At 41.2% G+C, this 490,153-nt stretch overlaps 4 protein-coding genes, 2 non-coding genes and 1 pseudogene across 17 annotated transcripts in view; 4 read left to right on the top strand and 3 right to left on the bottom strand.

Annotated features, from left to right (window-relative positions):
• Positions 1-59,660: 59,660 nt before the first annotated feature.
• On the top strand, positions 59,661-180,975 carry TTC39C (tetratricopeptide repeat domain 39C). 4 transcript variants are annotated; one of them, XM_012506333.2, is made up of 14 exons: positions 59,746-60,274; positions 109,992-110,040; positions 111,893-112,021; positions 115,035-115,149; positions 126,426-126,780; positions 128,757-128,925; positions 160,051-160,144; positions 163,610-163,717; positions 169,235-169,344; positions 170,840-170,963; positions 174,301-174,398; positions 175,728-175,832; positions 177,277-177,315; positions 177,868-180,975. In XM_012506333.2, the coding sequence occupies exons 1-14, from the start codon at positions 60,108-60,110 to the stop codon at positions 177,955-177,957; spliced, it is 1,752 nt and encodes a 583-aa protein (XP_012361787.2). In that variant the 5' UTR covers positions 59,746-60,107; the 3' UTR covers positions 177,958-180,975. The 4 variants fall into 4 exon arrangements, with proteins under 4 accessions (XP_030666502.1, XP_012361787.2, XP_030666501.1 ...); XM_030810641.1 differs by lacking the exon at positions 177,277-177,315 and having other exon boundaries at positions 177,868-178,425; XM_012506334.2 differs by lacking the exons at positions 59,746-60,274; positions 109,992-110,040; positions 111,893-112,021; ... (1 more) ...; positions 126,426-126,780; positions 128,757-128,925 and adding an exon at positions 159,100-159,226 and having other exon boundaries at positions 177,868-178,425.
• Positions 169,571-169,686, bottom strand: LOC115834849. The gene has a single exon (XR_004029850.1). It is a non-coding gene; the product is annotated as a U5 spliceosomal RNA (small nuclear RNA).
• Positions 180,976-184,284: 3,309 nt separating the features above from the next.
• Positions 184,285-205,486, top strand: CABYR (calcium binding tyrosine phosphorylation regulated). Of its 3 annotated transcripts, none has more exons than XM_030810637.1 (6): positions 184,285-184,448; positions 188,484-188,652; positions 188,753-188,806; positions 199,618-199,959; positions 203,348-203,945; positions 205,402-205,486. In XM_030810637.1, coding segments are annotated over exons 2-6 (1,140 nt in total). In that variant the 5' UTR covers positions 184,285-184,448; positions 188,484-188,507; the 3' UTR covers positions 205,403-205,486. The 3 variants fall into 3 exon arrangements, with proteins under 3 accessions (XP_030666497.1, XP_030666496.1, XP_030666495.1); XM_030810636.1 differs by having other exon boundaries at positions 203,348-203,949; XM_030810635.1 differs by lacking the exon at positions 205,402-205,486 and having other exon boundaries at positions 199,618-200,898.
• A 427-nt stretch (positions 205,487-205,913) lies between these two features.
• On the bottom strand, positions 205,914-445,439 carry OSBPL1A (oxysterol binding protein like 1A). 5 transcript variants are annotated; one of them, XM_012506331.2, is made up of 28 exons: positions 445,212-445,439; positions 419,748-419,870; positions 411,904-411,989; positions 410,159-410,233; positions 386,522-386,633; positions 378,916-379,001; positions 377,614-377,758; positions 365,015-365,076; positions 364,869-364,913; positions 363,595-363,668; positions 363,418-363,481; positions 359,691-359,789; positions 357,389-357,511; positions 348,749-348,830; positions 325,594-325,700; positions 283,748-283,910; positions 268,802-268,958; positions 240,001-240,076; positions 225,014-225,148; positions 223,606-223,703; positions 221,898-222,080; positions 216,226-216,333; positions 215,258-215,347; positions 214,177-214,303; positions 211,178-211,294; positions 210,427-210,550; positions 208,926-209,016; positions 205,921-207,156 (listed from the first exon to the last, which is right to left on the bottom strand). In XM_012506331.2, exons 2-28 carry the CDS (start codon positions 419,866-419,868, stop codon positions 207,054-207,056), a joined length of 2,853 nt encoding a protein of 950 aa, XP_012361785.2. In that variant the 5' UTR covers positions 419,869-419,870; positions 445,212-445,439; the 3' UTR covers positions 205,921-207,053. The 5 variants fall into 5 exon arrangements, with proteins under 5 accessions (XP_030666493.1, XP_012361785.2, XP_030666491.1 ...); XM_030810631.1 differs by lacking the exons at positions 348,749-348,830; positions 357,389-357,511; positions 359,691-359,789; ... (9 more) ...; positions 419,748-419,870; positions 445,212-445,439 and adding an exon at positions 348,704-348,727 and having other exon boundaries at positions 206,963-207,156; XM_030810633.1 differs by lacking the exons at positions 325,594-325,700; positions 348,749-348,830; positions 357,389-357,511; ... (10 more) ...; positions 419,748-419,870; positions 445,212-445,439 and adding an exon at positions 316,472-317,081 and having other exon boundaries at positions 205,914-207,156.
• Positions 214,355-214,473, bottom strand: LOC115835008 (annotated as a pseudogene).
• LOC115834878 lies at positions 262,043-262,150 on the top strand. Its single transcript, XR_004029878.1, has one exon. It is a non-coding gene; the product is annotated as a U6 spliceosomal RNA (small nuclear RNA).
• A 29,051-nt stretch (positions 445,440-474,490) lies between the features above and the next one.
• IMPACT (impact RWD domain protein) overlaps positions 474,491-490,153 on the top strand; it is a 27,067-nt gene continuing 11,404 nt past the window's right edge. For all 3 annotated transcript variants that reach the window (XM_030810639.1, XM_003261991.2, XM_030810640.1), the window contains exons 1-7: positions 474,491-474,638; positions 475,767-475,895; positions 476,715-476,767; positions 478,162-478,224; positions 485,390-485,475; positions 487,879-488,001; positions 489,459-489,562. In XM_030810639.1, the coding sequence (XP_030666499.1) occupies positions 474,603-474,638; positions 475,767-475,895; positions 476,715-476,767; positions 478,162-478,224; positions 485,390-485,475; positions 487,879-488,001; positions 489,459-489,562 (594 nt within the window). In that variant the 5' untranslated portion in view covers positions 474,491-474,602. The remainder of the gene's footprint in view (positions 474,639-475,766; positions 475,896-476,714; positions 476,768-478,161; positions 478,225-485,389; positions 485,476-487,878; positions 488,002-489,458; positions 489,563-490,153) is intronic.

Below are 490,153 nucleotides of genomic sequence, written 5' to 3'. Positions count from 1 at the left end.
TCTAAGGAGTTATTCACTGGTGCTGATTATTTGTTAGCACTTCCTAGATTCATTAGAAAGGAGTAGTGACCGGGTGTGGTGGCTCGCACCTGTAATCCCAGCACTTTGGGAGGCCAAGGCAGGAGGATTGCTTGAGGCCAGGAGTTTGAGACCAGCCTGGGCAACATAGCAAGACCCTGTCTCTACAAAACAATAAAAAAAAATTAACTGGGCATGGTGGCACGTGCCTGTAGTCCCAGATACTCTGGAGGTCGAGGTGGGAGGATCGCTTGAGCCCAGGAGGTTGAGGCTGCAGTGAACTAGGATCACCCCACTGTACTCCAGCCTGTCTCTAAAAAAGAAAAACAAAAAGGGCTAGTTTATTCCTCACTGACTAATACCAAAGGTTTTCCCCCCATTTCGTAAAAGCTTGAAGAACAGCCACCTATCTGCCCTTGCTGAATACAGTTCCAGCCACCAGAAAGCAGCAGAGAGAGTCACAGATGAAATTACAGCTGAGGAAAAAGAACACCTTCAGTGTGGCTATTCGCAGATTGTAAATATGTGTTTCCTGAAAAGAATGTCTAGAGCTCCTCAACTGAACTTTCATGAGAATTGTTTGTAAACTATCAAATGCCATACAAATATTGTCACTGGTATCCTCTTCCTGGCTCATAGGCACACACAAATTGGGCCGACCTTGTGAGGAGAGTCTCAGGAGGGACAGCAGGATCTCTGGTAGACGACACTGACCAGTTCACAATGGGTCCACCATTGTTCCGTCTTCGTTCAGTGGATTGGGGACTGGAAACAGTGCATCTCCCTGGGCAGCAGGCACTTCAGGGGCACCAAGTAACTGTAAAGCAATCGTGGGTCTGCACAGGCCTGCCTTCTTCAGCATCCCTCCAGGTGCTGGCTGACCTCATTCCCCAATATGTACGGTTATTGAGTTTTTGCCATGCTCATAATAGCCCTGCACCAGAGGACAGCAGCCCTGGACAGAACTCGCTGACCTTCCCTTCTCCAAGGCGGGACGTGGTCCCACTTCCCCACAGAGAACTTGAACTCAGCTCCTTTTTCTACTCTCCCCAACCCCCAAAACTGCTGCACTGAAAACCCCTCACACCTCAGCCTCTGCCAGCCACTCTAACCCTTCTCTTCCGGTTCCCCAGTTCTCTATTTACTAATTCCAACTTGGGCAGGTCAGCGGTAGCCCCCGAAAGGCCCCATTCTTCCTTTGGAATGAGGACTTACAGCATATGGGTAGAAAAAAATTTTAAATAACCTTTTTTTCATTGAATATAAGTGGTATGTGTGTTTGTTATGGAAAAATTGGAATATGCAGAGAGGCAGTAAAGTCACCTAGAATCTCACACTCCGAAATCTGTTTGTATGTAGTTATATGTTCGTTAGTCTTTTAATTCACATGTGTTTTTTTTACAAAAATCATGATGATACCATATATATTGTTTTGATGTGGTTTTACAAAGTCTATTGTTTCCTAGGTCTTTAACTGTAGAGCATTTTATTCCATCAATTTACCGTAATGTATTTAACCACCTTCCAATTATTCAGTAAGTGGGGTTTTTTCTCTTTTCTTTTTGCAATTACAAGTAACACTAAAATGAAGATATCATGGGATATAAATTTATTTATTTTCTTAAGATAAATTCTTAGAACTAACACTATCAGGTCAAAGGATATAAATATTTTAACGATTGTTATTAGCTATTACCAAATTGTTCCCCCGAAAGTTTATATCTGTATCTGTTTACACTCAGAATCATTTTAAGTTTGCCTTAATCCCTAATGCCACTGCATATGGACCCACCAAAGCTTGCCGATGATCTTCAAGATAGGCAGCAGACATTTACATTTATTCAAGCCAGCTTGTAGAGGTCCACCCCATCCAGGCTGATCTGAGCCAAAATCCCATCACCTGGAACAGGTGGTCAGCTGGTGGGTGTTTAGCTCTGATGGGCGATCCTGCAAAACACCTTAGGAGAGGGGGCAGCCTGGTCATGAGCCCTGCAGAACTGGAGCTGGGCCATGGACACAGCCAGGTTTACAGAATGCGTCACACTCGAGAACACCAAACCGGTGCCAAGCCCGGGCCGTGCTCCCAGAAAGGGTTGGAATAATGTGCTGAGCTCTCTTCGCAGCGCTGGGCCTCAGTGATCGGTCCAGCCAGCCGGCTTCACCCTCCTCCACCTTGGAAGTTTGCTTTCATTGTAAGTGAAACTTTCATAAGGATTCTCTTAGGCAAGATTTCCAGGATTTCACTTGGGAAAAACTAGAGACCCCATCCCTCCCACCACCCTGCCCAACAGAGAAATCCGAAGCAGAAACTTTTTTTTTTTTTTAAACGTGGATTATGTAATAGCAGTGGTAGAAAGGGATGGATTTCTTGTTTTCAGTTGCTTCTTTTGCCAAACAATATAGCTTAATTCTTCAGCATAGAAATTCCAGCACAATGTCTGCGTGGCTGGGAATAGAAAGCAGAGATGAAATCGGGATATCCTTGTTAATCATCCTCAGGGCAAGTAATATAATTCTCCCAAAGTAGAGGGACAAGGGCCTGAGATGGTGAATGCTATTGACTGGAAATATCTTTTCTGCCTTGCTCATAAAGACTTGTATGACCCCAGTATATAAAGTCTACCTTTCCGTTTCCAGAAGGTTTCTTTCCCCATACATTTTGAATGTGTGGTTTATTTTACTCTACATTGAGCCCTTGATAAAAGGAGTTTCAGAGGGCAGAGGGCTGGAACTTTCTGCAGCACTTGAGTCTTGTGAATGCACACAGGTCACACAGCGGCACACATTTACTGATTAAATCATCATTTGCTCAAAAGGCTTTTGCATATTAACCACTAACTTTAATCGTTTCATACTCAGGGAGCGTGCATTTCTAAACAGTTAGCATAGCGCTGTGAGCGGAGCTGCAGCTTGGCATGGCGTCCATTCAAAAGGCAAATCTCGGAAGGTATTTACTATTCCTGCAGGAAATATGCTTCCTTAGACATAAAGGTTATATTCTGGAAAACAGGTGATTGAGCATAGCTAGTATTCAACTGCAGTGCTGTCAAGGGAGAAGAAAATCCCAAACGTCCATGTCTTCCCCAGAAGTGCAGTGTCCTTAGTTGGGGAGGAGGGGTTCTGCCAGAGGATAAAATGCATCCTAGGACATCAGGGGCACTTCCTGGGCCAAAGACCAGCTGCTACTGGGACACCTTCTGCCTAGCCCAGATCCCAGGGGGGCTTTTCTCCTATTCCTTAGTTCCCTATAAACTATCTCTTCCCACTTTCCCACAATGAGAGGAAAGCCCCACCCCGCCATGCCCCGCTTTGGAGAAGAGCTATTGCTCTTGGAACTCTCTTGAATCTGAGCCACCCCTTATTCCCTTGGGCCTGTAATTCTAGCACCGGTTTCAGCATGACGCTTTCTGTCAGGGCGTTTAAAATATCCTAGAAGTTTGAGGGACAGAAATTACCTCCCTTGCTTCATAAGGCTTCTTTGAGAGTTAAATGAAATGGCAGATGTGAAAATGTTATGAGAATATCATTGTTAATATTATTACTATTGGCCGGGCATGCTGGCTCACACCTGTAATCCCAGTACTCTAGAAGGCTGAGGTGAGAGGATTCCTTGGGGCCAGGAGTTCAAGACCAGCCTGGGCCACATAGCAAGACTCCATCTCTACCAAAATAAAATAATTGGCTGGAAATGGTGGCACCCACCTGTAGTCCCAGCTGCTCGGAAAGCTGAGGTGGAAGGATCTCTTGAGTCCATGAGTTCAAGACTGCAGTGAGCTATGATCACACCAGCCTGTGTAACAGTGCAAGAACCTCTATCAAATATATATATGATGTATTACTATAAATGTGAATATATATAGTAATATATATTACTATAAACTATATTCAACTTTTGATATTTTCACTCTGTTTTTACAGTATTTATAGTAGTAATGTTACTACTATAAGTACTACTATATATGATATAAATATATATATGTATATAACTACTATAAACAACACTGTAAAAACATGGAGTGGAAGTATCACAAGTTGAATATTTCCTTGTGGCTTTAGTTATTCCTAGGCATGTTTGGAGATTTAAATATTTGGATATTCAAATATCAAAAAGCCAAAGACCTAATAAAGAAGTTTCCTATTCCACATGTGACGTATGTTTATCACTTTTCCTGATTTGCCATTCTGAGGAAACGATGGAGAAAGTAAGTGTTGCCCTGTTTTATAGCATTGCTGTGTACACAAGTAAGATGTATTTCAAATTAAGGAGAAACCTCTGGTGTGGTGGCTCATGCCTGTAATCCCAGCACTCTGGAAAGTCAAGGTAGGAGGATCTCCTGAGGTTAGGAGTTTCAGACCAGCCTAGGCAACATAGCAAGACCCTGTCTCTATAAGAGAAAACAAATTAGCCAGGTGTGGTGATGCATGCCTGTAGTCCTAGCTACTCAGGAGGCTGAGGTGGGAGGATTGCTTGAACCCAGGAGTTTGAGGCTGCAGTGAGCTGTGTTTGTACCACTGTACTCCAGCCTGGGTGACAGAGCAAGACCTTGGCTCTAAGGGGCGGGGTGGGGGAGGAGAAACCTCTGTAGAAGATGCTGCCAGCACCCACTTCACCCTGATCACTTGAGGGCCTGCCACTCTGCCTTCCAAGTGCCAGCCCCAGCATTTCTTTGGCTGCTGAAGCCAGCGTTGTTTACCTGTGCAGCAGATCGGCTGTGCAGAGGATTAATGTCATAAGTGCAATTGACCAGCAATGGCTCACAGGAGTCTGGGGCTAGCTCCCACACCCCTTGGAACCTGCATTTTCCCCCATATCCCGGAGTTTCTCCAGCAGGATTACACGCCAGTCACCCACAGCAGGATCTGGCTTGGGAACATTTCTTCCTCCACTGCCTTACCTTCTCTGTCTCCCTCCCTCATCCCCTCCTCCTATTACTGGTCTTTCCTTCCCCTCCCACATAAATTCCCCGCACTCAAATCCCTGCTCAGAGTCTGCTCCAAGGGAACCCAAGCTTAGACACCCTCCAAAGAGTGGAAGGAAATCTTGTCCTAGGTTTTGACAATATTGTATTTGTAATATGACTAGTTCTTGCTTTTCACAAAAACAAGGAATATTGCCTACTATGCCCATTGTGTCAACCAATATCAAGAAATCCTTTGCTCCATGAGGATGTGTTTTGGCTGATTATTTAATATTCATGTTGTGATGTGAATTTTGACTGGATTACCCATGGAGAATACCTTCTGAGTAAAAATATTCATTGGTACTAATGATATTTTCTATTTGAATAGCACTTTACAGTTTGTAAATAAATTTAACATATTTTCAATCAATGCATGAGAAGAAAAGGAAAGAGGAATTATCATGTAAATTCTAAGGTAACATCATGCTACCTGTGTGTCAAAGTAAGTAAAGGAATCAAGTCTCCTAATGCCTTTATCTTCACTGCCTGGCAAAGCTTCGTGGCCAAGTGAAGGCTTGCCATACCTCTTTCTAACCATGAAGGAGAAAGAGGATTGGGAGGCCTAATGTGCAGCCATTCACTTCTGGCAACTTCAGCTTCCATTTTTTGGATTAGCCTCCTCCTTTTCTTGATTTTCCAGCCTATGATCCTCTTTGGCTTTTTTTAATCTTGGAGGAGGCAGACTAAAATTATCTCGTTGTACTTTTTTTGATCCAAGGTAATAATATGTCCCCTTGAAGTTGGGTAACTGGCTAACCATTTAAAAAATTAAAGATGGCTCCTTATCCTGCATCTTCTACCCAAATTGATTCCAGATGAATTGAAGATTCAAGTGAAATAAACCATCAAGTGCTGGAAGAAAACATTAGGAAAATTATTTATATACTTTAGGTTGAGGAGTGGTTTTCTAAACATGCCACCAAATAAGGAAATTGTAAGGAAAAAAAGAGTAAATATGATCACATAAGAATATTAAATTTCTAGATGGCAAGAAATGCAATTAAAATACAGCACTGGAAAAATATTTTAACATATAACAGAGAAAGCATAATCTTACAGATTAAGAGCTCTTGCAGATTAATTCTAAAAATATATAGACACCCCAATAATAAAATGGTAAAGGACAGGATAATTTAAAAAGAAGAAATACAAATTTCCCCTAAGCGTATGATGCCTATCTTCAATCTAATTTGAAATCAAATAAATGTAAAATATGAAACACTTTGTTTTGTCTATAAAATTGACAAAGATTGTTTAATATATAAGTAAGCAATAGGATTGTATATGGGTATCGCTTTGGGGGAGGAAAGTGGCAATTTGGGAATAGATATTGAAATTTTAAAACGTGCACTCTATCCTGCACATGGGCCCTGGAATTTAAATTAAAAGTTGAAGGAAAAAGTCAAAGGAAAAAAATAAAATGTGCATTCTACTTCTAGGAATTTGTCCTAGTTAATTAAGAAAGATATGGGCCAGGCGTGGTGGCTCACGCCTGTAATCCCAGCACTTTGGGAAGCTGAGGCAGGAGGATCACCTGAGGTCAGGAGTTCAAGACCAGCCTGGCCAACATGGCTAAACCCCGTCTCTATTAAAAATACAAAAATTAGCTGAGCATGGTGGTACACACCTGTAATCCCAGTTACGCTGGAGGCTGAAGTAGGGAGAATTGTTTGAACCCTGGAGGTGGAGGTTGCAGTGAGCCAAGATCGTGCCAGTGCACTCCAGCCTGGGTGACAGAGTGAGACTCTGTCTTAAAAAAAAAAAGATATGAGTAACAATGCAACCATAAGGGTGTTCATATAGCATTGTTTGCTATATGTATTATATATTATTAATATGTGACATATACATACAATGTTGTTTTAAGTTGGAAATAAAATATGCCCCAAGAGCAGGTGCAGTGGCTCCCACCTGTAATCTCAGCTACTTGGGAGGCTGAGGCAGGAGGATCACTCGAGCCCAGGAGTTCGAGGCTGTAGTGAGCCACAGTTGTGCCACTTGTACTCTAGCCTAAGCAATAGGGCAAAACTCTCTCTCTTAAAAAAAAAAAAAAAAAAAAAAAAAAGAGTTCCCTCAAGTCGGGTTAGGTGTAAGAAACAGGAAGCCTGGTGGCCTGTGTCCCTCTGAGAGAAGCACTGACCAGGATAAGTCTGGTGCTTTAATAATAGTTCATTGTGTGCAGATGTCCCTAAAAACAGAGGCTATCATCTCCCTTCTTTACCTCAGCTTCCATTTCTTGACCCCAACTTGGATAAGTGAATCCTGCTTTATCCTCCTACACATATTCTATCCCTGGTGGCTGAGGGCCATATGGTTTCACTTGGTATGGATAAGAGAAAATACATACTTAAAATCCTGCCTTTTCATCAAGATGTCACTGGGATCCCTGAGCAACAATGAAGCAATGAAGGGGATATCCAAGTCCACATCATAAACTTTCAGTGACCTGGAGATGGAGCCCTATGCTCAACCTCTCCATGAGGGCTAATGACCCCACTCAACCAGATGCCCTGAAACTTGAGCCACACTGTTGGGATTCCATGGCAGCACTGTGAGATAGAAGAGTGCTACCAGGACCCCCAAAACTCCCCTCTCCCTTCCCCTATGTACCTTGTGCAAAAAGCTAATATTTCATTTGAAGAAATCCCACCCTGGAAAAAATAAGCCGTGCCAGCCAAGAACTCATTCATGAGGGGAAGTTTACCAAGCATTTTGTCTTGCCTTGATCTCAGATGTTGCTCAACTACCCCAGTTTCTCCAGTTCAGCAAGCATAGTGTTGCTCTTTCAAGAGGTAATTGGCAGGTAATTGGCTTTGCCAGCCATAACTCACAGACCTATCTCCCAGGAGATAATGAGATCTCAAAACACACGTGACGCATAAGGATGAGACCTTGCCTTGGTGATTCTGAGTCCCCAGGTATGGGTGGGGCCCAGAGATCTGCATTTTCTTTTCTTTTTTGTTTTTTATTTTCTTTGAGATGGAGTCATGCTCTGTCTCTCAGGCTGGAGTGCAGTGGCGTGGAGATCTGCATTTTCAATAAAAACACCAGGTGATTTTCACTATCAGGCAAATGTGAGAAATATGGTAGTACAGGAACAAGGACTTGAATTAAATAGAACTTCACATTTCACTCCATTTCAGGTAGGAGTCCCTAGAAAATGATCCTATTACTAGCATCCAGATCTAATAGAGAATCTGCACTTAGGTGAGGAGCCAACAACGTAGCCTTTCCAGTAGAATGCCAAGCAGCACGAACCTCCTGAGCTGCTACAGCCAGGGGACATATATTGGTGTTGCGCAGGAAGCTTCAGGGAGGCCATGGTGCTGCCCAATGGTGGAAGCCATTTTTTTCCTCTCCCATCTCAGTTAGAAATAACTCTTTACCTCCAAAGAGAATAGAGAGGTACCTGAGCCAAGACGTGTGTAATTCAGGAATGAAGAATGTGGAAAGGAGCATTACAGGCAGAGGGAAGAGCACAAGCAAAGGCACGGAGAGGAAACAGGGCGTGGCTTAGGGGAACTGGAGAGAACCTCTGGTAGTGTAAGCGGGAAACGCAAATGCAAGGGGGCAAGTGCTTGTAAGGAGATGATGCTGCGGAGCAGGGCTGTGCAGGAGCCAGGTCCTTGGGGGAACATGCTGACCCCTGCTATCTACTGTGAAGCCCTGGACTTAGCAAGAAAGAGCCAGTTGGTATCTTTGATAAGGGTGATTTCAGTGGAGTGACGGTGAGAGAAGAGAGAGACCCTGTCATATTGTTTTATATTGTTTTATACTCATCACCTGTTTCAAGAAAACAACAAGGAAGTAAAACCAAAGACAGGCAGCCTGGCACCAGGCCTGAAACCAGGCCTGGGCCTGCCTGGCCTAAACCCAGTAGTTAAAAATCAACTCATAACTTAGAAACCGATGTTATTCATAGATTACAGACACTATATAGAAGAATATTGTGAAACTCCCTGCCCTGTTCTGTTTCTCTCTGACCACCGGTGCATGCAGCCCCTGTCATGTACCCCTCGCTTGCTCAAATCAATCACAACCCTTTCGTGTGAAATCCTTAGAGTTGTGAGCCCTTAAAAGGGACAGAAATTGTGCACTCGGAGAGCTTGGATTTTAAGGCAGTAGCTTGCTGATGCTCCCAGCCCAATAAAGCCCTTCCTTCTACAACTTGGTGTCTGAGAGGTTTTGTTTGCCGCTCGTCCTGCTACAATGGGGCCAGAAGTCAGATTACAATAGACTGAAGACAGTGAATGGGAAGTAAGAAGGTGTTAGCAGATCATGTTGATTACTCTTCCAAGAAGCTTAGTTGTAATGAAAAGGAGAACTTGGAGGACCTGTGATTGTGATGGATTGCTTTCTTTTGTTTTGATTTAAGAAAGCAGAATAGAATGTTTTGTATGCTGGGAAAGACATAGTTTATAGGGAGAGGCTAAAAAGGAAGAGCAGAGGGAAAGTAGCCTAGTTACTGAAGAGGTGAGGGGGCAGGAAATGGACTTGGAGGACTCTTGGAGGAAGTGACCTTGAAGAAAGGTGAGGGAGCCCCTCGTCCCCTGAGCCTAGAGGAGAGAAGGTGACTGTAGGTGGAGAGAGATGGCATTGTGTACAGGTGGGGAATTTGGGGGCCCCTATTTTCCTAGTGAATTAGGAGATAAGGTTGTCTGGGGGAGAAGGCTTGAGAAGAGTGCGCAAAATGTCAATGGGCGGTGTGAGGGCCATTGGCCAGGTTACACAGACAGTGGCTACTGAAGGAAACTGAGGACATATCATGGGTTATAGTTTTAGATAGGTTTTGAGTGGCACTGATTCATGTAATTAACAGTTAGGTGGGCTGACGGATAGAAAATAAAGCTTGTGGATTATATTTCATTTTTTTCTTCTGTTTCCATTTTCCAGGTGCCAAAAGCTGAGTTACTTACTGTCTTCATTTCACAGCCTGGTTGGCTCAACTCATCCAGGGGCTCTCACCTGCCCTTGCAGCAGAAGCATCTGAGAATCACTTAAAATACAGGTGTGTGTACCCCTGCCCCACAGAGTTCATCTCAGATGGGACTGGTATTCATGATTGTTAAAGCAGCCCAGGTGATTCTAATGAAGAGCCAGGCTTGGGAAGCCCTCATCTTAGCTGTGTCCAGGGGAGAGGCCTTTCCAGTTCCCTGGTGAGAAACACCTGGAAGTGCATAAGAGATGACCAGGCCAGGCGTGGTGGCTCACTCCTGTAATCCCAGCACTTTGGGAGGCCGAGGCCGGGAGATCGCTTGAGGTCTTTGAAACTCCGTCTCAAAAAAGGCCGGACTTGGTGGCTCATGCCTGTAATCCTAGCACTTTGGGTGGCCGAGGTGGGTGGATCACCTGAGGTCAGGAGTTTGAGACCAGCCTGGCCAAAGGGGTGAAACCCCATCTCTACTAAAAATACAAAAATTAGCAGGGCATGGTGGTGCACGCCTGTAATCCCAGCTACTCAGGAGGCTGAGGAAGGAGAATTGCTTGAACCCAGGAGGTGGAGGCTGCAGTGAGCCGAGATCTCGCCACTGCACTCCAACCTGCACGACAGGAGTGAAACTCCATCTCAAAAAAACAAAAGCTGACCACTGAAACTTCTGGATTTTGTTTTATACACGTATCTTTATGGTAAATGTATATAGCTTTCATTTTTAAGTGTCCTTTTCAACAAAATCTTTTGAATTTCTACAAAGTTCTGAGTTAAAAGACTCTTTATCATTTTAGGTAGATGGGGAGGGCTGTCTGGACACATAGATCCCCTGGACTCAGAGGACCACACCGAGCATCACAGTGAGGTGCCTTGCTAAGCTAAGCAGCATGCATGCGCCTGTGGGGTGGTAGGTGCCTCAGCCTGACTGCTGTGTCTGTGCCGCTCATTACACTAGCAGAGCCCCTCCAGGAAGGAGGGAAGGAAACAGTATCAGAATTAAGCAGATTGTATACACAGACACACACACACACACACACGCACACACACACACACACACACACAGCATTCCCAACTGGCAACAAAGAGCAGGTGTTCCAGATAAGAGTAGTGGGAGAATGGAAGGAGTTGCCGGGTAGAATAGCAAATGAGACATGTGACCAGGGAGAAAGAGTATTCTCAAATACTCTTGTGTCCCAAATGTGTCCTTCGCAGTTACATTTAAACCATGGAAGGCAGAGAAGCACTAAATTGTCTCCTTGCCTCAGAGGAGGGATGCCATCCAGGGCCTCCGAATACATCAGCTGCTTTTGACCTTGCCAGTCATCTTCGTGGCTGGTTGCCTAGTACAGGATGTGGTTGAAGCCACTGGGATAATAACACCTCCCAGGGCTGTCTAATGCATCGCCATTTACACCACCCTGTCGTGGCTCTTCTCGCCTTTGACCCTCACCAAGGCTAACCCTTACCATGGTTCAGGGAAGGGGAAACTGGCCCCGAGCCCTCCTCTGATCCTACCATGACTTGCTGCCTGCTGCAGGCATTATTCACAAGTACTTACTTGCCCAGTTGCTAGAAACTGTCACACATTAAAAGCTTCTGCTTTCACCTACGGGGCAGGGAAAGCCTGTGACCACAGAGCTTGTGGGTGCTGTCACCAGGGCATTCTCCTGAGAGCTGGTGCTGTCAGTGTTGGGTGTGGGCAGAGACTGTTGGGAAGGAGGCTGGGCTAGCCAACTTGCCGGATTTCTCATCGCTGACCCTGCCACTCCACGTGCATAATCATGAGGCTCCTGCTAGTGTCATTAAGCCACACCCTACTGGTGCAGCACCACTAAGGCACGCCTACTGGGTCAGCACCATTAAGCCACACCCCACTGGCTCTCTCCTTATTTCACCAGGGAGTCCTGCAGCAAGGAATGGTGCACGCTGGACCCCACCCTGTCTCATCCCACTGTGGCTGGTTTCTGCCACAGGAGGTGAGTCTTTGGTGAAGGACTGAGGAGCAGCGTGGGTGCTGCAATAACTGAGGATCAAACCAAGTCAGGGTGGCCCATCTGCCATGATCTACCCCAAAGGGCAGGAAAGCCAGGAAGCCCCCAGGGCATCTTCTCCAGGGTCAGCTGCAGCTGTTGTTTTGCTGTTGTTTTGGGTTTCCTTGTTGCCATTTGTCTTTGTGTTGTTTTGTTTTTGAGTTCTCACTAATCTGACAGGCACCAAACTAGTCCCTTTGGATTCCATGCCCATCAGTATAAAATGGAGAGGGAGAAGAAGGAGCTAGGCTTCGGGATCAGCAGACGTGGGCTTAGGGCCTGGGCCATGTTACACATGGATGCTATCATCTTGGGCAGGTTTTCTAACCTGACGAAAAACCAAATTGCCTGGCCCAGCTCTAGCCCTAAGATAAAAAAAAGCAAAAGACTCCTTGACACTCACACAGAGCCCAGCTCCCATTTCCACGGTAGAAGTCTTCTAGGGATTTGAGTCAAAGCTCTGCCTGGTACAGAAGAGGGTGCATTTGCCTGCAATGTCTTTTGTGCTCACCGAGGGAAGCCTCCATAGGCCAGTAGGAGGCTTGGCCAGAGACAGGGATAGGCACGCTGATGTCATTTCTTTCAGAAACACATCTGACTGTGGGTACCATTCACCCATCTCATAGCCCAAGAAGCTCAGGCTCCAAAAGCTTAAGCAATTTGCCACAGTTCTGATGCAGGTCCTCTGACTTCGTAGCACGTTACCCACATGTGCTGGAATTGTATGGTGGAGGTGGGAGAAAGCTGAAAAAACCAAGTGTTTCAGTTGGCTGGAGGGTACATGAAAGGGAAGTATTGGGGACCAGGTTGGGAAAGATCTGGCCTCTTTTACAGAGCATCTGTCTGCATCTGAACCTGACCTGTTTGTGACCTCAGACCAAGAGAAGCTGGGTTAGCAAATGGGTGGATATTTCAATTCCTAATGATACTGTTGTGCTGTCAATTACTATACAAATCCAAGAGCTAACACCCCTTGGTCGGAAGACACTGAAGAATAATTGCAGAATAAGTACAAGCTGGATAAAGCCCTCAGGTCAGAGGAAGGGAAATTTAAAACGGAGGAAACTAATTACTTTTCAGGGCCTCAGACTCCAGCTAGATGTCCTCTGTACATTTCTTTCTCTTGGTATTTTTACTTACTCATAAAAGTGGACAGAAACCCAAAGTAAAAGCAAATACTGGTGATGTGGCAAGACAATGTGAGGCACCCTGAGCTTTGTCCTCTTTCCTTCCATTAATTTCTTTTATGCAAATTGCTTCCTCCCTGTGCCTTGGGCATAATGAATATTCATGAAGGAAGGAAAGAAAGGAATTGCACAAGTGGGAGATGAACTAAAATGTAAAGATTTCCAAGCCTTGCCCTCATTAGCATCATGTATTTTACTACTAAAGCTTAATGAGAAATTGATCCACTAATTAATCCATGAAAGATTTTCAGAAAAAGCGCAACTCCTCATTTATTTGGTGAAAACTACAAAAACCATTTATTCTCCTGGGTCCAAAGTTCTCCCACGGTAAAATTGAGTCAGTTCAACCAATGGATCCCTAAGAATGACATGGTCACCTATGTGTAAAGTGCCCCTGAGAGTGTTTAATTAAAAAGAAAAAAGAAAGCTCTGGCTACAGATGAGAACTGCTTTCCATCTAGAAGAATCAGGTATTGAAAGAGGACGCCTACCCTTCACCACGCTGTGCCATGAAACAACTCTCGGAACTTCCATGAGCGGCGCTCATACTCCAGCCACTCGCAAATAGACATTTGTGTCATTTATTCAGCACTTGGTAGGTCCCAGGCACTGTGCCAACCCCTTACCTACGCATCTCATTCAATCTCAACAATTACTTTGAGAATCTGGTATGATTACTGCATTTAGCCGGGGAGAAAAGAGAGAGGAAGCCCCAAGTTACCGGGCCAGTCCTTATGGAACTATTACCCTATATTAATAATGCGTTCCTGATGCCTAGATGTCTGGGGCTTTGCTGACCCTGGAGGAACTGCCTTTCTCAGGGTCAGCTAATTTCTAGAGAGAGTAAATGACTTGCTTGGGAGCACCTTTCAAATGGAAGCCACCCAACCCAGAGCCCATGCCCCGGGTGCCACCTCCTCTATTAGCTCTCACACTCAGGACCATGTGCTCCCACTCTAATCACCCTGGGGGCAGATGGCAGACAGCAAGAGGCAGCCCCTATGTCCCACACTCCCGTGAAATTATTCAAACTAGCAAATCATAAACTCGCTTACCCTGCCTCGCACCATTCCTTCCTGCAGAAACCACGATAAAGGCTCTTGCCCACATTTCCCCCTCACTCCCTCTGCTGCCTGACTGGCCCTGGTACTTCCCCACTTGGCACCTGTGGCATGGTGTGGGCCCCTCTCTTGGAATATGTGAGTATCACAGAGTATCTTTTCAATGGCAATTGTCTTCTGATCTGTTGGCCTCGCCGTACCAGAAAAAACAGACCCACGTTCTAATACACATGCCCAGTGTCACCCCTGCGCTAATCTGAGCCAAAAAAGCAGAACCACAAATGGAAACATCACATCCTGTTTATCACTAGTATTGGTGTTCTCAAAGACAAATTAAGGCCTTTGGGGTATATTCCAAGAGCATGAGGAAGAAGAGGGACTGCTAGTCTTACCCACTAATTCTATCCAAGATGCAGATAGCAGCCATTCATTTCCTGCTTGGTTTTTTATTTGTTTTTGAGACAGGGTCTGGCTGTCACCCAAGCTGGAGTGCAGTGGCACCATCATGGCTCATGTCAGCCTTGACTTCCCAGGCTCACCCGATCCTCCCACCTCAGCCTCCTGAGTAGCTAGAGCTACTGGTGTATGTCACCATCTCCAGCTAATTTTTTTTTTCTTTGTAGAGTTAGGGTCTTCCTATGTTGCCCAGACTGGTCTCAAATTTATGGACTCAAGCCATCCTCCCACCTTGGCGTCCCAAAGTGCTGAGATTACAGGCATGAGCCACCACTCTTGGCCTCCTGCTTAGTTTTGATAACATGATGATGATGAAGAAGGAGAAGTCAGTCTCTATGGGGGATGATGATTTGCACATTCGTCAAAAGGGGTTTAGAAAAAGTTGGGAACACCAGACAAAAATGATCATCCTTCCCCTCTGGTAGGCTGGCATTCTTACTTCCTCCAGAAAGCATTTGTCCACTATAGATGAAAGCTTTTTTTTTTTTTTTTTTTTTTTTAGATGGAGCCTCACTCTGTTTCCCAGGCTGGAGTGCAGTGGCATGATCTCGGCTCACTGCAACCTCTGCCTCCCAGGTTCAAGTGATTCTCTGGCCTCAGCCTCCCAAGTAGCTGAGATTACAGGCACATACCACCATGCTTGGCTAATTTTTGTATTTTTAGTGGGGACAGGGTTTTACCATGTTGGCCAGTCTGGTCATGAACTCCTGGCCTCAAGTGATCTGCCCGCCTCGGCCTCCTAAAGTGCTGGGATTACAGGCGTGAGCCACTGCGCCTGGCCGAAAGCTTTTAAATTAGGGGTAAAGTTAGCTACCTAGAGACAGCTGGCCAAATTAGCATACTTATGGCAGATAATTAAGCCAAAGACTTTAGTTGAAAATAGTAATTAATCACCAAAATAACTTTATTCAGCCTGTTTCCCCCACACTGTTCTATCCTGACACACACAGGACTGTGCATTTCCTGGAGCCATTCTTCCTACAACACCACATTTACGAAAAGCAGCTAACACATGAGTGAGCTTAAGGGCTTCAGCTGTGATCCTACTAATCCTCTCTTGCTTTTCAAGACTTCTGTACTCAGACACAAAAACACAACGTAACTCTTTAAAATCCAAGTACTAAAATAGCACCCAGAGCCTACATCTTCTTTCAAAGGCATGTTTTCAAAGGAGTTTTAATCACCCAAGATACAGCTAGCTTCCAGTGATCTGAATCACACAGTCAATAGGACTTAGCTGTCCACTTGACCCCAGGTAGCCACTGTCAGCACTAGCTTCCATTATTTGTACCTAAGTAATTGATGGAGGATCGCTTAGGGACTATAGAATGGCAGATTCTACAATAGGAACACCTAACCCAAATTTTGCAGATGTAGGGCTTCCAAAAAAGGATAGAGTATAGCAGATCCAAAAAATAGGTTAGCATTATTCTTTTTAATATCAAACTACTCCTTACCTGTAAACGAGGGTGGTGTTAATTCTGTAAATATTGGAGTGGCTTGAGGATCACCTGAGCTCTGAGCTCCCTTCTATAGACACAGGCTTTGTTCTGTGTGAACCCCAGACTCATGGACATCCAAGTGCCTACTTTGTATCTCCAGTTGGATGACAACTAGGTACCTGGAGCAGAGTATGCCCAAATCGAAACTGTTAATTCACCTAAAGTTGTTCATCTCCAGAATGCCCCAATTTCACTAAGGAGTCTCACTGTCTACCTCGTTGCTCAAGACAAAACCCTCTGAGTCATCTTTGATTCCTCCAGGCAGTCCTTTCAGCTCTGCCTCCTACGTACATCTCAAATCAGTACCCGTGTTTGTGTCTTCACTATCACTCCCCAAATTAGGTCATCAATTTTTCTCCTGGGCCACTGTGATAGCTGCCTCACTGGGCTCCCTACATCAATTCTAGCTCTCCTATAAATCATTCTTCCCATTGCAGCCAAAGGGATTTTTTTTAACACATCAGACAGATCACGTCTCTCAAGAAAATTCTTTATTGAGAAATAAATGTTTGAGACTCTTATTACAATGAATGTGTTAGTCATCTATTTCAATCAGGCCTGAAGGGAAAAAAACCAAGGACTTGATACTTTCTTGGGAAAAAAATAAAAAGAAGAATTCAAATCCTGTAGGAGGTACAGAGAGTGGGCTGAGTACAATTTTTTTCTATGCCAATCAATTAGTATGTTGCTTTTGGATTGATGGTTTTTATTCTACAGGAGATAATATGACACTTTTAAAGTCTGGGCAGTTTTTTTTTTAAGTTCTTATAAATCAGCCAAGACATTTTTATAATGCACAAATACAGAAGAAGTCTCAATCTGAGACAGCAGGCCTTCACCCCAACAAGATTAGGATTTATATTCTAAGGATCTCCAAGTCAAATGTCCTATAAATATTCCCAGCCTTTCTCCTTAACAATTAGCTGGAAAAGGCTCTATAGCTCAGAGCCTGTCTCCCCATGACAATGAAGTCAACAGTCTCTCATATGCCCAAGGTTCTTTGCTAACAAGTGCTTATGAGAGGTCTGCAGTCTCTGACTTCAGCATCATTTATTTTATTTTTATTTTATTAAGTTCCAGGATACATGTGCAAGATGTGCAGGTTTGTTACATAGGTGAACGTGTGCCATGGTGGTTTGCTGAAGCTATCAACCCATCACCTAGTTATTAAGCCCAGCATGCATTAGCTACTTATCCTGATGCTCTCCCTTTCCTTGACCCCCACCTGCAACAGGCCGCCATGTTTGTTGTTTCCCTTCCTGTGTCCATGTGTTCTCATTATTCAGCTCCCACTTATAAGTGAGAACATTTGGTATTTGTTTTTTTTGTTCCTGCATTAGTTTAATGAGAATAATGGCTTCTAACTCCATCCATGTCCTTGTGAAGGACATTATCTCATTCCTTTTTATGGCTGCATAGCAGTCCTTGGTGTACATGTACCACATTTGCTTTATCCAATCTATCATTAATGTGCATTTGGGTTGATTCCAGGTCTTTGCTATTGTGAATAGTGCTGTGGTAAACATATGAATGCATGTATCCTTATAACAGAATGATTTATATTCCTTTGGGTATATACCCAGTAATGGGATTGCTGGGTCAAATGGTATTTCTGGTTCTAGGTTTTTGAGGAATCGCCACACCGTTTTCCACCATGTTAAACTAATCTACATTCCCTCAAACAGTGTAAAAGTGTTCCTATTTCTCGGCAGTCTTGCCAGCATCTGTGGTTTCTTGACTTTTTAATAGTCACCATTCAGACTGGTGTGAGATGGTATCTTATGGTGGTTTTGATTTGTATTTCTCTAATGATCAGCGATGATGAGCTTTTTTTTCACGTTTGTTGGCTGCATAAATGTCTTCTTTTGAGAACAGTCTGTTCATATTTTTTGCCCACTTTTTAATGGGGTTGTTTGTTTTTTTCTTGCATATTTGTTTAAGTTCCTTATAGATTCTGGATCTTAGAACTTTGTCAGATGGATAGATCACAAAATTTTTCTCCCATTCTGTAGGTTGTCTGTTCACTCTGATGATAGTTTCTTTCGCTGTGCTGAAGCTCTTTAGTTTAAATAGTTCCCATTTGTCAATTTTTGTTTCTCTTGCAGTTATTTTTGACGTCTTCATCATGAAATCTTTGCCTGTGCCTATGTCCTGAATGGTATTGCCTAGATTTTCTTCTAGGATTTTTATAGTTTTGGGTTTTGCATTTAAGTCTTTAATCCATCTTGAGTTAATTTTTGTAGAAAGTGTAAGGAAGGGGTCCAGTTTCAGTTTTCTGCACATGGCTAGCCAGTTCTCCCAGCATCATTTATTAAATAGGAGATCCTTTCCCCATTGCTTGTTTTTGTCAGATTTGTCAAAGATCAGATGGTTGTAGATGTGCAGTCTTATTTCTGGGTTCTCTATTCCATTCCATTGGTCTTTGTGTCTGTTTTTGTACTGGTACCATGCTGTTTTGGTTACTGGAGCCTTGTAGTATAGTTTGGAGTCAGGCAGTGTCATGCCTGCAGCTTTGTTCTTTTTGCTTAGGATTGTCTTGGTTATACGGGCTCTTTTGGTTCCATGTGAATTTTACAGTAGTTTTTTCTAATTCTGTGAAGAATGTCAATGGTAGTTTAATGGGGATAGCATTGAATCTACAAGTTACTTTGGGCAGTATGGCCATTTTCATGATATTGGTTCTTCCTATCCATGAGCATGGAATGTTTTTCCATTTGTTTGTGTCCTCTCTGATTTCCTTGAGCAGTGGTTTGTAATTCTTCTTGAAGAGGTCCTTCAGTTCCCTTGTTAGCTGTATTCCTAAGTATTTTATTCTCTTTGTAGCAATTGTGAATAAGAGTTCATTCATGATTTGGCTCTCTGCTTGTCTGTTGTTGGTGTATAGGAATGCTTGTGATTTTTGCACATTGATTTTGCATCCTGAGACTTTGCTGAAGTTGTTTATCAGCTTAAGAAGCTTTTGGGCTGAGACAATGGGGTTTTTGAGATATAGGATCTTGTTATCTGCAGAGACAGTTTAACTTTCTTTCTTCCTATTTGAATACCCTTTATTTCTTTATCTTGCCTGATTGCCCTGGCCAGAACTTCAAATACCATGTTGAATAGGAGTCATGAGAGAGGGCATCCCTGTCTTGTGGCAGTTTTCAAGGGGAATGTCTCCAGCTTTTGCCTATTCAGTATGATATTGACTGTGGGCTTGTCATAAATGGCTTATTATTTTGAGGTATGTTCCATCAATATGAAGTTTATTGAGAGTTTTTAACATGAAGGGATGTTGAATTTTATTCAAGGCCTTTTCTGCATCTATTGAGATAATCACATGGTTTTTGTCTTTAGTTCTGTTTATGTGATGAATTGCACTTATTGATTTGCATGTGTTGAACCAGTCTTGCATCCCGGGGTTGAAGCCAACTTGCTTATGGTGGATAAGCTTTTTGATGTGCTGCTGAATTCAGTTTGGCAGTATTTTATTGAGGATTTTTGCTTCGATATTCATCAGGGATATTGGCCTGAAGTTTTCTTTTTTTTGTTGTGTCTCTGCCAGGTTTTAGTATCAGGATGATGCTGGCCTCATAAAATGAGTCAGGGAGGAATCCCTCCTTTTCAATCGTTTGGGACAGTTTCAGAAGAAATGCTACCAGCTCCTCTTTGTACCTCTGGTAGAATTCAGCTGTAAATCCATCTGGTCCTGAGCTTTTTTTGGTTGGTAGGCTATTTATCACTGCCTCAATTTCAAAAATTGTTATTGGTCTATTCAAGGATTCAACTTCTTCCCGGTTCAGTCTTGGGACAGTGTATTTGTACAGGAATTTATCCATTTCTCCTAGATTTTCTAGTTTATTTGCATAGAGGGTTTATAGTGTTTTCTGATGGTTTATATTTCTGTGGGGTCAGTGGTGATATTCCATTTATCATTTTTTATTGTGTCTATTTGATTCTTCTCTCTTTTCTTCTTTATTAGTCTACCTAGTGGTCTATTTTATTATTTTTTTCAAAAAACTAGCTCATTGATTTGTTTATTTTTTAAGGGTTTTTTCATGCTTCTGTCTCCTTCAGTTCCACTCTGATCATGGTTACTTCTTGTCTTCTTCTAGCTTTGGGGTTTGTTTGCTCTTGACGTTCTAGTTCTTTTAGTTGTGATGTTAGGATGTCGATTTGAGATTTTTCTAGCTTTTTGATGTGGGCATTTAATTTCTCTCTTAACACTGCTTTAGCTGCGTCCCAGAGATTCTGGTACATTGTCTCTTTGTTCTCATTGGTTTCAAAGAACTTCTTGATTCCTGCCTTAATTTCATTATTTACCCATGAGGCATTCAGGACCAGGTTGTTCAATTTCTATTTAGTTGTCTGGTTTTGCGTGAGTTTCATAATTTTGAGTTCTAATTTGATTGTCCTATGGCCTGAGAGAGTGTTTGTTATGATTTCAGTTCTTTTTCATTTGCTGAGGAATGTTTTATTTCCAATTATTGATCAATTTTAAAGTAAGTGCCATGTGGCACCAAGAAGAATATATATTCTGTTGTTTTGGGATGGAGAGTTCTGTATATATGTATCAGGTCCACTTGATCCAGAGCTGAGTTCAAATCCTGAATATCTTTGTTAATTTTCTGTCTCAATGCTCTGTATAATATTGACAGTGGGGAGTTAAAGTCTCCCACTATTATTGTGTGGGAGTCTAAGTCTCTTTGTAGGTCTCTAAGAACTTGTTTTATGAATCTGAGTGCTCCTGTATTGGGTACATATATATTTAGGATAGTTAGCTCTCCTTGTTGAATTGAACCCTTTACCATTACGTAATGCCCTTCTTTGTCTTTTTTAATCTTTGTTAGTTTAAAGTTTGTTTTTTTGGAAACTAGTATTGCAACCCCTGCTTTTTTCTGCTTTCCATTTGCTTGGTAAATTTTCCTCCATCCTTTTATTTTGAGCCTACGTGTCTTTGCATGTGACATGGGTCTCTTGAATACAGCACACCAGTGGGTCTTGACTCTGTATCTAGCTTGCCATTCTGTCTTTTAGTTGAGGCATTTAGCCTGTTTACATTTAAGGCTAATATTGTTGTGTGTGAGTTTGATTCTGTCATCATGATGGTAGCTGGTTATTTTGCAGACTTGTTGATGTAGTTGCAGATAGTGTCATTGGTCTTCGTACTTCAGCGTGTTTTTGTAGTGGCTGGTAATAGAATTTCCTTTCCATATTTAGTGCTTCCTTCAAGAGCTCTTGCAAGGCAGGCCTGGTGGTAATGGATTCCCTCAGCATTTTCAGCATAATTTTTAACAACTCAATTTTATTAGCCTCTCAAAACTATAGGTTTGTAGGTTTCCAATTCTACATTAAAGAATGTGGGCATTACAATTTCCTATTTCAAAATGTTTCTCTCCTACTTAAAAACTACTGTGTATAGCCAGGTGTCATGGCATGCACCTGTGGTCTCAGATACTGGGAAGGCTGAGGCAGGAGGATTGCTTGAGCCAGGGTGGCTGAGGCTGCAGTAAGCCATGATCACATTACTGCACTCCATCCTGGGTGACAGGAAGTCAAGACCTGAAGTCAAGGTCCTGCAGGGGGTGACCACCACCTCGACAGACTTCTCTCCCACACTCCACCCAGCCCCCAGCCTCCTGAGCTCCTTCCTCCTTCTCACACACTCTAAATGCTTTTGTAAGATCACGTCACTTCTTCTTCCCTCTGCCTGAATACTCTGCCTTGGCTCTTTTCATGGCTGACCCTTCAGGTCTCAAATTAAACGTTGGCTTTGGACAATCCATATGAGCTAACAATGTGTTCAGCTGCAAGTGACAGAAAACCAGTCTAGCCATAGCATTTAAAATATAGAGCTTTCTTTTTCTTACCGAGCCATTGTGAGAGGTAGTTACTGGCTCTGGTTCAGCTGCTTAATGACATCATTGGGGACTCAGCCCTTCAGAGCTTTCCGCTGTTCCACTTTTATCTTCATGCTTGTTCTTTGATGATCTCAAAAAGGCTGTTGCCAGGCCAGATGGCTCATTCATTTTGTTTAAGGCAGAGAGAATGGGGGAAAAGGTAAGAGGCTTTCTCCTCACCAGGCAGGAACAGAAGTCTCACTTACCCCCACCCAGAGGTGACCCTTTGAATCTCACTGGGTTTACTGTCTCCTTTTAAGCCAGTCACTCACCAAAGGGAATAGGATTATCACACTGATGTAGACCAATTGTGATTTACCCCTAGAATTGGGGTAGGAGCCACCTTTTCATGATCCAGGAATCCCTGGATGCCACCTGAACACACTAGGTCCTCCTAGAATGGAAGGGGAGCTGGGTCCAGTGGCTCACGCCCATAATCCCAGCACTTTGGGAGGCCAAGGCAGGTGAATCACTTGAGCTAAGGAGTTCGAGAACAGCCTAGGCAACATGGCAAAAGCATGTCTCTGCTAAAAATACAAAAAAAAAAAAAAAAAAAAAAAAGCTGGGTGTGGTGGCATGAGTCTGTGGTCCCAGCTACTTGGGAGGCTGAGGTAGGAGGACGACTTGAGCCTGGGAGGCAGAGGTTGCAGTGAGCCTAAATTGCACCACTGCACTCCAGTCTGGGTGACAGAGTGAGACTCTGTCTCAAAAAAAAAAAAAAAAAAAAAAAAGGAAGGGGACAGGAGTGGAGGGGACTGGACCACATATGCCATACCCCTGTCTCTTTACCTTCTATCATATCACCCTACTCTATTCATATTGCAGCAGCCATAATCTGTAAGGCCTTGTAGATTTCTTTGTTTACTTGTCAATTCCTGATTTCCAGCACTGGAAAAGAAGCCCCTCAGTGAAGGCAGGGACCTTACTGGTCTTGTTCACAGATGTAGCCCCACTGCCTGGCAACCAATAAATGTTTCTTTGGATCTATAGATAAAAATTCCTACTGCTATTTTTTGACCACTCCTTATACATCTAGCTGCTTTGCATATGTTAGTGCATTTAATACTCCCAACTTTCCATGCAGTCCATATAAGTCTCCCCACCTAACAAATGGGAAAAAGCAAGGCTTCAGAAAGATCTAACACTGTGAAGGCTTCCCAGTGAGTGGCAGGCCTTGGGTTTGAACTCCAGCATCCAAGCTCCATGCCTAAGTGACGCCATGTCATAGATGTAGCAGGTACCTGTAGCCTGCCTATTTCACATCCTCTCGGCCCATCTCTGTTCTCAGCACAGCTGTAGGGAACAATTTCATGCCAGCTCTTCTTGCTCTGTGCTGACAGGGCCCAGGATGCTCTATGCCAAGTACAGCCTGGAGGTGCAGTCAAGTTATCTCCAGGAAGAAACTTCAACCAGCAGAGGATGGGAGCTGATAACATCTCTGGCTTCTATACTTCAGGTAGACAATTCTGGGATTCTGTATACTCCTGAGAGCCCCATTAGAAGAGAGCATTCCCCTGACTGCTGGCTGCCCATTGCCTCCATTGCAGGCAGATTAAAGGCCCCCAAAGATGTCCACATCCTAACCCCAGAACCTGTGACTATGTTATTTTTTATGATAAAGGGGGCTTTGCAGATATGATTAGATTATAGACCTTGAGCTGGGGAGAGGAGCCTGGATTATCCAGGTGGGCCCAATCTAATTACATAGGTTCTTCAAAGCAGGTAATTTTTCCCAGCTGTGGTCAGAAAGAGTGTGATGACAGAAAAAGGCTCAGAGAGATGTGATGCTGTTGGCTTTGAAGATGGAGAAATGGGCTGCAAGCTAAGGAATGCAGGTAACCTCTAGAAACTGGAACAGAGAAAGGATTCTCTCCTAGAGACTCCAAGTGGAACACAGCCTTGCTGAGATGTTTAGCTCAGTGAGACCCACGTTGGACTTCTGACCTACAGAACTGTAAGCTACTAATTTTTTTGTCATGGTAAGCCACTACATTTGTGGTCATTTGTTACAGCAGCAATTGATAACTAATACACCTCATATTAAGAAGTGCCTTAATTATATGCACTTATATTGGTTTTTCCTCCATCCCTGTCTCTCCCTACTTCCTAACTCCTTCTTCCCAGGATTATAATTACCTGTACCCAAGTCGTTCTCTCAGGTGCTGTTTCATAGGGCACAAATGCTAAGATCATGGATACATTTTGTACCAACCTTAGTAGTTCTCATATGCCCCATCCCCATACCCAGTTTACAGTAATTCTGGAATCAATTCAAGGAGCAGCTAAGATTCTTAGCTTCTAAACTAATTTACAAGTTGCAACAAACCTATGCCGTTCTCAAATGAATAATTAACACGCTCTTGGCTTCTAATTTAAAAACTATGTGATCATTTTAAATGACATATTTTATTGATTATTATTTCTAAATCTTGTCGCCTTGATTTATGCTATCTGGAAGAAACTCGTGTCTTAAAGGGACATTATTCCCAACTATTTTATTTATTTAATTATTTATTTTTTATTTTTTTGCTTTTTATTTTATTTTTTTATTATTATACTTTAGGTTTTAGGGTACATGTGCACAATGTGCAGGTTTGTTACATATGTATCCATGTGCCATGTTGATTTCCTGCACCCATTAACTCGTCATTTAGCATTAGGTATATCTCCTAATGCTGTCCCTCCCCCCTCCCCCCACCCCACAACAGTCCCTGGAATGTGATGTTCCCCTTCCTGTGTCCATGAGTTCTCATTGTTCAATTCCCACCTATGAGTGAGAACATGCGGTGTTTGGTTTTTTGTCCTTGCGACAGTTTACTGAGAATGATGTTTTCCAGTTTCATCCATGTCCCTACAAAGGACATGAACTCATTATTTTTTATGGCTGCATAGTATTCCATGGTGTATATGTGCCACATTTTCTTAATCCAGTCTATCGTTGTTGGACATTTGGGTTGGTTCCAACTCTTTGCTATTGTGAATAGTGCCGCAATAAACATACGTGTGCATGTGTCTTTATAGCAGCATGATTTATAGTCCTTTGGGTATATACCCAGTAATGGGATGGCTGGGTCAAATGGTATTTCTAGTTCTAGATCCCTGAGGAATCGCCACACTGACTTCCACAATGGTTGAACTAGTTTACAGTCCCACCAACAGTGTAAAAGTGTTCCTATTTCTCCACATCCTCTCCAGCACCTGTTGTTTCCTGACTTTTTAATGATGGCCATTCTAACTGGTGTGAGATGGTATCTCACTGTGGTTTTGATTTGCATTTCTCTGATGGCCAGTGATGATGAGCATTTCTTCATGTGTTTTTTGGTTGCATAAATGTCTTCTTTTGAGGAGTGTCTGTTCATGTCCTTTGCCCACTTTTTGATGGGGTTGTTTTTTTCTTGTAAATTTGTTTGAGTTCATTGTAGATTCTGGATATTAGCCCTTTGTCAGATGAGTAGGTTGCAAAAATTTTCTCCCATTCTGTAGGTTGCCTGTTCACTCTGATGGTAGTTTCTTTTGCTGTGCAGAAGCTCTTTAGTTTAATTAGATCCCATTTGTCAATTTTGGCTTTTGTTGCCATTGCTTTTGGTGTTTTAGACATGAAGTCCTTGCCTACGCCTATGTCCTGAATGGTATTGCCTAGGCTTTCTTGTAGGATTTTAATGGTTTTAGGTCTAACATTTAAGTCTTTAATCCATCTTGAATTAATTTTTGTATAAGATGTAAGGAAGGGATCCAGTTTCAGCTTTCTACATATGGCTAGCCAGTTTTCCCAGCACCATTTATTAAATAGGGAATCCTTTCCCCATTTCTTGTTTTTGTCAGGTTTGTCAAAGATCAGATAGTTGTAGATATGCAGCATCATTTCTGAGAGCTCTGTTCTGTTCCATTGATCTATGAGTTCATATGGAACCAAAAAAGAGCCCGCATCGCCAAGTCAATCCTAAGCCAAAAGAAAAAAGCTGGAGGCATCACGCTACCTGACTTCAAACTATACTACAAGGCTACAGTAACCAAAACAGCATGGTACTGGTACCCCAACTATTTTAATTGAGCTAAGATCTTTTGAAAATGTACTAGTCTGTACTGCCTGATGATGAAATTGATACTGCTAAGGAAATAATAGTGATTGTTATCATCAAGTGTTCAGCAAGCCAGGTGCGGGTGGCTCATGCCTGCAATCCCAACACTTTGGGAGGCCAAGGTGGGTGGATCACTTGAGGCCAGGAGTTCGAGACCAGCCTAGCCAACATGGTGAAACCCGTCTCTACTAAAAATACAAAAATTAGCCGGGCATGGTGGCGGTCACCTGTAATCCCAACTATTCAGGAGGCTGAAGCAGGAGAATTGCTTGAACCCAGGAGGCAGAGGTTGCAGTGAGCCAAGATCGCGCCACTGCACTCCAGCCTGGGCAACAGAGCAAGACTCCATCTAAAAAAAAACTGTTCAGCACAGGAAGCTTTGAGGATTTCACAAAGTATATGTCTATGCAATATACAATTGTTCAATTATTCCTCTTCCTCCTGTTTTCAACTGTTCGAGAGTATGTTACTGTGTCCTTAAAGGTATCCTAACCCTGATTTGGGGAGCTGTGTAGTAATCCACAAGGCAGCATGAATTCTGAGAGACTGTGGCAGATACGGTGGTGGTGGACACCATGCAAGACTTTTGTACTACAGAACTGAGCTCCTACCTTTTTCACGCTTCTTTTCCAATAATGACTTGTAATCCTGCTAAAGTCTGAACAGGTGCAGGTCATGTTCTTTAAAAGGATTAATAACGAAAGGCTGTTTGAAGCCACAGGTGACAGGAAACCTAGTTCTGTCTAGAAATGCTCTTGTGTACATATGTCTGCTTAAGAGAGGGGTGGCTAGAAATAGCAGGCCAGGCAGCACTGGGCTCTGCTCTAATGCTCTGTGACTGGGGAAGTTTGCAAAGGATTCCCTGAGCAGGCAGCAGGCAGCTCTCTGCAGCACTCCCTCTGACAGCTGCTCAGCAGTAGGGACAGAAGGTGCTGCAGGGAACCCTGACACTGCCAGGGCTGCACTCCCTGCAGCTCCCCTGTGCTTCCACTCAGGACTCCATGCAGCACATCTTTGGAAAGTTTGTTTCCTCTAAAAACAAAAGGTTGTTCAAAGGAGATTTAGTCTGCATCGCGTTAGATGGCAAGTCAGTAAGCATATGAATATCGCCATCCCTGTACCTCCACAGTCACAGCAGGTTATGGGCTGCTGGCCCCCATGCCTCCCAGTGTCAGGGTGTCAGCATTCGGGAACTGAAGGATTAAAGCTAGCCACACATTCAAGAGAAGGAGACAAGCAGGGAAACGCTAAGCACTTAAAACGCTCCGCTCCAAGATGCTGCGTAGGCCAGTCAGGAGAGAGGGCTGTGAACTAAGGGTTGGGGTTTATATAATTATGCGTCTCTAAGGGAAGGACAGAGGAAGAGAAGAGAAGGAAGGAGGGAGGAGGAATGAAAGGAAGGAGGCAAAAGTGAATAGAGGGAGGGAAAAAGGAAGGAATCCTTGTTCCAGAATCTGGAATTGGTTCTGAACAAAATGTTGAAATGTGTGACTCTCTGTATTGTGTTAGGAAACCTTTCTCCCCCAGGGGCACAGACCCTCCCAGGGGCAATAACCATGGCAATCTCATTTGAGTGGGATGGGTTCCACTTCTAACCTTGCTCCTTGTCAGAGTCGGCCTGTCCAGCATGCCACTCTCTGTGTCCTGATGGCTGCCTGCTCACAGAGGGGCAGTGATGGACAAATGAAGACATCATGGCCACCAGCTAACATGTTCCATCTCTGAGAGAAAACTGCTTCTCTCTTCGGGCAAAGCTACACAAAATGTGCCTTCCTGTAATAATGACTCCCCCTGGACTGCTCAGCCAAAGGCCTGTGTCAGCACTGGCCAACGTCCGGCGTCTGTCTGGCTCTCCCCCTCCCCCTCCTCTCAGCAGTGACTTGCTCTCTCATTTCACACAGGCTCTGCTTAAAGGTCACCTCCTTAGAAACTGCCTCCTTGGCTACACCACCTAAAACCACACCCCGTTCGTCTGTATTCCTTTACCTTGCTTTCTTTCCCTTTCTTACACTGACACACTACCTAACTTTCTATCAAATCCTCCTGCGCTATAAAAGTCTGTTTGGATCTCCTGTAAGTATACAAAGAACGTAAATCCCACCTAACAACCCACATACTCTCTCCGTGCAAGGGAGCAAACGCCTTTTCCATCCTCTGTTGTAAGAAGGATCACACACAGATTATGCAGCCAGGGTGATTCTCCATGGTGGTGCCCTTCTCTTCACAAAGTAGAAATCCTCCTGGCAGCCTAAATCCCCAACGCACGGACAGCTTGAAATTACATACAAATGATTTCTTAAGCAACTTTTACTGTAACACAGAACTCTAAAATACCCAAATCTCAGATTTCAAAGGGATAATCATAGACCCAGAACACAGTATTAAAAATTACTTTTAAAATGAGCACATATACATTTAAAACAGCAGGTTTTCTCCACGAGGAACTAAGACATTGACCAAGAATATAAAAGCAAGGAACATAGTCATTCTGGAGCTTGAGCCATTCTCAGGGCAGTTGAGCCTGGGTGGATCTGTCCAGCATTGGGCCTGGGAGCAGAAAGAATGGGGAAATTGGGAAGCAAAGCAAGTGTGACCTTCAGAAGCTTCCACCTCCCTCCCCCTTCTAGGGGGACCCCTCTCATTGACCCCAGCTGCCCAACACCAACAATGTCCTTTTCTCACCAGTATTCATCAGAACCTGCTCCTCAGGAAAGAAAAATTCAAAAATTCAAAATGTTAGAAAATAATGAATCCAACTTATCAGCAAGTCTCCCAGGAGTTGTGTTATTTTAACAAGAGATGTGCAATTCATCCTTAGAAAAGAACCTCAAGGCCCGGTGCGGTAGCTCATGCCTGTAATCCCAGCACTGTGGGCGGCCATGGCAGGTGAATCACCTGAGGCCAGGAGTTCCAGACCAGCCTGGCCAACGTGGTGAAACCCCATCTCTACTAAAAATACAAAACTTAGCTGGGCATGGTGGTGCACGCCTGTAATCCTAGCTACTCAGGAGGCTGAGGCAGGAGAATCACTTGAACCTGGGAGGCAGAAGTTGCAGTGAGCTGAGATCAGACTACTGCACTCCAGCCTAGATAACAGAGCAAGACTCTATCTCAATCAATCAATCAATCAATAAATAAAAATATCACTTTAAGAAGCTCTCCCTAACCCCCAAGACTACATTAATTGCTACTAATTGGGGGTCCCATAATAAATACTCTGTACATGTCTCCATCTTGCATTTGCCACATTTTATGACAGCTTGTATGTCTGTAAGTTCTGTGGGGGTGAGGGATATACCAAGCTCTTGACATGGAGCAGGTGCTTAATGAACATTGAAGGAAGAAAGGAAGGAACAAATGAATGAATAACTGCATCGGTTTCCCCTACTGGACCAGGGCACTTCAAGGACAGAAATGGTACCTTATTTACCTTTCCATCTGAAAGGCAGTACAGCATAGTCAAGGTAGGACTCTGCAGCCAAGATACCTGGGTAGAAATCCAGATTTTGTCACTTAGTAGTGCTAACTGTGCCTCTGTTTCCTTCTCTGTAAACAGGAGATAATTAATAGTACCTACCTAATAGGATGTAATGATTATTAAAAGTATTAATATATTGAAAGTACTTAGACTGGTGCCCACCACGTAGTACCATGTGTTAGCTATTATTGCTGTTATTAGTTGAATTCTCAGTACCTACCTAGCAGAGATTCAGTAAATGGACACGTTGTGTATCAGTCACAGATGGGCAAAGTATAAAGGTACAAATCCTCCTTTCCCTGAAATTCTGCCTGTTTCATGGATACTGCTGGTCCTGGGCACAGAAGATGAGAAAGATGAGGAGGAGGTTTGTCTACTAAAGACAAACTCCACCAACCACTAACTTCACTGTCCAGTACAGAATAGTACTTTATTATATCATGTTCTGAAGCAGTTCTCATTTCAGTGGAATTTTGACCACATTACTTTAGATGACTACCTCAAGTTTCTGATTCCCTTTAACCAAGAAGGCTTAGTTCTTGAGTAGACAAAGTAGACAGTTGAGCGCATTTCTGTTTGCAACTCTTTTCTTTGTTGTCTTCATCTGTTTGGGTGGCTATAATGAAATGCCACAAATTGGGTGGCTTGCAAACAAGAGAAATTTATTTCTTACAGTTCTGGAGGTGAAAGGCCAAGGTCAAGGCACATTCAGTGTCTGGTGAGGGCCCGCTTTTTGGTTAGCTGCGTCCTCACATGGTGGAAAGGGCTAGGCAGCTCTCAGGGGCCTCTTTGACAAGGGCACGAATCCCATTCAGAGAGCTTCACTCTCCGGAATTAATCACCTCCCAGAGGTCTCACCTCCTAATATCATTACCTTAGGGGTGAGGATTTCAATATAGCAATTTTGGGGACATATAAACATTCAGACATAACATTTGTCTAGTCTCATTGTCTAGTATAGATCTTAATGTTTAATAAGAAAACACACTTAAAGTAAACATTTGGCTTCCCACAACTGAATTACTACTTGAAAATTAATACTAGTTAAGTAACTCATCAAATATATGCAAAAGTATCCTGGAGACAGAGTGAGATACAGGTGATTTGTCTTCAGTTATGTATTTTTAAAGCAAACAATGAGTTTTAGATTGATTGTTAAAACTTATTAAAAAGAGACTAAAATGTTTACAACAAAACATTTCAAAGTAGATAAGAATATCAAGGCAAAGAAAATATAAAACCTTACCCAAAACAAATTTTCCTCTTCTTGTTTGGATAACTCAAACTAGATGTGGGATCAGGAGACGCCTCAATTAATTTAAATTTATTCCTGTCTGTTGTAATGAAATAAGTATAGGTACATATGAAGGCTCTATACACACAAATACATGCTGAATTCTGCTTTGTTCTTTGTTTTTCATGCTTTTATTTAGCTTACTCTCTCTGTATATATATAGAGGGAGGGACCTGGTAGGAGGTGATTGGATCACGGGGGCAGTTTCCCCCATGCTGTTCTCGTGATAGTGAGTTCTCACGAGATCTGACAGTTTAAAAGTGGCACTTCCCCCTTCACAGTCTTTCTCTCCTGCCACCATGTGAAGAAAGTACTTACTTATCCTTCCTTTTCCACCATGATTGTAAGTTTCCTGAGGCCTCCTCAGCCATGAAGAACTGTGAGTCAATTAAACCTCTTTCCTTTAATAAATTACCCAGTCTCAAGTAGTTCTTTATAGCAGTTTGAAAATGGACTAATACAGATCCTCCCCACCACAACATTCAGCTGAGTACTTACCAATGTATATATGTGAAGCAACTACCTGAGGCTGGGGAAAAAACTACTCATAATGAGAGGTAACAGTGTCCAGTGTTCAAACAGATCCAATAACAATGTCGGTTTCCACCAGCCAGAAAGCAAGCCCCATGATTCACAGGACATTGGTAGAGCACAAAAGACTTTGGCTGAAGAGTAGGGAAGAATTAGTCCTGGACTGAGCAGACCCAGACCCCTGCTCCAGACCCACCTAACAAATTTGAAAAAGTAAGATCTGAAAGAATCGATTTGCTTTCAAGTAACTTCTTTGCATCCCAGAATAAAGCTCAGTAATATTTATAGGAATTCCAAAATATCCAATGCTCAACAAGATAAAATGTACAATGTTTTTGTTATGAACTGAATGTTTGTGTCCCCCTCTAAATTTATATGTTGAAATTCTAACTCCCAATATGATGATATTTGGAGATGGGGCCTTTAGGAGAAAATTAGGTCCTAAAAGTGGACCCCTCATGGATGGGATTAGTGCTGTTATAAAAAATAATGTGAGAGCTGGCTTTTTCTCTCTTTGCCATGTGATGTTGGCAATATGCAACCCAGAAGAGGACCCTCACCAGAGCCAACTGTGCTGACATCCCGATTTCAGAATTTCAGTTTCCAGAACTATGAGAAATAAATATTTGTTGTTTACAAGCCACCTAGTTTACGGTAATTTGTTATAGCAACACAAATTGACTAAGACAGTCTGAAATCTAATAAAAAAATTACTAGGCATGCAAAGAAGCAGAAGAATGTGACTCATAGTAAGAATAAAAATCAATCAATTGAAACTGACTCACAACTGACATTAAGGTTAGAATTGGCAAACAAATATATTAGAATAATTATAACTAATAGATACATGAGAGATATAAAAAAGATTCAAATCAAACTTCTAGAGATGAAGAGTACAATGTGTGAGCTGTAAAGTATGCTTAATGGTATTATTGACAGATTAGACATTGTAGAAGAGATTAGTGACCTTGGAGACATAGACATAGAAACTGTCCAAAATGAAGCAAAGAGAGAAAGGAAACTGATTTAGTCATGGTTACCCAGACAGAACTGATAGAATACATATATATAGATACATGAGAAAGGACTGATTATGAGAATTGGCTCACTTGATTGAGGTTGAGAAGTCCCACAACAGCCTGTCTGCAAGCTGGAGAAGCAAGGAAACCATAGTATGACTCAGTCCAAGACCAAAGGCCTCAGAACCAAGGAGGCTAATGGTGAGAACTCTGAGACTGAGGCTGAAGGCCTGAGAGCCCAGGGGGCTGTCATACAAGTCCTATTGTCCAATAGCCAGAGAATCTAGAGTTATGATGTCCAAAGGCACATCCGCACTCTGGAAGAGAGAGCAAAAATTCACTCTTACTCCATCTTTTTGTTCAGTTCAGGCCCCCAGCTGATTGGATGATGTCCATCCACATTGAAGCTAGATCTTCCCCACTCAGTCCACCAACTCACATGCCAATGTCATCTGGAAACCCCCTCTCAAATATTCCTGGGGGAGCCCAATCATTCCAACCAAATGGCAAGCCATCTGGGTTTCCCTTTCAGCAGAAAAGGGATGTGCTCAGTGCCCACTGAAGCACTGAGGATAAACAATGCTTTCCCAGGTACCTAAGTGTCCCTTAATCCAGGCAAGTTGATACCCAAAATCAACCATCACAGAGACTTTTTTTTTTTTTTTTAATGAACAGAGGATCAGTGAGCTGTGGGCCAATTTCACTTGGGCTAATATTTGTGAAACTGGAGTTCCTGAAAAAACAAGATAAAGGTACAAAAATATTTGAACATGGGAGGCTGAGGCAGGAGAATCACTTGAACCTGGGAGGCAGAGGTTGCAGTCAGCCGAGATTGTGCCATTGCACTCCAGCCTGGGCGACAGTGTGAGACTCTATCTCAAAAACAAACTATATATATATATATGTATATATATATGTATATATATGTGTGTATATATATATATGTATATATGTGTGTATATATATATATGTATATATATATATTTGAAGAAATGGCTAGAAAATTTCCAAATTTTATGAGAATTATTAACCCACAAATCCAATTGTGAATTCCAAATACAAGAAATATAAATAAAGCAACATCAAGACACATCATGACTAAATTGCTCAGAAACGGTGATAAGGAAAAAAATCTTAAAAGCAACCACAGGGAAAAAAAAAACCCACACGTTATATACAGAGGAACAAAGATAAGGATGAGAGCAGATTTTTTTTTGGAAACAATACAAGTAAGGAGACAATGTATCCATATCTCTAAAAGTACTAAAAGATCATTTGATAAGGCAAGCACTACCTTGATACTAAAACCTAACAAAGAAACTACAAGAAAACTACAAGCCAATATTGCTCATAAAGTCAACCTCTCCATTTGCAGACAACATGGTCATGTATGTAGAAAATGTGATGGAATCTATTTTTTAAAAATACTAGAACAAATTATTTTAGCAAGATCATAGGATACAAGATAAATATGCAAAAATCAATTGTATTTCTATATACTAGCAATGAACAACTGGAAAATAAATTTTTTAAAATAATGCTATTTACAATAGTATCAAATATATGAAATAGGGATAAATCTGACAAAAGATGTGAAAGTCTTCTACACTAAAACTATAAAACATTGGCAACAGGAATTAAATTAGACCTAACTAAACAAACAAACAGATATAGCATGTTCATGATTCAGAAGAATCGATATTATTAAGATGTTCATTCTTCCCAAATAGACCTATAGAGTCAACTCACTGCTAATCATATAGCAGAAGGCTTTGTTTTTGTAGAAATTAACAACCTAATTCTAAAATCCAAGGGACTTAGAATAGTGAAAGCGACTTTGAAAACAAAGACAATGACTAGCCTAGGCAACATAGCAAGACCCCATCTGTACAAAAATAAAACATTTAGCCAGGCCTGATGGTGTGCACCTGTAGCCCTAGCTACTCAGGAGGCTGAGGTGGGAGGACTGCTTGAGCCCGGGAGTTGGAGGCTGCAGTGAGTTATGATCATGCCACTGCACTCTAGCCTGGGCAAAAGAGCAAGACCATGTCTCTAAAAAAATAATAATAATAAAAGAAAAGAAGAACAAAGTTGGAGGACTAATGCTACCTGATTTCAAGACTTTCTATAAAGCTAAACTAATCAAGATAGGTGTTATTGTCATAAAGATAGATGTAGAGCCATGGAACAAAACATCCAGAAATAGACTCACACATAGATGGCAACTGATTCTTTACAAAGTCGCAAAGGCAAAGCAGTGGAGAAAGGATAGTCCCTTCAACAAATGGTACTGGAACAATGAGATATTTATATGCCAAAAAATGGACTTCATGTCTTGTACTATGTTTAAAAATTAACTCAAAATGGGCCATAGGCCTAAATGTAAAACTAAATATTATACAATTTCTATGAGAAAACATAAGGAAAAAACCTTTGACCTTGGGTTAAACAAAGATCTTATAGACCCAACCCCAAAAGTATAATCCAAAAAAAAATAAATTGATGAGTTAAACTTCATCAAAATTAAAAACTTCTGCTCTTTCAAAGAATGAAAAGACAGGCACAGTCTGGGAGAAAATCTTTTTAAATCATATATCTAATGATGTGATTAATTCAGAATATATAAAGAACTTCCAAAACTATATTATAAGAAAACAACTCAGTAAAAACCTGGGCAAAAGATTTGAACAGACACATCATCAATGAAGACAGACTAATAGTAAATTTAGTGCATGAAAATATGCTTGACATCATTATCCATTAGGGAAATGCAAATTAAATCCACAATGAGATACCACTACATACCTGTTAGAATGACCAAAAAGAAAAAGATTGACCATGTCAATGTAGGTGAGGATGTGGAAGAAATGAAAGTCTTATATACTGCTGCAGGGAATGGAAAATGATACAGACACTTTGGAAGACAATTGACAGTCTTTGAAAGTTAAGCATACACCTACCATATGATCCAGCCATTCTGCTTCTAGTTGTTTAGCCAAAAGGAAAGGAAATATATATTCATTCAAACACATGTGGATGAATGCTCATAGCAGCTTTATTTGTAAAAGAAAAACTGAAAGAACCCAAATTTCCACTTCTCAGATAAGTGAATATACTGTATAGGGTATCCGTATAATGGAGAGTGACTACTCAGCAATGAAAGGAAACTATTAATATACATACACTTCAACTTGGATGAATCTCAACATGATTATTCTGAGTAATAGAAGCAAGATAAAGGACTCAGAGAGTACATACTATAAACTTTCATTTATATGAAATTCTAGAAAAGTCAAACTAACTTATAATGACAGAAAGCAGATTGGGGTGGGAGGGAGAGATGACAAAGGCGCACCAGGACCCTTTTGGGATGATTAATATGTTCACTATCTTGATTATAGTTTCACTGGTTTACACACATGTCCAACCTTATCAAATAGAACAGTTTTAGTATGTACCACATGTTGCATGTCGATTATACCTCAATCGAGTTGGGTTCTTTTACAATTTTAAGTTTAAAATTATCTGTGAATAATACTCTTAACCTTTAGCCCTTGACTCTTAACCTTTAGCCCTTGGCTTTGGCCAAGATGACTTCTCATGCATAATTCTTTGCAGAGAAAGCTATATCTCCTTCACTTATGGTGGTAAGCCAAGGGGTAAACAAATGCTTTAATCATTGTGATAGCCGTAATTCTAGCATTTGACTCATAAGAAGTACTTAATGTGTACTTACACTTAATGTACTTAATGTGTACACACACTTAATGTGTGTGTAATAATACTTCATGCTTAGAAGTTATATAGGTCTAAAACTCAATAAAGAGCTATAAAATGAGATTTGTAATAAACTTAAAAGGTGACATCTAGGAAGCATTGCACATCACAAGAGCATGTATTTCTTTCAAATATACAGAAGAAAATCAAGGAACAACTGAGCAAGGTCTACCCTGCAAGGGGTCCTGAGGATGGTGATCCAGCCAGTGAGTCAGAATCTGACTTACCCCCAGGAGCCAGCTACTTCAAAGTGCTGAGCACATCAAATTCAAAATGGCTGGTGAAAATGCTCGCCTCTGGTAGAAGAGCTGCATGTAAATTGGACACCAGAAGGAAAGCAATTTAACTCATGCAAACACAACTCAACTAAAAACAGAGATTAAAGAGAGCTGCTATAACTCACACCAAATATTTAGCAACTGCAATTTTCATTTTTTACTGCCGAGTTCAATTCACAAAAACAATAATATTTATTTAACATCCGTTATGTGGCAACAGTGTGGTAGTCATCTTAAGGCTGTTAAGCATTTGAATAAATTATAGGAGGCAATGAAATCTCCCTTCTAAGAAATCTGTCTCATTCGGATACAGAATGTGTCTATACAAAATGAAATATGCATAGATCTTCCAAGACAAGATCTTCTCTATGACATTTTTTTATATATTCAAACTTTCATGGCCATGATGCCTTACATAAAACATTAATTGCAGCACAGTTCACAATAGCTAAGATTTGGAAGCAACCTAAGTGTCCATCAATAGATGGCTGGACAAAGAAAATGTGGTACATATATACAATGGAGCACTATTCAGTCATAAGAAAGAATAAGATCCTGTCATTTGCAACAGCATGGATGGAACTGGAGATCACTGTGTTAAGTGGAATGAGCCAGACACAGAAACACGAACTTCATATGTTCTCACTTATTTGTGGGAGCTAAAAATTAAAATAATTGAACTCATTGAAATAGTAAAAGGATGGTTACCAGAGGATGGAAAGGGTAGTGGTGGAGTAGGTGGAAATGGGGATGGTTAATCGGTTCAAAAAAATAGAATGAATAAGACTCAGTATTGGCTAGCGCAACAGGGTGACTATAGCAAAAAACAATGTAATTGTACATTTTAAAGTAACTAAAATAATATAAATGGATTGTTTGTAACACAAAGGATAAATGCTTGAGGGGATGGATATCCCATTTACCCCGATGTGATTATGCATTGCATGCCTATATCAAAATATGTCACGTAACCCATAAATATGTATACCTACTATATACCTACAAACATTAAAAATAAATTTTTTAAAAAATTAATAGGATATTATGTCATTTCCTCCAGATCTGGCTCAGTAATTCCCCATGAACAATGTAGAGGACATATTGTCTAGTTAACTTGGTTAAATAAGGACTCAATGAATGGGGAAAAATGTATTTGGAAATTGTTTCCTAAAACTGAAATGCTATGGTCATCCATTCATTAAATAGTCACTGAATTCCTACCATGTCCTGGGAGTGTGCAGTGGTGAACAAGCCAGACATGTGGTCTTTGCCCACATGAAGCCTATAGGGAGACAGGAGATCCAAAAATAAATATACCATTACACGCTGTAATTAATTAAAAGTATTTGTGTATACTAGGAGGCAGAGAAAGCCCAGTGTGCTGCCTCACTGTAATTTCCAGTCTGTCCAGAAATAGGAAAGGCACTGCTCCACTGCCTCTTAATTGCAGCAGCTTTTCTATGTTTTTGCATTAGGAGTAATTATGTGCCCTTGACATTTTTGTGCTCAGAGTGCAGCAAGCTGCCTAACAAGCATGGCTTGCTTCTCCCTGGACATAACTACTGAGTAACTGACAGGCAGGCCGGACTGACCTGCGCCATGCACAGAGCCAGAGCCTGCTGCCAATGCTTCAGGCCCAAGGGCTGTGCTCCTGGGTGCATAACACAGAAAAGACTGCCAGGCTGTGTCAATCTTTTTAATCACGCTTACGCATATAGGTTAACCACAGTTATGTAAGCAGGTTCTGAGAAAAGGTGAGAAAGAGAATGGAGAGTTTTGCTACAACAGAGGCAGGATTCTGAATTTATTTCCAACTGCCCGTCTTGTCCCTCCTGGAGACCTAACCCCTCCAGCACCTACACACACAGCCTCTTTAGAAGCAACTATCCTGCCACTGGCTCAGAAAGGCTGGGTCCTAGGAATTCTATCTTGCTCCTAAGAAATCTCAAGATTTTTTTGTGGTAAGTGGCTTAATGAGACAGGATGAGTGATAAGCAAGAAGAATCATTGTTATATCGTTTTATGTTTTTATCATGTTGTCATTGCACTGGCTAAGTTCATCTTTGATGTTAAAATACTAACGCAAATTGAAGCTGTGATAAAAGGGCTTTCAATATGAAATAGACAAGACATATAATGGAAAGAAATGCTTCCAGAATGGATTTCCATAAAAACGTGGCAAGACTTTCTCAGTGCCATTCTTTAAAATCTCTGCTATTTTTCAACAAATGCCAGATGTTAAAGCATTTGCATAGTATCCCTTGGAGGGTTGTGTGTAAAGACGTGCATTAATATCAGGTTAATAGAAAATATCTACAGTAACATAATGTCTACACACAGATGCTCAATAAATGCCATAGCATTTGTTATAACTAATTATTATGAAGTACACGGACCCCTTTTCATATCAAATAATTTAGTAGACCCTCACTTATAGATCTTGTACTCCTACTTGGTTGAGAATGTATCAAAATGACTCAAATTGTCACTGTGAATTTCATTAAATCTTGTATAAAGATCAAAATGTAGGCCTCCAGCTGTGAAATTTAGAATTTCATCTTTTACTATCCTTGAGCAGCTGTGAGTGAAATGGCAGATCAAAGTTTATTTTTCATAAATATTTAAGTAATGTCACAATTAGCAATGCTATTCTAGATAATTATTTAATTTCACTACATATTATAAACTGAAAATTATGAAAAAAATTATATACCAATTTAATTGTCTTGGGAAATATAATAGAAATGGACCATAGTTTGACATTAGATGTTTTGGCATTAGGTTTGTGCAAAAATAATTGCTTTTAATGGCAAAACCGCAATTACTTTTGCACCAACCTAATGGTTCATATGACATCACCAACAATCAGCCAGAAAGCTTCATATTAATCTTGAATTGTTGCCATTAACAAAGCTTTCTTCTCTGAGATTCAGCTGGAGAAGTTCATTTTGGAAAACTTTTAAAACTGTTAGGCACATCAATCTCTGAAAAGATATGAAGTTCTGGCAAAAAAATAAATGAAGGCTAAAAACAGAGGGAAACAATTTCCCAGTGCAAAAGGTTTTCTATTATTTTCATTATCATTCCTTAGATGTTTTGGCTGAAGATACAAAAAGAAAAACAAATAGATATGTTTTCCTCAAAAACCATCACTTTATTTTTGTGCCACGTTTTTTATTTGTTTAAAATAAGATGACAGAGAAGCAAATTATAGAGATAAAATCGATTGTAGTAACCAAAAAAAAAAAAAAAAAAAATCAGTTGTAGTAACCAAAGGAAATGTCTGTATTTCCAAAACCTTTGTGTGAGAGCCCACCAGTGTGGTTGGCAGATGTTTTACAAACACTTAGGGAATGTGTCATGAACTTTAAAGACCAAGAGAGCTTTTTCTATTTGCCAGGAAATCTAGGAAAACAAAGGGAAATTAAACCCATTAGCCTAGTTTAACATCATGCGCTTCCCCCACTCGCCCCTCCCCTCATAGCCAGGGCTTACACACACACACTGAGTGGTCCCCCACTCGCCCCTCCCCTCATAGCCAGGGCTTACACACACACACTGAGTGGTACTTACGTTCCTTAGGTAATACCAGTTGGCCCCGTTTCAAGGCTTTAAAAAAGCCTCATCACTATGCACCCAACGTTAACACTCAAAGCCCCGCAGGGCTGTATCTTGGACGGCTGTTTCTACTGAGTATGATTCTCAGCAGATGAAATGCTAGCAGCAGCAGCAGCATCTATGAACTGCCTCATAATAAACCGCAACTTGGCTGCACCTAGTCATCACCAGGGCCATGCGCTGATGCGTAAACTCCACCCTCAGAGACTCTGATTTCATTGGTCTGGGAGTGGCCTGGACATCAGGATCTTTTCCTTTTTTAAAAAAAAATAATAATTATAATCCACAAGTTTTTCCTAATGGTTACATCTCACACCATGAAATTGACCTCGGTAAAATGTGTATATAGTTCTCTGTCACTTTATCACGTGTGTAGATTTGTCTAACCAGCATTGCAATTATGATACAGAACTATTCCATCATCACAAAGATATGCCTTTATGGTATCACTTACCTGCCTTCTCTCTACTATCCCTAACTCCTGACAAACACCAATCTCGATAATTTTGTCATTTCAAGACTGTTAGATAAATGGAATCGGCCAGGCGTGGTAGCTCATGTATGTAATTCTAGCACTTTGGGAGGCTGAGACGGGTGGATCACTTGAGGTCAGGAGTTTGAGACCAGCCTGGCCAGCATGTTGAAACCCCATCTCCACTAGAAATACCCCAAAATTAGCCAGGTGTGGTGGTGCGCGTCTGTAGTCCCAGCTACTCAGGGGGCTGAGGCATGAAAATCACGCGAATCCAGCAGGTGGAGGTCGCAGTGAGCCAAGACTGCACCACTGCACTTCAGCTTGGGCGACAGAGTGAGACTCTGAATCTAAATAAACAAATAAATGGAATCATACAGTGCGTACCCTTTTGAGATTGGCTTTTTCACTCAGCATAATGCACCTGGGATCCATCTAGGTTGTATGAATCAATAGTTCATTCCTTTTTATTGCTGGTATAGACGTACTATACCTTGGGGCTATTACAAATAAAGCTGCCATGAACATTTGTATAAAAGTTTTTGTGTGACCAGCCTGGGCAACATAGCAAAACCCCATCTCTACTGAAAAAAAAAAAAATTAGCCGGGCATGGTGGCATACACCTGTGGTTCCAGCTACTCAGGAGGCTGAGGTGGGGGCATCACTGAGCCCAGGTCAAGGCTGCAGTGAACCACAATCACATCACTGCACTCAAGTCTGGGTGACAGAGCAAGACTCTGTCAAAAATTTATAAAACGTTTTTGTGTGGGAACATAAGTTTTTATTTCTCTGGCATGAATGCCAGAAGTGCCGTTGTTGGATAGTATGTTAAGTATATGTTTAGTTTTTAAAGAAACTGCCAAACGTTTTTCCAGAGTGGCTGTACCATTTTACATCTCCACCAGCAAGGAGAGATCCAATTTCTCCACATTCTTGCCAACATTTGATATTGTCACTATGTTTTATTTTAGCCATTCTGTAGGTGTGTAGTGAAACTTCATTGTGGTTTAGTTTACATTTCCATCAAAGTGAGTGATGTTGAACATCTTTTCATGTGTTTATTTGCCATCTGTATATCCTCTTCAGTAAAATGTCTCTTTATATCTTTTGCCCATTTTCTAATTGGATTTGGGCATGGGCCAGAGAGATGGAAGAGGGGCAGTGCATCAAAAACTTCCCTAAGTGTATCTACTATGCAGCCAAGCTTGGGAAGCACTGCGTCATTATAACTTCTTTATATAGGTACCATCTAAATGTAAGCCGTTGCACCTGTGCTAATATTAAAATAAGGTCAGTGTGGGCACTGGCTAATTAAATACGCCTGCAGTCCAAGGGAAAAACACTGGAGATGCTTTCTGTGACCTCAGGTTGTTTGCATATACTCATTATAAGGCTGAAGGAGTGAGCCTTGCAGGGAATATTTCTGGAAATGTGGCCCAAATATCTTCTGCTTTAAAATCATGGCATGTGTATGTGCATGTGTGCACCTGTGTACATGTGTGAAAAATGGTGATTCCCCAGTCCCATACCTACTAACTCAGGACTTTTGAGGATGAGACCTAGAAATCTATATACATAGCCCAGCAGATTTCCACGTGCTCAAAAATTTGAGGCCTATCTTGCTCAAGGAAGACTGGGGACCCAATCTCCACTTCAGGGCATAGGTGTATGCCTTCCTATTAAGAAATCAGTTGGCTGGGCACAATGGCTCACGCCTGTAATCCCAGAACTTTGGGAGGCCAACGTGGGTGTATCTGTACAAGGTCAGAAGATCGAAACTATCCTGGCTAACGTAGTGAAACCCCGTCTCCACTAAAAATACAAAAAATTAGCTGGACATGGTGGCACACACCTGTAGTCCCAGCTACTTGGGAGGCTGACACAGGAGAATCGCTTGAATCCAGGAGGCAGAGGTTGCAGTGAGCTGAGATCACACCACTGCACTCCAGCCTGGATGACAGAGTGAGACTCCGTCTCAAAAAGAAAAAAAAGAAATTGGTTTAGGCAGGGCACAGTGGCTCCTACCTGTAATCTCAGTGCTTTGGGAGGTCAAGGCAGGAAGATTGCCTGAGGCCAGGAGTTTGAGACCAGCCCAGGCAACACAGCAAGACCCTGTCTCTAAAAAGAAAAATAAAAAGGCCAGGCGTGGTGGCTCATGCCTGTAATCCCAGCACTTTGGGAGGCCAAGGCAGGTGGATCACCTGAGGTCAGGAGTTTGAGACCAGCCTGGCCAACATGGCAAAATCCTGTCCCTACTAAAAATATGAAAATTAGCCAGGCATGGTGGTGGGCACCTGTAATCCCAGCTACTCAGGAGGCTGAGACAGGGAGAACTGCTTGAACCCGGGAGGCGGAGATTGCAGTGGAATGAGATTGCCCCACTGTACTCCAGCCTGGGCAATAGAGCAAGACTCCGTCTCAAAAAAAAAAGAAAGAAAGAGGGAGGGAGGAAGGAAAAGAAAAGAAGAAAGGGAGGGAGGGAGGAAGGAAGGAAGGAGGAAGGAAGGAAGGAAGGAAGGAAGGAAGGAAGGAAGGAAGGAAGGAAAGAAAAAGAAAGAAAGAAAGAAAGAAAGAAAGAAAGAAAGAAAGAAAGAAAGAAAGAAAGAAAGAAAACAAACCAGAACAGGCATAGTGGCACGTGCCTGTAGTTTCAGCTACTCAGGAGACTGAGGCAGGAAGATTGCTTGAGCCTAGGAGTTTAAGGTGCATGAGCTGTGATCGTGCCACTGCATTTCAGCCTGGGTGACAGAGTGATACCCTGTCTGAAAAAAAAAAAAAAAAAGAAAAGGAAATTGGTTTAGAGAAGAGTTGCCTTGAGCCAATTTGGGGCATAGAAACATGTGTTCTACTTCTGAAACGCGAGGAACAGAGAGGGGCAGGATAGTGTGTTTTTGTATACTGCCAAGCTGTTCTTGAGAAGCAATAATTTGTAGTGATCAATAAAGATAATATAACTAACATGTATGAGCACTCATTAGTGCTAGGCTTTCCCCACACACGACCTCCCCTCATTCTTATAACAAGTTAGATGTTATTATATTCTCTACTTTGTAGACGAGGGAGCTGAGGTTCAGAGAGGCCCGGTCATTTGCCCAATATCGTAGGAATAGCAGATGTCAGGCTGTTTTTCCTTCTGGAATCTCCCTTATTGTGGTCCTTAGTTGTCCCAAACTCCAGTTTTTATTATTAAATATTTTTAGAAGACCTAGTCGAACCTCATTTTAAACAGAAACTAGGCCAGGTGCAGTGGCTCATGCCTGTAATCCCAGTGCTTTCGGAGGCTGAGGCATTTGCATCACTTGAGGCCAGCCTGGCCAACATGGTGAGACCCCCATCTCTCTAAAAATATAAAAATTAGCCGAGTATGATGGCGCATGCCTGTAATCCCAGCTACTTGGGAGGTTGAGACAGGAGAATTGCTTGAACCCAGGAGGTGGAGGTTGCAGTGAACCGAGATCGCACCACTGCACTCCAGCCCGGGTGACAGAGCAAGACTCTGCCTCAAAAATATATAATAATAATAATAATACAAATTAGAAAAATTATTTTTTAAAAAGAAACTATAACAATTTATAAATGTATTTGTACATCTCTGAATAGCCTAACTGATCATCATTGGTGGGCTGAAATAAATGCTGCATGGATGTGGTATATCTAATTATTTCTCTGGTGTAGTACTGTAGTCTGAACTGTAAGCATGAAGCTGTTTCTAAATAGAGACAGTGGAGCTCCCTGGAGCACTCAAGTGGTAAACTACTAAACAGTGGTAAAAATTCCTTTTATCCTGCTGCTCAGAAACCTGTCATTATGGGCAGAGTAAGCTACACCCTTTAAATATATGCATGTGGCCCTGGGATCCATTTACACAGCTGCCATTAAATGGCTCATCCAGGTGAAAGCCCTTTTGTTTTCCAGCTTCTGTCCTGAATCATCTTGGATGACTGCCTCAGGTCTCTGTGTGGCTCTGACATAATTGATATTTTCATAACATATCCAGCTTCATTGTTCACAGTTCTGGTCTGTGGCAGTTTACGTGTTTGAGCCTCAGGTAAGTTGAGCGCTGTGGACATACGGGTGTGATGAAATGATTTCCTCTCTTCCCTTTCCACCTTTGAAACCTAAGACTTACTGCAAGGCTCCTAGCCTTCGGGGTTTCCACAGAAATCAGAGCCCAAGGCCAAGTATAAGGTGTAAGGCTCTATCCCAGAACTGGAAGGGTGAGGGGAAGGGAGCCAATGTGGGGTGATATGAACCAAACTGGCCAGGGTGCCACAGAAACCACACCTGTCACAGCCACGCAAGACTCTCTGGACCGGCCATATGGAGGCACCACACTTCGAAATTGTCACAGGGGAGGAAGAGAGAGGAGCTTATCTCCTGACTCTCTGGTCAAAGCGGGTCCTCTGTGGATTCAACTCTCCCTCAATTTGGGCTATTTACCTTTTAAACAGTGACAAGGCAGCCATCTTCTAGGCCCCCAGCCAGGGGGCAAGAAGCTTCATCTGAGTCTGCAAGTGCTGGGAAGAGCCGGTGCCCTGTGCTAGGGCCTGGGCTGCAAACACCTACGGCTCCCATAAGGTGGGCATTGTAGCGCCATGCCTAAGCCCGGCTCTCAGCCCTCACCCTGCATCTGCAGATAGTGGCAGAGAGAAGGTGAGACTGGGAAGCTGGGGCTCCCCACTGAGCAAGCAGCCAGGGCCCAGCAGGCAGATGGGGCTGAGCAAATGTGGGGAGGCCCAAAACTTAGGTCCAAGTAATTCCCTTCTTGATTCTAATGTTGTATTGGAGTATCAGTCAGGGTTCTTACCTGCAAGCCACAAGAACATACTTTAGCTTCCTTAAACCAAAAAAGAATTTATTGGGTGTGCATGGAAGAGCTTTCAGAAACTGAAGTGCGGGCTTATAGTGCAAGCAATGAGAGCAGCCAACTAGGCAGCAGAAACCGGGGCCCAAACACCACTACTGTGGGGGCAGGACCCTTTCTCTACTACAGCCTAACATCACCACCTCCCAATGAGACCTCACACCATCAGCATGCCTCCAAAGAGCGCAGAGGCTCTGATGTTTGTTAACTGCTCCCCCCAACCTCCAAATTCTTATGTCGAAGTCCTAACCCCTAGCACTTCAGAGTGTGCCCTTACAGGGAGAAAGGGTCTTACGGAGGTAATCAAATTAAAACAAGGTCATTAGCATGGGCCCTAATCCAATATAACTGCAGTCCTTATAAGAAGGAGAAATTGGACATAGAGACATGCATAGAGGGAAGGCAAGGTAAAGAGACATACAGAGAAGATGGCTACCTACCAGCCAAGGAGAGAGGCCTGGAACAGATCCTTCGCTCGCAGCTCTCAGGGAAACCAACCCTGCCCACACCTTGATTTTGGACTTTAGTCCTTCAGAACTGCAAGAGAATAATTTCCGGTGTTTAAGCCACCCAGTTCACGGTACTTTTTAATAGCAGCCCCAGCAAATACAATCCTGGAAGCCAAGGGGGAAAAAAGAAAGAGAATCCTTACCAATTTGTTGAACTTTTGCAGATTGCTAAAGCACTTTGATGCACATTACCTCGCCTGGCAGGGCTGTCTTCACCGCCATGAGACCTGTGCAGTCACACAGGGCTCTGTTCTCAGAAGCACCCAGCGCTTGGTTCAATGCCCTGCTGTTGCCATCTTAAAATTCTTCATGATTTTTTAAACCAGGGACCCCACATTTTCATTTTGCACAGGGCCCCCCAAATTGTGTAGGTCTTGTCACCTGGTTATCCCAGTAATCTCGTGAAGTAAACAGAGACTGTCGTTACTTGTGTTTATTAATAATGAAACCAGAGCTGAGAGATGTTAAGCAACTTGGTCAAGGTCAACAGACCTCCCCAGAGTTGGATCAAGATCTGAGATCTCTGATGCAATGGCTTCTGTGTCCACCCGATTTTGAGATTCTGTCATTCTAGAACCTATGTAAAATGTAAGCAAATTTGGAGGTAAACCTTTACACGGCTGCCTTGCCTGCACTCGATTATCCTGGCTGAAGTTTAACTCATGAAAGCAAGCTCGGGGTCTCCTGGATATTCAAGAGGTTCCTCTACCAGCCTCATCTCGGTCACTGGTCTGCTCTAGTCTACTTTTATCTGTGTTACTATTAGACTTCATATCTGGAAAAGCAGGGTTCTTACCTGCCCAGGCCCCAGGTCAACCTGGCTTGGGTTCAGATAGAAACTGCTGACCTCAGGTCACTGGATTCATGTCCTAAGCCAAGGTCCTTGAAAAATGTTAGGAATTAATCAATTAATCTCTTCCTTGATTCCAGATATTCACTCTCTCATTTTTCCTGGGATAAACCAACCCTTCGAGTTGGTCTGGTATAAAGTTTCACTGTCTCTCCCATCTCCTTTCTCTCCTCTCTCTTCCCCCTGGAGTCCTTGCTTTACTGATATTCTTCCATTAGGCCAACTGTCCTTTTCCCTTGACTTTCTTATCTTTTCCCCAGCCACTGTTCCAGCACCATTTTCTAATAGCCTCTCAGTTCTTCACAGCTCTGCCTCCACCATCACCACCACATCCTCCCATCAGTGTCCTAAATAAACATTTCACAAAGTGTTGCTTCATTACTCTTGGGTTCTACTCAACTAGGTCATTTTCCAAGTTCATGAAAATTGGAATAGGTAAGAGGGAATTTGGGGTTTTAAATTTATTAACCACAGAATGCAACATTGGAGGGTGAGGTGTATGGTAATTCTGTTTTGTTGTTGCTTACTTATCCTCTGAGGCAGACATAAGTTGTTTGCATACATGTCTTTCTTTGGACAACTTATCACCCATTGTGTGTGGTCTTGTGAGGCTGTCAGCCTCCTTGGTGCCTTCCCATAGGACCCAGGGTGGCCAGTCAGAGTATCCTATCCTCCAGTGATTGGCTCTAGGATTCCCAGGTGACCCAAGCAGCACCATCAGAATCCTTGCCAATGGGGATCTAGAAAACTGGAGGGAGATGGTCTCTCTTCCTCTACGAATGGGCAAGCATGGAGACCAATGCTAAGAGGAAAGAAAAACTAAAAGAAGTGGGGTGGGATCCAGATTTAAAGACTCCAACTTGATGAGATCTCTAGTGATAGTTACTTGCTCACAGAGTCAATGGAGACCGAATTGACCAGCAGCCATTTACAGTTTTAAGGGCAGGTGGCGTTAGAGAAAACTGAAGTTTGGCAAAGAGGGGTCTTGAATTCCCAGAGTGATGGTGCAAGATGGGAGCTAGTACTGCCCTCAGGACCTTTTCCTTTTTTAATGTCTGGGGATTTCTGGGTTGTTCTAATGCTTGGGGGGTGCTTTTGACATCGTGAGACAGGAATGCTAGCTAGACTCTTGCAATGCGCGGGACAGTTCTACAAAATGAAGAATTGTCCTGTTACTTGCTCTCCCTCTGCAGGAGAGAAAAAAAACAAACTGTAGAAAGAAGCAGAATCGTGGTGTCACTGAGTGAACATATGTATCCAGCCCTGCAGCTGCCTGAGATCCACCCTCAGGCTGTACCTTTTCCACTTAAGCCTGTTTGCACTGGGTTTGGTCACTTGCAACAGAAAGAGAACTAACAATTTCACACAGGAGTTACAAGTGCTCTGCTCTTCTGCAATTGCCTTCCATGAGTCTCCAGTCTATACACTAAATTAAAATTCATATTAAATTAAATCCATATTAAATCTTCCATCGGCCCACAAATCTGACCATGTCATTCCCCTGTCCTAAGTTCTTGTTGGCTCCCCTTTGCCTAGAGGCTCCAGGGCAAGGTGCAGAAAACCCTTGTGCCTGAGGGCTGACCACCTCTCCTGCCTCGTCTCTGGCCACTTCCTGCCTCACTCTCTATACTCCAGAATAACTGCACTGTTTGAGGATTTCTGCGGTCTCACCTGTACATGCCATTGCTCCTTTTCCTGGAATCCACTTCCTACCTCTTTTGTCCAGAGTCAGTTCAGTCATCAAATCCCTCACAGGAAGCCTTCCATGAACCCCCAGCTGGACTAATGCCCCTATTCTGTGCTCCCAAAGCACACAGCATATACCTCTATCTTATGACCATCTTACATTAAAAGATCTGTCAGTGTGTCTGTCTCACCCAATAGACTAGAAGATTCTCAGGTTCAGGGGTTGTATTTTATTCAATTATGTCTTCCACAGCAGCCAGCATACAGTGGCTGGCACATAGTAGGTCCTCAAAAAAGATCCTGTTGAACTGAACTGGTCCTTGTCGTAGGTCAAATATGATGGTGTTTCTGATGAATCATAAGTCATATTGGATGACGTCTGGGATAACCTGCAGTTTACAGAATCTATCATTCTTTGAGTGAACCACTGGTATACCTATGACTATTTGTATGGCTCTTGTATGAAAAAAAAAGCTCTCTAAAGAAATGGCTTGAGTTACTTAGTTGAACAGAGAAAAACAAAATGAAAAATGAATGCTTTTCTTTTTTTAAGAGACAAGGTCTCACTCCATCACCCAGATTGGAGTACAGTGGTACAATCATACCTCACTGCAGCCTCAAACTTTTGGGCTTGAGTGATCCTCTTGCCTTAGCTTCCCAAGTAGCTAGAACAACAGGGGCCTACCACCACACCTGGCTAGGTTTTTAAAATTTTTCTAAAGATGAGGATCTCACTATGTTGCCCAGGCTAGTCTCCAACTCCTGGCCTCAAGCGATCCTCCCTGCCTTGGCCTCTCGGAGCACTGGGATTACAGGGATGAACCACCACACCCCGCCCGGCATTTTTATTTACACAAGGCCATTTTAGTTCCCCAAGCAAGCACAGTGCAGAGGCAAACACCACTCCAGAGGCAGAGGTGAGGAACAAGGCTACTAGAGGCGGTTACCTTTCTGGAGCAGTAAAGGAAGTAAGATTGCTCCTGAGCCCAGCCAGCTGTTGTCCGTTGGCCTGGATTTGGGAAGGAAGAAATGAGTCCCTGTGGCATCTGAGCATCCAGTTCCCTATCTGTGGGTATAGACAGCAGCATTCTCATTTTCTCTTTATCATGTCACAGTATATCCTTGTTTTTACTGTTTTTGTCTCAGAGGAGGTGGTAGGGTGAAGAGAGTGAGGAGAAGTGAAAAAATGTGTATTTTTAGCCATGACACAGCCAAATGTTCTGAGTCTTTTTTTATAACCACATTTAAAAATAAATGTCAAGAGTTAGGAATTAAGTGATTTCTTAGTGTCCACATCCTCCTTCCATCCTTAGTGTGGGCGTGTCTCCTTCTGACCTGGTTACCCTTGTGTGGTGTTTCTTTCAACTCCAGACGTATACATTGCTAGCTGCATGGAATTTTTTAAGACATCACATGAAATGCTCTTGTTTTTAAGGTTAAAATATGCACCTTTATTCTGAGTTTAATGTAATACAACTGTTCCTATGCAAGGATGTGAGCATGATTTACCATGAAAATCATGCATTCTGCTGTGCTTTCACTCATTTTTTCATGCAATATTTCTCAAACATATACTAAGGGTAAGAAATCAGGCAATGTACACAAAGATGAATATCTACCCTGCTTTCTGGGAGTTACCATCTGGATAACTCTTTCTCATAAGGGGCTCTGAAATGTGCTGACATTAGACACACCTGAGGTTATTGCTAAAATGCAGATGCCTGGGCTGCACCCTAATTTTGCTGAATTAGATCATATATGAGATAATGTATTTTCATGTCTTCAAAATGCCTTCTAACTAAGGAATAGTATGACTTTCAGGAAGAACTAATGCCATGAAATTCATAAGCGTGTGTGTGAATGCCCTCAGTCAGGTTTCCAGAAGGTACTAGGTTTTAAGTTAACAATTGAGACTGAACCACTGTGGGCAATGAGATCTATGTCTAAACCTCACTCTAACCATTACCTGCTTCATGGCCTTGGGAAAGTTATTAAACTTGTCATTCTTCTCACATCTTTAAACTTGGGATAAAGCCCACCTTACAGAGTTACTTTGAGAATGAAATGGAACAACATTTGTAAAGTCTTAACCCAGCACCCAGCATGTAGTGCTGCTAGCCAGCAGTCATTCTAGATTTATGGACTCTTCAAAGATAAGATTTTTTTCATAATAAAAATTTTTTTTTGCCCCAGATATATGAAAGCACAGGACTCAAGCCATTAACTCCCTTCTCCCACTGCTCTGCACCCTGTGGTTTAAAATGATCAAAATTCTTTTTCAATTAATAGCTTTATTGACATATAATTTCTATACAGCAGAAGTCACCATTTAAAATATACAATCTGGCCAGGCAAGGAGGCTTATGCCTGTAATCTCAATACTTTGGGAGGCTGAAGTGCGAGCACCTCTTGAGGCCAGGAGTTTAAGACCAGCCTGGGCAACAAAGCAAGACCCTGTCGCTAAAAAAAAAAAAAAAATTAAAAAAAAATTAGCTGTGGTGATGTGTGCCTGCAGACGGGAGGCTAAGGTTGGAGGACGGCTTGAATCTAAGAGTTTGAAGCTGCAATAAGCTATGATTGCACCACTGTACTCCAGCATGGCCAACTGAGTGAGACCCTGTCTCAAAAAAAAAAAACAAACCCAATAACTAAATACAAGTCAATGGTTTTCAGTGTATTTACAGAGTTGTGCAACCAATCACCACTATCTAATTTAGAACATTTTCAAGATTAGTTTTTAGCATGTGTGTGTGCGCCTTCCTTAGGGTAAGTGAGCTTATCTTATAGAATTTTTTTTTTTTTTGAGACAGGGTCTTGCTCTGTCACCCAGGCTGGAGTACAGTGGCACGATCATGGCTCACTGCAGCCTCAACCTCCTAGGCTCAAGCCATCCTCCCACCTCAGTCTCCCAAGGAGCTGGGACTACAGGTGTATACCATCACATCCAGCTAATTTTTGCATTTTTTATAGAGTTGGGGTTTTGCTATGTTGTTCAGGCTGGTCTCAAACTCCTGAGCTCAAGTGATCCACCCACCTTGGCCTCCCAAAGTGTAGGCATTAGCCACCATGCTCAGCCCAAGTTTTTTAAAACAAATAAACAATATTATACACTGTAGCAGTTATTTTCTCCTTTACATACCTTGGGAGACTACAGATGCTTTCTTTAAGGTATTATTTTCATCTTTCTAATTTACCTCCTGCAATTGTCTTCAAAAATTTGTCCACTTCGTTTTAAGTATCCTCAGTTGGGGTAGATCATCTTTTGAAGATGGACGTGAAAGTGATCAAAAACAGTGATTATCTGTCTTCATTGACCAGCAGAGGAATACAAACTGGTTAATGCTATCAGGGGTGGCGGGGGAGCGGGGGATGGCAGTCAAAAAACCAAGGATTGACTATAAATTAGTGAGACAGGCGATCTACTGTGGCCCATATCTGAACTCTACAGGTGTAAAGAATGAACACATTAATAAAAACATCAGTAAATATCAATGCATAAGATATAAGTTTGTTATAATCATTTAGGGAGATAGTGTTAAATCAGTCCAGGAATAAATGGATTCTGACAAACTTGGCACCAAGGTCTACTAGGACACTTACCATATGGTGCTATGAATGTGTACCTGGCTACATATCTCATCAGGATGAGCTTCTCTAGGGCAGGGGCCTTGTCATATTTGCCTAAATATTGCCAGCACTTACCCCTGTTCCTGACACAGTCGGAGCACCCAGTGAGTACCCTATGAAAAACCAGAGTATCAGGCTCATGAGCTCTAGGCTGTGCATAAAGGAGATACCTGTATGAATTACTTGCAGATAGAAAACTTTTTCTTCAACAGGTTCCTTAAGTTACTTCAGGGGAATTCCGTGGCATAGAGTTCTGGGTTGAGACACATGGATTGCTAAGTTACCCCAGAGCAAAACACATGTGACTTACCAACAAGGAATTATTTTATATTAGCAATGCATATGTCCTTGTAAACAAGAGCTGACTGCAAAATATGTTGGACACACAGAACATAGAGGTGCATTTAAAACTCTTCATACCAAATATTATCTATTTCCTTGTCCAAAATAATACTTAGGGATTATTAAGCAGAAATAATTCAGGTCCACATGAAGAACTCTAAAATGTAGATAGTTTTACTATATGTATTTATTTATTTTTGGAGATGGAATCTCATTCTGTTGCCCAGGCTGGAGTGCAGTAGCATGATCTCGGCTCGCTGCAACTTCTGCCTCCTGGGTTCAAGCGATTTTCCTGCCTCAGCCTCCTGATAAGCTGGGATTACAGACGAGTGCCACCAGGCCTGGCTAGTTTTTGTATTTTTAGTAGAGACAGGTTTCACCATGTTTGCCAGGCTGGTCTTGAACTTCTGACCTCAGGTGATCCACCCGCCTCGGCCTCCCAAAGTGCTGGGATTACAGGCATGAGCCACCTCACCCAGACTATTTTATATTTTTATACATGCTGAAGAAAATCTGTACTTCTTCCTCATGCTGCATTAACAATAGCGAACATGTATTGTTTATATTCGAAAGTTTAATCATCTCTATATGAAGCAACTAATTATTTAATTGCACAGACTTTATTTTAGCTGGAAATTTCAAGATACTGTTGACAAGTAAATATGTGAACAGAAGGACCCGCTGACTTTAATTAATATCTGAAAATAAATTGTATAGGTTCAAATAATACCTTGGGATTACAGATTAACAAAGCATGTTCACATGCCCACTATCTCATTTACTTGCCTTGAAGGTACTGATTATCTTCATATTATAAATGGGGAAATTGAGGCTGAAAGAGATGAAGTAAAATTGCTCCAAATCACAAAGTCAGTGCATTGCAGGACCAGAGTCATAACCCACGATTTAGACTCCTGGCCTAATGTCCTTTCCCCTCTGAGTCCAATTCATCCCCTCTGTAGCTCACCCTCACCATTCAACTTACAAACAGGTCATGAACACCTACTGCATGCTCTCGAATGTCTGAGGGAATCTGACTACACTTTAAGATTTGGAAACAAATCCACTCTGAGAAGCAAATGCCAATACTGCTGCCACTTCCACCCAAAATAGATTCATATACTTTGTTAGATGAACCAAAAGGCATCTCCTCCTTCCTCCTGCAGTCAGGGGAGAAGCCTACTGATTGGAGAGAAGAGCTCGGACATGCCATTTGCCTTCTGTTTATGCAGGAAAGGATTAATACTACCTTAGCATAAGGCCAGGATCTTTATTAGGAAACAAGGTAAAGTCACATGAATAGAAGGAAAGTACCTTTCTTGTTTAGATAACAATGGGGAATCTGGATAGAAATTAGTTATAGTGCCACTGTTGGTTAGAGTGTAAATTAGTCCAACCATTGTGGAATGCAGTGTGGCCATTCCTCAAAGAGCTAAAAACAGAATTCCTATTCGACCCAGCAATCCCACTATCGGGTATATAACCAGGGAAATACAAATTGTTCTGTCATAAAGACACATGTACACATGTCTTCATAAAGACACAGGTACACAATAGTTCAACTGCAGCACTATTCACAGTAACAAAGACATGCAATCAAACTAAATGCCCATCAACTGTAGATGACATAAAGAAAATGTGGCACATATATGCCATGGAATACTACACAGCCATAAAAAAGAATAAGATCATGTCCTTTGCAGGGACATGGATGGAGCTGGAGGCCATCATCCTTAGCAAACTCACACAGGAGCAGAAAACCAAACACCACATGTTCTCACTTACAAGTGAGAGCTAAATGATGAGAACATATGGACACAAAGAGGGGAACCACAGACACCAGGGTCTACTTGAGGGTAGAGGCTGGGAGAAAGGAGAGGATCAGGAAAAATAACTATTGGGCACTGGGCTTAGAACCTGGGTGATGAAATAATCTGTACAACAAACCCCCGTGACATGAGTTTACCTCTATAACAAACCTGCACATGTACTTCCAAACCTAAAACAAAAGTCTAAAAAATTCTAGTGGAAAGATTTTTTTGGTTTTAAACAATCCAGAGAAAACCCACCAGGGCACTGAATAGAACCTGCTACCATTTAACACTTCCCTTATCCATGGGACTGGAGCTCACCCACTTTCCTCTCCAGGGACTCAGTAGACACATGTCCTGAAACCAGAGACAGCCTCTCCCTCTACAGAACAAGTCAGTAGACAGAGAAGAGAAGTAATAGACATTCACCCAAGGCTGCAAAATGTGCAAGTCATGAGAACGTACCAAGGGAGAGGAAAACTTGATTATCTCTAAGGAAGAGGAGGGATGGTAGATCCAGGGAACAAGGACTATCAATGAAAAGGAAGGAAATGGGTTAAAGGGAAGGGAGGCATAATGGGGAGAGAGAATGAAACTATCTGAAGACCAACAGAGGACCTGCAGTCACACTCAAAGACACACCCCAGTCAAGGGCTAGTGCAGGAGAGATCACTGCTTAAGCTTCCCAGGGGAGGAAACCCGTGGAGGAGAGACAATGCCTTCTTCCCCAGTTTTGTCCCTGCATCTCTACAGCAGCAGAACAATGATCTCTAGTAAACACCTGCCTAAACCGTTACTGCACCCCAGTGGCTATCTGGTTTATGGAAAGGCAGGTGAGGAGGCGTCCAACCCAAAGGGGGATGGTTTCCTGGCCCATGGTAACTGCTATGGTTTCCCAGGGCAGCCATGAGTGTCCTCTCAGAGACGCACATCCAACTGCAAAAACAGCCAGATGAACCTCACTGGTCCACAACTATGTTCCCTTCCTTAGAGGCAAGCTACTGATCCACCTATGAGCAGAAAAGGAAGGAACTTGCTGTATGATTTGTTAAAAGAAAGACTTGAGATAAATCAACAGTTTAATTGAACAAAGAACAATTGGAGAATTGGGCAATTCCACCATCAGAATAGGTTCAGAGCAACCGGCGCTGTCATGCATCAGAGAGGATTTATGGACAGAAGAAAGTAAGTGACACAAAGAAAACAGAAGTGAGATACAGAAACAGATTGGTTACAGCTCAGGGTCTGCCTTATTTGGCTATGGTTTGAACAGTTGGCTGCTGTGATTGGCTGAAACTCCGCTACTTGTTACAAGAGTTCGTTCCAGTCTGTTTACGCATCCAGTTAGGCTACAGTTCAATATGTATGGAGAAATCTTTAGGCTAAAATATGTAAGGAGGCAGCTGTAGGCTAAACACTTTAATAGGTTTTACATCGCAACCCTTGACCTGATTTGCCTTCTAGTTAAAGGTAGTTAATTAAATCTTACTTCACCTTCAGTAGAAGAGCTGAATGGGTAAAGCTAGCACAACATAAAAATAGTGATATTAATTTCCCTACTCTCCTCCTTCTTAGAATTCCAAACATTTTGGGAACCTGTATTTATTTCGACGGATAATATGGATTTACAAAAAGATGCACAAAGGCATGACTATTAGCATCACTGAAAAATGTAATACAACCAAAGTACACACAGTAAGGTTTTCTTGTGGTACTTTATTCTTCGAACGAATTTAAAATATAATTCCAGGCCAGGCATGGGTGGCTCATGCCTGTAATCCCTGCATTCTAAGAGGCCGAGGTGGGCGGATCACCTGAGCTCAGGAGTTTGAGACCAGCTTGGACAACATAGCGAAACCTATCTCTACAAACATACGAAAATTAGCTGGGTGTGGTGACATGTGCCTGTAGTTCCAGCTACTCAGGAGGCTGAGGTGGGGGGAATCACTTGAGCCTGGGAGGTCAAGGTTGCATTGAGCCATGATCTCGCCCCTGCATTCCAGCCTGGGTAAAGAGCGAGACCCTGTCTCAAGAAAAAAAAAGAATGTAATTCCAAAAATTCAAAACATGTTCAGGAAGACAAGGGTAGGGTATGTTTGTTGATTGTCACTCTCACATCCATTCCCTACCTCTCCTTTCCTAACAGATCTGGGATTTCCCAGCCAGGTAGTTTGGGTGAAATAGGTTCTACCCATCCAGGTCCTGGAGCAGACTCTGACTGGCTTAATCCAATTAGAGTAATCTGCCCCTCCTAGTCACATTAATTGGTGCAAAGATGGGCACCTGACTACAATCTTGCCAATTAAAGCCTGTGAGATTTAATTAGGGGATTTCAGTTAAGCTGTTAGAGAAGCAATGCCTTCCTGCTGGATGTAGCCAGCAAGCATGTAGCTCTGGGAGCTTCCAAAAATCTTTTGGGACCAGGAGAGGCGGCCCTGTCTGAGAATACAGCCAATAAACACCAAAGTGGCAAAGCTAAGAGGTGAAGAGGAGAAACTGGGTCCTAGTTAGTGTTGAAGCCAGGGATACAGCCTCATTTTGTAAAACTTCTCTACACCAATCAATACATTTGCTTTGCTGAGCCAGTTTGGGTCAGGTTTTTCTGTCATTTGCAACCACAACACCTTATTTTTTAAAATCTACCGTATAAAAGGTAACACACGTCTAAAACTTCTTTTACTCATCATTTGAAATTAAAGTTTCATTTTCACAATGAAATCAAATGAAGAACCACAAAATACTGGCAACACCCACTGCAGAAAGGAAGTGGGTTATTTCCACCACTCGCTGGCTTTTCTTTTCTCTTTTTTTCTCTCTTTTTTCCACTCTCTCTGTCTCTCAACTTCCAAAGGAAACACTCGGATAAATCCTATTTGGCTGAAGTCAAGTGCACTGAAGACTGCATTAGTTTTGCAGGAAGGTGCTGAGAATCTCACAGTGTCAAGTATATGGTGTCCTGGAGTGTTAGGAATCTAGATTTTCCTTCCTTTTGTAGGTAATTTTCACCATGACTTCTTAGATATCACTATCTGCCTTTATAACCTGCAATTTTATCGAGTGGAGAAAACACTGCCTTAATTCTCCCTTGCAGTGTGAACCCGGGGCAGGTGTCAATGCCAACTACAGCTGCCGCAAGTATTACTAGTCCACGTGTTCTCTTCCTTCAGGATTTGGAGGCCCGTTTTGAATCTTTTTGCATCCCTCACCATGGGCAAATATTTTAAAATGTCCCCTCATGATGATGATGCTAATGTAACTGTTTTGGTACCTGATTAAACCCAATTTTGCATATATCTGGTGTGTATTACATGGTAGAGTTATCTCTCTATCCACGCCACCCCGCGCCCTGACTATTGTGGGGTGCTGGGCAGTTGCATTGGACCTTGCCTTAATTGTTCAACGTTAAATTTCCCTGTCTGCACAACGGACTATGTGAGGTTCTTGAGACAGAACTAGCCCCACAAAGAGTGCTCTGACTTTGCTCACCCCTCCCCACATCCTCAGCTGCAGGGCCTCAAGTACAACTCATAAACATAGTGTCATCAATTCCTTGAAATTCTTTTTTTTCCTTCCCAGTAATAGGGACATACAGGACTGTGCTTGGCTGTCTTTCTCAGTTGGGGGAGTGCAGGCTATCTCCTATGTCTGATATTTTGCTCTTGGCTTATCTCCCTTATTGACTAGACTGCTTCAGGGATCTGGCAAATGGTTCCACAGACCCAAAGTTCCAGCAGCCTGTAAGTGCATGTTGTCAGGGTGACCTCAGGCAGTGTGTGGCCAGGGGACCCCTCTATGCCAATGGCCTCATGTGAGCCTCAATGAGCAGTACAGTCCCTAAGACCTGCGTTTGAGGGCCCTGCCCATCAAAACACACACACACACACACACACACACACACACATATGCATAAATTTAAAAAAACATACGAGCACCTCTGTAACTTGGGATCTGGCATTCAGTGCTGCCTCAGTTGGGTGCATAACCCTCAACATCCATTCTCATGATTGATGCCATGCAGGCTCCAGGGAATGCTTCTTCTCATCTTTAGCTCAATGCCCTAAAAACAAAAGGTTACAGCCTCTCAATGCCATGAAGGATGGTGACACTGCTGATGTTTGAGACTAACATTATTTTAAATCCGAGAAAACCTAGATTTTTTTTCAAAGGTCAGCTTGTCAAATCCTTCTTCTCAGACAGCATGAATGCAGTGACTCCTGCATTACAACGTACTGTTTCCCAAGGATGAGAATCGTCCATTTTCTTGCTTCAGTCAGTGTTCCAGCTTGTGGTTCCAGATGTACTCAAGAATTAGCATGGTTTTGCAACAGTTACACATGACACTTAAGGAGTGGCAGTAATTCTTATTACTCTAAAATTTCTATTTATAAAAGTTGAAAATCCTGTATGGATTTAGATATTCTTATAAAGGATGGTACAATTTACAAAATAAGTAAAAGCAACTTATATGACGAAATTATTTTGCATTTTTCTGTAATAACTTATCATATTGGTCCCATGACAATAGATGACATGTTTAAAATTCATGAGTTATTTCTAAACCTGAGCATTGCTTTCATTTAAAAAAAAAACAATTGTTATCTAACAAATGCTTCAGCAAAGTTTCTCCAAGTCGAAATTAATAAACTACACTCTAAAAACGACAGCAACTCAAGGAAGGTTGTCCAATTTGGCATTAGAACATAATCTTGATTGTAACACTACATTGAGGGATTTTGCTAAATTAGAGAAAAATGTATGGAAAAAACATAAAGATGATTGAATTGCTTGTCTCTAGAATATTAGGCATCCAGATATCACCAGCCCATCATCAGAACAGTAAGATTTCTGTGATAATGGTTAAATTCAGTAACTTTTGATGTTTTGTTGACATTTGGTCATATGAAAGCCAAAGCTTTGCAAGAATAATTGGCAGGGTGAGAATAGAACACACTTTAGCAGCTGAACTTATAACTTTTAAATATTTGGGCATATGGCATATAGGCCTCCATTTCTCCTCCTGCCCCATTGCGCAAATGTTGGTGGCGGGCTGGAGCAGGTGGTACCCGGATCCGAGGGGCTCTGCCATGCAGTCCCGCAGCCCGGGGCTCCGGGGAGTGGCCGGGCAGGTGCCAGAGACCCCGCCCCCGCCGCCCACCTCCTCGGGAATTGGCTGCCCTGGTCCTAGGGGGCGTTCCCAGGGTCGGGATGAAGTCTGTGGTCGCGGGCGCGGGCTGCGTGGGGTTTTAGTTACTCGTGGACAAAGCGCCGCAAGCTCGCATTGCGGCCCGGGCGGAGTTCCCCGTCCCCTTCCCTTCCACATCCGCACGCTGGTTCTCCCTCTGCGCCTTGCCCTACCCCCGACTCCCGGGTCCGGCCCCTTCGTGGGAGAGTGGACAGCTCGGGTCTACGGGTCTCCAGTGCGTGTGTCCAAGCAGCCTTGGGCGGTGGGCGAGGGCGCGGCTTGGGGACCCGGGAGGGGCCGGGGCGTGGGGGCTGCAGGAAGTGGAGGCGGCCGCCGCTCGGGGACCAGCTTGGCGGGGTGAGAGACACCCGGAAACGGATTCCGCTTCGGGGCCCGCGCGAGTCGGGTGCCTCGGAGGGCGCGAGAGAAGCAGGCGGGTGCTGCTGAGTAATCCCCGCGGCGGCGGCCGGACGCCCACCTCCCACGTCGCGCCGCAGCCGGGCCGCGACTCCTCCCTCCGCGGTCCTTCCCTCCCCTCTTTTCCCCTCCCCTCCCCTCCCGGCTCTGCTTGGCTCTAGGCAGGTAGAGCCGGGCTCCGGGCGCGCGCGGGGCCGCAGCAGCTGCTCCTGACCTCGCCTCGGCCCAGCGCAGGGCCTCGCGCGCCCATGGCCGGCTCGGAGCAGCAGCGGCCGCGGCGGCGGGACGACGGAGACTCGGACGCGGCAGCAGCGGCGGCGGCGCCCCTGCAGGACGCGGAGCTGGCCCTGGCCGGCATCAACATGCTGCTCAACAACGGCTTCAGGGAGTCGGACCAGCTTTTCAAACAATACAGGTGACCCACGCGTCCCCGCTCCCCCAACCCAGCCGCGCGCACCTAGTGTCCGGCTCACGCGCCTCGACCTGCGGCCCCCGGGAGCCCCCTCCCCCTCCTGTCGGTCACCGATTCCGATCCCCAGGTCGCCTCCCCGGGCAAGATCAGCCAGAGGGAATGCGCCTCTGCCACATCTCCTCGTCCACCCCCTACCCCCGGCTCCGCGCGCCCGCCCCGCGCGCCCGCAGTCTCCCCTCTCACTTTCTCCCAGCCTCGCCCTCCCAGAGATATGCCGGTCGGCGGCTTCTCTCCGCAGGGCAGCTGGCTGTGGGACCGGATGAGATTTGAGGCAGCAGCGAGCCTGGGACCCGGGCTTGTCGTGACTCTGGCTCGCGTGCTGCCCCGGCAGCCTTTGTGACACGGAGCCCACCCGCTGCCTGCTCCTCGCGCCTCGCATGGCTCTGCATCATTGTGCAATTACAGACGCTTTTATTGTTTGAAAACAGATACGCACAATTGCTTTGCCGTGCAGGAATTTAAAAATTTCAGCCCAACTCTGCCCACTCCTCTCTCTGCCTTGTCTTCTACAAACTCAGTCCTCAAAATGAGTTCCTGATGTCTTTCAAGCAGGCATTATTTATTAAGAATTTCTCCAACGTAAAGGAAGGAAGAAAATGGAGGGCTTTTTAAAAAGTATATGAGAATGGTAGGAAAACACGTGTGTTCAGTAAATTTTTTATTTGTCTTTTTAAAAATAAAGCGAAAGAACTGAAACCTGGTAGTTTTCCTGTGGGAGTGGAAGGAACCTTCATTTCGTTGGGGACCTGGAGTGTCTGTTCTCGGATTGAGGAAGCAAGTTTGGGATTTGCCGTCTGATTGTTGACGAGCCTTAAGGATGTTGATTAGCAGCTTTCCCGAACACGTTTAAGGGCCACATGCTTCACACTTTGGAGACCCTGTAGTTTGGTTGGAATGAGAGGACCAATGTACAACTGTTATCGAGAGGCAGAGTCTGTGAGAATGAGAATGTCTAAAGTCTCAGACCTCAAAGAATGGTGGTTCCAGCAGAGCTTCCACCTTCTTAATGGCAAAGCAAGTATCTCACAACTGTGAACTTTTCACTAAAGCCCTTTTACTTTTAAATCGGTGATTTTTCCCCCTTTGGTCTGAAAGTAAAAACAACTTCGCTTTACTTAGAACATTTCATTTTTAAAGCATACAAGTCTGGTTTCAAGATGGAGTTTCATCAAAGGCTGTTGATGGGGGATTTAAAAGGTTTACTTGTCACACAATTTCTCTTTTGTAGTTTTTAAGAAGCCCTCAGGAAAAAAGGTATGAATATTTCCTATACCGTGCTATGATTCCTTTTTTAGATTACCAGTTTGTGTTGTATGAGAAGGATGGAGAGAGTTGTAGAGTCAAATTTACTGTTTTTAGTTGATGATTTAGGTACTTACATCTTTAAGTACTTCTTGCTTTGAAGTCTCCTGTGATATTTATTTTGATGGTCTTTTTTTCCCCTTCCTTTTCTGCTTTAGTAGGCTAAAATACTACCTTTACATTGAAAGCATGAAATTTTTGCATTATCTAAAAAATGTTATGCACTGTTAATAGAAGGCAGTATATGAGTGGTTGGAAAACTCTCTCACAGCAACAGCAGAGAGATGTCCCTTCAAAGATATTTCTCTGTGGGTGAGTGCGTTGGAGGTGCCCAGGGAATATTTACCTTGTATAGCTAGGTGCTGTCTGCTTGTATTTTGAAATGGGAACTGAAGATAAGGAAGGGAAAACTGTAGTACCTCTTTTCTGCCAAGCACAGTGCTAGACACATTCCCTTGTATATTCTCACTATTCTCATGACAACAAAAGAGTGAGGTGTATCTTATCATGACAGTTTTATAACGAGGGACATGAGACTTAGTTTTTACTATGTACCAGGACACAAACACTGTAGTTCTAAATCAAGGACTCTTTTCATTTTACCATTCTGCCTTCCTCACTAAATTTATAATAATTTGTCATCAGCTCTGCCACCTTATTTTCCAGCAATGTTAAAAAGCCTTTTTTAGAGATGGTGGGAGGGAAAAAGACAGGTAGACAGAGATGGTATCATCCCATCAGCTTTCCTTGGCTCCATCTGATTTGTTTGTGGTGTGGACAATCATTGCGTTCTTCCACCTCCCAAAAGGTGCTTCTGATGTATGTTTTGGAAAGCACAGTTGCATACAGGTGTGATCATGGACCAGTGTCCTGCAACTTGGGTTCCAGTCCTACTTTTGCCATTTTGTGGCTGTTGACTTTGGTTTTTCAAAATTTGCTTCCTTATCTATCAAATAGGAGTAACAATAAGAGTACCCACATTATCGTGTGGTGGTTAGAATGAAAAGAAATAATCCATGGCCCCAACTAAGTGTAAGCACTCAATAAACTCTAGCTAGCTTCTGTACGTGGTGCCTTCCCTGCTAGTATTGTGTTTTCTTCTTGACTGCATAGTTCGAGTACAAGACACAATGTCCTGTGTGCAGGTAGCTTTTCTATTTAAAGTTCATCTTACGTATTACATATGAAAGATTTAAGATTCTGTTATGCATTGGGAAACTTCCCTTTCTGTTCCAAAGTTAAATGGCCTGCTGAAGGCTCAGCAGTGACTTGATAAATGTTTGAGGAGCACCCCCCTGGCTCATTTTATCTACATAACAGGGATAGGCAAATTACCCTCTCTGTCTCCTTTATTAATGATTGTTTTCACAGGGGGACACCCTTCCTCTACTAGTAAACCTTCCAGAGTCTTATTGTTACAGTTTAACAGTAGAAACATATTTTGTATGTAGCGTAACAATATTTTTTATTACAACAAGAAGGTCATTTTCTCATGCCACCTTACTAGAATGGTGAAAGTTTATCAACAGCTGCCTGATGAGAAATGGTTACTTTGTAGAAACAGATTATCCTGAAGGCCAATCTTGAATTGGTGGCAAGTCTGGATTGTATAATTCAGATATTATGCATATAGGAATTAGAAATATATGCACAGTAGAAGCCTTCTTTTGGAATATAGGACAGCTCCCTGGTTGGGATTTGAGACTGTAGCTGCCTTTCTATTGGAACTATAGTAATAATGTAGCAACAAACTGCCCTTTGGTGATGCTGAGCCACCATTATGCACTTTGAGGTGTTTTCCCAGAGGTTAGGATACATTTGTCCTGCTGGAGGGCACTTCTGCTTTGAACCCAAGTCCATATGTTTATAAGTTCGTGATCTTGACCACCTGAAGTCAAGTTCCTGATCTTGGTCTTACTGCCAAGTGCTCTAGTCTAGCAGCAGTTGCTCCCCCTCCACACACACACACTCATTCCCTTCCTCACTCACTCATTCCCTTCCTCACTTTGCATATGTGACGTGCACTCAGACCTTTAGTTGCTCAGGCACATAAGATAGACTGTGGGTTAGGTGCCAAAGACATGTGCTAGATACTCCGGTGCTGCAGTGTAGGTGTAGGTAAAGCTGATGGTGATACGGAGGCTGGGAGACATACGCATGGTCCCCTGGAGCCTGTAGAAGAAAAGCAGCGTCTAACCCAGCCTGAAGGACAGTTTTGTGGAGGAAATGATGCTTGAGCATTATGATGGGGTAGAGGTGAATCAGTTGAATGAGGAGTTGGGAGGGGCGGGGCAAGGAGAAAAGGAGAATGTGAGAGGTGGTGAGGTTTAAACGGAAACCTAGGAGAGGAAACAGCAGAAAAACCCACGTGGAGACATGAAATGACATTGGGAAAAGAGTGGTCAGAACTGCACGCTCACCAGTATTACTAGGCCATTGCATTGGATGGCTTGTTCTGCACTTCTTCCTACTACTGGTCAGTCCGTGTTTCCCATGGTCGGTGCTTTTCTCAGGTTTACTTGGCTGCTGGGTGTCTCGTCAACTCACTTTTCATCATGACCATTGTCCACAGCGTGGCTGTCACAACCGTAATTCACTCTTGGCTCCTTGGGACTTCAGGATCCTAATGTCACCACCTTTTTTCTCTTTATGGCTTGAGATATTACTTTTTAACAGAGGACTGGCAGAAGTGAAGCACATGGAGGCCTGAGGAGCATGAGACGTTTGGAGCTTCTGACCCAAATGAGCTTCGCAGTTCTTATTTCTGCTGCCCTGATGCTGAGCCACCCTCCTCCACTCTTGAGGTTACCAGCCCATCTCCCGCTTTAACTCTTGGCATTCTTTTTGATCCTAAGACTTCTGCAGTTTTTACCTCTGCCAGGGCTACTACCAGTTTCTGGCTGTAGATATTTTAAAGTCATTGTCAACTAAAATAGGAAACATATATCGTTATTATGAATGTTTATTGGTACATAGTTGCTATGAATTGTGACACTTCCTTTTCCATTTTAAACTATAAAATGGAAAAAATATATTAAAAAGCAAGAAAAATTTATGGTAAGTAATGTGAGTGTGCATAAAATGAATGTATGGACCCTAAATTGTTTAACACAGTTTTTGGCGCATGTGACAAAGCCATATGAGAAAGCCATAGGATCTGTGGCCTTATTTTGTGAGCATGTGGATTGCAGAGCCAGTGTTATCATACATATGGTTCCATATAATCCAGGAGTTGGTAAACTATGGCCCGTGGGCCAATTCTAGCCTGACACCAGTTTTTGTAAATGAAGTTTTGAGACACAGCGATGCTCATTTGGTTATGTGTGGTCTGTGGTTGCTTGTGCCCTACACCTGCAGAAATGAGTAGTGTCAGAGACCATACGGCATGTAAAGCCTAAAATATCTACTCTCTGGCCTCTTACAGAAAAAGTTCTTTGACTTCTGAGAAAACCTCAGCGCTTCCTGGAAAAACTCAAAGGCGCTTGTAAGAGATGTTGAGTCAGCAGGCCTCTGAGCCTCTTCTCTGCCTAAAACCATGTCAGATTCTTGGGAGGACTGGAAGGACTTGCAGGCTGTCCATGTTTTCTAGACAATTCAGCTGCTCACAGACAAGAATGTGTCTCTACCTTGCTCCTGGAGACGATAGGAGAGTCCACAGATGCAGAGATGTAAGAAAAGGAGAAGCAATGAAAAGCAGAAATGGTTTAAGGGAACTGGCGGGAAAGACAGGAAACTCATCTGTTGACTTTTTCCATCCTCTTCAACTCAATGGTGTGTTGGAAAAAGGCATCTTTTTCCCCCAACTATTACACTGTCTGAAAAGGTCCTAATTAAATATTCATTAAAGATTCATTTGGCTTGAGATTCCTTTTAAAATGCAGCTGCCTGTAGAATAATAGGAGAGTTTGGAGGAAATTATCAGGAAAAAAATACCTGTGCTATAGTGTATGTAAGTCTCTGTAAGTGTGTACAAGTATACAAGAAACACTTGTACAAATACACAAGGCGAAAGATGTGAGCCTTTAAAAGAATGTGTTCTCTAAGTCACATATGTAGTTATCCCTCAGTATTCATGGGGGATTGGTTCCAGGACCCCCGGCGGATACCAAAATCTGTGGATGCTCAAATCCCTGATAGAAAATGGCGCAGTATTTACATTATCACCTACACACCTGAAATCATCTAGTAACTTATAATACCTAATATCATGTAAATGCTATGTAGATTGTTGTTATACTGTGTTGGTTAGGGAATAGTGACAAGGGAAAAAGTCTGCATATCTAGTATTAATGCAACCTTTTTTTCCAAGTATGTTGGATCTGTGGCTGGTTGTGGAACTCACGGACACTGAGGGCTGACTGTATTGTATTAACCGGTTGAGTGAGAGTACCTTTTTCCCCCTAATTTAGTTGAAAGAAGCTATATTGAGTGAAATAAAGTTTTGATGAGGATTTTTTTTAAAAGGGAGAGAGAAGTAATATTGAAACACGGAAGCACTTTCTATTTAGATAAACGAAACCACTTGTAGATCCCCAAAAGTGGTATTTCAGGAGCCTAGACCTTTCGCACAGCCTGTTTTAGTTCCTGAAATACCATTTTCACACCTGGTCTCCTTTGCCAGGGTAATCCTCCTATTTACCCAGCAGCAACAGTGGGACTGGAAGAGGCTACGAAGGACTCAGGGAGAAGAGAGAGTATCAAAAAAGTACAGAAAAGTAGATAGCTGTGTGGCAAAGGTGAATTGATCTACTTCAAAACTGCCTAGTGCTAGCTCTACCCTGTGAATGGAGTCCGGTTGGGTAGGGAAGAACTGGTCCCTGTCCTACACAGCACCTCTTTCAGCACTTACTCTCCTCCCAGCACCCTAAATTCACGAGGCTGCTGCTCATTCTGTAACGTGGGTCCATTTGGGGGTTGAATAGCCTTTGTGGGCTAACCTGGGGAAAATGCATTACAGTTTCTGAACAAGTGACTGTGAATACATGTTTTTATGTAAAATTATTCATGCATTTGCTGTGTAGGAAGAGAAAGTCATGCCTCCTTGAAGTGGATTTGATGATTGAGCTGGGGTTTCGCTTTTTTTTTTTCTTTCTGTCTTTTTTTTTTTTTTTTTTTTTTTGAGACAGAGTCTTGCTACATTGCCCAGGCTAGAGTGCAATGGCACGATCTTGGCTCACTGCAACCTCCGCCTCCTGGGTTCAGGGGATTCTCCTGCCAAGCTGGGCCTTTCTTATGTAAAGATGGTTGGTGGTTTGCACCACCCTTTTCCCTAGCCGAGGTTGCTTTCTCCATCTCTTCCTTCTTGCTCAAGAATTTCAGAACACAAGAAATATGCCTACATATATCTAAGGTAGTTACTCCTGTCTTACAGAAAAACTCAGTTATTACAGAGAAAGCCCCTAGAGAGTCAGGAAGTTCATCTCTCTAAAAAGTCTGTGTTCACAGAGTTTCTGCCATGAACAAAGGTGAGAGGTTTCCTTCAAGGAGGCATTACTTCATACCTTTATTCAAATCTACCTCAAACAGAGTCACTTTAACACTTAGTCTTGTCCAAAGCTGTAATATCTGTGAACTCACTGGCTTAGGTGACTTTTTTTTCCTCACGTACATCAATATAATCACATAATGATAAATGTAAACACATAATGATTTCAGGTATATGGGAGGATGTGTGTAGGTGATACGCAAATACTGTGCCAATTTCTATCAGGGATTTGAGCATCCACAGATTTTGGTATCCGCCTGGGGTCCTGGAACCAATACCCCATGGATACTGAGTGATAACTACATATGTGACTTAGAGAATACATTCTTTTAAAGGCTCACATCTTTTGCTTTGTGGGCTAGCATTGAGCCAGCCCACAGCCCCAGCCTTGCCTGAACTTTTCTCCTCGTTTAATCCCCCCGCCAGCTCTGTGAGGGGTGCCTTTATTATCTCCCTTAGATGGAGGAGGAAGAGCCCTGGGGCATGAAGTGGCCCAACTCGGGTCTCGCAGCAGTAGTGGAGAGTGCTGGGGTTAAAACTGGGCTGCCTGGCCCCAGAGTCTGGGTGTGACCATGTGCTATCTACCTCTCTTACAGAACTTTTACAGTAAAAGGAGTCACATGTGTCCTGTCAAAGCCATTTTGGGGCAAGTTCCTTTAGCAATATGCAGATTGCACTCTGACACACAGAAGCTATTCATCAAACCCCCAGAGAGATCTGTCTTCAGGGGAGATGTCACCCCAAGCTTTAGACCCTTTGTGGCTCCCAGTCTTGTGTAGGATAAAGCCCAGCATCCTGGCCTTGCCTCCGATGTCCTGTGATGTGGCCCTGTCTGCTTCCTGTCCTGCTCCCCTTGTCCCTTCCATGCTAGTTGTGCTGGAATATTTTGCATCATGCAGCCAGGTATATCTTGCTCTTCCAGACACAGCTCAGATTTCTAGAAAAAGGTTGTATGTCTCCTCTGCACTCCTGCGGCATCCCGTCCTTACCTTTATCCGGCACTTGTGTTGCATCAAAATTGTGTATACGTCTGCCTGTCTGCATGAGTGGGCTGAGATGGTAGAGATGGGTAATACCTGGACTGCCTCTCCAGGTGTTTCTGGCCTTCCTGAGGTTGCTGGGGTTATGTGGGGTCCAAGTTGTTAAAGGCATAACAGCTGTCCTTTATTTGCAGTCAGCAAGTGCAGCCCAGGAGGCAGCTGCCCTGTAGGAGCTCTGAAAGCTTTGTTCCTCATCACTCCCTCCCATTCTGATGGCATGGGTGTGTCTCTTGACCCAATTTGAGGTGCTCCAGACGGGCCCTAATATTGATGTTCTGCTTCTCATAAGCAGTTGCCAGAGCTCCTGCCTGGCCCCGTCACTGCCTTTGCCTTGGAACGTCCAGGCTGCCCTGTGCTGAGTAAGGGCGATGGGAAGCAAAGCCGCTGCTGAGCCACGTGCAGGTCTCAACAGTGCCATCACAAAGAAAGCTGGGCCCTAATGACACTCAGTCTCCTGCTTCCAAAGAGGTCACAGGTGTCAGCTGCACCTGGCCTGGGCAGTGTAACTCGGGATGGCTGCTGTCTGGGCTGTTCTGTGCTCAGTGTTGTGTGCAGTGACAAGGAGGCCAGCCCAGCTGGTGGGACTTTCGCTTCTCCCATCTGATCCCTTGCAGGGCTCTGGGGTACCCCTAGGGGGTGGTGCTATGATAATGCTCTGATGCGATTTGCCTGCCTGGCATGAGAAAGTAGAAATGTAACTGCCAGACTCCAAAAGCCAGGTCCTGTGTTTCAGGAAGAACTGGTCTCTGGGAGAACCTGGTGGCTAGGAGGGGAAGCTTGCTAGAGCAGTGACTCTCGACTCTGTCACACTGATGCACCCTTTTGCTAACAAATATTTTGCAATTCCCCTTTTATGATCCTGAAATGAAATCGATAGATGAAATAACCTACTCACGCATACAATGTCTGAAAATCAATAGAATGCCCAGATAAAATTACATATATATACACACATATATATACGCATATATACACACACATATATATACATGCATATATATACACACATATATACACACATATATATACACACACATATATATACACACATATATATATATACACACACACATTTTATATATATATATATATATATATTTTTTTTTTTTTTTTTTTTTTTTTTTTTTTTTTTGAGATGGAGTCTCACTTTGCCTCCCAGGCTGGAGTGCAATGGCCGATCTTGGCTCACTGCAACCTCCGCCTCCCAGGTTCAGGGAATTCTCCTGCCTCAGCCTCCTGAGTAGTTGGGACTGCAGGTGTGTACCACCACGCCTGGCTAATTTTTGTACTTTTAGTAGAGACGGGGTTTCACTATATTGGTCAGGCTGGTCTTGAACTTCTGACCTCGTGATCCGCCCACCTCGGCCTCCCAAAATGCTGGGATTACAGGCAGGAGCCACCACGCCCGGCCTACATATATTTTTAAAGTGTAAATGCTCAGCACACCTTTACCTGATGATAAAATGAAGTAGTTAGGTGACTGCACCCTTGTATAATAAAGAAATATTGGATTTAGGAGAAGGTGAGAAGGTGAGAAGGTGCTGCAGAGGAGAGAAAAGAGCAGGTGTGCTTTAAAATAAAGGAAATAACAGACCAAATTTACCCGTAAATGTTAAGGGAAGGAGGGAAATAGCCCTAACCTGCCAAGGCAAAATACTGGCTGTTAAAGTGGTTTTAATAAGAAGTGTGACATTTTTGCAATGAACCAGGCCTTCTTTGTCAGGATGCTATTAATTTCCTGTGTTAAGACATAGGATGTGTGCTGACAGAGTGTCTCAGAAAACATATCTCCCATTGTTAAATCCCTCTGCACACCAAGAACTTTAGAGACCATTGCCTTTAATAGGTGTCCAGGATTAGACGATGAATTGAAAAAATATTCATAGGATAGTTGAGTGGCAACCGACTCCTGAGGACAGTTTCAGAGTAAGGTTGAAAAACAAGACTCAAACCCAAAATAAATAGTTGGGTTTTTTTTGTTTGTTTTTGTTTATTTGTTTGTTTTGACAGTCTCACTCTATCTCCCAGGCTGGAGTGCAGTGGCATGATCTCAGCTCACTGCAACCTCCAATTCCTGGGTTCAAGCGATTCTCGTGCCTCAGCCTCCTAATTAACTGGGTCTACAGGTGCATGCCACCACACCTGGCTAATTTTTGTATTTTTGGTAGAGATGGGGTTCTGCCATGTTGGCTAGGCTGGTCTTGAACTCCTGTTCTCAACTGATCTGACTGTCTTGGCCTCCGAAAGTGCTGGGGTTACAGTCATGAGCCACTGTGCCCGACCTCCAAAATAAAATAATTTTGATATGTCATTTTCATGACAGAAGTTTCAGTATGCTACGTATCCTTAAGAATATTGGGTGGCAGAAATGAAATAAATGTATTAATGAAATGTATTTGTTCCAGGATTTCATGTATCTTCAATAATTTATTTGGCTTTAAATATATTAAAGGAGCTTTCAGTATCACTATTAAATATTGGCAGGTGATATACAAATGCAAAGTGGTTTAGCTGCGGTTTGTTGACAACTCAGATGCTACAAGTAGTGTTGCTGTTGGTGACATGGTTTTCCATAATTGTAAACAAATCTTGATAAACTGTGTATTTAAGCAGTGTAAGGAGTATTTTGTGTTTCTACATAAATGGAGGTAGATTCTAGAACTAAATAAAGTTTTTCATCCGTGTGGTCTTCCAGGAAATGTTCAAAAGTTTTGTGGGACATGAGACAGTGTGCTGGATGATCTCATACATTGCAGGATGCCTTGGGTCGTTGGTCCCATTCCACTACAGTCATCATGTCACCCCAAAACGACCCCACAGGTTTCCAAAATGTCTCCATTGAGAGGCACTGAGCTTGGGGCAGGAAGGTTTAGGACCGGATTTGGTCTCTGTGGCTGAATCCCTTAGCCTGCTTAGAACAGCACAGTGGCGGGGTCTTTCTGCGGACAAAGTGGGACTGTAGGAAGGGAAGAGACTGCCCAGGCTGGCACAGCTGTGGCTGAAGGAGAGAGGTGGAGAAGGGAGTGTCTCTGTTGCATTGGTGACGGCAGGCACCAGGACAGAGGCCAGGTGTAGGGTTCCTTGAGAGGTGAAGAGCCCCCAGTGTTGGGCTCCCTGGGTCACACTGCCCCTAAACACCGCTCACACACACATTGCTTCTAGGGCCCAAACAGCTCCAGAAAAGTCTGGCAGCTCAGGTTCCTCCGTCCCTTGCCATGTGGATGGAGAACTACTGAGGTGCTTCCCTTCCTCGTACTCCACATGGATCTAGCTTACCGGAACTGTGTCTCTCCAGCCTCTAGGTGACTTTATTTTCCTGTCCTGTTCCCACCCAACTCTTCCTAACTTTGAATCTCAAACTATAAACTGGCCTATATGCTTCCCAGGAAGTGAGCAAGTTTTGTTTTTGTTTTTTGCTAAGTAGGTTGTGCAAGTTAAACAAACAAAAATTTACTTAAAAAGCAAAGGCTAAACCCTATGAATCAGGGCACAGTTGCCTCAAAGTTCCATGTTCTTTAGAAGCATGAGATGCTTCTAAAATGTGAGGAAATAGGGTCAGATGCTTCATGATTTTCTGTTGAGCTTGTACTTAGAAGTAATTAGGAAAGGAAAGCCACATAATGTAGTATGTTATAGGGCACCTTGATACACAGATAGGCAGAGCTTTCCCTGGTCCCACCCTCAACCATGACATCAGTTGCATCCCATAATACATGTTAGCTCAGCCTGTTTTACATGCTCAGGTGCACCATAACGCTCCTTTTGGGTGGGGCTTTTCCAGGAAGATACGAGTCTGAGCATGGTGCGCCTCACTCTTAGTGCCTACAGCTGGGTGTTATTTGCTGCTCTTTCCACTTTGGCCTTCACACAGCTTACTGTCTTTTGTTGCCTCCTTCCATCTGCAGCAGCCATCCTTTGTGTTGTACTTCATTAAATTATCACTCCATAAAATAAGCATCAAAGATAAACAGATTTGCAAATATTTGTATCATTCTGTCTCTCTTGCAAATGAAACTCTTTGGTACTGTTCTAACAGGACAGGACAAAAGAGGGAAAATGACATTTTGAATCCAAATTCAAGTTGAATTTGCTAAATGACAGAGAAACAAGAAGCAATGGGCTGGGCACAGTGGCTCACACCTGTGATCCTAGCACTTTGGGAGGCCGAGGCAGGTGGGTCACTTGAGGTCAGGGGTTCGAGACCAGCCTGGCCAACATGGTGAAACCCCGTCTCTACTAAAAATACAAAAATTAGCCGAGCGTGGTGGTGGGTGCCTGTAGTCCCAGCTACTCAGGAAGCTGAGGCGGGAGAATTGCTTGAACCCGGGAGGCAGAGCTTGTAGTGAGCCGAGATCGTGCCACTGTGCGAGACTCCATCTCAAAAGAAAAAAAAAAAAGTAATCAGATTAAACTAAAATTCATGCTGCACGGCCTCTAGGATCGCTTCCAATAGAACGAGTCACTGGCAAGGCTTTGAGTGCTTCCTCTCTTCCCCAGTTTCAAATGGTGAATTGCAAAATTTCAAGTTATGTGTTGTCAGCTGATACCTGGAACAAGAAAGAACTTGATATCTTTCTGTCTTGCAAATTATACTCACCCACATCTTTATTTAGGCCTAAAATAAAGTAGCATGTTGGAATTCATCAGCTGCACACATCTCTGATGTGACTTTTTTTTTTTTTTTTTTTTTTTTGCAATGGGGCCTTGCTCTGTCACCCAGGCTGCAGTGCCGTGGCATAATCATAGCTCACTGTAGCCTTGATCTCTTGGGCTCAAACCATCCTCCCGCCTTAGCCTCCTGAGTAGCTGGGACTACAGGCCTGTGCCACCACACCCGGCTAATTTTTTATTTTTTTATTTTTTAGTAGAAATGAGGTCTTGCTGTGTTGGCCAGGCAACTCCTGAGCTCAAGCAGTCCTCCCACCTCAGCCTCCCAAACTGGGATTACAGGTTGAGGCACTGCGCCTGGCCTGATGTGACTCTTGACTTATCCAAGGCTACATGGGGGCTGCTTTTCCAGGCCTACAGTTGTTGAAGGAATTGGGCTTCTGACATTTCTCCACATTATAGCCAGGTTTGCATCCATTTAGTAGCACAGAAAAGAGTTTTGTTTACATCTGGAATGCCATTTGCTTCAGCTGTCAACCATGTGGATCCAAATCTATTTTTGGTTATTTCTGTATTGATGATTGGTGAGACACTCATTACTTTGAGTTATCCAAATTCAAACTGAGCTAGAAATTACTCCTCTTGAAATAGCATGGGGGAAAAAAAAAGGAGGTGGGAAAGGGCCATGGTATGGGGGGAAATGGCTAAACTACTTATAAACTACTTAAAAGTTTAGCCAAAGTGTCAGGACCTGCTGTGGTGGAATCTCAGAGATTCTTGTTCTGTAGAAATTGCCAATGTGAAAATGACAAGGAGAGAATGCTTGAGTGTTTTTCTGTAGCCCTTGTGTGACATTTTGGATCTGGGCTGGGCTTATAAGAGAGAGTAGTTGAGGCTAACTTGAAATTGGGATCTTTTCTCCTAATGGAAGAATGTTGAGTTGTAAAACAAAACAAAACTTCATCAAAGAGCTATTCTACTAAAGTCTAGAAATTTATGCTTAAGGAAGCCTGTGAATAATAATGTAAACCCAAGTGAAATTTTCTCGACCTATGCTCTACTAAAAACTGAAGAAAAATGTAGATGTCTTAGTGAAAGATGGACATTTTCTATGACATTCAGAGTTGTTTACTGAGAACTAGTTCACACAAAATGTTATTATGAAGAATGTGTCTAGCTTCCCTTTGAAATGACTTTCAACTGAAAAATAGAGAAGTCTGTAGTATTTTTATTTTTATTTCTTTATTGTTTTTTGAAATGGAGTCTTGCTCTGTCACCCAGGCTGGAGTGCAGTGGTGTGATCTCGGCTCACTGCAATCTCTGCCTCCCGGGTTCAAGCAATTCTCCTGTTTCAGCCTCCTGAGTAGCTGGGACTACAGGCACATGCCACCACGCCTGGCTAATTTTTGTATTTTTAGTAGAGACGGGGTTTCACTATATTGATCAGGCTGGTCTCGAACTCCTGACCTCAGGTGATCCACCCATTTCAGCCTCCCAAAGTGCTGCAATTACAGGCATGGGCCACCATGCCCATACATAATATTTTTAAATGATTGCCTAAAATTAATTAGTGTTTGGGTTGCTTGTATAAATAGATGTGTGTGGTTTTGTTGTTGTTGTGAGATGGAGTCTCACTCTGTCGCCCATGCTGGAGTGCAGTGGTGTGATCTCAGCTCAGTGCAACTTCTACCTCCTGGGTTCAAGGGATTCTCTTGTCTCAGCCTCCTGAGTAGCTGGGATTACAGGCATGCACCACCACGCCTGGCTAAGTTTTGTATTTTTAGTAAAGACGGGGTTTTTCCGTGTTGGCCAGGTTGGTCTCGAACTCCTGACCTAGGTAATCCACCCACCTTGGCTTCCTAAAGTGCTGGGATTACAGGCGTGAGCCACTACACCCAGCCAGATGTGTGTGTTTAATCCTCAAAGCATTCCTGCAGTTTGTAGATTATGCCACATATAATAGAGGAATCATATTATAACTTAAAGCTCATTGAGAAAATAATGAAAATGTCTTTTAAATTTCAATAGTTTGTGGGGAACAGGTAGTGTTTGGTTACATGGATAAGTTATTTAGTGGTGATTTCTGAGATTTTGGTGTACCTATCACCCAAGCAGTATACACTGTACTCAATGTGTAGTCTTTTGTCCTTCACCCCCCTCCCACCCTTCCCCCGCTGAGCCCCCAAAGTCTATTGTGTCATTCTTATGCCTTTGTGTCCTCATAGCTTAGCTCCCCCACATAAGTGAGAACATACGATGTTTGGTTTTCCATTTCTGAGTTACTTCACTTAGAATAATGGTCTCCAGCTGCATCCAGGTTGCTGTGAATGTGATTATTTCATTTCTTTTCATGGCTGAGTAGTAGTTCATGGTATATTTACACCATATTTTCTTTATCCATTCATTGATTGATGGAAATTTGGGCTGGTTTCATATTTTTGCAGTTGTGAATTGTGCTGCTATCAACATGCATGTACGTGTGTCTTTTTCATATAATGACTTCTTTTCTTTTCCTCTGAGTACCCAGTAGTGGGATTGCTGCATCGAATGGTAGATCTACTTTTAGTTCTTTAAGGAATCTCCATACTGTTTATAATGAAAATGTCTTGATTAATTTTGTTACTTTTAAAATAGTCCTTGTTGAAGGATGGGTTAGAAAGTCTTTTTAGTTGAGAAATGTGGTTTGGATGTCCTCTTTGTAAATTGCTTATCAGTGCTGTCTCCATGTGCCATTAGCATAGAATAGAGATGAATTGCCTATTTATTTGTATGAGGTAAGATAGAGAAGGAACTATTGCTGATGAGTTAGGAAGATATTTGATGCACATTAATGATAGATTGAGAAAAACTGAAAATTGACTAATCTGAAGAATTATTTTCAGAACATATCAGTAACTCTTAATGACTGTTGAGACTTAGCAATAAATGAATATGAATTAAGCAAAACTAGAGAGGAATCTGAATATAGTTAGAAGTAGTACACTCTTGTAATCATACAAGTCTGTTGATCTTTGCTTAAATGCCTACACAGGCAAACAATGACAGTGAATGGGGGTCAAGTGGGTCATAGGTGCGCGCTGTTCGTGTGTCACTGTGTCGTGTGTATTTCTTCCTTAATCCTAATTCTCTCAACAGCCCCAAAGATAGGCCTATTTTTTTTTTTTTTTTGAGATAGAATCTCACTCTGTCACCAGGCTAGAGTGCAGTGGCATGATCTAGACACACTGCAACCTCCACCTCCCAGGTTCAAGTGATTCTCCAGCCTCAGCCTCCTGAGTAGCTGGGATCATAGACACCCACCACTACGCCCGGTTAATTTTTTAGTAGAGATGTTTTCACCATGTTGGCCAGCCTGGTCTCAAACTCCTGACCTCAGGTGATCTGCCTGCCTCAGCCTCCCAAAGTGCTGGGATTACAGGCATGAGCCATTGCGCCCGGCTTTTTTTTTTTTTTTTTTTTTTTTTTTTTTTTTTTTTGAGACAGGGTCTCACTCTGTTGCCCAGGTTGGAGTGCAGTGGCAGCGCGATCTCAGCTCCTTGCAGCCTCCGATTCCTGGATTTAAGCGATTCTCATGCCTCAGACTCCCGAGTAGCTGGGACTACAGGCATGTGCCACCACAACTGGCTACCTTTTTTATTTTTATTTCTTTTAAGTAGACTTGGGGTTTCGCCATGTAGGCCAGGCTGGTCTCAAGCTCCTGACCACAAGTGATCCAGCTGCCTTGGCCACCCAAAGTGCTGGGATTACAGGCGTGAGCCACTGCGCCTGTCCTCCAAGGATAAGTCTTTTATAATCACCTTGCACATAAAAATTAAGGTTTACCAAACCCAACTGAAAAAGATTGTGAGTGGAAGATCTGCTCCCAGCCTAGAGTGTATGCTGGTTCCTCCAAAAGAATCCTGTTTTTATGCTGAATAGTATTATGTGGACCTAGCAAGATTGCAGGTCAGTTTTCTAGCCCTGGTCTTCTTCCGGGGCTCTCAGGCTCAGTGAACTGCACCACTTGAAACCTGGTTGTACACACTAGAAGGCTCTTGGCACCTCTGTCTTACCTTTATTGTCTGCCAATTTTGCCTGTCAAGTGTCTGTTGAATCCATCCACTTCTCTTCATCTTTACTACTACTGCCTAGTCCAGGCCACCCTCACCTCTCACTTGGACACTTGCACTGGCTCAGCTGGCTTCCTTATATCCTCCCTGCCCTTCCTTTACCTCCACCACCAGAGTGATCTGTCCAACATTAATGTCTTAATTGCATGCCTCGCCACTAAAATCTCTTTTGCAGCCTCTGTGGTGGGCTGAAAAATGGTCCTCCAAAAGGTATCTACTTCCTAATCCCTAGAATCTCTCAGTGCTACCTTATAAGGAAAAGAATAAAAGGTGCCTTGCAGATGTGATTAAGTTAAGGATCTTGAGGTGGGGGATTATCCCGGATTATCTTGATGGGCCCTAAATACAATCACATGTATCCTTACAAGAGGAAGGCAGAAAGAGATTTTACACACATGCAGAAGAAGGTGAAATGGAAACATCAAGAGACAGATTTGAAGACATTGGCCTTGAAGATTAGAGCCACAGCTGCCCTAAGCCTGAATGCAGCCAGTCACCAGAGGATGGAAGAGGCATGGAAGGGACTCACCCCTAGAGCCTCCCCAGGGAATGTGGCCCTGCTGGTACCTTGATTTCAGCCCAGTGACACTGATGTCACACTTCTGGTCTAAAGAACTGTAAGAGAATACATTTCTCTTGTTTTCAGCCACCAGGTTATGGTAATTTATTACAACAGCCAAAGAAAACTAATTCAGCCTCCCATTACTTTTAGGATTAGGACCAAAATCTGTGGCAGGATTTATCTGGCATAGCTTGGGCCTGCTTGGTTTGCCCCTTGACCATCACTGCCTTATCTCATTTTTTTCATATGAAGATTGAGTATCCCTTATCCTAAATGCTTGGGACCGGAAATGTGTTGAATTTCAGATTTTTTCAGAGTTTGGAATATTTGCTTATACATAATGAGATATTTTAGGAATGGGACCCAAGTCTAAACACAATTCATTTATGTTTCATATACATTTTATGCATAGAGCTTGAAGGTAATTTTGTACAATATTTTAAATAATTTTCTGCATGAAACAAAGTTTTGACTGCATTTTGACTGAATGTCACATGAGATCAGGTGTAGAATTTTTCACTTGTGGCCACATGCCAGCCTTCAAAAAGTTTCAGATTTTGGAGCATTTTGGGTTTCAGATTTGTGGGTTAGGATGCCCAGCCTGTATTTTAAAATGATTTTGTTGTATTATTTCTAGGCTGTGGCTGTGCAAATCCCAGTTAGCTCATGCTATAAAATAGACTCATATTTCCCCTTTTATACAGTGGTTTGTAGCAAAACAGAAAAGTAAAATAGCTTTAAATTGGCAATGGCTTTGGTTTTAACCAGCTTTAGAATCCACATTAACCTTCATTGAAAAGATCAGTGCTGGCTGGGTGCAGTGGCTCACACTGGTATTCCCAGCACGTTGGAAGGTAAAGACAAGTGGATCACTTGAGACCAGGAGTTTGAGACCAGCCTGGCCAACATGGCAAGAGCCTGTCTCTGCTAAAAATACAAAAATTAGCTGGGCCTGGTGGCACATGCCTGTAATCCCAGCTACTCGGGAGGCTGAGGCATGAGAATCACTTGAACCTGGGAGGCGGAGGTTGCAGTGAGCTGAGATCATGCCACTGTACTCTAGCCTGGGCAACAGTGTGAGACTCTGTCTCGATAAATAAATAAATAAAATAAATAAATAAAATAAATAAATAACCAGTGCTTTCTCCAATTATGCCATTTGGTAGCCTTGTCTTCCATTGCTGTGTTCTTTCCTTACTCTTTGACCTGCAGTTACCATGATCTTTCGGATTCTTGACTTTGCTTTGCTTCCTTCTGACACAGGGTTTTCATTGCACGTGGAATCTCTCCTCCAAGCTGACTCAATTTTTACTTATCCTTCAACCTCAACTCTACCTTCCCTTCCTGGAGAGGCTTTCCCTGGTCTTCCAGCCTCATTTGTTTGCTATGCATTCTGTAAGAATCAGGTTCCTTTCCTCTGGGTTCTTACCTTAGTTTGTAATCACGCACAGACAGCCCCGGCCTTACTTGGTTCTAATATGCACAGATTCCAGTTTCAGTTTCCAGAGTGAAGTAACACCAGTTCCCCGAGTGAAGTAACACCAGTTCCCCAATAACACAGTTCAATTTTCAGTTACTACTGTGTATGAGCTATGAGTAATTGTAGCCACTAGCTCTTCAGGTCACAAAGCATTATGTACATAACAGGTGCACATCATGATCAGTAGCCAATCATGTGACTTCTTTCAGAGTCTGTCTGTGACTGGTCATTGCACCTCTGTTGTTCAGTTCACAGACAGCAAAGAGTGTCCTTGTGTTGCTTCCTTCATTCCTAGTGATCGACCCACTGACATTTTACTCAAAGGAATAATTGAAAGAGGACTTTGGCCAACAAAGATGAAAGTGCAGCAAAGAAAAAAGTGGTAACACTGGAACTGACATTGGAATGAAATCTAAATGGAAGGAATAGCTGACCTGGAATGTTGACACTGCTCCTGCAGCAAAGAAGAAAGTGGTAACACTGGAAGTGAAATTGGAATGAAATATAAATGGAAAGAATAGCTGACCTGGAATGTTGACACTGCTCCTGCATCAAAGAAGAAAGTGGTAACACTGGAAGTGAAATTGGAATGAAATATAAATGGAAAGAATAGCTGACCTGGAATGTTGACACTGCCCCTATTTGAGGGATTGTGGATGTGCAGCCACAGGCACTTAGTGAAGGGGAGTTTATTAAACATAAAGGAGGAAAGTGGTTGTAAGAAAAAAGATGCAGATGTCCCAGAGGGGGTGACACTGGCCAAGAAAAACTTCACATTCAAAGAACTCTTGGAAATATCTCACAACATTTAAAGCACAAAGGCTAAACTGAAGTTGATCCAAACTTCATAAGGAGTATCACAGTTCAAAGTATGACAGAGATGCGTACTTTACATCATATATTATCTTACAAGAAGAGGGCACACCCTGCTCAAAATCCTCTTGATAAGTTTCTTACAAAGAAGGAAATCCCTTTAATCCTCAATGTTTCTAATGTTTTAAATAAGAGTTTATAAAATAAATGTTTTGCTAACTTTTTCATTTCCCTAATGTTTATAAATAGTAGAGTTTTTAAATGCTTTTAAATTATTTTTTCAATTGTAAAATATACAGGAGGTAATATTCACCATTTTATTCATTTTTAGATGTATACTACAGTGGCATTAGTGGCATTAAGTACAACCGTCACCAGCATCCATCTCCAGAACTGTTTTGTCTTTCCAAATGGTAACTTTATACCCATTAAACAGTAATTTCCCATTTCTCCCTAGCCCCAGCAACTGCCCTTCGGCTTTCTGTCTCTATGAGTTTGTCTATGATAGGTACCTCTTATGAGTGGAATCATACAGTATTTGTCTTTTTGTGATTGGCTTATTTCACTTAGCCTGATGTTCATGAGGTTCATTTATGTTATAGCATATGTCAGAATTCTCTTTCTTTTTAAGGCTAAATAATATTCCATTGTTTGTATATACCACATTTTGTTTATCCATTCATCCATTAATGGACACTTGGGTTGCATCCACCTTTTGTCTATTGTGAACAATGCTTCTATGAACATGGATGTTCAAATATCTGAGCTCCTGCTTTCAGTTTTTTCGGGTATATACCCAGAAGTGGAATTGCTGTATCATATGGTAATTCTAGTTTTAATTTTCTTTCTTTCTTTTTTTTCTAAAGAGACAGAATCTTGCACTCTTGCCTAGGCTGGAGTACAGTGGTGTGATCAGAGATCACTGTAACCTTAAACTTGTTGGCTCAAGTGATCCTCCTGCCTCAGCCTCCCAAGTAACTAGGACTACATGCATGTGCCATCACGTCCGGCTAATTTTAGTTTTTGTAGAGCTATGGTCTCACTGTGTTGCCTGGACTGGCCTCTAACTACTGGGCTCAAGGGATCCTCCCACCTTGGCCTTCCAAAGCACTGCGATTACAAATGTGAGCCACTGTGTCCAGTCCTATTTTTAATTTTTTGAGGAACTACTATACTATCTTCCACAGTGATTTTACCATTTTACATTCCCATCGGTGGTACACAAGGGTTCCAGTTTTTCCACATCCTTGCCAACAGTTTTCTTGATTTGTTTTGGATAATAGCCATCCTAATAGGTGTGAGGTGGTATCTGATTTACATTTCCCCAGTGATTAGTGATTTTGAGCATCTGTTCATGTGCTTGTTGGTCATTTGTATATATTCTTTGGAGAAATGTTTATTCAAGTCCTTTGCCCATTTTTTAATTGGGTTGTTTGGTTTTTGTCTTGTTGAGGTTTAAGAGTTCTTTATGTATTCTGGATATTAACTCCTTATCTAATGTATAATTTTCAGATATTCCCCCCCCACTCATTCCATGGATTGCCTTTTCACTCTGTTGTTAGTGTCCTTTGATGCAGAAAAAATTTTAATTTTGATATAGACCGGTGTATCTGTATTTTCTGTTTTTGTGTGTGCCTTTGGTATCACATCCAAGAAACCATTGCCAAATCCAATGTGATGAAGCTTTTTCTCTGTTTTCTAATAAGAGTTTTATAATTTTAACTCTAATGCCTAGGCCTTTGATCCCTTGTGACTTAATATTTTATATGGTATAAAGTAAGGGTCAACTTCATTCATTTGAATGTGGATATCCAGTTTTCTCAGCACTGTTTGTTGAAGAAATTGCCCTCCATGCGTGAAGGTTTATTTCTAGGCTCTCTATTCTTTTTCATTGGTCTATATGTCAGGGTTTGTGCTGGTACACACTGTTTTAATACTGTAGCTGTGTAGTAAGTTTTGAAATCAGAAAGTGTGTTCTTTTTCAAGATATTTTGGCTATTTGGGGTCCCTTGAGATTCCGTATGAATTTTAAGATGGAGTTTTCTATTTCTGCATATAAGACATTGTTGGTATTTTGATAAGGATCACATTGAATCTAGAGGTGACTCGAGTAGCATTAGCTAATATTAAGTCTCCCAATCCATGAACATGGGACATCTTTCCATTTATTGATCTCATCTTTAATTTCTTTCAGCACTGCTTTATAGTTTTCAGTGTATAAGTCTTTCACCTCACTGGTTAAGTTTATTCCTAAGTATTTTATTCTTTTTGATGCTATTGTAAATGGAACTTTCTTAATGTTTTGAATTGTTCATTGTTAGTGTGTAGAAATACAACTGATTTTTATGTGTTGATTTGGTATCTTGCAACTTTGCTGAATTTGTTTCTTTTAACCATTTCTTGTAGAATTTTTAGGGGATATTTTTGTTTCTGTTTTTGTTTTCTTGAGACAGGATCTCACTTTGTTGCCCGGACTGGAGTGCAGTGACGTGATCACGGTCTACTGCAGTCTTGATCTCCCCAGGCTCAGGTGATTGTCCCACCTCAGCCTCCTGAGTAGCTGGAGCTACAGGTGTGTGCTACTACACCTGGCTAATTTTTGTATATTTTTGTAGAGATGGGGTCTTGCCATGTTGCCCAGGCTGGTTTCAAACTCCTGGGCTCAAGCAATCCGTCCGCCTTGGCCTCCCAAAGTGCTGGGATTACAGACGTGAGCCACCATGCCTGGCCATTTTTAGGGTTTCTTACATCTAAGATCATGTCATCTGTAAACAGAGATAATTTTATTGTTTTTCTTTCCAATTTGGATGCTTTTTCTTTCTTTTACTTTACTACTTGCTCTGGCTAAGACTTCTAGTGCTATGGTGAATAGCAATGGCAAAAGTGGGCGTTTTTGTCTTTTTCCTGATCTTAGAGGAAAAGCTTTTGGTCTTTTACTATTGAATATGATGTTAGCTGTGGATTTAATGTTTGATGAAGTTTTTAAAAAGATCACAGGGTACTTGTGATTGTTCCCATTTATTATTAAGATCAGTTTGTATGGTTTCAGCCTGCATGGTCCTTTTTAGGATCTTACTCTATTGTATAAAGTGAGTACTGCCTGTATTCCCTAACATAATATTTCCCCCAGGTGGACTATGCTCCTTGAGATTAAGAATTTTGTCTGTTTTGCTCACTGCTGTATCCCTAATGTCTGGCATGTAGTAGGTACTCAGTCAATGAATGTATGAATGATTCTTACTTTAAACACAAGTTATTCTGGGTTCCCACCATTTGTGCTATTTATCCCCCATTCTCCAAATGTGTAGATTCCTTGTGATAGGACATTTGTCTGGCGTATTGGAGAGTTGTGTTGCAGAGTCTCAGATAGACTGTCTCACCAGGAGGATTGGGTAAGACTCCAAATTGATATCTCTCACTTATTTTAAGGCTTGCATATATTAGACATTCTATGTCGTATTAACTGGTTACTACTACACTTTGGTATTATCAATTTAGCATTTAGACATGGAATATGGTTCCTTTGGAAATGGAAGATTCAGTACAAATGGAAGGTGGTAGTAAAGTGTAGTTGGTGGCAGGGTTGCTGTTGTGAACTTGGGTTCTTCAGGGAGATCACAAGGAGACTGTGGCATTTTACATTGGCGTATGACTGTGAAAGGCAGGTACCATGGATCAGGTCAGGAGAAAAGATCTTTTAGCTCTTTTCATTCTTCAGGCGACATGTTTCTTCAGAGACTTCCCCGCAGGTGAGGCCTCAGCCTGGGGTCAGGGAAAATCCAACCCCAAATCAGCACTTGCTATGCTATGCTACACGTCCATATGCCCTGAGTTGTCAGATGTGTGTCTAGTGGCACCATTTATCTCTTATAATTCAAAAGCAAATTCTGCAGAGGGTGATGTTTGTTTAAAGTTGAATTCTCTTTATTTTCATGTATAAACTATACATTAATTAAGTGCCGACTGTGTTTAAATTATCATGGTAGGTCCCGAAAGGAGACAAAGATGAATAAGATCCACTCCCTGCCCTCAAAGAAGTACCCGTCTGATGAGGACAATCTACACAGCATGTAATTTATTTTTATTTTTATTATTCCTGAGACAGAGTCTCACTCAGTTGCCCAAGCTGGGGTGTAGTGGTGCAATCACGGCTCACTGCAGCCTCGACCTCCCAGGCTCAGGTGATCATCCTACCTCAGCCTCCCGAGTAGCTGGAACCACAGGCATGCGCCACCATGCCTGGCTAATTTTTCTAGTTTTTGTAGAGATGGGAACTCACCATGTTGTCCTGGCTGGTCTTGAACTCTTGGGCTCAAGCAATCCACCCGCCTTGGCCTCCCAAAGTGCTGGGATTACAGGCATGAACCACCATGCCTGGCCCACACAGCATATAATTTAAATGGAATCACATCATGAGAACAGTAATAACAACAGGCATATTGGTCCTCTTAGGCTGCCATAACAAGACACCAAAGGCTGGGTGGCTTAAACAACAGAAATGTATTTTCTCTCAGTTCTAGAGTCTGGGAGTTTGAGACCAGGGAGCCAGCATGGTTGAGATCTGGTGAGGGCTGGCTCTCTAACTAGCTTGTGGTTAGCTACTTTCTGGCCATGTTCTCACATGGCCTTTTCTCTGAGTGTGAGAGGCACATATGAGAGAGTGAGATCTCTTTCTTCCCCTTCTTATAAAGCCACCAACCCTCTTGGATTAGGACCCCATCCTTATGACCTCATTTAAACTCAGTTACCTCCTAAAAGCCCTGTGTCCAGATATAGTCAAATTAGGGGTTAGGGCTTCAACATAGGACTTTTGGGGGGACATAGTTCAGACCATAGCATCAGAGATACATGGCACTTGCTTAGGACCCCCAGTGTGCCAGGCGCTGTGCTGGCATCTTCATTCAGTCCCCACTATGCACCTGTAAGTTAGGTACTGTCATTTCCCCCTACTTTACAGATGATGAAACTGCAACTCAAAATAATTATTTTCCAAGGACACTTCACTTAGCAGAGCCAGGACTTGAAACTAGGGCCATGAGAATTGAGGGAATGTCAGAGGAGGTGCCTTGAGGATGAGCAGGGAAGTCTCCCAGGGTACTGGGGCAGAGCCAGCATCCTCAGACTAGGCATGTGATACAGTCAGGGTCAAGCTGTTCTGTGGCCGCACAAAGAGAAGTGTATTCAAGGGAATGATGGAGGTGGACACACATGATAGGTGGGTCTGTGTTCTATGTAGAACCATGGATTTTACCCTTTTCCACTTGGGTGATAAGGAGCCATTGGTAGGTTTTTGTTTTGTCTTGTTTTGTTTGTAGAGACGGAGTCTCACTGTGTTGCCCAGGTTGGTCTCAAACTCCTGGCCTCAAGTGATCCTCTTGCCTTGGCCTCCCAAAGTGCTAGGATTACAGGTGTGAGCTGCCATGCCTGGCACCATTGATGGTTTTTAAGCAGAGGAGTGACATGGATTTGAGTTTTAGAAAACTAATTCTGGGGACACTGTACACAGTAAGCCTGGAGGAAAGAAAACAAGTTAGAGAGCGATTGTCATAGTCCACATGGGGTCTGGGGAGAGCAGGGGAAATACATCTGAAATGTTATAGGTGGTAGATTCAGCAGGACTCCTGTTTGGTTTCAATTTGATTATTGGTTGTGGTTGGGAGGAAGAAGGAGGAATTGAGGATGTTCGGGGTCACTCGTTAGATGGTGCGGCCATTCAGAGCAAGAGAGGGAATACAGGAAGAGGAACAAATTTGAAGGATTAAGCAATGTTATAATTTCTTTACCAATTTGTCATCAATTGGGAAATGTTACACCAATTATTTTAACTCTCTTGGGAAAGAAACGTATGTAGTACTGAATATTGAAAAAAGACTTGAAGTAGCTGGAGAAGTAATTGGAGGCCTCTTGATTGGGACCGTGATTGGGACCACTAGTGATGATTTATTATAATTTAAGAAGTCAGTTAAAGCAGGGGATTCTAAAAATGAATTAACATCAAATAAACATTTTATTACTTTTGATGTGGGGCTGAGGCTTTTACTTTGTGAGTTTGGTGATGGCTTTTTAATTTGACTTTCTTGCATAAACCACATCTATAATGCATTTCTGTGTCTTTCAGTATTGGGGTCACTAAAGTGGAGTAAGAGGTTAAAATCATTTGTGAAGCAATATGGGGTAAATGCCCCTTAGTTTTACAAGCCTTTTCTACTTATCTTGCTTTCACCTAACCCTAATGTAACTTTTAAAGTCATCTGCCATTTTCAAATCTTTTCAAAGCGTTTGTTTATTTTTCATAAATGTCATGTTTTTTCACACTCTTATTTCATGTAGTTACATAATAAACAATGAATTATGTAGTTGCCATTTAACAAGGCTATATATTTATATATAACCATTGTTATATAACAAGGGCAATAGGAATAATCACATTTGGAAATAATCGCTAGAGACTCTCAGTAAGCATACAGCTTAACTAGTAAAGAGAAAAGCCCAGTAGCTTGAGTATTCAATAGGTGAAGGGCATCTAGCGCTCTCTCTGTCTCTGACATTAGTTAATCCAGAGATTTAGGTGAGTAAAGATTGGTTAAGCGAGTTTCCACTGTGTGTTACTTTTTGTGTGCATGTGTGTGGGTAACACAACGGCCAGTGTAGACATCAGTGTGAAATGGTGGTACTATATTTTTGGGGGGCTATATTATAAATTACTGATTATTTCTAAAACAGTTACAAAGAGAAAGTATAGATTGTAGAAGGGATTATGCAATGATAGTTTAAAATGAAAGTGGTGTTAGTAGAATTTTGCATTAGCTACAGTAGTGAAACGAAGTGGATTGAGTTCAGGGAAAAAAGTAGGGGATCTGCGGGTCTGTTGGATTACTAGGGAGAAATGAATGGAAGTATTTCCTTCTGAAAATCAGATTTACATGTCATTTCATAATTCATGCCTGCATAGACCCCTAACGCCATCAGTTAAAATTATTGTTGCTTCAAAGTGAGCCCACCTACTTTCTGGCCATGCTAAAAGCACAGCTAATGATAGCATCTAAAACAGCTTGCACATACAGTCCATTATAGTAGGAACTCAGTTATTTTCCCTTGATAATTAGCATTGATTCGCTGGCACAGGAAGAGAAAGCTGGAGGCTTTTGAGAACTCTGGGCTCCACCTTGCAGCAAGCCTGTGTCTGATGGAGCTCTAGTAGGTGGTTGGGTAGTAGAGAAAGCACTAGCCAATAGTCCAGCAGCGTGTTAACCGTGTAAGAGAAGGGCCAAGAGTGTCATTTGCCACCTTAAGAGACCAAGCAAATTATTATAAAATGCAACAAGTTCCCGGGTTCATGGTCCTTCAGGAATATTGGCCTCTGTCATTAGGTTAGGAATAGCTAGTAATCATGAAATATTTTAGGGACCGCTTTCCTCTTATCTGTTGCCCTGATTTACTTTAGTTATTTTAATAATGGAGAGAAATTGAGCCTCTTAATACTTTTAATGAGTGTATTATATTACTTTTTCCCTTAACAATTTAAAATAGTTTAAATATACAAAAGTGCAGCATATTATAAACAAATATAGATGTCCTTCCATACCCAGAATTATGTTTTGAAAAATGTTAACATTTATAAACATTTGCCATGTTAACTTCTGATATCTTTAGAGAGGTAAGACATTACAGATAACATTAAACTTCCCTTTCAGCCCGGCATGATTACATTTTTCTCTTTCCCTCTCCATAGGCCACCAGTGTCATCAAGCTGGTATATGTCTTTTCCATCCATATGTTATGCTTCTTTGCATATTTTTAACCAATAACAACATACAGGTTTCTGTTTTCAAATTAGCATGATAAATATCCTTTGCAGTTTGTATTTTTCACCCGATTTTTAAGTTTTGAAGTCGACTCATGTTGATCTATGTTATAAAACAAGTATAATCATTTTAACGTCTAAATCAAGTGTTTTGTTGTATAAATATATGAAATACTTAGTCATTAGGGGTAACCATTTAGGTGGGTTCTATTTTCTTAGGACCTTAACAGTGCTATAGTCCAGCAGTCCCCAACCTTTTCGGCACCAGGGACTGGTTTCGTGGGCGACAATTTTTCTAAGGGTGCGGGGGATTGTGGGGGATGGTTTTGGGATGAAACTGTTCCACCTCAGATCATCAGGCATTAGATTCTCATAAGAAGTGCACACAACCTAGACCCCCCACGTGCACAGTTCACAGTAGGGTTCGTGTTCTTAGGAGAATCTAATACTGCTGCTGATCTGACAGGAGGTGGAGCGCAGGTGGTAATGCTTGCTCGCCTGCTGCTCACCTCCTGCTGTGTGGCCCAGTTCCTAACAGGCCATGGGCTCTGCGACCCAGGGGTTGGGAACCCCTGCTTTAGTGAACATCTTTATACACGTTTTTATGCACACGTGCAAAACATTGCTGGGGTATATGTCTAGTTGTGGAATTGTTTGGTCTAAGGATCAATGATACTATACGTTGGCAAATCTCTCTCCAAGAGTTTTTACAGGGGCTTATAGTTTTCTGTCCTGTATATGATATGATATAATTTAAGATGTAAAAAGACTCCAAAAGAAGAAATGAATATACACTGTATATTTACACAGTGTAAATAAGGGGTGTGCCTAATGACATTTAGGGTCCTGGGGTTTTTTCAATTAGCTAGTCCTTTATTGAACATTTCCTGTGTACTGAAGCATTGTGGAAGTTTCTGGAGCAATTTGAGAGCAGATACCATGACTCTCATAAAAATGTCTGTGTTCAGTGCCTGCAGAGCAGTACATCTTGGGGATAAAATCAATGAAACTATGTGGAAGAAATAAGGTCTGGTCCCTACTCACAAGAAATTTAGAGTCTAGCTAGGATTATATAACATACACATATGAAAGATATACATTAATGAATCAGACTAAGTAGTTGAAAATAATGTAATTCGCAGAAGTAGCTTGAAAATTAAGTTGAAGCAGTATATGTTGAAAAAAGAATGAAATAAAAAACTACCCAGTGAGCTGGGTGTGGTGGGTATGTGCCTGTAGTCCCAGCTATTTGGGAGTCTGAGGTGGGAGGATTGCTTAAGTTGGAGACTTCGAGGCTGCAGTGAGCCATGATTGTGCCACTGCACTCCAGCCTGGGTGACAGAGCAAGATCCCATCTCTAAAAACAAAAAAAACTACTCAGTGACACCATTCTTTTTTCCCTACCCCTCCTTTCCCCATCTTAGAATTAAACATTGAGAGAATCAAGTTATTAGAGCATTCAGCAACAGAAAAATACAATTAAAGGGATAGGAACAACTCAGGGTTTTCTGATCATGAACCAGGTTGGAGACACTGAGGCCAGATGCCCCATGGGAGGCAGGGCACTCTACATGTGTCTTGAAGCCCTTCCCTTCTGCCGCCTGGGCTGTAGTTGCTCAACACAAGGCTGCAAGTGTGTGTTTCCTGCTATCCCGTATTCAGAGCTTTCACACATTTCATGAAGCATCTCATATTGAGAGCTCACTGAAGTCTCTTACTGCACCATTAACTATTCAATCCATAAAGTCCCTGAGCAAAGGTACATGGGAAGATGAAGGTTTGCCACCAGGGCAGTTCTTGGGATGGAGAAAATCTCAGGGGTATGGTATTAAGCTCATTCACAGCAGGCTCAGGAGTGAAGAAGTAGTTTTGCATCTGCAAAGGGTTTCTCTTAATTCCTACCAGCTCAAACATTTATCCTTGCACAGGCAGGACAGCATTTTAACTTCTTGCCAAAAGTCTCTTTACCACCGTGGATTGGATTTTTCACCTATGGGAATTAAACTTCTCTTCTATAATAGCAGTTGGCTGAAAGAGCATTTGTGTGTGTGTGTGTTTAATAACCAGTTTTGTTAGAGCCATAGTGCAACCCGGGAACATTGGTTTCTTTCTCTGTACACAGCACACAGCACAGGGGCAGGTTACAGAGAGGACATCATGGAAAAAGTCAGACTCTTTCTAGGATTTGAATCGGGAGTCTGAAGAGGAGAGGGGTGGATGTGCAGAGGCTGCGAGGCAAGGATCAGTGATGCGGGGTGGTTAAGGGCTTGCACGTTTGCTGAGCTGGACCAGAGAACCTGCTTGGAAGAAGTGAGAAGCCATGCTAGCGAAGGCCAGGTGCTTGCAGGGGCTCAGAGCCTGGCAGTTGCATTAGTTTGCTGTGATGCACAGTGCAAAGAGGTGGCTGGTCAAGGACCAGTGGCATGGTGAAGTGTCTCCAGGGTGCACCGCTTTTGTGGCAGTTTAGTGTGGACAGAGTCTGGGCTGGCTCTGTGTAGCAAGCCTGTCATGAGAGGTGAGGACCGAGGTGGAGGTTGGTGTGACAGGAACAAGGAAAGGGAAGAACATAGAGCAGGAACACAGGAGAACAAAGAAAGGTCAGGACCGTCAGCCTCCAAAGGCCACTGAGGACGAGGGGCCATCCACTGGAATGGAAAACGAAGACATACCTGTGGGGAAAGGATCTTAAATTTGGTTTAACAGAGCAGGCCTTCAGCAAATACAAGAATTCTTAATTTCAGGTAGGAAGATACTAGCAGCGTCTTCTAACATTTGTTTTCAGAAAGATTTATGTCATTTTAGTTCACACAACTCTGTCTGCCAGCATCATTAACTTACCTAACTTGTTTAGAAACAAAAATGCTAACAGCACCACTGAGACCTTGCTAGTCTAAGTGTGGTTTGGAGACCATTGGCATCAGCACCATTTAGGCACTTGTTAGAATATAGAGTCTCCGGGCCAGGTGCAGTGGCTCACACCTGTAATCCCAGCACTTTGGGAGGCCAAGGCAGGCGGATCACATGAGGTTAGAAGTTTGAGACCAGCCTGGCCAACATGGCGAAACCCTGTCTCTACTAAAAATACAAAAATCAGCCAGACACGGTGGCACACGCCTGTAGTCTCAGCTATTTGGGAGGCTGAGGCAGGAGAATTACCTGAACCCGGGAGGTGGAGGTAGCAGTGAGTCAAGATCATGCCACTGCACTCCAGCCTGGGTGACAGAGTAAGACTCTGTCTCCAAAAAAAAAAAAAGAATGTAGCGTCTCCAACCCCAGCCCACCTGAGTGAGAATCTGCATTTTAACAAGGGGGCCAGGGGGGATTTGTGTGCAAAGCAAAGTATAAGGCACTCTGCTCTAACACACTGCCTTCCTATGGCTTAAAAATAAAATTATAACTTAAAATATTATGGCATATTCAGTTTTGTTTTCTGAAAGGCTGTAATAAATACCCAAAATACCATTTTAAAAGTGTTTATACGATCAGTTATAGAATTGATGATTTAGCAAGAAATACATAGTTTTCACTGTCTATATTTCTACTCTGGAGCGTAAACTCCATGGGAAGGGCCTCATTCCACTGCCTGCAATGGAGTTGGCACACACAGGTGCTCAAAAAATATTTGTGAAATTTTGTACAAGTAAATAGATGAAATTTAATTATATATTGATGTTTTAAATTACTTCTTCTATGTGCACATTTTAGAACTATGCCTTATGTTGATCAAATTAAAAACTTTAAATTATAAAGATAAATGCTTATTCATTGATAAAGTAGAAGGAAAGAAAAGTACATATATAGAAAAATCACCCTTTACTCCCACTACTTATAGATAACATTTTAGGGTACTTCCTTCTGTGAAAAAAAAAATATATATATATATATATTTTTTGAGATTATATATATATTTTTGAGAGAGATATATATATATATTTTTTTGAGACGAAGTCTCGCTCTGTCGCCCAGGCTGGAGTGCAACGGCACAATCTCTGCTCACTGCAAGCTCCGCCTCCCAGGTTCACGCCATTCTCCTGTCTCAGCCTCCCGAGTAGCTGGGACTACAGGCGCCCGCCACCACGCCCAGCTAATTTTTTTGTATTTTTAGTAGAGATGGGGTTTCACTGTTAGCCAGGAAGGTCTTGATCTCCTGACCTTGTGATCCACCCGCCTTGGCCTCCCAAAGTGCTGGGATTACAGGCATGAGCCACTGCGCCCAGCCTGTGAATATTTTTACATAGTTTGTCCTACTACACATCTTACTTGTATCCTGCCTTTTCCATTTATCATCATGATACAGTAACTAGTTTATTGTATGTGCCAAGCTTCAGACTAGACATTTGAGATACTTTTCTTGTTTACTGATTATATCCACATAAGGAAGTATAATTACATCACATTTTCACATGAGGAAATGCAAGTTGAGAGTTTGTCTATCTTGCTAATAGTCATAGATTTAGTCCAGGATCAACTTGAGATTTTAACTTGGTAGCGTTTTCTAGAGCCTGTGCTTTTTCCAGCACACCAGAGTAAGCATTTCCTAAGTTATGACTTTTTGTTATAAAATAATATTTTGCTAGGTGAATATGTTTAATTTGGCTAATAGTCTGTATTCCTCAATATTCTAGTTATCCTTGTTTCTTAATGCTGCATATGATACTACTATGAATGTTTTTGCATAGAAATTTTTTCTATATTCTTCCTAGGATAGATTCTTAGAAACATTTTTAAGTCTCTTGAAATGTAGAGAACTTTCCAAAAGATTTGCACCAATTTTCATTCCCACCACTCACTGTAAGTATTACATTGTATATTTGAATGCATATAGACAAAGCAATATGCGTTTTTCATGCTTCCACAGAAAAAATACATTTAAATGTATTTTATTTTTGCTTCAAACAATATGACTTTTGTTTCACTTAATTTAATTGACTTTTGTTACTGAAATACTTAGCTTTCCCTAAATATCAGCTCTATAGTACATAGAATGTTAGCATGACATTCATATTCTGCCCTGCTCAAAACTTTAATACAAGTCGCAGTTTCTTAAGAAGATGTACATTTACATTGATATATATTTCTTTTTTTTTCTTTTTTTGAGATGGAGTCTCACTCGGTCACACAGGCTGGAATGCAGTGGCACAATCTCCGCTTACTGCAACCTCCACCTCATGGGGTCAAGTGATTCTCCTGCCTCAGCCTCCCAAGTAGCTGGGATTATAGGTGCCCACCACCACGTCTGGCTAATTTTTGTATTTTTGGTAGAGATGGGGTTTCACCATGTTGGCCAGGCTGGTCTCGAACTCCTGGCCTCAAGTGATCCACCCGCCTCAGCCTCCCAAAGTGCTGGGATTACAGACATGAGCCACCGTGCATGGCCAACATTGATATATATTTCTTAATATCAGAATTCTTCATAAACTGTGGGGGTTTTATGGTTATACAACCCAGTTATTCAACTTTAATGTGTATTTAATACCACTTCTTCTCAAAAATCATAAGATGTCATCATTCTTAGACTATTGTATAGTGTTTCTTTCTTTCCTTTTCTCCCTCCCTTTCTTTTTTCCTCCTTCCTTCCCTTTCTGCCTTCCTCCCTCCCTTTATTTCTTTTTGGTAGCAGGAAAGCAGATGACATACAGAGAGGAAAACCTATGCTTTTAACAACAAACTGACCTTTACTTATATATAGCTTACTTTGATACTTTAATAAAACTTTTGAAGAAGGAAGTATCTCCTACTGCTAATATTTGAAGTCATAACAGATCATTATAAAATATAACAGCTCTGTATTGAAGACAGTTTCATAGAGGAGATAACAAAAATATATGAACCTGATGTGAGTGTTACACATTGTATGCCTGTATCAAAATATTTTGTGTGCCCCATAAATATATACACCTATGTACTCATAAAAATTAAAAATTAAACATTAAAAAAGTGTATGAAAGAAGGAACACCGTCTTATTCGTTTAGCCATGTTTATTTTATACATGGCATGTTTATTTGTAGTATAGGTTTCTCAAATATAATCACAATTGCTTTAATATGGCAAAAATGCATTCTGTTATTAAAACAGAGCCTCTTATAGGTAGGTGTTATCTATTATATGTATGATTTTTGTGGTCTAATAGTGCCTCTACTAGAATGGAAATTTAAAAATAGCATTATAGTTTAATAATTTGTGTGTGAGACTAATAAACCAGCAAATTTGGAAAACAAATACACGTGTGTGCCTTCCAAAATGTGTTATGAAGTTTTGCCATTTTGAAATACTTGATAAACTATAGGACGCTAATATATAATTGCATAAGCAGTTAAGGACTCGTGAGAATGAATTGATTTTGTTAAAATTTAAATTTTAAATACCCTATTTCTGACTTCTTTAAATAAATGAGGTGTTTTTATGCCCTGCCTTTTTTTGCATTTATGCAAGGCTGCCCATAGCCTGAAGGCAGGGGCCAGCTATGCCTGTATGAGTAGGAAATTAAAGGCCTTTACTATTCTGATTTGAAATTTTGAAAGAAGGACATGGTAAATATTGGAGATAAATGTATATTTTTGGTGAAAACATGTAACTTTTTTTTCCTATCTCTATTCTTCTGAAATAGAATTAGTTTTATATAGCTTTGAGAAAATATTGCTTTCTTTTTGTGCACTCTGCTCCTGTTCATTAAAAAATTATAAGTGCCATATTTACCTTTTAAGGTAGCGTTTTCATAGGAAGTAGCAGCGATTGCTGTTTTGAGGTTGTTTTTCTTAAGTGGGCTTTTCAAAGACTAGAAGCTATTTTTAGGCTGAGGTTGGCAATCAGTGTGTAGGTAGAAAAATAGATTTGTTATTTTCTATTGTAGAAATATATTCTTCGAAACACTGTATTTACATATTAAATTGGTAAAATTTAACAATACAGTTATGGAATGAATATGTCAATACATAATTATGTAGTCCTTAAGACGCGTTGGCCAACTCAAGAGAAAATTTTATAATTATGATAGGACTCCTAGCTTAAGAAGTGGCCTTTATAGTGCCACCTTTAGTACTTTTCAGCATTCTACAGGTGAACAATTCAAGAACTATATTTGTAAAATAATGTTTTAAAGAGAGCCAACGGTAAAGGCAGGAAATCATTTAAAAGATTTTGTATGTTCCAGAGACTACTCAAATATTAATCCTGTTGACTACTCAAATATTAATCCTGTTTTCAGGAGTAACTTCGTAGGCATGGAAAAGATTTTTATTTATTTAGACCAATTCATTATTTATTAACTTCGTTCAATAAATAGTTACATTGTACCTACTACATGCCAGGCACTATTTTAGTGAGTTTGTTCACTCAGTAAATCAGCTCTATAACATGGAAAGAAATGGGAACAATTTCACCTATCTCATAGCCACCTTAAATAGCTCAGCATAGATAGTTTTCTGTTCATTTGCTTCTCAGGCTGTTCACTCACTCACTCATTCACTCATTCATTTGCTTATTCATCAAGTACCCATTGAGGGCATTCTGGGTGCTGAACCCTGTGCTAGGTAGGCACTGTGTGGGTGTGAGTTGTGTTCTGAAGGGTGAAGGCTGAGGATCTTGAGAGCCCAGAGGAGGGATCCAGCCCGACCCAAGGGACCAGGAAGAGTGGTCTGGAACCAGCACCTTTTGGACCTAGGCTAGAGGCTGAGCAGGAACCATTGAGGAGAGAGGCAGGAGGTCAGTGGCCCAGGCAGGAACCCTCACACCCAAGCCCCAACATTTTTATTTTGTTTTGAGAAATGTATGGGATTAAAGTAATAACTGGAAAGGAAATAAATGGAAACATGGAATGGAAACATTTCCTATTTTCCCTATTGTCATCTGAAGACAAACTTAATTTTTATGTTTCTACTTTCTCTCCTAAATATCCCCTTACTAAATAGTCTGTCAATTAGACTGGGTAGTCCTAACTCAAGAAAGCATTTGGCAATTAAAAGATGGGGTACTCAGGGTCTGACTGTTTTCCTTGGCCTTCATTTGGCTTTCTCTCTCTTTTCTCCCCTCCTTCTTCCCAGGCCTGGCTGGCTGGTGCCTGGACACCATTTGGGGCTCTGAGAGGGTTGTGGCTGCCAGCCCCCAGTCGCCAATGCCTGATCAGGCACTCGTATCCTCTGTCCTGTTCACCATTTCTCCTTTCTCATTGTTCTCATAATTTGTCCTGCTTAAAACTCCTAGGTTCTAAGGGACACCCCTGCATTGCTTGCCTTTCCTTTGCTAGACACCTGAGAGAGGCTAAAAAGTGAGATGTGGCTTGGTGCAGTGGCTTATGCCTATGATCCCAACACTTTGGGAGGCCAAGGCGGGCGGATCACTTGAGGTCAGGAGTTCAAGGCCAGCTTGGACAACATGGCGGAATCCTGTCTCTACTAAAAATACAGAAATTAGCCAGACATGGTGGCCCATGCCTGTAGTCCCAACTACTTGGGAGGTAGGAGGACGGCTTGAGCCTGGGAGGTCAAGGCTGCAGTGAGCTGAGATTGTACCACTGCACTCCAGTCTGGGTGACAAAGCAAGACCCTGTCTCAAAAAAAAAAAAAAAAAAAAAAAAAAAAAAAAAAAAAAAAAAGTGGGCCAGCCACTGTGGCTCATGCCTGTAATCCCAGCCCTTTGGGAGGCTGAGCAGGGTGGATCACCTGAGGTCAGGAGTTCGAGACCAGCCTGACCAACATAGTGAAACCCTGTCTCTATTAAAAATACACAGTTAGCTGGGTGTGGTGGCGGGTGCCTGTAATCCCAGCTACTCAGGAGGTTGAGGCAGGAGAATTGCTTGAACCTGGGATGCGAAAGTTGCAGTGAGCTGAGATCATGCCGTTGTACTCTAGCCTGGGCAACAAGAGCAAAACTCCATCTCAGAAAAAAAAAAAAAAGTGAAATTCTGTTTTTGTCATCTTGTTGTTGAACTTGTCTGTATTTTAAATTACTTCCATGACTGAGTATATTTTGCCATACGCAGGAGATGCATTCTTCATGTACGTGTGTGCTAGAAACACATCAGTCGGAGCAATAGTCCATAGGAATTAAGGGTCAAAGACCCGGTTATTATTGTTGTTAGGGTACCTCTTAGAGGGCGGCTCATTAATGATCTACCTGTAGATAATTACTACCTCAGGCTGTAGGAATGGACTGTCCAGCCTCCTGCTTATTCTTCCCTTCCGTGGGGAGGAAACCCAGAGTCGACTGGCCCCAAAAGTCTTCCCATCCCCTGTCTGCTACAGGCTAACAGCTTCACTGATCTTGGTGAATTTCATGGCTTCTCAGCACCAGCCAGTGTATTACAGTCTTTTTGCTGATAAGATGCAAGGCCATATCACAAGCAGTTAACAAAAATAATCAGAAACTGCAGTGGCTGTAAATGCAAACATCGCTGTACACACAGGGGCCATGCCCTCTGGGGATGGGTACCCCTCCAGGCCTGAGGCGCCCCTGACCTGCAGGGATATCTGGGGTGAGCTGGTGGTGGCTACAGACTCCCATATACCCCAAAAGGGTGGGCACATGATAAAAACAAGTCTGAACAGAAGACTGGACCTATTCCAAACATTTGTGAATCAAACACTCATAAACTAAATGGCTGGGGTGATCAGTGTTTTTAGAGGCATGCCGTCCTTTAGATTAAAAGGTCCCTAAAGGTCATGGTTTGAGTCATGTCTGAAAAACAAATAAAGTCTTTCCATGAAGTTCCCCACAGCTATCTTCTGGTAAAGGAAATAAGCACATTTACTTTTGTTAGTGAAAGCAGTTTTACAGGTTCAGGTGATGAAGGTCTTATATCTAGTCATTTTTTGACCCTGTAAGGACAGTTCATCAGATGAAATGGGAAGTACGAATTTTGTAGGACATGGGTGGTTGGTTCACTAAACAGGCACGTATTGGCGACCTGTTAAACTCCAGATTCTGTCGTAGGTGGTCAGGACAGCAGCATGTAACAGAGATGGGGTCCCCACTCTTGGGGACTTCCATTTATTCAAACAAACAATGACACAAATATCAAATAGTAATAAGTGCTCTGCAGAGAATTAAAATATAGAGAGTGATAGGAGACATATTTATATATCTTTAAAAAGAATATTAGAGAAGAGAAGATCAAAGATAGCAAGTAGCCTTTTTCAGATTTCATCAAATATGGTGTTAGGGGGCCCTCATTTGTCCACAAAAAATATGGTGACAAGGGACGATGATGTGAGTCAGAGTAAACACCATTTACTCACTTTGCATCACTGTTTATTAGAAGGGCTGTTTGGACTTTCTAGTTGCCAAACTGGACCGTGTATGCTGTCTGAAGAGCAGGCGTTTTCTTGGTCATCTTTGCATCCCCAGCACATAGCACTGGGCCGGCTGTGTACTCGGTGTTCAGCAAACATGTTTTGAATGAGTGAGTGGAACAAAACTAAATTCATTGGAATTTTTCCTAAAGCCCTAAGTATAGAAAAGGTCACTTTTTATTTATTTTAAACTGAGGAACATTATCCAGTCATGACTTAGATGGGTGATTTTAAAATTAAATGTCTTGCTTTAAAAAAAATTTATTGCTTTTTTTAAAGAAAATTTACAATTTTCTCTTAGATAACTTTGGTGGAGCCAAGGAACAAACTGGAAAACCATTAATTATTTATTAGACTATGATCTTGAATTTTATTGTTTTTGTTTGGCCTGATTTCTTACTCACCCTCCTAGTTATTTGGCTTGGATGGAGTTGATGTTTTAATCCTTCCGGGAGCAGGCTCAGTGTCAGCTGTGTACTATGGGAAATGATTGAGAATTGGAAATTTATCTTGGATCCTTAGAAGATGTGGCGCAGTGGAGTGTGCAGGGCATGGAGTTGGACCTGGGTGACTACCTGTCTCTCAGGCCTGTTGGGAGGAGGAGACCTCATGAATGAGATAGAGCCACTGGTATTACTGTGGGAGTGACTTAACTTTTTAGGAAAACCACAGGTAATGAGTTTGATTTTATAATCTGATTTGTAGCAGGATTCAAAAAGGGACATTCCACAGATGCTGTCAAATCATATATGAGATCTCTAAGGATGCTATCTGTAATACATAAAGGAAGCATTGAGAGGACTTTTTTTTTTAACATGGAAATGAAATAACCACTTCTTTTTTTTATTATTATTATACTTTAGGTTTTAGGGTACATGTGCACAATGTGCAGGTTTGTTACATATGTATCCATGTGCCATGTTGGTGTGCTACACCCATTAACTCGTCATTTAGCATTAGGTATATCTCCTAATGCTGTCCTTCCCCCCTCCCCCCACCCCACAACAGTCCCCGGAGTGTGATATTCCCCTTCCTGTGTCCATGAGTTCTCATTGTTCAATTCCCACCTATGAGTGAGAACATGTGGTGTTTGGTTTTTTAAAGCAAGATGCTTTCAGAATAAATCAGGCATTTTCCTTTTGAAAAATATTCTTAATAACAATATGAATCATGTCAAGAAAAACCCTTCAAATAAACCATTTCCCATTTTACTTTCCTTGGCCACCGTCTGAGGGAATAGGTTGCTTTTCTTCTTAGACCTTTGATGTAGAGTTTTCCATTTATCACTTCCAAGACACCTTTCCCTTTTCTACATATGGAAGATGCTCTGTTTAATAAACCGTTGAATGAATGCCACATGAACAAGGTGCTGAAGACATCACTGTTCTTCCTTCCTGTCATAATGTGAGTAGAGACAAGTCTTTCTCTTTAGTTGGTGAGTGATATCAAAGCTTTTATGTTCTGTGGCACTGGCTGACAGATATTCCTTTCTCTGTGATTGCTGCAACATCTTTGAATTAAGGTTGAGGCCTCCAAGTTGCCCCTATAATAGTTTCCCGTGTCTGAATGGTGTTACAAAGTAAGTTCAACAAATTTGGAAAACATAGCTCATTGCAGAAGCAATACATTAATCTTATCTATTGATTGTTGCCACAGTGTATTCAAGTTAGAGCACTTGAGATATAGAACAGTAAAAATGAGCTGACAGTCCAGGAACCACAAGTACGGACTGCTTGGGGGCTGCATTCAGACCATCAGTCTCCTGTGAAATTGGAACATTTCAAGGCTTTATTTAGTGCTAACTTTTATGTGTTCAAAGCATGTATTTTTAGTTTTTAAGTCAGCCCTTATCAGATTATCAGACTCCTTTTTATAAAACCCTTTTTTGTTTTTCTTGGCACAGTGGGGAGGAGTTAGCTAAGTTGAGAGATTTCACAATTAAAAAGGAAAAAACCACTTTTTAAATAAGAGAATGAGCAAAAGTGGCCTTTTCCCCCCTTTTTTAAATTTTGAAAGGGATGCATTAAAAATCTTATTTATACTACTTATACGGATAATATAAAAAGTGATCCTCAAATCACTTGTATTTGTTTTTGGAAAAAAATGCAGAAGACTGTCTTGGGGGTTAACCTCATATAAGTGAGGACTGTTCTCTACTTCTTGTGGGTTCAGTTCACTGCCAGCCCTGTGCTAAGGGTGCCCTGGGCCACAGCTGGGCACTGCGAGGCTTCAGCTTGCCACTCAGTGAATCACTCATTCCCACATAAGCAGGATTTGGCTATCTTGTATTGAATCGCCCCATTATTCTGTTTGGTTGGCTGGATGATATATTCCGTTGAGAAAATTGTATGAAAGCCACAACCGAACCACAGGGATGTAGAACAAGTAAATCACCTTAAATGATGCATTTTTCTCTTTAAAAGGAGCGTAAATGTAGGAAGTGTCTGTGGTGACAACTTGAAAACAGAGATGATTAGAGCAGTTTCAGTCGTGACTGTTCAACCTCCCCGCTGTACACACACTTTGCACTGAAGAAGACCCCCTTGATCTTCTTGCCCCTCACAACAGTTTTTTTCATTTTTTATTGTCTGCATGTTTTGAAAAGTGTACGCAGAACTTTTGTTTTCATATTAAATTCTATCAAAAAACATTTTTAGGTCATGGTAATATTCCATCTGGTTATTTATGAGTCATTTATTCTATTATAGAAAGTTTTTTCAATTAATTTTTTAAATTGTGGTAAAATATACATGACAAAATGTGTCATCTTATCCATTTTTCAAGTTTACAGTTCAGTCATGTTAAGTACATATACACTGTTTTGCAACCAATCTGCAGAACTCTTTTTCATCTTGCAAAACTCCAACTCTGTACCCATTAAACAACAGCTCCCCATTCCTTTCCCCACCTCCAGCCTCTGACAAGCACTGTTGTGCTTTCTGTCTCTATGAATTTGACTATGATAGGTACTTCATAGAAGTGGAATCATACAGTATTAATCTTTTTGTGACTGGCTTGTTTCACTTAGGATTATGTCCACAAGTTTCATGCATTTTGTCACATGTATCAGAATTTTCTTTTTTTTTAAGGCTGAATGATACTCCATTGTATGTATATCACATTTTGTTTATCCATTCATCTGTCCATGGGCACTTGAGTTGCTTCCACCTTTTGGCTGTTGTGAATAATGCTGGTATGAGCGTGGGTGTACAACTATCTGTTTGAGTCCCTGCTTTCAATTCTTTTGTGTATATGCCTAGAAGTGGAATTGCTAGATCGTATGGTAATTCTCTTTTTTGAGAAACTGCCTGTAGTTTTCCATAGTGGCTGCACCACCTTATACTCCCACCAACGGTATGCAAAGGTTCCAGTTTCTCCACATCCTTTCTAACACTTATTTTGTTTTATTTTTGATAGTAGCTGTCCTGGTGGGTGTGAGGTAGTGTCTCATTGTGGCTTTGATTTGCATTTCCCTAGTGATTAGTGATGTTGAGCTTCTGTTCATGTGCTTATATAGCCATTTGTATATCTTCTTTTGGAGAAATGTCTATTCAAGTTCTTTCCCCAGTTTTTAATTAGGTTGTTCGTTTTTTGTTGTTGCTGAGTTGTAGGAGCTCTATATATTCTGGATATTAACCCCTTATCGGATATATGATTTGCAAATATTTTCTCTAGTTCCATAGGTTGGTTGCCTTTTCACTCTGCTGATTATGTTCTGTGAGGCACAGAAGTTTTAAATTTTGATGTAGTTCAATTTATATACTTTTATTACCTGTGCTTTTGGTGTCGTGTCCAAGAAATTGTTGCCAAATGCAGTGTCATAAAGCTTTTTCCAATGGTCTATTAAAACCCAGTTTTTCTCTATTCTGGATAATGTTGCAACAAACAGCTCCATGCATGTAGTTTTCTTTTCTTGGCATTGTTTTACTCTTCTTTCAGAAGGAAAGATGAAATACCAAACGAGTTTGTCTTCTTAAAGCCTATTTTTGATGATAACAAGCAGAGCAGAGGATATCACTTATCCTTTTGGCAAAAATTATGTTTCTGAAGGCGAGGCCTGAGGCATTAGAGAAGCATTCAGTGTTGCCCTTTTTGCTAATTGTACACAGTTAACTCCAGTGGTCCCCTGGGTCTGTGATTTTTAAACAGCATGGGTCCCAGAAAAGCAGAGCTTCCATTAAGAGCAGCAGGGGTGAGTACATGCAGTTTTTTCTTCAACCCTCAGATCTCAGGTCTCAGGGCTGCAGTGAAAGACGTGGATGACAGCTGTGGGCTGATTAGATTCAGATGGCCCCGTGCTTCATTTATAATCCCCAGGAGTCCAAACCCCCTACACATTTGAAGGGGATAAAAGTATTTTGGAAAATTCTAAGAACTAAACATTAAATAAGTTTAGAACATTTTCAGAAAAATGAAAGACAAAAAATTCCAGCTATTCACTACTTTGGGCAGTAAAATTGCATTTAAAGAAACATACTCAGGGACTGTTTTACAGTAGTGATGCCCGCTTACCTAAGTGAGAAATGTTCCTTTGAGAATCAGATATATACATTCTCTTGCACTGTGTTTCAGGAAATAAAATCTTCATCAGTCCAATTTTTAATATCTTGGAGAGACCTTAAAAAAAATTTCCAAGGCAATGTTGGCGAATATCAGAATGAGGATCAATTGCTTCCTTTCATTCACAACAGGTTTTCTACCTGTTGTGACTCATACAGAGAGAAGATTTTAGAGCCGTTTTATTACTGATGGTTCATTTTAAAAAAGCAAATGCAGTGAACATAAGAGGCCCTCTCATGAAAGGATTCCAAAAGACACATTATCTTTTGTAGAACATATGTACGTTTGTTTTTTAATTTTTTTTTTAGAGACAGGGTCTCACTATGTTGCCCAGGCTAGTTTGGAACTCCTAGTCTCAAGCAATCCTCCTGCCTCAGCTCCCCAAAGTGCTGGGATTATAGGTGTGAGCCATCATGCCTGGCCTTGTTTTTTAACTTTTTATTTTGGAAAATTTTTTACATCTTGAAAAGTACATAGAATCATTTAATGAATTCTGATGTTTTTGTCACTCAGCTTCAATAATTATCAAGTCAGGGCCAGTCTTGCTTTATCTGTCTTCTGTTCCCTTTTAATCTCTTTGCCCCAAATTATTTTGAAACAAATCCCAGTCAACATATCATTTTATCTGTAATTACTTTCATATATCCCTCTAAAAAGTAGAAAATCCTTTAAAATACAGCCACAGTACCATTGCACACCGAAAAAAAGAATACTAATTTATTAGTATAATCAAATAGTCATCAATGATCATTTATCTGATTGTTTTTTCTTTTTAATATTTTTCTCTTTGTCATAAGGAAAAACTTACATACAGTAAAGAACTTTTACAGTATAAACATCAATGTAACTATTATCCAGGTAAAGTTATCAGGCATTTTCAACACTCCAGTGCCCTCCTTTGGGCTCCTTCTCAAATGGATATTCCCCCAGAGGTAGCCACTGTTCAGACTAGAACATTAGAAGTCATCATTAGAAGTCAGAATAGTGGTTTTGGATTTCATATACACGGACTGATCTAGGATATACTCTTTTGTGTCTAGCTTCTTTCACTCAACATTATTGCTTACGAGATTAATTCATGTTATTGCATTGAGTGAATATGCTGCAATACTAGATCTGTTCTACTGTGATGGATGCTTGAATTATTTCCACTTTGAGGCTAGTATGATTAACATGGTGTATGTGTCTTTTGGGGGAGCATAATCATTCATTTCTGTTGTGAAAATTACTGGTTTACCCAGTAATCCCATGATTGGGTATATACCCTAATGAATATGAATTGTTCTGCCATAAAGGCACATGCATGTGTATGTTCATCGCAGCACTATTCACAATAGCAAAGACATAGAATCAAACTAAATATCCATCAGTTGGAGACTGGATAAAGAAAATGTGGTACATATACTGTGGAATACTATGCAGTCATAAAAAAGAATGAGATCATGTCCTTTGCAGGAACATGGATGGGGCTGGAGGCCATTAGCGTAAGCAAACCAATGCAGGAACAGAAAACCAAATACTCCATGTCCTCACTTATAAGTGGAAGCTAAACACTGAGTACACTTGAACACAAAGAAGGGACCAACAAACAGCGGGGTCCACTTGAGGGTGGAGGGTAGGAAGAGGGTGAGGATCGAAAAACTACCTATTGTGTACTGTGCTTATTACCTGGGTGATGAAATCATTTGTACACCAAACACCTGTGACACACAATTTACCTATATAGCAAACCTTTACGTGTGCCACTGAATCTAAAATTAAAAAAATTAATGACAACTATATGTGCATAAAATTAAACCACTGTTAAGTTCATTAGAGGCTGGATGCAATAGCTCATGCCTGTAATCCCAGCACTTTGGGAGGCAGAGGCAGGTGGATCACTTGAAGTCTGGAGTTTGAGACCAGCATGGTCGACATGGTGAAACCCCATCTCTACTAAAAATACAAAAATTAGCCGGGTGTGGTGGCATGAACCTGAGGTGCCAGCTACTCGGGAGGCTGAGACACAAGAATCACTTGAACCCGGGAGGCGAAGGCTGCAGTGAGCTGACCACTGCACTGCAGCCTGGGTGTCAGTGCGAGACTCTGTCTCAAACAAAAAAATCATTAGAACAAATAATAAAATTATCAAGTTCATAATAAAAGAAGTTACTAGGGTAGGCATATGTTTAGATTTAGTAGACACCGATAAGCGATGCAGGAGAATACTAGTTGCTCCACATCTCACTAACGCTTGATATTGTCAGTCCTTCCTGACAACCTGATGAGCATAGTGGTATCTCATTTTGGTTTTAATTTGGATTTCCCTGATAACTAATGATTTTCAGCACTTTTTAATATGTTTATTGACTTTTGAATACCCTCATTTGTGAAGTGCCTATTTAAGATTTTGGCCATCTTTTTAGTAAGCTTCCAGTCTTTTACTGATTCCTGAAAGTTTTTAATGTATCCTGAAGATGAGCTCTTAGCTGGATATGTGTATTGCAAATATCTTCTCCCAGTCTGTGGTTTGCTTTTTCCAATCTCTTATGACTGAACAGAAATTCTTAATTTTAATTGTCTTGATGTCTGGTCAAGTAAGCATCTAGCTTTGTTGCTGTTCTTCAGATTTGATTTGGCTATTCTAAATTATTTACTTTTCCATATAAATTTGTTTAATTTTTTTAAAAACTTTTAAGTTCAGAGGTACATGTGCAGGTTTGTTACACAGATAAACTTGTGTCATGGAGATTTGTTGTACAGATTATTTCATCACCCAGGTATTAAGCCTAGTACTAATTTTTTATTTTTTCCGGTCCCCTGCCTCCTTCCACCCTCCATCCTCAAGTAGGCCTCAGTGTCTGTTGTTCCCCTCTATGTGTCCATATGTTCTCAACACTTAGCTCCCACTTACAGGTCAGAGCATTCAGTGTTTGGTTTTCTGTTCCTGCATTAGTTTGCTAAGGATAATGGCCTCCAGCTCTATCTGTGTCCCTGCAAAGGACATGATCTTGTTCCTTTTTATGGTTGCATAGTATTCAATTGTATACATGTGCCACATTTTCTTTATTCAGTCTATCATTGATGGGCATTTCGGTTGATTCCATGTCTTTGCTAGTGTGAATAGTGCTGCAGTGAACATACATGTGCATGTGTCTTTATAACAACAATTTATAGTTTTTTGGGTATATACCCAGTAACAGGATTCCTGGGTTGAATGGTATATTAGTTTGTTTTCACGCTGCTGATAAAGATATACCCAAGACTGAGACTGGGTAATTTATAAAGGAAAGAGGTTTAATTAACTCACAGTTCCACATGGCTGGGGAGGCCTCACAATCATGGCAGAAGGCAAAGGAGGAGCAAAGTCATGTCCTGCATGGCAGCGGGCAAAGAGAGAATGAGAGCCAGGTGAAAGGGGAAATGCCTTATAAAACAATCAGCTCTCATGAGGCTTATTCACTACCGTCCCCCATGATTCAATTATTTCCCACCAGCCCCCTCCCACAACACTTGGGAATTATGGGAGCTACAATTCAAGGTGAGATTTGGGTGGGGACACAGCCAAACCATATCAAATAGTATTTCTGCCTCTAGGTCTTTGAGGAATTGCCACACTGTCTTCCACAATGGTTGAACTAATTTATACTCCCACCAACAGTGTAAGAGTGTTCCTTTTTCTCCACAACCTTGCCAGCATCTGTTGTTTTTTGACTTTTTAATAATAACTATTCTGACTGGTGTGAGATGGTATCTTATTGTGGCTTTGATTTGCATTTCTGTTTTTTTTTTTTTGAGACGGAGTCTCGCTCTGTTGCCCAGGCTGAAGTGCAGTGGTGTGATCTCGGCTCACTGCAGCCTCTGCCTCTCAGGTTCCAGTGATTTTCCTGCCTCAGCCTCCCAGGTAGCTGGGATTATAGGCATGCCCAGCTAATTTTTGTATTTTTAGTAGAGATGGGGTTTCACCATGTTAGCCAGGCTGGTCTCGAACTCCTGACCTCAGGTGATCTGCCCGCCTCAGCCTCCCAAAGTGCTAGGATTACAGGTGTGAGCCACTGCGCCTGGCCGTATTCTTTTAAAGATAAAAAATTCAATGAGTTTGCTTTTATTCTTTCAGTTTGTATTCTGGACTATAAGATTTAAAAGTTTATTACATCCTTTTTTGTATGCACAAAGTCCTGGGTCCCAACAAACACTGACATACTTAACTGATTGCTTTCTCACATACTATGACCCAGCAGCCTTAGAATAACAGTACCCACTTGTCCAACAAGAATATGATTACTGAAAATAGTTAAGATTTTTCTTTTGGCCGCATTTTGGGGTCAGTTTTTAAGGGTATTTCACAATAGGGATATACTGTCAGATTACTATGTTGTAAAGTCTCTTGGGCTAGTTCTGCTATGGTATTATGTTACCAACTAGATTTGCTTTTAGGGACATTTAAGTCACTTTCTTTTGACTTTAGGGGTTGCATTATTAACATACAATTCAGTATGACTGTGAATAATTTTTACATTCCAAAATGAAATCTATAAAACAAGATATACAAAAGGGGGCTTCATTTCCATCCTTGTTTCTTCTTCCCTATTCCCCTCCCTCACCTTATAGGTATCAATTTTGAAAAAAATGTTAGAGATTATCCTACCATTGTTTTTTCAATATCAGCAAATATTTAGTCTTCTTTTTTTTTTTAAAAAAAAAATAGGTTTTTCACTATGGTTTATTTCACTTGCCCCATTTTTTGTATATCTTTTGGTAGTTAGAAAGGTTTGTATTTGGATTCTAATGCTTACACTTAGCCTTCACATAGCACTCCCACTCCCCTCTTGTTTGGTCTTTGTTGGTTCCAAATATGAGCAGTATTGAAATGAGCTAGGAGCCTCTTCCTCCCCCTCCATAGCACTGGTTTCGAATCAATGACCTTCGTACTCTTTGGGAGCATTTCCAGATCTCCAGAATGAATGCATTTTGTGTAGAGACACATGCATGGTCCACAATTGATTAGGATGCAGATGCAGTAAGTTAACTTAGGATCACTTGCAATAAGTAAACCAACAAACAAAAAACCATGGGCTGGGTGTGGTGGCTCACACCTGTAATCCCAGCACTTTGGGAGGCCGAGGAAGGCAGATCGCTTGAGGAAGGAGTTCGAGACCAGCCTGGTCAATATAGTGAAACCCCGTCTCTATTAAAAATACAATTAATTAGCTGGGCATGGTGGTGCCTGCCTGTAATCCCAGCTACTCAGGAGGCTGAGGCAGGAGAATGGCTGGAACCCAGGAGGCGGAGGTTGCAGTGAGCCGCGATTGCACAATTGCACTCCAGCCTGGGTGACAGAGTGAGACTCTGTCTAAAAAAAAAACAAACCAAGGACCAAGTGAACCATGTTAGATCGAGCTCTTCCAACAGCAAGTGATGTGCAGCCTGAGAGGACAATTGCCCGTCCCGCAGTGCATTGTCACGTGCCCGATGCACCTGGGTGCTGTGGGGAATGCAGACAGTTCTTCAGGGAGGGAAAATGGTTTCCTTGGGTTGTTGCTTTGGTTTTTTCCCCCCCACTTAAATGATAAGATGGTATGTGAAGTCGAAAGGGCCAGGTTAGGTACCATGAATAATTAATTGCCACAGCTCTCAGAAACCTAATTTTAGCCAAGAATAAGAAGCAGATGTGGCAACAGTAGGCCCTAGTTTCAGCTTCCTTCATTTTTCACATGGCAAACTGGCTAATATATGAGCAGGGAAAGGGGAAAGGAGGGAAAAGCTGCAGTACTCAGCACTTGATTGAGATGTGTCTGTTTCTGAAAGGCAGAATTCTGTGTCATCCCTTCCTTCACTGACTCGGATTTGTGGAACACCTGCTATGTGTGTAAGGTGGATATGATATATATAGTAGGGTAGGGTAGGAGCCCGTACTGTTATGCCCATATAGTGCTATGGAATGAGAAAAACTAATGTGTATTTTGAGGCAGATTGTGGGGATGACAGATGCTGTAGAAGTGTACCGTTTGATCTAGGTTCATGGGTGTGAGCACTGGTTAGGGATTCCTCACAAGGGAATTGACCCATTTTTTTTTTCATGTGAGTTTAAGTAACCTATTAAATGGGATAAGCAGACTATTATTAACTGTAGAATTTAGGTAGGTACTAAGTAGATGAAAAAGAAAATGGTTGCCGAAGGTTAATGTTTAAAATAGAGTCCTAGATCTCACACACACTCTCTTTCTCTGACACACACACAGTGTACCAGAAGAAAAATGAATGTGTGTACCCTTTAATTCAGTAATGCTACCTCTAGCATTTTATCCCAGGAATATATTTGGCCTTGTCTGCAAACACATATGTACAAGATGTCCATTAGGCATATGTGTGTGTGTATATACACACAGTCACACACATGTAAGTGTGCACCTTCTCTTTCCCGTAGACACACACATACTCTCACTTTGCATATATTCTGTATTTATAGCCAGAGATTGAATAAATTGTTTCATCCCTTTTTATAGTGGCCATATAGTATTTGCATAAGAAAAAATCAGTAGAATGATTTTCATTTAAGAAGGTAATTACATCTAGCTTTTCCTTTTAGTGCAATTTATAGAGATCTGGATTTTGTACTATTTTGGATTTTGAAGCAGAACATTTATATTCTTTTATTCTTTGAATTGGTATTGATTTGGTTTCATTTTTGCCTTACAACAAAATCAGATGATTAATGGGGGGGGGGGGGAATGGCTGACTCCTAGGGAGGCATTCCTAAGGTTCTCGGATTGATGAGTGAGTTTGTGAAGTCTGACTCAGTGAAGAGACCCTTTGATCTACTCTAGAAACTATACTGATTTTCTGTGTTGAACATTTGTAACAAGTTTTGCATTTTAAAAATGATCTAACTGGTAACTGTAGAAGATTATTTTGAAAATGAATAATAACTGTCTTTCTTTGGCCATGTTTTTGTAGTTGTCACATTGTTTCTACCTTTTTTTTTTTTTTTTTTTTTTTTTTTTTGAGACTCACTCTCTCGCCCAGGCTGGAGTGCAGTGGCATGATCTTGGCTCAGTGCAACCTTCACCTCTTGGGTTCACGCAATTGTCCCTGCCTCAGGCTCCCCAATAGCTGGTATTACAGACACCTGCCACCACTTGCTGCTAACTTTTGTATTTTTAGTAGAGATGGGGTTTTGTCATGTTGACTAGGCTGGTCTCCAACTCCTAATCTCAGGTAATCCGTCTGCCTCAGCCTCCCAAAGTGCTGGGATTACAGGCGTGAGCCACCGGGCCTGGCCTGTTTCTACTATCTTTATATTTACTGTGTCAACTCTTTAACAGCCACAGTTACAAAGTTTACTAAGGCAGTGTCTGTTATAATTTGACTTTTTGTTTGCCTTGCTTTGAAGAATCAGAGGCAAATTCTATCCTGGCAGATAGAGCTGTAAACCCCCTTACCTCTTTAACTTCTTTAGTAGGGTAATTTAATCTGCTTGATGACCTTAACTTCTTTTATCCAGTTAGAAGGATTATATGGTAATCATGATATGTCAAATGCTTTTAAAATAAAATTTTACAATGAAAATAATTTTATTTTGTATGTGTGTGTGTGTGTGTGTGTGTGTGTTTTTTTTTTTTTTTTAACAGAAATCACAGCCCACTAATGAGTTTTGGAGCCAGCTTTGTCAGTTTTTTGGTAAGTTGATGTCTTAAGACCTATTGGCATGAAGGAAACAATTACATAAAGTAATGTCTGTTAGTGGCTACCAGTTGTATAGATATACTATTGTAGAAAGTCTTTTAGAGTTTAAAACTGAAATAAAGTTTTTGCCTATTACCCAATGCCTATGAAATAATCTGCCTTCCCTAATTTTAAAAATAAAATGCTTACATCTTATTTATAGGATATTATATTTTAACCAAAGTCCTTTTTAGAATAAAAATGTAATGGAAAGACCTTCAGTAATTAAAACTGCATTTGAGGTAGAAAAAAGGTCTGGGTTTGGGTAATAAAGGTTTGCTCTGAAATTATTGAGTAAATGTGGACTAGAGGTCAACTTAAATGAGCAGAGCTAAAATTTGTCAGTTAGTATTACATTTCCAAATACGAGTATTTGGGAATTGAGGAAGTAGGTTGCAGTTAGTTTTAAAGTACATTGGGCAATGCGGAAAATGGGATACTTCGATTTTTCAGAAACAGTAATAACATCACACAAATTACTTTCAAACACATACTTTTTTTAAAAGACTATTAAAGAATTGTGTAACAGCAAGAAAAAAAAAGACATGATAGAGACTGAAAAAGAGAAAGCATTTAGATCCAAGATTGAGAAAGATGTCAGCAAATGGGCATGTCACAGCCTGGCAGTGCTCAACCACAGGTACCACGCCAGCTTCCAGTGAGAAGTTTTTATTCAAGGTATTTATTTCCTCTGATTGCCAGTTAATGCAACAAAAATGTTAAGGGCTATTGTTTGAAAGAATACATTATTCCAAACCCTAAGGAAAATGGTACTGGGTGGCGGTTGTAACATTAGTACCCAAGTGATTACAAGGGCTGCAAATGAGATATGACCAAAGGGTCTTGGCTGAGTCCGGTGGTGGAGGAGGAGGAGAAGCAAGGCCACAGCAGGGCTGGGATTTCAGCAGCTTGAGAGGAGGGTTGGAAAGAAGAGTGTGGCAGGGAGGCCTGGGCCGAGGTTTGGCTAGAATGGAAAAGTAGGTTAGAGCCATACTGAGGAAGCCTGAAAGACCAAGATGGAGCTGGTGGAATTTGATAGAAATGAGGAGCTAGAGACAGTAGGTTCATCAGGTCGTTGCAAGAACCAGGTATCCCGCAGCAAGTCTGTCTCTGCCCCTGTAAGCCCATTCATCTCAGAAACCTCAGTTCTACTGTGTAAAAGTCACAGGTGTTCAGCAGAGATTCAGTAGATTTCCCCTACTTCATTAAATGTGGCTTGAAAAAGTCCGCCAGGATCAGGTGCCTGGAAACAAGCTGTCATGGAATTTTTAAACATAGACAATATAAAATGAATTCCTTATAAGTGAACCTACTGGAATTGCAGTCCCTGGAAAGGCTGAAGATTTTCCAAGAGTACCTACAAGCTGTTATTTCATTAACATTTCTGTGCAGTACTTGGCGGAGACAGGGATCCATATGCAGGTAGAATGAACTTTTGCATTAGACACCATTGTAAAAACTGAGTTGAGCAGACCAGTCAGAAATTACAGAGAATTTTTGTTACTGTGTTTAATAACGGCAACAACAAAAATTGTAGAACAGTAATGGCAAGGACATTTATTACCATATTATTTTCATGATGATGCGATAGAGGCATAGTCTTATTTCATGTTGAGATTATAGTTTCTTTAGAATAGATTATGCCGTAACATTGTGATTCTTTTGCTTGCAATAAATAATTTAAGTGTTTTTTTTATTTGGAGTTTTCTTGTAATGAATTGGCTTAAATTTTCAGATACTAATTCTTTCTTTCTTTCTTTCTTTCTTTCTTTCTTTCTTTCTTTCTTCTTTCTTTCTTTCTTGGAAGAATGCCATGATGACATTTGAGGAAGAAAAAATGCAGTTGGCGTGTGATGACTTAAAAACCACAGAAAAACTGTGTGAAAGTGAAGAGGCTGGAGTAATTGAAACAATCAAGAATAAAATTAAGAAGAATGTAAGTATTGTGGCTTTAGGTGGTGGACTGTGTGCCACTTATTTAGAATATCACTTTTGTTCATTTAGAACAAAAGCCATTTGCTTGGTTTTAGTGTTTAGAATATGACTGAAAAACCACTATGTTTCTATGGTTTTTGGTTATTTAAAATGTATCTCATATAAAAACAGAAGCTGCTTTCAGTCATCCAGAGCCATTCAGTGCATGTCCTTTTGATATCTTAGAATCATTTTCTTTCATAATGGGCCGTGTGGCAAGGGCTGTTTTAATGAGGTTTTCCTATATGTAATTCAAATAGGATACGATGGCAGTTGATGAATAATAGAATTGCATTTTGGTATAGTTCTGAATTTAGCTGTTTACCAATTTTCCCCAGGCCTCACCAGCCTTTGGTTACAAATAGTCATACTACCATCAGAATCCAGTTTTCCTGATTTTGCCCTCACCATTTCAGTGCAAAAGTGCTAGGCTATGGAGAGGCATCCTCCTAGCCTTGATGTTATTTGGAGTGTCCAAGGGTCTCACATATGTCACTGACAAATCAGTCCGTTGGATATAGTCATCAGAAGCCACCTGTCTTCTGCTCCTGCATGCCGTGCCCTGCCTATGAAGCATCATAGGAGAGTGCTTCACCTCTGCTCTTGTTTATGGTGTCCACCATGAGAAAGCCACTGATGGGCCAAGTGTCCCGCCTCCTGATGCTCCAGAGGGCCAGAGTTTTCCTAGCTTCCTCTCTCTCCAGCCTGACACGTCCTGCACAGTAGATGTTATTACCAACGAGGAAACAGAAGCATCTTGACATTTTCTCAAGTGAATAGAATAGTGAGTGCTGGGGCTAGATTTGGAACAACGGTGACCACGATGGATTATGCTAAAATCTAGAAAAAAGGGAAATAGATCATTCTGGTGTGTCTGCTATGTATACAGTTGACATATTGGCAAAAATCCTATTATTTCTTCTGTCATTGTGATAGCATATGAAAGCTATTTCACTTATTTTATTCAAGTTTGTTTTGTACTAAGAATGCAGAATGTTCTATTCTGGAGTGTTTATTCTTCATTTCAGAAACATTATGATAAAGACCAACATTTTATAACGTCTAATCAATGACCAAGTGCTGTTGACTCTTTTTCTTAATACCTCTGGAATTCATCGACTACTGTCCATCCTCACTGCCATCTCTGTAGGTCAGACACTATCCCACTTGTCTAAGACACATGGGTATTTCTGCCTCCAGTCTCACGGTTCTTTAATGTAGGGGTCCCCAACCTCTGGGCCATGGACCTGTACTGGTCTATGGGCTGTTAGGAACCAGGCCACAGGGCAGGAGGTGAGCTGCAGGGCAAGTGAGCATTACCACCTGAGCTTCGTCTCCTGTCAGATCAACAGCATCATGAGATTGTCATAGGAGCATGAACTGTCTATGCAAGGGATCTAGGGTGCACCCTCCTTATGAGAATCTAACTAATGCTTGATGATGTGAAGTGGAACAGTTTCATCCTGAAACCATTAACCCATCTCCTCCCACCCACCCCCAACCCAGTCCATGGAAAAATTGTCTTCCGTGAAGCTGGTTCCTGGTGCCAAAAAGGTTGGTGACTGCTGCTCTAATTCATTGACCATAATATAGTCACTAAAATGCAAATTTGTTGCTTCCTTGGTTTTCGGTGGCCCCTCTCACTAGCCATTGCCGTTATAATTAAGTACAGACTCCTTAATGTGGCTGACTTGGCATTTACGTTTCCTCTGCCTGGAACATTCTCCTCCCTCGTTTCCTGGTTCCTACTCTTCTTTAGTTCTTTCTACGTGTCCTTTTCCCCAAGGACTCTTGCTTGAGGCTCCATGCCCTGTTGAGTGTGTCTCCTATAGGTTCCCATAGTTCCCTGTCATACCCTTCAGAGAGCTTTCCACAGTATATAGTAATATGGTCTATATTTCCTCAGTAGAATGAAAGCTTATTTACATGTCTGTCATCAGTATCCAGTACCACGTCTAGCACCTGTGTTAATAATTAACATTTGTAATGAGTCCTTGCAATTTAAAAAGCATTTTCGCATTCGGTGTCTCATTCGCCCTCCCAACAATCCTGCACAGTAGATTTTATTACAGACGAGGAAACAGAAGCATCTTGACATTTTCCCAAGTGAATAGAATAGTGAGTGCTGGGGCTAGATTTGAAACAACAGTGACCACGATGGATTATGCTAAAATCTAGAAAAAAGGGAAACAGATCATTCTGGCGTGTCTACTGTGTATACTGTTGACATATTTGCAAAAATTCTATTATTTCTTCTGTCATTGTGGTAGCATATTAAAGCTATTTAACTTATTTTATTCAAGTTTACTTTGTACTAAGAATGCAGAATGTTCTATTCTGAAGTGTTCTATTCTTCATTTTAGAAACATTATGATAAAGACCAACATTTTATAAAGTGACTTGACTTTTTGCATATTTGTATTTATATGACTTATATTTCAAGTAGTTTGTGATTTATTCAAAGCTAATTTTTAATTCTAGAATATTTTCTCCTTAATGGAAATGTAATCAGTTTCTGATCCTTACATCTCAGTTGCATGCACGAAAAGAATGCCCCTAATGTTATCCTACCTGAAGGCAGGTGGCCGCAAAGTTGACTTTTCAGGTTATCTGCTTTGAGGAATATATTGTACCTTTAATGATTTTTATTTTGGATAAGAAAGACTTTATATATTTTTTTTTAAAAAAGGTGAAACTCCGAAGCTTTTTGTTGCTTTTCGTATTTCCCATGAATTCAGCTTGTATCACTTAGAATATTTTTGTCTTTGAGTTACAGTGCTCAAACAAACAAAACAAAGTTAGACTAATGGGAATTTGGAGCTGCTAGGCTCATAGGATAAACTTGGTCTTGGCTTTGAGTGCCAGGTTTCATAATTCCTATGTGAAATTATTTTGTACAATAACCTAATACTGTTTGGGGGAACTATCGTTGTTATGTGTGATTTATCAGTGTGGACTTTCTTTCTGCCAAACAGGTTGATGTCCGAAAATCCGCCCCCTCTATGGTTGATCGGCTTCAGAGGCAGATAATCATAGCTGACTGCCAGGTTTACCTGGCTGTGCTTTCATTTGTAAAACAAGAATTGTCAGGTATGCTGAAGCGTTATTTTTAATGGTTTTCAGTATTCAGTGCACACAATTAGTAATATGCTTTTTTAAGAATGCCTTTTATTTCAGTCTTTGAAAACATGTGGCGCCTCTTTGGGGCATGATACTGATTTATTACTGGGGAAATTGAAACCACAAGTGTTTAATGTCTGTTTAGTGGAGCAGTTTTTGTGCCAGAGTCTGTTTCATCCTCTTGTCTCAAGAGAATTCTGTCATACTTACAGAAATTGCTAGTGCCTTTTATATGTATGTTGCTGTATAATACTTTTTCTTTGTGGGAATCAGGTTGTGATAATAACCTTTAAAGTGAAATGTAACTGGCTTAAATTTAAGGTTTTCAGGAAGTTGTTATTAAGGCCTGAGTGCCTTCAATGGTTTCACTTATATTAGGAGATCGTTAAAGATCATTAAAGATTTGCTAATATACTGGAATGACCTGCATTTTAACAAACTTTAGTGAGGGATATAAACTAATTTCTTAATTAGTCTGTCCAAGACAAATGTTTTCTAGGCTTAGCTTGAATTTCTTGAGTGAAATAGACTCAAGTGAGCCTCTAAAGCTTGTCCTATGACTGAGTCTAAAATTGACCTAATTCTTTTAATTATGTGATTATGGGTGTCTCTGATATTGACAGCAGAAACTTGCCATTTTGGTAGATAGAATTTACTTGAAAAAACTGAAAATTCTGAAAGGAAATCAAAATTCACTGTCAGAAAGATATTTTCTCCTAAACCTTAAATGAAGAAGGATATATTTCTTTTAAATTATAACATACTGTTTTCTTTCTAGCCTATCAGAAGCCAGTTTTTCCCCCTTTATCTTGTTTCTCTTGCTCTTTCTATCTTTGTCTCCGTCTCATATGAAGGATGCTTTGCTTCTGTTTGGCTGAAGTCAAAAGTGGAATTTAACTTCCATTTTGACCTCTGAAATTTGGACTTCTAAGAATTGATCTTTCTTTTAAAATATGTTCTGTGATGTACATTCACTGTTTGCTTTGGTTCAATAATTCTTTTTCTCCTTAACCCTCTTCTCAGGACTCTTCTTACAATGCCTTACTTATATGGTCAAGAACTCATAGGTCATGTGAATTTTCTATAATGCAGTAATGTCAAATCCCCCATTTGGAGCGCACTGCTGACTCAGATATAAAAGAGTACCAGAGCTTATCTGGACTTTGTTGGTCAAGACAAGAGCTCTGTGATTTTGTACTTCCTTTTCCTGACACTCAGGGACTCTCGTAAGGAGCTAATTTTAACCATTAAGAAAATATCTGGCCAGATGCCTTGGCTCACACCTGTAATCCCAGCACATTAGGAGGCTGAGGCAGGCGGATCACTTGAGGTCAGGAGTTCGAGACCAGCCTGGCCAACATGGTGAAACCCCGTCTCTACTAAAAACACAAAAATTAGATGGGTGTGGTGGCGGGTGCCTGTAATCCCAGCTACTTGGGAGGCTGAGGCAGGAGAATTGCTTGAACATGGGAGATGGGGGTTGCAGTGAGCTGAGATCACTCCACTGCACTCCAGCCTGGGTGACAGGGCGAGACTTAAAAAAGAAAAGAAAAGAAAAGAAAATACCCGTTGAGAGAGGAGGATAAAGCAAATGTAATAAAAGTTAAAGTGTGAGAGTGTATCAGAACTTTTTTGTTTTTTGAAATGGAGTCTCGCACTGTTTCCTAGGCTGGAGTGCAGTGGTGCGATCTTGGTTCACTGCAATCTCTGCCTCCCAGGTTCAAGCGATTCTCCTGCCTCAGCCTCTGGGGTAGCTGGGACTACAGTTGCCCACCACCATGCCCGGCTAATTTTTTGTATTTTTAGTAGAGATGGGGTTTCACTATGTTGGTCAGCCTGGTCTTGAACTCCGACCTCGTGATCTGCCTGCCTCTGCCTCCCAAAGTTCTGGGATTACAGGTGTGAGCTGCCGCACCCAGCCAGAACTTTCTAAATGAGTATGTCTGTCTTTCATTTGTTCAATCATTGATACATTCAACAAATAATTATAGAGCGCATGCTGTGTGCTAAGCACTTAGTTAGATAAGCAAACACAGGCCTAGTCCCTGCCCTCGTGAAGCTGAGAATTATCAGATAATAGTATTTATATTTAAGATTATTCTGATTGTAAAATTACTAAATATTAGTATGGAATATTTTGGAAAGATAGAAAGCAAGTCATCATCTCCAGTTTCACCACTTAGAGAAAATCTCTTTTTATTAATAATCTGCTTTATATTTCTCTATTTTTTTGCAAAATTGAATTTATAGTATTTTGTATCTTGTTTTTTCTTTTCAATTATACTTTGGATATTTTCCCTATGACTTACTTTCAGAACATAATTTTAAATAATAGTGTGTTAGTTTATCATATGGATATGCCCTAATGTATTTAATCAATTCCTCATGAACGTTTAGATTGGTGTGCATTTTTGGGGGGTACTGGTGAGGTCAAATATGCTTTTGTATTTTATCCATAAACTATATTTCTTTCACAAATTATCTTCACAGCCTTTGCCTATTCTTCTAATAGTTTGATATTATTGTTACTTAATCCTGTTCATCATAGTATTTGACAGCATTCCTGGTTCTTCCTGAAGTCCTATGATTATTGAATGTGATATTGACATTGAAGTGAAATTCTCATAGGCATGAAAGCCTCAGCTTGTCATAAACTTATGTAGTGGTTATTTGCTTTGTGAATAGCTCACTATTTGTTTCAAACAGACACAACCAACAATGTGCTCTATTTGCCTTTCAGACACCCAGCGGGTTATTAAGCTACAAATAATTTGTTTACTTCATTGTTGGGATCCATATTTCTTAGAAAACATTTTACATGGATAATTTTCTTGGCGGGGGGCGGGGGGAACAAAGCTCCTTGTTGGAGATGTTTGTTATGGGTGGCCCTCCCCACCCTTGGAGCAGGGCAGCACTGAGGGGCCAGGGGCACACACACAGGCCAGAGCTCTGGTAGGGATGAGCCAATGCGAACTTTTTAATGGTTCATGCTTTTTTTTTTAAGACAGTTTCTCGCTCTGTCATGCAGGCTGGAGTGCAGTGGCACAATCTCAGCCCACAGCACAATCTCTGCCTCTCAGGTTCAAGCGATTCTTGTACCTCAGCCTCCCGAGTAGCTAGGATTACAGGTGCATGCCACCACTCCTGGCTAATTTTTGGTAATTTTAGCAGAGACGGGGTTTCACCATGTTGGCCAGGCTGGTCTCGAACTCCTGCCCTTAAGTGATCCACCCGCCTTGGTCTCCCAAAGTGCTGGGATTGCAGGCGTGAGCCACCATGCCCAGTCAATGCTGCTTACTTTTAAAAAAGCTTGTGTTTATCTCATTTAAACTTCCTTATAATGAATTACTCCATCATCTCTTTAATTTCCCATACTACTTTATATCTTTTTAACTCTGTTATCCAAATGTCTTTTATTGCAGCAAGAATATATTACTTTTGTGATAAATTATTTTTAAAACATATTTTATAGCACTTGCCACCTTGTTTTATTGTAAGTTTCCTTTATTTCCTTTTGGATTTGAAGAGAGGGCCCATGTGTTTCTCACCTTTGTATTCTTGGCAACATATATACTCTAGTTTTCCTCAGATAGATTGTTTTCCTTACTTGACAGGTGAGACAGTTGCAGTTGAATGATTTATGCAGCTTGTTGGTGATGACAGAACCAGGGCCTGAGCCATGGTTTTCTCATTTCCTAACTGAAATCCTGATGCTGTCCACGTGCTCCCATCTTAGTTTGGCTACTTGTGCTATCACCTTCCAAGTGGCCCAGAAACCCAGGTTTCTTGGGGTCTTCTTCCTCAGGTGCTCCCTGTGCCCTGGGGAGCTAGCCCTGGGCTAGAATAGAAGCCACACTGCCTCTTGCTTCCCTCTGGGCCACACGCTCTGTTGCTGCTAGAGCATCTTTCCAGAACCGCTTAAACTCATGCTTTAAACACTTAGCTGGCGTGCCTCACCTGCAAGGGAAGGTCTGAATTCCTTTTGTGCGGGGCATATAAGACCCTGCCTCTTTCCCAGCCACCTGCCCTTCCACTACCTCATCTAGCTGAGCCGAGATTCTCACACTTCCCTGAATACCCCCTGCTGCCTCAAACTTTTATTCACCTTACCCTCTCAGTGTGGAACACCCCTGCCCCCTTTATCTTTCTCTTATGCTTAATCAAGTGCAGCCCAGGCCTTCCTCCTTTGTATAGCATTCCCTCCTCATATCAATCCTGCTTCTTTTTTTTTTAAGAGGCAAGGTCTCATTCTGTCACCCAGGCTGGAGATCATAGCTCACTTCAGCCTTGAGGTCCTAGGCTCAAGTGATTCTCTTGCCTCAGCCTCCTGAGTAGCTGGGACTACAGGCATGTACCACCACACCTGGCTAATTTTTTAAAAATTTTTTGTAGAGATTGGGGTCTCACTATGCTGCCCAGGCAGGTCTTGAACTCCTGGGCTCAAGTGATCCTTCCACCTTGTCCTCCCAAAGTGTGGGATTACAGGTGTGAGCCACCATGCCCAGCCAATCTGGCCTTTGTTGTGCTATTACTTATACCCTGTACGTCACCATTTACCACATGTATCGCATAGCAATACTCATATTTATTTACATGTCTGCCTAAAGTATTAGGCTACGTACTCCTTGAGGGCAGGGACTGTGCAATCTACCTGCTGTTTCACCTCTTCCCCACCTATGTTGAGCGTTTCCTATGTGCCCACATGCTGTGAGATGATAGGTGCTGGTAGTCTAGAGATGAATGAGAAACATCTCATGCCCTGGGGGAACTCATGGTTTGTCAGTAGGAACAAATAAGTAAGTAAATAAATTCTAATTCAGGAAGATACTTCAGCCATAGACACATAAGTTAGTCATAGAGGTTGAATAGGAAACAAGTGATTCTGAATCTTTAGGAAGATCAAGGATCCCTTATCCCTGAGGAGGTTTATAAAGCATGAAGGTCCGTTTCCTTCTCTGTGTCTTTAGAACCTGGTAGGATGTTTTTGCCTAGAACATGGTGGGTGGATATTAAAATCCATTCATGCCTAGCGTTCCATTATTGGAACGCTAAGCATGTGGGAGTTATTTATATCCTACCGTTCAAGGTCATCACCAAGATCTGATTGCAAAAATTCACAAATTTGCAACCTCAGGCATAATTAAAGGGAGGAAATGGAGGAAAGGTAATGCCATTCAGGAAGATATTGGGATTGGAGAAGTGAGCCTATTAGAAGTCTGTTGGTGACACATGAAAAAATGCTCATCATCACCGGCCATCAGAGAAATGCAGATCAAAATCATAATGAGATACCATCTCACATCAGTTAGAATGGTGATCGTTAAAAAGTCAGGAAACAACAGGTGCTGGAGAGGATGTGGAGAAATAGGAACACTTCTACACTGTTGGTGGGACTGTAAACTAGTTCAACCGTTGTGGAAGACAGTGTGGCGATTCCTCAAGGATCTAGAACTAGAAATACCATTTGACCCAGCCATCCCATTACCGGGTGTATACCCAAAGGATTATAAATCATGCTACTGTGAAGACACATGCACACGTATGTTTATTGCGGCACTATTCACAATAGCAAAGCCTTGGAACCAACTCAAATGTCCATCAATGATAGACTGGATAAAGAAAATGTGGCACATATACACCATGGGATAGGTAAAAAAGGATGAGTTCATGTCCTTTGTAGGGACATAGATGAAGCTGGAAACCATCATTCTCAGCAAACTATTGTAAGGACAGAGAACTAAACACTGCATGTTCTCACTTATAGGTTAGAATTGAACAATGAGAACACTTGGACACAGGGCGGGGAACATCACACACTGGGGCCTGTTGTGGGGTGGGGGGAGTGGGGAGGGATGGCATTAAGAGAAATACCTAATGTAAATGATGAGTTAATGGGTGCAGCACACCAACATGGCACATGTATACATATGTAACAAACCTGCACATTGCGCACACGTACCCTAGAACTTAAAGTATAATTAAAAAAAAAAAAAAGTCTGTTGGTGAAGGTTGAAGATAATGAGGCAGTGGGCTGACTAGTGAAAACTAAATCATCTTTTGTCCTTCAAAGTCTTGGGCCAGGAACAGTGGCTCACACCTGTGCACGGTGGCTCCTAGCACTTTGGGAGGCCGAAGTGGGTGGATTGCTTGACTCTAGGAGTTTGAGACCAGCCTGGGCAACATGGCAAAACCCCTCTCTACTAAAAATACAAAAATCAGCCAGGCTTGGTGGCATGCGCCTGTAGGCCCAGCTACTCGGAAGGCTGGGGTGGAAGAATCACCTAAGCTTGGGAGGTCAAGGCTGCAGTAAGGTGAGATAGTGCCACTGCACTGCAGCCTGGGCAATCCCAAGTGAGACTTTGTCTCAAAAAAAAGAAAGTCTATTATTTGGGACACAAGAAAGGCGAGCCTGAATTACCATGGGTTAACCAGCCTTCTTCCGGGACAGTTGGACAGACAGGCTTTAGTAGATGCTTGCACCAGATACAGTCCCCCTGAAAAATTACAAAATTTATCCAAGATCAGTTTCATGTAACTTGATATTCCCATTTTGCAAGCAGCTCTTGCCCTTTCCCAGGGAAGACTTCTGTCCCCGTATGGGGCAGGATTTCCTCTCGCCCCCTCCATCTCTCAGCTAGTTGTTGCCTGGTCCTCATAAGGTGGGACAAATTGTCTGTTGCCCAGGCTGGAGTGCAGTGGCACAATCCTGGATCACGACAACCTCCGCCTCCTGGGTTCATGCTATTCTCCTGCCTCAGCCTCCTGAGTAGCTGGAACTATAGGCACCTGCCGCCATGCCTGGCTAATTTTTTTTGTATTTTTTAGTAGAGGCAGGGTTTCACCGTGTTGGCCAGGCTGGTTTTGAACTCCTGACCTCAAGTGATCTGCCCGTCTCAGCCTCCCAAAGCGCTGGGATTACAGGCATGAGCCACTGCGCCCGGCCTGGTCTGTGGTTTTCTGCTGTCTCCATCTCCCTCCACAGATACAGAGATAACGACAGCTGAATGATTTATACTTGACCTTTCAGAGCAGCCAGATGAAAGGCTGTGCAGGTCGTATGGCTCTTCAATAGCGTGTTCTCTGCTTGTTGGGAAGACGTGCACTCAGCTGCTGTGTCCTTGCCTGGAGCTGCTGGAGCAGCCCCTGTAGGAGCCACGGTGCCGAGCATGCTGTTCTCTGTGCCGCATCTCCCCCAGCCTCTGCCTCGTCCTGCTTGGCCTGGCTGTGGCTGGAATTTTTGCTTCACAGAGTGTGGGATGGAGAGTAGGGCAAGTCCCAAGAACCTGTTTCAGTGCCAAGTTGGACGCAGAATGTAGTAAAAGCAAAGTCTCTCTCGACATGGGCATTAAGTTTGTTTTGACATACTTCAGTTTATCATCTTTGACTCAGTCAAAAATGTTGGGTTCTGTTTCCTTGGCTCAAATTAAGAACAGCTTGTTACCATAGACTTTAACATGTGCTTTCAGACATTGGCACCCATCTTAGGCACAAAATTAAAGACGGATTGAACTCATTATATTCTTATTCTAGAAGAGTGGGGTTTTCACCATGGAGGTTTCTGTTATGTTTTATTGATTTAGTTCCACGCACTCGGGAGTGGACGGATTCTAAACGTTTGTTTCCAGTTCTACCATCCGTTTCTGTAGCTCCTCACCTGAGGTCAGAATTGTTAGCATTCATGTCTGTAATCCTGGTCCCTTCGACGTCACGTTGAGAGATGCCATTTCTCCAGGAGCAGGTGTTCACTCCTCTGTTGGGCTTGCACCCTTTTGTCCCGGTGTGCCCCCTGCTTCACTCTGCCTCCAAGCCACTCGCCCATCTGCTCCTTCCTACTGGCATTCCTGCTCCTCTCTCCTGGGGCATTCCCTTTCCCTTAGTGCAACTTCACTTCCTTTAATAAAGCTGAGGTAGCCTGGAAAATACAGGATAAAATGGAGTTAAATTTATCCCTCCAAATTTCCAGTTAAGAATGGGTAGGAGTAAAGTGTTCTTCCGAAATCTTGCAATAACTATTTTGCACTCTTTAATTTATATATGTGTTTACTATATGGAAAACTATTTAACGACAGAAAAGGGAGATAAAAAAGAACAATTCACTCATCATCTCAGCATTATTTGTTTTCACTCTTTCTATATATGACCCAATAAAGCATTTAAATATATATGTTAAGTTGCACGCTTATTTTTTCCTTTGTGTTTATTTTCTTTTCTAATTTTATTGTGGGCATTAGGCGGGATTGGACTATGTTTTATAGTTCTTTGGTGTTCCTCAGATGGCAAGCACAGTGTCAGGCAAGTAATAGAAACAATAGCCAATTGATATTTTTAGGGTTTTACAGATTTGTTTAAAATCTGCAGCCAGTGATTATTTGTTTTCAATTAGATTCCAGTTGCCTCTGTGCTCTCAAAAATATATATTCTAGTTTCTATTTTTTTCTGCTTTTCTGTTAAATCTTTGGCTTTTTGGATTGTAACTGAGCATCATCTTTCTTGTTTGTGGGCATGCTGGATCAATCCAGACACTTAAAAATCCACTTTGTTAGTATAAAAGAAGCTTCAAGGTTTTCTCCAGGCTTTCTTTTCCCACAGTGCTTCCATTTAGGAGGGGAAAAAGTCATTGAGCCTCTTAAAGGAAAGATGTCTGTCTTATTTCACTTCAATTCACCCAGAACAGTGCTTGCAATGTGGTGTTTGTACAGTAAATATTCTTGTTAAGTAGAATGAATGAAAAGAAATTGTTTCAAATGTATTACTTTTATTATTTTAAAGTTACTAAAAAAACTTTGTAGATTAATTTGTTTTACTTGTTCATTCTACCCTATAGCATTCTTTTTAGTGGAGGTAGACTATAGGACATTAATCACCCAGAAGTTGTAGGATAGTTGTTTTTCAATGTGATCCCATGGGTGATATGTTCATCATTTGTCAGAAAATTGATGCATTTAAGTAAAATAATAGCTTGATACCATGGATTGGGGGTCCCCAAGACCACCCCCAGGTTTAATGACTTACATGCAAGACTCATCTTACAGTCATATTTTCAGCTGTGACTTCTTACAGCTAAATTATGTTGCATTCTTATTTTTTCATTTGTATTGGTTTTCTTTCCTAATTTTATTGTAGATATTTGGAGGGCTTAGATTATGTTTTGTAGTTATTTTGTGTTCCTTAGATACAAAGGAAAATCAGCAAAGGGAAAAAGCACATGGGGTGGCGGAGTCCAGGGGAGACCAGGCACAAGCTTCCAAGGCTTTGCTCGCCGGGGAGTCACACAGGATGTGCTGATTTGCCCCAGCAACGAGTTAGGACAACACAAATGAAATGTCACCAACCAGGGAGTCTCATTAGAGACTTAGTGCCAGAGTTTTTATTGGGGGCTGATCATGTAGGCACCCCTGCCTTGCACATAGACAAATTCCAGACTCCCAGAAGAAAAATCAGTGTTCAATGTACATCATATTATTTGTGCGGACAGTTTAGGTGCACACAGTGAGCCACTCTTATCAGTCCTGGAAATGGTAAGAACTTTCCCAGAATCCAAGCTCCCATTCCAGCCAAGGGCCAACCTTGTTAGCAGTTCTATTGAAGGACAGCAGTCAGGCCTGCTGCATCAACTCTTTTCTACACATCTATTCTTAGATCACTGTCAATTCCAATATTGGGTTTTTGTAAATCAGATTTTATTTCATATATTTTCTGAAATTTAAAAATGCCTTTCTGAAAACCTCTTTTCCTACTGTCTAAAGGGCCTGGAAGTCTGACAGTTCATGTTGTCCATTTGTGCATGAGGGTCAGAGTTGGTATCATACTAATAACATTGCCAAGTGGATAAGCTCTCTCATAGTTATGAGAGAACTTTATTTTACAGAAAATTCCCTACAGAAAATCCTTTCCTCAAAAATGCAACGATGATGCACTCAGATAGTCCCATGTAAGTTGTCCTCCCCCGGCCCTTCCTACTCATCTGAAGGTAAAAATATTCCTAGGAGGAGTGGCCAACAGCAGGGTCCTGACAGGGGCCAGTGGTGGAGGGAGGTGGTAAATCCCATGTCTTACCTCTTATACTTCAAGTTGTCTTTGTGGTATGTGTTCTTAAGAGGGCTCTGTTAAGAAAAATTGGCCCAACAGAAAATAGTGGAAGTGGCTTTAAAGATAAGAGATTTGCACCTTCTGCTGTGCAGTAAATTTTTTTATTGCTATTTCACTGTGGTTGGGGCAGTGGATAAATCCCAATTTCATAAACCAAATAAAGCCATTCTGATAAGGTGTGCTTAAGCCACACAGTAGGCCTCAGATATGCATGAATTGGGAGGTCTTTACATTTTGCATTTAACATGAATGACTTTTTTGATAATAAACTGGCTATTTGTTTACCCAGTAAATATTAATCTTTTCTGCCTGCTTGTTTTATTATTTTATTTTTATTTTTGGCAAGATGCAATGCTTGGTGCTTGGGTGTACATTTTTTTCTTTCTTTCTTTCTTTTTTTTGAGAAAGGATCTCACTCTGTTGCCCAGGCTGGCATGCCGTGGCACAGTTGTGGCTCACTGCAGCCTTGACCTCTTGGGCTCAGGGAATCCTCCCACCTCAGCCTCCCAGGTAGCTGGGACTATAGGTGTGCATTACCATGCCTGGCTAAATTTTGTATGTCTTATAGAGATGAGGTTTCTCCATGTTGCTCAGCCTGGTCTCAAACTCCTGGACTTAAGTAATCTGCCCACCTCGGCCTCCCAAAGTGCTGAGATTACAGACATGAGCCACCGTGCCCAACCTTGGCTACAAATTTAATGGTCACCTAGACCTAGACCAAGAACTTGCTTTTGAGGACGAATGTAACACAGGGTAGACAAATGCAAGGATTATAAAAAAGTTTATCGGGAAAGCAGTATAGTAATTCAGAAATGCAACGGAGGGTTTCACAGAACACGTGAAAAGACGTTGGATTCAGGTGATTCATTCATTCATTCAATGTATGTTACATACCATGCTGTAGGTACTGCGTGAAGGGCTTCGTAGAACAATGAGCAGAAACACACATGCTTACCAATCATCATCCAGTGTAGGGAAGGGAGACTGATGAGAAATAAGACAGCACTATAAGAATACTGGGTACAACAATACATAATAATTTTTATGTTTTTTACATTTTTGGCTTGATTTTCAAGTTACTGTTCAGTATCCTTTACTATAGAAATAGAAAAATTATTTTGAATGTTTTTGAATCTTTTCTTCCCTTCTCTTTTTAGCTTATATCAAAGGTGGGTGGATCCTTAGGAAAGCCTGGAAGATTTACAATAAATGCTATCTGGACATCAATGCCCTTCAGGAGCTGTATCAGAAGAAGCTAACTGAAGAGTCCTTGACTTCTGATGCTGCAAATGATAATCACATTGTGGCTGAAGGGGTGTCTGAGGAGTCTCTGAACAGACTGAAAGGTGCTGTTAGCTTTGGATATGGCCTTTTTCACCTTTGCATATCCATGGTGCCCCCAAACCTGCTCAAAATCATCAACCTGCTGGGTTTTCCTGGAGACCGCCTACAGGGGCTTTCTTCACTGATGTATGCAAGCGAAAGTAAGGACATGAAGGCCCCTTTAGCTACGTGAGTAGCTGTATTGCAATGCTTTGGTAGATAATATAGTGTTGAAAGTAAGTAAACGACAATCAAAGACTTTAAAGGAAACTTCAGGTAAAATGTATGGTTGGTTGACAGGATGCTGTGTCTTATGTCTTTCAGTGCAACACCAAGGACTGTGCTCTGTGGTCGTGGTGGTGGTTCTAAGCTGACTTTAGTTAGAGAACAAGGTGTTGTTCACTAGTCTCACAAGTCATGTGTTTTAAAACCTCAAACGATTTTATAAGCAGTTTTTGTGACTTTGACCATAGTCTCTGAGATTCACGATTCTGATTTTTGGACTTAGGAGGTGCAAATTTGATAAGCTTTTTCTGTGGTTCTGAAATTTTTATTCTTATAAAGAATCCTCACGTTGGGTAATTTTCCTTGATGATTCAAGGTGGTTTCCTATATGTGACATGGATATTTTGTGCTCTTCCACTAAACTGAGTCATGTTATGTTCATTGGTTTAAACGTAAATAATAATTATTTAAGCAGGAGAGCATGAGGAAGCTGATATAACTATCTAGAACAAGAATTCACCAATTTCTACATGAGTTAAAAGTGATGTGTTTTTTGTTTGTTTGTTTTAGTCTGGCAAATATCTACCATTTGTAACTTGAGTAATTTAACAAGATTCCGGATGTTCTTTGTCTAACATTACAGCACTTGTCAAAATTTTCCCCAAAAATGTTGATATCACAGAGGACCTTACCTCTATCTCTACCTGTATCAGTATTGAGAAATTTGGATGTTAACTCTTAATCAACTGATAGCTATTTAAAATATCATTAATTTTTCATTTAAAAAAATTATGCCTCCCTAAACTCATTAAAGTACACAGTTGTCCTTTATTAATGTGAATTAATGGGTTTGTTAACTTGTGATCATTTGTCTGTTTATATCTTAATATTTTATGCTTATCTCTGATAAAGAAATGAATAGAAATAATGTAATTAGTATGAGCTCCGTAAGAGAACCAAATTTATAAGTACACCAGAAGTATGCATTTACATAAAAATATTTGACATGTTGGTTAAACATTTTTGTCTGCTTTTTTTTGTTTTGTTTTGTTTTGTTTTGTTTTGAGACAGTGTCTTGCTCTGTAGCCCAGGCTGGAGTGCAGTGGCGCGATCTCGGCTCACTGCAACCTCTGCCTCCCGGGTCCTGGTTCAAGCAATTCTCCTGCCTCAGTCTCCCGAGTAGCTGGGATTACAAATCCCAATGACTGTTTTGTTTACCTAGTTTAATATGGCCATTTTTTTTTTTTAAGTAATGAGTTTGGAGCAAGGGAGTCTGAAGTAATTTCTTTATTTGCTTGCTTTTTAAATTGAGCATCTTCAAAGGCCAGAGAAAGAGCCCTTTGTCTTATCCTCTCACTTATTTTAACCCAACTTAGTATAATTTCTGTCTGTGGTTTCCATATTTAACTTTATTCTTTGTTTTTAAATTTTCTTTTTCCTTTCGACCTATTTATTTGTACATGATATTTAAAGTTAGATTCTAGTTTTATACCCTAAGTTTTGTGAACACAAGAGAAAACATTTTCCTTTTGCCAAAAATAAATAAATAAAGCTTTTATTACAAGGGAACAGTAAACTCATGGTGACCAGTTACCATTTCTAATTGGTGCATTGATGAGTAAAGTGTAGAATTCAGAGATTTATGTCAGCCATCTCTTCAGCGATCCATCTAGAAGGCTCGGAAAAGCTAAATGCTCCTGTTACTTTATTCTCCTCTCCCCTGAGGGAAGGGTGTCTTCTGATTTATATATTGTGCTAAAGTTGTAGTTTTCCAAATATTAACATTAAAATGGGGAAAGTCTCTGATTTTACTTCTTCAGAGACTGCATAGTAAGCTTTTTGGAAAGAGTAGCATTGGAAGAACACATACTGGAGTTTTGGAAAATGGAAACGTTATAAGAAAAGTTATGTGCTCAATGTTTCTCTCCCTCTTCCTCTAGATTAGCTCTGCTCTGGTATCATACTGTAGTCCGCCCGTTTTTTGCCTTGGATGGCAGTGATAACAAGGCAGGCCTGGATGAAGCTAAGGAAATTCTCCTTAAAAAAGAAGCTGCTTATCCAAATTCTTCCCTCTTTATGTTTTTCAAGGGACGGATACAACGACTAGAGGTACTGTACCTTCCTCATCTTTTTAAAATAAAGCCTCCAATGATCAAATCTCTGATTCTCACTTGACACCGGTATTAAAATGAGCCAGAATGTCACAGGGCCCGGGAGCATTTTGTTCTTTTGCCTTTCCTTGCATCATTGCTAGGGAAGACTCTTCCAGGAACCCAGGATGTTAGTCAGTTACCTTCTGTTCAGAAGATGTGGGCAAAGTAGGGGTAAGATTCCTCATTGCTAATGACACAAGATTGGTGCACTTCCAGCCTAAGGCATGTGAGCATTATTTAGTTGCTGAGTTGAAAAATACAAAATACATTTTTTTTTCCCTCTCTGAGCTACTAATAATCTCTTTCTAAACTTTGATCTTGGCTAACAATTGACTTACACAAAAGTTACTGCCTTAAATATCAGGGCAACATGAGCTTTGAAATATTAGGAGCTTTTATCACATTTTTATGTGCTTAATTTGGCTCAGTACTGTGTCAAGAGCTTTACACACGCTCTTCCATTTCATCCTCAGAACAACCCTGTGACATAGGTATAAAATTGTCATCTGCATGTTATAGAAAAAATAAACAAGGATCTAAGACGGCTTCAGGCAACTTCCTGTGCTTGCCCAGTGAGTGAGCCTGGGTTGTCTCACTCCAGAACCAGAAATGCGCTGGCCTTTGGAGTCTACTTCTCCTTTGCATATCTTTTTATCTGCTTGTTTGAGGTTATGCAGATTTGTAGAAAAATGAAAATAAAAGAAATTAATCATACCTATGAAATAAGATAGCTGTTATAGTAGCTGCTCTGTCTACATTGTTACCAATAGTTATCAGGGAATCAGTTTGAGATTTTAACAACATCTGTCTTCCAGTTAACCAGGCACTCTGAGAAATCAGCCCCCATGAGTCCTTTTGAAGATTTTTGCCTAGAAATACTTTCATGGGCACAGGAATGATTTGTTCTTTTTGGGGTGGGGATGCAGGCAATGGAGTGTATATTACTTTCCCAGTCATTTTTCTCCTTCATAAAGTGACTCCTTAAATCTGAAGACCATGCAGAGCAGTTTTCTAAGCGCTTTGTATATGGAAGATGTGTTTTGGAGATTATAGTATCAGTTGAAAATTGAGATACAAGCTGGGCATGGTGGCTCATGCCTGCAATCCCATCACTTTGGGAGGCCGAGGCAGGTGTATCACCTGAGGTCAGGAGTTCGAGACCAGCCTGGCCAACATGGTGAAACCCTGTCTCCACAAAAAATACAATAAACTAGCTGGGCGTGGTGGTACATGCCTGTAATCACAGCTACTTGGGAGGCTGAGACACGAGAATCACTTGAACCTGGGAGGCAGAGGTTGTAGTGAGCCGAGATTGCGCCACTGCACTCCAGCCTGGGTGACAGAGCGAGACTCCATCTCAAAAATAAATATATAAAATAAAATAAAATAAAATTGAAATATAGTTCAGAAACCCCACCAAGATCTGAATTATTTAAACCTGTGTCCAAATTGTTTTTGTTCTCATTATCTTGAAATTGTTTTTCTTTGCATACAGGCTCGTGAGCCCTTGGTTGTGTTTCTCCCTTTTTTCTCTCACTGTTTTTTTTTCTTTTCCTTTTTGAGACAGGGTCTCACTCTGTTGCCCAGGCTGGCGTGCAGTGACACAGTCATAGCTCACTGCAGCCTCAGCCTCAACCTTCCAGGCTCAAGCGATCCTCCGACCTCAGCCTCCAAAGTAGCTGGGACTACAGGTGTGCGGCACCATGCCTGGCTAATTTTTGAATTTTTATTTTTAGAGATGGGGTCTCCCTATGTTGGCCAGTCTGGTCTCAAACTCCTGGGCTCAAGAGATCCTCTAGCCTCGGCCTCCCAAAGTGCTGAGATTACAGGTGTGAGCCACTGTGCCTGGCCTCAGGATGAGTGCTTTCTTAGATTTAGATTTCTTAAAGGGCAGACATAAGTTCTGAGTAGCTTTGAACACGATGCTACAGGGTTTAGTGTTTAACAGAGATTTTCTGGGTTTAGTGTTTAACAGATACTTATTACAAGGGGACAGTAAATTCATGGTGACCGGTTACTGTTTCTAATTGGTGCATTGATGAGTAAAGTGTAGAATTCCAAAAGGCCCAGAGGATGAAAAGATTTTAAGGCTAACTTGAAATATGGTTGTTATTATCCCCAAGGTGTCCAGACAGCAGTGTTTCATTGGTCTTCCCAGGTATGTGTAGGAAGGTATCAGAAATGATGGTGTCATCCTTCATTTGCAGATGAGGAACTCTGCCCAGGGAGGCTGTGATATAGCCCTTGCCAAAGGCTTTCTGTAAGGCCTCAAAGGCCCTGATTCAGTTTATGAAACAAACATGACTCCTTCCAATGAATTGGCTTACAAAGAACTTTTTTTTCTTTTTCAGTGAGCATTCAGGTTAGAAATAGGGCCCCTTGAGCTCTTTTTATCAACACGTACTCACAGAACATGGTCTAGGGGCTTTAATTTAGGGCAGGAGCATTATATGACACCATCTTTGTTTCTTCAATGACTCAGAATCTGTGAAATTATTTGAACAGCTGCTTTTGTGTAAGCTTGCTAACATGCAGGGTGACTAGCTCAATCTGCCCGTCAGTGTTCATTCTTCTGTACTCATTATTTTCAAATCCTGTTCAGTGCCCACTTTTTCTTTTAGTTTTGTTAACTTTTTACGTACTTTGCCCTTCATTGTTTGGGACTCTGTAGAGTAAATATAGGAGGATTTCTTCCACAGATCTGCTCCTGTCGTGCCACTTGCATAAACCTCGTTGTGGTGACTTCGCTGTTTTCTGTTATGGCCTCAGTTGATGTTGCAGTGAGTGCTGCACCATGGTGGTGAGGTCCGTTTGCACCCCAGCTGGTGAGCACAGGATCCTCTTTGCCAAACTGCAGAAAGAATTCCCTTGTCTCGCTGCCTCCGCTTCTCCCCGCTGCATGTCTATAGTACTGTGCCTCGAATTTTCTCTGCCCACTTATGTTGTCCTTACAGCTGATCCTATTTTCCTTGACTCCTCCCATGTGACTTACTACATTGCTGGGGGGAATGAATGTGTGAATACAGTACCTAGCATGTGGCAAACGCTGTCTAAGTAATGGTGTGATGGTGGTTATTATTCCTACTGAGTGCTTAAGTGTGGGAAGTCAGGTATCAGATTTTCGTGTTTTGTTTTTTCTTTTGGGGAAAAAGAACTTGTTTGGTGTTGAGAGCTGTCAATAAAGCAAGGCCTGTGATTGGCAAAATTGGTTATGGGTGTAGCTATAGGAGATGTATGTACTATACAGCTGTTTACTTATCCCTGAATTTCCACAATGCAAACAATGTTTAGGAGGCTGACCAATGGGTTATATAGGAATCTCAATTTTCAAATGTCAATTGGTAGTTATAATTTTGAATTTCTGTATTTTTCATTAATGTTCACTTAATTTTCATTCAGTTAAACCTATGGTAGTGTTATGTCCGTTAAGATACAAGCAATTAATGAGTATTTTTCTTGATTATTTTTATAATATTAGGGACAAGTCTGTATTTTCATAAACTGTTTTCAGTTCTCTCTGCTCTTCTTTAAGCAATACAGATTTACACAACTTTTGTCTCTTTCAGGTTTAACAATCTACTTTGTGACATATAAGGATTTGGTTTTCTGTAAATACATACTTTCATACACATACCTTATATGGTGTGACTATTTAGTAATGTAACTAATTTTTAATATTATTTACCTCTAAGTGTTCAGATATTCAAATAAATGAAAGCAGTTTTCTATAAAGTTAATGAACATATTCTAACAAAGTTCCTATGCAAGCATTTTGAGAACTGTTTTTTTTTTTTTTTTTTGAGACGGAGTCTGGCTGTGTCGCCCAGGCTGGAGTACAGTGGTGCAATCTTGGCTCACTGCAACCTCCGCCTCCCGGGTTCAAGTGATTCTCCTGTCTCAGCCTCCCGAGTAGCTGGGATTACAGGTGCCCGCCACCACCATGCCTGGCTAATTTTTGTATTATTAGTAGAGATGGGGTTTCACCATGTTGGCTAGGCTGGTCTCGAACTCCTGACGTTTATTTTGAAACTGTCTCCTGAGCTTGAGCCCATACGTTGTGAATATCCTGCATGCTGACATTTTAAAACCTTAGGTTTGGTTTTTGGAGATCGAAATCTGGGCCTAGCACAGGACTGGCCCTCAATGTATGTTTGCTGAATGAATAGATGAGGCTACTGGTAGAAAAATCTATTGCTCTATGTCATTTCTTTTTTAAGAAATGACGTTGGTTATCAAGGACTATTTACTTTTCTTGTGGCACCTAAATGTGTTTCTGAAGTCAGTTCCAAAGAAGAAGTTGCAAAAATGTCTTGATAATTGAAATAAGATGATCTCCTAAGGAGGGGACCAAATCAGCTATTTAAATTCCAGTGTGCTGGCTAAACAATCAGTTTCATTTCTTGAGAGTCACATTTTTATTTCAAAATGGGATTATAAAGAACCAAATTAAATTTAATTGAAGTAAAAAAGTAAATACATTAAATGAACTTTATCTTTTATATTTGTATTGGTGTGTATTTGTCACATACACATACATGCAAATAGATGTTAACATACCACAGACATAGGTAAAAATCACGTTGGTGTCTTCACCTCATCTGCAGCTCTTGGCTCTGAGTGAGCTCCAGATGTATTGGCAGCATCATCTGTAGGGAGTCAAGAATGGAACAGTTCGGATTTCAGTAAAGACTAGGCAGTCCTGCAACGTTGAAGTCATCAAGTAGCTATGGTCCTGCCCTGGGAGCCTCATTATATAATCTTTCTCCTATTTGAAGCTGCCTTGTTTGTTTTTTCAGAAAAGACACAGCCCTCTCTGCCCGTCCACCACTCTGTTGTGTCCTCCCCTTCCCTACTCCGTTCCTGCTGAGAAAGGGACAATGATAGGATGCACTTCCCCCAAACTCTCTCAGTGTCTGTGGGGATGGCTTTGATGCTTGACCTTTACGTCGCCACATTCATCTCACCCGGGTTTGCTGGTTCCTTTCAAGAGGGTGGAGGTTCTTCCCCCTCATTTTCAATTCCCTACGAAGCTCTGTGTGAAAGACTTTCTTTACACTTCTATTCCCGGTGCGCCTGTGTTCTGTCTCTGGACCTTACTTCCATCCATGACTTCGGGTGCCATCAACTATGAGAGATGCCTTTTAAAAGTGGGCTTTAGTGTTTTCTTTCTGTATGTTTATTAAGATAAAGTTCCATTTTCCATCAGTGACCCCCAGAATTAATGGGAGGTCTCTGTGATTCTTTAGCCCATCAGTTCATCATTGTGACAGGGACAGGAGAGCAGACGTTGACCCCTTTGGTGATTTATTTATCAGATAGAAGAAAGAACAGGGAGACCCTGGGGGATCATGGAGAATATGGCCAGTGCAGAAGGGCCTGTGCTCACCGCCATCTCTAGGGTACATTGACATTATCAGAGCTGTTTGGTGGCTGTGTTTCTTTGCATCTGTTGAAGGGCAAGCCTCCCTCTTGTATTTGGAAGCATGCCTTGTCAGCATGATGTAATGTTTTTATTTATAGGATCAGGAAAAAGGCAATGCAGGAAGAGAAATAATTCCCTGAAGTTCTGTTAATTGTAGTCTTCTCTTCCTGCATCCTACATGGTTCTGTTAATGCTCAGGCACCAAAAAAGAAGGTTTATGTTTATTTTTAGAAGATACAAAATGAGAGATTGATCTAATTTGGTGTAGAGGATATGAAGGATATATTTGTATCTTACTTTCCAGTGAGATAAATCCATATTGTGTGGCTTAATGACTGTTTACCGAAATGAGAAGATGTTAGTAACCCCAATACGCTTGCTGTCCTTTTAACCCTACCTATCTGTTGGGTTGAAAAGCAAGTAGAAGGTTAATATTGATTTATATCCCTAAGCTTATTATGTGTGCCTAAGAGGATGAGCTTTCCCTTGCCTACATAGTCCTAAGGGTAGGGGGCAAAAGCATAATCTATTGCCAGGTGACCTTTCTAGCAATATTGCTAAAGCGATTCTGCCACTCAGCAGCATTAGTGCTGAATTGCACGTAAGTAAGTGGGTTGTTGCAGCGTGTCCTTCTGCTTGCTACAGGTGACAAGGAGATACTCTCATTTCAGAACATATACATAATTATTTTAAGATGTTAAGCAATGTCATAAAAGTAACCTAGTGATAATTACATTCTAAGCTGTTTTACTTAAAATTATTTTGTAATCTTTATACATACGAGACTTTCTGCATTTTGTTTACAAATCTGGTGTTTACAAGTATTAACATAATTTTTTAGGTAAATAATTGATATGCAGGCAGACTACTTAGATTTCCCTTGTGTTAATAATCTACTATTTTCCTGTTGTTGGGAAATTGTGGTTGGGATATTTGACTGTTGTTTCCCAATATTTCAATGTGATAGCAAGTACTGTAATAAATATTTCAGTATATATATTTTTAGCTCCTTATTAGATTATAGCTCCAGTGGTAGCATTATTAAAATCAAGGACTATGAACAGCTCTGTGTAGCTCTTAAATGATGAGAAATTCTCAAGAAATAGGGGGCCAGAATATAATTATTCATTATTCTGTGCACGGTATCTACCCCATAGTTTTGTTTGCTTATTTTTATTTCCATAATGATACAAATTAAAGCAGTTTAACATTTTTAAAAATACTACTGAAAAGATATCCATGTTTTGTATCAGAACTCTGAGTATAGTTAAGATGGCAGTACTTTCCTAATTGAGCTACAGATTGAATGCAGTGTCTATCACAATCATAGCATTTTATTTTTTTTGCAGAAATTAATAAACTGATCCTAAACTCAAGGGCCCCAAAATAGCTAAAATAATATTGAAAAAGAAGGAAAAAACGGAAAGTGGAAAAAGAAAACTCCACTTCCTACTCTCAAAACTTACTACAAAGTAATCAAGACAGTATGGTACGAGCATAAGAATAGACATATGGATCAGTGAGAATTAAGAAATAAATCTTACATTTATGATTAATTTACTTTTTTTTTTTTTTTGAGACAGAGTCTTGCTCTGTCACCCAGGCTGGAGTGCAGTGGCATGATCTTGGCTCACTGCAACCTCCGCCTCCCAGGTTCAAGCAACTCTCATGCCTCAGCCTACCAAGTAGCTGAGACTATAGGTGTGCGCCACCATGCCCGGCTAATTTTTGTATTTTTAGCGGAGATGGGGTTTCACCACGTTGGCCAGGCTGTTTTCGAACTCCTGACCTCAGGTGCTCTGTCCGCCTTGGCCTCCCGAAGTGCTGGGATTACAGGCATAAGCCGCCACGCACGGCCTTATGATCAATTTGCTTTTGACATGGACATCAAGACACATCAGTGGGCAAAGAATAGTCTTTTCAGCCAGGCACAGTAGCTCAATGCCTATAATCCCAGCACTTTGGGAGGCCAGGGTAGGCAGATTGCTTGAGCTCATGAGTTTGAGACCATCCTGGGCAACATGGTGAAACCCCATCTCTGCAAAAAATACAAAAATTAGCCAGGCGTGGTAGTGCACATCTGTAGTCCCAGCTATTCGGAAGGCCGAGGTGGTAGGATGGCTTGAGCCTGGGAGGTGGAGGTTGTAGTAGTAATTAGAGATCATGCCACTGCACTCCAGCCTGGGTGACAAAGCCAGACCATGTGCTGGGATAACTGAGTATTCACAAATGCAAAAGAATGAAGTTGGACCCTTATACTATACATGAAAATTAACTCGAAGTGGATCATAGACCTAAATGTAAGATCTAAAACTATAGAACCCTTGGGTTAGGCCTTGGTTTCCTAGACATGACACTAAAAGCACAGTGACAAAAGAATAAATAAATTGAACTACATCAAAATGAAACATTTGTGCTATAAACAATACAATCAAGAAAGTGAAAAGACAACCCACAGAATGGCAGAAAATATTTGCAAGTTATATATCTGATACGGGACTTGTATTCTGAATATGTAAAGAACGGTTACAACTCAATAATAAAAAGACAAGCCAATTTAAAAATGGACAACAGGGCCAGGCGCGGTGGCTCATGCCTGTAATCCCAGCACTTTGGGAAGCCGAGGCGGGTGGATCACGAGGTCAGGAGATCAAGACCATCCTGGCTAACACAGTGAAACCCTGTCTCTACTAAAAAAAAATACAAAAAATTACCTGGGCGTGGTAGCGGGTGCCTGTAGTCCCAGCTACTCGGGAGGCTGAGGCAGGAGAATGGCGTGAACCTGGGAGGCGGAGCTTGCAGTGAACCAAGATTGTGCCACTGCACTCCAGCCTGGGTGACAGAGCGAGACTCGGTCTCTCAAAAAAAAAAAAAAATGACAATGGATCTGAAGAAACATTTCTCCAAGGAAGATAGGCAGTATCATAAATCACTAAGGAAACAAATCAAAACCAAGTAAGATACTGTTTCACACCCACCAAGCTAACTACAGTGACGAGACAGCCAATAACAAGTATGGGCAGGATGCAGAGTGATTGGAACCGTCATTCATTGCCAGTGGGAATGTGAAATGATGTGGCTGCTCTGGACCCAGTTCAACAGTTCCTCAAAATGTCAAACTATATGAAACAGCAATTTCACTCCTAGGAATATACACAAGAGAAATAAAAACACCACTCCATATTATTATCCATAATAGCCAAAAAGTGGCAACAGCTCAGATGTCTATCAACTGATGAATGGATAAACAACATGTGATACATTCGTACAATGGAATATTATTCAGCAATAGAAAGGAATGAATGCAGATACATACTATGGCATGGAGGAACCTTGAAAACATGTTATGTGAAAAAAGCCAGTCACAAAGACCATATACTGTATGATTCCATTTATATGACATCTTTAGGACAGGTACATCTACAGAGGCAGAAAATAGATTATTGCTTGCTTCAGTGTGGAGGTAGGGGAGGGAACAGTGTGGAGTGACTGCTACTGGATACATGGTACATAGTTTCTTTGGGGGAATGAAAATATTTTAGGCAGAGCACAGTGGCTCACACCTGTAATTTCAGCACTTTGGGAAGCTGAGGTGAGTGGACCAGTTGAGCCCAGAAGTTTGATACAAGCCTGGCAATGTGGTGAAACCCCATTTCTACAAAAAATTAGCTGGGCTCACAGCTATAGTCCCAGCTCTTTGGAAGGCTGAGGTGGGAGCATCATCTGAGCCCAGGATGTTGAGCCTGTAGCGAGCCGTGAAGGCACGAGACCCTGTTTCAAAAATATATATATTTTAAACTTAGATTGTAGTAGTAGTTGCATAACTATAATATTACTCTATGAGTATTCCAAAGACTTATTAAATTGTACACTTTAAGTGGGTGAATTTTATGATTTTTGAATTTTATCTCAATAAAGATGTTTTATAAAAGTATTGGCCGGGTGCAGTGGCTCACGCCTGTAATCCCAGCACTTTGGGAGGCCGAGGCAGGCAGATCATGAGGTCAGGAGATCGAAACCATCCTGGCTAACACGGTGAAACCCCGTCTCTACTACAAATACAAAAAATTAGCCGGGCGTGGTGGCAGGCGCCTGTAGTTCCAGCTACTTGGGAGGCTGAGGCAGGAGAATGGCGTGAACCCGGGAGGCAGAGGTTGCAGTGAGCCTAGATTGTGCCACTGCACTCCAGCCTGGGTGACAGAGTGAGACTCCGTCTCAAAAAAAAAAAAAAAAGTATTGAGAGTGTACATTTTCTGTATGATTTTATACAGTCTCTTTTTCTTCGGATATAAGCTATTGATTAAACCAAGTTTGATGACTTTCAACTAAGATATACAGGCATACATCAGAGACATTGCGGGTTTGGTTCTAGCCCACTGCACTAAAGCAAATATCACAATAAAGTGAGTCACATGAATTTTTTGTTTTCCCAGTGCATATAAAAGTTAAGTTTACATTGTACTGTAGTCTGTTAAGTGTGCAGTAGCTTTTGGCTGGTGGAGGGTGTTGCCTAGATGTTGATGGCTACTGGCTGATCAGGATGGTGGTTGCTGAAGGTGGGGGTGGCTGTGGCAATTTCTTGAAGTAAGGCAACAGTGAAGTTTACCTAGCCGATTGACTCTTCCTTTCACGAATGATTTCTCTGTAGAATGTGATGCTGTTTGATAGCATTTTACCTATAGTAGGACTTCTTTCAAAATTAAGTCAGTTCTCTCAAACCTTACCACTGCCTTATCAACTAAGCCTATGTGATATTTTGAGTCTTTTGTTGTCATTTCAGCAGGGTTCACAGCATCTTCACCAGGAGGAGATTCCATCTCAGGAAACCATTTTCTTTGCTCACTCATCATAAGCCCCTCCAATCTCTTCATGTTTTGTGCTGCGATTGCAACAAGTCAGTCCCATCTTCAGGCTCCACTTCTGATTCTAGTTTTCTTGCTATTTCTACCACATTGGCCGTTCCTTCCTCCACTGAAGTCTTGAACCTCTCAAAGACATCTAGGAGGGTTGGAATTAACTTCTTCCAAACTCCCATTAATGTTATTTTGACCTCCTTCTATGAATCCATGTTCTTCATGGTGTTTACAATGGTAAATCCTTTCCAGAGGGTTTTCAATTTACTTTGCTCAGATCCATCAGAGGAAGCCATGTCTATGGCAGCTATAGCCTTATCAAATGTATTTCTTTTTTTTTAATTTTATTATTATTACACTTTAAGTTTTAGGGTACATGTGCACAACGTGCAGGTTTGTTACATATGTATACATGTGCCATGTTGGTGTGCTGCACCCATTAACTCGTCATTTAGCATTAGGTATATCTCCTAATGCTATCCCTCCCCCCTCCCCCCACCCTACAACAGTCCCCGGTGTGTGATGTTCCCCTTCCTGTGTCCATGTGTTCTCATTGTTCAATTCCCACCAATGAGTGAGAACATGCGGTGTTTGGTTTTTTGTCCTTGCAATAGTTTGCTGAGAATGATGGTTTCCAGTTTCATCCGTGTCCCTAAAAAGGACATGAACTCATCGTTTTTTATGGCTGCATAGTATTCCATGGTGTATATGTGCCATATTTTCTTAATCCAGTCTATCGTTGTTGGACATTTGGGTTGGTTCCAAGTCTTTGCTATTGTGAATAGTGCTGCTATAAACATACGTGTGCATGTGTCTTTATAGCAGCATGATTTATAATCCTTTGGGTATATACTTCTCAAAAGAAGACATTTATGTAGCCAAAAAACACATGAAAAAATGCTCATCATCACTGGCCATCAGAGAGATGCAAATCAAAACCACAATGAGATACCATCTCACACCAGTTAGAATGGTGATCATTAAAAAGTCAGGAAACAACAGGTGCTGGAGAGGATGTGGAGAAATAGGAACACTTTTACACTGTTGGTGGGACTGTAAACTAGTTCAACCATTGTGGAAGTCAGTGTGGCGATTCCTCAGGGATCTAGTACTAGAAATACCATTTGACCCAGCCATCTCAAATGTATTTCTTAAATAATAAGACTTGAAAGTCAAAATTACTCCTTGTTCCATGAGCTGCAGAATGGATGTTGTGTGAACAGACAGAAAACAACACTATATCTCATTGTACATCTCCATTAGAGCTCTTGGGTGGCCAGGTACATTGTCAATAAGCAGTGATGCTTTGAAAGGAATCTTTTTTTTTTTTTCTGAGAAGTTATGTCCCAACAATGTGCTTAAAAAACTCAGTAAACCATGTTGTAAACAGATGTGCTATCATTCAGGCTTTCTTTTTCCATTTATAGAACACAGGAAGAGGAAGAGTAGATTTAGCCTAATTCTGAAGGGCCCTATGATTTTTCAAAATGTTAAGTGAGCATTGTCTTCAATTAATGTCACCAACTGAATTAGCCCCTTAGAAGAGAGTCACCCTGTCCTTTGAAGCTTTGAAGCCAAACATTGACTTCTCAAGCTATGAAACTTCTAGATGGCATCTTCTTCCAATAGAAGGCTGTTTTGTCTCCACTGAAAATCTGTTGTTTAGTATAGCCACCTTCATCAATGATCTTAGCTAGATCTTCTGGTTTTCTTGCTATGGCTTCTCCATCAGCACTTGCTTCACCTTGCACTTTTCTGTTATGGAGATGGCTTCTTTCCTTAAACCTCGTGAACCAACCTCTGCCAACCTTGGGCTTTTCTTCTGCAGCTTCCTCACCTCTGTTAGCCTTCAAAGAATTGAAGAGAGTTAGGACCTTGCTCTGGATGAGGCTTTGGTTTAAAGGAGTGTTGTGGCTGCTTTGATCTTCTATCCAGACCACTAAAACTTTATTCGTATCAGCAATAACGCTGGTTTGCTTTCTTGTCATTCATGTGTTCACTGGAGTGGCACTTGTAATTTCTTTCAAGAACTTTCCGGCTGGGCGCAGTGGCTCACGACTGTAATCCCTGCTCTTTGGGAGGCTGAGGCCAGTGGATCACCTGAGATCAGGAGTTCGAGACCAACCTGGCTAACATGGCGAAACCCCATCTCTACTAAAAATACAAAAATTAGCTGGACGTGGTGGCACATACCTGTAATCCCAGCTACTTGGGAGGCTGAGGCAGAAGAATCGATAGAACCTGGGAGGCAGAGGTTGCAGTGAGCCAAGATCGTATCATTGCACTCCAGCCTGGGCGACAAGAGTGAAACTCTGCCTCAAAAAACAAACAAACAAACAAAAACTTTTCCTTTGCATTCACAACTTGGCTAACTGGCATAAGGCACCTAACTTCCAGCCTTTCTCAGCTTTCAACATGCCTTCCTCAGCTTTCAACATACCTCCCTCATTAAGCTTAATCATTTTTAGCTTTTGATTTAAAGTGAGAGACTTGCAATTCTTCCTGTCACTTGGACACTTAGATGCCATTGTAGGGTTATTAATCAATCTCAATTAATGTGTCTCAGGGAATGGGGGGCCCAAGGAGGGGGAGAAAGAAGGGGGAATGGCTAGTTAGTGGAGCAGCCAGATCACACACAACATTTATCAACTAAGTTTGTTGTCTTATGTGGGCATGGTTTGTGGTGTAACAAAGACTGCACTGTAAAAAAGACTGGGAATTTAACCATGTCAGTGCAGTCTTTTTTACAGTGCAGTCTTTGTTACATAATTAACTGAAGAAAAATCGGTGCTCTTTAAAATTAGGAACAAAAAGAAGTCAGAGGGAGCCAAATCAGGACTGTAAGGTGAATGCCTAATGATTCCCAAGGAAATTCTCAAAAAATTGGCCTTTTTTGATGAGAGAAATGGACAGGAGCATTGTCACAGTGGAGGACTCGCTGATGAAGCTTTCCTGGGTGTTTTGCTGCTAAACCTTTGGCTTTCTTAAAACAATCTCATAAGTAGCAGATGTTATCGTTCTTTGTCCCCACGCCCAGAAAAGCAACAAGCAAAATGCCTTGAGCAACCCAAAAAAACTGTTGCCATCACCTTTGCTCTTGCTTTCTTTGCTACGACTAGGCCACTCCCACCTCTTTGTAGCCATTGCTTAGATTGTGCTTTGTCTTCAGGATTGTAGTGGTAAATCCATGTTTCATCTCCTATTACAATTCCTTGAAGAAACACTTCAGGATCTTGATCCCACTTGTTTACAATTTCCATTGAAAGCTGTGCCCATGTCTGCAGCTGATCTGGGTGCAGTGGTTTTGGCACCCATCAAGTGAAACTTTGTTCATCTTTTTTGGTCAGAATGGTGTAAGCTGAACCAATTGAGATGTCTATGGTGTTGGCTATTATTTATGCAGTTCTCTTCAATTAGGGCATGAACAAGATTAATATTTTCTTTGCAAATCTATGTAGATGGTCTGCCACCGTGGGCTTCATCTTCAACATTGTCTTGGCCCTTCGTAAACTTAGTTATCCATTTGCAAACTGCTGATTTCTTTGGGGAATTATTCCCATAAACTTTTTGTAAAGTGTCAGTGATTTCACCATTCTTTCACCCAAGCTTTGCCATAAGTTTTATGTTTGTTCTTACTTCCATTTAAATGCAAAATTTATGTTGCTCTGATAGGGGCTTTTTTCAAGTTGATGTCTTATACTTCTTAGTGCCTCAAACTAGATCCTGCTCAGGCATGTTATAACAAGTTAGTATGGGCTTATTTTGGTGTAAAAAAATTTGAAATTCATGCATAGTTTTATTATACTGCACATTTTCTATGACCGTTTTGAAGACCCTTCCTATGTCTTAAATAAAAGAAGAATATCATTATTGCTTTTAAAATATATATTATATTATTTTTTATCCACTTGTTCTCTCACATGTGTACGTAACTGTCAGTTTCTCAGGTTCTCTGTATTATGGGGAAATTTAAATTGATACTATGTTTATAATATTTCTTATCAGTCACTGAGGATATATCTTCATTTACTCATGTCACCTTTTATTTCTCCCATTTTGACCATAAAATTTTTGCATATGTCTGTCCTGTCATATATAACAAGCAGGGGTCTAGATGAGATAAGTACTTTGTGAAAGTGTACATAGTTATTTTAGGATTAAGTAAGACCTAGAATTCAGGCTTGCTTTCTTTCCTTTCTTTTCCTTCCCTCCCTCCCTCCCTCCTCCCCCTTTCTCCTTTCCTTTTCTTTCTTTCCTTTCTCCTTTCCTTTCCTTTCTTTTCTCCTCTCCTTTCCTTTCTTTTCTCCTCTCCTTTTCCTTTCCTTTCTTTTCCCTCTCTCTCTCTCTTGCTTTCTTGCTTTCTTTTCCTCTCTCCCTCCCTTTCTTTTTTCTTTTCTCTTCTCTTCTGTTTGTCTCTTTTTCTTCTCTTTTTAGATGGGGTCTCGCTCTGTCACCCAGGCTGGAGTGCAGTGGTGCAATCTTGGCTCATTGCAACCTCTGCCTCCTGGTTCAAGCAATTCTCCTGCCTCAGCCTCCTGAGTAGCTGGGAGTACAGGTGCCCAACACCACACCTGGCTAATTTTTGTATTCTTAGTAGAGATGGGGTTTTGCCATGTTGGCCAGGCTGGTCTCGAACTCCTGACCTCAAGTGATTGCCCACCTCAGCCTCCCAAAGTGCTGGGATTACAGGCATGAGTCACTGCGCCCAGCCCAGGCTTTCTTTTTTTAATCCAGTGTTTTTTCTAGTATATCCCACTGCTTTTATTGGCTAATAAGTTACAGAAATGTGTCTGTGTGTGTGTGTATATATATATATATATACACACACACACACACACATATATGCATATATATATAAAACGTGTGTGCGTGCGTGTGTATGTATGTGTGTGTATATATAGGTGTGTGTATATATATATAGATAGATATGTATATATATACACACACACACACACATACATATGTAGATATATATATATATATATCTATATATGTCTTAGTTTGGGCTTCCATTAAAGAATACCATAGATTGGGTGACTAAAACAACACACTTTTATTTCTCACAGTTCTGGAGGCATGAGATCAAGGTGCCAGAAGATTGGGTGTCTAGTGAGGACCATGTCCTGGTTCATAGATGATGACTTTTCACTGTGTTCTCAGATGGTGGAAAGGGGGCTAGAGAGCTCTCAGGGGTCTCTTTTATGAGGGCACAAATTGCATTCATGAGGGCTCCACCCTCATGATCTGATAACCTCACAAAACTCCCACCTCCTAATACAGTTCCAGTGAGGGTTAGGATTTCATGTATCAATTTTGTGAGGCAGGAGCATTCAATCCATAACAATGTTATATATAATATATAACTGATATATGTAACTTAGCAATTAATATGTATATGTATTTAAATGTGAATATAAATATTTCTGGGACTTGTTTTTACTAGGCTTTAGGAATAAACCTGATTTGTTTTTAATGATTTGGCTAAAAGCATATCTTTTTTATATGCTTTCTTTCTTATATCTCCATATTTTGGAGAAACAGATCACTTAAAGTAATTAAACTGCCATTAAACATTGGAAGGAATTCTTATGTAACTTACTGCTGTGAAATCCCTTTTGAAATCAGTTTTTTAATAACTTCCCTTATTTCTTCTGTAATGTTAATACATAGTTACTTATATCCATTTTAGTTTTATATTATAGTTTTCCATTTCTACTTATTACTTTCCAAATATATAACTGAATACTAGTTTCAGATCTGTAAAAATGTGGTATTATTTTATTAGACTAATTTGTGTTTTCTTAGTTTTATGATTAAGCTTTTGGATTATCATATTGGTTTTGAGAGAGAGAGATTGATTTTTTAATCAACTCATTTTTAAATTTCCATTGTTTCTAGTTTCCCTTAACTTAGCTTGTTTTATAGTTTTTCTTTTCTTTTTTTGAGACGGAGTCTCGCTCTGTTGCCCCGGCTGGAGTGCAGTGCGCCATCTCTGCTCACTGCAAGCTCCGCCTCCCGGGCTCACGCCATTCTCCTGCCTGAGGCTCCGGAGTAGCTGGGACTACAAGCGCCTGCCACCACGCCCAGATAATTTTTTGTATTTTTAGTGGAGGTGGGGTTTCACCGTGTTAGCCAGGTGGTCTCGAGCACCTGACCTCGTGATCCGCTCGCCTCGGCCTCCCAAAGTGCTGGGATTACAGGCATGAGCCACCGCGCTCAGCCTTATAGTTTTTCTTAATAGTTTATCAGAACACATTTGTTGTATTAGAATAGTTCGATATTTGTGTTCTGGGATTAGGAATTTGATCACATTCAGGGTGTTTAGGGAGCCTGAAGGTTTTATGAAATGTTCATTGTGATGTGTCTTAATTATCTGATTATGATTATGATTCATCTTACATCCTTTAATAAACTGTGTGGAAGGCCTACTCTGAGACTGTGGCCCTTGTCCTCTGCCTGGCAGAAGCTCGGGGTTTAGGGCTCACCCCTGGAGGCCACTGTTGGGACGAATCCTGGCCCCTCCACTCTGGCCGAGTGACCTTGGCCCTTCACCTCTTTAAGCCTTGCTTCCCTCCTCAGTGAGATGGGGACCCCAGTGGTACCTTGGCACAGTTTAGCTGTTAGGATTCAGCGAGGCAACCCAGGAGGCATGTGCAGCACAAGGCTTGGAGTGAGTGCCCAGTCGTTGGCTGTAATGACAGTGGCACTACAGTGTGACTGTTCTTAGGGTTGTGGCCAGAGTGGAGGGCATTTATTGACATAGGACTTCCGAGCTTCAGTTTTTAGTGTGTGGCATTGTAGAGAGAACATTGGACTACAAGTCTGTGGATCTAGTTTCTAGCTTTGGCTCTGCCATAAACAGTAAAAATTATTTCCTAATGGTTGCTCTCACATCAGGCATTTGGAAGAGGTGGGAGACCTCAAACCAGTGGACCTTCTCTGGTGTTCTTTTTATTCACCAGGAATGTTAGAGGGTTGGAATAAGTCAGGGTTTTCTGAAGCACTAGCCCAGTCTCACTGATTTGATGGCCTGTTAGTACATGTCCCATGAAAAGAGGTTCTGTGTTGGGTTAATTGGGATATCCTGGGACTTCTCCCAGGCTTTAGTTTTGCACTGTGATTCTCCAAGGGGAAGATAAGAATATGCAGGGATGCTATGTTTAACCAGCTTATTTGACCGGGAAAATTCCTATTTATACTGTAGCCTGTGAGACTGGAAGCGTTCGGTAGAACATACTTTGGGAAGCAGTAGGCTAGATAATTTGTGAGATCTCTTCCAACTTTCAAATGTTATGGTTCTGTGAATATACTAAAAACCACTTAATTTTATACTTGAAAAGGATGAATTTTCTGGTTTGTGAATTATATCTCAATAAAGCTGGTAATAAAATCTTCAAAACTAACTACCTGGGATTATTTCTGCTTTTACAACTTGGCTTTAATTTTTCATTTAAAAAAAAAAAAACTGGCTGGGCACTGTGGCTCACACCTATAATCCCAGCACTTTGGGAGGCCAAGGCAGGCTTATCACCAGGTCAAGAGATTGAGACCATCCTGGCCAACATGGTGAAACCCCATCTCTACTAAAACTCAGCTGAGGCAGGAGAATTGCTTGAACCCAAGAGGTGGAGATTGCAGTGAGTCGATATTGTGCCACTGCACTCCAGCCTAGCGACAGAGTGAGACTCCGTCTCAAAAAAAAAAAAAAAAAAAAAAAAAAAAAAAAAAATTCCACATAGCAGCTTGCCCGTTGAACACCTTTTACAGAGAGTGTCATTCAGGTCTAGCAAACATTCAGTGTCACTTTGCTGATTATAACTTTGGTTTGTTTCTCTTATGCCAGTCTTGACACATATTAGGTCTTCTTGGCTTTCTAGGTTTATCTGTTTGTCTTGAAATGCTGTCTTCATTGGAGTTGTATGGCTGTGTTTGTAGACTAGTGTATTCTGTATTTCTATGATTTTTGTTTTTCTGAGTTAATTCTTTGCGTTATCTTCTTTGCTGTTATTTTTAATTCTTTGATAACATCTTTAACATAAGCACATTTCTTTTAAACTTACTGCTATGTTTCACATACATTTTTCCCATCATTTTAAAAGGCATTTTGGTGTAGTGGAGAGAGCACTAGGCTCATCTCAAAATGGGGTCTTCAACTTACTGGCCTAGCCCAGCTTTCTGAGCCTGTACCCTCATCTGTAAAAAAGAAGGCAGTACCTCCCATTAGGAGAAGATGTCATCCTTCAATAATGCAGCCTGGGAAGGGTAAAGCACTAAGCACAGGGTTAGTTTATCAAGTGCTCCTTTCCTATCTAGACAAAATCATGTCTGAATTGTAAATCCCACTACGAAGCACTTTCCATCACAAATGTCAAAATCCTGCCATAACTGTTGAGAGACCAAGGAAATTTTGTAATTGGTGCATTGTTCATTTCTTCTACCATTAGTGGTGGATTCAGCTGCATAACTCACTTTTCAAGGCGATTGCTATTCATTCATGTGGAGATGCTGAAAACATAACTACTCTATCCATTATTTGTACATAATCAAGTATTTATTGGCTGTAATGTGAAAGGCCTTCTGGGGATGAAAATTCCCTGCCCACAAGAAACATGCAATTCAGTTATGAAGAAAGCAGTGTGCATACACAAAAAAGCAAGAAAAAGCACCAAGTGAATGGGTGGTTGCTGTGGGTGGAGACGACTGGAGAGGTGGGGACTGTCTTTAGGATGAGGAGGCTGTGGAGCGGGGAGGTCCACAGTGCTGGCTCTGGAGTCAGACTGAGCAGATTCCTGTTTTGGGCTCCACCTCAAAGGCTATGTGGCCTTCAGTGAGGCCTGGAGATTGTACACCTGGCCCACGAGGAAGGTTTGCCATCTTACCAGGCACAGGGTTAAGAGCACCCCACATGTTGGCCCCTCTGATGAAGATGATGAGACCAGGATAAGCTTATTAAAGCAGCTTTGCTTAAAAGCTCTTTACCTAGGCCAGTGTGCTGGCTTACGCCTGTACACTCCCACTTTGGGAGGCCGAGGTGGGAGGATTGCTTGAACCCAGGAGTTTGAGACCAGCCTGGGCAACATGGCGAAACCCTGTCTCTACAAAAAATACAAAAATTAGCCAGGCGTGGTGTGCACATAGTCCCACCTATTCGGGAGGCTGAGGTGGGAGGATCCCTGGAGCCTAGGAGGCGGAGGTTGCAGGGAGCCATGATCACGCCACTGCATTCCAACCTGGGCAACAGAGTGAGACCTTGTCTGGAAAAAAAAAAAAGAAAAAAAGGCTCTTCACTTAGCCTCTCCTTGCTCCACATCAGAATGTTAATTTCCAACTGCCTCATTCTGTCTAAATAAGTCATATTCATTTGAGAATGTGGTGAAGTACAAAAGTATGTCAAGGTACAGATAAACGTCTTGCATTCCAGAAATATACACTATTTACATTTGCTCAATACCTGAGTATTATTGACTATAATTATCAGTTGGAGATCTGTCTTCTAAATAGTCATTCACAGTAGGCACTGGAGGTGTTCTTATGTCAGAAATTTATACAGATCCTGAAAGGACAAATGGAGATGTGCAGAACATCCTTGTGGTATGAAAATCTGTGTGTAATTCACTAATCTGCAGTTGGTCTGCATAGCCAGCAGTAACAAACAGCACGCATGTGGTCTGGTTCTTAGGAACTCACTGAACTCCCCTACCTTGTCTCCTATAGGGCGTGTATTTCAAGGTCAGCATCAGCTTTTATCTGCTGTATGTGTCTCTTTCACATGTGATGTTGTTCACATTGGAGAGTCACTTTCTTATACTATATGGAGTTTTATTAATGAATTAGGAATTTCAGAGGCCACTTCTTTCTGCCCTTCCCACCTGCCCCTCCTCCTGCCCCAGTTCCAGCCAACACTGTTTTTCTCCTGGATGGTCACATCATCCTGACTCCCTGCTTTTGCTCTTCTTGCCCTGCAGTCTGCTCTATCTGTCAAAGTAACTTCGTTAGTAAAATTTAAGTTACATTATGTCATCTCTCTGTACAAAACCCTTAAATAACTCCCCTTCCCATTCAGTGCGAAATCCCACATTCTCTCTCTCTTTTTTTTTTTTTTTTTTTTTTGAGACGGAGTCTTGTTCTGTCACCCAGGCTGGAGTGCAGTGGTGCCATCTCGGCTCATTGCAACCTCCAGCTTCTGGGTTCAAGCGATTCTCCTACCTCAGCCTCTCGAGTAGCTGGGATCATAGGCACTTGCCACCACGCCCGGCTAATTTTTGTATTTTTAGTAGAGACTGGGTTTCACCATGTTGGCCAGGCTGGTCTTGAGCTCCTGACCTCAAGTGATCCACCCACCTTGGCCTCCCAAAGTGCTGGGATTATAGGCATGAGCCACCGCACCCAGCCCCAAATCCCAAATTCTTATAATGGTCATCAGGGCCTGCATGAACTGACCCCCTGTTGCCTCTGCAGCCTCCTTGCCCACCCACTATGGCCATCCCCACTCCACCCCTGCCCCACTGGCCTCCTTCCTTCCTCGGGGCCTTTGTGCTTTCTGGGTCCTGCCTAGGACATTTTTACCTTTGATATCTGCTGTCACCGGTTCCTCACTTCCTTGAGTTTGTTCAGAGTCACCTCCCAGGGAGACCACCCACCTCATCCCTGCCCAGAGACTTCTCTCGGGACACTCTGCGTGAAGGGGTTTTTTTGTTATTTGTTTATTGTCTGCCCCTCCCCATTAGAATGAGAACATAAGCTCCACGAGGACAGAGACTTCGTTTGGGCCACTGCTTTATCTCAAATGCCTAGACCAGTGCCCAGCGCTTAGGGAGCAGGGTGTTTATATATATATATATATGTGTGTGTGTGTGTGTGTGTAGTATGTGTGTGTGTGTGTGTGTAGTGTGTGATTAATGAATACAAAGTACAGTCTCTTGTTCTTTTCCTTGCAGCCGTGCTGTGATGATGGTTATGTTTCTGTAGCTCCTGGGCTTTTGTCAGAATGGGAGCAGCCATATTTATGGCATGTAGAAACAGTTCCCTAATTATGCGAAATTTATGAATTCCACATCACCAGTAGTATTAAAAGCTCCATCTCCCCCATCAAGGACTTTCTAAACATAACTCTAAAACCAAAACATATTAAGAAAAGGATTGATAAAATTGATCAAAAGATTGATAGAATTTACATAAAAATAAACTTCTGTATTGTAAAAATATTGTAAGCAAAGTTCAAAAAAAGAAAAAACCCTGGATGCTAACCTACTAAAGGTTAGCATCTTTAGTATAGAAAGAGTTCTTTCAAAATTAGGACATAACGGAAGGATAAATAAATAAAAGCACAGAAAAAGAAAAATACCAAAACACCTAAGCTGGGAAGTCAGGAAATAAGATATACACATGGCCAATAACATGTGAACCTTGCAAAAATCCAGGAAATGCAAATTAAAACAACATGGAAAAATGGTTGGCTAATACTGAAAACATTCAGTGTGAATAAAAGATACAGGGAAATTGACCCTTTACAAACTGTTGGTACATATGGAAAGTTGATAAAATCTTTATGGCTGATGATCGGGTATTTATACAAATTACTGTTATAATTTGCCAACCTAAGAGGGAAATAAATGTATTATATAGGCATGCATATATGAAATACATATGCGCACACACACACACATGCCTGTACTCACACATACATGCACACACACACTTGTAGGCAGGCACCACACTGGCCCACCTTCGTCACCTGTGAGAACTCCAGTGGTGGCTTCTGAGTGGGGTGTGGGGAGCACTGTGACTTGCCTCACTTGAGTCAGGTGCTCACCCTTGCCCTTACACCAGAGAAAGATACTTCCATGCCACCACATGGGTGATGGTGGGCAGAGGTGAACGGATCCCCAAAGAAGGGACACCCCTGACCGTTGGTGTCTTCGTTTCCTATGGCTGCCATAACAAAGTATCACAAACTGGGGACTTAAACAACAAAAATGTATTGTCCCCCAGCCCTGGGCTAGATGTCCAATATTAGAGTCAGCAGAATTGGTTCCTCTGAGGGCCGTGAGGGAGAGCCTGTTCCATTCCTCGCTCCTGGCTTCTGGGGCTTGCTGGCAAGCTTTGCCACGTCCTGGCCTGTAGAAGTGTCACCCCCATCTCTGTCTCCGCCTCCGCGTGGTGTTCTCTCTTTGCACTGGGCTCCGCGTCTGCATTCTCCCACTTTATGAGGGAGTCAGGACCCACCCTACTCCAGTGTGACCTGATCTAAACCTAGCTCATCACATCTTCAACAACCCTTATTTCCAAATAAGGTCACATTCTGATGTAGGGGTTAGGACTTTAACATGAATTTGGAGGGACACAATTCAATCCATAACGGTTGACATCCAGTGCCAATTAGTGTCTCCCCACAGGCAACTGGGCGTTTCTCTCCCTTTTTATGCAGATGCCATTGGTGCCCTAGCCGCCTCCAAGTGCATCACCTACACATTCTTCCAGAGGTCTCAGAACAGAAAGATTCTCACACCAAATTAAAATGGGCTGCAATCACGCAGTTTACTGAATTGATGTAAATTGCTCAGTGAACAGCCAGGGGATAAAGAAAGCATCAGTTAGCACTCTCAGGGGAGGCTGCAGGCGGGGTGGGTGGGAGGACTGTGCGACCTGGGTGCTGGGGTGTGCGATGTGCAGTGTCCTCCCTCCCTCTGCACATCCCTCTTCCTCACTGACGTGGTTAGGAGGACCAGTGTTGTGTTTGAGAGAGGGGGCCTGCAGGTGGAGGGTATCCTGGGCTGTGGCACATAATTTATCAGAGACCCATGGGGATGAGCACACCTGGCCATAGTGCAGCAGACTGATGGACAGCCATGGGTTGTTTTGTTTTGTTTTGAGACGGAGTCTGGCTCTGTCACCCAGTGCAGTCACTATCTTGGCTCACTGCAACCTCCACCTCCTGGGTTCAAGCAAGTCTCCTGCCTCAGCCTCCTGAGAAGCTGTCATGACAGGTGCATGCCACCATGCCTGGCTAATTTTTGTATTTTTAGTGGAGACGGGGTTTCACCATGTTGGCCAGGCTGGTCTCGAACTCCTGACCTCAAGTGATCCGCCCGCCTCAGTGTCCCAAAGTGCTGGGATTACAGGTGTGAGCCACCGTGCCCGACAGGCAGAGGATACCTGGCAATATATTCTGGGCCAAATCCCCAAAAGAACTCGGCCTTGTTTCCATTTCTATTCTTTTTGCAACTCTAGGCATGGAACCTTTTGCTGGGTTTTATTGGTGTTTTACTGGGCAGAGGATACCTGGTGCCTGAATGGGTGTCACCAGTGGATGGTCAAATTAAGACCTCATGAATATTAAGTTCTCATGTATATTTAGTATTCTAAATATTTAGCATTGTTTGTATGTTTAATCTCATGTCTAGTTAGCTCCCAAATACCTCACGAATATTAGATATCTCTTAGGCCTTTCATCCTTCTCTCTCTCACACACACACACACACACACACACACACACGCATGCACACTCTACTTTCTGAGTGCTTCTTTTATTCTAAATACATCTCATGAATTTTGCCTATTCTAACTGATATGTTTTGGCTGTGTCCCCACCCAAATTTCCTCTTGAATTGTAGTTCCCATAGTCCCCATGTGTCATGGGAGGGGCCAGGTGGAGATAATTGAATCATGGGGGCAGTTTACCTCATCCTGTTCTCGTGATAGTGAGTGAGTTCTCACGAGATCTGATAGTTTTATAAGGGGCTTCTCCCCTCTTTTGCTCTGCACTTCTCTTGCCTGCCACCATGTAAGATGTTCCTTTGCTCCTCCTTCGCCTTCTGCCGTGACTGCAAGGCCTCCCCAGCCATGTGGAACTGTGAGTCCATTAAACTTCTCTTTTTTGATAAATTACCCAGTCTCAGGTATTTATTTATAAGCAGTATGAAAATAGACTAATACACTAACAAACTTTTGTTTTTGAGACAGGGTCTCCCTCTGCCACCCAGGCAGGAGTACAGTGGTACAATCACAGCTCATTGCAGCCTCGACCTCCCAGCTCAAGCGATCCTCCCACCACAGCCTCCCAAGTAGGTGGGGCTACAGGCATGTGCCACCAAGCCCACCTAATTTTTTGTGTTTTTGTAGAGATGGGGTTTCACCATGTTGCTCAGACTCTAACAGGCTTTTTACTTACTAGTTGCTTAAAACATCTTAAAATAGAATGTGCTTATGTTTTACAAACTGCAAACTTATTTATCTAACAGATTTGAACATTCTCAAAGGGAAATGCACATCAAAGGTATAGAATTGGGGAACAAGTGACTATTGTGTTCTGTGATTTGTCCCTGCAAAAGTCACCTCTTGTCCGATGTTTAACCCAACAGATTGAAGTGACACCAACATTATTTTAACGCCAGCAGACAGGGCTCAACTGAAACCTTTGTGCATGTGAGCTTTTTGTCATTTAATGTTAAATATGATTTGGAGGTGGCACGAAAGGAAACTGCTCACTTGGGAAGCAGAATCTTGTGTTACAGATTCGGGGAGGGCTGGAACTTGACATCCCTTTGGCAATATAGTCTGGGCCAAATCCCCAAAAGAACTCGGCCTTGTTTCCATTTCTACTCTTTTTGCAACTCTAGACATGGAACCTTTTGCTGGGTAGCTGAGTTCAGCAAGTCCTCTCATTTAGGTATTACTGGTGAGCATTTTCCAATAGAACAATAAGGAATATTAGTACACCCCAGGCTTCATGTGTTGACTCTGAAAATCATTCGGACTTTTTTGTATCTTCATATTTATATGTTGAGATCTTTATATAGGGCTTTAAAAGTACATTAGTATGGAAATATCAAGAATAGCTTGAATTTTTTAATTGTGTGGAAAATGTCACCTGTAGTTGCTCCATCCCTTTATAGTACATGGTTTATTTCTTTTTGTCCCTTCTCTTGCCACAGAACACGCATGTGTTTGTTTGGATATTAGGCAAGAGTACATTCTTGTGTATTTATGATAGAATCTTAAACGATCTTAATTGTGCCTGTTAGATAAAATCTGGAATTCTCCTGGTGAGTCTGAAACAATTGGTAGGAAACTTAATTGCCATTTACTGTGAGTGTATGTTCAGAATGTTGGAAAACAATATTGTGGATTATTTCCCACCACTATTAACAGGTGACACTTATTTTTAAAGACAAGATACCTTTCCTAAGAGTATTATACTTAAATGAAATTTGTTTCAATATCCCAGCTGAGTGCTGTGGCTCATGCCTGTAATCCCAGTGCTTTGGGAGGCCAACACAGGAGGACTGCCTGAGGCCAGGAGTTTGAGAACAGCCTGAGAAACATAGCAAGACCCCCGTCTCTCCAAAAGAAAATAAATAAATAAAAAACACACACAAAGTTAAAGGATTAGCCAGATTGGTGGTGTGCACCTATAGTCCCAACTACTCAGGAGGCTGAGGTGGGAGGATTGCTTGAGCCCAGAAGTTCAAGCATTCCAGCCTGGGTAACAGAGCAAGACCCTGTTTCAAATAATAATAATAACAATAATTAAACTTGAAAATTAAAAAAATTCAACATCCCCTGAGAATATAAACAAAGCAAATTATTTCCTAAGGTTCAAACTTGTGTTGATTATAAAGTTGGCCTAGAATTGGGTAGTATTGTCTAAAGTCTAATATTCTTTGTTACACTGTGTGGCCATTAAGAAAAAAATTTAAATTATAGCGATTTAAACATTTAATTATTCAGTTGAAACGCATGGCTTTAAAAAGTGAACTAGTTATTTATATAGTTCAGAGCACAGGAAATATGAAAATATTTGCAGCTGGTTCTGCAAGTCTGGCATTATCCTGATAACCAAAGAGTAAAGCACTAAATGAAAAATGATTGATCATGCATTCCCAATATAGAAATTCTAAATAGGCCAGATGCAATGGCTCATGTCTGTAATCCTAGCACTTTGGGAGGCTGAGGGAGGCGGATCACCCGAGGTCGGGAGTTTGAGACCAGCCTGGCCAACATGGTGAAACTCTGTCTCTAGTAAAATTCCAAACAATTAGCAGGGTCTGGTGGTGCACACCTGTAATCCCAGCTAATCGGGAGGCTAAGGCACGAAAATCACTTGAACCCGGGAGGCAGAGATTGCAGTGAGCCAAGCCGAGATCACGCCACTGCAGTCAAGCCTGTACAACAGAGTAAGACTCTGTCTCAAAAAAAAAAATTTTTTTTTAAATAAATATTAGCAAATTAAATCCAACATTGTAATTTTAAAATGCTATATTATGACCTAGTAGGACTTATTCCAAAAAGGCAGACATGGTTCAGCCTCAGGTAATATGTTCCTATTATTCCCTGCATTAAGGAAATAATTGATAAAACCATACAGTCCTGTCAATGGTATTTAATAAAATGTACTACTCAATCCAGATTTAAAAAAAACTGTTAGTAAGCTATAAATGGGAAGGAAATTTCTTATTTAGTAAAAAATGGCATCTACTTGCAGCAAGCCCTATTTAATGGTGAAACCATATTTAATGGTGGCCTCATTAAAGACAGCAATGCAGTGTGCTGTTATAATTCAGTATTTTAACTGGTGCTCCTAGCCAATTAACAAACAAATTTGTTGTAGAAGGAGAGACAGTACTGTGACTTGCAAATTATTTTAATACCTCCATGGAAAATCCAAGGAAATTAAACATATATATATATATATATACATGAGAGAGAACTCCTAAGAGGATGATATTGTGACATACACAAAATCAGCTTGCCAAAATCCAGAGTTTTCCCACATACCAGCAACACTCACTTAGAGAATAAAATGGAGCAATGAATACCTCTTACAGTTGCTAGAAGAACTAGAAAATACCTAGGAATATACCTACAAGAGGGCAGGCTCGAATAACTGGAAAAATATGCTCCATCTTTAGTAACAATGACATGGCTGCAGATTATGCTGATGTGAATTTGTCAATAAATATGCTCTACTTAATTTGGCAAAGGTTTGTGCTTTGTGTTCTTCATGGCTTTTGCTGGAAGCAGATAAAGCTAGCCAATATTGTTTCTCATTTTACTAGTGAGGAAACTAAGGCTTGGAGTGGTTTTTGTGACACAGTGTGTCCAGGTATAATTAATGAGACAAAAGCCTAGATGGCACTAAGTCAGTCCTGGCCTAGTGGCTTTTTTATACCTGCCCATTTTAAAGAAAATGCTTTTGAGGTCAGAGTATCTGTATTTCTTTAAAATTGAACTGTGAATCAAGTATCCAGTTGAAGATAATTCTTTTTCTGGTCCATGGTGGACCAGAGAAAGACTTTTTTTTTTGAGATGGAGTCTCGCTCTGTCACCCAGGCTGGAATGCAGTGGCGCTATCTTGGCTCACTGCAACCTCCACCTCTAGGGTTCAAATGATTCTCCTGCCTCAGCCACCTGAGTAGCTGGGACACCATGCCTGGCTAATTTTTTGTATTTTTAGTAGAGGTGGGGTTTCACCATGTTAGCCAGGCTGGTGTCGATCTCCTGACCTCGTGAGCCACTGCGCCTGACCTCTGTGAGAGTTTTTATGATGACAAATTAAGATATCCATCATGGGCTGGGCACGATGGTTCACACCTATAATCCTACCACTTTCTCACAAAGTGAGGCCGAGGTGCGTGGATGGATCATGAGGTCAGGAGTTCAAGACCAGCCTGGCCAATATGGTGAAACCCCATCTGTACTAAAAATAAAAAAAATTAGCCGGGTGCAGCGGCACACGCCTGTAGTCCCAGCTACTCAGGAGGCTGAGGCAGGAGAATCACTTGAACCCAGGAGGCAGAGGTTGCAGTGAGCCGAGATCACGCCATTGACTCCAGCCTGGGTGACAGAGCGAGACTCTGTCTAAAAGAAAAAAACTCTCACAGATCATTTTTTCTTTTAAATTTTTTTGGTGAGACTGGGCATGGTGGCTTATGCTTACAATCCCAGGACTTTGGGAAGCCGAGGTGGGAGGATCACCTGAGCCCAGGAGTTTGGGACCAGCATGGGCAATATAGTGAGATCCCTGTCTACAAAATATTAATTAAAAAAAAATTTAGCCAGACACAGCAGTGCATGTCCATAATCCCAGCTACTTAGGAGGTTGAGATGGGAGTATCGCTTGAGCCTGGGAGATTGAGGCAGCAGTGAGCTATGAATGTGCCACTGCACTCCAGCCTAGGAGACAGAGCAAGACCCTGTCTTTAAAAATATATATATATATTTTTTTTTGGTGAAAAATATGGGAAAATCTATTTCAACTGTGTTAATGGCTGTTCATCATAATTCCTCACTCAATGATCAGGATAGAACTAGAATGAATTCTGTAGTTCTGCTTGCTCTCAGCATAATGCCATTGAGCTCCACAACCTGGTCTCAGTGCTTTCAAGCCCTCTGGAGGCTGCAGGGTGAACGCTTCCTTGCCTCTTCCAGCCTCTGGTGGCTGCTGGCCTTCCCTGACTTGTGGCAGCATCACTCCAGGCTCTGCCTCCACGGTTGACAGTGTCCCCTTCTCTCCTATGTGTGTCACTTTGAAGGATACATGTGATTGTATTAAGGGCCAACCTGGCTAATCCAGGATAATCTCTCTCATCTCAGGATCCTTGACTTAATCACATCTGCATACACACTCCCTAAAGAAAACACACTTTAGAGGCAGTTGGGGCAGAATTTTGACTGCTAGTCAATTGTTACCTTGTTGACCTTGACCAAGCTCCTTAACTTCTTTGAACTTTACTTTCTTCATCCACAAATGGAATTAATACATACCTACCTCAGAGAGTTCGAAAGGGTTAAGAGAAATGATTTGATTGAAATACTACCTGGATTTCTTTTTCCTTTACTTAGATTCAAAGCTTTGTGTGGACTCATCTTTTTATCTCCAGAGGCTGTCCCTGGCACATAGCGGTTGCCCAGTAAATGTTTCCTGATTAATTTTCTGTCCTCTGAAGGACAGCGTGCTGTTGCACTGTCATGTACTGTGAGGGACAGCGGCGGGGACAGCTCGGTGGTGATGGCCCATCTAGAAACATTCTGTATATGAGAACTATGTCATTAATTTAGCAAAGTGAGAGAGATGTGTGCAAGCTAACCCCCTAATGCTGTGGTTTCTGTATAACTGTGCTAAATGGAGTGCATATCTGATTCAGGAAAAGAACTGTTGATCCCAAAAGGGAAAAATTAGACATAGGGTGTGACATGAGTGTCTAGATACCTACACACGCACTCATGCACACATTCCTGCGTCATAAAGGATTGATTTTTTTTTTAACCTTGGTGTTTTGTATTTGAGCTGTGTGCTAACAGTCAGTGTCAATGTCTGCCTTCCGAGCTGTGGGCGATTCCCATTGCTGTGAGGTTTCTTCCAACTGGACGTTAAGTTACTGAGAACAGGAATCAGGGATGCGGTGGCGCGTATGTTCTGTGGCTACCTGGTCAGCATTCATAAATGGTGATAATGGATTGAATGCTGCAGTTTCAACCTTCCTGACAACAGAGGAGAGTGTTACTTTGGGGCATGAACAGTTATTGATCCAGCTGGGCCTTGGTTAATGAGTCATTTGGCTGACAGTGTTACCTAGTCACAGGCTGTCCTGAAGATCACCTGCTGACTCATGGGTGCCCTTGTTTCCCCGAGGCCTCCTGCAGTGACGTGCCGAGGAAAGGAGCCCAGGTCTGTGGGTGGGGGACCCGTCCTCTGAGAAGCCTGCAGCTTCTCCTCCAGGACCCTTCCACCCCACCTGGCTGGCTGTGGAGAGAATGGGCAGTTGGGAGCATTGGAGGGGGAGGGAGCATTGAAGGGGGAGGGAGCATAGAGGAAGCAGCAGGAGACACACCTGGAAGCCCAGGGGAGGGAAGTCCACCTCCCTGCAAGTGTAGGGCAGTGAGAGGAGCCCTGGCACCAGCAGAGCAAGAAAGAGATGCATGCACCGTTCAGAATAAGCTGTCACGTCGTCTGGGTGTTTAAGATTTATTTATTAATGTACGTGACATTTAGCATTTCTCAATGCCTAAGATTAACGCTTTGAATCCTGATAATGCTTTTGAGCTGCTCCTCTTGGGTACTTGTGGCATCGTGTTGGCAGACCCTGAGTGAGATCTTTAGTGGAGTGAAAAACGAAATGTATTTAACTGGGAGTAAGTAGAGCAGACATTTGAGAGTTTGCTGGGTCCCAGACAGTGTTATGTGAATGAAAATGTTGGAAATGTAATCTGGATCCTCAGGGAATTTCTGAAGTGTTGGGAGAGGAGATTTGATGAGCAGAAGCAATTGGAGAACAGCATTCTAGGGTATAGAAGCAAACTATCAACTGTATGGTGAAGAGCTCACTGAGGACCGGGCTAATGGAGTGGCTTCGTGCATTCACTCAGTAGCGATTGAGAGACTTCTGGGCCAGGGTTGGGTGCACACGGGGATGAAATATAGTCCCTTCCCTTTCCACACCTATGTGGTAACAAGGAGCTAGATTAGCAAACAATTAAAATCCAACACGTCCTACTGTACAAGTATGAGAGAATGCTGAAGGAGAAGGCGGGTGCGAGCTGAGCCTTTACCACCTGAGTGAAGGAGAAGGTGGGTGTGAGCTGAGCCCTTAACACCTGAGCAAGGAGAGGTTCTCTGGCTTAGGTTAATTTCACAGCTGTTTGGGGGCAAATTGGAGTATTTTCCTAGCAATCTTTAAACCACTGTCTTCTATACTGCTTAACCTGTTTAAAATAACTATGAAGGAAAAAGATGCTTTTGAATTATGATGATTGTAATGTTATTGACAGATCTTAGATGGTAATTCTGTTTTCCTTTTCTCCTTAGTGTCAAATCAACAGTGCCTTGACATCTTTCCACACTGCTTTGGAACTTGCAGTAGACCAGAGAGAAATTCAACATGTCTGTCTGTATGAAATTGGTAAATATGGAATGTCTGTCCAGCCTCTTGTTAGGAAGTAGTATTAATGCAGTATTTTAGCTTTCATGCCATTCGGTGTGTGTCTGCAAAATGCTCGGTGCCTTCTGTAGTAAGAAGGACTTCAGTTATTCCCGTAGCACATGCAATGATACTTCTCTCTGATTCTCATTACGTCTTTATAACATTTTTTCTTTACAGCATTTTGATTTTTTAGGATAATAGGTGATGTTAAATGAATTGATTAAATGACCAGAAATACCTTATTGGACTGCATTAGAATTCAAAGCTCTTTGTTCCTCCTTCCCACCAATGTTTACTTGAGAAGAAAAATAGGAGACAGGAGATAGTTGGACTCAAGTCCCAGTGTTTTTCACCAACTAGCTCTGAGACCTTGGACAAGTTGCCCAAACCTTCCTAGCCACATAGTTGCCATTGGAGTTAAGGTGCCTCCCCTTGTAGCTGCTGTGAGGTTTAGATGACATGACGTGTGAAACCTCATGCAGGGGGCCTGGCACGGAAGGCCCTCCATACATGTTAGCTGCCACCTTCTGCTTCTCCCTTACTGGAGAGACAGTCACAAACAAACCTGGAAGGATTTATCTGCCTAAGATTTTCCCCATTCTCCTCCAGAATTGTTGCTATGGGTCTTTGCTGACTGCATTAAAACTCTGATCCTGTTACATTAGTAACTGCAAAATCTTTCTGTGTAACAGTTTCTCCATTGTGCTGGGAAGAGTAAACACAACTTTGAACTTGAAACAAAAAAAAATTTTAAATAAGGGACTCAGACTTTTCAGAGTTTCAGCTTAGCTAATGCTACAGGGTCACATCATGTAGCACATAAAAAGGAATGACAGAGGCAAAGAGAAAGGAGAAATGATGAGATAGTGATGAGACTCCAAAGGGAAATTGAGACTTAAAAAGCTTTCTGCGGAGGGACAGGGAAGTGGAGACAGAATGCTCAGGGAAGCAGTTGACACCTGTCAGTTTGGGGGGATCAGGCCCTGTGCTGCCTGCCACTTGCTTTGCCTGCTGTGGACACAATTGTCTTCCTGAATCCTTTTAAGGAAAACTGAAAACCAAAAGATTGCGAACTGCCCAATAAACAGTATTACATTGTAAATGCCTGTTGTGGTTTAAAAAGAGGAAATGATGTATAATCCAGTGGAAAATGTGTTTTTGTGTCTTCTACACTCTGCTGGAGCTCTGCTTAGTAGCCGTAATATAGAATGAAATGTGTTTCAAAGAACTTGAATGAAAAACTCTAGCTTTGATGGCCTTTTGTTGGTGCATCATTTCAAGTCCTATGACAGGATAGGATGTTAGAGCAGAAGGAATCTTAGAAATCACCCAACCCAGGCCTTAGGAAGGTTAACTCAGGAGTTGGTAGTAACTCGGGCTTCCAATTCAGGCTCAGAAGCTTGAGTTTAGTACTTTTTTCTGAGTTATTCCTGACTTATTCCTGAGTTATTCCCGACTTATTTCTGAGTTATTCCTGACTTACTCCTGAATTATTCCTGACTTATTCCTGAGTCAGTGCTTCCTTCCATCTCTATTTTGTATTTAATTCAAATCTTTCTCCGCTATCTATGCTAGGATAAAAATAATCAGCCCAGGCCGGGCACGGTGGCTCACGCCTGTAATCCTAGCCCTTTGGGAGGCTGAGGGGGGCAGATCGCCTAAAGCCAGGACTTCGAGACCAGCCAGGTCAGCATGGTGAAACCCCGTCTTTACCAAAAATACAAAAATTAGCCAGGCATGGTGGTGGGTGTCTATAATCTCAGCTACTCAGCAGGCTGAGGCAGGAGAGTGGCTTGAACCCGGGAGGCAGAGGTTGCAGTGACCTGAGATCCCACCACTGCACTCCAGCCTGGGTGACAGAGTGAGACTCTGTTTCAAAAAAAAGCCCAAATTTGTACTCTAAACTATGTCAACATCACATCCCATAGAATTTGACAGTGAATTTTCTGAAGTGTATATCTCACCCACTCTTCCTCCCACAGTTTAAATGGCAAGTCTCAGTTTATACAATTACGTAGTGATGCACCTGATAACAGAATTTTTTTTTTATGGAGGCAGTATCATGTAAAGGAAAGTGTGTTGGATTTTGATCCACAGTTCTTCCTTCTTAGCTGTATGGCTTCAGCAGGTAACGTACCTCTTGATACCTTAGTGTTTTTTTTTGTTTTTTTTTTTTATAAGACAAGGTCTCACTCTGTCATCCAGGCTGGAGTGCAGTGGTGCAGTCTCAGCTCATTGCAGCCCAGACCTCCACGACTCAGGTGATCCTCCCACCCCAGTCTCCCAAGTAGCTGGAATGACAGGCGTGCACCATCACGCCTGGCTAATTTTTTATAGGGATGGGGTTTCACCATGTTGCCTAAGCTGGTCTGGATCTCCTGGGCTCAAGCGATCCTCCCACCTCAGCCTCCCAGAGTGCTAGGATTACAGGCATAGGATTAGTCCTTGCTAATACAAGGACACTATTAGCCACCTTTGCAAGGTTGTCATAAGGATTAGAGAGCGTTACATGAAGTGCTTACCACAGCATTGGCACACATTAGGGGCTCAGGTGATGGGGGATACTGTGATGAAAAGTGGGAATAAAATCCTTTACATTTTAGTTGCTGAAGTTCCTTACTAGAATGCCCATCTAACTGTTTTGATCCGGGAAGGTGGGGTTCTTTCACTACCAGCGTGCTGAGGGAAGGTAGGGAAATGCCTAATTTCTCATTGGCTTGCTGTCTAGATCTTATAAAGTTTTGAGAATGAGTAGGCCGAGCACGGTGGCTCACACCTGTAATCCCAGCACTTTGGGAGGCTGAGGTGGGCAGGTCACTTGAGGTCAGGAGTTCAAGACCAGCCTAGCCAACATGGCGAAACCCTGTCTCTACTAAGATTACAAAAATCAGCCGGGCATGGTGGTGGGTGCCTGTAATCCCAGCTACTTGGGAGGCTGAGGCAGGAGAATTGCTTGAACCCAGGGGGCAGAGGTTGCAGTGAGCCGAGATCGTGCCACTGCACTCCAACCTGGGCGACAGAGCAAGACTCCGTCTAAAAAAAAAAAGAATGAGTGGTAGTCACTGAGTACATAATTGAGTGGTGTTGCTTCCACTGTTTCTTATTGCACCTGTGTGTACTCTTGGAGAAGTACTGCTGTGCTTGGGTTAACCTCACGACTGTTAGGATGTAAATTGGAGTGTCTTTCTAGAAATCTTTATGCCATTCTCTTCTGTGCTGTTTTATTGGTTGTCTGACTCAAACCTAAGTGCCTTGTCTAATTCAAACTTTACATTGAAAGTATTTAAGGGAAAAAATAATTTCTTAGATTTTCAGGTTAAAGTTTTTTACGCATTTCATAGAACATGCACAGAGAATGATCGGCATATCAGAGACTCATGGCTTAAATATGGGTCATAGAGCTCAGAACTTTAGGGTCATGTGCTAAAAATATTTCTTTCATAGGTTGGTGCAGCATGATAGAGCTCAATTTCAAGGATGCATTTGATTCCTTTGAGAGGCTAAAAAATGAGTCCAGGTGGTCCCAGTGCTATTATGCCTACTTGACTGCAGGTGAGTCGCCCATGGTCCCTCAGTGTGCCTCTCTCTGTCGTGAATTAGCTCGCCTGACGTGGGCAGATGGGAGAACGATGGCAGGAGGAAGCAAAAGTTGTACCCTTCCACAGCCTTCCCCAGCATGTTAATGTTTTGTGCAACCAAGTAAATAGTGCTAGAATACTGTGTTCACTGACCTAGGTGAACACCCAGAAATTCAGTAGTGTCCAGGGTGCCCCTTCACCACATGCTTCCCCTCTGGGCCTGGCTTGGTCCTGTTTTCTGTTTTGGAAATTCATATTGTGAGATCTTCCCAGTTATTGTACATTTTGCCCTAAGTTGCCTCAACCTGTCTCTATCCCTTTACTTAATATGCTATGTTTTTTATTGGGATTCTGAAGAGTTTTTAAGAATTGAACAGTCTTTTTTCATTGTGTTAATTTTTTTTTGAGTCTGGGTCTTGCTCTTTTTCCCAGGTTGAAGTGCAGTGGCCTGATCACAGCTCACTATAGCCTTAACCTCCCAGGCTCAAGTGATCCTCCTGCCTCAGTCTCCAGAGTAGCTGGGACTGCAGGCATGCCCCACCACGCCCAGCCAATTTAAAAAAAAAAATTTGTAGCAACAAGGTCTTGCTATGGTGCCCAGGCTAATCTCTAACTCCTGGCCTCAAGTGATCCTCCTGCCTCAGCCTCCCAAAGCACTGGGATTATAGGCATGAGCCACAGAGCCTGAACTGTGCTAATATTTTTGTTTGGTTAGTGCCCTGGTTACAAAGTTGCATAGGTCTGAGTCATCTGCTCCAACCTTGTTTTACCTCCTAACTCTATTATATTTGCAGTGTAATATTTCAGATGCAAGGTATTTACATTGCATATCGTTATTAACACCTGTATTCTGTTTTGAGTGTTTGTTTGCCCTTGTATGAGGGAATAGAGATGTGCTGCCACCTGGTGGCCAAAGTAGTTCTCTGCATCCTTCAATACCTAAAGGGCCATGTGATTCAGAGTTGTAGAGGTGTGGAATTGAAGAAAGCCAAGCGGTTGTACATTTTCTGCCTTTAAGCAACTTCATGGAAGCCTTTTCTGGTTTATGTAATGAACTCTCCTCTTGGAGCCACATAAGTGGTTTTTTTACGTAAAATTCAAGGCTAATCCAAACATTATTTTCAATACCTTCTTATTCTTAACGTTCAGATTTAATGAACCATCTTCCACTTCCATTCTGCCCTCTTAACTGATCTATTTAAAATAAGATAGGATTGATTAACATTGACCAATAAGGATATTCTGGATATCTTAAATTCTCTATAAAATTGCATCGGTCCATTAGCAGTCCCCTTTTGTCCATATTCTGCATTGCAATCCCTATTGACAGGCGTGTTCTCATGGCTCTGTCCCTGATGTTTGAATAAGCTTATTTTTCATATACTGGATAATATGCTATGTCTCACACTTAAAGGGTTGTTGTATAGAATTTGAAGACATCTCAGACGAAAGTAGCAGCTATTTGTTGAGTGACTCAGTGTGTTTAATACGTTGAAGAGTGGATGAACCCAGATTGAATGGCCCAGAAAAGAGAGGCCTGCACACAACTCAGTGGCCATTAGGTGTAATTGGGCCACACAGTCGATGGTGGACAGCTATTTATTTTTTCATCTCTGTTGAGTTTCAAATACATAAATGTACGGTGTGGCTGTATAGAGGAACATTAATTCCCACCCCCCCAATATTTGGCAATCCCAGAACCATACCAATCATAGGAGATGATAAGCATGAAAGATTCTGATATCTGTTTGTGCATTGGGATTTTGTAGAGAGGATAAGATGTGGGTGAATAGCTCCACTACAAAGAGTACATGAGGCAAGGCCAAGGCAGGCTGATCATGAGGTCAAGAGATCAAGACCATCCTGGTCAACATGGTGAAACCCCGTCTCTACTAAAAATACAAAAATAAGCCAGGCGTGGTGGCGCACACCTGTAGTCCCAGCTGCTTGGGAGGCTGAGGCAGGTGAATCACTTGAACCTGGGAGGCAGAGGTTGCAGTGAGCTGAGATCGCTCCACTGCACTCCAGCCTGGCAACAGAGTGAGACTCTGTCTCAAAAACGAAAGAGTACATGAGGCAGGGAAGGAGCACCATTACACCGTCCTGCAGGAGCTGCCATTTGGGCTGGCCGTGAGCTAGAGGGGATGGGCATTCAGGGGCCCCAAACACTGCCACCAGGGCTTAGCTCCCCAGCATGTTAATGTTTTGTGTGACTATGTCAATAGTTTTGTACTTTTAAAAATTGTGATAAAATATGTAGCATCATTTACCATTTGAACTTTTTTAGGTGTATGTGTCAGTAACTCCAGATAACACTCAGATTGTTTTGCAAACATCACCAGCATCCATCTCTGGAACTCCTTCATCATCCCAAACTCTACCCATTAAACAGGAACTCCCCATTCACTTTTTCCCCAAGACCCTGGTTACCACGCTTCTACTTCCTGTCTCTATGAATTTAAGTAATCCACCTACCTCGTGCATAAGTGAAATATGTTTGTCCTTTTGTGTCTGGCTTATTTCACTTAGTATAATGTCCTCAAGGTTCATCCATGTTGTAACATGTGACAGGATCTCCTTCCTTTTTTCAGGCTGAATAATATTCCATTGTATGTATATGGCACATTGTTCGTCCATTCATTCATTGATGGACATTTGGGTTGTTTCCATCTTTTAGCTATTGTGTGGAGTGCTTACCTGGAACATTGTTATACAGATATCTGTTCCAGTCCTTGCTTTTAGTACCTTTGGGTAGATACCTAGAAGTAGATTAGCATGATCATATACCTCTACTATTCCTGCAACTTTTCTGTAAGTTTGAAATTATATCAAAATTATAAGTTACCAAAAATATTAGAATATCACATATGGGATTGTGTATACTTAGTCTTATTGGAAGAGTCAGTCATCCTAAGCTCTGTTCAGGCCTCATATTTTAGGATAAACCAGAGTTCCGTGACTTTAAACATCTGCATCTTTTAAAGCAACTATCTGGCTGGGGATGGTGGCTCACCCCTGTAATCCCAGCACTTTGGGAGGCCGAGGCGCACGGATCACCTGAGGTTGGGAGTTTGAGACCAGCCCGACCAACAACCAACATGAAGAAACTCCATCTCTACTAAAAATAAAAAATTAGCCGGGTGTGGTGGTGCATGCCTGTAATCCCAGCTACTCAGGAGACTGAGGCAGAAGAATTGCTTGAACCCAGGAGGCAGAAGTTGCAGTGAGCCAAGATCGTGCCATTGCACTCCGGCCTGGGCAACTAGAGCAAAACTCTGTCTAAAAAAAAAAAAAAAAAAAAAAATCTATGTATAATTTTACTGCAAGAGAAATAGGTGGTGTTTGTTCTTCAGAGTCTGAGGTATGGATGTTATAAACCTTTGGGGTGGTTCAGATACTGTTGCTGTTTATGACTGGCTTTAATTATGCGACTCTATAAGAATGTTCTCAATGATCTGAGGAACACCTCAAGCTAGGGACAGCAGAAATATATTCTTTTTCATTGATTTACTGTGTGACCTTAGGCAATGCTCAGCTTTTCCAGATCTTTGCATCCTCTGATCTAAAAATAATGGGGTTGGTTGCACAGTACAGCCACTGAGCTTCATTCTGGTTTGGAAATGTTACAGCTGCAATTGATAAGGTCATTTTGGACCAGAGATGCCCGAGTGACGGGAAAGGAGTTGTCCCTTCCTTTGAATATTCAGCCTCATCACTCTTAATCCCAGTAGGAAGAACCTGCCGTCTTTCCCATTGTCTTTGCGTCCTCAGCTCTCTCCGAGCCTCAATTCTTGGACCCCTGGGCTCTGCCGATGGTAGCCTATCCTGGTACGTGCACGTCTGGGATAGGTGACTGCTTGACCATGCCCAAATGCGAGTATGGGACCAACCTACTTTTAGGGGTGCTCAAGTAAAGAAGGGGGAACTAGCCAGGCACAGTGGCTCACGCCTGTAATCCCAGCACTTTGGGAGGCCGAGGCAGGCATATCACGAAGTCAAGAGGCCAATATGGTGAAACCCCATCTCTATTAAAAATACAAAAATTAGCTGGGCATGGTGGTACGTGCCTGTAGTCCCAGCTACTCAGGAGGCTGAGGCAGGAGAATTGCTTGAACCCGGGAGGTGGAGGTTGCAGTGAGCCGAGATCACACCACTGCACTCCTGCCTGGTGACAGAGCAAGACTTCATCTCAAAAAAGAAAAAAAAAAGGGAACTAGCAAATCAACTTTAGTGCATTCCAACTGGGGAGTGAAAAACCACATGTGATCTAACAAAAATGAATAGAAATTGATTCGGCACCATCAGAGTTGAGAGGAAAGGACAGAGCTGTGTTAAAATGTCAAGCAGGTAGTGAGGCTGCAGCCGGTGCAAAGTTTGCATAAGGGACAGAGAAGACACAGCAAAGGGAGGATCATGAAATCTTTGGGGCCTGAGGTGAGAAGAAGGTGTGCACACGATCAAAATCTCACTCATTCCTCAAGACTCTGCTCGACCTCTCCTAGCTCCTTACAGCGTCTGGTCACTCCGGAGAGAAATGATCCCTTCTCTTTCTGAGCCTTCTAAAAACCACTTTGGTTCTCCTACCCTGACTACTCCCTATCACTACATACATTGCAGCTTGTGGGACCCTATGTGCATGTGTGAGCATGTGTGATCTTTTCAATTGTAATTTCAGTTTCTTTAGGGTTCAAGCACATGTGTTTCTTTTTCACATTCTTGCTGGTGGCTTATAGGTAGTAGGCAGCCAAGGAACTTGGACAGGACAGATGGATGACTTCCTAGGACAGAGAAATCCTCCTTCCACCACGAAGCTTTCATGATCCTCTGGGCTCTTCATTGTTCTTTCCTAGGTTCCTATTTATTCCACTTTCTGAGTATGTGAGCCCTAACTAGGTTGTACACTGTGACAGTAGCTAAAGATTTTGTTATGTGAAAAACTGTCTCCCCAACAAGAGGACAAGGACCATGGCTTTCCCCAGGTCCCCTAAAAGCTCTGGGAACACAGGAACCTGGAAAATAGTTGAAGGACTGCAGGATGGTGCAGTCCTTTGTGGAATGGTCTTTTTTTTTTTTTTTCTGAGACAGAGTCTCATTCTGTCGCCCAGGCTGGAGTGCAGTGGTGCGATCTCGGCTCATTGCAACCTCTGCCTCCTAAGTTCAAGCAATTCTCCTGCCTCAGCCTCCCAAGTAGCTGGAATTACAGGCATGTGCCACCATGCCTGGCTAATTTTTGTGTTTTTAGCAGAGATGGGGTTTCGCCATGTTGGCCAGGCTGGTCTCGAAATCCTGACCTCAGGTGATCCACTCGCCTCAGCCTTCCAAAGTGCTGGGATTACTGGCATGAGCCACCATGTCCAGCCCATTGTGGAATAGTCTTTAAACATATTTGCTCCTGCTTTTTTTTTTTTTTTCCAAGTATTATCACTTCAGGTATCCCTTATGGCATTTTCCCTGACTTGTACTTAATAAATATAATTATGGTTTCTTACAGTTTGTCAGGGAGCCACTGGTGATGTGGATGGGGCACAGATTGTCTTTAAAGAAGTTCAGAAACTCTTCAAAAGGAAAAACAATCAGATTGAACAGTTCTCGGTGAAAAAGGTATGTTGGAGCCTATTGATCTGGTGTATTACTTATGATGGGCATTTGTAACCAACACTGCCTTGGCCAGCTTTAGGAAATTATATTCAAGGCTGCCTGTTTACTTGCCACATAAAGTGCAGTTCACCGCCATGCAGAGGATTCTCTCCATGATTGTACATCTGCTCTGAATAGAAGATTCTTGCCTTGCTGCAAATAATGAAAGCAGATTTTTAAAAAATTGATTAGCCCTGCAGATACAGGGCCTCAAAAAATTGGGTTAAGGCTCAGAATGGTTCCCCTTCATGGAAATCTTTAGCAAAAGGTGAAAGATGTATATGATCTGAAGGGTAACTGGAGTATACTTTTTTTTTAATTTTAATGAAGACTTTTTTTATTTTAATGGAGACATTATACATTCTGCAGAGCTAACAAACACGCCTCTAGAGAGAAGGGATCAGTCTAAAGAATTGGGTGGTTTTGGAAGAATACAAATTGGCAGGGCCTAGTGAGAAATGCAGGCTGTCTGGGGTTGAGAATAGAGAACACATCACATTTTGATGTAATAAAAAGGTAGTGTCATAGTGTCACAGTTGCCAGCAGAAAGGTCCAAGACTGTAGAGACAGTATTCCTAATGTATTCTGTACTTCTGTGAATACAGTGTTGCCGTATTACCTTGAGTTACATAGTGTCTTATATCCTGAATTATCGGTTATTTTAGTTTTATGTGTTTTTATTGAATGAACATTTAATGAAGCTTTTGAGTATAAATTGGATTATAATGTACAGCAGAGAGCACTGGCACTCAGTAGAAAATTTTAAAATCAAGAGAACTGTGACTAAAAGGCATCTAGTCTTAGTTCCTTTGGTGTGTGTAAGCCCGTTGAATTATTAGCTGTCACCAAGCTTTATAAATTCCGTCGATCTAAATGCACGTAAATCTAGTTTCATCCCCAAGTTTTCAGAATATACACTGCATCTTTTTTGTTTTTGTTTTTGAGACGGAGTTTTGCTCTTGTTGCCCAGGCTGGAGTGCAATGGCGCAATCTTGGCTCACTGCAACCTCCACCTCCCGGGTTCAAGCAGTTCTTCTGCCTCAGCCTCCTGAGTAGCTGGGATTACAGGCATGTGCCACCACACCCGGCTAATTTTGTATTTTTAGTAGAGACGGGGTTTCTCCATGCTGGTCAGGCTGGTCTCAAACTCCTGACCTCAGGTGATCTGCCTGCCTTGGCCTCCCAAAGTGCTGGGATTACAGGCGTGAGCCACCATGCCTCGCCCTACCCTGCATTTTGATAGTAGGTTCAGTTGAATAATGAATGAAAGGCATAATTTCCAGTCTGTCAAAAATTGAAAGCAACATTTTTTATAGAGAGAAGAATTGTTATTCTTAGCTTTGAAGGAGAGGGTCATTCACATTGATGATGAACTGTGTGCTTTTAAAGTGTCCGAGGTATGTTTTTTACTTGAATTTGTTTTTGAAAAATGTAGCCTGTTTATTCTAACTCCTTGCAGGCAGAGCGATTTCGGAAGCAAACCCCAACCAAAGCACTCTGTGTGTTGGCATCCATCGAAGTGTTGTACTTGTGGAAAGCTCTTCCAAACTGTTCCTTCCCCAACCTGCAGAGGATGAGTCAAGGTAAAAAATTTAAAAAAACCCAAAACTGTCTACTGGACACACTGGCTTCTTCTGTCAGTGCTGTATTCTTCAGTTTCCCGTTTATTTCATGTTTATCTCATTGGAGTCAGGGAGAGTACACATCTCTCCTTCTTAGATAGAGGGTGTTGTGATGAAGAAAATCCTGTCACTTGGGTGATGGGAGGAGGAGGCAGCACTGCTGTGGACAGATATGCTTGCCTTAAACATGTGATGCTTTTGTTATAAATGTTATTAATTCTGTAGCTGTGGGAGTTGCTGGAAGCATACATTTTTTCCCACCTTGAGAGTACTTTGTTTCCTTTAGGTGTGATTCACATAAATAAAAAGATACTAAAGTGTGGCCTGGTGGGGTGGTTCACACCTGTAATCCCAGCACTTTGGAAGGCCGAGGCAGGCAGATGGCTTGAGCCAAGAGTTTGAGACCAGCCTGAGCAACATGGTGAAACCCTGTCTCTACTAAAAATACAAAAATTATCTGGGCGTGGTGGTGTGCACTTATAGTCCCAGCTACTTGGGAGACTGAGGTGGGAAGATCACTTGAGCCCAGGATATCGAGGCTGCAGTGAGCTTTGCTCATGCTCCACCACTGCAGCCTAAATGACAAGAGTGAGATCCTGCCTACAAAAGAAAAAAGGAAAAAAAAGAAATACGTTCTTCTTCATATATGTGCTGTGTTTTCCCAAGAAACTTAGTATTGACAATGTAGACATCATATTCCAGAAATAGTTTGTAAGCCACTGTAGAAAATTTTTCAGATTTTTCTCCACTTACTCTTGTTTTTGACCAAATATAGCACGATCCATTGTGCCACATATTTTTATCATCAGATTTCCTGCAAATCCCTTTTGCCTATTTCTTTAAAAAACAAAACAAAACAAAAACAAAAACGAAAAGGTCCTTCCTCAAATGTGAAAACAAAACATTGCCAATTGCCAATGTTGCTTTTCCAGAGATCAAAGGAATGAAACTCCGTAAGAAGTTTTGTACGGTGGCCCTGTAATTCGAGTAGATGTGTAACCCTCCCAAGGAGGAACTGGCAAGGAAACAATATTCTTGGATGTGTTAAATTCTGCTATGTTCTTTTTAATTTTTTTTTTTTAATTTTTAGAGACAGGTCTCATTCTGTCACCCAGGCTGGGTGCAATGGTGTGTTCATAACTCATTGCAGCCTCAAACTCCTGGGCTCAAGTGGTCCTTCCACCTCAGTCTCCTGAGTAGCTGGGATTACAGGCGTGTGCTACTGCACCTGGCTGCTGTATTTATTTTTAAAGGAGTTGCATAATTCAAAACCCCTCCCTTCCTATTGAAGCAAGTATAGAACATCTATAAATGTCTAACTCAAAGGAACAATGAAGAATATTAAGTATTTTTTTAATACACAAGTACAGGATCACATATTTAGAGATAAAATACAAATGCAAATATCAGGTAGGCAGTAATTAACATTCACAAAAACAATTACCAGTTAAGTGAGATTTGACAAAATATTCTCTGAACCCCTTTCCAGGTATCAAAATGAAAAAACTAACAACAAAGATGTGTGCCTGGAAGGGAAGACAGACAGTATCTGAAGTGAGCATGAGATCATTCTCTAATATCTTTGCTAAATTTAACCCAGTTCTCAGGTCTATTAATTAGATTATATCATTCCTCAATGGTAAGCAGTGATGGTACAAACTGATCCAACCACATACAGTACAATGAAGATCTTTGTAGAGAAAGTTATGTTGCAGAAAAAAGCAATATTGGCAATGTAGATCATAGGCATTTATTAAACTCGCATCATGCCCTCTCAGTTTTGTGCATTTAGCTTATCAGAGTCCCCATCCATAGCTCCCTGTACCGGCAGAACTAGTGAGAATCCTATATCCTTGTCTTGTTGTTTCATCCATAACCTTTCCCCACCCACCTGCCCTTCTCCACTGCATTCTTCCTTTGTGTTGTTTTTTGCTGTTCGTGTTTTGTGTTTTTGAGACAGGGTCATGCTCTGTCGCCCAGGCTGGGGTGTAGTGCACAATCATGGCTCACTGCAACCTCTGCCTCCCTGGCTTAAGCAATCCTCCAACCTCAGCCTCCTGAGTAGCTGGGACTACAGGGGCATGCCACTACACCCAGCTATTAAAAAAAAATTGTAGAGATAGGGTCTTGCCATGTTGCCTAGGTTGGTCTTCAACTTCTGGGCTCAAGTGATCCTCCCGCTTTGGTCTTCCAAACTGTGGGGATTCCGAGCATGAGCCACCATGCCCAGCTACACTGTAAACATGTTTGTTTTCTAGGCACTGCAGGCAGAGTGATCCTGTTAAAACCTAATCATGTTGTGTCACTCTTCCCAGAATCCTCTGTGGTCTCTCATCTCATTCAGAATAAAAGCCCAATTCCATTCAGCAGCAGGCAGTGCTCCCAGTCTGTAAGCCCCGAGGCCATTGTCCCTCCCTGCTCTTCTCCCTTGCTCAGCACGGTCCTCCTCCCTGCTCTCGGACACACCTGGCCCCTGTGCCTTTGCACTTGCTCTTCTCTCTGAGAAGGAATTTTTTGTTTGTTTTGTTGTTGTATTCTAAGCACCTAGAATTGCCTGGCAAACAGGTGCTCAATAAATATTGAATGAATGAATTAGTGTAATGAATGAATGAATGAACAAGTGAATGAACTGCATTAAGGTTTCCTTGATGTTGCCGCCTTAAGAGTCTCTGAGTTCTTTTTCGTATGAGCGTATTCCCGGCCTGGCTTTCTGGGGCAACTCCTGCTTCTACAAGATCAGCTTCTATTCTTCACATTTACCTCTTCCTCTCGCCTTCAAATTACTTGTTCTGTAACTTCAGTTCTCTCTCTCTCTATCTATATATAATATTATATAAAATATAAATATGTATATATAAAATAGTAAGATATATATCTTATTGAATCTCAGTATCTTTATTAGTCTTTGGAAATAATGGTGTTACTTCCTTTCTTCCTCATCAGCCCCATCATGTTTCCATTCTGCATCTTTCTCATTTTCTTGGAAAACTCCCATAACATTCTCTAACCTATGTGTCCATCCCCCACAGCTTGCTGTTGAAGTGGAGGGGTCAGTTCTCATCCTCTCCCACTGACTAGTAGAGTACCTCATACAAACATGGAAAGGTGCCTATGGCATGGCAATTTAATGTGAAGTCATTTTTAAGAAATTAACATAACTTCTTTTATTTAGAGCAGTTTTAGGTTCATATCAGGAGGCAGAAACATGAACTGAAACATTTACCTCACTCTTCATGATATTGAAGGAATTAAGTGAATGCATTTCCTTACTGCTGTGTTCACTCCCCTTCTTTTTAAGCTTGCCATGAAGTGGATGACTCATCTGTTGTTGGATTAAAGTATTTGCTTCTTGGTGCCATACACAAATGTCTAGGAAACTCAGAAGATGCTGTTCAGGTAAACTGTTAATGTTGTCAGGGCTGAAGAAAATAAGTCACGAACACCTACATAGGTGCTTGTGAATAAGAAAAATGAAAAAGCACTGAACAAAACCGAACCTCCCACTATAAACTTTATCCAATTGATTTGATTAATGCCATCTTCTCAGATGCTGGAAGTTGATGATGGTTAATACTAGTTTTTAATTAACTTGAGATTCTTAGAATGCTTCTTTATATATGGCCTCCGTTTCTGGCACTAGTATTTATCAAAGATGACAGCCTCCACTGGAGAGAGGAGGACATGAGGAGGCAGACAGTTTTGAAGGAGCGGAGTGAAGCCTCATAGTTAGATAAGAACAAAAATGATCAGACATGTCAGTGTGCATTCAGTTTTCTCTCTTTATAACTGCGGATTATTGATGCAGCCCTGGGGGTCGAGCGAGAGAGTTGTTTTTTTTGTTTGATTGCTTGTTTTGGAGAAGTATATATCAGTGTTACTTTGACTACTCTTTGAAAGAATCAGTGTACGGTGGCCGGGCGTGGTGGCTCACACCTGTAATCCCAGCACTTTGGGAGGCCAAGGTGGGTGGATCACTTGAGGTCAGGAGTTTGAGACCAGCCTGGCCAACATGGTGGAACCCCGTCTCTACTGAAAATACAAAAATTAGCCGGGTGTGGTGGCGTGCACCTGTAATCCCAGCTACTCAGGAGGCTGAGGCACGAGAATTGCTTGAACCCAGGAGGCAGAGGTTGCAGCGAGCTGAGATTGTACCACTGTACTCCAGCCTGGGCGACAGAGCGAGACTTCATCTCAAAAAAAAAAAAAGAATTACTGTACAGTAATAGGAGACTTTTGGCTTTTAAATCCTGGATGATAATGTCCTTGTAAGTTTAATCTTTCAGTATGGGCTTATGATAATTACAGCCCTAAATAGCTTATTTTAGATCAAATTCTTATGTGCTAGCAAGATACAGTCAAGATGCATGTCAAGAGATCGTAGTTACCTTGTGTGTTTTCTGTTTTAAATATTAAAATGGGATGTTTAGACTCTTAGATGCAGGTAAAAGATGTTCTCAGTGATAAAATCAATAGAAGCTAATACGTCCCCTGGAAAAACAGTAGCACAAATTAGGCAGTCCAATATATTCTGAGGAATGCACATCAGGCAGCATGTAAAGGACTTCTAAGATGTAGATAGGAAAGAATGAAGATGAGGAAAGAAGAGAAAATCTGATCTAGAAAACAGAGTATGAGTCCCCCTTCCCGCCCCCTCTTGAAGATTATAATAAGCCTTATGCTAAGTAGGAGAATGAATTCATCCAATAACATTTGCATTCCTTTCAGTACTTCCAGCGAGCTGTTAAAGATGAATTGTGTCGTCAGAATAACTTATATGTTCAGCCATATGCCTGTTATGAACTTGGCTGTCTTCTATTAGACAAACCAGAGGTAAGGTCTTATATATATAATATGATATATATTTTTAATGATGTTCAACAAAAACGTGGCAGTGAGCAAACACAAAGCACCCTTCATTTAAAACAAACTGGACACAGTGTTCTTCATTTTGTTTTCCTTGATTTTACTTAGAATGAGTCCAAGAAGTTAGTAATACTACCTTACTATCTTTAAGGAGGTAATTTCTTCCCTAGCATTCAAATTACAGTCATACATCTCTTAATGACATGCTGAGAAGTGCACTGTTAGGCGATTCCTTCCGTATGCAAACGTCACAGAGAACTTACACAAACCTAGGTGGTATCACCTACTACACAACCAGGCTGTATCTATAGCCTATTGCTTCTGGGCTGTAATCGTGTACAGCATGTTACTGTATTGAATACTGTAGGCAACCATAACACAATGTTAAGTATTTGTGTATCTAAATATAGAAAAAGTGTAGTAAAAATACAGTTTTTAAAAGATAAAATATGGCCAGGCTCAGTGGCTCATGACTGTAATCCCAGCAGTTTGGGAGGCTGAGGTGGGGGTATCACTTGAGCCCAAAAGTTCAAAACCAACCTGGGCAACAAAATGAAACTTCATCTCTGCAAAAAAAAAAAAAAAAAAAAAAAAAGCAAAAAGCATAGTCAGGCATGGCAGCATGTGCCTGTAGTCCCAGTTAACCTAGGGGGCTGAGGTGAGAGGATCTCTGGAGCTTGAGGTTGCAGTGAACCATGATTGTGCCACTGCACTCCAGCCTGAGCAATAGAGCAAGACCCTGTCTCAAAAGAAAAAAAAATAGTTTATAGCTATATATAACTTACTGATTCAGATAAAACTTTTTGATAATCATTAATTTTAAGATTGTTTAGTAAGACTTTAACCTAAGATATTATATCTTAGAGTTTGCCTTTTATAGACTATGAAAAATTATTTATCAAGTAATTATATATCAAGTAATGTCCTCATGTAAATGAATAAACATCTTTATATTAAAAAATACTGGGGCTGGGTGCAGCGGCTCACACCTGTAATCCCAGCACTTCGGGAGGCCAAGGTGGGTGGATCGCTTGAGGTTTGAGACCAACCTGGCCAACAGAGCTAAACCCCATCTCTACTAAAAATACAAAAATTAGCTGGGCATAGTGGCAGGTGCCTGTAATCCCAGCTACTCAGGAGGCTAAGGCAGGAGAATTGCTTGAACATGGGAGGCAGAGGTTGCAGTGAGCCAAGATCATGCCACTGCATACCACACTCCAGCCTGGACAACAGAGTGAAACTCCATCTCAAAAAAAAAAAAAAATATTGGAGTCATTATACTTGAATGAACAGTTGACTCATTGCTATGTCTACTGTGAATTGTTTTAATTAACATAGCCTCCTATTATACCATTTTCTGCCTGCGTATATATAAACACAGATTTTATGGGATAATGTGTTTTTCTTATAGACTGTAGGAAGAGGCAGAGCACTACTTCTTCAAGCAAAGGTAAATATCCTGAATCTACCTTTCTCCAGTGGCCATTCTTATCCCATACAGTGTATCCCTGAGTCTGAATTCAAGAAAGTTTGTGCAGTGATGTTCTGGTTGGTAATATTTCCAGAAAGGAAAAATGACAACCAATTGAATCAGTGAGTTTTAAGGGACATTACAAGATCATAAGGAACTCCGATGAAATTGTTCATCCTGTTTTAGAAACACTCTTAGTTTTTGGGTGGGAAGATAACTTTTGATTTTATAACTATGTCCCTGAATTAAGAATTTCTAATAGTAACTTATATTGAGCACAACGTAAGGCTACTTTTTCAAGAATAACATCAGGAAAATTGTCCAAAGAGAACATTATTGACATTCAGTTGACATTTTTAAAAATGAATACAAAGTTTGAGGTTTGAGTAATATGAAAATCAAGTGGATGGGAAACCTTTACTGGGAGTGTCGAGATTTTACTTTGGGAAATGCAAAATTGAGTATGCTTTATACCACAGCACCCTGTGCAAGCTTAGCTAACAGAGTGCATAAATATCTTTGCTCTTACAGGAGGATTTCTCTGGCTACGACTTTGAAAACAGATTGCATGTCCGCATCCATGCTGCTTTGGCCTCTCTGAGGGAATTGGTTCCTCAGTGACAGACCCGGAACACCCGCTCTGTCCCTCCCCACCCAGGGTCTGCACTTTAAAATAAAAGCAGAGGACAAAGCTCTTGTGAAGATGGGCTTTTCTTCTGAAAACCACCTGTGCCAGGGACACAATTTCCCAGTTAAGCTGACATATTAAAGATCTCCTCTTTTAAACATGTAGCTAAAAAGTAATAATGATGTTGAGGAGGATGATGATGGTATTAATAACTAACCACCTGGGGAGAGGGTTAAGTGACCTTGCTCAAACGTTTTAGTTTTGTGATTTATTATTTTTAAAATAAAATCAAACGGAACATCCAACCCAAGATCCTGTAGGAACACCTACCTTAAGCACATATCTGAATGGGTAACATGACGAGGTACCTGTAAAATTATTAACAATATCATGACATAGCATTTATATTTGTGTTTTGAAAAAATAAAAGTGCTTTCTAGTGTTTTACTTTATCCTCAAAATACTCCAGTGAATAACATAGCACAGATATTCTTAACCCCACTTTGCAGACAGTGAAACTCAGGCACAAAAAGGCAAATTGACTTATCCCAATTAATTATTCCTGTTATCAGCAGAGCAATGAATAGAAAGCAGATCTCCTGACCACCAACTGACTGTTCTTTTATTGTAAAAATAATTCATGTTAATAGGCCAGAATTCCGTGTTTTACTTATTAAAAGAACAAAATCTTCAGCTGAAGTTATGTCACCAGAAATACTCATCTCCAGATTGTCTTACAGAATGTTTCAAAGCGATGGACACTCTTTTTCCTTTGAAAGCCAACCAAGTAAGAGCAAATATTAATAGAAGATAATTTTACAACTAAAAGTGTGATTCTTTTGCTAATCTATTAGCCTAGTCTATAGATTAGACAAACAGTATCTACATTTTAGGAGTTTACCTTTCTTTGTGAAGATTGTCAAATTCCCAACTTTTGGAAATCTTTTGACACATTACTTGAAAAGGTTATTCGTGAATGAACATAGATTTTGGCCTCAAAATATTTGCTGGTGGAACATTTGCTGGGCTACACAGTGCCAGGATTTAATCATTTTCCCCTTAGCTCAGGTTATTTAGATATTATAAAAGGAATTCCAAGTTATTTTTTTATTCTTCATTGCTAATTTTTGTCATTTAATTTACCTCCATGGCCGGTACTGCAAACCTGTGGTTTTGAAGAATCTAAATACCTCAGTCACTTTTAAGAATCTCTGCCATAATTTGGCTCAATGTTTAAGGTTAGATTTTTAAAGAAATTTTTATTGAGCTAAAGGATATCATTTTAGGGTATCATTTATTTACAAATTCTTTTGGCTGAAACATGATCTCATATTAATATTTTAATATTTCTTTTCAAAATAAAACATGAGAAAAGCAAGTAGAATGTTGGCACATTTAATCTGATTTGACCTTGTTTTGAGGGAATAGTCATAATTTCTTTGAAAGAAGTTATTTCTTACTGATTTTAGCTAAACTGTATTCATATTTCTTCATCTCTGTTACCATTTTTCAGTAGACTGTTTCCAAAATGTTTATTCACATTGACTTTATTCCTGATGTGAATTCGGTGTGGGTTTTAGATAATAGTAAGAGAGAAGAGATTGCTCTCCTATATTCAGTGAATGAGAAGGGAACTTTTTTTCTGAAGAGCAAAATTGGTGTCCAAAAATATTGGATATCTGTTTTTTGTTTTTTTTTTTTTTTTTGAGACAGAGTCTCGCTCTGTCACTCAGGCTGGAGTGATCTTGGCTCACTGCAACCTCTGCCTCCCGAGTTCACGCCATTCTGCTGCCTCAGCCTCCCAAGTAGCTGGGACTACAGGTGCCCACAACCACACCCGGCTAATGTTTTTTTGTATTTTTAGTAGAGATGGGGTTTCACCGTGTTAGCCAGGATTGTCTCCATCTCCTGACCTCGTGATCTGCCCACCTCGGCCTCCCAAAGTGCTGGGATTACTGGCTTGAGCCACCTTGCCCGGCCTGGACATCTGGTTTTAACTAGATGGAAGGGAAGAACATTATGAATATTTAAAATATGGCTGTTGCCATTTTGCTGTCTTCTTAACATGCAGCATAGGTGACGAGCTTTTCTGTCATGATCATGGAGCATTCTGAATCATGACATTTTTGTTTGAGAGTTCATTCTTGAATTTTCAGTTCAAAATATTGTTTGAACTATTATTCCACATTCAAAGATTATATAAGGTCCTGTGCTTTTGAATCTTTTTCAAAAAATTTATTTCTGCCTGCTTAAAAAAAATACTTTTATTTCCCCACACAGAGTTCAGGATTTCAGATTAGTTTGTGTTCAGCTCACTTAACTGGATAGACAATTTTGCAACACCATCCTGTAGGTTTTCTTTACTAGTCAAAAGTGTAGGTCTTTTTAAAATTTTTAATCTTTATTTTTATTTTTTTTTTTGAAACGGAGTCTCACTCTGTTGCCCAGGCTGGAGTGCAGTGGTGTGATCTGCGCTCACTGCAACCTCTGTCGCCTGGGTTTAAGCGATTCTTCTGCCTGAGCCTCCCAAGTAGCTGGGATTACAGGTTCCTGCCACCGCGCCTGGCTAATTTTTGTAGTTTTAGTAGAGACAGGGTTTTACCACCTTGGCCAGGCTGATCTTGAACTCCTGACCTCATGATCCACCCACCTTGGCCTCTCAAAATGCTTACAGGCATGAACCACTGTGACCAGCCAGGTCTTTTTTTTTTTAGAGAGTCTATCCTAGGCTTGGTACAGATGGTGCCTGTGGTAAATCTGTGTTAATATGGTGGTAGACCATGGAGAGTGGGTAGATGGAGCTTCTAGACTCCAAAACAGCAAAACCACAGTGAGAGTACACTGTCCCATTAGGTTGACTGAAGTCTGAGTACATTTTCTGGCCTGCGTGCTGTGACTCATCCAATCTGTGAACTGATTGTGATCTGCTTGGTAACTTGGTTTGGTGTAAACTGCTCTTAACCCTTTGCTGATGAAGAAAATAATCATATAAGTGGAACTATTTGCATCTATGTGTGCTTATTTTTTTATGTTGTCATCACTCATTCCTTCCCCTGTCCTATTTTGGAGGCTCTCAATGGATCTTCTAACTTATAAATGTCAAATATATTTTTGTATTAGATTGTGCCTATGATGAGAGAAATCTCTAATGTATATTTTATGTATGCTGAACACATTTTTATAATTTGACACACTTGGAGGCATGGTCTAGTAATAATAATGTAATATGTACCTTGCTGGTTAATATAACTAAGATTTTACCTTTATTGGGTTAGGTATCTTTTTTTATTTTAGCACCTGATAGCTGTCTTCTACTGAGTAAAGGATTATAACTTTTAGATGTCACAGAAAATTAGAGTATTTATTGTCACATATTGTGTAAGTCAATTATTTACTGAATTTGCACTTTTCTGTCTCTGCCAACTAAAGTTAAAGGACAAGTCATATCTGATTTTTTAAAATGAGCACATGCGCATGCATGCACACACACATGCACACACACACCTTTGCTGTGTAAACTTTTCCAGTGGATTTCTTCCTTAAGCAAATCATGGTGGCAAGTATTCAAATATGGTTTTCACTATGAAGATACGCATTCACAAAATCATGATGTACTGTTTTGGTTTCTGTGGATGGTATATTTTGTAGAAAGAAAATTGTTAAATCAAGACCATCCGAGAAGATATATAGTCGAGGCAGATACTTTAGAAGATAGAAGAGGAAATGCAGAAAGAGAGAAGGATAAGGGGAGCAAAAGTTGGTTCATAACAGATATGCTCCTTTTTCAGTAAAGTATGCAGAAATCACCAAGAGCACAATTTAACTGGCTTTCTTGTGAAAGCTAGCAAGGGGGCTGAACTCTGTCACCTAGTTGACTTGGGTATGAAATAGAAGCAACACACTTGAAACCCAGGTGACCTCTACGTAATGCCTAATTCCTCCTCCCAGAGGCCAGTGGTTGTCAATTTCTGTGTTTTACCTAGAGATTCTGATTCGATAGGTCTAGGTAGGGCTGGGGAAGGCATTTTTAACAAGCTCCTGGGATGATTTCTTATGCAGGTGATGTGGATTAGAGAAACATTGCCCTATTCATCTTTTGTTAAGGATTTAGTAAATCTGGGAGAAGAGTCAAACACAAGCAGAATTACATAGAATTATATAGCAAGGATAAGTCATAGAGCATACATCATGGGGCCACTGAGAAAATGCTTCTAACCCACTGGCTTCCTAAAGTAGGAGATTTCTGAGATGAGCTCTAAAGGAGAAGCAGGATGCAGTCAGGTGAAAACACTTGCTGGAGCAGCATCCAAGGCCTTGGACCTAATGAGCAAAAGCACAGAGGTGACAAGCGACCTGTGTGTTAAGACTCTGGAGGGTCAAGTGTGAATCAAATGGTGAGAGATGAAATACGAGAAGTATGCAGAGGCCACACCCACAACCATGGACTTCCATAGGGTAAGGATTTGGGGTGTGGGAGAGGGGCAGTAGAAGGTACATTTGCGTTTTAAATCACTGGTGACCAAAAAATAACATACTGGTGACTGAAAGGGAGATGAACACAAGGCCAAGATCGTGAAACCACATCAAATCATTAAGAGTTCAAGAAATCAAAGCAGCAGATGGGCAGTGGTTTGAAAATTCTTGGTTAGATGTTTTCATTGTAACAATTTGCATTTCAGAATGACTTAGCCAAACAGTCACTGAAGAAAGAGAGAGTAAAATCTTGTTTTTTGAGTTACAGGTATTTCTGCATAATACCTTACACCTAATAGATGTTTGAGATGACCCACCAAGGTTAGGTTAAAAAAACCATAAATGTCTCCAATTCCAAAAGACACCATAGATGAGGTACTTAGAATTTTCAGTAGCTCAGTTCATTATGTCTCTGACAGCTACATGTGTTGTAAACCAAGCTATCAGAAACCATGACAGCCTCATCTCACTTTCATTTACATTAACAAAGTGGTGCTGGAGGCAAGTGATGAAGGATGAAAAATATCTGCAGACCCACCAACACAGTCTAAAAAAATTTCTCCCTTTTTTTTTTGGTTTTTTGTTTTGTTTTGTGAGACGGAGTCTTGCTATTTCTCCCTTTTTAAGTATGTAATCTTCCCGAGAAAAGGGAGCTTTCCTGGCACTCAGTAATAATTGTTAAGTGGATTAATGAATGGCACCAGATAATGCTGACTGAGGCCTTAACATTGCCTTTTATTGCAAAGTGCTCTGGAAGCCCTGATTTTTTCTGAATTAAAAAATAGGGTTTTTTTTGGGGGGGGGGTTGATTGTTTTTTTGTTTTGTTTTGTTTTGTTTTTGGTCCGATATCTGCCCTGGCGATGCTCTTTGGTTTAAAGTAGTTGCTTTTTAAACATTTGAAGATGGATCAAAATTAACGCTGCTTGTACTCTGATAATCACGATTACGGTGTTATTTAGAGCCCAGCCCAAATACCTGAGCCTAAATGAGTGAAAGAGCAGAGAGTGGGCGTTTTTTTTTTGTTTGTTTTTTTGAGAAGGAGTCTTGCTCAGTAGCCCGGGCTGGAGTGCACTGGCGCGATCTGGGCTCACTGCAACCTCCGCCTCTCCCTGCCTCAGCCTCCAGAGTAGCTGGGATTACAGGCGCCCGCCACCACGCCTGGCTAATTTTTTGTATTTTTAGTAGAGACAAGGTTTCACCATCTTGGCCAGGCTGGTCTTGAACTCCTGACCTCGTGATCCACCCGCCTCGGCCTCCCAAAGTGCTGGGATTACAGGCGTGAGCCACCGCGCCCGGCAGAGTGGGCGTTTTTAGATGCAGTATTCCTTTAGTTTGGTAAAATTGAGCTGAAGTTACACACAGTAACTCCTTGACTTGTTGCTGACGGTGTGCTTTGTGGGGATAGTTGGTGTCTGATCTCAACTGTGGAGAAACAGGAAGTTTCGGGATTTATGCTAAACTCCCATTCCACAGGCGAGTTTCACAAAAGAAAAAGTGCTCTGTTGCATACAATTATTCACTCTGTGTCTACAATGTGGCAGAAATTATTATTCCTAAAGGTCACCGAAGAGAGCTATAGTTCATGGGGCCAGGAGCAGTGTGTGGAATGGAGAGGCAGTGACAAGACAGCACTGCCATAAATCTCTTTCTTTCTTTCCAAACAAGCTCTAATTTTAGGCCCAACGACCAAAGACAGAGAGGCAGTCGCTTTGAGCTACTCCTGGCCGTTTGTTGGGAAATCACCTAAATCTGTTCAGATTTAGCCAGAAAACGGGAAATAAGTCTCCCTCGCCGGCCAAATCACGGCCTTTGTCGCTTTCGGCTCCCCATTGGCTGCGGCCCCTGGGGCCCCGCCTCCTTGCGTGCGTGCGGAGCTTTGTGATGCGGGGCTTCGTGACGCACGCCCTGATGCCTCCGGGGATATAAAAAGGCTCGCTAGCGTCAAGCTTCGTAAGGAGCCGCCGGCAAGGGGGCAAAGAGGAAGCTCTTAAGAGCGCAGCCGGAAAGCAGGTGGGGAGAGTCTGGAGAAAAGGCGCAACCTGCGGCCTCGGAGACAGTTATGCCTCAGGGAGTCTCTTGCAATGGGAGAGGTCGTCGGAGCCTCAGGTGTCGGGGAAGGCGGAGGGTCCTCAGAGTGGGGACTGAGGTGGCGTCCTGTGGGGCGGCCCCGGCCCACACCGGGGAGTGCGGCGACCAGACGGCCAGCTGCCGAATCTGGGGCCTCGGTGGGTCCGTCGCCCGCCTCTCCTGAACAAGTCCAGGCGACGTGAGCACGCCCAGCCTCCTACATTTCACTCCCGTCCCTCCCAAACAGACCTAGTGCAAAACGAGCACTGACACAACGGGGGCCCACACACCGGAGGTTCTTTAGGGAGAGGTCGGGGAGTGCGGTTACCTATGGCTCCGAAGTCTCCGCTGGCATCCTGAAGGGCATCGTGTTTCTCGCTTAAGGCGTTACCCTAGTGGTAGTGGGCGCATGGACGTTTACAGTTGGGCGGGGCAGGATTTAAATTCTGCCAGTGTTGGACCAGTATTGGTGATAGGAGAGATCTGGGGAGAATTATTAAGCTGTCGCTTTTAAATAACCCTGATAGTGTTTGTGACAGTTTTACCCGTTGACTTTTCTCAGCTTGCTCAGGACAGTTCTTTGTGGGGAACTGAACCTGTAGGACGTTTAGCGTCCCTGGTCCCACAAGTTCCCAAAGTCGGGGTGAGAACTAGTGGGAGGGGGGATCATGGAGTGCGTGGCCGCTGTCCCCACCTTTGGTAGCACCAACTTCTAACTGCCTCCTGAAAGGTTTTTGGCGCCATCATGGTTTCTGGGAGCCACTTTCTTTTTTTATTTTTATTTATTTTTTTTTTTGAGAAGGAGTCTAGCTCTGTCACCCAGGCTGGAGTGCAGTGGGCGCGATCTCGGCTGTCAGCTCCGCCTCCCGGATTCACGCCATTCTCCTGCCTCAGCCTCCTGAGTAGCTGGGACTACAGGCGCCCGCCACCACGCCCGGCTAATTTTTTTGTATTTTTAGTAGAGACGGGGTTTCACCGTGTTAGCCAGGATGGTCTCGATCTCCTGACCTCGCCTCGTGATCCGCTCGCCTCGTGATCCGCCCGCCTCGGCCTCCCAAAGTGTTGGGATTACAGGCGTGAGCCACAGCGCCCGGCCTCTGGGAGCCACTTTCAAAACGGTCTATCTACTCACTTTGGGTACTTAAAGAAAATTAGACATATGATATATATGAGTATGTATCAAATATATATATGTATCAAATAGTATGTATCAAACATATCATTGCTGCCTATGCCCCTTAGCATTTAGCATGTGGGACTGCTGAATCCCCACTTCTGATTTTTTTTAAAAATTCTTTTTTTGTGAGTACATACTATGTGTATATATTTATGGGGTACATGAGATGTTTTGATTCAGACATACAATGTTAATCACATTGTGGGGAATGGGGGGGCATCTATCCCCTCAAACATTTATCCTTTGTGCTACAAACAATCCAGTTACACTTTTTGTTATTTTAAAATGTACAATTATTGACTATAGACACCCTGTTGTGCTTTCAAGTAGTAGGTTTGATTCATTTTTTTATACCCATTAACCAGCCCCACTTTCCCCTCCCCCACCCAGGCCCCCATTACCCTTCCCAGCTTCTGGTAACCATCCTTCTCTATGTCCATGGGTTCGATTGTTTCAATTTTTAGCTCTCACAAATAAGAGACCATGCAATGTTTTCCTTTCTGTGCCTCACTTATTTCATTTAACATAATAATCTCCAGTTCCATCCACTTTGTTGCAAATGACAGGATCTCATTCTTTTTTAATGGCTGAATAGTACTCCATTGTATGTATGTACCACGTTTTCTTTATTCATCTGTTGAGGGACACTTAGGTTGCTTCCAAATCTTAGCTATTGTCAACAGTGCTAGAACAAACATGGGAGTGCAGATATCTCTTCTGTATACTGATTTCCATTTGGGTATATACCCAGCAGTGGGATTGCTGGATCACTTCTGGTTTTTTAAAGATGGTTTAATTCAGTAAATCTGTTGAATGATATTGTAAAAAGAAGTTTTCATTAAGGGATTCAATTATACTTAATTATATACTGAAAGGATTTGCTTTGGCCAGTACAGATTCATTTTGTCCTGACCTTTGGGAAGATGAGATGTGCTTTTAAGTATTGAACATTTTGCTATGAGATATTAGTTACTTTATAATAGAAGCTGTGCCCTTCTATAATTGTTGTAACTAAACTATGCCACTTAACCCCATGAAACTCATTATTTACTGTAGGGATGTTGAGGACATGGTTCATTGTATCATACTATTTGCTTTATAAGGACTTGGGGGAGAAATTTCTCCTGGGTTTCAGTATCCAGAATAGCTGTGGTTCTCCCAAACGGATGTGTTTTTCACCTCAGGAAACCTGAATCATTTAACCACCTATCTCCTATTTTGTCATGGCTGCTTGGTAGCTTAGGGACCGATTTGATGCCCATCTTTATCAAAGTGAAGGAGCTATGGCATGCATTGGAGTGCTAACTTTACCTGTAGCTTCACTCTGTTTTTCCTATCTTAGTTTTCCCCTCACCACTTTAGGGATTTTCTTAAATATTTAATTTTGTTCTTTAGAAGCCTTAGGTGATTTTTTTAGAAGGAGTCAGAATACATACACCCTGACACAGTTTCAGGTGGCAGCCTCTGCAACTCTGAGAATTACAAGTTGGTCTGTGCAATATCTCTGATACCACTTAAAAGCCAGAAAGGCAGAAGGGGAAACATAAGGGAAAATCTGGGAAGAGGGTAAGGGATATATGAGAAAAGAAAGGTACAAATGACAGTCGGTGGTATAATAATGCCACAAATAAATTATACCCACACTGATTAATGTTAAAAACAAAGTTATTCCTGCAGGTACAAAGCAGGCTGGAAAAACCCCAAAATTTAAAGCTAAAAAATGCACACTTAAACATGAGCAATGGTCGGGCGCGGTGGCTCATGCCTGTAATCCCAACACTTTGGGAGCCTGTGGGTGGATCACAAGGTCAGGAGTTCAAGACCAGCCTGGCCAAGATGGTGAAACCCCATCTCTACTAAAAATACAAAAATTAGCCAGGCGTGGTGGCCGGTACCTGTCATCCCAGCTACTCGGGAGGCTGAGGCAGAGAATTGCTTGAACCCAGGAGGGGGAGGTTGCAGTGAGCTGAGATTACGCCACTGCACTCCAGCCTGGGTGGCAGAGCGAGACTCTGTCCCAAAAAAAAAAAACAAACAAAAAAAAGCAACATGTCTGAGAATATATTTAGAAAAATAAGGAAAAACATTTTCTTACAGAAAAAAAACTATCTTGTAACTGTTTGATGAATATATGTACAGAAAGGCCAGTGCCTGTGTGGTTTGGAAGGACTTGTTTAGAAACAGATACATGAAATGTTAACTGCACAAAATATTCACTGAATTTTACAGAGGCAGGTTTTGTTTTTTGTTCTTTGTTTTTAATGTCCTCAGGGTCTTGGCAGGGCTTTTCCTATGGATTTATATAATGGTACTAGATTGCTCATCTGCACATAGTAGGCTATTGTTAGTAGGGTTGTGTTTTTTTTTTTTAAACTCCCATCAAGAATTAGCCCATTTTACTAAAATGAATATCTACATATTAGAACTAAAGCTGATAATTTTAATAGGAGATAGTTTATTCTTGGAAACTATAGTTAACTCTTAAGGACTATTATAGTTGCTTTGGGAGGCTGAGGTGGGCGGATCATGAGGTCAGGAGATCGAGACCATCCTGGCTAACATGGTGAAACCCCGGCTCTACTAAAAAATACAAAAAATTAGCTGGGTGTGGTGCCATGCGCCTGTAGTCCCAGCTACTCGGGAGGCTGAGGCTGGAGAATCGCTTGAACCTGGGAGGCAGAGGTTGCAGTGAGCTGAGATCACGCCACTGCACTCCAGCCTGGGCGACAGAGTCTCAAAAAAAAAAAAAACTATTTTAGTAAAACTAATTACTTCTAAGACTTTGTTTTTCTCCATTCTAGTTGAGTTACAGACATCCTGCCAAAATGATTTCTTCAAAGCCCAGACTTGTCGTACCCTATGGCCTCAAGACTCTGCTAGAGGGAATTAGCAGAGCTGTTCTCAAAACCAACCCATCAAACATCAACCAGTTTGCAGCAGCTTATTTTCAAGAACTTACTATGTATAGAGGTTTGTTATTCCTTTATATATTTGCTGCTTTGAAAAAGAAAACATTTTAAGTTAGGAATTTCATGTATCTTTATTTGATTTCCTGTATTGATTCCTTCAGGGAATACTACTATGGATATAAAAGATCTGGTTAAACAATTTCATCAGATTAAAGGTAAGTACCACAAGTAGTAATAGTTTTAATAATGATGTTTATTAATTATTGCATCATGACTAGCATATATTCAAACTTAAGAATGGTGCCCACAAATTATTTTATGTTTAATCATATTGGTCCTTTTTAAAATATATATATATATATTTTTTAGAGACATGCTCTGTCACCCAGGCTGGAGTGCAGCGGCGCCGTCATAGCTCACTGCAGCCTGGGCTCAAGGGATCCTCGTGTCTTAGCCTCCCAAGTAGCTTGGACTGCAGTTGTGAGTCACCATGTCCAACTAATTTTTTATAAATTTTTGATAGTGATGGAGTCTTGCCGTGTTGCCCAGGCTGGACTTGAACTCCTGGATGCAAGTGATCCTCCTGCCACAGCCTCCCAAAGTGTTGGGATTACCGGCATGAGGAGAATTGGATTTCATAGTAATAAAGACTCAAATTATGAGATTACTGAGGAAAGTTGTATAAATACTTTGTTGGAAGGTTTGTTTTTTTTTTTCCTTTGCAATGGAGTCTCACTCTGTTGCCCAGGCTGCAGTGCAGTGGCGTGATCTTGGCTCACTGCAACCTCTGCCTTCCGGGTTCAAGCGATTCTCCTGCCTCAGCCTCCCCAGTAGTTGGGACTCCAGGCGCCCACCAGCATGCCTGGCTAATTTTTGTATGTTTAGTAGAGATGGGGTTTCGCCATCTTGGCCAGGCTGGTCTCAAACTCCTGACCTCAGGTGATCCGCCTGCCTCGACCTCCCAAATTGCTGGGATTATAGGTATGAGCCACCGCACCCAGCCGCTGTGAATGGTTATTAGTGAGTCTTGATATTTTTGGATTATCCCAGTGAGAGTGATGATGAGCAAGGAATCAGGATGGGAAAAGCTGACATGAGCAGAGAGCTATAGCATATAACAAACAAGCTGAGAATAAAATAAAAATTGGCAGCTAGGCCTTAGATGCTACAGAGTACTAAAAGGAAGGAGATCTGCCAGTCCTTGAGTGAGATAAACAGGTAACACTTTCCACAAAATGGAAACATTTTAAGCAATGAATGCAGCTATGTCAGAGACCAACACCTAGAGGGCAGGGCATGATGGCTCATGCCTGTAATTCCAGCCTTTTGGAGGCTGAGGCGGGAGGAGGATCACTTGAGCCCAGGAGTCCAAGACCAGCTTAGGCAAAATAGTGAGACCCCCATCTCTAAACAAACAAACAAAACAAAAACACCCAGAGACCAGTTATGCCTCTACCAGAGGTAATGGAGAGCAGCATAAAAGGACATGTGGATCAGAGACAGAGCTTACCCCAGCACTCAGGAGTTCAAGACCAGCCTAGGCAAAATAGTGAGACCCTGTCTCTAAACAAACAAAAGAAAACAAAACAAAAACACCCAGAGACCAGTTATGTCTCTACCAGAGGTAATGGAGAGCCAGCATAAAAGGATATGTGGATCAGAGACAGAGCTTACCCCAGACTCAGCTTACCCCTCTTTAGAAGGAGGAGAACCTTTAATAAAGGAGCAATAGCCCAAAAGACTCACTAATTAACCAAAAGACTTTTAAACTAGAAGGGACAGATTTTTTAACCAAGATCAAGTTCTGCTATTGGGAAATAAGCATTTTAATGCAAGATGAGATCAGTTAGAGAAAGTAATACTTTTCTGGCATATCTAAGTCACAGTATGTAAATTTTGACCCCTTTACAACAGCATGGCATCCAAAGCTTTCTATGATTTCAGTCTGTCCTACCTTTGCGATCATTGCAATCATCTCATTTCATAGACCTCATGTGCCGTATATTTAAGACAATCTGTCATCTCCTGAAATGTGAAATTTCAAATCATTTGATTTGGGCTTATGTTCCTTCTCCCTCCAGGAGTTCCTTTCAACTCCTTTTTCTACCTTTTAAATCCTACATATCCTTGAATTCCGATCCATAATTTCATTTAACAAATATTTAAATTCCTGACAATTTCCAGATGCTGTGCTAGGTGAAATTCAGCAGAGAGGGAGAGATTTTCATTTCAGCTATGATAGACAAGCCAGTATTGGACTTATCCTCCAATCATAAACAGACATAAAAGCGGTATAAATTATATAAAACAAAGTCCAGCACCTAGATTCTTGGGAGAAAGGATTCCTAGATATTCAGCCTATATTCACAGAGGCTTTCTTCCTGAGGACACTTTCAAATTCTTGTGCAGGGTAATACAGCCCAAGCAGTGAGTGAAATCTAGGGAGAGGTGACAGAGGAGCAGAATTTGAGTCTTCCAGTGTGGCTGGGATGTGAGTGACAGTGCCAGAAAGGAGGCATTTTCAGAGAAGGACCTCCAAAAGTTTGCACAAAAATTTCCCTTGGGTTTTTGTCCAACTCCTAAGCTTGTCATGTGTGGTGTAAGACTTGAGGAAGTTTAGCAGAAAAGAGCTATTGGGAGACTGAAAGCTAAGTTGAGAGATCAGAACCGTTTAGTGTTGGGAGAGGCAAAATAGATTTTTGTGAAACCCTGGCAATTCAGTTGAGACCTCAGAAAGGTCATACACTATGAATAAAGTGTACTTTAAGGTATACATAGTGCACTGTCACACACTAGGAAGAAAGGTCATACACTGTGAATGTGCTAGGAGTAAGAACAAAGCTGAAGTATGCCCACTTTAACAGAATTTATAATCAAATCTCAAGAGGATCAAATTGATTTGCCATTAGAACAAAATCAGTACCATTTAGAAGAAAATAGCAATCAGAGCCTCTACAATGTGTCATTTACAGTTTCCAGCATAAGTTAAAAACTACTAGACATTCAAAGAAGCAGGAAGAAGTGACTAATAAGGGCTAAAACAACACACCCACTAGAAGCAGACCCATAGAATATCCTGATACTGGAATTACTACATGAGGTGGATAGAAAATAACCGTGATTGACATTTTGAAAAGATGGAAAATAGATGAAAAGATGCAGAACTTCAACAGAGTTAGAAACTACAAAATAAGAAACATTTATTCCATAACTGCAAACTATAAAATTATATGGCTTTATTAGAAGACAGAATTAGGAAACTAAAAAACAAGCCAACAGACAACAACCAAATTAAGGCAAAGAGAAAAATAGAAAAGAATGTAAGAGATGTAGATGGAACATTGTCAAAAGGTCTGTGTCCACCTGTAGTCTCAGCTACTCAGGAGGCTGAGGCACGAGAACCGCTTGAACCTGGGAGGCAGAGGTTTCAGTGACCCAAGATTGCACCACTGCACTAAAGCCTGGGTGACACAGCAAGACTGTCAAAAAAAAAAAAGTCTATGTCATTGCAGTCACAGGAAAAGAGTAAATGGAAAAGTAGTGGTATTTGAAATGGCTGAGAATTTTCCCACTCTGAAGGACAATAGTTTACAGATTCAAGAAGTCTAATGAACCTATGGCAGGATAAATACAAAGAAAATGACACACAGGTACATCACAGCTAAACTGCTGAAAAAGACAAAATCTTGAGAGTGGGCGGAGGGGTAAAAGGGCACATTACTTTTCAGGGGAACAATAATAAGACAAATAGGTGATTTCTTAATAGAAACCATAGAAGCCAAAAGACAATGGAATGACATAAAGTGACCTAGAATGCCAGCCTAGAATTAATATATACCCAGTGAATATATCCTTTAAAAAATGAATGCAAAATAAAGACATTCTCAGGCAGACAAAAACTGAGAATGCATTGCCTACTCTACAAGAAATGCTTTTAAAGAAGTTTATAAGCAGGGCATGGTGGTTCATGCCTGCAATCCAAGTGCTTTGGGAGGCTGAGGTGGGAGGATCACTTGAGGCCAGGAGTTTGAGACCAGCCTCAGCAACATAGTGAAACCTTGTCTCTACAGAAAATTTTTCAAAAATTAGCTGGGCATGGTGGCACACACCTGTAGTCGTGGATATTCAGGAGGCTGAAGCTGTGATCACATCACTGCACTTCAGCCTAGGTGACAGTGCAAAACCATGTCTCAAAAAAAAAAAAAAAACCTATAAGCAAGCAAGGAATAAAAAGGAACTTCCTAAATCTAGGAATGGGTACACACAAAAAAACTTAACAGATGATCCAGTTGACCCATTATGCCCAATGGTGAATATTGAATGCCTTCCCCTCAAGACTGGGACCAGGACAAAGATCTCCAATATTACCATTTCTATTTAGCTTTGTACTGTAGGTTCTAATCAGTGCCATAAGGGAAACAAATTTTTTTTAAAAAGGAAGGGCATATTAAGAAATAAAACTATTCACAGATGACATGACTATGATGTAGGAAATCAAAAATAATCCTCTTCTTTTTAATCAGCTTTATTCTATAGAGGAGAGGGTATATGGGACACAGCCCAGATGTTTATGGGCAGAAGGTTTAAAAAAGCACAGATACATTATCTAGTAGCTGTAAATCTTAAGATAATGAATTCAACAAGTACCCAGAGGGAAAATGGATATTATGGAAGTCATAGAATAAAAAACAGATATGGTATCTAAAGAGCAGCATTTAACACAATCCCCCTCTGTCATGTTTCTTTATGACTTCTAATTTATGCCTCATATCAGTTTGGAAAGCTTTCAGCTGCAAGTAACAGCAAACCAGTTAAGAGTGACTTTAAGAAAACAACATATCTGAAAAGGTGTTCATTCTGCTCCTAATATAACTTAATAATAAGTATCACATATCTAGGCATTCTGCTGTGTCATTCTTAGGATGTTTTACATGTCCCCTCATGCTACTGCTCCAGGTGTTATTCCTGTGTTTACATCAGGAAGAAGGAGAAAGTGGTGGCACTAGTGACATTTGTTCCTTTGATTAAGAAAGGAACATTTTTGCAAGTTTTCCAGCAGATTTCCACTTCTGTCCCACAGGCCAAAGGAGGCTGATAAAATTTATGGTAAGGGACATCAGAATTGTCCCATGTATTGTAGGACATCTAGCATCCCCGATCCTGCCTCCTAAAACACTAATCCCTCCCAGGTATTGAAATAAATAAAAATGTCCCCTCTACATCTATGAACATTCTCAGTGGAAGGGGGATACTACTACCCCTTGAGAGCCAGTGTGCCATTAGTGGTTTATCACCTGGGGCTGGGTACATTGCTACCACTAATCTAGCTAAGATTATCTTGGCAAAGAATAAGGGAATGTCTGCTATTCCACCCACCCTGCTTTAATTCTTTGCCCTTAAGTGAAGTTGGGAGAGATGAGGTTTGGTAAAAATGTGGGGAGGGGGGGATGTGTTGGGAGTGATGGGGTGAGGGAGACAGAAACAGACCCGGAAGAGAAGAGGGAAGGACGAAGCCAAAGAGATGCCAAACTGCATTTGGTGTTGCTCCCTGTGGCCCAGAGAAGTTTGATGGCAGTGCTGGAGAACCAAGAGGAGAGTGAAGGCAAAGGGGCATGGCATGGGAGAGATTACCTAGGATAGGCTGAATGGCTATTCTCCCTCAAACTGGCCATGCCATCTTTTGCTTTCCACCTCCTACAGTCCAAATTACTAGCCACTTTCACACGTGTTCCTTATTTCTAAAGCTTAACCAAAATTACCTAAAAGCCACTGTACCCCATACATATTTCAGTCACTGTGCTGACTACATTGTCATATAATCAATCATCTGCCTGTATCCTTAATCAGAATGAGATCTTTAGGAAGTCTTATTCCTCTTTGATAGATGGTACAATTAATGTTTGTTGAATGAAGAAAGAGTGGAAGGAAGGGCAAGGAGGAAGAGGGGAGAAAAGAAACAAACTACCTACTTTATAGTCTCTGGTATTCTCATTCCAATCAGTTCAATACAGACTAGCTGGAATCTTCTGTTTTAAATTCTTAAAAGACCATGTACCATACATATTCCTGACTTTAAGCACTCTCTTTGAGCTTCCCACCTCCAATTCTTTTTTTTTTTTTTTTGAGATGGAGTCTCACTCTGGCCCCAGGCTGGAGTGCAGTGGCGCAATCTCGGCTCACTGCAAGCTCTGCCTCCCGGGTTCATGCCATTCTCCTGCCTCAGCCTCCCGAGTAGCTGGGACCACAGGCGCCCGCCACCGTGCCCGGCTAATTTTTTGTATTTTTAATAGAGACGGGGTTTCACCGTGTTAGCCAGGATGGCCCACCTCCAATTCTTATACAGCTTCTTGTATCTCTTGTTAGGCCCTGCTGCTTATACACTTCTGGTCTTTGATACCTTTCAGACTTCCCATTCCATGCCAGAATATGTCCTTTTCCTTACGCTTCTTGGGCAGTTATGTACCCCAGTACCCTGAATCTCCATATGAGTTGTGCGTATTTAAAAAAATACCATATGCTTGGAATTTATCTCTTTATCTTACTCGTTTCATGGAAAATCAGGATTCTGCAATGAATTTTAAAGTTAGCCAATTTGAGTCATTTTATTATACTTAAAAAGGAACTTTTTTACAAGAAGGAATGCCTTTAGTTATGTTCCTAATTCTTAGTGTGTATAGTTTTGTCAGCTTAAGTAGAACCAGATCACTGAAGTCATAGTGGGTTAATCTTCGTAAGATTGATAAGATCAAGCTTTAGCAAACCTAGTTTACAAGTTGAAGAAATTCTGTCTTATACAACCGACATAATCTCAAGGTTACAAGTCAGCGACTGTTATAAGTATTTAAAGCCAACCTTAAAACATTAGAGAAAAGCTACCCTTCTTAATAAAGATAATGACATGAACTCAATATAGATTTACATTATATGTATATAGTAACTAGTGAGTATATATTTGCCAACATTCTTTCATGTATTCCAAACAAAGCCAAATGGCTGATCTAGTGTTCGCATTTTTTTTTTTTTTTTTTTTTTTTTTTTAAGATAGAGTCTAGCTTTGTTGCCCAAGCTGGAGTGCGGTGGCACAATCTCAGCTCACTGCAACCTCTGCCTCCTGGGCTCAAGCAATTCTCCTGCCTCAGCTTCCTGAGTACCTGGGATTACAGGCACGTGCCACTGTGTCTGGCTCATTTTTGTATTTTTAGTAGAGACAGAATTTCACTATGTTGGCTGGGCTGGTCTCGAACTCCTGGCCTCAAGTGATCTGCCTGCCTCAGCCTCCCAAAGTGCTGGGATTATAGGCGTGAGCCATTGCGCCTGACCTACTGTTTGCATTTTCAGAAACACTATAAAAGTTTAAGGCATCTGGTCTGTTTTTTAATTATGAAAAAATCCACAAGTATATAACACACACATATAAAGAAAAAACATCCTGTATTTTACCACCCAGTTTAGGAAATAGCCAATTTAATTTTAATCAAAACTGAATTAAAGATATTTGAGATTTATATTTTTAATTTGATATCACATTTTCAAAACTTTTCTGTATCGCTTTTTAAACGGGTATTGATTCATTCCTTCCCCATTTATATGTGATTTAGAGTTTATTCAGTGCTTTCAGATATATTATTTCACTTAATGTCCACAGAAACTCCATGAAGTCAGAGTTATACTCCCCATTTTGCAAGTGAGGAGGCCTGAAGCTTGGAACAGTTGACTTGGTCATGCAGCTATTAAATCTCAGAGCCAGGACTGGAACCTAGGTTTTCTCATTAACTTTTTTACTATGAGAAAGTTGCAGGGAAGAAAACAATATCATACCTTCCCTGGTAAATTGTTAAGGATTCATAATTATAAATGCTTTACCTTTCCAGAATGGTGGTTATAAGGGATGTTTTTGTTTAACAGAGGACTTCTAGAGACAAAAATATTGAGCTTTTTTAACATTTAAAAAATTACATTTTAATCTCCTAGACGTAATTTCAGGTACCATGAACCTGTGAGGGAGACACTTTTAATTAAAAGAGCAAGTGGTCCTTTCCAGAGTTGCCTAAATCATACCACAAGCAACCTGTCGGGTCCCATGCAGGCAGTCTAGGGATTGCAGTAATCCAATCCCTAGATTGGCTGCATTCTTGATAAACGCTCATGGTAAGTAAATCAGTGGTTGGAGAATTTAAGACCTAATGGGGGAAAATAGTTAGGGAGGCCTTGAATTGGTGTGGGTATGGGGAGGTGAGTCTGGTTAGGAGTTGGACTTGGGTTTTGTTGTTGCTTTCATTACCTTCACTGTACTACAAGCCTCAAAACCTAGGAGAAGGCTGCCTGAGGGTGGGGCTGGGGTGCCAGAGGGTATTTCTCAGCATCTGTGGTTCCCCCTCAGCTTTCAGCCTTCTCTGCCAGCATGCCCCACAAAGGGCCTCTCTCTCCAAACTCTTGCCCCCCTCTCCTGGTGGCAGCCTGCTGTCTCTTGTTTCTTAGCCTTGGGCTGGTTAGCAGTGCAGGAGGTTCCCTGTTGTTCTGGGCCTGCCTTAGGCCTAGGCTGGACTTGTGCACCTGGGCTTTGGACACGGGGCTTTCTCGGTGTTCCTGCCCTCCGTCATGTGGTAGCCAAACTCTGCCTTCTCTCTGTGGTCAGTCTTGGGCCAGTGTCTCCTGTCTCTGCTCTGATAATAGGAGAGCTCTCTCTGGCCTTCAGCCCTGCCTCCATCTTTCATGTGAGGCCCGTGGAAAAGTGTTTGCTAATGAGTGTGAATTCTCCTTGGGTCTGGAGTCCCAGGTAATTCCAGACTGACATCTAGTGCACCTTTGGCCTTTACCAGTACATTAAGATTATAGGTACATTCTTACCAGCTGGTGTGATGGCAGCCTATTCTTTCTGAGCCCTGCTACAGCTGAGACTGTTCTTATGTCCCTTTTCTCCTTGGAGAGGGGCTGGTTCCTCTTTTGAAATCAGATTACTTGATTACTTGGTTACCTTTTGACTTCAGCTCTCTGCTGGACTCAAGAAAAGTTATGATTTTGTGGCTTATCTATCTGGCTTTTTCCTGTTGTTATGATGGAAACAATGTATTTTGTAGCTTTCTATATCCTAAGCATAAGAGTAACTATCCCAAGGTCAGGCTTAAGTAAGATTTTTTGGCTGGGTGCGGTGGCTCAACCCCTGTAATCCCAGCACTTTGGGAGGCTGAGGCAGGTGGATCACAAGGTCTGGAGTTCGAGATTAGCTTGGCCAACATGGTGAAACCCTGTCTCTACTAAAAATACAAAAATTAGCCAGGCGTGGTGGTGAGCACCCATAGTCCCAGCTACTCAGGAGGCTGAGGCAGGAGGATTGTTTGAACCCGGGAGGTAGAGGTTGCAGTGAGCCGAGATGGAGCCACTGCACTCTAGCCTGGGCAACAGAGCAAGACTCCATCTCAAAAAAAAAAAAAAAAAAAAAAAAAAAAGATTTTTTCCTTCCTCTGAACTCCAAGATCTTTATTAGTTCCAATTAGGTATTTGTACTTTTTAACCTATATTTGTCTATCTTATTTCCCCTATTAAATGTAAGCTATATTGAGGTCTCGTCTTAATAGTCTTTCTATCCTCAGCAGTGCCTAGACCATTCTTACATGTAGCATGTAGCACAAGCACTCAGTCAAATGTGTTGGTGGATAAAAGGGCTTTCCTAAAAAGTGGATGGGAAAGTCCTGAAGAGGTGAATGGCTAGGCAAATGAGGTTATTGTTCTAAGCAGAGGGAGGTAACGATAGATGTGGCTTTCTCTTTTTGAATCTTTCTCTGTATGTGAGCATTTGGTATAATGTCCATGTCCCGAATTAGAAATCTTAATTGAATTTATAGAACATCAGCAGCCAATGTCAAAGGAGACACTGCAGGACACTGCTTTTCAGAATGCAGCTGAACCTATTGAAAACATATCTCCAAAGTTTTGACTTGAGCCAAATATATTCTTATGAAGCAAATTCTGCTTTTCTTATAAATTTCATTAGAGAAATGCTTCCCAAAGGAAAATTCTCAGCAAACAGATGTGAAAACTTTTGGTAAGTTAACGACTAAGGTAGTTAGGTGTGTGGGTGATGCACATAAAATATTACAGCAGTTTTCCAGCTCTAGGATTTTGTATATGTCATCAGCTGTTGTGACCTTCCAACCCATGAGAATTTTCCTCATGCCTGAGGATTCACTTAAGTCTACACTTTCAGATCCAGAGATATCTTTCTGTTCCTCTTGGCTGGGTCAATCTGACTTTGGCTGCATGATCACACATCACTAACAGGTTACCATTTTTAGGTTAGAATATGTGACCTTCTTAAAGTAAAAAAAAATCCTATAGTCCTCTAGCTTATCAATTCATTAAGTTAAACTTTATATACCAATTTTCTTAAATGGAGGAATGCCTTTATTAATATGCAGCATCTAGGTCCTTACTAAGTTACTACACCAACAAAGATGAAATAATTTATTGCCCAAGTTGGTCTCCCCCCCACCCCACCCAACCTTTTCCCCCAGTTTTGTGTGGAAGTTTGATCAGGAGCTTTTTCCATGGAGGTTTTCAGCTTCCTTATTTCTAGGCACAAAGTTATGATCTTTCCCTTGATGCTGACCACCTTAGGATGATATCTGATTATTAGTCTTGCTATTGTGCTATTAAGAGTCACTTATTTCTAAGGAAATGAATTGAGGGTCTTGGAGTAGATAAGGATAGGAATGTTTTATTACCCACACTACAGATGTTGGAAAACAAAGCTGAAAACTCTTCTATATTTGTGTCTATACTGACATCTGAATGATGCTTAACCCATTATTGCTTTTTTATTGCCGGGGGGGGGGGGTGCTGTAGAGATGGGGTCTCACTGTTGCCCAGGCTGGTCTTGAACTCCTGGGCTCAAGCGGTCCTCCCGCCTCAGCCTTCCAAAGTGCTGGGATTACAGGCATGAGCCACTACATCCCTATTATTGCCTTCTTTAAAAATCTTTTTTTGGGGGCATAGATGCTAATTAACCCATCTGGTTGTTGTGTTTTAGTAGAGAAATGGTCAGAAGGAACGACACCACAGAAGAAATTAGAATGTTTAAAAGAACCAGGAAAAACATCTGTAGAATCTAAAGTACCTACCCAGATGGAAAAATCTACAGACACAGACGAGGACAATGTAACCAGAACAGAATATAGTGACAAAACCACCCAATTTCCATCAGTTTATGCTGAGCCAGGCACTGAGCAAACAGAAGCAGTTGGTGATCTTTCTTCCAAACCAGCCACCCCTAAGACTACTACCCCACCCTCATCACCACCTCCAACAGCTGTCTCACCAGAGTTTGCCTACGTCCCAGCTGACCCAGCTCAGCTTGCTGCTCAGATGTTAGGTAAAGTTTCATCTATTCATTCTGATCAATCTGATGTTTTAATGGTGGATGTGGCAACCAGTATGCCTGTTGTTATCAAGGAGGTGCCAAGCTCAGAGGCTGCTGAAGATGTCATGGTGGCTGCTCCTCTTGTGTGTTCTGGAAAGGTGCTAGAAGTGCAGGTTGTGAGCCAAACATCTGTCCATGTAGATTTGGGTTCTCAACCTAAAGAAAATGAGGCTGAACCATCAACGGCTTCCTCAGTCCCCTTGCAGGATGAACAAGAACCTCCTGCTTATGATCAAGCTCCTGAGGTCACTTTGCAGGCTGATATTGAGGTTATGTCAACTGTTCATATATCATCTGTCTATAACGATGTGCCTGTGACTGAAGGAGTTGTTTATATCGAGCAACTGCCAGAACAAATAGTTATCCCTTTTACTGATCAAGTTGCTTGTCTTAAAGAAAATGAGCAGTCACCACCAGTTAGTCCCAAATCTGTAGTAGAAAAGACCACCTCTGGCATTTCTAAAAAATCTGTAGAGTCGGTAAAACTTGCACAGTTGGAGGAGAATGCAAACTATTCTTCCGTATATATGGAGGCAGAAGCAACAGCTCTGCTCTCTGACACATCTTTGAAAGGTCAGCCTGAGGTACCTGCACAACTCCTGGATGCAGAGGGCACTATCAAAATAGGCTCTGAAAAGTCTCTGCACCTTGAAGTGGAGATCACTTCAATAGTCTCTGACAATACTGGGCAGGAGGAGTCTGGGGAAAATTCTGTACCCCAGGAGATGGAAGGCAAACCTGTGCTCTCTGGGGAAGCTGCAGAAGCAGTGCACTCAGGTACATCTGTAAAGTCATCTAGTGGCCCCTTCCCTCCTGCTCCAGAAGGCCTTACTGCACCAGAAATTGAACCAGAAGGGGAAGCAACAGCTGAATAAGGTTTGATGAAGCCAGGTAAGAAAATCAGGTATTTCCATTACAAATTGCATTTCAGGTGACATCTGTATTTCAGGTAGCCATCTCTGTAGGCTCCCTGCAGATTGGTCAGTCTTTATTTTCAATAGATTTTTTAAAAATGCCAAAGCCATTTAAAGGTTTTGTTGTATTTGAGATTCTACTACTATGAGAGGAGTGATTTTAAAGTGATGTCCCCAAAGCCTGGCCTCAGAGTTTGGTCATCCAGCACTTTTGTGTTATTCTTTTGGACATATTATGTAGTCAACAACAGTATAGCCTGTTGTCAGGTACAAAATATATTCATGTGATCTGAATATGCTGATTGCAAAACTGTAATGAGAGGGTGTTTGAAATTTTCCTCTTGTGAATCTAAAATTAAACCACAGCAATGCATTTACATAGGCTATGGCATTTTAAAAAGTGAAAAAATGCTGGTGTGCTTGACTGCTTTCACGCTGAGTCAGGGGAGCTCTGTGACCAGGTTTGGGGTGCTGGGCCATGCGTTTGTTTTCTGCCTGGGAGCTTCCTGCAGCCGAAGGAGCAGCTTCATAGCTAGATGGAGAGGGGAAAGGTCAGAGGAGCCGGGAGGTATCAGCAGCAGAAACGACAGCCCAGCACTTGAACAGCAATAGACGCAGTTCACGTAATTGGCTTCCTTTGATCAGTTCCCTCTCCCTGGCAAGTGCCAAAATCAAGCTGCTTTCTTGGCTGTTGAACTATCACCATGTTTTCCTGTGACAAAGACATGATGTGACCTTCATCTCCATCTAATTATGGCATTTGGTCTGCTCACCTTCCTGCCTTATGGATAATTGCAGGGGCCCTTCTCTTTTTAGGGACAGAAGGGACATGCATGAGCCAACCCCCCATTCCTTTTGCAAAAACTCTCTCAATCCTGACTCTTAACTGAGCCAGAGTGATTCAAAAAGTGTTAGCAAAGCAGGTATTTAGAAAAGATCACATTTTGTCTGGCAGTGTGGCAGAGATTCTGCACAGCTGGAAAGGCAGAGGGCAGCGCTGGGAGTGGAGCGTGTGGGACTGGCACTATATTTGTGGCTTAAGCAGCACATCCAGACCAAGTCACTGTTTTCAAATGCTTAACTATTTCTAAAGGACAACAGTCCACAACACTAAGAGGATATTAACCAAAAAGTCAGATTATCAAAACCTCTCTCCCTGTGAGACAGCTGAAGACCTGGCTTGTACCTATTTTTCAACAAGCTTAAAAAAAAAGATTACTTGAAAGTGTCTGGAGCTATTGGAAAAATGGCCACTTAATCATGTGCGTAGTGTTTTTTTTTTTTTTTGAGACGGAGTTTTGCTCTTGTTGCCCAGGCTGGAGTGCAGTGGCGTGATCTTGGCTCACCACAACCTCCGCCTCCCGGGTTCAAGTGATTCTCCTGCCTCAGCCTTCCGAGTAGCTGGGATTACAGGCATGCGCCACCATGCCCGGCTAATTTTGTATTTTTAGTAGAGATGGGGTTTCTCCATGTTGGTCAGGCTGGTCTCGAACTCCTGACCTCAGGTGATCCACCCGCCTCGGCCTCCCAAAGTGCTGGGATTACAGGCGTGAGCCACCACGCCCGGCTCGTAGTGTTATTTTCTTTTCAGGGGAAGCAAAAAGGCTGCACCGGGGATAGGTGGCCCAGTGTTCCAAAGGTGAACTAGGCACATTTGGGCAAAGTGAAACTCCTCTATTGGGAACCTTTTCTCCGAGGTCCCATCTTCTGGGACTTGGTTCTCCCAAGACAGTACTGTCTTCAAGAGGCAGGTCACACTTGCATTATAGATGGCACTCCTAAACCTCTTTTTCTCAACCCAAAGAATCCCTGTGGGACCAACCAGCCTTTTACTGCCACCAAGGATCTATGATTTCAAGTCTTGCCTAAAAGGGGTGCTCTCTGGGGTTCTCAATCCTAGATTATGTGACGTTTTATGTGTGGTAACAAATTAATGGGAGATAATGGTGCCTGTGAAGGGCCAGAGAGATTTTGATTATGTGGTGAAGATGATACTTAGTGCTAACTTCTTTAGGAAATAAAACACTATGCAGACGCACTAACGCTTCCTTTAATGGCTTAACACACTCTTCAGTTGACTTGGGTAAAGCTAAAGGTTGTGTTGACCAGTTTCGTCTGCGAGGATCCTATAGAAGCCACGTCTAAAGTTGAAGTAGCTGGAAACCACAACTTAGAATAAGAGCGCTTCTTCAGCCACAACTGTAGGGTCCCTGCCACTTGCCACCACAACACTGTTCTCGTTTTTCAACTGTAGAGAATCTCTTTCACACTGTCAAACACGATTATGCAGCCCTCTCTATAGCATGCTCTATGGTACATATCACTACAGCTGTTTTATATGTAAAAGAGACTTACAAAGACATTACTATGCATAGTGCCTGATACAGAGACCAAAACTTTAATTCCTGCAAAATTTTTTTTTATAGCAATGGCAGCAAGTGAACGAGGACAACCACCACCATATTCTAACATGTGGACCCTATATTGTCTAACTGATAAGAATCAACAAGGTCACCCATCACCACCACCTGCACCTGGGCCTTTTCCCCAAGCAACCCTCTATTTATCTAATCCTAAGGATCCACAGTTTCAGCAGCATCCACCAAAAGTCACTTTTCCAACTTATGTGATGGGCGACATCAAGAAGACCAGTGCCCCACCTTTTATCTTAGTAGGCTCAAATGTTCAGGAAGCACAGGGATGGAAACCTCTTCCTGGACATGCTGTTGTTTCACAGTCAGGTGTCTTGAGATATGTTGCAATGCAAGTGCCCACTGCTGTTCCTGCAGATGAGAAATACCAGAAACATACCCTAAGTCCCCAGAATGCTAATCCTCCAAGTGGACAAGATGTCCCCAGGCCAAAAAGCCCTGTTTTCCTTTCTGTTGCTTTCCCAGTAGAAGATGTAGCTAAAAAAATTTCAGGATCTGGTGACAAATGTGCTCCCTTTGGAAGTTACGGTATTGCTGGGGAGGTAACCGTGACTACTGCTCACAAAGTTCGCAAAGCAGAAACTGAAAACTGGTAGGTACAGTTTCCTACCATAATATTTAGGCCTTAACACACGCGCATTTTAAGCATTTTGATTTCTTGACCTAGAGATTTAGAGATTTAAAAACAATTTGAGATAATAAGTTGGGGTATACTCTAATTTCCTGGGGTTATTGTCTCCAACTTCCTAACCACCAGTTACTAATAAATGCACAGCAGGTGCACTGTACCATAATGACTCATGCCAAGGATTTGATGCCTGATACGTGAAACTAATGAACTCAGTCGCCTTTGACTACCTAGTCCATTGTCTAACACAGTGGTAGATGCAAAAAGGGGATGGATTTTTAAAACAGGACAATTTAGTTGGCATGTTTAGGGAGTAGGGAGGAGATGGGAACAACTGAAGAGCAAGGTAAGAGAGAAAAGTCTTGATTATGTAACGGAGCACTTAATCCACGTGGTAAGAGGCAGTAGATGGATAAGTGAGAGGCAAGAGTAAAGAGCTAAACAACAGCTGAGGTTAACTGTGGATGAGAGAGTTTGATCACTCACAAATCATTTTTTAATTTTTCATTCATACTTAATGCCAAGCCTTATGCTAGCCGTCCTCCCCTATGTGTGGACAGTAAAGTGAGCAAAAACAAGGGACCTACATCTTAGTTGGGGAGACAGACAAAAAAGTGTATTACAACATGTAAAGTATTATGGAGCAAACAAGGTACTGACACAGGCCTACCTTTGTCACTATTAGATAGGGTGTTCAGGCTCAGATGTAAACTGACACCCGAGCACGAGAAGGAGCCAGCTTTGCACAGTGCACCCAGTCTGTGTCCTAGGGCAGAAAAGAACATGGGGGTTCCAGAGACAGCAAAGTAGGCCACAGTGAGACTGGCTGGGGGGAAATGGGGAGATTGTATAAAATGAAGAAAGATTTTGATTGAAAGTTCAATGGGAAGGCAGCACAAGTGTTTTAAGCAGAAGAATGATTGATTGATTGATAGAATCAGATTCCTGTTTTTATTAGATCCCTCGGGCTGCTATGTGGAAAACAGATTAGCAGTAAGGGGGAGGTCAACAGAGGAAGTGGGGAGATGAGTTGAAAGTACAGAAGTGTTATATACCAATTAGTTACTTAAAATAATTAGTGGGAATTTTAACTTGAACATCTGAGAGATCGACAAAAGCTAGATTTCATTCATAAGCAGGCTCAAGGACAAGTTACTATATTTAAGGAAAGACAAAATTATCTTAGGGCTACATGTACTTCTTCAAACTCTTTATGGACTTACTTCTAGTGGAATTGCCAAAATGGCTGTTTTCAGCATGAAATTGCTGGGATATTTCAGTGCAAAAGCCCATAGGTAACTAGTTAAGCTTAGTAACAGAGCAGGAGGGTAAACCTTGCATTTCTGATCTTCTACTCATTTCACATGTTCAGTTTCATGTTTAACTTTAAACAATGCAATGTTTGCATTATTCCTAACAGATCCAGAAATGACGCTGTTTGGGTCAACATTTCAGGGAGGAGTCTGCCACCAGTGTAATGTATCAATAAACTTCATGCAAGCATACAATTTTGTACTGCCTTTTTTTGTAATTTAGGAAGACTACAACCAACCAACCAAACACAAAAGGCCTATCTTTTCAGACTTATAAAGCAATAGCATTTTCCAACTCCTATGTATATACTTTTAAACCATTCCCACTCTAACAAACAGATCTAGTAACAAATTTTCTAACCAGGTAGTTCCACTTGATTCTGCATTTGAGATTCACACCGAATGAATACAGTAGCACCTCTCTATGCTGTGTCTATCCAGAGATGATTAACTGAATGCTAAATGCCTACTTACCACTATGCATGCCAGGTAACTGGTTATCTCCTTGGCCCTGGGAGCTATGGTACCACAAGGACTTCTTTCATAGGACACTTCTAACAATTTAGGATAGTATTAAGTGGCAACATTAGTATATTTGAAATTTTAAAAGAAACCACACTTTTGGGGAACATTCTAAAGCCTTTATTTAGCATCAGGTAGATTATTTCATTATAACACTTGTTAACTTCAAGACAGCAATTAAAATCATGGACTGGCAGCTACCTAAGGCCCCTGGGAGCAGTATCTCAGTCTGGGGTTTGGGTGGATAAATACTATAAGATTTAAGATTAATGTGCCCCAATTAAAGGGGCAAAACTACTGTACAGTAGGTCTCCACACATATTTTAAGTACACAGGTACCTTGCAAACTTGAAATGCACAAGACCTCCTTTTATATAGTTTGATACTTACATACATGAGTGCAACTTAATTTCTCTAGTGGCATTTGCCACTGGAAGTGGAAGCATTTAACAAGGTTTGTCATTATGTAATAGTGATTAAAATCTATATTTCTAGGGCATTTTTGTGAATTTCTAGATTTTATACATATTTTCAGTTCAAATGTAAACTTAAACATTTTAATGATACTGACTGCAGAAAACTGTAAAAGTAAATTCAGAGCACTAAGTAAACGAAATACTTTTCCAGTTTAATTCTTTAGAATTTTCAAATCAGAAATATCTATTCTGATTATTCAGGCATTTTTTTTTCTTCTTGGAAGATGGAAGGGGTAAAATTGGGAGGATTAGTATGAATAAAAGCCATCTTATCAATGGAGTCTTTATAAAATGACATAACCTCTATATTTCAGCAATAAACATTGTATAGGAGGAGAGTTCTAAATATGTCAAAGGTTACATCTAAAACATTCAAGCATGACAGCATAAAAATATTCAAAATAACTTGATTTGGGATTACTATATAGTTCCATAAAGCTAAAGTTACATTTAGGTATAAACCTTCAGTAAATATGGCAACAGCAACCATAAAAAGCATATTCCCCAGCAGTTTTCTCTTACCTCTATATAAAATAGTATTCCAAATAAGTACGTTTTATAGCAAAATTATGCGTTTTTCCTAAGACTTTCATCACCAATATCGCCTTATACCTTGCTTTTGTTGGGTGAAATGCAGTTATCTCATGAGTGTTTTTTCTTTTTCTTTTTTAAAGATAAGTAGAAACCAAGGAAAAAAAATTTAAAAACATAGGTTTAAGACTTATTTGTAGATTAGCCAAACACCCTGACTTGTATGCATTTTAATAAATGTCAGGCAAATTGAAGTAATTTCTGTCCCAGTAGCTGCCAGAGTAAATCCAGTCCTGTGCTCCATTGTAGGGATTAGGACCTTGATGGAACCACCTGTTAAAAGAAAAAGGACAAGACTTACAGGGGAAACTGGAAAATCACAGGCTGTTTCTTCACTAGCTTGCAGTATTTTTCTATTGCAGCAACTCATTCTGTGAGTGAGGGATTTCTAAAGAGATGCTGAAGTGATGATGCTGTTTTTCTGCTTAGGTAGGGAACAGGTCTGTGGAATAATATTCCAAAAGGGGTAATGATAACATGCAAAAGGCATATGGATTTCCCACCAGAATCTAGCAAGCTACTTGACAGAAGCAGGGTCTTCTAATAGGTTGGTTCAAAACAATGTATTTGTCTAACCGGTTTACCCTCTAGCCTGGGTCTTATTTTCCACAACAAGGCATTTTTTTAAGTAGTTGGGAATAAATTAGGATAACGAAATTAACATTTACAGCATACCCACAGCAGTATGTAAGGCACTGGTTCAGTGTAAATGCCCTTCAAACTCTTTTTTTTTTTCTTTGAGAAGCAGTTTTGCTGTTGTTGTCCAGGCTGGAGTGCAATGGTGCGATCTCAGCTCACTGCAACCTCTGCCCCCCGGGGTGAAAGCGATTCTCCTGCCTCAGCCTCCCCAGTAGCTGGGATTACAGGCATGCACCACCACACCCAGCTAATTTTGTATTTTTAGTAGAGACAGGGTTTCTCCACATTGGTCAGGCTGGCCTCGAATTCCTGACCTCGTGATCCGCCCACCTTGGCCTCCCAAAGTGCTGGGATTACAGGTGTGAGCCACCGCGCCTGGCCTCAAACTCTTAAACCTCCATTTTACAGATGAGAAGCTGAATGTCTAAGCAGTTAAATAACCTGCCCAACCTAGTAACTGATGGCAAATTTAGGTTTAAGGTTAAAGACCATGATTTTTCTAATATACCATGCTACACATAATCCAAAAGACATGAATAGACATTTCTGAAGACATATAAATAGCCACCAGGATACGAGAAAATGCTCAACATCACTAATTATGAAGGAAATGTGAATAAAACCCACAAGATTATCATCTTACACCAGTTAGGATGGCAATTATTAAAAAGAAAAACATGCTGGCGAGGATGCAGAAAAAAGCGAGCTCATACACTGGTAGTGAAAATATAAATTAGTACAGCCATTATGGAAAACAGTATGGAGATTTTTTGGGGTTTTTTTTTTTTTGAGACGGAGTCTTGCTCTGTCTCCCAGGCTGGAGTGCAGTGGCGCGATCTCGGCTCACTGCAAGCTCCACCTCCCGGGTTCACGTCATTCTCCTGCCTCAGCCTCCTATCTGGGACTACAGGCGCCTGCCACCATGCCCGGCTAATTTTTTGTATTTTTAGTAGAGACGGGGTTTCACCATGTTAGCCAAGATGGACTCGATCTCCTGACCTCGTGATCCACCTGCCTCGGCCTCCCAAAGTGCTGGGATTACAGGCATGAGCCACCGCGCCTGGCCTGAGATTTCTTAAAAAAACTTAACTACCATAGGATCTGGCACTCCCACTACTGGGTATCCAAAGGAAAGGAAGTCAATTTATCAAAGGGATACCTGCATCCCTATGTTTATAACAGCACGATTCACAATAACAAAGATACGGAATCAACCTGTGCCCATCAGTGGATGAATGGATAAAAGTCAGTGGAAATAACTTTTTTTCAGGCCTGGGACAACTCTGCGGGGTTTGTGTTAGATAGGCCCTTGCTCTGGGGTCACAGTGTCTGGCATCCCTGCCTCGTCTGCACACAGTAGCCTGCCTGAGGGCTCAGCCACACCCCCTGACTCAGGCACGCACCTCGTCTTCCAGTCCTCTTCTGACTTGGACCTGTTTTTGCGGGCTGCTCTTTGTTTTTCCTCAAGTCGTTTTTTTTCTTCACTAGCTTGATCTAAAATAAGAACATCAATACAAACCATTAACACTACATAAAGGATGCCAGGCACAGTATTAAGCACAAGAACTTCACAAAAGAACCATCTACACGTATCTCCCTTTTATTAGAACACAAATACCAGTCAAATATCAAGCAAAAATTGTAACAGATACCTGGGCTAGTAAGAGGCAGAGCTGGTATCACAGACGCAGCATCTCTTTGACAGCCTATGCTCTTAACAACCTTGCCAAGAACAACCTGTTTATTCTTAAGGCCAAAACAACTGTGTTAAAATTCTTCAGTGAAAAACTGGGTGTAAAAACTAAATAAATGTGAAATTATTCTAAATTCTTAGTGAGACCTCACAAAGCTCCTTCAGATGCCATTCTTAAGAAATTTAAACTGTCTTCCAAAATACTGTTGCTGTGTCTCGCTTTTTCTCCACTGTGGCACTATGACATGTTAGATGTGATGGCTCTATCATAAGAGGCTGCCTAGTGTGGGAGAGGATGTTTAGCAGCATCCCTGGCCTGCAGATGCCACTAGTCCCTCCTAAGAAGTGACAACCAAAGTCTTCCGACTTTGCTACATGTCTCCTTGGGGGGAAAAATGTCCCCCTTTTGAGAACCACTGAGTTAGAAGAAATTTAACACTATAAGATAAAAATGGGCTGGGTACAGTGGCTCACGCCTGTAATCCCAGCACTTTGGGAGTCTAAGGTGGGCGGATCACCTGAGGTCGGAAGGTCCAAGACCAGCCTGGCCAACAGGGTGAAACCCCATTTCCACTAAAAATACAAAAATTAGCCGGGTGTGATGGCACGTGCCTGTAGTCCCAGTTACTCAGGAGGCTGAGGCACAAGAATAGCTTGAACCCAGGAGGTGGAGGTTGCAGTGAGCCAAGATTGCGCCACTGCACTCCAGCCTGGGACACAGAGCAAGACCGTATAAAAAAGAAAAAAATGTTGTAATTGATACCCCATTTACCCTGATGTGATTATTACATATTGTATGCCTGTATCAAAATATCCCACATACTACATAAGTATATACACCTACTTATACCAACACACAAAAACATTTAAGTTATAATTAACCAAGGGGAGGCCACACTCTCCTCTGAGGCTGACAAGGTGCCTGAAGTAGACAGTGACTTAATTAGTCGGAATATGCCTCTGGCCATCTCCAGTATATTAAATTCTCAGGAGAGTATTACCACAATAATATGAGCTAATAAGGTCTGCTCAGATTTCCAAATTTAAAATAAAAGTTACTGAATTTAAATTGAATGTTAACTCAAACTTAATCTCTAAGAGAGACTAAAAATGCTAGTACCCCAATGATGCTAACAATCACCAGGAATAAAACAAAGCATCATCCCCTGAGAAATGAGTCTTCACTGGTGGCTTCGGCACATGCTAGTTACCTATCTCTCCATTTTCCATGGCTCTGATATCAGGCCGTAACCTGCAGTCTGTCTTGGGAATCACACTCTCCATGTCTTTGTCTACTTCATTCAAAACCATTGCAAAACTAGTAAAATTATACATCTGAAAAGAAGCAAAAGGATGAAATTAAAATATGCCAAGGCATAACGCAAAATGAAATGTCCTGAAAGTAGAAGAGGGTTGACTTGACAATGACCCCCTCCCTTTCGTGGTAACAATGGCCAGTCTTTCTCAGATCACACATATCTAAATGTTTTCACCAAAATCTGCACCATCTGTGGGTATCTCTCAAAAAAATCTCAAAGCAGGCTTTGCAGAATAAATATTCTCTATCATGATCAACTTTAAATAGAACTCTAAGCAAAAATCAACATTCTTTTATCTTCATTAAAATCATTCCTTGCTGGGTCTGGAGGGCTGGTACTGACTAGGCTGCACCAGCTTATATTTAATAAGGACCGGTTTTACCGCTAAGTAGTTATTAAAGAAGCCCCAGTGAAGTGCTAACCCAACACATCCTCCCAGCCAGATGCCAGAGGGATGGACAGCATGATGCACTTAACGACGTGCTGAGCTCAGGCAAGAAGGGAGCACCCGGGAGCCAGTGGGGGCTCAGGATGCCAACCTGCCTGTCTCCATGCCGCCTGGGCTGACCCTGCACGTGCCAGGAAAGAGCGCCACAATGCTGAACACAGACAGTGAGGCCACAGCCAGCAAGCCCAGTCTCACCTGGGCAGAATTTGGAGGCCGTGGGGCTATTCGCCATAGAAGAACACTTCCAGGGATAATGAATACACTTTCAGAATCCGGCATTGGCATTTCATCCGACTCCTCAGAGGTGCTCAACTAGAAAAACCAACCAATGAACAAAATTTAAGTAGAAAGTTTTAAGATACGGTCAAGCACCACGTAATGGCATTTTCAGTCAACAACAGGCTGTAAATATGATGGCAGTCCCCTAAGGTTACAGCGGAGCATGTATAGAAATCTGCTATATGGCATTTGATATTGGCACTGCAGATCAAGTAAGGGAAATGACCGATAGTAATGGTGTTAGGACTTTTGGCTTTCCACATGAAAAAAGAGATATACATAAAAATACATACACGATCTAAGTTTGTGTAAGTACACTGTATGAGGTTCGCACAATGATGAAATCACCTAAGGATTTCTTAGAACATATCCCTGTCCTTAGGAAAATACATATACACTTACAAATTGTAAACCATCGTTTATTGCACACCACTAGAATGTAAACTACATCAGGGCAGGGACACTGTGACTTTCTAATTCTTATATCCTTACTTTGAACACAGTGTGGGAAGCCAACGGATACCTGCTGAATGCCCAAGTGGGTGCTAAGAGTCTCACAAGCTTCGTGTGTTGTGCCACTTAGTGTTATCCGCATTTAAGTCACTATCATCATCACTCTTTCCTATAGGGTTTTATGTTTTTAAGGCTGTTTCCTTTTTAAAGACAAAATAATTCATTTGAGTATTTATTTTTAATATTTTTGAGATAGGGTCTTGCTCTGTTGCCCAGGTTGAAGTACAGTGGTGCAATCACAGCTCACTGTAACCTCCAACTCCTGGGTTCAAGCAATCCTCCTGCCTCAGCCTCCCAAAGCATCATTTGAGTATCTACTAAGGAACTACTGGAGGCCCAGCCACTGGGGTGCTAGAGAAGTACCATCACTACCTGACTTTCGTGGAGCTCACGCACTAGAGAGGAACAGTCTGAGAACAACAAAAGGTTACATTCTTGGGGAAGCAACTAAACCTATCAATGGCACAAAACCAGGAGGGATCCTGAATGTATCTGGGGAAAAGAGAATTTTTCATTAGATGAAACACAGGGAGCCAGCGTTTCCTCAGGCTCCCCTCCCCGCGGCCCCAGCTATGCTAGTGCTCTATGTATGTGGTCTTTATGCAACAACCCCTCGAGGAGAGGTCACGACCGCTTTTTAGACATATGGAATGAAGGCTTTGGAAGGGTAAGTCATAGTCCCAGCATCACACAGTGAACAAATCTAGAACTACTGGCTGAGACACATTCAGTGAATATACAGTTTACAAAATAGCACAGAGGTGACAACGCTAATGACACAAACTTCCCGCAGCGTCTGTGTTCAGGAACATCAGAAATCCATGGTAGGCAGATGACAGGAACACAGAAATGAGAGAGACCAGAAAAGCAGTGGATGTGTGAGAATACCTGCTCTCTCCAAGGGGAAAAAAAAAGCACTTTTTCACAGATTGACTGGGAATTTAGGGAGTATAAGGAATGTTCTCTGGAATTTCACCAACATTCTTGGCCATCCCCACTCTGTGAAGAGGTTGGAAGGCAAGCGTGTTGGGAGGTTGTCTTTGTCAAGGTGCCTCCTATTAGCAGGAGCTGCCGCCAAGGAGTTTGTGCCGGGGGTCCCAGAATCCCAGACATGCCCTTCTCAGCCCCGTCAGTTTCCTGCTGGCTGTGGAGCACCGTCGGTGCAGTTCCCGTGGGCGGGAACATGGGATATAAAGAGGGAAGCAGAACTGTGCACACACAGCTGAAGGGAAACAAAGAAAGAAAGAAACAGCCCCAGCCACAGGAAAGCAGAATGCTCCGGCCCTTTAATAAACCTCTTTTCACTTTGGGAGCAAGGCTAACTCCGTCTAAAAAGAAAGTCACTCATAAATACACCTTCTGCTTTTGAGGGATCTTAGGGCTTCCTGAACGTTCACATGCATAAGAAACGCTAAAGAGCCCCAGAGACTGGTCTTCAGTAGGTCTGAGGTGAAGCTGGGCCGCCTGCATTTCTAATGAGCTCGCAGATGATGCTCAAGATGCCAGTCTGAGGAAGTACTTTTGGCAGAAATGACTTTATCAGTCTTTACTATGAGCAGATACTATTCTGAGCCCATTATGTTTGTTAACTCAATTAACAGGTAGGTGCTATTATAGTGCCCGTGTTACAAATGAAGGCACTGAGGCAGAGAGATGAGAAATCTCGGCTTGTACTGCTCATCACCGGTGGGGCTAAGATTCTAACCCAGAGTTTGCGCTTGGAACCATTATCTTGGTTACTGGAAAGGAATACATCCTCCAATATTTCCTGTCCAAAGAGGTGCAGTCCTCGAGCATTTATGCCTGGAGGGAAGGGGCAGGAGTTTGCTAACCACTGGAGCCTGCTTGGGACCACGTGACAAGAAGCCACGTACGTGCTTCCCCTGCTGGGATTTAACGGTCCCACAAAGAAGAAAGTTTAGTAAGAAGAGGAAAGCAGCCCAGGGATGACTCCTTTAACTACGACAGTCTTAACTTCGGTAATTTCATGATACGGAACAAGGCAACAAAACTGATGATAAGCATGAAAATGTCAGAGAGAATTTTGGAGGAAATTTTAAATCTTCAACAATTTCAACTTTCGATGCACATAAACAGGAGGAAAAGAAAATTTGTTTCATTAAGATGAACTCCAACATTCCAAAGCTATGTGAATTAAAGCAAAGCTCCACATATAACTGCTCCACAGTTAAAAAACCGATAGGTGTCCACATCCTATACAAGGCTATGCCGAGTACTTGTTAAAGCAAATGTCTGATCATTAAAAAGAGAAAAGTGACATGCATTAGCAACAAGGCAGAAGACAGTCAAAACTGTGACCCTAGAACAGGCCAACTCCAAAAGGATTAGTACACATTGAAGAATCCAGTTATTCCTTCGATACCACCTTACAGGATGTTCACCTGTTTGCTGTTCTTCTTCTCTTCTGTATTTTTCTTATCATTTTTTTTGTAAGCATCAAATGTGGCAGGGTCAACACTGTATAAACATTCAGTCCACTTCCCATAGAGGGCACAGAGCTTCTTTTTGCTGTCAAGAAAAACTGATGTTTAGTTAACAAACCAGGGTTTGTTTTTTTAAAGCTGACAGCACCTGGTATTCCCAGGTGGTCTCCTATCCAAGTACTAACCAGGCTTGACCCTGCTTAGCTTCCAAGAGCAGATGAGATCAGGCGTGTTCAGGATGGCATGGCCATAGACTGTTTTGCTGCAACTGAATATTACTATAAAGGTGTGTACAACTCACAGAGTCTCACTCTGTCACTCAGGCTGGAGTACAGTGGTATAATCATGGCTCATTGTAGCCTCAACCTCCTGGGCTCAAGGGTTCCTCCCACCTCAGCCTCCAGAGTAACTGGGTCCACAGGCATGCGCCACCACGCCTGCCTAATTAAAAAAAAGTTTTTTTGTAGAGACAGGGTCTCACTATGTTATCCAGGCTGGTCTCGAACTGGCTGCAAGCAATCCTCGCCACTCAGCCTCCCAAAGTGCTGGGAATACAGGCGTGAGCCACTGTGCTCAACCAAATCAGGTTCTTTAATGAAATAAACTTCCTTGTAGAAGAAAGATTTTTCAACTTATTAGAATGCTTGTTTCCTAGGTTATGGCAATTTTTTTTTGTTTTTTTGTTTTTTTTTAGATGGAGTCTCGCTGTCACCTGGGCTGGAGTGTGGTGGTGCGATCTCGGCTCACTGCAACCTCCGCCTCCCAGGTTCAAGCAATTCTCCTGCCTCAGCCTCCCAAGTAGCTGGGATTACAGGTGCCCACCACCATGCCCGGCTAATTTTTTTGTAATTTTAGTAGAGATGCAGTTTCATTATGTTGGCCAGGCTGGTCTTGAACCTGACCTCGTGATCTGCCCACCTCAGCCTCCCAAAGTGCTGGGATTACAGCACTTTGCGCCAGCCGACAATGTATTTTAATACCGACATTTTATCTAGTGAACAAAATCTATACTATTCAACATTTAAAATGGAAATTTTACCTTTTATCTTGAATGTAGCCTTCAACTTTGTGTAATTCCTTACCAAAAAGGCCACATGGCTTAAAATTCAATACACATTTGTCCCCAGTCCTATAAAGAAAATATTAAGTTCAGATTATCATTTATTAGCAAAGCAGCAGCAGAGGAAAATAACTGTGATCACTTTTCTAGCAGTAGCTACTGTTTACGGATTTTCTCTGTGTGCCAGGCTCCATACTAAAGTGATAATGATTAATCCTCGATTGGTAATCTTCCCACCATAAAGAAAAGGTATGTGAGGTGCAGAAAGAATACATGACTTGCCTAAGGTCACAAAGTAGAATGGGAGCCCAGTTCCTTCGAGTAACTCCTATGCCCCGTCTCCCTGGCCCCCACTAAACAAAGGAAGCAAAATGAGCTGAGAGATGGAATTAAGGTTCACAGAAGGTGCGGAAGCTGGGTTCACCCAGTCTTCCTTAATCAGAGACTTTAATGAACCCTCTTTATTAAATAAAAGGGCTTCTAGTCATTCAAGAGTTGGTTATATTGCCTGATTTCTTTTTTTTTTTTTTTTTTTTTTGAGATGGAGTCTTGCTCTGTCACCCAGGCTAGAGTGCAGTGGCACGATCTCTGCTCAGTGCAACCTCCAGCTCCTGGGTTCAAGCAGTTCTCCTGCCTCAGCCTCCCGAGTAGCTGGGATTATAGGTGCCCACCACTACACCTGGCTAATTTTTATATTTTTAGTACAGACGCGGTTTCACCATCTTGGCCAGGCGGGTCTCAAACTCCTGACCTCGTGATCCACCCGCCTCAGCCTCCCAAAGTGCTAGGATTACAGGCATGAGCCACCACACCTGGACTATATTGCCTGACTCTTAAATTTTCATCAGCCTGTTCTAGAGCTTTTCTTTAAAAACAAACAAAACAAAAAAACTGAAGTCCACTAAAACTGCTTGATGAAAACTAAAGGAATGGACGAAGTGCCTTACTTGTGGTTTATGATTTCCACATTGCCGTACTGTTCGATCCACAGTTTACCCACAATGATATTATGCACACAGCAGGTGGGATTTGTCCACGTATATGCCTCATTGTGTCTAAAAAACAAAACCAAACCCAGAAACATAAATGAGAGGTATCACTTTGTTTAAAAAGTACACTTGCTCCAAATGCCATTACTCAGAATAACAAACCAGGCTGCTCGAGCTAACTAGGTTCTAAGACTTTAAAAATTCTATTGATGTTAACTCACCGTAAAATTGGGATCATTTGCCCATTCTTGTTTCTTAAAAGGGACTAACAGCTTAAGAAAAAATTCTATACTTCCACTAAACTCCAAATAAACTACGTACATAATCATTTTAAGCATTCAAAAGTGTCATGAAACATTAAAAAAAGATAAAGTAGAGACAGAAAATAAAAAGTCTATTTAGCACTTTCTAGAGAAAGTACCCTCCAGCTCACCAAAGGAAAAAAACTCATCTATGTGAATAAACTCCAGTTTTATAATCCTATATACCCAGAGGAATAGACATCATTCTACCATAAAGATACATGCATGGGAATGTTCACTGCAGCACTGTTCACAATAGCAAAGACATGGAATCAACCTAAATGCCCACCAATGATAGACTGGATAAAGAAAATGTGGCACACATACACCATGGAATACTACACAGCCATAAAAAAGAACAAGATCATGTGTCTTTTCCGGGAATATGGAGGAGCTAAAGGCCATTATCCTTAGCAAACTAATACAGGAACAGAAAACCAAATACCACATGTTCTCATCTATAAGTGGGAGCTGAATGATGTGAACTCATGGACACAAAGAAGGGATGAACAGACACTAGGGCGTACCTCAGGATGGAGGTTCGGAGGAGGGAGAGGATCAGAAAAAAATAACTATTGGGTACTAGGCTTAGTACCTGGGTGACGAAATAATCTGTACAACAAACTCCCATGACAATAGTTTACCAACAGAACAAACCTGCACATGTACCCCCAAACCTAAAATAAAAGTTAAAGAAAAAAGGAAAAGCTTTATTATTATTATTATTTTTTTTTTTTTGAGACAGAGTCTCACTCTGTCACCCAGGCTGGAGTGCAGTGGCAGGATCTCGGCTCATTGCAACCTTCACCTCTCGGGTTCAAGCGATTCTCCTGCCTCAGCCTCCCAAGTAGCTGGGACTACAGGCATGTGCCACCACACCCAGCTAATTTATTTTTAGTAGATTCAGGGTTTCGCCATGTTGGCCAGGCTGGTCTCAAACTCCTGACCTCAGGTGATCCACCCACCTCGGCCTCCCAAAGTGCTGGGATTATAGGCGTGAGCCACCGCTGCACCTTCATATATTCGTCCTTAGATATGTGTCTTTTAATTTACATAAGGTAAAATTCATTTTTGTTGGTACTCAGGTTTATGCTTGTACAGATCTGTATAACCACCACTAACACAATCAGAATCCTAAACAACTCCTCCACCCACAAAGACTTCGCTCGTGCTTCTCCTGGTAGTCAAACCTTTCTCCACTCCTAATCTCTGGATCTCCAACTCATTCCTTATCCCCAACAACTGATCTGTTCTCCATTGCAATAGTTTTTCCTTTTCCAGATGTCATATAAATGTAGATTACCTTTTGAGATTAGCAACTTCAATTTGTATAATGCACCTGAAATTCATCTGTGTTGTTCTACGTATCAATCTTTGTGCTGAGTAGGATTCCGCTGTATGGATATGCCACAGTTTGTGTGACCATTCACCCACTGAAGGGCACGTGGGCTGTTTTCAGTTTTTGGTGATGATGAATAACGCTACTGTAAACATTTGTATACAGGTTTTGGGATGAACGTAAGTTTCCATTTCTCTAAGGTAAATACCTAGGCGTAGTATTGCTAAGTCGTGGAAAACACAAGGTTAACTATACAGAAACTGCCAAACTGTTCTCCAGGGTGGCTCTACCATTTTACATTCCAACACCAAAATACACAGGCTGAGCATTCCAAATTCAAAACTTGGACATCTGAAATGCTCCAAAATCTGACACTTTTTGAGCACTGACATGACATTCAAAGGAAATGCTCACTGGAACACTTCAGATTTGGGAATTTTGGATTTGAGATGCTAAACTGGTAGGTATATTGCAAATATTACAAAATCTGAAAATATTCAAAATCCAAAACACTTTTGGTATATTTTTAAAAAGGGATACTCAACCTGTATGAGATTTCTAGCTCTTCCACATCCTTGTCAGCACTTGGTATTGTCAATGTTTACAATTATTTTGATTTTAGACATTGTAATAGGTATAAATATAAATTGTAATAGGTAAAAATAGGATAGCTCACTGTGGTTTTAACTCTGTAGTTCTCTAATAACTGATGCTGTTGAACATCTTTTTAAATTTTTTTTTTTTTTAGAGATGAGGTCTTATTCTACTATCTAGGATGGAGTGCAGTGGTGGATCATAGCTCACTGCAGCCTCGAACTCCTCGGCTCAAGCAACCCTCCTGCCTTAGCTTCCCTAGTAGCTATGACTATAGGCATGTGTCCCCATGCCTGGCTAGATTTATTTTATTTTATTTTTTTAGAGACAGAGTTTCACTATGTTGCCTAGGCTGGTCTTGAACTCCTGGCCTCAAGCAATTCTCCTGCCTCAGCCTCCTAAGTAACTGGAATTATAGGTGTGAGCCACTACAATCAGCTGACAGCATCTTTTCATGTGCTTATTTGCCATATATATGTATATATGTGAAGTATCTATTCACATTTTTTGCCCAATTTTTTATTGGGCAAAATAATTTTTTATTGTTCTGTTTTGTTGTTGTTCCAGACACAGGGTCTCACTCTGTTGCCCAGGCTGGAGTACAGTGGCACAATCATGGCTCACTGTAGCCTCGAACTCCTGGGCTTGAGAGATCCTCCCCCTTGAGCCTCCCAAGTAACTGGGACTCTAGGTGCATGTCACCAAACCTGGCTATTTTTAAAATCTTTTAGTAGAGACAAGGATCCACTATGTTGCCCAGGCTGGTCTCTAACTCCTGGGCTCAAGTGATCCTCCCACTTCAGCCTCCCAAAGTGCTGGGATTACAGGCATGAGTCACTGCGCCTGACCTTATCATATCTTATTGTTGAGTTTTAAGAATTCTTTATATATCGTGGCTACAAGTCCTTTGTTGGCTATACGATTTGCAAATAATTTTTACTATTCTATAGCTTATCTTTTCATTCTCTGAACAGTATCTTTCAATATAAGGTTTTTAACTTAATAAAATCTAATTTATCACTTTTTGTCTTTTATGGGTTATAATTTTGGTATCATATCCATAAGAGTTCTTTGCCTAATCCAAAGTTGTAAGAGTTTCTCCTATGTTTCCTTCCAAAACCCTTTGTTTTACATTTTATGTAAATGATCTATTTTGAGCTGATTTTTGTAAAAGGCGTGAGGTCTAGCTTGAGGTTCATTTTTTAACATACAGATGTCCAACTGTCTCCATAGCACAGATGGTTGTCTGTGGAAAGGACTATTCTTCTTAGCTGTATTGCCTTTGCACCTTTGTCAAAAATCAACTGACCACATTTCTGCAGGTCAATTTCTGGATTCTCTTCCCTGTTGCATTAATCTATACTTTGTCTATAGTTTGGCCATCACCACACTGTTTTGATTACAACAGCTTTAGAGTTAAGTCTTAAAATTGGGTAGTGGGAGTCCATCAATTCTGTTCTTCCTTTTCAAAATTATTTTGGCTGTTCTATGTCATTTGCCTTTCCATGCAAACTTAGAATTTGTAACTTAGAATTTGTAAGTTAGAATCAACTTCTCTGTATCTATTAAAAATCATCTTGGGATTTTGATTTGGATTGTGTTCATACAGATTGCTTATAGATCAGTGAGGGGTGAACCGACATCTTAACTATAATTGAGGCTTCCAAATATATCGAGACACAGTGTGTCTCTGCATTACTCACGTAATCCTTGATTACTTTCAACCGTATCTTGTAGTTTTCAACATACACATCCCGTACATATTTTGACATTTGCATTCTGCCATTAAGCCTATCCCAGTTATTATATGCTATTACTATATTTTTAGTACTAAAATTTCCAAAAATACTTTTTTTTTTTTAAGCTAAAATGTCTTTTTCTATTTTAGTTTGTTGAGATTTTCCTGTTGCTTGGTATGCTGAATGATTTTGGATTGTATTCTGCACACCTGAATATTATAAGACTCTGTCCTCTTAACCTCTTCTAGAGAATACTGATAAAAATTTTGTTTTAGTAGGCAATTAACAGAGTTTCAGGCCAGAAGTCCTGACTTCCCTCCTGTGGGCTTTGATTCCAGTGTCAGTTTAGTTTTCAAAGCCTCTGTAGTGCTGCTCAGATCTACCTCTCGATAGCCATCCAGGGACCTGGCTCTCAGGCCACACAGCATTTCAGATCCTGAGGCCCTTGTGTACCCTTCTGGGTCATTTCAATGCATGCGTGTAGGGATGAGCTTAGGAACTCATAATGCAGCTTTAGGGGACCCCTTTCTTGAGCTCCCTCCTCTTTGTGGTTTCCCCAACACTCTTAGACACCAGGGGGCGCTTTCTCTCCCCTCCGGCTGGCAAGCTGGGGTTTGAACCTCTCTGCTCTGTCTTGTATCTCCCACAACTAGGTCTTCCTCTGGGGCAAAGGGGTAAAAGAAAAAAAAGAAAAACAAGTAACAGGAATTCTCTCCCACTCTTTGGACCCCAGGGGTTCCTTTACTCAGTTTCTCTGGCCAAAGAGAAGGACTCTGAGTTTGAGGCACATGTGTGATTGCCACAGCCACCCACCATCGCAGCAGGAGTGTAGCTACAGACCCTAGTGCTTGCTTTGGGGCAAGGCTGTGAGACAAAATTAAAACAGGATTTCCCCTATTCTCTACTTCCTGCAAGGGTATCCTAGGTCCTTTAATTAGAAAGAAAGAGTTACTCTTAGAACTTTTTCGGTCTGCCTCCAATCCCCAGTTCTGCAATTGGCTGCTCTGATTCTAAGCCAGGAGATTTGGGAGAAATATGTAAAACCAGTAAACTCACTGCCATATTGGTGTTCAGGTTTTGAATTCTCTCCCCAGTCTGCCTGCTACTATCTGCTTTTCAGAGTCTTTGGGTTGTTGCTTTGTCTTCTGTCCAGGGTATCTAGTTGTAATCAGTGTTAAAGAGATAGGGTATCGTATGCTTATTCTATCCTAACTGGAATTAACTGTGGATTTAAAGCTAATCTTGCAAAAGAAGAGAACTCTCAATTTAATGCCTAACATGTGCCACACAATCGTCATTTCATTATTTCTCAGAGTGAATTCACTTTGAAAGATCTGTAAACAAAACATTGGCACAAGGATATAAAAAAGCATGTTTCATATGAACTACCATGAAGCAATTAACTCCATCGATCTTAAAACAGATCCAAACACCAGAGTCAAACATCAAGTTAAACTATTTACACAGACCCAGATTAATTAGCAATGGCTACTGCCATGGTTCGCAAATTCTTTTACATAGAGGTAGACAGTTTGCACTGTATGAAAGCTGTTTCTTTTTCTCCAGCTTTTGAACAGTAAGGTCAGCTGAGTGTGCATGTCTGCACTTACATGCAGGTCTACATGAAAAGAGTGTAATGGCTTGATTAGAACTCACTCAAGGAGCTCCAAGGTGATGGTTCCTTTGGGTTCTGCTTCTACACTCTTCCCCCAGAATTTCAGTTTGGGATAGATTGAGCCATGAAAGATGAAGTCATTGTTTAATCCTTCAGCATGAAATGCACTGATTGGTGGGTGATGGCTGACCTGTTCGGAGATGAGTCTAAATCCAAGGTCATCTCTTAAGATTTAAAAAAAAAAAAAAAAAAAAAAAAAAAGCAACATTATAATTAACTCTATCATTAAACATGTACATAATTGCCCTTTCAAAGTAAACAATTCTTTTGTTGTTGTTGACACAAAATCTCGTTCTGTCGTTCAGGATGGAGCAGTGGCATGATCTTGGCTCACTGCAACCCCTGCCTCCCAGGTTCAAGCAATTCTCCTCCCTCAGCCTTCCGAGTAATTGGGATTACAGGCATGCACCACCACACCTGGCTAATTTTTGTATTTTTAGTAGAGACGGGGTTTCACCATGTTGGCCAGGTTGGTTTCGAACTCCTGACATCGTGATCAACCCGCCTCGGCCTCCCAAAGTGCTGGGATTACAGGCGTGAGCCACAGCGCCCAGCCAACAATTCTTTATTCTCATTGCAATGAAACAACTTAATATATGAGAAATTATACAAATGCAACCCAAACCACCAAATCCAATGTTGTAATGCTAGCTACTTGAACAAATTAAAATAAAGAACACCCAGATGAATTTGAATGATTTGCATGAAAAAATATTAGTCATGTAAATTTAAAACATATCATTCCTTTTATATTAAAATACAGAAATCCAGTGTGTCCACTTTCAAACATCTAGGGAATGAGATCAAAACTTGTGCAGAGAAGAGGAGGAACACATAGAAAAACTAAAGCCAAATAAAGTCCCTTAATCATATATAAACAAGACACGGGCTAGCTCAAGCAAACAGAACTGCACTTACAGATGTAGTCATTGGCTTTATGCAAACAATATATACTTACGCTAATATATTTTATTTATATTTTTTAATAAAGAGATATAAGAGGGCCTCACTGTTGCCCAGGCTGGAGCGCAGTGGCTAATGACAGGTGCAACCCCCCCACTGACCAGCACAGGAGTTTTGACCTGCTCCATTTCTGACCTCCCTCTCCTGGGAGGTCACCATATTCATGCCAAACTTAGTGCAGACACCTGGCCAGCATAGTGCACTACAGCCCAGAGCTCCTGGGCTCAAGAGATCCTGCTGCCTCAGCCTCTCAAGTAGCTGGGACTATAGGCCTGTGCCACCACGACCCAGCTAATAAACTTTAAACGATTATTTTTAGGAGATATACCTAAGGTTAAATGACGAGTTAATGGGTGCGTCACACCAACATGGCACATGTATACATATGTAACTAACCTGTACATTGTGCACATGTACCCTAAAACTTAAAGTATAAAAAAAAAAAACTCGATCATGTCTTATGATCTACATAAGGAAAAAGGAAGGGTGATTAATCCCATGTGATCAGGAATACCAAAATCCTTGCAATTATTTCTTAGAACGGTACCTTTTATGTATGTTTCAGTATTTTTTACAGTCTCTAAAGTAACAGCTATCCTAGAAACAAACACCAAAATTGTTAACTTGCTCCAGTCCTATATAACTGTTATTGGTGATGACCAATATGTATGTATTTCTCCTCTTCATCTGCAACGCTATATAAAGCATGCAAGTGAAAGGCCTCACCGCACTAATTCATAAGTCTCTCCCAGCAGTGGGTTGAAAGGCTTTCCAGTCCGTTCCCACTGAGAAGCAACAGCAGATACAGCAAACGCAGCTACACACTGTGGGACAGAGCATGAGAACAAGTCAAAAATAGCTGAGCTCGCTCCGCATTCTTTTAGGAACTGAAATTTTGCCGAAGACAGTAATTTACAGAATTATTCTGAGGAGTTTAATTACTTTGGAGTTTTAATATGGCTCTAGCAGTGGGACATGGAAACTTGGATATTCAGAATGAAAATTACTTTCAGTCACTTCCTACAGTGTCATTCCCAACCATGGTTTTCATCACACTCTAACAGTGCTACAAATTCTCTCGAGGACTTTTAAAAAACCCTCAAGTCCAAAGTTACTTTTAATTCATTTAAAATTTTTTAAAAGTATGACACTCCAGGATTGGGGAAAGAGATATAAAACTCCACAACTTAATTGGTGTTAAGTCCACTGAGGTTGGAAAATGCTGACTTATATAAATGAAAGGACAGAAAGACTCAGTTTCGAATGCTTTTGCTTTGTTGAAGGAGAACAATGTGTCCACTATACTCTGCCTCTAACTAGTCCATCCATGTACAACATATAAAATCTTCCATCTAAAAAATTAAAAAGTGCAATTCCTTGCTGTCTTTTAACATACAGCAATGTATATACATTTATATACACAAGTAAGCACAAACATATTTTTCTATTTTGTGTGTGTGTGTGTTAACTTCTTGGAAATACCGCGAGAAAGTCTGAAAGAAGAAAGGTTGAATTCTTCCCCTAACACAATGCTACTTTCTCAACTAAAGATTTAGCAAAAGCCAGCCGGGTGCGGTGGCTCACGCCTGTAATCCCAGCACTTTGGGAGGCTGAGGTGGGCGGATCACAAGGTCAGGAGATCAAGATCATCCTGGTTAACACAGGTGAAAACCCGTCTCTACTAAAAAAATATAAAAAATTAGCTGGGCATAGTGGCGGGCGCCTGTAGTCCCAGCTACTCAGGAGGCTGAGGCAGGAGAATGGCGTGAACCCGGGAGGTGGAGCTTGCCGTGAGCTGAGACTGCGCCACTGCACTCCAGCCTGAGCGACAGAGCGAGACTCCGTCTCACACACACACAAAAAAAAAAAAAAAAAAAAAAAAAAAAAGATTTAGCAAAAGCTAATATCCAGGTTTGCTTATAGGCCACCTCCCGCTTCTCCTACAATACTCATCGGTCTTTGCACGATGGTGTCACCCTAACCAGAGGACACTCCAGACATGCGGACTGAGCTCTGATAAAATTGCCCAACCTCACATTGAATTTAACACCAATTGTGTGAATGTGTGTGTGTTCGGGGCTGGGTTGGTAGCGAGGTCTCTAAGAGTCAGACCTTTTCCTCCCTTGGCTCATACCTGCATCCTTTCCACAGGATCAGAGAGTGAACTGGCCTTGTGGATGAGGTAAGTATGCTCCATGTATTCAGTTAGACGCTGTAGGAAGCTCAGAGGCTCATTAAATATAACTGGCATCGTGATCTTGGATAGTTCCTATTTAACCAGAAAATTGAAAGTGTTATGTCCCATACACATAACAAACAAACCTATTGTTATCTTTACATAACATCCTCCTGAAAGGACAGAACAGAAACTAGCAACCCATGAAATTTCAATATTGGTTCAATTTCACAAAATCTTTCCAGAGCACCTAATACCATGGAGTATATCCTTCTAGGCCTTGAAGGAGGAAATACAAAGACTGCCCAAACATTCTCCTCGGCTCCAGGGAGCTCACTATCTGCTGGCGAGCATGGGCGGATGACTCTTAATCAGTCTGCCTTACACCAGAATTAGGAAACGGGAGACAAAGGCAATGGAGACAGAACAAAACTCTTCATAGTGGTGTCAAAATAATTAACTGCAGGGCCATTAATTACTGGAGATGGCTCCAGTGCCTTGAGTTCCTTCATAAGCAAACCGTTGAAACCCTCTCCCCTGTCGACTTCAGCCTCACCAATCAGAAACCGCCAAACTAACCTCTATCTAGGAACGTTACACTTTCACCAAATGAATATACTTTCTTTGTCTGGCTCCCTCAAAGCATACCTTATAAAAGCTCCCCTTCCTGCCTTCTCAGTGGAGTGTGGAACAGCTTCAGGTCTGGGGCTGTTCAAGTCATGAATCACTGTCTGTTCAAATATATGTGTTAAAACTTCAATATGTCTACATTTATCTTGTAACAATGGGCTAAGGAGTAACCACACATAACATTTTTGTGAGTAATTTTCCAAAAGAAATTTCACAGCTTTTGAAACGACAATGAAATGAAATGATACGACAACACCGAGCTTATCTGAGCACACCAATCTAGTATACATTATGGTCTAGGGTACTAGCAGGCTACTGCGTATGTTACAGAATAGATTTTAAATTCTGTCTGCCAGAATGCCTCCATCACAATTGACTCTCAAAAATAATTTAACAATTAGGTAGGAAGTTTCTGACCTCAACTGCAACTGTTCAATTCTGTTTACCATGTGCCACCAGCAAGCAATATTCTGGTGAGGCCTTTACAAAATTCATTAAGTAACACACTTATCTTGGTATTTACTGGAATATTCTGACAATCTTCCCAAACTTCTGTCGACCATTCCCTTGGGAATCAGGTCTTTCATAAGGCCTGCTGGCTGGTCGTGTGGGCGGGTGAACAGTCCTGAGGTGTAGTCAGGCTGAATGCCACCTGACTTACCTCTGACTTTTCCCCCTAAATATCCATATTCCCACTGAGATTTTCAATTAAAAATAATGCAACCCGCACAGAACTGAAACTGGAGCGCATTCAAAGAAAATAAGCTCATTCATTACCATAAAATACTGCAGAAAACAGATATGTAACAGCTCAGCCTAATTAAAAGAAATGGTAAATTTACTGCTGCATCATTGGGGAGATGAGGGAAAACAGTAATGTATATAGAGAAATAAAAGAAGGCTCAACTACATACACTCTAAGAGCTCATTGAACCCAGAGATTCACTATTGGGGACAAGTAAAAAAAACTGGGACTGTCAAGACTTGTCTTAATTGAAATGTCCCAGAGGCTTTCTTTCTTCTATTTTTTTCTTTTTTTTTTTTTTTTCTTTTGAGATGGAGTCTCACTCTGTCACCCAGGCTGGAGTGCAGTGGCACAATCTTGGCTCACTGTAACCTCTGCCTCCCAGGTTCACGCAATTCTCCTGCCTCAGCCTCCGGAGTAGCTGGGATTACAGATGTGCACCACCAGACTCGGATAATTTTTGTATATTTTTAGTAGAGACAGGGTTTCACCATGTTGGTCAGGCTGGTCTCAAACTCCTGACCTCAAGGGATCCGATCCTCCCACCTCAGCCTCCCAAAGGGCTACAATTACAGGTGTGAGCCATAGCACCTGGCCTTCTATTTTTCAATAAAAACTATCGTTATTGTATTTTTCTATTAAAAAACTAACTGGGAAATACATAACTGTCTTAGTATAAAATATAATAATATTGAATTAAAAACATGAAAATGCCTCTTTACTTCCCTTTCCCACTCCTCTCCCCAGAGACAAAACAACAGCAACACTTTGGGATACATACCTATGTATTTACACACATATGCATACATACTCCTGATTTATATTCACACACAGAGAGATTTTTCTTTTTTTTTTTTTTTGAGGCGGAGTTTTGCTCTTGTCGCCCAGGCTGGAGTGCAAAGGCGCGATCTCGGCTCACTGAAACCTCCACTTAAGCGAATCTCATGCCTCAGCCTCCCGGGTAGCTGGAACTACAGGCGTGCAGCACCATGCCTGGCTAATTTTTTTGTATTTTTAGTAAAGACGGGGTTTCACCATGTTGACCAGGCTGGTCTTGAACTCCTGACCTCAGGTGATCCACCCACCTCAGCCTCCCAAAGTGCTGGGATTACAGGCATGAGCCACTGCGCCCAGCCAAGATTTGTTTGTTTTAATGCATGATGTCAGCTCTGTGTATTGACTCATTACTCCTTCACTTGTGTTTTGGGGATCTTTTAGCGGAGTGTTATACACATGTAAGGTACATACATCGAGTCTTTCAAGTTCTTTCTAATCACAGGATAGTGTAATGCTAAGACCACTGAACCAGATTGAGTTCCACTGCTGGGTTCACCTTTACTAGCCGTGTAGCTTTGACCAAGTTAAACCCTGTGCCAGTTTCCTCATCAATAAGTACTAAGTACTAACATAATAGTATCTATCATAAAGCATAGTTCTGGGCACATTAGTAATGCTATATGTGTATTTGTTAAATTTAAAACAAAGTCAATATATGGACACACCATGACCTATTAAATCATATATCTTTAAGAATATAGGCAAATACGGATTTTAAGTAGATTTCTCTAAAGTGGAGTTTTTGGGTCAAGAGCATGCTCATTTAATTAATTAATTTTTTTTTTAACAGATACTACCAAGCTGAATGCTTTCCAAAACAGCTTAACCAATTTATACTCCCACCAATGCTGCATGACAGTCAACATCTCTGATGCTAAAAGAGGTGTATTATTCCCAATTTGTTCCTTCTGTCATGTTTATGCTTTCATTAAACACATATTTAACTGAGCACCTACTATGTGCCAGGTACTGCAGTAAAAGCCTCATTACAACCACTTAACCTGAAATGCCCTGCTCTCTCTTCCCTTTATTCCTCTATGTCCTACCCAGATTTCAAGGCCCAGTTCAAGTCTTTCCTCCTCAAGTTTTGTAGCACTCACTGATTTCCTACTCTTTCCAACTGCTAGACTACCAAAATGTACTGCTCACAACTGAGCATTTGATCAGAGATTAGATTCTATTACCTACTGTTATAGTATGGGTGGTAACCAGCTTATCTTGCTACATGTATAGTAATACAATTCCTTGGGAAAGGGACACTATCTTATACCCCATCTATGTGCCCCCATCACCTCACAGAGAGAGGGGAACACTGCAGGTGTGCCCTGCCCCAGATGCACCCTGCATTCTCATTGCCCCCATCCTGCATTCTCACTGCCCCCACCCTACATTCTCGTTGCTCCAACCCTGCATTCTCACTGCCCTGTGAGCTTTCCCTTTTCAGGCATTTGTCACACACTGCACTTCCCGCCTCCTTCAAAGGAGAGCTCTTTGAAGACAAAGGTGTTGCTTAATAATGCATGCGGTTAACACAGCTAAATGCTGAGTAAAAAAATTGGTTACTTTTGGAATATTACTCAGTGCTAAAAAGAAATGAGCTATCAAGTCATGGAAAGACATGGAATAAACTTAGATGCCTATTACTAAGGGAAAAAAAAGCCAGTATGATTCCAATTGTATGACATTCTGGATAAGACAAAACTTTGGAGACAGTAAAAAGGTCAGCAGTTGCCCAGGGTAAGGGGGAGGGATGAACAGGCAGAACAAAGGGGATTTTTAAGGTGTGAAAACACTCTGTGTAGTACTACAATGTTGGATACATGTCATTACATGAACACGGAACACCAAGAGTGAGCCCTAGTATAAACTATGAACTTGGGGTGATGATGTATCGCAGGTTCACTGATTCTTTTTTTTTTTTTTTTTTTTTGAGACTGAGTCTCGCCCTGTCACCGAGGCTGGAGTGCAATGGTGCAATGGCGGCTCACTGCAACCTCCGCCTCCTGGGTTCAAGCAATTCTCCTGCCTCAGCCTCCCAAGAAGCTGGGACTACAGGCACATGCCACCACGCCCAGCTAATTTTTTGTATCTTTAGTAGAGACGGGGTTTCACCACGTTGGACAGGCTGGTCTTGAACTCCTGACCTTGTGATCCGCCCACCTCAGCCTCCCAAAGTGCTGGGATTACAGGCATGAGCCATGGCACCCAGCCAGATTCACCGATTCTAACAAATGGGCCACCCTGGTGAGGGATGCTGACAATGGGGAGGCTATGAATGTGTGGGGCCAGGGAGTGTGTGGGAACTCTCTGCACCTTCCTCTCAATTTTGCTGTAAACTGAAAACTACTTTATAAAATAAAAGTCTTTTAAAAAATAAAATTAGGCCAAGCATGGTGGCTCACACATGTAATCTCACCACTTTGGGGACCAAGACACGAGGATCACTTGAGCCCAGGAATTCGAGACCCGCCTGGGCGGCAAAGTGAGATCCCGTCTCTACAAAAAAAATTAGAAAACTAGCCAAGTGTGGGGGCGTGCATGTGTAGTCCCAGCTACTCGGGAGGCCGAGGCAGAAGGCTTGCTTGAGCTCAGGAGATGAAGGCTATAGTGAATCATGTTCGTGCCACTGCATTGCAGCCTGGGTGACACAGCAAGACCTTGTCTTAAAAAATAAAATAAAATTTTAAGAAAACAAATTTTGATGAATCATACTTTAGGAAAGATCAAATTATCCTTCTAGTCCTGTTACAGAAAATATCACAGTCGCAGTCACATGTGATAAAAGAGAATGTAAAGCCAAAAAAGAGTAGCAAAAAAAGTATAGAAGAATGTTAAGGCAATTAAAGAGTTTCTAACGATTTTGGATGTATATTGTTTGTGGTATTAGACACAAACAACGTTACTGTGGTAATAGTGATATTTACACTTCAAAACTTGTGATGATTTTTCCTCATTCTAAATAAATATTCACCTTAAAATCTGAAAGAAAAAAACAGGTTATAAAGCAACATGTTCAAAAATATTCTAATCTTGTTAAATATGTTTTTATAGACATAGAAACAAACGCTAGAAGATGGTAACATCAAAAAGTTAACAGTGGGTATCTCTAGGAGTTGGGGGCATAGGGAATCCTAATAACCTTCCTTCTGCTTTTCTGTATTTTCCAGATTTCCTAAAATGAACATGTACTGCTCTTCTAATCAAGGGTAAAATGAGATGTTACTTTAAAACCTAACAATGGGCCAGGCGCGGTGGCTCAGGCCTGTGATCCCAGCACTTTGGGAAGACGAGGTGGGTGGATCACAAGGTCAGGAGTTCAAGACCAGCCTGGCCAACATGGTGAAACCCTGTCTCTACTAAAAATACAAAAATTAGCTGGGCATGGTGGTATGTGCTTGGAATCCTAGCTACTCGGGAGGCTGAGGCAGGAGGATTGCTTGAACCTGGGAGGCAGAGGTTGCAGTGAGCCCAGATGATGCCACTACATTCTAGCCTGGGCGACAGAATAAGACTCCATCTCAAAAAAAAAAAAAAAAAAAAAAAATTCAGATAGGCAAAAGGAAAGGCCAGGGAAACTAACAGCCTCATACCGCAGCAGCTGGTCCACCTTATAATACACACATTTGCATCGATGCTAGTCATAAAATGGATAAGGAAAAATTGGCGTAGAAGTAATACAATGGAAAAAGAAGAGCAATAAAATACATTCAGATTAGTCCACTCCTAAGTTCCAGAGACAGGAAATTAAAAGAAGAGGTTTCTACTTCTTGGGTAAGGTTGCTAAAGATAAATAAATAAGAAAGGGCTCTGAACAGAGAGTCGAATGGTGGTTGCCGGGCTGAGGGAGGGGGAGTAGGGAAGTTGGTGTTTCGAGGGGACGGTTTCAGTTTTCCAAGCTGAAGAGAGTTCTGTGGATGGACGGTGGTGATGGTAGCACAGCAGTGCGAGTGTACTGATGCCACTGAACTGTATTCTTAAAAATGGTGAAGGTGGTGCCTTTTTTGTTATGTATATTTTGCCATAATTGTAAAACCAAGGGGAAAAAAATGAGCTCTGAGATCAAACTTCCTGCATTCAAATCCTAGTTGTACTACCTACTGCTTGCATGGCAGCCAGCAAGTCCCTAACCTCTCCCCATAGTGGGGACAATTTCATTACATACCTCACCAGGCTTGTAAAGATGAGATGAATTCATTCATATAAAGCACTTAGAATAGTGCCAGGCATCTGTTAAGTGAGCAATAAATGCTAGCTATTATCACTGTTATTAATAATGCAGACAAGATCTCCAAGTCCTCCAAGGTTGTAGGAAAGCAAGTAAGCCTCAATGGCTGGGATACTTTGCCCTGACCCAGGGGCAGCTGAGCTGCAGAGAAGCTACAGAAGCAGCATGGCATAGGGACCCGGGCTTAAAAGGTAAGGGAGTGAGGGACAGGGTGCTGCCCTTCCTGAAGCCTGGGCCAAGAGGGATCCAAACACCAGGATGGCAGGGGTTCACTGCAGTGGCAACCAGTGACAGCCGGTAGGTGACACAGACTATGCCATTTCTGGCTCAGCTCTCTTCCTGTTTTCTCCATTTCCCTTTATTGTACACAACAGCAGGGTGGGATTGATCATAAAGAAATTTTAAAAGTTTATTCATTAAAGAAAGGAAGAGCTTTACCTGTAAGTCTGATTTTGAATTTGTTTTTCCTGAAAAACACTCTTAAGGACTATCACATACTCATTGAGGAAGGAACAGATGGACTGGGCATGACATTTTAGTATTTGTAAGACAGGAGTGCTTCCCTCAAAGGGATTCTGCTTTGTTTTGTCAGGAATACTGGCCTAGGGATGTAACCTTTCAACTCTAAAGCAATGCTGCGTGCACTGCCATTTCTCCACATCCAGCTCTGTGGGAAAACACAGCACAGCAGGATGGGGCAGGCAGGTGTCCACAGCCATGGGCTGCTCAACACCAGCCACCCAGGCTTTCCAGGGGTTCGAAGCCAATGACAAAGAGGGTGGTGTGACCTCTGGAGACCAAGGCACAAAGGATGTGGGTTTATCATCAATTCAATAAGTAGATTTATTTTTTAATCATTTGAAAAGCTGCTAAAATTCTAAAATCCTCTTTTAATAAAATGTTGTAATCTATAATAATTTAAACAGCTTTCCATTTCTTTTAGTAACTCAGAATGAACGTATTCAAGAAAATGGAAAGGCACGTGGCTGGGTCAAATAACAGAGAGGGAAGGAGAGGCAGAACCCAGATTGCCATAAAAACAACCTGGACCTTGGAAGGGTGTAACATGCTATTTTAAAATATAGCAACTTACTTGCAATTGTATTGCCTCCATCATCTGTAATTATTTTTAAATAATCTTACAATTATTTCAATTGCTAAAACCTACAGTACCCTAGAGAGGTAGTGAAAAACTCACTGACACAAGGTATATTTTATTTCCTTCCCTCTCAGACCTCTTGAAAATTCACTGATACATCATTTTCACTTCCAATCCAATGAAGTCTGGTGTTGCATTCTCTAGATATTGTATACAACTAATATGTGTGTATATTCCAATAATAAGAAAAACAACAATTCACATTATGAAGATCAAGCTTCAGGAAGAAACACTGCCTAGAAACTTCTATCATTGAGAGCTTCAGGCAGCCGGAAAAGTTAAACATTTATGCCAAGAAATTCCAGCTAATAGCAAAGTTTAAATTTATCCATGCAAATTAATAGAAACCAATGATGAAACTGCAGAAACTCCTAACTGCAATTGCTCATTGGCTGACAAACTGAGAAGGAGAGAAGGCTGCATTTTCACTTGAGCACTACAGAAACCTGAGAGCAAGGCCAAGTTTGAGCTCAACTGAAACTGAAAATATTGTATAAATGTAAAGTCAACCACTGTAACAGGATAGAAGTGCAACTACTTAAGACCTGGGTTATACAGAGAAAAATCCCCTCAAGTGCTAGGCTAGGTGTGTCTGCTCTGTTGCCCAGACAGCAGCTTGTGGGCAGGGTACTCCCCCGCGTGTGTGACCCAGGCCCTGGTGGGTCCCCAGGGCTCGCTCCACTGACAGCCGGGGGCTGGCGGCAGTCAGCTGTCCCCTGGATACAGCCGTGCCTCCTGCGAGATGAAGATGCCACTGGATGTTTCCTCTATGACACCTCCACCTCCCACAGTTACCGATAATGAAAAAATTCATTGTGCTTACATTTGAGGGCATCGGAGGGCCAAATGTCTTTCTTTCCCCATCCCATGCTGCTCAGTTCCCTCCCCTCCACACGATGCCTAGCATCTCATCTATTAGTTTATCACTGCATGAGGTTCTTGCCATCTGAATACCACTGATTACACGCAGACAAGTTACTCTAAGGCGTCCCGGGATAGCTGCCTGCAGCCACTCTGGATGGGCAATTTGAAAAAAAGCCTGCCGCCCTCGTGCCTTCTGTCCTCAGTCCTTACAGGCCAGCCATGGGGGACAACAGGGGCCAGAGTGAAAGACACACAGGCAGAAAGGAAGGCGCCACAGAGTGGGAAAAGGGGGTGTGTTCATCATGTGTTAACTGAACCAGTGTGGGTACCTCAGTGCAACCAGTGGAAAAACGTGGAGAAGGTAAGAAAAGCTCTAAGGAAAATGCTAATGAACGTAATGATATTCCTTTCCTATTCTTCCTGCTTAGGAGCTGAAGAGCTTCAGAGTTGGGAGGTGGCGTGAGCCCTCCTGCTAGGGGACTTCACTAAAGGCTGGACAACACCTACACAGGAATGTGGAGAGACAATGGAAGCATGGGCTGCAAGCTTGCACTGGATCACTCGGCATTCGTGGCTTTAAGGGAATCTACTTTCACATGCATTTTTTCCTAGAAACTGGCAAGTCTCAGATAGCACCTGCACTGCAGGGACCGTGCTGCTCCTCTTTGCTCATTTCCCCATTCACAGTTGCCCTCTGCTACTAAAAAAAAAAAAAAAAAAAAAAAAAAAAAAGGACTTAATCTCCTACCATCCTGAATCATAGCATAGTATTTACACCTGGAAATGTGAAAACCTCCAGGGCACGCACCCAACAGGGAAGTTTAGATACAGTACTGTTATCAGCAAAGCTTCTTTTACTTAAGAACCATTAACTTACATTAGGGCTCCTTGATGGCCTGTTTCAGTTAAGAGAAAGACAGGACATGAGAAATAAGGTCTTCAAGCCATTTCTCCCCAGGTTGAAACATTCTGATTTTAGACCACTGTAGAGTGTGGGGGTAGAGATACCAAATTTTGTTTAACTATCTTGCTCCTTCTATCCTCTGTCTCTCTAGTTGGTATTTATAACATGCCAGATTTGGCAAAGCTCCAAATCTTATCTAGCTCCGCATCTATCTTAGAGTTGGAATGCAAGAATAACACTGTTGTCATGGTGGCATATAGGGTATCACATGTTTATCTGAATCCAGAAATAACATCTCATCCCTTCTGACAGTTACTCTGACCCGGGGATATGTCTGGGCATGAGGTCTGGCCCCATGGCCAGGTGGCAGACATTCTGTACCGGAATGAATGAGCTAAATCTTCAGTTTATGGGAAACATCTTAAGATTCATGGTGAGATAAAGGCATTTTATCAAAAACATACTGGCAAAGGTTTACTTCGGTGAAAAATATTCTAATTTTCTCAACCCTTTCTCAGTATTGCAAGGTACAACTAAGTGATAAAAATAGTTCAATGAATTGAGATCGGAGAGCTTGGGAAAAGCTTCTCTGGTGTATTTCCCAGAGGCCAAGAAGCCAACGACTAATGAAAGGTAACAAAACCTTGTGCAAGTTAGAGATTTTCAAAGTTGTGTTTTTAGTAACACTGAAGGGAGTCCTAAGTGAGTTGTTAGCTTATAAATCACACACACAAAAATTTTGTAATATAATCTGACTTCTGGCATATAGTTGAGAAGGGGGTCAAAGAACTGAATGACATTACCGGACATTTTTTTAAAAACCCAAAAAACTCCTACTCCTATCTGTCTATTAATACAAGCAAAGCTCTCAATCCTTGCATCTATTCAAAAACAAGAACATAATTGTTACTGAAAATCATCTCATTCTAGCAGCAAGTGATATTCATCTCAGATATCTAAACCCAATTGAAAAAAATTCTTTTCACTCATAACATTTTACCTTTTGTTAATATTTTCATAAATTTTACAATGTTTACAATTGTAATCAAATACTAACATTTATAACAATGCAAAGAAACCTTTAGTACTAAAGTCTTATAGAATATAGCTTTTTAAATTTTAATTTTTATATATATTTCTGCAATAATGAAGTATGATAAAGTAATTGATAAAAGACCCTCAGAGATTAAAAAAATTGAGTTAACTGGGTAAATGGAGGTAATGGAAGAGAGATGATAGCTGAAGGTATGCACATGGCTTCTGGAACTCAGTTTCACCCCCACAAAAAGGACACGAAGTTAACTGAGTTATCCTATAGGAAGGATAAAATGGAAATACAAGTTAAAGGAGACATGGAAGTATAAGCTTTTCAATGACTAAAGAACAGCTTGCTCATGTATTTCTTTAACAGAATGACAGTGGCAATCAAAACTCGATGGTATGTGGATTCCACTAGCTACCTTTAAAAGAATGATACAACACTTTTCTTTCACTTTAAGTAGTCGGTATTCATGATATGCCAGACCTTTGTCACCTCTTGCAATAATCCAGGACTATTCTATTACTCCAAGACATTTGAACACACACAAGGTCAGCACGCACATGGCCTTGGGCTCAAGTACCTCCTCAAATTTTGTGCTGAGGTCCTGGGGCTGGTTGCCTAAGTCACTGAGCATGAACACCAACGAACTAACCTCTGGCTGAGCTTTGCTGAGAAAGCCGTTGGAGCAAAGGGATGGAGGAGAAGAGGAGGACGGAAACAGGGTACACACAGGACATGAGGCTTTGGGATTAATGAGTCCTGTGACAAAGGGGCAACAAGCAGAAAGAAATAAGCAAAGGCTTCAAATGACTAAGCAGTGTCAGGATTAGTTCTCAGGAGCCGGAGATTTCTTTGTTTGGTAAAAGCTTCAACCACAAAGAGATTTAGCGTTGAATTCCAGTTACGTAAAGTATTCATTTCACATTGTATAATCTGACATTTTGATAACATAATCCTGCCCAAAACAGACTGGGAGAAGAAAAGAAGGATGTCATCAGTATTGGAAATCAAAGTGGCTAAATGCTATTTGGAAAAAGGTAAAGTACAACGTGCAGGTGCGTGGGAGTGCAGGAGATGGGGCAGAGTGAGCCTGGCTGGGGATGGGGCTGCGGACACTGGGGGCCAAGATGACAAATGCATGGAGAAGAACCTCTTCCTTTCTGTCCTAAGACAAAGTGAGACCCAGACCATATCTGGCAGATAAGAATATGTACTGTGAATTTATAAAAGCCACATATTTTGAATAATAATAGCATTACACCATAAAATGATATCATCACAGCATACAAATCCAGGGCATTAATTGTTGTGGAAAAAGATGGGATGGGGACCCTGGTTGAGTGTGGAATTGTGGGGCTGTCACCCGCAGGATGCTCACACCCTGCACTCTGTCCTGGCACGCTCTTCACAACAACAGAGAGCAGGAAGAGCTACGGCTCAGTATCAAATTTCCTCTTCCACTCTTAAGACTTATTAACAAATTAAGAAGCTGGGTAAATGGAGGTAAGAGAAGAGAGATGATAGCCGAAGGTATGCACATGGCTTCTAGAACTCAGTTTCACCCCTACAAAAAGGACATGAAGTGAAGTATTTGGATTAATGTGATAGAATCAGAAACATGCAGGCCGGGCACGGTGGCTCACGCCTGTAATCCCAGCACTTTTGGAAGCCAGGGTGGTTGGATCAACAGAGGTCATGAGTTCAAGACCAGTCTGGCCAACATGGTGAAACCCCGTCTCTGCTAAAAGTACAAAAAATTAGCCAGGCGTGGTGGCGTGCACCTGTAGTCCCAGCTACTCGGGAGGCTGAGGCAGGCAAATCACTTGAACCTGAGAGGCGGAGGCTGCAGTGAGCCGAGATTGCACCACTGCATTCCAGCCTGGGCAATAAAGTGAGACTCTGACTCAAAAAAAAAAAAAAAAAAATAGTGGTAATATTTGTATTTCTCTCTCTAGACTCCTCATTTTTAATCTTTACTGTCGCTTAGTGCTTATACCTTCATTGTGTCTGCTGCCTAAGAGAGAAGGTCCTAGAGCAGACAGTGCCCAAAGAACAATATTTCCAAAAGCTAGGTGATTTCCTTTCAATCCACATTAATAAAAATGTTCTTCCAGAACATTTGTCTCCCATGAACCTCAGCAGAAAGAAGTTTCCAAAAACACGACTTCCCCTGAAGCTCTCTATGCTTTGAATCAATAAGTTCTAGAGATATGATTCTGAACATTCTATGGAACCCTTTCAACCCAAACAGCTCTATGTTTATTTGTTGTATTTTATTTATGATTCAGCATAAGCATTTACTTGTACAAGAAGTTCTGTGCCTAAACATAAAAGTAAAACCACGCTCTAGAGAAACAGAGTATCTTTCAGAACATAGCAGGTGCAATCCAACATAACCTCATCTCCTATCTTTTAAAAGAATGGTTAGTCTCGATTTGGACATAAACTAGACAGATTGCTAGTCACCTTCATGAACAAATTCATAACACCAACACTATAGCTGACACCCAGTGAAACAGGAGAGAGAAGGAGAAAGGAATCAGTCAACAGAAATACAGAAAACTGTATATTCTAAAGTGGCCAAAAAGACTAAACCACATCTGAAATGTTCATACAAACTCCTTTGACCAAATAACCTTACAGTAGAAATACAGTACAAATTCTATAGTAACTCAGAGCAGTGTTTTTCAAATGGTGGGTTTGGTTCATTAACAAGTTGTAAAATAAACTTAATGAGCTGGAATCAACGTTACTTTAATATAACAGAAAATACAATTTGTAGTAATGATGAGCATTCTTTTGTGAAACTGATTTTAATTTTAAGGATGTGCATATATACATATTTGCATACTGGATCACAAAGGTAAACATATTTAACTAAGGGTTTGAAAAATACTGACTCTGCAGAATACAAATAAATACTAATTTTTATCTTGAAATTTTCAGTTCCAAAGAGACAAACGTGTGTAACTGTCATCTTACTGTCTATATACATTTGCTTTGTCCTGTTGAATCCTAATAGAATTGAAATAAAATTAGAGCTCAAGTCTCATTCTCAGCTGTGATTAATGATAATATGAACTATTATTTATTGAGCACAATGTTCAACCAGGAATTGTTCCAGGCATTTTACATAAATTATTTATCTCTCAATACACCTCTAAGGTACAAGCTATTATGATCCTAGTTTTACACTGGATGGAATGCTACTCAGGTAGGAACTGCAACTTGCTCAGGGTCTCACAGCCAGGAAGTGGGAGAGCTGGGATTAGATCCTACATTATCAGGCTATGAAATTTAGATGAATTACTCTCCATGCAGAAGTGAAAAAATATTTGTTTAAAACTAATGTTTATAAAATTTGTTCCTTGGAAATTACATTTAGGAAGTTTCAGATTTCATTATCCACTCAGAGAAGAGAAACATTGGAAAAATGCCAGAGGCCAGGCATCGTGGCTCAGGCCTGTAATCCCAACACTTTGGAAGGCTGAGGTGGGAGGACTGCTTGAGCCCAGGAGTTCGAGACCAGCCTGGGAAACATAGCAAAACTCCTTCTCTACTAAAAATACAAAAAATTAGCCAGGTGTGGCACGACACGCCTGTGGCCCCAGCTACTCAGGAGGCTGAGGTGGGCGGATCAACTGAGCTGGGGAGGTTGAGGCTACAGTGAGCCATGAGGGTACCACTTCACTCCAGTCTGGGTAATGTAATGAGTCCCTGTCTCAAAAAAAGAAACGAAATTAAAAGAAAAAAGAAAGAAAACGAAAAGAAAAATGCCAAAGTGGGCACCTCTGCAGCAGACAGGATTTCAAGCTGCAGAATGAAGTGTACACGAGGTCACTGTACTTCCCAGCACAGGGAAAGTTCTGGAGTACTCCCAGGATACACACTCAATTGCAAAATGTTAAAAGGTAATGTCCAGGCAGATTCTTTCATGCCACATGACTTACGTGTTCAGTGGTCCAAGGTCACACTAGGAAGAGTTATGAGAACTTTACCCAGAATCCTAGCCTGACTGACATCAGGGTGGTGGTGTTGACTACTATCTTCAAGGGAATCCAAGGATTTCTATAAAAGGAAATGCTGCCATCTCCCTGCCTCCCCCCAAATCAGATCCACCTGCACAGATACTAAGCAGAGACATATTCCAAATATTTAATATACCACACTTACAAATTCCAAATACGAAAACTTGCTCTGTGCACAGAAGTGTAAGTGAAATTCTGTTCTCCACTGTGGGGTTGTCTGTTCTGAGAGTTTCTAGGTAAGTCTATGGGGCAATATAAATGTGCTGTGTCAACAGAAACACGGCATTTTCTGTTTGTTTTGTTTTTCATCGAAAATGTACATTAAAGCCATTAGAGCAGCTCAAATTCTTGTCAGAAAAAAGTTGCCTACGGCTTTTCACAATTTATGATTCTCATAGGTTTCCATAAACATGGTCGTGCACCACTTTAATGCAAACTTTTAGGTTCCTTTCTAAAGAATATGCGATTAAACGTATCTGCTTAATATCATATGACAAAACCATCAATTTACCATTCCAATACATTTTCTGAGGATGCTCCAGATACTGAAGTCATTTCTGGAAAACATAGGAGAAGGCAAACTTGTTCTGAAAAAAGAAAAGAAAAACATAAAGTTCATTGTAATGCCATTGTCAGTAGGAGGGAAGAACAGCTTTCATTCACGTGAGAGCTGCAGGCACAGAAAGACACTTTAAAAATGTGTGTCATCACAGACAGGGCTAAGCAGGGCTAATCTAGGCTTGCACCTGTTCACCACTACCTACTTTGGCCCCTGAAAGATTCTGTAGCAAATCAACTGGTCCTCTGTCTTCAGCATTGCTCTGATCTGAACTCAGTCCTCCCAGTCCTTGGGATCCAGCTGTTTGGACCACCTCAGAGATCCACTATCCTTTCATGTTCTGGCACATCTGACCCTGTTGTTGGATTTATGGCACACCTACCATGTTCTGATACTTAATACATTATCATTCTCTAGCTGCTAAATGATGTAAACAAAATGCCATCACAAAGCTTAGATACAGGTTTTTAAGAAATGAAATGGAAAATAGAAAACTTTTATAAAAGCCAAAATATTTTTAAAAAGTAAAAGGCAAAGTATTTAAAAAAAAAAAGTAAAAAGTATTTAGGCCCTGTAACATACATCAGTACTTCCCCAAGGAGACTAACACTGAACAAAATTTAGCAATTCTGGGTAGACTGGAAAACAAATTCACCTCTACAGAAAGAGGATCTTCAAAGCCTCTGTAGGTGTTTGAAAGTAGCCAAGGGCTGACGGCTGCCTGGGGCTGAAGGTCTGTGGCTTGGATAAGCAGCACATCAGAGCCAGGCCTGGTGGGCAGGGAGCCACCCCATTTCCACAGATCAGAAAGGCAGCACCAACAGGAATGAGGGATGTGCAAGAGGTGCCCAGACCAACTTTCCAGAACACTGTTATGAAAGTTTTCCAGTTGCCGGCTGGGCGTGGTGGTTCACACCTGTAATCCCAGCACTTTGGGAGGCCAAGGTGGGCAGATCACCAGAGCTCAGGAGCTTAAGACCAGCCTGGGCAACATGGTGAAACCCATCTCCACTAAAAACACAAAAATCGGCCGCGTGTGGTAGTGCACGCCTGTAATCCCAGCTACTCAGGAGGCTGAGGCAGGAGAATCTCTTGAACCTGGGAGGCAGAGGTTGCAGTGAGCTGAGATCGCGCCCCTGCATTCCAGCCTGGGCGACAGAGCGAGATTCTGTCTCAAAAAATAAAAAATAATAAAATAATAAAAAGTTTTCCAGTTGCCTTCTAAAATACATCCATGTAGCTAAAATATTAAATCTTTTAAAAATTATCTTTTAAAGAGCCTCTAAATTAAACTAATTAATTTGGATTATAGAAGTTAATACAATTTATATTTTTAAGTCAATAATCCATGGTGGAATTCTTCTAGTTTCTTTTTCTTTTTTAGGAACACACACTGCTCATTTGGCAGATCTGCCATCTAACCAATCTGCTGGGTAAGTGGCCACAGATGGTATTTAAATCACATTCCCCACTATCCAAGACTATCAATCTCTGTGACATGAATAATGGATAGCAGGAATAAGAATCCCTGCTATTATCTATGCTTTGCATGTATAATATAGTTTTAGAGATGTATGTAAATTAAATTTTCCATCTATTTTTTTCTTTTCTTTTTTGAGATGGACTTTCGTTCTTGTTGCCCAGGCTGGAGTGCGGTGGTGTGATCTCAGCTCACTGCAACCTCTGCCTCCCGGGTTCAAGCGATTCTCCTGTGTCAGCCTCCCGAGTAGCTGGGATTTCAGGTGCCTGCCACCATGCCCGGCTAATTTTTTGTATTTTTAGTAGAGACGGGGTTTCACCATGTTGGCCAGGTTGGTCTTGAACTCCTGACCTCAGGTGATCCACCTGCCTCGGCCTCCCAAAGTGCTGGGATTACAGGCGTGAGCTACCACGCCTGGCCAAATTTTCCTTCTACTATCTTGGAAAAGTCCATCCAAAGTGTAGCATACATAGAGTTATGAGCTTGAAAGAAGCTTGTGAAGAGGGAATGAGGGCTGTCATTCACCCCCGACAAACGCTGACATTAAATGTATAGACCGTGTGCTACCATTCTAACTAAAGGTAAGAATAGCAGAAAGGCAAGAACAACAAATATCTTGGACGCATAAGATGAGAGACATTCGAGCTTTGTAATTATTCTCGGTTTAGAAAGTGTCAGAGGACTGTCAGCCAAGAGTCCCACCGGGGAATATCCTATACTCATTTTTATGCACAAAACTTTCTGTGATTTTATGAGAATGTAATCATTACTCATTTATAAGGAAGCCAGATTATCTGCAACATTCATTACCTATTCAGAACATAATCAGAAAGCAGAGGGGAAGGGGTTTTGAAAGGTAAACAGCCATTACAGAGCCCATGTTATTTTCTTCTGTAGGACACGCAGAGCCAAGCGCCTTGCCTCACTGAGACCACACTTTGTGCAATAAACTGATGGGAAGCAGCGAGAGAAACACCGGCCCACGAGACACCTACGCAGCACACAAGCCATGGCTTAGTAAATGACCTCTCAGTTGTTGACCACAGTCTAAGTCCATAGCATGACGAGGTTGCCAAGAAGACAGGTGCAATCTCAGACTGCCACAATGGGGCAGCAGCCAGAGCATCCCCGAGGGCAACTTGAGCTGGGATTCAGGCTCAGGTGTCACTGTTGTTTTGGTTTTTTTTTTTTTTTTTTTGAGAGAGGGTCACACTCTGTTGCCCAGGCTGGAGTGCAGTGGCATGATCTCGACTCACTGCAACCTCCACCTCCTGGGTTCAAACGATTCTTCTGCCTCAGCCTCCCGAGTAGCTGGGACTACAGGTACCCGCCACCATGCCTGGCTAATTTTTGTTATCTTTAGTAGAGATGGGGTTTCACCATGTTGGCCAGGCTGGTCTTGAACTCCTTACATCCAGTGATCCACCCACCTCAGCCTCCCACAGTGCTGGTATTACAGGTGTGAGCCACCACACCTGGCCCAGGTGTCACTTTTAAAAGAAACTGGAACACCGCCATGCAAGAGGACTGATGCGAGGCAAGGCAAAGGTGTCTGGAAAACATCTCTTACAGGCAGTGCTAACGGACGTGCAAAGCTAGAGAAACAAAAGCTGGGGGTGTGGCGAACAGTGGGCACGAGGGGGGTCTTGGAATATCGGAGAGAGGGCCTGGGATGGCAGGAGTAATAACATCAATGCCCCCAGCTGCTATGCACTTCGGCCTGCTTCATCTTCCCCCTCCACAGCACTGATCGACGTGACATAAGGTACACTCTCTTGCTGATCCGTTGATGACCTCCTACCCCCAAACAGTATGTAAACTCCATGAGAACTCATATTCTGTCTACTGCTGTGGCCCTGTTGCCTAGGACAATGGCTAGCACCAAGTGGGAGTTTACATTTGTGGCAGAAGCTTTGGAATGTATACGACCTATTAGACATTACCTCTTTTGTAAAGAATTTGGTTTATTCTGTGCTACTCAAGAGAGAAGGACTATTACTGCAGGTGAATGCTTATATTAGGGTGGCTAATATAAAGACCTGTCTCACAATTAATTCAAAAAATAGGAGATGAGAGAGGCCTCTTAAGGAAGGGTTTCAGACAGAGGCTGGAGGATTTCGCCAGTCAGGGCACAGAAAGGCACCCCAGCTCGACCAAGGATACTGCTAAACTCATGCCAGGAACAAGACAGGCTCCACAACAAAGAATTACCCACCCACAATGTCAGCAGCGCCAGGGTCAAGAAATCCAGCCAGAGAAATACAATGAGAGCTTCATGTATAATCTCAAATTCTGTAGTAGCCACATTTTTAAAAGTCAAAACTAATTTTAGTATTTTATTTAACCCAGTATATCCAAAATATTAGCATTTCAACATATAATACATACAAAAAATGATATGTTATACTTTTTTCCATATTGTCTTCAAAATCCAGTGTGTATCCTACACTTTTAGAGCACATCTCAATTAAGCTACTAAACAGTTAACATGAAATCTAGTCTTAACAAAGTTGTTTTTAATGGAAGAACAGTTTCTGCTTCATTTTACAACTTAACTTATGTTAATTAAGTAAAAAATCAGGCCGGGTGCCATGGCTCACGCCTGTAATCCCAGCACTTTGGAAGGTTGAGGTGGGTGGATCACAAGGTCTGGAGTTCGAGACCAGCCTGGCCAAGATGGTGAAACCCTGTTTCTACTAAAAAATACAAAAATTAGCCGGGTGCAGTGGTGGGTGCCTGTAATCCCAGCTACTTGGGAGGCTGAGGCAGGAGAATTACTTGAACCTGGGAAGCAGAGGTTGCAGTGAGCTGAGATTATGCCACTGCACTCCAGCCTGGGCAACAGAGCAAGACTCCGTCTCAAAAAAAAAAAAAAAAAAAAAAAAAATTAAAAAATCAGTTTCTCAGTCGTACTAGCCAGATTTCAAGGGCCCAAAAGCCACACGTGGCTAGTGGCAACTGTACTGGACAGAATGGATCTCTGTGATTACTTCTGAAAACAAAATGGTTGTATTGTTTCAAGAATAGGATGGGGAACAAAAATCTGCCCAATTTTACAAGTCTAAAGTCAAGAACAGACAAAAAACAGTCCACAGTCTAATCATCAAGAAAATGCTAAATCTTCTGCAGTGTTATTTGAAGAAGCAGAGGGAGTAGAGAAATTTAAAAAAAAATTAGGTAGGAGATTCAGTTAAAACAATAATTTGTGTTGAAAAGGATGTGTTTCCATATTTAAAAATTTCACTCTCTCCCAAGAAAAAAAGAAGAGAGAATTCCCGAATGATATTGGATGGCAGTGTTACTCCAGGCAGAAATAAGAACAGATGAGAGCAGCAACCAGAATTTTCAGGCTGAAAGCACAGCTCAGTGATTCTCTCTCCGTGGAGTTTATCTGAGGGTCATTATCCTGCATTCTATGCTTCCTTTTTCTCTTCATACAGAGAGAACACACCCTGTACCAGGGACTGGCAGTGATATGTCCTGGTTCTATTTTCAACCATACAGATGACATTACGACTATCTAGACAACCGCACAATAACTGGTTTTTAAATGAAGAGTCTCACAGTGGTTTTATCTATGTGATGCAAACGGCTCCGCTTGCTAGCACACCATTATTTCCCTGCTACACAGCACTGCAGACAGACCCCAAAGAACTAAATTCATTTAAGAAGTGTTGACCAACAAATGCTGTGCTTGAATCCCCCTTGTTCTGAAAAGTTGTGCAAGGTCAGGAGATCATGATCTCCAAAATCTTTAAATGTTATTTGGATGGCAGAAATTACATGTTATTTGGGCCAGGCACGGTGGCTCATGCCTGTAATCCCAGCACTTTGGGAGGCCGAGGCAGACGGATCACTTGAGGTCAGGAGTTCAAGACCAGCCTGGCCAACATGGTGAAACCCCATCTCTACCAAAAATACAAAAATTAGCTGAGCATGGTGGCACATACATGTAGTCCCAGCTACTCGGGAGGCTGAGGCAGGAGAATCACTTGAACCCAAGAGGCAGAGGTTGCAGGGAGCTGAGGCTGTGCCACTGCACTCCAACAGAGCAAGACTGGGCAACAGCGCAAGACTGGGCAACAGAGCAAGACTCCATTTAAAAAAAAAAAAAAGAAATTGTATGTTATTTGGAAGCTGAGCCTTGCAAATTTACCTAACTGCACAGATCTCCTTTATCTACCTGCTGGACACCGAGCCCACCTCCTGCATCTGCTCCATGGATTGCTAGGTTAGACACTCAACACCGTTTGCTCACAGAAGCCCTCTGAAAAGAAGAACAAGATGATAACACAAAGGTAAGCAAAATTAAGCTTCACCTGGAATTGGCTGCCAGGCGTTTCATGCTTTCCAGGTTTGCCTCCTGATTTTCATGAGACACATGAGCTCTTCTGGGTCTTGTGTATGTGCAGGCATATATTTACTGAGACATCCTTATACTTGGCAGGAGGTGGGGGAGGTGTCATCTCTTTCATGGAGTATATAAAAGAACCATGGAATGGAAACCAGAGCTACAGCGCAAGCTCTTGCTACCGCCCAGCTGCATAACCTGGGGCAAATCTTGCAAGTCGAAGCTACATAGCTGTACAATTCGCCTTCTTCTGGCAGCTAGATCTGCACTAAGGAAAACACCTAGGGCAATTAAAGCTTCTCGGAAACTAAGGTTCAACTTCTTACCTACATGTCGGTTTTAAAGAATTTTTAAAATTATTTGTTATTTTTATAAAGTACCAACATACTAAGATAAAAACACTCATTGTCAGTGGTGACATCATCTGTCCACTAAATTATCTTCTCACTATGTAGGCACTCTTTGTGTATTACAGATATTTCATTCACCACCTGCATTACAGATAACTTATCCCAAGTCTAACATCTGTCGTGTGATTCTGTTTACGGTATGATTTGCTAAACCAAATCTACCTACCTGGGAAGGCTATGTATGTTATTATCATAATCTACATGTGAAACATAAATAGCTATCATTCAGTATTTTCCCAATGAACACAATAAAAACAATTTATTATTAACAGGTATTCCAGAACAAAAGGTAAATTTCTTAATTCACAACATTTGTTATTTTTCCAACGGACAAGAAAAAAGCAATTCATTATTAACAGGTATTCCAGAAAAAAGGGTAAATTTCTTAATTCACAACGCTTGGTAATCTTGACCTTAAATTTTTAGGAATTCAAGTTCTATGCCAAAATCAAAACAATACACATAATTAAAACAATCTTCTTGGGCATATACCAAATGGTAGTAAATACAACTAAATTAGCGGGGGATGGAGTATGTGGTTATTTTTCAAATTAAAAAATAATTACTTTTTTTGGAGACAGAGTTTTGCTCTTTTTGCCCAGGCTGCAATGCAGTGGCGCAATCTTGGCTCACTGCAACCTCCACCTCCTGGGTTCAAGCGATTCTCCTGCTTCAGCCATCCGAGTAGCTGGGGACTACAGGCATGTGCCACCATGTCCGGCTAATTTTGTATTTTTAGTAGAGATGGGGTTTCACCATGCTAGCCAGGCTGGTCTCGAACTCCTGACTGCAGGTGATCCACCCTCCGTGGCCTCCCAAAGTGCTGGGATTACAGGCGTGAGCCACCGTGCTTGGCCAAAATATATTATTATATAACAAAGGAAACAATCTACAGATAACGGAAAAGCTAGACCTCTCCTCCTGCACCCTCCGATACCAACAGTAACAGCACGAGTGCTCCTTTCCACACCCCCTGTTCACACAAACAAGGGTATACAGGTATGTGCATTTTTTAAATTGAAATATTACCCTATAGGTCACATTGCTTTTTCACGAAATATCAAGGACACTCCCCTTCATATCAACAGACACAGGTACATCTTTCTTCGTAATACCTTTAGGCACATGTACACGTATGTAGTTGGCATCTCACACATGCTGGTTTTATTTTTAATGTAGTCTTTCCCCCTTTGTTCTTTTTGCTTGTCACCCCACTCCTCCATCTCCACCACCACTCTACCACCCTATAATCCACGTTAAGAAGCTGGCATCTATTTTTCTGTGCTTTTCCACACGTTCCCAAAGAGCCACATGTAGAGCATGCATGTGTGCACACACAAAGGGGTGTGCTGCCCTTCATATTCCTAATTAGGGTACTAATTATACACACTTCTCTATGGTCTGCTTGTCAATACTGCATGCAGATTTGTTGATGTCAAATGGTATACTAATTATTTTAAGGAATGTATAATATGCCATAAGAATACCATATCTCAAAATACATTTTGTCATTCTCCATGAAAGGCACTTACCATTTCATTCTTTTGCCAAAAGAAACGATGCAACAAAAATATTTCAATATATGATGTATTCTTATTTAAATCTGATGCCTTCATTTTAATGGGGCAGAGCACCGGGGTTAAAATTGCTGGGTCAAGGAGTATCTCTATTTCACATATCCATAGATGTGGCCAGACTGCTTTCGGAGAAGCTTTTAACAATTTCATATCTCACCAGCAGCCTATGAGCACTCTCTTCCCGCCAGCAAGAGTTGGTGTTAACGGATGTTCTTGTCCTTTTAGGTTTTGGGTCTGACTGTGGTAGTGATGCTACCTTGTTATTTTGTTTTTCCTTGACTACTAGTGAGTTAGAACATTTTTCATATGCTTAATGACCATCTGAATTCACAGATGGTCAACTGCCTATTTATATCATCTATACCGCTGGATTTTTTTTGTTATTTAGTAAGAATTTTTTTTTGTACGTGATAGCTATTAATCTTTTGTCACCTAGATTGCACATAGTACCATCTGCAGGTTAACAAAAAACTTTTACAAACAAGTATGTCTCTTTTTTAAAACATAGCTTCTGTGTTTTCTATCTTGGTGAAGGCTTCTCCCACCCTAAAGCTGTTTCTTTTTTTGTTGTTTTTTTAAACATGATGTTCCCATTCTCTAAATGATATATATTTCTCTCTCTCAAGTTCATATCTCTACATAAAGATAGCTAGGTCTCTTTAAGGGGTATGTCCTTGTTTGCTCATTTGGGGCCACTCGAGACTAAGATTCTTGTGCCCTCTACGCCTTTCACAAACAGGGCCTGTGAAGTGGCCCTATTCCCTTTCTCCTAAGACAGAGGAGCTCTCTCTCCAACACTTCTCTTACTCCCAATTCCAGGAATCTTAATAGTCTATATTTTTATTTAGCTTCATTCCAGCTTCTACCTCGGTTCAAAAGACCCTTGATCATTGATTCGTATGTTTCAGGGAAGACAGAAAAAGTTCAGGTGTTTTTTAAAAAGCAACACTTTCACAAATGCTGTGAAATCACAATATCCCCAGGCTAGCTTTAAAGAGTTCTGCTAAGATGAAGTGGATGAATACTAATGGCTAGCATTTAGTGAGAGTTTGCTCCAGTTTAGACTGTTAATCACTTAATGTGCATCACCTCATTTAATCCTCAAAGTAATCTGATTAAGCACTTGTATTAAATAACTTGTCCATGGTCATATATTGAATTAGTAGAATGGATTCTTTAACTCCATAGCCGTCGCTCCTGGCTTTCACAACTCTGCCACTTACTATGTGAACTTGAACATGTAACTAACCTATTCCAAACCTCGGTTTTTCTTAGAAAATGATAATACTAGTGTTTCATATGGCCATGGTGGAGTTCCCAAGAAACAATGCATACAGAGAGTGTTTTTAAAACTTTAGGCCCCATTCATTCTGATCTATAGACTCAATTTAATGGTAATATAACCAGCATTTTAAAAAATGAAATCAAATACATCTGGCAAGGGTAGGTATTGTTAATGAAAATTCTGTCCCAACAATACACATACACCCCATATGTGTGCATTATGTGGTCCAATTTAATTTTATTTTAAATATGGAAATTGGTCAGTGATATAAAACATTCAGTCCAGTGCCTGGTAGGTAGAAAACCTTCAACATGAAGTAGAGATTGAAATTATTGTTATTATTAATAATTTCAGGGAAAACTTTCATCTTCCTGTCTGAGTTGTTAAAGATTTAAAACTACTATTACTTTTTGGATGAAAAATTTACTAATTACAGTTTCAAAAGATGATCTAAAAATGGTTATTTATTGAACAATTTTCATAACTATATTAAGGTTTTCACAGAAAAACAGGAATGAAATTGTTTCTGTTGCCCTGGAGAAAAGCAGAAAATGAAACGGTTTTCACCACTTGTGCTTCCTTCCCCTAGGAAGCCTTTTTTAGTGTTGTTGTTTTGAGACAGAGTCTTGATCTGTCACCCAGGCTGGAATGTAGTGGTGCGATCTCGGCTCACTGCAACCTCCGCCTCTGGGGTTCAAGTGATTCTCCTGCCTCAGCCTCCCGAGTAGCTGGGACTACAGGCATGTGCCACTGTGCCCGGCTAATTTTTGTACTTTTAGTAGAGATGGGGTTTCACCATGTTGGACAGGCTGGTCTCGAACTCCTGACCTCAGATTGTCCTCGCACCTTGGCCTCCCAAAGTGCTGGGATTACAGGTGTGAGCCACCACACCCGGATGGAAGGCTTTATAGCTAGATGGTGAATGCCAGCCAATGGCTCTCACCTGGGACCAGATACAGGTACAAATGGAAGAGATTTTTCAAATTAATCAACTATCCCATCCAAGAGCTTCTGCTTAGGAGGCTGCAGAATGCTAAACAAAGAATCTTTAAGCAAAGACTGTGATTAAGACATAATGAAGCAACTCGGGAGGGACTCTGACTTGGAAATGTCCCTTTCTTTCTTGCCATTTAATAATTCATTGGTATTCTTTGTTTTAATGTCATATGACTGGAGTGAAAGTGCTGGGACAATTCTGTCTAATTAACATTTTTCATTTAATTGAAATGATAAGAGAACATACTAATAAATCCTAAACTTAATTTTACTGTGCCTTAAACATTCCATTGACATGATTAGATGGTATTAAAACTCATTCCCATCCAGATCCGAGGGTGCATCCTCTCCCAATCTACCTTTGGGTGAAGACTTCAAGCATGCTCCTCCATTCAGGCTTCTCTTCTGCACCCAGACTTGGGGAATGATCTCAAACTCAGCCACGATGTCAGCAATGGGATTTTAAAAGCAACTCCAAGGTTCTAATTTAGAACAATGAAATTGGCTAGTTCCGTGCTCAGCTTTAATTTCACAATTCTTTATTTTCCCTACCTTCATTCATTCCCTCTGCTGTTTTTTACATATCTGCCACTCATAGAGTGTAATCCCCCTGCCCTCTGAGACTCTGAGATTAGAGACTATGTCCTATTCTCCTCTGTGACCTTCAGGGTACAGAATATTTTGCATATGACAGGTGCTCAAAGTTTTAAAATAAATGATTTTACCTAATGTCTCAAGTTACGATGGAGCCAAAGAAAGAAAAACAGTGAAAAAATGATATGGATAAGTAAGCAATGAGATATGAAGAACACAACAATCATTTTCTGTCTTGCTCTGTCACTCAGGCTGGAGGCAGTGGTGCCATCTTGGCTCACTGCAAGCTCCGCCTCCCGGGTTCAAGCGATTCTCCTGCCTCAGCCTCCCGAGTAGCTGGGATTACAGGTGCCCACCATCATGCCTGGCTAATTTTTGTATTTTTAGTAGAGACGGGGTTTCGCCATTTTGGCCAGGCTGGTCTCGAACTCCTGACCTCAGGCGATCCGCCCGCCTTGGCCTCCCAAAGTGCTGGGATTACAGGCATGAGCCACCGTGCCCAGCCTCTTATGTCACTTAAGAGACTATTTTCAAAACCAACTTCCTTAACACACTTTTTCACTTGCACTTAACAAATAAGTATTTGTTATTAAGTGTTATGTAGGAATCACAATTTTAGGTAGCAGAATATTGATCTGGATATTTAGAAAAGTGAAAAACAACTTAATTCTTACCTCTGATTCAAGATTAAAGAATGAACTAAAAATCTAAGAAAACTATTCCACAGAGAAACAGATTTCAACACATCTGTAACTACAACACTGACAATCTGTATGTATACATGTATATTGTTATATGTGTGTTTTGCACTTGTGTGTGTATAACTATTTGCAGCTATTAGATACTTATCACCTCTCTTCTCAACTATCAGACTTCTTATCCTTTCCTCCAAATCCTTCCTTCTGTCACCCAGGCTGGAATGCAGTGGCAGTCTTGGCTCACTGCAAACTCTGCCTTCCGGGTTCAAGTGATTCTTGTGCCTCAGCCTCCAGAGTAGCTGGCATTACAAGTGTGTGTTACAACACTGGCTATGTTTTGTATTTTTAGTAGAGACAAGGTTTTGCCATGTTACCCAGGCTGGTCTCAAACTCCTGGCCTCAAGCAATCCACTCACCTTAGCCTCCCAAAGTGCTGGGATTACAGGCATGAACTACCATGCCCTGCCTACAGTAAGTCCCAATTTAAATAGAATTTAATGACACAGCTTGTATCTTTAATTTCTACTGCCCTGCTGAAGTTTACTAAACACTCAAAACAAAACAGTCTTCCAAATTAGGAAGTCATTAGAGCTAAACTATAAAATAAACTTGAATTCACAAAAGTAATTAGACTTTAAAATTATGTTACAGAGTAAATTACTGTAGTAATTAAAAAGTCTTACTTCATTTTCACAAATGATGCATAATCTTGCTTGAAAAAAATCTTTACATAGTTCATCTGGGATACAGCTCACAAGTCTATTCTTTAAACAATGGTTGAAAACAAATGATGAGCAGAAAAGCCTAGCAATCTCACCACTGGATAAATATATTCTGACTTACAAGTCATTTGAAAAGTACCAAACTCCACTGTTAGAAATTTAACACTCATCTCTCTACTCCTTCTTTGTCCTGGTTGGGGCATAAGGAACCACAGAGAATGCAACACATTCTCGCCATTTGAAGGATAAGAGTTCCTACAAACACTGTTATTCACCTACCACCAATTTCTTGAGAACATGTAAAGTTGCTGCAGCAGATTTACTTACTTAAACTCTTATTACCATTAGATTCCAAGCCCTGTTGTACCTGCAGTGAATGGCATAGAACCTGTAATACAGGTACTTAGCACACATTGCTGAGATCAACTTTATGCCAGATGATTTTCTATTAATTAGGGATCTAGAATGAGTAAACTGTCCCACACACATTTACAGTGAGAAACAATTATTCCACAGTATCAACAACAAAAGGCTATTGTTTACTCTGAGGAATTAAAATGTTGCATCACAGAATTTCTGATGTGCTCTAAATACCTTTCATTCCTCTGTCATTCTCTTCAAAAGACACTAACCAAGTTAACTTCAAGAACACACCATTGGTGATACCAAAGAGCACCAGGGCAGTGGCTGAAAGTTTGAGGTAGGCAACAATTACTTGGAGAGAACCCCCAAGAGAGCACTAACATAATAGAAAAATTACAAAGTGGACTTCATTAAAATTAAAGACTCTGTTCAAACAAAGAAGAAATTAAAGACTCGTTCATTATTAAAGAAATGAAAGCACAAGCTACCAACTAAGAGAAAATACTCTTGATACGTGTATTTGATAGAGGATTAGTATCCAGAATACATAAAGAATTACTACAAATCAATAAAACAAAGACATACAAATTTAAAATCGACAAAACTCCCAGGCACTTCACAAAAACAATGGCTAACAAAAACATGGACAAGCATTCAAAATCAATAAGAAAATATAAATTAAAACCACACAATGAGATACCATGTCATACCTACAAAACACCAAATGTTGGTGAGGATGTGGGGCAACTAAAATTCTCATGTATTTCTGACTGCAGTGCAAAATGTTACACATTCAGGAAACAGTACAGTAACATCTTACAAAGCTAAACACACATCTACCCTATGACCCAAAAATTCTACTCCTACATAGTGAAGAGAATGAAAACATGACCGCAGAAAGATATCTAGGAGAACATTTCTAAAAGCTTTTTTGTGCATAACTCCAAACTGGAAAAAACCCAAATTCCATCAACAGGAGTACAGATAAGCCAAATTGTGGGATATTCAAACTAACATAGCATTCACCAATAAAAAGGAACGAGCAACGATATATACACTAGGAATGAAAGTCAAGAGAGGGTGTTGAGTGACTAAAGCCACACTCAAGGAGTACACGCTCTGTGATTCATTTATAATGCAGTTCGAGATAAGACTAATCCATAGTGGCAGAAATCAGAGCAGTGGCTGTCTATGGAGAGTGGGGGATCGACTGAAAGGGAGTCAGGAAGAACTTCCTGGAGTGATGGAAATGTTCCACATATTAACTGGGATGTAAGTTACATGGGTCTGTGCACCTGACAAAACTCACCAAATTTATATGTAAGATCTGTTACCTTCACTATATAAAAATTATACTGCAACCATGAAACAAATAAAAAGAAACTGTAATGTAATGTAACTTGTTGGTATAGATTAGCATTTCTCAAACTTTTGGTCTTAAGATCAATTAAACTCTTAAAAATTATTGAAGACCCCAGGGCCAGGTGCAGTGGCTCATGCCTGTAATCCTAGCATTTTGGGAGGCCGAGGCAGGTGGATCAAGAGGTCAGGAGTTCAAGACCAGCCTGGCCAACATGTTGAAACACCATCTCTACTAAACATACAAAAATTAGCCAGGCGTGGTGGTGGGCGCCTGTAATCCCAACTACTTGGGAGGCTGAGGCAGGAGAATCACTTGAATCTGGGAGATGGAGGTTGCCAAAATCGTGAGTAGTGAGCTAAAATCGTGCTACTGCACACCAGCCTGGGTGATGGAGTGACACTCCATCTCAAAAACAAAACAAAACAAAAAACAAAAAAACCCTCATTGAAGACCTCAAAAGAGTTAGTTTTTCTTTCTCTTTCATTTATCACTCCTTTTCTTTTTTTTTTTTCTTGAGATAGGGTCTTACTTTGTCATCCAGGCTGGAATACAGTGGCACAATCATGACTCACTTGCAGCCTTGACCTCCCAGGCTCAGGCAATCCTCCTGCTTCAGCCTCCCAAGTAGCTGGGACCACAGGCAAGTGCCACCACACTCAGCTATTTTTTCTTTCTTTTGGTAGCAATGGGGTCTCCCTATGTTACCCAGGATGGTCTCAAACTCCTGGACTCAAGTGATCCTCCCACCTTGGCCTCCCGAAGTGCTGGGATTACAGGCGTGAGCCATCGTATCTGGTATAGTTTTCTTTTAATGTGGATTTTATCTATTGCTATTTACCAAATTTTTAAAAAGCTGAAAATAATTTCTTGACTTATTAATTCATTTAATAAAAGTAAAAGTGATATGTTAACCTAAATAACTTTTTTTTTTTTTTTTTTTTTTTGAGACGGAGTCTTGCTCTGTCGCTCAGGCTAGGGTGCACCAGCACATTCTTGGCTCCCTGCAACCTCTGCCTCCCAGGTTCAAGTGATTCTCCTGCCTCAGCCTCCCGAGTAGTTAGGATTACAGGTGCCCACTACCACGCCCAGCTAATTTTTTGTATTTTTAGTAGAGACAGGGTTTCACCAGGTTGGCCAGGCTAGTCTCGAACTCCTGACCTCAGGCAATCCGCCTGCTTTGGCCTCCCAAAGTGCTGGGATTACAGGCATGAGCCACCACACCCAGCCCTAAATAACATTTTTATAGAAAAAGACTATATTTTCCAAAACAAAAATAGTTAGAAGAGTAGCATTGTTTTACATTATTGCAATCTTTTAAATGTCTGGATTAAGAAAGGATAACTGGATTCTCATAACTGTTTCTGCATTCAATCTGGAATTTCTTACATCAAGTAGTCTAGAAACTTCATTGTAAACATTTAAGTGAATGATAGGAAAAAGGCACATTTTTAGTAATATAATGAAAACTGTTGTAACTTTGTTGTGCCCTGAAAGGGCCTTGGGGACCCCTACTCCCCACCACAAGAGTCCAAAATCTCCACTTTCTAGAACCATTGGCATAGACGGTCAGCAGAAGGGCTTTCCCTTTTCCTAGTACAGATTTAAGAAACTTTGGAACAAGGCAGTTAAAAAAAAAAAAAAAAAAAAAATCCGGCCAGGCGCACTGTCTCACGCCTGTAATCCTAGCAGTTTGGGAGGCCAAGGTGGGTAGATCACTTGAGGTCAGGAGTTCGAGGCCAGCCTAGCCAACATGGTGAAACCTTGTCTCTACTAAAACACAAAAATTAGCTGGGTATGGTGGCGTGTGCTTGTAATCCCAGCTACTCAGGAGGTCGCACCATTGTGCTCCAGCCTGGGCAACAGAGCGAAACTCCATCTCAAAAAAAATCAATTCATTCAACAAATATTAACTACATTTTAACTACTATAAGGTTTTGAGGATATTAGGAAGCTGGATAAATAAAATATCGAGGAATGTTTACAGTTGAGATACTTTTGTTTCAAAATGTTATTTCATTTCTGGAATCTGCTTCAGAAACTTTTTTTTCTTTTTTGAGAGGTAGTCTCGCTCTGTCACCAGGCTGGAGTACAGTGGTGTGATCTTGGCTCACTGCAACCTCTGCCTCCCGGGTTCAAGCAATTCCCCTGCCTCAGCCTCCTGAGTAGCTAGGACTAAAGGCGCGCATCATCACACCTGGCTAATTTTTTTTTTTTTATTTTAGTAGAAACGGGGTTTCACCATGTTAGCCAGGATGGTCTCGATCTCCTGACCTCATGATCCACCCGCCTCAGCCTCCTGAAGAGCTGGGATTACAGGTGTGAGCCACCACGCTCGGCCTTCAAAAACTTTAAAACTCTGGCACTTCTCCTAAGTGGGCTTAAAAATATTTGAAATAAATAAGATAGTTTGAAACAAATATAACCTTATTTTAATAAGATAGAATTCAAAAATTTCAACCAACATACTCATCTTTAGTAGTTCACCTGACTGCCTAAAAGTTCGATATGATTTTTCATATTCTCTTAACATTTAAATCTGAGAGTAAATACTGGTTTGTAGTCACACAACTCACAGAATCTCACCTTAAGTTGATATAATTTGATTTTATCACAATGAAAATGATGCCCTCAAACAAGGGAAAATGTTTGCCCTCCAAAGGTGATAAGATGTATTCCACAGTCTTAAAAATACTATTTTTCTCAGTTGTATACTATTAATTAATACTTTAGTTGTAATGTACATGAAGATTCAAGATCCTCAAAGTTATATATGAAATAGTTGGTAAGTTTAACATACAGAAATCAACACAAAGTGTCTAAAATTTACCTATACAATTAAATTCCTGAAATGTGCCCATCCCCATTTCAACAGAAGCAGAATTTAGGCTGGTCTTAAAGAGGCCGATCACTTCAAACTCTTCCTGCATGACTGTTATTATAATGTACCTTGTACCTAGTTTCAGGTTTGAATTCAGACAAATGCAGTCATCACAAAGTTCTCTCTGCATATCCAGAATGCCATTCTGAAGCCTAGTATAAATGAGCACCAGATCTTACAGCTTAGTCAGAGATGAGGGTGACTCAACAGCTGGGTATTTAACCTGCTGTTAGACCTCTCCAACTAAAATTAGCCTAGCGTCTTACAAGCAGGTCAGTACAAGTCTAAGACAAGAGCTCTAAGACTAGTCATATACCTTTTTTAGTTATGAGTCTTTAAAAAAATCCAATGACTTGGTTTCCTATTTTAAGTTTAATAATTTGATGTGGCCAGGCACAGTGGCTCACGCCTGTAATCCTAGCACTTTGGGAGGCCGAGGCAGGAGGATCACTTGAGCTCAGGAGTTCGAGACCAGCCTGGGCAACAGTGAAATCCCGTCTCTACTAAAAATACAAAAAATTAGCCAGGCGTGGTGGCGCACGCCTGTAATCCCAGCAATCCCAGCTACTCAGAAGTTCAATTGCTTGAACCCAGGAGGCAGAGGTTGCAGTGAGCCAAGATTACAACACCACTGCCCTCCTGGCTGGATGACAGAGTAGGACTGTCTCAAAATGATAATAATAATAATAAAATCTGATGTAATTATCTGATATTACCATTTAATTTTGCTAATATTTCCATAACAAAATTATTTTTCATTTTTGATCTTTTAAATTACTTATCTATAGTCTATGATTGCCACTTAACAAATCTGGTTCTACACAATGAAAAGGTTAGGGTGATCTTGTTTTACAAGAGGTTTTACTTGTTTTGACTTTAGTAAGTTAAAATTGTATGTACACGATTTTAAACTGATTTTCACAATGGATTTCTAAAATTTAGAATTCGTTGTCAAGCTTCAAGAACACAGTACGTTTTCTTTTTTATTTCTCAGTTTATCACCGTAACTGGATTAACAGGAATGCTTACAGAATCTTCACATTTGAAAGCAAAAAGGAAATGATGAAAAAATATCTCTGAACCAGGCTTTTAGTTTACTAAGAAGATGTCATTTTAGGCAGCTGGATTCCCTTACTATAGGCCTGCTTCACAGAGTTCAGCACAGTCCTGGGGAAGGAAAGATGAAACAGAAAGGCAGACCTTAACCTAGGGACAAGGTCACTATTCTTTGCTCACCTTTATCTCTAAGAATAACTTAGATTTCATGCAACAGGTGCTGGAACAGATGGATGCGAAGTCATTGAAATTAAGTGAAAAGTGAGAGTAGATCACGGTCGTTAGGACCTAAAGGAAACGGTCTGAACAACAGAGAGATTAATGCAATGCATGGTGAATGCTGCACAGATCAGAGCTAACTACTGTCATCCCTAAAGGATTAACTAGGTCTCCTGCAGTGTGGAGCTCTCTAAGGAGCAGAGAGGCTTCAAGGTGGTGAGCACACATCTACTAACATCTCTCCAAGTTCCAAAAACGATCCAAAGCTGTCTTATTACTGGTAATTTTGTTGGTTGGGGAGGGGAAAGAAGCCCTTCCTGACTGTAATAGAAACCTCTTGGGCTCTCTATTGAGAAAGGTCATGTCTCAGAACTTGAACACCTCCAGTTGGATTAGGAGGCTGGTGGTAGTAGTAGGCTGTTTGGAGAGACCTGGAGTTCTCTACTAGAATGTAGGTTTGAACTCTTGATAAAAATTGTTGATCTTTGAATATAACCCCCGAGCAAGGCTGTTTTTAATAGGCTGTATGTTATCGGGAACACTGCAGACTAGCATTTCTGATCACCAAAACAAGGGTTTTGGGGAAAACTGTGCAAAAAATACTTCACAACAAGAGAAGACAAAAAAGGAAGCAGAGACGGACTGAATAACAGAAGTGCCCTTCTGCAAATATGACTGTGTTGCTTTTCACGGCTCTGAACTTTCCAGACTAACTTCCCTTCAAACCACACCTACTTTTTCAGAAGAAATACAACAATTTGTTTGTGCTTTGCTTTAGCTACTTCCACAGCCTGATTTAACTTTGTTTATAAATGATCTGAGATGCTTTTGATTGCTTACCATCAGAGGGATAGAATTTCTAGGAAGGGAGTTGAGTTTCTGGTTCCCTCCTGCTCTGTGATACATAACACATAATATCTCCAGGGTTCTCTGACATGTATGTTACTTTCCCTTCTGTTTCCTTTCGGATTGCTCTGAGCATAGTAAAATACCTGTCCTGCATAGGACTGCATCCTTCCCCTTTCCTAAAGCAGGTTTTTTTTCTGCTGAGAAAGATTACACAGTATCCTAAAACATACAATCAGATCTGAAATTTAGTATGGTAAAGTGGATAGTTTATGTTAAATTCCAAATCCTGGCTGAACACTGTGCTGTATCAACATGATACAACAGCAGGTCATAGCCCAGACAATAAGAACACATCACATTTTATGCAATCAATGTGTTTTGAAAAGAGCTGTGTATAAACCAAATTTTTCTGAGGATTCTAAAACACAAGGCAAACCAACCAACCAACCTGTAAAGGATCTATGTGGTTTTTAAAACAATCACTTCCTTAATTTATTTACCTTGCAATTTTTTTATTATTACATATGGTGTTTTCTGAAAGAGGAAAATTCCTCCTAAGCTACCAAGCAAAGCAAATAATGCCAAAGAACTCCGTGTCCCCTGAGGCGATTTTCTCCTTTAGACAAAATTTAGATTGGCACAGCTCCAAAGGAAAACAGATACTTCAGTGCATTTGTAGAGACCAAATCCCTTAAGTCACCAGCAGTCAAGACACCCAATCTATGATTTATTAGAAGATGTGGACAGAATAAACAGGTTAAGGCAGACCATTAAAAGGCTGTTACTGTGAAAGATATTTCCTAGGCACTCAAAATCTTGTGTTCACATGTGTTGGGAGTGGGAGGGTTGGGGGAAGAGGGTACATCTTTGGATAAATAGATTAAGATGCCAAGCAAGAATATACGTTTTAATAAATATTTAACTGCTTCTTTCTGTTGACATTCTGGGGATTATAAGTGTTTATAAAGTAAACTTGAAATAGAAATTGGATATTTACCTAAGATATTGAAAAAGTCTACGGATCAAAAGGAGAAAATAATGAGACCTCTGAATGGGGAAAACAGTATCAAGGGACCCAGGTATAAATAACAGAGCTTACAGCGTCTCTTCACCTCTTGTTTACATTTGACAATGTAACTTTACAACTTTGTGGAGACCAAACTTTAGCTTTGTGGAGACCAGACACATCTTTGTATTCTCAATAAAATGAAAAACTGGCCGAACGCGGTGGCTCACACGTGTAATCCCAGCACTTTGGGAGGCCAAGGCGGGCGGATTCCCTGAGCTCAGGAGTTCAAGACCAGCCTGGACAACACAGTGAAACCCTGTCTGTACTAAAATACAAAAAAATTAGCTAGGCGTCGCAGCATGTGCTTGTAGTCCCAGCTACCTGGGAGGCTGAGGCAGGAGAACTGCTTGAACCCGGGAGGCAGGGGTTGCAGTGAGCCGAGACTGTGCCACTGCACTCCAGCCTTGGCAATAGAGCAAGACTGTGTCTCCAGAAAGAAAAAACAAAAAGAAAAACCATGTTCATGGATTTTAAATATATGGGCAATTTTTCTTATTTCACATTTACCAATAGAAAACAATGTTATTCTAAGATCTGTACTTTTCAGCTACTTCTTTCTTAAATTCCAGTTTCAAGGGACAATACAAACTTCCAAAACTCAAAGATCTTTTCATATAAATTAAAAAGAAGGACAAAAACAATTTTATTTACCTGTTTTTGCTTACGGTTCATCTTTTTTTTTTTTTTTTTAAAGGGGAGGAAAGGTTTCAGCTCTCTCCGAGGAATAAGACTACAAACAACGATCAATGCAGTAGCAATGAACATCCTTACCACTCAGATTGTTATTTCTAAATATTATTTCCCACTAAAATGAAATATGGCTCCTTAGAGAAATAGCTGACTCTATGTCTGGGGCAGGAAACAAATGATGTCAGCCTGAAACACTTTTTTCTTATCAGAAAGCAAGGCAGCTATCAAAGACAATGGCGTTATTACCTACAAATATCTATAAAAAAATTACCAAAGAAACCAGCGATGGTCCTGTCAGATGGACACAGAAGCCGACCCAGAGGGGCTTACTCTGACCAAAGAGGGGGAAAGATACTGTAATAGATTTAAACAAATCCAACCCATGGGCTCATGTATTACCTTTGTAGGATGCTAGGGAACCAATATATAGATCATTTTATAAGGAGGTGCTAGGAAGCTCTTCTTTATTTTTTTAGACAAGTTTTGCTCTTTTTTTTTTTTTTTGAGACAAAGTCTTGCTCTGTCACTCAGGCTGGAGTGCAGTGGTGTGATCTCAGCTCACAGCAACCTCTACTTCCCGAGTTCAAGCGATTCTCCTGCCTCAGTCTCCCAGGTAGTTGAGGTTACAGGCACCTGCCACCACGCCCAGCTAGTTTTTGTATTTTCAGCAGAGACAGAGTTTCACCATGTTGGCCAAGTGGTCTCGAACTCCTGGCCTCAAGTGATACACTTGCTTCTGCCTCCCGAAGTGCTGAGATTACAGGTGTGAGCCACTGCACCCGGTCAGAAGCTCTTCTTTATAGATTTTCAGCTAATAAATGTAGAAGGAAGGACAGGATTGAAAGACTACTGTTTGTAGCACCTGAAGAAATCAGACAGCAAATGCTCTCTGATTGATGTCATAGGAAGTACCTACGGTTTGTGTACCTATGAATTTTGTGCTAAAAAACTGAAACATAAGTCTGGCCACACCTTTGTAAATAACCATCAGTCCACAGGAAATTCAGGAGTAAAAGAACATGTGGAATGATACCCCAGGAATACAACCATCAATATCCAGATGCTAGAATACTCTACAGAACAAATGACCAGGTTTCTTGAAAAATAAATGGCAAGAAAAAACGGGGGAGGGATGAGGAAACCTGGAGTAAAATGACTTAAGAGACACAGAAACCAAAGGCAGTATGTAGAACTCCGGGATCCAATTACTAAATACCATTTTGGAACCAATTACTAAATGACATTTAAAAGACAATCAAGGAAATGTGAATACTAACTAAATACTTGATGATAATTAAGAAATTATATACATGATAATAGTACTGTGGTTTAGAGGCAAAAAAGACTCCCACTGTTTTAGAGATACATACTGAGTTATTTAAAAGATGAAATGAGTGCCTGCTTTGGCAACACATATACTAAACATTGAAATGATACGAAGAAGATTAGCATGGCCCCTGAACAAGGATGACATGCAAATTCATGAAGTGTCCCATATTTTTTGTAGAAATCAGTTCAAGTAATCTACTGTACAACATGGTTTTTGTTTTGTTTTTTTGAGACGGAGTCTCGCTCTGTCACCCAGGCTGGAGTGCAGTGGGGTGCTTTCAGCTCACTGCAACCTCTGCCTCCCAGGTTCAAGCGATTCTCCCGCCTCAGCCTCCTGCGTAGCTGGGATTACAGGCATGTGCTACCACGTCTGGCTAATTTTTGTATTTTTTGGTAGAGATGGGGGTTCCACTATGTTGGCCAGGCTGGTCTTGAACTCCGGATCTCAGGTGATCCACCCACCTCAGTCTCCCAAAGTGCTGGGATTACAGGTGTGAGCCACCACGCCTGGTCCAACATGGTGACTATAGTTACTAACAATGTATTATATACTTGAAAATCACTAAAGAGAGTAGAGATTAAAGTGTTCTCACCATAAAAAATAAGCATGTGAGGTATGCATATATTAGCTCGATTCATCCATTACAAAATGTGCAGTATACATATTTCAAAACACCATGTTGTACACTACAAATACACAATTTTTCTTAGTTAAAAAGCCTATGTCCTTAAAAAAAAAAAAAAGATAAAATGGTATAGCTTGGATTTGCTTTAAAATTACAGGAGGCCGAGCGCAGTGGCTCATGCCTGTAATCCCAGCACTTTGGGAGGTCAAGGTGGGAGGATGTCTTGAGGCTAGGGGTTCAAGACCAGCCTGGATAATATAGCAAGACCCCATATCTGAAAAAAAAAAAATTTATTAGCCAGGCATGCTAGTGACTCCTGTAGTCACAGCTACTCAAGAGGCTGAGGTGGGAGGATCACCTGAGACCAAGGAGGTTGAGGCTGCAGTAAGCTATAATCATACCACTGCACTCCAGCCTGGGCAATGGGGTGAGACCCTGTCTCACAACAAATAAAAATAAATCAAAACATTGATGTGGTGGTTTATAGATGAAACCAAGTTGGGCACACGGTAAATGTTGAGGCTAAATGATGGGAATCAAGGGTTCATTATATTATTCTACTTGTAGGCATGTTTGAAAATTTCCATAATAAAAAGTTTCAGAAATGGGATTATTCACCTGAAAATATTTTTTATTTCTCTTCATACATAAGTTCCTTAGCTCTTTGCTTTTGGTTGATTTAAGCATAGCCTTACAGATTATGGCTGCCCTGGAAAACTGCTCTGATTTACCCACAATAATCACTCATCTAGACTAGATGAGAACAAGCACTTGGAGTCTGGTGAAAGTATGTCTCACCATCATTTGCTTAGAAAATGCTAGAACTGGAAGCAGTTCTAAAGAGTCTCAGCCTGTCTCCAAAACAGCAACTTCTATCTGCTTTTTAAACTAGGGCAGGACGAGGTCAATGTCCTGAGGAAAGATGCCTCACAGTTTTCCAGAGTAATTCCTGGCAATAAGCTGGGCAACTCAACTTGGGTTTGTGAAGGTAATTCTCATGAATTTAGACTCAGGCTGCCTTGTTTCTTCTTCCTAACATGCTTGAAGTGACCCCATGGCCTAGCAGCTTGTTAGTCCTGGATGAGGTTTTCAAATTGGAGCCCTATTCGCTGGATAACCACTCTAGTCTCCTCCTGCCAGGCTGGCACTCCCTCTCATTTGTTACGTCTCCAAATGCACTTTTGTGGGAGAGAGGGATGTCACACGTAATGAGTGTGGCCTGCTGGTTTTTAGTCCTCTGCTTCAGCTGCTGCCATTCAACTTGCCAATCTGTTTCAGGTGTCCAATCTCCACTGGCCTCTGATGACAGACACCTGCCGTGGCAGGACTGCCAACAGTCCGCCTACACCACAGCACAGTGGTGCCCTCGTCTGACCTCCATGCCTTTTAGAATACCAAGCATCTTCTTCTTTACTATTCCTCTGAAAGCTTCTCATTGCCTGCTCCTTGGTCCCTAGTTCTCTTTTCTCTGTTGGAAGAGTTGAGATAGGCTTGTGTCCAGCTTGTGAAAGAGGTGGGCTCCACAGCAGAGCTGCTTGTGCTTCTAGTGATGCTACTCATTCTTTTTATTGCAACCCTCTACTTTCCAGGACAAGTACTCTAGGCAGGGAGCCAGGAGATAAAAGGAGAGCACAGGCTCCCATTGTCTTGGGAACCACTGTTCCCTCCAGCCCCCAGCCCTCATCACAAATCTGGCTCATTCTGGGCAGGGCTCTTGCTCTTTCCCTTACTGCTCACTGCTCCTGGGTTCTCTGAAAATCAAAGGTGTAGCTTAAGTGCTCCTGGTCACTACATGATGAGGAATTAACCCAAGTATTTCCTGATAGACAGGGTGTTTTTCTACCCAGGGCACCAGAGGATCTCTGGGTGGGGTGACTTGCTGCTAACTCTATTCCCTGACCTAATGACGTCTGAGCCCAGATCATCTATCCCATATCTTTAGGAAGTGATATTTTGTTTTGTTTTGTTTTGTTTTGTTTTTGAGACAGAGTCTCGCTTTGTCACCCAGGCTGGTGTACGATGGCATGATCTTGGCTCACTGCAACCTCAGCCTCCTAAGCAGCTGGGACTACAGGCGTGTGCCACCACACTCAGCTAATTTTTGTATTTGTAGTAGAAATGGGGTTTCGCCACATTGGCCAGGCTGGTCTTGAACCTCCTGGCCTCAAGTGATCCACCCGCCTCAGCCTCCCAAAGTACTAGGATTACAAGCATGAGCCACCGTGCCAGGCCTAGGGAATGAGGTTTTAAAACTAAGGTAGTTTTATTCTAGTGATTAAATGTATTCATGTTAAATAATTTTTATTTACCACTAACAACATTTTCTCAATATAATCTTACTTAATGGAAGGTATTTTCTCAGCTTACGTTTTCAGCCTCTTCGTTTACCTTCAATTCGTGGGTGCATTCCTTGTGTAAATGCTTCTTGTGCAGTGACAACTGTTATGTTACACTCCTCTTTCCTGCGGCTAAGAACTAGAATCTAAAGCAATCAGAAGGGTGAATAAACTAAGCAATCACCTGGGGTCCTAATCTACCATTTCAGCAAAATAAACCTCTCAGGTTCTTAGCCACATTTACTACAGAAGGCGTTATTCAAGCTAATCAAGTGCAAGTAATTAGAATCAGACAGAAAAAAAGTCCCTATCATATTTGTTATAAAAAATCCTTCCCTATCTCAAACTTGTAAAGATATTTTACATTTTCTTCCAAAGTATTTAAGTTTTGAACTTCCACATTTAAGTGTTTGATTCATCTGGAATTCGTATTTACATTTATGAAAGAGATCCATTTTCTTTTTTTTCTTCCATATTAAATGATTATCCAAGCACAATTTACCAAACCATCTATTCTTTTCCTCACTAATCTGCTATGCTAGCTCTATTACATATACAAGGACAATGAATTTTCATTTTCAATAAGTTTTATCTCTTTCAGAAAGTTTCATTATTACACCCTTTTTTTCCCCAAGACTTATTCCTAGTTATGTGACTTTTTTAAAGCTACTGTAAATATCTTCTCCCTCAGTTTTAATTGTAGTTTCTACCTGTTAATGGTCCACGGAAATGTAATTGGCTGATTTTGTATACGGCAGCCTAGCCAAACTTTCTTACTCTAATAACTTCTACAAGTTTTCTATGGAGACGAAGTCATCGTATTTTTTATTTCTAAGTTTTATGTGTGTGTGTTTGGGTGTGGCCTCCAAATAATACTGAATAAAAAAGATGACAGCAGGCATCTTATTCCTGATAAGAACTGTTTTAATATGTTATTATCAAGTAGTTTAAGTTTTAAGCAGATGAAGTTTTCTTCTATTTGTGATTTGCTAATATATGTATTGATCATTTTGAATAACTGTAATTTTGTTGAAATGTTTAAAATCTATTAGGTTGACCATATGGTTTACTCCTTTAATCTGTTCATGTTAATATAACGAATAACATTTACAGAATCATAACATGGATCCAACAGTTTCAGATTCTGACTAATTTGCTTTCTGTTAGTATCATCTACACTGTATTTGGCGGCAAGGTTGAAGTAAATATCAGTATCTTTACCAAATATAGTAAGTTGGGTAATATTGCTAACAAGTTAGAAGATTAGATCTCAAAATAAACATAGTAAATTAGGTCCAAGCTTTGAGAATTGCTCCCATGGAACGTGGCCAAGATGGCAATAAACTCTGTAAATATAAACCTGACTACAGTACGGTGTCTGCTAATTTTCCAAAAAGCAACTTGATATTTTCTGGAAAAAAGTACCACAGAAATGAAGGTGGTGAGATTTTAACAGCTTCCACATTAAACTTCTGTTGCACAAATGGTTCCATGGCTAAAAAAGAAATTAATGGTTGAAAACGCTTGTTCTATTTTACAAGCAAAAGTTAAGCTGGGATTTAATACTTTCTATGTGAACTACAATTTATAATATTCTCTTTTCTCATTTTAAAAAATACACATTGTCTCTCTTTAAAAAATAGTTTATAATCCATATGTTTCCCATGTCTCCCTAAATTTATGTATTTCCCAGGGGGTACTACTGGTGGTATGGGGTGAGGAAGAAATGCAAGGTTCCCATAGGAAAGTTAAATAAATCGTAAGTAAATGATTTTTTTTTTAATACTAAGGAAAATAGAAATCTACGACAAGGTCAAATACAATTTTCACATGAATTTTAAAGATAAAACACAAGACTTCAAATAAATTTTTTGGTCACTTCAGGCTGATCCCCCAGGTCATGTAGCAACATATGTCTGTTTTTCTAAAACACAACCCAAACTACTATGAATACAAATTATTCTTGATATCAATATAAAAACTGTCTATTATAATCACAGATTATTTATTACGCAATGTAGGGTGCAGGCAAGAGGGATTTGATAGCACTGAATACTCTTGTTTCCTATTCTAAAATTAAACTTTTAAATTATCTGTGGCATATGCTCTATTTATTTGATTAGAGAAGAACTTTATGAAAAAAGGGTTTTAAAAAACTCCTATGAAAGCTATTTTTTAAAAACAGGAAATTATGTTTTCCCGCAAATTACACTGCTGACAATTTCCTAAGTTTTCCTCTTTCACTTTGAACAACTGAAGAACGTCATCGTACATTTATAGGTTTAATAAGTTGCATCTCATTTATCAGCTACACTTTTCTGGTTAGGTCACCTACTTGCATTTCTTTGTATTCTTCCTTAGTGACCTGTCCTGATTGCATTTGTTTTTGAAAGTTTAATCTCATCTTAACTTTCACATTTGTACCATTCTGGGTTTGACTTTAGAACACAGAATATATGAATATGGTATAATATAATTCTGTCAAATGCAAAATAACTACTGTCATGATTATAGCACACATACAAAAGAACTACTGAGTCCTGATAAGCAATAAAGAAATCCCCTGTAGCTACAGCAGAGGACAGCATCTAAGTACAATGCTTTTTCTGATATTAATAATACTGAATATCTGCATGCTTCTTTGAACTTTCCGAAGATTTCACCTGTGTTCTCACCAGACTGGCATGGTGTATGTGTTAAATAGTTAAAGACTGTCTTCTCTTTAGAGATTGGTAGGTCTGCCGAGTTTACTGTTAAATATTTCATGTCTTAAATAGAATTTTGTACTGAACTCCAAAGAAACTGATAGTAACTACAGAGGGAATCAGGAAAGACACTCAGCTGGACACATAATTTGCAATTATAAGCATGTTTGGAGGATAACCTCTAACCCAACAGAAGAAAATTGTTTTTATCTAGTTGGTTACCTAAAACTCACTAATCTTTTAAAAATAAATACAAACTGAGACATTTTTTGTTAACAAAGGGAAAATACACATAAGCCAGAGAAGTGATGCACACATTTTTTTTTCTAGAACAATAGTCAAAACCATTGTGGCCAGAACCATAGTATAGAAATGGAATTAGAGTTACACAACCTACAAATATTAAACAAAAAACTATTTTCCAGAAATTACCATTAATAACTCCTTACCCAAAAAGTAATTTTTATAATGACAACACGATATATCCTTCACTGATCATTTTATAAAATATTTTACTATATGAACACTAGCACGCATATACACCACTGTCTCTGTAAACTTGGGCTGAAATCAGAGAACTGTGGGTATCTATTACATCTCATTAATTTGGGACAATCTCTAGCACCAAGCCATTAAGGGGATAAAAACATACTAATGTTATTAGACAGTATAAAACGGGTATGTTCAGCAAGTCCTGGGTCTTAATAAAAGTCTTTGTTTAAATTTAACTAAATTGCATCAAGAGACTAGCAATATTGCCACTCATTCTTAACAAAACCAACTAGAAGATCAAATGGCCAGAAACTAAAATAGCAATGGAAGGCAGAGTCATAAAAGATGTATGATGAGAAAGGGCGCATAGGATCAGTTTCAACAGGTAGTTCTGAATAACCTTTCTAAATCACCAACTAAAGGATTTACGTGCCCCTCTAAGAACATGATTGCTAAGCCCATGTGCTCTGTTCCTACAATTATAGATGATTCTCTTAAATGGACAGAGAAAAAAAGTGCTTAAGTTAAATGCTTTCTTTGAGGTGATATAGCAATATAAATCCCCTACACGGGGAAAAATGAAGATAAGACATATATTTCTTTATGAATCCAAATGTACTTTATCGTAAAAACGCAGCAGTGACAACTGTCAGAGGCGATCCTACCTGTGTTTCTTGATGCCATTGGAGAGAGCATCTCCGCCACCACAGTCTTTTTCTTCAGACATTCTGTGTTTTCTACCGCCCAAATGCTCTCCTTCCGCTTCAAAGGAGTGTGCTGTCACTGCTTCCAATCTACTCAGGGACCGCTGGGACTCGGAATCTGTGGCAGAGCAGGTTCATAGTTAATGAATTGAACTTGGGTGCGAGGCTTCGGTAACAATGGATCCCTCCCTTCATGCTTCAGGCTTTGAAACCTAAGCAGCCTACTTTGTCCCTCAATAATCCATCCGTTAACTACCTCCTCAGGGATTTCACAGAACCTGCACCCAATATAAGGCTGAAGTGGATTTATCAGACAGAGGTACACTTATATAAGCTTACAAGTAAACAGATCTTACATAGTAAAAGACATCTCCAAAGATTACCCAGTTCTTTAAGAAATCATATTCAGTGGTTGCCCCCAAAATTTCCACCTCTTTCTTCCCTCACAAAGCATCTTAAGTATACCTTCCAAAAAATTTTTAATTTTTAAAACTCATGTATAATGAAAAAGCTGTAGTAGCTAGCTGTCCTTATGAGAAGTTTAAATTACATCCAATACTGTAGACATAAAAGCAAAGTAATTTTAAAATACTTTAAAAAGGTCGGGTCAGTGGCTCACACCTGTAATCCCAGTACTATGGGAGGCTGGGATGGGAGGACTGATTGAGGACAGGAGTTCAAGACCAGCCCGGGAAGACAGCAAGACGTCATCTCTACAAAAAGTTTAAAAACAAAAAAATAACAGCCAGGTATGGTGGTGTGCACATGTAGTCCCAGCTACTGGGGAGGCTGAGGCAGGAGGATCGCTTGAGGACAGGAGTTGAGAGACTGCAGTGAGCTATGATCACACCACTGCACTCCAGCCTGGGCAGAATGAGACCCTGTCTCTATACAAAAATTAATAAAATACTTTTAAAAATACTTTTTCCAGGATGATAATATTTAAATTCTCAAGGACGAAAGCCCGAAGCATCCCTATAGTAATTGTCAGGCAGGCATTCTTAGGATGGAAAAGTCACATTTCCAATTGGCTATATATTCAGAGTGGTGCCATCTGCCAGTTTGGGAAGAAGATAACACATTTTTGTACACGACAGTAGAGTTTTTAGGCACTTTCACAATCTTCATCTCTTTTGAGCATCACAAGGATGCTTTAGTGGAGGTGAGGTAGGACAATGTGGTTATTAACAAGCATGCTAATGGTCTCTCATGGCTTGTGAGTGGGCAAGACAGGATTTGAACCCAGGTTTTCTGACTCCTTGTTCAATGTTTTATGTATTTTGGCTCAAAACAGCAGTCACTCAGTCTCCATCAAACTTTAAATGGTGCCTGAGTTTTTTATTAAAAGGGAAATTCACGATGACCTCCAACTTCCCATCTTAAGCAGAGGACAAGCCATTCCCTCATCCTCAGCTCTAGGAAAGGCTCTGATACACATTCCAGCAAACTTCCTATTTCAATAAATTTATCAACAATCTGCTAAATTTGTATTATAGCTAAACTGGTCAGGAAATAACAACGTTTTAGTGCTTTCTTTCTCCACTACTGCATTACATAATTCAGCAAAAATCACAGAACCTTACTGTTACCACATTAGGCTGACTCAGGAGAACAACAGTTGGACCAGCCCAAGTGCAGGGTAGATAATGCACCTTGAGCTCTCAACGCCGGACCCTATAAATGATCTAAGTTACTTGCAGAAAGGCTTTTAATGTTGGGAAAGTTTTGTTTTCTGTAAATATAACTTTAGTAAAATTTCTGAAAATATAGTTTTTTTCTGTCCTATACCTTATAACAAAGAAACTGATTTTTTTTTGTTTTTTTTTGATCTGGGCCAGGCGTGGTGGCTCACACTTGTAATCCCAGCACTTTGGGAGGCCGAGGCGGGCGGATCACGAGGTCAGGAGATCAAGACCATGGTGAAACCCCGTCTCTACTAAAAATACAAAAAATTAGCCGGGCGTGGTGGCAGGCACCTGTAGTCCCAGCTACTCGGAGAGGCTGAGGCAGGAGAATGGCGTGAACCTGGGAGGTGGAGCTTGCAGTGAGCCGAGATTGCGCCACTGCACTCCAGCCTGGGCGACACAGCAAGACTCCGTCTCAAGAAAAAAAAAAAAAAAAGAGATGGAGTCTTGCTCTGTCACCCAGGCTGGAGTGCAGTGGTGCAATCTCAGCTCGTTGCATCCTCTGCCTCCCAAGTTCAAGCCATTCTCCTGCCTCAACCTCCCGAGTAGCTGGGACTACAGGCGTGTGCCACCATGCTCAGCTAATTTTTTGTACTTTTAGTAAAGACGGGGTTTCACCATGTTGGCCAGGCTGGTCTCAGACTCCTAACCTCAGGTGATCTGCCCACCTCAGCCTCCCAAAGTGCTGGGATTACAGGCATGAGCCACTGCACCTGGCCAGAAACGGATATTTTAATAATACATTTAAAGAGACATTTATTTTTCATTGTCAATTTTGGCAGAAGGAAACAAACTATCATTGAAAAAAATAATTAAAAACAACCTAAATAGTCAATAAGAGGGGGACAGTTGCCTGTCAGATGAAACAAGTTATTAATATTATGTTTACAAGAACAACTTAATGAAATAAGATTGTTTTTAACATACATAATGCTAAGACCAAAAAAAACCAGGATAATGATTTGCAACTCTAAAATACAAGCAAAGAAATAATTTCTCTGCATTGAAGAAAGGCCAGTCTGGTTTCAGGTAAGCAGATGTCTGAAACAATGGGAGCAATACAATGACAGAAGTTTGTTTAGGGCACGTGTAGAAAGAGACAGTCAGTTTTCTGGAGTAGGCACAGGGCTGTCAGGAAAGGCTGCAAAGGAGAGATGGCACAATGGCAAATTTTGAAACAGTAGAAATGGTGCTCGGGCGAAGGTGAGAGAGGTGCTCCAGGAGGCGGCAGGAACAAGATCTGCATCAGGTATGGTAACAGCCATCTTGGGGTGGTGGGGTGGGGGGTGGGTGTGGTTGCGCTCCAACATTTTGAAGTTTGTTTCACTTGAGAAAAATAAAAAATGTAAAAAGTCAAAATAATTTCATCTGTACTGGTCAGTATTATTTAAGGTGCAGTATTAGTTTATGATTTAGAAGTCATGAAAATCATAAAGCAATGAAGCAAAACACCTCAAGCATTTATGCACAGGATAGTGTTTGCAATTTAAGAGACATCAATCATAAGGCAGGGACTTGCCCACCTAAAAAGAATTTTTTTAGCAAAAGCAGATATAAACATTAAACAAGAAACAGTAAGAGCTTCTATGAAGCAAAGACGGACTTCACAGAACAAGATTTCAACTCAGTGTCTACATAGGCTTAAGATCTACGACCCACAAACTCATCAGTCACACTGAGAACCCCTGCGTGGGACCACTGCGCTGACCCCTACGGATGCTCCATCAGATGACAGTGCAAACCCTTGTCCTCTATGATTAGCAGCCCCTGAGTCACCCCCTCGGTGCCCCCTCTTTGTCCTCACTCTTCTCCCTGTCTCCCTGTGCCTCCACCTCTTTTTTCCCCTCCCCTCATCCCCCTCCTTACTCCTCCTCTATACCTTGCTCTCAAACCTCTCGCTATAATATAGTCAGTCTATCCCCACCCTTCCCCTGAAGGGCTCTGAGAAAGGTCACTAATTACTTCCACATTGCAAAGTCCAATGGTCATTTTTTAATTCTTATTTTGACTCATCCACCACATCTGATGCTGCTGAATTAATTCCTCCCTTCCTCATATCTTGTAAGGCCTGTGAAGTGAAGGAAGCATAAGATCTGGTCCCTGCGCATGGCCCAGCAGCGGGAAGTGTTTTGTGAACAAACGAGTTCAGTAGATTTCTCTAGGTGATCAGAGGAGTCTGAATGGGGGCAGTGGGCCACAAAGGAGGCATCAGTCAACTTTACAGAATGGAGAATGTTGTATCAGGAAAGAACTGTAGCCGACGATTGAGCTGCATTTGCTGACAAAGAGTAAGACTGGTGATGAGGGCAGTTACAATACAGGAGCTGTCCCAAGCAATAAGAACACCATGGTCGACAAAGCGAGGAATGCAGTGTGCAGTGAGATGGCAGTGGAAGGCACAGAACGGGTGGACATGAGACTGTGAGTCAGTCTTAAAGCTGACTACATAGGATAAATAAAAATCAAACGCAGGCCAGGCGCGGTGGCTCACACCTGTAATCCCAGCACCTGGGGAGGCTGAGGCAGGTGTATCCCTTGAGGTCAGGAGTTCAAGACCAGACTGGCCAACATGATGAAACCCTATCTCTACCAAAAATACAAAAATTAGCCAAGCACAGTGGCACTCACCTGCAATCCCAGTTACTCGGAAGGCTGAGGCAGGAAGAACTGCTTGAACCCAGGAGGTGGAGGTTGCAGTGAGCTAAGATTGAACCACTGTACTCCAGCCTGGGTGAGACAGTGAGACTCTGTCTCAAAAAAAAAAAAAAAGGCGGGTAGTGGGAAGAAATATAAAATGAAGCTAGGGATGAGGTAGTCTCCCGATACATGGCATGAGGTTCTGTATACTCACTAGAGAGAAATCATAAACTCTGAGCTTTCTAGTTTCAAAGGCAAAGAAGTAAACATCAATTACATGATTTACAGTGCCTGTGAAATAAAAACTAGTTGCTTAAAAGCCAAAGCTCAGTGATTTCTAGTGCAATGAATAGAGAGATGTGGAATGTACATAGTGTGAAATAGTTTGGGCTTACTCTGTCAGTAACAGAGAAACATTCTTGAGAGATTATACCTTCAAAGCCTTGGTCACACCAATCTATCGCTAGTACAGCATCGTTTCACGTGGAGACTCACAGTTCTACAGATATAAAACATGTTTAGCTCAATACCAAAGAGGGCATAGCCACTGTGGAGGTTGCTGATGAAAGTCAAAGCCTATCCATAGAAGTTATTTTCAAGTCTCCCTGTAAAACAAATGAGTGCTACATCTTGGTATCTACGAAGTGATAATTCAATCTTTTTTTTTTGGCTTTTTTTTTTTGAGATGAAGCCTCGCTCTGTCACCCAGGCTGGAGTGCAGTGGCATAATCTCGGCTCACTGCAACCTCTGCCTCCCCCACGCAAGCGATTCTCATGCCCCAGCCTCCCAAGTACCTGGGACTATAAGCGCGCGCCACCATGCCCGGCTAATTTTTGTATTTTCAGTAGTGACAGGTTTCACCATGTTGCCCAGGCTGGTCTTGAACTCCTGACCTCAGGTGATCCGCCCACCTCGGCCTCCTAAAGTGCTGGGATTACAGGCATGGGCCGCCACGCCCCACCGATAATTCAATCTTAAAATTCTGGGTTCTTCGATGTTCCCCTACATATAAATATCAAAATGTTAGTGGGCAATATATTAATGCCTTAGTAGAAAGCATGAAGTAATGGGAAGAGGTGCATCTGCCTCCCATGTGCTGGTTGCAGTGCTCTCTTGCAGTAGGGTGAGGCCATGACACTCGGGCTTTCAGGACAAACAAGGGGAGGCAGGAGGGAGGAATGGGGAGGTGGTAATTAATGGGGATGAAGTTTCAGTTTGGGATGACAAAAAAGTTCTGGAGAGAGATGGTGGTGATGGTTGCACAGGAAAGTAAAGGTTCTTAATCCCACTGCATTGTACACTCAAAAAGGGTCACATTGGAAAGTTTATGTTATATATATTTTACCACAATAAAAGCAAGAACAAACAAACAAAAACCAGGCAAGCATACAAAAACCTGTCCCTAAAAGCCAATGAGCTAGCTATCATGTTGGATGCATGGACTACATTCTGGTCTGGTTAACTCTTACCTCACTGCCAGGAAAACTGGTCGATTTTTCTAGAGCCATATTTTTAAAATTATTATTATTATACTTTAAGTTTTAGGGTACATGTGCACAATGTGCAGGTTTGTTACATATGTATCCATGTGCCATGTTGGTGTGCTGCACCCATTAACTTGTCATTTAGCATTAGGTATATCTTCCTAAAGCTGTCCCTCCCTCCCCCCTCCCCCCACCCCACAACAGTCCCTGGAGTGTGATGTTCCCCTTCCTGTGTCCATGTGTTCTCACTGTTCAATTTTCACCTGAGTGAGAACATGCGGTGTTTGGTTTTTTGTCCCTGCGATAGTTTACTGAAAATGATGGTTTCCAGTTTCATCCATGTCCCTACAAAGGACATGAACTCATCATTTTTTATGGCTGCATAGTATTCCATGGTATATATGTGCCACATTTTCTTAATCCAGTCTATCGTTGTTGGACATTTGGGTTGGTTCCAAGTCTTTGCTATTGTGAATAGTGCTGCAATAAACATACGTGTGCATGTGTCTTTATAGCAGCACAATGCAGCAGAAGGAAGGTATTTTTACAATATACATAGCTAGATTTCAGACAATGGCAGCCTGTCGTTATTCTTTTTATTTCCCACTCCATTTTTCCCTTAACAAACATACACATTTCTATAACAGGCAAAACCACTCAAAAATGTTAGGAAACTTCTGACCCCTGAAAAACAGCATAAAAGATTTATGAAACAGCCCTACATTATTTACTGAACTTTTGATGAGCACTTAGGAAAATCTGTGCAGCCCTGAGTAATGACGGGAAATGGAATACTGTTGATAAGCACTTATTTGTGGGTGTGTTTACTCCCATCTAGTTCCAAAAGGATTCAGGTGACTCAGTCGATGATTATATTTTATAGGGAAACCATCAAGCCACGTGCAGTGGTGTGCACCTGTAGTCACAGCTGCTTGGCAGGCTGAGGTGGAGGATCACTTGAGCCCAGGAGTTTGAGACTAGGCAACAGAGCGAGACCCTGTCTTTCAAAAACATTAAGAAGTGTCAGAATAACACTTTGAAAAACATATATTTTACAAGATAAAATGCTCTAGTTTACAGAAGCATTGAAGGTGGACAGAATCTTTACCTGATTAGTTCCTCAATTAAAACAGCAGTATTAATAGAATTAAAATGTAAAATCCCACAAAGTTTGCTTTAATGTGATAGGTCTACAATGGCCCAGATCTTTAAAGTTCTTTTTGTTTTGTTTGTTTGTTTTGAAACAGACTCTTGCTCTGGTGCCCAGTCTGGAGTGCAGTGGCGTGATCTCAGTTCACTGCAACCTCCACCTCCTGGGTTCAAGCAATTCTCCTGCCTCAGCCTCCCTAGTAGCTGGGATTACAGGCGCCCACCACCACGCCCAGCATTTTTGTATTTTAGTGGAGACGGGGTTTCACCATGTTGGCCAGGCTGGTCTTGAACTCCGGACCTCAAGTGATCCACCCAATTTGGCCTCTCAAAGTGCTAGGATTACAGGTGTAAGCCACTGCACCTGCTCTCACATCTTTAAAGTTCTGTCCATGTTAGAACTCAGAATTATTTTAAACACATTCAGATTGAACACAGTCTCCTTTCTCATCAAAATAGCGTGGAAGCCAATCAATGGCTATCACCAGGTTATGGTGACTTTAACTTTACTCTAGAATTAAGAAGATCCTGACTGCTATGCTCCTTTTTTTAATTGAGAGAACTTTCCAAGAGTTGATTTGTTAATTTTTCCTACTATTAAAAGGCTGAAAGAAGAGGCCATAAAGTTCACAATATAAACATGCCAACAATTCTTGTAAGTTATCCTGATAAGCACTTTTTTATCCTGACCTTTGGAAACCAGCCTGAGAACAAACAGTACACAAAGCAGCAAGATGGGGAAGAACTGTGGATAACGTCCAAGTCACCCTTCCTCCTGTTACTGAAGGTAACAGAAAACAGCCAGGAAACGCACACATGCTTAATTTAATACCTTTATTGTTTATGGTTTCCCACGTACCAGCCATGTTCTGAAAAAGTCCAAAGCAACCCAAGGTACAGCTTAAAATATCAGTGCCAAATTTTTATTTAGCCTTGAGGTATAACTGCATAAACTCAGAAATAGCAGAGTAAATATGAAGAACACAAAGAAAGTAAACACAACCTAACACATTTAAAGTGAATCATAAACTGAAAACCAGGATGAGTCCAGAGGGAGCTGCCAAGAGACTGCTATAATAATTTACTAAGGAAGTGACAAAAGCTTGAAACAGATTCTTGGCAGCAAGCAACAAGAGTCGGAGACATTCTAGACAGATCCTCTCTGAATGATATCCAAGGTCAAAATTAGCCAAATGGTAGGGTATTGCTTGTGACAGAGTTTATTAAAAGTACCGGCTCATCCCCAAGCAACTAAATCTACTACTGTTTTCTACAACTTGTAACATCTGCACATGTAATTGAAGATGAGGAGTTATACAAACCGTAGTGTGTGGGCTGCTGGAAATCTTACGTGGATCTATTTTGGGCTACCAAATCCAGAGCTTCCCAATTTGTCTTGTTTCTCAACATTATTTTTAGGAAGGTCACATTATGCATTAACTCTACAAAGAAAACAATTCTAGAACTAAAGGCCAGTTGCAGAATAATCCATAGTTAGAAAACAAAGAATTTTCATGTGACTTCAATGAAATAAGTCAACATTTACTAAGTACCTACCACACATCAGGTAAAGTGCAAGTTGTTGAAGCAGTTTGGAAAGATGAATGAGATATGGCTGGTGCCCTCCAAGTGTTCAAGATTTAATAGATGTACTCTTACAACTGCTGAGAAATGCTAAAACTGGTTTCAATTTCATGATATATCTATTGGTTTTGCCCATCTACACTATTGGATTTTATGCATTATTCATGCACATTTCAACCAAAATAGCATTAAGGGGAAAGCTTAGCAAGAAAGCCTTTCTAGAGCAACTGATCTCAACATGTTTCTCAAAAGGAAAATGAACACACAGTAAGAAAAATAATGCGTTCTGAACCTACAATATTCAAAGAACAGGAATTTTCCATGAAACTGCTCTCAGACTAGTTACTAAAGAATAACCACCATGAAATTAGTTATTTAACCAGTAATAAGTGTTTCAAAAACAACTCCTTAGAAGATTATGAGAGATTCCTAAAGTCATGTACCTTTAGTTTTCTCTCCTTTAACTAATTTTCATCTGCCCCCTCCCTGGTAGCAAGTATCCTATCTCCAACTTTATTGTAAGCCCCTTGGGAACAAATGTCATTTTCTAATATCAATACTATCTCATCCCTCCTTCCTCCTTGCTACCCATCCCTACTCTCCCCCTACAGAATCCAAAGTGGTGAATATAGATGCATAAAATCACCATGCATTCCTGATTATCTTAGGCTCATTATTCAATATCAATATATTTTTAGGGAGGACAGAAACATCAATGACATTTCTTCAACAACCTGCATTTGACAAGCATTTAGAGAACTCTGATTCTGTGCTATGTACTTCAGGGATGTAAACAGATATGGTCCCTATTATCTTTTCTTCTTTCTTTCTTTTTTGAGACAGAGTCTCGCTCTGTTGCCCAGGATGGAGTGCAATGGCATGATCTCGGCTCACTGCAACCTCCGCCTCCCAGGTTCAAGCTATTCTCCTGCCTCAGCCTCCCAAGTAGCTGGGATTACAAGCATGTGCCACCATGCCCGGATAAAGTCTTTTGTATTTTTAGTAGAGACAGGGTTTCACAATGTTGGCCAGGCTGGTCTCGAACTCCTGGCCTCAAGTGATCCACTCGCCTTGGCCCCCCAAAGTGCTGGAATTACAGGTATGAGCCTCTGCGGGGTCCTATTATCTTACAGACAAAATACAAGGAGGCTATAAAAGAGGTGTAAACTAAAGGAAACACAGAAGAAGCAACTAATTCTGCCTGGAGGAGTCAGGAAAGGCTACCCAGGAGAAGAGATATTTGAGAGCCTTGGTAGACAAAGTAGCAAAAAGAAAAAGCAACACTGATAGGGTAGAAATATATATGAAGAACCACTTTTTTCTTCTATAAAGCATTTCTATAAGCTTATTTGAAGAATACTTTATCCACAGTGGTTTCTCATGATATCTTTTTGTTTCAACGTGCACGGATGTCTAGCCCTTTTCCCAGGAAGTGTTCCCTAACAGCTATATCCGAAATTTCACTTGACATAACCATTTCATTCCTTAAACACACCCACTCCCACACCTACACACACAATGCGGACAAAATGTGATGCTTCATTAAATTTATCTCCTTTTAAATAAGTTTATACAATGGAATTTAATCAAATTGTGGGGAAAAAATCTGTGTGCTTTATGGAGTTTTATGAAATGTTTCATCACTGAGCTTACTGGAAAAATAATTTTCTCAAGCGATCCCAGGGGGGATGCCAGGGGGCTGGAAAAATTCTTCTCCTACACTGCTGGCTCTGCACCAAGGCTTGCTTCACCCACCGTATGAGTAGATTTCCATTGATCTTGCTTATCTGAAAAAGCTTAAAGGGATATGATAAAGGGAAATAGGAAACCACATGGACTTTAGATCTAATGAAGTTATCCCTTTATTTTAAAGTAACACGAGTTAACAACTTTTTAAAAGATTAAACATTTAGTGAAAATATTTTTAAAATTTTTAAAGAAAAGTAACTTGAAAAATCTTTTTTTTTCATACCTTCTCAATATCAGGATAGGCTTGATTTCATCTATCGTCATGATTTAGGGGTTAAAATTAAGCTTCAAATTAAGTGGAGGTTTGTATACTTTTCATTGCTCTTTTCTAACTGTGCATCCAACTGCCTGATATCACTACTGCATCTGAGGCCTGGAGGAGGCACTGGTGCAGTAAGTGGAGGGAACAAGGGGACAAGATGAGTGTGAAGAGGCAGTAGGGTCTGGATCATGTCGAGAGCCTTGGAGGTCCATGAAGGCATCTGAGTTTCATTTTAAGTGCAATGAGAAACCACCGAAGAATTCTAGGTGAGGGAATGCGATGATGTGATTGTCAACAAAGGATCACTACGGCTGGTGTGTACAGGATGAACTTCAGCAGGCCAAGGCTGGAAGCACCAAGATCAGTTAAGAGGCTAGAGGAAAGTAGGTGCAGTGCGTGTCACCATAATGAGAGCTAATATCTGCCAGCCCCTTAGTGTGCCTGGCACTGTTTTAAGTACACTACAAATATGTATTAGTTAATTCTTTGCAATGATCCTATGACCCATTTGCAGATGAAGAAATGAGGCATAGGAAAGTGAAGTAACTTTCCCAAGAGTAGGGGAATTGATAGAGCTTTGACTAAGCAAGAGCCTTCAGCTTAAGTACCTATACTTTTAACTGCTACCCTCCATTAGTAAAACACAGATGAATTCAAGGTATGATTTGAAGGCAGAATGGCCAGGCCTTGATTCTATGTCTCACAGGAATGTCACGAATCACTCCTAGTTTCTGGCTTTAGGAGATGAAAGAGGTGCCATTTACAAAAATGAGGCCAATTCCAGGAGAAATAGCATCTGGGAGGAAGAGCAAGCATTCGTTTTTTATACATAAAGCTGACAGCTGAATATGTAAGTCTCTAGCAAGAGACCGAGGCTGGAGATATAAATTTGGGGACTGTGGCAGTCGGGACAAGGGCTTCCCCAAGACCTCCATGTTCTAATCTCTGGAACCTGTGAATATGTTACCTTTCAGTAATAAAAGGGACTTTGCAGATATGATTAAGTTACGTATCTTGAGATGGGGAGATTATACTGGATCATCTGAGTAGGTCCAATGTAATGCCATAGGTCTTTATAAAAGGGAAGGAGCAAGACCAGAGTCACAGGCAGTCAGAGAGAGACTTCCAAATGGAGGATGGGGCCTTGAGCCAGGGAATGCAGGCAGGTCCCCAGAAGCTAGAAAAGGCAAGGCAGCAGTCTCTTCTAGAGCCTTTAGAAGAAACACAGCCCTGCGGACACCTTGATGTTGGAACTTCTGACCTCCAACTGTAACAGAATATATTTGCATTGTCTACTAAGCCACTAAGTTTGTGGTGATCTATTGTAGTAGCAACAGCAGACTAATACAGGAATTTTAAGTTAGTATTTAGTTATACAATATTGAAAGTGTAGGTGAAGGAAGCAATAACTAAACAAAAGTCTCCTTGAGAAGTCACAAGGAGACGGGTACCAGAACAAATGAGGAAGAGATGGCCTTAATGAGGGGGGATCATTTGTTCTCTTGTAATAGAGTGAAGGAGGAAATGGGGATGGAGGCTGGTGTGTAGAGACCACAGCGGGAAGATGAAGTCATTCCCACATGATGGCTTTGATGATTTCAATGAATTGGGTAGCTAGGTCAACGGCAAGTCAGCACTTGACAGGGCATCTGAGTCTTCATTTTAATGCAGTTTCTATACTGTGCCAAATTATCCCAAAGATTTTTAGTAGGAAATAAGAGTAGCCACAAAAGAGCTACTATGTTCACGCAAATGTAACAAAACTCAGGTGTGCTATTCAAGGCAAGGAGGAGAAAATGCTTGGCACCTGACCCTTGCTCCATTTCCTATAGCCATGGCAGGATGTGCTGATGAGCCCAGGCATTTGGACTGAGCCTCAGGATCCTTCACAACACAGCAATCCACAAAGCAGCAGATACTGCAAAACAATCTGAATTGGCGCTTGAGATGAAATGTATTTGCCAGTCCTGATCGAGGGACTATGGTTCTTTTTCTCTCTTCCTCCCAAAGGAGATGACTATTAAAATATTACTGAGAAACAGAAAGATAGTGGCTGCTAGATGTCTATCAACAAGGAAGGATTAAGGAAACTGTGACATAATTATATCATGGACTTTCATGCAACCTTGAAAAAGAATGAGCTAGAGCTTATAACATTGACAGGAAAGATTTCTAAGACAAGTTGTCAGGAAAAAGCAAGTCCAGGGCAATTACACTGCTCCTTCCATTCATGACTTAAAAAAAAATCTATATATACACAAGCACATATATATGTGATGCTCAAAAAAGGTCTGTAAGAGAGTATATCCAGCTGTTTATCAGAACCTCTGAGGAGGAAAAGGAGTGCATGATTAACTGGGATAACAGGTGAAGAGAATTTCACTGGGTTCTCATGTACTTTTATATTGAATTGTTTAGAATAAACATGGGGTTCTTAAATAAAATTTTTTAAAGGTTTTTTTTTTGTTTGAGACAGGGTCTCATTCTGTCGCCCCCAGGCTGGAGTGCAATGGCACGATTACAGCTCACTGCAACCTCTACTTCCTGGGCTTAAGCGATCCTCCCACCTCAGCCTTCTGAGTAGCTGGGATTACAGGCATGCACCACCACGCCTGGCTAATTTTTGCATTTTTAGTAGAGACGGGGTTTCATCATGTTGCCCAGGCTGGTCTCGAACTTCTGGGCTCAAGAGATCCTCCTGCCTCGGCCTCCCAAAGTGCTAGGATTACAGGTGCTCAGCCACCATGCCTGGCCATAAAGTTTTATTTTTAAAAAAGAATATATAAGACGAGCAACTGAAGTATCTGGGCTCTTTTATATTCCAAGCTCTATGCATTTAGACCTATCATCCCTCTTGCAATTTTCCTTTTTGGATGCTCCCCATAGAAGAAGCACCACTGGACTTGGCACAGGGTGGACGTGTAATAAATGTCAGCAGTCTTAAGTGTCACTCATTCTCCCTCCGACAGGCTAAATACTTCCCTTGCCTTGTCACTCATTCCATCAATCTCAAATCCTACCTTCTCTTCCCAACATGAATCACTCTGTTCACAAATCCTGTATTTAATTGACAACCCATCATCATTATAATCTTCTGTCCAATTGTTCCCAAATCTGGCTACGAAAATTACTTCTTCCCTTTCTTTTACTTCTATCAAACCTATTAATAATGTTCCTATTTGTCTTAATCAATTAATCACTTCCCCATCAATGTACATTCTACCAACATCATTTTCCACGTCCTGTATTATCATACCATTTTCTTCAACTTCCTTAACCTAATCTTCAGTTCTCATCTCTCCTATCTCTCACCATGCTTCCTCTCTTTCCTGTCCTATTATGAATTTGATCCTTTACTTCCAATACACCAAGATTTCTTGCATCTGTGATCAAGTGTTGTGAAACTCAGTAACTGTATATGCTCACCTATTATATATGCATTTCATTTTCTCCCATACAACAATTAATTTTTCTCAGTCCCACTGATCTCCAACCACCCCCTTCCATGTTCCTTTCCCTTCTCCCACCCACATCTGCCTCGAAAAATTTGAAAGTAAATTCCAAAAAGGTCAAAACTACTTAGCAGTACCTCCTCTCATCCTCGAATCTCCATGTGCATTCCCCATTTTTTAGCACTGAGTATCACCAGGCACTGTTCTAACCACTATCTAAACAGAGAAATTCATTTAGTCATCACACGACCTATTGAAATGGACACTATAATTATCCCATTTTAATTATGTGGAAACTACGAACAGAGAGGTCATGGAACATGTCCCAGGTCACACAGCTGGCTAGTGACAGAAGCTCTGGAGTCCATGCTCCTTGCAGAAATGCTATGCCGCCCTTTAGCGTGTGTTTCTGAGGCAAAGTTAAACACCTACTCTTCTCTGCTCCAGACACATGGTGGTCTCACCTCTACTGTGGCACTCAGCATACTGTGCTACCATCAAGCACTTGTGCTTGGTTACCTGTATTCTTTATATAAAGACCTCTTTGAAGACAGAAACTGTCTGTCTCTCCTTACAATATGTACTAATGCCTGGCACTAGGAAATGGTCACCCAGTAAAGGACAAGTCAAATGTGGGCAGTTTTAACAGCACTCTAACCCTAGCCTAGAATACATCTTCAGTATAGGCAGACCGTGATGAATTTCATTCCACACTTTCAGACTCCAGCCTTAATAACATGACACACAAAATATCTGGGGAGCGATACTGATACATCACTATCTGTTTATTCCAGGAAACTCTAGGTGACATCTGCTCTAAGGTGGTGGACTCAAGGGGACATTGCTCATTTAGGTGGTGGACTCTAAATCACCAACAATGCAGAGGGAAGGATCCCAGAGTTACCTGACAGCGCATCATAGAACTCGTCCTCGCTAAGGATGCTGGCGGGTGGAGAGCCTTTCACCAGAGACTGCTCTAATTCATGATGTTCAGTGGCCAGCGTCTCCAGTGCTTCTGACAAGATTTTGTTTTTTTCTTGCTCTTGTTCCAATTTAAAATTCCTCACCTAGAAGAAAACAGATATATAGAAAAGACTTCAGAGTGACAGGAGACACAGACTTACTCAGAGGATGTGAAAATTAATTGCTTTTGATCCAGTTCAATTGCAATATCAGAAGTGAAAACAGTCATGTCACATGCACATGGATGAATGAGCAAAATTATTAAACTAATTTTGTTCTTCCCATGGGGCCTTTTCTGGCAACAGCTTAGCTAATGAAAATAGATTAAGAACTAGCAAACAAATTCAGCTCAAATGATCAGGATCCTGGTATAAGAACATCAGTCAATTCAGAAATCATACAATTCTTTTTAAACATAAAGAATATTTCTCTCTCAACATTAAGTACACAGTTAAAAAAACAGTTTCAGCAAGTCTTTGAAAAAAAATTTAAAAAAATGCTAAATATTAAAAAGCAAACTACATCATAGCATAAAATATAATCCCTCAGTTTACTCCCAAAATAGTTGGTAATAGTTGGTATATCAAATGAAGGAAAACAGGTTGCCTGGTAATGACTATAAACATTCTGTTTTTCCTTTTTCTCTTTTTTTTGAGACAGAGCCTCATTTTGTCGCCTAAGCTGGAGTGCAGTGGTGCGATCTCGACTCTGCAACCTCTGCCTCTTGGGTTCAGGCTATTCTCGTGCCTCTGCCTCCTGAGTAGCTGGGATTACAGGTGTGCACCATCACACCTGGCTAATTTTTGTATTTTTAGTAGAGACGGGGTTTCACCATGTTGGCCAGGCCGGTCTTGAACTCAGCTCCTCAAGTGATCTGCCTGCCTCGGCCTCCCAAAGTGCTAGGAGCCTGTAAAGGCGTGAACCACCTGCCTGGCCTATTTTTCATTTTCCAATTCCATATTTTGGTTTCAACTCCACATTTTACCTTTAACTTATACTAAAAAAGTCAAAGGATTATCAAAAAGGCAAAGCGTGGTTTGATTTTTTTACTGTTTGAACAAGTCACAATCTATTCCTCCTATCTAATGCAGGAGTATCTGAACCTTTGTGGTTGACCAAAACCCTCTAGAATTCAAGTCACCTAATCCTTATAAAATAGCATGTACTGGATTTGATAGGGACAGTTTTGCCTATTTTTATATCAGTAGTCTGGAAATCACTACTATTCCTTAATCTTGCTGGATTTCTGGAGCCAATGTGCACTATAGACAGACAGGAGGCAGAAAAGCAGGGATCCATTGGTAGGTAGCAGCAGCGTCTTCTCAGAAGTCTCTTGTTCGTTAGTTTCCTCTCCTATAAAATCACAGGTTTCTGCTATCACCTAATAACCTAATCAGAAGTCTTCAACATAGTGGTCTTCAAACTACTTTTTTTTCTACTTCAGCAGCAGAACCTATTTCTCAACTGTAATCCCAACATATAAAATAGATGTTTTTGAAAGCAGTTGTGCACTGGGTGACGCTGAATGAAGCAGAAGCCCCACTCCTTTCACTTTCCCCTCCCCTCCCAGAGGTTCCCTGTAGGGCCCAAACCCAGGTGGTATCCCAACAGTTTGAAAAACACATGGTAGTGGTACCAAAACAGATACACAGACCAGTGGAACACAACAGAGGCCTCAGAAATAACACCACACATCTACCACCATCTGATATTTGACAAACCTGACAAAAACAAGAAATGGGGAAAGGATTCCCTATTTAATAAATAGTGTTGGGAAAACTGGTTAGCCATACGCAGAAAACTGAAACTGGACCCCTTCCTTACACCTTATACAAAAATTGACTCAACTTGGATTAAAGACTTAAATGTAAGACATAAAACCATAAAAACTCTAGAAGAAAACCTAGGCAATACCATTCAGGACATAGGCATGGGCAAAAACTTCATGATTAAAACACCAAAAGCAATGGCAACAAAAGTCAAAATTGACAAATGGGATCTAATTAAACTAAAGAGCTTCTGCACAGCAAAAGAAACTATTATCAGAGTGAACAGGCAACCTACAGAATGGGAGAAAATTTTTGCAATCTACCCATCTGACAAAGGGCTAATATCCAGAATCTACAAGGAGTTTAAACAAATTTACAAGAAAAAAACAAACAACCCCATCAAAAAGTGGGCGAAGGATATGAAGAGACACTTCTCAAAAGAAGGCATTTAAGCAGCCAACAAACATGAAAAAAAGCTCATCATCACTGGTCATTAGAGAAATGCAAATCAAAACCACAATAAGATACCATCCTATGCCAGTTAGAATGGCGATTATTAAAGAGTCAGAAAACAGATGCTGGAGAGGATGTAGAGAAATAGGAACGCTTTTACTCTGTTGGTGGGAGTGTAAATTAGTTCAACCATTGTGGAAGACAGTGTGGCAATTCCTCAAGGATCCAGAACCAGAAATAGCATCTGACCCAGCAATCCCATTACTGGGTATATACCCAAAGGAGTATAAATCATGCTGCTATAAAGACATATGCACGCATATGTTTATTGCAGCACTATTCACAATAGCAAAGACTTGGAACCAACCCAAATGCCGACTGGATTAAGAAAATGTGGCACATATACACCATGGAATACTATGCAGCCATAAAAAAGAATGAGTTCGTGTGCTTTGCAGGGACATGGATGGAGCTGGAAATCATCATTCTCAGCAAACTGACACAGGAACAGAAAACCAAACACTGCATGTTCTCACTCTTAAGTGGGAGTTGAACAACGAGAACATATGGACACAGGGAGGGGAACATCACACATTGGGGCCTGTTGGGGGGTGGGGGGCAAGGAAAGGGAGAGCATTAGGAGAAATACCTAATGCAGATGACAGGTTGATGGCTGCAGCAAACCACCATGGCACATGTATACCATGGCACATGTATATATATGCAGAACACTGCATGTTCTGCATATATATCCCAGAACTTTAAGTATAATTAAAACAAACAAAAAGATTCAGTTAGGGGGGAGAAAAAAAAGAAAGAAAGAAAGAAAAGAAAAGCACTGGATGGAGTGACATCCAAAACCTCCTCTAGGTCAAACTTTCCATCTCGAGGTTTTGGGAACTGTGGCCCCTCTCACAAATCCTGCATTACTCACTGCCAAATCTAACCGTTTTACCTCTTGACACTCCCTCTCCCATGCTCCTCCCCACAGCCCCCAAGGATGAAGGCTCTTCTCTTTTCTGGGGTCCTGAGTTCCTGCCAGTTGCACATCAGGTACAACACTCTAAGGTCCTAGACATAGCTTAAAATACAGTTTTACTGCAATGTTAAGTTCATAGCAGAAACAAGGTTAAACCCAAGTTCCAGTTCTCAGGCACTTTAGTGTTTATCAATACAGCAGGCAGATGATTATTATTACAGCTGTGACAAAGACACAAAAATAGCAATAAATGGTAAGCAATCAAGATCAGAAGAGACATGAAAAATCGAAAAACAAATTACTCATGTAATTACAATTTTTAGAAAATCTGAAAAACACTTGCGAATATTCCTATAATCTAAACTGTATCACCAGAAGAGGAAAGAAGCATACTAAGGCTAGAACCAACTTAAAAAATAAAAATAAAAAGCTGTCCTACCTCCATCAGATGAGTTAAACAATTCATTTCTCTATTATATAAACAAGGACTACATGAGGCAGGCAGATACTTGAAGTCAGGAGTTTGAGACCAGCCTGGCCAACACAGTAAAACCCTGTCTCTACTGAAAATACAAAATAAGCTGGGCACAGTGGCAGTAGACTGTAATCTCAACTACAGAAGGCTGTGGCAGAACAATCGCTTGAACCCGGAGGTGGAGGTTGCAGTGAGCTGAGATCACGCCATTGCACTCTAGCCTGAGCAACAGGCGAGATTCTGTCTCAAAAACAAAAAATAAAAAATAAACAAGGACTACAAAATTGAGCAATGTCCAAAATGATCCTTTCTTTGAAAAGATCTCTCAGCACTGTTATATTTGTAGATTCTAAAATCAACACTGCAAATTCCTCACCCCTGCCTACCCCATCTCTCAGCACTGTTATATTTGTAGATTCTAAAATCAACACTGCAAATTCTTCACCCCTGCCTACCCCATCTCTTTCACCTTTTTACCTTTTCCAATATCAAAATGTAAATGTGCTGTTGACATCATATCTTTAAATGTAAGAATTAACCAAAGTATCCTATTTAATGAGTACATACATTTTAATACCTAAATTCATCTAGATTTTGGCAAAGTAGCAAGATAAATGATAAAGGCCCATAAATATCCAGTCCCCTCAAAAAAATCTTATTCAAAATGCAATCTACCCTTTACCCACCTAAAATAAGCATCATTTAGCTGCTACCACATTCACATCTGTTCTCACTTGTTCTTGAGAGACAGTAAAAGGGGTTGGAAGCAGGAGAGGAAGAGACTGAGGCTCTAACCACATTCTATTTCTTACCTTGTTTTCATCTTTCAATTGATCTGAGAGTACTTTTATTAGTTTCAAGCCTAACAGGATTTTCTGCACTGAAGATACCTTATTATAAAATAGCCACAAAATGGCAATTTCTCCTGTCATGTAAGTGATGTATATGAGAGAGTAACTACATATCCAAGAAAATGCACTGGTAATGAGTTTTCTTGTTACTTTAGAGAAACATCTGAAAGCATGCTTAAGTGCCATTAGTACTTTTTGGTCAGAAGGATCACTGAAACGATGTAATTCCAGATCCTCTACAATCTCCACATTTCAGAAAACCTAGGGGAAATCCTGCACTAAAAAAATTGGTGTAGAACTGCTAAGAAAGATATGCAAAGTGCAACTTCATAAAATATTCACCTTACTTTTGAACTGTTTCCAAATTCTTAGTTGCAAGCTTAGAAACTATGTTGTAACAGAAACAGTGCCTTCTGCGCAGTCTCTTAATGTCTTTGTAATTCCAGGCACAAGGCTTCACTTCTATTATGTATCAATACATGAATATTGATTACTAGATTTTTTAAATTCTCAAACAATAATCATCCTAGTTATTACTAAAAGAATAAATAACTTCCTTCACAGAACTAGTGGGTCCCAACAGATGTTTATAATTATTAGATTATAATTGTATATGTGTTTATACATTAGAACTTTTCTAGAATAAGGCTGAAATTTTACCTTTCAAATTCGCATATGGAATATACGCCCTCAGTCCAATGACTTTCCCATGACAAAAATCAACATATACTCAAGTGAACAAAAATGTTGCACTTTTTATTAAGAAAAGCTTAAGGACTGAACCACCATACGCTTAACAGTAAACATACGCATTGATCTGTGTCTGTAGCCCCTTAAAATACAAATGTAAGCCTTTCCAGTAATCTATCTCCTCAAACCACTTCAATATGGCAGTCTCTCATTTCACTCCCTTTCAGGCCAGAAGGCAAAATCCATAGTGACTGTTTCCAAAGTGAATGGGCGCCAGAAAGAGAATCCAGAGTTTTGACAACAGTCATGTGCTAGCCAGCTACGACACATTCACCTACACTCTCATTCTAGAAAGTGCCCCGTTACTTACCTGTGTTTCACAGGGGTTACATAAGGCAGAGTAATTCAATCTGGCAAAGACACAGCACTAACTGGGGAATAAGTGATTAGTATTCACAGAACACTGTGTGCAATCAGCCAGTTATAAGATAGGTAAAATTCTGGCCTTGATGGTCAGTCTTTCAATTGGCCACACTCTGGTCAGTTCAACAGGGTGAGCCTTACTCTTTTCTCTTTGCTACTGCATGGATGGCTACAATTAACAAAATGTATTAGTTTGAGACTGAAATATTAGATTTTTTTTTTTCTGAGACAGGGTCTCGCTCTGTCAACCATGCTGGAGTGCAGGCATGCCATCACGGCTCGCCGCAGCCTCAAGCAATCCTCTTGGCTCGAGCGATCCTTCTGCCTTGGCCTTCCAAGTAGCTAGAACTAAAGGCATGCACCACCATGCCTAGCTAACTTTTTTTTTTTTTTTTCCAGTAGAGACGGGTCTCCCTGTGTTGCCCAGACTAGACTCAAACTCCTAGCCTCAAGTGATTCTCCTACCTCTGCCTCCCAAAGTGCTGAGACTATAGGCATGATCCACTGCACCTGGCTGATGCTTATTGCTGTGGCTAGAGGACCAACAATGTTCTCACTTCAAAACTTTTTTCAAGGTATGTGCTTTTAGGTGACTCCATGCCATTGACACACAGCTGATAAAAAGTATGGGTCTGATGATTTACAGCTAGTAAGAGCTCTTCTACACACAAGTCTGACTATTATATTGTTAAGATAGAGGAGGATGGAGCTCCCATGTGGATGCAAATGGTCAATGTTACTTCTGAAACCATGGCCAGGCTGAATTACTCTCTCGCCTCCAGAGTCCAGGGAAGTGAAGCTTTGACCTCCTGTCTCAGGCAGGATCAAGCATGGACATATATCTTCATGATGGTATAGTACACTCTTGCTTTGTTTTATAGATTTCCAAAACACCTTTGCTCACATTAAATTTCAGGGTTTTCGTTGACTCTCTAACGTCCTCCTTCCGTCCCATCTCATCACTGCCTCTTCAAGTGTAATTGATTCCCCTATGCTCCGGAAACCTTTTTCAGTCCTTCCTAGCACTAAACAATGACACTCATTAAAGAACAAAAATTTAGGGGCCGGGCACAGTGGCTCACCTCTGTAATCCCAACACTTTGGGAGGCTGAGGCAGGTGGATCACCCGAGGTCAGGAGTTCAAGACCAGCATGACCAACATGGCAAAACCCCCATCTCTACTAAAAAAATACAAAAATTAGCCAGGCGTGGTGGCAGGCACCTGTAATCTCAGCTACTTGGGAGGCTGAGGCAGGAGAATTGCTTGAACCTGGGAGGCAGAGGTTGCAGTGTGCCAAGATCACACCACTTCACTCTAGCCTGGGCGACAAGAGCAAAACTCCATCTTGAAAAAAAAAAAAGGAATAAATATTTAAGAATAAAGACTAAATTAAGAACTAAGAATAAAGCCACCTAAGGGACCAAGGCAGATTTATCTGGTGGGAGGAAACTGAGATGAGTAAGGGATGTGCACAGGGCTTGCAAACCACAGCTGAAACTCTGGTTTTGACTCTGAGTGAAATGGGAAGCCAGTGGAGGAGGGGCAGAAATAACATTATTTGATTTACTTTTTACTATGATCCCCACGGTTATAATGCTGAAAAGGGGATGGAGGAGCCAAGTGTAGAATAAAAGAAGATCCCAGCTGGGTGCAGTGGCTCATACCTGTAATCCCAGCATTTTAGGAGGCAGAGGTGGGCAGATCACCAGAGGCCAGGAGTTCGAGACCAGCCTGACCAACATGGTGAAACCCCATCTCTAATAAAAATACAAAAATCAGCCAAGCGTGGTGGTGCATGCCTGTAATCCCAGCTAGTTGGGAGGCTGAGGCAGGAGAATCACTTGAACCAGGGAGGTGGAGGTTGCAGTGAGCCAAGATCGTACCACGGCACTCCTGGGCAACAGAGTGAGACTCTGTCTCCAAAAAAAAAAAAAGAAGATCCCTTAAGAGATACTTCAATAACTAGAATAAGAGATGGGTAAGAGATAGCAAGAGAAGTGATGAGAAGTGGTCAGATTCTGGATATATTTTGAAGGCCCAAATGATTTGCTGATAGACTATGTGATATAAGAAAAAAGGGAAATCAAGGATGACTCCATGTTTTGGCTTGGGCAACTTACAAGGACTGTGTCTCAAAAAATAAATAAAATTAAGTTTTTAAAATTAAATTTTAAAAATAGAAATAAATAAAATTAAAAGACTAAATAGCATCATTAAGGGAGAAAGTGAGACAGAAATGTGAAGAAAGCCATAGACTGAACCCTAGTAGAAATGCTGAGAAAGAGTCAGCAAAGGAAAGAAAAGAAAAGAGAGAGAGAGGGAGAGAAACCAGTTGTGTGTGGTGTCCTGGAAGCCTCAAAGAGGTATTTCAAGGAGGAAAAAGTGATTAACTGTCAAACACTGATGAGAGATCAACTGCTTCAAGAACTAAGACAAGACCACTGTACTGGCGATATGAAGGTCAAGAGTGAACTTGACAAGGGCAGCTTCAGTGAAGTGTTGCGAGGATGCTGGAGGCGATGCCCTATGGGTCAAGAGAGATAAGAGAGAGCGAGTACAACCTGTTCTTAAGAAAGTTTTTGTTGGACAAGAGGTGTTTGTTTGTTTGTTTGTTTGAGACAGGATCTTACTCTGTCACCCAGGCTGGAATGCAGTGTGATCTCAGCTCACCACAACCTCTGCCTCCTGGGCTCAAGTGATCCTCCCACCTCAGCCTCCCAAGGATCTGGGACTACAGGAGCACATCACCATGCCTGGCTAATTTTTTTTTTTTTTTTTTAATAGGGACAGGGTTTTGCCATGTTGCCCAGGCTGGTCTTGAACTCCCGGACTCAAACAATCCACCCACCTTGGCCTCCCAAAGTGCTGGGATTACAGGCAAAGCCACACCACGCCTAGCCTACAAGAGGACGTTGGTTACAGAGGTTATTTTAAAAACTAAAAAAAGAGTAAAATTCTTTTAAAAAAATAATTTTTGCTCAAAAAAGGAGGAGAAAGGTAGGGCAGTTGCTGGAAGGGGTTGTGGGGTCAATGAAGTTTTCATTATGGAAGACAACCCGGATTGCTTTTACATGGATAGGAAAGGTTCAACTGAAATGGGATTATGTTTGCAGAAGTGAGAGGGGAGAATTGCTGGAATAATGTTCTCGACTTTGTCAAAAAGGGAGGAGATCTAATCCACTAGTATACAGTTGGCCTTTGCTAAAGGCTCAGACAGTCCATCCTTAGTTGCAGGAGAAATGCAATGAGTATGTGCACAGATTCAGATAGGTGAGTACGTGTAACCAAGTTTTCTTCTAATTGCTTCTGCTATCTCAGAGCATATAAGGAATAAAGAGAATAAGAAACAGATGAAGATGTCCTCAACCTAATTGATTCCAACAGGTGATGAAGTAAGAAGCCTCTAGTCTCTTGACATTATACATAAGTTCATTCTGAGATTAGAAATGAAATGAGTCTCAAGGCCCTACAAAGCCTTATGAACACTAACTTGGTCAACCCAGCACATTTTTCCATTGGTTATAGCCGACTGTGATTGGCCTGTGGCACCACTAAAAATGCCCCTTTCTTATGGGCATTGCCATCTTCTTCAACCTGGTTCAAGCAAAGAAAAGGAAATGCCACTCAGAATGACCTCTGCATATCTCTTCACTTAAGCTCCTCCATGGGAAAGAAGATAAGAACTTATCTGGTTTTTGACGTACTGACCATGCTACAAATAGAATGGCCTCAATGAAGCTTGTTCAACATCACTTTCTGCTAACAATCTGTTAGATCAATTACTTCCAAACTGTATCTTCAGACATTTAAATCAGGGTAGAATCTGGAGATAACCCCAAATCTAGGACAGAGCCCCTAAATACTTGGGGGAACAGAAGAAAGACTTGGTAAATAAATGGGGCATTTTATAAACAAGGTGATAATGATACTTGGAAGAATCAATATAAACCCAGAATATTTGACACTTATTTTTGTCAATGATTTAAAAATAACTTCTCATAAAATCAATGGAAGACTAGCACTATACACAAATAACAATTTAACAAATACGTTTTAGTTTTTACATGTCTTTTACAAAGCAGATAAGATGAACGTGTCTTCTGAAATAAAGGTAGTGTTCACTCCCACGGTATGCTACCAATAGTGGATTCAATACACATTTATTCCAATGCTTTGTTAATAGCTCTGGCATTTAAAATAATTTGATGCAAGTCTCACAACAGTTTGCTCTTCAACTGCAAAGTTGAACTACTTAATGCTGGTTATAACTCTCACATAAGGAACTTCCACAGAAATTTAAAATTTCCATTACCATGTACAGTTTACAATCCAGAAGTAGCACTTAGAGGATTATATTCCTAAAAGTACTATGCATGTCCATGTGTAATTTCCAAATTTTTTCAGATTACGGTATAATGTATTTAAAAATTCAAAAGGGTTTTATGTATCATCATGTAAATTAAAAAACAATGTTGGCAGAGCAAGATGGCGGAATAGAAGCTTACACCCTTTGTACCCCTCATAGGAACACCAAATTTTAACAAGTATCTGCACACAGATAAGCACCATCACAAGAACCAAAAATCAGGTGAGCAATCACAGTACCTGGTTTCATATCTCTGAAAAAGGTATTGAGGAGGGTCCAACAGACAGTCTTGAATCACCAACACCAACCCTCCCCTATCCCCTGGCAACAGCTGTACAGCATGGAGAGTATCTGCACTTGCAGAGTACAGCAACTGGGGGACATTACATTGAACTCACTGCTCCCCTGTCATAGTGGAGAGCAAAGCCAGGCTGGGCTCAGCCAGCACCCGCACACACAGGAGCATCTGGACCGGCCCTAGCCAGAGAATCACCCATCTCAGTGGTCAGAACTCAAGTTTGTTGGCAAGCTTCGTCACCCGTGGCCGAAGTGCTCTGGGGTCCTAGGTAAACTTGAAAGGCAGTCTAGGACACATGGACTGCAATTCCTAGGCAACTTCTAATGCTGGGCTGGGCTGACAGCTAGAGGACTAGATGGCACCTGACCTAGGAAGTCACTGGCCAAGGTGGCTAAAGAAGTGATTGCACCATCCCTCCCCCAACCCCAGGCAGCACAGCAGACAGAGATGAAAGTGTCTCTTTCCTTCTGCTTAAGGAGAAGAGGGCAAAGAGTAGAGAGGACTTTGTCATGCATCTAGGATACCAGTTCAGCCAGCCATAGCAAGATAGGACGCTGGGCAGAATCATGGGGCCCCCATTCCACGCCTTAGCTCCCAGAGAGCGTTTCTTCTTCTTCTTTTTTTTTTTTTTTTGAGATGGAGTCTCACTCCATCGCCCAGGCAAGAGTACAGTGGCGTGATCTTGGCTCACTGCAACCTCTGTTTCCCAGGTTTGAGCAATTCTCGTGCCTTAGCCTCCTGAGTAGCTGGAATTACAGGTGCGCGCTACCACACCCAGCTAGTTTAATGATTTTAGTAGAGATGGGGTTTTGCCATGTTGGCCAGGCTGGTCTCGAACTCCTAACCTCAGGTGAACCACCCGCCTCAGCCTCCCAAAGTCCTGGGATTACAGGTATGAGCCACTGCACCCAGCCTCCAGACGACATTTCTAGACACATCCTGGGCCAGAAGGGAACCTGCTGCCTAGAAGGAAAGAACCCTGGCAGCATTTATCACCTGCTAACTGAAGAGCCTTTGGGCCCTGAATAACCAGCAATGATACCAGGTACTACACTGAGGGCCTTGGGTGAGCCTCGGAGACTTGCTGGCTTCAGGTGATACCCAACACATTACCAGCTGTGGTGGCTATGGTCAAAGACTCCTCTCTGAAAAAAGCAGAGGGAAAGGTAAAGGGACTTTGTCTTGCACCTTAGGTACCAGCTTGGCCACAGTGAGATAGAGCAACGAGCAGGCTCTTGGTGTCACGGAGTCCTGGACTAGGCTCATGGACAACACTTCTGGACCTGCCCTGGGCCAGAGGGGAGCCCAATGCCCTGAAGGTTGAGTCCCAGGCCTAGCAGCATTCACCATAAGCTAATGAAAGAGCCCTTGGCCTTTAAGTGAACATTAGCAGTGGCCTGGTAGAGCTCTCCCATGGGCCAGTGGTAGTGGTGCTCACAGGGAGAGGCTCCTGTGCCTGTGGAAAGGGGAGGGAAGAGTGAGAAGGACTTTATATTGGGGTTTGAGTGTCAGCTTAGCCACAGTAGAATAGGACATCAGGCAAATTTCTAAGGTTTTTGATTCCAATCCCCGGCTCCCAGAAAACATCTCTGGACCTATTTGGGGCCTGGGGAAACTTGTTGCCCTGAAAGGAAGAACAAAACCTGGCTGGCTTTGCCTGGTGACTACGTAGATCCCTGAGGTCCCGAGTGACCATAGGTGGTAGACAGGTCGTGGTTACAGTGGTCCTTAAGACCCATTGTGGTGCTGGCTTCAGGTCTAACCTAGAACAGTTTTAGTGGTGGTGGCCACACGGGTGTTTGCATCACCATACCCCCAGTTCCAGGTGGCTGAGCAAAGAGAGAGAGAGACTCTATTTGTTTGGGAGAAAATAAGGAAAAAGAACAAGAGTCTCCGCCTGGTAACCCAGACAATTCTTCCAGATCTTATCCAAGACCACCAAGGCAGTACCTCTACAAGTATGGAGAAACCACATCATTACTGGGCTTGGGACCCAAGTTCCTTCGAATACCTGGAAAGCCTTCTCAAGAAGGACAGGCACGTACAAGCCTAGACTGTGAAAACTACAATAAATACCTAACTCTTCAATGCCCAGACACCAAAGAACATCGGCAAGCATCAAGGTCATCCAGGAAAACATGACTTCACCAAATGAACTAACTAAGGCAGCAGGGACCGATCCTGGAGAAAGAGGGACATGTGACATTTCAGAAAGTAAATTCAAAATAGTCATTTTGAGGAAACTCAAAATATTCAAAATAACACAGAGAAGGAATTCAGAAGTCTATCAGATAAATTTAACCAAGAGATCGAAATAATTAAAAAGAATCAAGCAGAAATTCTAGAGTTGAAAAATGCAACTCACATACTGAGAAATGCATCAGAGTCACTTAACAGCAGAATGGAACAAGTAGAAGAAAGAATTAGTGAGCCTGAAGACAGGCTACTTAAAAATATAGTCAGAGGAGACAAAAAAGAATAAAAAATGATGAAGCATGCCTACAAGATCTAGGAAACAGCCTCAAAAGGGAAAATCTCAGCGTTACTGGCCCTAAAGAGGAGGTAGAGAAAGAGGGGTAGAAAGTTTATGCAAATGGATAATATCAGAGAACTTCCCAAACCTTAAGAAAGAGATCAACATTCAAGTACAAGAAGTTTATAGGACACCAAGCAGATTTAACCCAAAGAAGACGACCTCATGGCATCTAAGAATCAAACTCCCAAAGGTGAAGGATAAAGAAAGAATCCCAAAAGCAGCAAGAGAAAAGAAACAAATAACATTCAGGGGAGCTCCAATACGTCCGGCAGCAGGCTTTTCAGTGGAAATCTTACCGGCCAGAAGAGAGTGGTGTGATATATTTAAAGTGCTGAAGGAAAAAAACTCTTACCCTAGAATAGTATATCTTGCAAAAAATATCCTTAAAACATGAAGGAGAAATAAAGTCCTTCCCAGAAAAAAAAAAAAAAATGCTGAGGGATTTCATCAACACCAGACGTGTCCTACAAGAAATGCTGAGAGGAGGTCTTTAATCTGAAAAAGGACATTAACAAGCAATAAAAAGTCATCTGAAGGTACAAAGCTTGCTGGTAATAGTAAGCACACAGAAAAACACGGAATATCATAACATTATAATTGTGGTGGTTAAACTACACCTAGCTAGAAAGGCTAAATGATGAACCAATCAAAAATAATAACAACAACTGGTCAAGACATAGACATTATAAGACATAAAAAGGAACAAAAAAAGGTAAAAAGCCGGGAGAATGAAGTTAAAAGTGTAGAGTTTTTATTAGTTTTCTTTTTGCGTGTTTGTTTATGCAATCAGCGTTGTCATCAGTTTAAAATAATGGGTTATAAGACAGTATTTGCAAGCCTCACAGTAGCCTCAAATAGAAAAACATACAATACACAAAAAATAAAAAGCAAGAAATTAAATCATACCACCAGAGAAAAGCACCTTCACTAAAAGGAAGACAGGAAGGAAAGAAAGAAGGAAGAGAAGGCTGCAAAACAATTAGAAAACAAGTAACAAAATGACAGGAGTAAGTCCCTACTTATCAATAATAACATTGAATGTAAATGGACTAAACTCTCCAATGAAAAGACATGGGCGGGGCTGAATGGATGAAAAAAACAAGACCCCACAATCTGGTGCCTACAGGAAATGCATTTCACCTATAAAGGTACACATAGACTGAAAACGAAGGGATAGAAAAAGACATTTCCATGTCAATGGAAACCAAAAAAGAGCAAGAGTAGCTATAATTATATCAGACAAAACAGATTTCAAGACAAACTGTAAGAAGAGACAAAGAAGGCCATTATATAATGATAAAGAGGTAAATCCAGCAGCAGGATGTAATAATTGTGTAACCGCCCAATGGGCTCACCTTGCCTGCTGCCTAGACAGAACCAACTTATCAAAACAGGGGAACTGCAATGGAGAAAGAGTAATTCACACAGAGCTGGCTGTGTGGGAGACCAGAGTTTTATTATTACTCAAATCAGTCTCTCTAGCATTTGGAGATCAGAGATTTTAAGGATAATTTGGCTGGTAAGAGCTTGGGAAGTGGGGAGTGCTGATTGGTCAGGTTTAAGATGGAATCATAGTGGGTTCAAGTGAGGTTTTCTTGCTGTCTTTTCCTGGGTGGGATGGCAGAACTGGTTGAGCCGGATTACTAGTCTCCTTGGTGTCAGCTGATCCATCCAACGTAGGGTCTACAAAATATCTCAAGCACTGATCTTAGGTTTTACAATGATGATGTTATCCCCAGGAGGAATTTGGGGAGGTTCAGACTCTTGGAGCCAGAGGCTGCATGACCCCTAAACTGTAATTTCTAATCTTGTAGCTAATTTGTTAGTCTTGCAAGGGCAGACTGGCCCCAGGGCAAAAAGGGGATCTTTTTGGGAAAAGGCTGTTGTCAGTTTTGTTTCAGAATCAAGCCATGAGCTGAATTCCTTCCCAAAGTTAGTCTGACCTATGCCCAGGAATGAACAAGCACAGCTTAAATGTTAGAAGTAAGATGGAGTTGGTTAGGTCTTATTTTACTGTCATAATTTCCTCAGTTATAATTTTGCAAAGGCAGTTTCTATTGTAAATATATATGCACCCAATGCTGGAGCACCAGATATATAAATCAAATATTATTAGAGCTAAAGAGAGAGACAGACCTCAATACAATAATTGCTGGAGGTCGCAACATCCCATTTTCAGCATTGGACAGATCCTCCAGACAGAAAATCAGCAAAGAAACATTAGACTTAATCTGCACTACAAAACAAACAGACCTAATAGATATTTACCAAACATTTCATCCAATGGCTACAGAATACACATTCTTTTCCTCAGTACATGTATCATTCTCAAAGATAGACCATATGTTAGGCCACAAAACAAGTCTTAAAGCATTCAAAAAAAGAATAATATCAAGTATCTTCTGATCACAATGGAATAAAAGTAGAAATCAATGACACGAGGAATTTTGGAAACTATATAAACATGGAAATTAAACAATATGCTCCTGAATGACCAGTGGGTCAATGAGGAAATTAAGAAATTGAAAAATTTCTTGAAACAAATGATAAGAGAAACACAACACACCAAAACCTATGAGATATGGCAAAAGCAGTACTAAAGAGAGAAATTTACAGCTCTAAGTGCCTACATCAAAAAAAAGGAAAACTTCAAACAAATAACCTAACGATTCATCTTAAAGAACTAGAAAAGCAAGAGCAAAACAAATCAGTTGAAGAAATAATAAATCAGTAGAATAAATCAACAGAAGAAATAATAAAGATCAGAGCAGAAATAAATGAAACTTAAGTGAGGAAAATACAAAAGATCAATGAAACAAAAAGATGGCTTTTTGAAAAGACAAACAAAATTGACAAACCTTTGGCCAGACTAATGAAGAAAAAAAGGGAGAAAACCTAAATAAATAAAATCAGGGATGAAAATGGAAACATTACAACGGATACCACAGAAATCCAAAGGATCATTAGTGGCTACTATGAGCAACTATGTGCCAATAAATTGGAAAATCTAGAGGAAATGGATAAATTCTTAGACACATACAACCTACACCAAGATTGAACCATGAAGAAATTGAAAACCTGAATAGATCAATAACAAGTATCGAGATTGAGGCCATAACAAAAAGTCTCCCAGTAAAGAAAAGCCTGGGACCTCAAGGCTTCACTGCTGAATTCTACCAAACATTTAAAGGAGAACTAATATCAATTGTACTCAAACCATTCCATAAAATAGAGAAGAGAATACTTCCAAACTCATTGCATTACAGCCGTGAAAGGAAAATAAATCTTGGGGCCCCCAAATTACTAAACTAAGGGGAAAAGTCAAGATGGGAACTGCTTAGGGCCAGCCTGCCTCCCACTCTATTCAAAGTGTCCCCTGTCCTCACTAAGATAAATGCATAATTGATTATCTACTTTGGAGAGGTTAATCACAAACTCAAAAAAATGAAACCATTTGTCTCTTATCTACCTATGACCCGGAAGCCTCTTCCCTCCTTCCAGTCTTCCCACCTTTCCAGACTGAACCAATGTTCATCTTACATACGTTGATTGATGTCTCAAGTCTCCCTAAAATGTATAAAACCAAACTGTGCTCTGACCACCTTCAGGCACATGTTGTCAGAACTTCCTGAGGCTGTGTCATGGGTGCGCGTCCTCAAATTTGGCAAAATAAACTTTCTAAATTTTTTTTTTTTGAGATGGAGTCTTGCTGTCGCCCAGGCTGGAGTGCAGTGGTGCGCTCTCTGCTCACTGCAACTTCTACCTCCCAAGTAGTTGGGAGTGATTCCCCAACGCCCCAAGTAGTTGGGTTCAAGTGATTCTCCTGCCTCAGCCCCCCAAGTAGTTGGGATTACAGGCATGCACCACCACATCTGGCTGATTTCTGTATTTTTAGTAGAGACGGGGTTTTGCCATGTTGGCCAGGCTGGTCTCGAACTCCTAGCCTCAAGTGATCCGCCCGCCTCAGCCTCCCAAAGTGCTGAGATTACAGGCATGAGCTACCATGCCTGGTAAAACTTTCTAAATTAACTGAGACCTGTCTCAGATTTTTGAATCCACATGTTGATATCAAAACCAAAGACACATCACAAACAGAAAACTACAGGCCAATATTCATTCTCTGATGAATACTGATGCATAAATCCTTGACAAAATACTAGCAAACTGAATTCAACAATATGTTAAAAAGATCATTCATCATAAACAAGTGAGATTTATCCCAGGGATAGTGCAGCATATGCAAATCAATCAGTGTCATACATCATATCAACAGAACTGATGAAAAAACCATATGACCATTTCAACTGATGCTGAAAATGTATTTGATAAAATTCAACATCCCTTTATGACAAAAAACCCTCAAAAAACTGGGTATAGAAGGAACACACCTCAACATAATAAAAGCCATGACAGACCCACAGCTAGTGTCATTCTAAATGAGGAAAAACTGAAAGACTTTCCTTTAAGATGTGGAACACAACAAATGTTCACATTCACAACTATTATACAACATAGTACTGTTAGTCCTAGCTAGAGCAATCAGATAATAGAAAGAAATAAAGGGTATCCAAATTGGAAAGGAAGAAGTCAAATTATCCTTGTTTGCAGATGATATGAACTTTTATTTGGAAAAACCTGGAGACTACACCAAAAAACTATTAGAGCTGATAAACAAATTCAGTAAAGTTGCAGGATACAAGATCAACATACAAAAATCAGTAGCATTTCTACATGCCAAAAGTGAATATCTGAAAAAGAAACTTAAAAAGCAATCCCATTTACAATAGCCACACATAAAATTAAATACCTAGGAATTAAGTTAACCAAAGAAGTGAAAGATCTCCATGGTGAAAACTATAAAACGCTGATGAAAGAAACTGAAGAGGATGCAAAAAAAAAAAGGAAAGATATTCCATGTTCATGGACTGGGAAAATGAGTACTGTTAAAATGTCCATACTATTCAAAGCAATCTACAGATTCAATGCTATCCCTATCAAAATGCCAATGACATTCTTCACAGAAATAGAAAAAAACAATTTTAGAATTTATGTGGAACCACAGAGGACCCAAAATAGCCAAAAGTATCCCGAGCAAAAAGAACTAAACCGGAGGAATCACATTACCTGACTTCAAATTAATAGTGCAGAGCTACAGTAACCAAAACAGCATGGTACTGGCATAAAAACAGACACATAGACCAATGGAATGGAATAGAGAACCCAGAAACACATCCTCACACTCACACTGAACTAATTTTCAGCAAAGGTACCAAGAACATATATTGGAGAAAAGACAGTCTCTTCAATAAGTGGTACTGGAAAAACTGGATATCCATATGCAAAAGAAAGAAACTAGACCCCTATCTCTTGCCACATACAAAAATCAAATCAAGATGGATTAAGGACTTAAATCTAAGACCTCAGACTATGAAACTACTACAAGGAAACACTGGAGAAACTCTCCAGGACATTGGTCTGGGCGAAGATTTCTTAGTAATACCCCAAAAGCACAGACAACCAAAGAAAAATGGACAAATGGAAACACATCAAGTTAAAAAGCTTCTGCACAGCAAAGGATACAATCAACAAAATGAAGAGACAACCCACAAAATTATAAAAAATATTTGCAAACTACCCATCTGACAAGGGATGAATATCCAGAATATATAAGGAGCTCAAACAACTCTACAGGAAAAAAATCTAATAATGCTATTAAAACATGAGTCAAAGATTTGAGCAGATATTTCTCAAAAGAAGACATACAAACGGAAAACAGGCATATGAAAAGGTGCTCCATATCACTGATTAGAGAAATGCAAATCAAACTATGATGAGGTATCATCTCATCCCAGTTAAAATGGCTTATCTCCAAAAGACAGGCAGTAACAAATGCTGGCGAGGATGTGGAGAAAGGGGAACACTGTTGGTGAGAATGTAAATTAGTACAACCACTAGGAAGAACAGTTTGGAGGTTTCTCAAAAAACTAAACATAAAGCTGCCCCATACGACCCAGCAATCCCACTGCTAGGTATATTCCCAAAAAAAGGAAAAGCAGTATACAGAAGAGATATCTGCACTCCAGTGTTTGCTATGGCACTGTTCACAATAGCCAAGATTTGGAAGCAACCTAACGTGTCCATCAACAGATGGATAAAGAAAATGTGGTACTTATGCACAATGGAGTACTACTCAGCCATAAAAAAAAGAACAAGATCCTATCATTTGCAACAACATGGATGGAACTGGACATTGTCATTATGTTAAGTGAAATAAGCCAGGCACAGAAAGACAAACATTGCACGTTCTCACTTATTTGTGGGAATTACAAATCAAAACAATTGAACACATGGAGATAGAGATGAGAAGGCTGGTTACCAGAGGTTGAGAAGGGTAGTGGGGCAGGGTGGGGGGAATGTGGAGATGGTTAATGGATACAAAAGAAAAAAATAGAAAGAATGAATAATACCTGATATTTGATAGCACAACAGGGTGACTATAGTCAAAATAATTTAATTGCACACTTTATAATTGGATTGTTTGTAACACAAAGGATAAATGCTTGAGGGAATGGCTATCCCATTTTCCATGTGATTATTACGCATTGTATGCCTGCATTAAAATATCTCACGTACCCCTTATATACACCTATGTACTCACAAAAATTAAAAATGAAAAAAGAACAGAATGCTAAATTGCCTCATAGTGGTAGACATTAAATATATTGCCAATATATTTTAATGTAATACAATAAATCAATGTAAACCATATAAAAATGGTAAAAATCTAAATCAACCTACTTGCTAAAATTCTGTAATTTTTTAAAGCCTATTTTTAAAATTACATCTTTTTTTTTTTTTTTTTTTTTTGAGACGGAGTCTCGCTCTGTCGCTAGGCTGGAGTGCAGTGGCGCAATCTCGGCTCACTCCAAGCTCCAACTCCCGGGTTCACGCCATTCTCCTGCCTCAGCCTCCCGAGTAGTGGGACTACAGGCACCCGCCACTGAGCCCGGCTAATTTTTTGTATTTTTAGTAGAGACGGGGCTTCACCATGGTCTCGATCTCCTGACCTTGTGATCCGCCCGCCTCAACCTCCCAAAGTGCTGGGATTACAGGCGAGAGCCACTGCGCCTGGCCTAAAATGACATCTTTTTAACTCCGTATTAAATATTTGTGCACAATTGTATCCTAGTACCTGGAATGGTCCCTGGAACGTGCTCTACTTAATCAGGATTTCCAAGAATGAACAAGGCCTGTGCCTTGTGACAGAGACTGCTAATTTCTCCCAATAGCTATTTCTCCCCTTTGTCATTAGTAAGAGCCCCAAGTTTTACCTTTTGCCCTCCAGCTAAAAGACCATTATTTCTCCATCTATCTGTCAGCTATAGACAAATGACTAAGTTCTGGCCAAGAAGAATGGAAATATTGTGCAGAGGATAGTAGATCTAATTAAAGGGAAGGGTATGCCCCTTTTTCTGCCCCGTCCTCCTTCCTGCTGACGAAAATCTGACAGTAGGAACAGCCCCTAACACCTGAAACTGCCATACAGGCCCAAACTGCCCGCCTCTCATTTTCTTTACAGTGAAAGAAATATAAATCTCTAATTTAGGCTAATGTTATTGGTTTGGGGTTTTTTGCTAGATGGTAATACACTGATACATGTAATGCTTTTATAAAGCACCACGGACTATTCGGATATGGCTTTTGGATAAAAAGTAATTTAGAGAAATTTCAGCTTAGTTAAAAAAAAAATACACCAAAAGCACAAACAACAAAAATTTAAAACTTTGATGCATAAAGGAACACTATCAACAAAGTAAAAAGACAATCTAAGAAATGGAAGGAAGTATTTGCAAATCATATATCTAACAAGGGTCTAGTATCTAGCATATATACACAATTACGTAAAGAACTCTACGCTGGGCAATAAGATGACAAACAATCCAATTAAAAAATGGGTAAAGGACTCAGACATTTCTCCAAAAAAGACAGCCAGTAAGCACATGAAAAGATGAGTTCAACAGGTGAATGCAAATCATAATCACAATGAGATACCACTTCACACCTACTAGAATGGCTATAATTTTTTAAAAAGAAAATAAGTGTTCACAAGAATGTGGGGAAAGTGGAACTTTGCATATTGCTGATGGGAATGTAAAATGTCAGCCACTGTGGAAAACAGTATGGTGGTTCTTTAAAATGTTAAACATAGAACCACCATATAACCCAGGAATCCTACTCTTAGGTATATACCCAAAGGAATTGAATACAAATGCTCAAATACTTGCAAAAACATTCACAGCATTACTATTTGCAACAGCCAAAAGGTAGAAACAGCCCAAATGCCCATAAATGGATGTACAATGTGATATTTACATACCACACTTCTTAGCCATCAAAGGCAAAGTGCTTATACATGCTACAATGCGCATGAACCTCAAAAAACATTAGGCTAAGGGAGAAAGCCAGACACAGAAGCTCACATATTGTATAATTCCATTTACATGAAATGTTCAAGACAGGCAAATCCATAGAGAAGAAGCAGATTTGTGGTTTTCAGGGACTGGGGATGGGGTACCAGACAGACAAGGAGTATTTAATGGGTACAGGGTTCCTTTTCGAATGATGAAAATGTTTTGGAATAAGACAGAGGTGATAACTGCACACTGTGAATGTATTAATGCCACTGAATCGTATGCTCAAAAGAGTGAATTTTATGTTATGTGAATTCTATCGCATTTTCCCCCAAAGTTTAAAAGAACTCAAAAAAAAAAAAAAAAAAAAAGACAAACATGCATTCATCATATGACCTGGCCATTCTACTAGATATTTACATAAGAAAAATAAAAGCTTATGTCCACACAAATACTTGTATATACAAATATTCATAGCTTTATTTATAATATCCCTAAACTGGAAACAACCTAAATATCCATCAACACGTGAATGGATAAACTGTGGTACAGCCACAAAATGGAATATTATTTAGCAATAAAAAGGAGTTAACTATTGATACATTCAACAACATGGATGAACCTCAAAATAACTATGCTGAGTTAAAGAAGCCAGAACCCACTCCCAAAAGTGCATACGATATGATTCCATTACTATAAAATTTTAGAAAATTCCTGCCAATGTCTAGTGATAAAAAGCTGATCAATACTTGCCTGTGGACGGGGGTGGAAGAAAGAATAAGGGGTATTACAAAGAGGCAGTAAGGAACTTTTGGAAGGAATAGAAGTATTCCTTATCTCGACTGTGGTGACAGTTTCACTAGTGCAAGCACATGTCAAAACTCATTCAATAACAGTTTAAATACGTGGAGTTTATTGTACATCAATTATACGTCAATAAAGCTATAAAAATGATAGCATTTAGCAATAGGAAGGGCATAGTAAAAAAACCACTCATATATTGACAATGGAAGTTAAAACAATAATACATTTCATGTGCAGCCTTAAAACCATTTTTGGGCTGGACACGATGGCTCACACCCGTAATCCCAGCACTCTGGGAGGCTGAGATGGGCAGATTACTTGAGCCCAGGAGTTTGAGACCAGCTTGGGCAACAGGGCAAAACCCCATCTCTACAAAAAATACAAAAATGAGCCGGGTGTGGTGGCGCATGCCTGTGGTCCCAGCTATGAGGAAGGCTGAGTTGGGATGATCATCTGACCCAGGGAAGTTAAGGCTGCAGTGAGCTGAGACCTCTGCAGTGAGCCGAGATCATGCCACTGCACTCCAGCCTGGGCGACAGAGCAAGACTTTGTCTCAAAAAATAAAAAAAATGTTTTCAAAGAATAGGTGTTTTTCAAAGAAAAATACTCACTCTGATATTACTGAAAATGATGTAAAGTATTAAACAGCAATGTGCATTGTATTTGTGTTTGCACACCCATATGAATAAGCTAAGGCACACCAAAATCCTGCTGGTGGTTGCCGGGACCTGGTTTTCATATTCTTCTCTATAAGCTCTAAAATAGCATTCTGTATACTCCTGTATATCTTCCATATATATCTCATAATTCTATAATTAGCAAAATATTTTAAAATATGCCTACTTAGGAAGTGATATTTGCACCATCAAATTTTGCATCAGATTGGCAATGCATCAGATGCAAAACGATGTTTGCAAGGTCCTCTTAAATACTGCAGAACATATGACTTTCTCAGATGTCTGGTATGGGAGCCCAATCTGAGAATTTAAGCACACTCTTGTCTCATCATGGTTGCAAAGCTTCGACCTAAAAATAGCTTACTCTTACATAATCACTAGCCACAGATTTGTGTATTTTACATATCCTCAAAATAAATAGTTTTTTTTTGAGATACGCCACCAGAGGTAAATAATCATTTTTAAAAGCAGGGAAGTTTAATCATAATCTAAACAAATCTTGTTTTCAGAAGTTATTCAGGGGCTCTGCAATTGATAGTTTTGCTGATGAAAATAGCTAGAAACAGTTATATGTAACAGAAGTAACACCATAGCAACTAATTGTTTAAATAAACTTTATTTGAATTACATACAATACCTTTATTTTAAGTGTATGATTCAGTAAGCTTTTACAAATATATACGCCATGTAACTAGCACCACCATCAAGATATCGGACATTCCCATTACCTCTCCTCCCCAAGTTCTCACGTGCCCCTTTCACGGTCACTCTCCCCTATGTACCCCTTTCACGGTCACTCTCCCCCTTCTCTCCACCCCCTACCCAGGCAACCACTGCTCTGACTTCAATAACCATGGTTTAGGTTTGTCTGTTTTTGAACTTCAAATAAATGGAATCATGCAGTATGTGTACTCTTTTGTATCTAGTTTTTTTTACTAGTATAATGTTCTTTAGATTCACCCATGTTGTTGCAACTATAAGCAGTTCTTTCCTTTTTACAAAGGACTATTCCACTGTACATTTATTCCGTGATTTCCAGCTCCGCTTTTTACATGCCTTCAGCTCTGTCTCTGAAAATAGCTTTCTGTATATGGTAAACATTGTTAAGCCCAGAAAGACAATCACTTTGCTTTTTTAGAATTTTGATATTTTATTCTGTTTTGACAAGTGTTTTCATGGTTCTCAAACCGAGGTAAAAAATTTAAATGTGCTGGAATCACAACTTAGGAGGTTATATGTCTATCGAAGAAAACACTGCAAATATGTTAAAGCAGTGCTTCCCAAGTTTTGTCAGTATGTATGTTTACTTTACACCAGGTGCTGTGCTAAGTATGTGGTGTACTAGCTCATATGATCCTCCCCACCCACAATCTTGTGAGGTTTGCCACTGAACAACACGCTTAAAAATGGTAAAGATGGTAAATCATACATATATTTTACCAAAAACAGAAAAAATAAAACTTTTTCCTCCAAATATTGGACTAAAATATATAGTTAGGATGACTCACATTAACACACCAACAAAACCCCAAAACACTCCGATTGCAATATTTGCCATGTATTTTTACTTGGGTCCTTGACATTATCTACAAGAAAGTCACTATCAAAATGTCTATATTCTTGACATAAAATAAAACCATAGCATAAGGTAAAAATATATTCCCAACACTTTTTTTGAAACGGAGTCGCACTCTGTCGACCAGGCTGGAGTGCAGTGGCACGATCTCGGCTCACTGCAACCTCCGCCTCCCGGGTTCAAGCGATTCTCCTGCCTCAGCCTCCTAAGTAGCTGGAATTACAGGCACGCGTCACTGCACCCGGCTAATTTTTTTGTATTTTTAGTAGCAAAAAAATTTCACCATGTTGGCCAGGCTGGTCTCGAACTCCTGACCTCAAGCCCACCTCCGCCTCCCAAAGTGCTGGGATTACAGGCGTGAGCCACCGCGTCCGGCCTATTCCTAACATTTTAACAACTATTTACTTAATACTACTTGCAGAAAAATAAACCCAAAATGTAATCAGCATACGTGAATGCACCCTGGGGCACAACCATATTCAATTAATTCACAAGAGAATGTTGTAATCTAGTGATTGCCAAACTGTGAGACTATGAAAATACAGTACAGTTCCCAACAGGGATTGATGCAGGACCTACCAGTGAGGAAGCCTACACAGAAACTGTGGATGAACCACAAATCAGGCTTTGAATTCTCTTAAGGCCAAAATAGAAAGAGAAATACAATCAATTATGCTCTTTTAATTGTCCACCATGAAAAAAAAACCACCAACTGTTCCTTGGAGAAAAGAAACTCCCTCTTTGCCCTTAGCTCTAATTTCTCATCTAGGATTATATAAAGGGGAATAAGAGTATTAGAGGGCAAAATAATCATGTCATTAAGGCTAATATTTTTTGAAATGCCCTTCAACAAAAATTGAGGGTATAACTCCAACTTACAATTCAGTGAGGGCCATTTTTCTGAAAAACCAAGAAAATATAGTCCAGGCTATAGCATTCTGACAGTCCAGTTTAACGTTAAGATAAGGAATCTTAGGAAATAGACTACTACTATATTTTCCCAAAATGCGACTTCTACCAAGCAAAATCTTCACAAAAAGATGGACAGCAATTTCCTGTTAAGAACCTGGAACAGGCCGGGCGCGGTGGCTCAAGCCTGTAATCCCAGCACTTTGGGAGGCCGAGGCGGGCGGATCACGAGGTCTGGAGATCGAGACCATCCTGGCTAACACGGTGAAACCTCGTCTCTACTAAAAATACAAAAAATTAGCCGGGCGTGTTGGCGGGCGCCTGTAGTCCCAGCTACTCGGGAGGCTGAGGCAGGAGAATGGCGTGAACCCCGGGAGGCGGAGCTTGCAGTGAGCCGAGATTGCGCCACTGCACTCCAGCCTGGGGGACAGAGCAAGACTCCGTCTCAAAAAAAAAAAAAAAAAAAAAAAAAGAACCTGGAACACAGGTATTCTGTGCAAAATCAGAAGACATTTCAAAACTCTTGGCCATCTGCTTATCTTATTTCTAAATGTGGCATCCTTTGGTCCAATTGAGAAAGTAGCTTATATAGATGGCCACATCCGCTTGGGCTGTCTAATGACTTTTCCTAATTCTAGGCATGTATGATATAGTTGGGCTGTTCTTTGGCATTAAATTTGGAGGCAGGATGCTGGATTCAGTTCTAAGTTTTGCCTTCTCCTAGTTACATATGCTTGGGCAAGTAAATGGCACTCTCCTCCTGGCCCTAGCCTCCTCTGTAAAATAAAGAATAGATCACTTTCAAACTGTTCTATGGAGGTACCACAGTGGATGAACGGGTGCTTTTACTTTCATCAGTCTTATATACTGGCATCCACATCCTGCCTCCACTGCCAATAAAACCTCTGAAGACCATCAGACCAGATGCTCTACAATCTAATACCGATTCTGTGATTCTGGGATTTTAAATAACTAGTCCTTAATGCAAATACCACAAATAAATAAAATATTCAAAATTAAATAATTTCTAACACAAGTAAGAAACTTTGGCTAGGCACAGTGGCTCACCCCTGTAATCCCAGCACTTTGGGAAGTTGAGGCAGGTGGATCGCCTGAGGTCAGGAGTTCGTCACCAGCCTGGCCAACATGGCGAAACCCCATCTCTACTAAAAATACAAAAATTAACCAGCCATGGTGGCATGTGCCTGTAATCCCAGCTACTTGGGAGGCTGAGGCAGGAGAATCGCTTGAACCCGGGAGGTGGCGGTTTCAGTGAGCAGAGATCATGTCACTGCACTCTAGCCTGGGCGACAGAGTGATACGCCATCTTGAAAAAAAAAAGAAAAAGTAAAAGAAATTTACTAAGAATTATGCTCACAAATAATTTCTAATCCAGCTGTTCAGAACCCAGAAAAACAACAACAAAAATCTCCCTCACAGAAACATTATTATAAGTGAGGGCTGATTTCTCAAGTAAACTCAAAAAGGCCCAGTGTCCTGAATGTAGCAAATAATTAGGCAAAAGAACAGGTGATGTCACCAGAGCATAGCACGTAGCATGTTGTCACTGGAGCATAGCATCTCCCCTGCCACTGTGTGTAACAGTGTGTCCATGTCTGCAGCCTGGGCGGTTACGAGCTCCCCTCTCCCAGGGGAAAGACATCTCCCCTGCATCTCTCTTGACCACTGAGCACAACCACTGTGCTTCTTGTTATTCCCATCACCACCTGCTGCTTCCCATCGGGGTTTCTCTCATCCAACACACCATGCCACAAACCAGTTTTGCTCCGTTTCTCTCCCTGAATTGTGCACAAGTTCCTTTTAAGATATTTTCGTGAGAAGAAAACATGGAAACTGATGGGTTTCCCCTTATTGCATCTGAATGTCACAGCAACCTGTGATATAGAGAAAGTCTGTGTTAACGACTCTGTGTTACATAAAAGAACGTCAGCCTTGCAGTAAGTTGCCCAGAGTCGAAGAGCAAGAAAAGGGTCCCTGTTACTGAAACCTATGCCTGGGGACCCCACATAATAGCAGGTTTGAGTTCTATCATTTATGTCTTCTTCCCTGGCTTTCCCCACATTCTCCCTGACTCTGTCTTCAGCTGGTCTGCATAAAGAATAACACAGATCACGGGGTAAACAATGGTGAACCTTTGAGCATCTAAAGAAAACCAGACACAGGTTATCCTGGCTTTTTCCTCTTTGGTGTTGGGGCCAAGGTTCTGAGAAGAAGGAAAGGGGGAGATGAATACATTGAGCAGATGGAAAAATTCTCAAAGTGTAGGAGAGAGAAAACAAGGGAGAAAGAAAAAAGATGGAAAAGGAAACAAGGGAATGACGGTCATTCTTCTACCACTCAAGAATAGAAAAGAAAGTAATGAAGGAAAAAGAGGAAGAAGGTGAGCAGCAGGTGAGGAAAAGAAACAGAAATGCCAAGCAGTGGAAACAGGACGAGGTGGCTCAGAGAAAAAACTTGGAAGTCGTCCAAACCTTCTGTACATTTTAGGTGTTTTAAATGTTAGGGGGATAGTACCCAGACTCCATTCATAAGCAGTCTTCAGCTGGAAAGATGGAGTCTACAAAAATACAATATTAAGAGTCTAAAAAATAAACCAACGGCTAAAGCTAACAGTGATACATTCACGAAATGACAAAATACTAGAACTACGAAATATACAACTAGAAATCTGGAAAAGAAAAATTTTGAATTATCCAGGTTCAAAAGACAGAGCATAATAAATGTTCTAAAGAAAAAAATAAAACTCAAAAAGCTGATACAGATATGTAATTTTTAAAAAGATGCAATAGATAAGAAACTAAAGACCGTTCTTTGAAAAGTAATCAAAAAAAGCTTTAATGAGACTTATAGGGAGGGACTGAGATTCATTTGAAAAGAAATTTCTTTGGCGATATCCAAGTCAGTATTAGAAAAAAGAAAATGGAAAAAGTTTTGGAAAGATATATAATTACAGATCCAACCTAAGTTAAAAAAAAGAAAGAAAATTATAAATACCTTTATAATACATTTCAAAACTTAAAAGAATTCCTAAAAATATATAACTTGTCAAAACAGACCCAAAAAGAAGTAGAAAACTAAAATAATCCTAGAAACATTAAATATACGTAGTTAGTAGTTTAAAAAAAACTTCACAAAGATAAGGTGGTTTTATAAGAAAGTTCTGAATTTTCAAGGAACAGATCATTTCAACTTTACACAAAACAGCAAAAGAGGGAATACTCCTAAACTCACTTTATGAGGTCAGTATAACCCTGATATTAAACCCTGATGAGGACAGAACAAAAAAAGAAAATTACAAGTCAATCTTACTTATAAACATACATACTAAAATAGATACTAAAATCCAAAGGAAACCAAATTGAGAAGAATGTTAAAGATAATACATCATAACCAAATTAGGATTATTCCAAGTACACAAGGATGGCTGGCTTGGCGCCGGAAAGTCCAAATATAACATTTACCAGCTTAGCAAATTTAAAAAACCATACAACCCTTTTAATAAGACACCAAAGAACATCTGATAAAACTCAACACCCTTTAATGATAAAAAAAAAATTTCAACAATATATGAAAGGAAACTCTTTAAATCTGGTAAATGGTATTTGTTATATATCATTCTTAACAGTGAATCATTAGAAGTTAGAGGTATGCCTTTTTTTTTTTTTTTTAATCAGGGATGAACATGAATTCCTACCATCTCAGCTTCTATACAACATTGTCCTGAAGGCCCTAGCCAGTAAATGAAGAATTACAAAAAGAAATGAAAGGTATAAGAATTGAAAAAAAAGGAATAAAATTACAATCATCCACAGATTATGAACGTCTACAAAATCTATCTTCATCATTTCTTTCCTCACCTCCCTCACATTTACTCCTTTGCATGCTGCAATGTGGCTTATGTCAAGCTTCCTTTGTTTTTTATTTTTCATTTTTGAGACAGGGTCTCACTCTGTCACCCACGTTGGAATGCAGTGGTGCAATCTCAGCTCACTGCAACCTCCCCTTCCCAGGCCCAAGTGATCCTCCTACCTCAGCCTCCCAAGTAGGTGGGACCACAGGTGCACACCACCACACCCAGCTAATTTTTTATATTTTTTTGGGAGAGACAGGGTTTCACTATGCTGCCGAGGCTGGCCTCAAATTCCTGAGCTCAGGGGATCCACCTGCTTCAGCCTCCCAAAGTGCTGGGATTACAGGTGTGAGCCACCACACGTGGCCCTATATGAAGCTTCGAAAACTTCCGTCATCAAAGATTTCAATGACCAACCACCAAGGCACACATATACCTATGTAACAAATCTGCATGTTCCGTACATGTACCCCGTTTTTGTGGTTTCTTGTTTTTTAGAAAAAATAAAGAAGAAAAAAGATTCCAATGACCACCTGGCTACCAAATACAATGGACATGCTTCAGTTCTTACCTGTAGTCTGGGTAGCTTGTCTCCCTTGATCTCCCCTGTTCTAGAGTTCCTCCTGCATCTCCAGCTGCCTTTTCTCAGTCATCTCCACTGGCTCCCTTTCTTTCACTTGTCTTTTAAGTGTCAGTATTCAATCTTTTGATTTCAAACTTGCTCAAGCATCTTCTCCTAGGTGATATTATTCATTCCGTTGACCTCAATTACCATGTTGACTTAGGTGACTCCCAATGCTAATGATTCCCAAATTTTTTATCAGACACCTAAGGACAATCTTACTTGAATACAATAGCATGTCCAAAAGGCAACTCATCTTTCCACATTCCCACAATTCCCTACCTTAATCACCTCTATACAGTGTGACTTGTGCCATAAACCTGGGTGTCACCTATGGCTCCACCTTCATTCCCCACATTCCCTGCAGTACCAGCTCCTATTCATGTCGTTTGTTTCTGAAGCATCTCTGCTCTGCATCCCCCTTTCCTTCTCCACAGTCACTAACTTGGTTCAGTCCCTGATTATCTCTCTTAAGTTCCTGCACCTGGTCGTCCTGTTTGCAGGCCTGTGCTCCTCTCTAATCCTTCTCATAAGGAGCAAGTCTCATTAAATCTGATTAAAATCTTTCAGTGACTCTAACTGCCCAAGATAAGTTTCGAACTCTATAAGCATACTTTACAAAGTACTTCAAAAGGACCCTGCTTCTATCTTTTAGACTGGACTTTCTCTTTATTCTTTCCCTTCCATTCCAGTCTTAACGATTTGCTAAAATTTACCCTCTTCTGTTGCTTCTGGGTATGTTGCACCTTCTGTAAGAATTTATTTAGTCACCTGATGCCCATATAAGTCAGATGACTACACAGATTTTAGTCATCTAGTTTTATGAAGACAGACTGGTCTAGCAGTCTCTTATAAGGTAAACAATCTATAAATATTTATCAAATGACTCAAAAAAAAGTCACAGAAAGTAACAGACATCAAATCCTCAATGGACCATTATAAAAATGTATAGGGGTTACACCCCTAAGACTCTGAAGTTAAAATGAAAATTATGTCTGCCTATATAACTCATGCAAAATTCATCAGAGTACAAGCCAGGCACTGCATTCTATATTGGGAATATGGTATGGAATAAGACAAACACAGTCACATGCAGATTATAGTCTTGGTACCATCGTGAGATACAAAAACTTATCAGGATAGATCTTGAGTCACATCAAGCACAAGCCTAACACACACACACACACACACACACACACACACACCATGCTAATTAAAACCTTATGTATTTTGTTCAAAAATTCCCCAAAAGTTATCACAATGAAATCCAGCTTCAGTTTACATAAACTTCATTTTATTTATAACTTATGTCTTAGCTGCTTCCAAAATTAATTTGTAGCTATATCTCTGGACTATATATAAAATAAACTGAAAATTTTAGGAATATATGTTGAATAATGTGGACTGAATAACAATTCTAAATTTCTATTTTTAGAAGAATTAAAATATTTCTTATAATTCTCAGAAAGCTGATAAACAGTCATATATTTGAATGCCAGAAGTAGTAAGTTTAGCCAACCTTTTTATAAAGAATGTAAATGATAAATGTCAAAAACTGTACATGGAGCTTAGATTATGATGTTGCATAATTATTTTCTCAGTTATGCACAATATTTAAACATGCTCAAACTATTTATAAACTACCTTGAATATCAGTAAGACTTTTGCTTTAATATGGAAAACCTAACAGGCTCTTTTACTCCCCCCCCATTATGCAGGGCTCACAACTGGGGGCAAAGAAATTGTATGGGTCACTTTCACTGTCAATACAATCTCCTAAATTTAACCTTTAAAGGGTTTCTAAAGAGGGGAGACTGGAGTCCAGCAACTATATTCAGGCTGATACAAGTTCCTTTAAAACTCCAGTCTGGCAAAAGTAGCACTGGGACAGAGGCTGAAATAGCTCCCTGGTAGTTATGCTCAGATTAAATATCCACTAAACAGAAATTGAGTTACCTTGCCAAAGACATCAGCTTAGGGACTAAAAATCAAATTTGATTTGGAGAGATTAACTTCGGTGTGTCCTCAAAATGGAAAGCAAGTTTACATTTAGACACCCCCCACCCCACCCCGTTTTCCAGCCTACACATTATTCCACCAACACACATTTCAAGCATTTTTCTCTCTCGAAAAAGATTCCTGCTAAGCAATGCCTTAATTCAGTCTTTGAACCTAATTAAAATTAAGAAAATTTTAATAGCCTTAATAACTCAGAAAAGCTGTACTAAGCTCTTCTCTGGAGTCTTCCTCTCCTTACCACCCTCTCCAAACCCAGAAAAATCCAGCACAACAGAAAGCACAAAACAACTAGCCACATGCTCTGAATGCTAGGAAACGTGATTCCCCGCTGGTTTAGGCTACAAAGAAAGCCTATGAGTAATCAAAAACCCTTAATCAAAACATTAAAGTAAAAAGCCACCTCCCCATTCCCCAACACAAATAGAATTTCCCTTTCTCTCCTTAATCCGCTCATGCACTTCTCGTATTCTTGGAATTTCAGCGGCCTCTAAGCAGCGGATGGTAAGTTCATCTCAATGTCAGCCGGAGCACAGCCATGCGAAAAATCACTAACTTGGAAGGTTATTTAGGACAATAATGTCTTTCACTGTCTTACTCCTCCCACTCCAGCCCTTCTTGACCTAATACCAATATTCAACTGAGAAACACATCAGTCCACGGGCTTTTTCCCCTTAGGCTCTTCCTGCAGGAACCCCACGGCAGGGAGACCCGCACTGGGAAGAGAGCAGGGTCTCCCGGCTGGTGCGCCCCTCCCCATGCACCCGCGGCTGCACCCCACTCTGCACACACGTCCAACTATTCTTGGATCTACTCTCATCCCTGGATCAAGTCTGGCCGCCCTCCCCGCTCCCTCCCCCGGCGTCCTCCGTGGCCCCAGGCTGCCCCGCAAAGCCACTGAGCTGCAAATACACCGAGCTGCAAATACACCCACCTACCTGGGCCAGATCCGAGGACCCCGGCAGGCGCGCTCCACCCTGCGCTCCTTGCAAGCTCCAGCGCGAATGCGCCCGGCCTGCTGCTCCTCCTCCCCTCCAGTCGAGTCGAGCCGAGCCGAGCCGATCCGGGAGGCGCAACCCAGGGCGGCCCGCAAGGTCTCCCTAAGTCACCTTCGCGCAGTCTGCCCCTGGCTCCGGCCGGGCAGCAGCGCCCGCCTTCCCCAGCGAGGTCCGGCAGAGGCGTTGCCCGCCAGCGGCCCAGGACTCCCGCGCCGCGCCCGCCCGGACCGCAGAGGTCTGCACTGCCCCTCAGCCGCCGATGGCTCGGCCGCAGACCCGCCCTCTGGGGCTCGCGGGGAGAGCGCGGGCGGACGGCGGCAAGGCCTGCGGCGGGCGGCTCCCTTCGCGCGGCGGGCCGCGTCCGGGCCACTCCTCCCCTTCCCCAGCGCCGCTGGCGGGCGGAGGCGCAGGTAGGGACCGCCGGGGAAGCCTGCACGGCCCTCCGAGGAGAGGTCGGGGACTGCTCCTTGGGCTCTGCGTGAGCGCCGCGCCGAGGCGCCTGCGAGGTCCTAGAGCTGCTGTGCGCTTGGCCCTCTCCTGGAAACACCGGCCCTGACAACTTTTTTTTTCTTTTTCTTTTTTTTTTTTTTTACCAGCCCGCCCCTCGGGAAACTCAGGAAAGCAAAGGAATCTTCTCTCCAGTCCTGCCTGTCACTTACTCAGGCTTATGCTGAAGCGTTCGCGTTTACGGTTGCAAAACCAAGACTGAAAGGCAGTCTTCACATATTTATTGTTTATACCCTAGTTGGGACACTGAGCAACAAGGAAAACAACGGTATTAATCCTACTACCGTGAAACCTACTTAGGTAAAATTATTCCAGCCAGGCTTGAAGGGCAAAGGTTCCGAGGACAGGAAAACCCACCACCCAAATACCACACTTAAGTGGGATGTTCAGGTTAATGAAATTTATGGTTAACTGTAACACTCTGATGGAGGGAAAAAAATCTTTTTGTTTCAACATGTTTCAAACCTTTCACCTTACTAAAACGTTTAAATCTGTCCTCATACTTTAGTGAGTTCAGAATAAAAATGAACAAAATTAAATATTTCTTTCACAAGATCCTACGTACTTTAAGTCCCATTGTAATCGGTGGTAGCTGTAATTGCACTAGAGAGCTAGAGTGTGTTAAAGACCATTCCAGGCCATGCTGGGAAAATTGGGAATGAATGTCAGTGAGGTTTCATGGCATCTTTGTTTTCATTTTTATTTTATTTATTTATTTATTTATTTGGAGACAGAGTCTTGCTCTGTCACCCAGGCTGGAGTGTAGTGGTACAATCTCAGCTTACTGCAACCTCCACCTCCTGGGTTCAAGTGATTCTCGTGCCTCAGCTTCCTGAGTAGCTGGGATTACAGGCCTGCACCACCACGCCCAGCTAATTTTTTGTATTTTTAGTAGAGACAGGGTTTTGCTATGTTGGTCATGCTGATCTCCAACTCCTGGCATCAAGTGATTCACCTGCCCCGGCCTCCCAAAGTGCTGGGATTACAGGTGTGAGCCACCATCCCCAGCCTCATGGCATCTTTGAAAAGTCAGTTTATTTCTTTTACTTTTTTCACTCGAAATAATAACTGTTACTGTATTTGGAAAAATCACGTATGGAAAGAGGAGTCCCTGCTACAGAATCTCTCCCTAGGCCCTGAAAATTAGAGAATGAATTCAGTTTACAAAAGTAGTGCTAGGTAGCAAAACAATGAACAACAAATTACCTTCTTGTTTTAAAAGGCAATCTACATGGCCCCTAAATGTGCCAGGTACTGTACTGAAGCACCTCACATAAAATAACACACATATGCGCTCAATTTCAGATGTGGAAACAGAATTCCTAAACATATATTCATTTGTTCAAGGTCGAGGTAGCAGAATTTAGATCCAGATTGGTCTGATCCCAAAGCCTGAATTTTTTCCTTTGTACATTCATTATTCATTCATTCAAATATTTATTCACCATCTACCACATGCCAAGTACCATGCTACAAAAATAACTAAGATACAGTTGCTTCCTTAGGGAGCTCCAGTTTGTGAATATATAATGATACAATGTGATAAATGCTATGACAGCCAGGAACTCATGGAGCAGCAGGGACACCTCACCTAGTTTTGAAGGGTGGAGCCTGGATGAGGAAATGGTTACAGTCATCCAGCAGAGCAACCTTGAGAATTTATCTCACAGAACAGCAATGGGGAACTGTATGCTGGAGTCCGGCAAGACAGAGTAAAGGGAGATAGGCAACCAAGATATTAAAAAAATCAAATTGAACCAGGCGCAGTGGCTCACATCTTTAATCCCAGCACATTGAGAGGCCGAGGCAGGCAGATCACTTGAGGTCAGGAGTTCTAGACCAGACTGGCCAACATGGTAAAACCCCATTTCTACTAAAAATACAAAAATTAGCCGGGTGTGGTGGTGTGTGCCTGTAATCCCAGCTACTTGGGAGGCTGAGGCAGGAGAATTGCTGGAACCCAGGAGGCAGAGGTTGCGGTGAGCCAAGATTGTGCCACTGCACTCCAGCCTGGGCAACAGAGCAAGACTCCTTCTCAAAAAAAAAAAAAAAAAAAAAAAAAAAAAAAATTGACAGGATTTGATTAAAGACAGGGAGGAAGAAGGAGGATGAACCAAAGCCAGTTCCCGTGATCCTGGCCTGAATTACTGAATGGGTGGCAAGTCTATGAGTTGAATGGATAACTCAGTTTGAGACACGTAGGTTTTGAAATGCTTCTGATATAAGCATATGTAAATGTTCAAAAGACAGCTGGATATACTAGATCAGAACTCAGGAGAAGTCTGAGGTGGAAACATCTGAGTCCTCAGGGAATTCTAGTTAAAGGAGTGGGTGACATCATCCAGGGAGAATATGAGGAGTGAGAAGTCACTCACAGAAACCTAGGGAATACTAATACTTAATACATAGGCAGATGAAAAAAAATGCTTTAGAAGGTGGCTGAGGCCAGGCATGGTGGCTGACGCCTATAATCACAGCACTTTGGGAGGCTGAGGCGAGTGTATCACTTCAGTTCAGAAGTTTGAGACCAGCCTGGTTAACATAGTGAAACCCCATCTCTACTAAAATACAAAAAATTAGCTGGGTGTGGTGTCATGCACCTGTAATCCCAGCTACTCAGGAGGCTGAGGCAGGAGAATCGCTTGAACCCAGGAGGCTGAGGTTGCAGTGAGCCAAGATGGCACCACTGCACTCCAGCCTGGGCAACAGGGTAAGACTCCATCTCAAAAGAAAAAAAAAAAGAAGGTGACTGAGAGGGAGCTGCTACAAAGGAAGGAGAAGCCAAAAGAGGCGGCACTGTGGAAGCCACAGCGCAATTCCAAAAAACAGGAAGTAGTCACATGCCAGGCCCTTCAGATGACAAGCAAGACAATTTTTAAATGTCCTTTGATTTAGCAATAAGGAAATACTGGCAAGAACAGTTTCGGTGGACTTGCTGAAAATTAAGAAGTAGAAACAGAAAGTATCACATTTTCAAAAATGGAATTGGAAAAGGATACAGGGAGATAGACAAAAGCTATAAATAAGGGGGTAGAGAATTCCAAAGAGAGGAGCTATTTTTTGAAGCAAGGTCCCCAGAGAAGCAGAATGGAAGGAGACAGATGCCTCCAGTAAAAGGCTTGAAGAAAGGATAAGAGCAGATGCAGATAAAAACTGGAGTGAAGAGTGGTAGGGAGTGGAGCCATATACAGTGACTGCCTCATGTTTAACAAAAGAATTCTGCTCAGAGTGGAAGGAGATCTGAGGGGACTACAGAGACAGAGGGCCAGAGGCGGGTGCAGGCCCAAAAGAGCTGTTAAGAACATTAGGGAACAAAAGATATCAGGGTCACAAAATGACTACAGGACTGCCCGACAGCACAGGAAATGGAATGAATGGAAGAGATCATGACTTTGTAGAGCTGTAAGTCCACATGAACACATGATTTCTCTTCAAAGATACCCGTGTCTGGTCCAAAGAAGCAGTACAGAATTCTAACCCTTCAGACGGTTCCAATGTAGCATCTGAATCTTTCCATTATACCACAAAATTAGTCCCACTCTCTCTTTTCTTTTTTTCTTGAGACGGAGTCTTGCTCCGTGGCTCAGGCTGGAGGGCAAGAGTGCGATCTCGCTCACTGCAATCTCTGCCTCCTGGGTTCAAGTGATTCTCCTGCCTCAGCCTCCCGAGTAGCTGGGATTACAGGTGCCTGCCACCATACCCGGCTAATTTTTTGTATTTTTAGTAGAGCTGAGGTTTCACCATGTTGCTCAGATTGGTTTCAAACTCCTAACGTGAGGTGATCCACCCGCCTCAGCCTCCCAAAGTGCTGGGATTACAGGCATGAGCCACCATGTCTGGCCGGCACCACTCTCATTGCAGTCATACAGTTGGGTCACGGCTTTTCAGCAGTCAGGAAATTTAACATGAAATATGTATAAAACACTTGATAAGTGAGCTTATACTATAAATGGGCAGTTCTTACCTTGGAAAAATTGGTGTGACTAACATCAAGGAAGCTCGATAGTACACAAAATGATGAGGGCATCCTCTGGCAAGGAAAACTACAGAAACAAATATAATTCCAGAAACCAGTTTTGGGAATTTTGAATGGAACTCTCAGACCAGGCTAAGAAAACACCCAGCACTCACATTCTGTTATACTGTTTCCAAGAAAACTACCCTAAAAACAGCATCTAGGTTTTTCTTCAGTAGATCAACCACAAACTTTACGAAGTATTTTATATATTGCCATTTTCTCAACAGCATAAGCAGTTTTTTTGTTTGTTTTTTGTTTTTTTGAGACAGAGTTTTGCTCTTGTTGCCCAAGCTGGAGTGCAATGGCCCACTCTCGGCTCACTGCAACCTCCGCCTCCCAGGTTCAACGGATTATTCTGCCTCAGCCTCCCCAGTAGCTGGGATTACAGGCGCGTGCCACCACATCTGGCTAATTTTTTGTATTTTTAGTAGAAACGGAGTTTCACCATGTTAGCCAGGCTGGTCTCAAACTCCTGACCTCAGGTGATCCACCCCCTACTCAGCCTCCCAAAGTGCTGGGATTACAGGCATGAGCCACTAGGCCATAGCAGTTTTATTTACAAATAAAATCTTTCTACAATAATGCCTCATTTATTTATAGCTCCTATGAAAACCTCGATTATGTAGGTCATATCAGTACATCCTCAAATAAGCAAAAAACACCCACGTACCACAGAAATAGAAGACATGAAGGCCTGCACACACTGTAAACCCCCAAGATTCTCATAGAGAGCCAGTTTACTCTGACTGGACATAATTTTATGGAGTTTGGTTATCTAGTTTTCTTTTTAATAAACAGGAGATTAGAAAGATTAAATTAGAGGCATCAGTATTCCACTGCTAGGGGCAGGTACACAGTTAATTTGAAAAATCAAGACAGGTTTTTAAAAACCTATAAAGAGCAAACAAGAGTCCAAAAAGCATTGGCAGGACCAGGCCATTTAGTAGAAAAACACAGGCTCATATAAACATTATCCCCTGAGGGCATCTCTGTATTAAGGCACAGAGTAATTATTGACATACAAGAGGCCAATGTCGAGACACCTAGAAAACATAAAATTATAGCCTGACGAGGGCTTGTAAAAAAAAAAAATGAAATAAATATAAAATTAAGTTTTCAAGTTTTAGATTAAGAAGTAAATGTGGATGGAATATTTAGAATAACTGCCATCAAAAAAGACTAGAATAAAAACAGTGTTGCTGCTGTGGGGGCTGGGGTCACTTACATCTACTGGATCCCTGTTTTGTGCCAGTCCCTACAGAGGTGTTTTACCAATATGATCGCATTTACTCTTTAAAACAATCCCTTTTGGGTGGTCACCATTTTAAATAGTAGATTGTATTTTAAAACTGAATCAAAGAGAGCAAATAGCAGAGCCAGGAATTACAGCCAGGTCTGTAGGTCTTCAAAGCTTATGCCTGCTCTTTTAATAAAATTTCCAGATAATAGAAATGTAATTTATAATGCCAGATAAATAAGGTATTACAGCACATAATTACACCACTCTGACCTCGATTACGCTGTTAAATTCCTATGTTGTAATCTTTATGCATTTGAAAGACTAACTTTAGAAATGCCACTTACCTTTCAAATATTTTGCAGTGCCTTCTCACTGTTTATCTTATTGTTGAGAAGGAAATCCATGGATTCTAAGTGTTTCATGGAGTTGGTATTTCATATAATTACTCAGAAGATATCTTAAATATATTCCAAAAGTTTGAAACATTAAATGCTAGTTACTGAACAGAATACTGTGTTCCACGCAGTATGCTAACATACTCTATATATGTAACATTCATCTACATATAGTTGATGCTCACACCCAACTCTGAGGTGTTTATTTTCATTTTACAGAAACTTGTCCCACAGTTGGAGAAAAGTTAGAGAAAGACTGAGATTAAAAACGGGTCCACCAGACTTTCAGACCAGTGCTTCTAAAAGCCTGCTATATGGTTTCCCTTATTCAAAAGATGAAGACAACAAGGTTCAGAGAAGTGAAGTAGCCTTGTCATTTATATAACAAGGATGGAAACACAACACGATCATTCCAATGATAGTGGTCAAATAAAAGTTCTTTAGACAATGCTACTTCCTCCCAAAACAAGATAAATCCACTGTTACACACATAAAAGCTCCAAGATACTATCAGAAAAGAGAGGCTACAAATGTTAATTAGTTAAGATCTTATGATAACTGTTAACTTTTATTCAGGGCTTATTATGTGTCTGGTACTACGCTAAGTATTTTGCTTACATTATCTTATTTAATCCTCATGATAAATTTAAGAGGCTAAAAGAGGTCAATTAGCCTAAACTTTAGGCTAACATTCTTGCACATCTAGATTTTCACAAAAAGAAAGAATTAGGTTATTTTTTAAGCAGATAGTTTCAAAAATAGAATAGGTTGATTGTTTCAGAAATTAAACATGAACCAACATAACACGTTACTTCCAATCTAATGTTCAGCCTTAAAACCATACATCTCTAGAACAAGAATGCTATCGATATATCCATCAGGTACCACATAAGAGACATGAGTGAAATGTGGTTTTACAAGGTACTAAATATTTCATGAATCCTATGACATCATATTTTATTAATTTCAAAGATATTCTGAATGCAACCATCCTGTTCAGATTTATTTAGAACACTAAATTATCTGTTATTTAAATAAACTTACACATGAAATTTGCAAACCACCAAAAATAGAAGTGCTGAGGAGGGATATTTTCAAACAATATTAAAAAATCAACCATTTGAAATGTTTAATGAACAATTATGTTTTCCTGTGATAGTTAATATAATTCTATTAAAAGACTTTTGGTAAGTTTGTTTTAAGTGATTATCATTTCCATATTTTTCTTATTCTCCAAATAAATTAATTTGTAGAATTGGTGCTACATATAGCAAACACAGCATTTAAAAATTTGTATATGCTCGCCTTGGTGGCTCATGCCTGTAATCCCAGCACTTTGGGAGGCCGAGTCGGGCAGATGGCTTGCATCTAGGAGTTCAAGACCAACCTGGGCAACATAGAAAGGCCCATTTCTAAATAAAAAAAAAAAAAAAAAAAATCAAAAATTAGCTGGGCGTCATGCTGCATGCCAGTAGTCCCAGCTACTTGTGAGGCTGAGGTGGGAGGATCACTTGAGCCCAGGAGGCTGAGGCTGCAGTGAGCCATGACTGTGCCACTATACTCCAGCCTGGGCAACAGAGTGAGACCCTGCTCAAAAAAAAAAAAAAACTGTATATGAATTCATAAGGATCCCTTTCTAGTCATGAGAAAATAAAATGTTAGATCTTTACATATTACAGGAAAATATATAAAAGCAATTTCATCTGTCGTCTTTTACCAAAACCTAATCTCTAGCCAAAAGGTACAAGTAAACTAAAACAAGAATAAGAAATTTGGTATCTTAATCTAAAATACTGAAGATTAGACATATATATAAAAATTAACAAAATGGAAAAGAAAGCCTACTGACACTTGACTTACATTGAAATCATAAAAATGAGGGGAAAAACAGCAAAACAAGAAAAATCCTAATTCTGGCAACCAAAACACATCTTTGTAACTTTTCAATCCTTTGAAAATGAATCACTGATAGCTCAGCATACCACTCTTACTCATATTTGGTTTTCTTTTCTTTTTTTTTTTTGGAAACAGGATCTCACTTTGTCACTCAGGCTAGAGTATAGTAGTGCGATTTTGGCTCACTGCAGCCTCTGCCTCCCAGGCTCAAGCGATTCTCTTGCCTCAGCCTCCCAAGTAGCTGGATTACAGGTGTGCACCACCACACCTGGCTAATTTTTGTATTTTTAGTAGAGGTGGGGTTTCCTCATGTTGGCCAGACTGGTCTCGAACTCCTGACCTCAAGTGATTGCCCACCTCAGCCTCCCAAAGTGCTGGGATTATAGGTGTGAGCCACCGCGCCTGGCCTAATTTTTGTATTTTTTGGTAGAGACGGGGTTTCATCATATTGGACAGGCTGGTCTCGAACTCCTGACTTCAGGTGATCTGCCCACCTCAGCCTCCCAAAGTGCTGGAATTACAGGTATGATCCACCATGCTCAGCCCTTACTCATATTTAGAAAAGCAAATGGCAAACTGTTGAAGAGTAAGAGAATGAGGGGAAAGAACACCAAAAATATTTAATCCATTGAGCTCAGTTTACATAGACAAGTATGATAGTACTCTATTTCCTAAATAAAAGTATTTTTTAATGTAAAGACCTTCCGTTTCTAGAATATTTTCACATCTCTCTTATTGAAGTGTCATAACAATCCTGAGTAGATCAATTTTAAGTATGCTTATTAAATATGGCTACATCAACAAATTCAAAAGATATGAACACAAGTTATTTCATCCTGCTTAATCAACAATAAATAAGTTCTAAATTTTTGTGACAAATGAAGCTTTCCTTTGTTAATACTGATTTTTTCCTACCTTTGAACAATTTGAAAGCAATGACTTCATGGACAACCACCCATGCAACATCCAAACAATTATTTTACAAATTCAATTCTGAACTACGTACCTCTTCTTGTTTAGTGAAGAGATTAAGGCAATCAGTCAAAGCTACACAAGTTTCTCTAGAAGCTTCTGAGACAACTTCAACTTTCTGAAGAAATGATGGAAGCATTTCTATAAATAGAAAAATAAATACAGTGAGTGGGATTTTAAGGAATCTTCAGGTAAACTAAGGCCACAAAAATACTCCCGTATCTATTAACCTCATCTTTCCATCTAGCTATCTTAAGCAAAACATACCATGTTTCTTTTCTTTTTTTTTTTTTTCTTGAGACAGAGTCTGCTGTGTTGCCTAGGCTGGAATGCACTGGTGCAATCTTGGCTCACTGCAACCTCTGCCTCCCAGATTCAAGCAATTCTTCTGCCTCAGCCTCCCGAGTAGCTGGGACTATAGGCGTGCACCACCACGCCCAGCTAATTTTTGTATTTTTAGTAGAGACGGGGATTCACCATATTGGCCAGGCTGGCCTGGAACTCCTGACCTCATGATCCGCCCACCTTGGCCACCCAAAGTGCTGGGATTACAGGCGTGAGTCACCGCGCCTGGCTTTTTTTTTTTTTTTTATTTTGAGACAGAGTCTCACTCTGTGGCCCAGGCTGGAGTGCAGTGGAGTAATCTCGACTCATTGTAACCTTCACCTCCTGGGTTCAACAGATTTTCCTGCCTCAGCCTCCCGAGTAGATGGGACTACAGGCACACGCTATCATGCCTGGCTAATTTTTTTTGTATTTTCAGTAGAGATGGGGTTTCACAACATTGGCCAGGCTGGTCTCAAACTCCTGACCTCAGGTGATCTGCCCACCTCGGCCTTCCGAAGTGCTGGGATTACAGGCGTGAGCCACTGCACCCAGCCTCATGTTTCTTGGGCATCATTATTAAGCACACGCTTTATTTAGGGCACATAAATTGGTACAGAAAAAGAAAGAATGGAGCCTTCTCCTAGAAAGGTCTATACCCTATAACAGGAGTCCCCAGACCCGGGCTGCAGACTGGTACTGGTCTGTGGTCCTGTTAGGAACGCGGCCACACAGCAAGAGGTGAGTGGAGGGTGAGTGAGCATTACCACCTGAGCTCTGCCTCGTGTCAGATCAGTGGCGGCATTAGATTCTTACAAGAGCACGAACCCTATTGCGAACTGTGTATATGAGGGATTTAGGTTGCGGGCTCCTTATGAGAATCTAATGCCTGATGATCTGAGGTAGAATAGTTTGAGCCCGAAACCATCTCCCCACCCCCCACTCCCATCCCTACCCCCGAGTCCGTGGAAAAACTGTCTTCCACAAAACCAGTCCCTGGTGCCAAAAAAGTTGGGGAGCACTGCCCTACAAGAATCACCAAGACAAAAAAAAAAAAGTTTATAGGAATTAAATAACAAGGTTATGTTTAAGAAAAACAGCTGACAAGAAGGACTGATAGCACTCCTTATAAAACATTAAAATTTCCTTTATAGATAAGTAATTTTATTCAAAAGCAAGTACTAAAAAGAAACAAAAATAATTCTGTAGTTATCATGGTGGCTAACATATCTGAAAACAGCATTAACTCTACTTCCTATTTGGACCACTGTTTGGCATAAGTAGGTCTTTGCGCTCTCAAAAATGTGTTCCTATGAAGGTCCAGTACCATTGAGTATGTGTTTAAGTTGGCAATAAAGAAATGGTAGTATCAGTATCTGCCCTGGTCCTCTAAAGAAAATTTTAACCCATTTACTCATTAAAAATAAAAAACAAAAACAAAATATTGACAAGAGGAAGGTGCAAAGTGCATATATATCACTTAAAAACAAGTAAAATATTATGTCCAGATTAATGCAAAAGAAATGTACTTAGTGGAAATGGTTTCTGATATTTTGTTAATCATACATTAAGATCCTTTAAATCTGTGCCTCCCATCAAATAAAAATCTTAACATTTAAGAAGTCTTTTCATCAAAAAATAACTAAAAGGTGGGGACAGAACAAGATTTGTTAAAAGACACAAGATTACAGCTAGGGCGAGGCATGGTGGCTTATGTATGTAATCCCTGCACTTTGAGAGGCCAAGGTAAAACGATCACTTGAGGTCAGGAGTTCAAGACCAGCCCGAGCAAAAAAGCAAGACTTCATCTCTACAAAAAATTTAAAAATTAGCTGGGCATTGTGGTGTGCACCTGTAGTCTCAGCTACTTGGGAGGCTGAGGCAGGAGGATCGCTTGAGCCCAGGAGTTCAAGTTTTCTATACTACTGTTCAAGACCAGTATGGCCAACATGGTGAAACCCCATCTCTACCAAAAATACAAAAATTAGCTGGGCATGGTGGTGAGCGCCTGTAATCCCAGCCACTCGGGAGACTGAGGCAGGAGAATAGCTTCAACCTGGGACGTAGAGGTTACAGCAAGCGGAGATGGTGCCATGGCACTCCAGCCTGGGAGACAGAGCGAGACTCCATCTTAAAAAAAAAAAAATATATATGTATATATATATATACACACACACACACACACACACACATACATACACACACACACACACACACACAGACACACACATATATATGGATATGAAGGCCAAATGATATTTTACCACACTTTACATCTTACAAAATACATCTTACGGAATAGTTTTCTCGTTAGCTTCTTTAATAAAGCCCAACTAATTGAAAACTACCGTATTCTAAAACAAATTTGACTTTACAGACTTCATTTTTCATTTTGAACCTCTGATACACATTGTGAAGATTTATTCTCTACTTAGTTGCTAAATAGCAAAAGAGAGTACCATATGCTACGTGCCATATGACTTAAATAGTGCCTGAACAGATGTCTCAACACGAACTGTGGACCGAGTACTGAGGAGATGTACCAGGAAAAACAGACACAGCCTATGCCTTCCATAAATTTTCTGGGTAATCTAGTAATTTTCCACTTTCAGGGCATAAATGACAGGAAGATAGAAGCAAAACCATTCATAGATATAGTTCTTTTATTAAATACCATCATAAGCTTAATCATCCTGTTTTTGTCTGTTTTAGATATTTCATAAACTTTAGATACTTGTTAACATGAAGCAACATAAATTGTCCAAATACATGCTTAGGAATACTTACAAGTGTTTGAAAATACTGGTTCTGCAAGGTTTCAAAAAATATTCCAAATATATATATATGTGTGTATATATATATGAAGAAGTTTTCATAAGAATCCACCATTGAGAGAGCGTCGAATTCTTTTGTCCAAAAGAGTCAAATGTTACTTCATTTCTTTGACAAGCTAGTGTTAAAACAAGATTTTTGAAATGAACTTCTACAGCGGAACAGTTTAAGAATTGCCGAACCTTGCTGTATGCCACACTGCAGTGTAGCACATCAGGGTCCATTCAACTCACACTGGCACGCTTCTTATAGAATGATGTTTACATAATGTTACATAAAAAAAAAATAAAATTGCTAAGCTTCTAGAAAAGTGACCAACTGGGAATCACTGCAAATATGTTTTAGCTGGTTAATATTTAGAGACTAAACTGTCATGAATAAATGCAAAAAGGCCAGTATGTTGCCTTATTTGGCCTGCTGTAAGAATCTGATGCTGTTGATTTTCAGGAAAAAAGTTATTTTTTGTACTAAAAATGTTTTTTAAAGTCATGAAAGCTGTGAGAAGATCATATTGGAAAAGCTTAAGTTTAGAGACATAAAAAGCTCAGAATCTGTCATTTTTCATGATTACACTGAAAAATTTTTAATTGGGTAAATTTTTAAAATAGTGGGAAAACACTTGTTTCTTTATGTGAACAAATTAACCCCTTGTACAGACAACCTCCACTGTTACCCTAGTGTAAAAAAAAAGAGTCCACATTTCCTTAGCCTAACATTTAAGATGCTCAATAAACTAAATTTGTTTCAGCCAGATTGTTCTCCTGGAAATATTTGTTTACCTAAAAACAGTCTTCAAAATATTGTTGAATATTGGATGTTGAATGCTGAATATTGACATGTTACTTGAATATTGGAAATAATAATTATCCATATTCAGAAGTTTCCCTACTTGACAAAAAAAATTATTTTCTTTCAAGGCCTAGTTCAAATGCCGTCCTCCCCCAGGAAGCCTTCCTTAAATATCACTGTGGAGAATGGGTGCGGTGGCTCATGCCTGTAATGCCAACACTTTGGGAGGCCAAGGCAGGAGGATCGCTGGAGTTCAAGGTTGCAACGAGCTATGACCACACAACTGCACTTCAGCCTGTGCGACAGAGCAAGACCCTGTCTCTAAAAACAACAACGACAACAAAATATCACCATGGGACATAACAGCAGCTACTCCTGGACTACAACAGCGGCCACACCCACTTGTTATACTGGCATGAGGCATTGTATGTATGTTGTTTCTCTGTGACCCTCTGTAAACTCTAAATCTCCTTACCCCCATCCAAACACCAAGCTTCGCCAAAATAAAATCTCTCAAATATTTATTAGATGAATAAGGAAACTAATAAAATACCTTATTCCACATTTTGCTACCATAATTCTTTTAATGTAAAATATAATCTGAATCCAAATGGCTTCAAGTTATTATATTTTACCTTAAAAGAATTATGGTCCTTTAGTTTAAAAATGTGAAATGAAAACTTTTTCATTTATATTACTATAGGTTAGTTGATTGGGGCAGATTGAGAAATAAGTAATTTTTAACTACATTTTGTTTTTTACTTGTGGCACAAGAAAATATATTTTGCCTGTTTTTCAACATTTAACTGAAATATTTCCATCATTTGGGACAAGTATTTAAAAGAAAAAAACTGGATGAAGGCATTTTATTTCCTTATCCTTGTCCTTCTGGTAAGGGTGCTACCTTGAATATGTATGTGGCTTTTTTAAATAATTAAACACTAACAGGAGAGAGACTAAATAGTCCAAAAACTACAAAATCTAGTGACAAAGCTAAAGATCAGAGAAAATACAGAAAATAACAAAATGAGATGATTTCTCTTTTGTGGTGTAAAAAAATGCAATACATAATGACTATATACCTGAAAGACCTGATCTAACCTAAATGATCAAAGTCCATTTTAAAATGGACTTTCAAGGCCGGGCGCAGTGGTTCATACCTATAATCCCAGCACTTTGGGAGGCCAAGGTGTGCAAATCACCTGAGGTCAGGAATTCGAGACCAGCCTGGCTAACATGGTGAAACCCCATCTCCACTAAAAATACAAAAATTAGCTGGCTGTCGTGGCATGTGCCTGTAATCCCAGCTACCCAGAAGGCTAAGGCAGGAGAATCACTTAAACCCAGGAGGCAGAGGCTGCAGTGAGCCAAGATCGCGCCACTGCACTCCAGCCTGGGTGACAGAGCAAGACTCCGTCTCAAAAAATAAATAAATAAAATGGACTTTCATATCAGATTGGAATTATATAAATGCTTCAGTGAAAATCAGTACTCTCTTTTCAAAACAGGGAAAAAATGTTTGCACATAAAAATCAACTAACCTTCTAAAAACTACTCCATAAAACCATAACTTGAAAAATATCAAAAGAGGTCATGCTGAAAGACATAAAAATGTAAATCTATTTTTTGTTCAAATTAAAATGAATTCTACCTTGAATACAATCATCCACTGAAGAAGTACCTCTGACCATTTAGTCTATATATCTACAACAATATAATTTACATTCATTGCACGGGAGGATATAAAATATATAGCTCAAAGTGGCATGTATTAAATGAATAATAAAAAGATAATATCAGGGATGTTGTAAGACATAACTAGCAAGTTGTGCATACTTTTAAAAAGTATTAAAATTTCAGAGAAGAGCATTGTCATTATGGACTAGAGTAATCCATAGTTTGATGAAAAGATGTTGCACTTGAGTTGGATCTTAAAGAACAAGGAACATTTTTGTATTGCTAAATATAAACCCAATAAAACAAACACTTCTAAAATAGAGTGCCAAATATACTAGTCCTGAGGGAAGATAGTTTCAGAATTATGATCAATGAGAACTCTAGCAAGGTGAGAGGTTTTCCTCTGCCAGTTATGGAGTGGCAACCGTGTGGCAGGCACCAGCTAGGTGCTGGAGGAAAAGGGGTAAGCAGGACAGACAGTCTTTGTTTTTACAGAGCTTGCTGTCTAGCAAGGAAAATGGAAAATAAAACAATTCCTATTGAAAGAACAATACTGATCAAAGGGAGACTTTAGAAGAGTAAGAGAAGGATATTATTATTTGGAAAAAATAAAATGAATTACGTTTAAAAATTTAGAAAAGAGTACAAGTCACAAAGACCTAGAGTTAAACAAAACAGGAGAGAAGCCAGCAGAACTACAGAATGTGTTTTGTATTCTCTTGCAAATGAGAATGAAGTGAGGCAATAAGGAAGATTAATTTTAATCAAACTGAGGAAATCATCATCAAAGGGTATAATTGGATTTGCATAACTTCTGATTGAATTGTCCAGTGGGTTCCCCACCTTATGGTAATGGCCTTATGAGAAAAACGGAGTCAATGAAGTAAATGGTAAGTGGGGTTGAGCCACATATGGTCTTGAAAGGGCCACCTGTGGCCAAGGTCAAGAGAGGAGTCTTGGAAAGGTCTGTGCCACAAAGAATAAGGTACAGAACTGGATGACATATTAGAGTTAATCCACTCTGAGTGCTTGAGAGAGCTTCAGGGTATGATGCTTGCCTGTCTTCCAGACTTTGGCAGAAGTAGGCCAGGCATGGTGGCTCACGCCTGTAATCCCAGCACTTTGGGAGGCCAACGCAGGCAGATCACCTGAGGTCAGGAGTTCCAGACCAACCTGGCCAACGTGGTGAAACCCTGTCTCTACTAAAAATACAAAAATTAGCTGGGTGAGGTAGTACTTGCCTGTAATCCCAGCTACTCGGGAGGCTGAGGCAGGAGAATCGCTTGAACCAGGAGGCAGAGGTTGCAGTGAGCCGAGATCGTGCCACTGCACTCCAGCCTGGGCAACAGAGAGAGACTCTGTCTCAAAAATAAAATAAAATAGACTTTGGCAGAAGTAAAAGTGAGCAATAAATCACTTAGTCTCATAGCCACACTGTCTCACCTATTGGATTCTTCAACCTCGCTGCCTGAAAGAAAGCTTGGACCAAAGACAGACGCTCACTCTCCAATGCCCTGTACAACAGGCCTGAATAGGGGCAACTGTTGTGGCCTGTATCTTTGCTTGCTCTTCCTGTTCCTTCTAACACCTGAAGAGGCTGGACCTACCCAGAGAGAGAAATGGAGACAGGAAGCATTACATTAAAGAGTGGCTAGTGCTATGGTAGAGAAAGTGCAGGGTGCTCCGAAAACACATAAGAACATTTAGCCTAGTCTTAGAGAAGTCAAGGAGGAGTTTCTGGAAACTACATGTAAAAGATGAAAAAAAGTGATTTCATACCTTGGAAACAACATATGCTAAGACCCAAATGCATGAGAAAAGGTCACTGTTGCTGCACAGAGTGTAGAAGGAAGGAAGGAATAGGTAAGAGATGAAGCAGCTGAAATGAGTAGACACACAGGTCATAAAGTCAGTCAACTTAGAGTTTAGATTATACCCTAAGGCGCTGAATGCTTCTGTTAAGGCTGTGACAATTCCAATTTGTGTTTCAGAAGCATCTAACTACTCTGTGGAATATTCCATGGAGGTAAATGAATATAAGAGTGGAGGCAGGACTGGGTGCGGTGGCTCACGCCTGTAATCCCAGCACTTTGGGAGGCCAAGGCAGGTGGATCACTTGAGGTCAGAAGTTTGAGACTAGCCTGGCCAACATGGTGAAACCCTGTCTCTATTAAAAATACAAAAATTAGCTGGGCATGCTGGCACACGCCTGTAATCCCAGCTACTTGGGAGGCTGGGGCAGGAGAATCACTTGAACCTGGGAGGCAGAGGTTGCAGTAAGCCGAGATCGGCCATTGCACTCCAGCCTGGGTGACGAAGCAAGACTCTGTCTCAAAAAAAAAAAAAAAAAAAAGGGTGGAGGCAGTGTGGCCAGCCAAGAAGTTGTGGTAATCAATGGGAAAGATGGCTATGGCCTATTTTAGCATGATGGTAGGGGGACATAGGAAGAGAAACAAACTAGAGTGACATTAAGAGACAGAATTGACTGTCTATAGCCTGAACACGCCCAATCTCAGCTAATCTCGGAAGCTAATCATGGTCAAGCCTGGTTGGTACTTGAATGGAAGAACTGATCAACAAAATATATTTGGAGAAAGAGGAAGTACAATGACTCCAAAGTTTGGTCTTGGGAAATTGAGTGAATTGATGATGTATTTGTGGGGATGAAGAACAGAAAGAACAAGGACAAGAAAAGAGAAGGAAAAAAACGACAGCAGAAAAGGGGGATTTCTTTTTTGTGGAATGGAAACTCCTGCTCTACATCAATCCCCCTCTACCCCTGAACTTCTGAATAGAAGACAATGAAGATTTAAACACTACCTTAACTACGACAGCCAAGCTAATGTAATTGTCCTCGACAAATTCTACCTTACATTGTAGATCCGGTTATAAATCTGCAAAACTTCTCCTGTTCCCAGATCAAATGTTCAGGGGTCAACACTGAATTTTTGGAATTTTTGATATTCATTCCAGACTGTTTATTGTTTTTTCCTTTTTTTTTTTTTTTTTTGAGATGGAGGTAAATGTTGAAAAACAGGCAAAATATATTTTCTTGTGCCACAAGTAAACTTGAGATTTAGAGTAAATTAGAGTTAAACTCCCAGGCTGCAATGCAATGGCATGATCTCGGCTCACTGTAACCCCCACCTCCTGGGTTCAAGCAATTCTGCCTCAGGATTGAGTGACTGGGATTACAGGCACGCACAACAACATTCGGCTAATGTTTGTATTTTTTAGTAGAGACAGGGTTTCACAATGTTGGGCAGGCTGGTCTCAAACTCCTGACCTCAGGTGATCTGCCGCCTCAGCCTCCCAAAGTGCTGGGATTACAGGCATGAGCCACCGTGCCAGCCTGTTTATTGGTTAAGAACACACTCTGGAGCCAGGCTGCCCAGGGCCAAATGCTAACTCTGGTTTTTACAAGCTCTGTGACCTTAAGTAAGTTATATAAGCTCCCTGTGCCTCAGTCAACTTATCTGTATAATGGAAAGAATAGTTGTATATACTGCATAGGGCTGTTATCAGGCACAAATAAGTTAATACAGATGCTCCCCAACTTGCAATATATCCCAATAAACCCATCATAAACTGAAAATGTCACTTTCACACTGTTGTAAAAGTTGAAAAATTGTAAGTTGAACCATTTTAAGTTTGGGACTGTCTATACGTCAAATGCACAGGACAATGTACAAAAAAAGGCTATATGTGTTTGCTTTATACTAGATAATATAAATTGTAGAGTACTGACATGTTTTATATTAGAAAGAGCATGGGACACTGGTGGTACCTGGCAGACTAGGCTGATGGGACCATCTCTCCAATCACAATCCATAAACACACCAAATAAAACAGTAAAATAATGTAGTGCAGAGTTTGAAAGAATAAAATTCCCAGATATGCTAGAAAGAAAGAAAGAAACAAAAGGCAAGGCTGATGCAACAGGCCTAACCAGTGATGCCTGGTAGGAAGGTCAAGGTTGGAGGTGGGTGTCAGACAGAACATAAACCCAGAGGATTAACAGATGAGCCTGGCCAGGCACGGTGGCTCACACCTACAATCCCAGCACTTTGGGAGGCCGAGGAGGGCAGATTGCCTGAGCTCAGGAGTTCGAAACCAGCCTGGGTGACACGGTAAAACCCCGTCTTTACTAAAAATACAAAAGTATTACCCGGACGTGGCAGTGTGTGCTTGTAGTCCCAGCTACTTGGGAGGCTGAGACAGGAGAATCGCTTGAACCCGGGAGGCAGAGGTTGCAGTGAGCCGAGATCACGCCACTGCACTCCAGCCTGGGCGACAGAGCGAGACTCCGTCTCAAAAAAATAAAATAAAATAAATAAATAAAACACAACACAACACAACAACAACAACAAAATAGATGAGGCGTTACAGCTACATGAATGGAAGGTATGGGGCTTTGGCCTCCCAAATCAAGTGGGTAAGGCCTGGTAAAGGGGCAGACCCCTAGTGACAGTGGGAGTAGAAAACTGCCCTTGTGCTCAGGGAAGAAGGACACTTTCTTGCCTAAGCTCCAGGTGGGAAACCTGAGAAACAAGCCTCCAGCTTGTAGCATGCCTAGATATGAAATCCAAATTTAAAACCAGTAGCCCAGAAGCAGAGAAACCTTTACAGCCTCAACAGCAACACACACAAAACTACTTTACATGGACACCTCCAAACCCAAGAAGCAGGAAAAACAAAAACAAAACAAACAAACAAACCAACCTACAAGCTCCACTGAAGATGAGCTCTCCATAAAGTTACAATCCATCGTGATGGACATTCAGCAGAAGAAACAAAAGACTTAGCTGTGCAACAACTTGAGGTATAAAAACATTCTGAAAAAATGCTTTAAATTTATATGTCTGAAGTTGTTAGAGATAAAATTAGAAATGCATGTAATATAAAAGAACATGTCACTATGGGGGAAAAATAACAAATTTTTAAAACCACCACCTAAAATTTCTAGAATTATAAAATACAGTCACTAAGATTAGAAAATACAAAGTCAAAAGATTAAGCAGAAAAACTGACTAAATTGAGAAAGAAACTAAAGCTAGAAAATAGATCTAAGAAAAGTACTCAGAATGCAACAGAAAGAAATGGAATAAGAAATGAGGTAGGAGGATAGAATGAGAAGGCTCAACATATGTCTATTAAGAGTTCTGGCAGGAGGGAATATAAAGAATGATGAAGTAAAATTGGAAGAGATAATAGCTAAGAACTTTTCTAAGTTAAAGAAAGATAATAAATGAGTCCTTGAATTAAAGAACAGAGTTTCAAGCAAGCTATAGAACAACAAAATCCAAACCCAGAGACAGAATAAAACTGCAGAATACCAAAAACAAAGTGAAAATCTTTCCAGTAACAAGGGGGGGGGGAGGGGAAAAAAAAAGAGATTGCCTGTAATTCCAACTCTTTGGGAAACTGAGACAGGTGGATCACCTGAGGTCAGGAGTTCGAGACCAGCCTGGCCAACATGGTGAAACCCTGTCTCTACTAAAAAATAAAAAATTAAAATACATTAAAAAAAATTAGCCAGGTTTAGTGGTGGGTGCATCTGTTATCCCAGCTACTCAGGAGGCTAAGGCAGGAGAATCGCTTGAACTTGGGAGGCAGAGGTTGCAGTGAGCCAGTATCGTGCCACTGCACTCCAGCCTGGGCAACAGCGAAACTCTGTCTCAAAAAGAAAAAATAAAATATCAGAAGTCAGAAGAAGTTGCAATCGCATCTTCAAAATGCTAGTGGAAGATAACTATAACCCAGTGAGGATGAAATAAAGATTTAAATAAGGTAGAAATTCTTCTACTCATAGACCCCTAATGAAAGAATTATTCAAAGATTTGCCTCAGGAAAAAAAACAGAATTCAGGGGAGAGGAGTAGGATATAAAAATCAGTGACATTAACTGTGGAACCCCTCTTGGCAAAATAATGCAAAATATGCCACAGTTCTAATGGTTTCTTCCCTATTTCATGTCTCTAAAAGGTCTCTTTGACTTGTACAATCTTTAAATTTACTAACTTGACAGAAATTTATTGTTTCTTCCTGAGTTTGAGAGATATAAGGTATAAATTTAAGCTAGATAAGTAGGTCATTCATTTCACTCACTCATTCATCACACACACAGAGAGAGAGAGAGAAAGAGAGACGGCGAGAGAGAGAGAGAGAGGAGAGAGAGACCCCCATCACATGCCAAGTTTTGTTGAGGTACCAAAGTTAATCAGCAAACAGGTAAAAATCCCTGCCCTAAAGTTTATATCCTGGTGGGAAAGGCAGACAATCAACTACACACACTCATAGGAAGTCTGATAAGTAACAAAGAGAAACTACAGCAAGGTAGAGGGGTAACAAGTGCTGGGGGGAGGTGAACTTCACAGAGGATGAGGTATCAGCTAAGGGTCTCAGCAGGGAAGAGCTGGCCTGCTCAAAGGTAACTGAGGTCCAGGCACAGTGGCTCACGCCTGTAATCCCAGCACTTTGGGAGGCTGAAGTGGGTGGATCACTTGAGGTCAGGAGTTCGAGGCCAGCCTGCCCAACAGGGTGAAACTCCGTCTCTACTAAAAATATAAAAATTAGCCTGGCATGGTGGCTCGCGCCTGTGGTCCCAGCTACTAAGGAGGCTGAGGCAGGAGAATCGCTTGAAGCTGGGGGTGGAGGTTGCAGTGAGCCAAGATCGCACCACTGCCTCCAGCCTAGGCGACAGAGAGGGACTCCTGTCTCAAAAAAAAAGAAAAGAAAAGAAAAACGTTAACTGAAAAGAATTTGGAAAAGCGATTGCTCACAAAGGTGAGGAGGGTTGAAGTAACAGAGACTGGCGTGCAGGGCACAGTTACCATCCTGGCACAGAGGGGGAAAGGGGAAAGGACAATATTGCTAAGCCCAGCAAGAGCTGGAGTCTAATCAGGCCAGTGGCCAGGTAGAGGAACCCGGCAGCACTGCGGAACCACAGTCCAGCTGGAGGGAATGAAGATAAAGCCCTGAGACCGACGTCCCCTCGCGTCTCTCCGCGGGTCTCTGGACAGAGCCTCCCATTTGCTGAATCCAATCACAAGTCGGAGGGCCAAGAAGCCCCAGGGATGAGGCTGCAGTACACAAAGCAGGACAGAGCGGACGAGGAGCAAACCAGCGCAGGAGGCCAGGAAAAGCCTCTGTGTGCAGACACCTTTTGAAGAAAGGCCTAGGGAAGGAAGGAAGACAGTGACTACATCACTCAGAAGAAAAGCCTTCCAGAAGAGGGAGCAGCACACTAAAGGCCCCTGGCAGGCGTAGGCCCGGCCAATGAGGCTGGAGAGGAGCCAGAAAGGGAACTGGGAGGTGGGGGGCTGAGAGGTAGAAGGTGGAAAGCTCTGCAGGTCATTGGAAGGACTCTGTCTCTCACCCCAAGTGAGAAGATCTGGAAGCCACTGGATGTTTCCAGCAAAGGACGTCAATCCACTGACATTTTGGGAGGATTTGGGGCAGAAGCTGTAGGGGGAAGGGTGAAATCTGGGGACAGCAAGGAAGTTTTCAAATGTCCACGTGGGAGGCAATGGTGGCTTGGACCAGGTGGCAACAGAGAAAGTGGTAAGTTTGTCTACTCAAAGCCCAGATTTTGAGGAAACAGTTTTAAGTAGGCTAAATAGAAGTGCTTTTCCTTACAGATTTTTTTTCAGTTTTATTTTCTTAAGTTCAACTATTTTGTTTTTATATTTCAATAGTTTTGGGGGAACAGGTGGTGTTTGGTTACCTGCATAAGTTCTTTAGTGGAGAAGTCTAAGATTTTAGCACACCCATCACCTGAGCAGCGTACACTGCATCCAATATGTGATTGTTGTTGTTGTTGTTGTTGTTGTTGAGATGGAGTCTTGCTCTGTTGCCCAGGCTGGAGTGCAGTGGCACAATCTCGGCTCACTGCAACCTCCTTGTTCTGGGTTCAAGCGATTCTCCTGTCTCAGCCTCCTGAGTAGCGGGGATTACAGGTACCCGCCACCAGGCCCAGCTAATTTTTGTATTTTTTTAGTAGAGACGAGGTTTCACCATGTTGGCCAGGCTGGTCTTGAACTCCTGACCTCAGGCGATCCACCCAACTCGGCCTCCCAAAGTGCTGGGATTACAGGCGTGAGCCACCGTGCCCAGTCCAATATGTAGATTTTAATTTCTCCCCCAGACTCTTTCCTTCCCAGTCCCTAAAGACCATATCACTCTGTAAGTCTCTGCATCCTCAAAGCTTAGCTCCCACTTATAAATGAGAACAAATGATTTTTGGTTTTTCCATTCCTGAGTTATTTCACTTAGAATAATGGCCTCCAGCTCCATCCAAGTTGCTACAGAAGACATTATTTCATTCCTTTTTGTGGCTGAGTAGTATTCCATGTTGTATAAATACCACATTTTCTTTATCCATTCATTGGTTGATGGGCACTTAGGTTGGTCCCACATCTTTTGCAATTGTGAATTGTGCTGCTGTGAACATGGATGTGCATGTGTCTTTTTCATATAATGACTTCTTTTCCTTTGGGTAGATACCAGTAGTGGGACTGTTGGATCAAATAGTAGATCTACTTTTAGTTCTTTAAGGAATCTCCATACTGTTCTCCATAGAGGTTATACTAATTTACATTCCCACCAGCAGTGTAAAAGTGTTCCCTTTTCACCACATCCACACCAACATCTATTGTTTTCTGACTTTTTATTATGGCCATTCTTGTAGGAGTAAGATGGTATCTCCTTGTGGTTTGAATTTCCATTTCCATGATGATTAGTGCTGTTGAGCATTTTTTCATATGATTGTTGGTCAATTGCATATCTTCTTTTGAGAAACATCTATTCATGTCTTTTGCCCACTTTTTGATGGGATTATTTGTATTTTTCTTGCTGATTTGTTTGAGTTCCTTGCAGATTTCGGATACTAGTCCTTTGTTGGATGCATAGTTTGCAAATATTTTCTCCCATTCTCTGGTTGTCTATTTATTCTGCTGATTATTTCTTTTTCTGTGCAGCAGCTTTTTAGTTTAATTAGGTTCCATTTATTTATTTTTGTTGTACTTGCTTTTGGGGTCTTAGTCATGAATTTTTTGCCTAGGCCAATGTCCAGAAGAGTTTTTCCAATATTATCTTCTAGAATTGTTATGCTTTCGGGTCTTAGAATTAAGTCTTTGCTCCATCTTGAGTTGATTTTTATATAAGGTAGAGATGGGGATCCAGTTTCATTCTTCTACATGTGGCTTGCCAATTATCGCAGCACATAAACTGGGGAAAGGATAGCCTATTTTGGGGAAAGGCTATATAAATTGAATAGGCTGTCCTTGCCCCAATTTATGTTTTTTCAAATATATAAATTGAATAGGCCATCCTTTCCCCAATTTATGTTTTTGTATGCTTTGTCAAAGATCAGTTGGCTGTATAATAATTGGTTTTATTTCTGGGTTCTCTATTCTGTTTCACTGGTCTAAGAGCCTTTTTTTTTTTCCCATAACATTAACCGTGATGTTTTTGGTAACTAGAGCCCTGCAGTATGATTTAAAGTCCAATAATGTGATACCTCCAGATTTGTTCTTTTTTCTTAGTATTACTTTGGCTATTCAGGTTCTTCTGGGGTTCCATATGAATTTTAAGATTTTTTTTCTAGTTCTGTGAAAAACTGTGATGGTATTTTGATGGGAATTGCATTGCATCTGTAAATTGCTTTGGGCAGTATGGTCATTTTCACAATATTGATTCTTCCCATCCATGAGCATGAGATATGTTTCCATTTATTTGTGTCATCTATGATTTCTTTCAGCAGTGTTTTGTAGTTTTCCTTGTAGAGAGCTTTCATCTCCTTGGCTAAGCACATTCCTACGTATTTTATTTTTTTGCAACTGTTGTAAAAGGGATTGACTTCTTGATTTGATTCTCAGCTTGGTTGCTGTTGCTGTACAGCTGTGCTACTGATTTGTATACATTGATTTCGTAACCTGAGACTTTATTGAATTTGTTTATGAGATCTAGGAGTCTTTTGGATGAGTCTTTAGGGTTTTCTAGGTGCGTGATCGTATCATTGGCAAACAACACTAGTTTGACTTCCTCTTTTCCACATAGATGCCCTTTCTTTCTCTTAACTGACTGCTCTGGCTAGGACTTCCAGTACTACATTGAATAGGAAGTGGTAAAAGTGGGCATCCTTTTCTTATTTCAGTTCTTAGAGGGAATGCTTTCAATTTTTCCCTATTCAGTATGATGTTGGCCATGGGTTTGTCATATATGGCTTTTCTTATTTTGAGGTAAGTCCCTTCTATGCCTAGTTTATTAAGAGTTTTTAACATAAAGGGATGCTGGATTTTACCAAATGCTTTTTCTACATCTACTGAGATGATCACATGGTTTTTACTTTTAATTGTTTGTGATATATCATATTTATTGACTTGCATATATTAAAGCATCCCTGCATCCCTGGAACAAAACCCACCTGATCATGATGTATTATCTTTCTGATATGCTGTTGGATTCAATTAGCTAGTATTTTTTTGAGGATTTTTACACCTATGTTCATCAGGGATATTGGTCTGTACTTTTCCTTGTTTGTTTTGTCCTTCTCTGGTTTTGGTATTAGGATGATACTGGCTTCATACAATGATTTAGGGAGGATTCCTTCTTTCTCTTTCTTTTGGAATAGTTTCAGTAGGATTATTACCAATTCTTTGAATTCCAGTAGAATTCAGCTGTGAATCCATCTGGTCATGGGCTTTCTTGTTGGCAATTTTTAAATTACTGATTCAATCTAACTGCTTATTATTGGTCTGCTCAGGGTTTCTGTTTTTTCCTGGCTTAATCTGGGAGGGTTGTGTTTCCAGGAATTTATCTATTGCCTTTAAATTTTTTAGTTTGTGCATGTAAAGGTTTTCATAATAGTTTCAAATGATCTTTTGTATTTCTGTGGTTTTGGTTGTAATGTCTCCTGTTTCATTTCTAATTAAGCTTATTTGGATCTTCTCTCATCTTTTCTTCGGGAATCTCACTAATGGTCTATCAATTTTGTTTATCTTTTCAAAAAACCAGTTTTTTGTTTCATTTATCTTTTGTATTTTTTGTGACACTAGCTTGTCAATTTGTGCTCTTTCCGACTTTTTAATGCAGGCATTAAACACTATGAACTTTCCTCTTAGCACTGCTTTTGCTCTATCCCAGAGGTTTTGATAATTTGTGTCACTATTATCATTCATTTCAAAGAATTTTTTAATTTCCATCTTGATTTGTTAACTCAAAAATCACTCAGAAACATATTATTTAATTTCCATGTAATTGTATAGTTCTGAGCATTCCTTTTGGAGTTGATTTCTAGTTTTATTCCCCTGTGGTCTGAGAAGATATTTGATATTACTTCAATTTTCTTAAACTTATTGAGACTTATTTTACAGCCTATCATGTGTTCCATCTTGGAGAATGTTCCACGTGCTAATGAGAAGAATGTATATTCTGCAGTTGTTAGGTAGAATTGTCAGAGACGTGTGAACCAGAGCAACTCCATCTTAAACAGGAGCTGGGTAAAATGAGGCTGAAACCTACTGGGCTGCATTCCCAGATGGTTAAGGCATTCTAAGTCACTGGATGAAATAGGAGGTCAGCACAAAATACAGGTCATAAAGACCTTGCTGATAAAACAGGTTGCAGTAAAGGAGCCAGCCAAAACCCACCAAAACCAAACTGGCGACCAGAGTGACCTCTGGTCATCCTCACTGCTACACTCCCAACAGCGCCATGACAGTTTACAGATGCCATGGCAACATTAGGAAGTTACCCTATATGGTCTAAAAAGGGGAGGCATGAATAATCCACCTGTTGTTTAGCATAGCATGAAGAAATAACCATAAAAATGGGCAATCAGCAGCCCTCAGGGCTGCTCTGTCTATGGAGTAGCCATTCTTTTATTCCTTTACTTTCTTAATAAACTTGTTTTCATTTTGCACTGTGGACTTGCCCTGAATTCTTTCTTGCTCTGTCGCCCAGGCTGGAGTGCAGTGGTGCGATTTTGGCTCACTGCAACCTCCGCACCCCGGGTTCAAGCAATTCTCCTGCCTCAGCGCCCCAGTAGCTGGGACTATAGGTGCGTGCCACCGTGCCCGGCTAATTTTTTTGTATTTTTAGTAGAGATGGGGTTTCACCGTGTTAGCCAGGATGGTCTGGGTCTCCGGACCTCGTGTTCCACCCACCTCGGCCTCCCAAAGTGCTGAGATTACAGGCATGAGCCACTGCACCTGGCCGCCCTGAAATCTTTCTTGCATGAGATCCAAGAACCCTCTCTTAGGGTCTGGATTGGGACCCCTTTCCTGTAACAGAATGTTCTTTAAATATCTGTTCAGTCCATTGTTCCACAGTGTAGTTTAAGGCCATTGTTTCTTTGTTGACTTTTTTGGTTTTTTTTTTTTTTTTTGAGACGGAGTCTCGCTCTGTCGCCCAGGCTGGAGTGCAGTAGCGTGATCTCGGCTCACTGCAAGCTCCACCTCATGGGTTCAGGCCATTCTTCTGCCTCAGCCTCCGGAGTAGCTGGGACTACAGGCGCCTGCAACCACGCCCGGCTAATTTTTTGTATTTTTAGTAGAGATGGGGTTTCACTGTGTTAGCCAGGACGGTCTTGATCTCCTGACCTCGTGATCCGCCCGCCTCGGCCTCCCAAAGTGCTGGGATTACAGGCATGAGCCACCACGCCTGGCCTCTTTGTTGACTTTCTGTCTCGATCTGCCTAGTGCTGTCAGTAGAGGAATACTGAAGTTCCCACTATTACCATGTTGCTGTCTATCTCATTTCTTAGGTCTAGTAGTAATTGTTTTATAAATCTGGGAGCTCCAGTGTTAGGTGGATGTAAAGTTTAGGATTGTAATATCTTCTTCTTGGATTGATCCTTTTATCATTACGTAATGACCTTCTTTGCCTTTTTTTTAACTGTTATTGCTTTAAAGTCTGTTTGTCTGATGCAAAAATAGCTACTCCTGCCTGCTTTTGGCTTTCATTTGCATGGAATATCTTTTTCCACCCCTTTACCTTGAGTTTATATGAATCCTTATGTGTTAGGCAAGTCTCTTGAAGACAGAAGATATTTGGTTTGTGATTTTTTATCTGTTCTGCCATTTTGTATCTTTTAAGTAGAGCATTTAGGACATTTATGTTCAATGTTAATATTGAGATGTGAGGTACTGTTCTATTCATCATGTTAGTTGATACTTAGATACTTTGTTTTTTTTCAATGTGTTATTGTTTTATAGGCCCCGTGAGTTTTATGCTTCCAACCAGTTCCATTTTGGTACATAGTGAGCTTTTGTTTCACAATTTAGAACTCCTTTTGGCATTTCTTGCAGTGCTGGTTTGGTAGTAGCAAATTCATGTAGCATTTATTTGTCTGAAAATGACTTCATTTCTCCTTCATTTATCAAACTTAGTTTTTTTGGATACAAAAAAAAAGTTTTCTGGATACAAAAAAAAAGTTTGACTGACAGTTATTCTGTCTAAGGAGGTTAAAGACAGGACCCCAATCCCTTCCAGCTTATAAGGTTTCTGCTAAGAAGTCTACCATTAATCATCAGGCTATCTAAAGTCAACATGAAGGAAAGAATTCTAAGAGCTGTGAGACAAGAGCATCAGGTAACTTATAAAGGATTTTTTATTTTAGATAAGTGAAGTCCTTCTAATTTGTTTAATCAAGTATTCACTATACACATTTAGTAACATGCAATATAGTATATGTATTAAAAGTTGGCATGTAAAGTAACATATCTTTTTTGGCAATTTAACTATATGTATCAACAGTCTCAAAAATATTCATAGATTTTCACCCACTAATCCCATCCTAAGCATCCTAAAGTTACTGTGATCAAATATAAATGCACAAAACAATAGTATTTATACTAGACAAAAATTGGATACAGAATGGTACATTTAAGGATGTATGGAAGAATGGATTGATAACATGGCCTTCAGGAAGTCTTCCAAAAGTTTCATTGCTTTAGGTGATTTTGTTTTTGCAACCAGGCTTTTGATAAAGATAAAATAGTAAAAATTTCAATACTATATTCTTGAACCTTGAATTATGTGTTCTCAACACTATATACAGAAACTCTGATATTCATTCAGGCAAAAATTAGGTTTAAGGTCCACTCAAGAAAATAAAAGTTATATCTCAATAGAGAGCATTTCCCATTAAAGACACAACATTTGGTCAAGGGTGTTTCTAGGAGTCATGGGAGAGAATAACTGAAAATAACACTGGAAAATTAGGCTGTGGCCAGACTATGAAAATCTTTAAATGCCCAGAGAAGTCTGCATTTTATTCTCTAGTTGCAAGGATTTATAAAAGATTCTCAATGTAAAAGATTATGATCCAAAAAGTACCTTTACAAAAAATTAATCTGGCAGCAATAATGCAGTACTTTACAGAATCTGAGTTAGAAGAGTTCCTTAAAGGCTTCTGATTCAACTACCCTCAAGGATGGAATGCAGGGACTAAAGGGCAGGCTGCTGCAGCAATCTGGATTTGAGGGGATATAGAGCTCAACAAGTATGGCAGAAATTGGAATAAGAAGGAAGGGATCTGGGTCTTAAAGTTAATGCAATTTGGTACTAAAATGTAAGTCAACTAACAATTACAACTGTAAGCTCTGGATTCTGTCCACAAACATTTTTTTTTTTTTATCTTGAGAAGTCACTGGCAGACTATGTAAGAAGTTTGGAGCAGAATACCTATCTATCAGTCAGTCTCTCTCTCTCTCTCTGTCTCTCTCGATACAGGGTCTGGCTCTGCCACCCAGGCTGGAGTGCAATCATATGACCTTGACTCACTGCAACCTCTGCCTCATGGGCTCAAGCCATCCTACCACGTCAGACTGTCACCTCAGCCTCACCCTCCTGGGACTATAGGTGTGCACCACCACGCCTGGCTAATATCGGTTTTCTTTAATAAAACACATGGCAGGTAAAAGACTATCCTATACAAACCCTTAACAGTAAGGGCAGGCTTAATTACATTCAACTCTCCAATTCCATTCATCAAATCATCTTAACCCTATTTACTTATTATTTATATAAAATGCAGTTTATCTGTACTGATTTTTCAGAAAATATTCATAATTATCTCTTTTGTAGTATCAATATTATGCATATCTCTAAACAATGTTGATTTCTTCTCAGTTTCTCCAAGTTGGATTAATTATCTGCTCAATCATTGCTAATATAGATATGCATACCATCATTACGAATGACATGTCATACAGGCAATCTGAAACAAGAGATTTGACTCAAGATTCTTTTTAAAACTTAATTTGGTTGTAATTCTAATTCTGATATAATTTATTGATGTGGTCCAGGTTAAATGAATTAATCTTCATATTTCATATCACTGAACTTTTTCTACATCTTTTAAATGTTGTGCTTTTCTACATCTTTAAAATGTTTCTACATCTTTTAAATCTCCCTACTTTTTGGTAGTTCTTGACGTGTTTTAAAAGCTCATCGACAGTCATAGTTGCATAACTCTGTGAATAGAGTAAAACCACTGAATTTTACACTTTACATGTGTGAATTTTGTTATGTGAATTATACCTAATATGCCACCATTATTATCTTAAAGTCCATTGAGAATGAACAGTGCTAAGTAATACAATATTCCAGCCTGCAACTAATAATCAAAATAACCTAACCACTGCCCTTCCCAAGGCTATAACTGCTGATAAAAACATGTTTGTTCAACTGAAGTAAAGAGATGCCATAAGTACACTTGGACAGATACAGAATACTTTACGGTCCATTTACTCTAATATTAACATTTCCTCACATTCCCTGGAAATATAGAAACTGAATCTTGGAGTCGACTAAAGGAAACTAACACGTAATTAAAATAGTTAATCATGGCTGGGCGTGGTGGCTCACGCCTATAATCCCAGCACTTTGAGAGGCCAAGGCAGGCGGATCATGAGGTCAGGAGATCGAGACCATCCTGGCTAACACGGTGAAACCCCGTCTCTACTAAAAATACAAAAAAAAAAATTAGCCGGGCGTGGTGGCGGGCACTTGTAGTCCCAGCTACTCGGGAGGCTGAGGCAGGAGAATGGCATGAACACGGGAGGCAGAGCTTGCAGTGAGCCGAGATCGCATCACTGCACTCCAGCCTGGAAGGCAGAACAAGACTCCATCTCAAAAAAAAAAAAAAAAAAAGGTAATGATAAACTCACAAATAACTACATCATTTATACTTTAGTGAAGTCATTTATACATGCATCATGGCTACTAAGCATCTGTTAAGAGTTTAAGAAACATAATTTTTTAATTTACACAGGAATAGGCACCTTTTTCTCAATACTTAAGTTTGATTTGTAGGCTATTTATTTTTCTTTTTTTTTTTTTTTTTTTGAGACAGAGTCTCCCTCTGTTGCCCAGGCTGGAGTGCAGTGGCATGATCTCGGGTCACTGCAATATCTGCCTTATGGGTTCAAGCAATTCTCCTGCCTCAGCCTCTTGAGTAGATGGTTATAGGCACGTGCCACCACGCCCAGCTAATTTTTGTATCTTTAGTAGAAACGGGGTTTCACCATGTTGACCATGCTGGTCTTGAACTCCTGACCTCAGGTGATCCACTGCCTCAGCCTCCCAAAGTGCTAGGATTACAGGTGTGAGCCACAGCACCCAGCCTTGTAGGCTATTTATAGTCAACTCTTGATAACTCATAATAGAGAATGAAGACACGAAGTTGTTACTGAAAGGAAGATTAATAACTAGTTAGACAAGATCATATATACGTTTATAGAAGCATAAAAGGCCAAGGCCTGAAACAACCAACTTCTTTATTTTATGGATGAGGGCACTGAAGCTCGCAAGAGTTAAAAGTGTTGTTCCAAGTAACAGCCAGTAAGTGGAAGAGTAAGGATTCAAGCCTAAGACATTCTGTGTGTGTGTGTGTGTGTGTGTGTGTGTGTGTGTGTGTGTGTGTGTGACAGAGAGAGAGAGAGAGAGACAGAGTCTTGCTCTGTCGCCCAGGCTAGGGTGCACCGGCACATTCTCGGCTCACTGCAACCTCCATCTCCTAGGTTCAAGCAATTCTCCTGCCTCAGCCTCCCGAGTAGCTGGGATTACAAGCACATGCCACCACACCCGGCTAATTTTTGTACTTTTAGTAGAGACAGGGTTTCACCATGTTGGCAAGGCCAGTCTCGAACTCCTGACCTAAAGTGATCCACGTGCTTTGGCCTCACAAAGTACTGGGATTACAGGCATGAGCCACTGCGCCCGGCCTCAAGCTTTAGACATTCTGACTCCAAAACCCAAGTCTTCTGGGATTCATAAGCAGAATCCTCATTCTGCAGCCAAAATTAATTTACAGGCCAAAAACATTAACTTTAAATTTATCTTTCTTTTTTTAAAAGGATAAAAACATTATTAATCTCTAAAGCAAGCATCCTCTGTGAGTAGAAACTTTAAATTGCCCTTTTAAAGTTTCAAAGTAGTTTTATCAAATATAACTCTTAATTCAAAACCAAAAACTATTTAAAAATGAAGTCAAACAAAACTACAACGGGTCAATACCTATGTGTTAAAGAGTGATTGTAGGGATAGTGCTTGTCTTTTTACCTTTAGCCATGTCACACTCCTTAATCATTTTGAGAAAGTTGGAAATTTCCCTATCTAGTCGCTGTTGGCATGACTGTGCTTTCTGCAAAAAAAGAAAAGACAAAATTAAAAGAAAAATTTTTACATTACTTATGCTTTAATGTTTCTATCAAAACTTTCAGTACATAGATTGATATACCATAATAGAGACATATGCCTTACAGAGAAAAAAAAGGTGAGATAAAATTTCCTTGTAAACTGAATATAACATTTAATCAAGTATAAAGTAAAAATAAACATTTTTAAGTTTTAAATACATTCAACATCTGTTGTGTAGATACCATACAATTGCATCCATTACTATTACTATCTCATTATGCCATGTGTATCTGAGGAATTATAATTCTCTGATTTATTAGCACTTTTAGTAGGCCTGATGAAATTCGTCAAGAAATTATAAAATGCATTCCTTAAAAATATATTTTAAAAACTGTTTTGTTCAAAAAAAAAATCCAGATGGTCCTAACATTTGGAAACCACAAGCTGATTCTCGTTCAGCAATTTAAGTGCATACAGCCCCCACATCATCAAACCAAAAAGGACATTTTCTTAGTGTGTCAAAGCTTCTGAAAATAAGGTAAAGTCAATTATAGAAAGCATCTTCTTGTAATTTGAAAGTTCTACATTTTTAGATCCCTAAAGGCAAAAAAACATAAATACAGAATTTCTTGATGAAAGTTACATCCCATCTTAGTGCAGATTTAGAAATCTAAAATGAAAGATCAGTCAAATCCATTTATTATATTAAAAATGTCATTTTGAAGGTAGTTTTATATATCATTTCCCTTTAAAGAGGTGGGATGAATAAGCAAGAAAATTATCATTGTAAATTTGCTTGGTTATCAAAATAGAAAATATTTATTCTGAGAATCTTGACCTTATAAACAATAGAATCACATTCTTTCAGGTAGAGTAATATATTTAGCCTTATGAAACTTCCCTACTTTGTACTCCTAATCTCAGCTAGCCCATCACAGAACATTTTGCACCCCCCAGAATCAAACTTACTATAGATCAGTATGTCAAGGTGGCATAGGTAAATACTCTTTTCTCCTATTTCACCTTATAAATTTTTTAGTGCTTACAAAGCTCTACTCAACCACAGTAGAATTATTCATGTTATCACATTAGTGACAGGCAATGTTCTCTTCAAAATTTGTATTACTCTCCTTTGTTTTGAGGGCTCTAACAACACCTATGTACCATTCACTTGGTGGGGAGCAGGGGGAGAATACCTACACCATGCAATTTAAAACACCATATATGCCTGATAATTTTTCCAGACACAGCCTGTGAATACAGGTTGAGGGGCAGGGAAAAAGTTTATCTAGAGGCACCGAAACATGCACTGCAACCAAATGCATCACTCATGATTTATTAATAGAAAATCATCATTCTTGCTCTATACATATTTAATACTCTGCCTATGTGCAAGTCAATGATACTGTTTTATCCTTTCTTTTCTATGATGAAAGTAAGCTAGAGGCATAAAAGTAAGCAATGGCTTCAACTGCAGACTATGAATCTGTAATAAACAGGATAGTTTTCCTGAAGTTACAATTAAAGGCAGGAAACACCTTCTGTAGCATCATCTTCAAATACATGAATCACATTTATCTTCCCTTGAATCATATTTCCATCTAACAGTTATTAGAAAGTTTCCTTGATCAATGATTTACTTGTTTTAAAGGGTACATAACAGGTCAGCTGGAGAAGATCCAATCTACACATACTGTTTTAAGTTGGGTACAAAGTATGTATGTCTTCTGTTCTAAACAACTTAGTGCTTTTTAATTGATACTAAAAGATGCTAAAAAGAACAGAGGTTATTAATATAATAAAACATAATATGGTCTCCCATTTGCTTAGTTGCTACTAGTTATATTTTGAAAAACTAAAATTCAATTTATGAAAGTTAATTCTTTTTAATATTTTGCAGAGTCCAACATGGTTTCTCATTTTTGACTTCTATGCCATTGACATTATGTCAGGAACTGATATGATTTGGTTGTGTCCCCACTCAAATCTCACCTTGAATTGTAGCTCCAATAATCCCCATGTTTTGTGGGAGGAACCCAGTGGGAGGTAATTGAATCATGGGAGTGGGCTTTTCCTGTGCTGTTCTCATGATAGTGAACAAGTCGCATAGGATCTGATGGTTTTATAAAGGGGGGTTCCCCTGCAAAAGTTCTCTTGCCTGCTGCCATGTAAGACATGCCTTTGCTCCTCCTTTACCTTCCGCCAAGATTGTGAGGCCTCTCCAGCCATGTGGAACTGTGAATCAATTAAACCTCTTTCCTTTTTAAATTACCCAGCCTGGGGTATGTCTTTATTAGCAGCATGAGAATGAACTAATACAGGGACTCTTTTTAAGTTTTAATTTCTATTTATTTATTCTACATAAATGGAATCTCACTATGAGCAATGTTATAATACCTAAAGTTTAACAGTATTTTAACTTTGCCCAAGTTATCTGGACAAAGCACACAAGAACAAGGATTAAACCCATTGATACAGGGGCCTAGAGGATCAGAAGTTACCCCAGGTGAGCAGCTGAGCCACATTTACAATACAGGTCTCCTGCTTAGAAACCAAAATTTTAGCTGTTGGTTTTGTATGAGTTAAGCTGATGTTAAATTATCTTATGATCCCTAACCTACAGGGCAGCTCGAAAATGCATATCAAGGGGGTGAACAGCTAGAGAGGAATGCATTGGCTAGTAGAGAAGTAATTAATTCCAGGCTATTTGCTGCAGAAAATCCACATTTGGTTAATTAAGCACAGAAGCAGATTGCCACCTACTCAGCAATAAAAATGAATAAACTACTAATACACACAACATTACGGTGAAAAAAGACACCTAAGAGCACATGCTGTATGATTCCATTTACATGAAATTCTAGAAAGGAAAACTGATCATGCTTATAATGACATTGTCATTATATCAGTGTCATTAGGTCAGTGGTTGCCAGAGATGGAAGTGGAGGGTATTATCTGGGAAGAGCAGCAAGGGAACAACATTTTCACATAATAAAAATGTTCTCTATCTTGATAGGAGTGGTGGTTACACAGACAATATACATTTGTCAGAATACATCAAATTGAAGACATAAAGTGAGTTCCTTTTTTCTGCAAACATTGTATTTCAATATTAATTCAAACTTTAAAAATAATAGATTGTCAAACTCTGATCACTTTCTTCTTTGCAGAAAATGGCCACTATTACAAGTAGTGATGCCGTAAGCACTTATCTCTAAGTCTTCCTAACTCCAGCCAAATCCACTTCAAAGATAGCCCCATACTCTGGCCAGGCGCAGTGGCTCACGCATGTAATCCCAGCACTTTGGGAGGCTGAGGCAAAAGAATCACTTGAGCCCAGCATTTCGAGACCTTTCTTGCAACATAACGAGACCTAATCTCCACAAAAAAACAACGAAAAAATTACCCAGGCTTGGTGGCACATGCCTATAGTCCCAGCTACTTAAGAAGCTGAGGCAGGAGGATCACTTGACCCCAGGTGGTCAATGCTGCAGTGAGCTGTGATCACACCACTGCACTCCAGCCTGGATGACAAAGTGAGACCCTGTCTCAAAAAGAAAAAAAAAAAACAAAAACCCATACTCCATCTTTCCTAAGTCAACCCAAAAGCACATTTATTCTTTCTGACATCTGGCGATTATTATGCCCTTGCTTTGTAACTTTCTTAGCGTTTCACTTTGCAATATGTATTTACATAAAGTAAAAATAAAAAACAAAAAAACAAAAGGATATATAGAGAAAAGTAATTCTCCTTCACACACCTTGCAATCTTATTTTGCACCTTTTTCAGCTGCAGAGCAACAAATGCTAATTTCTCATCTTTGCTGAACGATCTAAGTCTACACAAATATATATGTGTACATCCCTGTTTTTTTTCCTCCCAAGTAGTATCATATTTGGTACATCATTTTATGCCTTGTCCTTTTCACTTAACTGTATATCTTAAATATATCAGCATATACACATCTGCCTCATTCTTGCATGGATGTACCAATCTTTATTAGCTCCACGTGGATGTACATGCAACTTTCTGCACATTTATTTTAGTTGGGAATCAGTTATTTTTGTTGTTGTTGTTTTTGAGAGAGGCTGGCTCTATCACCCTATTGCCCAGGCTGGAGTGCATTGGTGCGATCTCAGCTCACTGCAACCTCCGCCTCACAGGTTCAAGCGATTCTTGTGCCTCAGGCTCCTGTGCAGTTGGGATTACAGATGTGCACCACCATGCCTGGCTAATTTTTGTGTTTTTAGAGGCAGGATTTCACCATGTTGGCTAGGCTTGTCTTGAACTCCTGGCCTCATGTGATCTGCCCGCCTTGGGAATCATTTATTCTTAAATCAGAAAAGCTTTATATTATTTTCTCATTCCATTAAACTCGAGCATCATCTGCTCATTACTTTTTCTTTTTTTTTTTTTTTTTTTTTTTGAGACGGGGTCTCACTCTGTCGCCCAGGCTGGAGTGCAGTGGCGTGATCTTGGCTCACTGCAACCTCCATCTCCTGGGCTCAGGGGATCCTCCCACCTCAGCCTCCTAAGTAGCTGGGACTACAGATACGGGCCACCATGTCCAGCTAATTTTTGTATTTTTAGTAGAGACAGGGTTTTGCCACGTTGCCCAGACTGGAGTGAAGTGGTGTGACCACAGCTTGCTGCAACTTCAGCCTCAAAATTTAAAAAAAAATTTGTTTTTAAAATGGGGATTCGCCATGTTGCCCAGGATAGTCTTGAACTCCTGGGCTCAAGTAATCCACCCACCTCAGCCTCCCAAAGTACTGGGATTACAGGCGTGAGACACCATGCCTGGTCTGCTCATCACTTCTTGTAACACAGAAACAGTTCAGATCCTACAGAATCAAGACATCTTCAACAAATAAAACCCCCACTTTGGTAGTACCACCCAGAGCCTCTAAGAGCCTATCCCAGCACTGTCCAATAGAACTTTCTATGATGCTGGAAATATTCTATATCTTCGCTGTCTGTTGTGGTAGCCACATGTGGCTACTGAGCACTTGAGATGTGGCTAATATGTAGTTAAATATAGTTAAAATGAATAACTGAATTTTTTTCTGAGTCGTCTCACTCTTTCGCCCAGACTGGAGTGCAGTGGCACAATCTCAGCTCACTGCAACCTGTGCGTCCTGCCCCACCGGGCTCAAGTAATTCTCTTGCCTCAGACTCCCGAGTAGCTGGGACTACAGGTGCCCACCACCATGCCTGGCTAATTTTTGTATTTTTAGTAGAGATGGAGTTTCACCATGTTGGCCAGGCTGTTCTCAAACTCCTGACCTCAAGTGGTCCACCCACCTCAGTCTCCCAAAGTGCTGGGATTACAGGCATGAGCCACTGCACCCAGCTGAATAAATGAATTTTAAAATTTTAATTAATTTAAATGTAAATAGCCACATGTGTAAATAGCCACAGGATAGCTAATAGCTATCATATTGGACAGTGCAGTTCTATACCAATACTGTGCTTGACTAATTTCTAATTTTTATTTCTGAAATATTTTCAAGTTGCTATTACAACAACCATGAGGTCAATAATTCTAGGACTTGTCTTATACAATCATATTGCATAAGATAATGTTTACCAAAAAATGTTTATACTGAAAAACTGACTCACTCTCTCTTTTTTTTTTTTTTTTTTTTTTTTTGAGACGGAGTCTCGCTCTGTCACCCAGGCTGGAGTGCAGTGGCGCGATCTCGGCTCACTGCAAGCTCCACCTTCTGGGTTCACGCCATTCTCCTGCCTCAGCCTCCCGAGTAGCTGGGACTACAGGTGCCCACCACCACGCCTGGCTAATTTTGTGTATTTTTAGTAGAGACAGGGTTTCACCGTGTTAGCCAGGATGGTCTCAATCTCCTGACCTCGTGATCCACCTGCCTCGGCCTCCCAAAGTGCTCGGATTACAGGCGTGAGCCACCATGCCCAGCCCTTTCTTTCTAAGAGACAGGGACTCACTATATTGCCCAGGCTGAACTCAAACCCTTGGGCACAAGTGATCCTCCCACCTCAGCCTTTCCCTCATTTCTTATAGGTCTGTGTACTAATCCAAAAGCATGTTAAGGAAATAAAATCAGTTTTGTTGTCAATTCAGATGATTTTAGAGTGTATCAGTCCTAGAATGACTAATTCCCCTTAGAATGTCTATAGGTACCAAGAACAGACCTTTCCATAAATTGGCCCCTGAATTCCACTGGAACTTAAGAACTCAAGAATGAAGGGCATCTTGGAGCCAGTCTACCGACAAGCTATAATTCAACACACTTCAAAGCTCATTTTGGATTTTACCTATTTTGAACCAGTCTCCAGATGTTGATACAGAATCAAGATTCACAGCATTGGCCAGGCATGGTGGCTCATGCCTGTAATCCGAGCACTTTGGGAGGCCAAAGCGGGAGGATCACTTGAGGTCAGGAGCTTGAGACCAGCCTGGCCTACATGGTGAAACCCGTCTCTACTAAAATTACAAAAATTAGCCGGGCGTGGTGTTGTGTGCCTGTAATCCCAGCTACTCGGGAGGCTGAGGCGAGAAGATTGCTTAAACCCAGGAGGTGGAAGTTGCAGTGAGCCGTGATCACACCACTGCATTCCAGCCTGTGCAACAGAGCAAGACTCTGTCTCAAAAAAAAAATAAATAATAAAATAAATAAAGAAAGAAAGAAAGAAAAAAAGATTTACAGAATTAGCATTCAAACTCTGTTGGAGAGGAACATGCAAAACCTAAAGTGCTTAACACTATAGTGCTAAAACTCTCATTAACTTTAGCTGCAATAAAATCTAAAAGGCAAAACCTTCATGGTTTTAAAGTTAACATGTGAACAAAACATTAAGGAATAAACTGAAAGATATAGTAGAGGTTGATGACCTGAAAATTTGAAAATTATGCTAAAGAAGAAATCTTGCCGGGATGCGGTAGCTCACGTCTGTAATCCCAGCACTTTGCGAGGCCAAGGCGGGTGGATCACAAGGTCAGGAGATCAAGACCATCCTGGCTAACACGGTGAAACCCTGTCTCTACTAAAAATACAAAAAAAATTAGCCGGGTGCAGTGGCGGGCGCCTGTAGTCCCAGCTACTCGAGAGGCTGAGGCAGGAGAATGGTGTGAACCCGGGAGGCGGAGCTTGCAGTGAGCTGAGATCGTGCCACTGTACTCTAGCCTGGGCAACAGAGCAAGACTCCATCTTAAAAAAAAAAAAAAAAAAAAAGAAATCTTTTTAATGGTATATAAGTTAGTATGCTTTTATTTTACCTGTAACTTCCATTTAAAAACTTTTAAAATTATCATAATTGTAGCAAAGATATTAGTATGCTTTGTAAATCCTTCCAGGTTTTATCATTTACTTCTTATTGACGATAGGTAAATAGGGAAGGATTTCTTTTCAATTAGGGAATACCAACTGAAAGTTAAAATATTTAGCATCTTTTTTTTTTTTTTACTTGTTTAATGTAATTTTGGCCGTATGTATTTAAATCTTCCATATTTTCCCAGTTTTAATGTTATTTAAATGCTGTAGTAGATGTTACTTTTGCAAAGTTCACTGATCTGAAAATTTTGTTTATGGTTCTCACATACACATTAGGCTTTAAACCAGAGGTAGTATGGTAAAGGAGTTGTCATCAAGTCTGGGGAATGTCTTCGACAAACATGGGAGAGTTCAAATTCTTTAATGTTCTGTCATAAATTAAGATTAGGGATTGAAGGAGTCAAAATACCTTTTATATTTAAATGTATAGGTCCCTAAGTTGATAAAACTCCGTAGGTATTACGGAATTTAACTTCATTAAAGTTGTTGAACTAGAAACATTCAAATCTTGCCACCAACTCATTTAATTTATAAAGACAAAAAAATTAAATTTAGTAGGCAAATTCATATATCCTTACATAATTATTCAGACTGAAACTCATCATCATTCCATAGTTCTAATTCTTCCAAATTCAATTCCCATTCTTTCAGATACAAGATGTAAATAAAAGGTACAGCCAGAAAATTGATGACCCCTCAAAACACCTATTCCATTTCAATTACCTATGCTGATATTCCTCTAGGGATAAGACACTGGTGTCACTTCAGAAGACTTCTCCATTCATTATTGATGCTTTACCTTATCTCTTAGCAACCAAGCTACAGACTACAAGTGGTTTTAAAGGAAACCTACCGACCAGGAAAGGTATCACTATGGTTGCATTATTTAAACTCTGAAATCTACAGTGAAGTCATAAAGGGCATCAAGTCAAGCTATGCATGCTACCCATCCTGGCAGCAACTTTCAAACAGAATGACAGTCTGTTAACAGCAATGTAAAAAGTTTCACCTAAAAAAGTACAATGCCTTTAAGGCACATGTCCATCTCATCAGAGAGTATCTACAAAGGCATTTGATAGTATTACCATGACAGACATAAGCTACCAACACAATGCAACTCAGTGAAGAACAATACTATTTCTATTGTTGTTAGAAATCATAATTTCAAAACCTTACATCTTAAAGAAAAAAGTTCTTGATAAAACCTGTATGACATAGATAGCTATAAAAGTCAGGTTACATTTTCCTATTTACCTCTAAAGATTTCTTCAAGTCTACAGCAGAAACCATATCTTCCTCCTCCTCATCAGTCAGCTGGTCCTGTGAACAGTAGTGAGTGCTGTAAGCAGAATGTTCTTCTATTGCTTCCAGCCAGTACTGAAATCATGCAAGGATTTAAATGAGAGTGGAAAGCATTTTTATTCCAAAGAGATAATATTACAATGATCTGGTAAGCATAAAATTTACCTAGTGAAATAAGTATTATGGCCTCAAAAAGGAAAGCAAAGCAACCAGTAATGAAACAGCAATGTGGGTCTCTTGTCCATGATATGTCTGGATAAAAGCTTTTCCTAGCACTTTAAAAAATATCATCTATAAGTTTACATATTCATGAATGTTAATATGCAAACACATTACAGAAATTAAATAATGGGAGAAAACTTTGTCATTTAAAATTATACGTTCTCGTTTTCAATATTGAGAACCTGTAATTTTATAACTTAACAGAATAAGTTACTATATAGTAATGGATCCAGATACACAATTTTACTAACTTACACTCAAATTAGAAGCACAAGAAACTAAGGTCATATTAAAACAGCCAATACTTGCCCTGATGCTTTAACTTTTACTATATTTTTAAAATAACAGTGATTTCACAAAAAGAATGTTTGACCTAAAAATACCCTATCTTACTTTTTCCTCGTTTTCTTACACTATACTCAGGGTCAAATCTTACCATTTCATGAAATGTTGGGAGAATCATGAGTTAGACTGTTTAGGGTTCTCTGCGGGGCCAAAGTTTACTACTTTGGAAAATAGATTATTTTAACCACTTACATAGTTTACCAAAAAGTCAAGATATGTCTATGAACACTGCTTTGATTTAAAAGAATAAGAATAGGCCTGCCGTGGTGGCTCACGCCTGTAATCCCAGCACTTTGGGAGGGCAAAGTGGGCGGATCAAGTTCGAGACCAGCCTGGCCAAAACGGTGAAACCCCATCTCTACTAAAAATACAAAAATTAGCCAGGCATGGTGGTACATGCCTGTAATCCCAGCTACTCGGGAGGCTGAGGCAGGAGAATTGCTTGAACCAGAAAGGCAGAGGTTGCAGTGAGCCAAGATCACACCAGTGCACTCCAGCTTGGGTGACAGAGCAAGGGAGGCTCTATCTCTAAATGAATGAATGAATGAATGAATGAATGAATGAATGAAAGAAAAAGAAAAGGGCCGGGCGCGGTGGCTCATGCCTGTAATCCCAACATTTTGGGAGGCTGAGGTGGGCGGATTACAAGGTCAGGAGTTTGAGACCAGCCTGACGAATGTGGTGAAACCCTGTCTCTACTAAAAACACAAAAATTAGCCAGGCGTGGTGGCGTGCACCTGTAATCTCAGCTACTCAGGAGGCAGAGGCAGAGGCAGGAGAATTGCTTGAACCAGGGAGGCAGAGGTTGCAGTGAGCTGAGATCCCACCACTGCACTCCAGCCTGGGCGACAGAGCAAGTCGGTCTCAAAAAAAAAAAAGAAGAATAGGGATACTCCATTAAGTGACTGCACCATAAATATTGATCAAGTAAATCCCAATTTTCTAGCTTGCTGCTATTGTTTAATTTATCACATAGGAAGGCTGAGTCTCCACTGTAATGAGTGTCAGAATGCCTGGCTTGTAGTCCAGATTCTGTCACTCACGAGCTGCCTGGCCTTGGGAAATCACTTCAATCTTAGAATCCTTAGTTTCCTCACCATAAGTTAAGGCATAGACCTGCCACTTACATTAAAAGGATGCCTCTTACATTCAGAGAATTAAAATTGAAAAACAAATTATGAACAGAAAATACCTGCAGGTTGATAAAGAACTAATTCATGTACCAAATTTTAAAAGCTTCATTTAAAAAGTGCAATCAGGCCAGGCACAGTGGCTCATGCCTGTAATTCCAGCACTTTGGGAGGCCAAGGCGGGCGGATCGCCTGAGCTCAGGAGTTTGAGACTACCCTGGACAATGTGGTGAAACTCCGTCTCTGCTAAAATACAAAAAAAATTAGCCAGGCGTATTGGCATGTGCCTGTAGTCCCAGCTACTCAGGAGGCTGAGGCATGAGAATCGCTTGAGCCTGGGAGGCAGAGGTTGCAGTGAGCCAAGATCGTGCCACTGCACTCCAGCTTGGGCTATCGAGTGAGACTCTGTCTCAAAAAAATAAATAAATAAAAATTAAAAAAAAATTAAAAGTACAATCAACAAGATTTTGGATGTTACCATTGAACCTATGTTATATTCTCCATGTCTTTAAATGTTCTGTAAGTTTTAGGAAAGATACATGAATCCGTAAGATTACCTCTCTTGATTGTTGAAGGCTATTCTTAGGAACCCGGAAGCCATGAATGGTGTCATCAAAGCATTTAATAAAGAAGAGGCAGCTATCAGTGGATTTTACCTTGGATATAAAGAAGCGAGTAAGACAACATTCATTCACATAAAAGAGGACCCTTAAATTATCTATACATAAAATTTAAAGTAGTGACATGACTTAAGGATACCCAGTTGAACGCTTAAGTATTGATAGATAAAAATTGGAAAAAAAACAAAAAAGAGCCCGCATCGCCAAGTCAATCCTAACCCAAAAGAACAAAGCTGGAGGCATCACGCTACCTGACTTCAAACTATACTACAAGGCTACAGTAACCAAAACAGCATGGTACTGGTACCAAAACAGAGATATAGATCAATGGAACAGAACAGAGCCCTCAGAAATAATGCTGCATATCTACAACTATCTGATCTTTGACAAACCTGACAAAAACAAGAAATGGGGAAAGGATTCCCTGTTTAATAAATGGTGCTGGGAAAACTGGCTAGCCATATGGAGAAAGCTGAAACTGGATCCCTTCCTTACACCTTATACAAAAATTAATTCAAGATGGATTAAAGACTTACATGTTAGACCTAAAACCATAAAAACCCTTGAAGAAAACCTAGGCATTACCATTCAGGACATAGGCATGGGCAAGGACTTCATGTCTAAAACACCAAAAGCAATGGCAACAAAAGCCAAAATTGACAAATGGGATCTAACTAAACTAAAGAGTTTCTGCACAGCAAAAGAAATGACCATCAGAGTGAACAGGCAACCTACAAAATGGGAGAAAATTTTCGCAACCTACTCATCTGACAAAGGGCTAATATCCAGAATCTACAATGAACTCAAATTTACAAGAAAAAAACAACCCCATCAAAAAGTGGGCGAAGGACATGAACAGACACTTCTCAAAAGAAGACATTTATGCAGCCAAAAAACACATGAAGAAATGCTCATCATCACTGGCCATCAGAGAAATGCAAATCAAAACCACAATGAGATACCATCTCACACCAGTTAGAATGGCCATCATTAAAAAGTCAGGAAACAACAGGTGCTGGAGAGGATGTGGAGAAATAGGAACACTTTTACACTGTTGGTGGGACTGTAAACTAGTTCAACCATTGTGAAAGTCAGTGTGGCGATTCCTCAGGGATCTAGAACTGGAAATACCATTTGACCCAGCCATCCCATTACTGGGTATACACCCAAAGGACTATAAATCATGCTGCTATAAAGACACATGCACATGTATGTTTATTGTGGCACTATTCACAATAGCAAAGACTTGGAACCAACCCAAATGTCCAACAACAATAGACTGGATTAAGAAAATGTGGCACATATACACCATGGAATACTATGCAGCCATAAAAACTGATGAGTTCATGTCCTTTGTAGGGACATAGATGAAACTGGAAATCATCATTCTCATTAAACTATCGCAAGGACAAAAAAACAAACATCGCATGTTCTCACTCATAGGTGGGAATTGAACAATGAGAACACATGGATACAGGAAGGAGAACATCACACTCCGGGGACTGTTGTGGGGTGGGGGGAGGGGGGAGGGATAGCATTAGGAGATACACCTAATGCTAAATGACGAGTTAATGGGTGCAGCACACCAACATGGCACATGGATACATATGTAACAAACCTGCACATTGTGCACATGTACCCTAAAACTTAAAGTAAAATAAATAAAAAAAAAAGAATGGAAAAAGGTAGATTTCTTCCAGACCCTATCAGAGGCCCCCCACCTGTTGCAGAAAACAACTATAAAACCCGGATACGAAAGAAAAGGTAACCACATGGAGGAACCTGGACCTGAACAAAAGCTAACAGACTCTGATGGGAGTCACGCTCTCTGGAGGAAAGGGGCCAAGGAGCTGTGGAAGTAAGTTCCCATGCCTAAGGTTTTGCACCTGGGACTAAGCACAGTCCACATGGTGACAGGACAGCAGCAAGGGCACATGTGGAAACCCCTGTCTTTGGACATTAATAAAGCAAACCTTGAACTCATAAGCACCAAAGAGAACAGGGGAATCTCCCAAGGGAAAGTGACAGAGAGATGGTCCCCAGATTCTGTCTGCTACTCACATCTCTGACTCATGAGCCACACACACATAGAAGCAGCTCATATAAACACAACCTATCTGAACTGAGTCCAGAGCCACTGCCCAAGACACATAGCTCATGATCCAAACCAAGCCAAAAAAAGGACTTGCTACAACGGACAACACTTAACAGAGAAAAACAACAGAATCCAAAATCTCCAGAACTCAACATTCATAATATTAACAATATTATGATTATTAAAATATAGAATACATAATATTATAATTATACAATATTATATATCATATAATAAAATATATTATATATAATACAATATATTATATTATATAATAAAATATATAATACAATATATTATATTATATAATAAAATATATAATACATAATGTATATTATAATTATATAATAATCATAATATTAATCATATTAAGAGTATCATCCAAAATTACCTGACATATGGGCTGGGTGCAGTGTCTCATGCCTGTAATCCCAGCACTTTGGTAGGCCGAGGCGGGAGGATTGCTTGAGGTCAGGAGTTCGAGACCAGCCTAACCAACATGGCAAAACCCCATCTCTACCAAAAAATACAAAAATTAGCCAGGCATGGTCGTGTTCACCTGTAATCCCAGCTACTCAGGAGGCTAAGGCAGAGAACTGCTTGAACCTGGGAGGTGGAGGTTGCAGTAAGCTGAGATCGTGCCACTGCCCTCCAGCCTGGGTGACAGAGCGAGATTCCATCTCAAAAAAACAAAAACAAGAACAAAAAAAACCAAAACAAAACCCACAATTACCTGACATATGAAGAAGCATGAAAGTAGAACACATTCACAAAAGAAAAATCCAATTAAAAGGCAAAAATTGCCAGAATGGGTAATAGGAACTAAAACATATGCTATCTCCAAGAGACAGAAAATAAATATAAAGATACATAGAGGCTGAAAGTAAATGGATAGGAAAAAGACGCCATGCGAACAGTAAACATAGGCCAAAGTGGTTATGTTCATATCAGACAAAATAAATTTTAAAACAAAATGTATTACAAGAGATAAAGAGGGCCACAAAACAATAAAAGGATCAATTAATCAAGAAGACAACAATCATAAGTATGTTATCAATAACGGAGCAGGAAATGCAACATTCCACAAGCACAGTTGGACACTTTCACATCCCTCTTTCAGCAATTGATACAACCACTAGCCAAAACCAAGACACAAAAGATCTGAATGCTATCAACCACCATGACTGAATTAATATTGATAGGACCCTACAACCAACAATAATAGCAAAACAACCAACAATAATAGAAAAATACACATTCTTTTCAATTGAATGTACTAGGATATTTCATCATCAAATAAGCCTGGGTAAATTTGACAAATATTTTTGGACAATCCATCTCTCATTCCATAATACATGGAGATAAATAAAAGTTAACTATATTTTAAAATTTTGTTCAAAATGGAGATGCCACGACTTTACTTATTCTCAGATTAAAATATATACAAATGTTTTCTACAGCATTCCACAGAACCCCAAGATTTTACAAGGCTGTATAAATGATTTGGGTCAATCACTTGAAGAACTGATTTCACAGTTAGAGGAGCAAAGGATCCATGTTTCATCCTACCGTGCATACTGCTTGAGTCAGGTGTTTGCATCCCTGGCGATAAATATTATGAACTGCATCGGGCCTTCAAAATAAAGATGAAATTATCAAGACAAAAGGAAAAGAGATAAGTGAAAAAATTCATATTTCAAAATTTATACAGTGAAATTTGATAAGTGTAAAGATCGTAATACTTACTGTTTCCTATACCATGAAAGGACTCCATGCTCTAACACTACCCAGAATAATCTCCAGCCAAAAAATCTTGAACTCTAAGGGAAAAATAACAAAGATTTCCTAAGCTGACACATCTAGATTCAAATACTTGACTGATAAAAAGTAATTAAGTGAGGACAGTCATATTTGAGTTTTTAGACAGTAGCACTGAACATTAAAAAAAATGATCAAACATGAACTTAGGTACTAAGTGCAGTAATGAAAACATACCACTACAGGGTGACAGGAACAACAGAAATGCCATACTGATAAGATCAATGATGATTACAGTTTATGGTTCTGACAAAACTGTTCAGGGATTATTTACAGAAAATATACCAGTTGTGGGCTTCAAAGACAATTTCCTCAAAGTCATGAATGAATGTCTAAAAAAGAAAATTATCCTAAATTTATCTTATACAATATAAGCATACAGATACATAAATAGATACAGGGATTGCTTGCAAATGCTAAAGAAATTATGTGCTCTTCCATGGTTAATTCTAGAAAACAGGATTCTCCAAAATGTAGAAACTGTTAGGACCAGAAGAATTTTATATATGTACCATGTGATAATTCAAATATTAATTTTCTTCTAAGTCTTCCATGGTTTGATGTTCATAACAAAAATAATACTGTAATTCTTTGATCTAGTAAGAAAAAAATGTATTTTCCCCCCACTCCTTTTCACAAAAACTTAGTCACCTAAAAGTGACTCATCAACACCAAAAAAAACACCTAAAAGGGACCATCAACACACAGAAAAGTAACTGCTACAACCAGTGGAAGCCTCTTGAAATCCGGTAGTATAAAAGTGGTTTGCCGGGCATGGTGGCTCACACCTGTAATTCCAGCAATTTGGGAGGCCGAGGCGGGTGGATCACAAGGTCAGGAGTTCAAGACCAGCCTGGCCAAGATGGTGAACCTTCGTCTCTACTAAAAACACAAAAATTAGCCGGGAACAGTGGCGGGCGCCTATAATCCCAGCTACTTGGGAGGCTGAGGCAGGAGAACCACTTGAACCCAGGGAGCGGAGGTTGCAGTGAGTGTACCACTGCACTTTAGCCTGGGCGACAGAGCAAGACTCTGTCTCAATAACTAAAAATAAAAAAAAAATAAGTGGTTTACATTATAAGATCCAAGAGCGATTAAATCACATATACTTCGGAAATGATTTTTAAAAAGTTTTAAACAGAAATAGAGCACCTGAGAATTATTCTTTACAGTTATATAATTAAAAAACCACCCCAACTTACCTTCCAGAGAGGGCCCTCATATCGTTTCAATGCTTTGTAGATGACCTGTCAAAAACATGTTTTCATGAAAAATGCATCTACATACTTCAAACATTCAAAATTTTTTTCTAAAAATTATTAGATAAATTTAATTCATTACTCTGTACCTTATTACCAACAAGAATGTGTTTCATTTCAGCACCCTGGGCAAGGTCAAAAGGTTTCTGATCTGTGCAAAATACAAAGAAAAAAAGCCATCAACAGCTTAAATGTACTATAACAATCAATGCTGTAACTGCAGCATCTAATATTCCTTCATTTTTCTATTGCCTATATCTTTTTCTTTCCCCAAAAAATTACCTACCAGAGAGAGGTTGCCATCTCAATTATTTATGGCCTGCCTTTTGGTCACTAACTATTAAGCCAGCAAATCAGATTAACTTCACAACAAATTATCATGAACTCACAAATTTGTGGCTTAAACAATACAAATTTATTATCTTACAGTTTCAGAGATCAGAAGTCTGAAATCAATTTCACCAGGCTGAAATCAACATGTGGACAGAGCTGCATTCCTTCTGGAGGCTCTAAGGGAGACATTTCCTTGCCTTTTCCACTTCTAGCGGCCAACTACATGACTTGACATGGGGTCTCTTCCTCCATCTCCAAAGCACATCATTCCAACCTCTGCTTCCAGCATTCTGTTCTCTCTCTATATATAGGCCTCATTGCTATCAGGAGCCTTGTAATTACATAGGTCTACCTGAATAATTCAGGATTTCCCCTCATCTCAAGATACCTAACTAATCACAAATTTGGGGTCCACTCTTTAGACGACCACAGCCACGCTTCAGCCGTCTCGCTGCATAATGGGTAGCAGAGATGGCTCACAAGCCAAGGGTGTGATGGTCCACAATTTAGGACAAAAGAAAAAGGTGACAATGGAGAATAAAGCCGGCAAGCTATCAGTGTTAATTTTTCCAACCTTACACATGCACATTCCATGTTTTGCCTAACAACAACAAAAATGGAGTTTGTCTTATCAAAGTTATTTATTGAGTTCTGAAGTGAGCTGGATATTAAATGAAGGACAAAAGGTAAAAAACAAAACAAAACAAACAAACAAAACCCCACAAATAAATCAAACCATCTCCTAGCCTCAAATACTTATTATTAGAGAAACGAAAGCTACCTATGAATATTAGAAGAGTCCTTTCAAAACAACTCTGGAACTGTTTATGCAGTAAGGTGACATATTCTATCAGATAACCTTTTAGGCCAGGCGCAGTGGCTCACAACTATAATCCCAGTACTCTGCGAGGCTAAGGCGGAAGGATGGCTTGAGGCCAGAAGCTTAAGACTAGCCTGGGTAACATAGTGAGACCTTATCTCAACAACAACAACAAAAAATTTTAATTAGCCAGGCATGGTGGCATGTGCCTACAGTCCCAGCTACCACTGCACTCCAGACTGGGTGACAGAGTGAGACTCGGTCTCTAAAAACAAAAAGGGGGGGCTGGGAGGTGGTTTAAAATAATAATATTTTTATAAATACCAAACACCTGGTATGTGTTGGCAATTTTTTTGTATGATATCTCCTAATGAGGGTCTGTTATGTACCAATCACTATTTTAGGCACTGAGGATTCAGCAGTGAACATAACAGAAAAAGCACTGGGGGGATGGGAAAGCATAGAAGGTAGGAAAGACAGATGATAATTAATTTTTAAAGATATAGCAGACAATGAACCACGGTACGCCCAGACTTTTTAAATAAATGATTTGACAGAGTAACTGGGATACCACTTTAGATTGGAGGATGAGGGGTTGATCAGGGAAGGCCTCTCTGAGGAAGGGATGTCTAGGTTGAAAAGAAGGATCCAGCCTTGTGAAAATACAGGGAAGGACATTCTAGCAGAGGAACAGCTGATGCAAAGGCTCTGGGGTAGGAACAATTCAGCAGGCAAGTGACGAAGTCAGAGAGGCACACAGAAGCCACATCACACAGGGGTTTGTAGGCCGGACTTTTGTAAGCCAGCATAAGGAGTTTTGAGTTTCATTCTAAATAGGATGAAAAGCCACTGACGGGTTTTAAGTAAGAGTAACATGATCTGACTCATGTTTAAAACTCTGTCAAAGTGTTAAAAAATTATAATATAGCCTGGGTGCGGTGGCTCGTGCCTGTAATCCCAGCACTTTGGGAGGCCGAGGTGGGCGGATCACCTTAGGTCAGGAGTTTGAGACCAGCCTGGCCAACATGGTGAAACCCCATCTCTACTAAAAATACAAAAATTAGCTGGGTTTGGTGGCAGGCACCTGTAATCCCAGCTACTCTGGAGACTGAGGCAGGAGAATCACTTGAACCTGAGAGGCGGAGTTGCAGTGAGCTGAGATCGCGCCATTGCACTCCAGCCTGGGGAACAAGAGCGAGACTTCGTCTCAAAAAAAAAAGAAAATAATAATAATAATATAACTGGGAAAATACGAACTTTGGCAGTTTCATGATTTTGATAAATTACTAGACTATTATTAATAGGATAATGCTATTGTGCTTATGTTTTTTAATAGCCCTATTGAGATACAAATTAACATACAATTTACTCACTTAAACTGCACAAATTCAATGGTTTTTATGGGTGCACAGAGTTGTGCAACTATCACATGCTTATGGTTTTTATGGGTGCACAGTGTTGTGCAACTATCACATGCTTGTGGTTTTTCTTAAAGGGTGTCCTTATTTTTTACTAATATACTGGACTACAGATGTTCCCCAACTTACAACAGTTCAACTTAATGGTTTTTCAACTATCAGCTCACCACAGCCTCGACCTCTTGGGCTCAAGTGATCCTCTCACCTCAGCCTCCCTGGTAGCTGAAACTGCAGTCACATGTCATCACACCTGGCTAATTTTTGTATTTTTTTGTAGGAATGGGGTTTCACAGGTTAGTCTCAAATTCCTAGGCTCAAGCGATCCGCCAGCCTCAGCATCCCAGAGTGCTGGGATTACAGGTGTGAGCTACTGTACCTGGCCTTAAGTGTATTTTCAACTTACAATGGTTCTGTGGGGACGTGGCCCCACAGTAAGTTGAGGAGCACTGGGTATGTACGAATAAAATGGCATGACAGGCCTTCTCTTTCCAGTTCTTCCCAGAATTGGTAAAAGCTGGGTTGAGAGGGTAAGAAAAGAAAAACAAATAAATTTTTTAAAAAGAAAAGGAAAGAGATGGCATGATATCTGGAATTGTTTCACAAGAATTCAGGGAGTAGGATATAGAGTGGCCATTATTGCTAAGTTCTGGAAGAGGGTGATGGGTACATCAATTAATTATGCTATTTGATTTCTGAAGCTTTGATAATTTCCATGATTTTTTTTAAAAAGGTCACTCTGGCTGCTGTGTGCAATATGGCTTGTAAACGTGGGCAAAAGAAATGCAGGGAGGCTAATTACAAAGAGATGGCAATAGTGCAGGTAAAGGATATTGATGGTTTGGACTAGAAAGTCAGTAGTAAAATGGAGATCATTTTTAATATAGAGAGAAATATGTGGCTTTTTTTTTTTGAGACAGAGTTTCCCTCTGTTGCCCACGCTGGAGTGCAGTGGCACCATCTCAACTCACTGCAAGCTCCGCCTCCCAGGTTCACGCTATTCTGCCTCAGCCTCCTGAGTAGCTGGGACTACAGACGCCCGCCATCACGCCTGGCTAATTTTTTGTATTTTTTTTTTTTTTTTTTTTTTTAGTAGAGATGAGGTTTCTCTGTGTTAGCCAGGATGGTCTCAATCTCCTGACCTCGTGATCCGCCCGCCTCGGCCTCCCAAAGTGTTGGGATTACAGGTGTGAGCCACCGTGCCCAGCCTTGTATGTGGCTTTAAGATTTATTTTGGAGGAAGATTTATAGAGCTGCTGATCGGGAACCTGGGGCTGGTGATACATTATTTCTTTAGTGGGGAAAAAACTTTTTAAAACATTAATCAAAAAATTAATACTCAGTTTAGTTTTTCTGCCTAGCACATAGGAAAATGTCTTATAAAGTTCTGCCGATTCTGTGTTATTTTCATTCTACCTACAGGGCACTTTGGAGAAATTATTTCTATAGGCAGAGAGAAAGACAACACTATGATTTCTTTCATAGAATTCTGTCCTAATACCAAAAATAAATTCTGAGCTCCTGCCAACTAGATGAAATTCCAGAAGAGAGACCTCATTTCTGGATTCGATGTTTAAAATGCCTGGCACACAGTAAGAATTCAATAAAATGCTTTTGAACTAAATGAAATAGCCTCCTAGATGGAATCTAGATGGCTTCCATGACCAGTTAAAAAATACACTACCTCTCTTACTAACCACAACAAAATAAAGTGAAAAACAGGAATGATGTAATATTTAAAAGTTTGCATGACACAGATTTGTCCCTTAATGGGAAAACTCAATAAAGATGCCAATTCTCCTTAAATTAATTTACACAGAATGTAATTTCAATTAAATCCCAATGAAGAGCCTCAGAAAAGTATTTTAAGTGCCTTCTGGAAGAATAAACAGATAAGGATGTCAAAGAAAATCCTTAAAAGTGGTAAGGGGAAATCTCACATATTAAAACATTATAATAATTAAAAGTGCAATACTATCTTAAAAACTTTTTTTTTAATGCGATACTGTCAAGAGAAGAGACAGATGAGTGAATGAAAAACAATAAAAAATACAAAAAGAGGCTGGGCACCACGGCTCATGCCTGTAATCCCAGCAGTTTGGGAGGCTGAGGTGGGTGGATCACTTGATGCCAGGAGTTCGAGACCAGCCTGGCCAACATGATGAAACCCCATTTCTAGTAAAAATACAAAAATTAGCCAGGTGCGGTGGCACATGCCTGTAGTCCCAGCTACTCAGGAGGCTGAGGTGGGAGCATTGCTTGAATCTCAGAGGTAGAGGTTGCAGTGAGCCAAGATCACACCACTGCACTCCATCCTGGGCGACAAAGACTCTGTCTATTTAAAAAAAAGAAAAGGAAAAGAAAGAAAGAGGCCAGGCGCGGTGGCTCATGCCTGTAATCCCAGCACTTTGGGAGGTCAAGGTGGGCGGATCACGAGGTCAAGAGATCGAGACCATCCTGGTCAACATGGTGAAACCCCATCTCTACTAAAAATACAAAAATTAGATGGACATGGTAGCACGCACCTGTAATCCCAGCCACTGGGGAGGCTGAGGCAGGAGAATCGCTTGAAGCCAGGAGGTGGACATTGCAGTGAGCCAAGATCGCGCCACTGCACTCCAGCCTGGGCGACAGAGCAAGACTTTGTCTCAAAAAAAAAAAAAAAAAAAGAAAGAAAGAAAGAAAAGGAATTCTTAGAATATATGAGAAAGGCATGACAAAATAATGGAAAAGGAAAGATTACTTGATAAAGGGTATAAAGGTAAGGGATTGACAAGTTGAGACTCCCACATCCTAACACACACTCTCACATTCACTTTCCTGCTCAAAGCCCTCCAACCACACTCACACACCACTAAGCTCCTGCTCACAGCCAACCATGCCCTGCAGGCCTGGGCCTCTGGCAGCTCTGATGCTATCCACTCTTCTCCAGCTTATCCTGCTCTGGGCACACTGGCAGCTTTCCTTTTCCTCAATGTGACACATGTTCTTCTACTCCAGAGCTTTGGCTTTCTGTTTTCCTTGAATGCTCTTCTGCCAGACATCCTCAGGGTTCACTCCTGTACTCAACTCAGCTGTGTGCTCAAAGTTGCTTAGAGAGCCCTTCCTTTACATCCCTTCTAAGATATCCCCCACCCTACCATCACTCTTTAACCCCTTCATCCTATTTTATTTTCCTGCACCTCACGGCCTGACAGCACATTTGCATTTATTTGTTGTCCATCTCCTCTCACCAGAATATGAGCTCAAGAGCATGGGGACTGTTGGGCTCTGTTCACTGTTGGGTCTCCAGCACCTAAGACAGTTATTGGCACACAGTGGAGGCGCGGCATTGCTGAATGAATGAATGTGATAAAACTGGGAGGAAACAGAATTAAACATTTGCCAAATCTCTACCTAAGCTCAGAAGTCTTAGAAGAAATCAAAGAGACAGATTAACCAATTTGATTAAAATTTTAAATACCCTTGCTTTTATTTTTTAATTTTAATTTTTTTCAGAGATGGGGTCTTGCTGTGTTGCCCAGCCCACAAACTCCTGGGCTCAAGTGATCCTCCTGCCTTGGCTTCCAAAGTGCTGGGATTACAGGCATGAGCCACCATAACCAGCCCTTGTTTTTTAAAAAAGAAAAAATAAGGACTAAGACATTTTCACTGTAAAAAAATAATACAGAATTGTTCTTATCACTAGACTTTTGAGTGAAAAAATTATGTTACATCCACATGAAGTACTTTCCATAAGGTGAGCCATGATGACTGTGCTTCTGGGGACAATGTGGAAAAGCTGTTGATGCTTCATAAAAGTGGGATTTTGATAGGCCAACTCTATTTACAACCTGTCAACTAAAATGAAGAGATACTTTCTGAGGTGTCTGCCAGTCCTCAACCATTTACCCCTCTGTCCCTATCCACATTCCCAGGAGGAGGCCCTGGCAGCCACCTCTGTACCATGTGTCCTGCCCCTAAAATCCCAAGTGACCACACTAGGCACAGACTACTGACACAAGCAGGTACTAACACATAATCTCCCACTGAAATGTAACACTGAGGTTGAGAGACTGTGGTCTCCTGAGTGGAGTCACGGGGCAGCCATCTTCCATTATGTATACTGGAAAACAAAAGAGCTGGTCCGCTAGAGGACATGATCAGACCACGCAGTGAGAGACAGACACACACAAGGCAGCCATCTTGGTTCCTAACAGTTTTCTGGTTCCCAGTTCCATCCCATCTGATGCCTAATGCCATTTCCCGCTTTGGAATAACATGATATGCCTGTATATTCGTCTGTGAGTAATGTATAACTTTTCTTTTGCTTATATTCTTGAGGTAGTATCTGTTACTTAAAACTTTTTAAAAAGATATGTTACTATGGAACATTAACAACTAAAACTAAAATATTAACAACTAAAAACTAAATCTTTAGACGTTTGGGTTAGAGATGATTACATACTTTTCTAGTGCTTTTGTTTTCCTCATTGCAACTGTAACAAGCATTAGTTCTACAATTTTTAAAAAATGTTCTAAAATAGGCCTGAAAATAGATCAGAAAGATGCCAAAGTAACTGTGGCTATGCTTGGGTAATTTTTTTTTTTCTATTTTTGAAGATTTCTATAATGCAAACATCGCTCTTATGGTTTTTCTTTTCCTTTTTTTTTTTTTTTTTTGGAAACAGTCTTGCTCTGTCACCCACGCTGGAGTACAGTGGAACAATCTTGGCTCACTTCAAACTCCACCTCCCAGGTTCAAGTGATTCTCCTGCCACAGCCTCCTAAGTAACTGGGATTACAGGCACGCTCCACCATGCCCGGCTGATTTTGTATTTTTAGCAAACACAAGGTTTTACTATGTTGGCCTTGAACTCCTGACCTCAAGTGATCCGCCTGCCAAAGTGCTGGGATAACAGGAGTGAGCCACCGCGCCCAGCCTTTGATTGATTGATTGATTTTTTTTTTTTTTAAGAGGGAGTCTCACTCTGTCACCCAGGCTGGAGTGCAGTGGCATGATCTTGGCTCACTGCAAGCGATTCTCCTGCCTCAGCCTCCCAAGTAGCTGGAAGTACAAGCACCTGCCACTACACCTGGCTAATTTTTATTTTATTTTTTTAGTAGAGACAGGGTTTCATCATGTTGGTCAGGCTGGTCTCGAACTCCTGACCTCAAATGATCCACCCGCCTCAGCTTCCCAAAGTACTGTGATTATAGGCTTGAGCCACCGCGCCTGGCCTGATTTTTTAAAATTATTCTCTTTCAGAAGATGCCATTCTGACTTTTGTCAAAAACAACTTAATAGCTTTAATAGGAATGTTCAACTTTGGTTACTAATATAAACTATAGAGTAAATATACATTTGAATACCAATAGTAACTTTTCAATATTTACAAGGGAAGTTTTTTTTTCCATTTAGGCTGGTATTTGTATGGAACTATATTAATTCTTATTTCATTTGGACGCTTCTGAATCTACATTTTTGAAGGAAAAATCATAAAACACCACACAGAAAAACTGCTCAAGTCTTTGGCAAACTGGTAAAGACACTAGAAATCACACTTTTTCTTTTTTTTTTTTTTTTTTTTTTTTGAGATGGAGTCTCTGTCATCCAGGCTGGAGTGCAGTGGCGCGATCTTGGCTCACTGCAACCTTCACCTCCCGGGTTCAAGCAATTCTTCTGCCTCAGCCTCCTGAGTAGCTGGGACTACCAGGTATGTGCCACCATGCCCGGCTAATTTTTTTTATTTTTTATTTTTTTTATTTTTTAGTAGAGACAGGGTTTCATCATGTTAGCCAGGATGGTCTCGGTCTCCTGACCTCGTGATCCACCTGCCTCGGCCTCCCAAAGTGCTGGGATTACAGGTGTGAGCCACCGCACCCAGCCAAAATCTCACTTTGACGTCAATTTTTGCTTTTGTAACTCTTCGTTTATCCTTTTCCATTGACTGTCTTCACACCTCAGTCGAAAATTAAATCACCATACTTACATGGGTTGATTTCTGCATTCTATCCTGCTCCATGAACCTGTATCTGTCTTAGGGATACAGGGAAAGGCTCTCTGGGGAAGCAGAGTTTATGCTAGCTCTTAAAGCAAGACTAGGGTTTACCAGATGGACAAGAAAGACAAGAGCACTTCTGGCAGAGAGAATAGTATGTGCAAGGTGAGGACAGCACAGTGAACCAGAGAGCCTCCGGGATAGCTTGTTATGTGTAGAGCTGCACTGTCCAATATGGTGGACAGTAATCACATACGGCTACCCAGTGCTTCAAATGTGGCTAGTCCACACTGAGATGTGCTGTAAGTGCAGAAATACACACCAGGTTTCAAAGACTTAGTATCAGAAAAGGAATATGAGATCTCACTGATAATTATTGTTTACCAATTATATGTTGAAATGGCATTTTGGATATATTACTTGAAGTAAAACACATAATTACAGTTAATTTCACCTCTTTTTTCACTTTTAACATGGCTACTAGAAACTTAAAATTACATATGTGACTCCCATCATATTTCTGTTAGACAGTGAGAGTCTAGAGCATAACAGCCAGTCAAGCAGGGGATCTCTAACCAATTTTCTTTCCCCTTTCCACTCCTATACATGTCAATAAAGCTCAGGTCCTAGCCAGACATAGTGGCATGCATCTGTGGTCCCAGCCACTTAGGAGGCTGAGGCAAAAGGGCCACTTGAGCTCAGAGTTTGAGGCTGCAGTGAGCAAAGATGGCACCACTGCACTCCAGCCTGAGCAAAAGGGTGAGACCCCATCTCTAAGGAGAAAATTTTTAAAAGACATTGGGCACAGTGGCTCCCACCTGTAATCCTAGCACTTTGGGAGGCTGAGGCGTGTGGGTCACCTGAGGTCAGGAATTCGAGACCAGCCTGGCCAACATGGCAAAACCCCATCTCTACTAAAAATACAAAAATTAGCCGGGTATGGTGGCGCATGCCTGTAATCCTCAGGAGGCTGAAGCAGGAGAATCACTTGAACCCAGGAGGCGGAGGTTGCAGTGAGTCGCGATCGTGCCACTGCACTCCAGCCTGGGTGACAGAGTGAAACTCTGTCAAAAAAAAAAAAAAAAAAAAGAACAGTATGTCCTGCTAGCTTTATGTAATACAAATCCAGTCACTGAGTTGTCCATGCATATAACGTACCAGTTAATTCTAATTACATATAAAATATATATTAACTGAATATATAAAATTGAACATAGGTACATTGGCCTTGCAATGAAGGCTAATGATTTATGACTATAGCATATAGCTAATATTCACCTTTGCTTCCACAAATATCTTTGTATAAAAAAAGTCTCTAAACTTCAAAACTCAAATTCACCAAGGAAAGCAACTTCTAAATCTTACTATGGTAAGCTCATTTTTTAGACCGTTATTCTACATAAGGCACTTGATTTGACAGCTCTTATAATAACATTATAAATTTTAAATTGAATCTGTTTTTTTTTATCTTAAACTGTTGTGATGGCAAAACTATTTTCCTCAAAGCTGATTGGTTATGTGGGTCTACAACAGTACTTAAATGTAACCTGGTTACACCAAGCTTAAGGCACCTTTTTATCCTGAGGCTTTTTGATACTGAATATGATATCTGCTTGAAGAATTTTTGTTTTATTATTAAGAAATAAATGTGTCTTGCTCCTTGAAAACAAAAAGTTCAGGTCCTAATCACCTCTCACCCAAGACCATTTCAATGGCCCTACTGTACAAGTGTAACCTGCATTTTGGGATGACCTCCGACTGCTCCCCTGGATGTGCCCTTGGATGCAGCAAACTGGGGATTTCACCTATACCTGATTTGCATTTTTCACCTTAACCTTTTCTGATAATCTTCCCTCTGCTCAGAATACCCTTTCCCAAACTCCTGCTTATCAAAATCTTACTAGATTATAATGGTATTGTTATTAACTACCATTATTATCAAGACAAAAAGGCTCCAGATAAAAAGACAATAATGGTAATGAAGGTACAAAGTAAAGTATTTAGAGATAAAAACTTTTTTTTTGAGACAGTTTTGCTCTTGTTGCCCAGGCTGGAGTGCAGTGGCACAATCTCGGCTCACTGCAACCTCTGCCTCCCGGGTTCAAGCGATTCTCCTGCCTCAGCCTCCTGAGTAGCTGGGACTACAGGCACGTGCCACCACTTGAACTCCTGACCTCAGGTGATCCACCCACCTCGGCCTCCCAAAGTGCTGGGATTACAGGCGTGAGCCACGGTGCCCAGCCCCTAGAAATGAAAACATTTTTTAAATCCTAGTAGGGCTTCAGGATCTGTATCAAGTACCTATTCCTTTATGAAACTATTTCTTTTTTTTTTGAGACAGAGTCTCACTCTGTTGCCAGGCTGGAGTGCAATGGTGTGATCTCGCCTCACTGCAACCTCCACCTCCTGGGTTCAAGCAATTCTCCTGCCTCAGCCTCCCCAGTAGCTGGGACTACAGGTGCATGCCACCACGCCTGGCTAATTTTTGTATTTTTAGTAGAGACGGGGTTTCACCATGTTGACCAGGATGGTCTCAATCTCTTGACCTTGTGATCCACCAGCCTCGGCCTCTCAAAGTGCTGGGATTACAGGCTTGAGTCACCGCGCCCGGCCTGTGAAACTATTTCTAATGACTCCAAACCTTCAACAAACAGGCAGCCCTTCCCAGGTGTTATGTGCTATGCATTACTCTAGGTGCTGGGTGAACCAGACAATGAAGTATGAGGCCTGCCCTTAGGAGTTCAGTCTCATGGGAGACAGCATCATAAGCCAACAAATACCATGAGGTGTGATTTAGGCTCTGATGGAGGTGAACACAGGGTCCTGTGGGACCCCTGATGAGGCCTAACCCAGGCTGGTAGCAGGCAGCAGGAAGCATCCTAAAAAGTGATGTGAAAAGGCCCTGATGGCATGTTCCTCTTTTAAATACCCAAGACACCTTTTACAACTTCTTTTCTGGCTTCTGATTCTGTCTTTCAAATTGTCACACATGTACAGTCAATCCTCATTATTAACATATTCCATATTTGCCTACTGCTAAAATTCACTTGTAACCCCAAGGTCAATATTCATTGTAGTTTCTCAGTCATTCACAAACAGGCCCAGAGTGGTGAAAAATGTGGGTTGCCCAGTGCTCATTTTCCAGCTGAGGTAGAAGAAGGTGATGCCTGGCCTTCTTGTTTCATTCTAGAAGCTCTCCTACTATAAATAAATGTCCTCGTCATGGTCTATTTAGGGTCACACTTTCCACCTTTTGTATTTTTTGTTGGTGACTTTGCTGTTTAAAATGGCCCCAAGCGGCCAGGCATGGTGGCTTACAACTGTAATCCCAGCACTTTGGGAGGCCGAGGTGGGCAGATCATTTGAGGTCAGGAGTTCGAGACCAGCCTGGCCAACATGGTGAAACCCCATCTCTACTAAAAATACAAAAAAATCAGCCAGACATGGTGCACTACAGGTGCATGCCTGCAGTTCCAGCTACTTGGGAGGCTGAGGCAGGAGAATCACTTGAACCCAGGAGGAGGAGGTTGCAGTGAGCTGAGATGGCACCACTGCACTCCAGACTGGGCAACAGGGACAGACTCTGTCTCAAAAAAACAACAAAAAAAAAACAAGGCCCCTAGCATTGTGCTGTAGTGCTGTCTAATGTACCTCAGTGGAAAAGGCTGTGATGTGCCTTCTGAAGAAAACTTTACTCAAGCGTGAGCTATGATGCTGTTGGCTATGAGTTCAATGTGAATGAGTCAACAATATGTATTAAATAGAAACAGCAAAAAAAAAAAAAAAGGTTTCATAATGATCAATTCATGAAAATGCTGTGACCCAAGGCTTGCAGGAACCTAATCCTGTATTTTCCCCTAGGAACAATAGTTCAGTGTTCTCTAATTCAGTGCTAGTGGCAACTTTATAGAATACAGCTACTGCAAATAACAAGAATCAACTGCACTTATCTTTTCCTTGAGGGTAGGATCTACCTTTGTCATCATTTTTTCTTTTGTGTGAATGCCTTGGCTCCAAAATTAAATAGAAACTATACAGTTTGACAAAGGCTGGATACTGAAACAAAACAATTTTATATGGTATTGACTTCATTTTATAGTTTCAAAATGGCCAACGATGGTTTTCACCAACATGCTTACCATTTTTGTTCTTCAGATTAGGGTCTGCTCCACTTCTTAGAAGCTTTAAGGCACATTGTTTATGGGCCCGGTAAGCTGCACAATGCAAGGGTGTATTTCCTAACTGATCCGAACAGTTAACATCAGGAGGATTGGGCCTGTTGAGCTAACAATCAAAAAAATGCAATGCAGAATTATATATCAAAAATAGACTTTCTCTCATAATTCACAGGAGGGTGCATCAGCAGAGCCTGAAGAATAGCCAAGCTCCTTGGCATCTAGGCTGTTAGTGGTTTCTTGCTCACTAAAGCAGCCAACCCTGCCACTTCCATGCTTATTCTCAGATGCCCTGAGATAGCTCTCAGGCCTGTGTCCGGGTCTCACACTCCTCTGACAACAGACACTCTGCACTGTGCCAGGGCCATCTCACACACCTCAGACACTAAGATTTCACAATGATTTACTGGCCCCTACCAGCCTTGCAATTCATACTTGTGACAGCAGAATTACAAATCAGTCTGCCAGTCTTTCAGAAGAGTTAAAACCATAAATGTTAAATGTGTAAATGTCAAGGTTCTACTGAATTTGTTGTTCCTAACTTATTGCTTTAGAAGCTTCTTTATATAGACTCCATTTCACAAAATTTAAAAACTGCTTTGGGCGCTATACTTAGAAACCAAAGAGGCCCTTTCAAATGAGCTGAAATAACTTTAAAGCAAATGGCAGTGCTTCAGTCATGAATTCAGAACAAATTTAGTTTCATGTTTAATGAGAGTGTGCAGGAATGGAAGCTCGAAAGTAGGTCTTCTAAGAGGCGGGGGGGAACAGGCAAACCTTTCAGTCTAATGTGGTATAAGTATTCCAAAATACTGTCCCTTCTTTGCATAGTACCTTCCAGAAGTGTAGCATACCTCCCAGAAACTACTGCTGATCAAAACTAGAAAAACTTATTCCTTTATAGGGTCCTATTTATTATGTTTCAATTGGCTTAATCACAAAATATACGTAATATATATATAAGTTGTCCTTACGTTAACTATTTACCATGAAAAATCAGATTCTTATCCATCAGGTTTTCAGGGGGATTAGGGTGGGTGTAAATCAGAAATTCAGAAAAATATCACCATTTAAAATGTGTCCTGCTTAAACTATCACCATGCTGAGTGTTTTTAGATATTAAGAACTTTGGTTCTCCTATTATGATCTCTGGAGTTCTTGGTTCCACAATTCAACTAAATTATGTACTTAACATTAAGTAAAAATTTTCCTGAAGTGTAAAGAAAGACTGCTTTTTGTCTTTTGGGGTTTTTGTGTTTGTTTTACCAGAGCTGTGAGTTCTGTTGTTTTGCCTTCTCTTGCTGCTGCTAAAAGTAATTCTTCAAGCTTTCTTTGTTGAGTCCTTTCTACAGCTGCAAAAGAAAAATACTTATTATCCACTGCTAGTCAGGATCCAATTACAAATTCATTATAAAGAATAAAGTGATCATGATGAGAAAAACCAAAATGTTTTGGATTATAATTCAAACGTAGTTAAAATTTATTGTTATTACCTTACAATTCAGATTACAGAGTTCTATTTATTTCAGGTTTGGATGAATTCAGGTTTTCAGAAGTCTTTAAGCATTTCACTCACTAACAATAACCATCAAAACTAATTATGGATTACTTTTATGTACTGAAATACTATTACATATTTGCCTTGGAAAGGTAGATAAGTGGAGTTCATACCTTCTAGAACCTCAGAATGTGAAAAATAACAATAAGAAATAGCACTGATAGAAAGACATACATGTCATATAAATATATGCAGACATATCAATTTATTTATAAATTGCCACATAAAAATATAAAATTTATGTATGTATGTATATATGTTGAGGTCATCTGTCCATAACTTTAGCCAGGATGACCTGAAAAACCTTTTATAGTTCCTCCTTTGCAGCCTCTGCACAGGACACTGTAGATGTATATTTAGTGGGATCACCAAGCCTGTCACCCTGTCACCCAGGCCGGAGTGCAGTGGCACAGTCATAGCTCATTGCAGCTTCAAATTCCTGGGCTCATGCGATTCTCTTGCCTCAGCCTCCAAAGTAGCTAGGACCACAGGTGTGCACCACCACACCAGGTGAATATTTTTATTTTTTGTAGAGACGGGGGTCTTACTATGTTGCCCAGGCTGGTCTCAAACTCCTGGCCTCAAGCAATCTTCCTGCATTGACTTTTCAAAGCACTGAGATTATAGGCATGAGCCACCTTGCCTATTTTTATATCTTTAACAAATACTTTAGCACTTACTACATGCCAAGTGCTATTCAAAGCTCCTTAAAAATACTAACTCATTAAATCCTCATTAACTACTCTGAGGTAGGTGTTGTTATTATATTGATTTTTACAGACAAAGGAACTGAGGCACCAAGAGGTTATGGAATTTAACCAAGGTCACACAACCAGAAGTGGAGGAGCTGGGATTTGAACTCAAGCAGGCTAGTTCCAGAGTCCATGCTCTTATCACTATGCTTCCTCTGAAGTCATACTTACAGGAAAAGAGCAACTGGTAATCTGATTTGTGTAAGAGAATGGAATATGTAAGTAAGATCTAATTTCTGCTAGATCTGAATTCTATTTTGGTTTATAGAAAGGAAGCAGTTTCAGAGAAAGGCTTGGTGATCCCACTAAATATACGTCTACAATGTCCTGTGCAGAGGCTGCAAAGGAGGAACTATAAAAGGTTTTTCAGGTTATCCTGGCTAAAGTCAAGTCATGGACAGAGAAGCAGGTTGAGGAGCCAGGTGACTGGGGAAACAGATGAACATCTGTTAATAGTAATCATTATGTGCTAAATGCTGTTTAAGACTCTACACGTACCATTGCATTTAAACTACAGGGAGCACATATACTGAATCCAGGAACTGCTGAAACTAGTTTACCTTTGTCTTAAGAAATGACTAACATTGCTATATACCATCATCTTCTTTTCCCACATTTTTATTTCCACACCCAGACTCTACTTCAGAAGACAGCCAAGCCTCTCTGTAGACTGTCCATGGCTTCTGCTGCTGGGACGCACTATTTTCAATCTTTCCTCCCACTGGTTCTATGGCTGCTGAACTAGGAACTCTTTGAGAACAATATTTCCTATACCTCTCGTACATCCCTCCCCCACTGCATGTATCACCCTGACCTGTAATTTATCCCCTCTGTCATTCTTGAAGCCAGGTACTAGTTCTTTTTTGTTTGTTTTTTTGTTTTTTGAGACAGAGTCTCGCTCTGTCGCCGAGGTTGGAGTGCAATGGCGCGATCCAGTTGCACTGAAACCTCCGCCTGCCGGGTTCACGCCATTCTCTTCCCTCAGCCTCCCAAGTAGCTGGGACTACAGGTGCCTGCCACCACACCCGGCTAATTTGTTTTTGTATTTTTAGTAGAGACTGGGTTTTACCATGTTAGCCAGGATGGTCTCAATCTCCTGACCTCATGATCTGCCTGCCTTGGCCTCCCAAAGTGCTGGGATTACAGGCGTGAGCCACCACGCCCGGCCAGGTACTTGTTCTTATCTGTCTGTGTAACCAAGTCATTTATGACAGTGTCTGGCACAGTGCATAGTTGGTCAATAAATATGTGTTGAATATTCAAATAATGCTTAATTTTTGTCCCAGGTTTTAGGGAAGGAAAATAAAAGATACCCTTGTTTCTTTCTAGGTTGTCTAGGCTCATAAATGAAGGAAAATGGTCAGGAATTTGGAGTTGAAAATACTATATATGTTCTTAGATTATGTTCCTGTCCTGTATTCTTTCAGGACACTGAAATAAAACTGCTGATTACATCAGTGAAAATCAAATATTCTAGTCTGGGTGGTCAGGCTTCTAGAATGCTCGCAGTGTTCTGCTTGTTGATGTGGGTGCTGTTTACAGAGATGTGTTCTACAGAAATCGTTCTAAAGGAGCTATACTTTCATGATGTGAACTTTTCTGCATATACTTTATCTCTCAATAAATATTCTTAAAGCAAATGCTACAAATCCAAAAAATATTTGTCCCATAAGATTTAAATTTAGTATCACTCTAAACTGTCTTTCTTTTCCATCAGAATCAAGTAAGTGAGGATCTTAGAGGTCACAAAGTCTACCTCTGTCCCGACTGATGCTTACATACATGCAGAGAATAGGCTGAATAGTAGTACACTTGAAATGCAGGAGAGCACCTGGAAAATATATTTCATTCATGATAGCAAATCATTACTTTGCAACCACTAGAGTAATCAATGATTAGGACAAATATTATCCATGAGTGCTAAAACCACTGAGTAGAATTTTATTGGTAAATGGGGTATTTACATTGTCTCAGTTTTTCTCCCTGCAGGTCATTTATTAATTACAAAGGGAAGAGATGCCTTTACAGTGGACCACAAAGTGATCAGAGTTAACATCACTAATAATGAAACAAAGTGACATTATGTGCCTCCTAATAGGATGCACTGGCATGGGAAAGAAACTCACCTACATAATGCTTCTGACAGAAATACATATCCTGAATCTAATCACAAGAGAAAAAGCAAAATCAAGGGCCATTCTACAAATAATCCCACAACCGCTTTCCTCTTCAAAAAGGTCAATGTCGGCCAGGTGGCAAGGCTCACGCCTGTTAACCCCAATACTCTAGGAGGCCAAATTAAGAGAATCACTTGAGGCCAGGAGCTCCAGACCAGCCTGGGCAATATATTGAGGCCTTTTCTCTATAAAAATAAAGTAATACATAACAAACATAACATACATAACATAACATACATAACATAACATACATAACATAAAGCCAGGCATGGTGGTACATGCCTATAGTCCTAACTACTTGGGAGGCTGAAGCAGGAGAGTGGCTTGAGCCCATGAATGCAAGGCTTCAGTGAGCTATGATCACACCACTGCACTCCAGCCTGGGTGACAGAGTGAAACTCTGTCTCAAAAAAAAAAAAAAAGTCAGTATCAAGAAAAGGGCTGAGGAATTGTTTCAGATAAAAGAAAATGAAAGAGATGATGTCACAATTAAATGCAATGTGGGTTTCTGGATTAGATCCTCGAATCTAATCTAGGATTGGAGGGGAAAATGCTACAAAGGACATTATTTGGATAACTGGCTGAATCTGAATATAGAAATATATAATATTATGTTAATGTTAATTTTCCTGAAATCGAGCACTATATTGTGATTATGTAAGAAAATAATCCTTGTTCTTAAGAGATACTGAAGTATTTCGGGGTGAAGTATCACTATGTTTGCAAATTACTCTCAAATAGTTCAACAAAAAAATTAAAAGTAAATAAATAACATAAAATATGTAACAGTCTCAACCAGATATGGCAAAATGTTAATAATCGGTGAATTTGAGTGAAGGACATACAAATGTTTACTGCAGTATTCTTGAAACTTTCCCATAAATTAGAAATTTTCCTTTTTTTCTTTTTTTTTTTTTTGAGACACAGTCTCACTGTTGGCCAGGTGGGAGTGCAGTGGCGCAATCTCGGCTCACTGCAACCTCTGCCTCTTGGGTTCAAGTGATTCTCCTGCCTCAGCTTCCTGAGTAGCTGGGACTACAGGCACGTGCCACCATGCCTGGCTAATTTTTTTTTGTATTTTTAGTAGAGATGGGGTTTCACCGTGTTAGCCAGGATGGTCTCGATCTCCTGACCTTGTGATCCGCCCACCTTGGCCTCCCAAAGTGCTGGGATTACAGGCGTGAGCTACCATGCCTGGCCGAAATTTTTCAAAATAAAAAGACAAGATGTAGAAGAAGGCAGCATTAGTAATAGTGCCTAACAATAGTCTATCCTTTGCTGAATACCTCCCACCATGTATCTTTCAAGGCAATCCAAGTCATTTTTTCTATATATTGGACCCAAAGATAAACTCCCTGCTACTCCATCAACTGGGCAATCAAACAGCCCTGGTTTGGCCACAAATAAGATCATCCCTTCTCCCAAGTAACAGCTCTCAGGTACTTGAGTATAATTTCATTGTGCCTGCCTATGTCTTTCTTTCCAGGGTAAAACATTTCCTGTCTCTCCATGCATTATCCTATGACATAGTTTCTTTTCTGTTTGTTTTTTTGAGACAGAGTCTCACTCTGTCGCCCAGGCTGGACCACAGTGGCACAATCTCAGCTCACTGCAACCTCCGCCTCCTGGGTTCAAGCAATTCTCCTGGCTCACCCTCCTGAGTAGCTGGGACTACAGCTGCCTGCCACCACGCCCAGCTAATTTTTGTATTTTTAGTAGAGACGGGGTTTCACCATCTTGGCCAGGGTGGTCTTGAACTCATGACCTCGTGATCCACCCGCCTCAGCCTCCCAAAGTGCTGGGATTACAGATGTGAGCCACTGCACCTCGCCCTTCCAGGCTAGAGTGCAGTGGTGCGATCAGCTCACTGCAACTTGCACCTCCCGGGTTCAAGTGATTCTTCTGCCTCAGCCTCCCAAGTCGCTGGGATTACAGGTGTCCACCACTACGCCCAGCTAATTTTTGTATTTTTAGTAGAGATGAGGTTTCACCATGTTGGGCAGGCTGGTCTCAAACTTCTGACCTCAAGTGATCTGCCCACCTCAGCCTCCCAAAGTGCTGGGATTACAGGCATGAGCCACTGTGCCTGGGCCCTATGACACGGTTTCTGATCCATTTATGGTCTTATGGTCTACTTATAGTGGGTTACTCAAGGTACTTCCAGTAGTCTGCCAATGATCCATTTAACACTCTATCCACAAATGATATTATATGTGGGTAAGGTGCTCTCATTAGAGCAGAATCACTCTATTCAGTCTCTACTTCTATTTCCCAAGCTAAGACCACATCAGCCGACAAATCATATTACCTGTAAAGTCAACTAAGCCCTTTTCCTTGTGCAGTTTGAGTTTTGAAATGTCTTGGAGCGTGTCTTTACAATTGCCCTTATTAAATGTCAACTTGTTAGACTAACCTAACATTCCAGTCTGTCAGGAAAACCTCAGTTCTGGGTTCTCTTCTTGTTATAATTAAAATGACAGGACATAATTAAAGACAGTACCTCATCCTCCCTATTCGGTCACAAATTATTAAAGGGCAGGAACCACAGCTAATATGTTCTACATGTTACTAAATTGATGTAACACAGTGTCTGATAGAAGACGTTATGTGTTAATTTGCTTGTTCATTGATAAGGAGAGGGTTCATTTTGAGTGCAGAAACAAGACACTGACCTTAAGAAGTCTGACAAGTAGACTTTGTGTTGTTTTTTAAACTATAGAACGAGTGAGAAGATTTTAGCTCTCAAGACTAATTGGGGTAATAAACAGCAGGATCTTGGTTTTTACATAAATAAAAATATTGAAAATTTAAATTAAGAAATCAACATCCTTTAAGTACAAAATTATATTGCCTTTCTCCGAATTCCAAAGGAAAGAAAGGGTATGTGTGAAATTGCAACTCTAATTCAATATCTTTACTCATTAAGTAGAAAATTAAAGATCTTCTCTTCTCAACATTAGAAATACTACTAAAAAATAATTATAGGAAAGCCCTGGCTGTTCAAAGAAAGATCCTACTGTATGAGGGTGTCCAAATGTAAGCATCGAAATGTTTTTGTTTTAAACTGCTTTAGAGAAAGTCCTGAGTTATTGCAGACTCATGTTTTCTTAAATGCAAATTAGTCTTTGACATTCATAACAATGAAGCTCAGCCATCAAGAAATTACTGCTGCCTGCTATACTGCAATGAAGTCCTCAAGAAAACTGAGAAGGCCAGGCACAGTGGCTCACACCTGTAATCCTAGTACTTTGGGAGGCTGAGATGAGAGGATCACTTGAGACCAGGAGTTCAAGACCAGCCTGCGCAACATAGTGAGACCTCATCTCAATAAATAAATAAATAGCGAGCCAGGCGCGGTGGCTCAGGCCTGCAATCCCAGCACTTTGGGAGGCCAAGGCAGGTGGATCACCTGAGGTCAGGAGTTCAAGACCAGCCTGACCAACACGGTGAAATCCCGTCTCTACTAAAAATACAAAAACTTAGCTGGACATGGTGATGCGTGCCTGTAATCCCAGTTACTTGGGAGGCTGAGGCAGGAGAATCGCTTGAACCCAAGAGGCGGAGGTTGCAGTGAGCCAAGATCACGCCACTGCACTCCAGCCTGGGCAAAAAGAAAACTGAGGCAGCCAGAGCTATCTTCCCAACATCAAGTGACTCCCAAAAGCAACACCTCTTACAGTTTGCACTGCCACCTCTTACTGTCCTGCACTTCTGTATCCCTTCATTGTCATTTCATCAGCCTTTTAGCCACATTCCCCCATGTCTCTAATTTTCTACTTTTAATTTTGTTGAGTATTTGAAAAACAGATTTTTTTTTGAGACCCAAAATACAAATATTTTGGCGGGGAGTGTCTCGCTCTGTTGCCTGGACCAAAGTACAGTAGCACAATCAGGGTTCATTGCAGCCTCAAACTCCTAGGCTCAAACGACCCTCCTGCCTCAGCCTCCCAAGTAGCTGAGACTACAGGTGCACACCATTATATCCACCTAATTTTTAATTTTTTAATTTTTTATTTTTTGTAGAGACAGGGGTTTCGCTATGTTGCCCAGGCTAGTCTAGAACTCCTAACCTCAAGTGATCCTCTTGCCTCAGTCTACTAAAGTGCTAGGGTTATAGACGTGAGCCACCGCACCCAGCCTGAAAAACAGATTTTTAAAATTTGCCATAATTTTGTACAAATCAAGAGTTTAAAAGCTTTAAGTGAAGAAACTATCATATAGGTAATTGTGTGTTTAATCAATGACTCCAAGATGACATTATCATTAGAGCATCAGCTGGTTATCCTCTGTTTTGTCCTCTTTCTCAGAAGCCATTTTTAGTCGTTATCTGAACCTTGGTTACAATGAAAGTAAATGCTGTTTATGTTCACATCCATGATATTTACCTTCAAGCATGCTTCTGATTTCTTCGGCATGAGTAACTTCTTTTGCTGTCTGTCCACTCCCATTAACAACAGTAGTATCAGCATTATATTCTAAAAGAAGCATTACCAACTCCTAAAAATAAGAGAATTTAACTATTAAGCTAAGATTTTATTGCATTACCACCCTTTTCCAAATTACTAACTACTACAGAGTCTCCACAATAGAAAAAAGCACCAGGTGAGAACGTATCACGTTATGTCTATAATAAATAAGTGATTCAACTAATTGTGATAATACTTGACAATTGCCTAAACAATTGCCAATCCACAATTGATACATAGCCAACTTCTATAATTGATTTTTTTAAGTAAACTATCTGGCTGTTTTGCCAAAATAATTCATGTGGTCAACTTAAATGTATTAGTAAACAAAGCCACTATTTAAATGAGAGAAGGAAGTACATTCACTGAAGATCATTCCTCTAAGGCCTATTGAGGAATATAATTTCTGTCCAACAGACCAAGATTTTTAAAAATTAATCTTGATATTTAAACAAAGCATTATTTTCTAAAGTGATATACCATTATTGACTGATAGGATACACCATTATTGAAGGAATGGTTTATAATGAAGCATTATCATTAAGCATTAGATAAGCATAACAATCTCTTGAAGTCAATATTCAACAATAGATAATATATTACATATTTTTATTTACTCTAAGTGGCTAGCTGCTCTTATGGAAATTTCAAATGAATTGATAATGTACATACGTCCAGTATCACTGGGTCAGTTATACAACTTAATAAGACAGCAGAAATGGAGGAACAGAATTTGATATTGCGGACAGTATTAGAAATTTGATGTTTGATTATCTTAAGATACACAGCACCTAGGGAGGGGATGAAGGCAGTGCTTGCTCTTCAGTCTTGCACTAAGGGAGGCTGAAAAACAGTGCTGTTCTAACTTCTAGACTGACAGTGCCTGTAAAATATGAAGTGATATCCTGTGTTGCTACACGTTATGCTGTCCTAGGAATTTCATCTTTCCTTTGGGCCATGACGTACATTTCCTACATTCTTTTAGAATGTTTTCATAGCAAAAAATGCTTAAATAAAATCTAAAAAACATAAACAGGCAAAAAATACATATGCTTATTATCCTCATCATTTTATGACCACTATAAACATTTTGATGTATTTCTTACTAATCAATTTCCCTAGGCAAAATTTGAGTTTTCGTAACATAATTTTACTTATATGCCACAATTATTTTATACCTACATTTCCCGGTACAGTACATAGTGTTTACAAACACACTTTTCATATTTGAGTATTATTATATAAAATGTACTACCACATTAAAAAAAGAGGAAAATGGTTTTTTAAAATCTCCTAATATTTTAATAAAGTGAATTCTTATAAAATAGCTTAACATTTTCTATTATCTTAAAAGTAACATTTTGGGATTCATGTTTTCATGCTTTACCTAAATGGTTCATATTAATTAAAGAAAGTAGAGCAACCCACAGAATGAGAAAAAAAATTTACAAATATGAGTCTCTTGACCTGTATCCAGAATATATAAAGAATATTTACACCTCAACGATAAAAAGACAACCCAATTAAAAATGGGCAAAGACAACAATGAACAATCCAAAAAGGGAAACTAAGAAAAACAATTCTATTTATAGTAGCATCAAAAAGAATAAAATGCTTAGGAATAAACTTAACCATGAAGACAAAAGGCTTATACACAAAAGACTCAGCACAAAACACTGCTGAAAGAAATGTAAAATGACGTAAATAAATGGGAAAACATCCTGTGATCATGGATGGAAAGACTTAATATTGTTAAGAGGAGAATACTACCCAAAGCTATCTATAGATTCAATGCAATCCCTATCAAATAATATCGATATTTTTACAGAAACAGAAAATCCCATGCTAAAATTCATATGGAATTTCAAGGGACCCCAAAAAGCCAAAATAATATTGAAAAGAAGAACAAAGTTAGAGATACATCTTGACTTCAAAACTAACTACAGAGTTACCGTAATCAAAACAACGTGGTACTGGCATAAAGATAGACATACAGACCAACAGAACAGAGAGCCCAGAAATAAACTCTCAGATATATGGTCAAATGATTTTTGACATAAGTGCCAAGACAGTTCAATGGAGAAAAGACAGTCTTTTCAAAAAATGGTACTGGGAAAACTGAATAACCACATGCAGGAGAATAAAGTTAAACACATACCTTACACCATACACAAAAACTAACTCGATATAGGTCAAATATGTCAAAACTAAAACTATTAAAATTATTAGAAGAAAAAATACCAAGAAAGCTTCACAAGACCTGAGTTAGCAATGATTTCTTGGATATGACACCAAAAGCACAGGCAAAAAATGAAAAACTTCATCAAACTTTAACTTTTGTACATCCAAGGGCCCTATCAAGAGAGAAAAAGGAAACCCAGAGAACAGGAGAAAATACTTGCAAATCATATATCTGACAAGGGATTTATATACAGAATATGTAAAGAATGTCTAAAACTCAAAGACAAAACAAATAACCAGATTAAAAAATGGGCAAATAACTTGAATAGACATTTCTCCAAAGAAGATGTACAAATGGTCAATAAGCCCATGAAGGTAATCCCAGCACTTTGGGAGGCTGAGGCAGACGGATCACTTGAGGCCAGGAGTTTGAGACCAGCCTGGCCAACCTGGTCTCTACCAAAAATACAAAAATTAGCCGGGCATGGTGGCGTATGCCGGTAGTCCAAGCAGCTACTCAGGAGACTAAGGCACAAGAATCGCTTGAACCCGGGAGGCAGAGGTTGCAGTGAGCAGAGATCGTGCCACTGCACTCTAGCCTGGGCGACAGAGCAAGATTCTGTCTCAAATAACATAACATAACATAACATGACATGACATGACATGACATGACATGACATAACAAAATAAAATAAAGTCTAGGTTAAACACAATGGGTATGTTCTCCAGTGGAGACAGAAGAAAGGAGGATTTGCAGTGAAAACTATTCAAAGACCAACTCAAATATTGTGTAGGGAGCAGGTGCTGGAGGAAGATGAGGCCCATTTTAGGTGCATGAAGTTTCAGATTCCCGAGGGGCAGCTAGGGATGCCCAGCGTACAGAAGAGCAGAGGACCGGGATGCCTAGAGCAGAGCATGAGGTGAAAGTGCCGATGTCCAGTGAACCTCAGGAGGAGAAAATAAGGCCATAGAGTAGATTGGTTTGTTGAGGGGGAAAGTTTCAAGAGAAAAGAGAATGTGGGGGACTTTTTGTTTTGTTGTTTTTGTTTTTGTTTTCTTGGGAGGAGACAGAGTCTATCTCTGTCACCCAGGCTAGAACGCAGTGGCATGACCTCGGTTTACTGCAGCCTTGACCTCCCGGGCTCAAGTGATCCTCCCACCTCAACCTCCCGAGTAGCTGGGACTACAGGCGTGTGCCACCATGCCTGGTTAATTTTTGCATTTTTTTGTAGAGACAGGGTTTTGCCATGTTGCCCAGGCTGGTCTCGAACCCTTGAGCTCAAATGATCTGCCCACCTTGGCCTCCCACCCAGCTGAAAAGAATGTTTAAAAAAAAAAAAAATCAAAAGAACATCTATAATGAAGGGTAAGGGAAAAAAAGGCAGGAATCATAAAAGCAGCCAGAGAAATAAACTCTAGCATGCCTCCTCCCAGAGAAGTAGTCAGCCTCGTTAAAGGGTAGCTATGGAAAAATAAGAAAACAGAAACTCTTAAAGTATATAAACCACTGCCAACCTTTGGAAAAAATTAAGTTAACTGGGAGAGCCAAGACTCAGACTAGAAAGGGTCAAAATAATCAGGTGTTAGGGAAGTTGAAAGGCCAGGCACAGTGGCTCACGCCTGTAATCCCAGCACTTTGAGAGGCTGAGGTGGGCGGATCACTTGAGATCAGGAGTTTAAGACCAGCCTGGCCAACATGGCGAAACCCTGTCTCTATTAAAAATAAAAAAATTAGCCGGGCACAGTGGTGCGCACCTGTAGTCCTAGCTATTTGGGAGGCTGACACAGAAGAATTGCTTGAGCCCAGGAGGCAGAGGTTGCAATGAGCTGAGATTGTCCCCTTGCTCTCCAGCCTGGGCAACAAAGCGAGACTCCATCTCAAAAAAAAAAAAAAAAGGAAGTTGATAAAGGAGATGTAGATATATATATTTTTTTAAATCCAAGCATCCTCCTCAGAGAAGCCTTCCTCACTCACTGTCTAAAGTAGCATTACCCACTCCCAAACTCTCATCCCCTTACCTTACTAATTTTCATAGCACTTCTAAATGCCTGCATTGTTTGCTCCTCTTTTATGAAAAAAGGGATTTGGTCTCTGGTTCACTGCTATACTCTCTGCCCCTAGAAATATGCTATTTGTTTTTGAATACTTTTTCCTGAATAAAGATGTTTTACTAAAAATATTCCTGGCTAAGACAGCACTTTGGTCAATTTGACAACAAACTACTAAAAAGTCAGAGGAGTAAAGTATTCACTTTGAGCATGATACTTTTATTTTTTTAATGGCTGCACAGTGTATGTTTGGACCAGCAGCACCACAAGGGTGAGAACAAAGAACAAAGTTAACACAGCCGTGAATCACGCTCCCAAATCGCCCCAGCTCCACTTTCCACTCAGCCGTCGGTCATTCCCTTATTGCGCCATTATATTGCTGTCACCATCACACAAGTCATCTCAGATGAAATACTTAGAGAAAAATCCTCATGCCCAGATTTTTTTTAAATAACAGCTTTATTGAGATGCAATTCACATACCATAAACTTCACCCTGCTAAAAGTGCACAATTCTGTGGCTTTGAGTATATTCATAGAGTTGTACATCATCACTATCTAATTTCAGAACATTTCATCACTACAAAAAGAAACTCCATATCTGTTAACAATCACTGCCTATTTCCCCTCCTCGTAATCCCCTAGTAACCACTAATCTACTTTCAGTCTCTATGGATTTGCCTATTCTGGACATTTCTATAAATAAATCAAACAATATGTGACTTTTTCTGTCTGGCTTCTTTCAGTTAACATGTTCTCCAGGCTCATTTATGTTTTGGCATGTATCAGTACTTCATTCTCTTGATTTCTGAATAATACTCCATTGCATGACTATACCACGTTTATCTATTAAATAACTAATGAATATTTGAGTTATTTCTACTTTTTATTTTTATTTATTTTAGGTAGAGACAGGGTTTCACTCTGTTGCCCAGGCTGGAGTGCAGTGGCATGATCATAGTCACTGCAGCCTCAAACTCCTGGCTCAAGAGATCTTCCAACCTCAGCCTCCCAAAGTGGTGGGACTACTACAGGCACATGCCACTGTGCCCAGCTTTTTTTTTTTTTTTTTTTTTTTTTTTTTTTTTTTCATTTTTTCGTAGAGACAGGGTCTTGCTATGTTTCCCAGGCTGATCTTGGACTCCTGGCCTCAAGCAATCCTCCTGCCTTGGCCTCCCAAAGTGTTGAGATTACAGGCGTGAGCCACCAAACTCAGCCTCTCCTTTTTAACTGTTAGGAATTATGCTGCTATGAACATTCCCGTATTGATTTTAAAAGATAATTTTTCTATAAAATTATCTACTTTCAACAGAAATACCACATGAAAAGTTTTACTTCTTGTAAAGCAATTTCTTTTTTTTTTTTTTTTTTTTTGAGATGGAGTCTTGCTCTGTCACCCAGGCTGGAGTGCTGTGGTGAGATCTTGGCTCACTGCAACCTCTGCCTCCCAGGTTCAAGTGATTCTCCTGCCTCAGCCTTTTACCTTCCGAGTAGCTGGGATTACAGGCGCCCGCCACCACGCCCAGTTAATTTTTGTATTTTTAGTAGAGATGGGGGTTTCACCATGTTGGCCAGGCTGGTCTTGAACCCTTGACCTCAGGTGATCCACCCGTCTTGGCCTCTCAAAGTTCTGGAACTACAGGCGTAAGCCAAGGCGCCCGGCCGTAAAGCAATTTCTTAATGCAGACTTCAGGTTTCAAGATTAGAAAGGAGAAATAATTTCTAAAAATTATGCTTATTGGGCCGGGCACAGTGGCTCTCGCCTGTAATCCCAGCACTTTGGGAGGCCGAGGCAGGCAGATCATGAGGTCAGGAGTTCGAGACCAGTCTGGCCAAGATAGTGAAACCCCGTCTCTACTAAAAATACAAAAATTAGCCAGGCATGGTAGTGCATGGCTGTAATCCCAACTACTCGGGAGGGTGAGGCAGGAGAATCACTTGAACTCGGGTGGTGGAGGCTGCAGTGAGCTGAGATCACGCCACTGCACTCCATCCTAGCCAACAGAGCGACATTCCATCTGAAAAAAAAAAAAAAAAAGAATTATGCTTATTGAACTCCTAGAGACTACAAAGAGAGGTTCAAAAAATGATTTAAATAATGAGTCGTACAACTCGTATTAATACAACTCCAAGGAAATATCAGAACACCTTTTTGGAGATTTATCATGTTGATATACTGTTATAGAGAGGGCAGGATAATATGTTAAAACATTTAAAACTCAGCTACCAAAAGATGGTTACCTGAAAGGGTAAGTTTTAATCCAATGCCCGTATGTGTGGAAATACAACTCCCTGGACTTTGGCAAATAAAGAAAGTATCCCCTAAAACCCAAATTTTTATGGAAAAATATAAACCATAAATGTATATCCACTTCAAAGGTAATATATTAGTTCTTTCCTGAGAAAAATCAAAGATATAACCAAATTTAAGGCCAGATTAAAGACTTAAACAATTATTTCTAAGTAAATATAATAATACCCAATATTTAATTAACATTTACTTGCATCAGACACTGTTCTAAAGTTTTACTTTTATTAAACTCGTTTTAATCTTCACAAAAATCATACGAGGTGGGTATTATTAATTATTATACCTCTTTTTAAAGATATGGAACCTGAGGCACAGAGGTTAATATGTTTTATACAATACATAAAAACACCTTCAGGCCAGGCATGGTGGCTCACGCCTGTAATCCCAGCACTTTGGGAATCTGAGGTAGGTGGATCACTTGAGGTCAGGAGTTTGAGATCTGCCTGGCCAACATGGTAAAACTCCATCTGTACTAAAAATATAAAAAGTTAGCTGGGCATGGTGATGCACACCTATAATCCCAGCTACTTGGGAAGCTGAGGCAGGAGAATCACTTGAACCTGGCAGGCAGAGGTTGCAGTGAGCCAAGATCACACGACTGCACTCCAGCCTGGGCAACAGACTGAGACTCTGTCTCAAAAAAGAAAAAAATAAAAAAGCCTTCAAAAAGGTAAAAGATACACCACAGTCTACTATACAAATTGAACAAAGTTCACCCCACAATGAAGCCCAACAGTAAGTTTCACTCATGGTCAGGTGCGGTGGCTCATACCTGTAATCCCAGCATTTTGGGAGATCGAGGTCTTGGGACCGCTTGAGCCGAGGAGTTCGAGACCAACTTAGGCAACATGGCAAAACCCTTTCTCTACAACAAATTTAAAAATCAGCCACCCATGGTGATGCACACCTGTAGTCCTATTTGGGAGGCTGAGGTGGGAGGTTCACTTGAGCCCAGGAGGTCAAGGCTGCAGTTAGCTGTAATCACACTACTGCTATCCAGCCTGGAAGACAGAGTAAGACCCTGTCTCAAAGAAAAAAAAAAGTCTTACTCATGCTCTCATAACTTCTATAGGCTTTGAAAAGTGTCAGTATTAAATATGAATCAATAGCCAATTGTAACCTGAGATCTGACATATGACTAGCACAAAGGAGAAAGATCTAGACAGACAAGAAAAAAAAAGTTTGAAAGACATGAAAATGTGGAAGGAAACCTTTAAAAGAACTATAATATCCTCAGAGAAATGAGATATTTCTTTATTAACCAAGATTGGATGCTATTAAAAAATGAACATCCAGTCAAAAAGTTAAAATTCTTAACCATTAAAAATAACAGCAGAAATAAAATATGCAATAAAAAGACTAGAAGACAGACTTGAAGACATCTTCCTGGTTAGGTTTTGTTATATGGCACAGTCAACCTTAAGAAACAAATACTATCCCAGGTAGGCACGACCTATTGAAGTGAGCCCTCAAAAGGGGCTAGCCTCTTCCTGGCAAAGAAATGAGAAGTGTGAGTAAGTCCAGACATGGCCGTGTGGCCCTGATTTGAGCGTGGCCTGTAAGAGCTGAGAGTGATCCCTTGCAAAAAAACAAACAAACAAAAAAACCGTGAACTCTGCCAACAACCTGAGTGTACGTGCAAAAAGCCCCCAACCACAGATGAGAACACAGTTCAGCTGACACCTTAATTTCAGTCTTCTCGGTCTCTGAGCAGAGAATCCAGCTAGGTTGTGTGCTTGGAATTCTGACCTTCAGAATTGTGAAATAATAAATGGGTGTTGATTTAAGCCTCGAAGTTTATGGTAATTTGTTATGCAGCAATAGAAACCTAATTCGCAGGTTTAAAGGTTTAAAGGTAAACACAGTAAAATTCTAGGACACCAAGGGTGAAGGGAAGATCCCAGCTGACCCCTAACATTTTTTAGCTCGGCATATGGCCACCAAGAATACAGACTACATTTCCTCGCTCCCCTTTAGCTAGTGTGGCCATGAATATTTTAGTCAATGGGATTAAGCAGAAGTCTCATATAACAGCCTCTGGGAATCTTCTAGAAGCGGCACTCTGTATATATTCTTTGTCCCTTTTTGCTTCCCCTAGCCTGCTTCCTGGGATTGGGATGCTCCCAATTGGGATGATATGGTTAAAGCCACACATCATAGAACATTAAGACAGAAGGAATCTGAGTATTTGAGTATTTGTCACCTGCCCAAGACCACTTATCTAGGCTTTTAGGTTACAGAGAAATAAACTAACTTTTTTTGTAAGTCACTGTTGTATTAGGTTATCTGTCATTCTTTTTTCGGGGGTGGGGGTGGGTAGAGATGGAGTCTTACTATGTTGCCCAGGCTGGCCTCAAACTCCTGGCCTAAGGTGATCCTCCCTCCTCAGCCTCCCAAAGCACTGCTATTACAGGCATGAGCCACCGAGCCCAGCCTGTCATTCTAATTTTAATGTATATACTTCCATTGATTAAATAATAATCAGGTCACACACACAGGACCAGGAATCAGAATAGCCCTAGACTTCTCAACAACACTAAAAGCTAGAAAACAGTGACACAATACCTCCAAAGTTCTGAGAGAAAGTGATTTCCAACCTAGGAATCTATACGTAGCCAAACTATCACTCACATACAAAGGTAAGAGGTATTTCCAGACATATGAATTCTCAAAAAAATTATTCCCACGCAACCCTTCTCAAGAAGCTCCTGAAGGCTGTGCTCCACCAAATGACAGACAAATCAAGATGGAGGAAGACACAGGACCCAGGAAACAGGAAATCCAATATCAGAAAGTGGTGAAGAGAATTCCCAGAATGACTGAGACATAAGCTCCAGAATGACCACCATGTGTACAGCTCTGGACGCCAACTAGTCCAGGTAGAGCAAGAAGACATAAAAAATGAAGCTGGGTGCGGTGGCTCACGCTTGTAATCCCAGCACTTTGGGAGGCCAAGGTGGGCAGATCACTTAAGGTCAGGAGTTCGAGACCAGACTGGCCAACATAGCGAAACCTCGTCTCCACTAGGAAATAGAAAAACGAGCTGAGTGTAGTGACACCCACCTGTAATCCCAGCTACTTGGGAGGCTGAGGCAGGAGAATCCTTTGAACCCGGGAGGCAGAGGTTGCAGTGAGCTGAGATCACCCCACTGCACTCCAGCCTGGGCAAGAGAGAAGACTCCGTCTCAAAAAAATAAAATAAAAAATAAAAAATCAGGCGAGCTGCTCCCAGAAGCGATAATTACATGACATATATGATCATAGTAAAAGACAGTAAAAAGATCTTTGGATCTCTTACAAAGACTTTGAAATTATGTGACGAGAAAAAGAACTAAACTAAGAAACACCATGCAATTGTTTTGTCTGTCTGTTTTTGTTTTTGTTTTTGACATGGAGTTTTCCTCTTGTTGCCTAGGCTGGAGTGCAATGGCACGAGCTTGGCTCACTGCAACCTCCGCCACCTGGGCTCAAGCGATTCTGCTGCCCCAGCCTCCTGAGTAGCTGGGATTACAGGTGTGCGCCACCACACCCAGCTAATTTTTCTATTTTTAGTAGAGATGGGGTTTCACCATGTTGGCCAGGCTGGTCTGGAACTCCTGACCTCAGGTGATCCACCCATCTCAGCCTCCCAAAGTGCTGGGATTATAGGCATGAGTTGCTGTGCCCAGCCTGCAATTGTTAACTCCAGAAAAAATAAGGAGTTATAACAAAACAAACAAACATAGGACCCTAAGTGGCTCAAGCTAGCATAGTCAGATAATATAAACTCAATATTTGTTTAACCAAAATCTAGTCATAGGCCAAGAGAATGAAAAAGGTGAAGTGGCTTTGGCAAGGATTAAGAATGGGAGAAACAGGCCAGCGCAGTGGCTCACGCCTATAATCCCAGCACTTTGGGAGGCTCAGGCAGGGATCACTTGAGCCCAGGAGTTCAAGACTAGCCTGGGCAACATGGCGAAACCTTGTCTCTACAAAAAGTACATAAATTAGGTGGGCATGGTGGCATGAGCCTGTAGTCCCAGCTATGAGGCTGAGGTCAGAGGATCGCTTGAGCCTGGGAGGTCGAGGCTGCAGGGAGCAGTGATTGTGCCACCGCACTCCAGCCTGGGCGACACAGTGAGACCCTGTCACACAAACAAAAAGAATGGGAGAGACAAAGAGCAGAACAAAATGCTTATCTTCCAGAGGTAAGCCAACAGAAAAATAAAACAACAATTACTGACATAAATATGTTATCTATAAACAGGAGGATAAAAAAAAACTCAAATAAGAGCTAACAGTATTAAAAGTAGGTGCTTCTGGAAATGGTAAAGAACCACCTCAAGGACTCCTGGCCCTTAAGCAAGGACACAGATCTAGGATGGAGGCTGGACCAAGACAACAGAGAACCCCCAGCCCACATCCTCTACTCCTACCCCAAGACTAGCAAGTACTGAGAACAGGCAACAGCAGTCTCTTAGCAGACAGAAGCCAAAGTGTAGAGAGAACCCGCTGAGGCACACAAGGCAGGCTTAAGGTTGAGGGTGAAGCAGAAACACGGGGGAACACCTCCCAGTGAATCAGCCTGTGCCCTCTGCAGAGGTAACACCGAATTTGGAAACGGAAGGAAGGTGAAGCCTGAGGTGCACTGGAAGTAACCATAGCAATAACTACTCATAGCAACAGAGATAAAGGATGCCTTCAATGGGCTCATCAGTAGATATCAGAGCACCACTGAGGAACGTTCAGTAAACTTGAAGATAGGTCAGCAGAAATCAGCCAAACTCTAAGAGAAAAAAGAGAGAAAAAAGAAGAAATGGAACTGAGCATCCAATAGCTGTATAATGACATCGGTGTAGTACAAGGCAGTAGTTTCTCAATCTAGCAAAAAAAAAAAAAAAAAAAAAAAAAAAGGAAAAGAAAAAGATGATGAAAGTAGTATTTGCTACCATTTGTCCATCTAACTTTGCCCTTCAGAATGCTGGGTTCTATTAACCGTTTTTTCCTTAACTCTGCAGGTCAGCCCTCCCACTGTTCCCTGCTGAACCTGCCACTCATTACCGTAACTGTGCCCCCCTGGCTCCTGATGGTTAAGTGCTGCCTCTCCTGGCTTCTACTGCCTTGGGGTCCAATCACTTTCCCCACACCACCCCTTGCTGTCAGTGAACTCAGGTCCACAGTGGCATTCTCACAGCAGCCCTAGACCTTGAAGGGGAATTGCCAGGGAGCTTCTCAGTGAGGCTGGTGCCTTTCTCACCAGCAATTTCTTCAGCTTTGGTAAATGATGGATCCTCTAGGCCCTTCCATGACATATAATTACCTGGTATGTTTTGTGGACTTTATACTACATCCAACCTAGCATGCCCACTTATTAAAAACCTGCCTTCCAGGCTGGGCGCAGTGGCTCACACCTGTAACCCCAGCACTTTGGGAGGCCGAGGCAGGTGGATGACGAGGTCAGGAGTTCTAGACTACCCTGACCAACATGGTGAAACCCCGTCTCTAATAAAAATACAAAAAATAGCTGGGTGTGGTGGCAGGCACCTGTAATCCCAGCTACTTGGGAGGGTGAGGCAGGAGATCATTTGAACCCAGGAGGCGGAGGTTGCAGTGAGCTGAGATCGCACCATTGCACTCCAGTGTGGGCAACAGGGCGAGACTCCATCTCAAAACAAAAAACAAACAACAACAAAAACCCTGTCTTTCATGGCACTTCTGGCCTCCTGACATCTCTTAATGGGGACCATTTCTTTTTCCCTGATGCTAGGACCCATCCCAGTACAACTCAATCTGTACCATCAAAAGATACCAATGGTGAAAGGTCAGAAGCAGAAGAGAGTCACCCCATTAAAAGCCATGATACCAGCTTAGCGTAGTGGCTCACGCTTGTAATCCCAGCACTTTGGAAGGCCAAGGCTTCCAAAGGCAAGCGGATCACCTGAGGTCAGGAGTTCAAGACCAGCCTGGCCAACATGGTGAAACCCCAACTCTACTAAAAATACAAATATTAGCCAGGCATGGTGGCATGCACCTGCAATCCCAGCTACTCAAGAGACTGAGGCAGGAGAATTGCTTGAACCTGGAACACAGAGGTTGCAGTGAGCTGAGATCATGCCACTGCACTCCAGCCTGGGCAACAGAGCTAGACTCTGTCTCAAAAAAAAAAAAAAAAAAGAAAAGAAAAATTAGCCAGGCACGGTGGCACACACCTGTAATCCTAGCTACTTGGGAGGCTGAGCCAGGAGAATTCCTTGAACCTGGGAGGCAGAGGTTGCAGTGAGCCGAGATCGCGCCACTGCACTCCAGCCTAGGCAACAGGGCGAGACTCCGTCTCAAAAGAAAAAAAAAGTTATGATACCTTGTCCAGTTTCTGGACCTGAGTCAACTTTGGACATAGAACTATTTACTGAAGGAGAGGCCAGATCCTCCAGGGAAAGATTCTGCAACACCAAAGCAAACATGCACTGTCGTGAATTCCCCAGACCATTCCCAAAGGGACCAATGATCATTTACTCAAGAAACTATACAGTGGGGGAAAGGGGAGCACCAAGACATTTCACAAGCTGTTAGATCTAAGGTCCAAGTTGGCACTGACACCAAGAGATCCAAAATGTCCTGAGGCCCCTGTGTTAGAAAGGGGGCGTGCATGGGAGTGAGATGATAAATGGCGCCCTGAGGTCTGGCTCACGGTGCATGTGCTGGTTGGGTCCAGAAATACACCTAGTGGTCATTTTCCTAGTCCCTGAGTATGAAATTGGAATAGACACACTTAGTTGCTGGCACAACCCTCACATTGCCTCCCTGGTCTGTTGTATAGGAGCCAAATGGAAGTGGCTACTCATCCCCAGCCATGGCCAAGATATATCAAAACCAATATCCCACATGGGAAGGGATGGCAGAAATCAGTGCCACCCTTAAAAACCTAAGAGAATGCAGGGGCCATGGTCCCTATCGTATGTTCCATTGAATTCACTCACCTGCCACTATAAAACCCAGATGGAATGTGGAGGATGACAGTGAACTTCCACAAACTCAACCAAATAGTGACCCCAATTATAGCCACTCTGCCACCTCAGGTACATGGTAAGCAGCAACTGATAGAGCAAATGTACCTTTTCTATCCCTATTAGGAAAAAAAAATTAAAGACAGTTTAGATTCACATGGACAAAAGTTTACATATACAGCTTCCGCTTCATGCCATCTGGAAATCCACCAGCAAATCACACTGGTCCACTTTATCAATAACATTGTCAATCAAGAAAATGATGAGACAAGTCTCAACCATTTTAGATTTGCCAAAGTTAAGGACACGTGCCCAGGAGACAGACATCTTTCTCTGAAGATGATTTTTGAGGGCTCCAAATTTAAAGGGGAAAGGGCAGGATATTGAGAAGTACACAATTTTCAGGTAAGGGGGTGGGTAGGAAAAAATAGTCATGCCTTTGTCTGGCTCCATGAATCTGCATTTTTTATATAAGATGACATAAACGGGGCAGAAGAAAAACGTAGGGAATCTGCATTCTACATAACACAGACAAAATGGGGCAGGGGAACAATCAGATATGCATTTGTGTGTGGTGGGCCTGGGTGACTGCACCTGTAGAGATAAGCTATCACTTTGCATTGCTCACCAGGAATTTCCTTGTGAGCAAAATATGGGGGAGGCGTGTAGCTTTTCATCTTGTAGCCATCTTATGTAGGAACCAAAAGGGGGAGGCAGGTTTGCATGACCCAGTTCTCAGCTTGATTTTTCCCTTTGGCTAAATGAGTTTGGGGTCCTGAAATTTAATTTCCTTTCATAACATCATGCTAACAGAACCAGGAGAAGAGGCTTCTTCTCCGCGAGGCTAGAATGTTCAAAGCCTTGGTAAGACATATCTGATCCAGAGGGTGGGAGGTTAAAACTTTGGAAGAATTCAGGGGCTTTTCCATGTCAGTAAACTTTTAGAAGTTCACTGGTCTAGGCAATGACAAGACACTTCCTCAGAAGTAAAGAATAAATTACTGCATCTTGCACTTCCCATAACAGAAGGGAGCACAGTACCTGGTTGGCTTCAACAGGTTTTGGGGCAGCTTATTCCACACCTAAAGATAATGCTCTGATTCATATGCTAGGAGGCACCAAAGGCTGCCTGAACATTGGGGTCCTTGCATCCAAGGACCAGCAGGCAAGAATAGTCACCATCTTAGCAGAAGTAATTGAACTTGATCAGCAAAATAAAGTAGGGCTGTATGCAATGGGGATGTACGTGGAAGAACAGGTTTAGCATACGATGAGAAACTCAGGTGTCTCCTGGTATTCTCTCGTCCAATTTTTATAGTAAATGGAAAGGGCAGCAACTCCAGCCTAAGAGGGGTATGGTATCCAGGGGCTCAGACCTCCAGGAATGAGGGTTTCCAGAGTATCCATGTATCCATGACTGACTGTCCCAGGGTATAAAGGCCTGGCTGCTCATCCCCAACAGGGACAACTTTGAGGCATCATCTCCTCTGCAAAGCCTTGCACACAGCAGAAAGGCTGAGGCATCGCTTGAGCCTGCAGCACTACTTGACTTGTCCACTCCTGTCCGCTCCTTCCCCACCCCCTTGCACAGGTATGATGCCACAAGCACTCCATAAACCTGCTGCCCACTCATCTCCATCTCAGCTTCCCTGAGAACCAATCTAGAACAAATTATATATATATTTCAAGGTAGTCATTTTCCATCAAATGAAACAATACATGTCAAGTTGTCTGGGCATCGCCTGAAACACCGTAGGCCTTCAGTATATAAACATGAGAAATGGTCTCCCAGGAAATCCTAAAGCCCAGGATTATACATATATTCTGCATGTTAGGTGAGAGAGAGAAAATTTCTGAGACACAGAAGATAGGAAGCATTTATTGTATTTATTTATTTATTATTTTAGAGACAGGGTCTTGCTCTGTCATCCAAGCTGGAGTGCGGTGGTACCATCATAGCTCACTCACTGTAGCCTCAAACTCCTGGGGCTCAAGCGATCCTCCTGCCTCAGCCACCAGAGTAGCTGGGACTACAAGCACATGCCATGCATCTAGCTTTGAGTTTCTTAGAGATGGGGTCTTGGCTGGGCACGGTGGCTCACGCCTATAACCCCAGCACTTTGGGAGGCTGAGGCAGGTAGATCACTTGAGCCCAGGAGTTTCAGACCAGCCTGGGCAACATGGCAAAACCCGATCCCTACAAAAAATACAGAAAATTAGCTGGGTACAGTGGCAGATGCCTGTGGTCCTAATTTCTGGGGAGGCTAAGGTGGGAGGATCACTTGAACTCTGGAGGTGGAGGTTCCAGTGAGCTGAGATTGCACCACTGTACTCCAGCCTGGGTGACAGAGTGAGACCCTGTCTATAGAGAAAGAGACAGAGACAGAGAGAGAAAGAGAGGGATATGGTGGGGGGGAAAGGGAGGGTCTTGTTATGTTGCCCAGGTTGGCCTCTAACTCCTGACTTCAAGCGATCCTCCTGCCTTCGCCTCCTGTGTAGCTGGGATTATAGGTGTGAGCCACTACACCTGGCTCTGGAAGCATGTGTTTTACAAGCATTCTCAGCTGGGCATGGTGGCTCATGCCTGTGATCCCAGAACTTTGGGAGGCTGGGGTAGGAAGACCGCTTAAGGTTCAAGACCAGCCTGGGCAACACGGTGAAACCCTGTGTCTACAAAAGATTTTTAAAAATTAGCCAGGTACAGTAGCGCACGCCTGTAGTTCTAGGTGGAAGGATCTGTTGTGCCCAGGCGTTCAAGGCTGCAGTGAGCTATGAGGGCCCTACTGCACTCCAGCATGGGTGAAAGAGTGAGATCCTGTATCTAAATAAATAAAAATTAAAAAAAATAAAAGTATTCTCAATTCCGCTAAAAGGTCAGTGCAACAATCCAAATATTCATTATACATACCATATTCCTATTTTAAATTGATTATAAAAGGCATAAAAACTTTATAACTGCATCTGAAAGGTAAAGTAAGGAACAAATACTAAACACAGTATTTTAAAATTCTGGTATTCTGATTTTTACCAAAGAACACTAGGGGGCACTAATGTACCAAGAAAAGCCCAAAGGTCCCTCAAGAGTTGGGGAACTGCATTATTTTTTTGTTTGTTCTTTTTTTTTTTTGAGACAGAGTTTCACTCTTGTCACCCAGGCTGGAGTGCAATGGCGCGATCTCAGCTCACTGAAACCTCCGCCTCCCGGGTTCAAGTGATTCTCCTGCCTCAGCCTCCTGAAGTAGCTGGGATTACAGGTGCCCGCCACCAGGCCCAGCTAATTTTTTTGTATTTTTAGTAGAGACAGGATTTCACCATGTTGGCCAGGCTGGTCTTGAAGTCCTGACCTCAGGTGATCCATCCACCTCAGCCTCCCACAGTGCTGGGATTACAGGCGTGAGCTACCGTGCCAGGCTGGTGAGCTGCATTTTTAAAATATTCCAGAGGATAAGAGTTTAAAGTGCTTTATAATAAGCCAGATCCCTTTTCAACTCAACATTCTATTTACTGAATCACAGGATCATAAGATATTTTAAAATTATCTTCATGGTAAATGATCACATAGGAATGAGAGAAATTGATTCTTTTCATGAGAATTAGAAATTAAACTCTTTGCACAATTCGGTCATGCTTAGATATTGAGCACATATATTTTTTAATGTTTCCTACATAACACAATCACGTAACTTCAGCTAAATGTTATTTTCTAAGACAAGAGATAACAAAATACAGCAGATGTTCAAACAACACCGTTTCATTCAACATCATTTCATTGCAATGTTCACAAGAAAAAAAAAATCGATTCTTGGAGGGGGCCGATGTCTGTGTGGCGTTCACATGTTCTCGTGTCTGCGTGGGTATCTCAGGTACTCTGTTTTCTTCTCACCTCCTAAAGATGTGCATATCAGGTGAACAGGCATGTCTGAACGGTCCCAGTGTGAGTGTGGGTGCGTATGTGAGTGGCCCTGTGACCCTCTCCAGGCCTGGATCCCCCTGTGCTCCCTGAGCTGCCGGGATAGGTTCCAGCCACCCTCACACCTGAACTGGAATAAATGGGTAAATAATTATCTTGTTTTTACTAATTTTTCTAAATGTATGAATAGTTCACATTTATTTCAATGTTTAATATCAGAAGTGTTTCCTCTTCATTTAGAAGTGTGGTAATTTTCTTTTCTTTTTTGACACAGAGTGTCACTCAGCTGCCCAGGCTGGAGTGTGGTGGCGCAATTGCGGCTCACTGCAGCCTCAACTTCCTGGGCTCAAGTGATCCTCCCATTTCAGCCTCCCGGGTAGCTGGGACTACAGATGCATGCTACCACATCTGGCTAATTTTTGATTTTGTAGAAGTGAGGTCTCCCTATGTTGCCCAAGCTGGTCTTGAACTCCTGGGCTCAAGCAGTCCACCTGCCTCAGCGCCCCAAAGTGCTGGCATTACAGGCATGTGCCACTATGCCTGGCGGTGACTTTTTTTGTGACTAGAACTATTCTGTAGGAACTTAACTCTTGTTTATATGCATTGGCCTATGGTAAAGTTGGTTTCCTTATACATCGTTTATCCAAAAGTTAGTTTCCAAAAATCTATCATTGACATTAAGTGAGGACTTACTATATATATGCTGATATTCATGTCAAACTAAGGCCCAATTTAGCATGGTCTCATGTTCAAAGTTCAAGAAAATAGGAAAAATGGCCAAATATGTAAAGAGCTGAACACAGATAAATGAACTTATTTGATCCAGGTAATTACAGAGATGGGAGGTAAAACTTACCTTGGGCTCATGGGGACACAAAAAACAAGACAGGATAATTCCTTGCTAGCAAGATTAATGCAACTTAGTAGCAGAGTTAAGACACAGACTACAGGCTGGGTGCAGTGGCTCCCTCCTGTAACCCCAGCACTTTGAGATTGAGAGCACTTGAAGTCAGGAGTTCGAGACCAGCCTGGCCAACATGGTGAAACCCTGTCTCTACTAAAAATACAAACTATAGTGGCACACGCCTGTAATTCCAGGTACTCAGGAGGCTGAGGCAGGAGAATCACTTGAACCCGAGAGGCGGAGATTTCAGTGAACCGAGATCGTGCCACTGCACTCCAGCCTGGGTGACAATGGGAGACTCCATCTCAAAAAAAAAAAAAAAAGACATAGACAAAAATAACACTAATACAAGGTAGAAGACGAATGAAAGTGCTGTACTGTGCCCAGGAAACCTGGAAGAGTATAGTTTCCTTCCAGCGGCAAGATGTTAGGAAAGAATTTATGGATATTACATTTGAGCAGCACTTTGAACGGGTAAATCTGGGCCATGTAGTAATAGATGACAATAGAATTTTCTTAGGTATATAGAAAAGAATGAGCAATACAAGACTATAAAGGGAAACAGCAAGTAGTTCACGTAGTCAGGCAAATCGAGCCATCTGCAGCTCATAGTTGAAACCCCGCAAAGTCAAGCATAGAAATTAACCACAACCTTTATTGTTTATTATAAAAGGTTCTTTTTTCTCAGCTTGAGTTAAGACTCTATATCTGGTTCACAAGTATCAATTTATGAACAAATAGACAAGAGTGGTATAAAACATACTAATTCAAACATGCTTAGCACATACAGAATTGACTCACGGTAACGTATTAAAAGTTAAATCTCGTCATTAGGATAATGAAAAGTGTGAAACGATATAATAATTCGTTCTTTAACTTGTGATAAATTCACATAAAGCTTCTAATCATGTGCTTACGAAATAACCTTTAGGTATCATGTTGGACTATGGTCAACAACTGGAATATACAAGAAATACACTCTATGTCATAGTTAATTTTGCATATCATTTAAATAATGAAAAAAATTAATATGGGGTAAAGCAACTTTTAGCTATGAAAGGATAAGAGAACTGTTATCCTGAAAAAATTAGCATAAAGCTGGACAAAATTGTCAAAACTAACCATTTTGTGGTGCTGGATATCCATTAAAGAAACAAACTGAGAGGCAGTTACTCCAGAGGAATGGCAGGAACTTGGAGGAAGAACACTGAGTCTTTAGCTTTCTAGCCACAGGCTATTAGTCCTCCCCACCTCCCCAAACAAGTCTGACCAGGGCAAGCCTGGCAGTGAAACCCAGCAGTTTTGCTGCCAGAGGGAAATGACTTGATTTAAAACAAAAGGCAAAAACCCAGTAAAAGTAGCAAATACAGCAGAAAACAAACGAGAACACCTACATGCTTGCTAGCATGAGGCTGCTTTTTCTATTAGAGTGTATTAGCTTTCTACCGCTGCTATAACAAATGACCACAAACTCAGTGGCTTAAAACAACAGAAAGAAATGTGTTACATCACAGTTCTGTATTTGAGAAGTCCAGAATAGGTCTTGCTGGGAAAAATCAAGGTGTTGCAAGGCCTCTAGGGGAGAATTCATTTCCTTGCTTTTCCTGTTGCTAGAGGCTGTCCACATTCCTTGGCTCACAGCCCCCTTTCCTCCAGTTTCTAAGGCAGAAACACTGTATCTCTCTGACGATTCTCTCATAAGCACATTTCCCTCTTATTACACTTCTTTTTCTTTTTTTCTTTTCTCTTTTTTTTGGGTGGGGGGATGGAATCTCACTCTGTTGCCCAGGCTGGAATGCAGTGGCACAATCTTGGCTCACTGCAACCTCTGCCTCCTGGGTTCAAGTGATTCTCCTGCCTCAGCCTCCCGAGTAGCTGGGATTACAGGAGTATGCCACCACGTCCAGCTATTTCTTTTCTTTTCCCTTACTTCCTTTCTATCTTTCTTTCTTTCTTATAGGGTCTCCCTGTGTCACCCAGGCTAGACTGCAGTGGTGAAATCATGGCTCACTTCAGCCTCAACCTCTCCGGCTCAAGTACTCCTCCAACCTCAGCCTCCTGAGCAGTTGGGACTACAGATGCACACCACTACACCAGGCAATTTTTTTTTTTTTTTTTTTTTTTTTAGAGACGGGGTTCTCCCTATGTTGCCCAGGCTGGTCTCAAACTCCTGTGCTCAAGTGATCCTTCCACCTTGGCCTCCCAAAGTGCTGAGACTACAGGCGTGAGCCACTGTGTCCGGCCTCTCTTATACTTCTAAGGACACCTGTGATTACATTGGGCCCACCGAGATAATCCAAAATAGTTTTCCTACCTTAAGGTTAGCTGATGAGCAATCTCAACTCCATCTGCAACTTTAACTTCCCCTTGCTGTGTAACCTAACATACTTACGAGTTTTGGAGGATTAGGATGTGGATGTCTTTGGAGGGCCACGATTCTGCCTACCACACAGGCAAATGGTAAAACAGCCTAAAACTTAACGAGACAACCCTGAAAACAAAAGAACTGGAGTAGGAGTAGGTAAGCTTCCCAGGTACCCCAGGCTGCTGGGAAACTCCACACATCTGCAGGAGAAAGGAGAGGGGGCCTTGCAAAAGTCAGAGCAGAGGAAGAAGCAAGAAATGCCTGGACTCTGAAAGCACTCTCCAGCCTACACATAGATCCAGGGCAGAGCACAGAAGCCTAAGAGGATTGAGTAATGGAGCCCATTGCTGCCCAAATACAGGCTCACCACTAGGCTACACAGATGCAGGCATGAATCCTAAAATACTATGCTGAAAGCCAGGCACAGTTGTGCATGCCTACAGTCCCAGCTACTCAAGAGGCTGAGGTAGGAAGATCACTTCAGCTCAGGAGTTCAAGTCCAGCTTAGGCAATATAGTGAGTGAGACTTTTCTCTAAAACAAACAAACAAATTTTATTTATTTATTTATTTATTTTATTTTATTTTTTTTTTTTTTTTTAACTCAGCAGAGGTATTAGCTGGCCAGACTCACTCCAGATTCCACAGATTAAAGCCAGGCTGGTTAATACATTTAAGAAAAGGACTGCAAGATCTCTATGTTGAAACCTTCAGGCCAGGAGTGGTGGCTCATGCCTGTAATCCCAACACTCTGAGAGGCCAAGGTGGGTGGCCCAGGAGTTTGAGACCAGCCTGGGCAACATGAAGAAACCCCATCTCTACTAAAAATACAACAAATTAGCCAGGTATGGTGGCACACACCTGTAGTCCCAGCTTCTCAGGTGGCTGAGATGGGAAGATCACCTGAGCCTGGGAGGCGGAGGCTGCAGTGAGCCGAGACTGTGCCACTGCCCTGCAGCCTGGGTGAAAGAGCGAGACCCTGTCTCAAAAAAAAAAAAAAAAATCCAGAAACATTTAAATTATGGTCAATTAATTTCCAATAAAGGTATCTGGCAATACAATGCAAAAAGATAGTCTTTTCAATAAAACTTGAACAGATAACAAAAGGTGGTGTATCCACACAGTGGAATATTCAGCCGTAAAAAAGACCAAACTACTGATACATGCTACAGCATGGATGAACCTGAACAACATTATGCTAAATTAAAGAAGCCAGACACAAAAGTTTGTATGATACTATTTACAAGAAATGTTTAGGCCAAGTGTGGTGGCTCACGCTTGTAATCCTAGCATTTTAGGAGGCCAAGGTGGGTGGATCATCTGAGGTCAGGAGTTCGAGACCAGCCTGGCCAATATGGTGAAACCCCATCTCAACTAAAAATCCAAAATTAGCTGGGCATGGTGGCAGGTGCCTGTAATCCCAGCTACTTGGGAGGCTGAGGCAGGAGAATCGCTTGAACCCGGGAGACAGAAGTTGCAGTGAACCAAGATCACACCACTGCACTCCAACCTGGGCGACAGAACAAGACTCAGTCTCAAAAAAAAAAAAAAAAAAAGTTTAGGAAAGGCAAATACCTAATATCTAGAGAAAGGAAACAATTCAGTGGTACCCTGGGGCATGGGAAAGGGGAAGGGGATGAATATAAACAGGCATGAGGAAACTTCTGGGGTGACAGAAATGTTCTAAAACTGGATTTTGATGATGTTGCACAACTGTGTAAATCTATAAAAATCACTAAAATGCACACTTACAATATGTGATCAAATTATGCTTTTCCTCTGCTCTCCCACCACAGCAAGTAATATTGAAGACTTCTGTGACCAAATGTGGTTGGGGACAGTTCTCCCTACCACCAAGCAAGCAATTAGTTCTGCAGCAAACACCAACTATGTGTCCTTCAATTCAATTCCGACACTATCTACCCAGAGATACATCAATCCCACAGGTGAGGGCTCAGTCCCAGCACTTCTCCCCACCCCTCAGACACCAGCTGCAGGTCCGGACCTCCAGAACTTCTGATTGATGGTCTTTAAGTTAGGGTTCCCACGACTCCCTGTTTGGGTTCCATTAATTTGCTAGAGCAGCCCACAGAACTCAGGAAAACACGTTTACCGGTTTATTATAAAGGATATTACAAAGGATACAGATGAAGAGATGCACAGGGCAAGGCATGGAGGAAGGGCACAGAGCACCCATGCCCTCCCTGGGGCGCGATCGTTCAAGAACCTCCACGTGTTCAGCTACCCAGGAGCTCCTAGAACCCTGTCCTTTCGGGTTTTTATGGAGGTTCCATTAAATAGGCATGATTGATGAAACCACTGGCCATTAGCGAGCAGCTTCCCCTTCAGCCCCTCTACTCTCCCTGGAGGTTGCAAAGTTGGGCTGAAAGTCCCAACCCCCTAGTCCTGCCTGGTCTTTCTGGTGACCAGCCCCCACCCTGAAGCCACCTAGGGGTTGCCAGGCATCTTTTTGTACATCTTTATTGTACAAGGTCAAAGACCAAATATATATTTCACAATATCACAGGTGAAGTTTATGCAATGTAAGTTATACCTCAATAAAGCTATTTTTTTAAAAAAAGAATAATCAGGAGTTCCCCATTGCTGGAGTACACAAGCAGAAACGGAATGATCTCCTCATAGGGATGCTACAGAATGGGGGTCTCCACGACCTTAGTACTGGACCTCACTGTCTGACTCAAAGATCTTGTGGCCTTTTGACCCAAAGTGCTGGTGTATACATTTTTTTGTGTGGCTTTCTTCGGTTGCTGGTCAGATGACTATAACAGAGAAAACAATGGTAACTACTCTTCCAAATACCTCACTTACAAACATTGAACATAGAATGATTTTCACCTTTCGTCCTGTAAAGGCAGCTCGATGAAGCGGCGTGTCTCCCATGTCATTCAACACATTCACTTCTGCACCAGCCTAGTAAACATGACCACTTTAAATATCAAGAAATATACAATGGTGAAAATCATTCCTTCAAAATATATTAAAGCCTTAAAAAGTTAAAATTGTTAATATTGTTTAGGTATCACTACTAACAATAAATTAAATTTACAGTAAAAATAAAAAGTCAGCACGGTGGTGTGAGCCTATAGCCCCAGCTACTTGGGAGGCTGAGGCAGGAAAATCACCTGAGCCCAGGAGTTCAAGGCCAGTCTGGCAATCTAGCGAGACTCCATCTCATATATATATATACACACATATATGTATGTATGTATGTATATGTATATATGTGTGTGTGTATACACACATGCATATAGTAGTGTCTATATAGGTTTCCTGAAAGGTAAAAATCTACCTGATAGGTAGAAGAATAAAAAGTAAAAAGGTACTTTTCACTAAAAATCTATACACCATTGGCCAGGCGCAGTGGCTCACAACTGTAATCCTAGCACTTTGGGAGGCTGATGTGGGCGGATTGCTTGTGCTCAGGAGTTTGAGAGCAGCCTGGGCAACATGGTGAAAGTCTGTCTCCACAAAAAATACAAAAACATGGTCGGGCGCGGTGGCTCAAGCCTGTAATCCCAGCACTTTGGGAGGCCGAGGTGGGCGGATCACAAGGTCAGGGGATCGAGACCATCCTGACTAACATGGTGAAACCCTTCTCTACTAAAAATACAAAAAAATTAGCCGGGCGTGATGGCGGACGCTTGTAGTCCCAGCTACGCGGGAGGCTGAGGCAGAAGAATGGCGTGAACCCGGGACGTGGAGCTTGAAGTGAGCCGAGATCGTGCCACTGCACTCCAGCCTGGGCGACAGAGCAAGACTCCGTCTCAAAAAAAAAAAAAAAATACAAAAACATTAACCAGGTGTGGAGGCATGTGCCTATAGCTCCAGTATTTGGGGGACTGAGGCAGGAGGATCACTTGAACCTGGGAGGTCAAGGCTGCAGTGAGCCGAGATTATGCCACTGCACTCCAGCCTGGGTGACAAAGTGAGGCCCTGTCTCGATTAAAAAAAAAAAAAAAAAATCCATATACCTTCACTCTACTTAGAAGCAGTCATATTGAAAAAAGGAGAATGATCTCTGAATGAAATACCACATTTCCTCCATTATCAATTTAATAAGTTTTCAGGAAAAAAGATAACATTATTTAAATGTACAGATGAACTGTAAGATGCAACCAAATTTCAGAACTATCAGAATGTGAGAAGTTATTCATCATAGAATTAAGAAATATGAGCTCTCAATTCTCTTTAAATACAGTGCTAAGAGATTGTGACATTGTTTTTTTCTTTTAATTTTTATTTGTGTATTGAGATTACTTTTTAATTATTTAGGGTGTACTTTGGTTATTTTTTCAACTGTCACACTCATAAAACTGAAAATAAAATCTTCAATATGCCCACTTTTATAATTTTTAAAAGCTAGTAATAAAAAATTTAATGATTAAACACATAATTTTAATTAATCAGGCTAACCTAATTCATGTATTTATTTAATAAAGAAGAATTAAGTGTCTTAAATGATGAAATATTGCTTTAAATAAGTCACTATGGCTCAGAAGGCTTTTCTAAGACTTTCATCTTAAGATTTCCATAACAATAATATTTACTGTAGTCATTAAAAATTAAAGTCATAAATAGACCTTCAACAGATCCTGGACCACTTGTCTGTGTCCAAAATAGCATGCCAGATGTAGAGGTGTCCAGCCCAAGTTAGACTTACTTCTTCCTAAAAATGGAAAAATATAAGGTATTTTTAGGTTATATTTAGGTAATTTTACAACAAAATTAACTTCTCCATAACAAGCTACCTCAATACTCTCCTTTGCAATGCATTGCTGATGAGTGAGAGGCAAGATATGTGACCAAGAAGTGTAATGGGTGTAAAGGATGAGAACTCACAAGGTGCAGATCTGGTGCCACCTTCTGACTCGATGTCCTCACCTCTAAAAGGATAGAGGGAGACAGGACAGGGGTTACATTCGAGCTAGATGATCTCTAGCAGCTTCTTGACTCTAGGGCTCCGAATCTTTAATCATCTTGCCATCTTCAGGTCAAGAGGGGTTTTCTTGACATAGTTCAGGACAAGCAACTCTCTTTGAAAACCTGTATCAGGAGGGTGGAAGGAGGAGCTGAAGGCAGTGCACAGCAACTCTCTGTACACCTGTACCACATCAAGAGTCAGTAAAGGATATTTCCTGCAGCACCTGTGATATGGTTTGGATTTGTCCCCACCCATATCTCATGTTGAATTGGAATAGGGGCCTGGTGGGAGGTGATTGGATCATAGGGGCAGATTTCCCCTTTGCTATTCTCGTGACAGTGAGTGAGTTCTCAGGAACTCTCTGAAAGTGTGTGGTTGAAAAGTTTCCTGAGGCCTCCCTGTCAAGCTTCCTGGTAAGCCTGAGTAACTGTGAGTCAATTAAGTCTCTTTTCTTCATAAATTACCCAGTCTCAGGTAGTTCTTTATAGCAGTGTTAAAATGGACTAACACGATTTGGAAAGCTGTGAACTCTACAGCTAGTGCCTGAAAGTGGAGTCTTTGACTTCAGATAAAGTCTCAGTTAATGAGGATATTGGGTTGCCAAGGTGAAAGAGAGGACCGAAGCTAAAGGCAATGAAGTGTCAGATCCTAGCAGCAGAGCTGAGGAAAGGCATAAACAACTGAATGTTGCAAAAACTAAAACTACAAATTCAATTTAGCAAAAAAGATATTCAGGGCACTATTTAGAGCTGAGATAGCCCAAAAGCTTCCCAAAATTCCCAATCAGACTGTAGTGAACACAGCCCTATCAAATCCCAAAGTCACCTGCCCTGATGGGGCTGTTACAGCCCAAGAACATGTTATTCCAGGGACCACTGCAGGGAAGGAGTGATGGTTTCATAGCTACTGTAGACTGCAGTACCTCACTTACATGACACACTGCCCTCAGCTCCTCGATTCCAGGATCTGAACCCACAGAAACCTCAGCCAACAACCTCAGCACACCCACAACAGGCCTCTAACAACCCTCCAAGGGACTGCAGCTGCCAGCAGTGTCCCTGGGATTGTTTGCCATTTACTCCTACATCTGTTTCCTCTCAAGTGTGTGTCCTGTGGAACCCCTAATTACACAGTCAGTAAATCCCAGAGCCTCAGTCTCTTTCACTGAACCTATCTTTTGCTTTCTGTTCTTAGTGAAACCTAGCTCATCCTGATAAGGATCTCCCCTTCATTCCTCAGGTGGGGTCCCCCATCCCCCCTGTACCTCACTGAACAGAAGTCGTGTGAACCTCCACATCAAAACTCCCACTGCTGGCTGGGCCATGGTGGCTCATGCCTGTAATGCTAGCATTTTAGGAGGCCAAGGATGGCAGACTGCTTGAGCCCAGGAGTTCAAGACCAGACTGGGCAACATAGAGAAACCCCATCTCTACAGAGAATTAAAAAATCAGCAGGCCTGGTGGTGCACACCTGCAGTCTCAGCTACTCCAGAGGCTAAGGCGGAGGACCACCAGAGCCCAAGAGGTCAAGGCTGCAATGATCCGCGACTGCGCCACTGCATTCCAGCCTGCAAGACAAAGCAAGACACTATCTCAAAACAACAACAAAAAACCCACTACTGCCTTTGGTTGATGACTTCTCCACTCACATCACAGCTCCTCCTTTGAGGCTTCTGTCATTAAGCCAAAGCTCTTGTGCATGCCTTCTCTGCTGCCATCTGCCAGCCTCCCAGTGACCTGCCCCTCACCAAATAACTTTGGGCAGCATATTCTTTCACCCCATTGCAAATCCTGCCACCATCCTCAGGGGGTCAACTGCCTATTCAGCACCCTGGTCTCTCAGTTTCTCAGCTTCCCTCATTTCTCACAAACTGTGCCTCTGTTTAAGGTCAGGGACCCACTGCCAGAGCCACAGCCTGGGCGCCATCATCACCCCTGGACTCAGAACACAGAAAGTCACTTTCCCAAGCACTCCCAACTTTCCAGCCTGTCCACACAGCTGTCCCCCAGACTTTCTTTTCAACTTATCCAGCCCCCAGCTCTAATCATTTTCTTTTTTCAAGAAAGGGTATCCCTCTGTCACCCAGGCTATAGGGCAGTGGCACAATCACAGCTCACTGCAGCCTTTACCTCCTGGGCTCAAGCAACTCTCCCACCTCAGCCTCCCGAGTAGCTGGGACCACAGGCATGTGCCACCACACCTGGCTAATATTTGGATTCTTTTGTAGGGATAGGGTTTTGCCATGTTGCCCAGGCTGGTCTCAAACTTCTGAGCTCAAGCGATCCTTTAACCTCAGCCTCCCGAAGTGCTGGGATTACAGGGGTGAGCCACTGCACCAGGCCTAATCACTTTCATGTATATGTAAATACCCTCCATCTTCACTTCCTTCACTAAATTCAGTGTCTATTCTTTAATCCCTCACTTCAGCATTTCTTTATCATATCCTGAAAATCCTGGTGTCACTATAATATCTGTCACAGTAGCCTAAAAAAACTCCAAAGCCTGATAAGTACACGAGCCCAGTTTCTCCATAACAACACCCAGGTCGCTAACCAACGGTGAAGAAAAACAACAGAGCCCTGTGGATTTACACACCATAAACTCAGGATCTCACACTAGCTGAAGGTGCTTCTATAAGGCCCTGTCCAAGCATCTCTCATATATTTCAACAAAAAGTAATTCAGTCCTTCACTAGTCCCCTCAAGCCTTTTACCCAGACAACTCTACCTTAGCAAATGACATATTTCAGCTTCACAGAGAAAACAGAAGCTTTCATAGAATTCCCTGGACTTCCAGCACCAAATCAACCATCCCACCTATATCTACAGGCACTCTGCTAAACTTTCCTCCTGAGGTCTAAGACTAACCGTTCTCCCTGGATCCTGGAGCCCATCCCTTCCTGCTTCTCACGCCCTCCTTTTTTGCCTGTCTTCAACCTCTCCCCCTTTAGTTGCTGATGGGAAGGAGTAAGAACCCTGGTCTCTCCCATCTAACGAGGAAACACAAATGAAACCCTCCCTGCTCCGTGCTCCCTGGCAGCTACTGTGCCCCTCACTCTCCCCATTCTACCCTTCACTGGCTCTTTCTACCTAACATTCCTTCCTGTCAACCCCCACCCATTGCAGATGAAGCTCATCTCCCACCAGGTCATGAACACTGTCCTCAATTTTTATCAAGAAATGCTGTCACTGGGTCCCAGGGGCAGGTTTCCAACATCACTGCATCACAGGACAGCACGGCCACATTCTTCCCTGGCTGCCACAGCCCTGTACCCTGTGGGTCCTCTCATTTCTCTGGCACTACTTTTCCATATCCTTTGGAAAATTTATTTTCCCCGACTAGTCCATTACTGGTAACTTCAAAAATGGTACTTCAGCCAGGCATGGTGGCTCACACCTGTAATCCCAGCACTTTGGGAGGCCAAGGCGGATAGACTGCTTGAGGTCAGGAGTTCAAGACAAGCCTGGGCAATGTAGTGAAACCCTATTTCTACAAAAAATACAAAAGTCAGCCAGGCATGGTGGCGCACACCTGCAATCCCAGCTACTCCAGAGGCTGAGGTGGGAGGATCACTTGAGCCTGGGAGTTCAAGGCTGCAGTAAGCCATGATCACACCACTGCACTCCAGCCTGAGTGACAGAGCAAGACACTGTCGCAAAAATAAAAAAAAAAAAAAAGAAAGAAAAAGAAAAAAAGGAAGTATTTCATGGTCCTCTTCCACTGCTTCCATTGTTTCTGTGCTGTTGATTTCAAAATCCATTATTTCCATCTCCAAAGTGTCCACTAGACATCTCCATTGGGCTGGGCAAGGGTTCCTCACGCTCAGAAAGCACAAAGCTGAACTCACCTGTCGTCCTCCGTACACACACTCACAGGAACCACCGGGCCCCTCCCACATGTGTGTTCACAATGGATGGCCCCTCATTCCCCTCCTCACTCAATAGCAGCAGCACCTTCCTGCTTTCTCCTTTTTACCCCACATTCAATTAACTCAACTGACTCCAACTCCTAAATATTCATTACATCCAGTTTTCTCCATTGCCACTGCGTCTGCCCCCATCCAAACCACACTGTCTCCTCTCACTTCCTATGACAGCTTCTGACCTGGTGTCCTCACATATAGTACTTCCAAATAGGATTCTGGATCAAGAAATCAAAATTTCCAAGATCCAGCCAGGCACTGCAGCTCACACCTGTAATCCCAGCACCTTGGGAGGCCAAAGCAGGCAGATCACTTGAAGTCAAGAGTTGGAGACCAGCCTGGCCAACATGGTGAAACCCTGTCTCTACTAAAAATACAAAAATTAGCCTGGTGTGGTGGTGGGCGCCTGTAATCCCAGCTAGTTGGGAGGCCGAGGCACAAGAATCGCTTGAACCCAAGAGGTGGAGGTTGCAGTGAGCCAAGATCGTGCTCTGCACTCCAACCTCGGCAACAGAGCAAGACTGTGTCTCAAAAAAAAAGAAAAAAATTTCCAAGATCCTACATTTACTCTTAAAATACTTCAAACAGGTTTTATACTCTTTACCTACCTACAGATATCTAAAAGGATGTGTTCAATGAATAAGAAATGTCAAGCTTTGGAGTATTTACAAAGAACAGTACGCTATACATAATATTAAAACACTAAAACACCAGCAGGTATAACTGGGGAATATTCGAATAACTTCACATTTGGACCTCCTAGTAAAGTGACAGCACTACATAGAATTGTGTGTTGAGACTGCCAATGTAAGTACTTAGGTTGCTTCCAAAATTTATTATTTCTTGGAACATCACTCACAGAATTTACAAAAAGTATATTATGCATATACATATTAATGTTTATTTGCAAGAGTGACTCACACTAGCAACAGACAAGACCATGAACACATACTTGTAACACAACACCAGCTACAATTAAAACGAATTCTATCCTCTCCTAGACCCTAAAAACGCTAACCTTCACTTTCCACTCACATCAGCCCTTCTTTCCCTCACTTTCAACTTGACATCAGTGAATTCCTTCCAAACAGTAACATCTGTATGTTGACTGTTAACCTTTAATTCTTGCAGGAGAATTATAGAAATTTATACCATTTTCCCAATTTGTCATGATTTGGAAAAACAAGAAAGAAAGGAAAGAAAACCAAGAAATGCCAGGAAGGAACCCCCTACATGGAAACACTATTCATGCCTGGTCTTGCCCACCCCTCCCCACTCCCTTAAGAACTGCATATCATCTGACTATGTCACCTTCTGCATCAACCCTTCAAACTGCCCTTAAGATAAAGTCTGACTGACAGGTATAATGAGGTGAAAATTGAAAAAAAAAATTAACATATTTCTCAGCTTTACATTTCCAAGTAATGACTTTCTCCTAATTAGCCTGAGGCAACCGTGGGTGGAGGTGGGAAGGGCAGACAGAAAAGGGTCACTGAGGATGATCAAATGTTTTGGCATTCAAAATAGAATCCTGAGGTAAAGATAAAGAGCCAGTCTTTGCTGAAGAATAGGGGGAAATTTTATACATTTTTTATTTTTTAAATATTTGTTTCCTCAGATCATTCTCCATAACAAAGACATTTTAAAATTCCTTTTACCAACTCAGTTTCTAGACAACCCAGATCCTCAGATCACAGTTTCTTCCCTATTGCAAAGATGCTATTTCTTCCCCACTGAGGGTGAGGTTATGAGGTTTGCTACCATGGTACAGGAGCAGGAAGTAGCAAAAAGAATAAAATATCCATCTGAAGCCAGCCCTTTCTGGGACTGAGGAACTATGGAAGAAAAAAAGACAAAAGCTGAGACACGTGGCTCTGGATCTTAAACTCGGAAAGTGGGATACATTGAGGAGACACAGTGAACAGGCAAGCTGCTTCCGGGATGCAGGAAAAGACCCCCTCTAGGTCGCCCATCTTAGCACTTCCCTGCCAGGTGCCACATCAAAGCAGACTCTGTAAGGTGTCCTGAGGGAAGGATACATTTTGGCTAACCAGAGCTGCTGTAGGTTCCCCCATGTCACTAGCTCCCACATGCCACTCTCCCAAGAGGGGAACAGGAGTGTGTCTGCATTGAACCAGCAAGCCTAGGCCAGGTGTCAGATGAAGATGTGACAGAGGTAACACAAGCCAACATGAGAGTCTCCTGATACAGCCAAGGAGCCTTACCTATGCCACACAACACACTGAGAGACCTGAGTTTGACTTTCTACCTGAGTTTCACGTCAGCTTCCAATGCTTAAGGAGCACCAGGACGACAAGGGTGGCTGAGGAACCAAAGCCAAGTCACAGATTCGAGGAAACTGTGCCTCTCCACCGCACGAACACACAGCAAGTCTCGCCTCTACACTCAAATACCAAGTTAGAGGAAATACAGGAGAAGGGAGATCAAGACTTTATCGAAAGGGCTACTAAAAAAAGTATGGCTAGATGCAGTGGGTCACACCTGTAATCCCAACACTTTGAGAGGCCGAGATGGGAGGATCGCTTGAGACCAGGAGTGCAAGACCAGCCTGGGGAACACAGCAAGATCCCATTTCCACAAAAAATACAAAAATTAGCCAGGCGTGGTGGCATGTGTTTGTAGTCCCAACTACTCTGGAGGCTGATGTCTGACAAAGGCTTGAGCCCATAAGTCTAAGGCTGCCATGAGCTGTGAGCATGCCACTGCACTCCAGCCTGGGCAACAGAACAAAACCCTGTCTCAAAACACACACACACACACACACACACACACACACACACACACACACACACACCACACACACAAAAAGACAGAAGTACCCAAAGACTAACGTTTACTCTCCCCACACCTCCCAGAACATGAAGAGGTTTATTACAATACCAGAGCCATTTTAGAGAACACATTTTATTTCTCTGCACATTTGATGCAAGGTTGTGATGTACTGGCCCCTTTGCTACACAAGGCATATTATGACTTGGCTACTATGTTGTTTCTTCTTCCTTGAACCATTTTTTCTTCTCTATCATCACCTGGTTAACTCCCACTCTTTCACATTTCACCTTAGAATGGTTTCCTCCAAGAAGCTAATCCTTTAAGTTCCAGTTCCACACCTCTCCCATGATACCTGCACTTCTACATCCTGGTGCGTATTTTGTAATGCAGACTAGTCTGATCTATTAATCTACTACACTAAGCTCAATGAGGGCAAGGATCCCGACTGCCTCTTCATCATTATCTCCAGGGCACACAGTAAACACTCAAACCTGCTGGGTCAACTGCAATGTCTTCAAGAAGAAAAAAATTATCATAGAATATATTCTGTGGGCTAGGGTCACCCTTGTGGCTTGTAATATTTGGGATCCATAACAATTTTAAGAATGGACCTCACTTTCTCTGACCTAGGGGGGGCTAGGAGAGACATTTCCTCCAATATGTGGGGTTCTTCCTAGCATGAGAGATAGAGATTAATTACATGATAGATCAGAAACGTTAGCATTAAATAAATGCTAAGGGTAGTGCAGACTCATAACAGAAAGCTACAAAATTCATTCAAAGTTTACCTTTGCAATTAATGTCAGCAATCACTTCATTCCTCGCCATGGTCTCCAACAGTTGTCTTACTTCTTCAGCATTGCCATTTCTGGCATGATGGAGAAGCTGTTGCTCTGCTTCTGTGCTCATTTCTAGATTAAGAAAACAATAACATTGCTATTATCTAAAAACATAATTAGCTTTTAGATATCACCTGCTAATATAGAAAGGGGGAAGAATCCTCCTTTTGCAGCTGATAAGACGGACACAACTGAATAAATCCGTTGCAGGGTGAGAACTTGAGCCTGAGACCCCTTGCCCTTCCTATTATTATTAAGGCAGTATATGAGACACTTGGGCAAGTCTCTTAACTTCTTAAGGCCTTAGTTTCCTCATCTGCAAAATACAACCAACCCCATAAGCTGTTTGTTGTAAGATTATGTATGTGAAAGCATTCTGTCAAATACATAGTATTATGCAAATAGTTATTACATTAAAAATTAGACATAAAGTCAAAGTATGACCATTCATATAGGAATAGTGTAAGACCAACATGTAAACTAACACATTCAAAACTGCGCAAAAAATCATTCTGAATAGAAACTCATTAAAGATAAATGCCCTGTCAAAATGAGCAAATATTACAAATAGCAATTCCCAGAAGTATGTCATTCTTACTAATAATCAAATAAAAATCATTCAAACACAAGTGATATTTTTCTTGCCCATTGAATTAGCAAAAATAAAAAAAGACAAGAAACAATGCTGGCATGGGCAGGAAATAGCACTCCTGTAGACTGCTAAAATGAATATAAATGCATACAACCTTTCATACAACAGGTGGAGATCAGCAATTTGGCAATATCAAATAAACTTCAAAATTCATATATACCATTTACTTTGGGCAACTCTATTTCTAGAAATCTATCTTGCAAAAACATTTACACAAGATTTTTTTTATTTCAATGTTTATTTTTCCCCTCACTTTTGCTGTCATCTTACACAAGATTATTTTGAAACCATGCTCATAAAGATTACATTATTTGTAATAGTGGAAAAGTTAGAAACCACTCCACCTCATCAACAGGGGACTGGTTAAATGCATCTTCCAGTGAGGCTAAAAGAGACGGGCTGTATAGGCTGGTGACTGGATGGGTTTTGAAGGCATGGTTTCAAAACAGAGCAGACCAAACAGCTTGTCTCCAGCCCTCTTCCCCTAATCAGCATTTCTTATGCTGGCAAGCCAGGCTTTACCTTCTATGAGACTTAGCTAGTTATATTCCCTAAAGTACAAGAGAGACACCAGGAGCTCCCAGCAAGTGGCCAAGCCAGGCAAACCTTATAGTGAAGTTAGCAGTCAACAGGGCCCACCCACTCTCTGTTTTCAATCAACTTTCTAGCTCCCCACTCTTAAACATGAAAGACAAAGACCAAAACCAAACAGGAAGAAAAGCAACCTAGAGAAAACAAGGTATCAAAGAAAATGTTAAAAAATAATAACAAATATCCTTAGATAATAAACGACATTCTGTTCTGTAACAAAAGCAAGATGCTATTTAAAAAAAAATAAAGCTTGAGAAAAAGAATTTTGGAAATAAAAATAGCAAAAATTAAAACTTCAATAAAAGAGTTGGAAAATAAGTTAAGAATATCTCCTAGAAAATAAAACTGTTAAGAAAATGGGAGATAAAAGATGAATGTCGGCCAGGCACAGTGGCTCATGCCTGTAATTCCAGCACTTTGAGAGGCCGAGGCGGGTGGACCACTTGAGCCCAGGAGTTCAAGAGCAGCCTGGACAACATGGTGAAACCCCAACTCTACAAAAAACACAAAAATTAGCTGGGTCTGGTGGTGCACACTTGTAACTCCATCTACTCGGGAGGCTGAGGCAGGAGAATTGCTTGAACCTGGGAGGTGGAGGTTGCAGTAAGCTGAGATCACACCACTGCACTCCAGCCTGGGTGACAGAGTAAAACTTGGTCTCAAAAAAAAAAAGAATGTTAAGAGAATTGGTCTGGGAGGTCGAACATTGAAACAGAAGTTCTAAAAAAAGAAAAGAGAGAGACAGAGAAACTAAAGAATTTATTTGGCAGGCCGGGGCAGTAGGATCACTTGAAGTCAAGAGTTTGAGACTAGCCTAATATGGTGAAACCTCATCTCTACTAAAAATAAAAAAAAAATTTAGCCAGGTGTGGTAGGGGAGGCCTGTAGTCCCAGCTATATCAGGAGGCTGAGGCAGGAGAATTGCTTGAACCCAGGAGGCAGAGGTTGCAGTGAGCTGAGATCACGCCACTGCACTCCAGCATGGGAAACAGAGCCAGACTCCATCTTAAAAAAAAGAATTTGAATTTTATCAAAGGCCTTTTCTGCATCTATTGAGATAATCATGTGGTTTTTGTCTTTGGTTCTGTTTATATGCTGGATTACATTTATTGATTTGCGTATGTTGAACCAGCCTTGCATCCCAGGGATGAAGCCCACTTGATCATGGTGGATAAGCTTTTTGATGTGCTGCTGGATTCGGTTTGCCAGTATTTTATTGAGGATTTTTCATCAATGTTCATCAAGGATATTGGTCTAAAATTCTATTTTTTGGTTGTGTCTCTACCTGGCTTTGGTATCAGGATGATGCTGGCTTCATAAAATGTGTTAGGGAGGATTCCCTCTTTTTCTATCGATTGGAATAGTTTCAGAAGGAATGGTACCAGTTCCTCCTTGTACCTCTGGTAGAATTCAGCTGTGAATCCATCAGGTCCTGGACTCTTTTTGGTTGGTAAGCTATTGATTATTGCCACAATTTCAGAACCTGTTATTGGTCTATTCAGAGATTCAACTTCTTCCTGATTTAGTCTTGGGAGGGTGTATTTGTCAAGGAATTTATCCATCTCTTCTAGATTTTCTAGTTTATTTGTATAGAGGTGTTTGTAGTATTCTCTGATGGTAGATTGTATTTCTGTGGGATCGGTGGTGATATCCCCTTTTTCATTTTTTATTGCATCTATTTGATTCTTCTCTCTTTTCATTAGTCTTGCTAGCGGTCTATCAATTTTGTTGATCTTCTCAAAAAACCAGCTCCTGGATTCATTAATTTTTTGAAGGGTTTTTTGTGTCTCTATTTCCTTCAGTTCTGCTCTGATTTTCATTATTTCTAGCCTTCTGCTAGCTTTTGAATGTGTTTGCTCTTGCTTTTCTAGTTCTTTTAATTGTGATGTTAGGGTGTCAATTTTGGATCTTTCCTGCTTTCTCTTGTGGGCATTTAGTGCTATAAATTTCCCTCTACACACTGTTTTGAATGTGTCCCAGAGATTCTGGTATGTTGTGTCTTTGTTCTCGTTGGTTTCAAAGAACATCTTTATTTCTGCCTTCATTTCATTATGTACCCAATAGTCATTCAGGAGCAGGTTGTTCAGTTTCCATGTAGTTGAGCGGTTTTGAGTGAGTTTTTTAATCCTGAGTTCTAGTTTGATTGCACTGTGGTCTGAGAGACAGTTTGTTATAATTTCTGTTCTTTTACATTTGCTGAGGAGAGCTTTACTTCCAACTATGTGGTCAATTTTGGAATAGGTGTGGTGTGGTGCTGAAAAAAATGTATATTCTGTTGATTTGGGGTGGAGAGTTCTGTAGATGTCTATTAGGTCCACTTTGTGCAGAGCTGAGTTCAATTCCTGGATATCCCTGTTAACTTTCTGTCTCGATGATCTGTCTAATGTTGACAGTGGGGTGTTAAAATCTCCCATTATTATTGTGTGGGAGTTTAAGTCCCTTTGTAGGTCACTCAGGACTTGCTTTATGAATCTGGGTGCTCCTGTGTTGGGTGCATATATATTTAGGATAGTTAGCTCTTCTTGTTGAATTGATCCCTTTACCATTATGTAATGGCCTTCTTTGTCTCTTTTGATCTTTGTTGGTTTAAAGTCTATTTTATCAGAGACTAGGATTGCAACCCCTGCCTTTTTTTGTTTTCCATTTGCTTGATAGATCTTCCTCCATCCCTTTATTTTGAGTCTATGTGTGTCTCTGCAGGTGAGATGGGTTTCCTGAATACAGCACACTGATGGGTCCTGACTCCTTATCCAGTTTGCCAGTCTGTGTCTTTTAATTGGAGCATTTAGCCCATTTACATTTAACGTTAATATTGTTATGTGTGAATCTGATCCTGTCATTATGATGTTAGTTGGTTATTTTGCTCATTAGTTGATGCAGTTTCCTCCTAGCCTTGATGGTCTTTACAATTTGGCATGTTTTTGCAGTGGCTGGTACCGGTTGTTCCTTTCCATGTTTAGTGCTTCCTTCAGGAGCTCTTTTAGGGCAGGCCTGGTGGTGACAAAATCACTCAGCATTTGCTTGTCTGTAAAGTATTTTATTTCTCCTTCACTTATGAACAACCCTTCATGCTAAAAACTCTCAATAAATTAGGTATTGATGGGACATATCTCAAAATAATAAGAGCTATATACGACAAACCCACAGCCAATATCATACTGAATGGGCAAAAACTGGAAGCATTCCCTCTGAAAACTGGCACAAGACAGGGATGCCCTCTTTCACCACTCCTATTCAACATAGTGCTGGAAGTTCTGGCCAGAGCAATCAGGCAGGAGAAGGAAATAAAGGGTATTCAATTAGGAAAAGAGGAAGTCAAACTGTCCCTGTTTGCAGATGACATGATTGTATATCTAGAAAACCCCATTGTCTCAGCCCAAAATCTCCTTAAGCTGATTAGCAACTTCAGCAAAGTCTCAGGATACAAAATCAATGTACAAAAATCACAAGCATTCTTGTACACCAATCACAGACAAACAGAGAGCCAAATCATTAGTGAACTCCCATTCACAATTGCTTCAAAGAGAATAAAATACTTAGGAATCCAACTTACAAGGGATGTGAAGGACCTCTTCAAGGAGAACTACAAACCACTGCTCAATGAAATAAAAGAGGATACAAACAAATGGAAGAACATTCCATGCTCATGGGTTGGAAGAATCAATATCGTGAAAATGGCCATACTGCCCAAAGTAATTTATAGATTCAATGCCATCCCCATCAAGCTACCAATGACTTTCTTCACAGAATTGGAAAAAACTACTTTAAAGTTCATATGGAACCAAAAAAGAGCCTGCATCGCCAAGTCAATCCTAAGCCAAAAGAACAAAGCTGGAGGCATCACGCTACCTGACTTCAAACTATACTACAAGGCTACAGTAACCAAAACAGCATGGTACTGGTACCACAACAGAGATATAGATCAATGGAACAGAACAGAGCCCTCAGAAATGATGCTGCATATCTACAACTATCTGATCTTTGACAAACCTGACAAAAACAAGAAATGGGGAAAGGATTCCCTATTTAATAAACGGTGCTGGGAAAACTGGCTAGCCATATGTAGAAAGCTGAAACTGGATCCCTTCCTTACACCTTATACAAAAATTAATTCAAAATGGATTAAAGACTTAAATGTTAGACCTAAAACCATTAAAATCCTACAAGAAAACCTAGGCAATACCATTCAGGACATAGGCGTGGGCAAGGACTTCATGTCTAAAACACCAAAAGCAATGGCAACAAAAGCCAAAATTGACAAATGGGATCTCATTAAACTAAAGAGCTTCTGCACAGCAAAAGAAACTACCATCAGAGTGAACAGGCAACCTACAGAATGGGAGAAAATTTTTGCAACCTACTCATCTGACAAAGGGCTAATATCCAGAATCTACAATGAACTCAAACAAATTTACAAGAAAAAAACAAACAACCCCATCAAAAGGTGGGCAAAGGACATGAACAGACACTTCTCAAAAGAAGACATTTATGCAGCCAAAAAACACATGAAGAAATGCTCATCATCACTGGCCATCAGAGAAATGCAAATCAAAACCACAGTGAGATACCATCTCACACCAGTTAGAATGGCCATCATTAAAAAAACAGGAAACAACAGGTGCTGGAGAGGATGTGGAGAAATAGGAACACTTTTACACTGTTGGTGGGACTGTAAACTAGGTCAACCATTGTGGAAGTCAGTGTGGCGATTCCTCAGGGATCTAGAACTAGAAATACCATTTGACCCAGCCATCCCATTACTGGGTATATACCCAAAGGACTATAAATCATGCTGCTATAAAGACACATGCACACGTATGTTTATTGCAGCACTATTCACAATAGCAAAGAGTTGGAACCAACCCAAATGTCCAACAACGATAGACTGGATTAAGAAAATGTGGCACATATACACCATGGAATACTATGCAGCCATAGAAAATGATGAGTTCGTGTCCTTTTTAGGCACATGGATGAAACTGGAAAACATCATTCTCAGTAAACTATCACAAGGACAAAAAACCAAACACCGCATGTTCTCACTCATAGGTGGGAATTGAACAATGAGAACTCCTGGACACAGGAAGGGGAACATCACATTCCAGGGACTGTTGTGGGGTTGGGGGAGGGGGGAGGGACAGCATTAGGAGATATACCTAATGCTAAATGACGAGTTAATGGGTGCGGGAAATCAACATGGCACATGGATACATATGTAACAAACCTGCACATTGTGCACATGTACCCTAAAACCTAAAGTATAATAATAAAAAAAAAAAGAATTTAAGGGAGTCTTACAGCATTGAAAGGCCTAATGAGAGCCCAACAATTCTGGAAGATTTTTGATCTACAGCCAAAAGAGAACCTATGCACATCATCATGAAATTTTAGAACTTTGGTAACAAAAGATACCAGGTAATAAAAGAGCAGGAATCAGAATGATTTTGACTTCTCTATCACAACATAAGCATCCAAAAGACAACAAAGCAATACCTAAAAGTTCTGGAGGAAAATTATTTCCAACCCCCAATTCTATAACCAGCCAATTAAAAGTAGGAGTAGAATAAGGACATTTTTAAATATACCAGTATGTAAATTTATTTCCCACACACCACTTCTCAGGAAGCCAACAGGGGTGTAGCTCACCAAAATTAAAAAACCAAGGAAGAGGAAGACATTAGCAAAGACATTAGAAACAGAAAATTAGCAAAGGAATCCCCAGAGTGAGGGGAAACCCCTGATATCTAGCTGTGGGCCTGGCCTAGCTGTTATCCATATTTGGTTTATCTGGCCCACATGCTAAGGATGTTCTGCTGCATGTCCAGCTGAGGGTCCTAATTCCATCCCTTAGAAGTGTTCTCCTTTCACCCACATCTCAGAAATACCTGTGAGCTCAGAGGCAGAAAGGGAAGAGCAGCCTAATCCCCCAACAAATTCCTGGATCCAGGATCCCACATCTGGTCCCTACTATAGCCCTACCAAGCCACCAGCCTGGCTAAAGCCTGTTTCCAGTGCTCGCACAAGGCCTCGCTCAGTGGCTTCCCTTTGAAAGAGCTCTTATAGGCTGGGGGCGGTGGCTCACGCCTGTAATCCCAACGCTTTGGGAGACTGAGGCGGGTCTATCACCTGAGGTCAGGAGTTCGAGACCAGCCTGACCAACATGGTGAAACCCCGTCTCTGCTAAATGCAAAAAAATTAGCCAGGCGTGGTGGCACATGCCTGTAATCCCAGCTACTTGGGAGGCCAAGACAAGAGAATCACTTGAACCCAGGAGGCGGAGGTTGCAGTGAGCTGAGATTGTGCCACTTCACTCCAGCCTGGGCAATAAGAGCGAAATTCCATCTCAAAAAAAAAAAAAAGAAAATAAAGAAAAAGCTCTTATAAACTCTCCAGGAAGCCAAACCCAGGCTCAGGCTGTTTAAAGAAAAAATTATTCAGTGATACTCATTAAAGCATGATAAGGAAGACTTTATTCAAGACCCCCGTGGTAGTTACAAGGACCACTGCAAGACAGTCTTGCAGTGGGGAAGAGAGCTCGAACTCAACTCTGAATACAGCAAGGACAAGTGGGATTATAGCCTAGGAGCACGGTCAGGGCAAGTGGGTAGAAAAGTACTCAGAAGAAACATCAGGGGCAAAGGGGATTCTGGCTAAACCAAACTAACAGGGTTGTTGCTGAAGACAAGCCAGGGTGGTCAGACACCACCTGGAGGATGGTGGAGGATGAGGAACCTGATCAGATATCAAGGGTGGAGGATTCTTGCTAAAACGGGATTTTACAAGGAAGTGCGTAGATGGACCTAGCAGAAGGTTCAGAAGTCTGATTAAAGTTTGGCCAAGTAAAGAATCTCTGTCATGACTCAGAATCTTATTTTCAGAGTAAATTTCTGGGGGAACTTCATCTAACAGTGATTGTAATGCCCTTTCTTCAGTTTGCTAATCAGCTTTTATATTAATCCCCTCTGCATTCATTCACCTGTGAAAATATCTAATATTTTTTAAAATGTTAGCAATATTTATATTCATTGTAACATTATTTATAAAGAAAAAAAATCAGGACCAGACACAGTTGCTCACTCTTGTAATCCCAGCACTTTGGGAGGCCGAGGAGGGCAGATCATTTGAGGTCAGGAGTTCGAGACCAGCCTGGCCAACGTGGCAAAAAAACTCCATCTCTACTAAAAATACAAAAACTAGGCAGGCGTGGTGGTGGGCGCCTCTAAAGCCAGCTACTCAGGAGGCTGAGGCAGGAGAATCGCTTGAACCCGGGAGGCAGAGGTTGCAGTGAGTAGAGATCACGCCACTGCACTCCAGACTGGGCAACAGAGGGAGACTCCATCTCAAAAAAAGAAAGAAAGAACAAAAAATTAAAGATCCGTCAATAAAAGCTCATTCGCCTAATACTACGAAACCATTAAAAATATTACAGAAGACCCAGCCAGGCAACATGGTGAGACCCTATATCTATAAAAATACAAAAAATCAGCTAGGCATGAGGCTGGGCGTGGTGGCTCACGCCTGTAATCCCAGCACTTTGGGAGGCCAAGGCAAGCGGATCACTAGGTCAGGAGTTCGAGACCATCCTGGCTAACATGGTGAAACCCTGTCTCTACTTAAAATAATAATAATAATAATAATAATAAAAATAATAATAATAATACAAAAAATTTAGCCGGGTGTGGTGGCGGGCCCCTGTAGTCCCAGCTACTCAGGAGTCTGAGGCAGGAGAATGGCGTGAACCCAGGAGGCAAAGCTTGCAGTGAGCCAAGATCGTGCCACTGTACTCTAGCCTGGGCAACAGAGTGAGACTCCGTCTAAAAAAAAAAAAAATTTGCTGGGCATGGTGGCATGAGCCTGTAGTCCCAGCCATTGGGGAGGCTGAGGTAGGAGGATCACTTGAGCCCAAGAGGTCGAGGCTGCAGTGAGCCAAGATCGTGCCACTGCACTCCAGCCTGTGTAACAGAGACCCTGTCTCAAAAAAATTTTTTTAATAAAAATATATTATAGAAGAAGCTGGGGGCAATGGCTCAGCACTTTGGGAGGCCAAGGTGGGTGGATCTCAAGTCCAGGAGATCAAGACCAGCCTGAGCAACATGGTAAAATCCCATCTCTACAAAAATACAAAAATTAAGCCAGGCATGGTGGTGTGCGCCTGTAGTCTCCACTACCTAAGAGGCTGAGGTGGGAGGATCACCTGAGCTCAGGAAGCTGAGGCTGCAGTGAGCTGAGATCACACCACTGCACTTTAGCCTGGGCAAGAGTGAGACCCTTTTTCAAAAAAAATAGTAAATAAAAGAAAAAGAAAAAAATGTTTAAATAATATATAAAACTATGAAATTGCAATATATTGTTAGGACAGACGGTACCTACATAGATTAAGCTCTCTATATATTTGCTAAATATTGGCAGAGAAACAGAGGGAAAAGATATCAGGATGTCAACAGTGGTTACTCCTTGTGGTGAAATTATGAATAGTTTTAAATGTCTTCTTTGGTTAGTTGTATTTTCCAAATTTCCTACAATATAAAGGCATTTTATAACTGGAAAATGTAAGTTATTAAAGATAAAACCAAAAAAGCTTCATGTCTAATTAATAAGGCATTTATCACAGGGGATTTTTAAATATATTTTCAATCATGTACATTAAACAAGGAGTGATGGTCTAGACTTGCTGGCATATTACACAAAAGGTTTAATATTCTTTTCATGCCTTTAAAGAATGAATCAAAAAATGTTTGAAGTATCTTCAAAACATACAAGAAGTTTTTTATAACATTTTCCTTAGGTTCTTACTATATTGGGCTTACAGGAAAAAAAAAAGATTAAAAAAATTTTCAAGTTCTGTACGACAAATATGAAAAGGATAAAAATAAATCTATTGGGCCAGGTGCCTTGGCTCACGCCTGTAATCCCAGCACTTTGGGAGATCGACACAGGCAGATCATGAGGTCAAGAGATCAAGACGATCCTGGCCAACATGGTGAAACTCCATCTCTACTAAAAATACAAAAATGAGCTGGACATGGCGACCTGCCTGCAGTCCCAGCTACTCGGGAAGCTGAGGCAAGAGAATTGCTTGAACCTAGGAGGTGGAGGTTGCAGTGAGCTGGATCGCGCCACCGCACTCCAGCCTGGTGACAGAGCAAGACTCCGTCTTAAAAAATGAATAAATAAATAAGTCTACTATCTACTTAAACAGTCCATTATAATATATAGACCAAAATAGTTACTCATAAATGCTGGAATTGAAACTAAAATTGATTCAACAAATGTTTCTTGAGTATCTACTGATGATAGGGGCTGTTATAGGCACTGGAGGTACGATGATGGATAATATAGTCCCTGCCCTCCAGAACAGGACAAACATGCAAACAACAATCACAACATGTGCCAAGTACAGCAACGCACACGGAACAGTGGCTGCACAGAGGAGAAGGGGAGTGGTTAGCTCTCTGCCAACATTAGTGATTAGATACAGAAAAAGAAAAATGTAAACTGGTATTTGAATAAGAAGTTCACCAAGATCACAGGCGTGAACAAAATTCCTTGGACACTAGATACATAACAAGGAGATTAACTAATATATGGGATAGAAAATAAACAACATGAGTGAAGATGTGACTCTATTTGGCTGTGGTGAATTTGAGATTCCTGTGGGAAACAGAGATGAAGATGTTCAATAAGAAACTAGCAGGCTGGGCATGGTATCTCACACCTGTAATCCCAGCACTTTGGGAGGCCAAGGTGGGCAGATAGTTGAGGTCAGGAGTTGGAGGCCAGCCTGGCCAACATGGCGAACACTGTCTCTACTAAACATACAAAAATTAGCCAGGGGTGGTGGCACATGCCTGTAGTCCCAGCTACTTGGGAGGCTAAGGCACAAGAATCACTTCAACCCGGGAGGTGGAGGTTACAGTGAGCTGAGATCATGCCACTGCACTCCAGCCTGGGTGACAGGGCGAGACCATGTCTCAGAAAAAAACAAAGGGCCGGGGGCGGGTGGCTCATGCCTGTAATCCCAGCACTTTGGGAGGCCGAGATGGGCGGATCACCTGAGGTCAGGAATTCCAGATCAGCCTGGCCAACATGGTAAAACCCTGTCTCTACTAAAAATACAAAAATTAGCCAGGCGTGGTGGTGGGCCCCTGTAATCCCAGCTACTTGAGAGGCTGAGGCAGGAGAATCCCTTGAACCTGGGAGGTGGAGGTTGCAGTGAGCCGAGAACACATCATTGTACCCCAGCCTAGGTGACAAGAGTGAAACTCTGTCTCAGAAAAAAAAAAAAAAAGAAAGAAAGAAAAAGAAAGTAGCTAGCTAATAACAGTTTAAGTACAAGAAAACAGTTGTAGGTTAGAATTTTTTTTTTTTTTTTTGAGACGGAGTCTCGATCTGTCAGCCAGGCTGGAGTGCAGTGGTGCAATCTCGGCTCACTGCAAGCTCTGCCTCCCGGGTTCACGCCATTGGCCTGCCTCAGCCTCCCGAGTAGCTGGGACTACAGGCGCCCACCACCACACCCGGCTAATTTTTTGTATTTTTAGTAGAGACGGGGTTTCACCATGTTAGCCAGGATGGTCTTGATCTCCTGACCTCATGATCCGCCTGCCTCGGCCTCCCAAAGTGCTAGGATTACAGGCGTGAGCCACCGCACCTGGCCTGTAGGTTAGAATTCAAATACCAGCTACTCAGGGGGCTGAGGCAGGAAGACTGCCTGAGCCCAGGAGTTCGAGACTGCTGTGAGCTATAATTGCACCACTGTATTCCAACCTGGGTAACAGAAGGAGATCCTGTCTCTAAAAATAAACAAATAATAAAATAATTTAAATAGTGGGAGTTATCATCATATAAGTGGTCATTAAAATCAAAGGAATAAATGAGAACCCTCACTGGGAGAAAAGCAACATTTATTTAAGGCAAAGGAGGCCAAGGAAGAGGAGTTGGCAAAAAACGACTAAGGGTGGAGAGAGGACACAGAAGAGGGTGGCAGCAACTGAAACCAAGGGAGCAATGTGTTTCAGGGAATGGGATGGGTACAAAAGAAAGGGCAAGAAAGACAAGGCCTGAAAACACCAATTGCTTTGGCAAATAGAAGGCCACTGACGAGCTCCAAGAGTATCTCCAGTGGAATTCAGACAGGCAAAAACATAGGTTTTAGTAAACAGAGGAGTGAATGGGGGATAAAAAGGAGACTGCACCAGACTCCTTTAAAGCAACTTCCTTCTGAAGAGAAAGTAACAGCTTCACTTTTAGGATATTAGACACCTGCGCATGTTTAAAGATTGTAAGGCAAGAGCCAAGAGAGGGGCAAACCTTGGCATACAGGGGAAAGGAGGAACGAGGGATGGAGTGGGATCCTAGAGGAGCCTGAGGAAGAAAAGCCCAAGGGAAGGATGGCCCTGAAGACCAGGAAGGCACTGCACCAAGGCTGGCGGGCAGGAAAGACGGCAAGGATCATGAAGAGGATGGTTAAGGGGCAGGGAGCCAGGGGGAGAGCGCCTATCTGATGACTGCCAATTTCCAGAATAAGAAAAGGGACAGATTTGTAGGTACCTGAGGAGGAGCGAGGACTCTTCCTATAAGACAGGATGGTAGGAAAGAAAAAAATGGGTCACGGGGTCAATACAGTCATAGAGATTGTTTTATTGTTTTTAAGAAAGAGAAAGAAACAGAGCCAGTTAAATTTCACCAAGAAAAGGAAAAATCAACAACTTACATTGCCTTATGCCTAAAGCCCACAGGTATCAGTTTTAAGATAGGCATTTGACTAAAACATATTCTTAAAGCAATTTGGACATTCTCTCATGTTCAAAGCAATTGATACTACATATTCAAAGCAATTTGACACTACATGTTCAAAGCAATTGACATTACACGCATCAGAATTAGTCTAGTTGTGCAGCCCAACCACACTCTAAAGATTTTCTGACTATGAAACTTTAGACTTAACCAAATAAGCAATACCTAGAGGATAAATTCCAAAATGCTAACAGGCATTTTCACTGCTTTTCCCTTATAATCTTTTATAACTTTAGAAAGGAATGGCAGGGGTGGGGAGGAGACTGGCACCTTCTCTTATCTCCTCTTGGAAATGAATTAATAAAAATGAAGTACAGGCCGGGCATGGTGGCTCATCTCTGTAATCCCAGCACTTTGGGAGGCCAAGGCAGGTGGATTGCTTGAGCCCGGGAGTTCGAGACCAGCCTGGGTAAACTATCAAGACCCCATCTTTTCAAAAATACAAAAATTAGCCGGGCATGGTGGCACGTGCCTGTAGTCAGCTACTTGGGAAGCTGAGGTGGAAGGATTGCTTGAGCCAGGGAGGTCAAAGCTACAGTGAGCCATGATTGCACCACTGCACTCCAGCCTGTATGACAGAGTGAGACCCTATTTCAAAAATATTTATATACTTTTTTGAAATATATGTATTTATATATTTATATATTTGAAAATATATATTTTTGAAATATATATTTCAAAAACATATATTTTTGAAATATATATATTTGAAAAACATATATTTTTGAAATATATATTTGAAAAATATATTTTTTGCAATATATATATTTGAAAATATATATATTTTTGAAATATATATTGAAAAATATATATTTTTGAAATATATATTGAAAAATATATATTTTTGAAATATATATTGAAAAATATATATTTTCAATATATATTTGAAAAAAATATATGTTTGAAATATATGTTTGAAAAATATATATTTTGAAATATATGTTTGAAAAATATATATTTTTGAAATATATGTTTGAAAAATATATATTTTTGAAATATGTTTGAAAAATATATATTTTTGAAATATGTTTGAAAAATATATTTTTTTGAAATATGTTTGAAAAATACAATTTTTTGAAATATGTTTGAAAAATACATTTTTTGAAATATGTTTGAAAAATACATATTTTTGAAATATGTTTGAAAAATACATATTTTTGAAATATGTTTGAAAAATACATATTTTTGAAATATGTTTGAAAAATACATATTTTTGAAATATGTTTGAAAAATATATATTTTTGAAATATGTTTGAAAAATATATTTTTGAAATATGTTTGAAAAATATATTTTTGAAATATGTTTGAAAAATATATATTTTTGAAATATGTTGTTTGAAAAATATATATTTTTGAAATATGTTGTTTGAAAAATATATATTTTTGAAATATGTTGTTTGAAAAATATATATTTTTGAAATATGTTTGAAAAAATATATATTTTTGAAATATGTTTGAAAATATATATTTTTGAAATATGTTTGAAAAATATATATTTTTGAAATATATGTTTGAAAAATATATATTTTTGAAATATATGTATAGATATTTCCTGCACTGCTGGAGTGCAGTGGCACAATCAGCTCACTGCAGCCTCGACCTCCCAGGCTCAGGTGATTCTCTCAACTCAGCCTCCCAAGTAGCTGAGACTACAGGTGCACACACCACCATGCCCAGCTAATTTTTGTATTTTTTTTGTAGAGATGGGGTTTCGCCATGTTGCCCAAGCTGGTCTCGAATCCTGGGCTCAAGCGATCCACTGCCTTGGTCTCCCAAAGTGCTAGGATTACATGCGTGAGCCACCATGCCCAGCCCAAAAATATTTTTTTATAGCAAAATACTTTCCCGGTGGCTCTAACACCCAGGCAAAATAGCACAACTCCAGAAATATCTGTAATTTAAAAACTGAGAAAACCTCCTAAAAATGATAGCAATACTAATTAGATCATTATAATAAAATGATCTTTATATTCCTTTCAGCTACACTACAAAGAAACTACTAATAAAATGTTTCAAACCAAGGAATAAAGCCATTCATCACAATTTTTTTTAAAGAGATGGGGACTCGCTTTGTTGCCCTGGCTGATCTCAAACTCCTGGGATTAAGTGATTTTCTATCTTGGCCTCCCAAAGCACTGGGATTACAGGCGTGCACCACTGCACCCAGCCACATTTCTTTTCTCATCCAAGAACCATCCACTAAATGTGGACTGAAAGTCCACTGCTGTCTATGTAGACTTGAATATCTAGAATGCCCATGAGTATCTGAAACCTTAACCCTTAGGTGAACATTCAGGTAGTTATCCCACCATCAGGTGTCCAACATGACAGCCACCAGAAGCTGCAGTTTCCCTGTTGCCACCAGGCCTGCATCGCCTTCCCTAATTCTAATACCACACAAGGGGATGAATCGATACCCAATTACTTGAAGGCTTACCACGTTCTAGGCATTGTTCTAAACTCCGATGACACTAATGAATAAAACCAGGCCTTACACTAGGAGAACTTTTAAATGTTATAAGGAAGACAAGTGTACAAATAAACTATCCACATTTCTGGAGAGAGGTCTGACCTGCTCTCTCCATCTCCAATATCACCTAGAGCCCCTTGATAAGCCCTCATGGCAACCTGCCATGATATGTGAGTCTGTGGGTATCGGTGTGTTCATTTCTTTGGCTGTCCCTAGACTGTAAACTCGATGAGAACAAGTGCCTCGTGTCTATTCTGTTCCTCTATTATATCCCTAGCAAGGTGCCTAGAACACAGCAGGCAACCAAATATTAGTTAATCGGATGGATGGATGGGCGGATGGATGAGGAATTAGTCCTTTGAAAACAAAGCAATCCAGTCTCCCTATAGGAAGGTCTACAGGCAATGCCTTACAAAAGGTATATCTAGTGACATAAAATTAACAGTCTTTTTTTCTAATAAGCCATGGGAAATACATTTTTAAAAATACATACTGCCAGACCCAGTGGCTCACACTCGTCTGTAATCCCAGCATTTTGGGAGGCTAAGGCGGGCCAATCACCTGAGGTCAGGAGTTCAAGACCAGCTTGGACAACATGGCGAAACCCCGTCTCTACTAAAAGTACAAAAATTAGCCGGGCGTGGTGATGGGCACCTGTAATCCCAGCTACTCAGGAAGCTGAGGCAGGAGAATCGCTTGATCCCAGGAGGTGGAGGTTGCAGTGAGCCAAGATCGCACCACTGCACTTCAGTCTGGGTGACAAGAGCGAGACTCCATCTCAAAAAAAAAAAAAAAAAAAATTATACCAAAAATAACAAAAAAGGGAGAAATTGTTTAAAACACAACCCCCCAGATTATTGAGGTTGATAACTACTTTCTTAATTTGATGCATCTTTTATTTGTAAACTATTTAATTTCCATTAATTTCTGACTAAAAGCTACCTTTAGAAGAAACTTCAAAATTGATTTTTTAAAGAATCACCCAAATTCATATGTTGAACAGATTTTTAAAAAACATTCTTCCAAATCATGAGAGCTTATTCCAGAAAAGCGCTTTGTCTCTGATGTTTAAGCCAAAAGAAGAAGATAAGCATTCCCAAATGCAGCTGGTCACAATGGATTGCAGCCATCTCTATCAGTGCACATGGTATTTTTCAAGACCACTTTTCAGCTGCTCTTCTCACATTCACGCAATTCCAAGCTCTGTTTTTAGATTAATGAGATTTTCATGGCCATGAGAATGTTTTCCGGGAAATAATTACATGGAAAATATTTTGAGCTTCAAAAATCAAGAGATAAGAGACCATTTTTGCCCTATGTTTTCTCTCCTCCAAGGTCCACTAGGGAAATTTTTAAATTCTTTTGAGGAAAGAAAATTTACATTTTGTTGCTTTATAAATATCATAAAATTACTTAAACTGGTGACCATATTTGATAGTCTATGCCACTGAATCCCTACTTAATATAGTAGATAAGTTCTGTGGCCCCAACAGTTCTGAAATATTGACAAAGATTTTAAAACTTACAACTCAAAGGGCAATGACTTGTTAAATTTGGTTGGAGTCTATTATTTTATCATTTGAACTGCTTACTACTTTTCTTTACAATTCCAGCTTAATATCTACAGAATTGGCCAGGTGCGGTGGCTCACACCTGTATTCCCAACATTTTGGGAGGCCAGGGAGGGCAGATCACTTGAGGCCAGGAGTTCGAGACCACCCTGGCCAACATAGCGAAACCCCATCTTTACTAAAAAATACAAAACTTAGCCGGGTGTGGTGGTGCACGCCTGTAATCCCAGCTACTGGGGAGGCTGAGGTACAAGAATCACTTGAACCTAGGAGGCAGAGGTTGCAGTGACCCAAGATCACACCACTGCAGTCCAGACTCTGTCTCAAAAAAAAAAAAAAAAAAAAATTATAGAACCAAGATAGAAAATTCCTAGAGAAATCAAAGATAATAAAATTCAACAATAAGAGCTAATTCACCCGAGTGCCAAAAACTGAAAATATTTAACAATGTGCCCTTTTCAGGAATAGAGTTCTTAAAGGTAATAGAAAAGTTAAAATCTCAGACATCCAGGCTTAATTCACCTAGTCATACATATAACAACATGCAGTTGTAAATCTTAAAACATCAGAGAAGTATGGGGGTTCCTCAAAAAATTAAACAGATAATTACCTATGATCCAGCAATTCTACTTCTGGGTATATACCCAAAAGAACTAAAAGCAAGGAATCAAACAGATATTTGTATTCCCATGTTCACAGGAGAAGTAACCTAAATGTCCATTGACAGATGAATGGAAAAACAAAATGTGACATATACAAGGGAATATAATTTAGCCTTTAAAAGGAAGGATGGGCGTGGTGGCTCATGCCTGTAATCCCAAGACTTTGGGAGGCCGAGGCAGGCGATCACTTGAGGTCAGGAATTCCAGCCCAGCCTGGCCAACAGACCACGGAAACCCCATCTCTATTAAAAATACAAAAATTAGCTGGGCATGGTGGCACACGCCTGTAATCCCAGCTACTGGGGAGGCTGAGGCAGGAGAATCACTTCAACCTGGGAGGCAGAGGTTGCAGCAAGCCAAGATCGTGCTACTGTACTTCAACCTGGGCAACAGAGTGCGACTCTGTCTCAAAAAAAAAAAAGGCCGGGCGCGGTGGCTCACGCCTGTAATCCCAGCACTTTGGGAGACCGAAGCGGAAAGATCACGAGGTCAGGACACCAAGACCATCCTGGCTAACATGGTGAAATCTCGTCTCTACTAAAAAAAAAAAAAAATACAAAAAATTAGCCGGGCGTAGTGGCGGGCGCCTGTAGTCCCAGCTACTGAGGAGGCTGAGGCAGGAGAATGGCGTGAACCCGGGAGGCGGAGCTTGCAGTGAGCCAAGATGGCGCCACTGCACTCCAGCCTGGGCGACAGAGCCAGACTCCCTCTCAAAAAAAAAAAAAAAAAAAAAAAGTCATTAAATTAAAAAAAATTGAAATCCTGAATATTGTGTTTCTCATTTCTTGCTCTCCAAATTTCAGCAGATTCAGGTAACTTTTTGGCCAGGTGCAGTGGCTCACGGCTGTAACCGCGGCACTTTGGGAAGTTGAGGCGGGCGGATCACCTAATGTCAGGAGCTCGAGACCAGCCTGGCCAACATGGTGAAACCCCGTCTCTACTAAAAACACAAAAATTAGCCTGGTGTGGCGGTGCGTGCCTGTAGTCCCAGCTACTGGGGAGGCTGAAGCACAAGAATGGCTTGAGCCCGGGAGGCAGGGGTTGCAGTGAGCCGAGATCCCACCACTTTGCACTACAGCCTGGGCGACAAAGCAAGACTGTCTCAATCAATTGATTGAGGAAGGAAATTCTGACACATGCTAGAACATGGATGAACCTGGAATACATCATGCTAAGTGAAATAAATCACTCACAAAAGGACAAATATTATATGATTCCACTTAGATGAGACAGCTAAAATAGTCAAAGTCATACAGACAAAACAGAATGGTGGTTGTCAGTGGCTGGAGAAGGGAGGAAGAAATAGGGAGTAATGTTTAACGGGAACAGAGTTTCAGTTTGGGATGCAGGAAGAGGTTCTGGGGATGGACAGTGGTGATAGCTGTACTACAATGTGAATGTACGCAATGCCACTGAATAATACACTTAACAATGGCTAAAACAGGCCAGGTGTGATGGCTCACGCCTGTAATCCCCCGCTGCTTTGGGAGGCTGAGGCAGGAGGATAGCCTGAGGCCAGGAGTTTAAGACCAGTCTGGGCAACACAGCAAGACCCCAGTCTCTACAAAAAAAAAAAAAAAATTAATTACCAAGTGTCATGGTGTGCACTTATAGATCCAGCTACTTGGGAGGCTGAAGCAGGAGGACTACTTGAGCCCGGGAGTTCAAGGCTGCAGTGAGCTATGACCATGCCACTGCACTCCAGCTCTGGGCAACAGAATGAAACACTTTTTAAAAAAAAAAAACCAACCAACCAACCAACCAACAACAACAAAAAAACCTAAAAGGGCAAATTTGATGTTACGTACATTTTATCACACACAAAAAATCAGGAAGCATCTAAAATATGACTGGCACAATTGCCAAATGGCACTTGTACTTTTTTTTTCTTTTTTTTTGAGACAAGGTCTGTCACTAAGGCTGGAGTGCAGTGGCACAATCTCAGCTCACTGCAACCTTCACCTCCTGGGCTCAAGTGATCCTCCCACCTCAGCCTCCCAAGTAGCTGGGACTACAGGCACATGCCACCATGCCCAGCTAATTTTCGTATTTTTTGTAGAGTCGGGGTTTCGTTGTGTTGCCCAGGCTGGTCTCAAACTCCTGGGTTCAAGCGATCTGTCCACCTCAGCCTCCCAAAGTGCTGAGATTACAGGCGTGAGCCACTGCATCCAGCCAGCATTTGTACTCTTTTTATTTTTGAGATGGAGTTTCACTCGTTTCCCATGCTGGAGTGCAATGGCGCCCTCTCGGTTCACCACAACCTCTGCCTCCCAGGTTCAAGTGATTCTCCTGCCTCAGCCTCCCGAGTAGCAGGGATTACAAGCATGTGCCACCATGCCTGGCTATTTTATATTTTTAGTAGAGATGGGGTTTCTCCATGTTGGTCAGGCTGGTCTCGAACTCCTGACCTCAGGTGATCAGCCCACCTCGGCCTCCCACAGTGCTGAGATTACAGGCGTGAGCCACCACACCTGGCCCTATACTCCTAATAAAGACAAAGGGAGACTATTCAAAAATTATTAAAAATATATGTTGCAATTAGTTTTTAAACTCTCAGATACTGATTTTATGAATGCTGTTACATTAATATTTAAAATACATTGTATGCTAGAAATTTGAATGAGAAAAATTAAATGTCTATGAACAAAAACATCTTATAAACTAAATCTTAAAAACATAAAAACCAGTACTGTGCTTAGCCCTGCGTTCCAAAGTAGTTAGCTGCCTTTTTTTTGAAACAGGGTCTCAGTCAATTGCCCAGGATGGAGTGCAGTGGCACAATCATGGCTCACTGCAGCCTCAAACTCCTGGACTCAAGCAATCCTCCCATTTTGGCCTCCTGAGTAGCTGGGACCACAGGTGCACACCACCATACCCGGCTAATTTTTGTATCTTTTATAGAGATGCGGTCTGGCTATGTTGCCCAGGCTGGTCTCAAACTCCTGGCCTCAAGGAATCATCCTGCCTTGCCTTCCAATGTGCTGGAATTACAGGTATGAGCCACCTCGCCCAGCCTGTAGTTAGCTGCTTAATGGTGTGTTTTTTCCTGACGTTATGTTCTTTTAATACCAGCAAGGTATTAAAGATTAAAGTCACTACATAAAAACATGGCAATGGCAAAAAAAATACTTATTTGCTCTAACTATGATTAGTTGCTAGCAATCAGTAATTTCTCTGATGCAATCATATACCTACATGTATGTACGTGTGTATACATTATGCACATATGTGCATAGATACACATATTATGTATACAGAAAACCCTGACATTTGTGATGACATAAACAAATGCATTTTTTGCTTGTTTTAGAAACTGAACATTGGTAAACAAATTCATATTTAATCTAACTCTGATTCTAGAGCTGAAGCAACTGAAAAGCCCAAAGGCCAAGTTAATTGCCAAGTGTTAACAGTAGAGTCACAGCTAGAACGTAGAAGGGGTGAAATAATGCAACATATTCTATTTTATTTTTATTTATTATTTTTTGAGATGGAGTCTCGCTCTGTCACCTAGGCTGGAGTGCAGTGGCACGATCTCTGCTCATTGCAAGCTCCGCCTCCCGGGTTCACATCATTCTCCTGCTCAGCCTCCCAAGTAGCTGGGATTAAAGGTGCCCACCACCACACCCGGCTAATTTTTTTGTATTTTTTTAGTAGAGCCGGGGTTTCACTGTGTTAGCTAGGATGGTCTCCATCTCCTGACCTCGTGATCGGCCCGCCTCAGCCTCCCAAATTGCTGGGATTACGGGCGTGAGCCACCGCACCTGGCATTGCTATGTATTTTATAAAATTCAATTCAGCTGCAAAAGTTAAAGGCCATTGATTCTCATTAGTGTTCCTGTGTAAGCACTGAGGAAGTTGAATCAATTATGTTTTGGGTGTCTCATTTTAAAAAGCTTTATTTATTAACTGAAAAGAATACCTAAAACACGGCAATTTAAGGAAAACGGAGCAAATTATAAAGCCTATTTTGGGAAGCACTAACCTGTATTGTTTTAAGTTATAAGACAAAATTTTAATCACTTAATTTTTAATTCAGTGAAACTTTTTCTCTAACTTCCTCAATAAGTCTTTGTGCCCTAATAAAAAGCATTCATCTCCCAGAGGAGAAATGATGGAGAATTGACCACAATTATGTGTCATCTGATGGTTTATAAAGCATTGAAATCATAAAGTGTTTATACCAAATTATTATTTACTTTATATTTGATAAATTTACATTACCTTCTCTTATTCCCATCCATTCCACACCCACACTGACTTGGATGCCATACAGACATAATAAAAAGCCAACCATATCACCGGGTATTTATTTTACCCATGTTCGATTGGAAATTTTAATGTTTCTTAAAATTAGTAAAAATTAAATAAGCTTCATAGCTTTGCTTAATGAAGTTGTTTAAAATAACTTTAGGTGCTATAATTTTAGCTGCTTTAACAATTAAGCACTAACCCCCAGATGCACCCCTGATTTGAACTTCAATTTGACAGATTCTGAAAACTATTAACTACTGTTTCAAAACAGAGCAGGTGCGAAGAGCAGAGAACCATACAAATTTAACAAATCAAGTTTAGTAATAAAAATCCTAGCAAGGAGGCTGATTGTTACCTTTTAATGATAAAATTCCCTAAATTTTAGAAAAATGCATTAAAATTTTCCCATTTCAATTATTTCACATTTGAAAATTATCTTTCAAACTCAATTAAACTCATGTATAATAATACTGACCATTTATGCATCACAGAAATACCTCTTTAAAGAAAAACTTTAAACACAAAGTAAAAACATGTGGTTACTTTCCATTGTCACATGATAGGAAATTGTACAGTTAAAGACTGCTTTCACTATACAGTAATTTCCTACTTGCAGGCTGATAAATAAAAGTAAAGTGAGCGACCTAGTTTATCTTCCTAGTAATAGCATTAAAACTATTTCTTATACTAGCCCACCTCACACAGCCCCCTTAATACTGACAGTACAGACACAGCATTAGTGGCAGAGGCTATGTGAGGAAAAACATTTCTAGGGACCAAGAACATCACATAAGATACTTATATGACACCACGATCATAAATATACATATACTATACAGATTACCTGACAATGTCTTTTCTTAAACTTCATGAATTGTTAGTATAAGCTGGTGACTGCAGTGTTAAAACCTGTCCTCTTTCTAGGAAATTCAGAGAACTTGCTAGGTCATCAAAAAAGCTCTGATTGCCAAAGTTCAGACTCAGCTTGGAAGAAGTGACAAGGTTCTGAAGGATATCAAATTTCTCACACGCACTTGATACATTCTCTTTTCTCCACTAAGTTATTCGTTTGGCTGATTTCTACTTTCTGCCTACTACTTTTCTCAATGAATACATATAATGTATAAAAGCTCAGCTTCCAGTAATGTCAAGAGGTAAGAAACTGACACAGTTCCAACTTAAAAATATTATGATCAGCTATACAGATGTATCTCTGAGTAAAATAAAGCCACAAGGAGAAAATTTGTAATGTATTAATATTTAACCGGCATTGCGCCATGTTATTACTCAAAAAAGACTGGCTGTATTCTTCAACCTAATTGTTGGTTCCAAAACAGTATCATTTCCCCTTGTTTTGAGGAAATGATGGGGAGAATTTTTTTTTTTTTTTTTTTTTTTTTTGAGAGGGAGTTTCGCTCTTGTCGCCCAGGCTGCAGTGCAACGGCATGATCTCCATTCACAGTAATCTCCGCCTCCTGGGTTCAAGGGATTCTCCAGCCTCAGCCTCCCAAGTGGCTGGAATTACAGGCGCCCACCACCACGCCCGGGCTAATTTTTGTATTTTTAGTAGAGACAGGGTTTCATCATTTTGGCCAGGCTGCTCTCGAACTCCTGACCTCAAGTGATCCGCCCGCCTCGGCCTCCCAAAGTGCTGGGATTACAGGCTTGAGCCATGGCACCCGGCCAGGAATACTTTTATAGAAATAATACCTGTGGCTCACACCTGTAATCCCAGCACTTTGGGAGGCCGAGGCAAGTGGATCATAAGGTCAGGAGTTTGAGACCAGCCTGAACAACATGGTGAAACCTCGTCTATACTAAAAATACAAAAATTAGCCAGGCATGGTGGCATGTGCCTGTAATCCCAGCTACTTGGGAGGCTGAGGCAGGAGAATCACTACAACCCGGGAGGCAGAGGTTGCGGTGAGCCGAGATCGTGCCACTGCACTCCAGCCTGGGCAACAGAGCGAGACTCTGTCTCAATTAAAAAAAAAAAAAAAAAAGAGAGAGAGAGAAATCATACCTGACTGCTCTGAATCAAAGTCGGCTAGAATAATACATGCAAAAACAAGCAGCCTCCAGAGAGAAGAATTAGCCACCCACCATAAGTTTCTGCTGATTCACAACGAGATATTTAAGCAAGTGTCATTTTCATAAACAACCTTCACAAAATACTACACTGAGATAACAAATGTTTCAGATTAACGTACTCAAACTTTGGCAGTTAACTTCTATTTTGACTATCTGTTGCTCAATGCTGGAGAAGAATTACACTGCCTGGGAGAAATGAAAAAGAATAGTTAAATTTTAAGAAAGGAATGTTAGACAGTTTTCTCCTCTTTTCCCCCTATAAATTGTAGACAAAGCCCACCTAGTGGTTTAGAATTAGGGAATTAAAAGGTGGATTTTGTTACTATGCTGTAATTAAGAATTTTTCACAATTCCAGCTTGGGGGAGGGGAGGGAGGGGGTGGTTCAGAATTTATACCTATCAAACTGCAAAAAATTCATTGTATCGGGGTTAAACTGCAAATACTTCTACCCCTCAAAACCAATCTGCAAATTATTTCCCAAATGCTGAGTGAAGAGGTGAGGAGGTTCCAAACTCCAAATCCAGAATGCACCTATTACAGGGCAAAGAATGAAGTTTTCAGGGAAAACACATCACCGATTTTAAAGCTGATTTAATTATATTATTAACTATTCACAGACACCTAATAGCCACATTTGCAACATTCAAGCAACCTTATTTAAGCTAACAATATCACACTGCCCACAGTTCCATTTCACAATACCATCTGCCTAAAAACGACAACTTGAACTGAAAACTAATACTAAATCAGGATAACCCTTTTCAATGCCTCCTGCCAATCATTAGGGCAGCAGGATAAGTGAATTGTTAAAGTCTATTGTGCAGCTGCGCTCTCATTCAGTTTCGGAATCTCCTTTGGATATTCGTTCATGCTTGTAGAACCGACCACGCGGCACATTGGGAAACGGTCACATGAACAATGCGTGACTTCCATTGTGCATCAATCCTCCTCTTGTTAGGAGGAAATTAAAAAGTCACATGGACACACGAAAGTACTAAGAAGGCACGCAGCTGAAGATCTGGTGGGGGATGCATGCGGCACCAGCATGGTCGTGGCACCCGAGTGGAAGTGCAACAAACGCCAACATCTTGTTACTTTTAACGCCTAACTTCCTGCAGCGCTGGAACAGCCAGCGGCCGCCGGGAAGCCGAGCTCGGCTGCAGCCCTGCGTCGCCGCACCACGACCCGACCATCCTCTGAGACGCCCGGGACAGGAGCGCCCACCCCCAACCAGGCGCGGACAGACCTCCCGAGCGCAGCCCGGCGGGAACCCGTCAGCGCGGGAACCGGCCTCGAACTCCAGGCGTGGACAGCCGCGAGAAACTGACCTACGCGGTCACCCGGGCTCCCAGAGCTCCCGTGGCGGCGGCCACGACCGCAGGCTTCCCGTCCGCCCGCCCCACGTCGAGGAAGTGGTCGTCACCGACTCCGGCTGGCACTCCCCGAGGACGCTCGAGCCCGCGTAACGTCTGTCGCCGGGACCCGGCTCCGGGACCAGGGCGGAGCGCGAGGTGGCGCCGCCCCTCCCCACAGCCCGCCCCTGGAACGCGCATCCTCCTGGCGAGCTGGCATCCCTCCCGACACGTGACCGCAGCGGGGACACGCCCGTTCCCCGCCCACTCCCCGCCCCTGCCTGGCCCGCCCACGCCCCCGGCCCGCTCCTGTCTCGCCTAGGCCGCCGGCGCTGGTTCCAGGTTTTGCCAATTACTAGGGAGGCGCAAAGCCTTCGCGCTCCTCCCACCACACCCCGAGGGAAGAAGTGGCAGGCCTTACCCGGAGACTACAAGGAACAGCCCGTGAGAGCCAGTGGAAGACTCCCGTCCCCAGGCAAAATATAAGTCCTGGGTTAATAGTCTGGAAGTCTGTCATTAAGCAATACGTTATCCAGCTGCCCAGATTTTTTTCTTTTTTGCTTTGGCTGCAGCTCGACCCGTGGGAACTTAATTGGCAATGTAAATTAGACAATTTACAAAAAATACCTCCTTTTGCTTTCACCTGTGAAAGGAAGCGCTTAAAATGCCATACAGGTGTAACCATTATAGAATAGATACGCGTGAGACAAGGATTTACAAAATTTCCTCACCTCCTCTCCTCCAGATTCCATGCACAAGGCGTCTAGCTAGAGGAGTTAGCAAATAGTCTATAACGTGAAGGTTCAAACTCTAGTATAATTCCACCGTTTTTGTTTTTTTCTTTTTTTGAGGCAAGGTCTCACTGTCTCCCAAGCTGGAGTGTAGTGGTGCGATTTCGGCTCATTGCAGCATCGTCTTCTGGGTTCAAGCGATCCTCCGACCTCAGCTGGCCTACAGGCGGGTAATCAAGGGACTGGGACTACAGGCGCGCCCTGCCGCGCCCGGACAATTTTTGTATTTTTAGTAGAGACAGACTCTCCCTATGTTGCCCAGGTCGGTCTCCAACTCCTGGGCCTCCCAAAGTGTTGGGATTACAGGCGTAAGCCACCCCTGCAGGCCACAGCTTTGCTTTTTAAAAGCATTTCTGCATAACTAAAAAGACAGGAAATTATGAGCATACCAAAACTGATTTCTGCGTTCCTGAATTTTCTAAATGTATTTAATGAACATGTTCTTTTGCAATGAAAAAGTAATAGTTATCATTTTTAAAGGGACTGTAGTTTTTCCATCAAGTCTAGAAGCATATATTGAGAACCTATCATAGGCCCATTTGGTCATTGTGATATGTGTGAAACAGCATGTGGCAGATCTTTTGAAATGATGTTTTTGGATACCACAAGCAATCCTGCTGGTGTATCTCAGGCAGGCATCATCTTTTATTAACAAAGCAGGCACTTTACTAGCACAATACTTCAACTGCGAAATGTGTGGTAACTAAAGCAGCTGTATTTGGAAAAGAAGAAACCTCAGGGCTTACTATCTAAGGATATTGAACCATCTTTTTTTTTTTTTTTTTTTTTTGAGATGGAGTTTTACTCTTGTGCAGTGGTGCAATCTCGGCTCACTGCAACCTCTGCCTCCCAGGTTCAAGCGATTCTCCTGCCTCAGCCTCCTAAGTAGCTGGGACTATAGGCGCGTGCCACCATACCCGGCTAACTTTTGTATTTGTAGTAGAGATAGGGTTTCACTATATTTGTCAGTCTGATCTCAAACTCCTGATCTCAGGTGATCCACCCGCTTCAGCCTCCGAAGGTGCTGGGACTACAGGTGTGAGCCACCACACTCGGCCTTGAACCATCTTCATAGCCAAAATAAAACTACTGAAATAATGACAATAATAATTGGCTACAGAAATAATTTTCCATGATTCCATGAAAGGCTTCATTCTCTCTGTGATGATTTAATTACCTAAATTCACAACTTACACTTTGCAACTCCCTTCTACAGTTTGTAAATGAAAAACAGATTGCAATCAATAGGAGGATGAAGTATTAATCACTACAGTTATCAATAAGAGAAGTCCCAATCTTGATAGCATTACTATTTGTACTGTATTTTTAAAGGACTTTATTTGGTATTTCCATAAAATATGCAGAAAAGATATCTCATGGGCATTTATATTATTGACGGCTAGTACAGGTAAACTCACCATGATGGCATAACAGAATTCATTATTCTAGAACACTGTGTCTAATGGAATTTTCTGCGATGATAGAAATGTTCTATAATTCTACCTTGTCCAGTACAGTAGCCACTAGCCACATGTGGCTATTGAGCACTTGAAGTGTGGCCAGTGTGACTGAAGGTTTCAAGTTTTATTTAATTTAAATAGCCACATGTGCATAGCAGTTACCATATTGGGCAGTGCAGTTCTAGAATAACAAAACTATCACTAGATTGTCCCCGTCATATCATACTCTATTTTAAGAATCATTTGGCAGAAGTAGAACCTCTGGAACTAGTTAATAAATATTTTCCTTCATATTCCTTTCTGAGCTTTAAGTGGATAGATATTTTAACTTTACAGATGCGGCATATTAAAGTAACTATTAATATAATCCCTACATATATAAGTAGGAATTGCAATGGAAGCTCTGACTGGTTGTGAAATGGATTTGGGAGTATCTAACCCCTGGCCCTGCCATTCCCGGGCCTGCCTGACCCACACTGAAAAGTGAACCGGGTAACTTTAGACCAGGTTGGGCTTCATCAGAATTGCTCACTGCCTGGTTCAGACTGGATTCACCTTGGACTCTTTTGTTTCAGGAAACTTAGGAGCCCAAATCTCTCTACCGTCATCCCCCTCCCCGCATTCCAATGACCTCCTTCAGAATGTGATCCTCTTTAGATTGTAGTACCTAATATCTGTGTCCTTGCAGTTTTGTCTTAAGCCTGAGACACCCCAGAATGCACTTAGTGCATTGCATGTTTTAAAAACACTCCCCTGGTGCCAGGGTGACTTTGAAGTGCTGCAGGAACACGCTAAAAGCTTAAGTCTCATTAAAAGGAGGATTTTATGGACTGAGACTTTGGGGAGGGCTTTGGGTAATTACTGCCTGGAATACTGAAAAGTAGGTCAGATGTCACCAGGCGAATGCAGATAAACCATTGAGTTGAGGGAAATGAATCATTCCCTTATACCTACATATGAAAGACTTTGTAGTTACTATTAACTCCAGACCATCAAAGCTATGAGGTCATTGGGAGTTTTTCTCTCTTAAAAGTGGTCTAAATTTGTTATTTGTCATTTGTGCCATTACACTTAGTTTATTTAATAACAGGAATGAATTGGTATATTTTCAGATATTAAATTCTTTTGATCTAGACTTAATTTTGTACTCTCTTTTCCTGCAGGTATGACACACAGATGTCTAAGCAACTGCCTTCCAGCAGTGATTGATTTTGCTGGTTCCCCACACAAAAAGTTTGGAAGAGACCCTTATGTCTTCTGTAGAGTTTCTTGGTTGTAAGCAGCAAGCACTGGTGCTGGCTAACTTAAGCAAATAAAGAATATATCACGCAGACATCAAAGAAACAGCTGGAAATCTGGCTTGGCAAAGGCTGGATTAGGGCACTTCTGGGGATGTGGGTAGTAGGAATAGTCTATAGTTTTTCCTCGGTGCGAACACTGGGAAAGAATATGTTCCAATTATTTTCATTTTCCTATCTTTTTATTTTTCTTCAGAAGGAGCAGAGTTGAGAGATAGTCTTTCATAGCTTTTCCCATAAGGTATGTTCTCCTTGGGCAACATTTTCAACTCAACCTTTAGCCCTTAGCTTGCTTTTTCTTTTTTTTCTTTTTTTTTTTATTTATTTTTGAGACAGGGGTCTTGCTCTGTCACCCAGGCTAGAGTACAGTGGCATGATCATGGCTCACTGCAGCCTCAACCTCCCAGGCTCAAGCGATTCTCCCACCTCAGCCTCCCAAGTAGCTGGGACTACTGGCGTGAGCCACCATGCCCAGCTAAGTTTTGTTTATTTTTTATAGAGACAGGGTCACACTATGTTGCCCAGGGTGGTCTCAAACTCTGGTTTGAGCAATCTGCCCACCTTGGCCTCCCAAAGTGTTGGGATTACAGGCATGAACCACCTCACCTGGCTTTTCTTTATTCATCATGAATATACCCTGCTTAGCCTGGTCAACATGGAGAAACCCTGTCTCTACAAAACAAAAATTAGCCGGGCATGGTGGTGTGGCCTGTAGTCCCAGCTACTCAGGAGGCTGAGGTGGGAGGATCACTTGAACCTGGCAGGTGGAGGCTGCAGTGAACTGAGATCACATCACTGCACTCCAGCCTGGAAGACAGACAGAGACCCTGCCTCAAAAACAAACAAACAAAAAAGAATATATTCTGCTTTTCTATCCCTAATTGTCTGCTCAAGCAGTGTGCCTGACAGTCACATGACCCCTTCTAGGAAGCTTGGAAAGTGTGCCCTGCCTATTGCCCCTTTTTGAGGACTTCATTATGCAACCTACAATTCTTGGCTCGGCTGAAGGAGCAACAGCAGGGCCTCCTAAATGGCACCTTTCTATTAGGCTTACCAAAGGCCTGGTAGATGTGCTCTGCCCAACAGGAAATCTCTATACTGAGTAGCATTGAACCATCTAGATTTCTCTCTTGGGTAGGTTTAACCGTGACGCATGCAAAGGACAGTCCTTAGTCAAGGTAGATGCAGAAAGGCTCACAGAGGGAAGTGCGAGCAGAGAGTAAGCAGAAGCCATGGGACAGCCTAAAGGAGAATAGAGAAAAGATGACCAGGAGCGGCAGAAGCAAGAGCAGAGAGAGAATAATTGAGACCCTAGAGTGTGGAAACACTAGGGTAGGGAGCAAAGGATGGCGCCCCCTGCTGAGAGGTCCAGAATGGCAGGCTGCAGTTACATCTTCAACAACCTTCTGCAGCAGCGTGATGTCTCTGCTTTTATGTCTCTGTATTGTTGCAATAAATTCTTACTCTTTATCTGATGTAACCTGAGTGTTTTTCTATTCCTTGAGCCCAGAAAGAGCCTAATACACCATTACTACCCCCTTTCCTGTTCTCATCTCTCCCACTTTAATCTGTAACCAACAACCTTGTGGATACCTCCTTTCCTTTCAACAGCCATCTCTTCAGAGTCTCATGCTGTTCTTCGCTCTTCTGACTCTTCTAAAATGCATCTCTTTTCCAGATCCATACTAACCACCGCTATCTATGTCAGTCACCTGTCAGCACCTAATACAGGTCAAAGGCCCCATTCTCAATGAGTTACAATAGAAGGTGATTTTACTTCATTCACTGAAGTCACAAAGATCAAGGTTGGGAATCTCATGGGGCGGCAGTCTCTGGGCCTAAATTGGAAGTATGAACCAAATCACTGACTCTTGGTGTTAGATTTGGTAGAGTTGTCAGAAATCATCTAGTTCAACCTCAAGCCTAAAGCCAGACTGTCCTCAACCACATTAGGAAGAGGTTTTCCCCCCGTCTGTGGCTGGGAACTTTCCAGACTGGCAGGTCACTACTTCACAGTGCAGCCCAACCATTTTTTTTCCAACATTAAGAACGCGGGGCCAGGCATGGTGGCTTACGCCTATAATTCCAGCACTTTGCGAGGTCCAGGCGGACAGATTGTTTGAGCCCAGGAGTTCAAGACGAGACTGGGCAACATGACAAAACCTTGTCTCTACAAAAAATACCAAAAAAAAAAAAAAAAAAAAAAAAAGGCTGGGCGTGGTGGCACACACCTGTAGTCTGAGGCTGAGACCGGAGGATCCCTGGAGCCCAGAAGGTTGAGGCTGCACTGAGCCATGATCATGCCATTGCACTCCAGCAACAGAGTTAGAGGCTGTCTCAAAAAAACAAAAAAGTTTGAAGACAATGGTCATGAGCTACCTTGATATTTCTTTTCCAGGCTTACATTCCCCCATGTTTCAACCCATCTTCATGCTCCAACTGGTCATGGTAGTCTAACACAGTTAGACTAACATAGAATTAAACAAATCACAACTGTTTCTACGAAGCCAAAGAGGGTAGGGAAGTCTTATCTTAGTAAGTCCTATTATAATATCAACTTTTCTAAACCTATGGCCTTTTTTCCATACATATCATCTCTGACCTCTCCACTGCTCTCTGGTGGTAGCTAATTTTTCTCACTTAATAGAGACCTGAGGGAAGGAGGTGGTGGAGTTAGATTGGAGAAAGAAAGCAGGGAGTGCAGCAAAGAAGTTAAACATTTATATACAAATTCCTGGCCTCATGAAGTTTATAATCTAATTTGGTAGGCAAAGTATACAATTAAAACTCATAAAAAAGATAAGCCATAACAGCCAAAAATGGTAAGTAAAATAAATTCTAAAGGATTTAGGAAGACTAGAATAGAGAAGACATTTAGAAGTCCTGGTATTGGCCGAGCGCGATGGCTCACGCCTGTAATCCCAGCACTTTGGGAGGCCGAGGCAGGCGGATCCTGAGGTCAGGAGATCGAGACCATCCTGGCTAACACGGTGAAACCCCATCTCTACTAAAAATACAAAAAAAAATTAGCCAGGCACGGTGGCAGGCGTCTGTAGTCCCAGGTACTCGGGAGGCTGAGGCAGGAGAATGGCGTGAACCTGGCAGGCGGAGCTTGCAGTGAGCCGAGATTGCGCCACTGCACTCCAGCCTGGGCGACAGAGCGAGACTCCGTCTCAAAAAAAAAAAAAAAAAAAAAAAAAGAAGTCGTGGTATTTACACTTAGCCTCAGCTTTGTACAGGAAACACCAGGAAATGGGAAATGAGTACCCTCAACATAGTACATTTGAGAGATGCAGCAAGAAACAAAATATGAGAATATAATTGAGCAAGAGCTCAGGGCTATTTTAGAAACAGATTTTTCAATCATCCACAAATATCCATGATGTTGTATAACATTACCAATGGAAAGAAGATTGGGATAATGACATGTAAAGACTTAACAGACAGCCTGGGCAACATGGAGAAACCCCATCTCTACTGAAAATACAAATCTGAAGTGGGAGGATCACCTGAGCCTGGGGAGGACAAGGCTGTAGTGAGCTGTGATTGTGCCACTGCACTCCAGCCTGAGCAGTAGAGTGAGACCTCATCTTAAAAAAAAAAAAGACTTACCAGAACAGAGAATTTGTTTTCACCATTGATTAATTCATTTATTCATAAGTCAGTAAATGTATACATATTAACTTAGTAAATGAGATGATTTTATGAGTGGATATACATGCCAGACACTGTTTTAGGCTTGGTGAGAGATAAAAGATAAATCCAATAACAGTCCTTCTCTTCAAGGACTTAATCTAGTAATACAGATAAGATTAAATAAGACTTGTAAATCAGGTATATGAAGAAATTAAAAAATAGTAATAACCATGAGAAAAGTGCAGATAAAGGAGAAATAAGAGGAAGAAAATGTTTTGGCTTTGTTTTGTTTTCAGTAAGGGATGATCAGTGAATGCTTTACAGAAAAGGTGAGTTTTAAAGTTGCAATGGTTTGAATATGTCCCCCAAAAGTTCATGTATTAAAAACCTAATTGCCACTGTAACAGTATTAAGAGGTGGGAACTTTAAGAGGTGATTAGCAGGTGATAGCTCCGCCCTCATGAATGGATTAATGCTGTTATTTGGGAAGTGAGTTAGTTATCATGGGAGTGCGTTCCTGATAAAAGGATCAAGTTCAGCCTCCAATCCTGCTCTATCTCATGCTTGCACCTCCTCTCCATGTGGTGCCCTTCCACCATTGGACAACACAGCCCTAATCAGATGCAGTGCTATGCTCTTGGACTTCCCAGCCTCCAGAACTGAGAGGCAAATACATTTCTATTCTATATGTTACCCAGTTTGTGATACTCTGTGATAGAAGCAGAAAACAGAGTAAGGCAAAAGTTAAATGCTTAAGATGGATAGGATTTGAACATATGGAAATGATTAGAGAGCATGTTATGCAAATGAAATAGTATGAGCAAAACTGACCAAGGTAGAGGACCGTGGACACAAAAGGTAGATGAGGACCTTGCACATGATAGACCACAGTGCAAATGCATGAAACAAAACACTGACTGGATTCTCAGGAAGGCCCAACAATCTTCTATCCTTTATCCTTTCCTAGTCAGTCCTGAGCCAAAGCTAGAGGGACAAGTAGTTGAAGAAACCTTTGAGATACCCAAGTGTGGATGACAGATGGGAGTTCAGATGTAAATTCTGGACTAGATATATAAATTTGTGATCATCTGTGTGGAGGTGACATGGCTTCATGTCACCTCCACACAGATGATCACAAATTTATATCCAGCAGGAGATGGTTTAGGGAGAAAGAGGAATCAAGTGAGAAGAAAAGGAGTTAGAGCTGCGCTTTATTTCCTGCCCTTCAGATAACTTTCTTCACTCTCCTCAAATCCCTTTCCCATAGCTCCCTTCCACAGTCTCACCAGGTGACTTCACCTCCTACTTTACCAAGAAAACAAAAGCCATTAGATGAAGGCCCTCCAAACTTCTTACCACCAAACCAACAAACCTTTCAGCACCTATATAATTTCTTCCTTTCCATTTTCTGTTAAAATGGAAGAGGGATCCATCCTAAGATTGGAGCTTCCACAGATGTTCATATAATTCCTCCCTTTGCCTCTTCAGCAACCTCACTCCATCAACTTGCTGTCTCCTAGATCTTCAAGTGCTCTCAAAATGTACCTGCTACACAAATGTTCTCTAATGTCTGCCATCTTTAAAAACCCTCCTGCCAGATGGCACCCTTTTTTTCATTCCTCCTTCATAGTTAACTACTTGAAAGAGTGGTCGACACTGGCTCTATTTCCTCTCCACTCTCATTTCTGGTCCCACAACTCCGTTGAAACTGTCCTTGCTGCCAGGCACAGTGGCTCATGCCTATAATCCCAACAAATCAGGAGGCCAATGCAGGAGGATCGCTTGAGCCCAGGGAGTTCAAGACCAGCCTGGGCAACATAGTAAGAGCTTATCGCTACATAAAAGTAAACAAAAATTAGCTGAGCATGGTGGCACACACCTGTAATCCCAGCTATTCAGAAAGTTGAGATGGGAGGATCCTTTTAGCCCAGGTGGTGCAGTGAGCCATGATCATGCCACTGCATTCCAGCCTGGGTGACAGAGTGAGTCCCTGTCCCTCCCTCCTTCGGATAATGCTCTTCTGTTAGTTTTCCTGAGCTCCTAGTTCTTGGCTCTTCTCTTAACTGTTGAACATTCTGCCTGAAACTCTACTTCCCCTCTTACTCTTCTTAGGAGAGCACATATGCTCCCATGGCTACAATAACTTTCTGTACACTCCTGTCTTCCAAGTCTCTAACTCAGGTCCCAATGTCACTGCTGAGCCTCTGACTCATACATCAATTAATGAAACTCAACCAAAAGCTCAATTTCTCCTCTTCCCTCCAATCTCTTGCTTTCTTTTTTATATTCTTTTTCTTGGAGGTAAGCACTCTCTTTCTCTATCCTCCCTATCCTGGCTTTCTCCCTGCCCCCACAACCCCAATCTATTCTTTATTTTGTAGCCAGATGACATTTCCAAAATTTAAATCTGATCTATTAATTCCCTTGCTGAAAATTCAACTCTGCTTCTTTTTTTTTTTTTTTTGTAGAGACAGTGTCTTGCTATGTTGCCCAGGCTGGCGTGCAGTGGCTATTCACATGTGCGATCATGTTGCACACTACAGCCTCTAACTCCTTGGCTCACGGGATCCTCCAGACTTAGCCTTCTAGTAGCTGGGACCACAGGAGCACCACCAGTCCACTCCCAGCTTCAGCTCTACATCTTTTGGGATGTAGTCTAAACACCTTAGCGTCATAAAGCCATGCGTATGTCCAGACTCATCTCTCATCACTGTCACCATGGTATTTCACACTGTGGCAACTATGAACAACTTTCAGTTCCCAGTATTGATGCAGTCTCTGATGCTTAGAGCCTTTGCCCATGTTGTTCTTTGGTGCTCTGAATGCTTCCCCAGTTTCTTCATCTTCCTGATATTTATGCTTCATGCAGTCTGAGCTTAAAAATCACTTCTTGCCGGGCGCAGTGGCTCACGCCTGTAATCCCAGCACTTTGGGAGGCCGTGGCGGGCAGATCACGAGGTCAGGAGTTCAAGACCAGCCTGGCCAACATGGTGAAACCCCATCTCTACTAAAATACAAAAATTCGCTGGGCGTGGTGGTGCATGCCTGTAATCCCAGCTACTGGGGAGGCTGAGGTAGGAGAATGGCTTGAACCCAGGAGGCAGAGGTTACAGTGGGCCAATTGTGCCACTGCACTCCGGCCTGGGTGACAGAGCAAGACTCCATCTGAAAAAAAAAAAAAAAAAAAAAATCACTTCTCTCCAAAGGCCTTCCTGACTCCATGTGGCTGGGTTATGGGCCCTTCCTACAGGCTATCCTATTACTTTGTACTTACTCCTATGATCATCACATGGTCTGCAAATGACTCTCAATTTAGCCATATCTTTCATCTTTAATCTAGAAGTAGATTGGCCTTTTAGCAGGAATGCCTTGCTTACCAGTTTATCCCTTTTATCTAACATACTGCCTGGCACATATTCAGAAATCAATAAATCATTGTTGAATGAATGAAATGAACTGGGGCTTTATGTCTAAGATGTTTTATGTCTAAGATGTTTTATAAGAAGGCAGTACAGGGAAGTGGAATGTACACAAAATTTAGAATCAGAGAGTTGGATCAAATCCCATTTCTCTGTCTCTTAACTAGCTATAAGACCACAGTGTATTTACCTTCTCTGGATGGAGGGCCCACAAGGTGCTGGGCACTGTACTGCATGCTGGGGATACAAGGATGAAGACTTAGTAACTGGCATTAAGAAAGCTGAGTTTAAAAAGATATATATAGAAATAGGTGAGAGGTGGGAGAAGAGAACATCCCACATATAGGGAGTGACATGCTAGAAGGACTGTAGTAGGCAAGCAATCACGTCCCTCATTATCAGGAGTGAAGTAGTTCAGTGAGGTTAGAACCTAAGGTGCTGGAGACAGCTGGGGTGAGGAGAATGAGACTGGAGAGAGAAGCAGGAGCCATATCTCAACGGACCCTATACTGTGTCATAAAGTTTGAGATTCATTCTCAGGGCCTTGGAGTTAAAACCCCAAACAGTTTCAAGCAGGAGATTCACAGTACTGGATTTCCATCATAGAGATAAAGCTGGTGGCGATGTGGAGAATGGGTTCTAAGATGATAATGTTGGAAGCAAGAATACCAGCAAGGAGGCTGTTGCAGGGGGCTCAGTCAATAGGTAGCAGTGGCTTGAATTTATGCAGGAACTATGGGGAAGGTGCAAAGTATTAGTAGACAGATTCAGGGGATACTTAGCCGATAGGACACAAGGAACTTGGTGATAGTTGAATGAGAGGGATGAGGGACAAGGAAGATAAAGGATGGCTGCCATGTGTCTGGTCCAGGCAACTGGCATGTAGAGGAGCCATTTCCTGAGGTTGGGAATGCAGATGAAGAGGCTTTTGGACAGTGAATGCTTTAATGAGAGAGCTCTGTTAGCTGAAGGCAGGATGGGTGGAAGGGAAAAGTCTGGAGTCAGGACAAGGAGCTAAGATGTCCCTGTAGTAGTGTAGGGGTGAGGTGATATGGCCTGAACTAAGGTGAGCAGCTGGAATAGAAAGAAGGGAAGGGTCTTAGAAATTAAAATAAAATCCTGAGCCCTCCTAGTGACTGAATGAACTCCCTCTTGGCCAAGGAGACTCTAGAAAAAAACTAAAAAACTGAATTCCTGGTCATGATGGGAAGGGAGGTCAGACATGCCTCATTATACCACATGCCTTTTGGAGTTTAGGCACAATGACCAGCATTAATGTTAAAATAGAGATAATAAGACCGACAAGGTCAGGCACAGTGGCTCCTGCCTATAATCCCAGCACTTTAGGAGGCTGAGGCAGGCAGATCCCTTGAGCTCAGGAGTTTGAGACCAGCCTGGGCAACATGACAAAACCCTATCTCTACAAAAATTACAAAAAAATTAGCTGGACATGGCGGTGCACACCTATAGTCCCAACTACATGGGAAGCTAAGGCTGGAGGGACACCTGAGCCCAGGAGGTTGAGGCTGCAGTGAACCATGATCATATCACTACACTCCAGCCTGGGTGATAGAGACCCTGTCAAACACACACACACACACACACACACACACACACACACACACACACACACAACGAAACAGGCTCTTCGTGGCAATAAGATACCAAATTATGAATAAGACCTAAGGCGGGTTAAATCACACCTGCAAACAATCATTCCTTTCTGCTGATTTCAAGTTTTAGACAGAGCCTTACTCCTTTAACCAATTGCAAATAAAGAACCTCTGAATCCACATGTAACCTGAAAGCCCGCGATTCAAGATATCCCTCCCACCTTTTTGGGCTGAACCAATGGATACCTTCCATATACTGATTTATGTCTTTGCCTATCACTCCTGCCGCCCTAAAATGTATAAAACCAAGCTGTAATCTGACTGCCTTGAGACTACTTACTCAAGGCTTCTTGGGTTTGCATTTTCCCTGGTCGTGGTGACTTACACTGCCTCAGAACAAACCTATTTAAAATATTTCACAGAGTTTGGTTTCTCCATTAGTAGGCTAACGCGACTGATGAGGTGAAGTAACGATAGACGGGGCTTAGCAGTTACAATGGAGAGTCCTGAAGAATATATTGAATAGCCAAATTAGGGGGCTATCCAAAAGTCTTTGAAAACCAAGCAGAGGAACTGAGACTTGATTCAGTGGGGGAGAAATATTATAATATTCCTGGACAAAGAATGTTTAAGGAACATTAGTCTGACAACAGTGTACAAGGGATCAACCAGAGAAAAGAAAGGATGATGGAGGCAGAGAGAGAATATGGTTATCATTCGAATAGAACACCCTGAGAATGCAGACTCTACCAATGAAGAATATAAGGTACTTGTGACTCATTCAGTGTGGGATATAAAGGAGAGGATGCAACTGATGTATCACCATGGCACATAACACATTCTCAATTCTCAGGAATTATTTGTTTACATGTTTACCTCTGTCAGGCTATGGGTTTTTTTTTTTTTTTTTTTTTTTTTTTTTTTTTTTTTTTGAGATGGAGCCTCACTCTGTTGCCCAGGCTGGAGTGCAGTGGTGCAATCTCGGCTTACTGCAAGCTCCGCCTCCAGGGTTCACGCCATTCTCCTGCCTCAGGCTCCAGAGTAGCTGGGACCACAGGTGCCCACCACCACGCCTGGCTAATTTTTTGTATTTTTAGTAGAGATGGGGTTTCACTGTGTTAGCCAGGATGGTCTCGATCTCCTGACCTCGTGATGCGCCCACCTCGGCCTCCCAAAGTGCTGGGATTACAGGCGTGAGCCACCGCGCCCGCTGGCTATGGGCTTATTAAAGTGAGAAACTATGTCTTCTTTATTTTTATATCTTCAATATATAGCCAAATTATGGCATAGACCAAGTCTTGATAAATATTCTTGAATAACCAACCTAATGAATACATAAGTTGGATAGGCAGAGTATACATGAAAGCAAGATAGTTTGGGGAAGGTGTTTTTTGTTTTTTTTAATTTAGAGTTTGGCTGGGTGTGGTGGCTCACACCTGTAACCCAGCACTTTGGGAGACTGAGGCAAGCAGATCTCTTGAGGTCAGCAGTTTGAGACCAGCCTGGCCAACATGGTAAAACCCTGTCTCTACTGAAAATACAAAAATTAGCTGGGTGTGGTGGCACGTGCCTATAAACCCAGCTACTTGGGAGGCTGAGGCACGAGAATTGCTGGAGCCCAGGAGGCAGAGGTTGCAGTGAGCTGAGATCACTCCACTGCACTTCAGCCTGGGCAACAGAGTGAGACTCCATCTCAAAAAAAAAAAAAAAAATTACAGATTGGGTATCTGTTGCCCAGGCTGGAGTGCAGTGATGTGATCATGGCTCACTGCAGCCCAAACTCCTGGGCTGAAGCAATCCTCCCACCTCAGCCTCCCAAGTAGCTGGGACTGCAGGCAGTCACCACTACCCCTGGCTAATATTTATCTATCTATCTATCTATCGATCTATTTATTTATTTATTTATTTATTTAATTTATTTATTTTTTGTAGAGGCAGAGTCTACATTGCCCAGGCTGGTCTCGCACTCCTGGACTCACACAATCCTCCCACCTCATTCTCCTAAAGTTCTGGGATTACATGCGTGAGCCACCACTCTCCACCTAAGAATGTTTTGAATTTGGCTTTGAAGTGTTCTTTTTTTAAAAAAAATTTGTTTCACACCGCTGGACTAGGATGAAATGGCTGTGAAATGTTGAGTTTAAGATGTGACATCTAAGATACCCACTTGTAAATGTCTTATAGATACAGAAATAGTAGTGCTCAGAAGTCCAGAAGAGAGAAGAAATCTGGAGAGAGGCACAGTAGGGAGTCATCAGTGTTAATCATGTCTCTTACTGCACCCTCATCTGACATTTGAAACAAACAAGCTGAAACCTTGGTGTCTTCATAACGTAATGCAATGCAGTCAAGGATAGAGGTTCCACTCCAGGTTTCTTCCATTGTGAGCACCACCACTGTCAATAGGTGAATCCCAGAATTCCTGCAGAAGGGGAGAGAGAGCCTGCACATCTGCGCTGGAGGTTTTATGGATGGACCTGGAAGTGGTTTGTATCAATTTTTTTTTTCTTTTTTAGACAGAGTCTTGCTCTGTCACCTAGGCTGGAGTGCAGTGGTGCTATCTCAGCTCACTGCAACCTCTGCCTCCCAGGTTGAAGCAATTCTTCTGGCTCAGCCTCCTGAGTAGCTGGGATTACAGGCATGTGCCACCATACATGGCTAATTTTTGTATTTTCAGTAGAGACAGGGTTTCACCATGTTGGCCAGGCTGGTCTTGAACTCCTGACCTCAAGTGATCTGCCCACCTCAGCCTCCCAAAGTGCTGGGATTACAGGCGTGAACCAGTGCGCCTGGCCGGTTTGTATCACTTCTCCTCATCTGATATGGTTTCACTTTGTGTCCCCACCCAAATCTTATCTTGAATTGTAGCTCTCACAATTCCCACATGTTGTGGGAGGGACCAAGTGGGAGATAACTGAATCATGGGGGTGGTTTCCCCCATACTCGTGGTAGTGAATAAGTCTCACAAGATCTGATAGTTTTGTAAAGGATTTCCCTTTTCACTTGGCTCTCCTTCTTTCTTTTTGACTGCCATCATGTAAGAGGTACCTTTCGCCTTCTGCCATAATTGTGAGGCCTTCCCAGCCACATGGAACTGTGAATCCATTAAACCTCTTTTTCTTTATAAATTACCCAGTATTGGGTATGTCTTTATCAGCAGCGTGAAAACAAACTAATCCACCATCTGTTTGTGTTCTCTCAATGCCTTCAAACTCAAGCTTGACTGTTGACTGAACAATTAAGGAGAAATATTTGCCTCCCAATCCATTCCATGCCCTTCTCTATTCTGCTCTCTGTCCTGAGAGGCTGGTCTCTAGGGATCAACCATCAGAGCTTCCTTGCTCTCTGACTTCCAAGTTGGGTTCAGAGGATGAGAGGTAGCAGCAGGAGAGTAGAAACTGGAAAACAGGAAAGGAAAGGTCTCTATCACTTCTTTGCCCATCCCTACCCTCCACTGACACTTTGTGGAGAATTCCGGCAGCGCAGTTGCATTTTCCTGCAGCCACAGCTCCTCCTGGGCAGTTCCTGTTGTATGGCTCCAGTTCTTGCTGGCCTCCAATAATACTATTCTCAATCCTGGGGTCTCAATGGCTTCTTGCAGTTAATAGTCTCTGGCTGTTTCTCTAATCTCTTGTGTGGTCCCTTAGTATTGCCCATTCTTCTGTAAATCATCCCTTAATCTGTCTTCAGTTGAATCCTTTGAGTGTGCCATTTGTTTTCTGTTGAAACCCTAACAGATACATTGTTTACTAGCTCACACTAATTCCGTTTCAATTACCAATGCACTATTTTGTGGGTGATTTAATTTGTTCCATCAAAAGGGGCACAAGTGACCACTGTAGTCAAAATTCCACTTTAGTACCACACACTGAAAGTTTTAAGTCCATATTGCATATTCTATACCAAGAGAGATCCTTTCTTTTCATTAGCTTGACTACAGAAATGGTTATTCATAACTTTAGTGTTCATCTATAGCTATAGTAACACCATAAAGTGACTTGAACCACCCTATTCTATCGTTTTTTTTCTATTCCTGTTGGAGCCATTTCTATTTATGCATCCAAGGATACATCAGGCCAGGCGCCATGGCTCACACCTGTAATCCCAACACTTTGGGAGGCCAAGGTGTGTGTATTTTGTATTTTTAGTAGAGATGGGGTTCCGCCGTGTTGGCCAGGCTGGCCAACACGGCGGAACCCCATCTCTACTAAAAATACAAAAATTAGTCAGGTGTGATGGTGCATGTCTGTAATCCCAGCTACTAAGGAAGCTGAGGCATGAGAATTGCTTGAACCTGGGAGGCAGAACTTGCAGTGAGCTGAGATCCTGCCACTGCATTCCAGCCTGGGCGATGGACTGAGACTCCATCTCAAAAAAAAAGGAGAGAAAAACAGAGAAATAAATGGTAGGTAGCTGTAAAACAGCAGTATAGGTAGTAGGAAGGAGAGATAGTGCATATGTTAATGAGAGGTTGAGATTTCTTGATACTGTACAAAGGGCATGACTGATTGAGCTATACAGGGGTGGCAAGGGTAAACTTTAGATAACCAAGGGAGTTCACAGGAGATGAGAAAACAGAAAAATTGGTTTACCATATACATTTAGAAAAGCAGATAAGAAATCTGGAGTTTTGTTCCCACCACACAGCAGTTGCTGAGTTTGCAGATGGGAGCTGCTGAATAAGAACTGTGTCTTACTAATGTTCTTATCTCCAGCATCATTATGAAACTTCCACATATCAAGCAGCAAAAAATAATGACTAAGTTAAATAGTGAAACTTCATACTGTTTCCTGTATGAAATATTGTAGAGATGCTGGGCTCAGTGGCTCAGGCCTGAAGTCCCAGCACTTTGGGAGGCTGAGGGGGGCATATCACCTGAGGTCAGAAGTTCGAGACTAGCCTGGGCAACATAGTGAAACCCTGTCTCTACTAAAAATATGAAAATTAGCTGGGTGTGGTGGCAGGTACCTGTAATCCCACCTATTTGGGAGGCTGAGACAGGAGAATCACTTGAACCCAGGAGGTGGAGGTTACAGTGAGCCAAGACCACGCCATTGCACTCCAGCCTGGGCAACAAATGCGAAACTCCATCTCAAAAAAATATACTATAGAGATGTTTTACTGTAAAATGTTTATTAATTGTACAGCTCTGTAAATGCTATGATAAAAATATAATATATAATAGCAATATATTATAAAATGACATAATAATACAGTATTTACTGAATGCTTACTATATGCCAGGCAATATACTGAAGTCTTTACATAAGTTATGTCATTTGATTTTCACACTAATCCTATAAAACAGATATTATTATTTACAGAGAGAGAAGGAAACTAAGGCATGGAGCTGTTAAGTCACATAGCTAGTCATTGGCAAAATCAGTATTTATACCTAAGCATCCTGGCTCTGGAGTGTTTCCAAAGAACATAAGTAAACTGTATGCCCACAGCAGCTTAAATATATACCACATCAACCTCGCAAGAGGATGCTCAACAGTGTTTGGCTAAGGCCAATGATTTTGAATCTCGTCGGCACCCATTAGTCAGGATAATTCAGTGTACTATTCAGTGTTGAAAATAAGTCCTACTGAAAAAAGCCTAGTTATGCATTTTCCCTTACACTTTCTTAGCCTTCTTGGAAGTGAATCACGTAGTGCATTGTACACAGCACAAAAGAAGCACTCAATAAGTATTTAGTGAATTTAACCAAACTAGTAACTTTTCAGTAGCTTTGTAAGAAAAAGTACCAGGAGTCATCAAAAACAAGCAAGCAAATAGTGATAGTAAAATACATAATAAACATTGACATAAATCATCATTACCTCCTGGATACAAATTTTTACTAGCTTTGGGATAATAGTTCAATGAATATTTTCAAGAATATTGTTTAAAATGGTCACTAATAGTCTTTGAGTGCGGCAGAAAGCACATTTACCTGAAATTCTTACCTTGAAAGGCTTAGATTGGTCTTCAGACAAACCGAAGTATTTTCTTACGTTTTTTTTTTCTTTTTTCTAGTCCTTGACTCAGGAAAACCACAGTATTTTAAGGAAAGGAAAAGCGCTATATTCACTTTTTTCATGTATAGGAAAACCTTGGTCTGAAAATTAAAAATGAAAGCTCTAAGAAGACACTTTATGATGGCCATTGTATGAAGGTGATTGAAAGGCTATTTTTTTCATGTTCTGTTTTCTCAAGGTAATCACAGTCCAAACTGGGAAGGACTAGAATACCTCCTGTACCTAACTGGACAGAGTAAATTAGATTTTAACATTTCATAATCTCAAAGACTCTTTAATTGGAATTCAAAAAGCCATTCATTCCAGAGTTAGAGCTTCCTACCTTCCCAGATCAGATGTCCTATCCCAGGGTAACATAGCAACCCTAGAGATGATCTGAATTGGCCTAACCACCTTGTGTGTGCTTTGTCACTTCCTTACATCCCTTCAGCATGTGAAGAATCTCTCTCCCACCTCCAGATGAGCTGTTTCCCCAACCATCTAAGTTTGGCATCCATTTAACTAATATTTATTGAGTATCTACCATACATCGGGGCTGCTTCTGGTGTCGGGGACACAGCCGTGAATAAGACAGACAACACCTATGCCCACATAGAGCTTATATGCAGTTGAGGAAGGCAAACTACACACACACTAAAGATACATAACTTGGGGCCAGGCATGGTGGCTCACGCCTGCAATCCCAGCACTTTGGGAGGCCAAGATGGGAGCTTGAACCCAGGAGTTGGAGACAAGCCTAGGCAACATAAAGAGACCCAGTCTTTATGTTTAAAAAAAAAATTTTAAAAAGATACATAGCTTGGATAATCATTGAATATTGATTCACCCTGTGAAAAAATTCCACAGGATAGATGGCCCTCAGGTGTCTCACCATTCACCTGGACCCATTCTGTCAACCCTATTTCAAGTACAACAATTTAAAAAAGGAAAAGAGTTTTCAAATAAATGTAAAATCCAAATGAATCATGAAGTTTTATTTCTGTCATTTGTAAAGAATAAACTTGTTTCAAATTTTTTTAAAAATAAATAATTCCACAGGATAATGGTTTAGAGCAGCAGTTCCCAACCTTTTTGGCACCAGGGACCAGTTTCGTGGAAGATAATTTTTCTCAGACTTGGGGGATGGGGGGATGGTTTCGAGATGATTCAAGCACATTACATTTATTGTGCACTTCACTTCTATTATTATATTGTAATAGATAATAAAATAATTATATGACTCACTATAATGTAGAATCAGTGGGAGCCCTGAGCTTGTTTTCCTGCAACTAGACAGCCCCATGGGGTTGGCGGCCAGTGATGGGAGACAGTGACAGATCATCAGGTGTTAGAATCTCATAAGGAGCGTGTAACCTAGGTCCCTTGCATGCGCGGTTCACAGTTGGGTTTGTGATCCTATGAGAATCTAATGCTGCTGCTGATCTGACAGCAGGCAGAGCTCAGGCAGTAATACCAGCAATGAGGAGCAGCTGTAAATACAGATGAAGCTTTGCTCCAGTGTCGCTGCCCTCTGCTCACCTCCGGCTGAGTGGTCTGGTTTCTAACAGACCCCTGGCCCGGCAGTTGGGAACCCCTGGTTTACAGTGGGAAAGAAAAAAATCACCTGTTAGCTGGCAGCTGGCCTGGCACACACAGCTAGATCACAGCATTCTCCCATCAAACAGTTTCATGACACAACAGTATCAGATAAGCTCACTCTGTGGTCATGATGAAGCAAAACAGACAAAACAAAAAAGACCACTCTGTAATCGTGTCTGAGCAGGGACGAAACAAGGACACTGCAAACCACTAAAATGACCAAGCAGCCATTTCTCCCAGCTGAGTGAGGGCTACCTCTTTGCCAATAGCAGCTTTAGTCCCACTCCGTTCCTCCTGCCTCCCAGATAAGAGTCACTAAGATACCCAATCATTGAATTACCCTCCTTTCCTAACAGCCGTCAATCCAGAGCAAACCCCCTTCCTTGAACACAAGCCCAAACTCTCTAACAAGTCCCTTGAAAGATTTTTTTTCTTTTTTTTGGGACGGAGTCTCGCTCTGTCGCCTAGGCTGGAGTGTAGTGGCTCACTGCAACCTCTGCCTCCCGGGTTCAAGCAATTCTTTGCCTCAGCCACCCAAGTAGGTGGGATTATAGGTGCCTGGCACCATGTCCGGCTAATTTTTGTATTTTTAGTAGAGACAGGGTTTCACCATCTTGGCCAGGCTGGTCTTGAAATCCTGACCTCATGATCCACCCATCTTGGCCTCCCAAAGTGCTAATATTACAGGCGTGAGCCACCGTGCCTGGCCCCTTGTAAGAGTTTCTTACCAAGATATCCCACGTTTTGCCAAGATGTGTGGTCTCACTTGCTGCCACAAGCACTGATAAGCCCAACTTTGTTGGATTATAGTGTATATCTGGTGGTCTTTGATTAGGAGGCATTGTCGGGGCTCAGAAACTGATACCCTAAAATATGGTACTTTGGCATGCTAGCCTAAAGAAGCAGTCTCAAGCTCTCTCTGACCACCCACCCAACCCTGCCTCCTGTCTCTATGAAGCTGTTCACTTTAAAGTTCTCTAATTTGACTAAAATCTGGATCTGCCAAAGAAGAAAACCTCTAGACCCTTCCCTGAGTTTTCATTAATTTAATTCATATAACAGCAAGAAAGACTGCAGTCTGTCAGTGCACCAGGACAGGTTTTTTGTTGTTGTTGTTGTTTTTATGAGATGGAGTCTTGCTCTGTTGCCCAGGGTAAAGTGCAGTGGTACGATCTTGGCTCACTGAAACCTCTGCCTCCCAGGTTCAAGTGATTCTCCAGCCTCAGCCTCCCAAGTAGCTGGGATTACAGGCATGTGCCACCATGCCTGGATACATTTTGTATTTTTAGTGGAAACGGGGTTTCACCTTGTTGGCCAGGCTGATCTCGAACTCTTGACCTCATGATCCGCCCACCTCACCCAAAGTGCTGGGATTACAGACCTGGGCCACTGTGCCCACCCAGTCACCTGGACAGATTTTTGTCATAAACTATTGTTTGCTCTGCAGGCCCAACAGATAGTGTCCCAAGCCATTTTATGTTCTCCAACTCCTTTCATTTCTCCCTAAAAATCATTTACTAGCCTTCAAATTGCCACATTTCTCCATCTCCCCATCCTCTATGAAGAAAGGTATACAAACCTCTGTCTCCATTTGGTGACTATTCTCATGTGATTCTCCTACTATGCATGTCCAAAAAGGTTTTTTAATGTCTTTGCTCCTATTCATCTGCCTTGTGCCAGTTGATTTTTTGGCGAACCTTCAGAGGGTGAAGGGGTAGCTTTCCCTTTGTTCTGATAGCATCAACAAGGGGGAGAGGGGAATAAGCCTTTAGTTAGGGTGATCAGGAAAGTCTTTGATAAGGAGGTAACATTGTGTTAAAAAGTGAAAGGTAAAGAGATGGCCATTTGGGTTGGGTGCAGTGGCGCACATCTGTAATCCTAGCACTTTGGGAGGCCAAGATGGGTGGATCACTTGAGGCCAGGAGTTTGAGACCAGCCTGGCCAACATGGTGAAACCCCATCTCCACTAAAAATACAAAAATTAGCCAGGTGTGGTGGCACATGCCTGTAGTCCCAGCTACTTGGGAGGCTGAGGCAGGAGAATCTTTTGAACCCGGGAGGCAGAGGTTGAAGTGAGCCAAGACTGTGCCACTGTACTCCAGCCTGGGCAACAGAGTGAGACTCTGTCTCAAAAAAATAAAGGCCAGGAGCAGTGGCTTACGCTTGCAATCCTATGACTTTGGGAGGCCCCGCCGGGCGGATCACCGGAGGGCAGGAGTTTGAGACCAGCCTGGCTAACACCGTGAAACGCTGTCTCTAATAAACATACAAAAATTAGCCAGGTGTGGTGGTGAGCACCTATAATCCCAGCTACTTGAGAGGCTGAGGCACAAGAATCACTCGAGCTCAGGAGGCAGAGTTTGCAGTGAGCCGAGATCAGGTCACTGCACTCCAGCCTGTGTGAGAGTGAGACTGATACACACACACGCGCACACACACACACACACACACACACACACACATACACACAAGACAGACATTTGAAGATTTAAGGGAAGAACATTCCACTCAGAGGGAAAAGGGAAAAGCAAATAACTTGTATTTCTTTTTTTTTTTTTTTTTTTTTTTTTTTTTTGAGACGGAGTCTCGCTCTTTCACCCAGGCTGGAGTGCAGTGGCGCGATCTCGGCTCACTGCAGGCTCCGCCCCCAGGGGTTCACGCCATTCTCCTGCCTCAGCCTCCCGAGTAGCTGGGACTACAGGCGCCTGCCACCTCTCCCGGCTAATTTTTTTTTGTATTTTTAGTAGAGGCGGGGTTTCACCGTGTTAGCCAGGATGGTCTCGATCTCCTGACCTCGTGATCCGCCCGCCTCGGCCTCCCAAAGTGCTGGGATTACAGGCGTGAGCCACCGCGCCTGGCCAATAACTTGTATTTCTTAACCAACAATTTTAACCTCACACACATCTCCTCTGAACATTGATTTTGAGGTTATGGGGAAGCTAATCATATGGCCATTTTCTACTTTCAGTCAAAAAAAGCTTCTGGAGGAAAAAAATTTGAGATGCCACCTAAAGAGGTAAGGAAGTCAAGTGTGGCAGTTAAGGGTGCGTGGTTCTGAGGAAGGCTTATCTCTAGCTTTACCCACTCCCACTCCCACCCAGGAACCTGTTCTCCGTTGGCTATAACCCAATCCTTGCTAAAGTTTTAATGAATAATTAACAATAGAACTGGTAACTATCCCCTCTAGAAGTTTATTCATTAAGAAGATGCTTCTCAAAAATGAAAAAATAAAAAGATCAGAGTTAATTCTTTTTTTGAGACAGAGTCTCACTCCGTTGCCCAGGCTGGAGTGCAGTGGAGCAATCTTGGCTCACTGCAACCTCTGCCTCCTGGGCTCAATCGATCCTTCCGCCTCAGCTCCCCAAGTAGCTAGGACTACAGGCATGAGCCACCATGCCTGGTTAATTTTTCTATTTTTTGTAGAGAAGAAGTTTCAGCATGTTGCCCAGGCTGGTCTCGAACTCCTGAGCTCAAGTGATCCACCTGCATCGGCCTCCCAAAGTGCTAGGATTACAGGCGGATGAATTACTGTGGAACACTTGTTTGAACATGCTGTTACTGGGGAAACAAACCTGCCCTAGCAGTCAATGAAGTACTTGCAAACCTGCTTGGGGGATAGGAGTACCTGTTTCTGAAAAGGGGGTGCTGACTGGAGGTAGTGTAACAGGGTCCCTACCACATAGCACAGTTCCTCTGTAGGTGAACTCTAACATCACACCTGAGATGCCACTCTTCCATTCCCTTCAAATCTCCTGAAGTCAGGAAATGCCTCTGGCTCCATTATTTTATTTATTTATTTGAGACAGAGTCTTGCTCTGTCACCCAGACTGGAGTGCAGTGTGGGATCTCAGCTCACTGCAACCTCTGCCTCCAGGATTCTCCTGCCTCAGCCTCCCGAGTAACTGGGATTACAGGCACATGCCACCATGCCTGGCTAATTTTTGTATTTTTAGTAGAGATGGGGTTTCACCATGCTGGCCAGGCTGGTCTCGAACTCCCAACCTCAAGTGATCCGCCCACCTCGGCCTCTCAAAGTGCTGGGATTACAGCCGTGAGCCACCATGCCCGGCCAGGCTCTATTATTTTTTCTAACTATGTTTATACAATTATCAGCTAATCTTCCCAGGATACAGTGTTACTTATGGTGAAATTATAATATGAAAGGATTTTCTCTCTCCCCTAATTGCTTGCTTGACATTAACTGTTTCCTTGATTACTTCTTTGACAAGAGCTTCTCCATAAAACTTATAGTTTAATATCCAGTATTTTAATCTTCAGCCATAGTGGGTCAAATTATTGATTAAGCAAATGAACAGCACAAAGAGAAGGAACAGCCTCAGCATTCATTGTCCTTGTAGTCAGCTACATTTTGGCTTTCATTTTCTGGGAGCTAAGGTAAACACACAGAGAACAGGAGGGAAAAGATCATTGTGTACTAAGATGGTTTGTGTTTTGTTTCTAAAATATTTTGAGGACATATTTCCCTAAGAAAAATATTTCAGAACCAGATAATATTGTAAGTTAATATCGTTACAAGATAAATACATTAAAATTTTCACGAGTTTGAGAATGAAGCTATTCAGGAATCACGCAGCACCAGAGCTCAAACAGTTCAACACTCCACTAAACTGGTGGGAGGGAGAAATTTTTCCCGGGTGTTTGCAGAAGCAAGATAAAGAAAATATTTGATAGCTTAAACTAGAAAATCCCTAGTTAGATATTACTTAGTGGTTTCTGATTGGTTAAGCTTAAGTTTACACTGAGTTCTATTTCTGTTTGCTTACTCAGAAGCACAAGGCAATGGAACTGTCTCAGCCTCATGGCCTCCCAATTAATTATTTTAACAAAACTATATGGACAGATTTTACCTGTGTCACAGTGTATCCTAGAGCAGTTTGTTCTAGTCTTCTTGGAGAGGCAGATCCCAAAATGAAGTTAAATATGCAAGAAACGTGTTAGGGGAAATGCCCGTAGAAAATTGGGAAGGAACTTGAAGAGGCTCAGAGAACCATCACACCAATGCGAATCTGATCCTGAGTGATTGGTGAGAAAGAAGTAGAGAGCCGTAGCTGTGGCTCACGCCTGTAATCCCAGTACTTTGGGAGGCTGAGGCAGGAGGATCGCTTGAGCCCAGGAGTTTGAGACCAACCTGGGCAACACAGTGAGACCTCCACTCTAAAACAAATTAAAAAATTAGCCTGGTGGGGCAGCATGTGCCTGTAGTCCCAGCTACTTGGTGGGGGCTGAGGTGGGAGAATTAATTGAGCCCTGGAAACTGAGGCTGCAGTGAGCTATGATTCCCACCACTGCACTCCAGCCCAGGCGACAGAGTGAGATCCTGTCTCTAAGAAATAAAAAATAAAAAGAAGAAGAAGTAGAGGAAGGTTGTGTGGCAGTTTTTGTATGGAAAGTTCAGCAAGGCGTGGAGCCCAAGCACCCCCTCAGAGGAGTCCTGTCTCCCAAAAGTAGGCCTACCTGAGTAACTGTGCCATACTCTTGCCTGAGAGCTGCTGTTGAACAACGTGGTTTCAGTGCAAGCATAGTAATAGATCTCTGAGCCCAGTAGCTGGAGCCCTCAGTCACTCTTCCTGCTGTCTAAGCTCGAAGAGCTGGTTTTACTCAGTCATCACACAAGAGTCTCAAAATTTAATGTGCATACAAATCACCTGGGAATCTCATTAAAATGCAGATTCAGTAGGCCTGAGGTGGGGCCTAAGTTTCCGTACTTCTAACAAGCCCTCAGATAATATGCTGTCAGTCCACAGACCTCACTTTAAGTAGCAAGGGCCTAGAGAATACTTGAAAGCGTCTTATTCAGGCAATCTAAATAGGTTATTGAGAACTCTTCACAGGTTTAATGCCTCATCCCTGATGTGCCAGGCAATTCTGTTGAAAACAGATATATACAATTCTAGGATAGATTTTTGCCATTCAAATAACTTATTCCTCCTTGTGTAAAATCACAGCTGTCAAGCCCTTCTTGTCATACTACTTGTACAATCCCTTTATGATTATCTCTGTATCACCTGCATATGTGCATTCATTTTTGGTGCCAAGAGAGGGTTTGACCTTCTATGATGTCAGTCATATCCTTTTCCCCCTCCAACTATTTGGTATGGACAGTTTGTTTCTTAATCTTAAGCAAAATGTTTCAAGCCCTTCCTAACAATATTGGGCTCCAAAATCCACCCTACATAGAAAGTTTGGTGCAGCCAGCTATCATAAATTTATCTTCTAGGTGTGAGTTCTCAGGGATTTGGGGATATGCATCTCCTCCCGATTGCCTGAAGATTTGTGCAGTTATCATCCTGACCGTGTAGCCGTCTGTCTATCATAAAACAGATTTGTGCCCTTCCTTCACTTTAGTTACTGACCCCTTTACATATCTTGGCTCAATTCCTTACATTGTGTCTACTGCATAAAACAGCAGTTTCTTACTTTCCAGAAGCCATGGATTTCTTTCTTCAAAGAATGCTTAAGTAGATTAAGCTGGAACGGCTGAAACAATGAGAGTTGAAATTAGAGAGATGACCAGGAACACATCTTGAGAGTTAAGGTGTTTAAGTGTTACCATGAAAGCAAGGAGGAGCAACTGAAGGATTTCAAGGGAGGAGACATGATCAGACTTACACAGTTTGATTACTTTGGCAAAGGTGAGAGAGGAGGATAACTTGAAGAAGGTCCAGATGCAATCAGAAAGACTAGGAAGGAGCATATGAGGAATACAAGGGATATCAAGGAATCAGAGTCATCAAAACTTGCTGCCTGAGTAAGGAGGCAAGGAATGAAGAGTATAGTATAGTATGTCTTCCAATTCTCAATCTTGGACAATTATGGATGCAAGCGTCCGAGGGTTGCCAATAATTGAGCTGGGGAATATAGAAAAAGGAGTAAGTTTAGGAAAAAGCGATTGAGTTCAGTTGTGAACATACTGAGTTTAAGGGAGACAGCCAGTAACCATTTGAGTAAATGGATATGTACATCACCTGAATCTGTCTTAAAGACCCCCGCCCCCACCCCTTGGATCCAGGACTGTTTTTATTTGCAGAGTATTCTCGGTCTCTGCTTAGGCAACTGCTCAAGGTTTACACCAAGTAGTCTTTTTCAACTGAATTGTCTATACCATCTTGTATTTTTCCAACATGTTCTTCAAAATGTAGGTTGCCTGCTACACTTGTTACTTTAAATTACTTCTCTCCTTCTCTTTTCAAAGGTCTCCTTGCATGTCCAAGTTTGGGGCCTTATTCAGGGTTCTCTGTATTGGCTACGTGCTAATGCAGGCCAGAGAAATGGGGAGGGTTTTTTTCTGTTCCCTTTGGCAGAAAGAGCCATTTCCATTTAGAATTTGAGCTCAAAAGAAGACTTAAAATGTAGCTTCGAGGAAATAGGAATTAATAGAAAATCATGGGTGTAATCTGTAGAAGATGGCCTGGGTTGCTATAATATGTGGTAAGAATAGAGGTACTATGTGTTACTAATTGAATATATTGTGCTTTGTTTAGAAGGTTAAGTTTTAACGTGGCGTTTTTCAAACTTGGGTTTTAAAGTTTTAGTGGGGCTGCTGGGAGAGAGGGAGTACTGCTAAGTACTTGGGACTTCTGTCCTATTTCCACTTCAGCCAGAACAATCAGTCCTATTTTCATTTCAGCCAGAACAAATCTGTTTTACATAAACTTTCATTGAAGACAAGGTTCCATGGCCTTTTAAAAAACTGTGAAAACCATTACGTTTGCATAGAAGCTGTAGAAATATGAAAAGGTCAGTGAAGACAGAGTTCAGGGATGGGTGTGGTGGCTCACACCTGTAAACCTAGTGCTTTGGGAGATTGAGGAGGGTGGATCATTCGAGGCTAGGAGTTTGGGACCAGTCTAGGCAACACAGTGAGACCCCCATCTCTACAAAATATAAAAAATAAATAGCTGGGTGTGGTGGCACACGCCTATAGTCCTAGCTACTAGGGGAGCTGAGGCAGGAAGATTGCTTGAGCCCAGGAGGTCATAGTGACTTATGCTGATGAACCAAATATATGACAGTGGTCTCATAAGACCACTTGCATGTCCAATACCATAACTGTAATACGGTATTTGTACTACCATACATTATGGTATTTGTACTACCATATTTGTACTGTACCTTTTCTTTGTTTAAATACACAATACCATGTGTTACAACTGCCTATTAGGTACAGTAACATGCTGTACAGGTTTGTAGCTTAGGAGTAACAGGCGATACATAGCCCAGATAAGTAGTAGGCTATACCATCCAAGTTTGTGTATTATTCTATGAAGTTTGCACCATCATGACGAAATTAAGGGTAAATTTCTCAGAATTTATCCAATCTTTAAGAGATTCATTACTGTACTTCTGGTTCAGGTTTACTTTTGTTCCCTTCACATCTTAGCCCCTTAAAGGCAATGTATGACATATGATTTTGCATCTCCAATGTTTAGCACAGTAAGAGCCTAAAAAACGTCTGTTGAATTAATACATCCACAAGGCTTATACTCAAAGTAATGTAAGTGTAATTCTCTACAGGTGTTGAACTCCTAACTCTTGAGGAGTTTTATTTTTCTCTACAATGATTTATCTTAAGACAACGGTTTTAAAGACGGCCAGAAAAATACCCATGATTAAGGAAGAAAGATGTAATATTTTGAGTTTTTGTGTATTATGTGTGACGAAAAGTGAAGCAAGGATGCCTTGCAATCAACAGAATAAATGTCTTGATTGAGGTGTCTTGAATAAGGTGGTTGATATAATTCATAACCAATGTATTAGAATGTCATGGAACTTGTGGGCGAGGGAGTAATGACAAACTGATTCATTTTTTGGGAAAATGAATCAAGGCTCCTTATGTTGACTGGCATAACTAGTGTCTCGCACAAAAGTTGCCCCCAAAATATTCAAGGAGACTAAAGAAAACGATCGCAATACAACGGTGAATGGGAGAGTAAGGTTCCTCCTCACGCTTTCAAAATTACCGCCTTCCTTCTGTTCTCCAGTTTTGGTAAATCAAACCTATCTTTGCCAAAATCCGAGAAAACTTAAAACATGTTAAAAACAAACAAACACACAAAAACTCTCCCGAGGAATGTACAGACGAGTCTGGGGCTGTGGACTGAGGTTTGAGTCCCTTCCCGGGACGCGGTGGTAAATGACTCCCCAAAGTCTCCTGGGCGTACCGATGGCGCCAAGGCCGCAATGGGCAAGCAAAAGCCCCCCGCCCCGGCGCATTCCCAGGAGACAGAGCTGAGAAGGCCTCTGGCAGCAACTCGCGAGGGTCGGCATTCCCTGGGTCTCCGCCCTACGGGAGAGAGTGAAGGCGGGAGCAAGGCCCCAACCAAGAACCCCACCCCAAACCCGGGGGCCAGGAGCCCCTTACACCCTTCGGCCCGCCACCCGGAAGCAGATGCCGGCGGCGCGGCGTGGCAGGGTTGCGGTTCCGGGTCGGGCCGCGCCGCAGCCAGCTCTCGGCTCGCAGCCGCAGCGCCCCGCCCCCGCGCTCCGGACCTGGCAGGCGGCGGCTGCAGGGCAGGTCCAGGGGCCACATGGCTGAGGGGGACGCAGGGAGCGACCAGAGGCAGGTGAGGCCTCGGCGGGGTGCTGTCTCTCCAGGCTCGGCTTGGGCTCGCCTCGCCATCCCAGTCCTCCTCAGCCGAGGGGCCCTCCGCCCGGGGCCGCCCCGGGTTCTGCCAGCAGTGGCCACGCCATTTGCTCCACCGCGTTCCATTTTCCCGGCGCTTTCCCTAGGCCGAGCGCTCTTAGGCCGGCAGCTCCTCGGCGGCCGCGGGCTCGGCCTGTCTCGGACGGTGTCCTCGTCAACCATTAACACGCGACTAAGCAGCTCTGGGCCGAAGGCAAAAACCGGGGTTTCGCTCCCCACCCTGCCGCCGCCGGGTCATCTTGGACAAATCACTTAAGAATTCGGGTTTCCCCCTTTGCAAAATGGCAATAGCCCAGACCCTGGAGGTCCCCGAGAGCCCACCGAATCTCACTCCTTCTGGTCCTTGGCATCGAGCTTTCCCTGTGCCTTGTTCACGTGGGCGATCATAAGTCTTTTCCTACAGGGCTGTGAGTACAAAATGAAATGCTGCGAAGTCGAATGGATACTTTGCTTCCCATCTTTTCCCTTTAGGTCCTCCAGTTGTTTTTCTTTTTTAACCCTAAGCCCAAAGAATAATTTATGAAATGTTTTAAGGATTTGATTACCAACCAACCAACCACCCATCTAGTCCTTGTGTACCCCCTCCCCAACTCCCCCCCACACAAAATTTAATACGAAAGAACCAGTGAGACACCCAGCAGGAGTATACAGATAATGTGGGGCAGAGCTATTGGGGGTGGGAGTCAGGGGTGGAGATTACCTGTTAAAAAAGAGAAGGTGGAACAGAGAAGATAGGTTTATCTTTTCACGTGTGAAAGGTCACTACAAAGTATGGGAGTGCATATATATTATATTTTGGCTTAACAGTGGCCAAAAGCACAGTAATGCAGTAGCAAGGCTGGCTCCAGTCATTGGAGTAGCGCCTAGCAACTACCCAGACAGCAGAACATGGTGAACTGCTCTTAAGAAACATTTGGCCTGGTAAGGCTCATCTAGGAATCGTTTATCTACTCTGGTAATGTTGAATGCGAATATCTTGTAAAGTAGTAAGAATAGGGTTTTGAGATATGTACATTTCTTGACTTTAAAAAAAATCAATTTCTTTCAGAATGAGGAAATTGAAGCAATGGCAGCCATTTATGGCGAGGAGTGGTGTGTCATTGATGACTGTGCCAAAATATTTTGTATTAGAATTAGCGACGATATAGATGACCCCAAATGGACACTTTGCTTGCAGGTACTTTTTCCCTCTTCCCTGCAGCCATCTTTCAGTTACAGTATGAACTATATGGTTGACTTCTGTATTCTAATGATTATTTGTGTTGTTTTCTAAATTGTTGTTGGCTTTTATCAATGATTAAACACATGGGCAGTTACATCTCAGGTCACTTTCAAATCATACATTAACTGATAGTTTCAGTCTTTCTAATCCAATGCTTTTAATCATTTAAAAGTTTTAAATGTACCCTTGAGAGACTGTAGTTTTGCTTCCCTTCATTATTCTCTTCATCTAATAGGAGAGGGTCCAAACCTGGAAAGATGGCTAACATTTAAAAGGAAGGAGAGGTTAATAATGTAGATGACTCGTAGAGGAGACATTCATTTCTTTATTAATTGAGAATCAATGATCAATGATCAATTGTAGTTAGGATAAAATAAATGAAAAGGTCAGCTATGGCTTTTCTTAGTGCTTAATCTTTGATGACTGCTTGTATGTACTTTCAACATAAAGGATGCAAAACAGTTTTTGCCAGTGTTTGTTTTTATAATACTGATTTGAAAAGAAGTATGTATGGTTCTCTATTATATGTTAGCTATTTCATATAGTTAATAGTGTTTCCTAGGATTTTTGTAGTATTTCTTCTGAAAACTACCCAGAAAATATTATAATGCCACTCCATCCACTTGGGGTCAGGGTATAATGTCCATATTTCAGTTTCCTTTTCCTTTCATCTCTGTCCTCCTTGCCCTTTTTGTCCAGTTGCTAGCTTTATAAATATGGTTACCTTTGAACCTTGATGAAGTGTAAACAGATGTTTTTGAACCTGCATTGTAGGTGATGCTGCCGAATGAATACCCAGGTACAGCTCCACCTATCTACCAGTTGAAGTAAGCTGTATTTCTACATTTATATTGTTGTAAAAAGATTATATTTTGAAAGATGTTTATACTGTGCTTTGCGTTTACATAAAATACCTTTCTTATTAAAATGTATATAGAAATTAAAAATACCTTTTGGGTTTGGTATAGAGCATTTAAATAAAAATTAAATTCTATAAAACAATGAAATATGCCACTTAGTATAAAAGAGAATCACAAGGTTCGTAGAGGTGAAGTAGCTACAGAATTGTCTTTTGAGATGAGGAAGGAAACCTTCCTCTTTAGCCTAGTAATCTAGAAACCTTGGCACTTAGAGTTTCTCCTAACCTAGTTCTCCTGACCTAGCCACAGTTCCTTGATGTATCTGTAAGACTGCCTGCCTTCCAGGAGTTACCTATGATGCTTCTGGTGTTTCTCCCTGCCCCTTTCCCCGTTGATGTGGATGAACAATCTTCTTAGCAGCCCAAGCTTAATCTTTATGAGCCATGACCTGTTGATGCAAGTGATATTTCATCTACCTTGGTCCCATCACCTAGTAATATGTAGAAACCCTTGGGAACAGAATTGCATAAAAATCTCAATTACTAGGCTGGTCTGATTGTAGACCAGTGATTGGTTTATAACCAGTAATTGATCACAACTGGTTAGATTTCTTTGTTTCTTCTTCACTCCCACTGCTTCACTTAATTAGCCTTAAAAAAAAAAAAAAAAACTCAATTACTAGAATTTTTACCTATTAGGTTTTTTTTGTGCACATATTTTAAAACCGTAGCATTAATGCTTACTATTAATAATGGGTCTGTAAATTTTTATTTTTATTTATTGCAAATGATATAGAATGCTTGTAAACATAAATGTCCTTTTCAGAATTTTTTTTTTTTTTTTTGAGACAGAGTCCTGCTGTGTTTCCCAGGCTGGAGTGCTGTGGTGTGCTTGACTAACTGCAAGCTCCGCCTCCTGGGTTCACGCCATTCTTCTGCCTCAGCCTCCCGAATAGCTGGGACTACAGGCGCCTGCCACCATGCCCGGCTAATTTTTTGTATTTTTAGTAGAGACGGGGTTTCACCGTGTTACCCAGGATGGTCTCGATTTCCTGACCTGGTGATCTGCCCGCCTCGGCCTCCCAAAGTGCTGGGATTACAGGTATGAGCCACCATGCCTGGCCAATTTTTAAACCATTAAAACAGAGTAATTTTGGTGTGGGTTTTGTCATGGTTTCTTGGGAAGGCTGAATGAATTAATGCTAATGAAAGCATTTTGCAACATATAGATTTATACAAATATAAGACCATCTATGAAAATAATTTTTTAAAGCCAAAAATATTTATTTGTGATGTAATCAGTAATTTGAGATATAAACATAATCCTTGAATAATCTTCTTAATTGTTTTATTTAATCTTAGTGCTCCTTGGCTTAAAGGGCAAGAACGTGCGGATTTATCAAATAGCCTTGAGGAAATATATATGTAAGTGACAGGTGATTTTTTAAAATAATTCTGTTAGTGATTGTATTGTGGGCTTTTGTTGAATCTGTGAACCCTTTGTTAGAACCTTTCTAAACTTTTTAAAGCTACCTCTGCTTTAACAAAAAGGACTCACTTGAAGAGACCTTGAAAGGTTAGTTGTATAATTTTATATATACATTTCATAGCTTCTACTTAGATACAAAAATACAGTAATATTTAGAGCTAATAACTGTAAAAAGCATTTAGCCAAGCTGGGTACGATGGCATAGGCTTGTAATCCCAGCTATTCAGGAGATTGAGATGGGAGGATTGCTTGAACCCAGGAGTTCGAGATTAGCCTGGGCAATACAGTGAGACCCCCACCTCAATCTCAATAAATTAAAAAAAAATTATTTGCTAAAAGGATCTTCTTAAAAAACAAAAACACTTAGCCAACTTGTGAAAGTAAATTCAGAGATACTGCTTTGATTTGGTATTTTCATAGGCTACGTAGAATGAAATTGATTACAGAATCCTAAGTGTAATTATTTATTAAATCTCTATGTAGTTTGAATGGTAATTTCCCTTGTATTAGGCCATAAGACTCAGAATCTGTTGATGGGCTATATTTTTCATTCATTCCTTCATTCAATAAATATTACATGGCAGGCACTGTACTAGATCCTGGGTGCAGGTATGGCTAGCATGAACAGAAGTGCCCTTTTTCATGGCAGTTAGAATTTATGGTATGGGAGAGATATTACTTATAACATTGTAAAAATGACTATAACAATAGCTGTGGTAAGTTCTATGAAAGGAAGATATGCAAAACTAATTGAGTTTGAAACAAGACCTGACATAGTCTAGGAGGTGAGGGATGGCTTGCTTGACTTAAAAGCGGAGTTAATTAGGGGATGGTAATTCCAGTGAGAGGCCACAGCACAAGCCTTGGTGTTGGGGAGCTTGGCACATTACAGGAAACAGTAATGGTGATATGCAGTGGTAAGAGACAGGATGAGATGGAGGGAATATGGTGGGAAAAGGACCTGGAGAGGTAGACAAGACAGGTCTCGCAGAGTTTTGCAGGTTATGTTAAAGATTCTGTTTTTATACTAGGAACAGCTGGAAGCAGAGAAGGGTTTTAAGTAGTAGGGTGCCATGATAAGATTTTCTCTTTTTTTTGAGACAGGTTCTTGCTCTCTTGCCCAGGCTGGAGTGCAGTGGCACAGTAGTGACTCACTGCAGTCTTGACCTCTCAGGCTCAAGCGATTTCTCCCACCTCAGCCTTCTGAGTAGCTGGGACTATAGATAGGTGCCACCATGCCCAGCTAATTTTAATTTTTTTAATTAAAAAAAATTTTTTTTTAAATTTTTTGAGATGGAGTCTTGCTCTGTTGCCCAGGCTGGAGTGTAGTGGCATGATCTCGGCTCACTGCAACCTCTGCCTCTCGGGTTTGAGCAATTCTCCAGCCTCAGCCGCCCGAGTAGCTGGGACTATGGTGCCCACCACGACGCACAGCCAATATTTGTATTTTTAGTAGAGCCGAGGTTTCACCATGTTGGCCAGGCTGGTCTCGAACTCCTGACCTTAAGTGATCCACCCACCTTGGCTTCCCAAAGTGCCGGGATTACAGGCGTGAGCTACCATGCTCTGCCTTCAGCTAATTTTTTTAAAAATTTTTTTTTTGTAGAGGTGGAGCCTTGGTTTGTTGTCCAGGCTGGTCTCAAACTCCTGGCCTCAAGCAGTTCTCCTGCCTTGGCCTCCCAAGGTGCAGAGATACAGGTTTAAGCCACTGTGCCTGGCCATGATAATATTTTCATTTAAAAAGATCATTCTATTTCTGTTTGAAGTAGTGTTTGGAAGGTAGCAAGAGTAGATGTGGGACATCAGTTAGGGGGATAATGCAGTTGTCTAGAGAAGATATATCTATGATTTAGATTAATTTTAATGAAATAATTTAGTAAAATAATGTTCTGGAATATCAGTTTTCCTGTAATCCAGGATCTAGTAAGGATTGTATTATATGTTCTAGGTGGCCACTCCATTTGGTACAATGACAGTCCCTCTTTGTGTCCCTGGGATCCAGGCCAGGTTTCTTTTCCTCCCAAAATATTTAATTAGAAAATGGTAAGTTGTTGTGGAATCCATTCTACTTCTTCCTGCCTAGAGCGAGTATGGTCTTCCTTGGGTCCCCATTTAGTGATTCCGTCATCCTTGGTGGAAGTATAAGTATTTCATTAATTAAATGTTTTCTGAATCTCTCCCTAACATTACTGGCCACTCCAACTTTTGTGCCCCCAACAAACTTCTTTCTATAATCCTCTCATATTTGCCAATTTATCTGCCCCCCCCACCCCAATAGAATAAGATCAGTATACTGTGGATTTGTTCACCATTAACACCAGAATTGTTCATCTAGTGGCCATTTTTCAGCTCTTACCTAACTTTTGGTGGTATTGACCACTTCCTCCTTGAAAATCTTTCCACACTTAGCTTCCATCATGTTAATCACATTCATCAGTTAGCGTTTTTTCTTACCCATGTACAATGTCATACACTCAGAAGTGGCTCTTCACCTGCCTGTCCCCTCTCCCAAAAGTCCTCCTTTTACTAAAAGATACCTTTCCACAGGACACAACTTTCCTTTTCTCTTTAACTAGTTCACTTGAGCTATTTGAGACTTAGGAAGTGTCAGAGATTACAATATAGTTTGTTCTAATGGTGGAATATGGGTCTTGTTTATTTAATGCACTCGAATAACCTTGGTCCAGTGGTATTATTTTCACACACGTAGTCTAAGTAGAAATACACATCTTACTTTTAAAAGATTTTTTTTTTTTTTTTTAAATAGGGCCTCACTGTGTTGCCCAAGCTGGCCTTGAACTCCTGGGCTCAAGCCTCAAGTGATCCTCCTGCCTCAGCCTCCCGAGTAACTGGACTACAGGCACATACCACCACACCTGGCTTTATTTTTAAAACTTTTGTGTGACAACTTTTTTTTTTTTCTTTTTCTGAGACTGAGTCTTGCTCTGTTGCCCAGGCTGGAGTGCAGTGGTGCAATTTAGCTCACTGCAACCTCCGCCTCCCAGGTTCAAGCAATTCTTGTGCCTCAGCCTCCTGAGTAGCCGGGATTACAGGCGCACACCACTACGCCTGGCTAATTTTTGTATTTTTAGTAGAGACGGGGTTTCAGCATTTTGGCCAGGCTGGTCTTGAACTTCTGACCTCAAGTGATCCACCTGCCTCAGCCTCCCAAAGTGCTGGGATTACAGGCCTGAGCCACCACGCCTGGCCTTTTGTGACAACTTTTAATCATATTTTCCATATAATTCCAGCAGAGGGCAGCAAGGGGGAAATACAGGTTTTTAAAAATTAAACATGGGCCAGGTATGATAGCTTTTGTCTGTAATCCCAGCATTTTGGGAAGCTTATGTGGGAGGACTGCTTGAAGCTAGAAGTTTGAGACCAGCCTGGGCAACATAGTGAGACCTTCTGCATCTCTATAGAAGTTAAAAAAATAAAAATTAACTGGGTGTGATGGGGCGTGCCTGTAATCCCATCTACTTGGAAGGCTGAGGTGGAAGGATCACTGGAGTCCAGGAGGTCGAGGTTGAGTCACTGCACTATAGTCTGGGTGATAGAGTGAGACTCTGTCTCAAAAATAAATATATAAAAAGTAAGTCTGTGAAGAAGGGACTCTTTAGAAGAGCAGTCAGTAACCCAGGAGGGATATAGTGGAGGCCTTCATTAAGGCAACAAGAATATGAATAGAGAAGAAGGTCAGTTAAAGAAATACTTAAAAATATATTGGCCAGGCACGGTGGCTCATGCCTGTAATCCCAGCACTTTGAGAGGCTGAGGCAGGCGGATCACCTGAAGTCAGGAGTTCGAGACCAGCCTGACCAATATGGAGAAACCCCATCTCTACTAAAAATACAAAATTAGCTGGGCAATGGTGGCGCATGCCTGTAATCCAGCTACTTGGGAGGCTGAGGCAGGAAAATCGCCTGAACCCGGGAGGCAGAGGTTGCAGTGAGCTGAGATCGCGCCATTGGCACTCCAACCTGGGCAACAAGAGTAAAACTCTGTCTCAAAAAAAAAAAAAAAAAAATATATATATATATATATATATATATATAAGCTAGGACTTGGTGACTGATTAGATGTAGATTAGTTTGGTTATTGTACCTACTTTTTTTTTTTTTCTGAGATGGGGTGTCTCTCTGTTGCCCAGGCTGGAGTGCAGTGGCATGAGCATGGTTCACTGTAGCCTTGACCTCCTGGGCCCAAGTGATCCTCCTACCTTAGCCTCCTGAGTATCTGGGTGTATAGGTGTGCCACCACTGGCTAATTTTTGTATTTTTTTGTAAAGAAGGGGTCTCGCTACATTGCCCAGACTTGTCTGAAATTCCTGGCCTCAAGTGATCTGTCTGCCTCTGCATGTCAAAATGTTGAAATTACAGGCATACACTACTGTGCCCAGCCCTTAATTTTTATTTAAATATTTTGCATATGAATATTTTGAATAAATGAAAATAACTTGATAAAACAAAAAGTAAATACATTTAAAATACTTAGAATATGATACTGTTTAAGAGAAAGTGAAAAGGATTACAAGTTTTTTATAGTATTTGATTTTGTGATCATCTATTATAGCAATATTTAATTTAGAAATCCAAGAAAATAATTTTTGAAATTTTCTACATCTCTTCACATTTTGATGTATCATGGAATCTTAGGTTTTAATGTTGGTGAGTGAGGCTTCTTGAATCAAAAATTACAATGGATAAAGTTAAACAGACAAGGAAGACTGTATTCAAGGCCACTGCAATAGGGGAAAGAGGCCAGAACTAAGTGTGAACTCAACTCCTCTGAAACAAAAGGCAGAAGGGTTTTTAAGGGCCAGGATGAGCTAGTGGAAAAGTACTGAAAGATATTATGTGGGGCCATTAATCGGGTGTGTTGGGCATATTGAGTTATTGTTGAGTTTGCAAATATTTCTCTTTGTGAGTAGGCCATCTGTGTTTACTAATAGGTACCCCATTGAAGTTAGCCTCCTATTCTCCCACAGACACTGGAAGATAAGGGCAGTGTCTTCTTTGATGATGTGTTTCAAAGGGATGGTTTCCAGGTCCTTGAGAAAGACATTTCCTGGGTTGTAAAACCAATTAAAGTTTTCTATAAAAAGATTTACATATATCCCAAGGAGATGGAGAAGGAATTTACAATGACAAGTTTTCTAAAGAAAATGCTCTAAGAAAAGGGAGGTAAGGGCTAGAGTCAGGAATGGGCCCATATAAAGTTTAGTCGAGCTGAGGTTAAGGCTGTTTTCAGTCAGGCTTTTGGAGTCAGTTTTTTAAATAGTGTCATCTCTTTGTGTCTATTTTCTCATCCGTAAAAAGGGGATAATATTGTAAGCATTAAACTAGCAGCTATCATTTTTTTGTTCTTTAAAATTTTTTTTTTTTATTTTTTTGAGATGAAGTCTTGCTGTGTCGCCCAGGCTGGAGTGCAGTGGTGCAATCATAGCTCACTTCAGCCTCCAAACTTCCAGGTTCAAGTGATCCTCCCACCTCAGCCTCCCAAGTAGCTGGGATTACAGGCACACACCACTGTGCCTGGCTAAGTTTTTTAATTTATTGCAGAGACAGAGTCTCGCTTTGTTGCCCAGGCTGGTCTCAAACTCTTGGTTTAAGCTATCCTCCTACAGTGCTGAGATTATAGGTGTGAGCCACCACATCTGGCCTGTTTTTTTTGTTTGTTTGTTTTTGTTTTTTTTTTGAGAAGGGGTCTTTTTCTGTTGCCCAGGCTGGAGTGCAGTGGCACGATCTCCACTCACTGCAGTCTCCACTCACTGCAACCTCCATCTCCCAGGCTCAAGCAATCCTCCCACCTCAGCTTCCTGAGTAGCTGGGATTACAGGCACGCACCACCACCTCTGGCTAATTTTTGTATTTTTTTTGTGGAGATGGGGTTTTGCCAAGTTGCCCAGGCTGGTCTCGAACTCTTGAGCTCAGCTGATCTGCCCACTCTGGCCCCCCAAAGTGTTTTGATTACAGCACGCCCGGCCCTGGGCTGTTCTTATTTTAAAAATCATCTCATCCAGCTTATAATATTGAAAATTAGGTGACAGAAACTCAGATCAAATGATTAGTTTAACTTCACACAGCTTAGTGCATTTTAGTGACTAGCTTTACTGTTGTATCAACCAATACAAGTATTTAGTTTTAGTACTAGGAATTGTGGGTGTGATGGAGAGGATTTGAGGGTATAGAATTATTTAAAAACAATGTTGTTTTCTTCTCTCTGCTTGTTTTGAACGTTTTGGTGGGTTCCGATGAGTAGTGATAAAGAGAGATAATGGTTTCAAGGGAAACTTAGAGGAAGGAGGTGAGGTGTTACTATATAGTAGGGTGGTGATATCTTTAAACACATACCATACTTACCTACAATTAGTGTCTTTCTCTAAAGAGCAGACACTTGGGCCTTTATTTTATTGCTGTTACCATCATTTAACATAACTATGGACATGACTTTAAAACCCGTGACACATTCTTTTTCTCAGTGATCCTTTGAGATGGATTTAGTTATCTGAGGCAACCAAACATCATTTGGAACCAAAATGAATCAATTTAGGCAATAGAATATTTTGTCAGAAACAAGATATGAATATAAAATTGTTGAATTGTCTTTTAGGTCTTGTAAATTGACTCCCGAAGGAGTTTCCCATATGCTTTGCATTCTTTCTTGTTGAGATAAGTATACTAAATGATAAGTGTACCAAATAAGTGGTTTGAAATTCTTAAAAAAGTTTAAAAAAGCAAGCAATGATCAGACATCGATACTGAAAGATTGTATCCACTTACAGAAACTAAGTCACATTTATATTTCTCTAATCCATCTAGTTTGGAAATGTTTATTCCCCTCTTTGGTTACAGCTCTTCTGCTTATTTTAAAGTAAGCCATGTTAATTTTGGAGTCAACTGGAATTTTTAAGGTTGCTATATAACCTGTATTAAATACTCAGACACAAATGTTGATAAACCCCAGGTTTTTATAAATTATTTTAAAAAAGAAACGTTTAGATTGTTTATAATGTCTTGGATTGTGAATGTCTGTATCTTCTTGAATTTGAGAAGATGATTTTTGAAATAACAAATTTTTTTTCCCCTGAATTTTTTTTAGACAGAATATCGGTGAAAGTATTCTTTACCTGTGGGTGGAGAAAATAAGAGATGTTCTTATACAAAAATCTCAAATGACAGAACCAGGTAGGATTGAAAAATACTATCAATACTCTTTAACTTATAATAATTACATTTTTATGTAGCTCCTCTAATTGAAATTTAATATGAAAATCTGTATTCTGGTTATGGTTTGTATATTATAAAATCCAAGTTTCTCTGAAAAGTTTAATTACTCATGTAATTATAGTTATTTCTTTCTGTAAGGTTTAGCCTCTTTGATTTTGTGTTACAGTATTCCTCCTTATCTGAGATTTCGCTTTCCATGGTTTCGGTTACCTGTGGTCAACTGTTGTCTGAAAATATTAAATGGAAATTTCCAGAAATAATTCATAAGTTTTAAATTGTGTGCCATTCTGAAAATGTTATGAAATCTCGGGCTGTCCCATTCTGTCTAGGATCTTGTCTAGGATTCTGCATTGCTTTCCATTGTTGTTTCTCTTTACTCTCCTTTAGTCTGTAAACAGTTGCTCAGTGTTTCCTTGACTTATATAACCTTGACACTTATGGAGACTACTGATAGCTATTTTGTAGAATGCCCCTCAATTTGGGTTTGTCCAGTGTTTTCTCATGATGGAGTAAGATTAGTAGCTGGGAGTGGTGGTGTACTCCTAGCTACTTTTTTTTTTTTTTTTTTTTTATACTTTAGGTTTTAGGGTACATGTGCACAATGTGCAGGTTTGTTACATATGTATCCACGTGCCATGTTGATTTCCTGCACCCATTAACTCGTCATTTAGCATTAGGTATATCTCCTAATGCTGTCCCTCTCCCCTCCCCCCACCCCACAACAGTCCCTGGAATGTGATGTTCCCCTTCCTGTGTCCATGAGTTCTCATTGTTCAATCCTAGCTACTTTAAAAATTTTTTGTATAGACGAGGTCTCCCTATGTTGCCCAGGCTGGTCTCAAACTCCTATGCTCAGGTGATCCTCCTGCCTCGATCTCCCAAAGTGCTTGGATTACAGGTGTGAGCCACTGTGCCTGTTGTATCATATGCCTTATTATTGGTGATATTTACCTTGATGTCTCGGTTACGGTGGTGTTTGCCAAATGTCTCCACTGTAAATCCTGTAGTCAGGGTTCTCCAGAGAAACAGAACCAATTGAATGTATGTGTGTATTTATATGTGTGTATGTACCCACACACAAAGAGAGAAATATATTTTAAGAAATTGGCTTATACAGTTGTGGAAGGTGGCAAGTCCAAAATTTGCAGGATAGGCTGGCAGGCCTGCAGACCCAGGGAAGAGTGAATGTTGCGGTTTGAAAACAAAGATGGTCTGCTGGAAAAATTTCCTCTTCTGGGGAGGTCAGTCTTTTAAGGCCGTCAGCTGATTGGATGAAGCCCATATGGAAGACAATCCGCTTTACTCAAATTCAACTGACTTAATTGTTAATCTCATCCAAAAAATACCTTCAGAGAAAAATCTAAAATAGTGTTTAACCAAATATATGGGTACTGAGGCTGGGCACAGTGGCTTGCACCTATAATCCCAGCACTTTGGGAGGCCGAGGTGGGTGGATCACTTAAGGTCAAGAGTTCGGGACCAGCCTGGCCAACATGGCGAAACCCTGTCTCTACTGAAAATACAAAAATTAAGCCGGGCATGGTGGTACATGCCTGTAATTGCAGCTACTTGGGAGGCTGAGGCAGGAGAATCACTTGAACCTGGGAGGCGGAGGTTACAGTGAGCTGAGATGGCACCACTGCACTCCAGCTTGGGTGACGGAATGAGACTCTGTGTCAAAAGTAAACAAATACATGGATACTGTGGCCTAGACAAGTTGACATGTAAGATTAACCATTGCAGTTACTATCTTTTCTCTTTGTAGCTTGACGGAGATACTTTGAAGCTATGCTAATATCCTGTTTCTCCTTAAACTTTCTGCCACTGATTTTAGTATCTATCCATGGAACTTGTCACAATATTTATCACTGTGGTGTTTGCCTGATGATGATTTTTCTGTTTTCTTCATTCCTTCCTCATTTAGTAATTGGAATTCTATTACGAGGAAGGGATGTCTCTTCCCATTTGTGTATGTATTTGTTTATCTGTTTTATTATCAGTATGGACTCATGTATATTATTTCAGTCCCATGGGTTAAAATGCCATCCGATCATTATTTTTTTTGTTGCTCAAATTGTTCTAGCTTTGACCTTTAAGAGCCCCTTCAGGTTAACTCCTGTGTTCTTTTTATAAGCCCCATCTCTTTTTGAGCATTTCCCAGTTTGTGGATCCACATGAGCTTCCAGGTTCATCTTGTAGTTTTCCTTGCTCCAACTCAGGAATCAACCAGTTTCCTCTATGGGCTGAGTGCTGGTTCCTTTCGTTGAAGAGTGGTATTTAGAACCCAAGACCCAGTAATTTTTTTAAAAAGCGTCATTTCTTACCTGCGTCATAGAGTAATTGTGTCTCATATTCACATAGGCCCAGATGTAAAGAAGAAAACTGAAGAGGAAGATGTTGAATGTGAAGATGATCTCATTTTAGCATGTCAGCCGGAAAGTTCGGTTAAAGCATTGGATTTTGATATCAGTGAAACTCGGACAGGTATAATGTTACTAACTAATTTCTTTTGAGGAGAGTGGGTTGGTAGTATTATGTATTGTTCTTTGAGATGATAGAGAAATTTACTAATTTTCTCCAGTTTTAGGAAGGAGTTATTAATTTGCAGATAAGATTAATTTTTTCCTGCCTGTTGGCAATTTTGGTGTTTGCCAAGTCTTATCAGAATGGCAAGGAAAAAATGGAAATTTACTCTTTTCCCCCTACTTTCTAGAGTTTTGATTTAGTGATGGAAGAAATTGAAACTAAGAAAGGCTATTAACGTTTTTAGTTAACATCATGTTTTTACATTTCTGTATTGAAATCCTTAGCTGTTTCCTGATGTTTCAGGATTAAATTTTAGTCTATGCTCACAAATACAAAATATATTAACTGAAAGTGCAGCCCCAGAAATTAAAGCTAGTAAAATGCCTTTAGGAGTTTTTTTTTGAGAGATGAGGTCTCACCGTGTTGCCTGAGTTGACCTTGAACTCCTGGGCTCAAGTGATCCTTCCACCTCAGCCTCCGAGTAGCTGGGACTACAAGCACACATCATTGTGCCCAGCTTGAGTTCAGTTTCTGTTTTTTTGAGATAGAATCTTGTTCTGTCGCCCAGGCTGGAGTGCAGTGGCACGATCTCAGCTCACTGCAACCTTGCCTCCCAGGTTCAAGTGATTCTCCTGCCTCAGCCTCCTAAGTAGCTGGGATTACTGGCACATGCCACCATGCCTGGCTAATTTTTTTATTTTTAGTAGAGATTGGGTTTCACCATGTTGGCCAGGCTAGTCTCGAACTCCTGAACTCAGGTGATCCACTCCCTCAGCCTCCCAAAGGGTTGGGATTACAGGCGTGAGCCACCATGCCCAGCCATGATCCTTAAACTTGTTTTAAGAGGTGTAATAACTGGAAATCATGATGCTCTTTAAGGAATATCAATTGGATATATTATTGATGTATTTAATTCCATCATGTGAAGTAGAAACAGTTTCATTAGCAGAAGGCATTATATTATAGCTACACAATATAAAGAATATAAATTCATAGTTTTCCCAACTCAGAGGTCTAACAACAGTGAAACTGATAAATAAATTTTATATTAGCTATAAATATTTGGTTTCAGGACCCCTTTATACTTTTAAAAATTATATATTAGATATTGTACCAACTTATACTACTGACTGCAGCAGTTCAGGTTTACTCCCAACCCACTGCTTCCCCTGGGTAACCTTGGCAGGTGGAAATCATTTATAAATCAAGTATTTAATCTTATGTACAATATACTTAGAAACTTTTTACTTAAAATTATAATTTAAATTTAATTTTGGTAGATAACAATTAATGGTTTATTTTAGTTGATTTGCAATGTAATTTACATTTCCTTCCCAGCTGCCCCCCCATTTTATTTTTTTCAGTATTTTGACTGTAAGGCTTTTTAAAAAATAAAGTTTCTTCTACATTTCTAGAAGTAGAAGTAGAAGAATTACCTCCGATTGATCATGGCATTCCTATTACAGACCGAAGAAGTACTTTTCAGGCACACTTGGCTCCAGTAGTTTGTCCCAAACAGGTAAAGTTCCTTTGTCTAGCTCACTTTGATGATTTACTAAAATAATTCAGGTAAATGATTTTGCAATAATGCCCTTGTTTTTACTTTTATGTTTTATTTTCATATAAGATAAAAATTATTTGTTCATTTTTCTACTCCCAAATTACTGTGAATCACGGAAGATTTGTTTTGTTTCTGTTTGTCTCTGCTTGCTTTCTTTCTTTTTTTTTTTTTTTTTGAGATGGTGTCTCACCATGTTGCCCAGGCTGGTCTCAATCTGGACTCAATCAGCCCTCCTGCCTCAGCCTCCCAATCCAAGGTATTGGGATTACAGGCATAAGCCACCTAGCCAGGCCTGTCACTGCTTTCAAAATTGTATCTAAACTCTGATTAGGGGTTAACACTCTAATGAATCTTTAAGAAACACCTATTGTGTTATTATAGAAAATTATGATGCTTAGTATCTTGTCAAAAAGAATTATTTGTCCTGTCAGATGGGAGTTCTGTGAAACTAAGTCCATTCCACTGTTATTTATTCAACAAAGGGGACATTGGACAGACTGGCTAAACCAAGTCCTCCCTACCTGACTTACTTTCCTTTGTGCTTCTTGA

The sequence above is a fragment of the Nomascus leucogenys genome, chromosome 4 (genome assembly GCF_006542625.1).
Source record: "Nomascus leucogenys isolate Asia chromosome 4, Asia_NLE_v1, whole genome shotgun sequence".
Lineage (NCBI taxonomy): Eukaryota > Metazoa > Chordata > Mammalia > Primates > Hylobatidae > Nomascus > Nomascus leucogenys.
Note: the sequence above shows the minus strand (reverse complement) of the source record. Positions and strands in the feature narration are given on the sequence as shown.

Excerpts from the sequence above, each read along its gene's own strand:
- TTC39C (XM_012506333.2), top strand. The coding sequence starts at position 60,108 with ATGGCCGGCTCGGAGCAGCAGCGGCCGCGGCGGCGGGACGACGGAGAC. Across the intron at positions 112,022-115,034 it reads AGAATAAAATTAAGAAGAAT|GTTGATGTCCGAAAATCCGC; the intron begins GTAAGTATTGTG and ends TCTGCCAAACAG. Across the intron at positions 177,316-177,867 it reads CACTACTTCTTCAAGCAAAG|GAGGATTTCTCTGGCTACGA; the intron begins GTAAATATCCTG and ends TTGCTCTTACAG.
- CABYR (XM_030810635.1), top strand. The coding sequence starts at position 188,508 with ATGATTTCTTCAAAGCCCAGACTTGTCGTACCCTATGGCCTCAAGACT. Across the intron at positions 188,653-188,752 it reads AGAACTTACTATGTATAGAG|GGAATACTACTATGGATATA; the intron begins GTTTGTTATTCC and ends TGATTCCTTCAG. Across the intron at positions 188,807-199,617 it reads ACAATTTCATCAGATTAAAG|TAGAGAAATGGTCAGAAGGA; the intron begins GTAAGTACCACA and ends GTTGTGTTTTAG.
- OSBPL1A (XM_012506331.2), bottom strand. The coding sequence starts at position 419,868 with ATGAGCACAGAAGCAGAGCAACAGCTTCTCCATCATGCCAGAAATGGC. Across the intron at positions 268,959-283,747 it reads GTTCTATGATGCGCTGTCAG|ATTCCGAGTCCCAGCGGTCC; the intron begins GTAACTCTGGGA and ends GCTCTGCCACAG. Across the intron at positions 216,334-221,897 it reads ATCACCTTGGAGCTCCTTGA|ACACAATGAGGCATATACGT; the intron begins GTGAGTTCTAAT and ends TTTGTTTTTTAG.